This window comes from Phyllostomus discolor, chromosome 1, assembly GCF_004126475.2.
Source record: "Phyllostomus discolor isolate MPI-MPIP mPhyDis1 chromosome 1, mPhyDis1.pri.v3, whole genome shotgun sequence".
NCBI classification, from domain to species: Eukaryota; Metazoa; Chordata; class Mammalia; order Chiroptera; family Phyllostomidae; genus Phyllostomus; species Phyllostomus discolor.
The window spans coordinates 169,184,110-169,760,825 of NC_040903.2; the positions used below are offsets into that span (position 1 = coordinate 169,184,110).

The 576,716-nt window shown below is 41.2% G+C and overlaps 5 protein-coding genes, 2 long non-coding RNA genes and 1 pseudogene across 21 annotated transcripts; 5 read left to right on the forward strand and 3 right to left on the reverse strand.

Moving 5' to 3' along the window:
* Window positions 1-1,643: 1,643 nt before the first annotated feature.
* SLTM (SAFB like transcription modulator) lies at window positions 1,644-47,799 on the reverse strand. Of its 14 annotated transcripts, none has more exons than XM_036034120.1 (22): window positions 47,532-47,799; window positions 46,467-46,554; window positions 36,016-36,101; window positions 34,245-34,286; window positions 32,952-33,149; window positions 32,018-32,065; window positions 25,319-25,346; window positions 23,520-23,988; window positions 22,866-22,915; window positions 20,033-20,151; window positions 17,853-18,002; window positions 17,522-17,625; window positions 17,338-17,423; window positions 16,685-16,770; window positions 16,294-16,457; window positions 13,772-13,952; window positions 12,913-13,037; window positions 11,905-12,075; window positions 9,284-9,598; window positions 9,033-9,174; window positions 4,505-4,665; window positions 1,644-2,690 (listed from the first exon to the last, which is right to left on the reverse strand). In XM_036034120.1, exons 1-22 carry the CDS (start codon window positions 47,691-47,693, stop codon window positions 2,582-2,584), a joined length of 3,084 nt encoding a protein of 1,027 aa, XP_035890013.1. In that variant the 5' UTR covers window positions 47,694-47,799; the 3' UTR covers window positions 1,644-2,581. The 14 variants fall into 14 exon arrangements, with proteins under 14 accessions (XP_035890013.1, XP_035889999.1, XP_035890006.1 ...); XM_036034106.1 differs by having other exon boundaries at window positions 17,257-17,423; window positions 36,016-36,080; window positions 47,532-47,798; XM_036034113.1 differs by having other exon boundaries at window positions 17,257-17,423; window positions 23,520-23,934; window positions 47,532-47,798.
* Window positions 33,496-33,867, forward strand: LOC118502253. Its single transcript, XR_004904959.1, has 2 exons — window positions 33,496-33,624; window positions 33,836-33,867. It is a non-coding gene; the product is annotated as an uncharacterized LOC118502253 (long non-coding RNA).
* A 30,759-nt stretch (window positions 47,800-78,558) lies between the features above and the next one.
* On the forward strand, window positions 78,559-166,332 carry RNF111 (ring finger protein 111). The gene is given in 22 exon segments (XM_028505357.2): window positions 78,559-78,932; window positions 116,801-116,972; window positions 116,974-117,012; window positions 117,014-117,097; window positions 117,099-117,216; window positions 117,219-117,328; window positions 117,330-117,392; window positions 117,394-117,502; window positions 117,505-117,643; window positions 117,645-117,700; window positions 126,057-126,183; window positions 129,833-129,996; window positions 133,310-133,504; window positions 144,823-145,142; window positions 148,752-149,007; window positions 153,336-153,684; window positions 155,524-155,649; window positions 156,715-156,841; window positions 160,382-160,474; window positions 161,733-161,828; window positions 162,968-163,071; window positions 164,699-166,332. Coding segments are annotated over 21 exon segments (2,946 nt in total). The 5' UTR covers window positions 78,559-78,932; window positions 116,801-116,819; the 3' UTR covers window positions 164,817-166,332.
* LOC118502256 lies at window positions 143,863-162,306 on the reverse strand. The gene is made up of 3 exons (XR_004904964.1): window positions 162,290-162,306; window positions 156,875-156,878; window positions 143,863-144,302 (listed from the first exon to the last, which is right to left on the reverse strand). It is a non-coding gene; the product is annotated as an uncharacterized LOC118502256 (long non-coding RNA).
* A 9,517-nt stretch (window positions 166,333-175,849) lies between the features above and the next one.
* On the forward strand, window positions 175,850-192,279 carry CCNB2 (cyclin B2). Of its 2 annotated transcripts, none has more exons than XM_036034194.1 (9): window positions 175,850-176,027; window positions 178,535-178,663; window positions 178,746-178,859; window positions 182,895-183,065; window positions 183,172-183,330; window positions 184,831-185,067; window positions 185,378-185,518; window positions 190,795-190,905; window positions 191,983-192,279. In XM_036034194.1, the coding sequence occupies exons 1-9, from the start codon at window positions 176,004-176,006 to the stop codon at window positions 192,007-192,009; spliced, it is 1,113 nt and encodes a 370-aa protein (XP_035890087.1). In that variant the 5' UTR covers window positions 175,850-176,003; the 3' UTR covers window positions 192,010-192,279. The 2 variants fall into 2 exon arrangements, with proteins under 2 accessions (XP_035890087.1, XP_028362373.1); XM_028506572.2 differs by having other exon boundaries at window positions 175,852-176,027; window positions 191,996-192,279.
* A 6,554-nt stretch (window positions 192,280-198,833) lies between these two features.
* MYO1E (myosin IE) lies at window positions 198,834-399,630 on the reverse strand. The gene is given in 29 exon segments (XM_028505868.2): window positions 198,834-199,612; window positions 203,619-203,788; window positions 215,505-215,706; window positions 218,156-218,248; window positions 220,652-220,809; window positions 222,317-222,354; window positions 222,356-222,464; window positions 231,367-231,512; window positions 233,463-233,632; window positions 233,835-233,949; window positions 238,682-238,826; window positions 243,992-244,090; window positions 248,911-249,017; window positions 254,288-254,369; window positions 256,381-256,466; window positions 257,445-257,612; window positions 258,625-258,711; window positions 260,989-261,075; window positions 261,394-261,474; window positions 264,625-264,821; window positions 270,116-270,248; window positions 271,684-271,818; window positions 274,831-274,962; window positions 286,895-286,984; window positions 290,579-290,666; window positions 307,694-307,788; window positions 310,566-310,655; window positions 318,834-318,977; window positions 399,237-399,630. Coding segments are annotated over 29 exon segments (3,327 nt in total). The 5' UTR covers window positions 399,240-399,630; the 3' UTR covers window positions 198,834-199,535.
* Window positions 399,631-409,010: 9,380 nt separating this feature from the next.
* On the forward strand, window positions 409,011-409,111 carry LOC114493600 (annotated as a pseudogene).
* A 39,364-nt stretch (window positions 409,112-448,475) lies between these two features.
* Window positions 448,476-517,896, forward strand: FAM81A (family with sequence similarity 81 member A). The gene is given in 10 exon segments (XM_028507240.2): window positions 448,476-448,769; window positions 471,331-471,428; window positions 472,426-472,699; window positions 491,943-492,061; window positions 502,639-502,768; window positions 504,208-504,314; window positions 512,615-512,750; window positions 514,356-514,551; window positions 517,642-517,661; window positions 517,663-517,896. Coding segments are annotated over 9 exon segments (1,107 nt in total). The 5' UTR covers window positions 448,476-448,769; window positions 471,331-471,408; the 3' UTR covers window positions 517,768-517,896.
* Window positions 517,897-576,716: the final 58,820 nt, after the last annotated feature.

A 576,716-nucleotide genomic window follows, 5' to 3' on the forward strand; every position in this document is an offset into this window, starting at 1 on the left:
CAGGTATTTAATTGTCGGAACTGGCCTGAGTATGGAGGAGTGGAGTTAGGTGGCGATCTAGCAAGGGATAAAAATATAGGCAGAAAGGTCTTTAATTTTTCTTTACTTCATGTAATTAAGAGTTTGGAAAGTTCTCTCACACTCCTGAAGCTTTTATTTTTCTCTTACAATTCTGGTGTGTGCAGTCTGACTTCAGTGCCTTGCCCAAGTTTACTGGCTCTTTCCTGAGCCGCTGTAAGCAAATGGTTGCTCCCAAATCACTGAAACTTTCTACTGTATGGTGACATTTTTGGATTGCTCATCCAGTGTAGGGAGAAGAGCAAATTTCTTCCTTTCTCCGGTTCTCAGGAACCCTTTCTTTATAAAATCTCTATATTTGGCTTTCACAACTGACCCTTGGCCAGCTAGACCTCTATAACCCGTGTTGGGAGGGCCACTCCCAACACCAACACCAGCATTTCAGAGGTGGCTTTGTCAGAATTTCTCAATTTGAAAAATTAGATTGTTGACTTGTTCCAATTTTTCTACATTTACACTAAAAGCTATTGCCATCCACAGACAGTGTAATTATTTTTTTCCTCAGGTTGCCATAGGTATAGCTTTTTCAAGAGAAGTTCATTTCTCAGATACCCATCTGAAAAATGGGTGTAGGGCAGTAACTATTACCTCTGGCCAGCAGGATTCTTCTTAGGATTAGGCAAGTAAATGCACTTAAAATGCTTAGCACACTGCCCAGCACATAAAGTACGTAGTGGATGGTAGTGACTACATAATCCCCTGTGACAGTTCCACTCTACCAATGAGCAAACAGATGAGAAGCAATATAAGGGACCCACAATCACAAAGAAAGGCAGACCTAAAATTAGTTCACTCCTATACTGAGGTTCTATGTGCCATTTGACAAAGTGTGGGGGATCAGGAAATGAAGTAAACACCCCCACACACATATACCCCACTTACTCCCACAGTGGTAGGCCTGGGAAGAGCAGAAAAGGCTATATAAAATCCACAGCAATACAAAAAGTACCAGTTCCCTAAAGGACCGAGGACCAGGGTACCATGGCTGCCCACAGCCCTCAGCAGTCTGAGCCGTCTCACGGCATGACCATCCCTCGCAGGGACATTTATAAGAACTTCTAGAAAAACAACTCCTTCTCAAATCAAAAGGTGACCTCAGACCTGAGATCTAGAGGTGAAGCAGTAACTTGTGCAAGACCACAGAGCTAATAAATGGTGGAGGAATGATTTGAACTTAGGTGGCTGAACTTGCTGCCATCTTTTACTTTTGTATGAACATAGAGACTGTTTGATTTACCAAGAATCTAGAACATTTGGATTATAAGTCACTAATCTATATGAAGGGGTATGGGAAGCTTTAAGAGATGCTCTTCAGAATTTACCTTGAAGGATTTTCTTAGAAAAGATGCCATAAAAAAAAAGCCCTAAGATTAGTGGATAAGTCTCTTAACACTTCAGAAGAGTATATTGCCCAGCTATTGGGGTGAAGAGTCAAAGGCAGGTTTATTTCCTAGGAACCAAGCCAAGACTGCCTTCATAGCTCTAAACCTCGTTGATTTCTTTGGGTTTAACTCCAGAAAGGGCTGGAGGACTAACACCTAAAAAGCTGGAAACAAAGACACATGGAGTTCTAAGTGTGGATTTTATTTCACAAAGAGACAACAATGCCTTCCCACATACAAGTATTTACAAAACCCATCTGATTCACCAGTCTAGAGCCTGGGGTTTTTTCCACTTCTCAACATAGTCGGGAATATGGAAACATTAATACCCACATAATTCCCAAAGTTGGAATTTATCCATCAAACGGTACAGATTACCTAAAAGTGCACTTACCTGCACAATTCAGTCTAAGAATCTCAGTGATACAAACCTTATGGCCAAGGTTTCATTAATCTATTTGGTCTCATACCATGCAAACCGGAACAAGTAAGCTGCTGTATTAAACTGAAGATCGGTTCTCATTTTACAATTAAAAAGGTTCTCAACGCTTTAGCAACTATATAGAATATGAAGGTTTATTTCAAAAAGAGTACATTTTTAAAACCAGGATACACAGATGCATTTAATGTAACAGTACCTTCTGCAAAAATAGGTTAAATAATACTCAGAAATGCAAGGAACAATCTTATTCTCTAAAAATTGGACAGCAGACTTTTTAAACTTAGACAGCCTTCAAAATGAAGGCTGAGAATGCTTGGTGACAAGTTATTCTACAGCCTGGTACCACGGAGCGAGTGCTGCAAATGAAACTTCTACCACACAGCTGTAAACTACTCTCTATCCACACTGCGTTCAGCAAAATGGTTTTGACTCCAATCCTCTCAAATGTGTCTTGGTGCTACAGGAAAAAAAGTTGAATGATACACAAAACTATTAGAAGTTACAACAGAACTATTTAAACATCTTCTCCAAAATTGAGAAAAGCAATCATGTTAAATTTTAAAAAAGGAGAAATAAAGAAAAGTCTCAAGCAAGTCAGAGGTCCTCTTTGTGAGTAGTCAAGTAAAGTTTACTGGAGATTTCAATAAATTATCCTGAATCCATGGCAGAGAGCTAATTTTCAGAATCGTCGTGGAGGTCCACCTTTAAATGGCTTAAATCCAGAGCCACTTCCTCTTGGCATGGAATTGCCACCGATCTGTACAATTCTATTAATTGGGGAGGCATTACTGAAAAAAGGTGTAAAAGAAAAAACGTCAGAGAAAAAAAGAACAAATAATTACAGTTAATAACTACAAACTGCTTATAATTTACCAGACACTATTCTTTGTACTTTAGCCATACCAAGGAATTCACTGTTCTCAACAGTCTCACTTTACTTATGAAGGAACTGAGATGTGGAGGTACAAGATCACAGAGCTAATAATAAATGGTAGAGGAAGAATCTGAACTTCAGCAGTTGAACTTGCCTCAGAGTAGGCTATGTATGGTATGCACATGAATGGACTGGAGCAGCGGTTCTCAAAGTGTGGTCCCCATCAACTGGGAGGATGGACCTCTGACCTAGAGAACGTCGTCATTCAAGACATGTTTTTGGAGTTTTTTATATGCATAATGCAACACAGTAAGTACTAATGAGTGATACAAGAAAAAGATCCACCAAAAAGCCCTACAACAACTTTGGGAGAGAAAAACCCACAGTGAAATGGTGTAAGTAGAATGAAACCAGTTTATGGAAAGGCCTGAATGCCAGGTTGAGGAATCTGGATTAGTTTCTGTGACCTAGAAAAGCTGCTTGTGTTTTTAAAGTAAGTAAATGGGATAATACGATAACAGCAATTGTTAAATTTAGAAATAGTGTGAATAATGGAGCACAAAAAAGACTTGGGAAGATCGAATAGAAGCTGGTATGAGGAAGAAAGCATTAGCTATTACAATTTTTTTAAACTTATAAATTCACACTCACAATGAAGAAAGATACAAATGAGGCCCATGATTTTGCAGTCTGGGGGAATGAGACGCGTGGTGGCTCTGGTAAATTAAAAGAAGCTGTAGGCAATAACTGGGACATGAAGGTTTGAAACAGGAAGAATGAGTTTGCCTGTGACCTTGAATTTATGGAGATAGCAGGGCTTTTACACACAGATCACAATATAGAGCTCCATTTGAAGGAGCTGGCAAAAGAAGTCAAAAAGGTAGAAAGAAAATTATGATCTGCATTAGAAGCAGAGGAGTGTTTCAAAAGAGGGAAAAGCAATGGTGGGAAATAGTGCTTATCCACCGAGGAGCCTAAGAACTAAAATAAAGGAATCTACATTTATCAAAGGAATCTATATTTATCGGGAAACAAAGGCATCGGTGACCTATAAAAACCAAAGGCAGAATGAGTGATGAGGCTGTGCAGGCACAAGTATAAATAAACACATTTGATGGTAGATGCAGCCAATAGGAAAGCAACGTGGGTTACTAAGCCAAGCCCATATTTCTTCTAAGACGGGGCCATGGGAAAGAAAGAAGGGCATGCCACAGAGGGAGAGGCAAAGACCTGCCTGCACAGGGGCCGCGGTGGGTGTTGGTATGAAGAGAAAATAAAGCTCGCCTCTTAGCATACAAACCGGCCTTGAGTTAAATGTCCAAAAGTTTTGCAGAAGTTACAATATTTGAAAAGGGAGGAAGCAAAACATAGAGTTTTCTTCTTCCTTTCTAGGAATTTTAGGAATGGTAGGTAATGAACAAGAAGATGGCGCCAACTTGAAGTCAATGTTCATTAACTACTGGATTCTGACTTACCTACATACATACCTCTATCTAGATCAACATGCCAGAATGCCAATCAACTAACTTATGCTGGGGAATATAAACTGGCAAAAATCCACACCAGCTGCCCTGCATGAAATCTACCAGAGATGTGGTTAATATGGGGAAATATTTGGGCAGATCTAGGGTTGTCACTACTCAGTCTCTCAGAAGCTGTAATGACCTTTAAGGAGAGAAGGGTTTGGTTGTACACTGGCAGAAAATTCTTAACGAGTTAGCTATTTACCTTGCATGTTGGCTTATCATGCCTGCCCCTGTCCGGCCATCACCCATGCGCCTTGTGTCATGATAGCCAGGCCCTTGAGAAGGGGGTCCGTGCCACTCTTTCCTTGGTCCACTGGCATCCCGTCCATGGCGTTCAACCACGTGTCGCTCTTCAGGATAGTGCTAGTGAAGACAGCATTAACAGAGAAGTCACGACACCTCAGCCGCACACCAATTTACTTATGTTAGGGTGCTTTTAATGCAGAAACAAATTAGTAAGATGTTTGGGAAGATAAAAGACTTAATAATACAACAGCACATATAAAGGGTTTCCAACCACTTGGCACTGAGAAGCTACCCAGGGTAAGAAATGAGGGAAATGGTACATCACTGTACTTGCTACCTCTATACCTTCTAGCACCCATGTACTTTTTGACCCTTTAGTATTTCTTGATCTCTGTATGATGCCTGGATCTATATATTTACATGTAAGAAAGCATAGTAAGAGGTGGTAACCTTAAGACAAATTTAGATATAAGATCCACATGCGAACATATAACACAGGAGCTGTTATCTTATCTTAGAGAGTACTATTGATTGGTGCTATGGCTTGGACAAGGTCTTCCATCCATGACAATGAAAAACAGCATACTGAACATAAAGAAACAAAGGCCTTAGAACTGAGACTCTGAGGAAGGATGAGTCATAGTTATGATACTTAGCCAATAAAACCACAAGGCTAAAGGTGCCTTAGAGAGAACACCTTTCCTAAAAGAACTTCTGAATGCAGAGGGCTTTGTCTATGAGACTGCCTTAAGTTTTACTCTAAACAAAGCAGAATATCTGATTATATACCCAGGCTTAAAGTTCTGTTTAGTGTAAACACCTCGATGAAGTGATCTACTGGATGTTTCACTTATTAGAGACAGTATAGCTTATAATGCCATCAGGCCCAAATCTGTTTCATAATTGCTCTAGATGAACTGGAAAATATACAGTGCTATTAGCTAAAATGCCAAGGAATTAAAATTTTTTCTGGTAAAAAAGAGAGGTCCTGAAAAAAACTAATATTTCTATTTAAATATAAAACAGCATCAGAGTATAATGCAGATTGAAGATGGATACACACACACTTCAGGATTTTTTTTTATGTATAAACTTGAGATGGTATTCTGTATGTGTTACTTCAACCCATGTATCAGTGTATCATCAATAGAATGCTTTTAAATTACCGTATTTTTCAGGCCATAAGACAGACCTAGGTTTTAAGAGAAGGAAAATAGGAAAAAAAATTTGAAGCAAAAAAATGCAGCAAGATGTTTAATAACATAAATAAAATAATATTTCACCAATGTAAATGTAAACAGAACTCAACAGCAGCATTAACAACCATTATTCCTCCCAAATTGGTGTGTGGGGCGGGGGGGGGGGGGGGGGGGGGGGGCCTTATAGTCCGAAAAATACGGTATTAAAAGTTTTTGCTCAATATAGTTGCTTGGGTAATGACACTTTCCTCGGTCCAGGTTCATTAACTCAAAAACATTCAAGTCAACAAAGTAAAACAAGAGTCAAAAACAAATTAGAACCAGAAAAATTTTATTGCAGTTCTACAGTTAAAGCTACTTAATGGCTGACTTCCAGTCAAGATGGAGGCATAGGTGAACATGGCTGGCCTCCTTGCACAGCTACAACTAAACTATAGAATGTGTCATTCAGAACCATCAGAAATAGAGTTGATTGGAAGTCTGGCAACTTCAGAACTAAAACAACCACATCCATCCATAGGTAAGAGGGGTGGAGATGCAAAACAAGCTGGTCACATACCCACATGTGCTAGATAAAAATTCGGGAGGGGTATCTCGGAAGTGCACAGTCCCAGCCCCACACCAGGCCCCCCGAGCCTAGGGTTCCAGTGCCAGGAAGAGAAGTCCCATAACCTACAAAAACCTGCAACCTGTGGCTGCAAAAACCAGCAGGGACTGAGTTGGTGGAATAAACTAGAGTCCCAAGCAGTTCCTCTTAAAGAACCCACACATGAACTCACGGACTCAGATTCACTTCCTCTGACCTTCAGCCCAGGGTAGCAACTTGAAAGGCACCAGTGGCATATGTGGAAGAACTGAATTGTCCAACATCAAGGTGAGAGCTGCAGGGACAGCTTTCTCCCAGACAGAAAGGCAAGCAGAGGCCATTGTCCCTTATCTGAACCCTCCGCCTACAGAGCCACTGAGCCAGCAGGTGGGTGCCATATCTGAGACTCATCAACCTGGCTAGGACTGGAGATCCCCCAAGACTCTGTCACACCCAACTTATGGGCCCACCCAAGCTATTAACAGAGGCTTTCCAATATAATGGCTGGTCTTGGCTCAAGCTGCACAACTTCCTAAATCCTCTCAAACAAGCAACAGCGGGCCTCAGTGAGCCCCAAGACCCCTGTACCTCTTGCTAAGTGGTCAAAGGCCTGGCACTAGCAGCAGCCAGCCTAGGTTCAAGCTTGGCTTTGCCTGGGAACCTCCAAGCCCATCACAAGAAGCAGCCACCTCATACTGCTTTATAGCTCAGGCAGGGTGGCCCTGGGGCAAAACACAGGTCAAAGCTGACCTTGGCCTGAACCACCGAGGAAACCCCAGAGCCTGTGTACCCAGTGGACAGCTACAGATCACGCTGGAGCACCACCACCTTGCCTCTGAAGTTTCCAGGCAGGGCAAGGGTTGGTGGTCAGTGGAAGCAGGTGACTGGCCTGGGTAAATCCCTCCCACTGATCTGCCAACAGTAATCAAGGCTCAACTACAAGAGAATGGTGTATTCAGCCCACATGAAGGATACAACAAGAGTACCCTGCTTGGATGAGAGGGGAGGCTGTGCCACTAGCCGCTACAGGACACGTACTACATTAGGCCATACCATGAAGAGAGGGAGTCATAGCAGCTCTACCTAATACATACAAACAAATACAGGGAGGCTGCCAAAATGAGGAGTCAAAGAAATATATGCTCCAGCCATGGCTAATGTGGCTCAGTGGACTGAGTGCTGGACTGCAAACCAAAGGGTTGCTGTTTTGATTCCTAGTCAGGGTGCATGCCTGGATTGTGGCAGATCCCCAGTAAGGGGTGGACAAGAGGTAAGTACACATTGATGTTTCTCTCCCTCTCTTTCTTCCTCCCTTCCCCTCTCTCAAAATAAATAAATAAAAATGTAAAAAAAAAAAAAAAAAGAAGAAGCATGGCCCAAATAAAAGAACAGATCAAAATTCCAGAAAAAGAGCTAAACAAAATGGAGACAAGCAATCCCTCAGATGCAGAGTTCAAAACACTGGTTATAAGGATGCTCGAGGAACTTAGTGAGGACCTCAGCAGCACAAAAAACAGCCAGTCAGAAATGAAGGACGCACTAATTGAAATAAAGAACAATTTACAGGAAAACAACAGTAGAGTGGATGAAGCCGAGAATCAAATCAATGATTTGGAACATAAGAAACCAAAAAACAACCAATAAGAACAAGAAGAAAAAAGAATTTAAAAAAAAATGAGGACAGTATAAACAGTCTCTGGGGAAACATTCAAAGGTCCAATATTCACCTCATAGAGGTGCCAGAAGGAGAAGAGAAAGAGCAAAAACTGGAAATCTATGTGAAAAAATAATGAAAGTTCTGGTGAAGAAAATAGACATGCAAATTCAGGAACCACAGAGAGTCCCAATTATGATGAATGCATAGGGGCCCACTCCAAGACACATCATTATTAAAAGGCCAAAGGTTAAAGATAGAGATTCTTAAAAGCAAGAGAATAGAAGTTAGTTACCTGAAGGTTGCCAAATGGAAGGGGGGAGGGGAAGAATGGGTGAAGAGGTGAGGGGACTAAGAAGTACAAATAGGTAGTTGCAGAATAGCCATGGGGATGTAAAATACAACATAGGAAATAGAGTGGCCAAAGAACTTATACACCTGACCATGGACATGAACAGTGGTGTGGGGATTGCCTGAAAGAGTGGGGGGAGCGGGGGTTGCTGAGTGGTGGGAGGCAAAGGGGAGAAAACCTGGACAACTGTAATAGCATAATCAATAAAATATAATAATAATAAAAAAGAAATAAAACCAAAGTCCTCAGGAAGGCTCATCTACCAAATGTAATTATTCTCAAGTTTCTGCAGGAAGTTTAATTTAAAAAATTAACAAGAATTTCAGGGCGAGTATCCTACTTCTTTGGACTACTGAAGTTCAACTACTAACAGTAAAATATGAAAAGTATTAACATCTTTTACAGTTTCCCCATTATTCTAATAGATGAATGTATCTCACAAGAAAATGGTTAGTCCTCTAAATTTCAACAGTTGAGAATAAACATTAAGCCCCGACTAGGTAGCTCAGTTGGTTAGAGCACCATCCCAATATGCCAAGGTTGTGGGTTTAGTCCCCAGTCAGGCACATATAAGAAACCAATGAATGCATGAATACGTGGAACCAACTGATGTTTCTCTCTTTCCTCCCTTCCTTTCTCTCTGAAAACAGTTTTATAAAAAGAGAGAGAGAATAAAACTTCGTAAGCATTTACCTGTGCTCCACTTCCTCGGTCTGTGATGACTCTGTCTCCCTCTCTGTTCCCATAGCTGGAAGCGTTACTGCGACTCCCATGGGGAGCCCCTCTTACGCTGTGTCCCGGCACTTCTCTCCCAGATCGTTCTGGCCTTTCGACCCTGTTAAACAAGACCCCAAAACATATATGACCAAAATTCTATTTTGACTTTTCTAAAAACCCAAATGCATTGTATACCACCAACCAGGCATTAGAAACTACACGAATACCTTGTTTCCCGTTTGTCACTGGACATGCCTCCTTCACCTTTCCAGGTGGACGGTCTGGATGGGTTGGGCCCTGCTTCTCGAGGATGTCTAGGGTGAGCGATATCAGGCCTGTCGTGAATGATCACGGTTCTCCTCTCATCTCGTTCCCCTCGTACTTCAAGCCTGTCTGTTTCTCCAAGTTCATTTCTTGATGGTGGAGGCTCATTTCTTCTGGAATCACTGAAATTTTTGGGATACCTTTCAAAACCTGGATCTTCTCTTCGTGCAGTCGGACGTGTTTTTTTCCCTTCACTTTGACCAACAAAGCGTTCTCGCCTATTAGTTATCCAAAACAAAGAACACAGATTCTGGTAAGTACTCACTTGGCCTTATTCTCCTTAACTTTATCTGCATAACCTACTATAATTACACCTCCTGTAAAAAATTACCTTAAGGCAAAGCCACCAAAAAATCCACAATTATAACAACTCATAATCTTTTAAATTGAGGTAAATGCGTGGCATGACGGTTGGTTTCCTCAGCATCCAGGATAGACTCCATCAAACACTCAAACCACTATCAACCTGAGATTTTACTGCTTTTAACCACTGAGGCACCCGAAACTGCCCGCATTCCCCCTGCGTATGAAAGGCTGAGAGATAAAGCCAACCTACTTAACCTTGTCATGGTGGCTGATTAAACTAATTTTGAATATTAAATCATATTTCTATTAATAAAAACCAAACACACGCCCTGGCCAGGTGGCTCAGTTAGTTGGACCATCGTCCCATGTACTGAAAGGTTGTGGGTTAGATTCCTGGTCAGGGCACGTACAGGAGGCAACTGATCAAGGTCCTTCTCTCTCTAAAATCAATAAACATATCCTCATGTGAGGACTTAAAAAAAATGCAAAAAAACAAAAACAAACAAACAAACAAAAAACAGAACAGATGAAATTGCTGTGCTGTATGCCAGGAGCCAGAGTGCTTTGTCAAGATAATCTGGGCCTATGTGAGATTTGGGAGTTATCTGCCTGTGAGGAGACCAGAAAGCAGTAACTCAGACAAGAAAAAAATGTTCTGTGCACCAGTATCCCCAAAAGTAGACTTCACCCCAACAATTGGTATACGAAAATGAATCCACTGTCTTTTCCGAAAACCTTTTTATATTTTCTCAATTAATGAGTGCTAAATACTGTTACTCAGCTTTAAATGCCAGCACTAGGGGAAAGAAAACCGACGGAAGAAATAATTTATTAATATATTTGCATCAAGGGTAGAAAAAATAAATCTAGCATATTCACTCATATACTAGGAAATCATCTAATATAAACTGATAGTGATGTTAGATGGGAAGTTTGATCATGTTATCCAAGATACAAACATTCTTTGTTTAAATCTCGGTTATTATGTTAATTTTTGTTGATTCCTTGTTTTTCTTCATATTACAATCCTCTTTAGCTGTCCCCTGTAAATTCTGTATTATAGGCACATGAGAAATGCAAATGACTGAAAGAAGCTGCTGACATTCATAGGCATATTTGGATAGTTTTTTTTACAGTAAAGGAAAATAAAGGTTTGCAATGGGGTGATTACTTTTCGTTGGAGTAACTCCTAAAGCAAGTTAGATGACTCATCATTTGGAGGGAAGTCTTCTCCACTCACCGATAACAGCAAAAGGATCAACTATTACATTTTCTGAAGCCCAGAGCTTCTTTATTAAAAAACAAAAACAAAAACCAAAAAACAGTGGGTCTAACATCATTGTAAAAAAGCAAGCATGTCCATAGGTGGGCCGGTTGAATCGTCCATTACAGGAAATCTTGGTTGTGGACAAGTTAGCTGTGGTTAACCCCTGTGCAGCTGTAAATTGTCATCTTACTCTAAAAAGAGAAAGCTGCTAGGACATATAGGTTCTGAAATAAGCAGTTTCGTCTTTGACGGTTTCTTGAAGTATAGAAAGTCACCACCTAAACACTTATTTAAATCATCCCAGAGTTGTGACTCTTAACTCTTTAGATCCACAGGATAAATTTCAATAATTTATATGTTTTCCACGGTCATTTCTGAGGATTTTTCACATGAGAGAAAAGGGAAAGATTTACCCCTTGTGGGTATGAGTCTGGGACCTGCTGGCCAACAGAAGTGTCACCCCTGGAATACAGGCTCAGCAAGTTTGCACCTGTCACTGTGTTGGCTCCTAAGCTTGCTGCTTAGAGCTGTTTCATATTTTAAACTAGCTCAACTTCACAGTTCTAGTTATTCAAACCAATTCTTACAGCCTCCTGAGTGGGTCATCTCAAGTCTTGAATTGTAACATTTTGAGATTTTCTCATACTAAAATGTACCAAAAAAGTGCAGAGTGAAGGCAATTTACAGAAAAAAAAAATACACAGCTTATTTCATTTGGAAAAAAATATTGAGTGGTAGATACGCAATGCAATATACAGATCATGTATCATAGAAGTGTACACTTGAAACCTGTGTGATTTTATTAACCAATGTCACCAAATTAAAAAAACACCATTTGTTTTGAACACTCAGCTCTGACCTGTACTTCATTAAGATTTTAATAGAGAACCAAACTTACCACTAGCAAGACTCATACACTAAATATATCCATTTTCAACATAATCAATTTACCTTTCAAAAGATGAAGACTGTACTGTTGAACCCTCAGGAAACCTGCCCCTCTCTCGGTGGTCAAAGTCATTAAATCTGTTCTGTTGGCGAGAATAGTCAGATCCATGGCTGAATCGTGCATCTGTATCTAGAGACAACTTTTTATTCTCGCTCCAATAAGGATCATCTCGCCTTGAAGAGAAATATTTGCTCATTTATATAAATTCGTATTACGACAACCAAACAACACTTACTCGGAGTCACACATACTACACACCCTAGGAGCTGTGGAGACAGAGGGCAATAAATTCAGAATGCAAAACCCTCTGTTATAAGAACGAGCTAGCCAGAACTTACTACAATATGTTATACAATGTTAGAGGGATTTCACAGGACAGAAAATAGTTGAAAACTGTCTGTTTTAAAATTATGAGATGAAAAAAACAAGGAAGATAAAATACTTGATATATACTATTTAATAGTAAAATTCTAAGTAGCAGCATACAACCTCTTCAGTTATGCTTCACTTTGGAAAGGTCAGAGATAAGTCCCAAGCATAATTCATTCATTACACCTATTTCTCAGCACCATCAACTAAATCTCACAGAATTTACCGTAAGAAAATTAAAATGACTATATTTTTGAAATCCAGGGCAAATCATGAACACACACACAACAGAATCCGTATTTTTAGTCTCCCCAATATATGACTTCCCTTTTTGTACTATCTGCACTACCCTGTAAGGATTTTGAAAATGGGCACGAGTTTGAGAACCATCAGTGAAGCCTACTATGACCATTATTTCCAATCATAATGGAAAACAGCTGGCATTAGAAAGGACAAAGAGGAGCAGATCTTCCTACTTGACAACACACTAGGTCAAATCCATTACTATAATCATTCCCATCCCTGTCAATCGTGTCTTATTCCAGTGACGATTACTTGTACTTGCTAGTTCTCTAGTTAATTTTGGCTTGAAAAGAGTAAGACAGCAAGTGTAAATGAAAAAGAAGCAAGCAATCAACTACCTATGATCTACATCACGTGGGCGTTTCAGAGAATTCCTTTTTTCTTGTTCATAACGAAGCTGCTGCTGTTGCCTTCTTAGTTCCTCTCGTTCTCGAGCAATACGTTCAGCTTCTTTACGTCGTTCCTTCAGACAACACAGAAGGAAGAACCGACCGATGCAAAATGAAAACATAAGGTAAGTATATATGCAACCTTGTTTTAATCCTGTCATTAAGAAACCATCATGGGCAAGCATCGGGCAAAACATTTGGGACAAATATAATAAGCAAATAAGACTCTAGGAATCAGTAATCTAGGCTAGGCTATTGTTCATCAACATTACAAATAACACAGATTGGGGGGGTGAAAGCTGACAAGTAATCAGGAAGGTCAAATTTAGTTTAATCATTTGACTGAAACAAAAGCACCTATAGGGAATTAGAAATAGAGTTCTTAATATGTATGGACACTAAGTGCCTTAAAACCCTGGATGCAATTCTGCAGAGAGAGGCATTATTTCCTTCCAGCCTTGGGAAATCATTCCCACTGTAATATGTAAGGAAACAGTTATTATTTTCTAAGGTTGGGATAGTGACAGAGCCTGGATTACAACTACTCTGGACTCACAGTCCTATGCTCAGACTATTAGGCTGCCATAATATTGCAGAGCTTGAGTTACTACCAATTGGCCAGAACAAAGTTACTAAATGTATTTTTTAAAGAGTACCTAATTCATTGTTATCTTTCAGGGACACAATAAATGCTCTCAGCTAAACTCATTCTACAGAAGCTTTACAAAAGTAAAGCAAATTTCAGGGCAAAAATCACAGGGTTTGGAAAAGGTCAGTTATTTAAGATGAAAAGATTTTCTGACTGCACCTGTTCAATACGAATGCGTTCCCTTTCCAAGCGTTCGCGTTCCATTCTCTCTCTCTCTAGTTTTTGCCTTTCAATTTCTAGGCGCTCTCTCTCTCTCTGTAAGCGTTCCCGTTCTTCCCGTTCACGAATTATTCTAATGCGTTCCCGCTCTCGACGCTCTCTTTCTGCAATCTCTCTTCGTCTAACAAAAATCAGTATTTAGAAATACTTAAATTATGCTAGCACTGTGTGAAAGAGAAGAGCTTTTGAATTTTTTCTTGAGGTTGGCAATTTTAAACTTCAACTCAATCTAAGTAATTTTAATATAATTGGAAAGAAAACTCAAAATAAAACTGTAAACAGACCCCAACACTGTCACTTATTTAAGACTGTCAACTGAGCAGCCGAATTTTATAGAATAGTTGCCTATCAGATGATTCCTGTTTAAATAAAAATCCCACTATAATAGCCCATTAATCAACTGACATTTAAAAAAAGAGATATTCTACATATACAAAATTACAAAACTACAACTTCTATTGTTTTTGATAGAAAAATTTCCAGTATCTAATATATATTCTATCTCCTTAAATAAGGTATACCTTATTTTGATGACTTGGGATCATACTCATCAACATGAATTAGCTAGCAAATGCTATATATAAAAAAACAGCGGCCCTTAAGGGCTTTTTCAGAGTACTCGTTGGCCTGTAATAGAAGGTTCTGGGTAATATGCATTACTCAGTCAGGAGGTAGTTCAAATGTTTGCTGAACTGAATTAACTTATTTTATTCGACTTTTAGTAGTTTTAGTCATTTCCTCCCTCTAAGGAACTCAGTGGACTTTGTCTCTCAATGTCCTCCTTCAGCAACCTAGTGGATGTCAATGGGTCGTCGGTACTACCCCCGTGGAAATGTGAGGGGCATTTTTAGCTACTACATTTACTGAATGACATCGCAACAAAAAAACTGGAAAAACTGTCCAACACTCCTAATTTCTTTCAAATGACATAATGGACATTTATGTCATTAAAACAAAATCACCTTTCAAAAACCTGAGCCTAGAGTGTAGTTCATTTTTAATAAATGATAGGTTGGCTTGTTTGCCTGGCAAAGTTTTATACACACTACAATTTCCAGGAATGCAGCTCCCTGCAAAAAAAGGGAAAATTATACTTCCTTAAGAACTTCATCAAAAGTCGTTCAGCACTCCAGAAATCGTGTCTTAACATCAATACGATGACTCCTGGTCTTTGACTCACCAATACGACACACCATTATCAGTCTGTATTTGTAGCTGTCACATTCTCATTGAATCTAAAGAGGGGAGCAAACATCTGCCTACTTCATTAGTCTTCTGGAGAGTCAAGCCTAAACATTCACATCTGGAATACATTTCCATCGTAACATGAATTATTTTCATTATAAATTACTTTTATTTCTCCTGATGTTAGCATTAAGACATAATACCAATTTTTGGAATTTATTTGTGTAGGTAGGTAGGTACGTTACATATCAATTTTATTTCAGAATGGTTAACAGGGTACCATGACTTTTTAAAATATATTAAAAGTGTATGGGTCTGATAGTTTTGGAATTGCTGCTATAGTAGCTACTACTCTCAATCTTCTCAACTTGACATCTAATTAGGGAGCTTGGCATACTGGGACTTCACCAAGAAAAAAAAAAAGGAAAATGGGTTCTGAGTAATGCAAGGATTATTTCCTTTTAGTAAAGTGTGTGGCCATCACATATTATTTAACTCGATGAAAGTGTCTCTGGTCGCTCCTAACACTCTTGTGGATGAATAGATCAAATTCTCGAAGTTACTTCTCAGTTAGGTTAATATTTGGAAATTTATATTATAAAACACTTTCACAAAAATATTTTAAGTGGCAACCAAAAACTGACATACGAAAGCAAACTGGCACTCATGGTGAGCAGCTAAGACACTGCCACTAAAAACGGAAGTTTTGTTTTTTGTCCTCAGTTTCTTTGAGAGAGAATTCAGGTTTGAGATAGGGCTTGAACAAAGTATGGTCTACAGAGCAAATCTTCCTTCACTTGGGCTCTAATTCAAAATGGAATAAATTTTTCCTAAAATATCAATATTCTATTTGAACACTGTAGCTTACATTGAGACTATCTTATCTTAAAAATCAATTTTTCCTTTTAAGGTCATGTGTTTTATGGCAGCAACTTTGGAGAGGAAAGAGCATTGGACTTGGAGTCAGAAGACTTGGGTCTGAGTCCCGACTCTGCCACTCATTAGCCATGTGGCATTGGAAGAGTCATTCAGCCTCTCTGGGCCTCCCTGTTTTTCAATTATGTAATTGGCTTAACTAACCACACAGGACTGTTGAGATAGAGACAACAGATGGAAAGGTACTTTGTAAACTGTAAAATGCCATGCAAACTTGAGAAATAATTAGGTTTTACTGTAACTCTTAAAAGTGGAAAATAGCTGTCTGTGGGAATACAATTTCCAGCAGTATTAAATATGTACCAATAGTTAAAGACAGGTATAAAACAGACTGTTTCTACCTTCGAAGTTCCATTGCATGTCGTAATCTTTCAAAACGAACTAAATGTTCTCTCAGTCTTTGTTCCTTCATCTTTTCAAAAGGCAAGATGTCTTTCCTTCTGTAGTCTTTGTCCCTTTTTTTATCTAGGCTAGCTCTCTCCTTTTCCTTGCTTCTTCCGTGAATCTATAGAGAAAAATTATAACGAGACTAGATGTTAAAATAATTTGGGGTTTTGTTTTTCACATTCAGCAGGTCATTTAAAAAGCTTAAGTAATGACATTCCCTTTTTCTGAGAATTTGTAGCATGGAATTATTACAGAGGTAATTACAGAGGAAGGATACAGAGATACTGAATTATCTTTTTTTGTAAACAGATGGAATTGCATACAATCTCCTTTTCAGAGACTTACTTTCTCATATCTTCCTCTTCTTGATGGCCTACAATGATCTCCTTTAGTCTGGTCTAGTATTACCATGTGTCCAGGACTCTTTGAGCCTAAGAGGAAAACAAATTAGATAAGCAAATGTCTATTAAAAAATTTCATTTAGAAAATATAATGTGAAAATGCTGAATTCTTTGACAACCAGATATTCACAAACCAATACATAGAATTGTTTAAAAACCTACTTATTTTATGAGAACATAAATGCAAAGTTTTTAGACATAGCTCAATCTGCTAATGCCAAGTATTTTCAGTGATAAGAAAAGATCCCAACTCAACTACACAGCCATAAATCAATGACCATTCTCAGTCAGCTCAGATTTAATTGTAAAGAGGCTTAGTGGGAAGAACACATTTGTTGTCTGAGAGTAGAAAAGCAGACAATTAGTCCTGTTAGCCCTCCTTTTCTACAACTGCAAGAACTAACAACGAAGCTTAAATATCTATCTGGTTTGTAGTTTCCAGTTTTCCCTTCCATTGTAAAAATTAAGTTGTAGAATATATTAGAAAGAGATTGAGAAGAGGGATACATAGCATACTTATTCGTTTCTTTTCTTCACTTTTTTTAATCAATTCTGAAGTCGGCCCACTTGATCCATTATCATTCTTCTCATCTTTACCTTCTATTTTCTTAGTATCCTTGCTTTCTTTTTTTTCAGATTTCTCAGATGACCTTTTCTCTTCTTTTTTGACAGAGGCTTGTGTCCTGACCATCCCACCCCACACAGAAAAACAACAGAATGAGAACGACTTCATCAATGTACCAAAAAAATCCACATACTTATCAAAAAAATAAATCCTTACTTGCTACTTCTATCACTCATATTTTTTTTGTCCCCAGAACTTCTTGAACTACTCTTTTCATCATTTTCTTTCTTTAATTCTTTCTTAGAAGGGTCACCTTTAACCTGAAAGGTTTAAACAGAAAAAAAAATTTATGTTTTAAAGTTACATTTTTATGTTTATAAAAAGTATGTTGATGGTAGAAAATTTGAAAAACATAAAAGTAAAAAGAATGAGTGCCTACAAATAGAAATCATTCCTAATTCTACTCCCTACCAGTGTAACATCTTTAGATTGAGAATTCCTAGTCCTAAAAGTATCCTCCCTTTTATAAACGGTCAGGCAAGCTTACTTTTTCAACAGAAATCAGTTGTCCATGTAGCTCGGTACGATGAAGATGTGCAATACACCTGGATACCTCTGTGCTAGAAGACATAGTTACTATGCCATAGCACTTGGCCCCAGGACTTCGAGCATTTGTAACTACTTTTGCACTTAGAACCTGTAAAATAAGATTACACTTTAGAAAGCTTTACAACTTCACAACTACACACATTTCTAAACAGATGAAATTTCAGAACTGAGACTATCCAAGTTAAAGAATCTATTCAGGATACATACATTCATGATAAAGGATACATTTAGCATATATACTTCACATTCTATGATCACCATGTACCTTACCTATAAATACATAGTAAATATTGAAAGGAATGATTTAAAGCATCGGAAAGCAATTTAACCTACTTTTAATTTTTCTTTTTATTTCTTTCAAAAACGTAGCCAAAATACAATTAGTCACATCAATGAAGTAATGGTACACTTAATGAAAGTTAACAGTATTTTCAATTAGAGTTGGGCCAAAAGTTCCGTTATAGCCATCTCCTTCTGAGAGTCTCTTGGGGGCACGGGAAAAAGGATAAGTGTCTAAAAAGTTTCTAAATGAGTTTTAACACTGTTCTAAGAGTTTATAAGAAGCTTTCAAAAATAATCAGCCATATGTAAAAAAGCAGTCTTAAAAATACATCCTAAGCCCTGGCTAGTGTGGCTCAGAGGACAGACTGCTGGTCTGTGAACCAAAAGGTGGTTGGTTTGATTCCCAGTCAGGGCACATGTGTGGGTTGCAGGCTAGATCACCAGCAGGGGGCATGTGAGAGTCAAACACACATTGATGTTTCTCTCCCTGTCTTCCACTCTGTCTAAAAATAAATAAAATCTTTAAAAAAATAACTTAAAAATACATCCTAAAAATTATACTTTAAAAAGGCACACTTTCCATTTGTCCATGTATACCAATATAAAAGTAACAAATAATTTCATTTCTATAAAATGAATAGTTAGGAGATATAAGGCAGAGATGGGGGAGTGAGAGAAAAGGTAAGAGAGAACAATCTAGTGCGCAACAAAGAGGAACACAGACAGAATTCCAGAAAGAGGTAAACGGGATTTAGTAGGCTGTATGGTGTAGGTAGCCGGAAACTCAGCTTTTTTATCTTCAACTCTGTGAAAGACCCAACTTGCCCCAACAGCAATTTTATCAAGTGTATGGTATCCTTAAATAGTTTTAGTCCTCAAAAACGTCAACCTCATAATGATGTTTTTATATCTCTAATAATAAATCACTGAAAATAAAACAAAAAGTATATCATGGCTGATAATGGGATAATTCTCAGTGTTCTGTATCTGTATGATCTTTTGAATTAAATTAGAAAACAAACAAAACCCCGTCAACTCCTAAAATTAACAGAATAGATTTTTATAATATTCATAAATGGGTATTCACCAATATTGCTTAATAAATACTGGAAAGCCTACCACCCGTACACATAGCAGATAAGGTCCCTGTCACCAAGGAGCTCACCCTGGAGAAGGTTAACATAGGATGCATGTTTAAATATCAGGTAGGAAGTAGTGAGTGCCCTAAGGGTTACAGATTAATTGTAATTCTGTCCAACAACTATTAATTAAATGTTCAGTTCCTTACTATTTTCCTCTTCTGTTAGTTATTCCTTATGTCAGAGAAACTTTTCCTAACCACAGTAAAGCCTTTCCTGTTGCTCTCATAGTACCCGGTGGTCTTTTGTCATAGCACATATCACCCCGATTAAGTATGTTTTTACCAGTTTTACATTTTTCTCCAGAACTATACTGGAAATTATGGTAATAGGAACTATGCAATTTTTGTTTTGTCTAATTCTACATCGCACTGCCTAATACTAGTCTGCCTATATCTTCCAGGTGACCAGATCAGCTTCAGCAGTTCTAGGTCCTAGGAAAGTCATGATGAACTTGATGAATCAAACTCAGTCCTTGACTTAAGTGGGCTCAAAAAATGAACTTTTAATACAAAGATCCTCAGGGCTCAGAGTGACATGATATAATAAAACTCACCATTACCAAAGAACTCAATAATTATGCTTATAACAGTCCTAAGAGAAACAAGAAATTAGAAGATTCTGTATAATACTGTCTTGAATAAACCCGTTTCAAATGGAGATACTAAAGATGGGTAAAAAGGTAAAAAGAATGTACCTTGCCATATTTGCCAAAGAGGTTCTTCAAATCAGCAGCTTTGGTATTAGAAGAAAGTCCACTAACCCAGATATTTTTAGTTGAGCCTCCACTGCTACCACTAGTACTGCTTGTACTTCCTAGGATTTAATATCAGACATTTAAGTATCTCAACTGGAGTTTTAAAAACAAAATTATTAGAACAAGTCTTTCAAACTTATAAAAACCTCTCTTTTAACTGTGACAATATAACCTTACTATATCAAAACCAACCACAATAATAATAGGCAATACAACTACAGTAAGGAGTCAAGTCTGAACACTGCATACTTCCTACTACATGAGTTTTAAGTGGGTAAAAAAATCAACTACATGTCTTGGACTTTTGCTGTTAAGTGTTAATAAATTATACTCTACCACTGAACTAAAAAAATACAGGCAACCAGGAAACAGCCATCTAGGAATATAAGACTGTTTAATTACCCGTATTTGTTATGGGCTTATGGGAAAAATTGGGAGCGCAAGAGGGAAAAGTCAAAGCAAGGGATAAACTGTTTTCAATAATTTAAATGTTTAATAACAAAGACTAACCAACCAGCTCACCTTCATTCTCTATTAGAGAAAGAGTAAGAGAAAGTGGGAATTATATACAGTTGGATAATGTTGGATTTAATACAACACAATCTTATAAAACAAATTACAGGAGTAAGAACAGAAACCTTAACATTCTTTTAGAATAGACAAATGGTAATATGAATCACTTCTGTATTATTTCCATATACAAACTACAGTTTCACATATATAGATGCCATTTCTTAGAACACAGGTCTAGTTAGTCACCTTTCAGTGCTTTTCTTCAAATGTGCTGTTATAAAAGGGGAATTTCATTCATGTGACTTTATTTGGAAATTAATCATTACCAACTTTAAGAGAAGCAATATATAAGCAATTTAAAGTAACAATTTTAATAACTTCAAGTTAATATATGTAGAAAGAATAAAATTTTCAATATTTTTAAAAGCTACATGCCACAAGTTTTAGTTGAAAAATTAGTCACTGTAGGCCCTGACCAGGTAGCTAGCTCAGTTGGTTAGAGCATCATCCTGGTACACCAAGGCTGTGGGTTTGATACCTGGCTAGGGCACATACAAGAATCAACCAACCAATGAATTCATAAATAAGTGAAATAACAAAATCACTGTTTCTCTTTCTCTGTCTCTCCCCATCTCCCTCTCTCTAAAATCAATAAATTAAAACTTTAGTGCTGGCTGGTGTAGCTCAGTGGATTGAGCACAGGCTGTGAACCAAAGGGTCACCAGTTCAATTCCTAGTCAGGGCACATGCCTGGGTTGCAGGCCAGGTCCCCAGTATGGGGCACATGAGAGGTAACCACACATTGATATTTCTCTCCCTCTCTCTCCTCTTCCCCCCTCTCTAAAAATGAATAAATAAAATATTTTTTAAAAATACTTTAAAAAATTTAGTCAATTGTAGACTTATGAAAAGACAACATATACCTGACTTCAGTATTTTAAATATTAATGGTTGCTGCATTTCTATTCTTAAGGAACACATTTATCAAAAGGATCTGTTTTATGTTATGAAATGTTAACCAGAAGTTTGTGTATCTTTTTTAAAATTTATTTTATTTTTATTTATTTTAGTTTTTATCTTAATTGTTGTTCAAGTACAGTTTTCTGTCTTTTACTACCATCCCAGCCCACCCCCCCCCATGTATCTTTTTTATGTTACCAGTAACATGTGGGCCCACATACTTCTCTGATTACAGATTTAAAAATTTTTAATAAGAAAAAGTTAACATTTAACCGAGACTGTTGCTTCTGAATTTAAAGGATAACACTTAATAAATTTATTATATCTTACCTATTGACCAAAGCTGTAAGGGACAGCTTGTATTGCAATTAACTATAATTTAATAAATCAATTTTTAAATTTCCAATGATTAAAATATTCCAAGAAAATACACTAAATGAACTATACAGGACATATAACACTCCTCTTGGGGGCCAATGAAGAGGCAGTTTAGGACAGTGTATTACCTGAATGGTATTATATCTCTAAAAATGCTTTTTTAGAAAACAAGAAATATTTTTCATGTAGGCAGCAAATAGTTTCATGCAAGATGAAACTACAGTGCATGGCCGTTAGATAACCAGAGACTTCCCAACAAGTAACAAAAACCAATCAAATATTGCACCTTTAAACTTACAAGAATTTTAAATAAAACTATTTTCCTTGTAAGATTTCCATCAACACACAGTAAGTCAAATTAGGAAGTGAATTCTGAAGAATTAAAACATACTACATACTATGTTTCTAGAAGTGTGCCCTGATTTGAAGAATGAAAAACATAAAACCAAAAGTTAAAGACTGATTTTCTTTTAAATATTATACTCCACAAGCATACACAAGTATAATTCATAGCATATTTCCTACTAGAAAGAACAGGGGAAAGGCTGTGGTAGTGCATAGGGGTTACAAATAACTACAACTGAAAATACCTCTGAAACTATAATTTAATTTTTAATTTCAGAAATAAGAAAATGAAATATCTATTACACTAATATCCAATACACTTGCTTGAAAACAGGGTTAAGAACACATCCAAATGGGTCTTAAACTCGAACCAGTTTACAATTAACCAAAGAGTAATGCTTTTTAATCACACCAAGGGTACATTGTAGTCGAACTCCATGGTTTACACAAAGGCCATCCAAAATTTTTAGCATGTCAATTTTAAGGACTAAATGTTAAAGAAAACCACATGCAATTATTAATTTTTTAATAAAATTAAGCATTTACCACTGAAATACGTAGGAAAAGAATCCATTACCTTTGTCATCTTTGGATGATGTCTTGCTGTCTTTAGATTCCTTTGAAGAGCTAAAGAAGCAAATCACCAGAAGAAAATTGAAAACAAAAACAAAGAAACAAAATCGAACAGCTTGATATTGACTATATTTCAAACTGGTACTATTCATACAAGTTAACAATTCCAAAGGCCTAGATTAGGTTATTTGAACAAATGATTCCCTTAGGATTCTTGCACTGATTTTCCCCAAGATGCCTGAAGATCTAGATTTTCTGACAATTCTATTCAGTGGATATATGGCCATCTTCTCCAGATTTCAGAACTGGGACTTGACTTCATTTTGTGTTGTTAGGACTGATAGTTGTTCATTAACCATCATCACAAGGATTTTTAAAAATAAAACACAAAAAAATTGTCAATTTGAAAAAAAAAACAAAAAAACAACAAAAAAAACAAATATATGCTGACAATTCGACAATGCAATCAGTAGAACACACTGCATATTACGAAGATCTTGAAATTTTTTTAAAGTAACTTATGACGGTCAAAAATATTATAGGCAGGATCATAAGTACTAATTACTGCACATGGTCTTGAAGCCACCCCCTTAATGTAGAGTGATCTTATTGAATGCTGGAATTCAGTATCGTAAAGAACTGACATAGAAAAACAAACCTCTTTGCTTGACCAGAGGCCCCAGTAGACGAGGGCCCTTTCTTCAAAGTATCCTTTTCTTTGTCTCCAGATTCTGCTTTCTTAGAACTTTCTCTGGCTTCCTTCTCGACAGGATCACCCTTCACGCAGTCTTCCTTCTTACCATCTTTACGGTTCGCATTCATCTCATAATCCTTGCTTTCCTTCTCCGGGCTCTGTGCAATGGTGTCCTGCCCGTCTTTTGGCTTACTTGCTTCAGAATCTGTAATTTTCACATTTTTACCTGTTTCTAGGAGGTCATCACCATCAAAATCCAGAGTGATGGCATCTTCAGCCTGGATTGTGACCGAGATGTTGTCATCCTCAGCTTCTTTCACTGTCGCATTAGCTTCCATCGCTTCATGAGCTGTGTGATCAGCCTCAGATAGGTTCCCTTCTGAAGGAAGAGGTTTAGATACTTCTTGTGTACCATCACCAGAACCTGCTATATCTAAGAGGATTTAACAGGAATAAATATGGCAAAACAAGAAGTTTAAACAATTTCATATTCATAACCTAGAATAGGACCTAGAAAATATAAAGCCAGTTATTAGCACTGATGGAAGGTTAGGGAAAAAAAAAACACAAGGGTATTAACTAATATAAACAATCCTTTACCCAGGATCACTTATTCTTCATGGAAAAAAAAATGATCTCTACATACAGATACCAAACAACAAAAATGAGAAAAGGGTTCCATCCTGAGGATACCAGCTCTTCATTTCTGGTTGTAAGTTAATAGCACATGGAAGATTTTTTTCCTTCATGAGACAGTGATAAACGTGAAGATTTGTTATTCAGTGTTCAAATCATCTTGGGATTTAGTCCTGGTGACCTTCAGAACTCCCATGGTGACGTCTTGAAAGGTCACAGCCTGAGGATATCGGTCAGTCTTCGAAGTATTTCAGGGCCCCATATTTTACATTCTTCTTATTCAGTTCTTGGGTAGTCCAGAATCGTATGGAAAACTGCTACAAAAGGCTCCGAAGATGGCCTGCTCCATTATGTTCAGGAAATCGGTTATTTCCAGTCTTCATCCTGTCCAGTCAGTCCCGTGGTTATAGTTTTCAAAGGTGTCTCACATTCCCCCAAAATGGAAAGGCTTCATTTCAGGTCTGTGAGATTTTCAGTCAGTAGCTTTCCTTCATCATTGCCTCTAGGCTTTTTTACTCTCTCCTGCTTAGAACCCTGCTCCAGGTCCTTTCTAGTCCAAAGGAGGGTCCAAGAACACTCCCATAATCTTGTACTGACCACATGTATTGCTACAATGTCCCTGTAATTGTATTATTGGATGCCACAGCTCTCCTAAAGTACTAAAACTGTCAGAAGATTGTATGTAAGTTTGTCTAAGCAGCAAACAAAAAGTCAGTCTCCTGGTTACCCACCATTTTTAGGAAGAGTTGCCAAATTAACTATCCACATATATGCTACAACTCCAATAAGCACGTATGAGTTACTGTAGTGCCAGTCTTATGATATAATCAACTTACCGTATCCTGAAAGTCATTTTTTTTAATTAAAATTGGGTTAAATAAAAAATGGCATTGTCCACTTCAGTAACTGATATGTACTGATAAGTTAGAATGTATCTTAAATATGAAAAGAAAATTAAAGCCAATCGAAAAATAAACCAAGATTCTAACTTAATTCGCTAAGTTGATGAATTTGAAAATAAACTTATTTCAAAAATAAGACTTCAAATAAGGTATGCCTTATTTTCACACAATGTGCTGTTTCTCTAAATGTCAGCAATTTTAAACTCTACTCAGCGTCACACATACCTTTCTCACTTTCTTCTTCCTCACCATCCTGAAAGTCAAAGAATAATCCAATGTAAAATGATTTCACTTAAAACTGGATTTTAGTAGTAGTATAAAATCAGTCATCTTAAATTAGTATATAATTTAGCAATATTAATTAGAGATACCAATCACTAACAAATGTAGAATATTCCAATAAAAACCACAGCCCATTTAGAGAAATGCCTAATATATGTGATTTTAGACAAGAAAACAGGCAAATCCATCAAAAATGAGTTCAACAATGTACTGGATTATTTCTTTTCAGTATTCAAAGCTGGTTTATATATCACAAATATTACTCATGTTAAAAGCTGCCAATAAAAAGAATGACCTGATTATTTTATGTAACTCAGCTCACTCTTAAGGCATATTATTCAAAATCTTAGTATCAGAAAATAAACCTGAAGACATACACTTTCATGAGCTTAAATGTATATTAATATAAAATAAACAACAAAAAAAACCCACACTCCCCTTTTAGGTATCTCAGAAGAAAGACTACAAATGCAGTTATTTTCAAATTTGTCCTTCTTAGCTATTAAAAATGAGTTCACAGTTGTCACAGACACTGGTGTCCAGCCACTTAAAACAGGGTGTTTGTGCTATATAGGTAATCAAAATAAGTAAAACAGTCTTTTTAAATGACTGATTTTAAAATACGTGACCTTCACCTGATCTAAAATTAAACATGTGCTAGCTTGAACAGGAATACCACAAAGGGAAAAATATTATTTACACCAAGCAAACAAATACTGCAGAATCCCTAATAGAATCACACAAAGACAGAACCAAATTAAAGATCATATTGAATAAGCAAAGTAATATGCATTATAATCCCAGTACTGAAAAAATTAAGGATGTTTTAATTTACAACTTTAAAAATAAAACCTGTGTAGAAATAGGTCATTTTCAGTCAGGGTGGTGTGCATTTACCACATACAAAGCCTCAGGGTAGTGGTTCTCAAACTCTGAGTCTGTCTGTATCAGTATCCCTGGAAGGGCTTGTTAAAACACAGGTTGCTGAGCACCAACCCCAGAGTTTCTGATTCAGGCCAGGAGTAGGGGTTGAGAATTTGCACCTCTATCAAGTTTTCACGGGATGCTGATGCCGCTGGTCCGGGGACTACAATTTAAGAACTACTCACAGGCTTGTAGAGTGACAGCCTAGCAGTGAAAGAAGACTTACAGCAACATTTAACCATATATACAACTTTAAATGGCATATTTATCTTATAACACAATTTTAGATTCATATAAAAGCATGTATTCCTTAAAATAGCAAATATTTTATCATATGCTCAAATTACATTTGGATAACTACTGTATTCTAAGAAATCATTTTAATGACGTTTTTAACTTTAAGTTAACCCACAAGTGCCCCAATTAAGGAATGACCACTTGTTTCACAAACTAAAGTAACATTACGGAAGCCACAAACAATGAACCCACACAGCCACACGCTTAGAAAGTAAAATAGCCCAAAATAAGTTGATTATTGATAGCAATGTAAATCCTATTTTATTACATAAGTCCATTATATTGTGTTCTAATAATCTCAATTGTTGTACTATATTATTTTATTTAAATGAAGTGCACTGAATTTAGTTGTAATCATTATGTTTCTAATCTGCAATACTTGGAAAGGAAAGAAAAATGCTTAACTTGGGCGGAGTGATTGGCAGGATGAGCTGCGCTGCAATTATTGGTAAGTCTTTTTCTTACAAGTTCACCTTGACTTTAGTGATTTATCTTGGAGGGATAAACTGCAATTCCTTAACTTCTACATAAAAGGAGAACAAATGGACTTCGGGAATGCAACTTGCCTCTCCTTTGTATGCCTGTGATGCCATCAGCACACTTCCAAGTTAATCTTTTAAAGATGAAATATTGATAGGTTCAAGGAAAAAATGGCCAAATTATTTGCTGTTCTATAAAGTTTAAATAATGTGTTAAAAAACCCCTTTCTGCTATAGTGCCTACCAATTAGAAATGTTATTTCTAGCTGCTAAACTACCTTGTAAGGTTTGCCTTACTTGGCTGAAGGGATTTTAGATATTCTAATTATTCAACATGTTTTCTGAAGGATTTCATAACTTTAGTTTCTCAAAAACAGTGCTGTATTGCATGTACTTAAATGTCCCTAGGAGAAGACTCTTACCCAGCTCCTAGAACATAAAACCAATTACCACAGGGGTGAAGCATAAACAACTAGGCTAGCAGAAAAGATGAGCCAGCTATCACTGCACATTTATTTTACTGTGCGGTTACATGCAGTAAACATAGCGCTACCAAGGGTAAGCCAAGAGTCAAAAATAACTCTAAAAACCTTTGCAATAAGGAAACAAAGCAAGAAACACAAGGAAGAAAGTGGGAAGTTTCCTGTCTAAATGATATATGTGCACAGACATGACACAAACCCAAAGCTTCTCTATATCTTTTTATTTGTCCTGAGAGAAGCAGTGATTACTAAGAGATGAAGTCAAGGCTAAGACTTATTTTTCAGTTAACAAAGTGTTTGCTATGTACCCACTCCATTACCTTCCCCCAGGTTAACTTTGTGATGTGTGTGCGTTTTATATGCTAAGTAAGAAGAACACTTCTGGAAGGCTTCCCTGGACTTGTCTGTAAACACTGCAGTCAGCCTGGCTAATTTAAAACAAACCTTCAAAATAACCCTATCTATATGGCAATCTGCTAACGATCATGGGACACACAATATCTGGCACATAATAAGCACTCAATAAACAGTCGTTGAATAAATGTACTGAATAAACGTAGTGGGGATACCACTATTTTGAAGTGAAGGGATGGAACTAACCGCTCACTGCTGCACATGTGGAGAGCCTGACTGCAGCACTACAGAGGTGGTGCACGACAGCGCTCACGAGGCCACATTTACTAGTGTGCGGTGAGTTAGTGGAAAAGCTGCCGGAGGAGGCATATGAGACCTAGGTATTTATTCTGTCTTTACCACTGAAACAGTTTTACTCTGTGCTATTGTCATCTATCTAGGTGAAGTTCACATATAAAACAGAGATACCATATGACCTAAATGGGAAATACAGAATGAAATAAGATAATGGATGTAAAAAGTTCTTTGTAAAAGGTAAAACATTACATAAGAGAGATAATAGAGAAAGCTTTATGGAGGAGATGGAGATAAATCTGGCTTTGAGAAACATATAGACTTCTCAAAAAAAAGGAAAGGCCCTTCCAGTTAGTAAAACATTAGGGGCAAAGGCAAACAGAGAAAAGAACATTCATGGTGTGATCACAGAAGACAGAAGAGACTGAGACTAGAGGAAGTTTTTGAGAATTAAAGCATTAGCAAATATAAATATTTTTGAGAAAAATTTCCAGAAAATTCCCAAGTAACTGGTGTCTTAAAGGTAGTAAAACAATAGTACAAATAAACGCTAAACACACATGTACCGTGTATGTGCCAGGATCTGACTAATTAATCCTCATATCAATCTAACAGGTAAGAATTATAATGTTTATTTTATATACATAGAAATTGACTAAGAGAACCTGCCCCAAACCACAACATTGTCAGTTAACTAATTAAAGTATAATTCATACCAAATTCTATCTAGTGTGACAAACTGCCTAGAGGCTAAAATCTAAAGACAAAAGATTTAAGCTTCAAGTCAAAGCCTGAAGACTGGCTTTAAATAAATACATCTTTACATAAATACACTGACAATCTGCTTATATTTTTAAAGGTAAATAATAGAAGGATAAATTATGACTTTTAAAATCACCATTAAAGGATGGGTTAGGGGGACTTCTAGACATAACTTGTCTCATAGCTTTGACTTTGGAACCATGCAAATAATTTAAATAATTATAAAACTGGATCAAATTTTCTAACTTTTTATTTTGAAATAATTATAGACTCACAAGAAGTTGCAGATTAAATTTTTTAAAAAGCAACACCCAGGAGCCACAGTATTTTCCCCCCAGTGTTAATAATCAATATACTTAAATTAGAATGTGGCCATTTTGTTAAGCTTATAAAACTATAGTTCTGACTTTTTGGTTACAGGTTTTGGCTATTGTAAAAACGTTATTTTGAATATATTTTAAATTTTAAGAATAAAAGAAAAAAAATTTTGTTAAAAAGAAAAAGCAGCCCTGACTGGTGTGGCTCAGTGGATTGAGCCCCGACCTATGAACCAAAGGGTTGCTGGTTTGATTCCCTGTCAGATACATGCCTGGGTTGCGAACCAGGTAAGGTCTCCAGTGTGAGAGGTAACCACACATTGATGTTTTTCTCCTCCTCTTTCTCCCCCACTTCCCTCCAAAATAAATAAATAAAATCCTTTAAAAATATAAAAAATAAAATAATAATATGGGGGGATGGAAGGAAAAATCTAAAGATTAAAAGAGACCTGAATAGTTATTTCAATCAATCATAATGTATGGATCTTATTTGTTTCCAGATTCAAACAAAACCTGTTTAAAAAAAAACACTAAAGACAATTAAACATCTGAATATTAACTATATTTGATGAAATTAAAATTTTACATTAAGATAATATAAAAAATAAGAGTTCTCTTCTAGAGATACATAGTGGGAAATTTTAAGCAAAATATGATGTCCAGGACTTGTTTGACTAATGCAGAAAGGGAAAGTGAATGAAGCAGTTAATGAAATAAGACCACCCATGAGTTGGTAACAGCTGAAGCTGGGTGATGGTCCCACACTATCGTAGTATTCCTTAATGTACACAGTAAGACAATAGTCACATATTCACTAAGCATGCTTAGAAACAGTAGAACATTATAGGATCTTGGAACATTTATGTTTCTAGATGTTTTACTACAGAGTATTTAGAAAAAGGAAAAATGTCATATAACTTCAGGAGAATTCTCTGAAGATGTAACCTCTATCTTTTGATACAATAAAGTAAAACTTGCCCCTTGATGAGAAATAACTTTTTCATTATCAGGATAGAACAGGAGCAGGGCCATCTCTAACCCATGAATATTTGTGAGGTTAGAAAAAGACATCCATTCCTTAAGACATAATAAATATATGGACTATTATGTGAGTGGGGAGCCTTAAACATGATGCCTTCACACAACTCACAACCTGTACAACTATAGGACAGGCCCTTGATGGAAATTTAAAAAGCTAGTTGCCAAAGTATGAGGAGCCCAACTCCACCTTTTTGCAAATTAGTAATCTAGGTTGCTAGTATTACTAATGAGAGTTAATCTCCCTCATCTACTCTTTATCACTCAGAAATGCACATATTTGGAGACAGTGTAGATAACAAGTCTATAGACTTTCACAGGCCTAACATTTCCTTCCCAGGTAACTAAATTATCAGAAACATTTCTCCCAGAGCTGTAGTTCCTCCCCATCGCAATAAACACAGAGAGCCAATATATAGCCTCACCAGCATTGGTGGCTCACCGGCATGTCAAAGGCAAGAAAGCTGCAGGAAAGAAGGCATGACCAGAGGCAATGAGCTAATAAGCACCATAAATATAAACCCCACAATAGACACATTTAGTAAATATTACAGTGAGGAAAAAAACAGAACTGATCACTATTTTTCCTAACTCTGGTAAACAGAGGGAATCTCTATCTATACTTGAAAGTACATAATTTAGAGAGGATACATAAGATCCAGGCTAGGTAGCTCAGTTGGTTAGAGCATTGTTCCAATATGCGAAGGTTGCAGGTTCAATCTCTCATCAGGACACATACAAGAATCAACAAATGAACGCATAAGTGGAACAACAAACTAATGTTTCTTTCTCTCCCCTTCCTCTCTCTCTAAAAATCAACAAAATAAATAATAAACAGCATACATGAACAAGGGGCTCTTGAGTACAGGTAATAAGGAAAAAGACAAAGGATACTTTAAAAAACACTGCGGAAACTGAACTGTAAATGTCTGTTTACAGCATCTGTAGGTCATGCTTTAAAATGTACATTATATATATCACATATACCAAAAACACACTTTAACACACAGAAGAGTGGTCATTTTCAACACAGGATACATACCCCAAGTAAATTTCTAGATTTTTATTATTTTTATACCAGCTCCATCCTAGGAGTGTTAAATTAACAAAAATTTAAATAAGGCAGCCCTGGCTGGTGTAGCTCAGTGGATTGAGCGTGGGCTATGTACCAAAGCATCGCAAGTTTGATTCCCAGTCAGTGCACATGCCTGGGTTGCAGGCCACGACCCCCAGCAACCGCACATTGATGTTTCTCTCTCTCTCTCTCTCTTTCTCCCTCCCTTCCCTCTCTAAAAATAAAAAATAAATAAAATCTTAAAAAAACAATTTAAATAAGGCTTTAAATGGGGTTAGCATTTTTAAATTATTTATTTTATATCAAAGTTACAGAAAAAACCAAGCAGAATGTGGGCTTCCTGCAAGAGTGGTAATCAGAGTTGTTTTCTAGAAAAGATGGACTGCTTTCATTTTTATTCTGAAAATGGTAGAAAACTTGTTATAATAACTTCCAAATACCTTCATGGCAACAGAAACTTTGGCTGCCAATTTTAAGTATCTTGCATATACCACATAAATAACTTATCATTAAATTTAAGGCAGCTTTATGAATTAGAGAATTACGAAGTCAAAATAAGATTCCTCTTCCAAGCCCTTCCACCCACAATATCAAATTCATAGTACTAGATGTAAACTTACTTGGGCTGTTAGAAAGGTATCATCTTCACCTTCTTGAGCTTCAATTTCCTAAGTAAAAGGGTATACAATAGCTGCTTTACAAAATGTCTGGGTAACATGAGAATGCTTTTATGCTATACTCAATTACCACTCGCCTTGTGTTCCATACAGTGTCTATGATCCCATTGGTACTAAGTCAATGCTTAACAATTCAGACTATATTTTCTATGCCAACATAAAATCCGTCCCACTGATAAAGAATTAGGAAACTCTCTTTCTCGAGCCCTTCATTTACTAGGCAAGGTGAAAGAGAAGGGTTCTAGGCTGGACTAAGCACTGACAGCAGGGACTCTGTAACCCACCAATCTACTTAAGACACATTGTACTAACATACAGAGAAGCGGAACAAATCATCTACTTCATTCGAAGAATTTTAAAATTATATGTTTTAAATTATACTCTCAAAAGTAATCACCCCACCCGTGATAATAACCAAAGAAAATGCAAATTAATTATTTATATTTACTAAAGTAGCAAAAAAAAAATTATCACCAGGTAATGGTGGCAAGGTCAGAGCAAAACTGGTGCACTCATTCATACTGGGGTAAAAAAAACAACTTAAAACTTAAATGTTCCAAGTTAAAGGAGTGGCTATTAGACACAGAGAAAGCAGTTCAATATTAGTGTAAAACACAGATTATGAAGCTATTATATGGAAATATATAGAATTTTACATGGAATAAATAGCATAATAACTACTAAGTTATATATATATATATGAAAAATAAACAAAAATCAAAAAGGTCATCTTAGATGACAGGATTCTGGGCGACTATAACTTTAAAAATAAATTTTTTTTAAGAAGTCTGAGATTTCCACAGTGAGCTAGAAAAAAATACTTATTATTTAATACTTAATTTATCTGAGTCATGTTTTAAAAATACTGGCTAAAGACCTGACTTTCGATGTCCTCTTTCTCTATATCTTCTATTGCTTCTGCCTCTATTAATTCATGAGCTCTCTTGTTTTCTTCTGCAGAAAGTAATTCCTTGGAATGCATAGTTTCTTCTTCATTTTCACCAAACTCTTCAGAGTCCTTTAGTTCATCATTTCCATCTTGTTCATGTGCCTCTTGATTCTCCAATTCACAGTCCTTTTAATGGTAAGAAAATTTGGTACAACTAGAGGCAAAGTAGTGCAGGCTAGCCACCAAACATTTTTGGTAATTTACATCTCTACATGTTTTAAATTTTACCATATGTTGACATTATTCCTAAAGTCAAAGTTCAACCATTTTACCTTACATATTATATTAACTATGCCTTTAAAAATAGAGGGAGTCTAATACCAAGGTCACTAAACCACATACCTGAGTTACCGAATCTCTCGTACTAAACTACACATGAATTGGACTGCTACTACAGATGCTCTCAAGTTCCAGTTATTTAAGTTACCAATTGACACCCTAGGAGCTGTCCTAGAATATACGGCTTCAAAGAAATGACTTGATTTCTCCATGTGCCATACTTTACTTAACTTCAAAGACCCTAGAGGTAATATGTTATAAGGTTTATTTCTAATTAATAATAAGGAATCCCAAATGTGATACAAATGTCTGTTCTTCAAAAGTGTGCAAACAAGCCCTGGCTGGCGTAGCTCAGTGGATTGAGCATGGGCTGGGAACCAAAGTGTCCCAGGTTCGATTCCCAGCCAGGGTACATTCCTGGGTTGCAGGCCATAACCCCCAGCAACTGCACATTGATGCCTGTCTGTCTGTCTCTCTCTCTCTCTCTCCCCCCTCCCTCCCTTCCCTCACTAAAAAAAAAAAAAAAAAAAAAGTGTGCAAACAATTAACTTAAACGTATTTGTTTTAAAATCTATTACCACAATCTAGGCCACAATGCCAGTTAGGCAGAGGAGCACTGGTTGGGATTACGTCTCTGAGGGAATGTCTGTTTGCCTTTCAAAGTGTATAGGTACACGGTACTCCAGTAGAAACAAAGAAAGGCAGCAATCTGCTTGATTTCCTCTTTAACTACAGAAACAGGGTTGAAAGCAGTGAACATTCCTTCCTCTTTTCTTATTCTTATAGTAAATCTAGCAGGTTTAAGAAAAGGTTTCTGAGTTAAAAAAGAAAACGGCAGGGACATGGCTACTCATCATTCATAGCTGAACTGCAATGAGGGAAAAGAAATTTCCAAGGGGGCAGGCGAGAAAAGAAATACGATAGTTTTGGAATGTGGAGTACCTGGGGAGCAGGGCCTCTCTCGGATGACCCGCCGCACCACATCTGAGTGAGGGAGCACAGGGGATTGAAAGAGGAGTAGTGATTGTATGTCATAGAGGAGTGGGTACAAATAAGGAAAAATCAAGTTTAGTCACCAAGAGAAATTCAGCTAAAGTGCCTAACACTGACCATTCTCCTCGCTTAAAAATGGAAGCAAGCCCTGTATTACTCATCCATCTAGGCAATAGGTTATACTGACCCACCCCTGCTAGGAATTCCAAACTCAAAATTACCAACTCTGGAAGACAAGGAAAGTATATTAACTTAATGTCTATCAAATACATTGCATATGCTGATACTCACAAAGTAAACAAATATATAAAAAAGAAACTGAACATATATTTAAATAGGATTTTTTTAAAAAGTTCTTGCTCTTCTAGACGGTATGCCCAAGTTCATTTAATAGTAACACAAAAGCATCCTTTGCAGCACATAGTAGAGACAGCACTATTATGCTGAATAGGACTATATATCTCCTTGTTAACATTTCAAATGACTATGTTTATGAAATGAAGAACTGAAAGTTAGACATTTATAAATTAAAAGGTTTTTTACTAAGTACAATGTTTTTTTCCAGATTATGGGTACTTTTTGCTTAATCATGTAATCACTAGCAAAGACAGCTAGAGAAAAATAAGAATAAGGGAACAAACCTAAAGGAAGATATACCACAAGGAAAACAATACAGGGATTGAAGAACTCTCAATCAAACACAAGCTGATTTCAGGCATGCAATCTTCTATTTTAATGGATGCCTGGGAAAATATTGTCTAAAATTATCTGATTTCAGGGTTAACTTCTCAACCAAACAATTCTTTCTTCCTGTGCCTGCCCTCAAAGTGCAAAGTACAAAGTGTGATGTGTATGGTCTCTGTGTAACACGGGGAGCATAGAGACCTAGATGGGAGGAGAGATGGGCAGGTGAATGGACTCAGCTTTTTTTGTGGTGGAGCACGCGGGCTTCAAAGATGTTAGGACAATATGGATTAACTATGTACAGGGAACAAAACACATGGGGGTACCTGTGTACACAACTTAAGAGGAACACTGCTCATGAAATAATTCCTACAAATGCCACACTACTTAGGACCTAATGATCAGTAAGTAGCTGATCACGCTTCAGTCAACTGAAAACAAAAAAACCTTAACTATGAGTAAAAAATACTTGGTATACAAAACTGCCACTACCCCATTAAGATTACATACATTATTTTTCTGGCTGCTCAGTTTTAAATACATTCTTTTTTAGCCAAAAGACCTGAATTATTTATCTTTAAAGCACAAAACCATTTTGTTTATTTGATCTTTACCAAGTAGCAACACAACAGCAATTTTCTCTCTATTTTAAGGACACATTAATCTACATTCTGTGTATTGTATACGCAAGCTAATTGCAATGGGCAGATGAAAAATAAATTATCGATACCCTTCATGGCAGTACCTTGTCCAGGAACTAACACATCAATTGTTCTGTAGCTCTTACTCTGGCCCCTATCTCAGATTTCTACTTAAAAATCCAGACAAACATTAGTTTTAGCTTTATTCTCATTAAAGAAAGGTAAAGTTATTTACTATATTTTTCAACTATGAAAATTAATGAGAATGACAATATTACGTAAGTCTCTATATTGTACCTATATACTTCAGTAACGTTCAAGTAAAATGCATGAGTTCATCATGCAAAACGCTAGGCTCCAAATAAACATCTTAACCTGGGTAATTAACACTTTACCTTGACAAAAGCATCATCTTCCACAGAAGCATCTCCACTCAACTCATCTGCTTCCTGTTTTTTACCTGTGAAAGAAGGAAAATGGGCTAACAACCAATACTTAATTACTTTAAGAGCAAAAAACATCCAGAAGTGTATCCCGTAGTACCAGTCTCTACTCCCAATCATCTGACAAAGCCAATGCTGACTGCTTATAAGCTACCTGCCCGCGGCTGCCCCAAACAAAAAAAGCTTTAACAATGTCATGCTGTTTCACTAAAATAAACTGTGCAAATAATCAATCCTACATATGAACCCATCATCGTAACGGGCTTGACATATATAATACATTTTTCTTTCCACTACTCAAATTCCCTAGCATCAAGTCTCCCAGAAGTAGCAGAACCTTTCAATGGTGTTCCACTAACTGTAGATATAACCAGATGTCTGATAGCTAAGTTCAAGACTCATATCCCCCACCACCAAAGCCTTACCCTAAGTTCTCTTCAACAAGCTTTCTCTGAAATAAAACTCACACTTAATCTGTACCTTACAATCCATCAATTGATTATATATTGTCTTATATTCTTAAGTATATCTTGTTTCACCACTTAGAGAAAAAATTCATTAAGTACAGTGACTGCCTGTATGGTTATTTCATATTTCTCCAAATACCTACATACAAATAGTTCTGGGCCCTTAACATAATGATTGACTTAACTGATTTAGGCAAGTAGAAATTACTTCATAATGAAAACTGTTAACAGCTTCCAGATAGACTGTAGGCCTCCTCAACTCAACCCTCATCTTCAACTTTTAATTCACGGTTGAAACTTTAAAAATGTTCTTCATACAAAAAAAAACAAACAAACAAAATTTCCACACAGCCAATACTAAAAGTTTGTTTTCCAACTAGTCCACAAAAACCTACTTAATAATCCATAATGTACTAGAAATGCTGTTAAAAGCACAGCTCCTGGAAACTCACTATTTAAAAAAATATATTAATTCGCTTATTTTGAAATGTGCATGAATATTCTTTCCTGGGCCAATTTATCCCATCCTCTAAAAAGAACAGCCACACACCTATTCTCCAGCTGTGGAGACCTCAGGGTAGAGGGCTTGACAATGCAGTAACTATGTTAAAAAGTCAGGATCTTTCCCTTTCTCTAGCCTCTTCCAGGTATGTGAAAAACAAGATTTAAAAAGTGGGGACTTTTCTTTTGCCCACCGAGGTAAAAGAGGGCCTGCCCCTGCCCCTGAGGATGTGTGTGAATCAAAAGAGAAAGTGTGGAGCTTAGTACACCATTTGCTTCCTATCTGGAATGTTGGTGTTCGTATTTTAGGGAAAATATAAATTAGAAGTCACTATAAAAGTGACGACTAAGAAAGTCTGTTCATCAGAAAGTGTTTATTAATCTATTTAAAATTTTTAATGAAGATGTTCTTTCCCCAAGGGTTGGGGGTACAGTACCAGGAGTAAAAGAGTGCACTAAAATTCACAGTTACAGAGAGTTCCAAATATGGAAACTTATAAATGTTACCTTTGGGGAGAAATAAGCTTTTTAAAAATATAGGAACCTTTCTACCCACTCCAACCTCAATAGGCACCACCAAATAACCCACAGATTATTTACTCCTTACTATTACAAACTACTTTACAATTTGCAAAGCACTTTTTAAAAAGCTCAATTGATTTTTCCAAGCACCCTATGGTAATGGGACAGGTACTCACAACTTTACAAAAGAGAAGGGAGACTGAGAGGTTAAATAGCTTTCCCAAAGCTAGTTAAGTGGTGCTGTCAGAATGGAAGCCAAGGCTTCTCATTTCCAGTCCCAAATTCTTTCCACTACATCTTACTATGACCTACTTAAAAGACATTATTCTACTAAGGAGTGGTTAATTAACTCATTTTAAAGATATTATCTTTGAGATGGCAGCTCTCAGCAAGACAAACTATATACACTATACACTATGCATGCTCCACGATGAATTGCACTTCCTTTCGTTTACTTTAAAGGAAAATCAAATTACGCTCCAGCAACAAAAACAGCAAAGAAACAGCAGCAGTCACTACCATTGCTTAACTTGCTTCCATAGTCCAGGCGCTAGGATAAGTGCTTTATGTACAGTAATGTATTTATTTTATCCTCGTATCTGAAACTATATCCCCATTTCACAAAAACAGGAAACTAATGCTGAAAAGTTACCACATTACAAAACTAGTAAAGGCAATGCTCTGATTTAAACCCAGGCCTATTTCTACTCCTCAAAACCCACAAAACCATTAGATCTTCAAGTACTAAAACAGGCCAGTTGTTAAAAAATGTTATCATTTACTGTACACAGAGGTCCTATATAAGCCACATCTATAAAATTTTAAATGTGAGACTCACAGAGACTACATAATTTGCCCCATGACAAACAGGCAACAAGAGGCAGAGGTACACAAGAAGGTCCAAAATCACTACCCTTGCTGTTTCAACAGTTCTACCGCAGGAAAGCACCAGACATTTAATGTGTCATCAGCTTGGAAACATGAAAACCATAAGGACAGGTTTTGCATATTTACAGTGATGAAACTGCAGTAATAACCTGACAGGCACACTGAACAATATAGCTTGGACTGCTTTCATAATCTGTAACTTCGGGCTTGTTTTACACATCTGGAATTAAAAACTATACTGAAATAATTCTTTTATGAAAAAGTATCACCCTTCCCCTACACAAAAATATAAATCATATTTTAAAAAGCTATGATGTTCACCATCCAGCCTAGACCCTAGGTACTATGTAACAAGCAGATACTCAGGTATTATGTATTTCCTGACTTATAACAGTGTTAAGTCCAAAGCTAGATGCTAGTAGTAAACAAGGTCTGGATTTCTATTCAGTACTCAATAAAACAAAGAGGTGACGTGCCTCTTTGGTTTGGTGTGCCTCCCCATCCTGTCAGTATGTACTGTAAACTCCCAACTTTTATGGTACAAAGTACATCTATGGATTCCTAACTTTTATGTCACAGATGAGAAATAAAAAGAAAAACCAAATCCCCCTTAAATTCCAACAAGAAACACCACATTAGGCACATTTTTGTGTAGTGAGTAACCATTTTAATCCCTATCTCCCATTTAAGCTTGTGCTATAAAAGCTCTAACCAAATAATCTTTTGTCCTTCCAGGAATCTGTCATGTGCTGCAATAAATGTGAACTGGTCCAAAGGACAGTAGCACGACCAGGATGAGGGAGCTGACAAAGTTTCATGTAGTTACACCCTACTTTAATACTTGAGGAACAAAACTAGAAAGTAAACTGAGCAGTAAAGATATTCTTAAAAACAAAAATGCCCTGGCTGGTGTGGCTCAGTGGATTGAGTGCTGGACTGCAAATCAAGAGATCGCCAGTTTGATTCCCGGTCAGGGCACATGCCTGGGTTGTGGGCCAGGTCCCCAGTTGGGGCCATACAAGAGGCAATCACACATTGCTGTTTCTCTCCCTGCCTTTCTCCCTCCCTTCTCCTCTCTAAAAGTAAATAAATAAAATCTTAAAATAAAAAAGGAAGCAAAATGAACTTATCACACCTTACTATCATAGCAGTACCATATCAGTATTTTGAAATTACATAAAATACACTGGAGTTTGTCTGCATGACTTTAGGGTCTAAAGTAAAATGGCAAGGTAAAAATGTATACAACCACGGGAGGATGACACTAGAAACATCTCCTTATCTATGCAACTTAAATCTGTGTAGGTCCACAAATCCTTAAGGAAACTGCTTGGGCCAGACATGCTTTGGGACAAAGAATTTTCAGATTTTAGAAGAGTACAATGGTATATATACACCATTAATTAATCTCAACTTCCCAGGGGTGTCTGAAGTGTCTTTCAATCATTTACAGAAATATTTGTGCAATGAAACAGATGCAGATTCACACCAAATGGGATAAATCAAGAATATAAATAGCCTTAATTTTGCCACCGAACTTAGGAAAAAACTTGGTTCCCAGAACTTTTGTATTTCATAATTGTGCTTAAAGGATTCTGGATTGGCCCCAGAGAGGCGGCTTGGTTGGTTCAAGTGTCAACACAATATGCCAAGGTTGTGGGTTCAATCCCCAGTCAGGACACATAGAAGAATGAACCAATAAGCGCTCCTGTAAGTGGAACAACAAATTGTTGCACCTCTCCCTTTCTCTCTCCCCCCAAACCTGTCCCTCCCTAAAATAAAAACAAATTTTTTTAAGTTTTTAAAAAAAGGATTCTGGATTATAAATTGGTTTCCTCCTCCAAAGGCAAATTGGTCCTTAAAAGTTTGTGATTTTCCTTTTCAAGTTCAGAAATATCTCCAAAGCAAAACAAAACAAAACAAAAACCCCTTAATTGAGTAGAATTTTGCCAAAAAACCATGGCTTGAGTAACTTTCCCCCTTCAACAGTTACATAAACTATGAAATGTAGAAAATATTTAGTCATAAAATTTCTATTGGAGATGGGGGGGAAGATTCAGAGTTTAAGCCAAACTGAGGAACATTTAATGTGTCCAGGAACAACCTCTCCTCAACTGCGTGCAATATCTTAAAATAATCATAGACTGTGCCTTGTGTTAATTGTTTACATATGCGCTTCAGCCTCTTTATTAAACCAATATTTTACTAATGAAGTCATTTTTCTGGAAGGCCCTGCACACCGTCTTATACACAGCAGTCACCCAACAGGTCACTGTATTATATTTGAGTCTACTACAAAGACAAATCACACTTATCATAATAAATCTGAAAAAAAAAAAACGTATGTTTTAAAAAATCTCTAGTTTTGTCATCTAAAGACAGCTAACCTAAACACACACACACAATATGTGAATACACACACAGGATATTTTAAAAGGCAGCACAAATGTACTTTTCCATTCTATCAATGAAAAGAAAATACTCCTGTTTAACAGCACTGCTGTTAAGAACCAAATAAAGCAATGTGAACAATTTTTGAAAACTGTAAAACATATGAAATAATTTGCAAACCAACAGGCAGAAATGAATGGAAATGATGCTGAGTTTCAAGCTCAAGTCTAGAGTCAGGGGTTCTTAACTCTATCTGCACGAGAATCACCTGGAGAACTTTCAGAAACTACTGGTGCCTGGACCCCCAATGGAGCAACTGAAACCAAATTTCTGGGAGGAGGCAGGAGCCTGGTATATGTATTTTTAAAAACGCAAATGACTCTAAGGTAGATTGAGAACCACGATGTCTGAGCATAAATAACTGAAGAAGCTAGAGTGAGAAGATTAGAGGAAAGTTGTTTTCAGATTCTGCAGACTAGAGAAAACGTAAACTACCTACCTTTAACAAAATACTATATATGATGTGAACCCATTTTAGATGTTGAAAAGGAAAAAAAGGTCCTTAAACATAAACCTGTAAGACATGCACATGTACATATACAACAAATTCAGAGTGGTGGAATTAAAGCAATTTTCATTTTTTGTACTTCTCTATATTACCTTATTTTTTAAATGAAAACATTTCACTTTTTATTATCTGGAAAACAGCACAGTAGAGCCAGATGCAAAGTGCTAATCCAGGGTGGCAGGACTGTAATGCAAGGCTAACTCCTGGAACTGCACAACACTGAGTTCCTCTTACTGCAGAATGTGAGAACTATAGTACAGTTGATTAAATGAATTAGTAAATTCCACAATTAAAACCTAAGCCATTGCACAACTTCTTCATTAAAGTCCTTTCTGATGCAATCAACTAATAATGATTTCTTTTCCTCTAATTCCTGGACAATTTATAGTTTTTTGACATACAGTCTGAAGTCCTCTGCTCCTAATTCAGAATGCCTCAACAAGGAATGACTTGGAAGAACCACAATGTCTTAAAGTACTAGAAAATTTTACCTGAAAACAAAAAGTAATAAAAAAAACTTATCTACCTTGACACACACCATATTTCATACAATAGCTTAATGATAATAGCTTCATGATAAATATAATTCACCGTATACAACTGCACAAGGCAAATGGCTGAGGTAAAATGGTCTGATTTTGTAAAATGAAAATGACATACATGCCCTGACTGGTATAGTTCAGTTGGTCGCATGTGGTCCTGCAAAGCAAAAGGTTGCTGGTTCAATTCCCGGTCAGGACACATGCCTTGGTTGTGGCCCAATCTCCAGTGGGGATGCATATGAGAGGTAACAATCAACATTTCTCTTACACTTTGATGTTTCTCTCCCTCTCCCTCCCTTTCCCTGTCTCAAAGGATAAAAAAATAAAATCTTAAAAAAAATGACATATACAACCTCTGAGGCTGAACAATATTCCAGCAAAAGTTATGAGTCTTTCCATTACAGCCAAGAACTTGGTGAGGAATAAAAAGATAGTACAATGATTTACATGTTCTAAAAGTAAATACACTTTGCAAGTAACAAAGTTTAAAGAGAAGTCACTAGTGCTTCTGAGAAATAGTAAACACTACTAATCTCTGGTATACAGGCTTTCTACAAAGAAATATGCAATTATATAAGGCCAAATAGAGCTATTTTTAAAAGCAATTGTTAAGAAACCCACCATATGGCCCTCAGTAATCATGCAACATATATTTTTCTGAGCACCTATTATGCGCCAAGCACTATGGTAGGCATTACAGAGACTGGTGTCAATAAAAGACTAGGTCAAAGCTTGTAGTCTAGTGGGCACCCCCAAAATATCCAACAATTCTGTCCCCAAAGACCTTCTCAATGTCACATTTTGATTAAATTTTCCTTAACATCCAAACATAATGCAGTTAAAAAAACAAAAAGGGCAAGAATTACAGTATACTATGATAATGTATTATATTAAATGCATCTTATGTGGTTGATTATATTATTATTTGACATAAATTTTAGAAAGCTTTACCCAGTACACATGTAATTAATTATATTGCCTGTGGTACTGTTCACACAAAATTAGACAGATGTTTAGATAAACCTATTAACCTAAATTATACTATTTCTATACAGGAAAAACCAGATTCTATATAGCAATTTTAATCTTTTTTTTAAGCCTGCATGTATTATTACAACTGAGTGTCAACATTAGTACTGAGTTATATACAGGGTCTGTCACATATAATGCTCCTTTTTTATTACAAAATCTTTTATTACAGGATTATAAGCACATAATTCTGTAACATAATAACACACTCAAGCACACCATATGACATTTTAGGTGAAATGTTCAAATTACTGTCCATCTAGGGCAACGCATCCACATATCCTACCAACCCCACTCAGGCAAGCCTTACTTCTGCTGGACCCCATACAATTCTGAATATGGTACTGATTAACCACACAAAATAACTTTAGCTGAAGTTTAGAAGTGACTCTAAAGTCTGAAAATCCAAAAGAATATAATATGACACTGTCAGGTGAGCCAAAAGAAACTTTAAATCTATAATCTCTAAAACAAGCTAATGAGTTAGCCCTACCTGTTTAACTGCTTTCTTAACACACACCCAAATAATATGATAATAAATCTCACTGGTGAAGCTTTCTTCTAGGTTACTTATTAAAAGCTCACAGCAAAGAGAATATAGGACTCAGAAGAGGACCCCAGAGTATTTGAGATCTCGCTCCCTGGCATATGTTGTCAGTCTGGCTCAAATAAACTCTTATTTAAAAAGAGCAGAGGGGCAGGACACAAACTGAGGTACAAACTGTTTCACCAAATTAAATATATGCAAACAGGTTTTATAAATGTTGATCATAAATATTATAACCCACAGCATTATCAACTTTGTAAGTTTGTTGCTGATAAAACTGCATTTTTTAACAGTCTACAGCATACTAAAGAATGAAAATTCCTTTTCCTCTATCTGTCCAAACATAATCATTTTAACACACATTTTTAAAAGAAATAGTGAAGCAGCATTTGTAAGAAAATGTGCTTTATATTTCATCTAAGTAACTTTTCCAAACTCATGAAGCTTCTCTCTTGTTTTCTTAACATCATTTAACTTCTATCAAAAGATTTCTTTTCCTGACAAGCTACTACACGTGTCTTGCTGATGTCTGCCTGACTTGACTCCAGGTCATTAATCCCTTCCTTTGCTCTTTTCCTTTTCTAATAATCTATCCTGTACTAGTTGAGGGTTTGTAAGTTTTCCTGTTCTTTCCTTATATACCTAAGTTTAGCTAAACAGAAAGCACTTTTCCTCTGGCTCTTACCTATACATAATTATTAAATTTCAGAACTATAAAAGAACTTTACAGATAAATTAGTAAAATGTCCCAACTTTACAAAAAAGAGAACAGACCTATTGAAGGAAAAGTGCTATGACCAAGATGACATTATGTTCAAGGTAGATACTGCTAAGTGAAATAAGATTTGGCAAAAAGTACTGGTACTTAATGTAGTAATTTGGCAACTAGACTGAAAACCTGACATCACATTAATATTTAATTTCTTGAGTCCTTGCTTTTCAAAATCCATTAACATTGATATTTTAAGAAGTTTTCCTATTCAAATTTGATTTCTAAAAATTGTTTTTAAAGTTCCTAAAGTTGAAAATAATTTTACTTATAAACATCTTAATTATAAATTAACTCAAACTAAGTTTATAGTTTGGGATTTACATTATGTTCTTTGCAACTCATACAATTTTCAGAACAATGATAAATGAATTCAAGGAGACAAAGACTATTTATACGTGTCCCAGAATGAATGTCAGAAATCTGAGTACAGAATCTGAGTACAGTAGTAGCCTGCTAGAGACAAATGACTGTTACAACTATTAACTGAAGGCCACAAAACACCTTAACATCAGAGTTATGGAAAAATTAAAGTTCAAGTATCCTTATAATTCCTATGAAAGAAAAAAATTAACATGCTGATTTTATAGCTATACTGAAAAACTTAAAATTTTATAAGATTTATTGTATTAATTTTATTAGTTTTATTTATAAGCTAAACTTATTCTAAGGGTAAGGTACTGAAATGGGCTACGCAGAGAAATTAAAAGTAGGTGAGAATGAATATATCAAAGGATGTTTATTTTAGATATTAATATCAAAAATCAGCTCAAATAATCTGAGACTGTGATTAATACATAGTATCTGCCAAACTCTTACAATGTGCTACATAAGTGATGAGTCAAAATCACTCTAAGAAATTACTATAAGAAATATAGTTAATTCCTGATGTACTTATTTCTGAATTGTTTACCCTTCATTTTGAAATAGCCTCTGGCTTGCCAACAGAGGTTCCTCAGAACAAGCTTCTCTAAACACAGGGAAATGTGTATCCCTCAAAAAGTGTTACATATGGAGTCGATGTTACATTTAAAGCCAAAATCTTCAGGGTAATTTGTTACTTTTCTAAGCTCCATTTCCACCTCTGCCATTCCCACCATGCCACCCAGAAAACGCTTCTTAGCCCTTTTCAATTTCCTTTGGCACAAATACGGGAGACTCTTACAGACCTATGAAGACCCAAATAGTGAGATGGCATCAAGCTCTGCTTAGACCTAGTATCTACACAGATTGCTTAAAATCTAATTTTAATATTCCCTTCTTTTCAACGTAAACCCATTTAGTCATTTTACTCTAGTTACAATCAGGTCTATGGCAGACAGAGTAGCAACTGAATCACTTAAAGCAGTCAAGTTAGGTACCAGGATCTAGGATGCAGGCACCCACATCATATTCACTCTCTGCCACTGTCCTTACGGAACAGCTGAAAAAAGTTGTAATTATGTATTCAAGTAAAAGACTTCACTTACCAGAACCTTCTAAAAATATCTAAGTCCCAAAATGTTAACTTAAAACCACTTTTACCTATTCACTAAATCACCATATTTGAAATATATTCTGGCCTAGCTGAAAAATTATAAAATAAAAATCTTTAAGATATCCCTATAACTTAAAAGTTTTTTTAAAGCTAACTAATCATGGATTTTCCTTACTTTGTTAGTGTGATTGGTGAGATCTTTTTAAATTTCACTGAAAATTAGAATGTATAATGTAATAGCAAAAATGCACATTAAGTTCACCAAGTCAAACAAAATACTAAACATAAAGGTTATAGAATTTTAATATACTAGAGAAAACAGCAAGGAGCCAAAGTGAAAGATTTGGTAGGAATTCCTTCAATACTCTGCCAATTGTGGGGCAAGGTAGATATGTATTAATTCTGTATTTTATTCTTTAGGTCTTCACAGTATGAACGGAGAAACATTAATGAAACTTGACATAATTTTTTCGGAAGCGAAAAAGAACTGGTCTCACTTTCAGGTCAGCTTCAGCCAATCTTAAGGGCTACAAGTCACCCAGAGCGTGGCAACAGGAACTTTTCTTCCTTGACCCATGAAGGCAGAGTGCCAGAGGGAAATAGCAAAGAGTAGCACTATATAAACAGGGCAAGTGGCACAAGAGCAGAGGCAAGTTATATAACCAAAATATATTTTAAAATATGTTTATAACTCATAACAACCTTTGCCTTTGGTTGGTTTCTTGTTTGGAGTATCAGTTGAAACAGTTAATTCAATATTATCTGGATCGCCTCCTTCCTCTTCAATAGCCTACATTAGAAAGAGAAGTTAATATGCTACACAATCTAGCTAAACTTATTTTATAAAAACGAAATGAAAGAAAAATCAGCAAACCTCAAGCCTCAAGACATTAGAATTGCCAGTCATTTCATAAACCGACTTCAAAAGCAGCAATTAAACTACACAAGTAAGAGAAACTTTCAGGAGGAAATATTAGCTATCGAAATCACATGGAGTTTTAAATTCTACCGAGGTGTGATAGTTCAATTATACTGAACAAAAGTCTAAATACTCGCAATTGCAAAAAGTTGCTTGCTAAGATAATAAATAACTAAAGGGAGATTTCCTGATTTCCATAATGCAAACTTATTTCTCCTCTACTACAATTCCAACGCTCAAATAAACAGAAAGATAATCAGGGATGAAAAAGCAGATTATTGAGCTGATGCAAACACTGAAATTCCAGCGGAAAACAAATCCTTTCTCTTACCCACCCATCAACTTCCACTACCAATCCCTCCCCAAGATGGGGAGGAAACGGTTGGGCACAATTAAACGGTAACTTCGCAGAAGTCACCAAAGTAACCAGCCCCCTCCGAGGTCAAGAAATGCACGCGCTCACCATCTCTAAAGGCTAGGGACCGAGCGCCTCCCGGGTGTACAGGATCGCCCGGGTGTACACGATCGCCCGATCGCCCTTGGGAGGCCGCGCCGGCCGGCCACAGCCCTCGCAGCCTGGTGGGGACGTCCCAGAGGAGGTAGGGACGCGTTCGGCTGCACCGGTAGATCCCGGGAGGCTCGCGGGCAAGTCGCAGGCCCTGCCCGGCCCACGAGGGCGGGGGCGCTGCGGAGGGTCCTCATCCACCCCGCAAGCGCGGGCGCCGCCCGGAGCCTTCTCACCGCGCAGTCCCGTGTGCCCAGGCGGCTGCGGACTGCCGGGGCTGCGGCGCAAGGTGGGGCTCCAAGGCGCGGCCTAAGCTCCCCTTCCCAGACCTCACCGGCCTCACCTGCTTGAGTCGGGAGATGAGTACAGTCTTGACTCCAGTGATGTCTAAGTTCCGCCGCTTCAGCTCGGACTTAAGATCGATAACCCGCAGATCGGTGATCTTTTTACATTCAGCCTGACCCGAGGCAGGCGAGGCTGCCACAGCACCAGTAGCGGCAGCCATTTTAGAAGAGCAGCGCGCTGCCGAGGCAGCAAGTGAGCTGCAGGGCGGCGGCAGCAGCGCCAGCTTCGACCTAAGCCTGGGCGACAGCCCGAGCCTCTCAGCGCTGTGCACAATGAGCCGCTGGCTCCGCCCCCTTTCCACCACCCCAGCGCAACCTGCAACCCTGACCGGCACCCGGATGACAGGCGCGCGTGCGCACTGGCAGGGGTCCCAGGGCAAGGGCTGGGCTCCCTCCGCCCAGACGGCAGTCACCTGGACCATGAGTCCTCTTCCGCGTGTTGGAAGGTCAGGCTGGCTTGTCCAACCACACCAACGTCCGCTTCGTTGCCGTTCCCTCTCGGCTGCTTTAGCCATTTTCTGGCAGCGTCTCCAATCTTGTGCAACAGCAGTGTGTTTGCATGACACACGACATAGACTGTTCGCGGGTTACTCAACACAGAATGAGGGACCTCTTCCAGGGAAATACTTTATCAGTTCTTCTGAATGATCTAAAAAATGTGGGTGGTGTGCATTAATGAACTAGGTTTGCCGAGTTCCATAGAGAAGGCTGGAAGGAAATCCTAGGCTGTTATAATAATACAAAAAGTGTAAAGGGCTATAAATGTTGTAAAAATATTAATAGGGCTGGCCTGTGGGACGTGCCCCACTAGCTATCTCAGGGGAAACCATGCCTTCACCCAAAGGAGGCATAGTTTATCCTAGGGCTACCCTGCTCACTGAAGAACAGGACAACTTTCCAGTGCACTGGCCTCAACTGGCCATCCACTCTGGTGGATGTGATGGCTCAACATGAAATGATTGCTGAATGAGGAGTTCCATAAGTACATCATTACCATTCTTATATACTGTGTGCACTGCTTTGCCCTCCCCCCAAACTTCAGGACCCCGGGAACTGCAATGTTCTTATGGGCAACTGGCCTGTGCAAAAGTGAGTACCTATTTGTAACTTTAGCCAGTATTATTTAATCACCAAAGCATAAGCATTTATGAAATAAGACTATAAATTCCATGAACTGAGTATGACACATAATTAACTATACTGGCATTTTCTTGGTTTTAAAATTTAAATTGATGAGGTCTGTCTCACTTTACAGTGCTTTTTTTGATTGACTAATTAGATCAAAAGAAAAAACTGGACATTATAACCTGACATCTGGGTAGTTCTTTGTGGTTTATGGTCCACTCTGACATGCAATAACCCACTAGATCTTTCCGGACTCAGTGAGGTAAAGTTCTGGGAGGCTTAGGGAGATTAAATGTATTGTTCAGGTAGCTGGTAGGTATGTGGCCGAACTAGTGATCTAATCCTGGTTTCCTGATTCCTAGCTCTGTCTAGCTGTCTCTATGCAGTCATAGAATTTCAGAATTCAAAGGTTCTTCAGAAATCTTCGGGCACAATCCTCCATCTTTTTTTTTCTTTTTTTTTTAGGAACATGTGTCCATCTTTCCTTTTTAAAGTATATTAAGGTTTTAAGAAATATATCTAGGGACCCACATCTTGTCACTAAACCTCAGATCTCATTCTGGTGTCCTTCCTACTCAGTCACCATGTTCTCGCCTTCTGTGAAGCTTTTAAAAAAAGGTTATATACTAAACTAAAGCCAATATTATATTTAAAGTGAATGAGGCCCTGGCGGGTGCAGCTCAGTCCATTGAGTGCTGGCTTGTGAACCAAAACGTCTATGGTTGTATTGCCAGGTCCCCCGTAGGGTGTGTTTCAGAGGCAACCAATCAGTGTATCTCTCACACATTGATGTTTCTTTCCCTCTCTTCCTTCCCTTCTCTCTAAAAATAAATAAAAATTAAAATCTTAAAAATAAGTAAATAAAGTGAATGAGGTTTTCTTTGTCTAAATGTTACAGAACAAGGGGAGCCTGGGACAATATCCTATTACCCAAAGGAACCCCCCAGGTTCATTATGTCTGCCGCCAAAGGAAAGACGTCTCTCAATGCCAGAGATTCGTGAAAAGGAAAGGAAATGTTTATTTAATGCTATACAAACTTAAAGTAGTGACCTAATGTCTTCATCAAAATCCCAAAGTCCCTTAAAACACCCACAAACACACACAGTCCTTCCTTCCCCCTTTGCCCAGCCTGGGGTACTGTGTCTCAGGAAAAGAAATGGAAGTCCGTGGCTCAGGCAGCTCCCGGTTCTTCCCAGTAATCCGTCTCGGTGGGTAGGCCTCCCTTGGTTGCCGGCACCATCAGCTGTGTCACCGTGATCTCTGCTAAAGCTGGGTGGTGGTTCCCCCTCTGAAGCTGTGGGGGTCCCCACTCTGGCAAAGCCGTGTGGCTCTCTCTCCACTGCCCCAGCCACGTGGACCTCTCTGCACAATGGCTGCGGGAGTCTCCATTCTGCCAAAGCCATGTGGTTCTCCCTGCTCAATGGTTGCAAGGAGGGAGGCGTCACCACTCTGCCAAAGCTGAGTGGCGGTTCTCTGCTAAAGCCACATGGTGATTCTCTCTCACAGGGCTGTAGGAGTCCCCACTCTGCTAAAGACCGAGTGGTTCTCTCTCCACTGCCCCAGCCATGTGATTCTCCCCACAATGGCTGCCGCGTCTGGGTTTAAATCCCTGCATCTGGGTTTAAATCCCCGTGCCAACCCTCCACTGCAGCCTCATTTCCAACTCCTCGTACAATCAATTACAACTGCCAGCACTCTCAAAGCCTTCCAGCTTCACTGGGCTGCCCTCGTGAGTCTGGGCAGGCGTGGCCCCATGTCCTGGAGCCAATCTTCTCCAAGCTCCCATGCAGGCACTGTAACTTGGGGGACCTGCCCCCCAGTTATGTCTTGGTGGAGAAGTTACTTCCATTCCCCTGGCTCAGAGCAGGGCTACAGCTGTTTAACTTATCTAAGCAAGCAGTAGAAGGTTATAGATGTGTTAAATGACCACACCAGAGGTTAGCTGAAAAGCTGTTGCTATGCAAAACAGCTCTCAAAAGCCCTGCTCCAGTGTTTCTTCCCCCAACCCACACCTGGGGAGGGGGGAGGTGGTGAGGACTATCCTAATATTTCCTGAACACCTTGAGTTCTGGACCCCATTCCAAATCCCTATTTGGGGTCCCCCTCTTGGCTGCACCCTGTTACATCCCTCCTTCAGATATATACCCACTTTATAATCTTATAAAGGACAATGGTCAAAGGGCTCATCTTCTTGTAACAACTTCCAGCTGGATATGGATGTCATCCTACCTACCTGTGGGTCAGGGGTGCCCTGAAAGGAAGGAGGGTGCATGCAGCATGGAGGGAGTCCTTCCTATAAGGGGAAGGACCTTACAGAATCCTGGTCAGTTGGTTGTCACCAGGAAGTCGCAGGCTTGGTGTCCAAAGGCTGGCATTACTGGATCGTTGGCATCCTGGTCATATTCTGGGGGTGACAGATCTGGAAAGAGTTGGAAGGCACAATTAAATCATAACTGCTAAATGACAAAGGTAGGGACTTAGGTAAAGAATGGCTTATCTGGAGGAAGGTGTACAAGGCATGCTACACCTATCCAAAACCCTTGTGGCCCACTATACTTCACTTGGGCTGAGGGGAATATGTTAGGATTTCCCTCCTTTCAGATATCTGGGCCTTTTCTGTCCAAGCCATCAAGACAGAAAAGGCAAAATGAGTTCTAAAGTGAAGCCCGCAGACCACCCAAATCCTTCAACAACCCAACCACTTAGTTCAGCCAAACCGTTGAGTCTCAGGGGGTGATGATTAAGATGGGCTCCTTAAGTGAGGCCTATATTGCAACCAACCACTCAGGTAATGAAGTCATAGGCATACACCCTATGAAAACAGAAGAACACACAGGTTAAATCACACATCAATCCCAAAACCAGTCTCTGCGCCTGTGAGACTGTCTTTTGGGAAGACATTCAGTTGCAAGTTTCTTCCTACAATGACATTTAGCAATGGCAATCTGACAGGTCCCCCATACCTGTAAATTGTACATCTTTGTTGATATTACATACCCAATTTCAACTTTCAAATGAAAACAAACTTTCAAGACAGAATGGTTAGTTGCACCATTCTGATGCCTAATACTGAGCATTGTGATTTTCCTTGAACCACAATTTTTCTCCTTAAGATCACCCTCATTGTTATTAAAGAGACTACTTTGAGTCCCGCTTTTAATTTTGGCTGTTCGTTTGCATAAACACACAAAGAGCAGCCTGGATCACTTGTGATCTTTAATTCCACTTCGCTGGAACTCACACAGGGAACCTTTAGATGGACTTCTCAGTCTATCCCTCGGGGCACAGAAGCAGAGCCACACACCCGCCATCTGGCTTCACCTGTATCAGTTGTTTCACTCAGATCCTTGAGGCTTCCATTGTGCCCACAGGTTGCTTTTTGTCCATCTTTCAGGAAAGCAACCTTCGTCCCTTCCCTGGAAAGACTGCCATGAACTGCACAACCAACCAAAGTACCAGGTTTTTCTCGTGGGCATACGCTCACTTCACAAGTCAACCCCAGTTCCTCAGGGCTTTCTGGTGATGACCAGAACCCAGAAATGCCTCCTTCAGACGTGACATTCCAGTCAAAGTCTTGGTTAACAAAACCACTATTAATGACTGGGCTTATTGGTTTTATGCAAAGAAACCTTATGCCATCACCTACTCCTTCAGAATGCCAAATTCTGGAGGGATCAGGTAGGGAGAAAAATACAAAATGTGAAGGAAAATCCTTTTCTTCTGATACCCACCAGGCTTCTCAAAACTTTCACTTCCAGACATTCTGCAACATTCACAAACCCTCTATTCTTTCTTTCATACCCCTTCTTCACTTTCATATCTTTCACTTTCCCATTTGCTTCCCTACAGAGTGTGAAGTTTCAGCCTTCCCTGGAATCCTCAATTTCCTCCTCGGAGCAGATACAGAGCAAAATCCAAAACACAGAGTTCCAGAACAACACACAGGTAGAGGCATTCTCTTGCACCAATGCGTCCATCAGGGCCTTGCAGAGACATGCTCCTTCAGGCCTGGTCTCTTGGCAGAGACATGCTGCTTTGCCTCTGGCTGAAGCACTCATCAGCCCCAAATGACTCTTCCTGGGTCCCGAGTGGCAAAGGCATGCTCCCCAACCGATTACAGGCAACCTTTCCCTAGGTCTCACAGCGACCTTTCTCAGGTCTTCCAGCGACCTTAAACAGGTCTTCAAATACAGAGACATGCTCCTTTCAGACCTGATCTGGTGGCAGGGATATGCCCCCTTTGCCTCTGGCTGAAGCATTTATTAGCCCCAAATGACCCTTCCTGGGTCCCAAGTGGCAAAGACATGCTCCCCAACTGGTTACGGTGACCTTTCCTAGGTCTTACAACACAGAAGGTTCTGATCAGAAACAAAATCAATGTGAGAAATTTGCTCTTTTCCCACCAAACCAGAAAATAAGTAGTTGAGATTTCCTGTACTCCAGGTTTAAAACTTTCACATCCTTTATACATAATTTTACTCATCCAGATTTAACCATCAATATTTTTTAATCCTGTTTCCTTTCCCACAGTGGGAAAGATTATACTTAAACTCAGTATGTGGCAGCCAAAAGTCCCTAGCACTACAGGTACCTTCCACTAAAAGTCCCTAGATTTGCAGGGACATCCTACAGCTTTCTGAAGCTTAGACCTTGCAAACACCCTATATATCAGATGGTTACCCTTGGACCTCAGTTCATGACTATCAGAACCAGAGCCATTCGTATCAGAACCAGTTACACAGAGAACCTGACTGATGCAGTGCCCACACAGGAGCAGCATACAGCCCATAATCTGAAAAGAACACTTAGCCCACCACCTTGTCCAGTTCCAAGATGGCAGCGCCCATGCACGCTGGGTCATCCAAGATGGTGGCACCCACATGCTGGGTCATCCAAGATGGCGATGCCAATGCACAATCAGTCCTCCACGGTGGGGCACTCACGTGGCTCATCCTCTATTTTGCCCAAAATGGCGGCACACCCATGTGGCTCGCTGCCTGATCCCCACCATACATGCAGGCTCAGCTTACAGAGCCTAGGGGTTTGCTTCCGCCCCAAACCTGAGTACAGGTTTTTTTAGTGCCATCTGGGCTCACCAAAACTGTAAGTGAGCAGACAGGCGCAACCTAGGAGCAGCATACTAACCAAACCATTATCTACAACTCCATTATCCAAAAACGGTGTTCAGAAACCAGTTTTCAACCAAACCATTTTCATATCTCTGCTCTCTCCCTGTTTCATTTCCTTTTCACCTTTCCAGATGTGAGAGGTGGCCAATGCCCTCAGGAGGAGTGCAGAGAAATTCTCGAGACTGGGAAAATTCTGAAGTCTCACTCTCTCGCACCTGAGGGGGTCGGTCTGTCTCGGACAATTATCGTCCAGGCGGAGTCGCCCAAAACTGTTACAGAACAGACAAGGGGGGCCTGGGACAATATCCTATTACCCAAAGGAACCCCCCAGGTTCATTATGTCTGCCGCCAAAGGAAAGACGTCTCTCAATGCCAGAGATTCGTGAAAAGGAAAGGAAATGTTTATTTAATGCTATACAAACTTAAAGTAGTGACCTAATGTCTTCATCAAAATCCCAAAGTCCCTTAAAACACCCACAAACACACACAGTCCTTCCTTCCCCCTTTGCCCAGCCTGGGGTACTGTATCTCAGGAAAAGAAATGGAAGTCCGTGGCTCAGGCAGCTCCCGGTTCTTCCCAGTAATCCGTCTCGGTGGGTAGGCCTCCCTTGGTTGCCGGCACCATCAGCTGTGTCACCGTGATCTCTGCTAAAGCTGGGTGGTGGTTCCCCCTCTGAAGCTGTGGGGGTCCCCACTCTGGCAAAGCCGTGTGGCTCTCTCTCCACTGCCCCAGCCACGTGGACCTCTCTGCACAATGGCTGCGGGAGTCTCCATTCTGCCAAAGCCATGTGGTTCTCCCTGCTCAATGGTTGCAAGGAGGGAGGCGTCACCACTCTGCCAAAGCTGAGTGGCGGTTCTCTGCTAAAGCCACATGGTGATTCTCTCTCACAGGGCTGTAGGAGTCCCCACTCTGCTAAAGACCGAGTGGTTCTCTCTCCACTGCCCCAGCCATGTGATTCTCCCCACAATGGCTGCCGCGTCTGGGTTTAAATCCCTGCATCTGGGTTTAAATCCCCGTGCCAACCCTCCACTGCAGCCTCATTTCCAACTCCTTGTACAATCAATTACAACTGCCAGCACTCTCAAAGCCTTCCAGCTTCACTGGGCTGCCCTCGTGAGTCTGGGCAGGCGTGGCCCCATGTCCTGGAGCCAATCTTCTCCAAGCTCCCATGCAGGCACTGTAACTTGGGGGACCTGCCCCCCAGTTATGTCTTGGTGGAGAAGTAAGTTACTTCCATTCCCCTGGCTCAGAGCAGGGCTACAGCTGTTTAACATATCTAAGCAAGCAGTAGAAGGTTATAGATGTGTTAAATGACCACACCAGAGGTTAGCTGAAAAGCTGTTGCTATGCAAAACAGCTCTCAAAAGCCCTGCTCCAGTGTTTCTTCCCCCAACCCACACCTGGGGGGGGGGGGGCAGGCATTGAGGACTATCCTAATATTTCCTGAACACCTTGAGTTCTGGACCCCATTCCAAATCCCTATTTGGGGTCCCCCTCTTGGCTGCACCCTGTTACATAAATAATCCATTAATGGAGGTATATTAAAACAGAGATCTGGCCCTGTCAGGTGGGTCAGTTGGTTGAGCTTCACCCTGTACACCAAAAAACTGTGGGTTTGATTCCAGGTCAGGGCACATACCTAGTTTACCAATTCCATCCCCAGTCAGGGTTTGTGCAAGAGACAAACCTATGGATGTTTCCCTCTCCCTTCCTCTTTCTCTAAAAATCAGTAAACATATGTGTGCCCTCTCATATGATACACTTGAAAAGAACACATCACCTGCCAAAAATGCCGAGAAGTTTCCTGAATCTCGTGAGCAAACAGTCAGACAAATCCAATTGTAGGACTTTCTACAAAGTATGTGGTCTGGAGTCTTCAAAAAAAGCAAAATCATAAAAGTGTTAAAGAACAAAAATTCAATCATGTAAATTTGAATATCTAATTGTCTTTATTGAGCAACCACAAATCTGGTAGCATTCCATCCAAGGAGTAGAGAGTTACTCAGAGAAACTTTACAAATGGAAGGATTTAATAGGCAGAAAATGGGTGCAGCTAGAAAGCTATTAGCGAAAGAAAGAAGAAAGAAAGAAAGAAAGAAAGAAAGGAAGGAAGGAAGGAAGGAAGGAAGGAAGGAAGGAAGGAAGGAAGGAAGGAAGGAAGGAAGGAAGGAAGGAAGGAAGGAAGGAAGAATTCTTTCAGGCAAGGTTGCCTTCCCCTAGGGGGTTATTTATCAAACAGATTGCCTAAACTCCCTTTGAGAGATAGACCCTCAAGACAGATCACCTCATTGGTACTGACCAGAAAATGACCAATTTACCTATTAAGGTTACTTTCCTGGAGAACGTTGAAACTGCAGTTAGGTGAGGTATTAAGTCTGGGTTTGCCCTTAAGTACAAGTGAGTCCATCCTGGACCTGCATTGTGTGGAGTTCAGTCATTTTTCTGGGACAAATGCCCAGGAGCATGAGTGCTACGTGAAAAACAAAAGGTTGATATCCCTAATATAAAAAGAGCTTCTGAAAGTAGATAAGAAAAGTCGTATGGTACGAATGTTTTATTCTTTAATAAACTGACAAACATTTCCAGTGTGGTTGTGCCATTTTACATTCCCACTAGCAATTTCTGATATATCCAACTTTGCCACATTCTAACCAGTATTTGGTATTGTCACTTTTTTAAAATTTCACCTGTTTTAATAGGCATGTAGTGATGTTTCATCAGAAGTTGTGAGTATTAATAACTAAAGCAAATTCACTTCTAAAACCAGGATAACTTCCAAATAGATAAGATATTTAAATATAAGAGATGAAGTAGCACAAGTTCTGGAAGAGAATATTGTTGAATTCCCAGTTCCTGGCAACTACTGATCTGATTTCAGTCACTATAGTTTTGCCTTTTACAGTTTGTCATATAAATGGAATCATATAATATGAAGTCTTTTTATTTTGGCTTATTTTACATAATTTAATGCTATTGAGATCCATCTGTGTTTTAAAATAATTACTACTGTTCTCTGTTCAGTGGCTGAGCAGTATTTCATTATTTGGTTGTACCACAGTTTGTTTATCCATTAACCACTTGATAAGCATTGAGTTGTTTTGAATATTATGAATGTAATTACTATAAACATTAACATACAAGTATTTGTGTAGACGTGTGTTTTCATTTTTCCTGAGTAGATACCTTGAAGTGGGTGGTATGATAATTGTATATTTAACTTCAGGAGAAACTGCCAAACTGTTTTTCCCACCAACAATATCTGAGGGCTTTAGTTGCTTCAAATTCTTATTAACACTTAATAGAGTCAGTCTTGGCTTTTTATTTATTTATTTTTTTAATTTGAACCATTTTAGTAGATAGGTGTTATTTTTGTCATTTTATTTTTATTTAATATTTAAATTACATTTTATTGATTATGCTATCACAGTCCTCCCAATTATTCTAATATTGCCTCCTTCCACCCAGCACCCCCCACTCCCTTAGGCATCCCCACACCATTGTTCATGTCCATGGGTCATGCATATAAGTTCTTTGGCTACTCCATTTCCTATACTGCAATTTATACCCCCATGGCTATTCTGTAACTACCTATTTGTATTTTTTAATCCCCTCACCTCTTCACACATTCCCCACACCACCTTCCTAACACCATCATATCACTCTCCATGTCCATGATTCTGTCTCTGTTTTTCTTGTTTGCTTACTATGTTTTTATTTTTATTTATTTATTTTAAGTATATTTAATTGATTATGCTATTACGGTTGTCCCACTTTTTTCTTGCCTTTATCCCCCTCCGCCCTATACCTTCCCCCCGGCCCCAGCATTCCCCCATCTTAGTTCATGCCAATGGTTCATATTGTATAAGTTCTTTGGCTTCTCTATTCCCATACTATTCTTAACCTCCCCCTGTCTAATTTTGTACCTACCAATTATGCGTCTTATTCCCTATATCTTTTCCCCCATTTCCCCCCCCCCTCACCCTTCTCTTCTGATAACCCTGCATGTGATCTTCATTTCTGTGAATCTGTTCCTGTTCTAGTTGTTTGCTTAGTTTGTTTTGTTTTTGGTTTTGGTTTTGGTTTTTTTTAGGTTTGGTTGTTGATAGTTGTGAGTTTGTTGTCATTTTACTGTTCATCTTTTTTATCTTCTCCTTTTTCTTAGATAAGTCCCTTTAACATTTCATATAATAAGGGCTTGGTAATGATGAACTCCTTTTAAGATGACCTTATCTTATAAGCACTTTATCTGCCCTTCCATTCTAAATGAAAGCTATGCTGGATAAAGTAATCTTGGATGTAGCTCCTTGCCTTTCATGACTTTGAATACTTCTTTCCAGCCCTACTTGACTGTAGGGTTTCTTTTGAGACATCAACTGATAGACTTATGGGGACTCCTTTGTAGGTCACTATCCTTTTTTCTTAAAATTTTTAATATTCTCTCCTTATCTTTAATCTTGAGTAATTTAAGTATGATGTGTCTTGGTTTGTTCCTCCTTGGCCCAAGCTTTTTTGGGATTCTCTGAGCTTCCTGGACTTGCATGTCTATTTCCTTCCCCAGATTGGGGAATTTTTCCATTATTTTTTCTAATAAGTTTTCAATTTCTTGCTCTTCCTCTTCTCCTTTTGGCACCACTATGTTTCGGATGTTGGAACTGATATTCTCATAGAACCAGCCTTATGTTTCACTGATTTTCATATATCCTTTTGAATTCGTGTTGTTGTTTTTGTAGAAATACCAAGAAGTGGAATTGTTGGGTCATATGGTAGTTCTATTTTTAATTTTTTGAGGAACCTCCATAATGTTTTCCATAGTGTCTGAACCAATTTACATTCTTACTAACAGTGCACAAGGGTACCCTTTTCTCCACATCCCTGCCAACACTTGTTATTTTTTGTCTTTTTCATAATAATCATTCTAGTAGGTGTGAAGTATTATTTCCTTGTGATTCTGATTTGCATTTCTGTAATAAGTAATGAAGTTGAACATCTCTTAATATGCCTGTTGGCCACCTGTGTGTCTTCCTTGAAAAAGCGTCTTTTCAGATCTTCTGCCCATTTTTTAATTGGATTGTTTGTCTTTTTTTTTTTGCCTTTGAGTTGTATTAGTTATTCATATATTTTAGATATTAACCCCTTATCAGATATATAATTTTCAAATATTTTGTCACATTTAGCACATTGCCTTTTTATTTTATTGATGGTTTCTGTTGCTGTGCAGGAGATTTTTAGTTTAATATAGTCCCATTTGTCTACTTTTGCTTTTGTTTCTTTTACTTATGGCATAGATTCAAAAAATCATCGCCAAGACCTTTGTCAAGAAGCTTACTGACTATATTTTCTTCTAGGACTTTCATGATTTCAGGTTTTATGTTCAAGACCTAATTCCATTCTGAATAGAAGTAAGGAAGAATTTGGGTATGGTATAAGACATGGGTCCAGTATTATCTTTTTGCATATGGTTACCACTATTTATTTATTTATATTTTTTTCTAACACTATTTGTTAAGAAGATTGTTCTTCCACCATTGCATTAATCTTGGCTCCTTTGTTATAAAATGGAACATACATGCATGGGATAATTTCTGTGCTCTCTATTCTGTTCCATTGATCTGTATGTATGTGTTTATGTCAAAACCATATTATTTCATTTCATATTTTAAATTTTTAAATTATTTTTTTTATTATTTATGCTATTATAGTTGTCCAAATTTTTCCAACTTTGTCCACTCCAAATAGCCCCCCTCCACTTCCTCAGGCAATCCCCACACCTTTGTCAATGTCCATGGGTCATGCATATATATGTTCTTTAGCTACTCTAGTCCCTATGCTGTACTTTACATCCCCATGGCTATTCTATAACTACTAATTTGTACTTCTTAATCTCTTCATGTTTTTTTCCCACCCCTGACCCCTCCTCCCATCTGGCAACCATTGAAATGTTCTTTGTATCTATGATTCTGTTTCTTTTCTGCTTATTTATTTTGTTTTTTAGAATCAATTGTTGATAGATATGTAGTTATTGCCATTTTATTTTTTATGTGTTTGATCATCATCTTCTTCTTAAAGACGACCCTGTATTAAACATTTCATATAGTACTGGTTTGGTGGTGATGAACTCCTCTAATTTTTTCTTGTCTGGGAAGCTCTTTATCTGTCCTTTGATTCTAAATGATAGCTTTGCTGGGTAGAGTAATCTTGGTTGTATGTAGGTCCTAGTTTTTTATCACTTTGAATATTTCTTGTCAATCCCTCTAGCCAGCAAAGTTTCTTTTGAGAAATCAGCTGACAGTCTTATGGGAATTACCCTGTAGGTAACTAACTGCTTTCCTATTGCTGCTTTTAAGATTATCTCTTTGTATTTAACATTTGGCATTTTAAGTATGATGTGTTTTGGTATGGGCCTCTTTGAGTTCATCTTTTTTGGGATTCTCTGAACTTCCTGGACTTGTATGTCTATTTCCTTCACCATTTAGGGAAATTTTCTTTCATTATTTACTCAGATTAGGTTTCCAATTTCTGGCTCTCTCTTTTCTCCTTTCAACACTCTGATGATATGAATGTTGGTATGCTTGAAGTTGTCACAGAGGTTTTATGCGCTACCCTCATTTGTTTGGATTCTTTTTAATTTTTGCTGTTCTGACTGGTTGTTTTTTGTTCCCTTATATTCCAAGTCAATTTTTTTTTTTGCCTTCACCTACCCTACTGTTGAATCCCTATAAATTCTTCCTTTCTGACTGGATCTTTTTTATGCTGTTGAGGTTCTCAATAAATTCCTTGACCATCCTTATAACCATTGTTTTGAACTCTGCATCTAGTAGATTGCTTCTATTTTGCTTGTCTCCATTTTGTTTAGTACTTTTTCTGGAGTTTTGTTCTGTTCTTTCATTTGGGCCAGGTTTCTCTTTCTCTTCATTTTGGCAGCCTCCCTGTGTTTGTGTCTATGTATTAGATAGAGCTCCTGGGCCTCCCACACTTGGTAGTGTGGCCTAATGTAGTATGTGTCCTGTAGGGTCCAATGACACAACCTCCCCTATTACCCAAGCTGGGTACTCAAGGTACACCCACCCTGTGGGCTATATACATCTTGCTGTTGTAGTTGAGCCTTGATTGCTGTTGGTACATTCAAGGTCAGCCTGTGTTCTGTTTTGGGTCACACAGCATAAACTACAAAGTGATCTGCAGAAGTCTGCTACTTGTGCTGGGTGTAGAGCTTTCGAGACAAAGCCAAGTTGTGAATCAAGGCTAGCTGCTGCTAGTGCTGAGTCTAGGACAACTTAGTGAGAGGTGTGGGGCTCACCTAAGTTAGATGCTTCTTGTTTGAAAGAATTTAGGAAAACCTGAAGTGTGAGCCAAGACATTCCATTCATACTGAAAAGCCACTTGAAATAGTTGGGTGGGCCTGAAAGTGGTTGGGGCAGGGCCTCAGGGAATCACCAAAGGGTGGGCACACTGTGTGAGCCCGGTTGATAGAATCTCAGATATGGTGCCTGCCTGCTGGTTCTGTATTCTCTGAGAGGTGGGCTCAAAAAAGGAACAATGGCCTCTGGCAGGGGTCCTGTCTGGGAGAATGTTGCCCCCCAGGTCTCACCCCATTGCTGGACAATTTCATTCATCCCCATACGTGATGATGCCTTTCCACCAACTGCCCCTGTGCTGGAGCTTAGAGGGAGTGTCTGAGTAAGTTGGTGCATGGGCCCTTTAAGCGGACCTACCTGGAACTACAGCAGTTTCTGTCTTTATAGCCTTACTCCCCTCTGATTTTTACAGCTGGACATTATGGTGACTGATCTTCCTGGCACTGGAACCCTGGAGTGGTTGGTCTGGTGTGGGGCTCGGACCCTTTACTCCTGAGATATCCTTTCCAATTTTTATCTGCTACATATGGGTGTGGAAGCAACCTACTCTGCATCTCCACCCCCCTACCAGTCTCAATGTGGTTTCTTTCTTAACTTTGTAGTTGTAGGACTTCTATTCAGCTCAATTTCTGATGGTTCTGAATGATGGTTGTTTATAGTTTAGTTGTAATTTTGATGTGATTGTGCAAGGAGGTGAGCCATGTCTATGTGCACTGCCATCTTGACTAGAAGTCAAAATTGTATTGTTTTAATTACTGTAGCTTTGTAATAGATTTTGAAATCAGGGAAATCCATATTATATTCTTATCCTTATTGATTTTGAATCTGTTTTATCAGTTATCAACAGCAACATGTTAAAATCTCTAGCACTGATTGTTATTTGTTCATTTCTAATTTAAGTTTTATCAAATTTTTATTAATGTACTTCAAGTTTCTGTTGTTATGTGCTTACACATTTAAGATTGTTATAGGCTATTGATAAATTTCTCCCCTTTATCATTATTAAATGGCTTTGTCTGGGATAATATCCATTTCTTGGAAATCTGCTCTGTTAATATTTCTATTTCAAGTTTCTTTTTATTAGTATTAGCATAGTATATCTTTTATCCCTTTATTTTTATCCCACCTGTGTCTTTAAATTTAGAATATTTTCTTAGAGACAGCTTATAATTGGGTCTTGCTTTTTAAAAAATCTGTCCTGACAGTCTCCACCTTTTGGTCAGAGTATTTAGACCACATACATTTTCAAGAGTGTCCAACATGTGGCCCATGGGCTGCATGCAGCCCAGGATGTCTGTGAATGTGGCCCAACACAAAATCATAAATTTACTTAAAGTATTGTAAAACTTTATTGTGATTATGTGTTGCAATGTATTTAATGTGTGGCCCAAGACAACTTGTTCTTCCAGTGTGGCTCAGAGACATCAAAGTCAGGTTCAGACAACCTGAAAACTGATTGTGATATGATTGGGTTTAAATCCACCACCTTGTTCTCTGTTTATTACATTTTGTCTTCTGTTTGTATCATCTATTTTTTTGTTCTATTTTTCCTGACTTCTTTGCATTAATTGAGAAGTGTTTTTTGATTCAGTTTTAACTTTTGTATTGGCTTAGTAGTTACTCCTCTTATTTTTGCATTTTTAATAGTTGATATAAGGTTTACATTTCAAATATTTAACTTATCACAATCAACCTTTAAATAGTATTGAAATACTGCATATACAGAATAAGAACTATGTAACAGCCTATTTCACTTGTTCTCTCCTATCTTTTTCATACGATTAACTTGAATATGTAGTAAACTAAAATAGATTGTTCAACTACTGGTTTAGATAGTAAGTGAACTTTTAAAGAAAGAAAAATAATAAAATCAGTCTTTTATAATTTAACTTTATATTTACTATATATCTCTTTATCTATTCTGTATTTCCAAATTTCTATCTGGTATTATTTTCCTTCTACTGAAAGATTATTTGAATTTTTTTTATTGCTGACAAAAGAGACAAATTCTCTCAGCTTTCATAATCTGCAAGTTTTTAATTTTTCCGAGATATTTTTGCTAGGTATAGAATTCTTGGTTGGCAATTTTTTTATTTCAGTACTTTTAGGATACCATCTCACTCACATTTGGTTTCCATTGTTTCTAGTAAGATGTGAGCTGTCTTTATTGTATTTTTTTTCTTCTGTATATCATGTCTTTTTTCTGCCCGTTTTTAAGATTTAAACATTGGTTTGTTTGTTTGTTTATTTGTTTTGTTTTAGCAATTTAATTATGTGCTGTGGTGTTGTTTTTCATGTATTATTTGCTTAAGCATTCATTGAACTTGTTGGATTAGTGAGTTTATGTTTTTTATCAAATTTGGAAAATTTCCTAGCTACTTCTTATACTCCCACCATCCCATATGTCCTTCTGGGACTGAAATTATACGTATACTAGGGTGTTGGATAACTTTTCACAGTTCACCAATGCTCTGTTCATTTGTTTTTTCACTCTTTTTCTCTCTGTGTTTTACTTTTAATTTTTTAAAATATTTAATGTATTGACTTTAGAGAGAGAAGAAGGGAAAGAGAAAGACAGAAGGAGAGAAAGAGAGAGACATTGAATTTATTTTTCTACTTATTGATGCATTGATTGGTTGATTATTGCATGTGCCCTGTCTGGGGATTGAACCTGAAACTTTGGTATATCAGGGCATTACTCTAACCGACTGAACTACCAGGCCAGGGCCTGTGTGTTTTATTTGAATAGTTTCTATTCTTCTTTTTCTTCATATTCACTGATTTATTTTTTATTCTGGAGTGTCTAACCTGCCTGTAATCCCATCTAGGTGTTCTATATTTTAGATATTGTGTTTTTCATAGACAGAAATTTCATGTGGGCCTTTTACATTTTACTTTATATTTTTAAAATCATGCTTGTCGTTTTCTCTACCTTTCTAATCAAATGGAGTATCTTTATAATAGATGTTTTAATGTTCTTGTCTATTAAGCTGTATCGTTTCTGCATGTTTTTTAAAGCAGTTTTTAAAAAAGATTTTATTTATTTTTTAGAGCGAGAGGAAGAGAGGGAAAGAAAGGGAGAGAAACAACAATCAGTTGCCTCCTGCACACCCCCATCTGGGGACTTGGCCTGCAACTCAGGCATGTGTCCTGACCAAGAAACAAACTCTGGACTGAAGGCCACTGAGCTACACCAGTCAGGGCTCTACATCTGTTTCTATTAACTATTTTTTCCCCTTGGTTACAGGTCCTATTTTTCTGCTTCTTTGAATTCTTGGCCATATCTTTTGGGCAGCAAACACTGGGAACTCTACATTCTTGGGTGTTTGGTTATTTGTATTTCTTTGTTTGACTTTTATTCTGGCACCCTATTAAGATACTTGGAATAAGTTTGGTCTTTTTGAGGCTTGCTTCTAAGCATTGTTAGGATGGATCCAAATAGACTCTATTTTGGGCCTAATCTGATCTGATTCCTGAGTTAATGACTTTCTGAGGTTTCTACTTTATACCCTCATATGTTTGGAGGTCTTTCCATTTGGACTGTTTACAGCCCTGTATGAGTTCTGGAGTGCTTTGTGTACTCTTTTCTAAAGGTTCTTTTCCTATCCTTAGTAGTTTACTCATATACATGTGTAGGTCAGTACTCAAAGACTTAAGGTGCCCTCTTATGTTTTTGTGAGCTTCCCCTTTCTCTCTTTGTAGCTTCCACTTTTCTGGTTTTCTGCCTTGTAAATTTTAGTTGTCTATGCTTCATTAAATCTCCGCCCTCTCAATTTAGTAAAATCAATCAGGTTTGTTTGAGTTCCACCTCTCAGTGTTTCAGCCAGGAAACTCTTCCAAGGCAGAGAATTGGAGCACTTAAAGGGTTCTCCTTGTTTGTTTACTTTCTCTTGGGCTCACTAAGTCCTACTGCTAGTTGTCTAGGATCTGAAACCTGTTGTTTCACACATCATGTCTGATTTTCTATATATTGTGTAAGGCAGGGCAGTGGTGGCCTATTATTCCATTATGGCAGGCAGCAGAAATCCAGATCTGCTTTATTAAACACTTCTTTTTAATTTTGGAAAATTACTTGTATAATCTGATTCTCTGTTTGTAAATTTGACATGAGATCAAATTAAAAGCATTTAATTAAAACTTTGATGATAATATCTACCTAAAAGATGTAGGAATTGAATGAAAAGATAAATGTATCATTAGAACACATGTACTGTGTGTATATCTATGACTGGAATCACTGACATGTAGCTGCAAATACATCCTGGGTTGGGGTTTCCTATGACACACTCAAGTAGAGATGTGGAATAGTCAATTCTCATGCTCAGAAGAAAGATCTAGACAAAGATATAGAATTCGTAGATATTAGCATACTCATCAAGTAGCATATTAAATTACTTAGGGAGAGAATAAGATACTGTGAAAACTAAAAAGAGATCCTAAGACTAAAACTTGAAAGCAGGACATTTGGCTTTAAATTATGGTAATCTAGATGATTTGTATCCACTTTCCAATTAAAGATAAGTAGAAAAGCTAGATAAGCTATAAATGTCTTAATATCATGAAACGGCAAACAATTTAGTGAAGAAATATAAGGCAAAATATAGGAGAGGACCAGGACCCAGAGAGGTGAGCCATTTTGGAACACCATTTCTTTTTAACTTACTGATGTTTAGAGAGAAAGTAAGTGAGGGGGGGGGAGAAAAATATAGAGAAAGAGAGACATCGATTTGTTGTCCTACATATTTATGCATTCATTGGTTGCATCTTGCATGTTCCCTGATGGGGAATCAAACCCACAACCCTTGGTGTGCTGGGATGATGCTCTAACCAACTGAACTACCCAGCAGGACCAGAAACACCATTTTTTAATAGATATAATTGACATATAACATTATATTAGTGTCAGGGGCACTTTTGTTCTAGGTATGTACATCAATCCTAAGAAGGCAAATGAAAGACTAAGTTGCACTTTGAGAAGCCTTGCTGAACTGGAGGGATGAGGATTGGTACATAGTACTCATCAAAAATGGTGACGCAGCCCCAGCTTTGGGCTAGAGCCATGATAGTCTATTGTCTGGGAGAGAAGATATGCATTGTGGTCTTCCTTGACATTATATTGTGGTGCAGCAAATCATACACTTTAGTTCTTTCCTGCTGACTACCTTTGAGCCTCTGGCAGATACAAATAAAAATTATTTGTGGTAGAAGTTAATATCATAAGAGATCTTATATGGTTTCTTTAAATGCAATTTCGAGCATGTCTTGAACACAATAAAAGATACAGAGGCACACAGAGACAAGGTGCCATGAGTTAGAACCTGCAAGGACAATAAATAGCTGAAAAAGATACACAAGGACTCTAGAAATGGAATTTTTTGGGCCCAGACTTTATAAAATAACTCTGATTACAGACAAAGTCAAGCTTGAAAACTTTAGCAGGGAGCTGTAAACTTATAAAAGGGATATAGCAGATGTGGGAAAAGCAGAAATTCCAGAAGTAAAAATATAATACCAAATTTTAACAATTGGTTTAATAGATTAGCCACAAATGAAGAGAGAATTAGGTGCTGGAATAAATTTCAGAAGAAACTATACAGGATGAAATAAGGAATAATTAAAACAGGTCATACAGTACAAAGGGTAAGAGATATATCAGATACAGTGAGGAGATCTAACAAATTTAACTGAAGTACTAGAAGAAAAAGAGAGAGAGTGGCTCTGAGACAATATTTTGAAGAGATGATTGCTAATTATCCACTAATTCAGGAAAGCCATCCAAAGCCCAAGCAGAATGAATAAGGTAAATCCTCAGTTAAACCCACAAAGATGAAACTTTAGTAAATCAAGACAGAGAAAAAATCTTAAAACAGCCAGGAAAAAAAGGACAGATTAACTTTGAAAAGGCTATAAGTAAACTCACCACTGATGTGTCAAAGACAAGAGCTTCAGAAGGCATTGAAATGGTATCTTCAAAGTGCTGTGAGAAAATAACTACCACCCTAGAAACACTTCAATAATGAAGGCAAAATAGATACATTTTAAAGAAGAATAAAAGAAATTGTTAACAGCAGTTAAGCATTCAAGAATATTCTAGAAGTGCTCATCATGCATGAGGAAGCAATCATGAATGAAAGATCACATGCAGAAAGCCATGGAGACCAAAGAAAATTATAATTATGAGGATAAACTTAAATCACAATGACTGTGAAAGTAGGGGGTATGAAAAATGTAATAATGTCTTGTGGCATTTAAATGGTACAGAATTACAATACATGACAAAATGTTCTGAGTGACGTGTGCATGGGTGGGTATGTGGTAAATGTTGTTAAACCACTTATAAATTTTTCTCAGGAGGATAATAAAGGTAACAATATGATGTTTTGTTAAGTAAGAATAATTGTGGTAATTTCTAGGGTAACCCACTAAAAGAATGAAACAGTGCAACCACAATGAGATATACCACTTTACACCTACCAGGATGACATAAACAAAAAGACAGACAGCAAGTTTTGGCAAGGACATGGAGAAACTGGAACCTTCATGTGTTGCTGATAGGAATGTAAAATTGTATGGCCACTGTGGAAAGCAGTTTGGTGGTTTCTGAAAAAGATAGTTATAGATTTACTGTATGGTCCAGTAATTCTACTGTTAGTATATATCCAAAAGAATTGAAGACAGGAACTCAAGTAGATACTTATACATGAATGCTTATAATAGCATTATTATAGCAGCCAACAGTGGAAAGAACCTGAGTGTCTATCAAGAGATAAAAGAATAAACAATTTTAGGATTTTAGGACTCTTTATTCTAGGATTTTATTATTTCTTTCATAATTTTCCTCCATATTCTTTGTTCACCCTTTCTGGAACTTCTATTAGATATTTGACCTCTAGGATTAGTCCTCTATAACTTGTACATTTTCTCTCATATTCCTTTTCCTTTTTGTATTGCATCCTGGAAGATTTTCTTGGTGTTATCTTTCAACCTTTCTTTCTATTGAATCTTAATTTCAGAAGTCATCATTTTGATTCTTAAGCATTTCTTTTGGCTTTTTTCATGGTATCCTTTTGCTGTTATAAGGATGCCATATGGTTTTCAATTTCTGAGGCTCTTAGGGGTTTAATGTATTTTTTCTGTTTGTCAAATTATCTCTGCTTTCTACAGTCATTTTAAAAACTATTTTATTTATTTATTTTTATAGAGATGGGAAGGGAGGGAGAAAGAGAGGGAGAGAAACACCAATGTGTAAGAGATACATCAACTGGTTGCCTCTCACATGCCCCCAACCAGGGACCTGGCCTACAACCCAGGTGTGTGCCCTGACTGGGAATCGAACCAGAGACCCTTTGGTTTGCAGGTCGGCACTCAATTCACTGAGTCATACCAGTGAGGGCTCTATAATCATTTTTGAAAAATGTTCATTTCAGTCTCTTTCACTTTACAGGTTTTCCTCAAATATCTGGAATATCTTGATTGTTAATATATATATTTTAAAGGCATCATTTTCTCCAATCCCTAGGATATGTTTATTGATTTTAGAGAGACAGGAAGGAGAGAGAGGGAGGGAGAGAGAGAGAGAAAAAAAATAGATGTGTGAGAGAAACATCGATTGGTTGCCTCCTGTAAGCACCCTGCCTAAAGATCAAACCCCCAACCTTTCGGTGTACAGGATGACACTCCAACTGAGCCACCCAGCCAGGGTGTCAATAAATATTTTTAAATTATGTACTATAAAACTAACTGTGAAGTCTGTGTAAAAGAGTGATGTGTACTGCTAGGAAGGTGTGGGCAGGAGAAGCCTACAAGTATTCAAATGTGAAATATTCAGTGTGGGCTGTCACACTAGCTGCTCTAGTCTCCTAGGCTGGTACGACGTTTCTTTTCAGAACTCCCTGCCCTTGATTTTAGCTTAGGACTTCTTTACCTGGCAAAGAGAGGCATGCAGAGGTTTGACCATGCCACGTAAAGACTTAAAATTGTAGGAATCACTTCTGTTTTTATTTCTACATTTTTTCCTTGGCCTCCCTTGTCTTTGGTCCATATTCCTAGCCTCTGGTGTATTGTACAAGGCATATCAGCACCTTCATTGGTGCAGCCCCTTTGGTAGTATTTTATGGTGTCACTATTTATTTTTTTTACTCTGCAACAACAATCACTAGTTCTCTACCTGAATTCTATCTTACAGATATTTAGTGGAAAACTTGCTTGTAGATGACCTCCAATTTTCTTGTTCTTTGAGTTTGTACCTCTTTGGTTCTTTTATCATTTGTTGGGGTGATATTGGGAATGATAAGCATACGTGACCAGTCTGTTACCTTCTACCAGATTAGAACATTTTGTTGAATGATTTGTTGAGAATATTTTCTGTATGAAGATCCTCTTAAATGAGCATCTTTGAGAAAAATACGCTAGGACTTGAGGGGTTCTGAAAAATGAACTTCATGTTGAGATGTTCAAGTAATTTTGATTCAGTAGGTGGCACTCTCTCCTAGTTTAACTCCATCCTAAATTTGTGTTTGAGTAGTTCAGAGTAGAAAGATTTTATTTATCCAAATAATCCAAATAAAAAAGGTTTTAGAATTTGATCATCATCAACTTTGACAAAGTTATGTTTTCAGAATTTAAAAAATTTGCCCTGGCTGGCTGCTTCCTCTGGTCAGAGCATCGTCCTGCTGCACCAAGGTTGCAGGTTCCCTCTCTGGCCCAGGCTCACACGAGAAACAGACAATGAATGCAAAAATGGGTGGAACAACAAATCAATGTTTCTCTTCTCTCTCTGAAATCAATCAATAAAAATTTTTTTAACTTTTAAATTTTGAGCAAATCAAAAAATAAAGATATTAAATTAAAATCTCTAAATAATCTTTCCAAATTTCTGAAACAGTAATATGATAGTGAGTTATGCTCTATCAAAAGTTTAAAATAATTAAAATCTTACCAGGAGCCCTGAGTATGAAAAAGTATTCATAATCGAGATATTAAATATTTTTAAAATCTCCTTTTTTTACATGGGCAGTCTCATTTAATTCTTTTCAGTCTTCTTCTACATCTTTAGTTCTAAATATTCCCCAAATACAGGGTCCGAAGGAAGGCCTGCTTGAGTCTGGTTGGTAAGGTAATAATATGGGTGTAATAACTTATAGTTTTAATTTGAACATTTCACCTAAAATGTCATGTGATGTGCTTGAATGTGATACTGTTATGTTACAGAATTACATGCTTATGATTTTGTTATAAAAGATTTTGTAATAAAAAAGGGGCATTATTCATGCCAGACCCTGTATATCAGCATTTTAAATATACTCTATAATCTATAAATTAAACAAAGCAGTGGCTGTTTGTAATTCTGTAATCCAAAACCATAATTAAGATACACTTCAGGCAATTAGACACATACCACTGTAATTTAGGGAAATAATATTTTGGATACTTTATCTGATTTATAAATGACAAACAAGTACATAAAAACATCTGTACTTCCTGTTATGATTTTGCAAATAATTCACTCATATCTAAATCACACTTAAAACTTGCAGTATGCACAGGGTTTGCATATAAATCTTCTTAGGTCTGAGGCAAATCATGAAATGTTAAGCCCTAAGGGACTTTGGAGATTATATAGCCTAACTTTTTAAGATTGAAAACTTGTGAATTTTAAAAAATTTTTAAAACAGATTTTATTTATTCATTTTTTTAATAGAGAGAGGAAGAGAGGGAGAGAAATATCAATGTGTGGTTGCCTCTTGCATGCTCTGTACTGAGGACCTGGCCTGCAACCCAGGCATGTGCCCTGACTGGGAATTGAACTGGTAACCCTTCGGTTCACAGGCTGGCACTCGATCCACTGAGCTACACAGCCAGGGCAGAAACTTGTAAACTTTTAAATTGCTAACCAAAGTGAACTCTTTAGAAATCATGAGTTTTAAAAACAGTATTGCAAAAGCATTCCATAAAGCGTTAAAACAACTTACTGTAAATGTTCAGTGGTAAACCTATGACCAACTTTGACCAAGTGTGTAAAAATACTGGCAATTAACAGACTAAACTTTTTCTGAAAATAGTTGTAAATCTGGACACCTCAGTTGTGCTATTAGACTTACATTAACACAGTGGATGGTGGCTTTCCCTTTCATTTTCTACATTTTTGTTTTTAAAATATATTTTCACAACACCAGATGGCCTCCAAACCATGCCCAAAATTTGGCCAGATAGCCAGAAATATTTCAGGATATTTCGGAATGCTTGTCTACAAAATTCAAAGTGTTTTATGTTTCTTTGTGAGTCCATAATTTGTTACCTCAGTTTTTTGTTTGTTTGTTTGTTTGTTTGTTTTTCAGAAACTTGAGCCATACAGATAGTATTAGTGCTTGGTAATTCAAATATATCTTGCAGGTTATATTCCAAAGACAATTAGAGAAACTTAAAAATTGGTAAGTACTGATCAAAATTGTACAGTTTTTAGAGGTTATCCCCCCACCAAATATCTCCTTACTTTTCAAAATATAAGTATGGTCAATAATTCTGTGGTTATGGTAGTAGTAGGAAATAAGTGCTGTATCTAATGACTCTTATTTCTGTTTCTGTTTTCTTATGTCTGTCTTTCTGTATGTACTATAACAAAGGTTATTAATTTTTAAGCTAAGCACAGTGTCTATTTGCAGTCTTGTAACCTGAAGTCAAATTTTATAAATAAAATTTTGCCCCGGCTGGTGTGGCTCAGTGAATTGAGTGCCAGCCTGCAGACCAAAAGGTTGCTGGTTGGATTTCCAGTCAGGGAACATGCTTGGGTTGTAGGCCAAGTCCCCAGTTAGGGCAGGTAGGAGGCAACCAATTGATGTTTCTCTCGTACATTGATGTTTCTCTCCCTCCTTTCCCCTAACCCTCTCTCTAAAGTAAATAAATAAAATATCTTAAAAAATTTATACCTGTACTGCCTCAATTAACTTAACAGTGTTGTGAAATCTATAGTATTTTCCTTTCAGTTTCAAACTCAAATGATATCTTGGTGCATTAATAGGAAAGTAAAAGTTCTGAGTTGTTAAGCATTCTGACTAGTGCACCTCTTAGGTCCTTTTAATTCTTCCCAAAACTTAAGGAATAGTAGGTGAAAAGGCTGGGAGATATTGGACAGTATATTTTTTTTCTAGAGAACTAAAAGTAGTTTGAGAAGTCCATGGATGTCTAAGAGCTGGGGTAGGGAATAAGATGGGAACGGGTGGTATGAAATTGCACTGCAGAATCTGGAATTTGAAGAGTTTTATTAGCCAGCCTAGGGTTTTTTCCTGAAGGTGATAGAGTTATTGAAGGATTTTACGCAACTTAGTGTCTCAATCAGTTTCTGCCATCTGACCAAGAATCAATCCAGTGACCTTTCAGTTCCCAGGCTGGCACTCAGTCCACTGAGCCTGGGCTTGCTTGCAAAAAAAAAAAAAAAAAAAGACTTCATCCATTTGTTTGCTTCCATATTCTTTTTTTTTAAAGATTTTACTTATTTTCAGAGGGATGGAGAAAGAGAGGCAGAGAAACATCAATGTGTGAGAGGAATATCGGTTGGTTGCCTCTCGCATGCCCCAGAGCAGGACCTGGAGGGCCACTCAGGCAAGGGCCCTGACCTGGAATCCAACCAGCAACCTTTTGGTTCACAGGCCACTGCTCAATCCTCTGTGCCACACCAGCCAGGGCTATTTACTGCCATATGCTGATAGTGGTTTAAGACTGAATGGGAGTGGTGTGGTGGCAGTGATGGGAGCAGAAGCATAGAGATCAGGAGACTCCTGTATGTAATTCAGGTGAGAGATATGTCCCACCCCAATAATCTACAGTTATTCCCCTAAATGTAGCCTTGTGGCACCTGTCCTCTCTGTCTCGGCCTTTTCTGCTCTGGGCTTCCTACCTTTGATTTGTTATCCATCTAATATCCACCCTGCCATCATATTAGTGACTGTCATGATATTCTTAGCCTCTCTTCTAATTACTCTCCACCTAGCCATTTCAAAAACCAGATATCTTAGTCAGTGGTCTTACTTCACATTTCACAGAGAAATCAAGGTCATTCATCGAGAAAGTCTTCAATACTCCCCCTGAAGGTTAACAAACTTAATTCATTTGTACAATCCCTTCCTCCTCCTTCTCACCTGTTGCAATGAAAGGACTATACCTTCCCCTGTCCAAGGCTAATTCTTCCATCTGAGCTTTGAATCCCATTTGTTCTGCTTCCATTGAGCATTCTCTCTCCTTTTAAAAAGATTCTATTTATTTATTTTTAGAGAGAGGGGAAGGGAGAGAAAAAGAGAGGGAGAAAATACGTGAGAGAAACAGATCAGTTGCCTCTCGCATGCCCCCACCTGGGGACCAGGCCTGCAACCCAGGCATGTTCCCTGACCAGGAATCAATTTGGCAACCATTCTGTCTGCAGGACGCCATTCAACCCGCTGAGCTACACCAGCCAGGGCAAGCATCTCTTTATTTCCATTATCTTCTACCTCTCTTTTTTTCTGCTGGCTGTTTTCGCTTCAGCATAACTTTTCTTGATTCCATAGTCTTCTAGATGTGTGTCTTTCTTTTTACATTTACTACCAATTTCATGAAAAAGTACTAGCCCTTGTCTATCTTCACTGTTCTGTCCTTTCTAAATCAGGACTTCTCAATTGGGATATTATTGGCATTTTGGGCCAATAATAATTGGCACAAAGATAATTTTTTGTTGTAGGGGGCTGTTCTGTTCATTGTAAGATGTTTAGCAACATCTCAGGCCTCTATCCAGTGGATGCCAGTGGCATCTTCCTAGTTGTAACAACCAAAAATATCTCTAGACATTATCAAATAACCCCTGTGGGTCAAATCAACCCCAGATGAAAACCTCTGTTTTAAAATATAGGACAGTTGTTGAAGCTGCTCTTATTTACAGATCTCCTCACTGCCAAACCAATAAACATTTCATATTCTTCATCACCCACTTTGATATTCAAACTCTTTTAAAAATGATTTTTATTTACTGACTTGAGAGGGAGAGAGGAGGAGGAGAAGGAAGAGGAGGGGAGAGGAGAGGAGAGGAGAGGAGAGGAGAGGAGAGGAGAGGAGAGGAGAGGGAGAGACATGGATTTGTTGTTCCACTTATTCATGCACTAATTGGTTGATTTTGTATGTACCTTGGCCAGGGGTGGAACCTCCAACCTTGACATATTGGGAAGACCCTCTAAGCAACTGAGCTACCCAGCCAGGGCTCATTAATTCTTTTTATAAATGTCTGTTTATTGTCCTGGCTGGCGTAGCTCAGTGGATTGAGTGTGGGCTGTGAACCAAAGTATCACAAGTTCGATTCCCAGTCAGGGCGTATGCCTGGGTTGCAGGCCACAGGCCCCAGCAACCGCACATTGATGTTTCTCTCTCTCTCTTTCTCCACCCTTTCCCTCTCTAAAAATAAATAAATAAAATCTTTTAAAAAAATGTTTGTTTATTGACTTTAGAGAGAGAGAGGAAGTAAGGAGGGAAAGATCAATTTGCTTTCCACTTATCCCTGTATTCACCAGTTGCCTACTACATGTGCCCTTGCCAGAGATTGAACCCACAGCCCTGGCTCATGGGATGATGCTCCAACCAACTGAGCCATTTGGCCAGGGCCCCATTGGTCGATTCTTTTATGTGCCCTGACCAGGTATGGATCCCCAACCTTGGCATATGGGGATGATATTCTAACCAACTGAGCTACCCTGCCAGGGCAGAACTCTTTTTCTTATTTGGCTTGTTACCTACTTTTCTAGTTTTTTTTTTTCCCTTCCATATCCTTCTGGAACTTCTTTTCATTCTTCAACTCTTAAAATATCAGAGTGCTCTATATGTCTGTCCCTTCTCACATACTCTGAGTGAACTCATTCATAATTTTTGTGTCAATTATCACATGTAAGTTTAGCCCAAATCTATGTCTTTAGCCCAAACCTCTCTTCTGAGCTCCAGACTCATGTATTCAACAGTTGGCTAGAATCTCCCCTGTGGGTAAATGTTAGACACCTCAAACTCAGCTTGCTCAATAAAGAAATAATAATTTTCTTTCCCACAACCTCCTCTTTCGTGCTGCCCCCAACCAAAAGTCCCAAATCAAAAAAGTTGGGTTTTGCAAACTGTGTTTCTTTCTTGAATGGCACCAATACCACCTATATTCATTAGTATTCATAGCATTCATAAGAATATTATTTAATATTCTTATCTCTTGAACATGCTCCTCCTCATTCTCATTTCTACCACCCTCCATACCTTTTATCTGCCATCCCAACTGGTCTTCTCCCCTCTACTCGTGCTCCTCTCAACCCTCCCTCTATTTTGCTAATATAAAAGGAGTCTCTAATAGTCAAATTGGATTGTTAGTCCTCTTATTGATCTCCCTTAATGGCTTCCCACAATTTTAAGTATAAATTAGGACAAACTTCTTATACTAGCAAAAACAACCTTAATGATTTTTGTCTACTTTTCTTCCCTCGTTTCTTGATAGTTTCCTTGTATGAAAATACATTCAGTAATACATTCAGTAGCTCCTAGTAGAAAATTTGCTTCATGCTCTTTCAGGTACAGGATTCTGTATCTTAGCATGTGCTGATCTTACTGTCTGGAATGCTCTCACCTTTTGATTTCTCTAACTGTCTTTATTAATGTTGCTAAATTTACTTTAAACATCACCTTCTCTTGGCTTTACTACAGTGTTCCATCTTTGTGTTCTCAGCATACTATTACACCATCTGATCCCTTCCACATTATAGTGTAATAATGAATTTGCTTTCTGGGTCTGGTAAAACAGCCAGTAAAGCAGTGATCATGTATATATTTAGTACTCCCAGTGCCCAGCACAATGTCTAGCACATTGTAACTGCTTGACTAGTGTTTATTAAACAAATGGATAGTAAAGATACTAGAGAGCTAGACTGGTGCAGAGTATGGACAGAAATGGATTGATTTTCAATATCTGAGATATTTGAGAGGCTGAAATGAATGGATGTATAGATTGATTAGAGGTAGGGAATGAGGGAGAGGGAATAGTCCAAGATGACCTTTAGGTTTCTGGTTAGATAACTTGACCCTATTGACTGAGGCAGGAAAGCCCAAGATGGATCAGGTGTAAATACAATATACCTTAATTAATTAATTAATTAATTTAGGACATGATGTGTTAGAGGTGCCTTGGGAGATTAAAGTGGAAATGACATGTCCAGTGCAGTTAGCCATATGGGTCTAGATCAGTCAGTGCTGTCCAGTTGGAATATTGTATGAGCTACAAATATAATTTCTAGTAGCCATATTTTGAAAAGAGAAAGAAACAGTTGAAATTAATTTTAATAGTGTATTTTAATTAACCCCAGGATTTCTCAACTGTACTATTAACATTTTGGGCCAGGCAACACTCTGTTGTGGAGTGCTATCCTGTGCATTGTAGGGCCTTTAGCATCATCCCTGGCCTCTTTGTTAGTAGATGCTACTAGCCACTCACCCTGACCCAAGTTGTGACAGCCAAAATGTCTCCAGATATTGCAGAATGTCCTGGGGCAGGGAGGTGGGGGAGCAAAATCATCCTGCTTGAGAAACACTGATTTAACCCAATATATCCACAATATTATTTACACATGTAATCAATATTAAAATGTATTGAGATTTTTACAAGTTTTTGTTGCATTGTAATTTTGAAATTGAATATACATTTTCCACTTACAGCATTTTTCAGTTTGTACAAACTACATTTCAAGTGCTCAACAACTATATGTGACCGTGCTTACTTTACTGAGGAACACTGGTCAGGAGCTTTTGAAAAAAAAGGCTGGGCCTGGAAATATAGAAAATATAGGCCTAGAAATAACAGTTTAACCCATGGCAGTAGATAAGATAGTCCAGGCAGAATTTGTATTTAGAGGGAGAAAGAGGACTGAGGGAAAATCCCAATCCAGTGCTCTTCCTGTTTCCACACACAATCTATTGGGTTGGCCAAAAAGTTCATTTTTTTTTCTGTAGGATGGGTTTAGTAGCACTTTGTTGTCTTTAACTTTATTTGAAACAATTTTGTTAGATTGTATTGTGACAGCTGTCATATCAACATGCATTAAAAAACATCAAAATTGGTGAATTTTTGTGTAGCCATTTTTATATTGAAGATAGAAGAAAATATGCAACATTTTCGGCATATTATACATTATTTTGTCAAGAGAGGTAAAATGCAAATGAAATGCAAAAAAAGATTTGTGTAGTGTATAGAGAAGGTTCTGTGACTGATTGAACATGTCAAAAGTGATTTATGAAGTTTTTGTGCTGGAGAGTTCTCACTAGATGACGATGCTCCATGGTTGGGTAGACCAGTTGAAGTTCATAGCTATCAAATCAAGGCATTAATTGAGAACAGTCAACATTCTACCACGTGGGACACAGCCAATATACTAAAAATATCCAGATCAATAAAGTTATTGGTGAAAATAAAAATGTGTGTTTTATTTTACAGAAAAAACTAAATGGACTTTTTGGCCAAACCAATCCTACACTTTCTTATTATTGTAAAATATTTTCTTTACTGAACAAAATGGAGAACATAAGTGAACAAAAGAAAGAGTACTGAGAAAAAGTTGATGACAAAGGGAGGGAATTAATATTTATTGAACACTTAATTGGTAAATAATGTTTGAAGCATTATATAAACTGTCTTATTTAATCTCACAAGAACCTTTGAGGTAAATAATGTTGTCTCAGCTTACAGCAAAGGAAACTAAGATTTTTTTGGTTTTAGATATGCTTTTATTTTATTTTTAAGATTGAGGTATAATTGACATACATTTATTTATTATTTATTTAAGAGATTTATAAAGGTTTAGTTTAGTACATCACTGTGATTTGAAAGGAAGTCTGATTCCAAAGCCTACATCCTCCTAATGCACATAGTGGGTCATTTGTTATCTAATGATTTTTATAAATAATTATGAAGGTGAGTGTGATTGTACAACCAGTTCCTGTATCTATGACCACTTTTGATCTGATTCTGGAAGCAAATTCGTTTAGATAGTGAGGTGCCATGATCTTTGTCATTAGCGAGTTTGACTTTGGTATCACACTAAACCATAAAATGTTTTTTAATTGTACTGTAAGTATGGTCAATAATTACGTGGTTAATTGTAAGTTTTAGTTACGAAAAATTATCTACGATGTATTCGGTATTTTAATTAAATACTGGACGCACAAGCACCAACGAAAATAAAATACTGTGATGAGCTTCCCGATACAGTTCGGCTTCACGGACAAACTGATAAAGCGAACACAAAGGGGAGGATCGGAGAAGAAGGGGCGGGACAGTGAGAAACTAGGATCTGAGCAAGCGCAGAAACAAACAGATGTTCACGGAGGCGTGAAGGCTACAGCGCTCTCACTTTCCGAACTGTCGTAAAGCCGCGGACTGTCGTGCTTGCTTGGTAGAGGAGGGATTGGTAAGGCGGCGGCGGCAGCAGAACAGCAGCAGTGGCGGCGACGGTGGCGAGGTGTTCGGTCTGCGCAGCACAGAAACGCCCACAGCTTCGGGGAAGGAGTTCCTGTGGGAGTAAATTAGGCATTCTAAACCCAAACCGGGTGAGCTGGGCCGAACCAGGCGCTGCCGCTCGCACAGTTTTGGTGGCGGTGACAGTCGCTGCTGTTGACTATAGGGGCCTATTAGGCCGAGATCTGAATCGCAGATCACTGGCTCTCGACACGTCCTCTTCCACTCTTCTATCTCCTGTCTTCCTTACTGGGCCAGCGATTCCAGGACCCTGGGAAGAGGGTGGCTAATGATTAAGGTGAGGGGGGTCAGGGGGTAGGGGGATCGATTAGAGGCCGCGCGTGCGCGCCACGGGGGAGGGGCCGGCCTGGAGGGGAGAAAGAGGAAGGGCTGCGGCGGCGGAAGGCTGGGGTCGGCGACCGGCCGGTTCTTGCTGGCTGCGACTTGACTTTAGGGTCTGGGTCTCCTCAGATTTGGTTTTGTTTGAACAGAGCATTGGGCTGCAGACACACCCACACCCCACACAGGAAGTGAGTGTGGGCGAGGGGATTTCTTTTTTGACTCTTCCTACAGTCTTAGGATGGGGGCTGAGGACCGAGTCGTGGGAGTGCGATTTGACAATGAAGCGATGAAGGTAGCCCGCACCCGGAGTGCTTGGAGGGCGTAAGTCAGCCCTGACGGTTGGGGAGTTGCCTTCCTGTGCGATCAAGGAACGTCGTCCGCGGAACTGCAGAAATACTGACGCCTCAGATTTCGTAGAGTTGGCTTTGGTCATTCAAAAAGAAGCTCAGTATATTTATTGTCTTTAGATAGTTTATCAGTCAGTGGTCTAGTAGAAATAGCTGTTTTATACTGCAGAAATAGAGTTTTCACAATAGTTGTTCAGTAGGTTATAATAAATCTTTACAGGTACTTTTTAACATAAGTCTAAGTTTTAACATTTAAGGAAATACCAGAAAGTGTAGGGCATTCACTTAATTTGTTTGTGTTTGTGGTGCGGAGTGACTCCTTTGTATTGTATGCTTTCCTGTTTCTTGACTTACATGCAGGACTCTGGAATGGTAAGATGCCAGCGGACACAGGCTTTATAGTTTTTGAATCTGTCAATCCAAACTTTATTTTATTTGGTATTTTATGTTTAATTTTATTTTAGGGACCTCTTGAACCAAAAGAACAGACTGGGGAAAAGATAAGCTACAGTTTCATTTTCTTTCCCATTTTGTTTGTCATTGCTTTCAAATATTAGAATGTAATTTCGTTATTACGTAAAGATCTGTAATACTGGTTTTACTTAGCTTTAGGAGGGTGAAGATCTACATTTAACAGTTATGTGTATCTTTTAGTAAAAATTTCGTATCTTATAAACCGTGTTGTTTTTTCATACTAGTCTTTGGCTGTGTTTGTTAGACTAAAAGAACAGATAGGATGAGAAAGAAGTCTTTTTATTCTAAAAAGAATCTTAATTTTTTAAAAGTCTTGGATTATTTTACTTTAGTCTATCTCTTGTCATTTAATCTTGGTAAGAAAAAAAATAAACTTTGTTTACTCCTGGTAATGCTCTGTAAGTCATCCTGAATAATTTTTCTCTCAGGAACCTGTGATCACTGTTCAGTAAAAGTCCAGAATTACATTGAATGCCATACACATCTGTTCTTTCTTTCCTGCATGCTACAGATTCTTGGTAACAGCAGGCCCAGGTTTCCACAGGTACTTGATTTAAACCATTACGTGAGGAGTGAGTGGCAAATGTTTAAAAATAGATATTACTGAGCTTATGTTTTATTGTTTTATTTTTTGTTTATTGATTTTAGAGAGTGAGAGAGGAAAGGAGAGAGAGAATGAAACAGAAACATTGATTTGTTGTTCCACTTATTGATGCATTTATTGGTTGATTCTTGTATGTGCCCTGACCTGGGATGGAACCTGTAACTTTGGTGTGTGCCAATGATGCCCTAACCAACTGAGCTAACTGGCCAGGGCCTGAGTTTACATTTTATGTAGAGGTACTTTATTATTATTATTTAGTCACTCAGTAAGTATTTATTGAATGCCTTGGGTTCTTGGCATTGTTTTTGGTCTTCAGTGAAGAAGGCATGCTGCCCTCATGGAGTTGACATTCTATAGGGGGAAACTGGAAATAAACAGAATAGTTTTAGGTAGTGATAAGTGCCATGAAGAAAATAGGGCCATGTAATGGAGAATTAATGGAAGGGGGGCTCTAGTACAGATTGAGTGGTTAGAGAGGGCCTCTTTTTAGAGGTAATATTTGACTTGCAATTAGTGACTGGAAAGTGTTAGCTATAGTGGTAGTCTGGAGACAGAGTGCTGCAGACAAAGGGAACAGCACATGTATTAAGTTGGGTTTGATTCTGGAGGATCTACAAGTCAAAACTGTTTGATTTGTCTGTTAGGGTTTTTCATAATTGCTGGTAGACAGTTTAAAAAGAAAGGTTAAATATATTGTGTAGGTAGCAGCCACATATAATGTGTTGACCTTGTTTAAATCCTGATACAAACCAAGAAAGTCAGTCATTTTTAGAACACTGTAGGGGAAATTTGAATGTGGAAGGGTATTAGATGATGTCAAGGAATTATTGTTAATTTTATTAGGGATGATAATGGCATGTTTATGTAAGAATATGCCCATATCTTTTAGGAGTGGAGACTGAAGAATGAAGAAGAGAAATAAGATGTCTGGTATTTGTTTTAAAATACTTCAAAGCAAAAACAGGAGTGAGGAGATGAGATAGATGAAGCAAGTGTGGTGCAATCTTGATAATAGTTGGGGTTGGGCAGTAGGTATGTGGGTATTAATAATGCTCTCTGCTTTTGTGAGTTGTAAAAATGTTCATGTTTAGAAATGTATTTGAAATAATGTATACCATTTATTCAACAAATATGAGTGTTATATTTCAGACACTTTGTCAGTGCTTGAGTTAAAACAAAGAACAGGACCTTTAGGCCTGCCTTGTGAGGAGCTTATGGTTTGCTGGACGGAGTAATAGTCCCTTAGTTTGTAGTGTATTAACGTGGAAAGTAGATTTTTGTGGAGGACATATAGTGTCTTAGTGTTTATGTGGTTCCTTAAAAAGTATTTTTCTTTTTCTAGAGAATTAAAAATTTAAGAAATTCTAAATGAAGCTGGCTGTGTGCTATTGTGAGTTCCTTGTAGCCATTGCCCTTATTCATATGTCCTCTAGGACATCAGGATAAATCACTTGTTCTCACTATCTTTTCACATCCCAATTTGTCTTTATTTAAATTTTTATTTTGAAATTATTTCAAACATAAAGAAAAGTATAAAATAGTACTGACAACTCTTAAATAGCCTATACTCAGATTTACCAATTTGTCACATTTGCTTTCTCATTCTGCTTTCTGTATCACTTTATTGATTTTTATTTTTTCATTAAAATTTTATTTTTATCCCCACTAGAGGTATCTTTTCATTGCTTTTAGTGAGAGGAAGAGATGGAGAGAAACATCAAGGTGTGAGAGAAACGTCGATTGGTTCACTCCCGTACGAGGCATTGTACGTGCCTGGACCAGGGATCGTAGGCGTCTGGATCCGGGATCAAACCTGCAACCTAGATATGTGCCCTGACCAGGAATGGAAGCTGCAACCCTTTGGTTAAGGGACATGTTCCAACCAGCTGAGCCACACCAGCCAGGGCTCTATATCACTTTAGAGTAAATTAGTATATATTATGCCCATTCGTCTCTATCCACTGTGCATTGCATTTTCTTGCATTATCACAGTACATTTACTAAATTCAGAAATTTAACACTAATAATATGAACCTTTAGTCTATAGACCCTATTCCAGTTTGCTAAATTTGTCACAATAATAGCATTTGTTTCTTTATAGCATTTTCCCCATAGGATCCACTCCAGATCTCAGATTGCATTTAGTTGCTGTAACTTAGTTGCCTTTAATCTGAAATAGCACCTTAGCCTTTCTCTTTCGTTACAGTAACATTTTTGAAGAAGATAGGCTATATATTTTAGCAAATATTCTTCAATTTGGATTTGTCTGATATTTCCTCATAATTAGATTCAGATTAAACATCCTCAGCCAGGAATTTTGTATTCTTTTCAAGGTAGGAACAAAAATCTGTCATTGGTCTGTCCTTCATGGGTGATGTTGGTTTGTAATTACCTGGTCACAGTGTTGTCTGGTTTCTTCACAGAATAGTTATTGTTTTTCCCCTTGCATCTAACAAGCAATCTGAGAATAACTTTGAGACAGTGCAGATATCTGCTTCTAATTAGATCTTCTGTATCCTCATCAAATTTGCCTCTTGGATTTAGCATGTATTGATGATTCCTGCCTGTACTGATCTTTGCTTTGATGGTTGCAAAATGGTTATTTTTCTAACTCCTCCATGTCCTCTACCTTACCAGTAGGCATTCTGTTGCAGGAAGAAGCGTTTTTACCTCTATTATCAATATGGATACATGTACTTTCTATTTTAGTATGGGTTACAATCCATTAGTACCTTTATTTTTTTATGTTCCAGTTGTCCCAGATTGGCTCAGTGGGCACCTATTCACCCTGGCTCCATGTCTATTTGACAAAATCTCTTAAATTTTTTTGAGTATTTCCTTGCTTTTCTGACATCAAAATGTTCCAAGTTTTTCTTGATTCTTTCTGTCTCAACTCTGGAATTAGCCATTCTCCAAGGAGGCTTGGTTCCATTTAGTAGGAAATCCAACTTGCTTTTGAGTTATCTATTTATATATAGCAATAATCTCTTCTTTCCTGGATAAGGACATCCTCTGAGAAACTAAATATAAATTAGATTTTTATAGTGGGTTAATAGTTCTACGAAGATTTTATTTATGAAGTAATAATTATATAAGTTAGCAGTTTATTATATTTGCCCCCCCAAAAACTATTTTTGTTTATTTTTTTAATTGAACTTGTTGAGGTGACATTGGTTAATAAACTATAGGTTTCAGATATAAAATTCTGTAATACGTCTTCTGTGTATTGTATTGTGTGTTCACCACCCCAAGTTAATCCTTCTTCAAAAAGCAACTATTTTATTTTTCTACTTTCCTTTTCAAATAAGTGATTCTGATATGATCTTAATGGTGTGATCAAGTGAAATAGAAGGGATAAAATAAAAAGGTTATTTTACCGTGTGTGTGTGTGTGTGTGTGTGTGTGTGTAGGAGGTATGTATTTAGGGGAGGGTTTAACTAATCTGTTAAAAAAGTGACTTAAGGTTTACATACTTAAAGTGTTTTTAAGTCTTAAGACTTTCTGGTCAGAAGGAAATTGTTGCTTTTTAACCAGCTTTGTAAATGAAAATTTTTATTATAATATAGAATAATATTTCTGTATTCTGTAATACAGAAATACAGAAACTCACAGGCACAATATTACATTATATTCAGGTAGTTACTTATACATCTTGGTATATTTCATAGACATTCTCTCACCTGTACATGAGTATGTCCTGTTTTTAAAATCTTTAAAACTTGACATATGAGTATTTCCAAATAATGTTTTGAATGATTTTTATTTTTGAACCAATTAATATTTGTACATGGTTTCAAATGTTGGTTCCAAAAGGCTTGTACTGAAAAACAGCAGTCTTCTTTGCAACCCCTCCTAATCCCCTAGTTCCACTTCCTAAGCAGAAACATTTTCAGCTCTTAAGATTTTCTTTTCTAGTATTTACCTTCATGTTTCTAAATAGCATTCTTGTATGTCTACTTAGCCACTTTTGATGGCAGTTTTTGTTTTTTAAATGATTTAATTTTTTAAAGGTAAATACATGTAAACATTACCAAACTCATAACACACAAAGGATACACAGGGAAAACTAAGTCTCCTTGCAATCCCTGTGTTCCTACAACTCAGTTTCTCGTTCTTGGAGTTGTATCTCCTTTTTCTATTTCATATGTTTAACAGGAGAGCAGTGGTTTTCAGTATGTGGTGTGGATTCTTAAGGGAGTCTGCAAATGTTTCAAAAGGTCTGCTAGGGTGAAACTTTCATAATAATACTAAATTCTTTGCTGCTTAACTATGTTGACATTTGCACTGATGGTGCAAATACAGTGGTGCATAGGAATGCTGGCCTTGCATTGCCTATCAAGACAGTGGGAAAAAGCACTACTAATTGTTATATTCTTCACCTCTACACATGGGGGAAAAAAAGATTTCACTTGTCAAGTAGTAAAACTTGTTAATTTTATTAATCTTGACTCGAGTGCATGTCTTTTTAATATTTCATGTGACAAAATAGGAAGAATGTTATAAAGTGCTTCTGCTGTATACCAAAGTATGATGCTAGTCTTGAGGAAAAACACTTGTGGGTTGACTTGTGAGCTGGGCTAACTAGTTGCTTTTTCATGGAACACTATTTTTACTTGAAAGAATGACAGACTATGGTTATTTAAACTTGGGTATTTATACATATTTTCTCAAAAATAAATGAAGTGAGCCTGTCGCTTCAGGAAAAACAACTGACAATTTGTTGCCAAGATAAAATTTAGGCTCTCAAGCAAAAATTAGAGTTTTGGAAAAACATATCTGCCACTATGAGCTTGGCAGCTTCTCAGGACCTTTCTGATGATATCAATGGTGATATTAACAAATGTGTGTGTATATGAATATTTTTCTTCATAGATAGCAGTTCTGGGTAGCAGTTCTAATGCCTGGACTTACTTTCTAATCATCATCTTTTTGTCCTGACCAAACTTCAGTTTAACATATTTTTTCTTTTCTCTCATCATCTTTACTAAGTCACAGTTGCCCTTTTCTCTGATATCTGGAAGAACTCACAGTTTATGTATATTGAAACCAAAATTCTGAAGATTGCCCAAAGAGTATTTAAGTAAATATATGTAGGCTGGACTTGTATTTATCACATTGGGGTTAGGATTACTGTGTTTTTCTAGACTATGAAATATTTTGGGACAGGGTAGCATTATTAACTGTCTTCTTAATTATTACCTAATAATTAAGGATTGGTAGCAAAAAAAGAAAAAGTTTGTTGAATAAAGTGGTGACATTAACATATAGGATAATGAATCTTGGTTTCCTCAAATCAGTATCCTAGAATTTTTTTAATAGCTTGCTATTTTTGTTTTTTACTGCAAGGATTTTAACTTTGCTCTCTGAATACAGATCCACGGAAGACAAAAATGCCATTTAGCCAGAATAATCTTGGCCTTAAGTTGCCCATAAAATACAAAATATAGACGTACCATTTCTCAAAGTCTAACACATCATTTTTCCTTTAGCAGTGGAACAAATTACATTTTATTGTTAAACACCAGATGAAGTAGTAGTCTGTGTGTATGGTCCATGTTGTGGGAAAAATAATGGCTTTAAACATTAGAATCTGACAGCACAGCAATGTGTTCACATGAGAGGTGCATGGGAAATGAGACTAACCAGAGGAGAGTAAAATTTTATCGTTTTGTGTTCTGGGCATATAGTCATTGAGCAGAATAGCAAGCATAATCTGCGTGGTTTAAATTATTTTTTTCTTGTCTTCATGTAGTTTAGATTTTTTAAAATTTATTGTAGTTTAGAAAAAATTTTTAATTTATTGATTTTTAATTTAGGAAGAAAGAGAAACATTGATTTATTGTTCTATTTATTTATGCATTCATTGGTTGATTCTTGTATGTGCCCTGACTGGGGATCGAACCTACAACCTTGTAGGATTGGGATGATGCTTTAACCAACTGAGCTCCCTGGCCAGGGCCTTCACATAGTTAATTCACATTGTGAATATGCTCTCTATCCAGAAGTGTTCTCTGTGATCCAGTTTTTAGTATGTCTTTACCTTCAATCCTTAAAACTCTTGCCCTGAACAATGTGGCTCAGCAGGTTGGACATTGTCCCACAAAGTGAAGTGCCACCAGTTCAGTTCCAGGTCAAGGCACATGCCAAGGTTGAGAACCATGTCCCTGATTGGGAGCATGAAAGAGGCAGTGGACTGGTCTTTCTCTTTCACACATTGATGTTTCTCTCCCTCTCTTTCTCCCTCCCTTCCCCTCTCTCTAAAAATAAATAAATAAAATCTTTTTAAAAATTAATAGAATGTCGGTCACTTTTCCTGGTTTTTCTCTTATGACTCTTGTTCTCATTCTTTAGAACATACTCTTTAATGCTCTTAGGTTGCATATTTTGACCTAAATGACATAGGCAGAGCAAAAATAACTTTTATCTGAAACTCGTTAGACTTCATTCAAGGAGAAATTGTTTTTTGGAGTAGTTTTGCTCACCCTGTTAAATCTTACATGCTCAGTAGCTACCATTTTTCCAAACTAGTTTCCTGTTTTAATTTTATTTACTGTTTTGCTCCAACCTTTGCTTTAGGTCTTTAATAACTCAGAGTTTTGGTCTGATCTTCAAGATGTTCAACTCAAATAGGATAGACTAGCTTGAGGTGAGTGTACTTATAAAATTGAAGGCCTGTTTTTTAAAAATAAATTCAAAGGGAAAGTCAGTGGACTTTTTTGCCAGGATTATTTCTAAGAACTAGTTGACGCTTCAACTTCAAAAACAGCAATAAAAGCCAGAATACGCATACATTGTCTTGCTTAAAATTTTTAACAACTCTTTGAGGAACTAAAGATTTCCATTTTGCAAATGAGGACATTTAGGTACATAATGGTTAGTAGTAGTGATAAGGTAAAGTGATTTTAAGTCAGTAGGTTTTTGAGTCACTGGCAAAAGGAATTACAAAATGCAGGGGCTTAGCTAGTATTTCTGTATTGCCTTTAAGGAAAACAGTAAGGTATATGTTTATGTCCAGTGAGCATAGTCTTTGTCAAAAGAGAGGGAAGGATGGTAATGTTTTATCTGGATGGTATGATTGGAGGTGGGGGCATGTTTTCTCTGTGCTTTTCCTGTGTATTCCAGATTTTCTATAGTGAACGTACATTTTTTTTAAGATTCTATCTATCTATCTATCTATCTATCTATCTATCTATCTATCTATCTATCGAGAGGGTAAGGGAAGGAGGAAGAGAAGAGAGAGAAACATCAATGTGTGGTTGCCTCTCACTTGCCCCATACTGGGGACTGGCCTGCAACGCAAGCATGTGACCTGACTGGGAATCGAACCAGTCACCCCTCTGTTCACAAACTGGTGCTCAGGCCACTGAGCCACACCAGCCAGGGCTAGTGAACATATTTTAAAAAGCAATTTAGTTGAGGTATAATTTATATTCAATAAAAGCACATATTTTACTGTATATTTCATTGAGTTTTGGTAAATGTCTATGAGGTCTGTTTAGAAGGTATCCAACCATGTAATATGAAAAATAGAGATATTTATTGAAGAAGGTACAAGATACAGGAAACAGTATACATAGGACAGTGACACCTCAGTCCCCTTCAAAGTAGGCATCTTGGGACCTCACACAGTTCTCCCAGTCACCATCAGCTACCCTGTCATTATTTTCCTGAATCTCATTGAAGAACTGAAGTCTCTTCTCTTTCAGAGGTGATTTTAGTTTTGGGAAAAGCCAGAAGTCACAGCACACCAAATCTGGGCCATAGAGGGGCTGAGTGACCTGGGCGATTTGAAGTTTCCTCAACAAGCTGTGAAACGTGATGTGTTATGAGTGGGTACACTGTTGTGATGAAGCTGCCAGTCACCAGTTGCCCATAGCTGCAGCCTTCTGAATCATCCAAATAGGTCCTGTGGAGGAATGTTCAAGCTTCATGCAAAATGTGATGAGGAAACGTTGCTCTACTTGCTCAGTTATTTTGAATGCAATGGCCACACAGTGCACATAGTGGTGTCTACCTCCTCTACTGACTAGTACAGTGAAGTCATTGTTCATAAGTGCACAATGCAGCTCACTCTCCTTGGCTGCCAGGTTACATGGATATTGTGCAAACCATTTTCATTATACTGACAATGGCTGGACTTTTTCTGGACAGATGTCATATATATGTGTGTGTGTGTGTGTATATATATATATATATATATATATCTCCATGTAACCATCCCAATGAGGATATAAACATTCCATCACCCTAGAAAGTTTTTTCTTGTTCCCGAGTCACAAGTTACCTCATCTCCTGATCTAGGCAACCACTGATAGGCAACCATTGATTTTTACCATTATGGACTAGTTTTGTTTCTTCTAGAACTTCATAGAAATAAAATTATATAGTATCACACTTTTGTATTGAGCTTCTTTTGGTCTTCAAATGTTTCCTCTCCAGCATTTAATTTTTATTTTATGTTGTATAGTTGACTGCAGTATTATAATAGTTTCATGTGTACAATATAGTGATTTGACATTTGTTTGTCCTATAATATGATATCTCTAGCATTTTATTGTGAAAAAATCTCAAACATAAATAAAAGTTAAAAATTGTGGCAGTGAATGCCCATCTCCCCATCACCTTGATTCTGCAGAACAGTTTGCTAGTTTTGCTTTATCACATCTTTTTATGTGTGTTTCTTTAACCTGAATCAGTCAAGCTTATTGGTGTTTTGTGGTGGTTTTTTGCGTTTTAAAGTAAGTTGCAGACAGTGCATTTACCACTAAACAAATTCAGCTTCTGTGTCATTAACTATAGTTGAATATTTGCTTACAATTATGTTTCTTTTTTTATACTCAGCCTGTCATTCAAATACAGCTGTTTTTAAAGGAGAATTTATAGCCCTGGCTAGTGTGCCTCAGTGGATTGAACAATGGCCTGCAAACCAAAGGGTCACTGGTTTGATTCCCTGTTGGGGCACACTGCCTGGGTTGTGGGCCAGGCCCCCAATTGGGTGTGTGCAAGAGGCAACCACACATTGATGTTTCTCTCCCTCCCTTTCTCCCTTCCTTCCCCTCTGTCTAAAAATGAATTTAAATTAAAAAAAAGTAAAGTAGGATTTACATATATAATGAAATGTACAAATCTTAAGTCTACCATTTAAGTTTTGCCAAATGTATGCATTTGTGCAATCCAAATCCTTATGAAGAAATAGAACATTACCAGCACATCAAAAAGTTCCCTCATGCACCTATCTATTCAGTCTTTTCCCTATCCTTTGTACAATATAGCCAGTGTTTAAGTTTTCTTTTTCACTTTAGGTTAGGTTTGTCTGTTCTAGAACATCAATGTCAATGGAATCACTGATACTTTGTATCTAACTTCTTTCCTTTAGCAGGATGTTCTTGAAATTCATCTATAATGTTGCAGTACTTGTATCAGTAGGTTTTTCTTTGTTGCTATTTGGTGTCTTGTTATATCTTTGTATCATAATTTGTCCATTTACTTGTTGGGGATTTGTTTTTCCCAAGTTTTTGGTTATTATAAGTAAAGCTATGAGCATTCACATACAGATCTTTTTGTGTACCTATGTTTTCAGACCTGGAATGGTTTGAAATACCTTACGGGGAATTACTGGTTCATAGGGTAGATGGATGTGTAACTTCATTAGAAGCTGTCAAAGAGTTGTGTGTGGATTTCCAATTGTGCCACATCCTTGTTAACATTGGATGTTTTTGTGTTTTTATTTTAGCCTTTTATTGGGTATACAGTTGTATCTCATTGTGGTTTTAATTTGCATTTCTCTGATGATTAAAGATATTCAGCATTTTGACATGCACTTATTGGCCATTTTTATGTTTTGAGATCATTTGCCTATATTTTAGGGGGAGGTTGTCTTATTAAGATGTGAGAGTTTTACATATATTTGGATTCAGGTATGTGTGTATTTATGTATACGTATAAATTACATGCATATATAATTGTCTTTGTCTTTAGGTTATTAACTTATCTTTTTGCTTTCTCAGTGGTATTTCTGAAGAGCAGGTTTTCATTTGGATAAAGTTTAGTTTATCAATTTTTAAAAAGTGGTTAATGCTTTTTGTATTTCACAAAATCTTTGCCCATGGTATGATAACATAAATTTTGTGCTATATTTCTTTTAGAAGTTTAATAATTTTCATTTTTGGGTTTAAGTCTGTGATCCTTTTTGAGTTAATTTTTGTGTCTGGTGTGAGGTAAGGGTTGAGATTTTTTTTCCTGTGTGGCTCACAAGTTGTTCTGCCACCATTTGTTGAAAAGACTTTTCCTTTCCTGTTATTTGTTGAAAATCATTTGGTGATAGTGTAATCTGTTTCTGGACTCCAGTCTATTTTTTATGCCAGCAGTACCCTGTTTTAATGCAGTTGAGTTTTAATCTGTCATCTGGCTGTTTGTTTTCTATTTATCTCATCTGTTCTATTCTTCTGTGGTTTTTTTTTCATGTCCTGCTCCCTTTATGCTTGTGTTTTTGTTTGTTCTTTTTGCATTATATTTTATTTCCACTTTTGACTTAATTAACTATACTTACACGTTTTATTTTTGTGTGTGTGGTTGCTCTAGAGTTTATAGTATACATCTTGAACTTTTTTCACAGTCTGCCTTCAGGAAATAATAAATAGGCTGACACTATTTCATGTCTAAGAAACTTGTAACAGTCTTCTAATTGCCCTTCTCTTGTTTTTTTGTATTATTGTCATGCATTTTACTTTTCATGTAACTAGTTTTGGGAGGATTTCTTTGTTCAAATTTTGTGTTTATAGCTAGAGAATAATCCCTGTGAGGGTGTCTCTGTGAGGGAAGGTGCTGGTAGGACTCACTTTATTCCATTCTACTTTTACAAAAGTGACCAGATGGTGATGATTTATGAAAAAGTCTTTAAAATTTGATAAATTCAGACCAGAAATATTGATATTTATGTCTGACAAAAAGATGGTTATATTATATTCTCTTTTACAGAATTAGATGAAAATTATAACTTGAAGCATTTGTGAGTGAATGTCTCTGAATATTACCCAGACAATAACTTTCGGCAAATTATTTAATGAAACCATTTTTAAAAATTCCTCCCCTATGTCTCATCTGTATGTAAGATAACTTTAGATTAATACTTTAAATTGTATTAAAGTTTTTATTTTTAAGTGACTTTGCTAATCATTCTAAGCTTTTATTTTCAGGTCCTGATTGTGTCATTCAGTTTATATGTAATCCCTTTCCAACTTTGTGTCATTTGAGAACATGGTAGACGTTTCATTTACACATTTATGTGAAATGGTTAAAAACAGATTTTGGAATGTGTATTGTAAGCTAACTTTTAATTATTCCTTTTTATATTGCTGATTATTTATATAATTCTAGACAAGTTTTGTAGTTGATTTTTCTTTCTTTTTTAATTTATTGATTAGAGAGGGAGAGATGGGAGAGAGAGGGAGGGAGACCAGGGCGTGTGAGGGGTGAGGGGGCAGAGAGAGAGAGAGAGAGGGGCAGGCTGAGAGAGAGAAACATGGATTTGTTGTTCCACTTATTTACGCATTCATTGGCTGCTTCCTGTATGTGCCCTGACCAGGAATGGAACCTGCAACCTTGGCAAATGGGGGATGATGCCCTAAACAGCTGAGCAATCCAGCCAGGGAAATCTTTATTTTCTTTTCACTTTTAAGTGTATTATAGCTTACAGTTCTTCTCTGCCCACTGGAGGATACTGAAATTGAGACTGTGCTGCCTGATTTGAGAGGTGGGGACTTTGGTGTTACTGTTGAAGATTAAAGAAGAACATGCCCTGGTTGGGTAGCTCAGTTGTTTACAGTGTCTCCTTATACGACAAGGTTGAGAATTTGATTCCTGGTCAGGGCACATGCAAGAATCAACCAATGAATGCATAAGTAGGTGGAACAACAGATCGACTCTTTCTCTCTTTCCTTTCCCCTCTCTCTTTAAAAATCAATAAATAAAAAATGAAAAAAAATAAGGTTATGGGAGAACTTAGGGCTGTAGTTTTAGTAATGTAGATTTCTCTGTTTGGTTGAAATGAATTTTGGGGAATTTGTAATTTGGTGGGCCTGCATCTAGTCTTTCATATACTGAAAAGTATCCTAAAAAGTTATCTAATTTCCATTTTTTGTTCCTAACAATAATTCTATACAAATAGTTGTTTGAAGTAGAATGGCACCTTGAGATTATATGCTGTCTATTATAAGATCATATGTTGTCTTTCAGTCTTTTGGGTAATTGATTTTAGACATTTGTAGTTGTACTTCATTATTAAATATGTAGTTCAGGGAATCTCTGCCATGGAAAATAGGGTAATTAAGTCTCATTTCTTCCCATTTCACTTTTTCCTTTTATTCTTCCTGAAAAACCTTCCCTGATACACCCTCCTCTTAAGAATTGGGTTTCTTTTTAAATCACAGAAGTCACTTACAAATGATTTGTAGACTTTCAGGGCAGGTAAATGGTGCAGAAGGAGGTTGGAGTCTCTTCCCAGTTGCTTTGGCTGGATACTGATGTCAATATTTCTGCCTTGAAACTTTATTAAATATTTTGGAAAACAAATGGAACTGGATCTAGGAAAGAATTTATTGCTGAGTTCTCTTGTGAAACCTGATTTGAAATATTAACTGCAGTACTAAGAAAAGGTTTTAGTCAGAGTTTGTCCTTTTCACTGTAGTTGAAGGGAAGCATCAGTACTATATTAACAAGGTGTTCTGAAATTCCCAATTTTATATCTGTTAAAAATTCTGTAGTTTAGCCTTCGTCCTGTAATTTAGCCCTCGGTTTTAGGATTGAGAGGCAGCAGGAACCAAAGTTGTTAAATAACAAACTTGAATCCCTTTTTTCTGTTTCATTACTTTGCTTTACAAGATTCTCAAAAAGAAAATAAAGAATGGAGGTCACCTATGTTTTCCTTTTTGTTAGCTTGAAGATTGTCCTGGCACATTAGGAACATAGTTTCAAATTTTGCAAGTATTTTATATAGTATTTAAAATTTTTTATTCTTTTACCATTAAGAATTTAAATGCAATTTTGGTACTATTGAAATTTTCATTTTATTTTGTACGTTTTCAATAAAAACTGAGATAGCATTGTTAGTCATTAGCATCCTACCATTTTAACTTGGTAAGCAAGTACAAATCATTAACCATGTGTTGTAAATAGCCTAAAACATGCTACATGCATTTTTTCTGATAACACTGTTTCCTGGATGGCTCAGAATTATGATTCTGTGCTACCTTACAGTGTTGCCTTAAGAATCTCTTCACATGAATACTGTTATTTAATCTAGATAAACTGCTGACTTTTTAGTTATTGGGACAAGTGCCTTAGTTGTTCTTTCTCTTAATTAAGTGCTGTTTGTTATGCCTGGAATCCAGACAGTTAAACTTATTAGCACTGTATGTAAAATAAAGTAGTTTCTGTGTGTGGCCTTTCTGACAATTATTTTGACCTTGAGAGAATTGTTTTCCTTGAGGCTGTGTTCCCAAGATTTGAAGCAGCTAGAAATCTGACTTGCAAAATAATGGAGTATCTGTTACTGCCTTACAGAAAGAGAAAAGGGGAGTTATTTGAACAACACGATAAGACCTGAAGTATTTTATGCAAGAGAATTACAAGTAGCTGAATTATGAAAGCTATCGTTTTAACATGAATATTTGCTTGGGTGGGAGTATGAAATTTAAGGCCAAAGACGATACCAGCAAAAAACAGCGTTCATTCCAAGATAGCATAATTCTGTTGTATTCTGCAATTTGTGGTTCTGGCTTGCTTGTTGAACATTGCTCTAAAAAAATGTCGAAGGCTTCAAGGTCTTGTTTTGGTATTTTGGTTCTTTTGGTTGATTCTAAGAATGTGGACCTTGATTTAATAAACCAGCCCATCTTCCCTTCCTGTCTGATCCACTTAATTACTGATTACTGTGGCTTTAGGTTGGGCTACTTTCACAGCCTAAAGTTGCCAGTTTGAGTCCTTTTCTGGGTAGAGGGATTTTTTTTTTTTTTTTAATCTAACATATAGAGCAGAATGGCATATTTGGCTAGGGTGGATCCTGATAGAAATTGAAAAGTTAGTGATTGAATAAAGTGAAGGATGATGTTGGAGTTTATTCTTGATAGCTTCTATTTTCTCTGAAGAAAGAGGCAGTTAGTCATTTACTTAAAACAGGGGATGTAAAAGATGTAAAGGACTTGAGGAAATAAATAAATATTTGGTTCCTTTACTATGAGGTTGGGCAAATAGCTATCAGAATTGCCCAGTTGTTATTGGTCTAGTCGAGGTTAAAGAAAAAATGTTTCAATAAAAAATACCTTTAATTGAGGAAGAGAGGAAGAGAAACATCAATGTATGGTTGCCTCTTGTACACTCTCAACTGGGGACCTGTCCTGAAACCCAGCCATATGCTCTGACTGGGAATCAAAACTGGTGACCCTTTGGTTTTGGGGCTGGCGCTCAAACCACTTAAGCAACACCAGCCAGACCTCCAACTTAATTTCTTTCACTAAAAAACAAAAACAGAAAATTCACACTCCAGACATGAACCTGCCATTTCTTGACATGTCTCAGTATCATTTGGAGTGAAGGGTTTTCTTTGCCTACCATCACATTGTGCATCCTTCTTGTTTTGATTGGATGCCACCTTCTCTATGAAGCCTTACCAGTGACACAAATTGCTTTCTCCTTTATGTTTATATAGAGTGCTTTTACTTATATAATTGTCCTTAGCATTCTATATTTTGTTTCTTTCAGTCATACTAAATTATGACCTTGTTGAAGAATAGGACTCTATATCTGACTTATCTCTGCCCACAGATCTAGCATACAAATAGTTATGTTGTAATTATTTGAATAACTAAGCATATTTCATATCAATCAAAATTTTTCACCTTGACTTTGTTTTTGTTCGCCCACCGTAATTTGGTTCCACCCTAGCTATTTCAGATAGCATTGCCTGCTTCTCACAAGGATGTACTCATTGAGGTGATTCTTTTCAGAGTCTGGTATAAGCCACAATACATGGAAAAAATTTATTTATTGATTTTAGAGAGAAAAACATCGATTTGCTGTTATACTTATTTATACATTCTTTGGTTGTATCTTGTATGAGTCCTGACTGAGGATCGAACCCACAACCTTGGCATTTTGGGACAGCGCTTGAACCAATGAACAACCCGACCAGGGCAGCCATAGTAGTTTTTATTTTTGATTTTGATTTCTACTTTAGCATGGCTCAACATACGTGAGTGCTTATTGATAAGAAAAGGATAAAGTTATTTAAAATGGACAAAAATTAGTTCAAAATGTTCATTGTGCTTCTGTAAAGATATAAGATAGTTTAATTCTAGATTTAACTCATGTAGATTGTTAAATTTTGATAACATAATAGGCATGTTAAAGCAGATACCTTTCCACATTTAAAACTATTAATCATCTTTAGGTTGGCTTCTATTACTTTAAAAAAAGAAAGAGAACTCCCAGTTCATCCAGTTCCAATCTCCAGGGAAATCTGGAGGCCACTTGTAGCTCAGTTTTGGAAATTGGATGTTAAAATAATAGTAATCTCTAAGACTAGTTTGTAAACTTGAAGCCTTGAAGGTTGGCAGGTTGATTACTTGGAGTATCAACAGTGAAAGATTGTGGAGGTTGTTTTCCTTGCACATTATTTTTTGATTTATTGACACTTTTCAGTTAACCCAACAATAATTACTATACTTTTAAAAATAATTTTTATTTTTAAATTACAGTTGACATAACAACTAATTTTATATTAGTTTCAGGTGTACACCCCAATGATTAGATACTGCATAATTTACTAAGTGATGATCATGATAAATCCCGCACCCATCTGACACTGTACATAGTAATTTGACTGTATTCCCTGTGCTGTATTTTACATCCCCATGACTATTCTGTATCAACCAGTTTGTACTTCTTAATCCCGTCACCTTTTTCACTTATTCCCTCAACCCCTCTCCTATCTGGTAATGTTAAAATGTTTCCTGTATCTATGATTCTGTTTCTATTCTGCTTGTTTGTTCTTTGTTTTGTTGGGGTTTTTTTTTTTTTTGAGTCAGTTGTTGATAAGATATGTATTTATTGCCATTTTATTTGTTCATATTTGGATCTTTGTTTCTTCTTAAAGAAGTCCCTTTCATGTAATACTGTTTTGGTGGTGAAGAATTCTTTTAGCTTTTCTTGTCTCGGAAGCTCTTTGTCCTTTGATTCTAAATAATAGCTTTGCTGGGTATTGTAATCTCAGTTGTAGGTCCTTGCTTTTCATCATTTTGAATACTTCTTGCCAGTACCTTTGACCTGCAAAGTTTCTGTTGAGAAATCAGCTGACAGTTCTTACAGAAGCTCTCTTGTAGGTAACTGCTTTTTCTCTTGTGGCTTCTAAGATTCTCTCTTTGTCTTTAACCTTTTGCATTTTATTCATTTTTATTTTTTTAAATGAAAGAGAGAAAGAGAAACATTGATTTGTGGTTCCACTTATCTGTGCACTCACTGGCTGACTCCTGTATATGCATGCTGACTTGGGATCAGACCCACAGCCTTGGCATACCGGGACAATGCTCCAGTGAACTGAGCTATCAGGCCAAGGCCAACCTTTTCCATTTCAGTTATGATGTGTCTTGGTGTGGGTCTTACTGGGTTTCCTCTTGTTTGGGACTCTCTGTGCTTCTTGGATTTGTCTGTCTATTTCCTTCACTGGTTTAGGGAAGTTTTCTGTCATTATTTTTTCAAATAGGTTTTCCACTCCTTGCTTTCTCCCTTCTCTTTTAGACACTCCCATGATGCAAATGTTGGAATGCTTGAAGTTGTCCCAGAGGCTACCTTACACTATCCTCATTGTTTTGAATTCTTTTTTCTTTTTGCTGTTATGATTGGGCGGGTTTTTTTTGTTTTGTTTGTTTGTTTTGCTTTCTTATATTCGAAATTGCTGATTTGATTCTTGGCTTCATCTACTCTACTGTTGATTTCCTATAAACTATTTTTCATTTTAGTTAGTGTATCCTTCATTTCTGACTGGTCCTTTTTTTATGCTGAAGTTCTCACTAAGTTCATTGAGCATCGTTTTAACCAGTGTTTTGAACTCTGCATCAAGTAGATGGCTTGTCTCCATTTAGTTTTGTTGTTTTCTGTAGTTTTGTTTTGTTCTTTCATTTGGGACCTGTTTCTTGTCTCCTCATTTTGGCTGTTTCTCTGTGTTTGTTTCTAGGTATTAGGTAGAGCTGCTACGTCTTCCAGGCTTGGCAGAGTGGCCTAATGTAGTAGGTGTTCTATAGAGACCAGTAGCACAGCTTCCCTGATTTCCCTAGCTTGGCACTTGAGATGCCCCCACTACCATGCCCCATGCCCCATGGGCTGTGTACACTCTCCTATTGTAGCTGAGCCTTGATTGCTGTTGACACTCAGTGGGAGGGATTTAGCCCCAGGCCAATTAGCTGCAAGACTGGCTGAGACCATGGATCCCTCAGCCACAGACCACAGTAGAGCATCAGCTGTGCAGGGGCCTACTTCACAGAGCAGGACTTAACTTCAGTGGGGTCAGGTGCCCACTGAATCTGCCTCTTGAGTGTTTTGCTTGTGAAGGTGGTTGGGTGGTAGTGCTTTGATGTGGTCTAAAGCAGTCCACTGGATGTGCTGGCTCCAGGGCCTCCAGGAGGTGCAGGCTGAGGTCAGCTATAGCCTTTGCTCTGCCATGGGGGCACCCAGTGTGAGCTACAAAGTGATTTGCAGATGCTGCTGCTACTGTGCTGGGCTGGCCTGGATGAGGTCCAGCTTGTAACCCAAGGCCTTCGCTGCTGGTGTTGGGGCTGAGGCCACTTAGAAACAGGTGCAGGGCTTGCTAAGGCCAGATGCTGCTTGTTTGAGAGATTTTAGGAAAATCTGAAGCGTGAGCCACTGTAAACAGCTTAGGTAAGTCTGAAGTTGGGTGGAGAAGGCCCTGAGGGCATCACCAGAGTCAGGCTAACAGCCTTAGCCAGGTGGATGGAGTCTCAGATATGTGGCCTGCCTGGTGACTCTGTGGGATGAGGGCTCATCAAAGAAAGAATGGTCTCTGCCTGCATTTCTGTCTGGAAGAAAAACTGCCCCTCAGCTTTCACCATAATGCCGGACAATTTAGTTCCATCTGGTATGCCTTGCAGGCTGCTGCTGCTGCACTGGAGCTCAGATGGAGTGAGTCCATGGATTGCCCGTTTAGGAGGAGCTGCCTGGGATTCCAGTAGCTCTTCATCTCTCTCATCCTCAGTAACTGCTGGTTTTTTACAGCCAGAAGTTATGAGGACTTCTCTTTCTGACACTGGAACCCTGGGCTGGGAGCCTGGTGTGAGTCTGGCACCCTTTAATTTCAGGGGGATCTCTGCAGTTGAGACATCCCTCCCAATTTTTATCTGCCACATGTGTGGGTGTGCGACTGGCTTTTTTGGGTTTCCACCCCTCCTACCATTGTTGATGTGGCTTCTTTAATTCCCTAGTTGTAGGGCCACCGTTCAGCCAGATTTCAGATGGTTCTGAATGATGGTTCTGAAGTTTAGTTGTAATTTTGATGTCTAGTTACTATACTTTTAATGATGAAAGATCTTATGAAATAGATGATAAATTATTACTTTTCAAGCATTAAAATTTTTTTTCATAAAGTTTAGAACATTGTGCCTAGTATCGATAATGAAAAGCATAGTCAACTCTCAAATTGGCGATTCCATTCAAATTTGACAACAATCAGATGTCATCTTTCAGTTTCTACCCTGTCTATTAAGTTGTCCAGGATTGGTGGTCATTTCTAGTTGCTAAGGAGGAATTTTATGTCAAGATTTCATAAAAATCATAGGCATAATAGGTCTGTCCAGTAGGTATCTAACCATGTAATATGAAAAAATAGAGACATTTATCAAGGAAGATACAAGATACAAGGAACATTAAACATAGGACAGTGGCACCTCAGTTCCCTTCAAAGTAGGCACCTTGGGATCTAACACAGTTCTCTCAAGTGCCATCAGCTACCCTGTGGTATTTCCCTGAATCTCACTGATGGTCTGAAATTCCTTTCCTTTCAGAGGTGATTATAGTTTTAGGAAAAAGCCAGACGTTGCAGGGTGCCAAATCTGGGCTGTAAGGGGGCTGGCTCAGTCACCTGGGTGGATTTGATGTTTCACCAAAAAGCGGCATGAGATATGCATAAGTGGGCACTTCAATGTGATGAAGCTGCCAATCATTTATTGCCCATAGCAGCTGCCTTCTGAATTATCCAAATAGTTTCCATGGAGAAATGTTCAAGCTTAATGCAAAATGTGATGCAGATTCAATGCTCTACTTGCTCAGTCATTTTGAATGGGGCAGCCATACAGTACATATGCTCACTCAATGGTTGTCTACACCCACCCAATGACTAATGCAGTGAAGTCAGTCTTTGTTCTTGGATATGCATTCCAGTCCACTCTCCTTGGCTGCCAGGTTACATCAGATGTCGCAGAAGAAACTGTTCTAGTTATATTAACAATGGCCGAATATTTTCTGGACAGACCTTGTATGTTTGATTTTTATAGCAATCTGCTTTTAACAACTGTATGTCCTTGTCTAGTGAAAAGGAATATATTCTGTTCTAGTTATATTTATTCCTTTAAAAGAATCCTTGTAGTTTGATTTCAAAAGTTGTAAATGATTTATTTAAAAAATCATCATACAGAAATTTATAGCACTGAAGGTGAAAGCTCCTAACCCAGTGCTGTAAATCTCTACCCTACAGTTTCAGTCCCAAACTAAGCATATATATTTCTGTATTTCCTCCATGTATATACAAGCTTAAGTTGTCTACAAAAAGGATCACATTATAACAGTCTTATTTGCAACCTACTTAAAAAAAACAATTATCTGTACTTTCTCTGTCAGTTTGTACAAAACCAGCCTCATTTTGAAAGACGGCTTAACAATTTATTTTATGGATATACCCTACTTTTGTTTTAGTTGTAAAAATTTAAGCTTGATTAAAAAGAAAAAAATCACTTGAATTCCTTTCACTTCTTCCCTTTCAGTTGTATATTTAACTCTGTACACTTATTATTTTTAATTAAGTGTTGATTATATGAAAGTTCCAGTGAACAAAATGATGAGAAACTAAATGTATACAGTATGAATTTGAATTAATTTTTAGGTTTATGTATTCAGACTATTGAAAAGATAATAATGTTTCTAAAGGCCTAACTTGTCCATGGTGATGGTATTTATGTTTTATATTTTAAAAAGTTAATGCTTCTAATTTATATCAGAGCCAGTTTGGAGTCTTTGCTCATCTAGAAATGAGGTGTCTCTTAACATATGAAGACTGTCTTTTATATCCTATTGTGCAATTTTGTAATTTTTTGTGCATAGGTCTTTTTTCATTGATTCTTTCACATTTTCTTTATGGAATGTATTTTATATGATAATAAGCAACATCTTTATATCTCATTTCATGTTGCAATTAATAAATTTCAGAGACCAGGTTTCCATACCAGATATACTAGACATTTGCCCAGTATACCTTATGATTTGTAGAACTCCCTTCCTAACTAGTTGAAACTGACTCCAGATACTTACTCTTCAGGCTTGATAGGATAGATACACCCTTCGTTTTGCCACTGGCCCTGATAATAACAGTCATGGGTAGAGCAGCACACTTTATAATATATTGAACTCCACCCCATTTGTACTGATAGGAGACCTAAATAGATGTTAGATATGTTTTTCTTTGATGACTAATACTTAGGGACTTTAGAATACTTTAACAAGACCAAACAAGAAATAATAAGCTCATTGAGCAAGAAAAACCTATTATTTGAGAGCTATTTAACTTATCTTTTTCTAAAAGTGGAATGAATGGAATTAGAAATAAGGGAGCTAAAACATCCAGCTTCTCAAACTTTAATCCCCCCATAATAAAGTTTATCTAAAGTTTTACTTTGTAAATCTGTACAATTTGTAAAATTACTGCTTTCACAGGTTTTGTGCCAAACTTTGTACTTTCAGGTTCAGTAAAAGCATTGGGTTTTATGAACTTCTTTAACTAAGGATTTCATTTGTTTTCTAGGTATAAGGGACTGTCATAAACACTGTATCTCATATGTAACTGCTCCTCTAGAAAAGATAATAATAGCCATTTTGCCAGATGCTCTGCTAGATACTCGCATTTAACCCTTAAAGCAATTTTACAAGGTAGATTCTATTATTATTTCAATTTTATAGATGAGAATCAGTGTTAAAGATTGTAAGTAATCTGCCTGAGGTTATACAGCTAGTCAGGGGCAGAGTCAAGACTTGAACCCAGATATTTTTAGTTACAGCGAATAACACTTGTCTTTGCTTGACCATTTTACTCCTTTTTGTCAGTGATCCCACGTAAAAGTGGAAAAATTACCTTCCCTGTTTATCACTCAGTATCTTTGAATGTTTCACTTTCCATAATGTTTGCCCATAGTTCTTAGATTTGTTATAGCTTTTTTGGTTCATTTTTTCTAGCTTCTTCGAATATTTTGAAAATATAGTGTTTATAAGATTTTTAGGCTTGAAATCTTCCTCTAGGTTTGGTCAGTCAGCTAGTAGTTTCCAACCCTAAGTCATTTGAGATCAAGTTTGTAGTTAGGGCGGACAAAGACTCTTCATTCACAGAGTAATAAGCCTTATCTGAGGATAGTTAAACCCATGTGAAAGTCTATAAACGTAAACTAGGCCTTGTGTGTGCTTTTCAGTTCCCCTTTACCTTCTCAGAAGACGTAATGATCCTGGGTAGACCTCTCATAATGTAGCTTTAGAGTCTGACAGTGTTAAATGTCTTTGAACTTTTATTCCTTTTAATACTAGGAACAACAATATCCAGAGCAGCAGGGAATGGAGGATGTCCCTGAGTCTCCTGATACAGATATCCCATGTCGACTGCCTCAGTTCATTGTCTCTTTGGGTATCTGTTTAGGTTAAGGAGTAGGGTGAACTAGAGAAGATTTAGGTCTCTTAATTTATTTACTCTCTATATAACTCACTCTTTATTCAGTGATTTTTAAAGGCAACCATACGACTGATCATGTGACTCTAGCAAATAATAAGACACTCCCTGTTTTGTCAGCTTGAAGCCATCCAGTTGAGACTCCCTCTCCTTCCTCCTCTCTACAGAGGCTATTAAGATTCTGAGCTGCTTAACATAGAAATAACAGTGCTCTGGAGGACTGTGGAGGGTGAAGAGAATTAGAATGCTAGTTTCCCATTCTATAATTGAAAACATTTGTTAGTATTTTTGGATCACATTAAATTTCCCATTAATTTTTGCATAATTGACGTAATAATGTTTTTTTTAAGTCCCTGTGCATCTTGTTAAATTTGATATGCAGTATTAAATCTCTACCTCTTTTGTGAGTGGCATATTTTTTGTTATTCTGTAAAATTTTCTAACTAGGTACTGTTGTTTTAAAAGAAAATCATTGATTTTGGAGTATGACTGTGGTGAACATTTCTATAATTGGCCTGTCTTATTGTTTCCAGTGGTTTTTCTGTTGCTCTTATCTGTTGATACCATCCGCAAATGATGACAAAAAATACCTTTTTAGAAGATGTTTATATGTATAGTCTTGTTTGAATAACTTGACTAGTGTTTCTAGGATGATGTATGGTGATGAATTTTTTTGTGTTGACTAGAATGAGAATGCCTTTAGTGTTTCACCATTACTCATCATTTTTTTTGCAGGGGGAGGGGGATGGTGGCGGCGGCTATATTTTCTGAATTGTGCAGGCCAAACAAATGTGTATGAGCAGAATACAGTCAATTTTTTGGTTTGAAGATTTGTTTCTTAACCTTGGACCTTGATGTCCTCAGAGATATAAAAAGTGGTCTCTGTAGATTTTCAGGAATATGCAACACTTTTCTATTTAATAACTATGAATCAAGAAGTAGCTTGTAAATCAGGTTCCAGTTTTATAGAAGGGAAAAATCTCTTGCTTCTCTATTCTCTTTTTTATCAGTTATCTGCTTTAAAACCTAGTTGGACCCCTGATATAAGATATAAGTTGTCTGTGGTTCTAGAGCTCCTGTAGTGGAAAATTGGGCCATCATAAATGCTCAGAAAGAAGTCTTAGAAATTATTACTACATAATTTTGTTATAACTGTTATTCTCATTCTTCATATTCTCCTCTCTTTCCTGTTGTGGTGATTGGCATCACCATTTACCCAAGCCAGAAATACAGCAACTTTTACTTTTATCCATCCATTTTTTTCCTTTTTTAATTTTAATTTTATTTTATTGATTATGCTATTACAGTTGTCCCATTTCCCCCCTTCATTCCCCTCCACCCTGTACACCCCCTCCTCCCACATTCCCCCCCTTTAGTTTTAGTCATGTCCATGTGTTACAAGTTCTTTAGCTTCTACATTTCCCATACTATTATTGCCCTCCCCCTGTCTATTTCCTACCTACCATCTATGCTACTTATTCTCTGTACCTTTTCCCCTTCTCCCACCCCCCTGTTGATAACCTCCCATGTGATCTCCATTTCTGCGGTTCTCCTGTTCTAGTTGTTTGCTTAGTTTGTTTTTGGTTTTGCTTTAGGTGTGGTTGTTAGTAATTGTGAGTTTGCTGTCATTTTACTATGCATGTTTTTTATCTTCTTTTTCTTAGATAAATCCCTTTAATATTTCATATAATAAGGGCTTGGTGATGATATACTCCTTTAACTTGACCTTATTGGAGAAGCGCTTTATCTGCCCTTCCATTCTAAATGAAAGCTTTGCTGGATAGAGCAATCTGAAATGTAGGTCCTTGCCTTTCATGACTTGGAATACTTCTTTCCAGTCCCTTTTTGCCTGTAAGATCTCTTTGAGAAATCAGCTGACAGTCTGATGGGAACTCCTTTGTAGGTAGGTGACTGTCCCCTTCTCTCTTGCTGCTTCTAGGATTCTGTCCTTCATTTTAATCTTGGCCATTGTAATTATGATGTGCCTTGGTGTGTTCCTCTGTTGGTCCAACTTCTGTGGGACTCTTTGAGTTTCCTGGACTTCCTGGAAGTCTATTACCTTTGCCAGAATGGGAAAGTTCTCCTTTATTATTTGTTCAAATACGTTTTCCACTTGTTGCTCTTCCTCTTCCCCTTTTGGTACCTCTATCATTCAGATGTTGGAATGTTTAAAGATGTCCTGGAGGTTCCTAAGCCTCTCCTCATTTTTTTTGAATTCTTATTCATTCTTTTGTTTGGTTGTTTCTTTCTTCCTTCTGGTCTACTCCATTGATTTGAGTCCCAGTTTTCTTCCCATCACTATTGGTTCCCTGTGCGTTTTCCTTCATTTCACTTAGCGTAGCCTTCATTTTTTCATCTAATTTGCGACGAAAATCAACCAATTCTGTGAGCATCGTGATCACCAGTGTTTTGAACTGTGCATCTGATAGGTTGGCTATCTCTTCATCGCTTAAAAGGATTTGCTCTGGAGCTTTGATCTGTTCTTCGTTTGCGGCATTTTTTTTTTTCCAGTCTTGTTGCATCTGTTACATATGAGGGGCGGAGCCTTAGGTCTTCACTAGGATGGGGTAACCCAGTCGCTGGGTTGTGACGCTGTTTATGGAGGTGGGGTCTGAGAGGGAACAGTGGTGCTTGCTCCACTCTCTGTCGGATTTCAGTCCCTTCTGCCGCTTCCTCCCCAAGCAAACTGGGGCTTTCTGGTGCTAATTCCCATGTGGGTGGGCTTGTGTACATTCTAGGACCCTGTGGGTCCCTCAAACACACTCTCCTGTGAGGCTGGGAGTTTCTCCTTGCATTTCAACTCCCACAGGTGTTTTCAATTGGTGTTTTGAGGCTTTATTTCCCTGTGCTGGGGCCCTGGGCTGTGCGGTCTGTCTCCCTCCGCAGCTTCACGTGGTTTGTCTGTGCGCCAATGTGGAACCACTCGGTCAGCCAGCCGCCCTGCATGCCTCACAGGGTCGGCCTGCCGCCGCCTTTGTACCCAGGCCCGTCAGCCACTGCCTTGTGCGCCAGGTCCGCAAGCCTTTGCTGCGACCCCTCTGCCTGGCGCCCAGTTCTGCCCAGCCGCCCAACTCTGCCCCTCCTACAGGACTGGATGAATGTGTCTAACTCCTTGGTTGTTGGACTTCCATACAGTTCAATTTTTTGTCAGTTCTGGTTGTTTTGTTTTTTATTTGTTTCTAAATTTTTATTGTCCTTAATTTGGTTGTGTAAGGAGGCACAGTGTGTCTACCTACGCCTCCATCTTGGCCAGAAGTCCATCCATTTTTTTTTTAAAGATTTTATTTATTTTTAGAGAGAGAGGAGAAGGGAGGGAGAAAGAGAGGGAGAGAAACATCAATTGGTTACTTCTCACACACCCCCAACCTGGGACCTGGCCCTGCAACACAGACATATGCCCTGATTGGGAATCAAACTGGTGACCTTTCTGTTGTGGGATGATGTCCAACCTATTGAGCCACACCAGTCAGGGCCATTCATTCTTTTACTGATGAGTGCAATTAAGAAATACTCATTCTGTGTTTACTATATGCTAATCAGCTGTTTCAGTTGTTAGAGATTAGGCAGTGAATAAGTGAGACTGCTTTTTCATAACTTGCATTGTAGTGAGGGGACTTGTATGCAATATATAGGCTAACGAGATTATTGTAGTCATTGGCAATTTAAGTACTTTCAAAAATCAAGATTTGGTGTTGAGTTATGGGGAAAAGAGGCTGTTTTTTTTTTAAGATTTTATTTATGTATTTATAGAGAGTGGGGAAGGGAAGGAGAAAGAGAGGGAAACACCGATGTGTGGTTGCCTCTTGCGTGCCACCCTACCGTGAGTGGGGGGAACTGGCCTGCAACCCAGGCATGTGCCCTGACTGAATTCTTTGGTTTGAAGCACTCCTTTGGTTAGAAGGCCTGTGCTCAATCCACCGAGCTACACCAGCCAAGGAAGAGGCTGGTTCTTTAAACGGAGTATGTGTTAGTCATGGTCCTCTAAGAAACAGATTAACTGTACAGAGATTGGGGGTGGGGGGGACAGTAAAACATAAACATAATATAAAATTTATTGTTTTAACCATATTAAATGTACAGTTTGCAGTCAAACACACCTACATTGTTGTGCAGCCACCTATGTCCAGAATTTTTTCATCTTTCCCAGCTGAAACCCATTTAACACTAACTCCCATTTCCCTATCCCCCTAGCCCTTGGCAACTGCCATTCTCCTTTCTGTCTGTGAACCTGACTACTCTAGAAACCTCATATAAGTGGAATCATACAGTATTTGTCCTTTGTTACTGGCTTATTTCACTTTGTTATCAAGGTTCATTCATGTTGTAGCATGTGTCAGAATTTCCTTTTTTCCTTGTAAGACAATTTTTAGAATACATTTCTATTTTTAAGAGCAGTTTTGGGTTTATAACAAAGAGGAAGGTATGGAGAGTTTTCATATACCTGCCCCCCTCCCCCAGTGCATAGATGGCCTATCATTATCAACTTCAATCACCAACTGGTAAATTTCTTTTCCCAAAGATACATCTAAATTAACCCATCATAATCATGCAAAGTTCTATAGTTTACTGTAGGATTCACTCTTGGTGTTGTATATTCTATGAGTTTGGACATATGTATAATGACACATATCCATATTATAATATGAAACAGTATTTTCACTGCCCTAAAAATCCTCTCTGCCCTACCTATGCATCATCCCTCCATGCCCTGCCACAACCGATCTTTTTATTGTCTCCATAGTTTTGCCTTTTCTAAGATACACAGTTGGAGTCATGCAGTATTGTAGCCTTTCAGATTAGCTTTCACTTAATATGCATTTATTTAAAATATTTTTAAGGATTAAGAGCCAATCTTTCTTTTTAAGATTTTATTTATTTTCAGAGAGAGGGGAAAAGAGGAAGAGATGAAGACAATCATCAATGTGTGGTTGCCTCCTGCACGCCCCCTACCGGGTGGAGGGGGACAGACCTAATCTGCAACCCAGGCATATGCCCTGACTGGGAATTGAACCGGCAGCCCTTTGGTTTTCAGGCTGGTACTCAATCTACTGAGCCACACCAGCCAGGCCACTTGATACACATTTAAAGTTCCTTCACATCTTTTCCTGGCTCGATAGCTCTTTCCTTTTCAGCACTGAATAATATTTCCTTATCTGGATATACCTGTTTATCTGTTTGCCTTTTTATTTATCTGTTCATCTGAACGATGTCTTGGTTCTTTCCAAGTTTTGCTATTTATGAGTAAGTTGTTATAACCATCTGTGTGTAGGTTTTTGTGTGGATTCTTTTTGTTTTAAGGCTGAATAATATTTCTTTGTATGTGTACCACATTCTATTCATCCATTGATGGACAACTGGAGTGCTTTCACCTTTTGGCTATTGTGAATAATACTGCTATGAACATGTACAAATAATGTTTGAGTCCCTGCTTTCTTTTAAATCAATGCTAAGAAATAGAATTGCTGAATTGTATGGTAATTCTGTGTTAATTTTTTGAGAAATTGCTATATCATGCCTTTTTCTACAGCTGCCGTACCATTTTACATCCCATTAGCGGCTCACAAGGGTTTTCGTTTCTCCACATCCTTACCAGTACTTATCTTTTTTTTTTTATAATTGTCATCATAGTAGCTGTGAAATGGAATCTTACTGCATTTTTTGACTTACCTTTCCCTAATGATTAGTGAAGTCATTGAGTATTTTTTTCATGTGCTTATTGGACCTTTGTACATCTTTGGAGAAATTACTATTCGAGACCATTGCCTGTTTTTAAATCAAGGTGTTTTTGTTGAATTCTGGGAGTTCTTTGTATATTCTAGATATCATTTTCGTATCAGATATATGATTGCAAATATTCTTTTCTATTCCATAGGTTTTCTTTTCACTCTGTTCATGCAGGCATCCCTCATTTTATTGCACCTTGCTTTATTGTGCTTCAGATACTGTGGGGGTTTTTTGTTTATTTTTTCCAAATTGATGGTAAGACCTTCTATCAGCAGAAAGATTATGGCTTGCTGAAAGCTAGCACCTTTTCAGCAATAAAGTATTTTTATTTGCTATATATGTTGTTTTTAGTATATTAGTACCTAATGCTATTGCACACTTAATAGAGTACAGTATAGTGTAAGCATAAATTTTATATGCATGCACTGGGAAACGAAAAATGTGTGGCTTGTTTTTTGCAGTGCTCTCTTTACTGTGGTGGTCTGGAATCAAACCTGCATTATCTCTGAAGCATATCTGTATTGTATTTGGATGCTCATTGTGCAGGGACTTTATTGGGGAAGGTGTGCCTGTGAGAGAAAATGAGGGGGCTAGACAAAACGTAAAATCAGCAGGACTGACTCTCGAGTGAAAGAGTAAAGAAAGGTTGGGCGAAAGTCTAAGGAAGTTTCAAACAAGGCCATCAGGGAGTCCTAGACCCAGAGTCAGCCATTGAAGGAGTCTTGTGTCTCCACAGACAGGCCTAACTTAGTATCCTTGCCACACTTGGTCATTGGCCAGGCACAGCCTGTAAGAACTGTGACTTTGGGTAAATGTAATCCAGAGTACAGCAGCTAGGGCTCTTGATCAATTAAGCTCTCCGTAGTTGGAAGTCTGTAAGCCACATTTCCATGGCTGCCACAGAGCAGTTAGAGAAGACCTTTCCAAAGAGGTGACATTAAGCCAAGACCTGAATGGTAAGCAGAGGCTAGTTAGCCATTGAGAAATCTTTGAAACAGCATTCAAGGCATGGGAAACACAGAGTGCAAAGGCTCTGAGCAGAGAAATCTTGCCATGTTCAGAGACAAAGAAGGCCAGTTTGGCTGCAATCTAGTGAATTTAAAGAGGTGAAGTGGTAAGATAGGGCATGAGATCACAAAGCGTTTGTAAACTGTGGTAAGGAGTTTGGATTTTATTTTTGAGACATTTGGAAACCACTGGAAAATTTTTAGCAGGATTGTAACTGATTTATAGTCTTACGTAAACCCAAGTTACTAAGTAGAAATGAATTGTTGGTAAAATTAAGAAAATTAGGAACCAGTTCCAGTAATACAAGTAAAAGATTATGGTAGTTTGGACTAGGATGGTAGCAGTGAGTATTTTCTATCCAAAGGTTAACAAAATACTTGTGGTTCTGTCTGTTATTATCTCTGCTTTTGTACTTTTCATATTCCAGTCACTAGTCCTTACTGTCTATATTGTATTTCTCATCTTATATAGCAATAACCTCTTCATTGTTTCTTGTTCTGTGTAGAGTTTGGGCCCACTTTGATCTGTTTGTGTGCCATATTACCAGATGACCCAACTAAAGTGCAACTATAGTGATGTAACTTTCTAGTTTAAGATTTTTTTCTAGGTGTGCTCATTGTCTTACATTTTAGAATATATTGCCTCTTTGCTTCATCTGTCTCTCACCTGTATTGTTATCCCTTTGTCTGACTCTTATTTATCCTTAAAATTAAGGATTCGTTCCTAAAGCCTTGCCCATTCACCATTGCTAATCTGTTGGTTAAGTGTCCTTGCAGTATCTTCCCTTTGGTGCCTTGTAACTTGTGTTTGACTCTTTCCTCAGTCTGTGAGTTCTTTGAGGGTTAGTACTGTGCATGTTGTTTGTGATTTTGCTTTTGGAGTGTTACTGTGCTGATCCACTGTCTCATGCCAGTCCCCGATATGCACCATAGACCTGCTGGAACTCTTGGTTCAACAAATGCAGTTTTTAGTGTCCTAGAGTTTTTATCCTGGAACTCATTTACACTGTCCTATTTTCTTCTGTGCTCTGATGACATATCTCTGCCTGTCTCTTTCAGGGAATTATCTGTAGTTATTTATTGATTTCATCTTGATTTTTTGGTCAACAAGAATTCACACGCATCCTTTGGTAATAGCTAATAGTCTGTCCTCTGAACTTACTCTCTACTCAGGGTAGGTTGCCCTGGCCACTGGTCTTTTTCCACATTTTTATTTCCCATTTAGCCTCCTAAAAGGAGTTTAGTTTAAGTCTTGGCAGTTTCACAATAGTTATTCTGAGTATGACTTCCTTCTTACTCCCAGGTATCAGTCTACAAGTTAATTACTATTTGCTAATAAGTTTATCAAGTTCTCTTTTTCTTTTTTATTAGAGTGTATGCTTGTATACCTGTAAGTACAGAAATCTCTCTTTAAGAAATTTAGTTTATTTTAGGTACTTTGCCAGTGAACCCAGAATTATGCCTATTGGGGGGGAAGTATCTTTCTTGCTAATGAAATTTTGATTGCTTAGAATATGTAATAAAGTATATTGTCTATTTGTCTAGCTATAAATAGTGGTGGTTATAAAGCCTTTAGGTGGTAGGAGAGAGTATTCTGTAAGGCACTTGACTTAGTATTCTTTAACTGGTACATATTAAATAAATGCCAGTGAAAGAGAATTAAAAATTAAAAACATGCCCTAAGTGATATTCCTGTGATACAAATATATTTTTTCCACTTAATTTATATTAAAAAAGATAAACAGTGGACATATTTCCAGTTCATTTTCTGATCATCTCAAACTTTTATAGGAAGGTGTAAAACCATCTTATGGATTCTTTTTAAAATTTTTTTCCTTTAGAATTCTATAAAATTAATCCTAAAATTTTTATTTATTAATTATTTATATTTGTCATTGGTGGTGAAGGTTCAGAAACAATAACTTTTTACACAGTTTAGATGTAGAGTTTATTAAAGTTGTATCAAATAATCTTAATGGGTTTTTATCTCTCTTATGCTAACACAAATTCCCTTTATAACATAATTTGCCAAATTCCTAACCATAATTTTTTGCTTTGAAAGTTGGCATGTTTAGCTATTGTGCCTTTTTCGTGCAAGGTTTACTAGTAGTTAATTTACAGTGATATCAAGAGTAATAATTACTGGTATGCTGTTTGTCATGCAAACAGCCAAAAAAGATCACATCAAACCAGTACAGAGCGGATTAGTGGTAGGAATTCAGCATTGAAACAGTATAAGGAGATAGATATAGGAGGTCTGTCCAGAAAGTATCCAGGCATGTAAAATGGAGACATTTATTGAAGAAGGTACAAGATATAGGAAATATTGTACATAGGACAATGTTGTCTCAGTCCTCTTTAAAGTTAGACCCCTTACAACCTTACACAGTTCTCCCAATCACCATCAGCTGCCCACTTCATGTTGTCCTGAATCATTGAAGGTCTGAATCTCTTCCTTTTCAAGTGATTTTAGTTTTCAAAAAAGCCAGAGGTCGCAGTGCACCAAATCTGGGCCATAAGGAGACTGAGTGACCTGGGTGATTTGATGTTACACACCAAAACCTGTGCATGAGATGCGATGCATGAGTGGGCACATTGTTGTGATGAAGCTACCAATCACCAGTTGCCCAGAGCTGCAAGGCCTTCTGAATTATCCGAATAGTTTCCATGGAGGAATGTTCAAACTTAATGCAAAATGTGACGTGGATTTGTCGTTCTACTCATTTTGAATATGAAGGCCACACAATACACATGCTCACTCAATAGCGTCTACCACCCCTACTGACTGATACAGTGAAGTCATCACTGTTATGTATGTGCATTCCAGTCCACTCTCCTTGGCTGCCAGGTTACATCAGTGTCACACAAACTGTTCTTGTTATATTAACAATGGTTGGACTTTTTCCAACCATTGGACAAGTATGTCTCCTTTGTAAATTAGATCAGCCAATAATTTTTTTTTCCAGAAATAAGAGACAAGATTATGATTTTATCAAATAGCAAATAGTTCAGAACATTCTTTATTGGTCCTTTCTGTTTTGCTGCCGTTTTAGTTAAAAAAATGTAGTGCTGGTATTTATTTTTGTTCTATGAACTTACTCTTCTTTTCTTAGTTTAAAATAGAACTTGAATTTGTACTCCCTTGGTGGGAACATCTCAGGTAATATGGGATGTTAGTTTTGCATTTAATGACTGCGTGACATAACTTGGAGAATGGTTACTGTTGTGTAGACCACCGTACACCACCCTTCTCCCTCTCCAACACTAATTGAGCAGGGAAAAAAATCACCAAAAACCAGAGCAGAGTTAACCATAGAGTGTTCATTGTTTTGGCTTTGGGGCACAAACTGATAGAAAAGAAATTGAATTTAGTAAATTATGTTATGAATCACTTCTTTGTAAATTCACTTACGGATTCCTGTTCTCAGAACTTATCTCTCCTTTTGGCAAGTTTTCATTACTTTTCAGGGTCTCCATTACCAAGACCCAGAGGGTGACTTAGTAATTAAGGACGAGGGGTCTAAAAACAAATTTTATTTTCATTCAGCATATAAAGATTATTCTCAGAGATCCAGCTCAACACAACTCCTGGGAGACATGGACTTCTGGAAGAACCCCACATCTTTCTGAATGACATAACTCTTTTGAATGCTGATCAAAAGAGGGGTCCACAGTTACCTGGTGCCCAGAGAACTTGATACTTGCCCTCTTGACTGTTTAGCAACAGTTCTCTTGAGATAAAATTCACATACCGTACAGTTCTCCCTTCTTAAGGGCACAATTCAGTGGTTTTTACAATATTCACAGAGTTGAGTGACAACCACTACAATCAATTTTAAAACATTTTCAGTTCACCAAAAATAGACCCTATGCTCCTTGGCCATTACACCTCATTCCTTCTTATATCCCCTGCCCTGGGCAATCAATAATCTACTTTCTATCTTTATAGAGTTAACCTATTTTGGACATTTCTTATAAAAGGAGTCTTACCACAGTCTTTGGTGACTGGTTTCTTTACTTAGCTGGGTGTGTTTGAGGTTCATATATTGTAGCATGACACAGTACTTCATTTCTTTTTGGTTACTGAGTAACGGATTTACTTAGTCATTTGATGCACATTTTTTGTTTATACTTTTGGCTGTTGTGACTAATGGTGCTATGGACATTTGTGTGTTAAGTATTTTTGTGGATGCGTGTTTTCATTTCTCTTAGATATATACCTAGGAGTGGAAGTGCTGGATTTTATAGTAACTGTTTAATCTTTTGAGGAACTGCCAAACTGCTTTCCAAAGTGCCTACGCCATTTTATATTCCTACCACCATGTGTGAGGGTTCCTTTCCAACACTTGTGTTATTATCTGAATTTTTGTGTTATAGCCATCCTAGTGTGCCCCCTTGAATCTTTCCTTTTAATTTTTAACATTTATTTATTGATTTTAGAGAGTGGGGAGGTTGGTAGACAGAGAAACATCAATTTTGTTGTTCCACTTATTTACACGTTCATTGGTTGATTCTTGACTGGGGATCAAATCCGCGACCTTGGTGTATCAGGACGAGCCTCAGGTGCTCTAAGCATCTGAGCTACCCAGCCAGGACTCCCCACCCTTGAATCTTCTCTTAATATATTTTATTAAGCTATTACAATTGTCCCAGTTTTTCCCCCTTTGCCTCCCTCTGCCTGTTACCCTCACTCCCTCAACAGTCCTCCCCCTTAGTTCATGTCCATGGGTCATGCATGTAAGTTCTTTGGCTTCTCCATTTCCTGTACTATTCTTGGCATTCCCCTGTCTATTTGTTCCTACCAGTTGTGCTTCTTAATCCCTGCACCTTTTTCCCCATTTGCCTCCTTCCCTCTCCCAGCTGGTAAACCTCCAAAGGATCTCTATATCTATGATTCTGTTCCTGGTTGTTTGCTTAGTTTGTTTGTTTTTTTTAGATTCAATTGTTGATAGTTGTGAATTTGTTGCCATTTTAATGTTCATAGTTTTGATCTTCTTTTTCTTAAATAAGTAAGTCCCTTGAACATTTCATGTAATTATGGCTTGGTGATGGTGAACTCTTTTAGTTTTTTACCTTGTCTGGGAATCACTTTGTCTGCCCTTCCATTCTAAATGATAGCTTTGCTGGGTAGAGCAATCTAGGTTGTAGGTCCTTGCTTTTCATCACTTTGAATACTTCTTGCCAGTCTCTTCTAGCCTGCAAAGTTTCTTTTGAGAAATCAGCTGACAGTCTTTTGGAAACTTCTTTGTAGGTAACTGTCTGCTTTTCTCTTGCTCCTTTTAAGATTCTCTCTTTATCTTTAACCTTTAGCATCTTAATTATGATATGTATTTGTTGCGGTCCTCTTTGGGTCCAACTTGTTTGGGACTCTCTGTTCTTTGTGGTCTTATATGTCTATTTCCTTTGCCATATTGTGAAGGAAATATACAAGGAAAGTTTTCTTTCATTATTTTCTCAAATAAGTTTTCAATTCTTGCTCTTCCCTTTCTCCTTCTGTTATCCCTATGATTCATATGTTCATACATTTGGAGATATCCCAGAGGGTCCTTATACTGTTATCCTCATTTTTTAAAATTCGTTTTTCTTCCTTCTGTTCTGGCTGAATGCTTATTTCTGCTTGATGTTCCCAATCATTGGTTTGTATTCTGGCTTCATCCCCTCCACTGTTGGTTCCCTGTAGATTTTCTTTATTTCACTTAGTGTAGCCTTCGTTTCTTCCTGGGTCTTTTTCATTTTGTTGCCTTACTCTGTGAGTTCTTTGAACATCCTGATCACCAGTGTTTTGACCTCTGCATCTGATAGGTTGGTTATCTCTGTTTCATTAGTCTTTTCCTAGGGTTTTGTTCTGTTCTTTTTGTTTGGGCCGTATTTCTTTGTCTCCTCATTTTGGCAGCCTCCCTGTGTTTGTTTCTGTGTATTAAGTATAGCTGCTTTGACTCCTTGTGTTAGCAGTGTGGCCCATCTTGATGAATTTTAGCTTCTTTAAATCCTTGGTTGTCCGACTTCCATAAGCTCTATTTTCTGACGGTTCTAGGTATTATTTCTTTTGAGGTCTAGTTGCAATTCTTTCTGTGGTGGTGCAGGGAGGTGAAGCGTGTTTACCTATGCCTCCATGTTGACCGGAAGCCCACTCCACCTTGAATTTTAAATCTCATATACTTGTGTTTTATCATTGCATTTAATTATGGTGATTCCTGTCTGATTGGCTGCCCTTTGTAACCTGTGCATAGCTGTGCCCATATGTTGCTCATTTTTGTGTTTCTTTACTAGTTATCCTGGTGACTCCAGACAGTGCTTGATGCCTGATCTTTGATACATCAACTTTTGCCCTTGCAAATAATAATAATAATAATAATAGAAGATTAAGGGGTTTTTTTCTGTAGAAACAAGCTGTTTTCTTTTTTTAAAATTATGGTCGTCTGCTCTGATAATAGTTATGTACTAAAATTAAGTAGGAGAACTCGGAGGTTGTATATTCCTGTAACTGCCATTTGTGGAGAAGGAAAAACTGGCTGCTAAATATTTACCCCACCCCCTCTTTATAGAAAGCAGTTTAAAGTGTATGTTAAATACAAAAGTAATCTGTGGTGTTAGAAGTTAGGATATTGGTTAGAATTCCTGGTGGGGGAAGTGACCAGAGGAGATTTCTGTGGTGCTGGTTATCTTAATGTTTCTTGATCTTCAAGCTTGAGTTAGTTATATAGATGTGCTCACTTTGTGAGACTTCATTGAGCTATAAACTTAGAATATATCTGTAATATACTTCAATAAAAACTTAAGTTAGAAATATTAATATTGTTTAATGATACTTTGCACTAGTAAAGCTCTTTATTTTCACATTAACTATCTTTCCAATGAATATGTTCCATTTTGAGTCAAGATATTTACAACTTTATCACCATTCTTTTTATATACACTGCATTGATATGTGTGTTTTAATTTCAAGTCCCCTTGTTCAGCAGCTCATAATTTCAGAGATGAATAATTTAGATACATTTGCAATAGCTGTAGGAAGTTTGATTTTTATGTTCTGCTGTGCTGCTTTAAGTGAATGATCTTCAGCAACTCACACAGTCGTGGCTTGAGTCTTATTGTATGTATCTAAAACTTTTTTCAAATGCAGTTGTGCCTACTGTCTATTGGTAAGTTCACACTCTCATTAGAGAACAGAAGAGTGGGAGGAAGAAAAAGCCATGGGAAAGAGTTATATTTGTACTGGTTCATTATTTGTACTGGTTCATTATTTATAGTAAGCCATCTAACATAGTAACCACCTAAATGTTCAGAAATAGTTACTATAATTAGCACTTTAAAATGTGATACCAGGCTAATCAAAGTCTTCTGAATTCTAATCCTTTTATCCATTTTCACTATAATAGGTTTTAAAAGTGTTTTAACCAAATATGTTATGTTACTAAAATAGAAAGATATACAGTAATGTCAGTTTTTGGTTAACAGAAGTTTTTAAATTGGCCTGTGTTCACTGATCTTTATTTCTAAAAATTGGGTATATGGGTAGAGGTAACAGAGGAAAAAATGGTTTTTAAGAATAGTAATAGCTATTTTATGTCTTGATGAAGAAAAGGTAACCTTTCCCTATTTCAGTGGAATCTGAGTATTCTTTATTTAAGTAGTATAGTAAAACACATTAACATTATTTTAATACCTAATTGTGTCTTCTAGGCCGTCCTTAACGTTTCCCATGTCTCAATGGACTCCTGAATATAGCAAGCTCTATACCTTAAAAGTGGATATGAAGAGTGAGATTCCTTCTGATGCACCAAAGACACAGGACAGTCTGAAAGGGATCCTCTTGCATCCAGAGCCCATTGGGGCAGCCAAAAGTTTCTCTGCAGGGAGTTGAGATGATTAATAGTAAAGTGGGGAATGAGTTCCCCTCATTTGTGTGATGATTCTCAAAAACAAGAGAAGGACATGAATGGTAACCAACAAGAACAAGAAAAAAGTGTTGTTGTGAGGAAAAAAACGCAAAAGCCAGCAGGCTGGCCCTTCGTACATGCAAAATTGTGTTAAAGAGAACCAGGGAATATTAGGATTGAGGCAACACCTGGAAGCACCAAGTGATGAAGACAATGACTCCTCTTTAGCGATTGTCTTTCTTCTCATTCCTCTAGTTTGCATTTTGGAGATTCTGATACTGTGACTTCAGATGAGGATAAAGGAGTCTCTGTCAGACATTCCCAGGCAATTGTTGAGTGCTAAAAGTAGAACTCAGAATGCACGGTCCCAAAAGTGGCCTCCTACTGAGACAGAAAACTGTTTCCGGATTGTTAATGAAAGACCCCTGTTTTCATAGCAGTTCACTAAGGAGACTTCCATGCAGAAAGAGATTTGTGAAAAATAATTCCTCACAGAGGACACAGAAACAAAGGAGAGGATATTAATGCAGAGGAAAAAACGAGAAGTGTTAGCCCGAAGAAAATATGCATTGCTCCCCAGTTCTAGTAGTTCTAGTGAAAATGACCTCAGCAGTGAATCCTCTTCGAGCTCATCAACTGAAGGAGAAAGATTTGTTTGTTTCCACCAGTGAAAACCACCAAAACAATCCAGCTGTTCCCTCAGGTAAAAATATTTCTTAAATTGAGTAAAGCACGGAAGCTGTTGCATTGTTTTTGTGCCTATTTTCTCGTACATTTTAGTGATTCCGTTATATTTAAAAGGAAATATGAGACTTATTGACTTTTTATTTTTTAAGCGATATGAATAAATGTTCAAATGTAGTATTACAGAGAACATGTGTGAATGACTTGTGGGCATGGACAGTGGAGAGGAGATTGACTGTGGAGAAGGGTTGGGCCTGCTGGAGAGGGCAAAAGGGAAACAAATTTGGACAACTGTCATAGAATGAACAATCTTAAAAAATGTAGTATTAAACCATGACTCCAGTTCTGAGGTACAAATTTAAAATTTCCTAAAGTCTTAATAGAAATTTTTTTAACTTCTGTATTTCTGACAAAAATTAAGTAATGCTAGAGGTTTTCTCTTTTTTAGAAAACCATTTTTATTATTTTATACATACTAGATTATATTTTATGAGTTGCCTGACTTATAGTAGTTTTTATTCCTGTAGTGCTTTTCAGTATGTTTAACTTTTATGAGTACTTTTTCAAATAACTGTGTGATGGGTTTCTTTCATATTGAACTTCATTCATAAAAGCAATTCTAGTCACTAAAAAAGACAAGTTAATATTATGTTTTCTTAAGTGTTTTGTTCTTATTGTTTACTATTAACTTGTCATGTTCTTCATCACTGAAAATAATTTCAAGTATTTGAGAGATAGAACACAACATTAGTCTGAGAGTGCTCAGTAGAGCATATGAATAATCAGTTAAAATTGAGTTGATAGAGGATTAGCTCCGTTGTACTTTCTCCTTCCCTTCAGTAATGCTGTATTCAACTCGAGTAAGTTTGTGTACAGGTAGTCTCTGAAATACATGTCCCATATATATCATTTTTATAATTTATTGTAATTTAAAAGAACTTGAAGTAAGCTTTGAGTAGTAAAGCCTGAATTGAGGTTCAAGATTAATATCTTGTGAAAGTATAAGGAAGTAGGCAATAGGGAGAACTTTTAAAGGGCCAAGATTATAAGATTGGTGTCTTTTTTTTGTTTGGTTGGTTTGGTTTTTCAAATTATAATAGAAAGTTTGTTTAGAGAGTTACAGAGGTGGGGGGTGTGAATAAGCAAACAAGTTACAGAGGCAGAAGAAGGGCCCTTGGAGCTTAGGAGAGAGGAAGGCAAAGGTAATGCACCTGTGAGGAAGAAGAACAGGGCAGAAAGGCAGTCATGTTCCCAAAAGGGAGAGTGCACCAGATTATGGTTTTTAATACTGACACAGAGTTTTCTCAGTCTTTACCTGATGTCCTGCTTGTCAAAGGTAGAGCCTGCTATTCCACTGTGCAAACATGGCATTATTCCCTCTTATTTCCTTTATGGGTTCCTTCCTATCCAAGATGCCCTTTCCAAACCCTGAACCAGTAACTTTGTTCTTAATTTTAGTCTTAGCCATGTACAGTTCATTTTTTATAACCTACCCAAATATTTCTTTTAAAAAGAGTTCATTGAGATCACACTACAACTGGAAGATGATTACAGCAACAATTCCCTAAGGTTTTAAGAAAGAAGGAAGTGAGAATAGGAATTGTCTTGCAAAATTGTCACATTTCACATTTTTATTTTTCTCATTTGGTTAGAATGTGAAGAGTTTGGGGAGAGGGAGCAGCAGAGCTCAATTTTTGCTGGAGATTAGTGAGGCAGGATGGTTGGTGACGTGAGGCAGAAGTTCCAAGGAGCGGGTGTTGGTAGGAGGCGTGAGAGTAGGGCATATCTAGGTCAGTGCCAGTGTCTGTTTCTGGGAGGAAAGGAGTCATATATTATCAGGTGTTGAAGACAAATGAAAACTCTATAATTCATTTTAAATCTTGTTTAGTAGTTATTGTAGCATCTGGTGTTTTTCTGTCTTTCTTAGAATAATTATATTACTTAAACTCCATTATTTTCAGACATTATCCTTCAGTGTTTGTCTCTGGAAAAAAAATCCAAAAGGACTCTTGATGTTTTCTGGTTTCTAGATCAGTGTTTTATTTTAAATTAAATTTAAAAAATGATTTGATCACATTCAAATGGTGTGGAATTTTAAAAATACCAAGATAGTGTAAAATAAATAATATTTTGAACTTCCAGTCACATTGGTGACATAGGCAGACATGGCTCACTTCTCACAACCTCATCAAAATCACAACTAAAATATAGAACAACCATCACTCAGAACTGTCAGAAAGTGAGGTGAATAGAAGTCTGACAACTACAGAATTAAAGAAACCACATCCATCCAGACTGGTAGGAGGGACGCAGATGCAGAATGTGCAGGTCCAACATCTACATGTGGTGGATAAAATTCTGAAGGAATATCTCAGGAGCGAGGAGTCCCAGCCCCAGCCCAGGGTTCCAATGCCAGCAATGTAAGTCCCCACAACTTCTGGCTGCAAAACCAAAAGGATTGAGTTGGTGGAAGAAACTTCTGGAGCCCCAAGCAGTTCCTGTTAAAGAACCCACACATGGTCTCACCTATTCAGATTCACCCTTTTGAGCTCTAGCACCACAGTAGCAGCTTGTGAGGCACCAGTGCCATGCTGGGAGAGACTAAGGTGTCTGGCAACAAGGGGAACAGAGGCCATTGTCCCTTTTCTGGGCCCTCATCCCACAGAGCCACAGAGCCAGTAAGCTGGTGCCATATCTGAGACTCCATCAATCTGGGTAATACTCTTTGGCTTGCTTTGGAGATCCCCAGAGACTCCACCTCACCCAAGTTACAGGCCCACCCAACCTGCTTTTCCATATGAATAGCTGGTCTTTGCTTTTGCTGCACAACTTCCTAAATCCTCTCAAGCAACAACTAGCTTCAGTGAGCCCCAGGCCTGGCACTAGCAGCAGTCAGTTTAGCTTCACGGCTTGGCTTCGCCTGGGAACCTCCAAGCCCAGCACATGTAGCAGCCATCTCAGATTGCTTTATGCCTCAGGCAAGGTGGTCCTGGGCAAAACACAGGTGGGGTCTGACTTGGCCTGTACCACCTGGGACATCCCAAGGCCAGCACACCTGATGGATACCTACAGACCGTATTGGAGCATCACCACCCTGCCCCTGCACAGCTGATCTTCTACAGCTGGTCAAGGTTGGTGGTAAGTGGTGACAGCCAATCCTTGCAGCTGACTGGTCTGGGTAAATCCCTCCCATTGATCTGCCAACAGCAACCAAGGCTCAAATGTAAGAGGAGGATGTACTCAGCCCAGGCTCAGCTGTAAGAGGAGGGTTACTCATCCCATACAAAGGGCACACCTAGAATACAGAGTTTGAATGATGGGGAAGCTGTGCCACTGGACTCCACAGGCCACCTACTATATCAGGCCATGCTACCAAGACAGGGAGTCATAGCAGCTCTACCTAATACATAAAAGAAAAACATGGAAGCAGCCAAAATGAGGAGACAGAAACATGGCCCAAATGAAAGAACACATCAAAACTCCAAAAACAGAACTAAACAAAATGGAGATAAGCAATTGATGAGATGAAGAGTTCAAAACCCTGTTTATAAGGATGCTCAAGGATTTAGTGAGGACATCAGTAGCACAAAAAACATCCATTCAGAAATGAAGTGTACACTAATTGAAATAAAGAGCCATTTACAGGGAAACAATAGTAGAGTGGATCAATCAATGATTTGGAACATAAGGAATTAAAAAGAAAAAAAAACAGAACAAGAAGAAAAAGAATCCCAAAAAACAAGGATAATGTAAGTAGTCTCTGGGTCAACTTTAAGCATTCCAACATTTACATCATAGGGGTGCCAAAAGAAGAGAAATACCAAGAAATTGGAAATCTGTCTGAAAGAATAATGCAAGAAAAATTCCTTAATTTGGTGAAGGAAATAGACATGTAAGTCCAGGAAGCACAGAGAGTCCCAAACAAGATGGATGCAAAGGAGGCCCACTCCAAGACACATCATCATTAAAATTCCAGAGTTTAAAGATTGAGAATCTTAAAAGCAGCAAGAAAAAAGCAATTAGTTACCCACAGGTGAGTTCCCAAAGACTATCAGCTAATTACTCAAAAGAAACATTATAGTCTAGAAGGGATTGGCAAGAAATATTCAAAGCCGTGAAGAGCAGGGACCCACAGCCAACATTGCCGTACCTAGCAACAATATCATTTAGAGTTGGAGATCAGATAAAGAGCTTCCCAGACAAGAAAAAACTAAAGTTCATAATCACCCATCCATTATTATATGAAATGTTAAAGGGACTTATTTAAGTAAAGAAGATCAAAACTATGAATAATAAAATACCAAAAATTAAATCTAAAAATTCAACTGAGCAAACAAGAACAACACAGAATCATGGATATGTAGAGTGTTTTGATGGTTACCAAATGAGAGATGGGTGCGGGGAGAATGGGTGAAGAGGAATGGGAGTAAAAGGGAGAAAACTGTATTTGAACAATGATTAAAATAAAATGAAAAAAAATTTTATTATTGGTTTAAAAAAAGGTGAAAGGATTAAGAAATACAAATAAGTAGTTAAAAAGTAGCCATGGAACAATGATTAAAATAAAATAAAATAAAATAAAATAAAATAAAATAAAATAAAAAAGTAGCCATGGAGGTGTAAAGTACAGTATAGGAAATGGAGTAGTCAAAGAATTTACACACCTGACCCATGGACTTGAACAGTGGTGTGGAGATTATCTGAGGGAGTGGGGGTGGGGGGATTACCTGAGTGGGGGGAGGCAAAGTGGGAAAAATCAGGACAACTCTAATATCATATTCAATAAAATATAATTCAAAAATAAAAGTTTATTTCAAATAAAAAAGTTTGCTTCTATTTCTTAGGTCTGAGTCTTATTATCCAGAAGTAATCAGTTAGCAGTTTCTTATCTCCTGAATTTACAAAATAATCCATTTCAGAAGAACAGTGATTCTTTAAACAATAGAAGAGTGAGTTATTTATATAACTTAGTTACACAATCTTTCTGTTTATAAAAAAACTGTAAGATGAATTTTAATGCATTAGCTACCTTTGTATCATTTATCATTGGAACTTCAAAAATGTTATACTTCTTTTGGACTTTGTTTAACTAATAAAGTCTTTGAAAAAACAAAAAAATTTCATGAATACATATACAAGGAGAGAAATCACTCATAAAGTTGAAATGTAGATTTTTCTCCATTGCAGAATGGTGATGTCCAGTTGGTCAGTTAAAATAAGGGAAGTTTTAAAATAAAACTTTTATTTTTATATATATTTTAGTTTTAAATATGATTCCCTTTGCACACCTATCTTAAGCATCATGTAAATGATTATGAAGCAAGGATCAAAAAGGTAATTTAGAAATTGAATCTAGAATATTAATTTAAATAGCTACTTAGTGTTATTTTTGTTTTCTCTGCTTGTAAGATGTTTATGCTGTTACAGAGATATCAACTCTTAGTATGTCTGTGTGTGTAATCTTTAGAACTTAGAAATTACTTCAAAAATTTGCATATTATATAATTGTTAAAACTTATTTTTTCTATTTAATATCAAAGTAGAATTTAGTCTTTTCAGCTAATGGTGTTGGAACAATTGTAGATTCACTGCAAGAAAGATGAATTTAGACCTTTTACAACTTGTCAGTCTGAAAGTTAAAATGCGTCATAGACAGAAATGTAAGAGCTAAACTATACAACTTTTAGAAACAACATAGGAGAAATTCTCAGTGGTCTGTGGTTAGGCAGAGATTTCTTAAATATGTCACTAAAAGTATGATTAATAAGAAATTGCTAATTTGGACTTCATCAAAATTAAAGTCTGCATTAACAGTGCCATTAAGAAAATAAAAAGGGCCCTGGCTGGCATAGCTCAGTGGATTGAGCGAGGCTGCGAACCAAAGTGTCGCAGGTTCGATTCCCAGTTAGGGCACATGCCTGGGTTGCAGGCCACAGCCCCCAGCAACTGCACATTGATGTTTCTCTCTCTCTCTCTCTTTCTCCCTCCCTTCCCTCTCTAAAAATAAGTAAAATCTTAAAAAAATAATAAAATAAAAAGGCATGGTACTGAGAGGAAATATTTACAGATAATATGTCTGATAAAAGACTTGTATTTCAAATACATAAAGCCTCTTTCTTATAGCTCAACAATACAACCAAAGTCCAAGTTAAATGTAGGGAAAAGATTTGAATAGACATTTCATCATAGTGACTAATAAGCACTTGAAAAAATGCTCAGTGTCATTAGTTATTATAGAAATCAAAACCACAATGAGATATCACTATATGTCCACTAGACCAGCTATAATAAAAAAGAGGTAATAACAGTTATTGATGAGGCTTTGGAGTCTCATTTTCCTGGTGGGAATGTAAAATCGTACAGCCACTTAAGAAAATTTGACATTTCCTTAAAAAGTTAAACATAAATTTATCGTAGTAAGTAGAAATTACATTTCTAAGTATTTATCCAAGAGAAATAAAAGTACATGAATGTATAAGGACTTGTAGACAAATGTTTATAGAAGCTTTTTATGTAAAATAGCCAAAAATGACAAAAATTCAGGTGCCCATCAACATAAGATGGATAAGCAAATTGTATATTCCTATGATAAGATAGTACTCAGCAGTAAAAATGAATGAGCTATTGATAAAGCAACATGGATAGATCTTAAAGTAAGTACACTGAGTGCAAGAAGCCAGACAAAATTGTATGTAATGTATGACTCCATTTCTGTGGAATTCTTGAAGATACAAACCAACCCATAATGACAGAAAATAGGCCAGTGGTTGTAGGGGTGTAGGGATGGATGGTGACTGACTGAAAGAGGAAATGTAGGAATTTTTTTAGGTGTTGGAAATGTTTTAAAACTGTATTGAGGTGATGGTTATGCTCTATAAATTTACTAAGATAGTGAAATGTACACTTAAAATGGGGTTATTTTAGCTCAATATTCTTATTGTGAGAATATTCTTGATACAAACATGCTTTATAGTTTACCAGTGTATAGTTTGGTGGTTGACTTTTACATTGATAAGTGATAGTAATGAAAAAATAGGAATATTTACGTAAATTTAGCACCAGATTTGTGGCAAAATACAGCAAGAGAAGAAATAGAGCATAATTTTTTTATTATCTTAATTTTTTTAAGTTTACAGTTCGGTAATGTTAAATGTGTTCACTTTATTGTGAAACAGCTCTCCAGAACTTGGTCATCTTGCAGTGAGAAAAGAAACTTCATACCCATTAACAACTTTCCTTTTTCTCTTCCCCCCATCCCTGGTAACCACCATTTTTCTTTCTTCCTTTATGCATCTGTGGAATTGTGTAGGGTTTTTGTGTGTGTGCGTGTGTGACTGTGTTATTTCACTGAGCATAATGCCCTTCAGGTTTGAATGATTTTCTGTTCTGTGTATATACCACGTTTTATTTATCCACTCATCCACTGATGGACATTTGCTTTCACCTCTTGATTATGAGTATGTGTGTACAGATATCTCTTTGAAACAAAATGTGAATTTTAAAGTATGAAAGCAATACCTCACAAAAGTTTTAAAATGGAATTCCATGACACAATAATCTAGGTCAAAGGGGGTTAATAGGTGGCTTCAAAACGTAACTTAAAACATACAAGGATATTTAAGGGAGGTATCAAAATTTAATTGGGGGAAAGGGAGGATTTTTTAAGGAATGGTTTGGTAAGACCTATTTCACTTAGTATAATGTTCTCAAGGTCCATCCATGTTGTCACAAAGGGAAGCATTTTGTCTTATGGTTGAGTAGTATTCTATTGAAAAATTAGTTTTAGGTGAAGTAAATAATTAAGGGAAAACTTTGAACCAAATATAATATGTATCCATTCTTCAAATAAGGAAGCACTTTCCAAACTAAGAATAATTTATTTAAAAAGATGTACAAAACTTAACAGCTTTTATAGCACAAAACTAAAAAACTAGCATGCGTGTTTCTTAAAAGAATACCATATCACATAAAAATATAACCTGGGAGAAAATATATAGTAAATGTATCTTTATTTTAGATAATAAGTAATAAATATAGAATATGCATATCATGTAAGGTACCTTTAGGTATAACAGTGTTAATGTCTCTAATTTTATGCAAATTCATATGGAGACACTAAAAGTTTTTAAAGAACAAACAAAAGTTATAAAAGAGGAAATAAACATCTGAAGACATACCGAACAAGAAAGTAGGTAGGTACTTGTACTGTTCTCAGTATGTGTTTTTAGCTGTATTAAAAAAAACCTGTCATTTTGACAGACACAGCTTTTACTTTTGTAATAAATTTTGTAGTCTTCGTGTCAAAGTAAAAATTTTTGCATATCAATTAGCTAACTGGAAGATGCCCTTTAAATGTTTATTCCTTTTGTTTTCAGGAAGTATCGATGAAGATGTTGTGGTGATAGAAGCTTCTTCCACTCCCCAGGTCACTGCCAATGAAGAAATTAATGTTACCTCAACTGATAGTGAAGTGGAGATTGTAACAGTTGGAGAAAGCTATCGGTAAGATTTTAACTACTAGTTTGTTTATTTGAAATTTTAAATAGAAATATTTAAACATATTTGTGCTGCAGATATTTGCATCTTTCTATTACCTTTTTTTTTTTTTGAGGCCTAGTTTGAGTATGTATATATCAGGCTAGTGGTTTTCAAACCAGGCAATGTTAGACTCACCTGGGAGGTCATAAAGAAATTTTGTTGCCTCGACTGTGTCCCAGACTGACCGAACCAGAATCTTAGGGGACAATATTTTTTAAGCACCCCAAGAATTCAGTGAAAGCTAAGATTCAGTGTTCTAGAAAAACAGTATTTTACTTAATGTTTTACAAAATAGAGCTTGTGTTATGATTCAGAAGGTTCATGAAGTCCCTTGCAGTTTAGATGTGAATAATACGTAAGTATTAGGGATGATAGTAAAATTAAAAGTGAAGAAAAAATTAAGGAATGTTAATAAAGTATTTCCTTTTGTTACTAGTCTACTTGTTTCAAGATCTCATTGATACTAGTGAAGTTTGTGCTCTTCTATCAGGGCAACATAGTATAAAATATTCAAAAAAATTTTTGCCGTCCACTCAGGAATTTCATCTAAACTCCATACTAATAAATGATTGCAAAATTCTCACGTGTTTTGATAAAGAACTCGAAATGACATTGCCATTTTGAAAATCACTCCCCCACCCCCCCAAAAGGAGGAAAACCCTAACACTATATTATTATAAATATATACTGTATTTAACTTGTATTTTAGATGATCACAGATATTGGTAAGAGAAGCAGTTAAATATTTCTCTGTTCCATTTGATGCACCAAACAAATCTATGGATGACTCTTAATTTTGTGTTGGATTAATTTAGAAATATATTTGCTCATTGTTTTAATTTTTTTAAGTTTTCATCTTTTTTTAAAAAAAAATTTATTTATTTATTTATAGAGAAGGAAAGGGAAGGAGAAAGAGAGGGAGAGAAATACCAGTGTGTGGTTGCCCCTCGCATGTCCCCAACTGGGGACCTGGCCAGCAACCCAGGCATGTGCCCTGACTGGGAATCAAACCAGCGACTCCATGGTTCACAGGCCCGTGCTAAATCCACTGAGCCACACCAGCCATGGCTCATTGTTTTAATTTTTGATGTTACTGATTAAAAAGAAAACATTCTTATTTTGGAAGCATGTTCAAAACATATTTAGAATGTGCTTTACCACTGTCCATTTTCCCATTGAAGCGCTACTTCTAATTTGTTTAAATTGATTTGAGAGAGAGAGAAAGAAGGAAAGAAAGAAACATCAGTTTGTTCCATTTGTTTATGCACTCATTGGTTGCTTCTCATATGTGCCTGTACCAGAAATCAAACCTGCAACCTTGTCATATGGGGACAGTGCTCTAACCAACTGAGCTACCCGGCTAAGCCCAATGAAGTGTTACTTCTAATGGCATAGAGGAGAACATTATATAGTACATATACCCTTGTTTGTTTTAAGTTCTAAATGGTTTTCCCAGACTCTGAGGAAAATTGATACTCCATGGTATGTACCATAGTTACCCTGTTGATTTTGCATAGTGCTTAGTATGACTGACTCAGTTTTATGAACTACAAGGATTGCTAAAATTCATGACCTGTCTTTCCTTGTGGAACTGGAGATCTATCTTGTCGTGGAAATACTTAATGTTCAAGCAGATGTATTTACCATAATAATGGAGAGTAATTTTTGAAAAGACACACAGTGCTCATGACCCATATTTATTTTACTTATTGTTATATAGACTACTAATTTTGTCACTGCTTAGCTGGCTCTTAGTCCTTTCTCTTAAGAGAGAATGCACCTGTGTTTCAAATTCTTTTGTGTCAGAATTCAACATTTGCCACTTATATCACCAGCTCTTCATATGTCAAGTTTTGTGCTGGTGTTCCAATCAGCAAACTTGGAACTTTCAGCAGCTATTAACAGCTTCCCAGAAATGGACTACATAGTCTCATCAGAATCTTGGTTTCTCAAGAATTTTCAATGGTGATCTCTCTCCTTACAAACCCTTTCATCCCCATATAGTTGTTTACTATCATGCTTTAGTCTATACTATTCTTCTGGGAATGTGCTGTCGTTTTGTTACTATGTCTCAGAAATTAATCTTTATACTCCTTTTAACATCAGTGTTTCAGAATTTAAACTTTTTCTAAACTCTGGGTTTGACAGTTGCTGAGGCCATTTTCAGCTCGGTTTGAACTTTGGGGTTCATTTCTGAACGGTTAAATTTGTACTTCTGATGACTGCATATTAATGAATGTGATTCACCCTTTCCATACATGCTAACCATTAGCTTATAAACAGTTTTACATTCAGCTTAGGCAAGAAAAATCCCAACTCCATAAGCCCCACCTTTGTAAAATATTTGTTTTTCTCCTGGAGCTGTATGACTGCATAATCTATAAATTATCCCTTTGTACCCTCAGTCATTCAAATCATTACAGTGAATCCTTAAAAAAATTTTAAATGCCTGTAAGAAATTTAGCACATTACAGTGACACATGTGTAATTGAAAGGTGATGAAAGTGTTTGATGTTGAGGGATTGTGGTTACACGCTTTAAAAGCATAAAGCAGCTCAAACAAGTGATGCTTCTTAAGACTGCAAACTGCAGATGTTCCTTCACTTAACAATGAAGCATAAATACCATAAACTGGAAATGCATTTAAATAATATTATATACCAATTTTGCCTCAAAAAATCAGAAAAAGAAAATGTTTTTAATACATTTAACCTCCTAAACATCATAGCTTAGCCTGGCCTACCTTAAGTGTGCTCAGGACACTTATATTAGCCTACAGTTGGGCAAACTTATCAATGAATACACTGTAGAGTATCCATTATTTACCCTCAGGGTCAGGTGGCTGGTTGGGAGCTGCAGCCTGGGGCCACTGCCCACCTTCTTAAGAGAGTTATCATACCACATCCTGCTAACTCGGAGAAAGATCAAAATTCAAAGTTTGAAGTACAGTTTTTACTGAATGCATATTACTTTCAAACCATAGTCAAATTGAAAATTCCTAAATCGAACCATTTAATCAGGGATCATCTGTACTAAACTAGCTACAACCATCCTTACCTCTTCTGATCCTAGGAAATCCCTGTGGTACCTTGAAACTCTTCTAGATCAGTACCAGAAAGTTAGCTTGGTTTAGGACGCCCAAAGCCATGTTTTGCAAATTCAGTCTGCACTAAACATACACAATCTTGTGGACATTATTAAATGTTAGAGTGTTGATATTGTTGTTACTTTGCCTATGGTGAATACTTTTAGATATTTACATAAAATGTAAATAAATGATGATAACCCATGTGAGTATTCAAACCTTTGAAAAGGGCAGCATTCTTGAAACTGAATCCTGTATTTTACACCAATTATTGGTGCAAACTGACAGCATACTATTTTTCATATTCTTAGGTCATTTGGCTGGTGAACATTTCATTCAGAAAATGTTTGTTGAGTGCCAGACATTGTGTTAGTCATAATTTTTAGTTCTGTGACCATTATTTCTTTGGAGAAGTCTTGCATGAAGTACATCACAAACTGCTTTGTAAGAAAGGCTTATTATTTTTTAGGTAACTAAAACTTTTGTATGTTTTTTATATTTACTAATTTAATACTGATATCATTTAAGGTCTCGTTCAACCCTTGGACACTCCAGATCTCACTGGAGCCAAGGTTCAAGTTCTCACACAAGTCGGCCACAGGAGCCACGGAACCGCAGTAGGATTTCTACTGTGATACAGCCCTTGAGGCAGAATGCAGCAGAAGTGGTGGACCTTACCGTTGATGAAGATGGTAAGGTGGAGTGGTAACAATGTAAAATTTTGGAGAGAATTTGATAAAAGGAAATATCTTACTATGCTAGAAACTCCTACTACTGCTTAATGGTAATATACAGGGTCTGGCACAAATAACACCCTCTTATATAAAATCATAAGCATGTAATTCTGTAACATAACAATATCACACTCAAGCACACCATAGGACAATTTAGATGAAGTGTTGAAATTAAAACTATAAATTACACCCATATTATTACCCTACAAAACACTCTTAAGCAGGCCTTCCTTCTGCTGGACCCTGTATTATTAAAGTACAGGGAAGTTGGTAGATTTTCTAATCTTATCTTTCAACCGATATAATAACCTTATTATATAGTGAGTTGTATCTAAAATTTTTAGATAGTAGTTATCTACTACTGTTTAACTACTACTGCTTGGTAGTTATTTTCTTAGAGAAAAAATATTTTACGTGTAAAATCTACAAGTTTGATCTATCCTCAGATTTACCTATTACTTTATTTATATTATTGTCATACTTCACCTTTGGCTATGAAAAATAGAAATGGCACATTTTAAATACAGACCAGTGTGGCTCAGTTGGGCATCATAACTGCAAAGCAAAAGATCTTTGGTTTGATTCCCAATCAGGGCACTGGGTTGCCTGGGTTGAGAGTTTGGTCCCTGGTCGGGGTATGTATGACAGGTGACAGATCAATTTCTCTCTCACATTGATGTTTCTCTCCCTCTCTTTCTCCCTCCCTTCCCCTCTCTCTAAAAATAAGTAAATGAAATCTTTAAAAAATTAAATACATATAAACAACAGAAAAGCAGTAAATGGTTAATACTGATAATTTGAAATGTCAAATTTATTTTTAAAAGTATGTTATTCTTTAATACAATATATGTACCTTTTCGCTGCTTAGATTTGTTTTGTTTTGGCTTACAACTGCTCCAAGTAACTGAGGAAACAAAACTAGAGTTGGAAAACAGGAGTTAGGGGAAGTGGTAGCATGTCTGAATTTGTCCACATGTTGAGAATTATCTTCAGGTGTTATCAGTTGCATTTTAGAAGGAAATGGTCAGTCATAATTTCCTTAAAGGAGGGTTGTCAGCCATATATGAACTTGTTAGCTTTGGAGGTTACAAGTTGGAGACAAGATACATTAAGTAGGTAAAAAGAGTCAGAGAGCCCTGGCTGGTGTGACTCAGTGGATTGAGCACTACCAGCCTGCGAACCAAAGGGTCACTTGGTTCAATTCCCAGTCAGGACACATGCCTGGGCCAGGTTCCCAGTATGGGGTGTATGAGAAGCAGCCACATGTTGATGTTCCTTCCCCTCTCTAAAAATAAAAAATCTTAAAAAAAAAAAAGTTAGAGGCCTCTGGAAATGAGCTCTTACATGGGCTGTTCACAGTTTGGATGATCATGACTTTCAAGTACCAGTACTTTAGAATTAAGATGTTTATGAGGAGTTAATTTATCCAGCTGTTGGCATTTCATTTAATAATGTCTTGGTTTTCATTTTTAAGCATTAGAAATTATCTATAAGTCAGTAGTTAATATAACGGGGATTAATTAAAGATTACTTGGAGTTAGTTAAATTCAGAAAAACTATTTTGGAAACTTTCTGTATGTTTTCCATGTGATCCCTGTTATCCAGTAAGTAGGAGGAGGTGACAGAGTAGTCTTTTAACCCACTAGAATTAGTGCAACAGAATACTTTAACTAGGTTAATAGTATTTTAGTGATCAGTAGATGCCCTCTTCCCCCAACTAGTTTCTTCCTGTGGAAAGCTTCTATCTTATTAAAAATAAACCCAAAGCTTAATTATAGCTGTTTAGGCCAGTGGTTCTTAACTGGCTGTCATTTTGTGCCCCTGGAGACATTTGTCAGTATCTACAGGCATTTTTTGGTTCTCACAGTTGGGGGAGAATGCTACTAACATTTAATGGGTAGAGGCCACAAGTGCTGCTCAACATTCTACAATGTATGGGACAGCCTGTGCTCTGCCCCTACTCCCACCCCTAACAAAGAATTATCCAGCCAAAAATGTCAATACTGCCAAGGTTGGGAAACGGAGATAAACCATTTGCAAATAACAGAGGTTCCTCCCTTCCTTTTTTAGGTGTAAGCAAATACATTTGTTTAAGCATCCAAAGTACAATGTTGCATATAGACCTGCTGGTACTGTTTGTATTTCAGGAGTCAGCCTTCCACACTGTATTGAATAAAATATTGTCCTCTCTCATTCTGTATCACAGTAAGAGAGTCTTTTTTCAGATCTGATTGTTATGACTATGCTTTGGACAGATTTATTTCCAGTTTATTTTTAAACAACTGTTTTACAACCAGAGTCTAGAATATTCACAAGTTAAAGTCTACCTGAATTTTCTTTTTATATTCCACTACAAAAATTTAAAATTTGTATTAGAAAGTACTACTTAGCCCTGGTTGGTGTGGCTCAGTGGACTGAGCTCCCAACTGTGAACTGAAAGGTCACTGGTTTGATCCCCATTCAGGGCACATGCCTCAATTGTGGGCCAGGTTCCAGGTTGGGGGTGTGTAAGAGGCAACCAAAGACACATCATTGTTTGTCTCCCTCGCTTTCTTCCCCTCTCCAAAATAAATAAATAAAATCCTTTAAAAAAGTACTGCTGAATATTAATATTTGCAAATAATTTTTGGAAAACATAGAAAAATGCGAGGAGATAAGATACGTTAAATACCATAGATAATGTTTATGAAGTGTTTAGGTAAAGCATTATACAAAGTGCTTCATATATGTGATCACAGCTCATCCTAATAACAGTTCTATGGAGAAAATTCTGTACTTTCATATTCTATAGGTGAGGAAATGGAGAGTAATTAAGTAATTTATCCAGGGTCATACTGTCAGTGGTGAAATCAGGCTTGCTTTCCAAGCATCTGACTCTGGAATCCATTCTGTACCAGAGAAAGTGCTATTTGTAACACTGTTTTGACAGCATGTAACAATGTGTATACATATAACAGAGAGACTTACTTTTCTTATGATAGATCAGAAAACTTACATAGTTATTTAAGAAATTATGTAAATTGCCTGAATTATTCTAATATACCTATTAGGTATTAGATTTTTTAAATGCAGTAATTATATGTTAGTAACATATTTTAATGTTGCAGCTTAGCCTTATTAAAGCTCTTTTTACTCTATATTGTACTTACTAAATAGTTTATATTTTTAAAGTTTGCTTTAACAATTATCTTAATAATGTTAGCTTGGGTTAACATATAACCCATTACCTAATTTGTTTTGAAATGCTGAATAAACATTTTGTATTTTATAGAACCTACTGTAGTACCAACCACTTCTGCAAGAATGGAATCACAAACCACAAGCGCTTCCACTAACAATTCCAATCCATCTACCTCTGAGCAGGCCTCTGATACTACTTCAGCTGTCACTAGTAGCCAACCCTCCACAGTGTCAGAGACTTCAGCTACTCTTACAAGCAATAGTATGACTGGTACTTCTATAGGAGGTATGTAAAAAATGGGAGGGGAGGAGGGATTCTTTTTCTTTATACTTGTTAGAAAAAGGATTGTTGTTTTTAAGATTTTAGTTGTATTAGCAAAATCATAGTCTTAGAATAATCATGTGTGAACTAAGTAGTCTCAAGTAGAATTAGAATATGATTTCATATTTGAGTTTGAGTGCTATATGTTACCACAGTATCATAGCTCAACTGAAAGAAATGGGAGAATTAAATGGCTGATACAGAAAAAATACTAGCAACAAAATTAAAAAGTAAGTAAATTGAATTTTATCAAAATTTAAAACTTGAGCCCTGGCTGGCGTAGCTCAGTGGATTGAGCGCGGGCTGGGAACCAAAGTGTCCCAGGTTTGATTCCCAGCCAGGGTACATTCCTGGGTTGCAGGCCATAACCCCCAGCAACCACACATTGATGTTTCTCTCTCTCTCTCTCTCTCTCTCTCTCTCTCTCTCTCTCCCTCCCTTCCCTCTCTAAAAATAAATAAATAAAATCTTTTAAAAAAAAATTTAAAGCTTATGTACATCAAAGGACATCAAGAAAGTGAAAAGAAAACTTACAGAATGGGAGAAAAATATTTAAAAGTCATACATTTGATAGGTGTCTAGTATTCATGCTATATAAAGAACATGTACAACTCACCAATAAAAAGAGAAACAAGTCTGTTTAAAGACATGCCCTGGCTGGTGTAGCTCAGTAGATTGAACACTGGCCTGTTAACGATAAGGTCACTGGTTTGATTCCCGGTCAGGATACACGCCTGATTGCAGGCCAGGTTACTGGTTTGGGGTGTGCGAGAGGCAACCAGTCGATATTTCTCTCCCTCCTTTTCTTCCTTCCTTCCCCCTCTCAAAAACAAATGAACAAATAAAGTCTTTTTAAAAAATTAAAAATGGGTGAAGGATTTGCATAGATATTTTTCCAAAGAAGACAGATAAATGACTAAGAAAGCATGTGAAAACAACATCATTAGTTAGTAGGGAAATGTCAACTAAAACCATAATGAAATACCACTTTACAAACAATAGGATGGCTATAATTTTTTTAAAAAATCAGAAGATAACCTGTATTGACTAGAATGTGGAGAAATTGGAACCCTTATGAATAATCTGGTGGGAACGTAAACTGTTACAGTGTTTCCACTGTGGAAACACTGGCAGTTTCTCAAAAAGTTAAACATAGCTTTTGGTCAAGATGGCGGAGTACTGAAATGCGATAGTTAAAATCCTTCCACAACCACATCAAAATTACAACTAAACTACAGAATAGCCAACATTTGGTACTGCCTGAAATCTAGCTGAACAGAAGTCCTTTAACAAAGGACATGAAGAAGCCATATCAATACTGGTAGGAGGGGTGGAAACATGGAACAGGCTGGTCCCATACCCACAAGTGGTAGTTAAAAATAGGAAGGGTATCTCAGTTGTAGAGGGCTCCTCTTAGGAGCAAAGGGTCCCAGCCCCACACCAGGCTGCCCAGCCCAGGGTTCCACTGCTGGGAAGAGAAGTCCCCAAACTTTGGGCTGTGAAAATTGGCCAAGTGAGATGGAGGGCTGCTGGAGTTCCAGGTGTTCCTCTTAAAGGGCATGCACACATACTTACTCTGACTCACTCTGAGCTCCAGTACTGGTGCAGCAGCTCAAAAGATGCCAGGGACATACAGGAAAGAACAGAATTTTCTGGCTTTGGGGTGAGGGTTGGAGGGGCAGCTTTTCCCAGACGTAAGTGCTGGCAGATGCCTTTATTCCTTCTGTGGAGCCCTCCACCCACAGAATCAGCAGGTGGGGCCTATATCTGAGTCTCTCTCAACTTTGCTCACACTATTCATCCTGTACTGGTGATTCCCTGAGACCCTATCCAACCCAAGACAACACGTCACCCAACTTTCAGGCTCACTTAAGCCCTTTCCAGTGAGTTTTCTATACAAATGGCCAGCCATTCCTTATGCTGTAGACTTCACGAAGATCTCTCAAATGAGCAGCATCTGGTCTCTTCGTACCCCATACCTCTTGTTAAGTGGTCTTAGGCCTGGCACTATCAGCAGTTGGCCTTGGTTCACAGCTTGACCTCTCTCAGGCACCTCCAGGCCCAAGCACAAGCAGCAGCCATCTGCAGATTGCTTTGTAGGTCATGCCCAGTGTCTCCAGGCAGGGTAGAAGCAGCCACTGACCTTGGCCTGCACCTTCCAGGAGGCGTTAGAACCAGTGCAATACAGTGGACAACTTCAGACCACACTGAAGTACCATCCAGCAACCTCCATGAGTGACACATCCAAGGGACGAATTCAGTGGGCGCCAGAGCTCTGCTGAAGCAAGTTCTCTATGGGACTGCCCTCCCCTGTCCCCCAACCCCCCGCATAACAGATTCTTCATGGTGGTTGCAGCCATTTCTTGCAGCCAGTTAGCCTGAGGGTGAATCCCTCCCATTTGACATGTCAGTAGCAATCAAATCTCAAATACAACAGAGGGTGCATACAGCCCACACTAGGGGTATGCTGGAACACCCAGTTCCGTTGACCAGGAAGGCTGTGCCACTGGGCCTTATAGGCCAACTACTACATGAGGCCATTCTACCAAGCCTGGGAGATGTAGCAGCTTTGCCTAATACATAGAAACAGACACGGGGGCAGCCAAAATGAGATGAAGAAACATACCCCAAATGAAAGAACAAAACTCCAGAAAAATAAATAAAATGGAGACAGGCAGTCTTCTCAGATGCAGAGTTTAATAACTGGTTAAAGCATATTCAGTGAACTTAGGGGGAGAGTAGATGAACTTAGAACAAAAAGATAGGGAACATAAAAATGGAGATCTAAAACATAAAAAGGGAACCTGTTAGAAATGAAGAATGCATTAACTGAAATGAAGACTATATTACAAGGACTCAACAGTAGAGGAGGTGAAACAGAGGATAAAATAAATCAGCAATTTGGAAGATAAGGAATCAGAAAACACCCAGTTAGACCAGCAAACATTTTACAAAGAAATCCAAAAAATAAAAAAAAGTCTAAGGGGCCACTGGGAAAACTTCAAGCATACAAACATTTGCATCAAAGGGATGCCAGAAGGAAAAGAGAAGGGGCAAGGAATTGAAAATTTATTTGAAAAAATGACAGAAAACTTAACCTGGTGAAGGAAATAGATATACATGTCCAAGATGAACTCAAAGAGGCATACACCAAGACACATAATTAACATGAAAATTTTACCCTTTGCAACAGCATGGATGGACCTGGAGAACATGATGCTAATTGAAATAAGCCAGTCAAAGAAAGACAAATACCATATGATTTAACTCATATGTGGAATCTAATAAACTGAACTAACAAGCGAAATAGAGACAGACTCATAGACAGCAGGCTGACAGCTAAGAGGGGTAGGCTAGCAGGTGGGAGGATTGAGGAAAAAGGAGTCATGGACACTGACCACAGTGTGGTGATTGGCGGGGGGAATGGTGGAGGTATAAGGGCACTAGATGGTAATGGGAAAAATACAGTAATAAAAATGTATGATAGAAAAAAGTATAAAAAGTTAAAGACAAAGGGAGTATCTTAAAAGCAGCAAGAGAAAAGCAGTTAGTTACATTTAAGGGGGCTCCCTCAGTTGATTTTTCAACAGAAACTTAGTAGGCCAGAGGGATTGGTAAGAAGTATTCAAAGTGTTGAAAAGCAAGGATTTACAACCAAGATTACTCTACCCAGCAAAGCTATCATTTAGAATCAAAGGACATATAAGAAACTTCCCAGACAAGAAAAAGCTAAAGGAGTTCATCACCACCAAACCAGTATTACAAGAAATGTTAAAGGGTCTTTAAGAAGAAGAAGGAAAAAGATGAAAGAGAAGAATAACAAAATTGTAATAAATACATACCTATCATCAATTACTTTAAATGCAAATATATTAAATAGTCCAATCAAAAGACATGTAGTGGCTGAATGGGTGACAAAGCAAGACTCTTACATATGCAGTATACAAGAGACTCACTTCAGATTGAAAGACACACAGACTGAAAAATATTTGAAAATTACACATTTGATAAGGGCCTAGTATCTAGTCAATATATATATCAGTAATAAATACCATAGATAATGTTTACTATATGTAAAGCATTATACAGAGTGCTTTATATATGTGATCTTAGTTCATCCTAACAACAGTTATATGAAGAAAATTCTGTGGAGAGTGGTTAAATAACTTACCCAGGATCACACTGTCAGTGGTGAAGTCAGAAATGCTTTCCAGGCATCTTACCCTGGAATCCATTCCATACCAGAGAAAGACACACATAGACTGAAAGTAAAGGAATGGAAAAAGGTCTATCATGAAAATGGAAATGCACAAAACAGCCAGGGTAGCAGTGTTTATAATGAACAAAATATACTCTACAATGAAGGTTATATAGCAAGAGACAATGAAGGACCCAGCAATTCCACTTCTGCGTATTTATCCAAAGAAATCCCCCAAAACATTAAATTGAAAAGACATATACATCCATATGTTTGTTGCAGCATTATTTACAAATAGCTAAGGCGTGGATGTCCATCAATAGTTGAATGGATAAAAAGAAGGTTGAATGGATAAAAAGAAGGGGTGCATTTATATATATACACAAGGGAATTTGACTTAGCAATGAAAAGAGTATAATCTTGTTATCAGCAACAACAGGGATGGACCTAAAGGGTATTGTGCTGAGTGAAATAAGGAAGAGGAAGACAAATGCCAGATGATTTGACTTATATGTAGAATCTAAACAAAAAAAATGAATAAGCAGAACAGAAACAGACTTGTGATACAGAGAACATTTTGACAGTTACCAGATGGGAGGGGCTTGGTGGGATGGGAGAAAGAGAAGAAGGTATTAAGTACTAACTGGTAGTTACAGAACAGTCATGGGTTTGTAAAGTACAGCATAAAGAACACAGTCAAAAATACTGTAATGACTGTATGGTGTCGGATGGGTACTAGATTTACAGGAGTGATCACTTCGTAAGTTATGTAAATGTTTCATCACTGGGTTGTATGTCTGAAACTAATAGAATATGGTACTTCAACTGTAATTAAAAATAAAAGTTTATTTAAAAAAAAAGTTAAATACAGAGTTGCCATATCACCCATGATTCCATTCTTAGGTATGTACTCGAACTGAAAATGGATGAGAGTTTTAAAAAGTTTGATCATGTGGATTTTCTCAGGGGGTTTTTTTGGTTGGTTTGTTTGCTCTTTTGGTATCATATCTTAGAAACCATTGTCTAATTCAAGGTTACACAGATTTACTCCTGTGTTTTAACAATTCTGTAGTTTTGCCCTGGCCAGTGTGGCTCAGTTGGTTGGAGCATCATTCCGTAACCGAAAGGTTCCAGGTTTGGTTCCCAGTCAGGGTACATAGCTAGGTTGTGGTTTCCATCCCTGGTTGGGGTGGATATGGGAGGCAACCAGTCCATGTTTCTCTCTCCCATTGCTATTTCTTTCTTTCCCTCCATCTGTCTCTAAAAGCAATGAAATAATGTCCTCGGGTGAGGATAAAAAAAGTTTAAAAAAGAATTTTATAGTTTTAGCTCATCTCATGATTTCTTATGTTTTGATTAGTAATGATATCTAATTCTTTCTCGTCATTTAGTTATATTAATTATTATTTTTTCTTAAAAACTTTCTTGATGTTGATATTATTATTTCCATCAGAAATGAAGAAATCTGGAATGCTAATACTTTAAGATCAATAATCTTTGAGGCAAAGATCTGAACTCTTCTCATTTACTCCCCTCTCTGGGTTGCTTTATGTACCCTTATTCTTATCTACATTTTACGTGATGGAGTCCCAACTTCAAAGAGGGAGTCCCATCTTTTCAAGATAGTCTTAAATCATTCATTCATTCACTCAAGACCCTTGTTCAGCCAGAATTCAGATTTAATCTCATAAGTAGCAACTTCACTTTGAATGGCCTTCTCATAATATTACTCTTAACTATATTCATGGGGACTTTTGGTACAGATTTACTTTGTGTTCCTTTTCTCTAAAGGAGGAACAGGCCAGACCAGATTGTCCTTCTATATAAACCTGGTGGAGGCACATACCAGTTATTCAGGCTACATTAGGAACACTTCTGTCGGCTTTCATTTTTTTCCCAAGACTCTGTGGAACATCAGTCACTTATTTTCTTCACACCTTGTTTTTACTTTGCACTTTCTTGCATATTTCTGACCTTGAAAAGCTTAAGCCATCTAGCTTTGCTCCATCCAGGTTTCTGAGTGGGGCTTATAAAAATCAGAGAACCAAGCATGTTGAACTTAAGGTATCTAATCTTGGGCTTTTGGTAATAAGTTGCCATAGTATGATTTATCAGTTACCTTTTCCCCCCTCAGCAGCTATTCCAAAATTCTCTCATTTTACTTAAGACTTATTCCTCCAGGGGAAAGTAAATTAAAAAAGGAGATTCTCAAGCATGAACCCCTGTAATTTCCAACCCCTCCATAAAAACTTTTTTATATCTATATTTATCTTTCTGTCCTAACTCCTGCTCCTTTATATTAAACCCTGCGTATGCTCTGCCTCTTATCCCTTCTTGTGACCTTGACCATGCTTTATCAATTATTTTCCCTAAGTCTTCAGCATCTTTGCTGGTTTCATTGCCTTGGTACCTGTAAACATATATTTGTGTTTAATATATGTACCCTTCAGTAGATCTTCTTCATCTTAAACTTATTCTTTTAACTTGCTTCTGATGCCTTTCAAAACAAACATGATGCTAAACAATCTGACAGTAATTTTCTCTTTGCCCTGTTTTGTGTGGCTCAGTGGATTGAAGGCCGACCTGCTAACCAAAGGGTCGCTGGTTTGATTCCCAGTCAGGGCACATGCCTGGGTTGCAGGCCAGGTCCCCAGTGAGGGGCGCCTGAGAGGCAACCACACATTGATGTTTCTCTCCCTTTTTCTCCCTCCCTTTCCCTCTCTAAAAATAAAGTCTTTGACTAATAATAATAATAATAATAATAATAGTTTTCTCCTCTATATTCTCCCAGGACTCTGGTCTCATCTCTTTTCTCACTGGCCTATTTTATAACAATAGTTGTTTTTACCTACCACCAATTTGCTGATGACTCCCCATTTTGTGTTTCCAGAGCTGTCTTGTTTTAGACTTTAATATCCACCTGCCTATGGGACACCTCCTCTGGACCATCCTGCAGTCACCTCAAAGGCGGCATGCCCTAGTCAAACCATCATCTGTCTGACTTCTCCATGTGTTCCTTGCTTTATGCATACATGAAATCGTATATATTCATTTATTTAACAAATATTTTTCAATTACATACTGTGTATCAGGCACTGTTCTAGGCACTGGGAAGGAAAACATAAATTTTCTGCCCTAAAAGAGCTAATACTCTAATGGATAATAATAGCTAACATCTGTTGAGCTCATAACATTGGTCAGTGATTTATATATATTAATTCTGATCTTTGCAATAACCTATGAGGCAGATTCAATTATTATTTTCATTTTATAGGTGAAGTAATTTGCCCCAAGGTTATGAGATAGTGGAACAAAATTCAAACATAGAAGGTGTGATGTGGAGCCTGTATACCTACTTTATGCCAGGATTTCTTAACCTTAGCATTATTGTGTGGGTTGGACAGTTTTTTGTGTGGTGGGCTCTCCTGTGCATTATTGAAAACTTAGCATTATTCTCGGCCTCTACCCACTCAACACCAGTAGCACCACCTCCTCTCTAGTTGTGACCATCAAAAACTTCTCCAGGTGTTTCTTGTCAGATGTTTCCTTGGAGGCAACATTGCTTTATAGTGTATTAGAACTCAGTGCTTCATTTGTAATACTGATTGATTTATATCTTAAATTGTCTTCATACTTGATGATAAGCTACTTGAAGACCAAAGATCAGGTCAGTCTTTTCTTAGACTTAGCTGCATGCATACCTGAATGCCTGTTTTTGTGAGGTTAACTTATATTTAGCAAGTGCTTACTGATTCACCTACATTGTGTAGACGTGTTTCTAGTTGCTAGAGATAAAACATGCAAGGCAGGCAACATCACAAGTTATTTTAAAGGCCAGGACTTTCATTTTTACCATTTTATTTTCCAGTGCCTCTTGTAGATCCTTTACCATAACATTATGTGTACAGCTTGCCAAATGAAGGAATAAATGTGTGAGTACATCTCTAGAATTATAGTGAAGGGACTTTAACCAGCTTGATGCCGCTGGTCTGTGGAGTTTATTTCTCTGGTATAGGTTTGTGGTTATCTCATTTTTAGTGGACATTCTGTGGGCTAATTTCAATAAAAAGTGTTTTATTGATACTTATTTGGTCAGATATCTTTACTTCACTTCTAATTTATGGCAGCTTTCTTTGGTTAGTAACTTAAACAAGAGGAGATTCTGTTTAAGCAACAAAGAGGTTCTGAACTATAGGAAAACAGACTGTTAATTTAACTGGAGGCCAAAACTGTACCTTAAGAAGTAGAGCTGTAAGATTTGTCTTCTTTTTGAGGCCATACTGTTAGTGATATGACCCCTTAAATATCTGTTCAGTCTTAAATATGTTATAGTCATTACGCTGCCTTTTTTTTTTTTTTTTTGGCTGTGATTTTGTATTTGAAGACAAAGAAGGCACAACAGTCTTTCTGAACAAGTGTGTGTCATACCTGTCACTTTAGTCATAGTTCTAGCAGTCCATAGATCTTGTGCTAGTTACAGACTCATTTCTGGAGCCTTAGAGTTACACGTAATCCTTAAATAATTGGATTTGTAAAATTAAAAGTGTCAGTTGTGAGGAACCAGGAAGATCATTTAGTTCATCCATTGAATGGATTTAATGTCCCAGAGGTTTTCATTTCTTTTCCTGAAATAACAAAGTAAATGACATTCTCTTGTACAACACTTTGACATGGGGGCTGAGATAAAACCCTAAAAATGCTGCAGGAAGTAAAGTCACTGTAATAATCAGTTATTACTACAAATGTTACACCATATAAGAAATAGGCATTTAATGTTTGATTTAGCGTAGCTAAGGTAGGCTGTTGATCATGGTCAATTCCTGATATGCTAGTTGTAACTCTGTCCAGGTTATTCAAGAAATTTGGAATACAAATAAATGAAAGTTGCTATAGAACTGATTATGAAATGCTATAATATATGTATTAAGAGGAAATACCTTGCTGACTTTCATAGTTTCATGTTATAAATTACTTGTAATATTTTACCTTCTCAACTGATGCTAATAAGATAGTACTAATCCAAAAAGCAATTAGAGATTTTTTAAATTTTGTAATTTTTTTGTCAAAGTTTACAGATTCCTGAATTCTAGTTCCCAGGTTAAGAACCTTTACAAAAGGGTTCAGGAAATTAGCCCAGATGGGCCAGACTAGGAACTTGGAAAAAAACCATACTATACAGATACTACGTAACAGGGTTTAGGTCACAGGCCTTCCGTAGAACAGCAAGGACAGGGTAGGGTATGTTTGGGAGGGCAGACCCAGGATAATTACGGGGCATTTGCAATCAAACATATCAACCAGAACCTGAAGCACCAGCACCCTGATTCCTTTATGTGAGCCCGAGAATTCCCTATATTGGTTTAGCCAGTTTTGGTTGGATTTTTGTATTAGTCACTAGAAGGTTCTTAAGTGGTACACTGATCCAGAAGAAATTAGCTATAGGTAGTATGAACCAAGTTGGAGCAGAGTATTCCTGGTTTCAGTTAGTCTAGAAATAAGGCTACAACAGTGGTACTCCAGAATCCTAAGGATTCTGAGTAGGTGCCGCAGGGGTCATGGGGATAATGTGGGAGAAGAAGACAGAACTCTGGGTTCTCCACTCTTCTGATTCGTGTATGTGTGTGTGTGTGTGCGTGCACACATCTATAAATGTATATATATTCATACACATAGATACACATATCTATTTTTTTAGAGAGAGGGGAAGATAGAGAACCATCAATGTGAGGAAGAAACATCGATTGGTTGCCTCTCTGGTGCACCCCAATCAGGAACCAAACCCACAACCTAGGCATGTGCCCTGACTAGGAATCCAACCGGTGACCCTTTGCTTAGTGGGTCGATGCCAAGCCAACTGAGCCACACTGGTTGGGTTCTAATATCTGTATTTTATGGAAAAAAAATTTTATCTTCACCTGGCTGGCATAGCTCAGTGGATTGAGCTCGGGCTGCGAACCAAAGTGTCGCAGGTTCGATTCCCAGTCAGGGTATATGCCTGAGTTGCAGGCCATGACCCCCAGCAACCACACATTGATGTTTCTCTCTCTCTCTCTCTCTCTCACTCTCTCTCTCACTCTCTCACTTCCCTTTCTAAAAATAAATAAATAAATAAAATCTTTAAAAAATTTTTATCTTCATATTTATTTGTTTTACATAGATGCCACATGATATGTAGTTCGAAGAGAGGAAGCTGTGTTTGAGATGAGTCTGAAACACTGGGATAGACCGTCAGGGGGCACTTTTGCAGTTCTGGCATGGAAGGACATACTTTCAGAATAACTCTGGACATGTGGCAGAGAGCATAATCAGGATTCGGATGTTTCACACCAGAAGACTGTCATATTTTCTAGCAACAACCCTGCAAGGCAGTAATTGCTCTTTTTAATTAGATGAGAAAGGTTAATTAACTTTCCTAAGTTCGGATTGCTCACTAAGGTAGAATTGCTCAGGTTTAGACCATCTCAGGATTAGAACTCAGGCCCATCTGACTCCAAGCTTTTTTCTCCCACTGTTCAACACTAAATCACTAGATCGTTAATAAGACACCTGTAATTTTTCACAGGTCTGAGTTTAGAGGCCAGAGGAAGGGAAAAGTTGTTGGAAGTTAGTGAGACTTAGCCAGGTATGCTCTTAGTTGGGTGATGATGCCTTAAGAAGGTAAGAGTTAAGGAAGTATGTATCAGACTGCATTATGCAGTGGTTCATGGAGCTCAGGAGTAGAATCTTTGCCTTGTTGCATGTGATGGAAGGACTCACATAATATTGTAGAATTTTAAAAATGCAACTTAAAACTAGCCGTTCGTTACGACCTAGGAAAAGATGATCTATTGCTGTATTTAAACATCATGATAAATAGGAGCTTCCTGAAGAATTTAGGCTTTCAGGAAAATCCCAGTGAAGACACTGCCTGAAATTATATGAGATGTATGTTAAGAATGTGGCACTATCATATTCTTATTTACAGAGATTTGAATTTACTAAAGATTTCTTAATTTTTTATTTACTTATTTATATACAGGGCCTATTTTTTACACAGTGATACTTGATCACTTGCTTATTCTGTGCATTTTTTTTCTGTTACAAGATGACTTGAGGAGAACTGCATCTAGTGCTGTAATGGAAAATGGCCCTCCTGCAATGCCAAGGTTACCTTCCTGCTGTCCTCAGCACTCGCCATGTGGAGGGTCGTCACAGAATCACCATGCATTAGGACATCCCCACACAAGTTGCTTTCAACAGCATGGCCACCATTTTCAACACCATCACCACCACCATCATACTCCTCACCCAGCTGTCCCAGTTTCTCCCTCCTTTAGTGATCCTACGTGCCCTGTGGAGAGACCTCCACAAGTACAAGCACCTTGTGGAGCAAATACTAGTTCTGGTACCAGCTACCATGACCAGGTATGTGGAATTTGATGAGTTTTTCTTAAATTTTTAAAATAGTGATTTTTTCCCCCAGGAAAACAAATCCTCAACGATAAATTTTATATACTAAATAGCTCACTATTCTGTAGCCCACACAAAAGTGGCCTAATTTAGTGGTCTGTGATTTCTTTTTTCTTAGTTAAATCTCTAGGATTCTTTGATGGTCTAAATTATTGCAGGTAATTGAAGGGACCAGAAATGTAGAAAATCAGAAATGATACTAGTATTTTTTATTCTGTAATGGTTTTTGGTGTTTTGAGTTAAATACAGGTGAATATGATCTTTGGAATTGTGTTTCAAACAAGGTGTTGAAACTGCAGTGTGAACCTGCATCATGAGAAATTGGGAAATTCTCCCAGTTTTTACCCCTTTACCTCCTATTCTGGAGCTCTTTATACTCACCACTCATCTCTAGAAATAAATAGCCTTCTCAGATGCAGACCTGTGGCAGAGATTCTCAGGAGCAGGTGACATTTTTCATTAAATGGGGAATTGAAATGTCAGCAAAAAATTGTAATTCAGTAAATTAGTTGATAGCAGTGAGTGCTTAAAATGTCAAATAATACTAAGTTAGTATTGGTGGTCACATGGGATAAATTAAGTCAAATTACATGTGCTATTTTCACTTACTGTGTTGTCTCTGTTTACAATTATGATAAACCTGGGTGGCACATACTTTAAAAAAAACAAAATGTAATTTCAAGTTAAAATGGTAACTGACCTATATGCTAGGAAAAAAGTCAAAAAGGAAAAGATGAAGGGATTAAGCAAAAAAACCCAAAACTCTCATAGACACAGACAACAGACTGGAGATTGCCAGAGATCATATGGAAAAGGTGGTGGCGGGGTAGAAGAGGGTAGAGGAGGGGATAAAGGGAGACTTGATTTGGGGTGGTGGACACACAGTACAGTATACAGACGATGTGTTGCAGGTTCGTACACCTGAAACCTATCATTTTATTAGTGTCCCCCCGATTAATTCAATAAAAATTTTTAAAAAGAAAATTCAGAGCAATGGCTTTTCTACATCCCTTGACCTTTCCTGAAGTACTTGCTTCATCTTTAACTTTTGACAGTTATCTCTTCTGGATCTGACGAATTAAAATATAATTAAGAAAGAGGGGTATATCCTTAAAAAAAATACTGGCTGCTGTAATCAAGAGGAAATGTTAAAGGGTGTAGTGGGAAATATGAATGTAGAGATTTTAGATGATGTTTTGGTTTTGGTAACATTTCTAAGTATTAACATCTGCTGATCATCTAGACCCATTTACTTCCTGGGAGCAAGGAAGCAGAAGGAATACTTTTCAGTGGACTGAATGAAATGCCCTGCTTAAAGCAAAATTTCCTTTTACTAGAAATTTGTGCTGAAGAGGGATTTATAAGTATAGTAGAAAATGGTGAAGAAGTAGACCGATTTCTCCCACATTCATTCAAGAGCTGCCAAACGGTGGGTCCTTTGTTCACAGAATATTATTGAAGCAGTAAAGTAATACAGCTGGTTTGAGAGATCAGTTGTGTATGCCACATTTTCTTTCAGCCTTACTGACTTAATTATAGGTAGAGTCTCTTTTACATTTCTGTTCATTGTAAAATAAATATAATCTATCTCTGAGTGGAGGGGTTTGGACTGCACACAAAACTTGAGGAAAATCAGCAGGATTGGGCATTCAATGGTGACAGTGGGGATGAAGGAGAACGAACAGAGGGTGTGTTTTGAATGCAGCTGGAAGACTTGTGCAGACCCTTGGTGGACTCCGAAGTTAGGCACATGCGTGTAGTCGTGGGTACTATGACTATATATGGCTGGAGGATAGATAGCCACTAGTCGAGACCTGTGTGGGCTGAGCAGGAAGTGAGGAGTGAGAGACACAGACTGATCTGAGGATTTGTGATTGTGTGGTGTCTTATGATTGATGCCAGGTGGTGGGCAGGCAGAGAAAGAGTGGGGAGTGTTAAGCCTGACAACAAAGAATTTACAGTGGTCACTTGTCCCCTTGTAGCTCTTTTACTCCTTTGTGCGTAGCTTCTTTATCTTTTGAAAGAATAGTTTAGTGTTGTGCATTACTTACAATCTCTGTAACAAAATAATATTTGCCATTTCTGTACCCATCTTGCTTACACTCCCTTTTCCTTCTAGAATAGAATTGAACGAATTGTTGGAATTGTGAAAAAAAGAGTGTTCTCTTTGTTGGTTTTTCCCCCTTTCTTTTTATTCTTTACTTTTAACTTTCCCTTCGGTTCCTTCCAGGAGGACCTTCACCCTACTTACTCACTCTCTGGGAGTGTTCTTAATCAGTGACTGGAGAAGAAGATAGGAAATTTGCTCACCTTCGTAGTATGTTGGTACTTTAGTACATTTACAAAATTTTAGTGTAAATAGGAAAATAGGGAAAGGATTTGAACCATCAATAAACACTCATGACCTTACAATGTTATTCTTAAACTTTACCCAAATTGAGGACGTGTATTGTATTTGCCAACTCAAAAGGGGGCCAGACATTACCATAATCAGTTGTAGGCACATAATATAGAAGAAAGGACCCCTTCCTTTTCACCTTCCTGCAGCTTCTCCTGTACCATCTTTTTCCTTCCCTTTTAGCATCTACAGGTTTTTCCTATTGTCCCCTGAGCCTAGAGCCCCATGAAAGAACAAAGACCACTATGCCTCCTCATTGGACCCTTGGGTGACCTGGGCTTCTAATATTACCCCAGCTTTACCTCCAGCTCCAGCCCCTGTCCTTCCTGTATTGAATGGTTCCTGTATATAATCCCATATATGGCACCAAATCTTTATATCCTTTAGCTATAGTTTTAAAATTACAGCTGTGGTGAACACTAAGCAAAAGCTTTGTATTTAAATTACTTGAGAAAACAAAGAAGCAGTTCTTCTTGGAACCTGCTCTAGAGTAGATGATAAAGTGTTTTAATTAGGACTTTTCAAAGTGCTTTTGGGAAAAATCTTAATTACTGCTGAGTAGACTCTTTGGTTTATTTTCCAACTTAGCAAATGGGCCTTCCCTAAAGTCATGTTTCTACTGAAAGGAATTGTATGCCCTTTGTTATCTTGGGTAATGTTTGCCCTATTAGAGGTTCAGTTGAATGCTTGCTACATACAGTTTAGAAATAGGACAGTCAAGTTTTTACCTAGAACCCAAATGTTTTCAGTAGTGTGATTATGTTTTTTAAATAAGTCCTAACTTACTAATCAGAATTTTGGGATAAAGGAGAATATGGAAGTATGATAGAAAAGTTTTCCATCTTTCTGAGGTCTAGATAATGGAAGAGAAATAGACCTTAAAATAATAATTAACTTTTTTCATCTTGTAGCATTATCTTATGTTTGATTTTTAAAAATTGATAATAGATTTTAAGTATATAATCACTACAATTTTTACGGACTAAGATACACAGTATTTTCTTGGTATTAAATAGATCTTCACACTAAAAGTTTACCATTTTCAAATTTTTAATTCAAAGATTCTGTTTTCTATATAGCATTAGCACTACTCTCATAACATAACATGAAACAATGTTTTGACCAAACTTTAGAAAGATAAAATACAGTTCCTCTTTGTACAGCAGGCTTTGCCAGTAGACCTGAGCAACAGTAGTATCAGAAGTCATGGAAGTGCTGGTTTTCACGGAGCATCTGCATTTGACCCCTGCTGCCCAGTTTCTTCTTCCCGAGCTGCAATCTTTGGCCATCAGGCTGCTGCTGCTGCCCCGAGCCAGCCATTATCACTAGACGGTTATGGATCAAGTATGGTTGCGCAGCCCCAGCCCCAGCCCCCTGCACAAGCCTCACTGTCATCATGTCGACATTATATGCCACCTCCTTGTAAGTATACACTTAACAGGCAAAAACCTTAGAGGCAAATAAATGAAGCATTTACATTCCTCCATGAAATAACTGTTCAATAATCTTAATTTATGGATTTTTAGTATTTCTTTGGCCTAAGACTGGGGTGCATTTTTCCCATTTCATCTTCCCTTCACCCCACATCCTTAAACAGTCTTCTAAGGCAAAAAGGTCAGATGTTATTTAAAAGGGTCAGGAAAATTAAAAAGTATCTTCTTTTATTTTACATTCTGACATTTACATTTTAGTATCTATGAAATTAAGATACATTTAATGGCACATTAGAACCCTATATAAGGAAGTTTTAGGAAATTTAGATTTATCCTTTCCGAGTAATGGGGAATTTGGAAGTTTAGTAGTTGTTTCCAGACAGAGGAAGTAAATTTTGAATAAGAATTCTAAGTAAGCTTAACTGGGGCATTAGAATTCCTTGACAAAAGCTTTACAAATGCAAAAGAGGTTTTCCATACTCGTTTGATGCAGGCAATTAAAATGGAATCAGATATGACTTTTCTAAAGAAATTGAAATCTGTTATATCATAAGAAATGAGAAATGCCCTTAGGCTATGTAACATATGTTTGCTACCTTGTTAAATCAGACTAATAATCAAATGGAAACCTAAATACTTTGATTTAAAAACTGGAAATTCATGCCAGGAATAAACCAAGCTTTTGTTCTGATTACATGCAAGGGATAATTTTCAGTATTTTATGTCCTTAGATTTATTCTTTCATTTCTGTAATTTTTAAAGTCTGTATGCTATAGACATAACTAGAGTTGAACCAGAATTTGTAAAGTGAAACCTGGTGATATATCATTTATCATTACAGTAATGCAACTTAAAATTTAGAGTGTAAGCTGGAAAACAGGTTTTGAAACAAGTTTTGTAAAGCGTTGACAAATGGGCAGATTCTGTGTATGAATAGTTTGTATGATATATTTACATAGGCTGATTTGTAGTACTTGCTGATACTCATCTTCAGTTGATTATCTTTTTGGGGGTACTCAAAATGTGTGGTTTTGTGTCCCTCCTCTTTAAAAATAATATACTGAGACATTCCATAGTAAATCCATTTCTTTTTAAATGTCCTGATAAAGAAACGTTTTAGACAAATTTGATTTATCATAAAAGTAAGTTGTGTAGTATACATCCTAAGAAGTTCAAACTGTAGAATGATGTAAAATGAGAAGTTAAAAGCCCTTCTCCCCATATCCCACTAATCTTAATACATCAGAGGTAGGAAGTATTTATAGCTTATTATAAAACCTGTTAGAAACTTTATTTTTACACACAAATGTATGTGCATATGCATGCGTGAATATATATATGTATACACTTTATACATACATGTTTAGAGATGGGGGAGGGAGGAAGAGAGACAAACATCACTGTGCGAGAGACACATGGGTCTGTTGCCTGTCACACGCCCCCAACTGGGGACTTGGCCTGAAACCCAAATATGTTCCCTGACTGGGAATCAAACTGGCGACCTTTCAGTTTGCAGGTTGGTGTTCGGTCCACTGAGCCACACCAGCCAGGGCCATATATATATATATATATATATATATATATATATATATATATATATATATAAAATGGGATCGTAGTAAACATAATTTGCTTGCTTTTTGATCTGTCGATGATTTTAAACTCAACAATGCATCAAGATTTTTCCTATATTAACACACAAAATTTAGCTCATTGTTTTTAATACCTTTATAATATTCCATTATATATTAAATCAGTCCTTTGTTGATGGACATTTAAATTGCTTGTAGTTTTTCAATCTCTCTGTAGGATAACTTCCTAGGAATGAGATTGCTGGGTCAACGTAACATATTGAACTTTTAGGAAGTAATATCAAGAACTTTTCTGTTTTAACTGACAAGAACACATAAAATAGAGAAGGGAGGGAAATTGTCTGTAGGGGTGCAGAATGTCATTTTTCTATAGTGTTTAGCAGTCTGTTTTGGGTAGCTAAACAGTGAATTCTAATGATTTATGTTCTCACCACACGCAGAAAGAAGGTAACTATGTGAGGTGATGGATGTGTGTAATTAACCTGATTGTTATAATTATTTCACAAAGTATATATGTCAAATCATATTGTACACTTTAAATATATACAATTGTATTTGTTAATTATATCTCAATAAAGATGAAAAATAAAACAATTGCTGAAGAGTTTAATAAATTCATTCTGAAACAAAACTTTAAAATTTTGTAATATTTGTGAGCATTATTTTTTCCATAATGATTATAGAAACCTTTGAAGTGAAACTGAAAAAAGTGCTCTGTGACTTCTTAGAATAAAGCATTAATTTGAAAACATAACTTTTAGGGAAAAAAGTTTAAAAATTTGTCTCACAACCCTGTTGAGCTAGTGAAAGTTTTCTTGAAATACACGGTAGCAAGGTTTCCTTTGAAAATAGGGCTAAATGAGTGTTTGTGCTAACCTGCTGACTGAATCAACAGTTAGAGAATGAAGGAAAGTCTTCTATAATGAAACTGAAGAATGGCCATAGCTTCATACCAGACTACTGAGAAAATCTTCCAACTAAGATGAGATTCAAACTGAAATCCAAGGAGGAGACAACCGTCTTTTTAGACCTCGAACAGATGTGTATCTCTCAGAATAAGAGAGAGATACATTCTTCAGAGGGACTTGCATCAGTCACTGTGAAACACGAAGATTCAGAGTGAAGAAATGGGGGAGATTATCGTTATAAAGGGCTGATTTCCATGACGTGTGCCTGGCAAATACATCTCTTCACTTTCTTAATGTAGTGCAGGAAAAATGGCACGGGGTGGGGAAAGGGACAAGCAGCAATTAAAGAGTATCTTTGCAGTCTTGCCCAGAAGGACTCGCGAGTTCCCTACCCTTCTATAGTGCTCTGTACCAGTCAATCATAGAGGAAAACACGGTTTATGTATTTAGAAATATATAATGTACACATTTGACTACACAAAAGCAAGAAAACTTGTGAATGGCTGTAATTAACAAAAGACAATTTGGGAAAATGTTTATGCCTCATGTATACAAAAAATAGTTACAAATTAACAAGAAAAAGGTGAACAGTAGGCTAGGAATATGAATGGGTAATTTTGGAAGAAACATAAATGGTTAATAAGTACAAGATTTTTCTCATATGGGCATTTTAAAAATTTAGTGATAGTGTAGGGGTAATCAAATACTCGTGTACTGTTAATGAAAATACTAATTACAGTAACCTTTTGGGAAGGGTGTTTTGTCAACTGGTATCTGATTTATTCTCTTAGATTCAGAACTGCTTATAGGAATTTATGTTACAATAATTGTCCATAATTACTGTAGTGTGTGCGTGCACGTGTACACTAGTACATGGGTATATGAAACAGTGTGAGCACAAGGTGGATCATACACTCAGATGTTTAATGCAGCATTCGGGTTGCTTTTATTTTGTTAAAAATATTAGACTTTATCTTATTTTTTAAAGATTTATTTATTTATTGAGAGGGAGAGAAACATCGATGGGCAAGAGATACATAGAGTAGTTGCCTCTTGCATGCCCCCTACTGGGGACCTGGCCTGCAGCCGAGACTTGTGTGCTGACCAGGAATCAAACCAGCAGTCTTTTGGTTTACAAACTGGAACTCAGTCCACTGAACCACACTAGCCAAGGCTAAACTTTAATTTTTAGAACAGTTTTAGATTTAGAGAAAACTTGAGATGATAGCTCAGAGAGTTCCTGTATACCCTACATCTAGTTTTTCCTGTTATTAATATCTCACATTACTATAGTTCATTTGATAAAAGTAACCAACATTGGTATTTTTTAATATTTATTTTAGAGGAAGGGAGAGAGAGGCATCAATTTGTTATTTCCACTTATTTATGCTTTCATTGGTTGATTCTTGTGTGTGCCCTGACCAGGGATTGAACCCACAACCTTGGCGTATCAGGATAATGCTCCAACCAACTAAGCTACCTGGCCAGGGCGATATATTATTGTTAACTAAATTCCATGGTTTTCTCGGACTTACTAGTTTTACCTAGCTTCTAATTTTTATCAATGGAGATTTCTTCAATAAATGTTGGTACATTCCTGTAGTAGAATACTGTGAGGCTGTGAATGAAGTAAAGATATAAATATTGACATGAGAAGATACTGAAGATTATTCAGAGAAAGCAGGATGCAGAGCGGAATTGAACAGACTTGATAAAGTATTCATAAAAATTAAGTACATGCTAATATATTTAATCCAACGGTAATATATAATAGCAATATGTACTCAACTGTGTGGTGCCTGTGTTTTTCTCTACAGATGCTTCTTTGACAAGACCACTTCATCATCAAGCCTCTGCCTGCCCCCACTCTCATGGAAACCCTCCTCCTCAGACTCAGCCTCCACCCCAAGTGGATTATGTTATTCCTCATCCTGTCCATGCTTTTCATTCTCAAATGTCTTCTCATGCAACATCTCACCCGGTGGCACCCCCACCCCCAACTCATTTAGCCAGCACAGCTGCACCAATCCCTCAGCATCTTCCTCCCTCACACCAGCCAATTTCACACCATATTCCAGCCACAGCACCTCCAGCACAGAGACTACATCCTCATGAGGTGATGCAGAGGATGGAAGTGCAAAGGAGGAGGATGATGCAGCATCCAACGTATGTTTCACGTTTTTAAAAAGATAATCACACTTTATTGATGTTATTTCTGTCTCTACTGGTCTTTAAAATTATGAAATCTGTAGAAGTGGTGGAACCAGATTAAATTCTCAGTTCTGTAGGAAATTAATCCCTTACTAACCAGAATCTTCCTCTTATCCTGAGTTGTAGGTGTTGATAAAACAATTTTATATCAGGTTATTTAGTGAATCAAACCATTTTCAGGATAGGATGCAGGGTCATTTATTTTTGCAAACCAATCCCTTGTTTATTTCTGTACTATTCCATAGTAAAGGAAAATGTAGAGTTGATGATCCTGGGGAACAAGATATAAGGTTATGGTAGACGTAATTTGATTTATTATATGTTACCAATCAGAAGAAAGAAGAGTATCAGTAGCATTTTTGGATATTGATATTGAAAAACTAGTCCTTAGCATATTTATAAATTTAAACACTAAAATATTACAATCCACAAATAATGAAAGAGATTATAATTGAACTTTTCATTTTGCAAATTCAGGATCTGATTTTCTAGTTTAGGGCAGTAAACTCTGTTGGTCTAATTCTGCCTACCTATTTTTTTATTTATTATTTATTTTAGGGAGGGGGAAGAAGAGAGAGACATCAGTTTGTTGTTCTACTTATTTATACATTCATTGGTTGGTTTCTTCTATGTGCCCTGACCAGAGATCGAACCCTCAGCCTTGGGGTATGGGACAGTGCTCTAACCACTGTACTACCCAGCCAGGGCTGCCTACCTGTTTTTGTAAATAAAGTTTTATAGGAAAACAGCTACACTTGTTTGTTTATGTATTGTCTATGGCTTTTTTCACATTACAAAGACTAAATTAAGTAGTTACAACAGAGACCAGGTGGCCTATAGAGTCAACAGTATGTGCTACTTGGCCCCTACAGAATGTTTGCAAAACTCATGATATCCTCAATGACCTAGTAGTTGTGTAGCTGTTCCCTTTAGTTATATAACCTAAGATTATGTCCAGAATCTCTGGCAGCTATTGCAGCTCTAATATAGTAACCCTTATATAGAAAGTTGCCAATGTAACATTCGTGTCTTCTAGTATACTTTTTTTAGTCATTAAAATTAAAAATGCAAACTCTGTGTGTTAAAAACTAATAGAAAAGAAAAATTACACTATAAAAATTACTACCTGGAACTTTAAAAAAATATTTAAAACTTCATGACCATTTACATTTGTAAATTTGACTGATTTAAGACTAGAAAGAGAAAAGGTAATAATCTGGGATGCAGAATAAAGACTCCGAATGGAGCTGCTAACACTTTCTCAGATCTTAGATGATATTAACATGTACTTTACATGTGTTTGAAAAAAATGAACAAGGTTAAAGTGCTTTTCTCCTAAAAGTTTTATCCATTAAAATGGATGAATGTTATAATACAAAAGTGAAGCAAACAAAATAGCCTCCATTTTTCTGCCTAAATGTTTACATAAAATAACTTCTTTTTTGTCTGCAGTATTTGCTGGGTTATTTAAATTTTTTAATTTTATTTTTACCCAATTCCTATTATTTAAAATACTGTAAAGAAGGTATACAAAGTAATGTTAAAATTGCCTTTTTCCTTAGATGATGTTTGAATTGGAGGCATTGTAATAAAAGGGCAGTGAGAATTTTGCAGATTATGGTTTCTTGATTGATTATTAATCATTAATTTTATGTGACTTTTTAAAATTTATTGTTATAATTTTATGACTGATCTATAGATGTTTGTAATATTAATACCAGATTGTTTCCTACATTAAGAAATAACCAATTATTCAATTATTTCCAGTGGTCTTTTTGTGTTCTGTGTTTCCAGGCGGGCACATGAACGCCCCCCACCCCATCCGCATAGGATGCACCCAAACTATGGTCATGGGCATCATATTCATGTGCCTCAGACTATGTCCTCACATCCTCGACAGGCTCCAGAGAGGTCTGCCTGGTCAGTATCTTGTTTATTTTAAAGTTCTGCTCAGCAGCTTGTGGTAAAAACTGTGAGAAGAGATGCTTTGTAGTGGAATGCCATGTAGAATGCTAAAGGGGAGAAACTGAATTGCAGCCTAGCTTTGAGTGGGTGAGTTAAAGAGACCTGGAGATAAAAGTGTAGGAGCTCCAGTTCTGGGTCAGGAAACCATGTCAAACAGGAGTAGGGCTTTTTTGTTTTGTTTTGTTTTGTTTTGTTTTTCAGGGTTGTCTAGCATCAAAATTAACTCCCTAAGGGGATCCTATTTTTCCAAGTTCTTTACCCACCTTTGTACTCAAATTTGCCTTAGAACTCCTAACTGCTGCTATTGACAAGGGAAATCCAGCCTCTTAGGCTTCTGGTCTTTTTCTAGAAGAATGGAAGCAGATTTGCATTAATTTTCTTTCTGAATCTGTTGTCTGTAGGCAGTGGGTTTAGATCCTGACCCACAGGACTTTTGAGGCACAATATAAAATGAGAATAAATCAAGATTTGGCATTTACCAATTCTGTTTCTAAAATTTTGTATACCCTTGCTTTATAAGGTATAGAAATCTTTGCTTTCCTCATTATCTTTGATGCCAACAACCCAGAGACACTATGCAACAAATGCGGGAGCATCTGTAACATTCATGTAAACCAAAAAAGTGAAATGTTTTGTGTGCTAAAGCAGAATCAGACTATTAGATTGGAAGGAACCTTCGGAGCCATTCAACATTCAGTTGACCTTTGACAAATGCGTGTGGGTTCATGCAGTCCTCACCCATGTTGTTCAAGGGTCAACTGTATTTCCTTCCTTTGTAAGATGTGAAACTATGTAAAACTTTGAGCTCATGGTTACAAAATTGAATTTTTGGGTCTTAATTTCTGCAATGAATTTGAAATTATTAGTTAAATCTTTTTGGCTAAATTATTTTTTCTCAACTTACATCTATTAAGAAACTTTAGAGTACTTTTAAAAATGTAAATGTACTTCCTCATTTCTGTCGATAATAAAGACACTGCAAGGATGGCTGAAAGTTAAACTAGAATCATTCTTTGTCAGGGAGCTGGGAATTGAAGCTGGAGTGACCGCAGCTACTTACACACCTGGAGCTTTGCACCCTCACTTGGCCCATTACCATGCACCACCTCGACTTCATCACCTCCAATTAGGAGCACTTCCTTTAATGGTAAAATAAAAGTTTTCCAAAATTCTGACATACTCTTCTTAAAGGATTTCTTTTTTCCTAAATTAAATATTTATTGGAAATAAATATTTCCAATATTTATTGGAGGAAATTGTTTTAGAAAAAGGTATTAGATATATTAATAGCTGTATGTATTGTAAAACTTTTCTTAATGTAAAAATGGCAGTTTTTTCTTTTATACCAAGATGACCATCTTGGTCCACCATCACTAGGACATGTGATTTATTTTTCATAATGCTAAGTCGTCTGTTCTGATGCATTCATAGTGTATTCTCTGATTTACAGAAGGGCTATATTAATTCTCTATATCTGATTTGAACAGATTCAGATTTTGTTGATACCAGTTTGTATTCTAAAGAACAAGATTAGCAAAAATATGTTGTTTGCTATTCATAAAACATACTAGTTATAAAAGTGGCACAGAGAGGGGAGTAGTTTGGTCTTGTGGTGGCAGAGACACTGCAGGGAAGGTTTCCGTGATGCTGTGTTATGCACGTGACTTCTCAGGCTTTGGAACTGAGAATGGTGCTCTTACAGTGGTTATGGCATATAAAGAGCTGTCAAATAGAGTAAGTATAGCAACCCCAAGTAAGTTGGAATTTCTGGCTCTTAAGGGTGAAGGTAAATTAGCAATATGAAATAATGTTGCCCTGCCAAGAATCTGTGATTCATGAACCATTGAAATAGAAAGGTCTTGATTGTATTTCTGTTTTAGAGTCATTTAATCAGATTGTACTTAGAAAAACCCCCTCCTCAACTGTGCGGAAAATTGATTTCAGGGTGGGAGGAAGGAACTAGTTAGCACATTATAGTGGAAGAGGTAATGTTGATAAATCCCTGAACAAAGGCAAATGGCAGTTGCCATAAAAATGACAGGACACATTTGAGTGATATTTAGGATGACTTCGAGATTCCTAGCTTGGGTTATTAGGTGTGTAGTTGTGCCATTCACTGAGCTGGAGATTAGATGATGGTTTAAGGAGGGGTTAGGGGAGTTAGGTTCAGATGTACTGAATCTGAGATAACTGTGTGTATCGAGGTGGAATGTCCAGTAGGAAGTTAAGTTTATGGTTTGGGCTTCAAACCAGAAACTGATACTTGAGTTAGAGATGTGCTCAGCCAGTGTATGCTATGTATGTGTCACATATCTGTCATAATACAGGAATCTATGGCAGAGGATTAGATTTCCAGGAAAAATGTGTAGACAAGAGATTGAAAAAGCCCTTGGGGAACGATAATGCTGTACTTAAAACAAAGGGTTTTGAGAACTGACTGGAGAAGTTGAGGAGAAACAAAGGTAGAATAATGTCAAAATAATATAGTCAGTAGTGTCTTACCCCCCAAAAAATGAAGTTTGAAAAATGTGGAATGCATTTATTTGGCATTGGAGCTGTTATTGGTGACTTTTGTCAGGGTGGTTTTAGTAGTGGTGAGGGATGGAGATGGGGTGCTCCTAGATCACAGTAAGGAAGGCGGGAATGTGAGGATGCTGAACACCAGGTGCTTGAATGTGAGCTTGGCTGTGGAGGGAAGGTGAGCAGTACGGTTGAAAATCAGCAGGATTAAGAAGTTGACTTAGGTTTAGAGAAACTTGAAGGTATTTTAGATTTAAGGCAACAACATTAGAGAGGACTTCTTTGGAAATATTGAAGAGCGGGGTGGAATACCCAGGGTGCAGAAACAGGAGAAGGGATCAGGTGATAGAGATGAATTTTGAATAGGAGAAAGAGGAAGTTCATCCATAAAAGCCAGAGAAAGTAGACTCGGGAGGGTTTACAAGGAGGTGAAGGTTTATGTAATTTGGGGGCAGGAGTTCCCTTCTGATTTTTTTTTTTTTTTTTTCATTTCCTTGGAGATGTATAGCAGGTTGGGTTATCTGCCGAGAGCTGAGCAATATTGATCTGGATTATAAGGAAAGTTGGAGATATTTATATAATAGGCAATTTGAAGGTTAAAAGTTATTGCTTATTTTAAATTCTTTACCATTATATGTCTTTTAAAGCTATAAAAATTGTTGGAGGTTTGCTGTGATTCAGTGGAGGTTGATTTAAAAATAGTTTTGGAGAATTACATATACAGATGGAAGAATGGTGCTCTATCCTAGAATCTTCCCTTTCCTAATAGAGTTGACCTGCTATTCACAGTAGTTATGTTCTGTAAAGTTGCTGCAAATGCTAAGTGAATACTGAGCTGTTATTCCCAGGGTAGATACAGAGTTAGGCTACAGCAAGTCTCTGGTCATAACACATATCAATGCATAACCTTGTTTTAATGTGTATTTCTGTCTAAAGGTACTTTATTTGATGTATATTGTTGACTCATTAACATTGAACTCACAGCCAACAACACCATAACTCATGCCTAAATGAAGCTTGTCTACATTTATTTCATCAATAAGGCACATCACAGCCTTCTTGCACCTAAAAGCAATAGCCAGCACTTAAGCAGTATGCATGGGGCCCATTTTAAATAACAAAATCACCAATGAAAAGCACAAAAATGCAAACAACATTATACTAAACAGATCACACAAAAGACACTTGTTGATAGTATAAGAGCTGAAACAAGAAGGCAGAGCCATATTCTGCCTCAGCTGGGGACACACGTGTTGGGCATCCCCCACTTTCACTGCTTTGTGCCTGTCCAGGAATGATTGTGAGAGCACCAGTACTGGTTTTGGAGTCAGAAGTACATTTTATCAAGTAGGCGAATTCGCCAATGAGGGATCTGTGAAGAATGAGGATTGACCACACCTAACAAAAAATTAGAAAACACTGTTAAAACTTTCTCTAACAGAGCCAAACAAAAAGTGGGGTGGGGCTACTTTTGGCAATTTAGTGAATTAGAGGATGGGAAATGAAACTTTTATCTAGAAGTTAAGTTTTGTTGGAAAATTTTACCCATTTCTATGGCTTAATACTGTTTGATAAAGCTCTCTCAGATTGAGAAGATCTTATACGAAAATTGTACTCTTGCCCTGACGGGCATGGCTCGGTGGGATGGGCATCGTCCCACAAAGTAAAAAGGTCACTGGTTCGATTCCTCATCAGGGCACAGGTCTGAGTTACGGGCCAGGTCCCTGTTGGGGGCGTGAGAGCTACTGATGTTTCTCTCCTTCTGTTTTTCCTCACATACACATCTTTCTAGAACTAAATAAACAAAAACTCAAAAAATGAAAAAGAGAAAATTTTACTCTTAATGTGTTTAGGCTACTATCAGTCTTGATTGGGTATTTTGTACTTTGGATTCTTCATGCAAAATAAAACAAGCGTAAGAAACCTGTTGCCTCATGCAGCAGCTATTTCTTTCTTTTTCATCTGACTTACATTTTCAGAGCTGTTAGATAAAAGATTATAGTTGGAGAGGAACCTAACCTTGTAACAGAATGCTTAGTTATATAGACTTATTGAAGCTGAGTTTTGTGAGGAGCTGGATAGAGACAAGTGTCTCAATTATTCAGTGTTAACAGTAGAACTGGAGCTGGTGCTAAATTGGTTTAACTTATCTCTTCTGTTAAAATAGGTTCCTGACATGGCAGGCTACCCTCATATCCGATACATTTCATCAGGCTTGGATGGAACATCATTCAGAGGTCCTTTCAGGGGCAATTTCGAGGTTTGTAATAAAATTAATGAAGATATTCACCACAGTACCTTTAATGCACAGGGAGAATGTATGTGTTATTAATACAGTTATGTAGGGATGCTGCAGTGACTGGGCGTCAGAAGGCAGTAAAATGTCTGAATTTTTTATATTGCTTTTAGGGGCTATTATAGAAATGTTTATAAGCAATATTAATCTTTTTTAAAGATTTTATTGATTTATTTTTTTCAGAGCGAGAGAAAGGGAAGGAGATAAACAGCAATGTGTGGTTGCCTCTTGTGCCCTCTCCATGGGGACCTGGCCTGCAACGTAGGCATATGCCCTGCCTGGGAATTGTACTGGCGACACTTTGGATCATGGGCTGGCACTCAATCTGTTGAGTCACACAAGCCAGGGCAGCAGTATTAATCTTAGTGTCAAAAGTTACCCAAGGGCCCTGGCTGGTCTGGCTGAGTGGGTTGAGCACTGACCTGCAAACCAAAAGGTTTTGGGTTCGATTCCCGGTTGGGGCACATGCTTGTGTTGTGGGCCGGGTCCCCAGTTGGGGGTGTGCAAGAGGTAACTGGTCAGTCACACAGCAGTGTTTTTCTTTCTCCTTTCCCCATTTTTGGAGAATAAACAAATAAAACCTTTTAAAAAAAGAAAATAGATAAAATATTTTTTAAAAATTACCCAAGGATTTCAAGAAGAGTAAATGAAAACAATTAATTTGAGAAATGTGGAAATTTATTAAATCAATTTAAATATCAAATAAATAACCATACTATTAAATGTTGGGGGGGGCAACCTTAATGCTTTTGACTAAGCTTAATATTTAGAAAAATATTGCTGGAGATAAAGTAATTTCATTTGTAGCTAAATATCTTCTTGAATTTTCAGGAAGAACAGGTCATTTGAATGTGATTTCAAGTTTTGGTTTATCTCTTCATGTCAGTTTGTAAGTTGGAGTCAGTCGAACTTAGAGCTGTTGGTGGATTTGTGCCCTGTTTTGCCGTCATGGTTTCTTCTTCCACAGGCGTGCGCACTGCCTTATGTAGTGCTCTGTGGGGATGTGTTGCCCTGGTCTGTGAGAATAACTTTCTCATACCACTTCTAATTGGCTGAGAAAAAATTTATATGCAGTCATGTGCCTTTACTGTCTATGGCTTTTTAAACACTGTATTTACATTGCAGGTTTATAAATATGGAACTTGATTTCTTTTGCAATATTAACAGTGCTGTCCCAGGAAAATCGTCTTGGCTTTTAATACTAGTTATTCTTCACCTTCAGGAACTGATTCACTTGGAAGAAAGATTAGGAAACGTCAATCGTGGAGCATCCCAGGGAACGATCGAAAGATGTACATATCCACATAAATACAAAAAGGTAAGAATGTATTCTGTGAAATGTCTGCATTGTTATTAAAATGCATACAATTTAATATGGACCCTTTAGTTTGTGCGGTATAGCAACTACATTGTTTATTATTAGAACAGTATATGGATATAATTTTAAAAATTCAAAATATAAAAATATATACTATGAAGCTTCTTACCCTGCTGACTAACCCCAGTCTTCCTTCTCAGAAGAAAAATCATGGTCAAGGATCTCTTAGGTAATCCTCAAATATTTTTATGTGCTTATAATAATGTGCATTTTTCTTTCCACTTCCAAGAATATCACAAAGGGGATGGAATGCACACAGTTTGGCACATTTTATTCTCATTCTTCATCTTCACTCACAGATTACCCGCATTCTTTCTTCAATAGCATAGACAGAATTCCGCCACATGGCAGTGCCATAACTCAACTAGCCACTTACTTCGATGGACATTTAGTTGATTGACATTTCTTATATTCTATCCCCAATTTCTTGTGTAGTATTATATCTAGAAGTGATGGAGTAGACATGTTAAATAAGTTTCTTTCAACAAACAATGTTCTGTGCTCTATAGAGAATAGTAAAATGTATTGTTCTTAGTATTTTTCACCTGTTTTCCAAGAGTATTAACAAGGTATTACTGCTAAATTTAAGTCTTTTCAACTGTCTAAGCTAAATACTACTTAAATACTACTAAATTAATTATCATTAATTAATTTGGGTGGTTTTGGTGTATGTACTGCATACTAACCTTAGATTGCGCCACTGGAGCTCCAATTTGGGTGGTGTTTGAAACATTTATTAGTAAAATAAAGTGTCTTTAGCTATGTCCATGATAGGACAGAAATGGAGTTTATATTATGTATCATCTTTATTGTGGATTAAAAGTAATAGATTTCAAACTCATGGTTTGTTACCTTCAACGTTGTTTTTGATGCTGATTATTTAAGGGTTTTACAAGAACACTTAGTTGATGATAGCCACTTGACTCATCCATTAATTCATGACAGTCATACCTGGGAGATAAGTTGTGGGTGAATGTGTGGTTTTGTTTTATTTTGTTTTTCAAATATATGCAGACTTTACTCAGTTGTTCAATAATGTCATCTCTACTAATAAGGTAACAACTGATTGGTTCTCACAGAGGAAACTGCACTGCAAACAAGATGGGGAAGAAGGTACTGAGGAAGACACAGAGGAAAAGTGTACTATCTGTTTATCTATTTTAGAGGAAGGTGAAGATGTGAGGTAACTAGATGCTAATTATCTAAAATCCATTGTCAGAACTGTACAAGAGGTTTTATTTAAAAGCAGACCAGAAGCCAAATAAAGATTACCTCTGGCACACCCTGTTGCCAATCTCTGACATCTAGAATTGCCACCTTACACTGAAAAAAGGAATAGAAAGATTAAAAGTCTCTGTGTTGCCAATAGAGGGACGGGAAACATTCTGCCCTTTTTGGGGCCACTCCAGGAGTTGGCCATGGAAATTCTGCATTCAAAATTTTCTTTTACAAGTCTTACAGAAAGGAGAATTTGAGAGACTTTTGAGGCCAAGATAGTTATATTAGTGATTCTCCAAAGCTTAAATAGGGTAGGAGGGGTCCAGATTAGCTGTATACAGTTTGTTTTACAGAATCTTTATAAATGACTTTTGTCCTAAAATGTCCTCTAAACCTGTAGGATTGCTTTCTTCTTGCAACCTTGTGATTTAGGAAATGATATGATATTAACCCAATATTAATTGTAGGCATTTTCTTATTATAATGTTTTAAGTAATTGTTCCTAGTATGTCTTTTTCAAATGTAATATAATCCATGGGAAACAGGTTTTATAACATGTAACAGAACCATATGGTAACTTTATCATTTTTCTTCAGATGGCTGAGAGAGAAAATATATATAAGCAGTTGTCTATCATACCACATATAAGTTTTTTAAACACTTTTTTCAGCAAAGATTTATAAATATGGAAGATAATTATTTTTACATTATTGACAATACTGTTTAAGGAATAATTACAAGAACTTTTTCGTTGCTATTTTTACAAAAGTTAGGAAGTCTAAAAATGTATGACAACTCTTAACAGTGGGTAGAAGTAGAAGTGGACTCTTGAGTCAGTAACTTTTCTCCCACTGTTACTCGTAGATTTAACACTACTCTGGATTTCCTGGAAGTTTTCTTTATTTCTCAATTTCTGATGGATAACTTACTTTGGTGTACTAAAGTAAACGTCTCCATTTAACCTACTTTTAAGAGTAGCACATATTAAGTAAATATAACAATCCATGAAAACACTTATATTGTAAACAATGTAACAATTTTATTAACCTTTAATCAGTTGTGTACTTAAATTTAATGTATAATGATCCTCTAGATAAAAAATAATATTGCATATTAAGACATTCCTGAATTAGTATGACATGTCTGCTATATATTTATAATACAAATTCTAATGTTTTTGAGAGAGAATTAAATATTAAAAGCACTTCACTAATGTAATGGTTTTATAATGTAATGGAGTGATTATATGACAGGGAATGTACTGCCAACTCCAGAGTGCATTGGCAGCTCATGTATAAGAAACAAACTAAAATTAATTGCCAGTGTAATTGTCCTCAAAATTCTTAAGATTTTATATGATTTGGTTCCATACCTGTGGCAGTTAATTATCTTGGGCATTTGTATGTTGTATTGCTCAGAATGTCAGTTTAATATAGGTGTAACTCTTATGAGAGAGGCTTTTTTTTTAACAGAAGAGGATGATGTCTAGTAACTTCAAACACTACAGTTACGTGTATCATTTAAAAAAATAAATGCCACATGCAGTTGTCATAAAACTAATTGTGCTTTTTCGTTTTGTGTGCCTGTGACAGGCGCCTTCCCTGTATGCACCTTTTCCACCAAGTGTGTGTCGACCAGTGGTTGATCACCAATAAGAAGTGCCCCATATGCAGAGTGGACATCGAGGCCCAGCTGCCAAGTGAAAGTTGACACCATGTTTCAGAACTCTCGCCCCGCTCCTCCCCGCCCTCCCGGTACTGCAGTCAACCAAAGATGGCATGACTTACCTGCGCAGACTTGGAAGCCTTGAACTTAGAGTGCTGGCTCTGCTACATGGTACAACTAATGCTAGACCTACAGTTTATGTATACAGTTGATTTTGAAATGTATTTATAAAAGCTTTTTTTTCTAGATTTGACATTTTTCCCTGTATCATTTTACTGTATTTTTGCATGGTTCCTTGTATTGCATTTCTTTGCACATATTATGGGCTTGTGACCCTAAACTTGCAGGCAAGATTAGCTGCTTTAGTAAGTAGAACTTTGTGGTCTTTTTTTTTTTTTTTTTTTTTACATAGTACCAGGTTTTAAGAATTATGAATTTTTTATTCATTACTAACCTTTAATTTAATCAATCATGTACTTTAGTTTGATGTATAAAGATCCTCTAGAAAATGATAATATTGTGTATTAAGACATTCCTTAATTAGGACAAAAATGGCTGCTGTATATTTACAATATGGAGTTCTGAGTTAAATACCATCCTTAATACTGGGAACAGAATACAAACCATATTCGATCAGATGCAGGTGGTATTCACACCACCAGTGATCAATAGAAATTTTCTTGGCATATCCTTTTCCTTCAGCACAATGCAGAGAGTTGATACTGATATTACACATTTAGACTGCTGTTCTGATTATATTTATCTTTTTCCTACTTCGTTTAGAACTTTATTTCCCTGATTCAATTTTTGCTGCTGTGAAACAGCTCTGATGAACACTAAATATTAATTTCAATAGCTGGATTGTACATACTTGCAGATTTAACAAAATTTTGGGGAAATTGAAGAAGACATGTAGTATTTTGTTCAGTCTTCTGCTAAGCACGGATAGTAAAGATATCTGCTTACGTTGGTTTGTAAACACAGTCAGGATTTAGAACCGCAGTCATTGGCAGGTATCTACGCATTCATACTCAAGGTCCCAGGATCACTTTTAGGGATTTTATTAGTTTAAAGATAAATAAAGTTAGCTGAATCTACATGTCTCTTGTTTTATTTCTCTTTAAACTTGAAAACAGTAAATCTGCAGATACTGTGAGGCACAAATTATACTGTCAACCTACTGTCGCGCTGGTTTTCAGACTCCCACTTCATACGTGACCAAGAGTCGATCACTGATTCAAAATTTTTAATTTCTATAGTTAAGATTTACTACATAATATAGAATATAAAGTTAAGTTAACATACTAACATTTCTCCTTTGGAGAAAGTTTTAATCCACTTCAGGATTCATATTATCAAGATACTTTCATATACAGGATAGCCTAATTTTATTTGTTTAAATATGCTTAATATGTCCCAGATTGCAAATGCACCAGTCAGTAGCATCACTGTCTGTATGTGGAAGACATGTTCCCATGGGTCATATGTGAAGATGTCAATGAGCTTGCATTAAGCCACCTGCTTTGTAAGTGGATTGATTAATAAATAACTTATATTTCTATTGTCTTTGTGTTTCATAATTAGTTTTGATAAAACAGTTTACATTAAACATTTTAGAATTCAAAAACAGTGCCCTCCCTGAGGATGGCATTTGTGTAGTTTGGTGTTTGTATCCATTCACTCCCGGCTATTTGCCTTTTTGTATTAAATGTTACACTGTAGTAATTGCCAATATCAAACATGCCCCAGCATGGTATGGGTAGAGATGGAAGATGGACTGGGGTCAAGAAATGTGGATATAAAATAACATTTTAAAACAGAACACTTGATTAAGCTGCAGTTGTAGAAAAGTGGAGGGCAGGGGTGGGGGGCCAGAGAGTGAGAGTGACTCGCATCTGTCATTTTACTGGCGGAAAGGGCAAGCAGCCTGGTTTCAAGTCGCCTGTGGAGGATGTGGGGCTTTGCTGCTGGAATCCCGGGGTCTGTGCCGAGGGATCGAGGGTGTCTAAACTGGAGAGAATTCTGTATGATGGAGTTCTCTTATGTTCCCCACAACACGAGAAGTGCAGAGAGATTTCTCTTATTTTTTCAGATTACATCAGATTTCAATGCACGAACTACCTGCTGACCTGCTTAATAATTGCTACTGATTTTTTATTGAAGCCTTATTACTTTAAAATTTATTTCATGCAAATATTTGTGGCATAAACCTGAATTGTTCACACGGGAACTTATTAAGTTACTGCAATTCGTTACAGGAAAATGTGATTAGTAATGAACTGAGTGAGGAAGAAAATTTTTAATACTTTAAATTTTTGTGCTTTGTCTTGGTGTTTTACATATCCTGCTGCATCTTATGTCAAAATGAAAATGTCAGTGATAGCTATCCAAATATTTTAAAACTAAAAGTCTAAACTAAAATTTTGTCAGCAAATCCTATTTTTATTGTTGTTAATATGCAAGTGATAAATGTATTTGAAACATTTTCTTATTCTGGTGACTTTATTTTAGCTGCTAGCATACCTCATCATTTTAACCATAACACTCTGACAAACAGACAACTAGCTCTGTTTTAAAAATTGTATTTGTCATACTGAAATTAAAACATAAACTCTGTGGCCCCAGCTGGTGTGTCACAGTGGTTGGTCGTCCTGTAACCGAACTGTCGTGGGTTCGATTTCTGGTCAGGACACATACCTCAGTTCCAGGTTTGATCCCTGCTCTGGGCATATATGGGAGGCACCCAATCGATACTTCTCATTCACATTGATGTTCCTCTCTCCCCCTTCTTCTCTCTCTAAAATAGCAATGAAAAACTGTCCACAGGTGAGGATAAAAAAGAATTCTATGGACAAAAAAATGCATCCTGGTTTCTAACCTAACTTATAAAACCTCTGGAAACAGTAAATTTTCTTGTTTATTCAAGACTTAGTGTGTCACGATGCTGGATATATCAAGGCTAAACTATCCTCTCAATTACAGATTTCAATCATTTTCTTGAACTAAGAATTAATGTGTATTCATACCAAATATTTTTACTAAGAAAAATAGAGGTTTCCAATTTTGTGGTTGGGCCCGCTGGGGACAGTCTCTTCTCTCCTGTGTATTCTGTTCATAGGTTACACAGTGATCTTTGGGAGTTGTGAAAAAAATTCAGGCTTTGGTGTCAGGCAGACTTGGGCTTTGAATTGTGCAGCTTTGAACAACTTGAAGTGTTCTGAGCCTCATCTTATTTAGAAAACACCAATAGGTTGTTGTTAGAATTAAGTGAGATGATGAGTGTGATGAGCATATAGTACGTACTTACGATTATAAGTGGCCGGGTGCTTGCTCCATCCAGCTCTACCACCCAAATACCTGTGCCTTTGATAATAGATGGCAGCACACAGCAAGGCGCTGATCTGCACATCAGGGTTTGCTCCGCATCTTTCCTGTACAATCCAAGCAGCTTATTATTAGATTAAAAGGAACACTTCTCTGCAGCCCTTTTCTGATGGGTTAGCATGTTTCCAATACTGCAGAAGATTCACAGCACACGCGCTCTCCCCTTGCCTTGCGGTCAGTACGGGAGCGCGGCTGCCCATCAAAACCCTCCTGTGCCTTGTAGGCAGCTACTGCCGGGGGACCCCGGTTGGCACAGGGTATGAAACCATGTGTTCTCTCCGATCGAAAAGAAAATTTTGTGCAGAAACAAACAACTGGAATTTCTCATTCTCTCCTGATTTTTCTTTGCACTGAATTGTGTTGCGCAGGAACTCGGTACCCGTTAAGGGCTAACAGAGCGCACCTCACTGAGCTGTCTGTGTTGTGTCAGCCTCTGGGGGGTGGGGGGGGGGGCTTCCTCTTCTGACTAATGGGTGGGTGCGGGCTTTCAGGAGAAGCTTTTACTTAGCCCAAATTCCTTCTTTTACTTTTTATTATTAAATGTAGTTGACATATAATGAATTCCAGGTGTACAATGTAGTTATTATTTAACATTTATATACCTTAGGATGTGTCACCATGCAAGATCTAGTGATGATGTCACCAAAGTTATTGCTACTACTCACTGTGTTCCCTGTGCTGTACATTACATCTCCATGATTTATTTACTTTATAGCGGCAAGTTTGCCCCTCTTTCTTACTTCCCTTCCCCTTGTTCACCCTGTGTCAAGACCCAGTCTGCAGGGTCGGTGGGCTGGAATGGGGGTTAAAGGCAGAAAACTGTACTTGAACAACAATTAAAATAAAATTTAAGAAAAAAAGACCCAGTCTACAGACATCAGGACTTGGGTGGCCCAAAGTTCGGTCAAACTGGCTTCAGTGGTGGTTCCCAAAGCTCTGGGTTACCTCTGATCTGTGGTTTAGCACCAAATAAACTGCCCTCGGGTGTCAGCCAAATGCCAAGATATCTGGCAATGGCTTGTGTCCCAAGCAAATAACAGAAATAACATTGAGAATTCAGAGTTTACAAGTAATTATAAGTCCTAACTATTTTGCTGTGTTTTTCTCAATTGTAACATCATGAGAAACCAGTAAGATACAAGACGAGTCCAGCAAACAAAAAGACGTATTTGGTGCAAGGATTGGGGATGCTCCAGATAAGCATATCTCTTAACTGTTGTGTAGCGAACCACCCCAAATCTTACTTGCTCGTACTTGTGTGATTTGGGCAGGGCTCAGGGCAGGAGTCTCGCATCTCACAGTGTGGTGTGACCGGCGTTCCTCATGTGGCTGCATTCAGCTGGCAACTCTACTGGGATCGAGTGTCCAGTATGGCCTCCTTTAGATATCTGATGCTTCAGCTCTGGGGGCTGGGACACCTGTGAACGCACTGGGTGTTTCTCTAAATGTGGCCTCTGTAGGGAGGGATAGCTAGACAGACCTGTTCACGTGCTGGCTCAGAGCTCCAAGAAAGAAGAAACTGCTAGGCCTGGCACTGGCACAGTATCATCTTTGATCACCTTCTGTCAGTCAAAGAGAGTAACAAGGCTAGCGCAGATTGAAGTGGGTGGGGAAGGAGAGCGCACCTGTGATAGAAGTGGTAGCAAGAAACTGGTCATCTTGAATCTATCGCAGCAATGTAAAACAGACCCCATTGCTTTGTTAGAATTTCAAGGGCAAACTTCCAGAGCATACTTAGTTTCCCCCACCAGCCTTAACCAAAGTCTAGGATATGGAGGAGCCATATGTGCAAAATGGTCTTTGTTTTCAAGTATAATCAGAGGAATCAGTAGTGGAGACACTTGCACTTTCCTGTGCTGATATTTGAGAAGAACTAACAGGGTGGAGATAGCTAAGTTTTTCTGGTCCTTTGATTGTCATATCTTTGTGTAATTCAGAAGTTCTTTGCCCTGCCTGGTGTGGCTCAATGGATTGAGTGCCAACCTGTGAACCAAAGGGTCACTGGTTTGATTCCCAGTCAGAGCACATGCCTGGGTTGGGGGCCATGTCCCCAGAAGGGGACGCATGAGAGGCAACCACAAACTGATGTTTCCTCTCCCTCTCTTTCTCCCTCCCTTTCCCTCTCTAACAATAAATAAATAAAATCTTACCAAAAAGTTTCTTTCCATGGTGTTGTGAATAGATGATTGTGATGGTTAATTTTGTGTCAACTTCACTGCACCATGGAGAGAGCCTAGACATTTGCTCAAATGTTATTCTGGGTGTGTCTGGGGGTGTTTCTGGATGAGATTAACATCTGAATCAGTAGGCTTATGTAAATCTGATTGCCTTTCCTAATGTGGGTGGGCCCCATCCAATCAGTTGAAGGCCCCAATAGAAAAAAAGACTTGCCACCCCAACCCCTCACCTGTAAGTGAGGGAGAATCCCTCCCACCTGACTGTCTTTGAGCTGGGACATCACTTTTCTCCTGCTTTTGGACTCAGACTGAAACATGGGCTCTTCCCATGTCTCCAGCCTACCCGTCTTTGGACTGGAACTAAACCATTGGCTCTCCTACATCTTCAGACGTCAGACTGGAAATTATGGGACTTGCAAGTTTCCATAATCATGTGAGCCAATTCCATATCTGTCTGGAGGACCCTGACTAATGCAGTTATCCTGCCTCTAGTTATTTGTTCCACTGATGGTGAGGTCACCACTTACTGAAGCACATTTCTTTTAGAGACAATCATTTTTCTTTGGTAGGTCTTCCTATAACCTCACTTAGGGTCCTATTCTATATATTCTAGAGCAATACAAAAATAAATCTGGTTTCTTGCTATATGCTAGCTTCTCAGATATTTTTTGTAGGACAGCTTTTTTGACTTATTTAGGTCTTATACAAGTGAAATATCCTCAGTACCTTTGTTTTTTGCTTAAACTGGGTCTTAAGCTTCTTTGCTGTCCTTGTTACCATTTTCTGGATACTTCTAGTTTATTGATGTTCCCCAAAGTATGATAACTATTTATGATCATTACTGCAGATGTGATCTGGGCATTAGGAAGGATGGAATTACCTTATTTCATACTGTGCATTACGTCTTAGAATGGTGGTATTTTTAAAGGGAGCACTGGCTTCCCAAAGGACACGTGTGGCAATGGAAGGAATAAGAATGAATGGGAAAAGATTACAAACTGAAGAGACATGGTTTCTGCTCCGTCATCTGTGTGATGGTGGGACCAGCTCTGGTGTCTGCATAGACCTGTGCACCCCACAGGCGCAGCATAGCCCACGATTGGGCTGCAACTGGAAAAGTCAACTTGATATGCCAACTCGGATATTCTCCACGTTCTTCAGCTTCTTAGTACTCCACTGAAGCTGATTAGGAAATGATACAAACCTTAGAGTGTGTCTCAATGTTTATCCATTGTAATAGAGAATCAGAAGTACATGAATAATTGAACAGCATACTGTTTTCAATTCTCAGCAGATCTTCTCAAACCTTTTTACTCCCTCTCCAAGCATGAGTGAGTTACAGTGCTCTTCTTCCACGCACCTTATCTCTCTGTTTTAAGCACCGTGAGGACAGAGACCCAGTGTTTATGCCTTTTTTTTCCCTTCGAAGTGGTATGCATAGTACCTTACTTATAGAAGGTATTTGGTTGATTAAAAAGCACTAACAACAAAACAGATAATCCACAAGCTTGAGGTCCAGATTTTAAAGAATTGTTTTGAGTGGAGGCTCATGAAGACTCCAGGAAAGTGTTTCTTTCCACCTCTTTGGGCCTCCCTGCTTCTGGGAAAAGGTGCAGGCCCTAGACTAGGACATACCCAAGCACCCTGCCTGGCCAGCTGTAGATTACCTGGTTACCTTCATGCAAGGGACAGTTGGTCAAGGTGAAAGTAATAGGGCAAGATGGGTGCAAGCAGTGCAGAGGAAAGGCTTTCTTTTAGTAAGAAGAACAATTCACCTGCCCCTCCAAAGAAGTTAGCAATGACGTTTATTATAATTATTTATAATAAGTTAGTTCAGGTAGCTCTTGAGAGAAAATTTTAACCTAACCACTCAAAGTTTTTAAGTTACTGCCCTGGTGGGTTGTGGCTCAGTGGGTTGTAGGAATCGTCCTGCAAACCAAAAGGTCAGTCACCAGTTCAATTCCCAGTCCTAAGTGGCTGGCCAGGTTCCGGGGGAGCAGGTCCCTAGGGGGCGCCTACAAGAAGTAACCACACATTAATGTTTCTGCCCTCTTCCTCCCTGCCTTTCCCTCTAAAATAAAAATCTTTTAAAACACTTTTAAAAGTTACCATTGTTATCTTTGTTACCCACATTCAGTAAATTGCCAAGGTTCTGCTGTTTCTTGTAAAATGCCCCTCACACTTTTTTCCCCTCATTCTCCACACTCATCTAGGTCTTGCTTGGGAAACTGTTAGCCCCCCAGTGCCCTCTAGTCCGTCCTCCATGTGTCTCAGGGTTAGCTTTCTAAAGCGAGATTCTGACAGTCGTTATCTTTCTTAAAAGCTTGCCTTGATTCCTCATTTTCTGGACCTTTGCAGCTTTAACATTCCTATGATCCAAACACTTCAGACTACTTGGTTTTATTCTTATTGTCCCCACTTCTTGAATGCCTTTGCCATCTCCGCCTGCTAAAATCTATCCATTCTGACAAAGTCCAGCTCAAAAGTCCCCATTCTAGTAAGCCTTTCTTTATCTCCCCCATTTTGAATGAATCTCTCCTTTGTGCTCTGTTTTTTTCTTTAGATTCTGCCTCTTAATTTTGTTTCTATGTGTATCCCTTTCTTGTTTTGAACTTGAAGGAGTGTCTCATACTGTGTTCTTATTCTGTGTTCCCTGCAGTTCCTGGCACACAGGCATTTTATTTTCAGTATATCAAATCTAGTTTGTTTTATCTCCTAGCTAGTTGAAAGAAGGGAGGAAATCAGAACTGGTAGATAGAAACGGGTGGGGGTGGGAAACGGAAATGGGATCAGAGCAACTGTGGGAGAGAACTTGGTGCTATATTGGGAAGATACCTGGGTTCCGATAAAAATCAGCTGATGAAAGTCATCATTTGTCAATTGTCTTCTTCACTAATGGTATATAAATTACACTGTGATCTGGAATAATGGCTGCTGAAAGTCACCCAGAAGGGGAAAGTATTCTTCAAGGACATGAGGTGAGCTGGTATGTAACCCAAGTGAATCCTAGTAAAAAGTTTAACAATAAATAAGTACCTTATCTTATTTGTTACAGGCACTGGAGAAGAAATGGGGCACAAAACCAGCACCTCTGCCCACGTGGAGCACTCGTTCTAGTGCATTTGTTGAAATTAAGCAGCACCTGGGGTTGAGTTTGAGCTGGCCCTGGTGGTCTGCAGATGGGACTTTTAGGAGGCCTGTGAGGGTTCCAGCCCTAACCTGAACTGGGCAATTTTTGCCTGCTGAAGTTCTTGAATTCTCTATTAACAGTGGCTATCTGACTGTGAAGTAGTCTCAATGGGGGAAAGTCCTGGGAGTTTGAAAAAAAAAAGAATCCTAAGACTGGGAGAAAGAGGTGGGAATCTGAATAAGAAATTGGGAGTGTGGAGAATCTGACAAACAGCAAGCAAACCTTTGGTGATTCAGAAGAATCATTTTCACAGCCATGACTCCAAGACTCTGCCCCCAACTGGGGAATTTAGGTGTCAGAACAGAAGAGTTCACATTTGGCTTTCCAGGACCAGAACATTTGTGTTGGAATCTCAGAACCTCTGTCTGTCTCTGACTCCCCTTCCATGGGGCTGGACGACACTAGGCAATAGCCACCTTGAGCACCGATGGTTCCTGCTGAACCAAGCCACTCACCTGGTTTCCCATCATGCCAGTCCAGTACTGGTGGTCTGTGCTTCTGCGTGGGGTGCTTTTTGCTTGCAATATTTTCCCTTCACCCCATATTCACTGCAATTTACATGCAGTTCTTTTTGAAGCAGTAAGTACGTGACCAAGAAATGAAAATAAAGTGAATTGATCGTAGCATTTTACCATACTGCAAAGGGCCATTAGCCTTCAAGGAATTTGTCATTCATTAATTTCTGATTTGATTGCCTTCCCTGACTGTTTCAAACTTTCCCCACTCTTTCTACCAAATGTAAATAGACTGGACAAGTGGTCAATGTAGTAGAAAGAGCACAGGCTTTGGCAACAGACCCAATCACAAATTCTAGGTCTGAAAGTTGTAAGTGCTATGATTGTAGCCAAGATATTTATTTAACTGCTCTGAAACTTAGTTTCTTCGAACTGAGATAATATATGACAGATGTTAATTAGAATTATTGTGATGAGCATTTTGCAATATATACATATAGAATTATAATGTACACCTAAAATATACCAATTATACCTCCATAAAAATGACAATGGGATACTACCAGCTTTATAAGGATTGTTATGAGGCTTCAAGGAAAAAATTCTGTAAATTAGTAGATAGGAGGAGCGATCAATGTTATCTAAGGCAGGAAGGAACAGAACATAAAGAAGTAGGACTAAATGCATTAAACCAGAGGCTGAATCAAAGAGTTTATTTGTAAGCTTCTAGGTTAGTTGCAGTGAGGGACAGAAAAGAAATATTACTCTTATTTTTAATGAAAACACAATCTAATATGAATTAAAGTAATTGATTATGACAATGTCAAGTCAGTTAATAAGAACACTTTACCATTCATAGCATTTCTGTTTACAAAGCCCTGTAAATCGGCTAAGATTACTTTAGGGTGATGGACACCCTAACATCTCCCCATGCTGCATAGTAGCTGTAGTTATTCCTGTTTTATAGAAGAAACAGGTTTAGAAATGTCAGATGCAAGGGTAAAGAATTTAATCCAGGTTATTTAACTTTATTTAAGGCTCATTGGTATCCCAGTAACAGAGAGGTAAACCGTTTTACAAAGAGTTGAATAGGCGTGATAGGAATTCTTGCTCAAATTCTTAAATGGAGCCTGTTATCAGGAGTCATTCCACTACCTTTACTGTGGGCGTTGGACCTTTCCTTACCGCTTCCTTCTTCCTTTCCATTTCTCACTTTTTCCTCTCTTGTCTTGACCTGATCCTCTTACCCTTCTTCTGCCCAAGGCTGGATCACACCTTCTGTTTCATTTTAAAGCGTTCTGCATATCACAGGATCATTTATTCGACGAGAAGTTATTGAGCACCGACCATAACACATACCAAGCAATAGTGCTATTATTATCAGTATTCTGCTTCTCCTGGGAATCTTAGCTTTTGAATAAACGCCACAATTCCCACTTCTTTAGCACACGTTTGAGTCTCAACCACCTGGGTGGCTAGTACAGTGCAGCCCTGAGCCACCCATAGGCGCCAGTTCAGGACCCAAACCAAGCCGAACTCCAACTCGAAATTTCCGGAAGAGGAATAAGGAAGAAGTGGCATTTTCAGGGTGTTCCCTAGAACCAACTTCCGCCCACCCAGTACTAACGTAGCTGAGGCCTTGTCAACATTCAGAGAAGGTGTGCTACGTCTGCTTTTGCAATGAGACAGTTCATTTTTGTTTATCTTGGAGATGAAGATTTTTTTTTTAAAAGACAGTAGGCAGAAAAACAACCGGTTGTTAGGACAAACTGGTCTGAAAATTTCAGCCAATCAGCATGCGCGAATGCCTCCTCTGAGCCAATGGGAAGAGCACGCCGTACGTAGGACCGCCCAATAGGGCGCGAGAGGCGCGGTATTTGAATCCTGAAACGAGACCGTAGCCGAACTTTTCCAGCGGTGCGGGATCGGAGCGATTATCTAACGGCGCCGCGGACCTTTGTGTCCTCCCTCTGCAGTCCGCGTCTCTCCTTGGGCTGGACTGGCACTCTTGCCTGTCCTGTCCCTCATGGCGCTGCTCCGACGCCCGACAGTGAGTGTACCGGCAACCCCTTACCCGGGCCAAGGGTTTCGGCCCACCCCCACCCCAGTCCCCTCGGCCGTCGCTCGGTCCTCTCTTCTACTCCAGCTTCTTTATCCCAGCCGGCGCTGCTTTCCCCTTCTTCCGGCTGTCCGCTTCCCCTGTGGCCTCTCCCGGCCTCCGTTCCGATTTCTGGTTCTCCGCTCCTGCGGGTCTCGGCGTTGGGTTGGGGGAACTCCTGGAAAGGGCCTCGGAAGTGGCACCGGGAAAGCGATTCCCTCGAGCCTGGGCCTAGGAGTCAGGAAACGACCCCGAGTGCTCATTATTGTTAGAGAGCTGTCTATACAGGGTTCTTGGGATTTCCTTCCCCGCTAAGGCATCCTTGGTGGGGATGGGAAGAAGGACAGGAAGAAATACCGTGATCAGTAGTGTTCTGAATGTTGGATCATTTATTTCATCGTTGCAAAAATCAAAGTGTTAATAGTGTTTTGGATATTTTTTCTGCAGGCTTGAATTGTACTTGGATCTACTTTTCCTTTGCTGAAAAATAGAGGGTCAAAACACCTGAGTTCCAACCTCCTGGCTTTTAAGACTAGTGTAAAAAGCTGATTTAAATTTAATCACATTACCAGGCTTCCCCCTGTGAGCATTAAACTTCCAAACACTTTTAAAAGTTTCTAGCAATTACTGCTAGAAAAATTGAACAGCATGACTGAATACATTCCGTTTTTACTTTCTACCCTTTTGTGTATTTAAGTCGAACTGACAAGTAATTTTTATTTAATCTATTCCATGAAGTTCTTTCATAGTCAAATTCTTTCTATCCGGTAGGTCCATTCATATCCCCTGTTGGGAGACACTTGAGGATTAGAACTCCCAATTTCTGGGAGATGGGCTGTGCCGTTTTTCTTTCTGTGACATGGTTTTCACTTCTATAATAAAATTAACTTTTTAAGTATGAATTACTTTTCCTAAACTCATTTTGTCTAAAACAGGCTGAGATCAACTAGTTTTATTTCATACAATTCCAACTTTCTCTGAATTGGAGAGTAAAACACTTAACCACAAAAACTATTTCCTTTGTAAGTAGCCTTAACATGAGATAATCTGTGTTATGGTAACCTCATTTTAAAGGTTGTATCTCTAGAAGATCACGTCTACATAAGCACTTAACTATTTCTAGCATGGCATAAGAATCAAAGCTAGCCCTCGCTGGTGTGGCTCAGTGGATTGAGCGCCGACCTGCAATCCAAAGGGTCCCTGGTTGGACTCGCTCTCCAGGCACACGCCTGGGTTGCTGGCCAGGTCCCCAGTAGGGGGCGTGCGAGAGACAACCACACATTGATTTTTCTCTTCCTCTCTCCCACCCTTCCCCTTTGTCTAAAAATAAACAAATAAAATATTTTTAAAAAATTTAAAAAAAGAATCAAAGCTAGTTTAGTTTTTTTTTAATCCTCACCTGAGGATATATTTTTACTGATATTTTTACTGATTTGAGAGAGAGATTGATTGGTTGCTTCCCATATGCCCATACTTGCTGGACAGGGGATCAAACTGGAAACATAGGTATGTGCCCTAACTGGGAATCAAATCCACAACATTCTGGTGTATGGACAATGCTCTAACCAACTGCACCCCCTGGCCAGTGCTCTAGTTTAGGTTTTAAACATCTGGTTTTAAAAAGCCTGACTCATTATAACTTTTTTTTTAAACAAACCTGTTTTTTTAAAAAATATTTTATTTATTTATTTTTTAGAGAGGGAAGGGAGGGAGACAGAGAGAGAGAAACATCAATGTGCGGTTGCTGGGGGTTATGGCCTGCAACCCAGGAATGTACCCTGGCTAGGAATCGAACCTGGGACACTTTGGTTCCCAGCCTGCGCTCAGTCCACTGAGCTACGCCAGCCAGGGCTATAACTTTTTAATAATTGTGTTTTAATTGCACTTCTTACTAATCTCTGTAAAGGAAGGTTTTTAAATACTGTGGTACCTTTAATATATAGGGCTCTGTAACAGGTGACATGGGTGCTATATGGGAAATAATCACTTATCTGTTAAGCTCTTGGGATTATTTTTTATAGGTAACATAGATGAGTGATCTGCCTAATTTAGAGTGATGTTATCAAATTCAAATAGTGTTTTTAGACTTCCTGAAATATGCCTTTTTACTCTTACAAATAGACCTCAGCTTATTAACCTTAAAGCAATTCTGAATGTGGGTATCTGACACTAATCAGGTATTTTCAATTGTCTTAACTCTTTTCTCTTTTTTAAAAGATTTTATTTATTTATTTTTAGAGAGAGGGGAAAGGAGGGAGAAAAAGAGGGAGAGAAACATCAATGTGTGAGAGATACATCACTCGGTTGCCTTTTACATACCCCTTGCTGGGGACCTGGCTTGCAACCCACGCATGTGCCCTGACTGGAACCAAACCAGCAACCTTTTGGTTCACATGCTGGTACTCAATCCATTGAGCCACACCAGCCAGGGCTCAACTTTTTATTATTATTTTTTTTAGGTGTCCACTGATTTAGAGAATATTGACACAGGAGTTAATTGTAAAACGAAGAGTCATGTGACACTCCGTCGAGCAGTTTTAGAAGAAATTGGAAATAGGGTTACAACCAGAGCAACACAAGTAGCTAAGGTAAGAAACATGAGGACTGTACGTGTGCCCACTGAGGGCAACGTTGCTGTCTTGCCCTGTTCACATTTCTTTTTCCTTGTAGAAAGCTCCGAACACGAAAGTACCTGTTCAACCCACCAAAACAACAAATGCCAACAAACAGCTGAAACCTGTTGCTTCTGTGAAACCAGTACAGATGAAAATGTTGGCCTCGAAGGTAGGAAGCTCTGAATTAACTAACTTACTTAATGAAGTAGACCATTTCTGGCTAGACTGCAAGGTGCCTTTTTCCATACTGCAACTTTTGAAGACCATTCACAGCTAGAGTTCTACTGTGAAACAACTTTTGAATATATACAACTTTTTTAGTGATGATGCCCTTAATTTAATATTTATGACCTTGAATAACAAAATTAATTATTATAATATCTAAATAAATGTAGTGATCTCCTAGTGAAATTTGGTTTTATTAAACTAATCCACCATAAGAATGAATTTGCCCACGAAGCTGTGGAATCTCACAGTTCTGAAACCCACACTCATGTAAGAACAAGGAAATACTAACATTCTGTGTTGAAAATTGTAGTCTCTGTGACTGGTTAACTCCGCCTGTTCCCCTTCCACTGTGTTCAAGTTCATGCATGCTCTCACTCCTAGATGACATACATTCATGCAATTACTCTGAGACTATCACTGTTGTAGGTGCTGAGACTGCAAAAACTACTTTGCTTTTTCTAGCTCAAAAAAATATATATGTAATTGTATGAAATTTTTCAAAATAAAGCATTGGTTATATTTGAGAAGCATATACATTAAACACTTACTGTACACATCCAGTTATATTAAGGCTGAAAAAGAGGCATCTTGTCTTCAGAATGTTTATCTAGAAGGGACATACATACCTGAAAATTAAAGCACTAATCCTAGGGAATGATGCTGTGGGTAATGCATTTGATGGAATGTCCAGTTACTGGGACTGGTGGAAGTGCTGTCTCTTGGAAAGGGCATCGGAAGCGGGGAGAGAACACTGCGGGAGGCAGTAGTCAGGGGAAGCTTCATGGAATGAGTGGCATTTGTAAGGACAGGGAGAAGCTGACAGGGAAAAGCACCTTTTGGGGGAAGGAAGCAGTAGCAAGAATTAAGGCACCAAAGTGGGAACAGGCCTACAATCACGCTCTTCAGGTAAGGAGTCTACATATCTAAACTGGGTCAGGAAGTGAACTGGGGAGTGGCAGCTAGAAATCCGTGTTAGATTTTAGTTTTACAGATTTGATTTCAACACTAAATTCAGGGATAGTCATTATTTTCAAACATAAGAATACTTTATGATCTAACTTTCCCTAATGCAAAAAGTATGTATAAAAGGGAATTAAGCACAACCATTCATATGAAATCAAAAAGAGTGCCTTTCATTTTTAAATACCCAAGAAATATAGTCATAAAAATGCAAGACAATGCAGAAATATGTACAGTGCACAGAACCAAAAAGGTCAGTTCATTTTTACTACTCTCCATACCCCCAACATTTCATTCCACTGCATAATGCCTTCCCTAAAGCTAATCACAGTAGCCAGCTTTACCTTTCTGCAGTTGTGGGCGCCTGTGTGTTCCCGAGTGCACACTCGCCGCCGCAGATCATGGGCTGATTAGAATCAGCAGTCTTACTCGGAGTCTTTCCTTGTTGCACTTAATTGACATTGATTTATGACGTAAATGTTATAAATTTAGTAAATAAAAGAACTCTTGTGTTTTACCAAGACTTGTGTAAATATCTGTATATTTGCCTATCAATATTAATCGTTCTCTCAAGACTCAACTCATTCAATGTCAGTACTTGGAGAACTTTCAGTAGCCTTTACTTACACTCCACCCTGTCCCTGATCAAACACGAGTTTCTCAAGTTCAGCAAAATCTCACATCTTCATTGTTTCTCTCTCTCTTTTTTTAAGATTTTATTTTTTAGGGAGAGGAGAAGGGAGGGAGACAGGGAGGGAAACACCAATATGTGAGTGATACATCTATCAGTTGCCTCTTGCACACCCCCAACTGGGGACCTGGCCTGAAACCCAAGCATGGGCCCTGACTGGGAATCTAACCTTTCGGTTTGCAGGCCAGCACTCAGTCCACTGAGCTACACCAGCCAGGGCTCACATCTTCATTGCTTTTAGTTATCTCTTGACAGCCCACACTTGAAAGTTTTTACTCTTCAGGCTGATTTTGTCATTCAGAGGTTTGTGCCACTTAATTAGCTGATATATTTTTTAGTTTTGCATGTAGCAGGCACTGGGCAGAGGGTTGTACAATTGGTTCATAGGGCTTAGGCTACCACCCACACGGATGAGTGGGATCTTAGAAAGGATTTTAGAATAATTATGTTGGAGTCCCAAAGGAAAGCTTTTAGGAAATTCTAAACTAAGGACCAAGGCAATTATGTTTGTATTATCCCAGTGGTTTTTGGATATAGCAAAACTCAGGTGTACTTCTGAATAGACATAGGTAAACGTTTCAAGCTGCTAATGCAGCCCATGATGATAACCTCTGTCTCCTTAAGCCAGCTTCCTGGAACTGACTGCCCTTCCTGGGGAGAGGGATAACACTTATCCTTGAAAAGTAACCTTAAACTGAAGCTACATGTGCTTATTAAAATGCACATCAGATTCTCATCAATCTTGCTCAGTTCCTCCAGTGGGTTCACTTACCTTAGAGTGAAATCTAAACTCCTTGCTTGCCTTTCTAGCACACCTTTGCATACCTCACGCACGCTCTCCTGCCGTCCCAAGTTAACGTGTAGTCCCCAGACTTGCCCGTACCTCTTGGCTTCCCCTGGGACTTTGTACAGGCGTACCTTTTGCCTACTCATCTTCCTGAGCGTCTTCCCCACTCTGGTAACCTTCCCTGGGTTCCTCCCCGGTACCCCAAGTAGCATTTCTTACTTATTCTAGCCCCTCGAGGTTCTTAAATTCTTGAACAAATTGCATGCCTACCAGTATACCTCTTGTTCTCTGGCCCTTCCTCAGTTTCATAACTGATGTAAGAGGGAAGGGCTGTTTGAAATGCTATGTGTATTTTGTTGTTATTTTATCCTTCTTGAATAATCATCGAGCTTTCATGTAAATCAAAATTGTTTATTATACAGTCTTCTCTTTCTTTCTATATTTTATTACTTTAATACATATTCTTTATAGCCTAGCAATTCTGTTAGGTTTTACTTTGAGAAGTACCTCTCATTCTTTTAAAAAGTAATGGTTTATTTATACTTCATTACTAAACACTTCTTTTAACTTAATGTATTTTTAGAGGGTGTTCTTTTAAATAAATAATCACTGTCAGTATAAGACAGCCATTACTGGGTGTGCACTTGCTCAGCCTTTGCCCCTCCTCCTATGTTGTTCCTAGGCTGGAATGTGCTTTCCTGCTTTTTAGTTGCCAGACATTTTCTCAATTTAGAATAAATCAGTTGGTGAGAAGAAAACATCACACTTGTAGAAAAGGCCTCTGCTAAAGTGAACTGTCAGCTCTAGGACCCTCTAAACAAACCCAGGTGTCTAAGTTTCTTCCCATAAATGTTTATCAAGCACCTACTGTGTACTAGGGATGATATAGACATTTGAGATACTTAGTAGACAAAATCAATTTAAATAAATGTAAGCTTAGAGAGCTTACATTCTAGCAGAGGTAAACAAAGTAATACACACCATACATATGTAAACTCGATTAGAAGGTTTTAGGTTATACAGGGAAAAACACAGAGAAATGAAATTGCGGGGGGGGGGGATAGAAATCAGATGGTCATTTTAAATACAAGTCAGAATAGACCTCACTGAGAAGGTAACATTTAAACAAACTTGAAGGTGAGGGAATTACCCATGTGAACACAGGGACAGGAGTGTCTGGGAAGGGGGAGCCTGCTTGCAAGGAGGGAGGCCAGTAGGCTGGACAGAGCGAGGGGGGAGAAGCCAGAGGTGGGCAGCAAGGGAAGGGGGACAGCCGGGCGATGCAGGGCCCACAGGCCGTCGTGAAGGCTTAAGTTTTCACTCTGAGTATAATTAGAGAGTTTTAAACAAAGTAGTAGATCTCTAAAAACATCTGCTATATTGTGAATTATTCACTAATTACTCTGAAATGTATTCGTTTTGGCTTTAACGTATTTCAAAAATGCATACAATACTTTTAAATCAGTGGGCTCTGCATGTGTTTGTGAGGAAAGCTACTCCTAAGGGGGTGACACGTGCACTTTCACTTGTCTGTGTAGGCTCCTTCGCCCACGCTTGAGGATAGCTCCATGAAGGAAGAGAACCTCTGTCAAGCTTTCTCTGAGGCCTTGCTGTGCAAAATAGAGGATATTGATACTGAAGACTGGGAGAACCCTCAGCTCTGCAGCGACTACGTTAAGGATATCTACCAGTACCTACGGCAGCTAGAGGTGCGCGGTCTTTGGTGTTTTTGTTGTGTAAGCAGTACGGAATGTACCACACAGCTGCTGGAAAGGAAGCGAGGTCAGCTTTCTAAACTTTTAATTCTACCAACAGGTTTTGCAGTCCATAAATCCACATTTCTTAGATGGAAGAGATATAAATGGACGTATGCGTGCCATCCTGGTGGACTGGCTGGTTCAAGTCCATTCCAAGTTTAGGCTGCTGCAGGAAACCCTGTACATGTGCATCGCCATTATGGATCGATTTTTACAGGCAAGTGTGACTTCAGGGACTTTGTACCAGTGGCTCACAGAACGTTGCGTTTTTGCAGTGCCTAGATGTGGTAGCTCTGAAGAAAAGATGAAAAGCCAATTTATGAGATGCCAAAGAAATTTAGGTGCTAGGATGGGAAGCAGTCCAAGTGTGTCAAACCTCTGATGATGCTGACCAACGTGGGCATGTTTGTCAGGTCAGCCTGCTGAAAAGTGCTCAGGGAGATGCTGCATCGCCACAGTCATTCATCAAAGGAAATACACCAGCAGATGGTCTGCCAGTCAGTCTGGAGCTTGTGGTGCCTTCAGATGCTGGTGTTCCAGGCCTGCTTGCATGGTTTCTGTAGCTCGGTATTCTCTGCTGTTAAGTTTCCTCTGAAAAGTGAGGAGTTTGTCTAGAGAACTAAACGGGTTCCAGTCAGCTGTGGCATTGAATCACGATAGAAGTGGGAGGAGGCAGAATTTCTTTTTAAAGGGGAGTGTAATCCAGTGTTCTTAGTGTATTAAAAAAAAAGGGTGTGTGTGTGGGAAGTGTACCAGAATGTGAAGTCTCAAGTAAAGAGAAATGTAGAAAATTAAGCTGAGAGGCAGAAGTAATCATCAAAATATTTATCAATTGGTAATGCAAGACACCAACCACTTAGGAGAAATTCCAGCCATAAACCATTGGTGTGTTATCTACCAAACAATAGCCTTGTAAATTGGATTGATTTATTTAAAGTCAACATTTGTGATATAGATTTAGGTCAGGTATAAAGAATACAATAACCGTGTTTATAATAATGACCCTGAGATACTAAAAAAATCCTAAGAAACCATAGATTTTGTAGATTTTATTATACAAGTGGTTGACATTATATAGTCTTTTTTGAGGGGTAGATTTTCAATAATTAGAGTTGAAGCATGAAAAGCAAAGTTCCCTTTTTTTTTAAAGGGAATTAATGGCAACACTTACAGTCTTGACTGAGATTTTCATTGTCTCTGAAGCACCTGTGAAAGATCCTTCAGTGAGTAATGAAAGCACTTTTGGAGAGGATTAAGGAAACATTTGAGAACCCCCGTCCTTGTCCCCAGGCGTCCGTTAAACCCCTGCTTTTTGGCGTGGCCTCCTCCTGACTCAGGCCGTGTTGCATGCCACATAGGGGCTTCCCAGACACTCAGACCAGGATGGTGGTCATGGAACAGTGACAGCAGTTGGGTAATCTCAGACTGCTCTCTGGGCCTTTTCTCAGAGGCCATCTGCTTGCAAGTGGGGGGAAAACGGGTATTTCCCACGGTTTTTGTGACAGTTTAATGAGAGGATTGTTGGAGTCTTCACGTTGTTCCAGGCACATAGCGCGTACAGTAACAGACAGCTGTGGTAGTATTTCTATTAGCAGCTAGGTTTCCTGTGTGAGCAGAGTCGACGTCCCAGTCTCTGGGACTCGGTTCCCTCCCTTTCTCTTCCACCCAGATTCTCGGTCTTGTTAGATATGACTCTGACACATTCTTCTTCAACTAGGTTCAGCCAGTCTCTCGTAAGAAGCTTCAACTGGTTGGGATCACAGCCTTGCTCTTGGCTTCCAAGTATGAGGAGATGTTTTCTCCAAATATTGAAGACTTCGTTTATATCACGGACAATGCGTATACTGGTGCCCAAATCCGAGAAATGGAAGCTCTAATTTTGAAAGAACTGAAATTTGAATTGGGTCGGCCTTTGCCACTACATTTCTTAAGGCGGGCATCAAAAGCTGGGGAGGTAAGTGCCGCCAGTTCTGTGAGGAACTTGTTGATTCTGTTGCTTATTGTCTCACTCAGAAACACTAATCTGTTTAAAAAGAAGCTTATAATTTATAGGAAACATCTCTTTAGGTAAGTCCTAATACTTACCTCATCGGTTCTGAAAATGAAAGACCTCATGTTCTCTGTTGTAACATACTGTGGAACAGAGCAGTTTCTGGGACGCCAAAGTGAATTACGTGGATTTGAGTCCTTAGGCCTTACCCCCAGAATTTTGCAAGATAAAAATTTTGCTGTGCTCCTTACTGTCCCTGGCTCTTCTTTCATAGGTTGATGTTGAACAGCACACTTTGGCCAAATACCTGATGGAGCTGACGCTCATCGACTACGACATGGTGCATTACCACCCTTCCAAGGTGGCAGCGGCTGCTTCCTGCCTGTCCCAGAAGGTTCTAGGCCAAGGAAAATGGGTGAGTGTTGGATTTAAGAAGAAATTAGGTCGTATTTTAGGCCCTCTTGATAGGGAAGGGCTTGGCATTTTCATAACACTATCCTTAAACAATTGTTAAAGTCCAAAGGCCTCAAAGAAAGCTGCTGGGAACAATTCAGGTGGAGAGTAGGTGATGACACCATGGTACACAATACATTACAGAGTTGTAAAGAATGAAGAAGACCACTAAGAACTGATATGCCAAGATTTCTGGGACATTTTGTTAAGTGAAACAAACAAATTATGAAGTACACAAGACAAAGCAAGGCCAGGGCCAGACGGATTTTCCAGTACAGATAAAATGAGCCACTTTTAGATTCATACAAGGAGCCAGATGCTAGCTCCGTGCTTCATGCGCCAAAGAGGACAACACTGAAATAAGAGGGGCAGAGTGAGTGCAGTGCGGGCACGGGATACCGTTTCGTGCACGAGAAATGCTAGGCTCCCACTGTGCAGCTGCATAGTCTGTAGCTGAATCCTGAGGCTTCAGCAGAGCAAACGCCTCTTCAGAAGTCAGGAGGGGGTGAGAAATGGTCTCCTAACAGCCTCCCAGTGGAGACAGGAGGTGAGTGGGAGCAGGCCTCGGGGCAGCTCCTTCCAAGCCGACCATCCCCTCAGGTTCTGGGAGGATCACAGAACATTTTGCCAAGACAGATAAGCCCCGGTTTGGGCCCTTGCCTGCATGGCCAGTGTGGATACATGCAAGATGACCAAGGCGCCATGGTGGAGCTGCTGCTTCTATTCAAGTGTGCACAGTGTACCTTTTATGTGAGAAAGAAGGGAAATAGAGAGTATATGTTTCTGTGTTTATGTATTTGCTAATTTTTCAAAAACAGAGGAAATAGACCAGAAACTACTGTAAAGGGATACCTGTGAGGTTAGGTGGGAACAGAGAATGGAGCAGGACTGCTGGTTTGAATTTTCGTTAACTTGTATACAATGTAATGTAACTTTTTGACTTCTGAACAATAGGAATGTTTTATGCAAACCCTGAAATGGAATTAAGCAAAGACAATGTCATTATGTATCAGGTTGGTAACAGAGCATAGGGAAAAATTAATTCAAGTAACTTGTGAACACAGCATTCCACCCTTGAAGTTAGACAAAACAAAGGACCAAAAAAGCTAACATACTTAAAGTTTACTTAGGAGGTTTGTTGTTAATCTGTTGTAATTCTGAAACTATTTATGTATTTTGTAGGATAACATAAATAAACATGAATGTTATTTAGGACAAATTTTCACTGTAAGAAGAAAGATAAAATATTGTTAACAATGAAAAACAAAAGGGAAAACCCTATATATTAAGTCTATTTTTGGAAATGTCAGTAAAGGCATAATGAAAGGGCCGAGAAACAAAAACAATGACCACCTAGTGGCAAACAAGATACCTGGTACCCACAACTTGGATACGACCCTGGCTCCTCTGAGAAACAGTTAATCTCAGGGCTGTGGCAGAGGAGTTCAAGGTGAGCCTAGACCAAGTTAGAGCAGATAGCAACCAAAGATCCGTGCAATGGGGTCACATCTAAAAGAAATGAGAACTCACTTGAAAAGGCTTTTATTTTTTAAATCTGAGCATTACGAAGAATAGTGAAAGCGATAGATTATAATGCATTTTTGAAAATCCATAGGTCCATACTGATGAAGGGAGAAAGGAAGGAAAGTACATGGAAGGAAGGGAGAGAGGGAAAGAATGGGGTGGGGGGCTTTTTCTAAGCGGTAGAATGCCAGCTGATTAAAGTAGAAAGAATGGTAGAGTTAGAAATTAACCAGTTTAATTTGTCAATTGATGCAAATGTCATTAGGTGAAATAATATTGGGGAACAAGATTCATATTATTCCAAAAGACCACCTCATGGATAGGTAGTAACACTGAAGAAAAACTACTTGTGCGATGAGGAGGTGAGGGAGTTACCACTTTACCCTGCTGATCACACTTGGCATCACCCATGGGGGGACCTCCTGGTTTGACCTGCCTTCTGGTGCAGTAGAAAGTACACATTGACATTGCCCAAGATTAAAATTAAGGAGAGAACCCTAGAGGCAGCAAGAGAAAAGGAGACAGTTACCTACAAAGGAGTTCCCATCAGACTGTCAGCTGATTTCTCAAAAGAGACCTTGCAGGCAAGAAGGGACTGGAAAGAAGTATTTCAAGTCATGAAAGGCAAGGACCTACATCCAAGATTGCTCTATCCAGCAAAGCTTTCATTTAGAATGGAAGGGCAGATCAAGTGCTTCCCAGATAAGGTCAAGTTAAAGGAGTTCATCATCACCAAGCCCTTATATGAAATATTAAAAGGATTTATTTAAGAAAAAAGATAAAAATATGAACAGTAAAATGACAGCACCCTCACAATTATTAACAACCACACGTAACACGAAAACAAAAGTAAACTAAGCAAACAACTAGAACAGGAACAGAACCACAGAAATGGAGATCACATGGAAGATTATCAACAGGGGAGAGGGAGAGGGAGAGAGGGGGAAAAGGTACAGAGAATAAGTAGCATAGATGGTAGGTAGAAAATAGACAGGGAGAGGTTAAGAATAGTACAGGAAATGTGGAAGCCAAAGAACTTATATGTATGATCCATGCACATGAACTAAGGTGGGGAATGATGGTGGGAGGGGGAGTACAGGGCAGAGGGGAGTAAAGGGGAGGAAAAAATGGGACAACTGTAATGCCATAATCAATAAAATATATTTAAAAAAAAAGAAAGTACACATTGTCCCCCACATAGAATTCATGCTCAAGGTGTTGACACAGCTCCGGTCGTCAGGAAAGCTCTCAGACAAATCCAAAATGTGGAATGTTCTAAAAGCAAAGTGGCCTGGATTCTTTAAAAAATTGGACATTATTTAAAGCCAAGAAAATGAAAAAAAAAATTTTTAAAGATTTTATTTATTTATTTTTAGAGGGGAAGGGAGGGAGATAGACAGAGAGAGAGAGAAACATCAATGTGTGGTTGCTGGGAGTTATGGCCTGCAACCCAGGCATGTACCCTGTCTGGGAATCGAACCTGGGACACTTTGGTTCACAGCCTGCGCTCAATCCACTGAGCTACGCCAGCCAGGGTGCTTAAAATGAAAAAAATTTTAAAGATTTTATTTATTTTCAGAGATGGGAAGGGAGGAAGAAAGAGGGAGAGAATACTGATTGGTTGTCTCTTGTACACACCCCAACCTGAGACCAAACCTGCAGCCCGGGGAGTTAACCAGGCAGCCTTGCGCTTAGTGGGATGACACCCAAGCAACTGAGCCACGCCAGTCAGGGCAGAAGTTGTAGTAAATCTGAAAAAGACTAAAGACACAACAACCAATATGTACTGTGTGTATCTTGATTGGACCCTGGATCTAAAAGGACAGATCTATAGAACATATGTTAGGAAAAATGGGAGAAATTTGAATATTAACTATGTATTAGATGATATTATGGGTTGTTGATAATGTTTCTTATGATCTAGTGATGATGATATTGTGACTAGGCAGGAGGATATTTTTCGAGGATGCTTTTGGTGTCTGCAACTCACCTGCAAATGGTTCAGCAAAACTTGTGTGTTGACCTTTGAACAACACAGGTCTGAACTGAGCAGGTCCCCTTATATGTGAATTTTCTTAAATTGACCAGTGCAGTTCAAAGCGCTGTTGCTGGAGGGTCAGCTCCAAGGCTGGGAGTCTGTGTATGGGGAGAGCTGGCTGCGGCTCCGTACGGGATTTCCAGTGTGAGGGAAGCCAGCACCACCAGCTCCCGAGTTGCTCAAGGGTCAAGTGTGTGTGTGTTCCCTCACAGAGGGAAATCCACATGTACCTTATATAAATGTATATTTTATATACACAATTGTCTGTGTATATTACATATATGTACATATAATTTTCACTGCACTATTTAAAAGTGAGTTGCAAACACTGTGATAAAGTGGCAAAATGTTAATAATTGATTGGTCTACACAAATGATATAAGATGTTTATTAAATTATGCTTTCAGTTTTTCTGTACATTTGAAATTTTTGAAATAAGAAGCTTGAGGCAGAAAAGCCACTGGTATGTGCATGGTACATAGTTCTGGTGCCAGGGGCTCGTTTTAGCCGAACTACGTGACTCTCAGGCATGCTTCCCTTGGCCTCCCCGTCCCCTCAGAACTCATTTCTTAGTTCTTTTTTTTTTTAACCTATTTAATTTAATTATTTTTAAAAGATTTTTAAATTTTATTTTTTAGAGAGAGGGGAAGGGAGGGAGAAAGAGCAGGAGAGAAATATTGATATGCAAGAGAAACATCCATTGGTTGACTCTCCCATGTCCCCACCCAGGGACCTGGCCTGCAGCTGAGGCATGTGCCCTGACCTGTGCCCTGACCGGGAGCCCAACGAGTGACCTTTATGTTTGCAGGGTGACACCCCACCCATTTAGCCACACCAGTCAGGGCTCACCTATTTTAGGATTAAGATCAATTGTGGCTTATTTTCCCAATTATATTGTACATGTGAAAGATGCATTTCAGGTTTTAGAATTTATCACAGAACTGAAGTCAAGTCAGGTTATGTATCTTCATACCTGACAAGTCTATTTCCAGTCAACTGTCCTTTGCTTAAATTTTGCTCCCTGGAGCCACGGCCACGAGACTGGGCATGGAGGTTTCTCGGAGTGCTCTCTTCTCTGCAGGGCTTAACTGTGCAGGACCCAACAAAAGAATCCTGTGCAGCTCTTCGGGGTTGGTAGATTGGATTGCTTCCTATGGCCTAGTTTTTGTCGCAGTTCCAGGCTGTCAAGCTCCCCATCATCACTGTCGTTCGGGCTTTGATGGGAGGACATGCGGCATGTATTAGTCCCAGGTCTTGGCCGTAATTGTGAGGGGGGCATTTCCTTGTGTTTCTCCTTCGGGTGTGTTTCTCCTCTGCCCCACTTTCCGTCCCCTTTCAGTGTGGTGAGAGAGAGAGGCATGAAAGCTTTGTTACATGAAGTACCCTACTTAACCCATGTGACCTTCTTTTAAAAATAATACTACGGGAAGTTTGGCACTTGGTTTAGCAGAGAGCCGCATAACGTCTTGGTTTAGCCCTGCTCGGAGTCGGAGTCATCCCACACTTGCTGGCTGCTTTGCTCATACCACAGTAGTCGTTAGGGCTGTGATTGAATTTCCAGGAGGTAAGATTACTCTTTTATAGCTTTTACATAAGTAATGTCAGCATGTGTAAGAGGTGCTCTTCTAAAGAAGTGGAGGCTTTATCTCGCCCCTTCTCTTTGTGTTGTGTTCCAGAACTTAAAGCAGCAGTATTATACTGGATACACAGAGAACGAGGTATTGGAAGTCATGCAGCACATGGCCAAAAATGTAGTGAGAGTAAATGAAAACCTAACGAAATTCATCGTAAGTACTTTCCTAAGCTGTGAAAAGCATTGGATTATAGGTTTTGCATATGAGAGTATGTGTATCTATGTGTTTGTTTTCATGGAAACATATTGGCATATGTGAGAGTTTATTTTACCACAAACTGTAATTTTCTCGTATAGCAAGGGATGGAGCATACTGACAAACTCGGAAAGCAGACTCTCTTTAAAACAAGGTAGATAGATAGGCTAACACTGACCAGGCTCAGATTAGTCAGCCCAGCAACGAGCAGCCCGAGGGATTTATCCACACCTGCCCCCATATCCTGGGCAGGGCGCTCAGCAAGCAGGGCAAGCTAGTCAGCCTGTGCTCTGCAACAGTGAGGGCCCACCTCCCACGGCCCTGTGGAGGGCTTGGGCATTCAGGTGACATTACTCAGGGTCTGTGTCCAGGATCTTTCTGGACAATGACTGAAAGGCATCTGCATAGCAAGCATGGTGAAGACGGAGGGGCAAGAAGCCCATTCAGGAAGGGTCCTGTATGGCCTACATGACGAGGAGGCAGAGGAGGTTGGGTGCTGTCCTGTGCTCATGGGACACTGAACATCAGAGCTGAGCAAGGGTTTGCTGACAAAGAGCAAGGCATTTGTGTAAAGCGCCCTCCCATCCTGATTTAGCTCAACTTGGAAGTATAATGTGCTTCGGTCCTGAGGGTCTGGGCTCTGCTAATAAGCACAGGTTGCCACTCACTTTTATTGCCAGTGACTGCTGCCAGTCCTGGCAAGCCTGTTGTGTCCCGACGGCACTTAATTATAATAAACACAGCTTCTACCTCCTACCCTTCCGGTAGCTTAGGAGAAAAAGCCTGCTCTTCAGACCTGAAAATCTTCTGGCTCCCCATCGCTTGTACTACCAGCTGGGCTTTCTCCATTACTAGGCAAGGAAGGGAATTGTCAGGTACAACATAGTGTGAACCCAGAGCACTTGCTGGCTTCCGTGATTCCGTATCATCCTGCCATCTGCAGGTTGTGGGTCTGGCTCCTCAGTACTTGTAAGTTAGACTAGGAGCAAGGTGTGGAGGGAAAGGGAGCAGGGTCCGATGTATTCGTAACCACAGGTGACTTCTGCAGGCCATCAAGAATAAGTACGCAAGCAGCAAACTCCTGAAGATCAGCACCATTCCTCAGCTGAACTCAAAAGCCATCCAGGAGCTCGCCTCGCCGCTGATGGGACGGACCTAGGCCCCAGGGTCCTCGAGGAAAAGTGCTTCGTCTACCCACTTCGTCTTGATGATCTGGAATATTCTCAACTTTGTACTATATATAATTCTCTGGTCTATTTCACAAAACCTCTTCTCAGACCTATTTTCTAACTATATATTGAAGAAAAATAAAGGTATCGATTTTTCTTAAGGTATCCTGTGTGTAAATATTTATTTGTGTGTTCCATACTGAAGAACTCAGTAGACACTTGCTGTGACTGATTTCTTTTTGAGCCATTATGAGTAGCATATACGATGTCGTCTTGATGGCTTTGGGAAACACCCTTCTGCCATTTTCTCAGATGGAAAAACTAGAACTTGGCTTCAGTGAATGCCAAGCCATTCCTAAACTTTTCAGTTTTTTTAAAACATTGTATGTGTTTTTTAGAGAGGGGAAGGGAGGGAGAAAGAGAGGGAGAGAAACATCAAATGTATGGTTGCCTCTTGCTTGCCCCTTTACTGGGGACCTGGCCCACAACCCAGGCATGTGTCTAGACTGGGAATTGAACCAGTGACCCCCTTGGTTCTCAGGCCAGTGCCCAATCCAATGAGCCACACCAGCCAGGGCCCATTCCTAAACTTCTTAAATATAAAAAATTAATTCACTATGAAAATTTAAAATGAGAGGACAACCATGACAGTTCCCCTTCTAGACACTACTCAACTATTCTCTTAATTCCTGTGTAGTCATGCCTGGCCCACTAGGGCCTGGCCACCGTGAGTAACCCTCACGTGTCTCAGTCTCAAAGGCTCGGCTGAGACCAGGAATGGCAATCCTAAGGGGCCTGGAAAAAGAAAATGGGCCTGTGGCACCCTGTTCAAGTTGAAACTTGGAATTCATTTTTCCATTGTGCTGTTTCAGTTACATTATGAGCAACTTTTTTTGAGTGGGCACGTGATTATTTTCTAGGGGGGGATGCATTCTGTTTCCAACCACTAATTTAAAAAAAAAAACACCTTATAAGGTTAAATGAGTCTCTTATAGCAACAACCTTCCAAACTATTAGTTCAACAAGATGTTAATTGGTCTTTTGAGAGAAAGGAGTTAGTAGTCAAATAGATTTGGGAAACATTGCAAATGCATGTAAGCCTCATAAAGGTTCTGAGGAGCTCCAGTTAATTATCTCAGCATTTCCCAAGCCTGGGGTGGAAAAAGCTGCCTTCTACCTGACAGCAAAACCCACAAGGGCCTGGTTCTGTGGCCCCCAAAGGAGAGCCTCGCTTCTCCCCGCTTTCCCTGGGTAGGCTGGGCTGCCTGATGACTTTAAGCATTTAGAGAAACTGAGTATTTTTATATGCTGAAGTCCTAGTTTAAAGTTTTATAAACACCCCTAGCTGAGATAGACCTTGTTCGCATGGTAGCCTCAGACTGCCTTAGGTCCCAAGTGTGAGTGGTAGCTGAGTCCATGAAAGGGAGCTTTTGTGGCTCTGAAAAGCAGTTAGTTCCCAGGGACGCTTGAGCTCCAACTTCTCAAGAAACGATGGGTTTTGTAGGCATATTCCAAAGACATTTTACAGCTTCTTTATGACAGATTTTGCTTAGTTAAATATTAAATACTCTGACTCAGGAAACTCCTGCTTTCAGGACACCATAAAAAGACCTTTAAGATACTTCCTTATGTGCCACAGCAGGCACCCAAAACTAAGGTGTTACAAATGGGAAATGAGTTATAAAAGTAGAAGTCATAACATCATAAACACAAATTAGTAAGTGAGATAATGGAACCACAGGAGTTGCAGAGCACAGACCCTGCGCCTGGGTTGTTTGGGTTTGAGTCTCCACAGTTGCGTGGCCTGTGTCTGTAAGAAGGGGATACGAGTGTCCGCCTGAGTGTTGTACTGAAGTGTGTCCAGCCTTTAGCACAATTTCTGAAAATGCTTGAATGTGAGTGGCAATGGTGGACTCTGGGCATTCAAAGGTATGTCAGACATAGCTCTCGTCCATCAAACAAGTTACAGATTTATAGCTGTTGTGTCCTATTTGTGGATTTTTCTTTTATTTCTAGGGTTTTGATTTTTTTTAAATTTTATTTATTTTTAGAGTGGGGAGGCGAGGGAAAGAAACATCAGTTGGTTGCCTCTTGCACATGCCCAGAACAAGGACCGAACCTGCAACCCAGGCAGGTGCCCTGACTGGAAATCGAACCAGCAACCCTTTGCTTTGTGGGATGACACCCAACCGACTGAGCCATGTTGGTCAGAGCTAGGTTTTTGATCTTTGAAAGAAAGATATTAGACGCTTAAAGGTTGACAATTAGGCTATCCAACTCCTTGTTATTTGTTGAAGACAAAGATTAAAAACATGGGCCTTGGGGTTAGATCAGGGTTCAAATGATGGTTCCTTGACTTAAGAGCTGCGTGACCTTGGGCAAAGTAGGAACTGTACTGAACCTTTCATTTGCAAAGGGGAGATTTTAGACTAGGGTATGATGGTCATAAGTGGAAGGTACATTATGGTAGGAGGCATTAAGGCTAGTTGGTAAGAGTAAAAGTGAGTTCCTGAATTCCAGTGGGACTGTGAAGACCAGCCTAGGTCTTGGGAGAGATGCAAAACAAGGAGGGACAGGGGGCAGCATTGCAGGACGCCTCCCACTCTTGACCACAAAAGTGAGGCGTGCCAGGAACGCTGTTCTTTACCACGGATGCTCTGTGCACACCAATCCTGAAACCAGACTCCACTCCCACCCACCAGTGAAACCACCCAGAAAACCACCTGTAAAATCTGTCTGGGGGAGTTCAGGAGAAGTATATAGGGATTCTGGATTACATACATGCCCTGCTGTGTGGCACAGCCATGTTGTCTCTCACTTGTTCTTGGGAGCATCTCTGCCCGGCAGGAGTCCTGCACGGGCTTAAGGAGGCTGGAGCCCTCTCTCTCCCTGGCATCTAGGACAAGCTGCTTTCTATGCAGAGATGAAACGTCCCCACCAGGAGACTCCCAGCTCCCTTGTAGCTGAGGCCACATGACTAACTTCTGGCCAGTCAGGTATGAGTAGACATGGTGAGTGCACTCTGCAGGGAACATCCTTTGGAAAGGACATGGCTCCTCATCCCCTTTCAGCCTTCATGGGGCCGGACTGGGTAATGGTGGTGAATCACCATCAGCAGGGACATGTTGGCACATAGGTGGTTTGCACCCTGTTGGTGAGGCAGCAAGCTCTTAAAAGGGCTTCACCCCTTGTCCTCTCCACGGTTATGTCTTGCTTCCCTGAGAACTAAGGAAGCGATGGGCCTTTTGCATGGCTTCAGAAAGCCAGTTGCTCTCCCTGCTGCACCCTGTTCATTAGCACTTACCACTCTGGCATGCTTAAAATGTGGTCTGGGGACCCCTGAGGGTCCCTTGAGACCCTTTCAAGAAGTCCATGAGGCCAAAACTATGTTGATGATAATACTGGGATTTTATTTGCATGTTTTTGTTTTTGTTTTTTTAACTCCAGTCCTGTGAATAGTGGCTGGTGGGGTCTTCCAGAGGCTACGTGACATGCGACAACATCCATCACTCTGGCAGTGAGTGGAATGTTTGTTGGTGTAAAATTTTCTCAGTTTGAATTTCTAGTATCGGAAATACTGGTAGCTGACAAAACAGAACTGCGAGGCCCTCAGTAATGCGGAGGCATGCAGAGGGGTTCTGAGGCTGAAGGGCTTGGGAACTGCTGCTCTATCTGCTGGAACACTTCTGCCCTAGTGCCACCTTCAAGCTTGGTTGCCTTAAACCTTCGGTTGGAAGCCTCTGCGGCACCTTTACACTGCATTTCTACTGCTCAACGCGTGTGGTGTATGCGCACCTGCTCACTCCACATCCCAAGGAGGATGGCCTATCCTAGAAGGCAGGGAAGGCCCCTTGACCCTCTCTAAATCCTAGTTTAAGTGATTCTCAAACTAATCACAGGTCTATTTAACTGAACAGTGAACAAAACGGCAGGCCTAGTTACATCCAGGGACTAGAGGGAACCTAAGGTAATGACTTTTACGTTTTCTTCATCTGTAATCATAAATTCACCTACCCATTTAAACACGTAGAACTCCTCTGAGCCTGACACTGGGTGGGGGACATGAGCGCAGGGATGGGGGTTTGCTCTGTGATCCCCGTGGGTGAGGGTTCTTCTTGCTGCTTGAGGGGATGTCTAACCCAGTTCCTTTTTGGTTATTGAGAGCCCGAGGGGCCCCAGTTACACACACATTTAAAATACCAAGAATTAATTAAAACCAGCCAGGACTGATTTTTTTTTCCCCCAAGTGGGAATTACTTTTTCTTTCCCCTTCCTTCCTGTCTTTCTTTCAATGTTACGCCTTAGGGAAACTTGTTTAAAGCCAATACATTTTTTTTTAAACATGAGCTGGTTTTTTTTTTTTTTAAGATTTTATTTATTTATTTATTTCTAGAAAGAGAAGGGGAGAAAAAGAGGCAGAGAAATATCAATATGTAGTTGCCTCTTAAGCACCCCCCACTGGGGACCTGGCCCAAAACCCAGGCATGTGACCTGACTGGGAACTGAACTAGCGACCCTTTGGTTTGTAGGCCAGCACTTAATCCACTGAGCCACACCAGCCAGAGCAAAGCCAATAAATTTTTTTTTTAAACTATATAGGGAAGGAGAATCTCTCTCTTTTTTTAAGATTTTTATTTATTTATTTTTAGAGAGGGAAGGGAGGGAGAGAGAGAGAGAGAGAGAGAGACAGACAGACAGACATCAATGTGCAGTTGCTGGGGGTTATGGCCTGCAACCCAGGAATGTACCCTGGCTGGGAATCGAACCTGGGACACTTTGGTTCCCAGCCCGCGCTCAATCCACTGAGCTACGCCAGCCAGGGCGCCAATAAATTTTTATATAAGGAATTTCACACGTTGTGACTCCTTCCATTGTCCATTAAAGTCACCTTAGTTTCTCCAAAACTTGAATTAGGACATCCTCAAGATAGCCCTTTTTACGAGAATCTATGCTTAATCCAGACTTGTGCTGTCAGCCCCAAATTCTTAAAAAGTTGGGTTTCTTTTATCCCAGGACTGATTTTTTTTAAAGATTTTAATTTAATTTTAGAGAGGGAAGGGAGGGAGAGAGAGAAACATCAATGTGCAGTTGCTGGGGACCATGGCCTGCAACCCAGGCATGTGCCCTGATTGGGAATCGAACCTGCGATGCTTTGGTTTACAGCCCGCGCTCAATCCACTGAGCTATGCCAGCCAGGGCCCAAGACTGATTTTTAGGAGGAAAAACAAAAGCTCATCCTAGCCAGCTAGGGGTGTATGGTAACAATGGGCAGTGATTTTGGTGTTCCTGTCTGCAAGAAAGCAGCCTGGGCATCAAGACTGTGGGAGTCCCTGATGCTCCTTGGTTGGAACTGTGGTTCTGTCTCCTCCCTTCCACTTTCAGTGAGTCCAGGAATCTGAGAGTCCTTTATAAGATACAAGGACACTATAGCGTCAATAGGATTCCCTTTCCTCATGTCATCTCATGATGGCTCTATTTCTCTCTTATGTGGTCACACACGAACAACAACCAGGACTGAAATCTACTGTCAAGTTTGCTCCCTGTTTTTTAAAAAAGATTTTTATTTATTTATTTTTAGAGAGAGAGTAAAGGAGGGAGAAATAGAGGGAAAGAAACATTGATGCGAGAAACATCAATTGGTTGCTACGTGCCCCGACGGGGGACTGGCCTGAAACCCAGGCATATGCCCCAACTGGGAATTGAACCAGTGACCTGTCTCCTCATGGAGTGACACCAACTGAGCCACACTGGTCTGGGCCCTGTTCTTGATAAAACACATTATTGACTGGTTTACTTTGTTCCAAATTCGGATAGTTTTTTACATGCAACCCCTTATAGTTGTTTTCCCACAGACTCGGGGATCCTGAGACAACAAACTGGTGCGTGCCTCCCAAACCCTCCTTTCCCAACAGCTTCCAAGGGACTGTGGCTCCTGGGAGGAGAGGAGTGGTCGGGAGTCTCCCCTGTAAGCCTTTCCTATTGCTGCATGTTCCATTTCCCCCAGCATTCCACTGTCACTGCAGTCACGCTGAACTGGTTGGCGAGGGCTGTCTTAACAATACACCACAGACTCGGTGGCTGAGCAACACAAGTTTATGGTCTTTCAATTGTGGAGGGTAGAAGTCTGAGATCCAGGTGTCGGCAAGGTTGGTTCCTTCCGAGGGAAGGATCTGCTCTAGGCTCCTCTCCTTGACTTGTCGCCGGCTGACTCCACATCGTCTCCCTCTGTGCCCACCAGTGACACTGCATTAGGGCGCATCCCAACGACTTCATTTGCCTCCATCAAGAACCTATTTCCAAATAAGGTCACATACTGAGGCCCTGGGGGTTAGGACATCGAAATATCCTTTGGGGGGGGGGGGGGGATGTGGACGCAATTTAACCCATAATGAATGTCAAGAAAGAGCAAGGTGGTTCACTGATTTCTTTATTTATTAGAAGGTAATGGGCATGAGGGGGGCAGAAGAAAATTAATCCGTAGGGAAAGGGCTGGGAGGGGTTTTCGGAGACTGGGCTAGAAAGCAGTAATACTGATTCTACAGTTGAAAATGAGTAGTGCACATTTGTAAGTACCTGGTGTGAGTTTTGTAATAAAACCTACCTTCATGAATAAGTACAGTGGAATACTACTTAGTACATTCATACATGTTTCTACCATCTTGAGATTTTTTAATATATACAGTATATGATCTGTTTTTATAAATGTACAGCTTGAGAAAAAAAAAAAAGAGGCCCTTCTAGTAATAGGTACAGCATTGAACAGAAAACCAACATGGGCCAGCCACATTCCCACTGAGGACCCAGAAGAAGCGAGGCCCCCAGCCCAGCCCCCAGCCCCCGCGCAGCCAGGCAGCCCAATGGTCCCGTGAAGTGTAAACCAGCGCCCCTCTGCGCCTGCGTGCTCAGCAGGCCACGCCAGCCCTCGGCACTTGCGCAGGAAGCGCCCACTCACACTGAGCCTAGCCCGCAGAGGGCAGGTGGCAGACAGGAATGCTGTGTGTCAGGTAAGGAAAAGAGGGATTAAAGAAATGTGCTCTTCAACTAGAGGCACTTGTCAGTGGCCACCTACAGCCACCTCCTGGGCCTGGCGATTGAGTGGGGTGCTGTTTGGATAGAGCCAGCAAGGTCTGAGTGGACCTTGCCTGTCCTCTCACCAGGTTTAAATAGAATAAATAAATCTTAGTGGGTGGCCATTTTGCCCTCCCGGGTTCCTATGAATAGGCAATCTTTTAGGGTCATTTATGGAGTGATGCTCCCTTTCCCCAACCCAGTTTTTCAGTGTCCCGGGGAAGGTGCCAGAATAAGTCCAGGCCTTGGAGAAGCAATTGCTTGCGACAGATCAGAAGGAGAGCCCCGAATGTCCCTGCCCCTTCTGTGCCTGGAGCTCCTTCGCCCCGCGTGCCAGAGTCTCTGCGCAACTCAGATCTTCGTCACGTAGTTGTTGGGGAACAAGCCCTGCTTGCCCCGTAGCCGGCCCGTCCACCAGCCAGAAGGGTCTGCGGGGAGACAGAGAGGGAAAAGTGAAGGGCAGCCAGGCTGTCCGCTCTGAGCCGAACGCCCTGCTCCCGTGCCGTGCCGTCCCACGGGCTAGGGCGATTGGGCTCTAGCCGCATTCTTTTTCCTTCTTTACTTTCTCTTATTTTAAATAAAAAAGTTTGTGGCAGAAAGTAACCTCTCCATACAGCAGACACACACACAACGGGGCCCTCGGGGGGGAGGGGGCCCTCCTCGGGGAAGGACCTGCTGCCCAGCTGTGAGACGTTGCTGTTGGCCCTTCCTCTACACCCCTAACTCCATTTCAGACCCTGCTTCTGGAAGGATCTAGTCTGCAACGCTTCCAATCCTTACTTTCTGCCTTAACCTCTGGCCCTGCACCGGTAATAACTATTTGGTATATATTTCTCCTGAACTTCTTCTATGATTATAAAGACATACTCATTTTAAACAGAAATGGACCATTCTGTGTCTTGCTATTTTGCATCTTGCTTTTCAATACTTCATAAGACTCTACATATAACCTTTCCATGTCTGTATCTCATTTTTTAGACAGCTGCACTGTATCCCAAAATGTAGCAGCCACTTCCTTATTGATGGGCATGTGGTCCCAATTTTTCACTATTAACGCAGTAAACGTCCATACGCATGTCTTTATGCCTGTGTGCAGGTAGTTCTATGGGGGAGACTGCCGAGTCAAAGGAGATGGGCCTCCTATTACCCTTGCAAGAAAAATGTTATTTTTATCATAGATAATGCCTTCCTGCATACGTCCAGAAGTTCAAAAGGATGAACAGTGGAAACAGCCACCGGATCCCTTCTTTGAGGGCGAGCAGTGTCGCCTACGCCTGGTCCTTTCTTCAGATATTCCACGTACAAGAAAGCAAGTCTTTATAAAAACAACTCCCACGGTACACAAATGATAGCATACTATGCATAACACAGTCTGCACTTTTTAAAGCCTTGATGATGTATACCAACGATCATTTCAAATCGGTATGTAAAGAGCGTCCGTATTCTCTCCTGCAGCCACACGCACACTGCTGGTCCTGTCATTTGCCTGTTTTCTGTCGGTTGTTGCTCTTCGCCTTGTTGACTAGGAGTTCTTGATATATTTGTGAATATGTCACACGAGTTGCAAATATCCTCCTCCCATTTTTATTATGTTTTACCACATTAACGTTTAAGGTATTTTAATATATAAGTAGTTGAATCAAACGATCTGTTATTTTATGGCTTCTTGGTTCTCTATCATGTTTAGAAATCCTTTCCCACATTACTATGATTAAAGAAAACTCTACTTTACTTATATATAGTTTTATTTTATATATTTAAATATATATTTATTAACATTTATTTTGGTAGAGAGGTTAAATATAAATTCATGACATGGGGTTTTAAAAATGGTGATAAATATTGTTAAATTTCCTTCCCAAAAGTCTGTTTCAAAAGAAACAAGGAAAGAAAGTTACCTATTTCTCTCATTAACTACAGATATGATAACCCATACTCCATTTGCAACAGCAAAATCCAGAATGTTCTGAAAATTAAAAGTTTTCTGAGACTCATTTGATGGTAAAACTTGACCTGAATTGACATGAAGAGTATGAATGCTCATGTTTCTTAGCAGAACCACTGACTTTGGTCTAGGGTGTTGCCTCGGGACCCTCAAGGGGAGCTATGTAAGTACGTACACACACATACCATTATTAACTTCCTAAGAGCTCCCATGTCTGGTTTCTGAAACACATCTAGCTCCAAGGGTTTGGACAAGGGCATGTGGACCACATCCGATTTCAGTCTTTGCTGGTGTTACAGGTGAAATGTTTCATGTCGCATCTCACTGATGACTTGGGAGGCTCTGCCCTTCGTTGCCTCGCCAGCCCTTTGCACTTGCGGATGGGACCATTCGTCCTACTCATGTGGAGGAGTTTCTATACTTTAACTGGGCTCCTGGTGCTCTTCACCATGCAGAAGGTTTTAATTTAGCCTTTTTATGAGGTTAAATCCTGTATAGTTTGGGAGCTTGGTGTCTTCCAGCGGAAGGCTTTTCCCACCGGAAGATTAATAGAATATTCTAGGTTCCCTTCTAACAATTTTATAATTTAGTCATATATTTTTAGATATTTAATCCATCTGATTTTTTTCATTTATGAGGTAGGTAGCTGATTGTATTTTCTCTTCCAAATAGAAAGGAATGGCCTATCCTTGCCCTGATTTCAAAGCCACATTTATCACACATTAAATATGCATTTATCATATATTATCTACACAGGGGTCTGTTTCTGGGCTCTCTTCCACCCCATTTATCTACACGTCTATTCCTGCGCTCACACCACACTGTGTAAACCACAGTGATAACTCAAAACATGTTTTGATGACTTCAGGACTCTACATTTTATGTAAATATGCAATTATTTTAAATATATCTAATATATGTTATTTCTAGAAAAATTTGAAAGTATTGAGAAATGAAAAATAATACTCATTTAAAATTCAATACTTGAGACCAATTCAACATTTTCTATAATACATATATGATATATAGACAATACAGATAGCTGTATGCATTTTGTATTTTTCCAAAAAACGAGACTATAGTCCATAGTAAATTAACTTTTTCCCATGAACATTTTCCAATTTCAATACTGTACTTTCATATCATTATCTTTAATAAAAATATTGCATAAAGGTTCACTGAATGGATATAGCAAAGCTCTTTCTAACCCATTTCTTTATTGGATATTAGGTTATTTCCATTATTTTTGCCGAACAAAGCTCGTAATAAAGATCCTGTTTGTGTTTATTGGAATTTATTTCAACAGTTATTTTTACAATTACTTTTTAAGGAGGATATTAAATGGCTTAAACTATTAAAACGTGTGGAGAACTAGATGGTTAAAAAAGATAAAAAGAAACCCACCACCTCCCAGAGACCAGTCAGAAGGAGTCTGGCGCAGGCACCTGGACGTCTCCGTCTCCTCTGGGAGAGCCCGCGGGAGGAAGGAACTGTTCAACAATCCCTGGAACTGTCCTCGGCCACCTCTTCCTGAACGCTATACTCGCCCAGGGCCGCTGCTCACTGAGGCTGTCCTTGCTCTGCTCCTAAACCCCGGTGGCTCTCCAGTGTCTTCGCCGCGATCTCCTAGAACTAGACATTCTACAACCAGGCCACGCCCACTGTCAGTCATCTTGCCTCCCAGGTCAGCTCCTGGGGGGGTGGGGGGAGGGGTGGTTCTGCCCGAGGTCGGGCATCGGCTCTTTTTCCTAAAACGACCTGCTCTTTCTAGTCTCTGTGACTTTTCTGTCTATCTGTCTCCCTACCCCGCACATCACAAATGCCCTTTCCTTCATGGTGTTTTTTCTAACATCCTAAGCCAGGCATTACCTTTGTTTTTTTTATGCCTCCATAGGTGCTCAAGTTTAATGTGTATATGATATTCTAACTTATCTTCTCTACCAAATTAGTAGAACATTCAGCCACTTTCATGATGGAGGTCACAGGCTGCCTCCCTGGCCTCCATTCCATCAGCTGCATTAGGAGGAGGCCTTGGAGCTTGCATGGGAGAGACCAACTCCCGTTTGCCAGGGCAGTCCCTGGCCTGTTCTAGCCCACTCTGCCGCAGACATTGCTTCAGGGGTGAGCACGTGACCAATGCGATCCAGTCCCAGTGAAAGCGAGGGCGTTGCCCAGAGGCTAAGTCTCATAGACAAAGCAGCTTTCAGATATGGTTTGATCTGTTGGCCTGGTACTGATGTAGCCATTTTGCTACCAGGAGGAAAACAAGCCTGAGGAGGGAAGAGATACAAAGAAGAGGGAAGAGCTAAAAGAAGCATTAAAAAAAAAGAAGCTGGAGCCTGGATTAAACTGAGCCTGAAATGTGGCTTACCTGTACAAGTTTCAGTTACAGGGGCCCATAAATTCCCTTCATGTTTAAACTAGTTTTTATAGCAATGTGACTGCATGCTCTTTGGGAGGCTATCCCAGCCAGCCAGCTATGCACTTACCTTCTTTGATAATATCGATAACGTCATTGGCATTGAAGCTGAGTTCGTCTGTGTCCTGAGCATCATAGGCGTAGAGCGCCTTGCACTGTGGCACCTGAGGCTTAGGCTTGGGCTGGGGCTTGGGTCTGCCTCCTGCTGGGGTAGGCCTGCTGGTCGTCTGTCTCCGGACCCTGCAGAGAGAGTGGAGGCAGATGGGAGATGGCACCCAACAGCAGGCAGCAGCACTGTGTAGTGGTTTGGACCCCAGGGCTGGCTCTGCCCTGTTCAAGTTCGAATCCAGCTCCATCCTTAGAAGGATATGTCACTCTCTAAAACAGCCTCCCTGACAAGGTCACTGCAAAAGCACACATTTAGTTCTCAATAAACATCAGCTGCTGTTACTGCACCCCCGGCATATTGTGGAAAAGGCAGTTATACAAAAGTTTGTAAAGCATATATATGTATATATACATCTAAATGGTAATAAAACAAAAGGTCACGAATCTACCCTCCTCCCCCAACTTCAGAAACAGAACTTTTGCTGGTGCCATAGAAGTCTCTCCTCGGCTGCAGTCCCCTCCAGAACCAATCATCTGCACTTTGTATTAATAATTATGCCTTTCTTTGTAGTTTCACCGCACACCTCCCTAGATCATCCACAGTGTGCCTGTTTGAACTGCACGAAAGGAATCCTATTCTACTACCGCTTGCTCCATTTTTGAGGTGTACCTTGTTGATGTGCGTGGTTTCAGTTCATTCATTCTCATTGCTTCATGCTATTCTACTGCATGAATGCGTCACAATTTACTTCTCCACTGCTGAGGGTCACTCGGGACGATTCCAACTTCCATGATAAAAAATGCTATTATAAATTTTCTTGTGTAAGACTTTATCCAGAGCTGCACCTCTACAGCAGCGCTACTGACTTTGGGGTCACTTACTTCTCTGTTGTGGGCTGCCCTGGGCACTGTAGGGTGTTTAGCAACATCCCTGGCCTTTACCCGCTGGATGCCAGTAGCACCTCCTCCCCTCGGTCATGGTGATCAGAAACGTCTGCAGGACTAGGACCCTAATCCAGCTTCAGATGTGTTCTTTCAACCTACTATAGTGCCCCCCGCCCGTCACCATGCATACATTGTCTCAAGCGTATAACCATAGCTTGTTCCTACTCAGTGAGATCTTTAAACTTATATCCGAAACGACAATTTATTAGACATGTTCATAAAAACATTTAGAACAAAAGGAAATAAAAGTACAGAAAACACTCCCTACAACCCGCATTTCGCTTAAGGACAAACCAAAGGAAAAGCCTACATACATTCATTTGCTTACAAAAATTAAGCTTCAGATTTCCCCTGAGAAAGGCTGGCCCGAACTCAACACCGTGAGGCTGGCCATTAGATCGGGCTGGGTCTTCGGACACCTGCTCACACCACGGGTGGAAGGAGGAGAAGGGAGGGAAAGCATACTGGGTTTCGAGCCCTGCTCTCAGGAGGCCAGAGCCCCACTGTCCTTGCTGAGGTCCTGTGACACTAGGTGCTAACTGGTGCTGATGAGTAAGTCGGATCGTGAGGGGTGGCTTGGGGGGAGGGGGCACTGGGCGTCAGCCGGGTGGTAGGGCTGTTCCCAGCAGGGTTGGGATTCCTTGGGTGCCACCCGGGGCTCTCTTCCTTCGTGGGTGGGAGCCCACCCCAAAGTGGCACAAATTTCAGTCTTAGCTTGACCACGTCCCCACCCCCCACCATGCACTTTTATCACAGAGAAAAGGCGCCTGATAGGTCCTTAGCATGACATCATCTCCTCCCTGGTCTACTGGAAATCCCCAATCCCTGCTTGAGAGGTGCTGGCTCCTCTGAAAGCTGGCTGGCACACAGGCTTTTAATTAAGCAACCTATATATTAGGGATGTCTGCATTTGGTTAATAAGGGCCATTAGCCTGGATACCGGCAGTCAGGTGATTTCCCAGCAGTAGGGAAAAGGTGGAGGGGTGGGGTGTGTGTCAGAAAAACCTGGGAGGGAGGAAAGCCTCCAGCCCAGCCTGCTAGTTCCAGGGAGCAGGGTTAGGAGGAAATGTTCACACATGTGCGTGTGTGCACGCGCACGCACACACACACACACACACTCCCCTCAAAAGAGCCATAAATGGACATTTGGCTTCTCTTATATTGCGGGGGGAGGGGGAACCTAACATCAGTGCAGGTTGGTGAGGCGTCTGGAGCCAAGAGTATTGGGACTTAGGTGTGGTCTCTAGACAGGGGAGCCTCTTAGTGGCGAGATAAAGCTGGATGATCCCTGAAAGGTAGGACTCCCCTCCCTGCGGCCACCCCTCCCTGGGCCCTCTGCCCAGCCGCCTCCAGCATTGACTAAGCCCTCAGTTCCTCCTCCTCCCTTTCTTCCCTGCCAGCTGCTTCCTTTCTGAGCTCCCTGAACATCACCCCAGCGCGTTTGTTAGTTCCCCTCGTCCCACGCCACCCTCCACCCCCACTGAAGACACTTCTCTCTGCTCTTGGGAAATGGACCAAAACCCTTCCTGTGGCCAACGAAGTCCCTGCCAGGTGTGGCCCCTGCTGGCCCCCAGTCTCCTGTCCTGCCGCAGGCCACACCGGTGCTTCCCGCCCTTTTTCATGGAAGCCCCGAGCCCTGGTTGGGATTGGACACCCTGGCCACGTACCCCTGGCTTACATCACTTTGCTGGTGAAAGACAGTGCTCTCCCCTCAGGTCAGGCACAAAACCGGGTGTCGGCTCTCACCGTGTTTGCTCAGTGCTGCACCGGAAGCTCTAGCCAGAGCAATCAGTGAGGGAGGATAAAAGCCACACAGATTGGAAAAGAAGTGAAAATACTTCTATTTGCACGTGAGATGATTTGCACATAGAATATCCTAAGGAATACACTTAACAAGCTATTAAAACTAATAAACACGTTCAGCAAGATTATAGAATACAAGATCAATCTATAAAAATCAGCTCTATCTCTGGGCATTAGCAATGAACAATCCAAAAATGAAACTGAGGAAACAATCCCATTTACAAGACATAAAAAAGAAAGTAGTCTTGAGGAGTAAATTTAACAAAAGCAAGATGATTCTGCTTATATGGAATGTCCAGAAAAGGCTATTTATATTGACAGAGGACAGATTAGTGTGGCTGCCTAAGGCTGGGCTGGGCATGGGGGGATGACTCCTTACGGGAAGAAGCTTTCTCTCTGGGATGATGAAAATGTTCTAAAAGTAGACTCTGATGATGGTTGCACAACTGTGTGATTGTACCAAAAATGGGTGAACTGTATTTTAAAGTGGTTGATTTTTTTAAAGAGTAAATTGCACGAGCCCCTCTGGGCTTTGCAGGGCACCACTGAGACCCACTGTGACCTCGGTGGGCTGCTGGTGTCCCAGGCAGAGTGGGGGCGGGCAAGGGGCCTTTGATCCCAAGGCACCAGAGGCTACTTTGTCAGGAAAGTCAGAGTAAAACCTCCTCGGGGATTACTGGGGAATCTGGGTTCCTGGGTAGACCCTGGGCAACTCAGTTTGGTTGTCCCAGGCCCTGGACAATTGCTGTCGTGCTGGCGATGTAAAGCCACCTGGCCCCTTGTCAGCAGGCTGCACGGGTTTTACAGCACTCCAGTGCTGGGAGTGGGGAGAGCCCTGCAGCTTTGAGATGGGTGCTGCTGCTCGGGAAGGGAGTGTGTTTGGTGGGGAATGGGTGTGGAGGTGGAGAACAGCTCTGCACTTTGTATGGGGAGAGGGCAACCCCGAGGTCGCCACTGTCTGGCTCTTTCCTGTTTGAGTGTCCTCTGTGACCGGGAAGGGGCGCCACTGCTCCAGTAAGGCAGCGTCTTCCCAAAGACAGCCAGTTGGGCACAGCCATCCTTCTCACCAGCCACATCTGCCTCACTGTGGCATTGGGGCACGTCTCCACTCTTCTTGCAAGTGCCAGCAGATGGGATGTCATCTGGCACTCCTGCCTGTAGCTGTGTGAGACGCAGCTACACATGCCCAGGGCTCTGCCTGTCCTGGGCCAGGCACCGTGCTAGGCATTTTCACAGATATTGCTTCATTTCACCTCACAATACCCCCGTGCAAGGCCCAACGAGGGGAGCTGGGATTTCCTGCTGGCTTCCTCCCTGGATGACACAATGGCATTTGCATGAGACCTCCAGAGCTCTAGCCACACTGGCCTTTCTGGCCATGCTACCCTGGACTGTCTCTACCCTTCAACTGGGGCTGCCATGTCCTGCTCAGCCTGCAGATCTCACGTCAATCCCCAGCCACACCCTCTGCAGGCCCGTGCCTCTCAGGGCGGGGGAGCAGTGCAGTGGTGCAGTGACTCACACCACTCGCTGTCGGGGCAGGGCCTGCCCGTCTGCAGAAGGGACCCTGCCTCCCGAGTCAGTGTGGTGGGTGTGAGGCCCAGCTCTGCCACTGGTGGCACGTAACGGGTGGGGGGGGATCGCTTCACCTTTTCAGGTGTCTTCTTCTGTTAGGAAAGGGGAACTTGAGCAATGGCCCAGGTCCTCTTTCTAATTCTAAGGGAGCTTTACACAGGGCTCCCAACAAAATTTCTACTGTCAGACGTGCACAGAGCACAGGAAGTCTGTGCCCAGGAGGCAGTCACTGTGTCTGCGTTTCACCACACGTAGACTTGGAGACCACAGCAGGAAACGGCCATCTTCCAGGCTCAATCCACACCAGACGGGCTCAGCCCTAAACCCAGACTATCTCCTCTGCATCACTAGGTGGCGATCCTGTGTAATCAATAATGAGGACAGACAATGACTTTTTGGTGACTTGCCAGAAACTGATTAATGAGCTCTTTCAGGTGTCTGGAGCCCCCCCACTGGCAGCCAAGAGCCCCCTGGCCAACACGGTGGAGAAGGGGCCAGACTCTCCCGCACAGCAAACCAGGCCCTGCCGCCCGGGGAGCTGGGACGGGCTCGGCCCCGCCCATGAGAGCAGGCTGCCAGGCGCTCAAAGTTTTCGTGGGTCAGCTGTTAAACAGTCATTATTAAAGATGAAATCAAACACATGTAAGACTAAATAAGTTATATTAAAGCGCAGGCAATAAATTCTCATGACAACCCTTCCTAATTATTTTACTACATCTCATGTCCATCAGTGCTCTCGACGCTGTCATCTGTGGCTCACGTGTGGGGACAGCCCGGCCGGATGACAGCGGTGTGCAATGGGCTTCTCTTCCCAGCCCTGCGACCTGGGGAAATCACAACGGTAGCTTGCAACTGGCCACAGTGCGAGCAGAAGAAACAGGCCCATTTACGGCTCCAGACAGCTAGCTGTTGGCCAGCACACCTCAGTCCCACCATCCCTCGTGAAAACTCACACCCACTTATCTAAAAGTGACGAGGAGTAACAAAGTCCAGGTTGGTTTTGTGATGGATATGCATGATGTAGGTCATTTTGTTACTTCTGGAATTTTATGGTGTTTGTATTCCTAATAAACCTGATATGGCTGAAAACTATGTTTTAAAAACAATTATTTCATTGCCCTGGCTGGTGTGGCTCAGTGGACGGAGCACCGGCCTTCGAACTGAAAGGCTGCCAGCCGGTCCCCAGTCAGGGTGAGTGCCTGAGTTGTGGGCGGGGTCCCTGGCTGGGGGCGTGCGAGAGGCAACCGAGTGATGTTTCCTCTTGCACAGCGTGTTTCTCTCCCCCTTTCTTCCTCCCTTTCCCTCTCTCACCAAACAAACAAACAAACAAACAAAATAACCAATCATTTCATTGAGATCATGAGGGTTGGAACAAGAATTAAAGACTCACAATAATGAAATTATTTTTCCCATTTCAATCACAAAGTTTCACTTTATATGTATATATACATATATGTGTGTGTATATATATAAATATATAAGTTCATAGTTAGAAATCTCCACATCACTGAGCAAATCCACGTTTCATTGTATGTAACTGTGGCACAATGTAATTTAGTTTCCCTGTTGCTATTTGACCCATACTTCAGGCTAATTTGTACGCACTTGTCCCTTTATTGTGTCTATTCCCCATTAAGGAAGCACAGGAAGGAGCCAAGCTACACCAGCTCCCTTTTACAGCAGGCCTTTTTCCCGAGAAGGGCTTCAGACTTCCAATGCGACCACACTGTAACCTGCACAGCAGTTCCCGAGCAATCAAGCACGAGACGTGGGTTTGCTGTGCGAGACCGGCACTGCTGGGGAAGCCCTGTGTCAGCCACAGGGCAAGCCCAAGGGGTGCCTTTGCCCTGAGGCGTGGAGATGCTGACTGACATCTGAACCCTCGTGGGCAGCTGCCCAGTCTCACAAGATGCCAAAAGCCCACAAGGAAAAAGACCCCTAAATGACATCAGTGACAACAAAGCTCTCTGAAGTGAGGGTTTGTTCATGCTCTCTCCTGGGAAAGCTGATATGGTGATTGGAGCAGAGGATGTTTAACCAGAAGACCGTGGAACAGCAGAGCGGGAGGAGTGTGGGGCTTTATTTACGTTGTCCAAACTCAGCTAGTGTCTGTGGCACTGCTGCCTCACAGCTCTGGTCTGCTCACGCTCTGAGCCCACACAGCAGCACAGCTATTGCGTGTGTGTGTGGGGGGGGGAGTGTCTCTCTGACTGGTCCCCTGGTCTTGGCTTCCACAGGCTGCCCATTCCGTTAAAGCCAACAATGCCTAAGGCGTAGACCCCCATGGAGTCCAGAGCTCTGCAGTTCTTGCAAGAAAAGCCACTGGGCCCTGGCTGCTGTGGCTCAAAGCCCAGCCTGCAAACCAAAGGGTCACCTGTTCGAATCTCAGTCAGGGCACATGCCTGGGATGCAGGTCAGGCCCCCAGGAGGGGCCGCACAAGAGGCAACTACACAGTGATATTTCTCTGCTTCTCTTCCTCACTCCCTTCCCTGTTCTCTAAAAATAAATAAATAAAATTGAAAGAAAGAAAGAAAGAAAGAAGGAAAGAAAGAAAGAAAGAAAGAAAGAAAGAAAGAAAGAAAGAAAGAAAAGAAAGAAAGAAAGAAAGAAAGAAAGAAAGAAAGAAAGAAAGAAAGAAAAAGAAAGGTCACTGGGCCAGGGGACATGCACTTTTCAATCCGGTAGAACATTACTATTTCCCCGTGAGACCAAAGCATGTGAATAAGAGCTGTAAGACAAATACAAATAAATGTTCAAATTGCATAGTGCTTTATCATTTACACAACCCTTATTTTACCTCCAAGAAACCCTACCGAGTGGGCTTTAAAATTACATTATTATTATCATCCCTATTTTATAGGTGCAGACACTGAGCTGTAGGCAGATTAAGTGACAAAAGTGAGGCGGCACAGGGGTAGTTAGTGAAATGATCCATGTGCCCAGCGTGTGGCACAGAGAAGGCACGGGACCCAGGAAATATTCAATGAATGACTCAACGAAGGGACAAACACAGGAACCGGGCCTCCATCAGGCCACCTTCCACGACCTTCCCTGCAGCTGCCACACCCATGGGGCGGGGGGTGCGCCTAGTTTATTCCAGGGTTAGCTGGGACTGAGCTTCCAGATATCACTTCTCTGTTCTGCAGATGTGAAATTTATGCCTTGAAATTCCAAGAAGGAAAATAATGGCATTTTATTTCTCTGGCTCTTTAAAATATGGTCCGTTCCAAAAGGTTGAATCTATAAACATTACTGGAAACGTGGGAGTGGATGCCAGGAATTCCTGAGCTTCGCGTTTACTCGGGCCAGGAGATGGCTGCTGCTCCTGTAGCTTATGGGTCAAGAAATATTGCTATTGGCCACTTGGAAATTTTAAGCCTCTTGAAAATACGACTCCATTAGGAGATTCTCATCAAGAGACACCCAGGGCAGCATTTCAGCTTCTCTATCGATCCTGCCTTTGTGGTGTGGCCAGGAGCCCCACCGCTGAGCACTTCCAATGCTTTCCTGTTTCTCCAGCCGCTAGCTGGACAGACCTCTGGGGTATCTTGATGTTTTTCTGAAGTTGTCCTTGTAGGAAATGGACCACAGGATTAGAAAGGCCAACAGAAAGGACATCTCCAGTGTGGGCTTTGATACAGCCAGTAATGAAGTGCAGATAGATTATATGCATCCCAGTTACTGGAGGGAAAATATAAAGCACGCCCGACTGGCACACCCAGTGCTCCTACCACACAGAGCAAAGGCTGATGTATGAACTGCTTACATGGTTCTTGCTTAACCTGCTCTCTTTCCCTGGGAATCAGCAAAGACCTTTCCCTGCATCAGGCTTCTCAAAAGGTACGCCGAAAGACTACAAGGTAGCGATCCCTCTACATCTCAGTTTTCTTGGATGGTGATGACAATGGCAATGACGACAACAATGATGACAATAATGATGATGAGAAGCAGAGCAACCATGACACATGTGTGACAAGGCAAGGGTAAAGGATGCAGAAGGGACAGTAATTAACGCAGTGAAGACTTCATGTTCTCACCAAAAAAACCTTGACTGAACCTAAAATACACTAACGAAGACTTTCCTGAATTAAATTGAGGTGCTAATTACAACACTTGATTTCATCCACATTACATGATCCAAAAGAAATGATGGCTTGTGCCCAACATGTCTGTAAAGAAAAGTGTGCTGGGGGCGGGAGAGGGAAAGAAAAGATAAACCCGAGGGTGTGAAAGCCCAAGAAGAGAAAGACTACGGCAATCGTGTTCTCCTAGATTGGCAAAGTGCAGGTCGCTTTTTGGAACCATGACATATATACACAAACTTGTGTTTCTGGGACGGTACAAGCTTGGGATCCCAAAGCTCCCTGCTGGCTGCAGCAGCCTCCTGCAGAATGAAGCCATCCATGTGTTCTTGGCAAAGAGGAGCTATTAAGTGCAGGGAACCATGAGGCTCTTGAAATGCACGTCTAAGGTCTCTGGTCACATTAGAAATTATTTTCATTTTTGCTTTTATGTGTTTTTAGAAAATTAATACTAAGAGAAAGCTTAGGCCTTGGACCAGAGTACAATTTCTATTTTTTTTAAGATTTTATTTATTTATTTTTAGAGAGAGGGGAAGGGAGGGAGAAAGAGGGAGAGAAACATTGATGTGCGACAGAAACACTGATCCTGCTGCCTCTTGCATGCCCCCAACTGGGGACCCGGCCCACAACCCACGGAGCAGCAACCAGCCAGGAGACTGGCTGAGCTGCTGGTAGCTACCGGACTCAGTGTGCCTAATAGGATCGTGAGATTTACACAACTGTCAGGAAAATGTACTGCCTGGCAGACAGCTGTGAACGCGCCCTCTCCTTCCAGCCTCACAGCCATTGCCACAATAACATCAAGGGTGCCTGATGCTTAGCCTGAAGGGGACGAAGGGTATGAAAGGCTTAAACAGGGAACTACAGAGCTGAGGGCTGGAAGGGAGCAGCCTCGGTTAAGACACAGTGTTCCTAAATTGCCTGCTTTTGGCTGACAGATGCTCCCAGCTGGCTGGTGTGCAAGTCTGCAACTTGCAAAGGCAGGCTGGAAAGACGGTTTTGCTTGCCAAACCAAAGCAAGGAGGAAGCTAGCAGACAGAGCTAAGAGATTTGGTGCATTTTGTTCACTGACTTTAATCCCCTGCCTTCCCTGGGACATCCAACTGGGCCCGGGAAGGGTTGTTGGATGATTCTAGTGATGTCCATTCATCTGAATAGCGTGTGTCTGGATTATGGAGTAATCCAGTTTCCTCAACATCACTCTTTCAATTCACTTTTACACAGAACCTTCCCTGGATTTAGCAATCAGACTTTAGACCAGCAGTTTTCAAAATATGGTCCCAGGTTCAGCAGCATCTTCTGAGAACTTGGAAGAAATGTTAATTCTTGGGTCCCACTCCAGACCTACTGAACCAAAAACTCTGGAAGTGGGCAGTAAGTTCTCCAGGGATGCTGGTGCTCACTACAGATCGAGCACTACTGCTTTAGACCAAGCAGGTCAGGTAGACCATGACCATTAGCACTGATGGAATGTAGCTAGTTATACAAGAGCAGGGGTAGGGCAAGGAGAGAGAGATCTAATGAAGGGTGGAGTCTACTCCACTGATGGCCATCTGTATGAAACTAAGGTGCTTTCATACCTGTAGCCCAAATGAGGTAAGACTTGCCAGGGAAAAATGAGTACCAGGAGAGAATACAAAAGTTCCTCCCGGGCTGGTGTGGCTCAGTGGATTCAGTGCTGACCTGCAAACCAAAAGGTGGTAGTTCGATTTCCAACCGGGGGACATGCCTGGGTGGTGGGCCAAGTTCCCAGTTAGGGGCGTGCGAGAGGCAACATATCGATATATCTCTTGCACGTTGATGATTCTCTACTTCTCTTTCTCCCTCCTCTCTCTAAAATGTAAATAAGTAAAATCTTCAAAAAAGAAAAAGAAAGAGTTTCTAAGGGCTTTGTGGTCTTTGGAAGGAAGCAGACGAGGTGGGGCATGGAGGTGAGTGGGTGGCGGCCTGCCTGGCGGGAGGAGCTGTCGTTTCTCTCCCAGCACTGCTCTGTTTTGTACACGGCTCTCCTGGCCCCATTAGAAGCATCTTCATCCTTCAGGAGACACGGAGAGAATGGAAAATGGAGGAGGGGATGAGAGACGGGGAGACTGGGTTCAGCAGAGAGCACTGTCCACGCAGAATCGTGCAGAGTTGGAAGATTCCTTAGAAGTCACGTGGTCAACCACGTCGTGAGGGTTGTAGCCTCATCACTATCACCATCACCACTGTCATCAAATTACAGTTGACTGAGTAACCCACCACATGCCCAGGACCATACTGGGTACTTATGCATAAATCTCCAGTCCTCCCATCAGCTGTGTAAGCTAGGTGGCATTACGTCAGTGTACAGATGAGGAAAATGCAGCTTCGAGCGGGGAAGCAGCAGGTCCAACACTAGATAAGTAACAGGGGCTGGAACGGGGTTTTCACCTTTCTCTGCTATTTGATGACATCACTTGACAACATTTCTGTCTGGTGATTTCCATCTCCCCTGTGCCTGAGTAGCTCCAGGGACAAGGTTCTCCTTAAGTCCTGGGGCTACCAGAATGGTTTTTTTTTAATTTAAAGATTTTATTTGTTTTTTAGAGAGAGGAGAAGAGAGGGAGAAAGAGAGGGAGAAAAACACGAGGGAGAGGGAGAGAAGCATGATTGCCTCTCGTACGTACACCAACTGGGGATTGAACCTGCAACCCAGGGATGTGCCCTGCCTGGGAATTGAACTGGCGACCTTACACTTGGCAGGATGACGCTCTACCAACTGAGACATACCTGTCAGGATGTACCGGAATGTTTTTTAAAGCTGCTTCCAACATCTACCTCCCGGCAGAGTTCGCTCACTGTCTCGCAGTCAGTCAGCCCCAGTTATGTGCCTGGTGACGCCACCGGATGCACCCAACCCCCTTTCCACAGTGGTAGCTTTTTGAATATCTACACAAGAGTTTCAGGAATCTTCACTTCCTCTACTGAAAAAGCTTAGGTTTCTTTTAACTACTCTTCAATTTCTGGTCTAGAAAACCAGAAAAGCTCTCATTTTAAAGCCTTAAAGATCTGTATTCGTAAACAAACGTTTACGTCTCAGAAATTTCGGGGATGTTATTCTCCATGTGCCTGATGACTCTTTGAGCTACTGTATTTATGCAACTGCAGGCACAGACATAAACCCAAAACCCCATTATTCCTCCGCCATGCTGGAGAGCAAAAAAGGTCACCGTGGAATTCAATCTCAGGGCTGCAGGGGACCCATCTTCTAGTGTTTCTAAGCCCTCTCCGGAGAATGAGTTGTGTGCTATCAAGTTGGCTGTGCTTTCAGAAATGCCAACCAGGCCTCACGGCGTTGGGTCTTGGGTTACACCACATGGGTGGAAGACTGCCCTCGGGTGTCATGCAGAGCCAGCCCAGGAAGTCTGTGACCCCTGGTGTGACAGACTGAGAGGGAGGTCACGAGAGGTGGGAACCTTACCCCGCAGCCCCCTGGTCCGGGACCTTGAGGAAATCCAAGCTCTCCGGAGTCTGCGACACGCGGTCCGAGCCGGTGGACTGTTGTCGTGGCAAGGGGGGGCGGGCCATGGAGGTGTACAGGCTTTTCTGATTTGACCTCAGGTTTCCAGGAGCGTGGGGATGTGGCACAAACTGGTTTTTGAGGACGCCATTCTGATGGTATCCTGGAGAGGACAAGAGGACAAAACAGAGCTTTGATTTTGTGATCTTTTACCAAAAGGCTCTTTAAATTTCTCCCATTTATTAGCCAAGAGCAACTTATTTAACTTCTCCAGGCCTCAGTTTCCCCATGCAAAAAGACGGAGGGTATAACAGCTAACACAGTGTGACGAACAGAGCTGAGCCACGGTCAACTGCCCAGCAAGCGCCTGGCACGCACTCACACATGCCGCTTGAATTCGACAGGAGAATCCCCAGATGTTCAGGGTTTCAACGCCCAGGCAAGAAAAGGGAAGCTTGTAACCACCTCTCAAGGGAGGCAGGCACCTTCTCAGGTCTAAGAAAAATTACAACGCTGTGACTCAAGATGGCTGGCAGGCAGCTGTTTAAACAGCTGGACATCCACTTTCAAAGGACCAGTCTTGGGGGTCCTTTGCAGGAGCCCGTCCTGAGCGGTGGAGGGAGCACCCCACTCAGGCAGGGGACATGGGGCCGCTGTTTGGATCAGTCCCGACAGAGCAAGCTCTCTTAGCTGAAGACTATTCCCAGTCGGTATCACATTATCTGGTGAGTAAGGGACGGTGGTGACGGGCTCCGAACCACAGGGCGTGGCCAGAAGGGCACTATCCTTCCGCGCTCGGTAAGAAGCCCTCAGCTCCTCCTCTCCCATTGACAGATCAGTAACGTGAACAAGACTCCTCAAGCCAGACTTTGGTGAACCCCCTGCAGCCTCTTCCAACTGAATTAAGGGAGAAACTCTTTGGTTCCAGTGGGATAATCTTAGTTTATAAGAGGGACTAGGGGTTCAGTTTTGGCTCTGCCTCTGATCACTGTGTTGACCTTGAGCAAGATATATGAACTTTCAGAGTGTCAACTCTTCATTAAAGAAACAGAGAGCTTGGTGAGACCCCAACTGCTGCCAAGGCTGCCCAGGAGACAGGCCATGAGCTCTAGGGACGTGATGCCCACAGGGTGGGGTGGTCCACGGGTGAGCCTCTCCATGCTGCTTGTCGCCCACTCACCTGCCATTTACCCAGAAATTAAGAATAAGCATTTAGAAATGTTCACAGTAGCTTCATAGACATATTTCATATTTGTTAAATCTAGTAAGAAATGTTGGCTTATTATTTTGCATGTGTTTAAAATTCCATTCTTCTCTTACTTTTTATTTTACCTTCAAGAAGTACGGTGTGAGGTGGATTGAATATTAAGACAAAAGAGCAACAACAGCGCAGGTCCTTCCCCACAGATGGTGTGACAAGTGCTGAGCTGAGAGGTTTGGGTCCAACTGCCTCATTTTATTGATGAAGAAACTATCACATAGAGTGGATGGGTGCCATGTTCAAGGTCAGATATTTGGTCTGAGGTGAGGCAAAGGAGCATTCCAGGTGGTCTGGCCAGGATTTTGCACAAGGGCTGGCACATTTATTAACACAATACCATTCTGGTTCTCTTGGGTTGCTTTGTGCTTGCATTTTCTTCCAGCATAAAGGCCGGGGGCGGAGAGACAGCTGGCCCAGGCAAGGGGAACGCCAAGAGATGAGATTTAGTTTCTCACTGCTAGGCACAGCATCCATATTTTAGCATAGAGAACAAAAGAAATGCTTTTCACTGCTGGTACAAATAAGAGTCTCTTGTCTAGGATGATCTGAGTCTAGTGTGGCCCTAAAATGATCCTTACAGCCCTAGAATCCCAAACTTATCAACATCAAGCAGTCTAGGGGCAGATTTTTATAACCGAACTTGGTGAGTGATGGAGAAACATGTCTATGAATTTTGAGAGCACCCTTCAAACACAAACATATTACTAAAGACAGAAAGTCTTATATTTATTTGGGTTTGGATGTTTTTGATCTGTATATTATATTTTCATCATAAAAATGATAAACATGAAACATAAGATCAAAACAGTTTTTTGTATAGAAAATACAATAATTTTAAAAATCAATGTTCTATCTCATATTACGTTAGTTGGGGCAGTTCTCCCAGAGTCTATTTGACTAAGAATAAATATTTTCAACTTATTTATTAAGCTATAAACTAGCTGTAAAATATTGCCATGGTATTTGGCTGGAACTGGGAAATGGTGGTGAGGTTATACTGGTAAACTCCCATTTCTATAAAGGCAGCACCCTGCAACCCAAATCCGATGCCCTTCTTGTCGTCCAGGACAAGGAAGCCCTGTCTCTCACCGACTGGAGGAAGCCTTTCCTAAGGGAGTCATAACGCTAGGTAATGACATCCAGGTCGCTGACTCAGGCGCAGTTTAGTCTCACCGGTTCACACTGTCCCTGGGTTTCAGGGTCACAAGCTGTGCCATTGTGTTGGGACATATCTGCCACTGAAATGGCTCATGGCTGTGTGCATCTACTTGCCAATGGGTTTCTTCCCAAATATATTTTACAAGTGATGGGTTCAGGTTAACGGCCCCAGTCTAGAACGAGCTTCGCTTACCTGGCGGGGGAGGGGCAGCTCTCACCGGGTAGTTGGGATTGTGAGTACCGCTGGAATAACCTCTGTGTTGAGTGGTGTTCCTTCTGGTAGGACCTGAGATAAATAAGCAAGACAAAGTTACAGTCAGTACTACCAGTTGGTTTTATGGCTTCTGATAGTATTTTGCTTATACAAAACTTGTGAGACATTTCAAGCCCACATCTGCGGGAGGCTGGTTTCAGAGAAGAGACATTTGAGGGCAATTCTGTTTCAGTAGCCACCTGCCTGGAGGGGGCTGGAGGTTATGTGGCTGGAGGTACAGTTTTGAAATGTCACAGATAATAACTGCACAAAGAGGTATCAAAATTTCTTACAGAGGTGTGTCTGTGATCGATGATGACTCTGTCAAATGCATTCCTTCAGAAGACTGTACTTGAACAATGATTAAAATAAAATTAGAAAAAAAAAAAAGAAAAAAAGAAAAGGAATAAAACAGGATAGAGAGGAAAAAGTGTGTACAATGGTTTTCTTTATAAAGTAACAAGAACGAAAAGGGGCTTTTTCGTTCCTATTTAATACGAAGATCAGCTAACATCTTTATTGTCGCTATCAAAATCCTCGAATTAGTGACCGTGCCTCACATATTGGTTAAATATGCAATAGTGCACACACTTGAGTTCTAACTAAATATAATTCTCTTTGTCATCTGCGATCTTGAAAAAGTCTGGTGCTACATATATTTAATTTCACCCAGAGTCTGCTTTCTGTGTATCATTGAGAACTAGTGGGTACTATTTTTGGAGATCAAACTGTGAAAATGGTTATACATTATTTCTCATAATAAACTTAAGTGAACAGATACAGAGAAAAAAAGGTGTTTCTGTTTGTGTAGATTTTCAAGAGAGAGATGGGACATTTTAATATTTGCCCCCATGTTCCAAACACACCACAGGAACTGAACACGCAAGTGCCATGTGCCAAGGTCACCAGCACGAAGCACATTTCAGCACTAACTGGACATCTGCTTATGTCAACAGCCTTTCATGCGAGAGTTTGTGTCCTACAGTCTTCTGATTGAATGAAGCAGCCATGAAGGGTAGAAGCGGACTTGGACCCTGGACAGAGACCTGAAGAATTGGAAAACGAGCTAGTGTTACATGGAACAGTATCGTGGGCCAGAATTAGGGCTGGGACAGCAGGGCCACATGAAGCCAGATGAGGCCTGTGTACCGGAGAGGAAAGCAGTGAAGAAGGACTCAAGTGGGACGTGAAGGGAGGCAGAGTCAAACCAGCTGGAAGAGGGGTGCAGAGGGAATTCCTGGTAATGAGAAGAGCAGGAAGTGACAAGGCTGAATAGCACAAAGCAAAGGAGCTGGGTCTGGGTGTCTTGGGACAATGTCACCATATGAGACAATGAGACAGGGGCCCACTGAACACTGCTCATACACACCCTGCTTGTTATCTGCAGCTCTTCCCTGCCATGGTCCATACCCTGGCAGGAGAGTGGAGGCCAGAGGCGGGAGAAGTTAGGGTATCTATCCCGCTGCTTCCTTCACCCAACTCGTCCTTCTGTCCCTTCAGGCTCAGGGGGTAACGACACTGTGCTGCTGTTCTTTGTCCCTGGTCTCCACTCTGTTACCTCAACCCTGTGTACCCCTCTGTAAAGAATTCTTTTGTTGAAAAGTATCTTCACAAATTCTCCCTAAATATGCTGTTTTCTGTAAGTACTGAGTACTGCACATACATACACCAACATTTTCTGATTGGCTGTTTATTTGTACTGTGTTAGTGTGTCATAGTGCACGCCACTGTATCTCTTCAGACAGACTTCATTAAGGCCCGTGTTATACCTGGCATCCTCGTCACTGACCATGCATATGGGCATCCTCGTCACTGACCATGCATATGGACTAAGTTTTACAGAGACATCTGCACATGTAGCATATGTGACTACTCTGCTGTCTGTTGTAAATACCATTTTGTAAATATTACTTATAAAAAAGGACTCAAAGGCCAGTGAAGGAGATAGACTGGGGTGTGTGTGTCTAATGACGTGCTTTAAATGAAGGGGAAGGTGCTAGATGCGATGCACAGTAACCTAGTGAATCCACTAGAGGGTTGGTAAACGTGGTCAATGTTTTTAAAAATGATGGAAAGCATAAGTTTTGCATTGCTGACAAGATCCGACTGGAAAGGGCCAGGAAATTTAAAGCCAACAAACTGATTTGTTTTGAACCCAGTTAACACTGTGGTGCCAGGAATACCAAACATACTACTAGATCATTCAGAAAGCTTCAACATGCATTTGCCTTGAGGTTAGTTTAGATGGAAATGTTTGAATCTGAAGAAAATGCAGCCACAGGTGGCAGAGAGGTCCTGGTGCTGTGCCCCGCAGATCTGTGCACGTATCACGAGCAGGCGGTGAGAAGGATGGAGCGCAGCAGGGTGAGGGGAAGCCAGGCCGGAACAGCCTGGGAGCCCAGCCCTGGTTCCTCACGGGGCCCGCCAGACACTTACGGGAGTTCTTAGGCAGCCCGGGTCCAATGCTGACCTGCAGCACTTTGTTACTGGGCTTGAGGATGGCCAGGTCACCGAAGCCTTGGTGGAACTGCACCTGCCGTGAGCCTCCGGCACTCCAGGGACCCCAGTTCTCTTTTTTCAACTTGACTTCAAGCCTGAAACAAGTATGTTTGTTGGAGTTAACAAGTCAGGATGGAGTTCTTCTGGTAGCCAAACCCGCTGCAGAAAGGAGGTAAGACCAGGCAATCTAACACAGCCCAGGGCCCTGAGGAGTGTGAAGCCACAGGTTTGGCATGACAGTAAGGGGAGTCCTGTGGCCACAGGCAGAAACATTTGGGGTGCAGCACCAATGAGAAACCAGGCGGTGAGGGAGGTACCCCACGACAGGTGCCAATGTCGCTCTGCAGGTGGACTCAGGTGGGACTCCCTGGGGGACAGCAGGAAGGGGACCATACCCAGCCACACCTGCTGTAGTGTGTCCCCCCATGTCTCTTTCTCATTTCCCCGGGTCTGTGTGGGGAGGACTGAGAGTTGTCAGACACACGTTAACTAGTGTCTTCCTTGGCAGAATGTGGTCATTATTTAACTAAGCTCTATTCAGCCACCATCCCGCCACCCCAGGACGGGAAAAAGACAACACTTAGCAACCAAATAGGGAGTCCAACCAATAGGAAGGTTTACTTACAATTCCAAATCTCCCCAGCCAGTTTTTGTTTTTCTTATTTCCTACATGCCTAATTCAATTTCATTTTCTGCTTTTTCTAACTTAACATTTCTTCATGTTGTCAGACCGGAAAAGCACAATTTTAAGTAGCTGCTTATTATTCTATTGAGTGGCTTGGCTCTTGGTAGTCTCCTTCTTTTTCTTTATTATTCCCTTACGACAAATTTTCAGACAAAAATACTGTTCCTGGTACTAATAGCAGAACTGTTCCTTGAGCTGTGACGGGTCCGCACAGCTACCCATATCCATTTCAATGCAACCACAGCAGCGTTCGTCAGGGCAAGTTTCCCTCGCGGTGGGATTAAGGCTGTACTGTGGCCTCATTCTTGTGGGTAGGAAGAGATGGAAACTATCTCCATATTACAGATGGAAATTTAAGGGGAAAAAAAGCAACTCAGAAGCTTGACAGTATACTGGTGTCTGGTCCATGAGACCATGCCGCTAAAGCAAAACAAGGAGCTGAGACCCAAGGCACTGGCCACCTGTGACCTACACGTCCCCAGTGCCCCACCCATAGGTTTTTATTACATGTGATTTTGGGAACTTAAGCTCCCACTCCATCCACTTTCTTCCTCCAGTCTTACTCTACTTTTGGCTACTCTCTTATTGGTGATAAACAAAAATCTGCCTTCCTTGCCTCACTTTGGTGACCTTTGTTCAAATGACAAAATATACCATTTGATGAAGTCTTTGTTGCACAGAAATGCCAAAGTGACCTTTTCAAAGTGTGTAACAACCATCCAGACTAGGTTCTGTAGCCCTGAGATTCCATGGGAAGAAGCTAAGGCAGCCAGGCTGGGCTTTGCTCAAACCCCTAGAGCCAATCGGATGCCAGGCCCCACCCCACAGGCCTCCCGTACTCTCAGCCTGGACCTCAGCACTGAGTACAGGGTCCCTCTAGTTTTAAGCAGAAGTGTGGGCCCCAGATCCCAACTTACGTATTGCTAAATTTCAGAGGTAGTTGCTTCTGGGTTTTTTTCCTCGTAACGCTTTGCTAAGAGGCTTAGGAATTCAGTTTTGAAGACAGATTCAAGCAAACTGTCATACTCTTGCTCGTGAAGAACAAAAATGTCATCTTGCATAGTACTGCAAAGAGATTAGAAAGATAGCAAAAGTTGCATTTTCATTTATTCCATCGCTTTTTCACTCACTTTTTAAAATTCTGTAAGACAGCACTAGGTTTCTATAGCGGTTCTGTGATAATCTTTATGACAAAACACAGCAATGACTCACACAATAAAGTCAGTGAAACCTGCTTTTGAAGAAAGTTCGTAATCTGCCAAAGGCATACACAAAAACACTTCTCCCATGTGACTTTTAAAATCCAGAATTTAAATTTTTTAAAAATCCATTTTCAAGTTCAACTTCTATGTTAAGATCATATGAATCTGGAATACTGGAGTAGAACGTGGCTGAAAATGAACAAGTTCCAAGTTAGTAGAACTGAAGACATGGCTATAGCTACTGTAATAAATCCTACTTTGAAGAAGTATAAGCTCAGTCATCAAATGGGAAGCCGACATCCTGGGCTTCACAGGTGCTCATTATTAGGAGCTTTTGAGTACTCCGTGCTTGGCTTCCATGTGCCCAGTGCTGCTCAGTGGACACACGGACCACTGTGCAGAGACACACTGAACAGGTGTACGAACGACGAGCAAGCACAGTCATCACGTTCGAGCTAATAAATTTCATGGGAGGGGGGAGAGCACATCCTTGGGAGAACTGCATGTTTGGACAGGGGGTGGTTGGGGGCAAACTCATGCCTGAAGGGGAGGATGGAAAGAAGAGGCTAAGGCGGTGCCAGTCATGGGGAAAATACCTAATGGCAGCAGGGAAGTGATTACACAGTTTCATCTCCCGGCCAAGCTAGATTTTGTGGAGACCTGTAACCGAAATCTACAACATACATACAATTGAGAATCTTTATTCCCTAGCTGTTAAGTATATAGCCCAGTTGAAGGAGGCTACCACCTCAAATGTATAGGTTTCATAATGTATAGGTTTGCAGTTACATCCAGGCCCCACTGTCAAATACCTAAGACAGCTCTCTAAATGACATTTCAGTGGACTTGGTTAAGTTTGTTTTTTCAGGTATTAAAAGCAAATTAAGTCAACTCTCTTCGATGAATTGACCTTGGTAAGACTGTAACCCCTCCACGCTCAGGCAATGCCAACGACGTGTCTTCTTAGTAACCAGAGCCGAGCCGAGCCACGCCACATAGGAGCCTGCCCTGCTCTCGGGGCCCCTGGTCCCACCGTACCAGTAGTATCACTGTGCTGTGACAAAGCCAGATGGTGAGGCCAGTAGGAAGGAGTGTAGGGTGTGGAGAATCTTTGAGATGAGGGATTCTTCTCGCATGTAGAATCTGATCCATTTAAACCGCAACTCCTGCGGTCTCTCTGTTCAGTTCCATGAGTATGTAAAAGGTTGGGGTGGGCTCTGTGGGACCAGAGGTCTTCCTTGGGCAGAGAAAGCCTTGTTGGATGATCCTAGGCTTCTTAGGAACCTTCTCTCTCTGGAGTGAGACAGGGAGCTAAGGACCTGGACCTGACCAAGCCAGTAGTGGTAGCCACAGTCTCTCTCCCGGGAACCCCAGCCCCCCAGTCTTCCTATAGGAGGGGTTTGGGAATCCACAGGAGAAAAAAGGACTAAGGCAGGACCGAAACAGTCAGAATTCAAAGGCTCGTAAAGGCAGTGTAAACAAACCACAGGGAGGACCAGGGTAAACTGGCAGCAAGATACCCTCACCAGGGGAAAGGAGCTGGTCCCTCACAGCCACGAAGCCAGAATACTCTGCAAGTATTTTTGGACACATAATGGCCTTTTGGTGGAGCACCCGGTCATTATTATTACCTTAAGAATTTGTTTTCAGACATCCCTCCATTGCGACCAGTCTTCCTGCATACTCTTGTGATAGGATACAGGTTTTTCTGTTGTGGTAAAGACCCTGACAACCAGTGGTTTAAACAACATAACTTTTTTTATCTGTCACTCAATAGCATGTGCAAAAACAACATTCAGGGCCACTGTGACAGTTCTACAGTGCCAGGGAGCCAGGTGTCCACTCCTCCCCTGTACAGATGTGGCCAGGAAGTGGTATAATCCTCATACACCAGTGGCCAGCATTGTGTCACGTGGTTACATCTAACTGCAAGGAAGCCTGAGAATTGTTGTCTTTGGGTAGCCTGCCAGCCATTAATAGGCAGAGAAGAGAATAAATGGGTATTGTAGGACAGCTCACAATCTCCACTATATATCCTTGTTTACAAACTCTTCTGAATTAGGAACTGAAAATTTTTCTTTAAGTTTGGGAACAATATACTTCAGAGAGTTGAGGCGTCAAATGTACTATCTTGCTATTTCTAGGAAAATTCTGAAATTGTCTCAATCATGTCAATTACAGCAATTTAAAACTCCAAAAGGCACGTATGTAAAAGCTGCTCAAAACAGGTCTTCCAAGTCATGTGGAACTAATGAAGTGAAGTTAGCCCCCAGCACAGGAGTAAGGAGACTCGCACTGGGAAGGGAGTGTGCACAGTGGGGAAGAGTGAAAACAGGGAGCACCTTTCTGGAGGGTGGGGTGAGGTATGGTGCTCCGGAGTAGGTGGCTTTGATTCCGAGCATTCCTTGACATGTCTGAGTGTGTCTTTGTAAGGCAGTACTTCAGGTGGGACTGATTATTCAGCAGGGCTAAATGAGCCCAACACAAGTAACCTGAAGTAGTTTAATGTGCTTAGATATGTTACGTGTTCATTACCATAAAGAAAAAAAAAAACAAGCAGGCCAAAACTTCAAGGTCAATAATCAGCATGAGTCTGGAAATGAGAAGAGATTGTTTGGACATTTTGACTTCAACCATCAAATTCAAAAACCCCTCCCTTCCGTGACCCAGGCGTGTTCTTCCAGGCCGGGGCTGTAGCCAGTTCCTTTCTCTACAGCCCATGCTGCTAGATCCGGAAACAAAGCTTTTACATTTATTTGTTCTAAAAAAGAAATCAGACTTATCTTTGGACCTCACCCCGTCTTATTCATATGCTCAACTGCAATTCATTACAGATGTTTTTGCCTCGTGGTGAAAGATCCCTTACCATTCTAGTCCCTGCTCTGGCTTTCTGCTTGTTTTTTATCCCCTCATCTTTGTGGCTTATTGTGGTATTGCTGACAACACTAGAAAATCTTGTTTTACTCCCTTAACCAGTACCTTCTTCAAAAAATGTTAGTTACAAAACACTGAGTAAAGTCTTAAAGGAGTTTTTTTCCCCCCCTTAAAGCCAAAAAGGCAATTTGCTAGGGCAGCCCTGCCTTTATGTAAGCCTTCATAAAAATTTTTCCTGATTATGAAATATATGCTCCTTTCAGTGAACTGGAAAGTACATAGGTAAATCAAGGAGAAATTAACCTTCTCCAGAATTCTACCACACAGAGAAACCAGTGGCACCAGTTTGGGGTCCCAACTAATTTCTCTGCAAAAGTGCAGATAAAGGCTGTGCCGGGCCTCCTCCCAAGGCCTCCCAGGAGAAGCTCTCCCACCGAAGGTGCAAAGGCCCTCTCCCACCTTTGCACACCAGGAGTGGCTTGTGCATTGCTCTCTGAACACTTGTAACCTGTGAGGCGCAGGTTTACTCAGGTGTCTGCTCCCCCTTCCAGAATGGGAGGGAGCTCCTTCGGGCACTGACTAAATCTCATTCACCTTTGAATCCCAGGGCTGAGCACAAGGTGGGTGGTCAGTACAAAAAATGCCGCCTCTCCCAGGTTCCCAAAGCTCAAAGGCTACAACAAGTCACAATAAGCCAAGACTTCGGTAACGCTTCTGGTCAGCTGAGCAAGTGGTGAAGCTTGATTGTTCTGACCACCAGAAGCTTAGGGCAATAGGCAATGAAACAGTCTAGGCGAGAATGGTGTGCCTAAGAAAGCTGGGTCTTCTGACGAAAGCCCACTATTACAGGTTGATTTTCCCATTACATACAAAGATTGGAGAATCTGACCCACACAGGCAGCCACGTAGGCTTTGGTCTCAAGGCCTCTGGTGGTCAGCTTTTGAAATAAGGAATACCAGAAGCTTCATCAGAGAGAGCCCTCAAATATATGATTTGATGGTACCAATTTTACCATCTAAAAACAAAAGAGCAAAAAGCATAGGCCAGGACATCTTGTGGCTACCACCCTTCTAGCAAACTGAGTTTTTCAAGTGGGAGGGTGGTGAGGTCAGTACTTGGACAAGAGGCAGCTCCTGAAGGATCCTTTGAACACTGGTGCTTGGCCTTCTGTCAGCAGACTCTGCACCTTGGAAGCCCGACGTCTGGACTAGATGTTGGCGTGCCACCTCCTGACAGTGCCACCAAGTCTCCGGGGAAGGCAGAAATCGGACCACTGTTCCGGTCTAACTTCTACTTAGATGCGGATTTTTCCTGTTCAAATTCCCCTACCACCCCTTTGAACAACTGTAGTCTGCGTGTCTTTCAGGGTTGCCGGGCCTATACTATTTTTTTTTCTTGTAAGTTAAATATTTTTTAAAAATTTCAATTACAATTTAACTACATGTATTTCAGTATACTTATAAAAGGTAAATAGTTCTAAAATATAATGTCTTCTGGACAACTAGAAAAAACTTTTTATTATGGAAAATTGCAAATATATGTAGAGTAGCAGAATGCACCTCCACATATCGGGTTTAAACAATTACCAATCCACAGACAGTCATCTCCATCTACACTCGCACTCCCCCACCCCACACACAAACCAGGTTATTTTGAAGCAAAGTATAACTGTTATATTACTTTATCCTTAATTTTTCAGTGTGTATCTCTGAAAGATAAAGCTTCTTTAAATAAAAATAACCATAATACTATTATCATACCTAAAGAAATGAACAATAAATCATTCATCACAAATATTTAGTCATGTTCACTTTCTTCAAACTGTCTCATAATTTTTAAAAAATATTTCATTTATTTATTTTTACAGAGGGGAAGGGAGGGAGAAAGAGAGGGAGAGAAACATCAGTGTGTGGTTTCCTCTCACGTGCCCCCAACTGGGGACCTGGCCTGCAACCCAGGCATGTGCACTCATTGGGAATTGAACTGGCGACCCATTGGTTTGCAGGCTGGCACTCAATCCACTGAGCCGCACCAGCCAGGGCTCATAGTTGTTTCCAAATAGTTGGTTTGTTTGATCAGGGAGCTGTGAGCCCATTTTTGCGTTGACAATGGGTATATCAGAAGAGACAGACAGGGGCTGAAAGATCAAGTTTGGGGACAGTTTGATAGTCCTAGTTAGAAGTTATTAGGTGGTCATTTCAGTCAACACTCAAGTAGTAAGCCTCATATAGTCAAAACACATGCAAATAGGAGTTCTGGCCAAGATGGAGGTGTAGGTAGAAACCCTTCACTTTCTCGCACAACTAAAAGGAGGATAACAACCAATCTAGAAACAATAAACAACCAGAAGTGCCAGAAATCAAATTGCATGGAATTCTGACAATGAAGGAATTAAAGAAACATTCAAACAGACTGACAGCGACACAACGCAGCAAAGAGGGCTGCCCTGCCCTGGTGAATACCTAAGGCTCTGTCCCCTTACAACTCAACTGGTGCGCCAAGACAAAGAAATGTACAAAAATGAAAGAACAGCTCAAACCTCCAGAAAAGAGCTAAGTAACAAGGAGATAGCCAATCTATCTGATGCAGAGTTCAAAACACTGATAATCAAGATACTCATAGAACTGATTGAGCTGGGTCGCAAAATGAAGGAACAAATGAAGGCTACCCAAAGGGAAATAAAGCAAAATATTCAGGGAACCAACAGTGACAGGAAGGAAACTGGGACTAAAATCAGTGATTTGGAACAAAAGAAAGAAATAAACATCCAATTGGAACAGAATGAAGAAATAAGAATTTTAAAAAATGAGAAGAGGCTTAGGAACCTCTGGGACAACTTTAAACCTTTCAACATCTGAATCATAGGGCTGCCAAAGGAGAGTGGAAGAGCAAGAAATTGAAAACTTATTTGAAAAAATAATAAAGAAAAATGTCCCTAGTCTGGTGAAGGAAGTAGACATGCAAGTCCAGGAAACTCAGAGAGTCCCAAAGAAGTTGGACCCAAGGAAGGAGACACCAAGGCACATTAGAATTAAATTACCCAAGATTGAAGATAAGGAGAGAATCTTAAAAGCAGCAGGAGTAAAGGAGACAGTTACCTACAAAGTAGTTCCCATAAGACTGTCAGCTGATTTCTCAAAAGAAACCTTACAGGCAAGGAGGGACTGAAAAGAAGTATTTCAAGTCATGAAAGGCAAGGACCTACATCCAAGATTGCTCTACCCAGCAAAGCTATCATTTAGAATGGAAGGGCAGATGAAGTGCTTCCCAGATAAGGTCAAGTTAAAGGAGTTCATCATTACCAAGCCATTATTATATGAAATGTTAAAGAGATTTGTCTAAGAAATTGAAGAAGATAAAAAACTATGAACAGTAAAATGACAACAAACTCACAACTATCAACAACTGAACCTAAAAGAAAAAGAAAAACAACAAAAACTAAGCAAACAACTGGAACAGGAACAGAACAGAAAAATGGACATCACATGGAGGGTTTTCAATGGGGGAGAGGAGGGGAAGAATATGGGGGGAAGGTACAGGGAAGAAGAAGCATAATTGGTAGGCATTAAAGAGAGGGGGAGGTTAAGAATGGTATAGGAAACAGAGAGTTCAAAGAACTTATATGTACAACCCATGGACATGAACTAAGGAGAGGGGAATGCTGGAGGGTTGGGGGGTGCAAGGCAGAGCGGGGGATAGAGGGGAAAAAGTTGGGAAAAAACTGTAATAGCATAATAAATAAAATATACTTAACACACACACACATATACATGTTAGAACTTTTTTTCTGAAATGTGAGATAACTTAAAATATTTCTCTATATCTGGATTGAAATATGTTTAACACACAAGTTTGGTGGTCTAGTACCACTACCAATTGATACTCTGGGTTTGATTCTATACACACCATCACCCATCTAGCTGTATTCCTAACTTGGTTACACTACAAGGTAACTCAGTGAATGAAGGAAATAAGGGAACAGTATTAATCTTGGTAAACATGAGGTTCAGTGAATACAACAATGCAGAGATCACAAGTTAAAATGACTCAAATTCTTTTTTCCATAGTGTCAAAGCAACGTTCAGGATAAGTACCTCATTTTACAATAGCCTCTAACAAGGAAAGGCCACAGGAAGCAAATGTCCAGACCATGAATACTAAAGAGGAAGCAGGGGAAAAAGCTACTTTTACCATGAGACACCGTATGCCCAGAAACTGTGAGAGAAGACAAAAAGAGACAGAAGGAAAACAATCACACCTCGATAAGCCTCAAGGACTTGATCAATAAAACAGTGTTGGAGTGTGTGATGCAGATGTTGGTATGGTTATTTATGGTCGAGCACTCGTGAGCGGCATGAGGGCTGGCCACAGCGTTAGGCGATGATAACAGGAAGGATGGCAACCACTCTCAGCCTCATGAGCGCATGTGCTCCAGAGCTGGGATGAGCTGCAGATAGCCCGGCTCACCTCAGGTGCAGCTGGTCCCACATGCCAGGAAAGAAAAAGAGAAGCTTCTAGTTGCTTCCTTAGACACCAAGGGCAGCCTCAGGGCCCAGTTAGCCAGGAAGAGTGTGGCTCGTGTTGTGACTCAGCCAATGAGTCACATGCTCAGGAAGACCTTCTGAGAGAAAACCAGGCAGCTCTGAAGCCTTTTTTTTTTTTTTTTTTTTTTAATTCATGGCACTGAGACCTGAGGCAGGGCTACCAAAGGCTGCTGAGGGGCTCACATCCTGAGTTGAAATGTTTAAAACACTCGACTTCACTGCACCACCTGGTCCTTTATCAGGAAAACTGAGAGCAGACAGAATCGGAAACCATAGTGACACAAGCAAGAATGGACACCACTTGAAATCTGCTTCGGATTATTTCACTGGAGCCAGGATTCCCAGCCTGGTGGGCCAGATGCCTCAGCACACAAAAGCCCGGCTTTTTCCTGAAAGCTGAGGTTTGTTTTCTGCGTGGAATAAGAGTTCAGAGATGTCCTGATTCTGGGAGGACATGTTCACAAGCAACTGGAACATCACTGCTTTTGATGAAATGACAGACCAAAGGTTGCCTGGCAGAGGCAGCGGTACCCTCAGGAGGGCCCAGGGATGCAGCTCAGGAAGGAAGCTACTCAGCTCAAAAGGCTTTTCTTCCTCTTTTCTTAGCCTCCTGTAGACTGGGAGGATTTCCTCTTATCAGAAGGAACTTAGCCTGGGAGGATTTAGGGAAGTCTCAGAAGCACGGAGCCCCTCTGCCAAAATAAAGCCAGAGTGCTGACAGGAAGAGCAAAGGCCCCTCCCTGGCTGTGAACTTGGAGTTGAAGGGAGCATTTGGCCATGACTCCAGGGCTACAGATTGTAGAGACCTACTTGTATTCTCTCCCTTGTAGGAGCAGAGAGGACATGAAGGAGTCCAAAGAAACTTCCCCTCCTGGACACTCAGAGGTCACAGCAAACTGAAAAACAACATTGGTGCCCTAAAGGCCACCTCTGCTTGGGCCTTTGCTGGTGAAATGGGCTAGACCTTCCACACGGGTGAGGTGGGCTTGGGGGCGGGGCTCTGGACCATTGGCCCCACTCCAGTAACAGCAATTACACTCTGTCTGTTTCATATGCTAGGATTATTTCTCAAATTTGACAGGAGCAAAGGATCTGAGTTATCTCCTGATGAGAGGAGCCAACCAGAACACGGCTTTTTCATGGTATCTCATTCCTTTCAAAACAGAATCCCTGAGACCAATGAAGGTCAGGTCTGCTTAGGAAAGACGAGGAAATTCTGGTCTTTTCATCATGGCTGTGACAATTGGGGAGCCTGACCAGGCCTTTCCGCCGGCTGCATTTGGGACAGCAGGTGACGATGCTGAGGAGGCATGGGGCACCCCCACCTCCACGCCCTCGCCACTCACCTGAGGGACACGGACAAGATCCTCTCCATCTCGATTCTCCGCTTCAGCACTTCTTTCACAAGGCCTTTGTCTGGGCCCTGTTTGACCTTTTCTCGGCCAATTAAGTACAGGCACTTTGGTGTCAGAAGCAGGTCTCGCTTTACACCCTGTAAGGAGAGGTGCTTTCAGAAGGCTGAAAGACATGTCCAAGTGTCTGTCCACAACATGCACATCTGTCCACAACATGCACATCTGTCACCAGATGAAGGGAAGTGGCCTTGGGTAGCACATGGGGACACTGTTAATAGTAATTAGGCTGTCATATATGAAGTTAATGATATCTGACTCTCTCTGACTTACAAAAATGGTGAACTCACATGGAGTCTCCTAAAGTACTGGGACAACAGGTGTGAAGGGACAGTCCTGGGCAAGCCCACGTACTTGGTGGCCTTACCAATGATCTGCCACAGAACTTTTGTATTTTTTGAGCCCTGACATTTTGACTTCTGAAAATCGATCAATATTCATTTTAATGATAAATCTTAAAAATCGAGTACCAATGGACTTTGGAATATGTGGGTTCCCAAACCCCATCGAGGACATGCGTACTCATCTCAACACGCAGACTGGCTGTCAGAACAGCTGGCGCCACACTCCGGTTGTAAGAAATGATTTGGCTTTAGCAAAACAACATAATCCTTCTTATTATTAAGTTAATACTATTACTTATTTCAATTTTTTCTTGATCAAAAAATGAGTAAACAAACCAAAAAAGTTCTTAATGGATCTATGAACTACAGTGTCTTCAGATTTCACTTTTAGGGCCAAGATTTTATCAGGCCAAAGAAAGGTGTCTGAAGGAACAGGTGAAACATCAGTGTCCCTCCAGCGGCCACGTGAAAGTAGTGCCACTCATTCTCTTAGGGAAGGTGGGGAAGAACACTTCGGCAGTATAGCTTGATATTCTGAATCCTTTGACTTGATGATTTCATTCCTATCAATTCTAAAAGCATCAACAAACAAACACATAACAATATGCATGAATGGATGCTTGCTCACTTCATACTTTTCAAAACATCCTCACCTGAGGATATTCTTATTGATTTTATAGAGAGAAAGATAGAGAGACAGAAACATTGATCGGTTGCCTCTTGTAGGTGCTGAGACCGAGGATCGAACCTGCAACCTTTCGGTGTACAGGACAATGCTCCAACCAAGCCACTTGGCCAGAGCAACAGATGCTATATTTTTAACAATTACTCATTAATCCATTCTTAGCAGGCTTTTTCTTCTTTTTTTACTATCATAAAAAAAAATGTAGCCCTGACTGGGTTGTTCAGTTGGTTGGAGCATCATCCCATCCACTAAAAGGTCTCCAGTCAGGGCATATACAAAGGTTGTGGGTTTGATCCCTGGTAAGGGTGCATACCGGAGGCACTCAATCAATGTTTCTTTCTCACATTGATGTTTCTCTCTCTCTAGAGGCAATAAAAACATATCCTTGGGCGAATATAAAAAAATACGTAGTAGCTGTTGAATGGCACTGTACTATGCAGCTAAACAAAATAATTTATATGACGAATCTGTTAATATGGAAAGTTCTCCCTGGTATGTTAAAAAAAAAAAAAAAAAAAAAAGCCCAAGCCCTGGCTGGTGTGGCTCAATGGATTCAGTGCCGGTCTGCGAACCAGAGTTGCTGGTTCAATTCCCAGTCAGGGCACATGCCTGGGGTTGCCTGCCAGGTCCTCTGTAGGGGGCATCTGCGAGGCAACCACAGATTGATACTTCTTTCCCTCTCATTCTCTCTCCCTTCCTCTCTCTCCAAAAATAAATAAATAAAACCTAAAAAAGAAGCCCCCCAAATAAACCAGCATATAATGTAGATCTCATTTACAAAACTAAATAAATATGTCTGTATAGAAAACATTCTAAAGGATACACACAAAATGTTAACAGGTATAAGTAGCTATTTTTCCTTTGGCTTCTCTGTATTTTCTAATTTTTTTTTTTACAATGAACATGTTCTGTTTTGGGAATAAGAAAAGCAAAACTGCAAGTGATTTCTACAACTAAGGAATCTGTCTGGTGACTCTCAGGGGCAGGCTGCCAGCATGTACCTTGAACCTCCTGTCATACTTGGTCACTGTGTCTGCAAAATCGATCTTCTCCCGCTTGCCCACAAACTGCTGGAGTTCCGGGTGCTCCTCCATCCCGATGTAATCCCCGATGAAGTTCCTGTTAATGCTGTTTCTCCTCCTTTCCTTCCGGTTCAACAGGAGATCTGAGGCTGCAATTCCCACATAGGCAGAGAAGGGAGAAGGATCAGTCCCCCAGAAAAAAGGAGGAAAATACATAGAAAAATTCTAAAGGAATGCAAGACTGTTCACACATGACATTATATGCAAAGTAAAATAAACTTACAACTTTCATCTAAGCTCAAAATTATTCTTGAGATTTATTAAACGCATGAAACAAAATGACTGAAATACCTTCTTCCCTCATTTGGACGTATTTCTTCCGTGCCACAAACTTCCTCCACGTTTTCTGTATCACTCGAGCATACCCATCATACTTTCTCTCTCTCATTTCCTCCAGGAGAAATAGCTGTGAGCGTAAAGAAGACAAATGTGAGCCAATTCCTAAGACCCAAGGATGACTTCCTGGAGGCTTATTTCAGGGTTATTTTGTTTTAGTCCAGGCCACACATAAAAAGAAGCTTCTCAGACTTAGGAACAAATCTGAGAACATGATGAGTAGGGGATATTGTTTATGAGCACTATTAACTTTTATCTCTCTCTATTTTTTCTTTTTATTTATTTATAAAAATTTTTATTGTTCTTCAATTAGTTGTTCCCATTACTCTCCCTTGCCCTTCCCACTCCCTGCCTCCCACTTTAATCCTCCTCCTTTATCTCTCTCTATTTTTTCGATTAACAAAAAAACATAAAGGGAAATAGCTGGATCTGACTGTATTCAGTTGGACCTTAATAATGTATCCGCCCTGCCTTACTCATAATCTCTGTGACAGTCGGATGATTCAGAATTCATCCACTTATTCTCCTCCTTGACCCAAAGAGGATATTAGATAGCTAGATCAAATGAGTTGGTGGAGGCTGGTGTTTAGTGCTGCATATATCGTCTTCAGAGAACGTTAGAGTTTTTCCAGGAGCAGAGTTTGTGCTACTGTGGAAAGAGGGCTGTCCTACTTTCAGTTCCACGAAAGCACAGGCTTCCTGCCTCGTGGAATTCTCCAAGGAGAACTGGCGCAGAGGATGATAACCAGTGACTAGAGCGGGACTGCAGACGTGCAGGCTAGGACCTGGATTCACCAAGAGCGACTGAGGCTATTTTGCTTAAGGTTCCATCTTAGACCTGGCAGGTCTTCAGGTTCAGGCCATTTTAACAACTAATACTGATGGTTGCATCCCACTCAATGAAGCTCTGGAATCATGAAGATGATAGCAATGAGATGCTTTACATGCACTTTTTTCATCCAACCCCTCAACAACTACATGAGCCACATATTTCTATCATCTCCATTTTACAGATGAGAAAATTGGAACCAAGACTGGGTGGGGCTGGAAAGTGAACCAAAGTCCCCCAGGCTCTGCCAGGCTCTCCACTCTGACATAGAAGTCCTTCTCTGTAAACCTTCATTGAATCAACTTGTAAAATGGTGGGAGACTTTTGCATTTACCTAGGAAGTGGCTTATATGACTCTCTAGGAAAAAAGAATAAAATGCACGAATAAAAAACCCAAAGTAAAGATGATGAACAATCATTGCAAAAATGTTCCAGAAGTAAACAAGCAAAATTGGTTTGACGGCAGCTGGGCTTGATCTGTTGCCTGTTTATCTGGCTCTGTACTCAGGAGCCACATCTACCCCATCCTGTCTCTCAGCCTCTCCTTCCCACAGCCCCAGCTGTGCAGAGACAAGGGAGGGGCCGCTTCGTTCCGTGGCTTGCAGTGCCATGTACACCAGGCATGAGAAACAGATTTCAAAAACAAAAGGGAATAATACATGGTTTAAAAACGGGACACAACGTTTACAATGTTGGCCCCGCGGTTGCCTGTTTTAAGTATATGCATTAGTGCTTCTTATCCTGTGTGTTGGGTTTTTGTGTACGTCTTGGTTTGTACTTCTTTCCCAGAACTATTTTGGGAGTGCCACAGAAAACACACTTGTGACTCAGAAAGGATGAAGAGGCAACCAATTTCCAACTCCCTATGGACTACATCAAATATTAGCTGGGCTGTAGGTTCTTTTCAAAGGCCATGTGGGTTTCTAAGTCAGTGAGGTTGAAGAAACAGAGAAAGGAAAGCAAAAAACAGAAGCCCCAAATCACAGACACATGTAACAAATAAGCAAAACCAAACCCTTTGGTGCCTGATGTCTAATGTGGGTTCTTAAAACAAATGAGTTATTTTGTATATTCAGCACATTTACTATAAAAGTCAATGCAAAAATCACAAAGTGGATTTTTGAAAAACAATTTTTGTAAATGTATTTGCAATGTCAGGGCTAAACGTGGATGAGTGAGTGATGGGGGAGGAGAGAGTAAGGTGATGGTGTGCATGAAAACGGGAATGGAGAGTTGAGTGACAGTAATAAAGCAACTGGGAGGACAACAAGGAAAAGGAAAACCAAAAATAATCTTGATTTTGGAACTAAAACCCCAAAGCTCCACTGAATCAGGGGAAAAAGTATGTAAAATATGGAACCTGTTTTAGTTATATGTGAAAACTTAACAAGTTGAAAAAGTACAAGCGGGCATGCAACAAGAGAGTTCTGCATTGTGCCGACAAACCACCCCATCCCGTTTTAGAAAGAACAGGAACTGTTCTGTGGGTTGCTTAATGGTGCATGACACAACATTTTCATTTTATATTTGGAAGTGAAGCACTGTGAAGCTACAAATAACTCCAAGTAGGAAATGCTACCACAAACTTTTCATAAATGAGCTCTACTGATGCACATCGTTTATTTATTTGATAGCCTTTGTGGTTCATAAAGCCATTCACTAACAGCTTCATCATTTGTAGGTCTCAGGCTAACATCCTATGGAGCAGGCAGAAGAACGGCAGCTGCGACGCCCTTCTAAAGAGGAAACCTCACCGAGAGACCAGGATTTGACTAAAGTCAAGTGTTTCCGTTATTACCAGCACTGCAAGTTCTCGTGTTATTTCCCCTTGATTAAAAGACTACTTTTACCAAGTTCACCATAGGCTCCTGAAATGGACTCCTGTGATTGTTTATAGGAACCTCAAGAAATGGTGATGCCTAACCCGGTTAGTTCCAGCAGTTTCTCCAACTTAAAAAGTAATGCCTTCACCCCAGAGCTGCAGAGCTCACTGGGCAGAGTGGAGAGACTGTGCTGGATTCCTGCTCAGCTGAGAATGTCTTATGGTATTCACGGCTCACAGTGACCACAGCCTCCTCAGGAAGGAAAAAGCAGCTCCTCCAAATTAATCTCTAGAGGCCTAATAAGATTCGTAGATGGAGAGCAGATGATAGTTAGTGGGGATGGAAGGAAGGAGCAAAAAAGAAAAAGGACTCATGGACATGGACAACAGGGTGGTGATTGCTGGGGGGAGGGGGCATAAGGGGGATGAATGGTAATGGAAAAAATACAGTAAAACATAATGGTAGGGTTCGTGCATTGTGATACTGTTTGCATTCCTTACTAGCAAATAGTTGTTTTCTACAAACCCTGAGATTTCTCTTCCTATCTATTCATCTCCTCAATGTCCTTTCCAGGCTCCCTTCTGGTCTTTAAGATATAGTCCTGGGAATTTGCATCCCCAGGCACTGCTACCCCTTCAGGGAAGAAGCCTGGACCTGTTTGGTCAACCTAGGTGAGGAGGTACGGTTATCTCTTGGGAACTGCCCCACCTGGTTTCAGAAGCTGTAATCCCCCATGGCTAAGGCTAAGTAAAGGACCTTGGGACCATAAGCCACTCAGGAGACAAAGCTTACCTTCCTTGTAGGAGCACTACCTCTGCCCCGCCCCTTTCTCTTCACCCTGCTTGGCCCCAGGTGGATGACTGGTTAGCCAATGATGGGTAAGATTCCTCAAAAGAGGGACGACCTAAGGCAGGCATGGTCGGCAAAGAAATCCTCAGGGAAGGACTTGGGGGTGCTATAGAAAAAGGGGGTGATGGACCCTAGCCTCTTGGCTTTGACGTAGCCTGAGCCCTCCTTCTGTCTGCAAAAAGTCTCCTAATCTCTTGGCTGCCTCACTTCCCCTGCCTGACTTAAGCCTGAAACAGTGCCAGAAGTGGGTGCAGCCCTGTGCTGGAAAGGGCAGGTTCCCTAGGGCGATCAGGCCTAAGAAAGGATGCATAAAATCCTATGAAACCTACTTTGCTAATATCCTCAATTTAAATGATAAGAGTCCAAGCAGGAAGTGAGTTTGTTCCCCAAAGCTTTATGGCCCTTTAACTATCTGACCCTCACTCAGAATAAGCCCTCAGAGTTCTCTGAATGTTATCTGTTGTTTAATCATTTCTGCCTGACAATGATTGATGAGCTTTATGTATACACCCTGTATTCCTGTGCAAATTGAATTCAATAAAAGCTCGTCAAGGCAAGGGTTGAGGCACTCTCCTCTTGAGAGGGTGGCCGAGGTGCTCCAAGGAGGCCTTTTCTCCCCTTGAGAGAGAAGCTGCGCCATCCTTTTTCTTCCACAGGACTCGGTAGTCTGTGTGAATTTGTCTCGTCTCACCCATAATGCCGCAGACCACAGGAGCCAGGATCCATGACAGTTATCCAAGCTTCCTTTGTGGGACAAAGAAGCCCCTCTTAGCTCAGACACGATTGGATACTGTGAATAACTATTAGGCACCTGCCATGAGCTGCTTTCCTTTATTTTTTTAATTGATTTTTGAGAGAGAGAGAGAGAGGAGAAAGAGAGAAACATCTATTTGTTTATTCATGCACTCATTGGTTGATTCCTGTATGTGCCCTGACTGGGGATCGAACACACAACCTTGGCATATCAGGATGATGTTCTAATCAACTGAGCTACCTGGCCAGGGCCATGAGCTGCTTTCTATATGAGGCTCTGAGTACACCATGGCATACAAAACAGACAAGAGTCCCTGACCTTAAGGAGATGATCATCGAGAATGGGAAAGACACTAAGTAAGTGAAGAAACCATTATATGATGCTGAGTGCTCTGAAGGCTGTAGAGCAGCAGGGGTGGGGAGAATGACTTATACTTTGGTTGGGAGAGGAGGAAAGCCTTCTTTGAGGAGACAACACTAAGGCAGGAGCCAAAGAATGAAGCAACAGAGCCAGTCATGCTGTGGGGAGGGGCCAGCTGCACACTCACGGACTCGGGGGCTTTAATAAACACTTTGCTCCTCCCAAGCTGGAACTGATCACTGTCCATGTTGACAGACTGCAGCAAGTGGAGGACACCTTGTTTCTCATCTCCTCTCCATGCAGGCCAGGTTTCTTTGGTCAGGATGGCATACCTGTGAGGACATTTGGGGAACAAAGGATCAGACTCAGACTGGACCGCCACCCAAAGGCACCTGGTGTTGCTGGGTCCCGGCAGTCCATTCACCTCGGTTCAAAGGCTTAGGGATTGGCCTCGAGAACTGCGAAGTCCACTGGGTCTGGGATGCCTTCTACTCCTCCCTATCTGCCTGTTTTCCCGTTAGCTCTCTGGGAAAAATCTGCTTTTCCCTTCTATCACTGCCTAAAAATAGCATTGCTGAAGGTCACCCATGATTCTCCTCAGGCAAAATCAGACAGTCTTTTCTCAAAACCGATTTCCCCTGATTTCTTCAGAGCACTTAACAGTTACTACAGGGTTTTATAAAACTCCCTCTAAGTAGCCATTGTTATATCACCTTTCGCCTTTGGAATTCTGTGCATCTTGAGTCAGTCACAAGGCTATCTCCTCCAATCTCCTCTCTGCTCTCCCTCTGCCTGCGCTGCTCCTTCTGCCAGGTGTGCTGTTCTCCAAAATGCTCAAGTGGTGGCTCCTGGTCAGGGGGACTCCCCGCCAGTGACACTTCCAGAGAGGCCTTTTTGGATCACCCAAGCAAAAGCACCCCCTTGCTGTTGTCTCCCATACAAAACCTTTTCCTTTCAGATCGTGTATCATCAGTTGTAATTCTATTCATATTTGTGCTTATTTGTTTGATGTATGCCTCCTCCATGAGGACCAGACCTCCATGAGTGGGTGCCACATCTGTGTGGTTCACAGTGCACACCAGCACCCCCAGCATGCCTGGCAACACAGCGCTGATAACTAACGTCAACAGCCAGCATTCATGGGTGCTTTCTCTGCATCGGGTGCTGTTCTTGGTGCTTAAATGTAAGCCCTAATGTTATTCTCAAAGCAACCGGATCAGATTGGCCTTTTCATTTTGCAGGGTGGAAACAGAATCACATAGAGACTCACTCAAGGCTACTTAGCTAGTATCAGTGCTGGGATTTGAACCCCAACCTACTTCTTTAATCATGGAACTATACATAAGCCACAAATTGGCTGATGTGTGTGTGAATATTTCTTTTAAAGGGTTACACACTTCTGCATGTGTCTGAGTTAGAACCATTAGGCTGACATACCTGAGAGGCTGACATAATAGAGGAGAGAGAAGCACATTATGGGATGTCAAATACAGAAATTACCAAAGACTTGAGGTGGAATAAAGGAAAGAAGGATGGCAGGAGAAATCAGAGAATGTGCATATAGGTGAGAAGTTGGGGTGTGTGGTCTGTATGTAGGCATCTCTCCAATACAGCCAATGGATGAGCCCCAGGCATCTAGAAAAATCAGTTCTTCCTTTATTCCCAGAAGCTACTATGGGGTCATACTGGTTTGCGGTTTGCATCATCCAAGGGAAGAGGGAATCTTGACAAGAGTGGCCTGTCTTCAGGATCCAGGGGTCCCAGGAGAACGGATCCAGGTGTTATCGTAACCTTCGAGCCAGCTGACTGGGACTAAGGTGATCCTAGGGACCCTGTCCGCTCCTCCCAAATATCCACATCTTTTCTGATAATGTCATAAATTTCCTGGAGCAACAAATCCTTTCATTCCATAATTAACGACAAAAAGCTTAAAAATGAAAATACCTCATTAAGGCCACACATTAGCACAAATGTATCTCATATATGGTGTAATGAGTCAATTAAACAAATGAAACCACATATAAATGACTGATAACAGAATCTTTCTAGATGTCACTGGAGGACTTGGTAAGAATCGGCAATGTAGCAATCTAAATGGATGGGGGAGAAAAATTTATGCCGAGTATGGGTAAGAAAGAAAAAAATCAGACCTCCAAGTCAGTAAGTTTCTGAAAGCGCAATTTTGCCTGGCTTGGTCTAATCGAAATGATAAAGTAACCTCATTGTGGAACTGCAACTCACATTTCCCCCTATTAAAACAATGCTGTATTTCTCCTTTGATTTTTTCATGTTACGAAGCTTGTTTTGTCGGGGTAGTCTCTCCTTTTTCCATACAAGGCCTCCTAACAGTTTGGGTCTGGGTAAGACATGACTATAGCCTGCCATTTCCAGGGCCCTCTCACCACAGACCACTGGTGGCGGTCCCCTTTGCTTTCATGAAGCCCGATGCATCTTCCTCATTTCCTTTTCTTTCCATTGGAGAGACTAGGGCATATAATTCTGGCCCAATGCTCTCCTACTAAGTAAGTATACCCAGTACATTTGTTTATTCTAGGACATACCAGTGGGCACAGGATGCACATGACAATGGTACACTACCTAATAGGTGCCTGTGATAATTTTGGAGAGGTGAGGATAATAGCTTATCCTCCTTTCATCGGGTATTTTCAGTTTAAGACTCAAATATGCCAGTATTTCATTTCAAGGCCTTTGCACCAAATGTTCTCTCTGCTCAGAATTCTCTTCCCTGCCCCTTAGAGACAGGTAGGCTCCTTTGTTATCACTCAGGTGATCAAACCAACGTTTCCTCCACAGAGGAAATGCAGCTCAGACCCCAGTGACCTCCAACTGCTGGCAGTTCAAGTTACAATCTTGTTTCCAACCCCCAAGGACACAAAAATCCTGGCATCCACTTGGAGGCTCTCTATGTTTCATGCTTTCCTGGGTTTTCTACTCTTTCTTCTCTCTTTTCTATGACATGGAATGCCTTTGTGCATAAGCATCTTTTTTCTAGCCCCAAATTCTAAGGAGCTGGGTCAAGGTCAACGGAAGTATGTTTGTGAGAAAGTGTAAATGGGGCTGTAAGATATTTTGCAAATCTTTTATGTTTCTATCACATTTTTCTTACTAAGAATCAGAATCCACATTTAAGCTTACTTCTCCCAACCACAGTAAGGAATACTCCCTACCCAGCTCAAAAGGTGTTTTCTAATTTACAGGTAATTTCCCAAACTGAGACTCCAAATGGCTACCATTTCTCACGGATTTTTGAAACTTTCTAAAGGCAAGAGCATTGTATTGAACAAGTGGTAAGTAAGGGATCTTCTTTCTATGGCTTAAAGCAGAGGATTTATTTCAAGAGCACATGTCTCATGGTAGCGAAATTAAGGCATCTTTTGATTATTAGTGTCCAGTTCTCAGTTAAGAGGGGATGGTTTTGATAAAAATGAAGGATTTTTAGCAAGATAAAGGACACATACAAAAAGACCCTATTTTTTAAGATCTAGATAATGTCTGGTCCACTGGTCTGTTCAGAACTGTGGGCTTCCATCCCAGGGAGGGGCGTACAATGCACGCAGGTGTGGATAGTTGTTCTGGGCATTAATACAGCCTTTCCCTTCAGGTTGTTGCTTTCCATTTCTCACTTGGCAGCCTTTCTGTGAACATGTAGAGAACAACTTTATAAACAAAGCCTTTTCTCTCAGCCATGGAGAGTGAAGGTGTGAGATGGGTCACAGAGGATCCCATGCTGAGACCACCAGAGGCAGACTCCCGCATCTTGTGGAAACCTGCATTGTCTATGGAGAAACAGTTCCTGCCCATTGACATACACAGCCTTCCAACTATTTTCACATGGGAGACTAAAAATGTACTTTTTATTGAAAAATAAATTTCCTTCCAAGTTTTATTATCCTCCCACTCTTCTCAAATCACAAGAAGTAAAAGCCTGCTATTCCTAAGACAGGGCTGTCTATCTGTCTCTTCTGAATGGAAAAGCCCACAGCAGGAGGGCTAAGAAGGCAAGCATCTAAGGACAGACTCATTTCAATGACAGCCCTCGACATAAAGGGTATAACAGGCATTCACTACATGTTTACCCTGTCTAAGCGACAGAAGACAGTGTCATGCGTGGAGTCATGAAGGGTGTCATGGCCCTCGAGAGAGGTGAGAATATTATAAGCAACAAGGTCATTTCACAGGTCACTTAAGGAGCTGCTGCAAACAAGTAACATAACCTGTTCGGGACACCTCAGACCTTCCTGTGAGGACAGCGTGGACTTCCTGCTCTTCCCAGGGCTGTGAGCTCACGGCATTGCTGCTGAGAGTCAGGTTTGTTGGCTTTGTGGGAGGAGGAAAAAGGTCTCCAGAATTGATTTCTCAAAAAAGGTCAAAGTTAGATTTTTAAAAATATCTGATCAGTTTTCAATAGTAATGCCAATCAAAGAGAATTTGCAAGGATCAAATAAAGAGTTTTAAGTAAAGGAAAAATATTGGAGAATAAAATTATAAATGTCTTGGTATTATCAAGGCAAGCTTTTGTTACCCTTGTGTTATTCTAAACTGGCCAATTACTTGTGGCTACTAATTTATTCCACAATAAGTGATGACTAAAAGAATTCTTAAGTTACAAGTTAATAATAAAAAGAAAAAAGAAACTCAATTAAAAAGTGGGCAAAGAATCTAAACAGACATTTTCCTAATGGCCAACACCACATGAGAAGCTGCTCAACATAATTTCCCCTGAGGGAAATGCAAATCAAAACCACAATGAGATACCACTTCATATCCATTAGGATGGTTAGAATAAAAAAGCCAGATAATAACAAAAGTAGACAAAAAGGCAAATAAGTTGGAACCATCCAACACTGCTGGTAGGGATGTAAACTGGTATAGCCACTTCGGGGAAAAAAGTCTAGCAGTTTATCAAAAAGGTTAAACAGAGTTACTGTATGGCCCAGCAATTCTATTTTGAAATATGAAAAAAAAAATGAAGACATATGTCCACAGAAATGTGTGTGAATGTTGATAGCAGCATTGTTTGTTATTCTCAACAGCCAAAAAGTGGAAACAACTGAGGTGTATCCACTGATGAATGAACCAGTGATGTGGTATATGGGCACACTACTGGAATGCTATTCAGCAATGAGAAGAAATGAAGTGCAGACATATGCAACAACACGGGTGGCCCTTAAAAGCATCATGCTAAGTGAAAGAAGCCAGGCACAAAGGACACATATTGGATGAGTCTATTTACGTGCAATGTGCAGAACAGGCAAATCTACAGAGACAGAAAGCAGGCTCTGCCTGACTGTGGGTTAACAACCGGGGAACTGGGGTGTCTTTTTGGGGTGATGAACATCTTCTAAAGTTAATTGTGATGATGGAGGCACAACTTTATACATTAAAAGCCAATAAGCTGTATACTTTAAATGGGTGAATTGTACGATATGCAAATATTTCAATAAACTCATTTAAAAGGAAGTCACCAGTTCATTACCTTTGTAGGAATTTTTGGAAGACACGCCGATAGGCATAGCCAGCTCTCCTCACTCGAATGTTTTCTTTCAGACCCAGGTATTCCACTTGGTGCTTTACCCTGAAAGGCAGACAGTGGGGCCGCAGCATTACTGGGCAATTCTTTCCCTCTGCTCTGCTACCCACCACCCCTACAGCCTCCCAGATCCAAGATGCAGAGAACATACAAAAAACACTACAACTCATCGTTTTCAAGTCTGAGATGACCACCAGGTATATAATATTAATTTAAAAATATTTTATAACAAAATACAGCAATTACGGACAAGAATTTACATATCTATTTTAAAAGAGAGTAAAACAAAAGGTCATACACCTATCATCCAGACTGAACAAAAATATTAGGTTTTCAAAAGACTGATGAAATATGTCACTTTTTAAAAAGATTTTATTTATTTTTAGAGAGGGAAAGGAGGGAGAAAGAGAGAGAGAAACTTCAATGTGCAGTTGCTGGGGGCCGTGGCCTGCAACCCAGGCATGTTCCCTGACTGGGAATCAAACCTGCGATGCTTTGGTTCGCAGCCCGTGCTCAATCCACTGAGCTACGCCAGCCAGGGATGAAAGATATCACATCACTTTTGAACTGAATGACACTAGAACGGTTTTTGTTATTAACCTTAAGTTTACAGGGATTCTAGGGGTAATGAGATCACTTTATAGGTTTATAAAATATAAGGCGAGAAAGGGCATATAAAACAATTAATTTCAAATGACTGAGTTAACAATGTTCTAAAAATACGTACATTAGTTTCAGTTCGGTTTTATAACACCGAACCACTGGCAGTGTATTTCGGAAAATGCATGCAGGGCAGTACTAGACTGATGCTCTCACACAGCGATCTTCACGTCAGAGATCTGCCCCATGCCCCATCTCTGCACCTCGCACGCTGGTTTAGTAGCCCTCGTGTGTGGAGTGTCTGGGTTGGTGCACAAACATGTGAACTGTGACCCCCACCCCCCAGCACCGAGGAGCAAAGTATCTTGGAAGTTGAGCGGCACTGACCCTTGATACCAGCTTCTGATCGTCCTCTCTAGGGAGATAAGTCTGGTCTAACACATACACTTGGAAACATTAAAATGTGAAATAACTAGTAAATTTCATCTTTTTTGGACAGATGTCAGAGTGTGTTGTGACATGAAGGCAGCTCCCTATTCCCCTTCTCAGTGCAGTTGGGGTCACCTGCACTGTTGATGAAGGGAACGGGCCCCTTGTGAGTCTGTGGGTGCCTAAGGGCAGTTAGCAGTATCCTCCTCACAGCTTCGCCCAGGCTCCCGACAGCTGTCTCCCCAGCAAGGCTCTCACGAAACCCACCACTTCCAAGGAAGCCTCGCACTTGCTGACACCTACCGTGTGCCTCTCTGTACAACACTGTGCTAGGTCCCAGGGATGGTTCCTGCTAAAGACCTCACAGATAAAACAGTGGTTAAGGGCGAGGCACACCCCTGGCTCTGTCCCTATGCAACGCCTCTGTGCCTCAGTTTCCACTCCTATAAGATGGGGATGGTGACGTTGGTTCTTTCATTCCATGTAAAGCACTTAGCCAGCTCCTGGCATGAGTCATAAAAAGCTGTTGTTATTCTAATAGTCACAGCTACCACAAGTAAACCAGGACAGGAGAACTGAGAGAGTGAGGGGATTCTCAGAAGTGGTGACGTGTGACTAGGCCTGGAAGGCTGAGTTGAATTTGCCAGGTGCAGAGGAGGGAAAGGCAGGGGGCACAGTGAAAGCAAAGACACAAAGATGGGAGGCCCGTGGCCCAGGGCGGTGGGAGAGGAGGAGGTGGGAAAGTTAGGCCAGAAGAGGGGGTGGAGCCTCGATGCCCTGGGAAGGCAGAGGTCACACAGCACGAGATGTTTGAAATATCTCAGGTCTGATTATTCTTACTTGAGCCAGCATCCAGAAAAGTCAGCCCATTCGAGATAATTAACTTTAAAAACTTTATATAAAGAACTAATATTCAACATCCACATTTGATTGTTTAACTACAGAAGAAGGAATCTAATTTAGGAAAGAGATTTTCCTTTTTCCAATCTTCCAAATCTGAAACTCACTATGGGCCTTTTCTGTACTAAGTAAAATACACATGAGTTTGCCAGTTACAGATATTTGCTCATTTTAAGTACTTTTCATAAATATTGGCGTTATCCCAAGCTTCTGAGGCAGGGAATGCATTGCCCACTGATTCAAGTAGAAATGTTCTGTGCCCATGAATCACCTATGAAAGACAATCCTCGTGTTCAAACGCTGTTTCCTTCATTTTAACTTCCATCTCCAGGAAATTTCTCATAGGAATTTTCTTTAACAGGACAATAAGATTAGCAAATTTTGTAATGTTTAATTTCATGTAATCAAAGCATCCAAGTGCATTTTTTGCATATTCTTGGATGTTGTCACCCCCACAGTAAACAGCAGCCAGGCTGACAATGCCCACTTGTCCCTTCATTGTTCTATCTCCTCCCCTCAGGGGGAGGTAGGGAAGTCCTCTTCTGGAGTGTCTTTGGCCGTGGACACAATTAGGTCAAGGTCTGAGAACCACGATGGGGCAGTAATTCAGAATCCAGGACAGGCAACTTTGCCAGGGCCAAACAAAAATAAATTTTCCACAGGAGAAGGAAAATAAACTACACCCCATAAACTTGTGGATAGTGTAACCCTGTGCACGAAGAGCTTCAGTCGACTGTGTAATTTTTGCCAGTGAAGCCCGGCCCTTCCATGGACCCCAACGTTCCACACTCACGGGAGAGGTGAAACCGTCTGCCACATAATAACCCTGAACAGGAATTAGGGGGACCCCAGAAAGCAATCCTAGTGAAAATATAAATCAACACCTGACCAACAAATACCTTAGAATTCTTAAAACCAGTTCACATGAATGTATGTTATGAAGTTCTTTGCTACAAGTCAAATAAGGGGTTTGATTAAAAAATTCAGCATGATGGGGAAGTTCTAGAAATGTACCACTGTCTTAACTTCTCCATTGTCTGATATTCCGATGAATCAGATTGGATTTTATGAGAAGGTAGCATCATGGTTGGGGAAGTTCCAACCAGCAGCTATTGCAAAACCTCTATACTAGAGGGACTTTCAGCAGGGAATCTATATGGGGTAGGGGAGGGTATGCTGGGGAGGTATTGCATTTGCAAAGTGAGCAAGATTACAGTTCTGTTTGTTTAAGATTAAGTTTGTTGGAAAGGGTTGGGGAAGGCAAGCTGGATGAAATCTGAAGTGGGGGAAGAGTGAGCTACAGCACCCATTAATAATAGCTTTGTTTCTCAGGCTCAATTTGTTTGTGAGGTTTCCTATGACACCACCCTTCTGCTGTGTGTGTATGAGCGTGAGAGTGGTGTGCGTGCAGGCGAATATGATGGGGGTGGTGGTGGTGTAGGAGTGAGACTGAGACAGAGACAGGCAGAGGCAGGTCGACAGACTCGGGGAACAGACCTGGGAGAGTCCATTCTGTCACACTGAAGGAGATGCCATTTGGCATTGACCCCCTTAGTTTAAAGAGGAAGCAACTGAGATTAAGTGTCTCACTTAGGTGACAGGCCAGCACCAGGACACAGTTCTTCAAAATCACAGCCCAGTCCTTTGCTCTAGACCAGCTGCCCTCCAAGTGTGATGCCTGGACCATCATCACCGCCATCATCTGGGAGCTTCTCAAAAATGCACATTCTAGGACTCCATAACAGAAGCCGTAGATGTGAGTCTGCTGGAGCTGAGCAGGGCTGTTGAGGACGGGGCACTGCAGACATCACTCACTCATAGGGTCACCGGGAGTCAGAGCTGGCTCAGTGGAATGAAACACGCACAAAGGATCGAGTGTTATCTGTCTGCATCCTGCTGGCAGGGTGGGAAAGGGACCTGTACAAGTCTCTCAGAGGAGGTAATTGGCAGTCATGAATTTTAATCCTGGTCTTCCTGTTCAAATTTAACTTTTAAGTCACCTGATACCTAAGAGTCTACCTACTTTTTTCCAAAAGAGTAAAAATAAAAAGACAGCAATTCTGGTGTGTTCCAGTCCAGGGACTTGATGATTTGAGGACAGTAGTTGGTTCCTTTCTGGAGTCCAAGCCGCCACAAGGCCTCTCCTCAGTTCTGTCTCCCGTGTTCCAACAGGCAGTGGAACCAGGCCTCTTAGGAATGTGTGCCTGGGTCCCCCAGCTGGATGCAAAAACCGCACTCTCTAGGTGTCATCCTAACACTTTCCCACTCAATGCCCGGATTCTGTCTGGCACAGGCCACGCTCCTCAACGCCAGTTGTGGGAGAACCAGCGACATAGCTTCCTCAGAAATCAGGTGGGAGGGCTCACTGCATGCCTGGGCTCCCTGTCCCATCTCCTTACGGCCAGTTCCCTCCCGGAGAGTCGCTCTGCTCCTTAACCCAGGGGACTTACACAAGCTGAAGTATGTCCCCAGCATCCTCACGAGCAACAGTACATAAGAGATTGCTTTTTGATCAGCAATTTGGACCTTCACTTTCAACCCCGAGCTAAGCATTCTAGGCCACATCCTGTGGGTGCCAACGAGGAGCTGAGTGTACTAAGAATGTCTACAGAGCCTCAAACTAATTTTAAAACCATCCCGACTGCAGTATAAAAGTTTTTTTTTTCCATCTGCCCCCAGACTAGCCAAGATAAACATTATAAATTGCTAATTCTGAACCAAATGGCACTGCTAACATTTTAGGAAAAGGCAAGGAGGGAAGAAATATATACAGTTCTTGTCCTGAAAAAGTGAAAGACAAAGGACAGGAAACACATCTGCAGGTAATTTAAACTGCTTCTGCCTTGGCAAAGGGCAGTCCGTGGTGAGAAGGGGGCACACCGTGCCGGGGCCCGAGGACCCGGCTCTGCCCTCTCCACTTACAGCCTTCACCGTACCTGCTCTCCTCCCAGTCTCTGGGCTTCTTGGTTTCGTTGGGTTTTATGCAGCGAATGTAGTGAGGTGTGCATTTCATGAGAGTGCTCACAAGGTCATTGGCTTGTTTCTAGAAAGGAAGAGTAACATCAGTTAGAAACACGGAAGTTTCTCTGAAGCAGACCAGTTTTCAAGGAGATTGGTGGAACTTTAGTGTGGAAATATACAGCTAGGAATTAATCTTCATGACAATCTGTTCATTAGACTTGACTCAGGTCGACCACACTTGCTTAAAGCTCTACTGACTTTTACGATGGTTTTAACTCTCAAATGGGTTTGAAATTAGATTTTTGAAAGCAATTAGGGCTTTTTAGTACAGTTAATAAAATACTGAAATCCAGTAAATCTCCCTGTACAGTTTTTAAAATGAGAAACAAGGGAGTATGCAGTTGTTAACAAATTAAGTTAATTTTACAAATATTCATACGTTGTTTTCAATTTTTTGTTTGGAGGGCTAGAGAAACAACTCGTTTGCAAGGATAAATCATCAAAGTCCCCTGAAATCTCTTTTCTAGCAATCCAAACCAATGAAGCATCATGTATTAAAATGCTGGAAATTGCCCTGGCTGGCGTAGCTCAGTGGATTGAGCGCGGGCTGGGAACCAAAGTGTCCCAGGTTCAATTCCCAGCCAGGGTACATTCCTGGGTTGCAGGCCATAACCCCCAGCAACCGCACATTGATGTTTCTGTCTCTCTCTCCCCCCCTCCCTTCCCTCTCTAAAAATAAATAAATAAAATTAATAAAAAAAAAGAAATAGTTCTGTGAACAGTGACAACATTTAAAAAAAATAAAATAAAATGCTGGAAATCTGTAGTTAAAGGTGTGAGATCCACAAAATCTCCCCACTTATAAACCTTTAGTATGCCATTTCATTCACCTTTTCCCTCAGCATGTCCTTTTACAAACCTGCAGCCTCTGAGCCTTGCAGCCGGCTAGGCGACTTACACCTTCACAAAGCTCACATGTGAGATCATCTCATACTACCTGTGCCTGGGGTACTCAGCGTGGCATTGGCTTTAAGCAGAGAAAGCCACAGAAAGCTGAACTTGCAGACAAAGTATTTCAAGTCATAAGTATCACAAGTGTAGTTTGGAGAAACAGGAGCAGAGCCCACATCTGCACCCACACCAGCACCCACAGCTGAGCATGCCCTGGGGGCCACGGTGGGGTGCACACGCAGACTCCCCTCTCCCAGGCAAATCAGTGGGAAGAGAGAAAACCTCTGAAGAAAAACACAGAGAAAGGGATCTCCGAAGCCAGGAAACCATTACAAAGTCAGCAGAAGGGATTTGCCTGCAGTAGACAACCCTCTCTCAATTAGGGCTTTTCTGTTTTCATGGGTTTCGGAAATCTGAAACCCTTGAGAAAAACTCTGGGGCGTATTCGAAGCTAGATAAATCAAGTTCTCTGTTTAGATGTGCAGAATATAGCGTTCTTTGTAATCCTGGGAGTCAAGGGCAAAGCTTCAGAGATTACACGATCAAAGTAAAGCCCTATGAGGAAAAAGTAAACTGATTCTTAATTGTCTTTGTTGATGTAGATTGTACTTGAGAACAAATCTGATAATTTTTGCAATACATAAGGTGAAGAAGCTGGGGAGGGATTGCTTATAACAAGGCTTTTTTTTTTAGCCCCAAAACTCTTAAGTTTTACTAAAAAAATTTTTTTATTGTCCTATCCAGTGTGGCTCAGTAGGTTGGAGGGTGGTTCCATAAACCAAAAAGGTCCCGGGTTTGATTCCCAGTCAGGACACATGCCTCGGTTTCAGGTTTGGTCCCCCGTCGGGGCCGTATGAGAGGGAACCGATCGATGTTTCTCTCCCTCCCTTCACTTCTTTCTAAAATCAATAAGCATGTCCTCGGGCGGGGATAAAAACAATTTTTTATTTAATTAAAACTTTTTTATTTCCATGAATAGTTTGGTAGACCCCTTAGTCCTAAGCATTTAACAGCATTATCTTCTTTTCACATCAGCATAAGGAAACACGGGGGCAAGCGTGACTTAAGCCTGTGCCACCTGACACAGTCCTTTCTAGCTCAGAACAGCAATGGGTGGCATTACTGAATGTGCACCATGGGCTGTACACATGGGTTTTCTCATTTATGCCTCACATTTCTAAGAGGCAGCTACTCTTATTATTATTATTATTATTATTATTATTCCTGTTGTTTAGATGAGAAAAGGGGGCCTTAAAGAAATAAAGCATTGCTCAAAATGACACAATTAGTAAGCAAAAGAATGGAGGCTTGCACCCAAATCTGAGCTACCAAGTCTGATTCTTAACCAGAATGCTCCTCTGCCTTCCTAAGGAAGGTCTGGGGTAATTTAGTGTGACGTGAAAGGAACTGAGCCAGGATTAGACAGAGCCCTTAGGTTTCAGCAAACAGGAATACATCTTATCTTAACCATTAAAATCATCCTGACTTTAACTATCAGTCAACTTTAGATGTCCCCCAAAGTGGTTAGGAAACAGTAACTGGATTCACCCTGACTCCAGGCAAGAAGAGTCCCTGAATCCATGAACTACCAAAGACACGTGCTCAACAGAGGCTCGAGTCAAATCTGCAGACAGGACAATGAGAAAAGACAGGGCAAAAGCTCCTTGTGCTACCCTCAACACATTGTTAGCAAGCCTGAGCTGGGGGCCTGGCTTTGTTATTTGTAAGCTACATGACAGATCACTCAATTTCTCTGGGCCTCCGTCTCTTCATCTGTAAACTAAGTAGCCTGAACTAGAAGACTTCTAACATCTTAATCTAAAGGCTGGATAGGTGGTAAAAGTTAACCAGCCCAATCACCGCATGGTACCTGCGTCTGTCAGGCGTACTCCTTTAGAGGCCAAGTCTCACTTAGGAACAGCTGCAGTCCGGGCCACTCTGCCAGCTCAGAGCTCAACTCCACTTCCCTAGCACATCGGTCTTCGGCTCCAAGTTCAAAACTGGTCACTTCCAGCCATGATGTAGAATTTAGTGGAGCCTCAACATCAAGTGTTACTAAACTTATAGTACTCTCATTTATAAACAAGAAAATGGGCGTTTTCACCAAATGCATATTCTATTAATTAAATCCTATAGATTATCTTTACATTTTAAAGTATTAGAATACAATAAAATACCCTAAAACTATCTTAAATTTGATTTTTCTTCCAAGAAACTCAGGACCTTTTTAAATGCTTACACCCCAGAGATATCATTAAGATAGTACTTAACATCTGCAAAAGACTATGGATATGAAAGGTGTAAGAGATGGAGCCATGGCTATCAATCTGAAAGGTGTCTCAGAGGGGACAATAAAGCAGGGAGACTGTCACTCCTACATGGAGGCAGGGCATCAGACAGGTCACACGGTCCACCAAGGAGGGCACCTCCCCTGGGGGGAGGACATGCACCATAAGCTCTCCCCCAAAGATAAGATGGCTGACTTCAGGTTGACCCCCCCCACCCCAACCCCCGAGGACAGCAATCCTTGCAGGCCTTGGAATCCTGCACATTTTGAGTCTGTCCAGAAGGTGGCAATTTTGAGCATTCAACTAGACAAGAAAATGAAGGAAAGAAAGAAGTCAAGTCTTCTAAGAAGATAAAAAGGCCCCTAACCCCGCCCTCCTTTTTATAGGAAATAAGCTCCACTGAGAATCCAGACCACTTGAAAGTGAGTCACTGCAACCTTGATGATCTGGGCCCCTTGGATCTGAATGTGACAGTCTTGTGACTAGATTTTCCAGCCCAGAGCTAATCCTTACCCTTGAAGTGAAGGCATGAGTCAGAAGCTTCACACAGACATTAATATCTGGGGCCTCAGGAGAATTACATCTGCTCTCTGCCCTCAACTCTCTGCTCCAGGGAACTCAATCCAGAGATTTACATTTCTCTAGTTCTTTGAACATGATTGTCCCTCATCTCCGAGGATTCTGCCCTTCAGCTCAGAACCCAGCTTGACTTCCTCTACAAAACCCAAAGGCTCCTCTTGACTGGCTGGCATCTTCTCATTGCTATGAGGTTTCAGTGATGGGTTCCTTTATTCCAGCCAGTGTTCTGGCCCTCCAGGGCGGAGAAGCAAGCTTCCCTACATGCAACATTCAGAGAAGAGCGAGTGAACAGAACAAGGCAATGACCATGGTGTCCAAGAGGCCGGGGTTAATGCAGGAGGACACTGTGAGAAGGACATGTAGGATTTGGACACATAAAAACAATGAGGGGCAAGGTCAGTCGAGGCAGAAACCCAGAATGTACATGTAAGTGGCCAAAGGATTAAGCAGAGACAAACAAGCATGGCCTGTGGGGAGGGGGACTGACAGAGCAGAGTGTAATGGGAGATAATATACGTTGTGTTTACTGTTTCAGACAGCGAGTTAAATGTCCTACATGGATTATTGTATTTAATCAACTCAATACCCGCCTTGAGACAGGCGCTAAGATCTCCACCCTCAAGATAAAGCAAAAGAGAGTAAAAGACAGAAAACTGTTCTTGAACAACAATTAAAATTAAAAAAATTAAAATTAAAAAAATTTTTAAAAAGATAAAGCAAAAGAAGCATTAAGAGGTTGGGCCACTTGCTGGCAACCACACAGCTAGGAAATGCCGACGCTGGGAAGTGAATGGGGTGCCGGGACTCCGGAGCCCTGCTGTTAGTCACGGGGTGATCCTGTCAGTTATGAAACTGGGGTGGCCTTTCACTGGTGTGATCTTTAAAGAATAGTTTAGTGACTATTTCTGGAAGAATCACATGATTAAGTGTGTCTGACACAACTTCCAAATTCGCCACACATTGGCTCTGATGACAGAATGCACTCTCCACGGGGGGCCCCAAGGTGCACTATGAGAACTCCTTCTGACTTGGAGACACTTCAGGGCCAGATGTGCCGTAACTCCCCCAAAGCAGGGGCTTTCTAGATCCAGGGGGGTGGGAGGGCACGCAAGTTGCCCCTATCAGACCCGGAACTTCAAGTACGTCAAATTCCATAATGGAAGTTTGATCTGGTTTAGCAAGTGATCATCAAAATCCAAAATGTGGCTCTGAGTCATCCAAGCGCTCTGACAGTTTAATGTGAATTCTTCCAGGTTCAGTTTGAAGCTGTTTCCTCTTAGAAAGTAGCTGCTTGTCATCTGCTGATGGTTAGGCTCTGAGGTACTTAATATCCATTTGGGGGTCCAGTGCAGCTGAGTCAAGTTCAGCTTGCATCCTGTAACCTTTTGTCAAGCAGCCACATTACTTCTGGGCATCTGTGACGAACCTGCCGATCGCACTGACGTCACCGTGGCTCAGGGATGCGTGCGGTTCCTGACGCCTAGAAAACCCTGCCTCTTATAGGAATCTATAAGCTTCCCCAAATAGAACAAACCTTAATTTTGCTTCCGGCAGTAGTTGGGCGCCCTTTCTTGTCAGCTTGTAAGTTTTCCGGAAATAAAGACTTTATAAAAGGTCTGGAAAAGGAGAAAGAGAACAGATTAGCATCAGAGGCGGCTGAAAGCCGGCTTCCACAGAGAATGGAAAGGAACTTGTGACCTTGGCGACAGAAAGGCCCTCCCACGGAAAGCACAAGCCATCAAGATGTGACCCGGGGAGAAATAAGCAACCACAGACAAAAAACAAAACAAGTCACCTGTCCCCCAAACACAGAGGACAAATTCTAAGATACAAGTATTTTGGATTGAAACCTAAAACATAAATTTGAAAACTTTGCCATTTGAATCCCCACCCTCCCACTGGAGTGGAGGGACATCTTGACAATGGGACACAGCACAGCTTGGGCTTGTCGAGTTAGACAAGACAGACCAGAGCCCGGGGACTTGAGCTCCTTGTCTGGATCCGATGCAGATTCTGCTTCATTTGAAAGCAAGGTTTCCCAGCCTCGGCGCTACTGATATTTGGGATTTAGGGCTGGGTAATTCTTTGTCGGGATGCACGGGGGAGGGTGCTGTCCAATAAATATATCATAGGATATTTCGCAGCGATAATGGACTTTGCCCACTAGATGCCAGTAGCACAGTGCAGGGCAGAGACAATGTCCGAGACACCTGAGTGCCCTTCTGTCTGGCAGGTAGCCTGGGACACAGCAGGTGCTCAGTAAATATTTGCTGACTCACTGAATAAAGTGATTTACGTCAATCTGAAACTCAAATTCAATTCCTCCTAAATGGCTCTTGGGGAATCTTGAATTTTCTAGAAATTCTCCCCAGCAATCTACTTTTAGCTTGACCAGACATAATTATAGATTTTTGCAGCAAATTTGTCTCATAAATAATAGACCATGTCTATAGGATAGGAGTTTACGTGAAAGCATCAATAGCTCTCCAACTTGGCAGTAATTTTAATAATTAGAAAAAAAATCTCTAAAATCATGTTCGTATCTGACTGTCATAAAACCCACAAGCCAGGGCTCGTGGCTTACCTGACCTGTTAAGAGAAACAAACAGATTTTATGTGTTTTCAAATGAGAAGAAATTCAGAAACTCCAAAGTCAGGAGGTATGAGTGCAAGGAAGTGCAGGCACTTGGAGATGAGGGCTGGGAGGAGTGGGAGGCTGGGGGGAGGGGTAGAGAGTTAAATGGAGCAGAACACCCCTGACCAGGGCCTGAAAACGATACTTAGTTTTGCTTTTATTGTAGTTCGGCCTTTCTTAGAAAATTATCAGGCTTGCTGCTGTTGACTAAGGGAGTTAACCTTGATAATTTGACAGTTCGAGTAACAGAGACTAAAACGGCAGCTATTGCAGACAGCTCTAAAACTAAATCTGGAAGACTATGCAATATGGTACTTGCCTGGCATATATAGCTCTGATCATGTAAATTATGCACCATAACTGTTACCCGGGATCTTGGGAAACTTCACAGGGAAGAGGGGAGGAAGGGACACAGCAGGGCTAGTCCTAAGAGTTTCAGCAGTTTGCAGGGGACAGCCTCTGCTGCTCCTACCCCTATAGCTTCGACAGGGTCTTGGGAGTGAAAATAGGTCTCTGAGACATCTGTCTTGACTTGCCCCTCCCAGAGGTCCAGAGCCACTTCCCAATTGCTTCAGGGACTCAGATTAACTTGGGTATTTTAAAGCCATTGGCCATCTAAAAAAATTGAGTGACCAGGAAAAATTCTTGGGATGATATTCCAAGGGCAAAGTATCATAGAACCAGACCCTTCCACTCTTAGATGGTCAGACACAGCCATCCCCTGTCCCTGATAACAGTGTTGAAAACAATGAAGCTAGCGGCCCTGAATGGCGTGCAGACTGCACTTGGAATTTCAGGGCGGGAAGTGTTAGGGATACAAGGGCAAGGCTGGGATTGGAAAAAGAAAGGCTGTTTTGAGAAACCAAGTTGTCCAATGATAACCCAGACTCAGCAGCTCAAAGAAACGAAATGCTGACCAGTCCACAAGTTTGTTTTGATACTGAACCTTGATCAAACCCTATCCCATGTCAGATAAGGCGAAACACACTTACAGCTCACTGCTCTGCATGAGCTCTATCAGGTCCATGAAAAGCACATCTCGGTTCCTTTCACAAAAGCCATCCATGTCATAGGATACCTGTCCAAGAATGGGAAAAAATCCAATTTTACCCTTTAAGTATTTTATTGAAGAAAAAAACCCCAAGCAGACATGGCTATTCTTATCAAAATATATATATTTCCAGATTTCATCATGAATTGCCACATTAAAGCTGTGTTATTACTTACTTAACTTGTTAGCCAACTCAGTCGGTGATGGCCTGTGGGCACCCATGGATGGTATTTGGCTACCCACATGGCCCAGAGGATCTATGTCTCACATACCCCTTCTTCAGTGGATTCATAGGCATGTCTAAGTAATAAACTTAATTCTTGCCCTACATTTCATTTAAGATAGAATTAAAAAAAAACAAACTCCTTATATTCATTAATCCATCGCAACGGGCCATGACATCTGAGGCTTTGCAATTTCTCTAACAAATGGTGTCAGAGTTGGATCAACTCAGCTTAAAACTCTTGCTCAAGGACTCGGGTTAACAAGGACGAAAGGTGAGACTGTTGGATCTCCACAGGACTAGAAAGTCCCTAAACATCATGACCTCGAGTTACTTTGTATCACCAACACCCACACAAAGCCAGTACCCAACAGGCACCCAATAATCATGAACAAACACCACAGAACACCAAATGTGAACCTTGGTTCCTGTCTATATTCCAGGTGGCCATGGTCAGGTAAGGATCGAAGGCTTGTGAGTGCAGCAAGAGGCAAAACAAAAAGCCACTCCTTCAGCAGTTAATGTATGTGCCAGGGCGATTCGTGATTACAAAGTACACAGTAGTATGCACTGCCTTTAGTATTGCCTCCCTAAATACTTCACAGGTCCCATGTTGTTGAATGAAATCAATGCTGAATGAATGAAACACAGCAGGTGAAACTATATGGACATTGTTTTTAGTTGCCTCATGAGAAAACATGACAGACGCAAAGGCTTGAAACAGGTCGACCATGAAAAAGCTAACGTTTCCTTTCCTGTTGACCCTGGCTCTCTGGCCATACCTTCCCAGCATAATGGTGAATAATGAAGCCTTGGTTCCAGCTGTTGAAGTGCTCGTGATTCCCGATCTGCATCTGGAGCTTCTGCAGCAGTGTCTGGTCTGCCCCCTCACCCACCGCATGCATCGTGGCGCACACGTCATCCAGGATGCTCATGATCCCAGGAGGGTTCTGATGGGACCGAGAAGCCAAACCCCAAGTCAGCGACTGTTCTTGAATACATACAATGCTTATCAGGTCTTTTCTTAAGTAAGGAAATAGCTCCTTAGATTCAAGATACTATCTTGAAAGTCACTCTTTTTTTCCCTTTGCACAAGAATGACATTAATAATCCTAAATGGGAGTCACCACTTATATCTAATGATGGAGAAAAAGTCCATTTTCTGAAAAAAATTGTTTAATTCCTGGAAGTTCTATTCAAAGTCATACACAAATCATTATCTGCTCAATCTTATTTGTACTAAGCTAATTTTAAAAACCCAAAAGAAAGATTAAAACATTTCCTTGGACTTTAATCCATTCCTGAATGTTCGCTGTCAGCCTATGGTACATGTAGGCATGGTTTCCATGCCACGCGCACACATTCCATCATGCATTACTCTTCCCACACAGCACGATTTTATGAACAATCCTCATGTTTTATATAGTCTTCATGCTTACTCTTTTAATGGCTATACTCCCCTGCTCTTATAAGCTACAGTTTACTTAACTGAATTAATTGTCTAGGGAGGTTTTCACTGTTTCCAGTTTTGAGTGTTATTAAAAGGAAGACAAAAAACACCCCCCCAAAATGGTACTGTAGAGATCTCTGTCCACATCCTTCATGTTTTCTTTTGAATAATTTCTAGGGCTCACGTCCTAGAAGTGGCATGAATGGACTGGAAGGCAGGGCCAGCTGCATGTCTCTGTACGCCAGGCCATCCACACCAATGACAGCTTCTTCTCTTAGAATTCAGTATCACTTCTCTTTGTAAACTGGCCTTTTACTCATACACACAAGTTCACATTTATAAAAATTAAAACCTACTGCTCACATATACATATACATAAAATTAATAGACTTGCTAAAATTCTGTGCAAACCAAAGTTATCGCTTTGTCTATTCTAAAACAATGACTCAGAGATGGAAAACTCACTTAACGTGAACCCGGGGGCAGTGAAGAGACACCAGACCGATACTCACGACTTTGTTCTCTATGAGGTCGCACACGATTTTGTTGTTGAAGTACTCAATAGGTGTCCACCGTATTCCCTCCTGAACATACTCTTCCTGCAGGACAGAGCGAGAGCTCCCGTTATTACCCAGTAATAGACGCTATTATGAGCATATGAGGAGAAGCCCTCATGTACGGGTATCAAAGGCACACAGATCACCAAGAAAGAAAAGCTTGAATGTTCTGTGACAAAGACTTGGAACTTTAACTTTTTGTTTGTTTGTTTTCTAAGAAGGGTAGAAAAGGAACATTTCATTGCTTGGTAATGTAATTTTAATTCAGTTCAAGCCATATGAAATTGGTACCACACAATCATTTCTTACATTCAAAAATGGCAATTTAATATGGTTTAACCTATAGGCCTGTGTCACAATAATCTCTGAATTTAACATAGGACAGAAGCACAGATTAGCATCTGGGGACTTAAGAGGAAGGTTACTCGCTCAGGTCAGGTACTCATCTGACCTGACGAACAGCACCACACTCTCCTACTTTCCTCCTTCCTTCCCAGTATTGCTTTGTTGTCTTCTGTCCAGATGTTCATAGGGTGCAGAATCTCAGGCTCAATCCCCAAGCCTTCTCCTTTTCTCAACCCTTCTCTAGGTGAGCTCAATCAACGCCATTAGCACCTATAAACTAATGACCCTGAATTAACTTCTGTAGTCTAGACCTCCCCACTGAGTTCCAGACTCATATATATCTGATGTTAGAATCTGCACTTGGATGTACAACAAGCTTCTCAAACACAACTTGTTCAGCAGAGTTCTGAATCTACATTCCCCACCATCTCCAACCAAGTGCTCTCCTAACTGTGCCTTCAGTAAATAGCCCCAGCATTGGCCCTGTTTATCAAGCTACAAGGTGGAAATCATGCTTGATTCCTCTTTCGCTCTCAGCTGACTGCTAGTTACCCTGAGTGATCATGTTGGCTCAGTCTCTGAGACACAAACTGGACCTGACCATCTCTCACACTGTCACCATCCCCACCAACGCATCACGGGCTATGCTCCACCAGTTCTTGCCCAGCCTCCTGCAGTGGTCTCCTGTTTTAAAACTTCCATTCCTGTTTGCTTTTCAGGTCTCACCCCACTCTGTAAGTCCATAGAGCCGGAGTGGTGACCTTTTCAAAAACACAGAACACAAATCAGCCCGTGTCACTCTCTGCTCAGCATGCTGCAACGGTTTCCTATTCTACTTGCTATAAAATCTGAAGTTTCTGCCACGCCCCACAAAGTTCCTATATGAGGTAGCCTCTGCCTGCATTTTTCTGTCTCAGCCCATCCCACGCTTTCCGTTGGCAGTTTGGCTCTAGCTACTGCAAGGTGGTGGGAAGGCTAGACTTTCTGGGCAGAGGCTTATGTGAAAGTCACTGGTCACTGGGGTTTCTAGGCAGAGGGACGAACACCTCCCTGACTAAATGTTCCCAACACAGGCTTTCATATGTGGACTGCATTGAACATGTCCTCCAAGATTTCATGTCCATATAAAGTCTCAAAATGTGAGGTTTGGAAACAGGATCTTTATATAATAGATCTAGTTAGCTAAGGATCTCGCAAGTGAAATCATCTTGGATTTAGGGTGATCCCTTAATCCAGCCATTTGGACACACACTGAAAAAGGCCACGTGAAAACAGGCAGAGGCTGAAGTCATGTTGCCACAAAACAAGGAAGGTCAGGAGCCACGGGAACCTGGGAGAGCCAAGGAAGAGCGCTCCCCCCTGAACCCCTGAAGGAGTGTGGCTCTGTTGACACTCTGATTATGGACTCTGACAGAACTTTCTGGTGTTTTAAGCCACCCAGTTTGTGGGACTTTGTTACAGCAGCCCTCGAATCAAAAGCCAATGCTGTATCCAGAATTAAAGGGAACCTGCACTGGACTTGCCGAGGAAACTATAAGCAACACATGTCACCTCAAGTCAGAATTAAAACATCAGCTTTGTTAGACACAGCTATGTATAGGAAGAACTGAGAGTAAAGCAAATCTGAGAAAACCGTGTTTTTCCTTTGAAACACAATATATGCCATAGATACTTGGGCTTGGAACTAGGTTTCCATTTTCTACTTGGCCAATGAGTCAGAGAGCAATAAAAGCAGCCGGTCCTAAGTCCAACTTCACAGCATCCTTTGCTTAAAGCAGAAAGAAAATGTAGCAGATGGTGTTTATATTTCACCAACTAAAATGTCAGCATGGCATGTGGTTTTTCTGCCTGCCTCTATTAAGTACATTTCCTAAGACAAGACTCAAATCAGAATGTTCCTGAAAGAAAACTCTATACCCTTTAAAATAAACCAAGATAGATGTAGCACAGGATGAAGGAAGGGGGAATCCTCACCTGTTCTGCCTTTAACGTCAGTTCAATAAAAATCTGCTGTAATTTTTCATTAACGAAATTGATACAAAACTGTTCAAAGCCATTTTTCTGAGAAAAAAAAGAAAAAAAAGAAAAAGTTACTTCCATGAATTATTTCTGCAAAATCATTTTGAAGTCATTTCTTGAGTGATTTACTGAGATGTTTCCATGTGAAAAGCCTTAACAGAAATGTTGGAGGCACTAGGAGAAAGCTGCATAGTTTATATTTAGGAGAAACTAATTTGGTAAAGGTACACAAAGAACTCACAAAGGCAAAAATTGGACCATAGTGAGGATTTTTTTTCATTGCCTAGAACTAATTTATTTCCTCAAGCCAGAGGAAATGGATTACCCGCCCCAGTCCCCAATTATTCAAACTGGTTCTACCTGGAATATTTCAAAGCCATAGATGTCCAGAACACCAATGTTGTATTCTTCGTGGTCCTTCTCCATCGCTTTGTTGATGGACTAGGAGAAAGCAAACAGCATGGCAATTAACCCTGTTTCTTTCATGTGAAAAATGGGCATGCATGGGGGAATGGAAAGCAATTCTGTGCACAGCTAATACTAGTGCCTGTTGGAAACCAAGAACAGTAAGGACACAGTTGACCTACAGCCTAGAATCACAGTGCAAAGTCAAGTACTTGGGGAAACCACCAGGATTGCAAAAAACTATTATGGTAGGATAAAACGAGGTTTGCTTAATGACGAAAACCATTAAATTTGGCAGAATTCGTTTTCTTCAGGAAGTCAAGAAAATTGAAAGAAAATGTCACTTTGGATAATAAAAGTAAAACCCATTTTACATAAAGAACCCCATTCAATAGTTATGTCATGATCACCTAACACAGTATGCCAGGGATATCAAGAAGACAATCTGTTCCACGGAGCTTATAGGAAGGGGAGCCAACTATGAATAACACCAGTAATTGCCGGTAAAGTGAGGATAATAAAAGCAGCTTATATGTATTTAACATTTACCTGTCCCAGGCTTTGCTAAGAGCTTTCCACATGCAGTTTCATTTAATTCTCACTGCAATTCTAACGGCAGCAATAACACTGCACTCCCTGAAATCACACTGGGCAAGAGGGAACGTCTGGGATTAAACTGAAGTGATGTGATGCCTAGCTCTGTGTCCTTGATCTCTGTGAGAGGAGATGTGCAAGTTGATGGAATAGGCTTAATGACAGGGGGGTGTGAGGGGGCTAGTGAGGATTGCACGGGAGAAAGGAATATAGGAGAAAAATTCCTGGAGGTGGTGAATACCTGGATGAATCCTGAAGTACCAGAGTTGTCTTCCAGGCAAAAAAAAAAAAAAAGGCAGTAATATATAGCACTGACCCGAGTACTTGGTACACAGTCAGTGCTCAGTAAATGTCAGCTCTAATTAGTATCTCTTACACGGGGCATCCATCCCCCTTTACCACACAAAAAACTGAGGAAACATGGACAGGAAATCAGGTGAGACGCCCAGCGCTGGAGGTTATGCTGAAAAAAGAACCAGGAGGTGTGGTTTCTAGTCCCAAGTCTGCATGACCTTCTTGCTGAATGGCCTTGGGCAAATCCGCCAATAATGAATGGGGTCTAAGGTTGCCAGGTCAGTAACATGAGGGTTCTGCACAAGTTAACAATGTGGCTCATGTTTGGCATGCCCTTGACCTTCCCAAGCAATCTCACCCTTAAAATAGCCAGGAGGAGTGCACAGAACAATTACCGTATGCTGCTTTGCCCTAGCATACCCTAACCACACCGTATCATATGTTAACCCTTGTAGATGTTGTGGCCGAGGTGCAAACAGACTTTTGGGGTCAAGTGGCCCTTGACTACGGTTTCCGTAGGGTTCTTTCTAGCTTGGTTATAGAAAAGGCAGAGAAGTAGAGGAGCTGGAGCACTGTGAGTTACCTGTGCTTGATTCCTAGCTCTATTATTTAATAGTGTTGTGACCTTAGGTAAGTTCCTTAACCTCTCTGTGCCTCAGTTAGCTTATCTGTAAAACAGAGATAATAATACCTAAGTCACAGCCTTGCTGGAAAACCTACACGAGGCCTTTTTTCCCCTAAAGTACTTAGAGCAGAATCTGGCACATAGTAAGTGCTACATAAGCGTTTGCTATGATTGTCCTCCCATTCAGTGATTTACACAGACTCTGTGTCACTGGCAGTGCTACACCACCGAGAGACCAATTTCAGGATCGCTATGTGGTATACATAGATAAATATGTATATATATGCAAATGTGCATGTAAGTATATGTATATGTTTATTCCATCATTAAAAAATATCTGTGGTAGTTTTGCAATATAGAATCTGTGGTGGGTTCAAAATACAGATATACACAGGAGAGTGAATCCAGTACCCCCGTGGACACCACGATCCTTGGATGCTGAGGTTCCTTAAGTGAAAGGGCACGGAATTTGCCTACAACCTAGCGGCATCCTCTCATAAACTTTAAATAATCTCTGTATTATTTAAAGTGTCCAATACAATATAAATGTTATATAAACAGTTGTTATACTGTATTGTTTAGGGAATAACAACAAGAAAAAAGCTTGTACATGTTTAGGTACAGACACAGCCATCATAGGCCTAAGTACATAGTCAGCAACAACATAACATTTATTCATTTTTCAAATAATTTTGATCCGTGATTGGCTGAGTCCATGGATGTGGAATCCACAGCTATGGAGGGCCAACCGTACACAAAGTCTGATACCCCTCCCTTAGATGGTGGAGCCTAATTCCTCTCTGCTTACGTGTGGGCTGTGCTGAGTGACTTGCTTCCAACGAGCGGAATGTTGCAGAGTGGCAGTCCTTGAGTGCAAGATGAGGACATTACGAGTAAATGCCTTGTGATTTCTGCCTTGCTCTCTCCTCGATCACTCACTCTGGGGGAAGCCAACTGCTGTGTTGTGTGCACATTCAAGCGGCTCCAAAGAAAGGACCATGCAGCAAGGCCCTGAGGTGTCCTGCTAATAGCCTGGTGAGTGTGGCATCTCAGAACCAGGTCCTCAACTCTGATCCAGTCTCGGGATGACTGTAGCTCCCATCAGCATCTTGACTATGGTCTCACCCCTGAATCGGAACCACCCAGCCACGTCACTTCCCAAATGAGAGAATGCGTGTTTACTGTGTAAGCCACTAAATTTTGAACTAATTCTTAACACAGTGAGGGATGGCATATACAACATTCCCACATCTTCAGGCTCAAAATCCAGACAGCTGCATGACCACGGGTCCTCTGCTTTCCCGGTCCTCAGTCCTGCCTCTACAAGTACAGTGTTGGGCAAAAGTGGGTTTACAGTTGTGAGTACGTGAATCACCGAGTTTACTCTTATATTATTATTTATTGGTTGTTGTATTGTTTTCCGTACAAACAACTATAAAGCTACCTTGCCCTACCCTGCATATTGTCCACAAGATGTTGTTACCACATTAGTGTCTTGGAGTAATTCTACAAGTAAACGCAGGATTCAAGGATCCCAGGATTACATGGTGAAAATAGGAGTAGTAAGGTAATGGCTAAAAGGAATGAGCCAAAACACGAACCAACCTTTAGCGGTTTTAACTCTCTCTGGCTACAATATGAAGCATCGCCAGTGTCACCCTGTGTTTACTCACATCTACCAAAAAATCGAAGACTCGGGCGTGCAGGGCCTTGGCGAGCGCGTCCCTGGTGTAACAGGCCTGCTCCACGTTGAGGGTCACGTGGATGGACTCCGACTTGCCTCCCCACTTGCTGTCCATCTGCCGGCTCGTTAGCTTTTCCTTCAGCCGGTCCTGGTTTATCCCCAGGAGATAGGCAGGAAAAGCCAAAACTATAGAAAACAAAATAAACCAAGAATGTCACGCAGAATTTTAACAATGCTATTGCAAACACGCAGGCTGCACATGCACGCACACACACGAGATGCCATCTTTCGTCCCCAAGAACTCTCTGTCCAGTGAAGACGCTTAGCAGCAATCGCGCACACATCCATCCACTTTGTTTTCCCCAACTGTTCCATTTCATGAGTCAATTCCTCTGATGACCGAGACTTCCAATAACACGAACCAGTGAACCAAGAAGGGTGGCAAACCTATCCCCCCTGCTGAGATCACAGCTGAATGCCTAAAATGGACATCTCTCCAAGCTTGCAGCAAGGCAGCCGGAAGGAACTAAATCAAGAAACATTTCTTTGGCTCTAAGTATTGTTTTCTTCCTTTCTGACACAGTGTTTCATGGCATCATTCCCAAAGAGCTTGAAGCACCTGATATCATCAAACTAATCGTTACAACCAGTCCCATATTTTTTGAGTAGTCACCATGTGTAGGGTTATTAGAGAGAGAGGACAGGACACAAAATATTGGAGACATCCTGAAGACAATGCAGGGGAGACAAAAAAAGCAGTCTGCCAAACAAAGGAGCCTACGAAAGGTTAAATTTGTGACACAGACAGACAATATAGTCCGGGAGGAATTTAGAAGAGAAAGATGTTACTGCTTGCTGGGGGGGGATCAAGCAAGGTGTGGGATTGGGCGAGGTCTAAAAGCACAGACAAGATCTGTATAGATGTGCAGGAAGAGAAAAAGGACCATGGAATGTGTAAAGGAGAGGAAGCAGGAATGTAAGAGATGTGGTCGAGGTACAGTGAGCAGACCGACACTGGCTACAGCGGAAAGTTAAGGTAGATGACTAAAAGGTCAGGACAGATTCCAATAGTGGAGGTCATAGAATGGTCCGATTCATTCGGGCTGCAGTCACAGGGGCCTGGACAGCTTTGGGAGAGGGGTGTTACAAGCAGATTTCTCTGGGCGTGATGTATGGGATGAAATGGAGGGTGTTAGCATTGTTCAAGCCACAGCCTACCCGCCCCATCCTGAGGACATATAGCCCCATCCTGAGGACTGTAGTCATGTAGTTTGTGGCTTTCGGGCAGCAAAGCTGAGGCTCCCATGGCTCAGCGACATGTTGGGGTGGAGAAACTCTCCCAGAGGAGGGTTAGTGATAGAAACGGGATCCCCCCCCCAAACCCGCTGGTTAAAACACACCAATGTGAGTAAGTGACGCCATCCTTGGGAATGAAAGGATGCTCAGACTTTTTCCAACATTAATGAAAAATTTTTATGGGCACAAATCAAAATTCTAAACTGGAATATGAGTCTTCTTTTCTGCATAAAGCTTTACAAAAATTCTTTGATAAATGCATTTTGTTAAAAACCTTATTATGATACTCAAAACTCACAAGCCTCCCACTAAAGGATAATGTGTTTGAATTTCACAGATGGTGTTAGAATGAACAGGCTGACATTTCTTAGTATATACCTTCCAATGAGATGAAGTCACTGACTGCATTTTGGAGAAGTGTGATGCCAGAACTAGGTATATATTATCTGTGTGAGCGTCTCACAGAAACGCTCTGACTAGCAGAGGGCTTCCTTTTTCACAAAGGGCATGCGAACAAAATCAAGTGCACTAATTTGCCAGTGCCATTTCCGTGAGTTTTTAAAATTAAATTTTGGGGGGTGACATTGGTTAAGAGCATTATATAAGTTTCAAGTGTACAATTCTATAATATATCATTTGCGTAATTCATTGTGTGTTCACCATCCAAAGTCTAGTCTCTTTCTGTCACCATATATTTAACCCCCTTTACCTTCTTCATGGTCTTCCTACCTTGCTTTACTTCAGTTTGAATATTAACATGTGTGTTTAGGGACCTGGATGTGTCTTCCAATAAACAGTAACTTACCTCTGCACACAGCAAAGACGTAAGATTGGACACATGTAGGGTTGTTTGGTAAGAGCCACTTACCGAAGTGACTGACATGTAAGAGGTTCACTAAGGGAAGCGGCAGTGTTGATTACCGCCCTCATCACCAGGCGGACAGTCAGGTGCATGCGCACCTCACTTGACCCAGTGGTCTTCCCTGGTCTATGGCACACTCACCAGGGCCCCTGCCTCTTCATGGTAACTACACAGTGAATGGTTTGATGCAACAAATAATTAGCCCCACTTTGTCTGTTTTGTAAATGTGAGCTTCTGCCAAGCCCATAATCATGCCAACGTGGGGACGAGGTTCAAATATTTGGTGAAAAAGTTTATGCTGTTATCTTTATGACCACAGCTAAAGAAATATAACAATACGGGCTAACTTTCTAGGTCCTTGAGACAAAACAGACAGACGAGACAGAAAAAGAAACATGCCGTCTACACACTTCCGTGGTTCACACCTCTTCTGTAGAAGAGGGCACCAGTGAAGGACTGCAGGCACTCGGAAAACAAGGCATGGAGTTTGGCCAAGAATCAGAACCACAGCTTAGGGAAACAGCGAAGAAGTCTGGAGAGGAAATCCAGTACTTGCTTTGAAAAAAAAAAATCCATGCCATGTGTTTCAAGAATAACCTTTTATGACCTCATATTTTCTTCAGTGGCTGCCCTGGTGTTGAAATTATAGGGCTGCTCCTATAGACTTCCTGGGCTGTGAATTTCCACAAGGGTGTATGTGACTGGGGCTGGATAAGGGCAGTGCGGAGGCTTGGAGGCCTTGGGGAAGCAGAGGAAGGAGCAGGCCTCGATTAAATTAACATGCTGACAAGGTCCAGTCAGAGCTAAAGTCTGGTATAGTTCATCGGAATTATGAGGAATATAAAAGAACCTGCTAGAAAGTAACGTTGCAGCACATTTTGGTAATGCAGATAGAGTTCTATTAGTGCCTGAAAGGGTAAAGCAAAGTCAGATTTAATATGTCCATTTATGAGAAATGGCAAAGTAAACAGTTTTTTTTTTAAATAAGAAATTAACATGGCAAACAAGGGCATTGTTACTTGTGCTCCCCATTGATATTTATGTTGTATTACTTTCCTCCAACAAAATTCTTACATTAATTTGGATTTAATATCTTTTGAGCAAGACTTGTTTTCAAAATACCATCTCAGTCTGTTGGCAATGACGGGGCACATGTGCCCAAGCGGAGGTGTGTTTGACCTCTCAGTGATGCAAAGGTTTGACTCAGGAAATTCTAAAGCTCCAGGAGTCGAAGGTCAGGTAACAACAAAATTTGTCATTATGAATGGCTATTTTGCTTCAGCTGTGATGGGAATGTTGCCATTTTCCCCACTACAATAGCTAGAGCAATTTTGCTTTCTTCCATTATAAAAACATGGTAGCCCACGTTTTTTATAGCACTTCCCTCTACTAATTTATTCCACTGAAACACTCAAATATCAGAAGCATAGCACAAACCAGGTTCTTCATTTTAGTAGTATTCATTCAATGTTGTAATAGCAGAAGATCTAAAACCATCTTAATGCCCACCCATAGAGAATTAGTTCAATAAATTAAAAAAAAAAAACAAAACAAAAACAGCCAAATAATGGAATACTATGCAGCTATAGAAAAGATGGAGCTCCTCAGTGAATTAATATAAACTAATCTTCAGATAGAATGTAGATTATGTTGTATGTCCCCATTAATGCACAAGAGTGGGAAAAATGAGCGAGTGTGTGTAGTTGCTCTGGAACACATATCCCATGAAAGGAATGCAAGAGATAGGAAACCCTGGTTCCCAGCTGGGAAGGGAACAAGCTGACTAGCAAAGTGGGAGCACGGAGAGCTTGGACAGGGCACCCATCTGGAGCATGTCAAGGTGTTAACTGAGTGAACAGGAAACCAAGTACTGGCAGGAGGACACTTTTCTTTGTTAGACCTCTTTGGTTTCAAGCACAGCTTTTCCTGATCACCATCACTCCACCACCTCCCATCGGGCACTTGCCAATCCTGGGCCTGACCCAGTGGGCTGTGGAGGCTACTTCTTGGCTCAAGTATATGGGGAAATGCTAGCTGTGTCAGAGCCATGCCTCTCTTCTCCAGCATAAAGGGGCAGTAAAGGCTTGCACAATCCACAAAGGCCAGAGCAACCCAATTCCTTCCACAGAAACCACCAAGAAACCAACACTGACAAAGCTGAAAGGCCGAGAGTGTTAATGACTCTCCTGGACACACACACGCTTTTGTTAAATGGAAAGGGCAATGCCCACAAAGTCTGGAAACACAGTTACTACTGTTATTATTTTTTAGGTTGTGCTTCTAGACTCTGGACACCCTGTAAATTTATTGTTTTCCATCCCATTCCTTTCTCTTGTAAACATAATTCATCTTGATCTTTATCAGATGGACATTGGAAGTTAGCAGTACTTCCCTTTTTATCACAAAAGAAAACAAAAATATAAAAAAGAACCTTATTTGGAATGGAAATAGCCTCACTGCACTGTCAGCAATGAGTGGGATACTATTTATTACTAAGCATCTAAATTTATCATCCTTGAAGAATGCTGAGAAAGGAAGAAATGTCTTCCTGGGTGCTTGAAGGATGGGTGGGTGGCTTCTGAAATCAGCCTGGGAAGCTGTCTGATGCCGAAGAGGCTGCAGCCACCCGCCACGGTGAGTGTGGTAGATTGCGCCATGCACATCAGTAGCGTCTTTGCAGGAAGGACCTGAGTTATTCTCAAAGAGTAAAAATGATCATTCAGGTCTGCTATAGAGACGACCATTAAAGGTGATCATTAGCAATATCCACACAATAGTCAACGTCCTCCCCCCCCCCACACACACATTTTCAGAAATCCAATCTTAATCCAACCCATGGGACAAACTGAATCTGTGAGCTTTCCATATTCACATGTAGCCCACCACTTGCTCTTCATGATCTTTAGGTGAATGTAGACCCTAACGATCAGTCACAGAAAAGATTTTTATTAGGAGACAAATCTTTTGAGTTATTCAGTGATTACTTTAATCTTCATTAAAGCATCACTTTACTTTTAAGCCTCCATGTGAAATTCTGCCAGAGTTCCCCAATGGTAATGATGAATTGAAACCAATTCACTGATGGTCTGAGTGTAATTCTGGCTTAGTTAATGTGGGATGTGGTAGGAGAGGGGCAGGTGTGCCGGAGAGGTCAGGACCCTCATGGGCCCTTTTGTTCTGCCACAGCAGGACCCACATGACTTCTTGTCTCTTCCCAAAATACCCAGGTTGAGATCTAAGCAAAGGAAAGCAGTGGGTTACTTCTGATGGAGCCAAACAATGGTTTCCCCTCGTCCAACAATTGTGAGCCAAAGCTACTCACACTCTTCACTCTCCACTGCGGCATAATTGCCAACTTCTTTAAAGCTGATGTTTCCCAGGTGGAGAACGCCTGCTACTATCTGCAGCACCAGTGTCTGCTCCTCCGCGAAGATCCCGATCACATCCATTGCATGCTGGAGGGAAAAAGAAAAATTACCCACACAGGCTGGTCACCAGCTTAAGGAGTATGTAATGAAGGAGCCCAGGCTCAGGCTGGGTGGGGCAGCTGTATGTGGCTCAGTGAGCGATGACAGCTGGAAGTCCGCATAAGACATTATCCCTGACCAACGCACTCACACATCCTTCTCAAGTCTCAAAATAGCACCGGGAAGGCGGTTCTGTCCCTAGAGAGAGCACGCAATCCTCCAGGAATAAGGGCACAGAGAGCTGCAGGAGGAAAGGTACTCAGCCGGAGCAGCAGCTGCACACAAAGTCAACAAGTCTGTCCTCATCCCTTGCTGTGATCTGGTGCCACCCCCTCCCTCTAAGGACACTGGTGCTGTGTCCAGCTGCTCCAAATAGACTCGGAGGTCTTTCCCTTCACTGGGAGGACTGAGAATAGCTTGGACTTTCAAACAGATCTTGATTATAAATCCCCAGGAGATCAAATACAAACATCATCAGAAAGTCTTATTTCTGAGGTCCACAAAATTCAAAAGCAGCTGAAAGGCTTGAGTCTTCGATATCCATCTCCTAAAGGAACTATACCCTTGGAACAATGCAGGCTCCTTACCTACATTGCTTCACCCAGCTCCTTCAGGGCCACGTGGCCTTTTTGATGTCCTCTCTTTTCCTGACACCCAGGAATAACATCCTGACCCTTTCAAGAACAAGTATCAGCTTCCTTCCAACTGTCCCTCCAAATGCCCATTCAGGGTCTTCCACCTGGTTCTGGATCTGGGCCGACGATGAGCCTGGCTGGTAGCGGATTCAAAGGGCACTGGTGGTGCACTTTTTGGGGGCTAAATGGGTGACCAACCCTCCTCCACAAAGTTCTACACTGACTTATTAAGTTGTTTCCTGGAGGATGTGACCCCTCAGTAATCCAGTTGGGTTCACCCTTGGTACCATAATGTAGACACCACGTGAAGAGCGTGGAGAGAGATCACACTCTTGACCTGTACAGTGCAGAGGTGAAGAGAGTGTGGGTGGAGAAAAGCTTGAAGGTGTTTTAAAATTCTAAACCTCATTAAGATCATAAGAGCCCTCTGCTTTGCCTCTGTAAGAAAATAGCTCGACAATTGTGCAAAAGTCATCAGCAAACAGGAATGGTAAATACATAATGCACAATAGATTTTATCTTTTCATCAGAGCTCCTGCAGGGGGGTAATGATGCATTCACTGTTTTTCTTTTCAACCTATCTCAAGAATCATTAAGTGGTCCTTTGGCAACTGGGCAGGTGGTTATTTAAGGGTGCTGAAACGTGTTTTACGAAATGGACCACGTAGAGCAGAAGGAGGTGGAAACCTCACACTGTTCTTGGCTGGGCTAACCTCCATTGCCCTTTCCACCAGCAGCAGCGTCCCGTCTGCAGAGCAGATCCTGCCTGGCACCATGCCAGCACTCACCAGCGTTTCCTGAAACTCCCGCCTGTCATCAATGTCATCCACTTTGTAGGACCCAGAGAGGCTCAAGTAGTAATAATAGTCCATGCTGGTGATGCCGAGGCTGTGCTTCTGATCCGCAGAGGCACCCTCGATGAGCTGTGGCAAGAGAAAGTGGGGTGTGAGTGTGATGTGACCCTCCAAGTACTCAAAGCCACCTCAGAGTTTTTGCCGCCACCACCCCAAGCATAAGTGATGGGCCTGTCTAGCCCTGCCCTCTAAGATGATCTGTGGTCCTCATCTCCAAAATATGATGGGGCTTCAGGATTTCTGCTGTACTTGTGACAGCCCAGAGTCATCTCTGCAAGTTCTGATTCTTAACTCTCTGATCAGACCTGCAAGACCAGAGAAGTGTCCTTTGTCCAGTAAGCGGAAAGGCCTGCAGTGCTTCAGTGGTGAGATCCCTCAAGAGAGTGGAGACTTGGCCAGATTATAATTACTTCATTCCTGCTCGACTGGCTGAAGAGTGTTTAAAGTGCAGACAGCCCCTCCATGCTTCTCACTGCAGGGCGCATATTAGAAAACCATTCAGGTCCCGCACTCCCAAACCAAATGACTGTCCCGGGCTCTTTGTTCCACTTCTGGTATCTATCTGCGCCTTCGGTCTGAGCAAGACGCTTGTAAATTGCTCCCATCAGGGATGTGCTGGAAATGTTTATCCACCAACTCTTGTGGGGAAAATGGGTTTGTAGTGTTGGCCAGTTTTCATGGTGTAAATGCTCCTACCCTGAGTGATTTCAAACTATTAAGAAAGCGCCACTGAAGAAAGAGATGGAAACAGATTTGCACAGCCCGTGCACGCCAGCTCCAGCACCCTGCCATCTCCAACCCAACAGGATTTAGGAAAACAAAGACAGTTCCTATCCACACTTCTCCATTGTGGTCAAATTCCTCACGACAACTCAGCAACACTCCCCCAAAATGGGGAACCTCATTTCCATTGCCGAGAAGTTCTAGGCCATCCCACGACATGGGATTCCCTTAATTTTCTCCCTAGACTCTGAAATCTTTTTGTGCCACCCTCTTCCTAGCTTTCTCTTTCATGTTGTTTGTTATCTGAGAAAAAACTTGTCCTTGCCTCTTTCTCAGTCTCCTCCCCATCCACAGTGCATAGCCTCCCTCAGCTATATCTTCAATATCCTGCTCTAACTCTCTTCTGCTACAAACGCATGGTGTGCTCTGCCTTCTGTAGAAGTTTTTCCTTGGCTCAGTGAACTTCTTCAAGCTACAGAATCTACTTTCTCAGCAAGACTTAACCACCTGTACTCTGGCTCCTCCCTCACCATTCTGATGAAATGACTTCCATGACTACTTTCCAGTGGCTACATTGAACAGCCCCTTCTTGGTCCCCAGACCTCTGCCCCAGGCCTCACCTGCAGGAGCTCTGAGCTCTGATCCTGCTGTGTGGCCCCCTGGCCCTCTCCTGGCTTCCCTCCCCTAACTCCCTGGTTCCTCAGTCTGCAGACAGTCCTGTATATGCATGGTTTTCTCTCCATGCTCACTCCCACAGCAGTCTCATCGATTTCACAGCTTCGGCTTTATGTCAGAATCTTTAACTCCATCTTCTCCAAAGCTCATCACTTCCACAGTCCCTAGTCTGGTAGTTTCCAGCTTCTGGGTAGAGGACTTCTGAGGCAGGATACAGTGGGTAATGGGCTGGCATTTATTGAAAAGGGTCCTAGAAACAACTATAAACTTTGCTCTAGTGCTTAGTAAATAATATACTATGTGTGATACACAAAATTATTTTTCAATCATCTGCACATGCTGCTTTGATTAATACAATTAAAAGTACATATTACTGAAAAAGCTTTTGGTCATTTAGGTATTCTTTCAACAAAGAGATGCCAACTAAGAAGAATTGTTTGTCATCATCCAAGATATCTCTGCAATTGATAAGACTAAACGTGAGCTACCAACACAGTTTATCCTCCTTCTAATCCAGTGATCTTCAAGCTGGAACAAAACAAAAATAAAACAAAAAATAGTTGCAGGGCATTCTTCAATGAAAATCTAATGTGGATCTCCAATACATGAAATGCTAATATATAAGCTCGTACATAAAGAAATAGTCTATGAAGGCCTGGCTGGCGTAGCTCAGTGGATTGAGCTCGGGCTGGGAACCAAAGTGTCCCAGGTTCGATTCTCAGCCAGGGTACATGCCTGGGTTGCAGGCCATAACCCCCAGCAACCACACATTGATGTTTCTCTCTCTCTCTCTGTCTATCTCCCTCTCTTCCCTCTCTAAAAATAAACAAATTAAATCTTTAAAAAAAAAAGAAATAGTCTATGGATTTCTGCTCTGCTTGGGGTAGCCTACTTGTGATATAGAATATCATCATATTTTAAAATACTTAAAAATATTTTAAAAACTAGTTGAATCAGATGATCACTGAAGACAAGGACATACTTTAAAATCATCTTCCACACTTCTCTAGCCCAGAAGTCTCCACGGCTTCTGAGTATCTAAGTCAAAACTTTTTGACCTAGCATTATAGATCCATAGCCAATGGGGGAAGTAGGAGAAGGTAAAGAGGGCATAACTGGTGATTAAAAAAAAAAAAAAAGAAAGAAAGAAAAGAAAAAAAAGACATGTAGCCTATTTTGAGCCTTTCATCCCACAGTTCACCCTTGGAGACTTCTGCCCTAGCACACTGGTTGGGGCCTGGCTCACATGTCCACTGCTCTGTCCCGGCCACCTGACCTGCTTGAGCCGTCTCCACTTGCACATTACCCGGAACTTCTCGAGTGACATCTTTCTCCTGACTATTCCTGTCAAATCTCCCCACGTGAGTTTTTATTTGGCAAAGAATCAAAATTGTGTTTTGAGGTTGTATCGACACTTCATTGATTATTGAGCTTTTAGGAAATTTTTCTCTTCTCACCCCAACCAGAACTTACTCTCCTTTACGGTCAGGGTCATTCATTCCCAGAGTTCCTTTGCACAGTGACTTACACGTTCCACTGTGATAGACACTCCTTGGCTTGCCAGACTAGACTGTCTAAACCTGAGAGCTGACAGGAAAAAACAAACACACAAACAAACAAACAAACACACAAATATGGAGAAGGAACAAGGAAGTAGGAAAGAAAAAAAATATGAAGGGAAACCTGATAAAATATGTGAAAACTCCGCTCTCCAGGGTTCCTCATCACCACCCTAGATTTTTCCAGAAGGAAGTTGGAGATCTTTCCGCCATCTGGCTCCCCACCTGGACTGAACTGGATTTCAAAGTATTTTCCCTGCAAGAAAGGTAAGGATTTCCTTTAGTGGTTAGTAAACAAAAACATGATGTTTTAAATAGGCTTTAGATGCAGTATATAATTCAAGAAAGGTCATTAATGATGGATACGTTCTGAATTATTCCCAGTTCTAGTTTAGATCTCCTCATGTCTTCCTTTCAGACAATAGCCCTACTCTTGTATAATCACACAATTCTGTAGTGAGAGAACCTATTATTCTAGCCTGCCTAAATAAGGATTTGTTATATGCCTTGCCCATTGTCCCCAGGTAGGGGCTTGCTTGCTAAGCCAGAAGCTGTAAAGAATGGGACAGGATATCACAGGGTCCCTTTGATCTAACAAGAGTGAACTCTGTATCAGCCTATCTCAGAAGAAGCAAATTTTTCCTCTGACATACCTATTTCATTGGCTTTGAGCCAAAGCAATCCCTTTTACCTCTGGAGGATCTAAAATTCTTATATAAAATAAAAACGCCTGGTTAGAAATAAAGTTCGTTCCAGCTAGTGTGGGTGTGGGGATTTTTGTTACTGTTGTGGTTAATTATTTCCTTTTAAATTAATTCTAATAGGGAACAAAGGAGAATAAAACTTTGGAATTTAGCTAGAAAAGGTGCCCAGGTTAAGTAATGACATTTTCCCCTTCTCATTAGAATCTAGCTTCCCTCCACTCCTCAAAAAGGTCTACAGGGGTAAACGTAAGTGAAGGAAAAGATGAGAATGGGAGTGTGAAGGAGGGGTGTGGCCAAGGGTCAAACCGGAAAGCATGCCCAGACTAACTGTATTCACATATAGTATTTTAAAAATATGTATGTAGATGAATTCCACCCATCTCAGAGTTGAATCCTGCTTAGGCCGCAAGTCGGACTGGAACCACAAACTCAGTAAGGACAAGAGCACATTGCGTATTTTTTCCTACTGCCATAGCACCCAGAACCTGCTGTGCTCTGGTTAAGTTACTTGCCGATGCCATGTATCGGAAAGGCTACAAAGGCTACCCTCTAATGGTCTATTTGTCTTAATGTGATGACTCCTCCCCATCCCCTTCCCAAAATAAACCTTAAAACAAGCACCCAGAAGCACCAGACACAGAGTGGAAGCACCAAGTACTATTCCGATTTACAGCGGGTCCTCAGTAAAGCTGGCTGAGCAAGATGCCCTGTGCTTCCCCTGTGGCTTTTCTTCACCATCTTGGTTTTTTTTTAGCATGTTTTTCTGGAGGGAATAATTCAGCATCTGTCCATGTAACATCCACTCCCCACCATTCTCCACCAAGAGGCAATGGAAATGAAACCCAATAGGACATTACATGTGGGAAGGGCAGATGTTATAAATGGCAAACTCTCAAGTCCTTCTAGGAGTGGTTTGAAACCTTGGTCTCCTGTGAGAAAGACCTGGGGAGCCTTTAAGAAATGCTGGTGTCCAATGTGACGTAGGACAAGCAAATCAGAGTCTTTGGGAAATGGCGCCCAGATCTAACCAGTTTTAAACAGTCTGGGTAATTTTTACATATGGCCACGGTTGAGAACCACGGCTCTAATGTAACAGACTTATACACAACTTAAAATTGTTCTATAAAAGTTGGACCCTATAAAAGGGTCCAACTTCTTTGGGACTCTCTGAGTTTCCTGGGCTTCCTGGAAGTCTATTTCCTTTTCCAGATTAGGGAAGTTCTTCTTCATTATTTTTTCAAACAAGTTCTCAATTTCTTGCTCTTCTTCTTCTGGCACCCCTATGATTCACATGTTGGAACATCTAAGGTTGTCCCGGAGGTTCCTAAGCCTGTCCTTCTTTTTTTGAATTCTTGTTTCTTCATTCTTTTCTGGTTGAATGCTTATTTCTTCCTTCTGCACCAAACTGTTGATTTGAGTCCTGGTTTCCTCCTGTCACTGTTGGTTCCCTGTACATTTTCCTTTATTTCACTTTCCATAGCCTTCACTTCTTTCTTGATTTTGTGACCATACGCAACCATTTCTGTGAGTATCCTGATTACCAGTGTTTTGAACTCTGCATCTGATAGGTTAGCTATCTTTGTCACTTAGTTGTATTTTTGCTGGAGATTTGATCTGTTCTTTCATTTGGGCTTTTATTTTATTTTTTTACTTTTTTTTTTTTTTGGTCTCAGCAGCCTGTTATGTTGTAAGGGGCAGAGCCTTAGGTATTTGACAGGGCAGGGAAAACCCAGGTCACTGCGTTGTCATGCTGTATGTGGGGGAGGGGTCCAAGAGGGAACAATGCTGCCTGCTTGGCTCTCTGCTAGATTTCAGTCACTTCCTCCTCTACCCAAAGCAAATTGGGCTCTTCTGGTGCTAATTCCCGGGTTGGTGGTTTTGTGTATGTTCTAGGACCCTGTGGATCTCTCCAACGAACTCTCCTGTGAGGCTGGGAGTTTTGCCCACTGCTGCAACCCCCACAGGTGTTTTCAGTCAGAGGCTTTGGGGCTTTATTTCCATGAGCTGGAGCCCTGGGTTGCAAGGTCTGTCTCATTCCCCAGTTGTTCCCTGTACTCAAATGTGGGACCGCCCACTCAACCAGCCTCCACCTTGCCATGCATCCTCTCTGCCCCAGATGCCCATCTCTGCTCCTTCTACTGGTCTGGATGAATGTTTCTTTAACTTCTTGCTTGTTGGACTTCCATACAATTCAATTTTCTGGCAGTTCTGGTTGTTTTTTGTTTTTAAATTTGCGATTGTCCTCCTGTTGGTTGTGCGAGGTGGCACAGTGTATCTACTTACGTCTCCATCTTGGCTGTATGTCCACTGAATTTCTACCACTACCTTTTTATCCACTCATATATTGATGGGCACTTGGGTTGGCTCCATATATTGGATATTGTAAGTAATGCTGCAATGCATATAGGGGTGCATATATTCTTTCAAATTAGTGTTTTGTTTTTCTTTGGATATATCCAGAAATGGAATGTGGGTCATAAGGCGGTTCTATTTTTTTATTTTTTGAAGAACCTCCATACTGTTTTCGTTGTGGCTGCACCAGTCTGCATTCCTACCAACAGTGCACAAGGCTTCTCATTTTCCCACATCTTCATCAACACTTATTGTTTATCGATTTATTGATGGTAGTCATGCTGACAGGTGTGAGGAGATAATTCACTGTGGTTTTAATTTGTATTTCTCTGATCATTACTGATGTTGAGCATATTTTCATAATATATGCATGTCTATTACCCATCTGTATGTCCACTTTGGAGAAGGGTCTAATCAGGTCCTCCGCTTTTTTTTTGTTTTCAATTGTATTGATTTTTTTTTTTTGGTGTTGAGTTGTTATGAGTTCTTCATAAATTTTGTATCCTCATAGGATATATCATTGGCAATTATCTTCTGACATTCAGTAGGTTGTGTTTTTTTCATTGATGGTTTCCTTTAATATGCAAAAACTTTTCAGTTTGATGTACTTCCATTTGTTTATTTTTTCTATCATTTCCCTTGCCTGAGGAAATATGTCAGAAAAAATATTGCTAACAGAAATATAGAAAACAGTATGAAGGCTCTCGAACTATTTTTAAAATTTTTAAAGTGTTTAAATAAAAAATTTACTGCTTATATTTTCTTGTAGGAGTTTTACTGTTTTTAGTCTTATACGTATATTTAATGCATTTTGAGTTTATTGTTGCATATGGTGTAAGAAGGTGGTCTAGTTTCATTTTTTCTGCACGTAACTTTCCAATTTTCCCACACCAGTTACTGAGTAGACTCTTTAACCCATTGTATGTTCTTGCCTCTTTTTCATATATTAATTGACCATATAGGTGCAAGTCTATTCCTACATTCTCTATCCTGTTCCATTGATCTATGTGTCTGTTTTTATGCCACTGCCATGCTGTTTTAATTACTATAGCTTTGTAGTACAGTTTGATATGAGTAGCATGATACGTCCAACTTTGTTCCTCTTTCTCAAGATACTTGTAGCTATTCATCGTCTTTCATGATTCCCTACATATTTTTGGATTTTTTTTTCTAGTTCTGTGAAAAACTCTATTGCTATTTTGATAGGAATTGCATTGAATCTATAGATTGCTTTGGGTAGTATGAACATTTTAATGATGTCAATTCTTCTTATCCCTGAGTACAGTACATGCTTTCATTTTTTGTGCTTTCTTTAACTTCTTCTTTAGTGTCTTATAATTTTCCCAGTACAGCTAGCTCTTTTACTTCCTTGTTAAATTTATTCCAAGGTATTTTATTTTCTTTTTTGATGCAACTGTAAATGGGATTGTTTTCTTAGTTTCCCTTTCTAATAGTTCATTATTGGTGTACAAAATCGTAAAAAAATTCTGAACATTTATTCTGTATCCTGCTACTTCACTGAATTCATTTGTCAATTCTAATAGATTTTTGGTGGACTCTAGGATTCTCTTTATACAGTATTATGTCTTCTGCAAATAATAAGTTTTACTTCTTTCTTTCCAATTTGGATGCCTTTTATTTCTTCTTCTTGTTTGATTGCGGTGGCTAGGGCTTGCAGTAATATGTTGAAAAAGAGTGGTGAAACTGGACAATTCTGTCTTGTTGCTGATCTTCAGGGAAATGGTTTTAGTTTTTCCCTGTTAAATATAATGTTAGGTGTGAGTTTTCCATATATGGCCGTTATTATGCTGTGGTATGTTCTATTCCCACTTCGCTGAGAATATTTATCATAAATAGTGCTGGATTTTTGTCAAATGTTTTTCTGCATCTATTGATATGATCATATACTTTTTATCCTTTATTTTATTTATGTGGTCTAACACATTAATTGATATGTGGATACTGAACCATCCTTGTATCCTAGGAATAAATTCCACTTGATCATAGTATATGATACATTTAATGTATCACTGAATACAGTTCGATAATATTTTGTTGAGGATTTTTGCATCTATGTTCATCAGGGATATAGGCCAATGATCTTTTGTTGTTGGACCTTTATCAGATTTTGGAATTAGGATAATGCTGGCCTTGTAAAGTGAGTTTGGGAGTCTTCCCTCCTCTTGAATTTTTTGGAATAGTTTGAGAAGGATAGGGGTTAGTTCTTCTTTGCAAGTGGTTATAATTTGCTTGTGAATCCATCTGATCCAGCACTTTTGTTTGTTGGGAAGTTTTTAAATTAGTGATTCAATTTTGAAGATAATGGCTCTGTTCTGATATTTCTGTTTCTTCTTGCTTCAGTTTTGGAAAATCATAAGCTTCTAGGATTTATCCATTCATTTCAGATTATCCAATTTGGTGACATAGAATTGTTTGTAGTATTTTCTTTTTTTTTTAAATGTAAAAATTAAACTAATTTATTATTTAGACATATGCTTTGCTTTTCTAGTATATGACTCCCTCTTAAACATTTCTCATATTGTAAACAAAGTAATTTTCTTTTGTTTTTTGTAATTTTGAAATTATTTTAGATACAAAGAAATATTTCAAAAATAAAGTTCTATGTATCCTTTAACTAGTTTTTCAAATCTGAAGGTTTTAATACATTTATTTTTTATTTTTTTAATTTTATTTTAATCATTGTTCAATTACAGTTTTCTCCTTTTTACTCCCAATCCAGTCCCCCCTCCCACCCTCCCCACTTCCCTCCCATTACCACCCTCCCCTTAGTTTATGACTATGTGTCCTTTAAGTTTGTTCCTATGAACCCTTCCCACTGTCCCTGAAATTCCCTCTACTCTCTTCTATGGGCACTGTCAGCCTGACCTCTATTTCAGTGTCTTTGGTTATATTTTGCTTGTTTCTTTGTTTTGTTGTTTAGGATCCTGTTAAAGGTAAGATCATATGGTATTTGTCTTTCACTGCCTGGCTTGTTTCGCTTAGCATAATGTTTTCCAGCTCCATCCACGCTGTTGCAAAGGGTAGGAGCTCCTTCTTTCTTTCTGCTTCATAGAATTCCATTGTGTAAATGTACCATAGTTTTTGATCCATTCATTCACTGATGGGCATCTTGGTTGCTTCCAGCGTCTAGCTATTGTAAATTGTGCTGCTATGAACATTGGGGTGCAAAGGTTCTTTTGTATTGGTGTTTCAGGGTTCTTAGGATAGAGTCCCAGCAGTGGAATTGCTGGGTCAAAAGGCAGATCCATTTTTGGTTTTCTGAGGAAGTTCCATACTGCTTTCCATAGTGGTTGTACCAGTCTGCAGTCCCACCAACAGTGCACTAGGGTGTTTGTAGTATTTTCTTACAGTCCTTTGTGTTTTGGTGGCATTAGTTGTCACTTCTCTTTCATTTCTGATATTATCTTGATTCCCTGTTTTTCTTTATGAGTCTAGTTAAAGATTTATCAATGTCATTTATCTTTTCAAAGAAACCATTCTTAGTTTCATTGATCTTTTGTATTTTTTGACTCTATTTAATGTTTCAACTGTGATTTTTATTATTTCCTTCTATTCACTTCAAACTTTGTTGTTCTTTTTCTAATTCTTTAGGTAAGGTTAGATTGTTTATCTGAGATAAAAAAAAGACTGTTCATGTTTCTTGAGGTCAGTTTGTATTGTTATGAATTTCCTTTTTAGGACTGCTTTTGCTGTAACCCATAGATTTTTGGGTTGTTGTTTTCAATTTCATTTGTCCTAAGGTATCTTTTAATTTATTCCTTGATCTATTTATTAACCCATTCATTGTTTACTAACATGTTATTTTAGCATCCATGTGTTTTCCCATTTTTTTTTGCTTGTAATTGATTTCTAGTTTCATAACATTGTGGTTGGAAAAGACATGTGATCAGATTTTAATCTTCTTAAATGTATTGAGATTGTTTTGTGGCTTCACATGTGGTCTATCCTGGAAAATGTTCCATATACACTTGAAAAGAATGTATATTCTGCTGCTTTGGGATGAAATGCTCTGAAAATATAAAGTACTGCATTTGGTTTTTGTGTTATTTAAGATGGCCATTTTCTTGCTTTTCTGTCTGGAAGATCTACCCAGCAATGTCAGAGGGGTGTTAAAGTCCCCTACCATGACTGTATTACTGTCAATCTCTCCTTTTATGTCCATCAAAATATGCCTGAAGTATTTAGGTGCTCGTATGTTAAAAGTATAAATTTTTACAAGTGTTACATCCTCTTGTTGGATTGATTGCTTTATCATTATGTAATTAAAGTTCTTCTTTGTCTTTTATTATTGCCTCTGTTTTAAAGTCTATTTTGTCTCAAGTAAGTGTTGCTACTCCAGTATTTTTTGGTATCCATTTGCATGAAATATCATTTTCCAACCCAACACTTTCAGTCTGTTTGTGTCTTTCAATCTGAAGTGGGTCCCTTGTAGATAGCATATATATGGGTATTATTTTCTTATCCATTCAGCTACCCTATGTCTTTTGTTTGGAGCATTTAGTCCATTTGCATTTGAAGTGATTATTGTTAGGTATGTATTTATTGCTATTTTATTATACATATATATGTTCTTCCCCTCTTTTTTCTTTCTTCTTCTTAAATTAGTCCCTTTAACATTTCTTGTAATACTGGTTTGGTAGGGATACATGTCTTTAGCTTTCTCTTGTCAGGGAAGCTTTTTATTTCTCCTTCAATTTTAAGTTATAGCCTTGCTGGGTAGAGTAGTTTTCACTGTAGGTCTTTGCCTTTCATATATCTGAATCTATTTCATGCCATGCATTCTAATCTGAAAATTTTCTGTTGAGAAATAATGACAGTCTTATGAGAGTTCCCTTGTACATAACTGTCTTTCTCTTGATGCTTTTAAGTTTCTTTGTTTTTAACCTTGGCTTTTTAATTATAATTTTCTTAGCATGGGAGTCCTTGGGTTCATTTTGTTTGGGATTTTCTGTGCTTCTTGGACTTGTGTGTCTTTTCCCTTCACCAGGTTAGGGAAGTTTTCAGTCACTATTTTTCCAAAAAAGTTCACAATCCCTTGCTTTCTTTATTATCCTTCTGGTACTCTTATTATGCAGAAATTGTTATGCTTCATGTTGTACCTGAGGTCCCTTAAACTAGCCTCATGTTTTAAATTATGTTTTGTTTTTGTTGCTCTGATTGAGTGTTTTCTGCTGCTTTGTCTTCCAAATCTGATCCAGTCCTCTGCTTTGTCTAATCTACTGTTGACTCCTTCTAGTGTATTCTTCACTTCAGTTATTGTGTTCATCATTTCTGACTTGTTTTTTTTTTATGATTTCGATGTCTTTTTTAATGGTTACTATCTCTGTGTTGACATTTTCACTGAGTTCATCCATTCTTCCCCTAAGTTCCTTGAGCATTCTTATAAACACAGTTTTGAACTCTGTATGTGGTAGATTGTTTGCCTCCATTTTATTTAGTTCTTTTTTTTCTGGGGATTTCTGCTGTTCTTTCATATAGGGCATGTTCCTTTACCCCTTCCCATTTTGGCTTCCTCTTCATGTTTGTGTCTGCGTATTAGGTAGATCTGCTATGTCTCTCAGCCTTTGAAGGTGGCCTTATGTAGTAGGTTTGCTGTGGGGCTCAGTGGAAGAGTCTGCATGATCCCCTGAGCTGGGTGCTCCAGGAACATCCCTATGTGGGCTACGTGACCCCTCCTGTTGTAGTTGAGTATTGACTGCTGTTGGTCCTCAGGTTGGCTGACTGTGAGGATGGATCCTGACCACAACGTATGGGGACACTGTGTGGGGATGACCCTAAGAAGCATAATTTACATTAGCAGGGTTTGGTGCCTGCTAAGACACCCTCTTTGGATATGCTATTTGTAAAGCTAATTGGATTGTGTCTAATGTGATCTGAAGCCAGCCTCTGGGTGTGTTGGTTCTGGGGCCTCTTGGGAAGGACTCCAGTGCAGGTCAATGTCATATACTGCCTGTGACCAGCCCTGGGTCACCTCTTAGGACATGCAACACAATCCATGGTTGGTAACTGCCTGTGCTAGGCCTGTGTATGTGCGGGAGGGGCCAAGCCACATACTGAGGCCAACTGTTACTAGTACCAGGCTGGGGGCAGATCAGTAAAAGGCCCAAGGCACTCCAGGATCTGTCATTGCCTGCTGGTTGCCCATCATTTAGGCTCAGCCTTTGAAAGAGCCTCAGGAATTACACAAGTTGTGTGAGGCACAGTCTCAGTGAGTCACCACATAGGTGAAAGTGGTAGTTACTAGGTTAATACAGATTCAACATTGGCACTACTGTTGGGTCTGAGGCCACTCGTCAAAAGTGTTAGGGTACACCCAGGCCAGCTGCCACCCAACTGGAGCCTTCAGTCCTTTGTGGGTGATGAGGGTCTCAAGGAGTTGTTAGGGTGGGAGTTCATCAGGCTAAAACAGATTAAGATTTGGCCAAGTGGAGGGAGGGCTTTGCATAGGAACAGTGGCATCTGTCAGGTACACATGAAAAAAAAAAGGCCCTTGCCCTAAAGCCACACAACTCAGTCTTTCCCTCTATGTCTCTGGCATTCCCTGAGCTTGCTCAGAATTTCTTGAGAGTCTTTCATGAAAGACTCCAATAAGGGCCATTGGTAGCAGATCCGTTCACCAGGTGCAAGCCAGCAGGGCAGGGACTCAGGGAGTCAGCAGTGTGGGGCCAGTGTGCTTCCCCATGCTAATACCCAATGAGGGGAGGAGATGCTCAACCCAGGAAAGATGGTGTTTGTGTGCAGTATGGGCAAGGGACTCAGCACAGAGACATTGGTGACTGTCCCTCCAGTCCTGTCCCCAAAGCCACACAACCCAACTGCTCCCTCTATGACTCTGGTTCCAAGTGAGCTACATCTCTCCAACAAATGAGATTTTTCTGAGCTGACTCTTTAAAAGGGCACCTTGGTTTACAGCAGTCTCCCGTATCACATGGGCAGATGAAATTCCTGCTGATTTTCATAGCCAAATGTTATGTGTGCTCCTCTTCCTGGTACTGGTGCTCCAGGCTGGCTAGCCCAGCATACAGTTGACACACCTCATTCCTTAGGAGAAACCTCTGCAGCGGAGATATCCCTCTGTATTCTCTATGGCCTCATGTAGTTGCAGGGCCAGCCCTTTCCACATCTCTGCCCTTCCTACCGGTCTCAACGTATATCAACGTATAGTTTTTCTGTATATCCTTAGTTGTAAGGCTGTGTTCAATTAGTCTTCAGATGGTCATCCAGATTGATTGTTCTATGATTTAGTTGCAATTTTGCTAGGGAGGACATGAATGTAACTTCCGTATGCTCTACTACCATCTTGGGTCCCCCATCCTTAACTGTTTTATATAATGTGCATTTTAAGAGAAAAATTGGCCCATGTTGCAAATATTGTTCCTTAGCCTATTTTTAAAAATTTAAGAACATATCAAGATGATGAAGAACTTTTTAAATACTTCATTATTACTGGGAACTTAGATATTATGCCCTAAAAGTATTGCTGGGTCAAAGATAATGAGCACTTTCAAAGTCTGATCAAGATGGCCAAATTGCTCTCCTGGGGAAATAAGGAGAGCAATTTTTTAACCAATAATGCCTTTTTACTGGTATTATCCATCTCCTTAATGTTTGCCCACCTGAGAGACAGAAAATGATATATGGTTTTAATTAACATTTTTCTCATTATTTGTGGCAACGATTTTGATGCCCATTAGATGCTATTATGTGTGTGAATTGCCCATCCATACTCTTTCCCATCTTTTCATCAGGATTATTAACATTATTTTGTAATCAGAAAAATAATAATTGCTGGGTATTTTTGTTTTGTTTTACAAAAATTGATGTATATCATCCTTGTCCAAGGATGAAGAATAATTTGTATTATGAAAAGTCAGAGGAATATTGATTTAATTATTTTATGGTATCCAAGGAAGGCGAATGAGAGGGGATGGGTAGCAAGAGAGTTGAATTTGGTCAAGTCCATTTTTACAAGGCAGATGAAGTTGAAAGGAAAAAGAAGACCAAATGGAAAATTCATTCACATCTTATTTCCTACTACATTACCTAGAAACTTCTGCTAGATAACACAACCCAGGCATTGAGCAAAGAAATAAGAGAGATCAACAAATGAATAAATAGTTTGAATAACATTGAACAGCAAGGAAAATGAGGGCAATGCTAACAGATATATATAAATCACCAGGGAACTTAAAAATTACTGCATGAGAACTGAATAAGAATGCTCTTGGAAAATAGAAGCTTCCTTACAAAATAGAAGGGTGAAAAAGAAATAATTTTTCTCCAAAATTCCCATTTATTTTAAAATGCTCCTGCATCAGCCTCACAGATGGCCCCTTGAATGCTTTACTGCCAGACATAATCTATGAGATAAGATGCAAAACCTACATAAATCAGAGCTACTGAGAAAAATCCTCATTTTCATCCTTGCCAGCTTTCCAATTCTCAGGAGACACTAAGACAGAAAAACATTTTCATAGGAATTCACGATAATGCATTTGGCTGATGTTTTCATTATCTTGGGTAAGGGGCCAGCTGGAAGGCACCTGTCAGGTTACGTGCACTCATTTTGGGGTGTTATTATGTTACATGAATATACATAAAAAAGACCCACCCAGCTATGAGGGTTGGGGGAGTCCATCAGCTCACTTTGCCTGACAGAGAGGAGGAAGTTTCTCTTCAAGGTGTCTGATCAAAGTGTCTATCCCTTCATTTTCCACAGACCCAGTCTGTGAAGCAAAAGCAAAGCAGGAAGATTTTGTGATCTAGTCAACTCATTTCTTTGTCTGGGAAAGCTGTCTTTTCTCCAGGACATTAAAGTAAACTCTTCTAGCACCATAGCTGACACTTTTATCAATTTTTCTTTTCCTCAGTAAGGCAACTCAAGTTGAGAACTGTTTTAATAAATTATCTGATTTATATACTAGTGGTTTAAAAATAACTTTAGTTAAAGGGCAGACTGAAGCCTGATAGAGTGCTGCTAGAGAAAATGAAGGAAAGATTGAAAAGGCAGCATCCTAATGATACGTGATAAGTCCTTAGGGACACTGGACTTAAATCAGGAATAGCCACATGATCAACCAGGTGACATTTTGTGAAAGAGTAAAGACTTACAAATCGGCTGGAGTTGTTGTTCCGGACAGTCTTGGCATTCCCGAAGGCCTCCAGCAGCGGGTTGGACTGCAGGATTATGTCCTTGACGTGCTGTCACCACAAACAGACCAGGGGTTAGGACAGTGCAAACACCTGCCACACTGTACAAAGCTCAATGAGGACCTAGTTTCTGGATGCGGGCAAGGTGACAGGCCTCAAAAATGTCCCTGTGGTTTCTGGAGGATTGATGGTACTCCTAACTTTCAACAGACTTTAACCTGTTTGTGCCTTCCAACCTGAGGCAGGATTCCAGGAGCCAGGGTGCCACCAGTACATCGGGATGTACAAACATCCCTGGACTGGGCTTCCACATCAGATGTGCTCTGCCCTGCAGCCCCTGGTGTGCGGCACTCACAGCAGGAAGGACAGTGAAGCCTGAAGGGGCGTCTCTTTGCTGTTCTCATCAGAATCTTCACTGTCACTATCCCTTCTCTACCCAACTGCTCTATCTGCCTGTTGCATCCCCACCTCCATCCTCTTCACTATAAGTGACAGGTACCTTAAGGGAAATTAAACAGTTTCTCCTCCTCAAACAAGGTTGTAGACACAGAGTTTTGTGCTTCCCAAACTTTAATATGTACAAGTCACCTTGGGATCTTGTAAAAATGCAGATGGGGATTCAGAAGGTCTGAGGCAGGATCTGAGAGCCTGCATTTCTAACCAGCTCCCTGGTGCAGCTGGCTCTGCCAGCATGGAGCCACATTTGAGCAGCAAGGGCCAATGCTGGCTTGTATGGGACAATTCCTGGCCTACAGGAGGAAACGAATTTGGGTTTCAAATGCCTTAGTTCTATGGCAGAGTGAAAAGTATGCAAAACATCCCAGGGGCAAGACAGCCCAACAGATAGGAGCTGATGTTGGAGACGTCTTTCAACAAGTGAATCATTCCTGTACTTCCAATTATGCACATGCTGTGGTTAAACACATTCCAGAAATAACAAGTCTTTGGTTTGTGCTCTGTAGCTACTGACTAATTCCAAGCCAAGGGCTCTGTATCATTGTCCTCATAGGAAAACAGGAAGAGAAAAGTCAACATTAAATGTTTACAGTCTGGCCACTAAGTCATGGTCTGGAGAAAACAGGACTAGATTAAGGCACTAATTACTAATAGACTCTGTAACAGCCACCGTGTCCCCTTTGGCACCCTCCTGAACAGTCAGAAGAGGAAGACCTGGAATTCCACAGACCAGGGACGTGTCATTAGCAACGGAACCAAAAGCAAATTCTGGGTGGTCCCTCCACGGGGTTAGTTTCAAAGATGAGAAACATTACTTCCAAGCCACCTATTCTCCTTTAAAAACTCATGGGTTTGTATAAACTTTGCTTCTCTTTGAAACATTAATTTTGATAGATGGATCTTCTCTAATCCTTAATATCTGCTCTTGCTGATCAGACATACCTATACCACTAATCAACACTTAGCTTCTGGTAGGGATGGAACAAAAGAAAGGCTTTTCCTTGTCTCTTGCCTTTTTAAATTACTGACTTGTTAACTGAGAATCTTTATGCACATATCCATCCATTTGTCCATTCATCCATCCATCCATCCACCCATCCACTATCAATATGTCTAATAGAATTTTGTGCTTTAGCGTACTGGGGAAAGAAAAAGAGCGAATCATAGTAAAGAAACAGCCCACCAACAAAATAGCATCCTGGATCCTGTCTCCATATTAGTCTTCTAGGGAGACGGTGTGATTATGTGAATGGAAAAAAGCAAGTGGACCGTACCACACCAACCTAGGTTGTTCTTGACCTGCACTCCCAGCCCAGTGTGGAAGCCATGAGCCACATGTGGCTTTGATCTACACATGGCTATCCCGATTGAGATGTGCCATAAGGGTAGAATTCACACTAGATTTCAAAGATTTAGCACCAAAAAGGATGTAAAATATCTCATCAATTTTTAAATTTTGATTGTATGCTGAAATAATAATGTTTTGGATTTGCTGAGTTAAATAAAATGGATTTTTAAAGTTAATTTCATAGGCCAGTTTTTATTTTTTTTAAAAGATTTTATTTATTCATTTTTAGACAGAGGGGAAGGGAGGGAGAAAGAGAGGGAGAGAAATGTCCTTTTGTGGTTGCCTCTCACATGAACCCTACTGGAGTCATGGCCTGCAACCCACATGTGCCCTGACTGGGAATCGAACGGGCAACTCTGGTTCACAGGCCAGCACTCAATCCACTGAGCCACACCAGCCAGGGCTGTTTTACTCTTTTTTTAATGTGGCTTGAAAATTTTAAATTCTGTATATGACATGCACCACATAGTGATGCTCTAGGTCTTCCCTTTGGTCAGCACATACAGTTATGTGCAGTACATAATATTTGATAATAAACAGCTATGTTGACGGCTTATATATTTACTATACTATACTTCCTGTTACGTCAGAGTGTACTCTTTCTCCTTTTAAAAAAAGTCTGCTGTAAAGTATGCTGTGTTAACTGGCAGTAGCCTCATGCCCCTCATGTTTATCACATCTCTTGATTGTATCATTTTCTGCTGTGCTTGATTTAATCTCATATTGTTTTGTACAGGGACATTAAAAGCAAGGACCTATAACCTAGATTGCTCTATCCAGCAAAACTATCATTAAGAATCGAAGGGCAGATAAAGAGCTTCCCAGACAAAGTAAAGCTAAAGGAGTTCATCATCACCAAGCCATTATTACATGAAATGTTAAAACAGACTTATTTTAGAAAAAGATAAAAACTATGAACATTAAGATGGCAATAACTTCACAACTATCAACAATTGAATCTAAAATACAAACTAGGCAAACAAGCAGAACGGAAAGAGAACCACAGAAATGGAGATCATTTGGAGAGTTATCAACTGGGAGTGGGAAGGAGAAGAATGGGGAGAAGAAGCAGTGATTAAAAAGCACCAACTGGTAGGTACAGAAGAGACGGAGGACGTTAAGAACAGTATAGGAGATGGAGAAGCCAAAGCACTTACATGCATGACCCATGGACGTGAACTAAGGGGAGGGGTGCTGCTGGAGGGAAAGGAAGGTACCGGGTGGAAGGGGACAAAGGGGGAAAATTGGAACAACTGTAATACCATGATCAATAAAATATATTTAAAAAAATCAAAATTGGAAAAGGTACATTTTCTTAAGCAGAATTAACAAGTCAAAGGTGCATGTATGTAGATCTGACAGAGTTTGCTGAAAGGCCCTTCAGCAAAATACACTAGTTCATGCTCTCACCAGGAATGTATGTGACAGACTATGTTTCTCTTTTTACCCACAGAATCTTTAAAACACTATAAAATTTTTGCCATTGTGACACTTAAGAAAGAGTGTTTCGGTACAGGTTTAATTTGCACTTCTCTTATTATCATGAAGGTGAGCAAGTTTTCATTGTATGAGTCATTTATACGTCCTTTTCTGAGTTGTCTTTCATGCTCTTTGTGTTTAGTTTTCTTTTGGATTATTTATCTTTGTACTGATTTGTAGGAGTTCATTCTATATTGGCATCTCCGTCTCTTAAACATTTTATTTCTTTGCAGATTTCAAGTTTCTTGGTTACAGAACCAGTATCTCTTGTGTGGAAGAAAAATTCTTTTTCAAACAGCAAACGCAGCCTCTTACATTTCACATAGGACAGGGTCCCAAATGGGCCCTTACTACAAACTCACCTGGACTTTGGGGCCCCCGCCAGACACCCTGGAGATGTAACCCATGATGTACTTGGCCGCCACTGTCTTTCCGGCACCGCTTTCACCACTGAGGAAAGAAAGACAAAATACCCAGCCATGAAGTGGATTACAACCAGCTCCCTCCCCTTGGATCTCCCGCACCCAGAGAAAAAAGAGGCAGAAAGAAATTCAATAAAAAATACACAACACTGATTGAGAAAGACAAATCAGGGCAGGATCAGGTCACACCCATGACTCGTATGAGTAATATCAACATGGCGTGTGGACCAGGATCTTGGTAATCATTGTCTTGTACACAATAGGCAATGAAGTATTCTAAATGCCCCAATAATAGACGACAAACTCAGGGACTTTATGAAATATCAGAAGGATGGAAACGTACAAAAATTACAACTGGCATGAAGAGTACAAACATAGGAAGAAAGCATATGAAGTAATGCTAAGTGAAATAAACCTGATTCAAATTATATATAAAGCAGGTTACAAAAATGTAAAGAAAAAGTGCATATGAAAAAAAAAGACAAGATCTAACACAAAACATTAGCAGAGGTTTGGAAAAGGACAAGATATCATGGGAGACTTCTCTTGGTTCATTGTTTATGAAATATATAGTGATACATAAGTTACTTCTATAATTAAAAAAAAGAAAAGAAAAAGAAGCTTTCTTGGGTTTCAGCCCCTGTGCCTTGAAGCGATGCAAGCAACTTTAAAACTGAAGTTCTAAAATTAAATGATGAGGCAATATTAATCACATCCTGAGTAACAAAGGCTACCTTCCGTTCTGTGGCCTTACTGCATGGGGAAGCCCCTTTGTTAGTACAGTCTGCTCATCAACAGACCCATTCTTCCTTCAAAATTCCCTTGAATTAACAATAACCTCAATTCAAAATACTCACTGCAAAACATGTGTAAGTCAGTCAGGTATCTCATTTCTCTATTGGTACCCTTTGTGTTACCATGATAGAATCAAAGGAATCCATAGTATGTAAAGTGGTAAAATTAAGAATGAAAAATTCAGACAATATTTTTGTTTGTAATTGGTAATCAAGAATTTTAAGGTGTAAAGCAATTTATTGTTTTAATGAACACCAAACCTAATGAATTATTATCGATTACTCAGTTACTGAAGAGAAAACATTTGCTTAGAGTACAAACCAACCAGGTGACCCTTACCCTCAAAAGAACACTGAACTATATTTTGGAAAAATTTAATGTTACAAAACAAATAATTAAAGTAGCCATAATAGCAAAACTCAGAACTCTGTTCAGCTTTATTGAACTAATGAGAAAGATTATAGGGAAGAATGGGGAAACCATACTCTCTGAGAACCTCAGAGGTCTGAATCCATTTAAGCAGCTCATTTATCATCCTAGTACTCAGCGCCTGGCTTCTGTCTGAGTCACATGAAGTTTCATAAGGAAGATATGGTGGCAAGTAGAAAACCAAACTGAAATTTTAGAAGGCGGATATGGGGCAGTAGAAAACCAGTGAGTTTGGGATGATTTATCATACAATACAAAGAACATACTTACTCATAGGCACACATATAGTATGTAAATATTTCAGCTCCATGAGAAAATTGTTTATTTTTTAAGTATTTTTTATTGATTATGCTATTACAGTTTTCCCAATTCCCCCCTTTATCCCTCCTCTGCCCTGCCCCCCAACCGTCCAGCATTCCCCCCTTAGTTCATGTCCATGGGTTGTACATATAAGTTCTTTGAGTCCTCTGTTTCCTATACCATTTTTTATCTTTCCCCATCTATTTTATGCCTACTAATTATGCTTCTTCTTCCCTGCACCCTTCCTATTCCTCCCTTCCCCCTCCCCACTCAACTCCCTCTGTGTGATGTCCATTTCTCTGATTCTGTTCCCGTTCTAGTTGTTTGCTTAGTTTTTGTTTTCGTTGTTTTTTTTCTTTTAGGTTCATTTGTTAATACTTGTGAGTTTGCTGTCATTTTACTGCTCATATTTTTTATCTTCTTTTTGTTAGAATAAGTCCCTTTAAGATTTCATATAATAAGGGCTTGGTGATGATGAACTCCTTTAACTTAACCTTATCTGGGAAGCACTTTATCTGCCCTTCCACTCTAAATGAAAGCTTTGATGGATAGAGTAATCTTGGATGTAGGTACTTGCCTTTCATGACTTTAAATGCTTCTTTCCAGACCCTTCTTGCCTGTAAGGATTCTTTTGAGAAATCAGCTGATAGCCTATGGGAACTCCTTTGTAGGTAACTGTCCCCTTTTCTCTTGTTGCTTTTAGGATTTTCTCTTTGTCTTTAATCATAGGTAACTTAATGATGATGTACCTTGGTGTGTTTCTTTTGGGTCCAATTTCTTTGGGATTCTCCAGGCTTCCTAGAATTCCTGGAAGTTTATTTCTTTCACCAGATTAGGGAAGTTTTCCTTCATTATTTGTTCAGATAACTTTTGAATTTCTTGCTGTTGTTCTTCTCCTTCTGGCACTCCTATAATTCAGATACTGGAACATTTCAGGTTGTCCCAGAGAATCCTCAGCATTTCTTCATTTTTCTGGATTCTTGTTTCTTAGTTTTGATCCAGTTGGATATTTATTTCTTCCTTTTGTTCCAAATCATTGCTGTGAATCATGGTTTCCTTCTTGTCACTGTTGGTTCCCTGAATATTTTGCTTTATTTCATTTTGGGTAACTTTCATTTGTTCTTTCATTTTTTGACCAAGCTCAATCAGTTCTGTGAGCATTTTGATTACCAGGGCTTTAAATTCTCCATCAGATAGGTTGGCAATTTCCTCATTGCTTAGTTCTGAGGTTTTGCTCTGTTCTTTCATTTGGGCCACAGTTCTTTGTGTTGGTGCAGCTGATACATTGTAAGGGGGCAGAGCCTTAGGTATTCACCCAGGTATAACCCAGGCAAGGTGACCCTCTTTGTTGCATTGCCTGTTGAGGAGGGGCCAGAGAGGGAGCAATGCAGCTCGCCTGATCATCTTTAGCGTGCATTCCAACAGACTCTCAAGTCAGACTGGAAGTATCTCCCACTGCGGCAACCCCAGCCTTAGCCCACAGTCTGCTCTGAGTTTCAGTTTCCCCCTTAACTCAGTCCCTCCAGAGCAGCTCCACTAAGCTCAGCAGTCAGCCCCACCCCTCAGCTGCCCCGGTTTTTCCGAGTTGGCCTGCTCGGTCTGCCTTACCAGTCTGGTTGCTTTGGTTGATTTTTTCTTTAATTCCTTGGTAGTCGGAGCTCCATGCAGTTTGATTTTCTGGCATTTTTGGTTGTTTAGTGATTTTAGATTGGTCGTTATCCTCCTTTTGGTCGTGCGAGGAAGTGAAGGGTTTCTACCTACATCTCCATCTTGGCCAGAACTCCAGAAAAGTATGCTTAAATGGTCCAAATAATCAAATGATTTATATACTAGACCCAGGGTCAAAACATACACTTTTGCTCATTTTTAGCACTGGTTTTTGTCAACAATGAAACTTCAGTTTTTAATTTTGTAAATAATATGAACATTCAAGAATGCTGGAAGGTCCCAGAGTACAATGGTACAACCACCCAGTATAATATTACAAAGACAATTAAACAATTAGAAAATGACATGACAAAATAAAGACATTGCAACTACTGCGGCAACATAAACAGAAAAATTATATCCGCAGTGTAATAAAATAATGTGTGCACAAGAATGGAAATGGAACAAAGAAAAAATATTTGACTTGTTGGTGGGTTGATATTTGGATGACTCTGTTTCTTTTGGTATAATTTCTCTTAATGCTTACATTTTTGAGGCAATTACCCATATATGGTACTTCAGATTTTTAGAAACATTTTCAGAAAGAGTGGGATCACATATCACAATGATAATCAACAAGGGTCAATTTCTTTAGTTACTCAACTTCCTATCCCATGATGAGTGAACATATTTTCATTTTAGAAATCTTTACAGCAAACTGTGTGTGTGTGTGCACACACACACATGGCAAGTGAAAGAGAGGGGAAAATAACAAATTCAATATAGAAATATGAAATAAAACTATAGTGAGTCTCCTACTGTGTCTTTGGCAAATGGTGTGATCAGACATAAAACATCTTGTCTCTTTTGTTGGAAGCAAAAGAAAAGAATAATAATGGAAAGTAACTCATTCCATATATTAAAATAAGTATGCCAGAGCCAATTAATAGGATGTCTATGTTCTCAGAAATTGTGATATTTTCCAGGAGATTTAAAATAATTAGTTCTGGATGAACATTGATCAGAATTTTCATTTCTTGGTTTCAATTTACAGACACTTAAAAAGAAGTCTTATTGATCAGAAGCCGGTAATTTGCTCAGACTATGGGACAATAATGGAAACTTGGATAATTACTTGAAGCTTACAGTATATGCAAACATGAGTATACTGGCCTTTCAGTATGGGAAACTATTGTTTCCGTCCCTTGTTAAACCCATGTTAAAAGAATATGAAGGTATCAGACTAATTCTATAGCACATCCAAATCTTTGTTCAATTGTGCACTTGTGAAATAAATATATGTATTTATATACATGTATATGTCTATGTAAAATTTCTTTTAATTTAAAATTTCTTGCTCAGTGGCTGATGGAGATGGTCAGCAGACAGCTGAAAATGTGAGCCTGAAGCACAGGGGAAGGTTCAGGATAAAGACAGAGTGATGTCAGTGATCAGCTTGTAAAACAGAGTTGAAATGGTGACAGTGGGTGAGATTACCAAGGAAAAGTATGACTAAGAACAGGGTGACCTAGGACCTTGGGGACTATAGCGGCCAGTGTTTGTTCCCACTCACGCATATTCCCCACTTCCTCTTTCCTCATAATATTCTGATTTGCTTCTGGTGTCTGTCCTCCCACACGAGGCATAGGGAAACTGGTCCCATTCTCAGCGAAGACTGTCTGCATCTGATCCCCCCAGCAATTGTCTGGAGTCCTTATTAACAGAGTCACCCAATTAGACTGAAGGGAAGGACTAATGGGAGAGGTGTCTCTCTCCTCTGGGAAGTAAGGAAGAACATGCCTTTCTGATTGCCACTGGCAGCCACCTGGAACCAGTCTTAGGCTGTGTGGACTGCGATGCAGGGAAGTGAAAAAGAACCTAGGTCTTTGATGGCATTGGTGGACCACTGAGTCAACCAGCTGTGTGGTCTGCACAATCTCTGTAGGTTTTCTTATGTAGGATACGTTTCCTTAATGTCTAAGCCAGCTCAAAGCAAGTTTAATGAAATGGGGGCCACTGACATTTCAGGAGCATGCTGAAGAAGCAGCTCCTCGAGGAGAATGTCGTGGAAAGGTGACAGAGGCACAGGAGGATGGGGGTGGTGGTATCATGACGCTCAGGGACTTGGGGGTCAACCTTGTCAGTGTGGTGGCGGGAGATCCAGGAGACAATGAAGTTCTGAAAAGTCCCACTGGGACTTATTCTCTTCGACCTTATGGTCTGGATGTAGGGACACTCTGGGATTGAACATGACTCTTATTTCAAAAGGTTTAACCCGAGGATAAAAAAATATATAAGAATAGTTTTAATAAAATGACCCTTTCTAATGCTAGACTTATAAAAGGTGACCATATTAGTGACTGAAAAGTAGTCCAGAAAATTGAGAAACAATGTCAGTTCCAAAGGAGGTTGGTGGTTAGCCATCACAAATTGGTGGTTGCCACGGCAAGGGGCTGGGAGTGGGTCAAATGGGCAAAGGAGGTCAAAAAGTATAAATTTCCAGTTATAAAATAAAAAAGTCACAGAGATGTAATATATGGCAATGTGACTACAGTTAGTAATACTGTATTGCATATTAGGAAGCTGCTAAGAGAATAGATCTTCAAAGTTCTCATCACAAGAAACAAATTTTATAACAGGTATGGTGAGGGATATTAACTAGACTGATTGTGGTGATCATTTCACAATATGTACATTTATCAAATCATCTTGTACACCTGAAACATATGTAATATGCCAATTATGCCTTGATGAAAAGAGCAAACTAAAATGTTCTGCATGTGATAACTGTAGCATGTGTCCATCGAGTGTTTGATGCACATCAGGGTCCGATGCAGGGGCTGTAACACATACCACTCATTTAACGTGGATAATAGCTCTGGGAGGGCGGTGTTATTCTTATCCCATTCCTTGGGGGCAAATGCTAATCAACATGCCCAGGGACACAAAGCTAGTGAGGGGCATTGCTAGGAAAAGACTTAAGACAGTCTGACTCAGGAGATACACTGCTTCAGTCGAGGGTATGTATTTAAAAGCCTCATGTGAGTTAGATAGGTGATTAAAATCTGCAATATTTCCCAAAGTAACTCCATGAATAGCACAGTCGGTAGTATAATCAAACTTACAACCACTCCTGAATCTTGACTGATACACCTCCTTTTAAGTAAGGCTTCTATCAAAAACAGTTATTATCTCACACACAGCTAAAACTAACAAATAATAGCCTGCCTGCACCGCTGTGATCACAAGACAAGATGTGATTGGGAGTGAGCATCACATCAAAGAAGGTTCTGGACAGGCTTCTCCAAAGACTCAATTCCCACACTCCCTTCCTGACAGCCCTCCTGGGTCTGGGAAAGAACGAAGACTCAGGTGAAGTGTCTCTGTTGCCTGAAAAGAAAGGGGTGATCTGTCCAAACCTTGCAAAAACACTGGAAAATAAATCCTCAACAACATGCAGTGGCTAAATGTATAAAATGCAAAATGGAAGAGCCATGCCACAGAGACTGAACAAATGGCACAGATTCAGTCTTGAACATGATGAGGAAAGTGTGAACAAGACCAAGACCTGCCATTGCTTCCCAGTCAATGAGTATTGTCAAGCAGACAAATGTTATCTACAGACAATGGCTGTGTGGCATTGCTCATCCGGGCCCAGCCCAGAACAATCAGAGGAACTAGCTATGGGGTATGGAGACCAAGTTTGAGCCCCAGCTCTGCTACTCAGTAGCTCTGAAATTCCAGCAGGTATTTTTACATCACTCCTGAATAGTTTTTAAGAAATATTTACTATGTCTATTTCCTTACTGAGCCTTCCTTACATTCCTCTAAGGTATTAATCACCATTTTGCAGATGAAGTGGCCGAGGCTTACAGAGGTCACACACATTAGACAGAAGAGAATAAAGAATCCACCCTGTGACCCAGCCCCAGAGATCTTTCCACTACACAACGTGACTGTGGGTGGTAACAGATTAACAACCAGATAACCCGACACCCGCTGACTCAAAGCAGCAGAGAAGTGGAAAGAGTGTAATAGTGGACCAGGCAGCCCTAGCTCGGAGCACGGCTCTGCCACATTGCAAATGCGAGATGTTTAACACGTTTCATATCTCTCTGAGACTCAGTTTCTTGGTCTGCAAAAAAGGAGGGTAGCAATACCTAGTTTGTCAGGTTGTAAATGATATACCAGTCCATAAAAGATGCCAAGACACAAAGCAACCACCCAAAAAAGGTGAATTATTAAGATTATGGATAACATATTAATTAGCAAATGAGTCAGCCCTCTTGAGTAACACTCTGACTGATGATGAAGGAATTGCAGCCCCCACACAGATTACAAGGTAATATCTGCAGTGAACTTGGGAAGAAAGGCAGACTGAGGCCCTGCTCTCAAACCCCCAGCCTGAGGGCAGTCCTCATGCAGACACCACAGTCAGGGGTGTGAGCAAACAGGCCCTCCCAAAGCCAAGCCAGATGGACAGGGAGACTCCAAGGCCAATCCATGCTCCTGTGATAATAAGAAATTGGGTGGACCAAAAGAAACAGAAAAGAGTTCCAATACTATTAATAAAAGGTTCCTTAAATACCACAAAGACAGGAAGACAACTTGAGAATCTGTGAGACACTTGTTGGTGCCTAGGTAGAGACAAGACACAAGCCAAATATTAGAGTTGCTCTGATTCTTAAAACCTTCTAGTTTTTAATCTTTACAGCCATCAGTATTAAGGATTTCAAATCAGAAGTATCTTTTGAAGCAGACAGGTCAGAAATCTTAGATTCAACAGTGACAATGATCTCCTTTTCTGCTACCAAAATTCTCATATTCTATGAGTCACCAAATCCCTTTGATGTACATTCAAAATATCTTTCATGTCTTTATTTATTCAGCACGTATTCAGGATACAATCTACAAGACTTTGCAAACTGGTGTCAGACACATTAAAGACAGAATGCCCTACTCTGCAGAAAAACCTGCTGAAGAATATTTCAAGCAAAAAAAATTAGAAACTGCACTAAATGCAATGCTTTCATATCGACATTACATGTTTTGAAACGGGGTAGGACAGCAGGAGCTGATGCAGACAAAATGCGATAGAAATTCACTTTTGGTGGAGCAGTAAAACTACCACAAAAGTTTTCTCCAAGGCCCCGTCAGTCTCCATAGAGGTCAGTTGACAAAGGATTCAGAAATGCCTCCAGCCACAACGCTAAGATCTTGTCTGGTGATAAGAGATGGTACAAAATGGAGGGAAACTTGCTGTGTCTCCTTCCCCTTTAACACACTAGATGATTTTATACAATAAATTTGTGTAGATGTCTCCAATAGATCCAGCAATATAAAATGTGTAATTCTAAAACACAAATCCAAATTCTGGATTTGGGGGGGGGGGGGGGGAGTGATGAGCCAAGCAGATATTGGTTGCTCATTTACTGAGCTCACACGTGTGTCTACCTCTATCTTCAGGTGTTCATCATTGTCAGTGACACTAATGCAGCTACGGCTGTGGCATTTTTCTATTGCCACTGCCCGGAGTCCACATTCACCTCTGTTCGTTTATTCCTTCATAAGCTTATTGTGTGTCAGACATCAGTTTCCTGTTTGCCTTTCCAGATCAGGCCACGCCCTCCATAACCTCACTGGACATCTGTATTCTCTCAAGATCCCATCTGTTTTCTCCCAATAATGTTATCTTTGTGAGCGAACTTTTTTGTGGTGTCATGTCCCTGCTCAGAGATCTGCAAGGCCTGCAGATTTATCTGCAGATCACTTGGCCTATCATTCCAGGAGGTACCTATCACCCGAACAATTGCATCTCCCCAAATCAACCTATGCTGAACTACTGCACAAAGCCTATATGGCTATTATTTAGAAACAGAGGTGGAAACCCTGTGTGGACCTGGGAGTAACTGACAAGGACCATTTGTCAGTGGAAGTCTTTTTCGGCAGCTACACCGACATCCTCCTCTTCCCACCCCATCACACAGTGTGGGTTCCAGAGGCTAGCACGTCATTCATGCATTCTCTTTCCCACACATTTTAAAGGGAAGACCCAAATCAAGTCCAAATTCCTCTGTGATGCCTTTGCTGGCTATTTCACTCTAAACTGCATTTACGTAAATGCAGTAGCACTTATAATAGGGTACTTCAAGCATTGCCGCTTCAGAATTATCGTCAAACCTTTGTTGTGTGTTCCCGAGAAACCAAAAAGCGCACATCAGTTTCCCATCATCAAAGATTGAAAAACTACTTAAAAATGCTCACGTGAAAATTAAAAAAATAATCATATTAAAAAGGTGCCGACGATGAGGAGTATATGAGATGCTACTGAAATTCATAGGCTGGAAGTCACTGGGTTGGGGTAGGTAAGAAAGGCTTAGGTGGGGGAGATAACTCCAGACAGGGAGACCTACCTGGGCAAGAACATGACTCATCTGAGGGAAAAGAGTAGGGCGATTTGGTCAGAGTAGAAAAACATAAAGTTGGGTGTGTCCCAAGCTGGGGACTTTGGACTCTACTGGGCACTGGAGAGACACTGAGGTATTCCAGCAGAAGTGGGACATAGACTAAACGATACAATAGTTAAGGAACATTCATCTGGCAACTGAGTTGGGAAGAGCGAGTTGGTAGAAGAATAAATTTTTGGGTAACATAGAAAGAACCATTATGAACTCGTTAAATCTGAGGTGTTGGCTTGTCACATAAAATGCAGTTGTCACATGAGTAGCTGGTGCTCAAGGCAGGAGCTGGCAGACTTCCTGTAAAAGCGACTAGACATGGTCTGTCATTACAACTCAGTTGGGCAGTTGTCGCACAGCCGAGGATAACATGGAAACAGATGGCTGTAGCTTTGCTCCAATAAAACTTTATTCTCTGAGAAAAATGGGCACTAAGTCATAGTTTGGGAACCCTCAGGTTAGGGGAAAGGCTATGCTGGAGATACAGGCTCTCTAGATTCTCACAATTGGAGTTTTCTGATGTTCATATTATAAGACAGTGTAATGCCTATTATATTCTTTATAAATAATGATTTCAAGTTTTAGTTTGAGAAGAACTCAAATAATTTAAATGTTTCCTTTAAATTGATCAAGAGAATATATCTATTTAAACTCTTAGCTTTAAATGTTTCCTTTAAATTGATCAAGAGAATATATCTATTTAAACTCTTAGGTTCTTAAGCAAATATTAACAATTTACACCATCAAGAGATTTTCTAAATTCTGAAAAGATAAACAAAAGTCACATTTACTGAAAACTTATTTAATGTTTATTAGATTTGTATTATTTCATATCCACATTGCACTCTCCTTGATAAGTGCACACATTTATACCTGCATGGCTAGTAAGGAACAAACCATGGGATGAGAAGCAGGTATGTCTGTAAACCAACGGGCTTTCTCAGTTCATAAGGGCTCCACAGAGCTGGTACCCAGGCTGCAATGGAAGGAGAGGACCTAAGTGGGAAGCACCCAGCAGAGGGAAGTCCCTCAGGAAGCGTGACTTCCCTGGGCTAGCTAATGGTGCTAAAGACGAGAGGTGACTGGGATATTAGGATTTCAGGAGCCTCATTCTTCATTCTCAACTAGCAAAAATTAGGGAGATTGAAAAAGGATATCAATGCTCTGGGCCCACCATAAATCATCTGAAACAGAATCTCTGGATGTGGAGCCCAGATACCTGTAGAGCCACTGAGCTAATGAGGCAATATAGGAATTGGACACATATATCACTGGCAAGTTGATTAGTGAACACAAGGCATGGTGGATAAGATTAGCATCTATTGCAGCCACTCCCCTGACCGGCTTGCCAGTGGACTGTCAGGGATAATAAACTTGGGAAACATCTAAGGCAAACCCTGGGTGTTTATTCCTGACTAGACTCTAACCTCACAGATAGCTGGGGTGGGCAGTAGAAAGTGTAGGTTAATAAAAGGGACTGACCTGCAGGGAGTCAGAATGATAGGAGACTCAAGAGTTACAAAATTTTAGTTTAAGTAATAACTAATAAGCTTAGTAATGAATGCATGTAAAAGCTATTGTTCCAGGTACTGAAGGTATGACCCACCCTGACTCCAGGAGACCATAAGCAGCTCCACCTTTGTGCCACAGGAGGACTGCAAGCAACTCAAGGTGGTATGTGAGCCATTGTCCTCCAGGGTGAGACGACTACCACCCAGGACACAGCTAAAGACCACTGCCTGGGGCAGAGCTATGAAGACCACCGCCCAGGGCGAGAATGCTGCAGTTTTTTTAATCCAATTAACTTTTCCCTGAATTCCAAAGCTCTTGCCTATACTTTGTTCGTCTTATAGAAGGGGCCATTTTGGAAAGGAATTTAAGATGGTCTGTTAGTGTAGGAACCAACCAGTCGTCTCAGATCGCTGGCCATCTGAATAAAACGCCCATAAAGATTTAATTCCTGTCTCCACTTATTGGGTTCAGTATGTGACAGGCAGCACAAACGCCGGTCTTTTCCGGTTTCAGGAACAGGAAAATAAACACCAGAAATGATGAATTTTCCCTAAGTGAACAGACTACATGGAGGAACAGAGCAACACCCCAATAGGGGTGGGGGCCATGACCTGTTGACAATACCCAGTATGGTCATCCCTCTGTCCTGAATTCAACCCTCTAATGGTAATCTGGCTTCCCTGGGCTGTGTTCCAGAAAACAATCAGCTGAGCCATCCACGGGCAGAATTCTCCTTACAAACTCCTGAGCTGGGATCTAATTCACACTCATTTGTGAGTTGTAGGCCAGAGTCAGTCTACTTGAAGCTGCTCAATTCCAGCTATTTTGACAGAACAAGTCTGTAGACGCGTGAAATTCAAGTCCAAGCCTTTGGTGGAGACCTGCACTTGAGAACACAGCCCTTCTCCTTCCTTGATTTCTTTCTTTCTGAATTCAGTTTGTTACACTGATTTCCAGTCCAGAAGTAGCCAGCTGCCAGTCCCTCCTGTGAGCATATCCACCTCTTTAGAAATCATGAGTAAGATTGGGACGAAACTGAAAATCCTGCCTCTCTCTGCCCATTTAGAGTGTGCATTTAATCCTGCACACAAGGTCGCACGAGGGAAATTGGGAAGTGAAGGTCTAAAAAGAACATTCGAGAGATTAGGTCATTCGTTTTTCATTTTCTAATTAAACAATAGAAAAAAATTCTTCATCTTTCCAGCTATGGCAAAAGCCTGTAGCAAAGGAGCACATCTCTCCTCCAGCCCCAGGAGAGTGGGTTGTGTTGCTGTTCACAAATGCATGCAGGCCGTCCACACTGGACTCAGCCCCTAGTACACAAGCACCCAGCTCCCAGTGTCACTGGCTGCAAACTTGGGCCTCTCTACCCACAACAGCATTTCCCTGCCTTCCCTTCCCTCTGGCATTATTTGGAAGAAAGAGCTCCAAAACCAGGAAAGAACCTCAGAGGTCATCTGGTCAATCAGTTAACTCGCCAATGAAGAAACCAGGGGCAGACAAATATTACGTGTGCTGCCCAAGGTCACAGAGCTGCTAGAATGAACCATGGCCTGCTAGAGGTAGCAAATTGATTTTCTCAAAGCAGACAACCACAGATCTTAGGTAATAAAAAATTAACAGAAAGAGAGCTTTTGCCCTGGGCCACTAGGGGTAATCTCTAGAGCCCTGGAATGTCCTGCCTGATAGGAGTTTCTGTATTTGCATGGGGGCTCTGAGATAGTCTAACAATATGAATTATGATAAAGGCTTTAGGAAGCACCATATAATTTCTGACCCCCTGGAGAAGCTGGAGACTAAAGGTCATCCATGTAGTGACTGAGCCCAAATTAAAACTCTAGACACCAAAGGCTCGAGTAAACTCCCCTGGTTGGCAATACTCCTGCTTGGCAATACTTTTGCCATAACTGGAAGGAAGTAACACCTTGCATGATTTCAGGGGGAGAGGACGACCAGAAGCTTCACATTTGGACCCCTCCCAGACCTTGCACTATACGTCTCCACATTTTCTTGTTTCTGATGGTATCCCTCGGTTATAATAAAATGGTAGTCACGAGTACAGTGCTTTCATGAATTTTGTGAGTGATTCTAGCAAATTATTGAAACAGAGAGGGTGGTGGGAACCCCTGAATTTGTAGGTAGCTGGTCAGAACTGAGGGTGGCCTGGGGACCACCCTTTCCCCCCCACAGTGTCTGAAGTGAGGACAGTCTTGAGGAGGACTGCGCCCTTAACTTGTGACGTGTGGCCTGACTCTGGTAGTTAGTGAAGGGTCCTACATGTGGGCACGAGTCCTGCTTCAGTGCACATGTATCTTGCAGGGACATATTCAGGGGGCCCCGAGAGTGGGAGAGACGTGGGCTGGGCAAGACAGAGGAAGCTTCCAGACTGTGAAGTTCATTCAGCAAGACCATGCCCTTCTTTCTCATCGCACTAGATGCTCCAAAGGAAGGCGAGAAGGCCAGGGACTGAAACAGAGAACTCATCCTGTACTCGCACTGGATCCCAGGTAAGAAGAAGTTGCCCCCTCCCACCCCTCCTCTGGCCAGTGACCTCACTTGTGGTCGAAAGGAAGCACTTCCTGTTAAGCAACCCAACTCATCATCACCCAAATATTTCTTCCAAAGGGGCTTTACTTGCATGTATATAGTATTTAGATCTAACTTCCAATTTACGAAAAACCCCGTTGAGGGAATTAGTGTAATGAGATCACGAGGAAGCAGCGAGCTAAATTTAAAGGGTGTCCACAGGAAAATTGGGTTGGTGTCTTCACCATGTCAGTGTCATTATAAAAATAAGAAAGCCACGGTGGTACCAGGGGAACCGTGGGAGGAAACCCCTGTTCCTTGATTTACATAAGCCAGCAGGAAAGGTCATATTTGCAACAATTAGAGATATTTGAACGTAGATTGCTTGTACTTAGATTATATTAAATTTTTATTAATTATTTAGTTGTGATACTGGTCCTGGGGCTAAGAAAGAAAAGGGTTATTTTGCAGAGATGTGTATGGAAATATTTAGTCTAGGTAAAATATCATGAAGTCTATATTTACACCTCAAAATATTTCAGCATTCTTTGTTTTATAGTTTTGAATTTGGAACCATGTAGGTACTTCATAGAATTATAAAACAAAATTCAATTTAAGAAAGTTAAATCCCTAAAACCCAAAATGAAATAAATAAACCCAACTGCAGGTCAAGCTGGAATGTTAACAACACAGAAAACCCAATATTTCGACCCAATAGGATATTCAACTGTATATCCTATGGAACAACAAATAAATTTTAGAATTAATTCAGTACTGCTACTAATAACACTGGTATTGTTGTTTTAAATCATTATCAAAATTACAGATTTGCTTTATCCCGTTATATTTATTTATATGTTTACTTAAAGTATATAGATACATATTTATTTGTACTTTTTAAATTTTAATCATTGTTCAAGTACAGTTTTTTCTATTTGTACTTTTATATGTGTATTTACATTTATACACACACAATATAAACCAAGTAACTGTGATAATGTCATTAGGAACCAAAATTTTCAGCATTAAGAGAAATGAGATATAAATATAAAAATCAAAGATGTAAAAATCCTATAATCTTAAAATTAACTGAAAATTATCAGTATGAACTTGTGTTCCATTTTTTTCTTTTTCTTTCTAAACATTTTATTTATTTATTTTTAGAGAGGGGAAGGGAGGGAGAAAGAGAGGGAGAGAAACATCAATGTGTGGTTGCCTCTAGCGTGCCCACTACTGGGGACCTGGCTCACAACCCAGGCATGTGCCCTGACTGGGAATCAAACCAGAGACCTTTTGGTTTACGGGCCCACACTCAGTCCACTGAGCTATACCAGTCAGGGCCATTTTTTCTTTAATAATTCATACTCCTTTGTCCTCTGAAAAGAACTAGTAGCACTGACTAGGTTGGTGGTCTTTCAGTATCATTTCCCATTCAAACGAACTCAAGCTTTTTGGTGAAATGGCTGATTCCAGGGCTTGGCAGAAAATGGACAAGATGAGTCAGGAACATCTCAAACAACAAAACTACCAAAGACTACCAGGGTCCTGTCAAATGGGGCAGAGGAACCAACACAAAGGGCTCTCACTAGTTATAGTTAGGACCTTTTGAGCCCAAAAGAAAAACTGCAATGTAGTTAAACAGATAATATATTTAAAATCCACTCGTTTGGTATGATACTGAAAATAAAAACATATTACCTTGGGAGGTCGCTGGCATCAACTCATTGCTTTGGAAACTGGCCAAAACAACGAATCAACCTTTTTATGTAGTTCTTTCATACAGGTAGTATTTTAAGTTAACCAAATAAAAGAATTCCATCTAACAAACATAGAGGAAATAATAGAATTGGAAAATAACTACTTTTCAACCATTAATTAAAGAATGACTGTGAAATGAGGGTGTATAATGGACGGACCCGCTGGCAATCTGGACGCCACACAAAGACAGACCAGCAGGCACTGTTCACCAGTAAAAGCCTTACGTTCACAGCATCACTGAAGAAGCATTTTTGCCAAAGCACTGAATCTGCACCTTTTAAATCAAGCTTTTAAATATAAATATTGATTTACAGTGTAATGCCATGGCATACAATCTACTAATCCTAGGCTGCAGGAAATTCTGCAGGACAAAAAGCCTTATTCTTTAACAAATAAATGCCAAGAAAACAAAAAGCGGAGACTTAAGGGACGCAGCAACCCAGGGGCAATGGGTAAGCCTTGTCTGGAGTCCAAATAAAAACAAACCAACTATAACAAAAATTGACTAGATGATATATTATAGAATTGTACACCTAAAACCTATGTAATTTTATCAATCAATGTCACTTCAATAAAGTCAATTAGAAAAAGGAAAGAAAAAAATCACACACACAATTTACAAAATAGTCATGGAACAGACTGATGTTATTAGATGATGTTAAAAAAGTATTCATTTTTTAGGCATGATATAAATGATCTTTTAGAGTTCCATAATAAATTATTGACTAATGAAATGACTTGCTACCTAGGATTTGCTTTAAATGACCAAGTGGAAGCAGGGCGGAAGAATTAGGTAAAACAGGATGGGCTGCATATTAATGAATGTATAAGCTGGATGATAGACACACAGGGGCTTATCATAACACTCTTTTTAATTTTATATATGTCTGTAAATATCCCTAATAAAACATTTTTCAAAAGTGCTTCAGTAAAAATTTAAAGAACTAAAAAAGATGAATGCAAATATGACAAAATGTTAACAACTGTCAAGTTGTAAGAGATGGGAATGTGGATGCTTACGTTTTCCTCATTTGAAATGTTCATAATAGTAAACAAAGTTGTAAAAGCACTTAAACCCAGCAAGGACTCAGAGTGGGTCCGGTTAAAAGGATTTTGAAATGTAACTACAGACATCTAATGCTGGCATTTACCACTGAGGCCCACAGAAAATTAAAAGCAAATGACAAAGTACAGCAGAAAGTTCAAACCTGAACCAAATTATCAGGGAAAGAACAAAGAGGGACCTAGACTAAAGGACTCTAGCTGACAGAATGGTGAACCTTACGACATAAAGGATCTTCAAATTAGAATAAAGCCACAGTATGATCACATGGGAGGGGTGGTGTTTCATAATTTTTAGTTCAGAGGCTCCGAGGATGATCAATAAAAGACCTGGCCACCACAATGTGCCCTAAAGCCTTAACGCCTTAGGCGCCAGGGTATAAACAGCAACCCCGTGGAAGCTGGAAAGTTTTATGATTTGGAATTATAACAGAAACCAAGACTAAGCAGACAGCATGACTGTGACTCAGATGGGTCAGCAGCAATTGCAAAAGCACTGCTTCTCGATAGGATCTCAAACTGCAGCATGATCTCACATCCTCTGTGCACCATAAGGCTCTTCCCGTACCTGATGATGACACACTGGTTCTCTCTGTCAATGATCATGTTTCTGTACATGTTATCTGCGAGAGCGTAGATATGTGGTGGGTTTTCATACTGTGCCTGGAAAAGCAAAACAGACCACAAAACCACAGTCAGGTAGAGCAACACATTAAATTTCTTTACTTGGCCTTGGCCTATGCCACTGTATAGTTCCAATGCCTATAATTACATCTTGTGGGTTACATAACACAAGAATTCATAAACGTATTGAGGTCATGAGCAGTTACACCTAACAAAATACAGATGGAATCTGGAAGGACTCTTCTGCAGGTATTCATGTGATTCAGCCTGCAGGCATGACCCAGGCCTTCCGACTCGCCCACTCACACCCGTCCACCCCAGCACACCTCTGCAAGGTGGCACTCCACCACCAATCATTTCTAATGACCTGGGTCTGAGTTGGCCAGAATCCTAAATTCCTACACAATTTTGTTACAAGAGACAAGTTGGACATAACAATGAATGAAGAGAGAAACTAAAAATTTCCCATAAGAGGGCAAGAGGCGTGGTTCTTTAAAGTGATAAACTGGTTTGCTCAGTTTGCTTCCTCTCAGCAGGAAAAAAAAATCCGACCACGCTGAGATATTCTCCGGCACTTTTATGGGTTCTCAGCTATCAATAAATATCAATGCACCAATAAATTCACTGTGTCAGGACAACTTCAGACCTGATTTCCCCAATTTCTTGGCAGCTACCTCCACCACTCCCCTCAAAAGAAAAATACTAAAGAGAAAAACACTTCATGTGGTATAAAGCTGGAGAAAGGACACTCCTTAAATCTAAGGCTATCTAACATAAAAAAAAAAAGGTAAAAATGAAACCAGATCCAGAGTGAGAAGATAATAATGCCCATGCTACAAATGTCAGAGTAACTGGGATGATGGATGCAGAAGCAATTTGAAAGGTAGAATATTATGCAAAGGCACAGCATTGTTTATAATCCAACTTTAGGCCTTACTTTACTACAACTTACTTGTATTATAGAAAAAGGGGCCTGGCCCAGAAATTGCCATTCATTGCGATCTCTGGCAAATCAGGACTGGGTGACGAGAAGGGGTGAAAGAGGGTGTCTGGATGCCTGCACACGTGTTAAGAATTGGTGTATCCAGTGTTCATGCTTCCCCTCAGGTTTGTGAGCAGGAGGCTCCCAGGGGAACTGCCCAGTGAGGGCGGGAGGCTATTCCTGGGATGTGGAGGTGAAACAACTCCAAACACAAACAAGAATACACCTCCACCTTCACCTTACAGTCAGAGGGCATACATGGATGGGCCTCAGGACGTAGTTTTAAAATGGCCTTCAAGCCTTAGAGTGCTTTTGTAGGATTATTTCTAATATCTCCTTGAAGATAAGAAAAATAGACTACAAGAAAGAAAAGAGGGTGGAAAACAGAAGGAAATGAAGTAGAGAGAAAGCTGTGGACACAGAGGGAAAGGTGTGGGCAAGTCACTACCCAATAAGGCTTTAAAGCTGATTAATTAGTTATACTTGACCTTTGATTGTCTTTTAAGTTGCTTTTCAATCTATGGTCCCACAGAACCTTTCCGCTACATGAGAATTATAGGATAGGTATCTCGTTTACCTGGTTCTTCCCTCCCCTGAAGCCCCTGAAATTCACTGGGACCTGACTTCAGCTCCACCACTCAGTAGATTTGAATACTTTACCTCTCTGAGCCTCAGTTTCCTCATCTGTGAAATGGGGATGGGAGAGTAATACACAGCCAGCACTCAGAGCTGTTTTATTATTGTCCCAAGTGTAACATAGCACCTGGCACTGTTACCATGAGGAGTTAAAAATAAATACATATTTTAAAAATTCTAGGGCATTTCTTAAAAAAAAAAACAACTCATCAAAAGATGAATGCACTAAAAGGGATTCATGTAGCGATGCTTTTCAGAGAACAGGAAAGAAACCACACGAACACACAGCACTGCGTCCACCCCGCCTCAGCCATCATTGAGAATGCCAAGCCAGCCCCCCGCCTGCTGCCTTGTGGCCCACCGCTCAGGCCCAGGGCAGAACCCGGGCTCTGCTGACAGCGTTCCCCTTGTGCTGGGTTCCCATAAAGGCAGCATTCTCAAAGGTCTTTCGCGTGGCAGCCTCCTTTGGCTCTAGCGACCAGCACCATTCATCTGGCAACAATGGGGTGGGCTCTTGCTCTGGGTAAATTGCCTTCTACTTCAACTGATGAATTTGTGTGGGTTCTCTTTTGTTTGTTTTCCAGAGGTCGGGATTAATGAACACCCTTGTGCTTCTGCTGCGAAGAAAAGAGCGAAGGGAAAAAGATGCAGAGATGGGGAGGCCTGGGGAAGTGATGAACCACGTAATGAAACATTAATTAGGATTCCAGTTTCTGTTTTCACCACACAACTGAAATGACTATGGACCTGGGTGTGCATTAGGGTCCAGGGTCACATTAATAAATGAAATAATAAAAGACTTCTTTTCCGTGTTCCAGGCATAGCCACAGCTTAAGTAGGGTTCTGATTCAGACAGAGTGATTTCCATCACCCAGTGTATTTTTTACCCATTACTGATGTTTCAGTCCTTAGAATTTTGTGGCATGTGTGGGTGGGGGAAGATCCCCCAAGCTGTAGGACTTACATCCTTTTTAACTAATTTTGTACCTAATGGTCCAATGTTAAATAGTCCTATGCTTTTTTTGAGCTGCACTTGAAAGAGCAACACATCATTAAAAATCAACACTACACCTACTTAAGCTTCCCCAATAATAATTCATAACAAGGAAATGCAAGTGTATTGCCAGTATCAAGAAAAACTACCCATGCACCAAAGAAGCCAAAAACACTCCAGTAATTTGTGTGGCATGTAACTTACCGCTCCTTGGTACATTTCAATTTCTTTATCCCCAAAATATGGCATCTGTTTAAAAGGGTTGACGGAGATTAATACGGATCCGATATATGTCTGAATTTATGTCCGGTTAAGGTCCATTGTTAATCTTCATAGCTACACATTTTTTAAAATTAAGTAACCAGATGTTATCAAACATTCATAATGATTGTCCAGCGAAAAGCTCATGTCTTTGTTTTCTAAAAGACCGCAAATAAAGACAAAGGCAATTACCCACTAGCTCGGATTTTGTTCCCCTCCAGAAAGAGTAATGGACTTCATTACCGAGGTGCTACAAAAAGATATCACTGTTTTAAAGGGGTTGAAGCTTATTCTTTTAAGGCTGGTGACATGTACAGCTGGGGGGGGGGGGGGGGCGGAACAAAACAGAGCTGACCAAGGAGCGAAGAGCAGTTATCATTCTTCTTAAGTGATATTATTTGTGCCTTGGAGCTTTCTTATCTCAGGTATACTAACTGCATTCATTTACTCATTTAACAAATAGAGGGATACAAGTTGAATTTAACAGCCCTGCTCTTTTGAAGCGCAGAGAACTGAATTGAATCGTTCCTATATTATTCAGAGCAGAAAATCACAAACCCACACAGGTCAGGCGTAGAGGAAGGTGTCATTTCTGCATGCGGAATCCAGGAAGGCCTCTCAGAAGAGAACGTATTTTTTTAATTAATTAATTTATTTTTAGAGAGGGAAGGGAGGGAGAAAGAGAGAAAGAGAGAAACATCAACATGTGGTTGCTGGGGGTCATGGCCTGCAACCCAGGAATGTACCCTGGCTGGGAATTGAACCTACGACACTTTGGTTTGCAGCCCGAGCTCAATCCACTGAGCTACGCCAGTCAGGGCAAGAGAACATATTTATACTGAGTCTTCACTGGTTTACACAGCGTTTTAACATGCCCAAATAAATCAAGTCTTATTATACCATAAAAATATTTCCACTTATCCATTCAACGATCAACTAGTCTGAACTGGGTGTCTGGAACGTGCCAGGGACTGGTCTACATGCTGGGGATACAGCAGCGAACAAAATAGATACAGTGGGGAAAACTCCATGTTCATGGAGGAAAAAATCACAAAAACCAAAGAAAACAATAAAAAAAAAACTAAACAACACACATACTCAAAATTGTTTTCTTTTATACTCGACAATTCCAAAATGTTTAGAAACTTCGCGGTTGAAGATGCAGTGCTATGGGATTTCCTCCCTCAGGACACATTCACATATTCACAGGTCAGGACCCGTGTGTCAAACGGAGCAGCGCACCGAATCCCGTCAGACCCCTGCGCTCCCCAAGTCCAGTTCTTCCCTGACCTCGGGTAAGTCATATCTGAGAGCTGTGGTTACGTGGCATGAAATGGGGCCTACCTGATAGGGTTTTATAAGAATTCAATGAAATAAACAGTATAAAACACTCAGCACAGTGTCTGGCATGTAGCAGATGAAATTTCCTTCGTTCATGGCCTTCAAGATGCATGTTTTGTCCCATGTCAGCATCTCTGAGACACAGCTTTGGTGCTATCGCTAAACACAGATGAGCCGAGTGCTGGATAAATCAAGAGCATTTAAAAATTAATATTTGTACACAAAGGCGAGAATGTGGAATGATTCGGCTGGTGTTGCTGCCATTTTCACTGACCAGAAAGATCTCAGACTTGAAAGGGCTAAAGCTGCCATGGCAGTAGAGAAGATGGGGTAGTTCTCAGAGCACACCCCATGTACCCAGTGTTGGTGTGGGGGCAGTCCACGGCACTGAGGGAAAAGGTGAGTGAGACAGTGAATCATGACGGAGAATTGCCGGAGTCACAGAAGGGGGGACGAGAGCAAATAAATTCCAACTGGCAAAGTTAGATGAGGCCACCAATAGATTAATGGCCTACTTTTGGGGGGGACAAAATTTAGCTCAGATAAATTTATTATTAAATGTCTATAATGCTGTAGACTAAATGTTGACAATAACCCTGATCAAACACATACTGTCTACATGGTACCAATCTAAACTCCTAATCACAATCCTGTTGGCTGTTTTAATCCTATTTCACTGTGAAGAAACTGAGGCATAGACGGATTTTAAAACTTGCTAAAAGGCCCAACTAGTAAGTAGCAGAGCTCTGTTTCAAACCCAAACAGTCTGGCTCTGGAGTCTACACTCTTTATTTTTAAACCTCACCTGAGGATATGATTATTGACTTGAGAGAGAGGAAGAGACATCGATGAGACATCGGTCAGTTGCCTCCAGTAGGCGTCCCAACCAGAGATTGACCCACAACCTAGGTATGTGTCCTGACCAGGACTCGAACTCGCAGTCTTTTTGGTGTAAGGACAACGCTACAACCAAGCAACCCAGCCAGGGTGAGAGTCCATACTCTTAGTCAACAAGCTATATTGCTTTTTCTGAGATTAACAGGTTACACTGCTATTGTTATTGGTAGAGTTGCCATATTTAGCAAATAAAATAAAAAATGCCCAGCCCCAGCTGGTGTCACTCAGTGGACTGAGAGCCGGCCTGTGAACCAAAGGGTTGCCGGTTGGATTCCCAGTCAGGGCACATGCCTGGGTTGTGGGCCAGGTCCCCAGTAGGGGGTGCTCAAGGCGAGGGGCAACCACAATAGGAGAAGCAACCATGCATTGACATTTCTCTCCCTCTCTGTCTCTTTCCCTTCCCCTCTCTCTAAAAATGAATAAAGGAAATCTTAAAAAAAAACAACAACAGTCAAATTTGAAGTTCAGATAAACAATAAATAATTCATGCACGTATATCCCAAGTAATTATGTCCCAAGAAATATTTGGGACATACTTGTACTAAAGTTACTTGTTATCTATCTGAAATTCAAACTTAGCCAGGAGTCCTGTATTTTCCTGGCAAACCTAAATTGGCAGCACAAGGACGCCATGCAGGACTGAGAGGTATTCAATTAGAGAGCTCTACGGTCTCTTGTAAATTAGATTCTGTGATTCTCTGAGTACTCAAACCTCTGTCTCCCTTAGCTGATTTTTTTTTTTCAGTATCCTGACTGCACGATAGGGACCAAATCAAAACTGGATAAATAAATAAAGTTTGGCCCTCATTCTGGTTCTTGTGCTAAACAAACATAGTAATTTTTACGGTAAACCCAATTTTCAAGAAATAGAGCCCTGCTACGACTCCCCCCATTTCAGAACAAGAGGATGTCTGTCTGCACTTCTCCCGAGGCAAAAACAAATGTGGGCGGTATGTTTTTATGAAGGAGAGGCCGTTCGTTCCCTTAGGTGGAAAGATGGTGCTGGGACCGCCACCTGTCCTGGACAGACTGCCACCTGTCCTGGACAGACCGCGGCCGCACACAGAGAAAGAGCTGCCTGCGGGCAAACGTCAAAGGAACCACCTCCTCAGCGATCCCTTCCTACCCACCAGGCCCTTGGTTACCAAACGAATATGGATCGGATTGCCTAAGAGCTCTTAAGGGAGCCAGCATTTTTTCACTATTAATAATCTGCTATGTAAAAGTGTGTGAAATCTTGACTTTCAATCACTGGTCTATATACGTTCTGGTGAGGGCCCGGGAAGGGGACAGCCACAGAAAAACTTTCAGACTACCCTAGGCCAGTCCTGAACCAGGGACTGCGGGTGAAGGAGGGAAAACTGCAGCTGTTCCCCGAATCTCCCAGTTGGGCTCTGAAGGGCCATATTATCTGGGAGGATTCCTGGAAGAAAAAGTTTGGTTTGAAATGGAAGAACTGAGACAAGAGAGTTTAATTTAGATTTAAAGGAAACAAACATATATTTAGTTAGTGAGAGATTGTGCCTCTAACTGCCTGCCTTTTTTTCCACCCGGCTGGGTCAACAGCTACCTTCCTGAGAACAGAGGCCTCCCACTGGGTTGGGTCACATCTCCAGAGCTCAAAAACCTCACTCCTACTCCCTACTACATAATTCAGGTGTGTCTTTGGAAAAAGCTCTTCTCAGCATTGTCTCTACCCACATAATCTTTGGCTATGAAGGTGCGGCCCAAGGTTAATTTTGAAAATGGATGGAGCTTCAAGGCTATGGTACAAAACAAAAAAGAAAAGCCCAGGAAAAAATATAAATGCCATCTTATTTAATAGAAGTTGCAAGACAGAAGGGACCCGACACATCTTGGTTCCCAAATGCTTGCTGTGAATCTTTGAGTTTTCACTGGCTGTAGCAAGAATGACAAAAAGAGGAACAATGCCCGGCATTTTTTGTAAAGCTTAATCTGTGCAATAAAAAAGGCTGTCCTTTATTCTTAGATGATTTCCTCCCTATTTTGGGGGATGTTAAAATATTCTTTCTTTTAGGAAATGTGTGTCAGTGCAGCTTCTTTATTTAAAATTTTTTTTTTACTGATTTGTGAGAGAAAAACATGGATTTGTTGTTCCACTTACTTATGCATTCACTGGTTGATTCCTGTATGTGCCCTGACCAGGGATCGAACCCCAGCCATGGTGTATCATGTCGATGCTCTATCCAGCTGAGCTAACTGGCCAGGATTTGCAAGTTTGTTTTTAATGGTCTTATTAGACAAAGATAAAAATTTAACTTAAAGAAAAATTTCAGTAACTAATGAATTCCCCCAAACCACCCACACTGACCTAATCAACGTCCCTGTTCTTATCACTGAGGTGGGAGGGGGAGCTGACCTGACTGGCCCGAAGACCTGTGGAGAATGGTCAAGCTGGAACTTGAGCCCGTGGCTCCAGCCGCCAGACCAACCTTCACCTCACAACAGTCCCTCAACAAACTGACTGCCAAGGGCCAAACCTCACGGGAACAACTGCACAGCCTTCAGCTCCGGTTGGTCTGGCACAAAAGTCTCAACCCCTCATCCAAGGGCTGAAGTTGCCAAATGCTCTTCAGTGTGGTCTTTGAGTAAAAACAAGTTTGGAGCGGGCTGGACCAAATGGGCACAGAGTGCTTTCACACAAGAACTACTTCGTCAGCCAAGTGGCTCTAACGATGTCTCGCCAGGCATAAGAGCAAATACTGCAATGTTTTCCTCATATATTTTCAAGTACAATGCATTGTAAGGGGTGTGGCAACATTCAGGAAAAATGGATGGTAAATTAAACCTTCCTTGTCTTAGGATAAATAGTTGAAAAATATGCATTTTTATTGGTAAACGACATTAGCATTTTCTAAATAGATGTTCTTCTAATGTAGAGCAGAGAAATGTGCATCAGCTTGAACGCATTAACAATTGATTGTTCCAGATGCTGACCTTCAATACAAGACAATGTGCTGGTATTAGGTGTAGAAGAGGTGAAATGAGCAATTTTATAAATTAATGTGAAATCAAATCTCTCCTTGCCTTACTTATTAAGCTTAGGAGAAAGGGGAGGGAAACCCCTTCTTATTTCAAATAATCCATTAAAATAATTTTTTTTAAAAGGGCTTTTATCACTTATCAGAGGAGAAGATTTACAGCTCCACTCCTGGTATTATTTTATAAACACCCAACAGACCCATCAGGCTTCCTTGGAGCTGAAAGCTGCTGTGTGCTATTGACGGAAAGCACATTGATGCTGAGTTTCTCCTTTATTGAGTGGGCAGAGATTTCTAAAGCACGAAGTCATTAGTGGTCAACTAACTCATTTCCTTGGTAGAACACACGATTAGTCAGTCATTGATTCAAAGGCATTAATTCAAAGGCTCATAATCAGCCCCCTCTTTGTGAGTCATTTAAAAATTCTGCCGTCTGAATATAAAAAGCAAGTTTCAATAGTCAACAAATTTCAATGAACATGTAATACAATGCACCATGCCAAGAATTATGCAGGAAACTAAAACAAACAATGCGAGAGAATGTCATTTTTGTTAAAATTAATAAGAAAGCACATATATATGCATGTCTATATGTGGATAAATTGAAAAATATACAGCAAGAGGTTATATGGGAACTAATCCTACTCATATATGGTGGGATTCTGGGTGATTTTAGTGTTCTTCTTGGTGCTTGACTGATTTTATAAATCATGTTAAATAAAAATGTATTGCTTTAAAAGAGTTTTTAAAATTTTGTTTTTTTAAAGAAGACATACTAGACACAGTCCTGTCCTCAAGGGATCTCTGGTGTTTGGGGGGTTAATGATCTTTGTGGGAAGAAATGAGTATGTCTAGGTTGGCTGCTGTGATAACCGCTGACATCATACTTTTCTTTTCTTACTCAACTTATCAAAACCCATGTTTCTATGTAAATAATGTAATGAGCTGAGCCTACATTCTACAAATATTCCAATAAATAATTTGTTCGACTACATGCAGGGGAAGTTAGTTTTTTATGGTATTGTCAATAAACTAATTCTCCATTTAAAAGTTTCCAGGATAAAATGCTTTTGAATTTCCAATAAGCATCTTTACAATTGAATCTTTGAAATGTAATTCAGAAATATAGAAATAGGGGAGGGACTTGCACACTTGCCTCAATGTACCATAACAGTAACTAAGGCTGATTACATACTTACTGCATTCACTTTTTCACCTACCCTACGATAGCCTCAGATGGGAGATTGTACTGACACTGGCATTGTACAGGTGAGGAAACCAAGGCACACAGATCCCAGAATTTCCAAAGGTCACCAGCCCATGCAGAGTAAGGTTCAAAGTCAGGTGGCTCAGGCCTACTTCCTGCACCCAACTTCTTCTGTCACCTGCCAGTTTCCATATGGCATGGGTCTCACACATAACAGTGATTTAAACGTTTTGATGGTGATAAACCCAGATAAAGTGAGTGTATTTCCGTTTTTTTTCACTAGTAAAATTTAATCTTACAGCTGAATGCAACTGCTTTCACAGTTAAGTTAAAGGAAGTTCTGCCCAGGTATCTAGGAGTTAACAAAGATTTTTTTTTTCTGTAAAGGGCCAGAAAAGTAATTATTTTAGACTCTGTGGGTCCTCTGGTCTGTTGCAACCACCCAGCTCTGCCATTGCAGCACAGAGCATCCCCAGACAAGAACAAAACAGCTGAGCATGGCTGTGCTCCAATAAAACTTCTGGTATAAAGTAGGCAGTTAGCAGGGTTTTGTCTGCAGGCAATAGGCTGACATCAGTGATCAACATGGCAAATAAATCCAAATATAGCTGTTAACGCTCGAAAGCAAGGGTTTAGGGTTTCACTCCCCAGATATTTAGTAAAAAGCTCCTGTGGTAAATAGGAAACACCACAGTATCAGAGCCGTCCCAGTGCCTGGAATCGTGTATTGTTCCATAAACACCTGGTGGGTTGAAAGGTCCTAATGACGAGACAGGCATTCCCTGAAGAAGTGCTGTGACAGAGGGGCGGGCGCTTTTAACTAGAAGTCAAATGACCAGTGCAGATAACCAACAGAAGCTACTGACGTGAAAACTGTTCTCCCCACGCTTGGTGGTTAAAATCTGAAACGCACACTACAAGGGTTGCAAACCTCCACGTGTGATGGTCCTCCACAACACCATACCTTCAGAAGTCACCAGGAGCACCGAAGTTAAACTGGCCGGTACCACCATACAGGTTTCACACAAATCTTCATATGTCTGTAACCAATTCTGTAATAATTTCACTAAAAAATCTTTACCTAGTTGCACCAGACAACTAACGCCTGAATCCTGTAGGAACTTAACTATCACAGTTCTCTTTTTATAATGACGTCAACACGCATTTGAATCAAATTTCCATTTTGAATTTCTAAAAAGTTCTATAAAAATGGCATCTGGCAAGCTGAAACTGAAATACAAAGGACAACTCAAGAACATCAGGCATTTTCAACAGGTGATCTTCACTTCTCATGTTTCCTTTAGTAAACATAAGAATGCAGAAAAACTGACAAAACTGCACAGACCTTGCATGAGGAGATCTTTTTTTAAACCTTTTAAATCGGATGTTAATTGCCTTGCAATTAGGCAGCGCTATCGACAGAACTCTGCAGATCAGGACTTCCTCTAGGACCCGTGGAGCCTGTAGGCGCCACATGCGTGGCCAGAGGACATCAAAGGTGCAGTGCCATGGATTAAAATAGACGGCTACCGGCTGCATCTCGATTATGGGGAGTGCCAGGGAAATGATTGAGCATCGTCGTTGCCCTTCCCACAGCCTGAACCGAGGGACACAGAAGCACACAACCACATTCCGAAAGGCTGAAAGTGACCTGAGCAAAAAAAAACGTTCAGACGGAGCGTCTTACACCCGGAACAAAGCCCCATTTTACTGTGGACACTGCCATCTCATTTAGCAATGTCCAAAGGAACCTGCAAAGGATACAAAAATGTAGTCATCCATGTATCTCTTCTTGAGATTCTCCACGATGGCATTCTCGGTGATCTTGGAGAGAAGGACCATGTCGTCCACGCCGCTGTGTTTGACATTGTGGCTCTGCCAGTGGTACCGGTAGGCACCTTTGCTTCCCTGCAAATGGAAAACACATAATTGTTAGGATAGTTTACTTTCTCCTAGAGTTAAAAAAAATGCCACTCATTTCCCAAATATTCCTCATATCAAATGCAGCAGAGCAGAGTGAACGCTATCGATAGACCCAGATTCAAGTTTCAGCTTGAATTCAAGCTCCCAGATGAAGTGAGGTGGGGAAAAGTTAGCTCAGCTCACTGTGCCACTTCGGCTTCTCTTTTCTTACTTGAAAAATGGGAGAAATAAGCCCCGCTTTGTAAGTTGCTGTAGGGATTAAATAACATGACATATGTAAAGCACTGAGCAGGGTCTGAAGTATAGCACAAGAAATGATCAGTGGTCTCCAATAATTCCTTCAAATTCATTATTTTATAATATTTATCAGTGAAGATAAGCAGTGAAATACAAACTATAGATTTGCTTTGCAAATTATATGGCAGAACTCAGAAGTGGAAAAAATATGCATCACACAAATGACTAGGTCACATCGCCATCATTTTTCCTTTGTAAACTTATCACTTGTCATAGTAACAGTGACCTGCTACATTCCAACAGTAGGCTGCACTTTGATGACAGACCACTGATATATTAACAAGGAAAGGGACAGGAGCCCGAATGTGATCGCAGAACATGCTACATGCAGGAGGACGTCATGGGGCCCCATGGCCTCCTGGGACAGATGAGGCTGGGACCCTTGTCTGCTCATTGAAGTTATAACTTAACACCAGGAGTGGCTTCTGACCACCCTGTGGCCTGCAGGGGTGTCTTTAACTTGGCATTTCTGCAGTGGAACCCCCTGCAGGTCCAGCTGTCTGCTGAACCCTGGGATGGGGGGAGGATGGGAACACCATGGTGGCTGCATTGGGAGAGTTCGCCATCCATGGAAGGACACCCAGCTATGAATCACCCAGATGCATGAGTCACACCTGCATCAGCAAAGGTCAAATATAAGCATGTGTAAATGGGGGTTCTGGCAGCAGGGGAGACTCCTTTATCTGGGGAGAGACAGAAAAAACTTCCTGCAGACAGTGCCACTTGATATGGATCTAAAACACTTCCAATTTTCCAGAAGAGGAGAGGAGGAAGAGTATTCTTTCTAATGTACCCTTGCTGGGCAAAAAAAAGCTGACACATGTGAAATAATGACAACCGACACATGACTAGGTATCGGAGGACTCTCCCTTCCCTTCCAACCCTTCATGCATCCTACTGGACAGGACACACAACCAACACTCAGCTTCAGCCCCGGTCTCAGGGGTTCACTTTTGGGGGGAGTTTGGACAAAGGAGAGAAAAATTCTGCGTAGGGGTATCTGGAGAGGCTGCTTGATCAGTGTCAAAAGTAGAATGACCAAGGTAATAGGAGGCTCTTCAAGAGAAGGGGGAGGTGGAAGAAAGCAAGATGGACACCATTTTAAATTTCACTTTTTAAAATTGTTTTCTTTTCTGGAGGCATCCTTTGATAAAAGCATATTCTAAGAGGCTCTGGGAAAGGCAGTTTTAAAAAACCAGCCCGGAAAGGGCCCCCCCCTAGGAAAAGCACACCAGAGCCACGGCTCAGGCTCCAGGAGGGGGTCTGGAAGGCGTGCCACCCATGCTGTCTCACACAGGGAAACTGTTTATGTGATATATTTGGTTTTCTCAGAACAACATGTAGCATCAGTTCTACAAAATTGCCTCAGACCTCACCACTCCTTCTTCCTCTTGTGGCAAAGCAGAAAGAGAAAAAGCACTGGCCACAGCATGACTCACTGCATCTCCATGGTTTCCCTTCAACCAGATAAAGATTCCCGGTGACACCTCCCTCCTTTCCTCCTCGTTTATTCTTTCTGGGCCCCCAGAAAATCACTAAGAACTAAGTGCAATTTTAAGTGATCACTAATCACCTAAAAACTAAGGTCCCAGAGTAGCTAACCAGGAGGTGTGTTTGTATATTTGCTTTTAACTCCAATAAATATCCACCCACTTACAAAAGGCAAAAAATGTTACTTTTTCTTAGGGTGACGTGAGCACAGTTGACCAAAGCAGGACTGTTACTAAGCCGTTGTTTAACTTCTGCAAAGGGCGAGACATTGAGGGGCTCTGTGTCCCAGTGCATGTGGTTGTGCTGCCCACACAACCACCTTCTCAAGGTGACCCGGGCTTTCCTCTGCGTCACTGGAGAGGGACACACTCTGTCCCACTTCAGAGGCGGTGCCTCCTCCTTCTAGTGGCAGTTGTCCCAGTGGAGTGCATGAGCCTCATGGCCCCAAATGTCCCTTGACACTGCAGAGTCCCGCCGCTGGGTCTCCAGACCTCCCTCTACAAGACAGTAAGGAAGCCACAGTGGGACTCAACAGTCACTATAAGCCAGGCAACGAGCCACTTGATTTGTGGTGATTGCCCCCTTTACTATTCCAAACCACCACTTGAGGAGAGGGGCTAACATTCCCATGCTACAGCAGAAGGAAGCAGACTTCCCAACTAGTCAAGTAGCAAAGGTGAGCCAAGAACCGAAGTCTCTAGGAATGTGAACTCATCCAAACAGCATGGTTTCTCCACACTTTCTCCCTTGTGACTTATTGAATGTCTCCACCTCTTAAGTATACTGAGATGGCAACAGAATGATAGACTGGTTCCAAAATATCATTAAAAATTCATATATTCTTTGTTAACAACCCACCTTCTCTTAGCATCAAAGATGAAAACACTGGACTTATTTTTTATTTGACGCATTTCCTATGTCCCATTGGTCATGAATCTCAATCTCTCTCCCTCCTTCTCCCAGGCAACTAGGGAACTCATTCAACTTTAACAACCACTCCCCATACTGTGTATTATTGTCTCTATTTTACTGATGAAAAAAACTGTCCATGGTGTTCCAACTGCAACCCCTCTGTCTTTACTGATGGCCTCTTTCTATGCCTTTTTCCCCCCCCTCCACCTGACCCTCCCCCCAAAAAAACCCCACAGTTCAGATGACGTAAAGGGAGGGAGGGTGTGAGCACACAGAGCCTTTTGGGGACAAATGACCTGCTCAGATTGTCAAGGACAAAGCCAGGACACACCCAGAGATGAATGAAAGCTGGGATAGGAATTTTTACTACAGGCTGGCAACTTCATGAGGGAAGCTGTAAGCTAAAGGTGGAAGCATAGGCTCTCATCCCAGCCGATGGAAGCGTAAAAGTTCTCCAGAGGGCAACAGAAAAACTCCTTTCTGTTCTGCTGTCAGGGACACCAAAATGTGATCGCGGCCCGACTTTTCCAGAGGCCTTCCTGGGAAGGCAGCTGCTCCGTCTGGGAGTGTGTGGAGAGCGAGAGCGGGGTGGGAAACAGTTGTCACTGCACGGCCCTAGGCTGTGTCGTCGGAAGTGGAAGCAGAGGCTGACAGCTGCCTGCGGGCCACAAACGACTGTCTTAGAAGTAAGTGTGAGAACATGAATTATGTTTCTGGAGCAAATAACCTTGGCCCCTTCCCCTCCTCCTCACCCTCCTGATGGGGAGGGTGGCGGCAGAACCGGCTGCCGTGCCTGCTGGGAGGAGGAAGGGCAGTGACAGGGACTTCCCCAACACTGAGGAGCGTCACCCTTCTCAGACGGCAGAGGCCCAGTTTACCAGCCTGTCCTCTCAGCAAGTGCCAGCTTCCCTCCCTCCTGTGGGCTTCTATTTGGCTGGGAAATGCCTTTTTGCTTCCCCACTAAAAATGGTTAACTTTTTAAACAAGGTATTTCATTTCGCAACAGCTGTGGATGAGTGAGGAGGCATCGCTGCACAAAGGGAGGAGTGTAGCTGGCATGCCAGCTGAGAAATAATAATGAAAGTAATAAATGATAATAATTATAATGATGGTGAGAATCTACTCGGCCCCCTGACAATTACGACAAATTACAAGGGAGATATTTCCCATTAGATGAGGCTTGAGTGCTGCCTATCTCGGGTCACCATTTAGTCTTTTATTAAAAAGCAATGGATTCACACACATGTTCTAGAAAGTAGGGTAAACCATGCCCACATAACAGCCTGGTTTATTCCTCCCATTTAGGAGCGGCCCCAAGGCACAGGAGTCCCTCACAGGGAGGAAGAACCCAGGTCACTGCTTCTCGGACTGATTTGAAAGGCAGAGTGTCGCCCACTGGTGTTTGTTTACCAGGGTGGGGACTAGGAGGAGCGAAGGTGAGTCAGCACAAAGGCGAGGACTGTTCCCTCCTGAAAGCCAACCTTCACTGAAGAAAGCCCCAGTGTCACCTGCCCGCCCACCACAGCCCCGTTCTGCAGACAGACACTCTCTCTAGTGTCTCAGTGAGCATTTCCTTCTTTGGTTCGTCCAGGAGAGAAGAGGAGACCACATACTGGGTAACTACAGTCTTCAAATGCCCAGAAAAGGGAGCCGTCGATGTGCTGGGTACACACAGTGGGCCCAGTGTTGGGCAAGGCCTGGGCAGGGTGATCGCCCATATTCTTAACCCTCTTCTAGGGGGAGTAGACTGCACAGTAATTGTGGACAGCAGTGTGGAAATAGGTATCGAAATTTTAGTCCCATAGAGCAGTATGTGCACTAAATAAAAGTGAAATTCACACCCTCTTTGACCCAGCAATTACATTTTTAGAACCGGCCTCTAGATACACTCAGGTACCCACACAAGGTCGCTCACGGTGGCGAAGCGTGTAACAGGGAAAAGCCGACACGGGGGTGTGGATTGTTTGGGGTACGGCACACGCTCCCCAGTAAGAAATCTGCTGGCGCTAACCACAGAAAAATCTTCAAGACACACAGTTTCATGAAGGTAGCGATCAATGTGTGGAGTAAGTAAAGAATGATGGCATTTGTCTACATTTTTTAGAAGATGTGTTATGATGGTTTTCTTAAAAGACACACAGGGGTCCATTGGGGAGAAGGGGTTTTGGGAGAAGGGGGACTTTTACTTCCCATTTTAAACTTGTCTGTCCATTTTACATTTTAAAAAAACCCATATGCATGTCTTAGTAAAATTTAAAAATAAATGGAAACATTGAAAACAATGTCAGTGCTATCTAGCATTTTCAGGTGGGGGGCAGTGTTGGGTGGTGACCGAGCTATCCCAAAGCTGGACCGTCACTAAACCCAGGTTCTGTGCGGGCTCAGGGTCTGACAGGTGGATTGGGAGCTGCCGCCTGGATGAGCAGATGCCATGTCTGGGATGATCGGCGGGTCCACAAGCACAACAGGACAGCAGACCCAATTTCCAGAAAACCTGGGGCTGGAATGCCCCCGTGTTACAAGCGTATCACCCTGAGAAGCAGATAAAACATATTCTTACTGTGAAAAGTGGACAATGGTTAACCCTCTGGCCTGCCATCGAACTTGTGTCTTTTGTTCCAGTGAGTCATAACAGGAAAGGCACAGAACTATCTCTTAGACTTTAACGTTTTAATTGACAGTCTGGAGAAATCTACCTTTGCAGTTCTGCGACTTGACTGGAATGAAACACCTACTTTCATTGCAGATGAGGGGGGTGGGTAACTATAAATGTTTGTTTGTCTCCTATGTGCCAAGAACAGCAAACCAGACTGGGCTTGCAGTGTATTTCAACGCTATGGAATTTAGACCCCCTCCCCTCACTGTTATGGTGTTGTGCAGATGTATGTTTGAAGCAAGTGTGTCTGTGTGTGCATGCTGAAGTACAGTGAACAGAGTGCAAAGAAGGAGTGTTTCTGAAGAGTAGGGGGCAGTTAGTAGCCAACCAGCATCCCCATTCCCCTCAACCCTTAGGGTAATTGGAACTAACATGTACTAAACCCATAAATATGCGCCAACGCCTTACATGATCTCATGTAATTCACACACCATCTGCAAGACATGAATATTACAATTCCTCTATTACTATTTTGCAAATGGGTAAAGTTCAGGTCTGGGATTACAATGTACCAAGTTGCCTCTGCTTGGAGGGGCTGATGATGGGAAAGTACTTTGTAAGATTGGCACACAAAGTGGGGGTGAGGAGGCTCAATGAATGCAGAAGATGTGCTCATATGTGACCCCCCAAAAAGCTCAATAATTGTGTGATATTTCCACATACATGTCTCAGTTAATCCCTGGAGCAAAGGGCCAGAGCTGAGGCTTGCCATTGGGCCTTCTGACTTCCTTTTCTTTGCTCTTTCTGCTATACCCCGACTCACCTCCAATGTCATTGACAAGGCCATGTATAGACTCTAGCTCAAGGACTACACGGTCCAGAGGTCACTCTCTTAGATGCAGTCAAGCAGATTTTAACCTTCTTGGAAGCGACTAAAGCAAACATAATGTATTGTCCAAACTGGGACACTTTGTGTACAGAAAAAGAGTTGTTAATAATAAAGCTGGAACAAGAGGCATAAACCAGGAGTGCCTCAGGTGCACGGTTGTTTCTGTGGCCAACTTGATCTGAGGACAGCCACAGTAAACTCTTCGAGACCAACCCTCCTAGCAGAAACCCTGGGCTTCTTAACCACAGGATCTCCCACAAACCTCTCTGCCTGTCTGGGCCTTTCAGCCCCCTGCTCAGGGACAGGTTCCTAACATGGCACTGCACCCAGAAGCCACTGCCAAGATCAAAAAGGACTGACAGTGACACCAGCCCCCCCCAATCCCTCCAGAGAACAGTTGGTTTTATGTGATGACAAGACCGGATGCCAGAGTGTGGATGGTATGTACCAGACTGGCAACACTGGTTTGACTAACTGAGAGGGAAGAGAATAAAAGCTTGCAAATAAATAAACAAACAAACAAGTAGCAAGAGATGGTAAGGTGCCCAAATTTTGTTTTAATTGCATACAAGGTTTGTCCAGAAAGTATCCAGCCATGTACTATGAAAAATGGAGACATTTATTGAAGAAGATACAAGATACAAGAAGCACTGTACATAGAACAATGATGCCTCAGTCCCCTTCAAAGTAGGTACTTTGGAACCTCACACACTTCTCCCAATTGCCATCAGCTGAACTGTTGTATTTTCCTGAATCTCACTGACAGTCTGAAATCTCTTCCCTTTCAAAGGTGGTTTTAGTTTTAGGAAAAGCCAGAAGTTGGTGGGTGCCAAATCTGGGACGTAGGGGGGCTGAGTCACCTGGGTGATTTGATGTTTCACCAAAAAGTACTGCATGAGACATGATGCATACGTGGGCACATTGTCATGATGAAGCAAGCTGCCAATCACCAGTGGCCCATAGCTCCAGCCATTTTCGTCGTATTGCATCTCTCAACCAACGAAAAACAATGAGGTAGTATTCTTTATTAACTGTTTGGCCTGGAAGGGCATACTCATATGGACAACACCTTCCCAATCAAAAAATACCGTTAACGTGGTCTTGATCTTGCTACAACTTTGTTGTACCTTCTGCGGGTGTGGAGATCCAGGTGACTTCTGTCGGGAAGACTAGGCCTTTGTTTCCAGATCATAGCAAGAGATTCACAATTCATCTTTGGTTATGACTTTCTTGAGGAAATCTGGTTCATTGGTAGGGGTCTGACTCAAGTCATTAGCAACTGCAGCACGATGTTCCTTCTGCTCTGATACCAGAAGCTGTGGAATGAATTCTGCCATGACACATTTCATGCCAAGATCCTGCATCAAAATCTCGGAGACGGTAGTTTTGGGAATCCCCAGATCAGCTTCTAGTTCTCACACTGCCAGTTGCCGATCTTTGTTGACTGCAGCCCGTACATGTTCAGCATTCTCAGGTGTCCTGCTTGTTGTAGGCCGTCCAGAACTTGGATCACTTTCAACAGGTTCTCGACCAGCTTTGAAGCGTCTGTGCCACACTTGTACTTGTGCTACATTCATTGCATCATTCCCGAAAGCCTTCTGAGTCATCTGAATAGTTTCCTTGGAGGGATGTTCAAGCTTAATGCAAAATTTGAGGCTCTACTTGCTCAGTCAATTTGAATGCAATGGCCACACAGTATACGTGCTCAGCCAATGGCATCTACAGCCCCCACTGACTAGTACAGTGAAGTCGTCACTGTTCGTGCATGCGATTTCCAGTCCACTCTCCTTGTCTGCCAGGTTACATTGACGTCACTAGACCGTACTTGTTATATTAACAATGGCTAGACTTCATCTGGGCAGACCTTCGCACGTAACACCATTTCTACAGAAAGATATCTCTATGGAAATACAGTTTGTTTATCTCTAAGTGGGCTTTCTATATGGTTTTATTTTTCTACTGAGCACATGGTTATAAAATGTGCACACACATATACGGATGGCTGTTTTCATGGAAAAATTAGATCAAATAAGATAAGGGTTATGAAAGTACTCAGTAAAATGAAATTTTTGCCCTATTATTTGTTATTCCATGTCAGCTCAGGCCTGCAACCCTCGTTGCTTACCACAGCCTGCAGCTTTAGTAAACTCTTCAAATAATAATGGGGCCCAAGCAGGAAAACACACTTTCTTATCCTTTCTCTGCCCGAAATGTTTCTCCCAAAAGGAACATTTTCTATATCAATGAAAAGATCAAATTTAAGATGTTGTAAATGAACATTCAGCACATTCCATCAGTACTAAGATGTATTTTTTCTTATTCTAACATTCTGAAATGAGAAAGTGCCTTATAATCAATGCTGTGTCACAGCTCAACCAGCAGTGCTTTTTTTTGTTTTGTTTTTTTAGACAGAAAAATAAGAGAATGATGTGTCTCTTACAACCAGAAGCATCTTAGTAGGCACGTAACACTGAAGAAGGGGACAGGCACTGTTCTACCCACTTTGCACATATTACATCAATATTTAGTATCATCAAAGATATAAAGTAGTGTAAAGATTTCGATTGTTCTGGAAGCATTGTACCAGCTATTAATGTCACTTCAGGAACTGTGCAGTGGTTTTTACCAGTAGGGCCGATGACCACCCAGTCCGAGAGGCTTTGCTGTGAAAATTTTTGTAGCTTCCCACCCCTCCCCCATCCCAAACAGAATGAAGGTGAGAGTCTTGGCTGACAAGCTGCCCATCACCGGACCACAAGTTTGCACAGCAAGGTAATTTCCTCTGCGACTTGTAAAGGCACATTCAGACGTGCACGTCTTTCAACCTGAAAGTTCCTTCAGTGTTCAGGCCAGCTGAAGCAGGAAGGGGGCCTCCCCTCACCACTGAGGTGATACAAGAGCTATACTCCAGTGCTTCTTTAGCCACTTTCAACTACTTTTATAACTTTTATAATGTATCTGTATCAACTACTTTGATAACTTTTCTTATCTACAGGACAAATTCTACCAGTCCCATGCTTCACAGTTTTCTAGTATAAACTATCCTATTAAATTTGGCTAAATCCTAAATTAACCATCTCCTCAAATCACTAGTTTGGCGTTCGTTTTATTTCTTTGAGATGCATTAAAATAATAATAAAGACATATCATTTAAAACATACAACTCGAGGTCATGCACCCTGATCCCACTATCCACCCACCTTGGTGCCCTGCCCCACACCTGGGGACCCGCTGCTGTTCTCTCTGGGCCTGTTCCCACCAATTTCAAGTCATGCCTCGTGGAACTGAAATGACTTCTGTTGTGGTTCCTGAACATCCTTTTCTCTCCTGTGGAAAATCTCACACGGGAAGACTAGGTTCCCTGTGACACAGTGAGCTTGAGCCTGGGCTTTGTTTCCACAAGCAGCAAACGCCCTGCATTCACTGCCCTACATTCATGCTCCGTGTCCCTGGTGCTCTCCATCAGGGGTCCCGAGACCTCTCCTGCCGTCCTCTCTCCTCAGCAAGCCCCCCAGCCACAAGTGGGACAGTCAGCGGTCCCTGGGGGGGAAGGCTTGTCTCAAAGCACAGGAGGAAATTCTCTCTTGGGCCCCTGTAATTTATTCTTTCTCTCTAGGGAAGCACTTCCTGCAAGTATTATTATCAGCATGTTGGATCTTTGTCTCTCTCAATCTCTAGGAAACCGAGAACAGGGACTATCGTCCCCTTGGGAGAATATTCTTCTTCTCACACAACAGCTAATCTGTGTCACATATCAGCACCGTTCTAACATTTTGTACATGATAATTTATTTAATTCTCACAGCGTTACCAGGCAGGAAACTGAAGCTCAGAGAAGTGAAGTAACTCGCCCAGGCTGCCCCGCTCTCTAATCTTTAGGCTCAACCTTTATGCACACCGCCCCTTGTAATAAGGTGAGTGGCTACCGAAAACAGCAACAAATTCTAAAGTTAATAGCAGCTGCTATATTGCAGACTCAGTGTGTGCCATGTATCAACTTCTTTTATCTACACAACACCATGAAGCAGGCACTCGTATCACTGTACGTAGGATACCTAGTGCAAAGCCTGGCAGCTACATGGCATTGCACAGACAGAGAAAACTCCATGCCACGCCATCGGCCGTGGGAGCACGTCTGTTCCCTGCTGTGTCCCCAGCATGCAGGTCAGTGCCTGGCACATGACCGTGTTCATTCACCAGTCCGGTGAAGAAACTCCATGTCGCTTGGGCTCATCTCATCATAGTGTGGCAGCTACAGGGGGGAAGACGGGGGCCCTGGGCCCAGGGTCTGCCCGAAGAAAGAAGTTTCAAAAGCTTTCTTATTGCCCCCAGCTCAGAAGATCAAAGGGAAAAAATGCTGGTCCTAAAGACAGATCTTCTCTTATTGTCTACTGTCGTCCAGGCTGGGATAACAAACTCATCTTGATTGCAGGGGGAGGACATTTCAAGTTATGGAAAAAAGTGAATCAAACGGTTGAAATCCCTTTATATGAAAAATGTTCATTTTGCATCTGCCTCTATTTATAGTGTAATCAAAAAATGATGAAGAGTCACACTGGTCAGCCTGTCTTTTCAGCTGAATAGCTTCATGGAGCACTTATCAATTCCTCGGGGACTTCCCTGTCATCACTCCTGTTTCCAAGTACAAAAGTTGGGGCATGCAATTCTGTTTGCAAACCCAGCAGTTGCTCAGAATCGACAGACTTGGATTCAAGCACAAACCCTACCTCTGTGACCTTGGACAAGGTCAGTTTCATGGAATTTTATTCTTTACAATTAAGACGATCTATTAAACATGCACCTAAATGTGGTTCAGGGCTTGCACCTCCAACGACAAGATTTTCATTAATAAATAGCTTCATAAACCAAGAAAACAAAACCCTCTCAGATGATGCGTCCTAATTTTTGTTTTCAAAATTATAGTCCCTGAAGCAATGATAGCTGCTTGGTACATTTCTTTAAGCGAATTAAGAAGTCAGAGTAATGAGGCAGGCAGACTGTTTACAGAAACACCACAACCAATAGCTCTTTTTCATATTATTGATTAAAATGGGAATAAGAGAGAGGCAACTGAACAATTTCTTGTTACAGAAAATGAACTATTGTTCTGTACCATGGAAAAAAGAAATCCTAATTTAAATGCTGTTCTGAGAAAAAAGAAAAATATGCAAGGACTCATCAGCAGAGTGCAGCAGACCTGGTGCTGACCCCATTAAAACTGGTCTCCCAGGACCTGCAACCATTCATATCACCTCTCTGCATTGACTGTAAAGTGTGCATTATTTTATTTTATTTTATTTAAAATAATGAGGTTATGACAATATGAAATAATCAACTTATTTTATGGCTTTTAAAAACATTATTTATTTTTTTTCTGAAAAACAAACAGCTTAGGCATATCTGAATGAGAAAACTCAATTTAAAAAAAAAGCTTTGTAAGGTTGATGGAATTCTTTTCTTACCTATGTTTTTAAAGCCAGCGTGGAAGAGAAAGGGCACAGAGGAGGATCTCAGGCAGAGGTGCGAAAGGTGAAGGGTGACACGTTATCTCCCACTTGAGGTGCGCCGGTTCAGGACGTGCTCCATGGGGAGAAGGGCCCGGAATGTGATCAGGGCTGTCTCAGGAGTGTGGGCGGCCCATGTCACAGGTTAGCCATGGGGATACTGAGTCCAGGATAGAAGCTGAGCTCTGGGGTGAGGGATGTCCCCTGAGCAGAGTCACTGGCCAACGCCGAACCAAGTACAGAAGTGAGAAATGCCCTCTACACCTCTTCCTGTGCTTGGCACGGGCGTATGCGGACCCTCTGCTTGCTTGACCTGGCCTCATCTGTGGCATCAGATGCCACGTTCCTGTAGGGGGCAAAATGTAGCTTAGGGCGTGGGTCTGGGAGATTTTCAGAGTATAAACGAGACCAGATCAGATCCAGAGAGGAAGGGTCTGTGAGTACCTCTCAGCGGGGGAAGCCATCAGAGAGGCCACTAACCAACACTGCAGAGTGGCGTCACCAAGGGTCCTGCAGGCCCAGACAGCATCGTGGGAGAAGATAAAACCTGGCCCATCCTCTCACTCCCTGTCATCACCTGGCCATTTCTTCTCACAGCCCACACCTAGCACTTCATGAATGGAAACGAAAACAGGTTTGAACTGAAGGAATTTAGGAGGGGGAAGAATCATGTTTGCACTTGATAATTCAATTAAAAGTAGGTCTTTGCCTCCTGCCGCCCCTGTTATCAGCTAATCTATCAGACGCCACACCCAGACTGCAGAAGCCAGCACCGGAGCCCAGGAGGCCTGGGCCCAGGCGTCACAGGCATGGCTGCCAGTGCAGCAGGGCGGAGCAAGGACATGAGTATCCTACCTTGTTTTTGTGTCCTTCCCTAGAGAAATTTCAAAGGGTTTTTACTATCTACCTGCTGTGACCCCCACCTCCAAGTTTAGAAAGTAAGTTATGGGGAATGAATTTGCAACAAAACAAACTTAGGATATCAGGAGAGCTTGTCTGTGAACTTATTCAGGACTCCAGTTATTCAGTTCTTTCGGGTTCAGAGAGGCCACTCCGGCCAGCTGAAATCCTTACTAGAGCTTCGACGGCAAGCAAACACAGATGTTTAAAAATACAAAAATTAGGAAGGTAAAGAGAGGTTATGGAAGGGGAGAAAGAAGATTCTATCTCTCTGAGGGGAAGGGATTCTTACTGAATAGAGGTCTTAGATCTCCTACAACTAAAAAGTCTTTTAAGGAAGCAAAATATCTCAAGGACATTCAGTATAAGTGGCATCACAAGGATTCCAATCTCTAAGCCTCAGTTTCCTTTTCTGCAAAATGGGGATAATGACAGTATCAACTGTGAGTAAATGATGCTTGGAGGGGCCACGTGACACTGCCTGGCCCACTGCGAGTGCCAAGTAAAGTTGTCAATCATCATAAGTGAACTGGGAACACTGGGAGCCGGGAACAGTGCGCTGGCTGGACACCTGACGTTTCAAGAAAGAATCACAGAACCATCATCTCATCTGGCCAATAAGACAATAACAGCAGAGACAGGACTCGATAAAGAAATATGGAACTTCTAAAGTTTCACGGCGCTCAAGTAGTGCATGCTCACACGAGACATTTCAGCACAGGATTCTCTGAGAACAGGGATCTACTACAGCACAGCAGAAGAAAGATGGTTGCTGCAGAAGAGACACATGGGGAGTTTAAGAGGCCAACTGAAAAGGGAGCCAGTAATGAAGAAATGCAGTGAGGACCATCTTGAGTAACAGACTAATGCCTTATAGGACCTGCCCCCCAAAAGGTGAAGGTGTTTAAACAAACTACAAAGGAAGCAGGGTAAGGAAGGGGCAAGGATAGTTCTATGGTTACATTCTGAATCCTAAAATTTCACAGCTGGAAGGGGCCTTGCCTTATTGATCGATCAGGCCAAAGCTCTTACTTTACAAGAGTGGCATCTGAGGCCCGGAGCGCTGATGCATGTCCAAGGTGCCAGCTGCTTAACAGAAGAACCGGGACTACAACCTGCGTCTTCCAGCTCTGGGTCCAGCACTGTGCGGCTCTCTGCCGCAGTCCCTTCTGAGCAAACCTATAGTGAAGGTTTTAATCACCAACACAACTTCTAGAAAGAACAATCAAATGAAGTCTAGTCATTCAAATATTTTAATTTTTCAAATAATAAGCATTATTATTCCAAATCTTGACCTTTTGGCAATCAGATTGCATAAGGCAACTGGTATCCATCCAAATATCGGGGGGCGGAGTACAAGCCTAGGCATTGGCTTAAAAATCAGAAACAAATAGATAAAGGAGAAAAGCACTCTCTAGAAGATAAGGGGAAATGCCAGCAGAAATTAGAAAACTGTAATCTAACTAGAGATCTCTAGCTGGAGAATTCCGTGGTGCTCCTTCCAATACTAACTTTTCTTGCCCGGAGTCACTGAACTTGAGAAGAAAACACAGACTAACCACGTCTGATGTGATTATTGGGCATGGGTGAGTCACACCAGCCTACAGCTCACGACTCCATGGAAAATCCAAGAACTTTTGGGTGATCGCTGCCCATTGCTTACTGTACTTTGTAATATAATACAGCATCACAAAGGCAACTCACATCATCATGAAGTGTGCTCCACAGTGTTGAGGGAACAGGGCATGGACATTGCTTTTCTTAAGTACCTACTAGCACCAAACACTACATTTGCTGCTTTGTTTCATTTGGTCTCAAAAAAATTGTAGACCCAGGGAGGTACGATAATCCCCATGTATCTGATGAGAAAATTGGCCAGAACGTCACGGAGTCCAGGTCTGTACTTGGGTTTGGTGGGTTTAGAAATCCACAGCAGCTTTCACTGAGGCTATGGTGGAAGACAGAAGAAATGGATTCCCCACTCTATGAAAATATCTCAAGGGAGACGTTCTCTGATAGTGAGAATTCAAACAGAGCACCTGAAGCTGCCTGTAGGTCCCATGGGGCAAGTTGGATGGATTGCGTTGGCTACGGAACAGACTGGCCACGGTAAACAGAGGGGCATTTGGGTGCATGATACCCTCTCCTTCAAAGTACTCCTCAGAGCCACTTCCAAAGACAGAGCCCCACCCCAGGCCTTCAGGAAGTGAATGCTTCTCCTTCAAGTTTTTTTTTAATGGATGATGATGTTCCTTCGTAGCATCTTAGCACAATAAGGACATTCAAATATATTAAAAAATGTCTTGAACAAAAAAATATTGGACTTCTGGCCAAGATGGAGGCATAGGTAGATACACATTGCCTCCTCGAACAACCAAAAGAAGGACAACAACAAATTTAAAAACAAAAAAATAACCAGAACTGCCAAAATATCAAACTGTATGGAAGTCCAACAATCAAGGAATTAAAGAAGAAATATTCATCCACAATGGTAGGAGGGACGGAGAGGATGCACGGTAAGGCAGCAGCTGGAGGACCGCACTGGGAAGTACCACATCTGCATGCAGATAAACCGGGATGAACAACTGGAGAGCAACATAGACCATGCAACCCAAGGTTCTAGTGGGGGAAATAAAGCCTCAAAACCTCTGGCTTTAAAAATCTGTGAGGGTTGTGGCAGTGGGTGAAACTCCCAGTGTGACAGGAGAGTTTGTTAGAGAGACCCACAGGGTCCTAGAATGTACACAAAACTACCCACACGGGAATCAGCACCAGAAGGACCCAATTTGCTTGTGGGTAGTGGGGCAAGTTACTGAAAGCAGGGTGAGAGCCAAGCAAGCAGTATTGTTACCTCTCTAACCTCTCCCCGACCTACACAGCCACAATGCAGTGACATGGTTGCCCTGCCCTGGCGAATACCTAAAGCTCCACCCCTTACAACGTAACAGGTGTGCCAAAACAAAAAAAAAGTATGGCCCAAATGAAAGAACAGATCAAAGCTTCAAAAATAGAACTAAGCGATGAAGAGAAAGCCAGCCTATCAGATGCAGCGTTCAAAACACGGGTAATTAGGATACTCACAGAAATTGTTGAGTATGGTGGCAAAATAGAGAAAGAAGTGAAAGCTATGCAAAGTGAAATAAAGAAAAATATACAGGGAACCAACAGTGAAGGGAAGGAAACTAAGACTCGAATCAATGATTTGGAGTGTAAGAAAGAAATAAACATTCACCCAGAATGGAATGAAGAAACAAGAATTCAAAAAAATGAGGAGAAGCTTAGGAACCTCTGGGACAACTTTAAATGTTCCAACATCAGAATCATAGGGGTGCTGGAAGGAGAAGAGGAAGGGCAAGAAATTGAGAATTTGTTTGAAAAAATAATGAAGGAGAACTTCCCCAATCTGGCAAAGGAAATAGACTTCCAGGAAGCTCAGAGAATCCCCAAGAAGTTAGATACAAGGGGGAACACACCAAGGCACATCATAAATACATTACCCAAGGTGGAAGATAAGGAGAGAATCCTAGAAGCAGCAAGAGATAAGGAGACAGTAACCTACAAAGGAGTTCCCATCAGACTGTCAGCTGGTTTCTCAAAAGAGACCTTATAGGCAAGAAGGGGTTGGGAAAAAGTATTCCAAGTCATGAAAGACAAGGACCTACATCCCGGATTGCTCTATCCAGCAAAGCTTGCATTTAGAATGGAAGGACAGATAAAGTGCTTCTCAGATAAGGTCAAATTAAAGGAGGTCATCATCACCAAGCCCTTATTTTATCAAATGTTAAAGGGACTTATCTAAGAAAAGATCAAAAGTATGAACAGTAAAATGACTACAAACTCATAACTACCAACAACTGAACCTAAAAAATACAAAAACAAAAACAAACTAAGCAAAGAACTAGGACAGGAATAGAATCACAGAAATGGAGATCACATGGAGAGTTATCAGCAAGGAGGTGTCGGGGGGAGAATAGGGAGAAGGTAAAGGGAATAAGGAGCATAAATGGTAGGTAGAAAATAGACAGGGGGAGGTTAAGAATAGTATGGGAAATGGAGAAGCCAAAGAACTTAAATGTATGATTCATGGACATGAACTAAGGGTAGGGGAGAATGCTGGTGGGGGCGGTACAGGGTAGAGGGGCAGAAAGGGGAGAAAAAAAGTGGGACAATTGTAATAGCATAATCAGTAAAATATATAAATAAAAAAATCTTCACAGAAACTCTTACTGGGACAAAAAAGGCAAAATAGACATCAATTGCCAAACAGTCCCAAGTAGGGAACCATTGGAGGGAACTATTATGTAGCTTTCAAAGCCAAATCACACGGCACTCCCAGCCCTGTAAAGTCAAGAGCGGGTAGTAAACTCTGGTCTCCCTTGTAATAAGGACAGGAATGAGAGTCAAGGGGGCTAGAACTGACACGCAAATGATCCCAGTGCAGCAATCACAGAAATCCCTTTCTGTGAGGAACTATGACAAACTGGAACCTGCTCTCTATGTTAGGTAGAAAAGAGCGCGGTGCCTACCCAGTGATGGAGAAAACGGTGCGCTCTGTTTTGGCCGGGACAGTGAATAGAAAATAGATGTCAATATCACCACCTCCCCAAGAGGGCTGTGCTCAAAAACTGCCAGCGAGACCACAAGTGGATTTGCAAAAACATTTGCATGGTTTCTGGTTGCAAAAATGCTGAAAGGGTTTGTACTACTCTCTGCTCCCAACTGCACAAAGTCTCTTTCTGACCGAGCCCCGAGACCCAAAACTATAAGGAAAAGTAGTGCCAGCAGTCTAATATCCTCCCTGGCCATGACTCCTTCTCCTCCAGGGAATTGGGCCAAAAGCACAGTACAGCTTACTGATCAAATAACCAACACCCAAGATCCCTGGGAGTGACCACACGCTCACTGGAGTCAAAAGCAAAAGGTTTTGCCATATGTTTGACAGCATTTGTATGGGTTTAAAGCACAGACATAGCTGCTAGCTTAGCACTTGAGAAAACCTCATTTCAACTTATTTTTTTTTAATTCAGCAGAGTAAGAGGAGTACAAAGGTTAAAAAAGAGAGAAATCGCTTGAGATCCTGAGAAAGATAAAAGGCAAATGATTTAAATTAAACATGCGGGAAACATTAAAGAGGGAGAGGAAATAAAACAACTCTAGATCTAAATATACAACAAAAAGTTGTTTGATCATAGAGCAAACCATGTGAATAAAATACCATCAATGCTTTAAACGGGAAAAAAATTTAAAGAAAAAGTTTCCTTTCAACTTCCATTGTAATGAAACCATCGTTTTTTTGGTATAACTCCAGTTCACATGCTAAATGGCTACCAAATTCAGCTTTGAAAAGCCTATGTCACACCCTCTAGTTTTAAAAAACATAAGTGAACCAATCCTTTCCAATCAGTGGGCAAATTTTGTTTGCTGGGTGGGTTTGTTTTGAGCAACTATGAATAAAGGCAAGGGTGATGTTATTTGATTTGATTTTTGTCATTTAATATGTTCTCCATTAAAAAAAAAAAATCCCTGGTTGTTTTCCAAGGCTTCAAAGCCAATTTATCAGTTTTGAAAAGTAGTTTGAATATTTTAAAAAACATACCCAATTGGTGTTTCCCTTGTCTCCAAATCAAAACTTGTACCACCTTTTCTTCAAGGTGTTTCTGCAGCACTTCTTGACTGTGAGTTTGTACACTGCTATAGAGTGATCATTATTAAACTTCCATGGCTGCACTACGACGGGCAGGCATGTGAGTTGTGAAAGTGAAAGTGTACCACGGCAGAGACAAAACTAGAGTTGGGCACAAGGGCGGACCACAGTGTGCAATGCCACAGATGGCAATGGGAGGCCCCACAACAATGCGCAGTTCCTTTCTATTCTGTTTTGCCCCATTGTGTTTCGAACAGACTGAATCACTGCCCAGCTTCGGGGGCCAGCCTCTGAAAGGGCCCATTGTAAGGAATATGCTTTCCAGAGCTGAGTTAAGGTTGCTGTAGTAACCTTCACTATGAATTTCCTGACCAGAGTGATGAAAATCTCAACTGGATTGTGACATTACTATAGTTACAAACAAGACTGCAAAATGAGCATGGGCCTGCCCATATAGGGGGTCTTTTTCTTATCGGAATGTAACCCACTATCTGCTGCCTAAATCATTCACACAGCCAAAAAAGGGGCTGAATTTCTAAGAGCCAGAGCTTGAGAAGTGAACCTGTACTGGGTGTGTGTTGGGGGTGGGGGTGGGGTGTCTCTCCTATGGCTTGCGGATGGTGGGCAAATGGGAATTTGCAGGCCAAGGAAAGGCCTCAGGTCTCATGAACTGTTTCAACCATCATGTCTGCAGGGCTGGGAAAGCCACTTTTTTTGGAACTGAGCAGGGACATGGATACCCATGGTCCAAATGCCATAAGCAAAGAGTAAGTCTGCACTTCACTGGGAGAAAATAGTTCAGGATTCAGCAGAGTGCTGCTTTATTCCATCATGAAAAAAAGACAATCACCCTGATTTACCAAATGGAACACTAAGCTAGAATGAAATCCCTGTCCAATGAACTCTGTTGAGGGCTCACTGTGTACCACACTGCTTACATGTATTAATTCATTAAATTGTCCTGGCAAACCCTCACGGCTGGTATTATTCTTAATCCCCACTTTAAGGGTGAGGAAACCCTAGCACAGAGAAGTTACATCATTCGCCCCGATCAACAGCCTAGAAACACATATTCTGGTTCCAGAATCTTTACTGAGCTTTCTCTATCTTTCCCACACAGGTGCTGGGTGTTTGGATCTGGCACTCTGGGGCTTAGGAGCCAGAAACTGGCCAGGAACATCAATTTGGGAGTCCTCCATTGGCTACTAAGAAATTGTTGCCATAGTCATGAGTGAGATTGTGCAGAACAGAGAGCAAATGGGAGAGAAGAAAACTGAGGACAGAAAGTATTTCCTCCCTTCGTTCGCTCATTCATTCCCATAGTTATGCCCCTACTAGGAGCCAAACACTGTTCTAGGCACTGGGGTAACACTTGCAGACCACATAGACAAGGCTTCTACTTTCATCAAGCTTACTTTCCCATTGGTGAGGCAGAAAACAGACTAGATAAGCAGGAAAAGTAGAGGTGGCTGAGAGACGGCCAGGAGGGCAAGGCTGAGTACTTGGCAGTGGAGACAGGAAATAGGCAGCCAAAATGGAATCCCCATCAGAGTGCAGCCCAGGTCACACAGAAAGACTGTCTTCCTTCCAAAGGGAAAGGGCCCAACTACTTACTCAGATCCCCATCCAGTAAGAGAAATAACACCCTCTTATTTGTACATTGCTTCCAGTGTTTCACTACTGAGCTATTTATCATCCCGTGTGAGTCCTCAAGCAACTCGGCGAGGCAGGCAGGCAGGGAGCAGGTATAATTATCTCTATTTTGTAGCTTGGGCAGGCTGGCAAAATTTCCCTGATACTTTAGGGGACCCCAGAGGAGTAGTAGAGATGGGAGAGGGCTGAAGAGCAAATTTCCTGTTGGGCTCATCAGCTTTGGAGAATGTCCCTCTGTTTAACTGCCTGTCATCATAAATGGCTATGTCACTTATTCCTGGGTTATTATTAAGCTGGGCTGCCAGTCTCTCCGTGCTGGATCTCGCCTACCTAGGAATAGAGAGGGGGCAGGAGGAGGGAACCAGAACCAGAGACAGAGCTAGACTGCTTTTAACCTAGAGGCAGGGCAAAAACAAACAGCTCTTTAAAAACACAATTTCTAAGCATACTTTAAGGTAGCAATTGCAGCCTAAAAGCCTCTCAGCTTGGTAATGCACCACCCTCAAGTAAAGAAAGGGCAAAATTATCAAGGCAGAGAAAGGCAGAGACGTCAGGCGGCGGATGAAGGCCCTACGCCATGCCAACTTCTAAGTCAGATGAGGAATTACAGTAATTCAGCCCACAGCGATTTCCCATTTTAACTGATGTTTCCTGTTTTCTATGCTGGGCATCGTAAGGATTTTCAGAACCAGACCCGGAGTTCACAGGCCGTCTTTTCACTGGGGTACATTCTTTTCGGTCCACTCATCGCATTATGTGCAACATTACAACCCAAAACAGATCTGTTTTCCTACTGACCTCAATTTGCGGCCACCGTTACTGTTACTGAGAGAATTCTTGGCTCTGTGGGGCGGAGACAGAGCGAGCAGCCTAGCAGTTCCGGGGCCTACTGCCCTGGAAGTAGAGTGGGGACCTGCTGGTGGGCGTCTCAGCAGGAACCGTCCACAACTGCCCGGGTTGGTCCGATTCAGGAGTGAGGGCGAGGGGCAGAGAGGGGGCGGATGTCTCTTTCCAGGCCTTTCATTAGCTGACTGCTGACCCATTCTGGGGTAGAGCAACAACTGAGGGTTTTGTTCCTCTTGGTTTTGATTGCAGGATAACCTTTCAACCCTTTCATTTTGAAATAACTTCAGCATCTCAGAAAAGTCACAAAAGATTCGGGTATACAAAGAATTCTTTTATATTTGTTACCAATATGTAACATTTTGTCTTTTTACTACTTACTACTTTAATGTGTATTTCCTAAGAAGGGACTTCTCTTAAATAACCAGAGTGAACAACTTCAGAAAATGTAACATTGATACATTATATCCAAGTCAACACTCCAATTTCATTAATTACCCCAACAATGTCCTTTGACAAGATTGTTTTTTCCTACTGCAGGATCACGTATTGCCCTTAGTTTTCACATTTCTTTAGTCTCTTTTCATTTCTAACAACTCTTTAGCTTTTATGATGTTGACATTTTAAAAAATTCGGGCTAGTTTTTTATAGAATTTCCCTCAGTTTGGGTTTGTCTGATGTTTCCTCATAATTAGATTCAGCTTTTGCATTTCTTGGCTAGAATTTTAGTCAAGTAATTTTGTGTTCTTCTCAAGGTATCTATCATGCTTGGAGGTACATGGTGTTTGTGGGTGATATTCATCTTTTTCACTTGGTTAAGTAACTACCCCATTTCTCCACTGAATCATTTCTATTTTTTTTTTTAAGTGCTAAGCAATTTGGTGGGGGGATACTTTGAGTCTAGGTAAATATCTCGCTCCTCATCAAACTCTGACAGTCAACGTTGATAGAATTAAAATCTAAAGCCCAGTTATGGGGCATTCAGGGGGAATGCATTACTCTCAGAAGCTGAGTGTTTCAGACACAGGCTGTGTCTATGGGGGCCTCTTAGAGACGTGGTACCTGCTTTCATCACACCTGTGGGTTCCGGAGAGCCTGAGGTTGCTGGGTGGCTGCGCCACTCATGTGACACCTAGTTCCACCTCTACAAGGCGTGAAATAAAGCATTCCTAGAAGCTGAACTCAAAACCAGAAGTATGAGTCAAGGCGATTCTTAATGGCCTAGACAGCACCATGCAAAGAGGCAGACAAGGAGATCAGGTCTGTCCGTATGCAAAGCTATCATGTGCGGGAAGTTTATCCCAGGTTCCCTCCAGCAGTGTGCCTACGAGCCTCACCCCCAGGCCCCAATCCCATTCCTCGTCCCTTCTTTAGCTACTTCAGTGAGTGTCTACTTACAAGGTGGACTTGGTGGAAGTGTTCTGGGGCCAGAGCTGAAGCCAAATGGGGATAAGTAGTTGGGGGTTAAGAACAATGTGAGTGAAAAGGACGAAGCTCAACCAGTCAGTACAAAGAGTGCCGACAACTGATCCTGGGCCCCATCCCAGAGAGGGAAGACCTCGATGTCCGACCTGAGAGCCCAGCCACTCTCCTCTCGTTCCCGCTTGGGAGAGTCATCACACATTTTCTTTCCGATAAAAGTTACCATGTGGAAATGTCACCTCACAGGACTTTATTATACAAGAACCAGCAGCACGTGGCCACTCCCGTGACCGGAGAGGCTGGGACAAAGCTGTAGAAAGAAGCCCCAACTGTCTCTACAGGAAAGTGTCACAGACTTGGAGACCAGCGATGCCCCTGTCCCTGTCGGCATTATAGCCGCGTGTGTCACCGGCCTGGAGCCCGCTCCGGAAAGGTCCGTGGAGCTCAGTGATTTCAATAGCTACCGCTGAAACAACACTGGAAAAATAAAAGTTTTACACTTTTTAGATAAAAAGCTTCCATTTAAGATTGATTTTTCCCCTTCTAGCTTGAGTAATGAGGCAGAAAGTATGGGCAGTGCACTCCAAAACTCCCAATGATCCATAAACATAAATAGGAACTGGCACCAGTAACAGTAATTTCAGGGATGGCATTCTGTTAATAACAACTGCGCCCTTGTGGTCTTTTCCCTGAGCCACAGCCTGTGTTTTCCACTTATCCACTCACTCACGGATTCGAGCCTCTACCCAGTCAACAAAACCTGGGTGAGGTGCTGTGCCAGGCCTTGGGGATATGCCGATTTTTTAAAAAGATACAAAGGTTTACAAATTAATCACTTAAGTCTATGGCTGTAGTTCCAGCATGAAGAATAAATTTTGATGACCTAGGATTCCACTCTTTCATTTATAAAAATGCTGAATGGGCTGGTGACTACCAGGACAAAGAATGCAATGCTGCTCACACTGAGTTGTGAAATGTTGCCCCTGGCAGCCAGGTAAGCTGAGAAGGTTTGAGTTCGCACAAATCATTGGTCTTCACGGACTGCTGAATTCTAACCCGAATGACCTCATCTTAAAAACTTTGTCATTAATTTCATTTTAGAAACACCAGCCCAAGCTCTGGCAAACAATGATCAGTGCTCATCATCATTCATTCCATTTAAATTAAGTTGATTAGATTTTTCTGAAAAAATAAATAAATAAATAATTTTATATATATATTCTCCCCCCCCACCACCACCTCCAATGTTGTTTTTTTAAAAATCTCCATGCCCAGCTGTGAGACTCAGAAGTTTGGTGTGAGGAATGTGACACCACCTCCCACCTGGCAAGAGGTTTTAAATATCCTGACTGGAATCCCTAAATCTTTAATGTAATGTAAGATCTTGATCAGACTTTATTGCCACTGGGAAACTGAAAGGGCATCTGAGCAACTGTTTACAGACCAGTTAGCTGCTCTATAATTTACCACCAGGTAAAGTGTTGAGTGTTAAATGCCCGGGTTTTGGGTCCTCTTGAATCTCTTGTAGATGAAAATCTAGGGCAGCTCTTCCCAACAGGTAGGTCTGACACAGCCAGCCCTCGGACAAAGGCAGAGGGTGGACTGGGTTTTCTTGTTCCCAAAGCCCTGCCCACACTCGGTCCATGCTGAAGGCCGTCCCACTTCCTACGTCTCATTGGCAAAAGATATCAAGCATGTAGAACCACGGAACCGTCTCCGCCACTGTTCTCAGCCACCCACCCTCCCCATGCGCCCCCACACTCTCAGACTCAATCATGGGAGGAAGTGAATCTACCTCTGGTGCTGTCACAGTTTTTGAAGACTGGAAGTGGGTCACATGATGTAAAAGAACACTGGTGGAAGATGGACAGCTGGTAAGGGACCAAGAAACCTGCCATAGCCTTCTAGATGGGTTCAAATTTAGAAAGACATTCCAAAAATGACCCTCTTTGGTTGCAGGTATGGTTATGAAGAGTTTTGGTAGGCTTTCTTGAAGGGATTGTAGCCTAGCTGTAAGAGACTATCCAAATGACAAAATTATAGTTATAACAAGAATAATAGAAATAACAAACTCTTCGATCAGGCTTACTTTATAATTTTTAAAAAATTTTTAGCAGTGACAGCCTATGAATCCTCAGGATTTGTTTAAAATGTCTCCTTCGTTAATGGCCTACATTAGTTGATATACCCACAATCCACAAAGCATCGTCTCTGGAGGAAAATGTGGACTCCAAATTAGAATGCGTATTTATACCTAAGCACTTTATAATAGATAAAATTCCCCATTTACACTATAGAACCTAAAAGTTACCAGAGTCCCCTTCTTTCCTCAGAAATGCCCTCACTCCTTGGCCATCTTACCCCAGTGGGCTGCGCTCCTGAAAGCTAGCCTCCTTCTGTGCCACACTCACCGCCTCACAGACTTGTCGGCAGGAGCCCACGTCCAGGGAAAGCACTTAGGATCCTCAGCAGTGTCTCAGGGGCTAAGGCCAGAGGCTGTAATTTATAATCGAGAAGATCCTCTTGGACGCTGGGAGGAAAAAAATGAGTATCGACCACTCTCAGTACTTGAGCCAAGTTTAACATCACTAAGCCCAGGCTGTGCTGTGACCTGGCAGAGAGCAGAGGCCCAGGACTGGAGCCTGAAGAGCAGACTCAAATTTCTTCTGCCAGTTACTGGCTGGGTGGCCTTGAGGATTTCCTTCAATGCCCTGTTCCCAGCCTCCCAGGGTTGTTAGTGGGGAACCAGTGAGATAAAGAACAGGAAAGTCCTTTGTAAACCCTATGGTGCCCTATAAATGAGTTATTTTGATAATGTCAAGAGAGAATCAGGGATGCTATTTATAAATTTATGCCCTCACACTGATTGTGATAGAATTTACCTTCCCCATCCTCAAATCTGTTGCCACAAAATTGCAAGAAGAACACCTAAATAAAGGTGAACTTCTTCACTGCCTGGCAGAAGTAAACCCTCTCTGTTGGAAGTAATGAGAGAAGATGGGATCTGCTAAAACCCCAGTCAAGTTCCGGGCAGGATGAGCGTCTGATGTGGGGAAAGGTGAAGCAAGAAACGGTTAGAAACTGTGCGCTGTGACACTAACAGAAACTAGCGCGGCAATGAGGAGATCGGCTAGCTACTAATGTAAGATTTGGGGACCTGTCCAAATAACTAAGGCACTTTCCTAAATGTCTAGAGAGACAAGCAACCCAAAATATAATTTCCTTACAGTCAACAGAAATTAACCTTGTCACCAATATGGCAACATGCTATGAAAGAATGCTGGTAAGGGATGGACAGTACGCTGGGGTGGAGAAGGCCAGTGCTTAGAAGGCAGACCATCTTACCTGGGTGACCACGGCAGCCACTGAAGACCACTTGCTCTCACTTTCCTCATCCATGAACAGAGTGTCAGCACCAAACTCACAGCAATATTAAGAAGAATGTGCAATACCTGAGACCCATCTCAATTGTTGGGTTTGACATGCTGTCCTGACATTAATTAGACATAATTACAACTAATTCTTGGACTTGACCCTGAGTGCCATGTGGACAGGGAAATCTATGTCCTTTACTCTGAGTTCTCAGTGTCCACTTTGTGCTTGGCCCAAAGTTGGTACTCAAAAGCTTATTATACTGAACAAGCCATGAGGGACACCCTTCGAATAAAATAACACTAAGAGAATATAATGGTTCCTTTCTGGCTATATGGCATTTCACAGTGAAGAGTTTTCACATACACCCTGGCTGGTGTGGCTCAGTGGATTGAGCCCAGGCTATGAAATGAAAGGTCACGGGTTCGATTCCCAGTGAGGGCACATGCCTGGGTTGTGGGTCCAGTCCACATCTACGGCTGTAAGAGAGGCAACCAATCGGTGTTTCTCTCACACATTCTCTCCCTCTCTTCCTCCCTTCCTTTCCCCTCTCTCTAAAAATAAATAAATTAAACCTTTTTTAAAAGTGTTTTCATATGCATTATGCTGTTGGAGTGATGACTGAAGTAGTTATTATAAGGCAAGCATCCCTAGTTCCATTTTCCAAATGAGGAAAGTGATGGTTAGGTACTTGGCCAAGGTCACATATAAAGCAAAAGGCAGAGTGAGATTCTTACTCCACTCACCCCCCCTCAGGAATAGCCCCTTTTGATCTCTTCAGGAACCTGGGGTGATACTGACACTGAGAAGTAACTGGAGCTGAACTCTGTTTTGGCTGTGGAGTTTTCCTTTACACTTCTGAAGTCCACTGAGAGTTTTACAGAGGCTGTTAGGACAAAGGGCTATCTTCTGACTAGGTATGACACAAAATAACTCATAACGTGACTTTTGCTTTCTTCCCCCCTCCATTCAAATGATGTTGCATCTTCTTTCCAGAATAACTTTCTTTCCAAGAGGGCTCTACTGAAACTACCCCAGTTTAGGTAGAAATACTCAAAGGATGAGGATCTTGGTTCCTAGTTCCCTTCGAAGCACAGGTAAGGGGGAACTATAAATGAAAAATTACTTGCGGACGGAGGTGAAGCTATAACTTGAGCTATTCAAAGTTCAAACCTTAGAAAAATAGAATGTCATTATTTTCCTGTCACAGTCAAAATCAAATGCCTTAGATTTGTGTCGTGCTTTGCAGTTTTAAAAAGCACTCTCACACGTATTCTTTCATTTAATCTTCACAATGTTCTGAAGGTGCTCTTAACCATCCTCAGTCAGGAAACGAAACCTTTTAGAGCACAGGTGGCAAACACAAGGCCCATGAGCCAAACCTGGCCCTCCACCTTGTTTCTACCTAACAGCAGCGCCAAGCTCCTTTACCCTAGTTAAAGAGTAGTTACATTCATACAGTCCTAACGTTACATTTGGCCCTTTGAATTCAAGCAATCATGAGGCTGATGTGGCCCCCAGTGAAAATGAGTTTGACACCCCTGGTTTAGAGGTTAAGGAATGGGCCCAAGGTTGCAGTGGGGTCTCTTGTAAATGAACCCAGCTTTTCTGAATATGTAGGACCCCTTGGATACATGACACACACAACATGGCAATGTCTTGCAGCTGAAGACCACAAGGAACACACCTGTAGCTGCACAAGTTGGGTTCCAGAGGAACCGTGTGGCCATCACAGTAAGAGGGTATCAGACCTATCACAGGATTTGGGCTTTGGTTAGGTGGATTTGGGGAAGGTCTAAGGAAATGGGTTTGCTCAAGGTTGGGTGGTATCAGCGAGTGGGCAGTTCTGTGATGGGGCTGTTTCAGTAACTGTGTCTGCAGGGAGAGCTGACTGGCACAGAGAGAGCCATAAAATGGTAAAGAAGCAGCAGTCACTCCTATTAGGTGGGTGAGAGGATGTGGTGGGCCTTTCTGTGTGGTTTGGACAAGAACCTTGTTTTTGTCTGCTTAGACAAAACGATGCAGTGGCCTTGCACAGTCTCCCTAGACCATGGTTTCTGAGGGACATGGTCTGAAGCTGGTGTCGGGCAAGCACACTCATGTCTGACAGGAGGACAGCGTGGCCCGGCTGTGAGCGCCAGGCCAGCTTCCAACAACGCCAAGACCCAGCCCTGTCAGACCAGAGGACGTTGGGGCTTGCTTTTTCTTTCCTCCAACGACTGCCTCTGAGCAGCCTTCCTATCTACCAGAAAGTCAGGAAGCTCATTCAATATAACTTAATTTCGGCGAAACCTTTACTTAGTGAAACCCCAAATACAGTCAAGTAAACAATCCCCAGAACGCCCTAACAGATGTGATAAGCTTTGAGTCACAACTTTCTTGCATGAACTTGTCCCTTCCTCCATTCTGATTTCCTCCTGTCTGAGCAATCGGCTGGCTGCTCACTCACTGGCCAGCAGTGGGCTGAACTGTGACGGGGCCTGGGAGCTGTGCCCCAATGTCTGTACTTCCTCTCCTTCAGAGATGTAATCTCCGGCTTGTCCTGGGACACAGGGCTACTCAGAATAAAGAATCCATTCCTGGATTCTTGAGCAGCTAGGTGTGGCCAGGTGACGTAAGGGGTGTGTGCCTGTTCTTGGACTGTCAGGAAGAGAGAGAGAGGGGCGTGGTCCCACTTACCCCTCCCTTGCTCAAAATTGGCAGGTGGTAGCCAGGGTGCTGCTGGGCCCATGAGGGCCAAGGCCACACCCTGGAGGTGGCAGAGCAGAAAATGGGAAGCAGCCTGCAACCCAGGCAACTACGGCGCTTTGCCAGCCTGGCACTGCCTACAGTCAGAATGCCAAGTGGGAAAGAAGTAAACACACCACGTAGAAATTTTTCCATTTAAATGGGATAAAATTAAATGTACTTCCTGGAGTTGTTTTATGGCACCAAGCTTACAAAAATCTATCCCAACTTGAATCCCTTTGCTTTGCATTTTAGTCCTCCCCTCTTCTCAGCAATGCACAATGCAGGGGTGGATCTGTTCTTTACATTGTTGTATATTGCTGTACACACTAATTGGCTTACGAGTGTATGTAATGTTTATCCAGTTATATAGTACACCTTCAATTTTTACCATTTTTGTCTCATTCTTTCACCAGTAGCCACAGACCCATTAACAAGGGCATAAAAAATGCTGAACAGCCCTGGCTGGCGTAGCTCAGTGGATTGAGCGCGGGCTGGGAACCAAAGTGTCCTAGGTTCGATTCCCAGCCAGGGTACACTCCTGGGTTGCAGGCCATAACCCCCAGCAACCGCACATTGATGTTTCTCTCTCTCTCTCTCTCTCTCTGCCCCTCCCTTCCCTCCCTAAAAATAAATAAAATCTTTAAAAAAAATACTGAACAGATGTCTGTTTTAATGAGCCTTCAAAGACTCTATAATGTAATCTCATTTTAACCTCTACCAATTCTTGTATTCACTTCTCATGCTATGTGGGATATTCATGTTCACGGATGGACAAAAATATACACTTCAGCCAAACTGCACGTTGCTAAGGTATCACTCCACAGGTTGGCAAAAACTCAAATGTTAAATTTGTGAGTGCCAAGAGTTTGAATATATAAAGTGCCTTTATTTGTAAAAGGTCTCAAAGGATTTTTTTTCACTGTTGATTCCTCATACCCCTTATATTTGTAAAACCATTTGCAATTTACCAAAGTGCTTCCATATAACTGCCATCCCACAGTCTTTGCAGTGAGCTGCACATGAGTGATCTGCAGGTCACAGACAGGAGCTAGTTCTGAGATGGTGAGTCACTTGCTCATGCCGCAGTTTATCCAAAAACCCTGCGAATGGCCATTTGGGCTATTTTTCTGGTTTCTGCATTCTGACAAAGGCAGTAGTAAGCCTTCCTGTGCCTGTTCTCTTTGCACCCAGGGCTCACATTTCTGCAGGGAAGGAGTCTGAAGTGAAACTTCTGGTCAGGGATTTGAGGAAGAGATGTGAGTAGGTAGAGGGGGCACTGGGAAGGCGGTCCTGGCTGGGAAACAAAGGCGAGCACAGGAACGGAAGGCCAGGGCCGAGGAGGCGGCCCAACAGGATCGTTGCCCCAGTTTTATTTAGCTGGAAATGTAGGCCACTGCTCTCTAACTTCAGAGTGAAACCAAGTCCAAGTGGACGGCGCCCAGGGGAGCTGCTGGGAAGACCTGGGCAGTGGCCCCTCTCCAGCATCTCGGGTGGCACTTGAGACTCTGGGTTAGCCGACCAGGTCTGCCAGAGGCTACAGGAGCACCGTGGGTCCTGGGAGGATGAGGGTCAGCTGAGGTGTTCTTTATCGGAAGGACAGCAGCAGGACTTGGGACCAGCCAGTGTGGCAAAAGGAGAGAGTGAGAACCAGATTCTGTTTCTCAAACTGACCTACATTAATCCAAATCATAATTCTGACATTTCCTTCTCACCTTCCCTCAGGGTTTCCTTCAAGTATACTTGAAGACTTCTAATCTAGCCCTTTGGGTGAGTATGCAATTTATGATAGGGTGTTTAAGACAAACCCTCTACGGCAAGTTATATTTTTATACCTATTTATATATTTGTATATTAAAATATTTATATACTAAATATATTTGTATATATATATATTTATTTTTATTTATGTTTTATTTCCAGAGTGGCAGAAAGAGTCCTAAGAGTCAGAAAACCTGGAATAAGGAAGAGAAGACCGAAGAAACAGGGGGAGGTACGGGGGATAAAAATATAGGGTGGAGAGAAAGTAGACTTACAGTTGGGAGTATCTGAAACAGATTATTCTTGTATTATTGTTTATGAATCATTGCATTATTTGTCCCTACAAACAACTGCAAACCTACTTTTCCTCGCCCTGTGTGAATTACAGACCAACTCTGAGCCAGGCACTCTCCATACAATGACTGGTATTCATCCTCACAATGACCCTACAAGAACAGTGTTACTGGCCATGTACTAATGTGAAAATGAAGCTTTGAGAAGTTAAGATACTGTCCTCTGAAAAACAACAACAACAACAACAACAACAACAACAACAATTAAAAAAAAAAACCCAGACTCAAATTCTCATCTTCCAACCTCTCAGGAGACTTCCCATTGTCCCAGGGTTGTCAAAAGGAGCTAATGAATGGGAATGCTCCTGCAAGGCGGAGAACAGTGTGGTGATGACACTGGGACCTGGTCATTAGGTTCACTAAGGATGTTTGGGTCTCCCTAGAGGTCAGCTGGAGCCCAGCCCCAGGTCAGATGACGGCTGGAAGTGACTTGCACATGGGGCACATAGGGTTTCGTAAGCCATTCACAGAGCAGGTTATTGGTGGCCATTCCCTTACACCAGGGTTTCAAACTCATTTTCATCAGGGGCCACGTCAGCCTCGCGGTTGCCTTTAAAGGGCCGAATGTAGTGTTAGGACAGGATAAATGTAACTACTCCTTAACTAGGGGCAAGGAGCTCAGCATTGCCACTGGGCAGAAACAAGGTGCTGGGCAGGATAAAACAAGGTGGAGGACAGGTTTCCACCCGTGGGCCTTGTGTTTGACACCTATGCCTTAGACTAAGACACTCATTTACAGGTTGCAGGCCAAAAATTGTGGGTTTTTTTCCATTTCTCCTTTAAAAATATCTTTATTGTCAAGGTTGCTCCTCACTTTCTTTCCATCTAATTTCCACTTTATTACTCCCCTTTCCAACACAATAAAGCATAATTCAAGTTACATAATTGAAGAAAGATAAAGAGAAGCCTATCCAAAAGCCGTGTTTATTGTCATTAAATATAAATACATACACAGATATTATATACTTACACACACACACACATTTTTCAATAGGCTAAGAATTACCCTTGACTCCTTCCTCCCCCTACATCCAATCCTATTGGTTCTACCTGAGACCTGTTTCTCAACTCCACCCCCTCCTCTCTCTTCTCAAGGCCACTGGCTTACTTAAGGGCTCATTACTTCTCCCCTGCATTAGCACCCTAACAGGTCTTTTTGGTCAGCTCCCCACCTCCTGTTGCTTTGGTCCTGGGTACCCTCCCTTCATAATTACATAAGTGAGCTGCTAGTATTACAGGTGGTGAAGGCTTCCTGACCCTCCCCCCAAGAGCACATCACACAGGTGAGTTGGCCAGCTGGGGTATCACAACAAGCTCACTGCCTGCCACCTTGTAGGTGAGGTATGTCAAGCTCACTCATCAACTTACTCTGTCTAGCTGGGGAGAGGATTAGCAGGCCATGTGCACATGATACAAAGCAGCAGATTCAAGTCTAGGGCTTAATAAAAAATTTGAAGAGTTCAGGGAAGGGAAGCAATCTGAATCGGAGCAGGAAAGGGTCAGTGGAGGAATGGGAACTTAGTTAGGCTGGGCCTGGAGACACCAAAGAGTTAGCTGACTGAGAGGAAGAGAAGGCCTTTCCAGGGGCAACACAAATGCCAAGTCTTGGCTCCACCCCAGACCTACTGAAGGTATTGGGTACCCAGACTTGCTGTGGGTATTGAGGATGGGCCCAGCGATCTGTTTCACAAATTCTCCAGGTGATTCTGATGCAGGATTTTGGAGAACCACAGCTCTAGAGAGAAGACATGCTTTAAGTAAGCTTATACTAGTAATATCTATTCCTACAAAAGAAACTTTTCAATCACCTCTCATTAGAATCCATTTCATTTAGTTCTAGATACAACTTCAGTGGTGGTCTAGTGACATGTGCTGGCACCAAGGCAGAGATACTGTGTGTGCACACGTGAGTGTGTGTGTATGTGCACACACATGGACCAAATCAGCCACCTGACTGCCAGGGAGTAACTGTTAATACACATCTGAGAAAAAGCTAGAAAAATTAATTATTTAAGGCAGCAACACAGGACTGATACCAGAGTCCTATGGGACAAGAAATCCTATATATTGAAGATAAAGAAAGTGATTGAACTGTGGTTACTTAGGACCCAGAAATAATAACAGGAGTGTAGATCCAACTACTTTTTTTTTGTCACCCCATCACTGTTTTTCTGATCATTTGGTGGCCAGTTCTCATATTTCCACATGCCAGAGATAAGATCGGCATACTCTTTGTATTTTAAGTTTCTGTACTTGAGGACCTCCGACTTTGCCTACTTTCACCACTCCTGTGCCAAACAAAGGTCGGGTTTCTTTTGAATTGTGTTGGGTCTGCAGCTCCTCGTTAAGTAAACTAGGACTCCGCATCGGGCCAATGCATTCAAGAGAAAAGTAGAAGGAATCATAGTGGATTGTAGGGAGAGAAGCAGGGGGACGTTCCCTGGAAGTCTAAAAGTAGGAACCAAGGATGGTATTTTTGGCTTGGGACTTTCTGTGCCACATGAAATTATGAGAATGACTTAATTGTTCCTGTGCATTCGAAACCCAAGAAAGATCATAATGGCTGGGCTACACCCAGACCAACGGGCACAGGAGTTAGACAGGGTGGCCTCCCGCCAACTAAACCTGCTCTGCAAACACGAGTGACTGCGTTGTTCATGTTTTCGGGGCCGGCGAGTCTGATGACAGCTGTTTTGGCTTTTTTCTCACAATCTCCCCAGAGAGTATGGGGCGGTGTGTTACAGAGGGCTCCCGTGTCAGGGGTAGCCAGAGGGGCAGGGTAGGCTCCAGGAAGCCTGGGTTCTAGGCCTTTCACTAGTTGCTATGTACACACAGACAACAATTTCAACTTTTCTCTGTACTCCACTTACCTCACCTACTGAGCGACAAAGGTAACTAACTATGTGCCTTACCTATCCAACATAATGGTGGAGAGAACAAAATGAGGAAATAGATACAAAGAACATCGTTTGGAAAGTTAAGATTATTATACTACAGAGACCTATTCTTGTTCTTTGGTGGTCGCATCCTATCTTTTGCATGCTTCCTTCTGATATCTTAGGATGGATACCTAATGGGTTTCCTGTCCTGATTCCATTTCTACAGGACGTGGCAGTCATGAGGGTCAATGCCACCTGGCCACAGGAGAAGACCCCGGACCCAAGTCAGACCAATGAGATTCTCATTCCTGAAAATGTACAGGAGAGGCATAGAGGCTGAGTTGGTGGTGGTTTAGGCTCATTGCACTATTCCTGCGGTTCCCATGGGGGTCGGGTGGAGCATCTGGCAAACCTAGATTCATTTTTGTTTGTCATACTGAGGAGAGGGCACTACTGGCATCCAAGGGGGAGAAACCTGGGTCGCTGCTAAACATCTTCCAACACACAGGGCAACCCCTGACATCAAAGAGTTACCTGGCCCAAAATGCCCCGTCAAGAATGAGGATTCCTGCATTAGCAAAGAGGTTACAAGGCAAGTGCCCGCAGTGTCAGGCAGATAATACAGGACTGACTCAGGCACTGGGGAAGCTGGGCTGCCAGGAGCAGGAGCAGGAGCAGGAGCAGGAGCAGGAGGAGGGGCAGCCACTGTGTAGCTTCAGCCAGTTGTTACCATAGGAAGTAAAGACTCAGTGAGGCCAGATCTGATTTTTCTAGAGGAGTAAAAATCTGGATTTTCCTGTGAAACATTCTGACTTTTAAATGCTGGCTCAAATTTTTTTAAGTGTGTGGGCCAAATAGATATATCTCCAGACCTCATGGAGCCGGGGGGTCACTAGTTTGGAGCCTGCGATCTGGAGAGAAGATCCAACATCTCCTCAACTTGAACTTGCGGAAGTTACTAGCTCCTCCCTCCTCTGCCTTGGGTGCAGTGAGGTGTCCCAGGGTGTTACATGCACCCCAAAGGTTTTTTTTATTGGATTGAGTTTTACTTTCATTTTAAAAAATTTTTATTGAATCTATTGGGGTAACATTGGTAAATAAAATTATATAGGTTTCAAGTATACAGTTTTCCAAAAGGTCTTAACTACTCAACCTCTCTCTCTCTCTCTGCGCTCCCTGCCCCCGGCCCTCTCCTTCTCTACATCTTTGGTCCCATGTGAGTGCTATCTCCATTCACGTAAGAATTTGAATCTCTAGGGTTGGAAGGGATCTTAGAATAGGTCTAGTCCTGACCTCCCCCCCAAAAATATTTGTCAAGTTAAATATTAATCTCTCTGTGCCTTAGTTCCCTCGTTTGTAAAATGTGGGTGATAATTAATACTTCATCAGGCTGTTAGAAAGATTGAGTGAGTTCACACATCACCTTAACCCCCTTGAATCCTGTCTTCGGAAATAAGGCTCCAGTGCTACTGCTGCTGCTGATAAACATAACAAAACCAGCACATCGAGATCGAGAGTAACGTTAATATTAGTTTGAGGCTTGGCATAAAAACTCACACAGCATGGAACTTGAACATTAAATCAGTCTTTCCTAGGACAAATAAGCCATGTCTCATCAGTTACTTAGACACATTTTTGGAACACTTTGCAGACGCCAAAGAATATTTTGTGTGTTGATGCATAGTGGGCCAGCAAGCACTAGGGTGATTTGGCTCATGATAATTCTGAGAAGGGGAAAAAACAGCAGGGCAGTGGGTGAGGAGAGGGCAGCTGTCAAACTACCAAACCTACACACACACACAGACACACATACACACACAAGTATACAGTACAAGAAATTCTTGGGCCAGAGTGCAACAATCTCTCACCATCTGAAGAATTTAGTGAATTCAGGTTTATGGGAAATCTAACCTGTCACAAGGGCTGTGGCATTCTTTCCGGCAGCCAAGTCATTCCAGCCTTAGTTCTTGCCAAAGCTACTTGACCCTCATAAAAATCCTTGACAGCGGAGTGGGTGCCATTTTTTTTCCCTCTGCTTTGAAAAGCTTCCTTGATGGCACCCATTACAAAGAGAAGAGGGTCTGCTCTCCAGACTGGAGGCCAAAATGCTAATTAACTTATACGCAAGTCTGCCAAAGAAATTTGTGGGCAGCACTCTCTTTCCAGCAGTATTATAGAGAGAAGAGAAAAAATAAAAAAATAAAAGGAAATGGAAATGAACAAAATCCAGAAAGAATTCTGATCTTAAGACCAAATGATCACATCTGCTTTTCTGCATTTGTCCTCCCTACTTTACTTCTGATCACTTTTTGCCAATATAAATGGGCCTATCAATAATGAAGTCCATTTCATCATGTATGAATTGGACACTGGCTTCCTTGCTTTCCACAGCAGACTTCACAGGGGATTTCTGTGAGGTCTTCTGGGTTCACCAGCAACTCTTTTTCCCTATTTCTAGGAAAGCACTGTGCTATATAAGGAAGATATACAAAGCAAACAATGCATACTAAAGATCAAAACTGGACTGGGGAAGTAAATCGGAATTCAGTCCAATGACCTGTAAAAGTTGATGTTATTAGATATCACTGATCAATGCTAATAACCAACTCCCCACAGCCTTATCAGCAGCAGAGACCCCAAGAAGACAACAACAGTTTAGTACCCCAAGAGTATTCTGAAGCATTGAATTAGTTGTATTCTTGCTGCAAATGGTTTCCTCCCTAAGGCAGAGAAGAAAGTACACCTGGTGTTTTGCCATGTGGAAATGCCAAAGTAGGCATTATGCTTTCCCACGTTGCTCCATCCATCCATCCATCCATCCATCCACCCACCCACCCAATATATATCTACTGAGTGCCTACTATGTGCCAGACACTTTGCTATGAGTTGGGAGACAGAGACGAACAAGACAGGTATTGTACTTTGCCTGCCCTCACAGAGCTTACTGTCCAATGAGGCAATGAGGCAGGTCAACAAGCAACTCCAAGAGTTTGATAAGAGTCATGGAGGGTAAGACATGGCCCTCTCTCCTCTCCAAAGAAAGGTGGAACAAGGGGCTGAGAACTTTAATTTGACATGAAACACGAAGCAAGACACTTAGGGGCAAACTCTAAACACACAATCAGCAAGGTAAAGTAGCAGAGGAAATAATTTGGGGAGAGAAGAACAGCAATAGAGACCTCCATAAAGACAGCTAGTGGTGCACACAGGACCACCACTTATGGGTTTCATGTCCCTAAAGACAGCATGCCTGCCTCAGAGTGACTACACAGTCTGCTTTCAGCGGGGCGGTGCTGGGTTTTGGTACCTGCCCCATGCTGGATGGGAAGCCTGGGTACAGGTGGAGGAGTTTCTATTCACCAAAGCAGCAAACCCTGTATGAAAAGGGGAGGCAGAAATGAGGAACAGATTTGGGAGAAGAGACTCTCTTGCTCTTCAGGAGCCTAGGAGTTCTAAAGAAAAATAATGACAGAAGTGCTAGGGAAAAAAGGTGGTGTGGCTTTGGGGAGGGCATGGGATAATTAGAACACTCTAAGGTAGGTACTATTATTATCGCTACCATTCTGCAAATGAGGAAACTGAGGAAGAGAGGCTATAAAGCGTGTCCATGGTTATTTGTAAGTCATGGAGCCAGTATGGAACCACACCTAGCCTGGCTCTAGAACCTTTGTCCCTTATTACACACATGCCAGAAGACACGAGACACACCTTAGTAGGAAATGGGAAGTTGCAGGGCACTTTAAAGCAAGGCACCACGTAATTAGAACAGTGATTTCAGGAATTCATGTAGTCACCAAACAGAATGAACAGGACAGGAAGGGGGATGGTAACCAGCATTCAATGAGTGCCTCCGGAGCGCCTGGATCTCTACAGGTATTATCTCATAATCCTACTTCATTACCCAACAATCACTTTGAAAAAAAAAAATAGATCTCCATTTACCAATATTGGAACTAAGCCTAAAATGGTTCAATAACTTGCCACTTACTCCCGTATGTGGTGGAATCAGAATTTGAACCCAAATGAGGCTACTATTAAAGTTACTGCTTTTCTGTCCTGGCTGGTGTGGGTCAGAGGATTGAGTGCCAGTCTCCAGCCTGTGAACTGAAAGGTTGCTGGTTTGATTCCCAGTCAGGGCACATGCCTGGGTTGCAGGCCTGGCCCCCAGTTTTGGACCTGTGAGAGACAACCAATCGATGTTTCCCTCTCTTTCTTCTTCCCTTCCCCTCTCTAAAAATGAATAAATATATCTAAAAAAAAAAGTGACTACTTTTCCCACCATTCTGTCCTAGAAATGCTGAGGCAAGAAAACCAGGTACAGATTTTTATAATTGTTGAAACAAGAAGCCATGAGAATTAGAAGAAAGGGTGAGTGGAAAATTTGATAATTGATTTGAACATTGAAATCAGGGGAAAGGTTGGAGGAAAAAAGAAACAATATCAGAACTTTAAAATTATGAGCCTGGAACAGTTATGGTGTCATTCATAGAAATTAGGAAGTTAAAGGGGATTAAGACATTTTTATTTTACTTGAGTTTGGAAGGCAGAGAGTAGTAAAAGAAGCCTACCTAAACAGTGACTAAGAATACTAACATTTATTAAGCACTTATTATTTGCCTGACATTATAGTAAGGGCATTATACATGCACGAACTAATTTAATTCTAACAAAACTCTATGAGACCAACTAACTTAGTTTTCACAAAACTCTTTATTTTCCCTATTTTAAAGATGAACAAAATGAGTAAGTTATCCAAGATCACACCATAAGTAAACTGCAGGTCTGTCCAGCTTCGTGTCCTATAGAAACTGGACATTTCCCGTGTCTCAGAGGAGACAGGAGACAATGGTTGATGAAGACTGGCATGGCTAGGCGATTCTAGAGAAGCAGAACCAACATGAAATGATAAATGTCATAAAAATAAATTTTAGCTCAAACATGAAGTTTCTGTGGTAACCTGTATGTATTCTAATTTCAAAAGAAAATAAGTGGATTATATAAATTTAAGAAAAAAAAACCTGAAAGCAACACAATCGCCCTGACATTTCTAATATGTTTAGCTGTTCAAAAATAAACAGGCTCCCTTCTGAGGCAATGAGTTCTTAATCACTGGAAATACTCAAGAATATCGTCAGAAACTGGCAGAGATTTCTGGACAAGGACAAGCCGCAAGATAAGAACACTGAGATAGTTATCTTTGTCTCAAGGATCCTTCCTGCCTCTTCCTTTCATTTCACTGGTCATCTCTGCATGTTACCTTTCTGACTGAATGATGTTTCCAAACTCCACAAAGTGTCCTTTGTGTCACCTTTATAACTTACAGAATTGTCAAAAAAGAGCTGAATCTATACCTACAAACTGCTTTGACAATTTCAACCTTCAAAGCTCTTTCTTAGTTTTGAAAAGTAAAAGAAGAACGAAACCCACGGATTTTTAAATATAAAAGCCCAAACCTTTCATGGTTAAACAAATCTAGCATTTAAGAGTACAGTCAAGTGTTTATCAAGTTTGAAACGCTTACCTAGCAGGGATAAGAAGGAAGCTAAGAGCCAGGGGAGGGCTGAAAGGAAACTGTCCTGCTTACCTGGCTATTTTAAAAATGTAAGTAGCTCTGTAGAGGGAAAGTGAAATCTAATCAAGCCCTGACCCAGAATGTATCGATTCTAGGAAGCACCTTGGGGGAAAAGAAGGCATATTGTTTTGTTTTTGCATTTTAACATATCTGAAATCAAAACATACCTTACAATTGATGACATGTCTTAATTTAGTTACAGCATATTTCTTTCTCAAAGGTACATAAAAAACAGTGCTTCTTAAAAATCAATGGCAACAGAAAATGGCTATAAGGTTGATGAGAAATAACATCAGCATCTTAAGAAAATAAACCAATGGAGTCTTAGTTTTGATGAAATATAGTAATTTCTGAACATGATACAAAATGAAGCAATTTCAACATAAGAATTACAGTTCAGACCTCAGAATTGAGGACAGTATGGAGAAGGGCTGTGTGTGCTCATTGATGAGTGCGTCAATGTTGGTGTGGGCTGCAGGGCCCCACCACGCTCAAGGGAGGGGGACCTCCAGGCGAAGGGACAGCAGCAGGCTTGGGATCTGGCTGACCCAGGAGAGTACCTCACTCAGGGCTGGGACCTTCTACTATCACTACAGCTTTCCAGGCTCTGCTGTTCCAAGTCTGGCGCAACAAAGACCCTTCCATGTGCCCACTGTGACTTCTCCAGCCCCACAACTGAGTTAGTTAGATCTCTGTGATGATTAGTGACATTGCACATTTTTTCATGTCTTTTGTCCATCTGTATGTCCTCTTTGGAGAATTACCTATTCAGATCCTTTGCCCATTTTTAAATTGGATTGTTTGTCTTCCTGGTGTTGAGTTGCATAAGTCCTTTACATATTTTGCAGATTAACCACTTATCAGATGTATCACTGGCTAATATTCTCCTATACAGTGAGTTCCTTTTTCATTTTGTTGAAAAGGTTTCTTCAGTTGTGCATCCCATTTATTTACTCATTTTTCCATTGCCCTAGGGGACATATCAGCAAAAATATTGCTCTAAGAGATATCTCAGATTTTACTGCCAATGTTTTCTCCTAGAATTTGTATGGTTTCACAACTCACATTTAAGTCATTTATCCATTTTGAGTTTATTCTTGTATATGGTGTAATTTGGTGGCTACTTTCATCTATTTTTTTGCATGCATCTGCCTAATTTTCCCAACACCATTTATTGAAGGGACAGTCTTTACTCCATTGTATGTTCTTGCCTCCCTTGTCAAATATTAATTGATCATATAGGTGTGGGTTTATTTCTGGGCTCTCTGTTCTGTTCCAACTATCTATATCCAGGACCAAGCTATTTTGATACAATGGCCTTGTAATATAGTTTGATAGCAGGTATTATGATACTTCCAACTTTGTTCCTCTTTCTCAAGATTGCTGAGACTATTTGAGGTCTTTTTTGGTCCCATATAAATTTTTAGAATATTTGTTCTAGATCTGTGAAATATGTCTTTAGTATTTTAATAGGAATTCTATTGAATCTATATATTGCTTAATGATGTTAATTCTTCCAATCTATAAACACAGTATGTGCTTCCACTTATTTGTACCACCCTCAGTTTCCTTCTTCAATGCCCTATAGTTTTCCAAATACAGGTCTTTTACCTCCTTGGTTAAATTTATTCCTAGGTACCTTATTTTTTTGTTGTTGTTGCAATAGTTAATGAGATTGTTTTCTTGGTTTCTCTAATATTTCATTTTGGTGTATACAAATATCACTGATTTCTGGATATTACTTTTGTATACTACTCCTTTGCCAAATTCATTTGTTACTTCTAGTAGCTTTTTGGTAGTGTCTGTAGGATTTTATATGTACAAAATCAAGTCATCTGCAAATAATGACAGTTTTACTTCCTCCTTTCCAATTTCGATGCCTTTTATTTCTTCTTGTCTGATTGCTATGGTTAGGACTTCCAGTACTATGTTGATTAAGAGTGGTGAAAGCAGACACGTGATGTTCACTGTGGGTTTGTCATATGTGGCCTTTATTGCATTAAGGTATGTTCCCTCTATTCCCATGCTGATTGTTTATCATAAATGGGTGTTGGATTTTATCAAATGCTTTTTCTGCATCTATGGCTACAATCATGTGGTTTTATCTTTCATTTTATTTATGTGATGTATCATGTTTACTGATATGCAGACATTATACCAACATTGCATCCCTAAAATAAATCCCTTTCGATTATGGCGTATGATCCTTTTAATGTATTGATGGATCTTGTTTCCTAATATTTTGTTGAGGATTTTAGCATCTGTGTTCATCAGGGATATCAGCCTATAATATTTTTTCTTTGTAGTGTCTTTATCTGGTTTTGGAATTAAGATAATGCTGGCCTTGTAAAATGAGCTTGGAAGTCTTCTCTCTTTTTAAATTTTTTTGAATCATTTGAGAAGCATAGGTGCTAATTCTTCTCTGAATGTTTGGTAAATTCACCTGTGAAGCTATCTGGTCTAGGATTTTTATTTTGGGGGATTTTTTTTATTACTGCTTCAATTTCACCAGTTGTAATCTATCTATTCAGATTCTCTGATTCTTCCTGATTCAGTTATGGAAGATTGTATTTTTCTAGGAATTTATCTATTTCTTCCAAATTGTCCAATTTGTCAGCATATAGTTGTTCATAATATATTTTAAAAATCTTTTGTATTTCTTTGTTGTCAGTTGTTACATCTTCTTTTTCAGTTCTGATTTTATTTACTTGGGTCTTCTTTGTGGTTTTGCTTGATAAGTCTGGTTAAAAGTTTGTAAATCTTGTTTATATATTCAAAGATACAGATCTTGATTTCATTGATCTTTTGTATTGTTTTTTATACTCTATTACATTTATTTCTACTCTAATATTTATTATTTTCTTTCTTCTACTGACTTTGGCCTTTGTTTTTGTTTTTCAGTTCTTTTAAGTATAAAGTTAGACTGTTTATTTGAGTTTTTTTTCTTATTTACTGAGGTAGGCCCATAATGCTATGAATTTCCCTCTTCATCATTATTTTTAAAAAGTTACTTAAATGAATTAAAATTAAACCAGCATGTCCTTGTTAAGCTGACCTAGGCTGGGCAAAAGCTGCTGAGTATAGAAGCAAGTGTTTATTTTCACATCTGTAGTGACCCTATGTCAGCTTAGGCAAGTCTTTAGACTCTCAATATCTGGTCTTGATCTTTCTCACCTGGCAAATGGGAGACATGGACTGGTCTCCACAACCCCTTTCAGCTCTGACCTCCATGACCTATGACCAGGGCTGTCCAGTGATCAGAAAGTGAAGGCATCAAAAATCTTCTCACAGCACAAAAGTAATAAGGAAAGTCACCATGCATTCTTCATGGTTTTTAATTCTTTAGGACCAAACTCTAATCAAACTTAAAGGTCTGCTTCCTCTTCCATGAGGTACATTTTTTATTACCAGGTGCTTACTTGGGGGGAAACCCAGATGGCTATATATTTCTTAATACACAAATAATTTTCACTTCCTCTGGAAAACTGCACAGTAGATTAGTTGAGTGGTCAGCCTGAACCCATCCATCTTCTAGCTTCAAATCACATGTTTTTCAATGGCACATCAACAAATGATATCTGTTGGTTTTTTAAATATTCCTTTGTGTCTAAATCACGCCAACCTAGTGGATTTATGACTTTATTATTTCTTCATTCTGGTTTGCTTATTAACCGTTCTTTTTCTTTTGTGTGAAATTATACATGACTATTTGTATATTTTATATCTATGCTTTAATTAAAGATGATATAATCGATACATGAATTCCTCCCTTCCAAAATATAGAAGATTGGACACTGGAAAATTACTCAAAAGCATTCAGTTCAGAATTCACCACCTATTGGCTGAGTGACCAAGACCCACCCATGTATGTAAGAAGCTTGTGTGAAACTGCAAGTCTGGGAACCCTTTACAGGACAGTATGAAGGCCCTAAGCCATCAAGGTCAAGGCAATCAAGCTACATGCACCTCTAGGAACTAGAACCTGGGTGAGGCCTCAGTAAAAGAAAGAACATGCCGATGCCAATGATACCATCGCCCTTTTATTGGGAAGGTATTTCCCTACTTGCCTATTTCACTGAGCACACAACTCCATGTAGGAGTCTCCAATCTGGCCCTCACTTGGCGGGGAATGCTGCCAGGCTCCAGCAGCTTACCTTCTGAATATCTACACCATTTTGTACATAGTAAGCAGGTACATAGTAAGCATTATATAAATATTTGCACTTACTTTAAAAACAGCACCACTGTGTGGAGAATGCAGGAGGCTAAATGTAGAGGCAGAGAGACCAAATATGAATATATATACCATATGAGGTGAGAAACGGTGGTCATTGGCTTATAGTAGCCGCTGTGGAGTGCTGTCAAGCTGTCAGATTCTATGTATCCTTATGGGTAGAAATGCAAGACGTGCTCATGGCCAGGATGTGGTGGGTGAGGGAAAGAGTGAAGTCAAGGAAGGGCTAGGTTGGGTTGCAATTTCCAGACACATCCTGGGCAGCCCCGTTAGTGGGCTACACGGACACCCTGTTCCCCCTTCTCAGCACTGTGGGAGCTGTGCTAGAGAGAAGACGCCAGGCAGGAGTGCGGAGGCTCACCCCTTGCTGAAGGGAGACAAAGAAGGCGACACCTCGCAGAAGTTCCTACTTCTGAAGGAGATGGAGCCGCGTGGTGGGACTGAGGTGATGGTGGGGCTGGTACCAGCAGGAGCATCTATGGTGGCGACAGTTCCTGATTCCATTGTGCTGTGCCCAGCAGTCCCTGGGCCAGGTGACAGATGTATCCACAGAGAGAGTGAGAGAAAGTTTATCCCTGGGCATTAACTGGGCAGCAAAAGGCCTTGTGCAATTTGGCCTTTGCTCAAGGACAGGAGTGGGTGCAGACCAGTACGTTTTCTTGCACTGAGCAAGTGGCTTCTTCTTGGCCCTGTGCCACCTCCCAGAGAGTGTGGAATGGAAGAGACTCTACAGGAGGAAAGAGAACTCAATCCATTTCCAAACTCAAACCAGCAAGGCTTTGTAAGCTCTGAAAAGGAACTGACCTGAAGTGGGTTGGTGACTGACCAGACAAGGAACAAAAGAGATATGGAGGGCAAAATGGGGGTGGGGTTAGAGAGTTAATTTTACAACTGCTGTGAACCCCCAGACATACTGTTGTTTTTGGTCTCTCTCCAATTCCTCTGACATGAAGGAGTAGTGTCAATAGTATTTTATGAAGACAAATCATGGAAACTTAAAGGACATACACAATTCCAGCTGCTCAGAGATAAGCCTCATCAAAACACAGCTGTTTGATCAATGTGGAGAGGAAATCTGGCTGCTTGCAACAAACCTTCTCAACCTGGCTGTTCCCCAGGGAGAGGACCTCCCCAGGCCCGTACATCCTGGGCAATCTGCAGTGGGGTCCGGGACAAGTGAAAATTCAAGAGGTGAGTGAGAAAGAGAGTTGCTACAGAGTTGTTTATCTCTATATATCCTCTGGAAGACTAAGACCTAGTACCCACTTCAGCTCTGTGACAGGGCACCATCACCCCAATGTACAGATGATGAACTAGCTCAGACAGAGTAGGCAACTTTGCACATGGGCTAGTCAGGGCAGATCAGGATTAGAACCCAACATTCTGGTGACGCCATGGCTGCTTCACAAAGATCACTGTCCAAGGCAGAAGGTGAGGACAGGGACTGAAATTGGAGCTGGAGCTAACGGTAACATACCGTATAATAATAAGTGAGAGAATATTATTACTAGTGACAGTAATAACTAACATTTATAGGGTTTTAGTATGAATTTCTCTGACAAATATTGATTGAGCTCCTTCTGTGTGCCAGGCACTGCTAGTGGCCCTGGGAATACAGCTTCCCCCAGGAACTGACATTCTCACAGAGGAAACCCCATGCCAGGTCCCATGAGTTATTCCTGTTAATCCTCAAGCAACACTATGACATACATACTATTACAACCTTCATTTAGTGGGGAATGGGGGAATCAGGGATGTTAAGTGATTTACCTAATGTGTCACAACTAGAAAGTGGTGTGGGGCCAGGGCCAGAGCTCTCTAGAATCTTATGACCAGTGCAGTGCATTAGGCACCTCAGCAGTGATCCTAAAAGTGCATTATTAGAAGAAAATGGACCAAAGACTCAGAATATAAACATCTGGGGTAGCTCCAAACCAAAAGAGATTTTGACATCTGTTCAAAAGAACTGCAGGAACGCTTTAAAAGACATTCTACGACCTCTGCAAATCAGAGCGGGGAAAAGCCCACCCAAACTTTCCCACAGTTTAGTGTTCCTTCCAAGTTCATGGCATCATATGACTGCGTGTGGAAACTGCCAGCTGTCAAACAGTGGGCAGGCCTACTTCCTGTGTAACTACAGCTTTTTGATTCTCTCTTAAGGTCTTTAAAAGAGCAAACCACAGTCATTCCTACTTCCCAGAACCCTCTGCTGAGCACAGCGTGAGATGGTATTTCAAACATGAAACACTGGAACACAGATTAATAATTTACCAATGACTCTAAACAAATATTGTTCGTGGGGGGGAAAACTCTTCTAAATGGGAAGTCAGATTACCTCAGTCCTTGAAAAAGCAAACTGCGAAATAACCTTCTTAGAATTCAATATTTATTAAGGCTGATGGTTCGTTTTTTAAGAATTAATCATTCCCAGCTTCATATTCAGCTTCAGCATAAAGTTCACTTTATTCTGCATGTGGACTCCTACACTCTCTGCCCAGATAAATTAATACATATTCCAGAGTCTGGGGCCACGATCAATGAAAAACCACAGTAAATTCCTAAGCAGTAATAGATATTCCACATGGCTTGAAATGGTTGAAGGAGAATTTTTTTTAAGGTTAAGAATCAAAGTACTGTAATTGAAGAACTTACAAATCCAGCAGCAATGGCTTCTCAAGGCATCTGATGTTGACTTCAAGGACCATTTAAGGTAAACTCGCCTCTCCCAGTCCCTCCCTGCTTTCCCTCACATGGAGTTCCCAGCTCTAAGAGTGGTACATTTCATTTCACTTTATTTTATTATTATTATTCTCACTTGAGGACATGCTGACTGATTTTAGAGAAAGAAAAAGGGAGGGAGAGAGAAAGAGAGAGAAACATCAATGTGAGAGAGAAACATCAATCATCAATCGGCTGCCTCTTGCACATGCCCCAACCAGGACCTAACCTGCAACCTACGTATGCACCCTGACAGGGAGTCAAACCTGAGACCTTCAGGTTTACGGGATGACACTGGTATTTTAAATCAGTTCAGTGGCATTCATATAAAATGAAAGTGAAATGTGGAAAATGGCAGGCTAAGTGTATAGAAAAGTAAATACTTGAGTGTCTTTAAAAAGTAAATACCTGAGAAATATTTGAGAAGTAAATATTCCCAAAGTCTGTTGCCAGGCCTTATAATTCAATCTATTGGTATAGCATGTAAAGGACCGATAACACAGTCTTTTGTAGGTATATTTCTAAGCAAACTTTTACAAATCTATTTTGGATTCAACTTTCAGGAGTTTACAAAGTAACATTCTAAATTAATTAAATGCATTCCATTTAATAGAAATGTATCTGTCCTATGTTCATGGAAATGATGTAAAACAGGGGTCAGCAACCTATCGCCTAAGGGCCAAGTCTGGCCCACTGCTTCTTTTTGTAAATAAAGTTTTATTAAACTACCATGCTCATTCTTTCCACGTCTATGGCTGATTTCATGCTACAATGGCAGACTTGAGGAGTTTTACTGAGACCATATGGTCCACTAAAATATTTACTAGATGGACCTTTACAGAAGTTTGTCGACGTGATACAGGCAAACAAATTGAGGAAAATCCCCAAAGCTGTGACAGCAGCCTTGCCCAGTCCACGGCTGTGCTCACTATATTGTGGAGAGACCGAAATGTCGGGAGACCTGGCAAGCCTTTTAAAGCACAACTACCTTTCTTTTCAAACTCTAGTCTATAATTAAAAGAAGCATATCCTTGAACTAAGGGAAGAACACTATGTGGAAGCAGAGGTCAGCACCATGTCACAAAAGGAATGTTTTAGAACCCAGTAATTGCCCCATGTTTTAGGATAAGATGGAGGAGGTGAAATAATATATACAAATAGCACAAAAAGACAGGACGGACTTCCTCTGCTATGAATTGCAATCAATCTGGTTGTCCACATTGTCCCCATACTGTTTTTCAATGGGAAATTATGTATACATATCACTCCTCTACCCCAAAAGCAATGAGCCAAAAGAAATTTAAGTCCCAAATCATCAAATCTCATTTTCTTACACAATTTGAAATGTACTTATTTTAACAGTCAGTAGCACACCTCTAAAAAAAAAAAGGTAAAAAAAGGTAAACAATCCTGTTAGAGCTATACCTGTGGGGCATTTTCAACTTGATTAATTATTTTAATCAGACCGCTTTTCTCTTTACCTGTAGCTACTTCTGGCCTTGCAATTCTGGGGTTTCTCAGTTTGATTTCACTACTTGTAGCTCTGTTTTATTACTGGAGGATAGGGGTGACGTTCAAAGGAGAAGAAAGGAAAAGAAAGACTAATTTTAAAGTAAGGATAAACTAGGGCTAATTCAAGTACAGTGAAGCCCAAGAGCTCTCATTCTTAGTGTAGAATCTAGGCCCCAGATAAACATTGACATATGAGCACAAATTAACTTGAAAGCAAAAAGTACCCTACAGTTTTGAAGCACTTTACCTCTTGTCCCACTCTCAGCCCTCAGACAACCCTGTGACTGGAAGGAAACATTATTTCCATCTTGCAGATTAGGATCTGGGTTTGCAGAGAGGTTAAATCAGCTGCTCAAAGTCATGGGTCAAGAATCCAAAGTCTTCTTCTGATTGCTGCTGCTTCTCTCGTGACACTGAGTGCATGATAGAATTACAATGTCCAAGAATGCGACCAATTTAATGGAAACGAACTCTTAGCTTGTGTACAGCTCTTACACATTTACCTTCTCAAAATTCATCATAAAGCTAATATTCCCAGTTACAACTCCCAGTTAGACCAGAATTAGTGAACACTGACACAGGGTGCCCGTTATTTGGTGGTCTCTGGGGAGGTGAGACTCATCCTCATTAGAATAGAAATTAACCTAAGTAACAACAGCAGCCTAGACAGAGGTATTTCTAGTTAATATTCCCAGCACTGTCATTGACCTGTCTATTGTGAAAGCCACATAAACTAAATGTCCCCATCACTTAGGTCACATCTTTATGTTAGTACTGAACAGACGAGATTTAAGAAATTGACTTTGTCGGCTTTTGCTGAACGCAGCCAATTAGATCAGCAAGACTGTCTCCTATTGTTTTTTTAATCAAATGTTTCCTATTAGGTAGACAAACCTAACAGTATTCCCTCCTCCCCTGTCCCCGACTGTACCCCCTATAAAAGAAGCTGAGCTAAGCAGAGACATGAGTCCCAAATTTTTTCCTTTCCGAAAACTTGGTGGTCTTACCTGGATAGGCTATACATAGTAATCTCACGAAGTGGTTGTTGCTTAGTAAACACAATCTAAGTACAATCTACTAGGAAATGTCACATTTCTTTTAAATTCTGAAGTCATACATTCCAGTTCCACATCTCGCTTTTCAAGGTTCTGCTTCAATTACCCAGCTTTGTCGCTATCTGCTTTCGAAGACAGTCCATCCCCTTACCCACCTTCTCACACACTGTGAGACTTGCCGCTGCCACCCACTCCCACCACAGCCAGTAGACCAATTCCCCACTGGTGGTGTTTCCTTCTTCCTCCAAACAAACTGATTCCTCATTTCCTTCTAGATCGACTCTCTCTTCCTGTCTACTTTTCAGCCTCTAGGTTTTCTTCCTTTTTCCCCCTTTATTCCAATAATGTTTAGAGTTGAAAGCTGAATCACAAGAGTGAATTCAAGAAATATGTTTTGCATGTCCACCATGTGTCCAGCATATCCTCATAGGAAAAAGCTACTTTTTCATCCTCTGAAATTCCCTGGAAATATGCCCTGGAAATGCAGAAGAGTGGAAAAGGTAGAGACTTCCTGACTGAAGAGGTCAATCATATTCATCAGTTAACTGTGTGGTGGTGGATACAGATGAAATATAAAGAATTTCTTGCCCTCGAAATTTTTGTGAACTTATAGGCAGTTAGCTTTCCGTTACTTGGAATTATCCCCTGCCTTATTTTCATAGCTCCACTCATTCACGCCTTTGGTGAACATGTAAACTGGCAAAACTTTTCTGGAAGCCAATTATGGGGTTCCTCTCAAAGTGTCTAAGCATATACCATATGAATCAGCAACCCTGCTTCCTCGGGAACACCAGCAGGAGTGTTTAGCACAAGATGGAAGGAATCTAAATGCCCACCAATATTGAGCACGCCTGAGTAGCCGAGGGCGGCAGCAGCGAGTGGATGATGGTGACGCCACTGACAGGAGAGCTGCGGCGCTGGAATGGACAACAGAGACCTTCGTTCCACCCATCACATCGCAAACAGACCATGACCTTATGGAGTCTGGTGGGACTTTACCTAAATTCTCGGCCTTCCAAAACCCACCAGCCAACCAAACAGCCTATGCACAATGCAACTGATTATGGGAATTATTAATTTTTGCAGCTGTTCCTAGGATCTCCTTTTCTATTGGATTTTTCATTCAGTTAATTAATGAATTACTTCAACAAACTGAGCTTCTACTCTATGCCATGGACACCTCCAAGTCCTGGAGAAAAAAGTCGTGAAGGAGACAGACCCTGTGCCTCCCATGGGCCCGTGGCCTTGTGGGACTGTGAGACCAAACGGAAGCTGATGCCACGGGGACTTCCACATGGGGACTTCCACGCATCCCCACTGCTAGCTTCTGTTCGTTCATCCTGATCGTTCTTATGATGGACACGGTAACTTAAAATTAGAGGAAGTAATCAAGGTCTCAGAGCTCATCAACATTAACAAAATGCTTTGCTCTTCAAAATGTGGCCATTTTAGACAATTTCTCAGATGAATATGAGAAAACACTACTACATGCCATCTCTTTCCAGTGTGGTAGTGGCATTTCCCCCACTGGTGACGAAGTGGCAGGAGCTGCCACAGGCTCAAAGCAGAGTCAGATGGCAGCAATAAAACTGCCACCAACTTGACCCAAATATTCTTCAAAGCCTGTTAGGTCTCCACATGATGCTGATACAGAAATCAGTCAGGTGCAGCAGCCCCTTCCTGTCACACTGCCAGGTCTTTTGGTTCGGGCTGGAGGGTCCAAAACAGTAGGGAGTCCTAGAGAAACTCGCCATGGACTATTAGCATGACTGACTGATTGATTTAAATTTAGAACAGTTTATTACTAATATTACTAATGCAAGAATGTGGAAAAACTGGTTCCCAAATAGCTTCCAATATCAGTACAAATGTAATGATTTATAAAGGTAGCATTATATTATATTAGGAAACGAAAACATTAAAGCCCTGGCTGGTGAAGCTCAGTGGGTTGAGTTTAGGCTGCGAACCAAAGTGCTGCTGGTTCAATTCCCAGTCAGGGCACGTGCCTGGGTTGCAGGCCATATTTCCAGTGGGGGCCACATGAGAGGGATCCACACATTGATGTTTCTCTCTCTCTTTCTCCCTCCCTTACCTCTCTAAAAATAAATAAATAAATAAATAAATAAATCTTTTTAAAATTTTTGAAAAATAAATAGAGGCATGGTTATATAGCCAGTGACTTTATTTTTAAAAAGTTGTATATATATAAAAAGAAAACATTAGCCAATAAATAGTACTAGGACAATTGGCTAGTTGTTTACTCAGTTTTACATAGTCAGTTATCTCCAGTCACCAACACATTTAGAATTAAATGTTCAATAAGTAACTATATCTTATTTTCACATTTGCAATTTTTTTCAATTATAGCTCACATTTAATATTATTTTACTATTATTTTCTTAACAGGCTGGCACAAACATCACCATCATTTTGCCCAATCCATCCACCCACAGGTGTCGTCTGAGGGTGACATGTTCAGAAACCTGAAATTACTCAGCAGACAAAAGCTTCTTTGCAAAAACCACATCCACAACCCCTCCTCGCCATGCCTACTGCTGAGGAAGTTCCAACAAATGTAGCAGGATAAAGATTTAAGTCTTTAATATCTTTTGTAAGGAAAACCTAGCACGATCGAAAACCGTCACGAAGGGTGCTCACGCCACCGTGGGTGCAACTATGAAAGAGAAACAGGGGCCCTCGCATGGGGCACAAGCCCACTCAGGATAATCTTTGTTCATTCCTCGCATAGCTCATGGTCTTATGCTGTTATTGTTAAACAAGGTTGAAATTTGATGTTAAAATGAAAACAAACAAACAAATAAGAATTGGTACAACTCGGTGGGTATATGTACTAGTCTTGGTATGTATTGAAAGGTGGACTATCATCAAAGAGTTTGTTAAAATTACTTGAAACCACATTCAGACACTTCACTGGCAAGCACAGGCTTTGGTAGCATGAAATGCGATCCACCAAATACCATCAGAATACAAGATTTGAGGGATTTTGAAAGGAGCGAGTGATGTTTCATTCAGTGGCCACATCAGGACAGCATGTTTTTTGCATCAACAGATCTGTGCTGAATATGAATTGCAAAAAAGGCCACTTGGTTCTGCGTCAAGGGCTGCTTTCCAGTTGTCCCGTGCACATGCCACATGACGCTCAGGGCTGGAAAAGTGGGAGGGAGCTGGCCTGCTGGCTCACTCCCAGATCTCTCTGAAGTCCAGCACCTGCTTTTCCTAGCTACTTGCAGGCTAGGAAGGACTTGCACTTAAAATGTATAGATACTTCTTGCCCCAGAGAATAGCCACTGTTAAGCAGCCTGTGTATTTATCGATAAACTTTGGCAGACACGATGGGAAAAAGAAGTAAATCCAAAAGACTCCCCTAGAGGATACTGGGAAAGAAACTATATCATTTGAAACTGTGCATGCCTTAACTTATGCGAGGAATGCCAGAATACATGCAGCACTGTTTGCACACATGCTCTGGTGCCTCCGTGGGAGATAACCTCCTGGTGGCGTGGTGCGGCGCTCTCTCTGGCCACTCAGAAGGACCAGTCCTGCACTGACTTCTAGGTGCTACTCCTCTTGGCCACTCCACTCAGTAAATACCAAAAGTAAAAGAAAACCTTGAAGTCATTTCCTGGATTTTAAAAAATGGTTCAATATTTAGGTTCTTTCAAATCTGGATCTTAGAATGTCATGACAAATGTCTTTTATTTTTAAAATATGTGTTTTTAATAGGACCTGAATTTTGGACACACGTTGGGCCATCTGGAAGGACCTCTGGTACTCCCCGTAATCCATAAAGCCCACCCCTAAACATCGCTTCGTTTTAAGGCAAATCTATGCTTATATAATACTTCCTGGCAGTTATCAAATTATTTACAGTTTACAGTACACTTCCAGGAACTTCATTGGATTTGATCCTTATCACAACTCCAGGAGGTGATTTATTATTATGAATATGGTGAACATTTCCATCACAGATGTGAAAACTAAGGGAACTGCTCTAAAATCACAACAGCCAGGGCTCAGACCAGGCTCCATACTACAAACTTTCACTGAATATTTTTCAAGTATAACTAAATTACATTTACTACAGATATGAAAATAAAACCCGTAAAAGCAAGCAATTACGATGAAACCAACTTTGGCAAAGAGGTCGTGTGATCCACAGATGCAAATGGTGAGTTTGATTATCATTTTTCTAAACATGAACATCCATCAGATATAATTTTTATAATGTAAAGCACATGCTTTAATTCTGCTCTATTTCATATTTGGCAGAAAACAGAGCTTCAGTGTGCAGTATCAGATTTAAAAGAACATTGAAACTACCATAGACTAAAATATCTTGCTCAGAACACTCCTATAGGACAAGGTAAAACCTAAGATTGGAAACATCTTCACGTAAGTAATAAAGCAAATAAATCACTTACACACTCCCTATGTTCCCCATCCATGATGTGGTTACTGTGGTTAAATTAAGCTAGTATTTTCCTCCTACTCAGCTGGGAAATGTCACCCAAGAGTGTCAATTAATCAAACTAAATCCTTCTGAAGGAAGAAAGCTTTGTGGTATTTGCAGATTCAGCTACTAGGTGTAACAAAAGTGGCCCTGTAGCAACAATCGCACTGTGAGGCAAAGCAAATGGAAATATGTTTGGGGAAAAAAATGTAATAGATGGCTTCGGAGTTTGGTAGCCTCTTCTATTTACATATGAATTTCTATTTTCATCAAGAGGAACTTTTCTATAATAGCCACGTAAGCTAGGTCAGTGTTAAAACTTTCCTTTTGCTTCGGGGAGGAGCTGAAATATTTTACTCAGTACACAGCACATTCCTGATTCCCAGATCTGTGCCAAGCAAATTTTCTTTTTCAACCTGTTGGTTAGGGAGAGAACTATATCATTAATCCATGAAGGCAAATTGTCTGCTGAATTATGAAGTGGGAAAGAGAAAATTGTTTCCTCTGTGGTTTCAGAACAGCTCCCCCTAAGCTGGCTCCATACAACACTGAGCCAACTCCATTCCCTACGTGGACTCAGTGGCCACCCAGGACCACGTTACATCTATAGGATCTCAGGGGTGTTAGAGCTGGAGCCTGCCAACCAAGGAAAGACAACATGGGGGTTTTCAGCCCTCTGCAACCTGTAACCACTTCCCATTGTCAGGAGGAGCAGGTTCCCACAAACTGCTGTGGCTAAAAATTTAGGATGCTACAAGATAAACTGGGCAAAAGGACTGACTGAGCTAGGAGTGAAACTTCATCAGCATTTTTAAATACACACTTAAATAATAAGGACAACACCCTATAAAGATGTCAATGACGTTATACATCTTGAATTACCAATAACGGGTAGTAAACTCTCAATGACCATTTTACTACCTCTTGCTAGACTGAAATCCTTCGGGGTTTCCTCGGCTGTGGGTCCAACGAATGGTTTTGAATTACAGTAACTGCGCTTCAGTGTACATTATAATGTGTAATAAGACACATCTGTTTCCCTGTGCCTGGTTCTCTGACCAAATGTTCAACTGACCTGGTTCCCAAGTGGAGCCCCGGATATTAGGTAACCTGGTTACTTGAGGTGGAACATCTTTGACAAGACCTATTCTGCATGCAGAGGTGGTATTTCTCAAGTCCACTCCCCTGACACCCAGAGTTGTCCAGTCTTCCGCTGACCACTTTGGCCAGGCCAAAGCCCCTCCCAACAAACTCAGAAGGGCAGTTCTTGGGACGTCAGGCTCCCTTCCCAGGTGTTCCTTATTTTGATTCATCTATTTTCCTTTTTCCCTGTCATATAGTCAACTATCAGTTTCTTTTTCTAAATATTCGCAGCCAAAGAAAGTTGCAATTTGAATATGTAGCAACCAAAGTAAAAATATGCATATTGGATTCAATGTATAGAACTTCCATTAGTTGAGTGGGAATAAATGTACTTGGACTTGCAAAGTATCTTTTTCTAAAGGAAAGAGGAGCAATTGCATTCTTCAGAATGAGGAGAGTTCCAAACTCAGCTCCAATGACAGGCAGAGGTGAGCACAAAAACCTGAGGTACAAGGTGTTGCAGAACTCAGCAGTACAACCATTTCAACGTCGACATTCATGTGAGTATAGAACCACAGTATAGAAATACACATAAGTACAGAACTGAAAATCCTAAATAAATTGTCAGTTCCAGGAATTCCTGGTCCTTTCTGTATTAGGAAGTCTCTAATTGTTATTTCTCCTCCCCTTACTCCTCTCAGTAATGGCAAACAGATTTTATTGTAACACATACATTGTTTTCCTAATGACTTCCTAACCCTTTCTTTTTCTGTTCTTTCTTTTATTTTTTTTACAGATTTTATTTATTTATTCTTAGAAAGAGGGGGAGGGAGGGAGAAAGAGAGGGAAAGAAACATCAGCCCATTGCCTCCGGCCTGGGCCAACCCCGAAACACAGGCCTGGCCCTGACCTGGAACTGAAAAGGCAACCTTTCACCGTGTGAGGGGACACGCAACCAGCTAAGCTACACTGGTCAGGGCCTAACCTTTTCTTTAAAAAGAAAATCAACGTTCAAAAAAAAAAATCTCACATCTACTTCTTTTGTAGCAACAGAATATAATGTGAAAATATGAAGATGAAAAAAATAATTAACTTCTTGGGTATAGAGGATACTTAGTCCTTCTACATGAAACTCTTGACTCACTACTTGTTAGAACTGGATTGACTATGCCTTCATCTTTAACTTTGGCTTTTATCTTAAAATAGGATTGATGAACTACTTTTTATATTCCCAGTGATACAAAATGATTGAGGAAAGACAAGGAAATGCAAAGAGAGAGGTACCAGGAATGGGACATTATTAATTAGTTATTAATAATGGGGAGTTATTCTCCCATACCATCACCTGGAAATGGAGGGCTATTTGACCTGTGGATATAAGAACATGCACCAATTACCAGAATCCTCAAGGCTTTCTGTGAACACATTTCATGGCTTAGACATGCATCTGGATGAAAAAGTAATCTCACTATTTATTTTGCCTTCGCATAGAACTTGCTTTAAAGCCATGACAAGAATCCTGGGGTATCCGGCAATGACATTCTTTATGCCTGCAAGTCTCTCAACTGTAGCTAAAACACATGGAGTTAGTTCTTCCTAATACATTTGAATATCACTTTGTAGTTTGAAAAAAACTTTTCTGTAAGTAGTTCTTATTTCATTCCTGGGATCATTCCTTTTTCCTAGAGGTTCTAAGCAAAAGCTGGCTCCCACTTCCGAATCTTCCACTCTGCAAAACAAAAGTAAAACACTTCTCTCCTCTTTAAGCTTTTCACTGTACTTTCCTGACCGTTAGGAAGAGAAGCAACATCCCTGAACATCTGGCCACAATTCAGAAGCACAGGATGTGTGTGCCCTGCTACCAATACGTTCAGTATTGAAAGCTCTGCCCCTTTCACACCCAGGGGCCATACGTACAGCCACCATGCATCCTCATAATGATGGCCCGATGGTCCAACACACTCTATTAATGAAGAAACAATTTGGGGTGAACTAGGCCCCGGCCAGGTAGCTCAGTTGGTTAGAGTGTCGTCCCACTATGCTAAGGCTGCAGGTTTGATCCCCTATCAGGGCATGTACAGGAATCAAACAATAAGTGGATCAATAAGTGGGACAACAAATCGATGTCCCTCCCTCTCTCTCTCCCTCTCTCTTCCTTCCTCTCGCTCCAAAAACAATCAATAAAAATAACATAAAAAGACTAGTTCTTCTAAAAAAAAAAAATAAAAATGGAGTAAACCAGAATGCTACAATCCCTTCATAGTCAGATAAATTAGATTCTTATTTAAATTCTGTGGGTTGCAACATGATATCTATTAAATTAAGTTATAAGGAAAAAGTATAAAAATATTTTCCAAAAAATGTTATAGAAAAGATCCCATTCGGACCAGGAACAGAAGTTATAAAATGCCAGTAATGAACTTAATTAAAAATGTAAAAGACCTGTGTAAGTAAAAGCATAATTAATTATCTTGAAGCTCCTAAAATGAAGAGCTGATGGAAACAGTGGATAAAACGAATCAGCTATAAAAATGCTTGCCTTCTCTATAGAGTCTCCCCAGCTGCAATCTAGGTTCTAAAGAAATTCTGTTCTGGAACTTTGACATTGACCCTACATTTTATCTGAAAGAGTAAAGGAACATGAGTTGCCAAGAACTCATTTTAAAAGGAATAGGACTAGGGAGGTCTTGCCCAAACAAACATAAAAACATTCCAAAACTAGAGTAATCATTCTAAAATCATCGATGGAGTTGGAACGGGCCAGAAACATATCAGAGATGTAAACTTAGTATAGGATGAAGGCAGCACTTTAAAGCAGAGGATGAAGAATGCATTATTTAATAAACTATTTTTAGGACCATTTGGAAAAAGTAATGTGGTATGATCCCTCACACCAGAAAAATAAACTTCAGATGATAAAAGAAGCCAAATTTAAGAAAATACATAAAAGTTGTAGAGAAAATAAGTACATGATTACAGTCACGTGCCACTTAACAATGGCATATGTTCTGACAAATTTGTCGTTAGGTGAGTTCATCGGCGTGCAAGCATCCCAGCGTGCACTTACATAAACCTAGACAGCATGGCCTACTACACCCAGCCACACACCTGGGCTATATAGTATAGCCTACCATGCCCAGGCTACCAGCCTGTACAGAATGTTTACTGCGCAAAACCTGAGATTAAATCACGCACAAGAGAAATGGTGCAATCAAGAGATGCGGCAAATGTGAGAAGTATGAGGCTGTTTCTGGCAATAACACAGCAAACTGTTCTATGGCAAATTTATTTTTTGTAAGGAGAAAGATTATATTCTAGAATGACAATTACAAGTTTAGTACAGCCCTGGCTGGTGCGGCTCAGTGGATTGAGCGCCAGCCTGATAACCAAAAGGTCATGGGTTGAATCCCCAGTGTGGGGTGTGCAAGAGGCAACTAGTTGATAATATCTCTCCTGCATGTATCGATGTATCTCTCCTCTTTTGCCCTCCCTCCTCCTCTCTCTAAAAATAATTAAAATAGTTTAACATAGTACAATAAATAAGTAAACCAGTAATAATCATTTATCACTGGCATTATGAACTGTACATAATTGTAAGCACCATATATACCTTATATGACTGGAAGAAGAGTAGGTTTGTTCACACCAGCATCTCCACAAGCACGTGAGAAATACGTGGGGTTAGGATGTTAGGATGGCTATGCCACTCGGCAGTAGAAACTTTGCAGCTCTATTATATAATCTTATGGGAGCACCATCGTGTATCTAGTCCACCACTGATGGAAATGTTATGTGGCTCATGACTGCACGTGATTTGGGGTAAGAAAGGCCATCTAGGAGAGACATGACAGAACCACTGCGCATCACGCAAGACCCACGCCACTTTAGGTTTCACAGCTCTAGACGGCAGTGACTCTCAGGCATCCCACGGTTCCCCGGAATCACCTGGAACTGTTGTGAAAAAGAGACTGCTGGGCCTCATTCCAAACCTGCTGAATCACCTGCCCAGGTGGAGGGGGACCCGGCCATGTTGTGGAGGCCTCTTGTCCAGGGTACAACACCAGAGTGGGGTGGGGGCAGGGGGATTCAGGTTGTAAGGCATTCGCCAGCCTGCTGAAGAAGCCCGGTCACGACTGAAGGCCCCCAGGTGTTGGTCACACAAACGTTCCTCTTTTGTGAGGTCCCCTGGGAACCACCCTCCTTTTTACAGAAGTCAGTGGAATTAAACAAATACCCTCTGCTATCTCTCTGCCGCCCCCGCCAAACTTCATAAGTCCAGCGCTTTGTTGCAGCATGGCAAAAGACATCCTGACTGGTGCACATGTGGAACTACACCACATCATGCAGAGGCAGCCATTCTCAGGTATCTCGGACCAGTGGCTCACAGCCACGGCTACTTTTAGGAACCACCCAGGAGGCTTTCAAGGTTATTCAGGTGGGTCTGAGTCCCACCTGCAAAAACTCTGATTTCAGCTGGTCTAGGGTGGAATCCGGGGACTGACATTATTTTAAAGCTCCACAGGTGCTTCTAAATTAGATTGAGACCACTGGCTAATGTCCAGAAACAACCCTGGCTCTCTCGAGTTGCACATCTTAATGAGACAGAGAACCCCCTTAGTGCTAACACAAGGTAGACCCATGATGTACAAGGTAAGAGCATTTCAAATGAGGTGCCATGCACATACAGAAGAGGAAGGCTTGTCTGAGGGGATGGCGTTTGGTTGAACCCAGATCTAAAATGTTATCTAAGACCTGGCCATACAGGGAGGGCACCCAGGCAGAGGAGAGGGAAAATAGGATCATTTTCCTCCCATAATTTCTCATATGCATATGTGAGGGGGGGGGGCAAAAAATGGAATTTATTTATAAAAAATTGTGTGCTTATTCTTACACATTTAAACTTCGGTCACCTTCAAAGTACTCTCCATTTGCTCAATACACCTATGGAGACTTTTTTCCACTGCTCAAAACAGTGTACTCATTGATTTTGCTGCCTTTTAGTGCTTCTGCTGTTTTTTGTTTTACCTCTTCCACGTTGACAGAACGTTTCCCTTTGAGGGTGTTTTTCATCTGGGGAAACAAAAAGAAGTTGCTTGGGGCGAGATTTGGTGAATAGGGAGAATGGGGCACGAGGGCCATGCCGTCTTTGGTCAAAAACTGTGGAACACTCTGCACTGTGTGACCAGGTGTGCTCATAAATCACCCATCATGAAATGGGCAAATGCCTTGACAGACTCTTCAAAAAACAATTTCACTGAAAACGAATGCAGCCTCTCACAACAATGCCAACTAGTCCACTGATACAGCTGGGATCCTAGAACACTCACCTACTGAGGGAAGCCAGTACTACAACAGGCCTGGCCCTCCATTAGATAATTCCAGGATTTTTTTGGTTCCCTGTGTACACACACACACACACACACACACACACTGACTATATATGCTTCCTTTTTATTTCATTTTTTAAAAATCCTCGCTGAAGGATACATTTATTGATTTTAGGGAGAGAGGAAAAAAAGAGAGGGAGACATTGATATGAGAGAGAAACATCTATCAGTTGCCTCTCTACACGCGCTGACTGGGGACCTAACCTGCAATGCAGGTACGTGCCCTGGCTGGGAATCAAACCTGCAACCTTACAGTACATGGGACAGCACTCCAACGAACTGAGGTACACTGGCCAGGACTACTTCCTTTTTAATTCTACTTGCAATTATAACTAAGTAACAGATGATTTTGTCATACTACAGATGAAATGGATATAATCATATGGTTATTCTGCTTCTAGACAAGGCTGTGCTTCCACGGGCCTAGGGTAAGGCAGAAATGGTCGTCTTTCCCCTACCCCAAGAATGCACTTCAAACAACCCACCATATACAAAAGTGTCAACCGAACTATTCAGAAAGTTCAAATGCAATGAGCCTACTTTAAATTACCCAGCCAATTAGGAGGAGGAAGATGAGAAATTCCGCCAAGAATTTTTCAAATAGGCAGACTATGCTGCCCAGACTCAGTGAATACATTACTAATTTATGTCACTCTGGTGTTTTTCTTTGTCATTTCTTCCTCCCCAGACCAGCAGATATGAAAGTTTGAAGCCAGGAAGGTCAAGAAGAGATGTGTCTGTTTTCTTGAAACATGTCTAACCTTCCTCAATTGATTCTAATTTTCATGTTATTTCCTTAACAGGCAATGTGTAACTCAAAGACAATCTCTTAAAGGACTGAAGACAAATGGTACAGTTTCCCTAAAGTTCAGAGAGCCAGGACCCGAACAAGTGGGTTAGAAAATGCAAATGTAACATCTGTATTGGGGATAATGCCTCCAGCTCTGGGGTGAGGCAGGAGGGACGGGAGGGGCATCGAGTACAGAGCTTCAGCGGCGATAGGGGTGTGGCCCTTTACCTGTCTCAATGATTGGCTTCAAAGCATGCTCTAATGTTCTTATTAATACTCAAGGCAGCACCCTAGAATGCAAAATGTAAACTATTCTTGCTTCCTTTTTTTAAAAGAATGAAATTGAAGTACAGAGAATTAAGTCAGTAGCTCTACTCAGTTCCCGGAAACAATGAGAGGGGAAAGAAGCCTTTCCCAATCACCAGGCAGGCTCCTGCCTCCCCCTCAGGGTGGAACAGATCAGCAGAGCTGCCTGAGGTGGCTCCTGACTCACCTTCACACCCTCCCCAGCAGACCCTGAGTCACAGGGGCATTAACTTCTCTTCACCAGGAGAGCACCTGGAGAAATCGACAATGGGGAGTTCCAAGAACTGAGCAGAAGAAAAAGAAGAGAAATAAAACTCAAAAGGACAGAGTTTGTAGCCATCACTCAACAAACCATAGATGACCAGAGGACACAGTACCTGCACCCAAGGACCGTAGGCATTCCTAGGGGGCGGAGGTACCTGTTCCACAGCTGAATGACCAGGAATGGGGAGGGCATAGAGGAATGTGGAAAGGCCAAAGGAAAGGATGACAAATTCTGCAGAGTATAAAGGAATGTAAATTGCTTGACCTCAGGGGGCTTACACTCTATCTGGGCAGTATGACTTACACGCAGACACCAAGGCAAGATCACATTTAGTTAAGTACCAAATAAATAACTCCAGGGCAAGGGCTACGGAATGATTTCAGTGAGCTAAAGCAAAAGTTTCTAGGAAATGAGCTTTTATTTGGACCTCAAATAATTCCAATACATGGCAAAAAAGGGAAGGGAAGTCCAGTCATGGAAAATGGGCTGCCCAAGTTGTGTATTCCTGCCAGACTGTAAAACATCAACACGAGAATCAGCTCATTTATTCATTCAATCAATCAATCTTTATTGAGAAACTATTGTGTGCGGGCACTATGCCAGGAGCTGGTAGTGAGAACAAGGCGTCTGGATTCAGGCTGCCCTCGTGAAGGTTCCACGTTCCAGAAGGACCACTGAAAAATAACAATCAGACAGAGGCAGCCTGGATTAGGTTTGTGACAGTACCACACTTTGGGTGTCAGTCTGTCCTCAGTAAAAGCTGAGTTTCTGAGTAAGAGTGACAAGCCCAAAGCTGTATGCTAGCAGGAAGGTGATTCAGGCAATGCTGTTTCTGTGAATTGTAGGGGATGAGAGTGAAGATCACTTCAGAAACTCTTGTGATGGTCCCAGTGGGAAACAGTGCAGACTCAGACTAGGGTGACAGCTGTGGAAAGGAAGGGAGAAGGCTGTGAGGACGTACTCATGGGGCTTGGGAGCCAACAGGAGTCACAGTCTGGAATGGAAGAGAATGACAGACAAGGACCAGAATGTCTCCAGCCTAGATGTGTGAGGGAATTCTAAAAAGAAAACCAATTAGGGCAATTGTACTTTCTCCAGCCCCAGGACTGGAATGGTCTGGAGGTTGGTCTCTTTTCAATGCCCTTCTCTATTTTCATGCTATTGATATTCCCATCTGGACCTCTTTCTTCCTTCTCCACCCAGACAAAACCTGCTCTTGGCTACCAGTTCACAGTGAGGTGTTACTAACTGTCAAGCAAGCAGCATTTTTTCAAGAACAATGCAGTCGCTCAGAGGGATTGGTAATGGTAGAAAGCTTGGCATTAACAGCAGCCGTGGAAGAGACATTCTGGGTGGAGAAATTTCCAAGCATGCAGTAGACAACGACCGTGCCTCTATTTTAGGACTGCTGTGCCTCTATTTTAGGACCGCTGACTCCAGAATTGTCTGGGAAAAAACTTTCCCTCAATACCACTCCTGAGCTTTGCCCTGTCAGTTTTGTTTGGGCAGCATAATTAGAGGTGATTGATTAGTGGCTGCATCCCTGAAAGTTCAGGATGCTTAGTTGCATCCCTGTCCTAGAAAGATGACAGGTAGGAGGACAATTGTCAGACTTCCTCTGGAGACATGTCAGAGTCACGTTACCTTGCTTGGACCACAGTGTTCCTTTGCACTAGTGCCTTGCAATCAGTCACCCGGGGATCTTGTTAAAAGGAAGATTCAGAATCAGTAGGTCTTGGGTGGAGCCTGAGGTTCCGCAGCTGCAGTAATATCCCAGGTGATGCCGGTGCTTCTAGCCTATGCACCCACAACTTGCATATGCATGTTCCTAGGAATAGACAGCTCTTCTCCAAAGCAGACCTTAGATTCTGATGATGCTGAACTTAAATCCCTTTCCTGCCACTTGTCAGATGGAAGACTTTGAGTAGGTCACCTAGCTCACATATATTTTCCTTGACTGAAAACCAAGAAAAATTACACCTACCACTAAGGAGGTACAAATGCTGGATAATGCAGAGTGGGCCCTCAGTAACTGGTCTATCCCAACAGCAGATTCTGTTCTCTTCAACGGGGTGGAAAGCAGTTAAATTCATAGAAGCATACCACCCCCCACTGCAGGCTAACGTCTCTAGACGGAATTAGTGAGAATGCAAAGCACAGAACACCCTCAGAAAGTGGAGAAGCCATTGAAACTTCTTTACCATCATGTAATCCTGCTTAATCACAAACATAACCAAAAATAGCACCATCCTGTATTCGTCAGAGTGTCCATAACATTAAGATCTACGTGACTGCCCAGCTCTGAAATTCCCAAACTCCAGTTGGCAAGAAAAGGAGGACAGTATATGTAGATTCAACCAAAATTGGTATAGTCAAACTTCTGCGACCTTCACATTTCCCCTTCCCAAAAGTCAGATTCTCCCTGCACTAAGAATGACTGTCCTAGTGCATTATCAAGCTATTTGATCTAAAACATGTCATTGACACTCAACTTGTAAAAATATATTTTCTACATGAACCAGGATAGTCTTATACTTGGAATTCTTTGTCCTAGGTGAAGAAACAAACCTTGTCCACATTTCTACATTTTGAAAAGCAAACCACAGCTTTGTAAATGCATAGTTTTTGTGAAGCTAACTATCAACATTCCCTTGCATGCATTAACCTTTTAACCCCCAAAACTAAAGTATGTGAGCCAAGCAAACATAATTTCAGAAACACCCAGCTCCAGAATAACGTACAGTTTGTTGTATAGATAGAGCGTATATAATCTTTTTTAATCCTCCCCTTTCTCTCACTTTCTCCGCCCCACACCCAGAAAAACTCCTGTTTAGAGAAAGCCACGCCTATCACTAAGGGCTAACCACCCTTTCAAAAAAAAACATTAAGAGCACACTTTAAGAGCTATTCAAAACCAAAAAGAAGTGTCCAGTCAGTGGGAAGAAGTTTTACTCTCAGTGCAAATGAAGCTACTGGAATTTGAGGGGCAGAATCAACAAAACAATTAAGCTATTAGCACGTCTCCCTGGGGGTCACCCGGCCTTTGGAGGAGAGCAAAACCAGACCTCATTTGGGCAGGTGAGTGGTTAGGCTGTTTAGGGTAAAACACAGGCCATCCGGAAATTTTACATTCTGAAGTTCCACATAGCTGAGCAAGGAAAACTTTCTTATCTTTCTATCTTCTTATCCTCTTATCTAGGAGGGGCCACAGTGGAAAAAAGCCCTAAAGTGGGGTCACAGGTCACAACTGATATGGAAGTGTTCCTTGTGGTGTTGCACACTTTTCATTGGAAAGGGTCCTGGGGAATTTTGTTTTCATTTTGCCTGGAGAGCTGCACCCCCCTTCAGGGAATAAATTGGGATTCATTGGCAGGCTTCGGGCAGTCACTTAGCCTCGCCAGGTCTCAGTGGCAGGAGGGTTAGAAGACAAGGGAGTGAAGAGAAGCCAACGCAGCCCGCCACCACCCTGCCCCCAGCTTCCCTCTGCAGTGTCTGCCTTCTGCAGGAGCTGAGCTGAACTTGCTATTATCCTGTTCTATTAAAAGAAAACTCAAAAGGAAGCCCTCCTGGTTTTATCTGAGGGGGCTATTTTTATCTTCGAAAAACATTTCCAGTTTACAATTAGTTAACTGCCTACTTCAATCCACCCGCTCTCATCAATCACTCATTCACTGGAGGCTGCGGTGCAACAACCCAGTTGCACTGGAAGGTTTTCCGGCTTCCCTGGAGGAGTTTGGTTCAATTCAGCAGAGTCCCACGTGACAGACACTGCATTAAGTGATGGAAACACAAAAAAACGAGCATAACCAATTGTCCCCTTTAGGAGTTTACAGCCTACTAACACCAAATAATAAACAAATATGTAATGAATTAATATCACTCAAAAGCTTCCCATTGGCAGAAGGACCCAACTTACCTTGCCTGTCCCAAATCGCCCCTTCCTGGTCTGCAAGTCACTTAAAATCCCTCACGGAAAATGTTCTAACTGAAGGTCACACATACCTTTCTGATCGCCCCCCCCCCCCGCCCCAAGTTACCTGGACTTTCCCCCTCCCCTCTTGCCTCACCTTGGAGGACATTCCTTTTACACTTTGGAGAGCTCAGACTACCCTCACCCCATCCACCTGGAGCTGAGCTTGGAAAATTTTCTCCAAAAAGCTCCCAAAGTGCAAATCTGCCCATTTTGTCAGGTGATGAGTTCCAGTACAAATATTTCCCAAAGAAAGTTTGAATTTAACAGTATTTAGATTGCCTGTGAATTTTAACCCTGTCCTCCAAAACCACATACAATAAAAAAAAAACAGACCAAAAACTCCATTTCAATTCTCTCAATTCCTTCTTCCATCTATTATTCTGCCTATTTCTTAAACATCCATATCTGTGAAAATCACTGGCAACACAGACAGTAGATTCGGCGTGTTCTGGGAGAACTGTCTTCACAGATTGTGAAAGAGGTGGGGTGGGGGTGGGGTGGGGTGGGGGGGCTGGGGTCAACAGCACAGCCCCTTGATGAGCGAAGAAAGGCATGATGATGAGCAGGCCGAATCACCTGCCTTTCCTAACAGAGTGGCTTGGCTTTCAGCTGCCCTTTTAAGCATCTTTATCCTTCTCCCTGTCCTCACCATTCCATCTCTCCGCAGGGCAGGCTGAATGCAGTGAGGAGTGACACCTGCATCAGATGACCTCATTCCCATTAAAATCAAAGGCTCCGGTGACATTTGAATCACAGTGCACTTTAACTGATCAACTAACTCCTCACCTGTTTCTTTCCATTAGCAGAGCAATCAAGAACAGCAGGTTATTGGAGTGGGTTTTCAGAGTTTTTCTCTTGGTCGGAAGTTCAGTACTCTATTGTGTCCCTCAGTAGAGGGACCTAGGGACAGTGTTAAAGGAGGTATACTCACACACAGCGGAAGGAAATGCACGCACTGTTTCCTCCAGGATGCTGCAACTAGTTCTGTATACCTGCTATGGCAAGTCATAATAACGGGGCAGAGGGTCGGATATAAAACGAACAGGAAAGGGCTCTACCTGAAAAGTAACTGATCAGAAGGGAAGATGAAATGGGCATAAAATCATTAAAATTTTCGCATATAAAGAGCCAGGGTATTTAAGACAATTTCCAACTATGAGACTCAAGAAAGTGCAATTGGGTCTGGCCCAAAAGGAGAATTAGACCGTGGGAAAGGGGGGTTGGGGGAAGAATTGATGGGGACCAGATGGCAGCCAAAGGTGAGAACACCAGGCCTGCAAGGGGCACAGCAAGTAGCTGAACTTGGCCAGATGATGTACGTGAGAGACAAAGCAAAAATGAGTGTTGAAGAGCTGAAATCCAAAGGACTCGGTGGGTGGTGGGATCTTGCAATTCACTACATCTCCTATCTACAATACATAAAATACACCTTTACCAACTGATGCTAAAAACAAGTGCTGAAAAAAATGAAAACTTTGATCCATAGCCTGGAAGAGAACAGCACCTTATTGTCCCTGGAGAGTAGATAACGCCTGACACACTGGCGCGCCAAACTCACTGGAGAGGTGCTGAGCAGGGGTCCATGGAGGAGCAGGAGAGGGATTGCCTTCTTTTGGCAGCCTTAATTTTATGTCCTCACTCCTGAACAGGTGCAAACTGCGTTTCCTGCCTTCTCAGACCCTCCTATTCATCCCTCCAGCTTCTACAAGGACAAAAGCCTTGTAGGAAAAGAACAGAATGCTAGGTAGACAGACGGAGGCTTGCAGCAAGGGAGACAAAGAGCTGTAAGCAAGAGACTCTACCCCAAGTCCATTTTTCCCTACATCGCAAGCCCTAGTCCACAGCCCAGCAATTTCCTTCTTATTATGTGTCCTCAATAAGTAAATACTAGTTTTATAATTAATAACAATGAATCCTTACCAGAGAAATGAGATTTTAATTATTTACAAAGTCAAAACCTAATGCCCTTGATTTATATTTGAAGTCTGTATTAGATGTATTCCTCTCTGTGATCACAGGAGAATATAAAAAAACATAAATATAAGATGAATGCTGTGACTCTATTTTTATGCTTTATTATTTTCTGAAAAATCAAGTTAGCTGTCAACAAATAATACCTACCATCACCTCATTATAACTTATATTGGTTGGGTGTCTCTGGGAATCTTACAAAAAATTATTTTAACTTACTACTTTCAACCTCCCTTCTACTGCTTTATTATGTGTGATTTTCAAACATTGACAATAAAAGCAGGTTGAGACTTCCGGCCAAGACGGAGGAGTGGGTAGATACACTGTGCCTCCTTGCACAATCAAAAGAAGGACAACAACAAATTTAAAAACAAAAAACAACCAGAACTGACAGAAAATCAAACTGTATTGAAGTCTGACAACTGAGGAGTTAAAGAAGAAACACTCATCAGTGTGGCAGAAGGGGCAGTTACGAGCAGAAACAGGCAGCCGAAACAGGCAGCCGGCAGAGAGGACTCGAGGCTGAGTGTTGTCTGGAGGACCAGGTGGTCCCACATTTGCTGCAGTTAAACCGAAAGGAACAACTGGGGAGCAAAACAGACTGAGTAATCCAGGGCTCCAGTGCAGGGAAATAAAGCCTCAAAACCTCTGGCTAAAAACACCTGTGGGGGTTGTGGCGGGGGAAGAAACTCCCAAAGTCACAGAACAGTTCATTGAAAACACCCACAGGGTCCTAGACCATACACAAACACACGCACCTGGGAATCAGCACCAGAAGGGCCCAACATGCTTGTGGGTAGCAGATGTGACTAAAGGTGAGGCAAGAACTGAGCAAGTGGCATGTTCCCTCTTGGACCCCTCCCCCACATACAGAGTCACAGTGCAGTGACATGGGTTGCCCCACAATGGCGGATACCTAAGGCTCTGCCCCTAACAGTGTAACAGGTGCACCAAGACAAAAAAAAAATATGGACCAAATGAAAGAATAAATCAAAGCTCCAAAAATAGAACTAAGTGATGAAGAGATAGCCAACCTATCACATGCAGAGTTCAAAACACTTGTAATCAGGATGCTCACAGAAATGGTTGACTATGGTCGCATAATAGAGAAAGAAGTGAAGGCTAGGCAAAGTGAAATAAAGAAAAATATACAGGGAACCAAATGTGAAGGGAAGGAAAACAGGACTCAAGTCGAAAATTTGCAACAGAAGGATACAGAAATAAACATTCAACTAGAACAATATGAAGAAACAAGAATTTAAAAAAATGAGGACAGGCTTAGGAACCTCTGGGACAACTTGAAACATTCCAACATCCGAATCAAAGGGGTGCCAGAAGTAGAAAAGGAATAGCAAGAAGTTGAAAACTTATTGAAAAAAAAATAATGGAGAACTTCCCCAATCTGCCAAGGGAAATAGACTTCCAGGAAGTCCAAGAAGCTCAGAAAGTCCTAAAGAAGTTGGACCCAAGGAAGAACACACCAAGGCACATCATAACTAAATTACCCAAGATGAAAGATAAGGGGAGAATCTTAAAAGTAGCAAGAGAAAAGGAGACAGTTACCTACAAAGGCATTCCCATAAAGACTATCAGCTGATTTTTCAAAAAAAAAACAAAACAAAAAAAAACAAAACAAAACCCCAAAAACCTTGCAGGCAAGGAGGGGCTGGAAAGAAGTATTTGAAGTCATGAAAAGACAAGGATCTACATACAAGATTACTCTCTCCAGCAAAGCTAGAATGGGAGGGCAGATAAAGTGCTTCCCAGATAAGATCAAGTTAAAGGAGTTCATCATCATCACCAAGCCCTTATTACATGAAATGTTAAAGGGACTTATCTAAGAAAAAGAAGGTGATCAAAACTATGAACACTAAAATGCCAATAAACTGACAACTATTAATGACCAAGCCTAAAAAAAAAATGAACTAAGCAAACAACTAGGACAGGAACAGATTCACAGAAATGAAGATCACATGGAGGGTTATCAGCAGAGAGGGGGGAGAATGGGGAGGGTACAGGGAATAAGAAGCATAAATGTTAGGTACAAAATAGACAGGGGGAGGTTAAGAATAGTATGGAAAACGAAGAAGCCAAAGATCTTATATGTACAATCCATGGACATGAACTAAGGGGGAGGGATGCTGGAGAGAGGGATGGTGCAGGGCAGAGGGAGAGAAAAGGTAGACAAAAAATGGGACAACTGTAATAGCATAATCATAAAATGTATTTAAAAAAATAAAAGCAGGCTGAAGACCAAGATCCCTGGACTGTGCCAACTCTTCTATGAACTTTCCAGGTGAGCTTAGTTAGGCTACTTAAATTCTTGGGACCCTCAAGAGTCACAGGAAGGCCATGGACCACATCAGGGGTTTATGAATCTTCTTCCCAGGAAAATATGCACATGTGAATGCAGATGCAAACTTCAGCTTGAAATTTCATAGAAACCTTAAAGTAGTCTCCAGAGTATTTCCCATCTTGGCATTCTATGTTCAAGGTATCTGACCACTGAAAGAAACAAGTATTATGTGCATAGCCATCACCATGATACACATAGGTATAAGAAGGAATGAAGAGATTAAAAACCACAAACTGGTTCTACCAATCATCCCTAAAGACTGCCTGAGCAGAGCTGGCTGGGACTGTAGGGTGGGGACAACCACTGCTGTCCTGCACCCCAAGACAAGAGATGTCAAGATATCACTGCCAGAAACTCCTGTGAATGAGACTAGACCAAGCTTTAAGAAGTACACCTTATTAAGAAGTCTACATTATTCTGTGAAACAAAGCCTTTACTGTTAAAAGTCAAAGGGAAGTTACTTGCTTTGATTCTCTGAGACACACCCCTTTTTCCTGCCCAAAGAATAGTTAGTGCCAAGAGCTGAGCTTTGCTTTATTTCAAAGCCAATGTAACATATACATAGGATGAAATGATATGATATCTAGGATTTGCTTCAAAATAAACCAAGGGAAGTCGAGAAGAGAGGAAAACAAAACTGAACAAATTAGACAACCTAGAAGAAAAGGATAATTTCTGCAAATATACAACCACCAAGACTGAATCATGACGAAACAGGAAATCTGAACAGGTCAAATACTAGTAAGGAAATTGAATCACTAATCAAAAACCTCCCAATAAAGAAAGGCCAGGACCAGATGGTTCCACTGGTAAATTCTACCAAGTATTTAAAGAAGAATTAATGCCAATCCTTCTCAAACCGTTCCAAAAAATAGAAGAGGAGGAAATACTTCTGAACTCATTTTACAAGGCCAGCATTACCCTCATGCCAAAACCAGGCAAGGACACTACAAGAAAATCACAGGTCAAAACCCCTGATGAACATATACACAAAAATGCTCAACAAAACATTAGCAAACCAAATTCAATAATACATTGAAAGGATCAAGTGGGATTTATTCCATGGATGCAAGGTTGGTTCAACACTCACGAATCAATCAATGTGATATGCTACATAACAAAATAGGGAAACAAGGTTGGCCATAAGTTTTCATTTCTCAAAGTTAGAGGATGAGTTTTCACCCATTTGTCTAGTTTTAATTTTTTTTTACTTAAAAAGTGAGGAGTCACTCTAACTGGTGTGGCTCTGTGGATTGGACATCTCTCCATGAACCGAAAGGTCGCTGGTTTGATTTCCAAGCAGGGCACATGCCTGGGTTGTGGGCCAAGTCTCTGGTTGGGGGCTCATGGGGGAGAAAATCAATCGATATTTCTCTACCTCTCTCCCTCCCTTCCTCTCTCTCTAAAACTGAATAAATAAAATCTTTTTTTAAAAAGAAGTGAGAAGTAGAAAGTCAAAGTGAAAGATCCATAGGTTAATGGAGTTTTCGAGACCTAAGCACAAAGCTAAATTAATCCAACTCAATTTACATCTTGTTGAGGAGCCCACAGATAGCACAGTGTGTGGCTCCCAAAATATGGAATTGACAGAGTATTATTTTGGGAAGCATCTTACAGCCCAAAAGGCATGACTTTCAACCAAGACAAAAAAAGTATTTTTGTGTATGAGAGAAATGCCTTCCTCCACATGCACAGCTCTGTGCTGGCTGAAAAGGCAGAGTTAGGCAACAGGCAGTACCGTCCCCACCTGTTGCAATGGTATTGTTCCACCCTGATGTCCAACAGGCCATCTAGCCCAGTCTTGTTTGGCCATGATTCACTGTTCTCTCAGTCTGGACTTAATTGTAAAATGCTTGTTATTTTCACAAAACTTCCATTAACAGATAGGAGTGACTTTTCTTGTTATTATTAGCTTCTGCTTTTACTTTTTCCCCCAACAAAAATAGCCATTTAAAAATCATACTGAGTCTCCCCTCTGGAAAAAAAACCCCACAGTTCCAATTCCTCACGCTTTGGGAAAATAGCAGTGGACACATCAGGAGCCATGGAGGCTTCCGTCACACACAGGGGCTCAGAGGGGCAGCCAGGGAAAACAGGTGCTGCCACTCAATCTAGTCCTGCTTCAATGTATTCACCCCACTGAGGCAAGCTGGAAGAGAAGGTTGAGGGTGGAGAACTGTATCTGAGCCCCTTTGGCAGTCCTCTCCCATGTGATTTGCTTTGGCCAACAGGACAACAGCAAGCATGATGCCAGCAGAGGTTTAAAACATGTTTATTCACTGGGACTGCTTTCTCTTTTGCTGTGCTTGGGAACCCTGTAACCACTACTACGTAAACAAGCCAGGACTAGCCTGTTGTGAAAAGAGATACATGGCCAAGTCATCTCTACTGCCCCAGATGAAATTGTGCCAACTACCAGACATGTGAGTGAGGTCATCTCCCCAACCCTGGCCAAGCTACCAGCTGACCTCAGGGATCTGATGAGCCAGTCCAGCCCAGAACTGTCCAGCTGATGCATAAACTCATAAGAAGTAATAGATGTTTGTTATTTAAGCACCAAGTTTGGATGGTTTGTTATACCAAAAGCTAATACACAATAGGGTAAGAACAGGTGACTAAGAGACACAAAGATGCAGTGAACCTCCTGGGGTGCAATCACTAATGACACTTTACATAGCACTCCATGGGACACAGCCATTGGGTCCATTGTATTCAACTCTCAATAAAACAACATGACATAGATCCAAAACTGAACACACTCCCTAATATTCATCTCCCGACAATGATTGCTACAACTTTCGGAAGAATATTGCATGGGCTTGGGAAGTTTATAAACCACCTAAAATTATAAGAAGAATTGTATGTCTATGCATTTTTTCTTCTTAATTAGAAAAAGACATTAAAACTGCGAAGAACAACATAAATGTCTATCAGCCCAGAATTAATGATATTATTTTATCATACGTGCTTCAGTTTTTTTAACATGTAAAGCAAATAAAACATTACTGATAACATTAAAGTTAGTCCACTGACTGGTCCTTTTCTTTTCCTCCTCTCCCCTTCAGCAGCTTGAACTGGGTAGGTACCCTTCCAGTCCATTGATTTATATTTGAAAAGAACATACACATAAATATATATATACACAACTATATATTCCCAAACAATATATACAATCTTGTTACATGTTTTAAATTCTTTTTTATAGTTTTTTTATTTAAAAATTTTTTTAATTACAATTTACATGCAATATGATTTTGTATTAGTTTCGGGTGTGCAGCATAGTGATTAGACTGTCCCATACTTTACAGTGTTCCCCCGATATTTCCAGTACTCACCTGGCACCATGCATAGTTATTACACTATTGTTGACTGTACTCCTTATGCTGTGCCTGACATCCCCATGACTATTTTGTAACTACCTATCTGTACTTCTTAACCCATGCATCATTTTTACCCAGTCTCCCGGCCCCCACCCCTAAATTTTTTCTTAAATGGTTTTACATTACATGTATCTTTCTACAACTTGTTTCTCCATACTACCTTTGTGACATCTATTCATATTGGTATTCTATTCTCATTGTCATGCCTTTATGCATTTCTTTACTAATGGACCTTTAGATTATTCCTTTTCATTTGTTTTTGCTATTACAAACACTGCTAAGGAACAGGTCAATAGCTTGCTTTCAGAGGACCCCAGGACACCTATTGTAAATATTAGGAATCTCTGTCACTCTGATGGAGGAAGACCAACCGCCATCACTTTGCACCCATGTTTCTGCAAGAGCACATTACCAAGTCTTGGAGGAAGCTCCCTCTACACCCTGAAAAACCGAACAGACACCACTACATTCAAATCCAAAATCTCCTATCACAAAAGTCTGCCTCTAACTGGGAATGCACAAAAAAAAAACAACTTTATATTTTTGTTGTTGTTGAAAATTAGCTTTAGGGCCACCAGTGAAACCATACAAAACGTGGTGATCTGTGGTAAAGCTTGGTTCTATGCTTTCCTGTTACCAGTGATATTATGCAAAATTGCCTTCAATATCAAATGCCAGTCATGCCAATTAAATTACTAAAAGACTAACAAATTTTTAAAAATAAATTGAAAAAGTAAATGACTAAGAGAATAATGATATATTTAGTTTTTTCCTTTGTCTTCTGTCATGTATACATGAACTAAAGGGCTGAGTTTCTTCTGGTTATTTCATTTCCCTTGTTTTCTTTCTTTTAAACCTAATTGAAATCAGGGAGCTTCCTAGCATGACTTTTACTCATGCTTCCTCCCAGTGTGGTATCATCTGGTCCCAAAACTGTCATCTGCAAAGCCCCAGAACAAAGAAATTACAACCCGGACCGTTACTTGTCATAATAGACAATGTTCTTAGGTCTAAATTATCCCACCCTGGTATTATAGAGTAAAATTAGCTAAAATAAATGATTTTTAAAAAAATTAACCTTGCCTTCCCTCAGGAGTACATGAAATGATTAAGTGTTAATACAGATACTTGGGCTCAGGAATTCCAAACTTAGAAATAATCAAGTGCTTTCAAAAACAAGCATAAAGTTAGCTGACATGGTTCATGAGATACAAGCTGTATGGCCCTGAGCAACTCCTCCTCGCCATGCTTTTTTTTAAAACCTATAAAAATGGCAACAAAAACCATCCTTGGTACAAGAATGAAATAAAATCACTTGTATGAAAGCCCCCTGTTACCATTTCCCCACTAGCCTGTTAGCTCATCATCAGCAGAGGCAGTACTAAATTCACCTTGGATTTCCCGGCAGCCGCCACCACGTTTGGCAAGAATGCCTACATATCAAGCATGTAGGCTAACCTCCTTGGCAACATCTATGTCTTCTCCACTTCAGGGATCAAAGCTCTGCATCTCCAATTATTTGCATTCTCTGACAAGATCACTCATATTTGTCAAGTTGGAGCCAGAGGCCTGAGCACCCACTGGTGTCACACATTCGCATGCCAACACCATAATCTAGGGGCCACACCACCAGTTCCCACCTTTGGGCCAGGACCTGGGAGTGTGTAGCACACCCCGCGCCTACCTGTCCTGCCCCAGACTCTGTAACCAAGACAGACTGCACGTCTAAGGAGTGACAGGATGCTGAGCATCAGACAATGACGCTGTACGAAACAGGAGAGGTCTCTGTTGTTCTGACCCAGATTGGGCAATCAGGCGACGAGGGATTATTACACTGCCACCAAAATATGGTAAGTATGCTTAACAAGGAAAAGGATTTATAAAATAAGTGGGAAAATACAGAGCACAAATCGTGTATTTGCCCCATAATTACAATACATAAAATGATGTGTGTTTGGATAGACTAGAAGAAAACCCAAAGACGTGGAAATAATACCATTAGGGTAGTATTTTATGGGTGAATAATTCTAAATTTACTTCTGTAATCTTTCTAGTTAAGATAATAATGAATCAAAAATAAGTACCAACCTTCTAGCTCCACGCAGGCTTTTTTGGATGGTCCTATAAAGAAAATCACCTGGTCGTGTCTAGACTCTAAGGAAATAGACTCTAATCCACCATCAAGGTTTGGTAGGAAAGCCTGATTAGACTGTGATCAGAAAATCTGGATTCTGGCACCAGCTCAGCAAAACCTAGCTCTGCTCTGAGACTGGAAGTCATCTAACCCCTCTAGATCTCTGTGAAGTCAGGCAAAAGGATTTAGGACAGAATTCTTAAGCTCCCTTCTGGGCTCCCTACAGTGTAGCACAGGATTCTGAAGTCCTGTGACTGAATCTTTAACAAACGCATCAGAACTCAGAACATGTAAGAGAGCATGGCCCCCTGCAGAGTAGTTCTTATACTGACTCCTGGAAGGAGCTACCTCCTCTTTGGCCTCTGCAGCCTGTTCTACGAGATACTGCACATCTTTTGTAGGGCCCATTTTTCCTCCGTTGAGGCAGAATGTAAGTTCTAGAACAGCTCAGAGGAGCTGGGTGCTAATTCTCATGAGTAAGATGAGTGATCAGGTTGAATACAAACATTTTAGGTCATAAAGGAAATTTTTTTAAAAAGTTTTAAAAAAATGACCATTCTAAAGCACTTCAAACAATGTTAATGACGTTGTTCCCACAGTGGCAGCTTGGAAGGCAGGGCTGACAGATGTACAGTGTAAGTTCCACAGCTGGCCACGGCCAATGTCACTATTTTAGGGAAGACTCTCAGAGTTCCATTTCTCTCAAGTGTGGCTGTCATAAAGATATGTAAAAAAACAAAATATTTTGCTAGGATGCCCCAAAACCTTTCATCTCTGCCAAAATAAATTCTGAGGTTGAAATTCAAAACATAATTTGTTTACCATTATTACAGAATGTGCTTATAAGGCTGAGATTTTTTTTGGAGATGTTTATTTTTAATACCTTTGGCATTTAACCTTTAACCCCTTATTTGCTCTGTAAATATTTAGTCTCAGCAAGGTAAAAAAAGAAGTTAAAAACTCACCAAGGAGAAACTTATTTTAATCACATATTAATAAGAACGTCAGTTGCCGCATCTTTGTCAAAACAAAATAGTAGATGACTCAGACTTGGAAATCCACGACGGTACATACTTTCTATATCCTATTTTGTAGCTTGTAACACTTTGTACTTATATAGAGGTTTCAGAACATTTCTACTTTTTGAAGCTGATGAAAAAAGCCTTCGTAAGTTCCTACCAAGTAATAAGACTCAATCCTTTCCTCATCAGGAAATGCAAAGTACTACACGTTCTCTTTCATTGAATCTCACATGAGCTCATGGCATTAACATTACATACAGGAGCAAGAGGTTACATTCCAAGTCATATTTACCAAACTGTTCATTATGTAGCCCCAAGAATAACCCTTGAAATAGACCTTGGATTCATGAGATTCAGCTGGGAAAGGACCAAAAAAAGAGGTGCCATATATAATATTGGTGGGCAGGGTGTATTTTCACTGGAGGAGGGAGTTGACGGGTTAAGAAAGAGAAGTTCAGTTTATAGCCACCAGTCAGAAAACTATCTCACTGGTGTTTAGATAGCTCCAAATAGTAGCAGCTGGATACTAATTTCCCCTGTTTAATAGCTCAGAGATTCCATGGGCCTTGGCACTAATTGGCTCTATTAAGGGAAACCCAGTGGGAAGATGTGGATTTATCAATAAAAATCTAACAGCGTTGCTGGCTATGGGGCTCAAGTTTAGACATTCCTGCTGGTGAGAGAAAGGAAGGAAGTGCAGTGTTCGCAAGCCACCACTCGGAGCTTTACAATAGAATGGCTGCAACAGCTGCCCTGGAGGTGTTTGGCCTCTCCATGATGATCGGAAGAACACTTTTAAAAATTGGCCAGTCTGGTATAAAAATCTGGATTTTCAGCTTCTCTTGAAAAAAAGACAACTTGGTTATACAGTCGATGTAACCATGGCCGAGGGTCAAGTAACGGTGCCTCTTTAGATGGGGCATACGTTCCGTATTTACTCCCCAGAGGCCAACCTCACTCCATCAAAACCTATCCCGACCTCCCTGGACATTTGAGTTTGCAACCACCGACAGAGCTGAAATCCCAGGCAAAACAGTGGAGGGGATGGTTTTCAGCCTCTGCAAATGTACGCTTGCTCCACTTTTCCATCCTTCTCCATTCACTGCCCCGCTGGGCTTCCATCCCTGCCCGGGGCTGGCCAAACAGTCCCCACCAGGCTGGCCTACCCACAGTTGCCCCTAGAACATGTCCCGGACTCCAGATCTTTCCCTCACCCCTCTGCCTCCATCAAAACTTTTCTGCATTTTATCCTGTTCCTTTCTGGTTTTGTTTTGTCTTATTGTGTTGTTTTGGCCAGGAAACTACTTAGCAGTCTGATAAACTAATCAGTGGGAGTGGACTAGGTTACCTTCCCAGAAAACATATTTGAAATGGATTCCAGCCTTTCTAAATGCATGTCATGCCCAAAGGAACTTATCTACCTTGTAGTCAGCCATCCATCAGATTTCTAAGTCCGTAAGTCTATTTTTGTGTATTTTTACATGTAATATCTTCAGATTACCCACAAGAAATATGCAAGTAGAGACAAGGGAATGTATCTTGAATATATTCTGAGGTGATGGCCAATTCATATTTACTTAAATATTTCAGTCTATCTAAGCCGCAGAAGACCTATGAATCATAATTTCTGAGTCCAAAGTACGCAGCAGAGGTATAACTTGGGTTCCAGTCTGTCAGCAGTACAAACTACTGCAAAAGGAGAGTGTCCTTTGTGGACGATGAGAAAGCCAGAGTCTATGAAGGAAACCTTAAAAATTTAAACCTTGACTTTAACTGAAGTCAAAACAGATTGTCATACCCTCCTAACATACACAAAATTATAAAGACATCAGGGATTTTTTTTCAGTTCTTCAAGTCTCTAAAAAATTTCTATTGCCTACTAGTGTTCTTCCTTCTCCAAAGATGGAGAAAAGTGTCCCAAAGTGAGTTTTCAGAAGGAAGATATCAGGTAAATATAAACTGTACATTGTATTCATAAGTCAGAAAATGGAAATCTTCCTTCTGAGTCACAACTGAATGAGTCTTGGCTGGGCCTTGGGTACCTGTGGAGAGCCTTCCTAATGGAGAGCTGCCAGACTTCCTAAAAGACCATGAACAGAGAGGGAGAGAGAGAGAGAGAGAGAGAGAGAGAGAGAGCGAGAGCGAGAGAGCACGAGCGCGAGCACGAGCACTCCGCAGTACAGGTGCTCTCCTCACAGTCCAGCCAAGGGTCTGATCAATTCTATTCTCCAAGCTAACCATCAGCCACACCCACAGAAAGCAATGCCCCTTCTCTTCCGCTTCTAAGCAGCTGAAGGATGCAGCTGGGCAGACCCAGACAGATGTGAGGCCTCATTTGGCTTAAAGAGGTCTTATATAAACAGAAAACATCATAACTGAGGTTTCTGCCTATTTAAGAGGCTAATGCTCAACCTGACCAGTGTGGCTCAGTTGGGTGGGGCATCATCCTGCAAAGCAAAAGGTCATGGGTTCCATTCCCCATCAGGGCACATGTCTGGGTTGCAGGTTCAGACCCCATGGTGGGCCCTTGTAAGAGAGGCAACCAACTAATATTTCTCACCCTCTCTTTCTCCCTCCCTTCTCCTTTCTCTAAAAATAAATAAATATTTTTAACTAAAAGGCTAATGCTCTGTTGTAAGGCAACTTCACCTACCCAACACACATTTAATTTTTCAGGCCAGTGAAGAAATTATTTGTTAATTTTTGCCAAATTACTCTAGATCCAGTAGATCAAGTGATGGCACATCTCCTATTTCAGGGCAGCCAGCTGTTTCAACTTTTCTGTCACGGAGTCCTCAGTGGCCTCAGCAGCCTTGTCTGATGCACCGATAGTCTCCGGGCCGCCCACAGCACAGCCACCTGCGCTGCCAGCAGGGCAGCCATCGGTAGGTAAGCCACACTCTGTCCTCCCACACATGTGCCACACAGCTCTGGAGACCACAGTCTCCCTTCTCATTCTCCTCTACATCCATTGGACCGACCCTCTACTTCAACAGCAGTGGGGCCGAACGGAGCACCAAGTTCCCCGAGTCAGGAAACCAAGTGCTCTAGACTAGCTTTGAGTCCGCCCATTGTGAAAAATAAGTGAACTAAGGGCAAGTTAATTTTCTCAAGGTACTACTTGCTCAAGTACTGAAATCCAGAAAGATTCTTTAACCTCTTGACAAAACGCATTGATTTAGAAATATTGAACCATGGAAAATAATTACAGCAATCCTAAAGTACTAGGACTATCACATTGCTTAAGTTTAAGTGGCCAATTAGGCAGTGGCCCCATTAGGTAGCCCCGCCCAGACAACACGCTCAAGTGTAAGTAAATGGTTCTTTATAGGTGTTCCAAGAATAATTCAGGACAGACCGATTCTTAAACCCTAAAACTGAAAGAGGAAATTTATTTAGAGATCAAGTGTCCTCTTAGGCAGGGGCAAAGGTGATGTAATTCCTTTGAACAAACTCAGCACTAGGTCAAGTGCTGCTTTTGAGTTTTGCATGTAGGTTCCGATGGGCCTCAGCTACTTGTCCCTCAGGCTGGTCACGCGGGATCGATTTTTGCACGCATGCTGTTCTGGTTATCATTTTTACTTAGCTCTACTTTCGCAGACATTAAAAAACCGAATAAACCAGAAGAGGACCAGTTAGTTCATCCGCCTAAGCAAGATTGTTTGAAAAGAACCAAGCGCGGAAACGAAGTTTTGCAGTAGAACTTTATCTTTTTTCTTTTGATGGACTGCCAGTCGCTTCCAAATAGAGTCCTTGCTTTTGTGCTTCGGAAAGTAAAGTACACCAACGCCCGAGCGACAGGGTCAGGTTGTTGGGGGCGGGGGGAGGACGGGGGGGGGGGGGACGGGGGGGGCAGGGGGGGGCGTTGGGGCGAAGGAGGAAAAGTCAAAACAGGAGTCCGAGAAAAAGCCAGCCACTTCCAGGTATTCCCAAAGTGCCAACGGAAAAGGAACAAAAACCTCGACTTCCTCCCGTGCGAACCGCGCACGGTACACCCGAAAAGGGCCAGTCACCTCGCCCTGGGGAAGGGGTGAGAGTGGGGGTGGGGGGTGTTTACTTCGCCTTGTGGGCGCAAAGACCCTCCCGGCCCGCGCCGCTCCCAGTCCAGGCCAGCGACGCTCCGGGCTGCCCTCGGTCACTTTCACTCTCGGGCGCCTGCCCTCCGCCAGGTGGTCGCCCTACCTGGCGCGCCCGCCGGCCTTTGTGCTGCCCGCGCGGTCCCGGCCAGCGTGAGGAGGGCCGAGGGACAGTTGCGGGCGCGAGCCGGGCGGCGGCCGCGCAGAGTGGGAGAGGCAGACAGTCCGCTCCGGTGCCCGCGGGCAGGAGGGGCGTGCGGGGACTGAGGGGGCGCTGCCGGCCGGCTCTCGCGCCAGCGTGCGGGCGATTCGCGCCCCGGCCGGTGGGACCAGATGGGCACAGGCGGCTGCCCCGTCTTGCCAGGAGAAAGAAAGGGACTCGCTCCAAGGGCCGTGCCCCTGCACACACATCTCCCCACACTCGAGCTTCCGACAGCTGGCAGCCATCGCAACCCGGCCACAAAAAGTTTCGCGACGCCGAAAGCGACTTGAAGGAAAGTTTTCCTTGGCCCCTCGCTCCCTCTCTCCCAGTCCCTAGTTAAGGAAAACAGTAAGAAATAAGAGATCGCGACGTGCCTACTCCGTCCACCTTCTCCACTCCTGGCCTGGGCAGCGCGCCCAAGGTGGGTGCCCAGCGCCGAGGCTTCCTGCCCCAGCCCGGGGTCAGGCGTCCTGGGGCGCTGCGCGGCCAACTCACCATGGTGACTCGCGGCGCGGTCGCGCCTCCGCCGGGTCCGGCTGCCGGGGAGCTGGGGCTGCTGGAACGCAGTCGCCTGGGCGAACTTCAAAAGTTGGTTCCCTTCACCAGAAACAGGCTCTCGACACCCAAGCACTCACAGGAGCCAATGGGAACCCTGGAGGGACTCCATCCAGGCGGGATCGGCTGCGCTAGGTGAGGGCGACGCGGAGGCTCCTTAGCAGCGGGAGCGCGTGCAGCCGGGCGCCGGGGTCCACTCGGACCGGGAGCTCGCCGTCCGCCTAGGTGAGTCCGCTGCTCTCAGCGCTTCTGCCCAGCTTCCCTGCCTCGCTCCTCTTTCTTCGGCCACTTACTCCGCACTCCTCCGGCAGAGCCTCGGCTCGGGCAGGGCAATCTGTCCATAAATGGAGAATTCAGTTCAGGCCTGACCAATCAGGGGTTGTTTTCAGAGCGTCACTCCTTAGGGAAACTGCAGCAGCCAACAAGCTTGTAGCTGCTGGAGTTTCCAAAGACCTCTGGATCCTGTAGTCCTCCACGCCAGGCTCCGAGCGGCGCCGCCAACCCGGCGTGCCAGACCTGAGCTGTCAGGAAGAAAACTGGGAAAGAGAGGTCAACCTCTCACTTTTTTTTTTTCTTTTAACTCGAAAGTTAGACTTGGTGTAGCTTCCAAGCTGAAGTGATATGATTTTCCCATAACTTTTTTTAGAAGGAAATTTTTTATCATCATAAAAGATCAGAGTCGTGGCAGCAGCCCAAAGGAAATCCTTTTTCTTTCCGAAGTCCGGATTGTGAGGAAAGTCAAAAATACCATTTCCCCCCACGCCTCCTTTTACCTGAATGCCCTTGAAAAACAAAGGAAGGTTTTGGCGTGGCCTGGGGGAACGTTTGATGAAGGTGCACGTGCGGTGAGCAGAGGGACAGTGGAGACAGAGATGGGTAGAACGCCCTGTCCGACCTCAGGCAACCCGCATCTGCTGAGAGCAGTTAGCAGGACAATCAGAACTGTAAAGGTCGGAACATTATTCCAGAGACAGGAGTTTCAAGAAATCAGGTGGCCACTAGGAAGAAGATTGGGTTAGGGGGAAACCCTAAGGGTTCCGGAAGTAATCTGGGTGAGTCACAACAAGATTGTGCTCCTGGGGTCTGTGATAAGCTTTCAAAACTCCAGGGCACGGAAACACTATGAAGCATAATGATTTACTGATTTACTTTAAGAAATGTGGTGGTAGCAATTCACTGGAATATAGGATCCTAAAGTTAGAATGGGTGTTTAAAATCATCTTGTTGCCCTGGCCAGTGTGGGTCAGTTGGTTGGAGCATCATCTGGTAGATGCTCAAAAGGTCCCGGGTTGGATTCTGGTCAGGGCACATACTGAAGTTGCAGATTTGATACCAGGTCAAGGCTCCTACAGGAAAGCAACCAACTGATGTTTCTCTCTCCCCACCACCCTTTCTCTCCAGCAATGGGGGGAAAAGCATCTAGAATGGATAAACAAAAAGCATTGGATCCATACACTGGAATATTATTCAGCCATTAAAAAAGAAGACACTACTGACATGCTATAATGTGGATGAACCTTGAAAACATTAAGTGAAGGAAGCTAGTCACAAGGACTGCATATTCTGTGATTCCACTTACATGAAAGAAGAGAGTGGAGAAAATCTATAGAGACAGAGTGAATTAGCCATTGCCAAGGGCTGGGAGGTGGGGAGGGGTATGCGTTTTCATGTCGGGGCAGTGAAAGAGGCAATGGGGATGCTTGCGCAACTTTGTAAATATAAAGGGTGAGTCTTACGGTATGCGAATTATGTCTATCCTTGAAAAATTGGAAGAAAATCATGTTGACTACATTCCTGTAATAATCATCCACACAGTTAGGCAATAGATAGAATTGAATGCCTACTATATAGGTCAGCATGGCAACTGTGAGCACATGGGCCTCTGCCTCCACTGAGCTTGATTTTAGAATGAGAGAGAGAAGATAAGTTTTAAAACAATAAATAATTATAGGAAAAATACAAAAATAATGTATTTGTTAGAGAAGCAATGATAGTTGTGTGTGAGCAACTGCCATCTTTGGAGCTATCCTTCCGGTTACAAAACTCATCTGGTAGTGGTCTGCAGTACAGACTGTACGGAAAACAGCGAGACATCTGTCGAGCACTCACTGTGTACTAGGCATTTCTGGGTACATACGGATGTGATTCGCCAAATTCACAGGCAAATACGACTCCATGTCTCAGGGGGCACACTATCTTCAGAATATGATCGAGCGTTTTAGGAAGTGAGGATCAGAGATTGCCAAGAGGGGAATTTGTGTTTACCAGCACAAGAAACGCTACATAGGTTGAAAATAGCACATTGCCCAAGCCACCATCCAGTGCAGGGTCAGCCTGGTCAGTAGTTGGACTGGCGTGGGCTCCAAGTGATACAGGCCACAATGTTGTTTTCCTTCAGGTTAACCCAGGGATACAATGAGACACCAAAAGTCAACTGGTAATTCATCAACAACCTATTAATCGTGGATTTCTCTAAAACTACCTTGACACCATTTATCAGTTGAGATTTTTAAAAAATGCTTACTGTTATTTGTCCTAGTAATCTCTTTCCAGTTTCAAGAGGTGTCACCAACTCTAGCAAGTAGGACTTTGATGAAGATCTATGCCTGTATTTGTTTTCCATGATTTCATAATAAAATTCCTTTCCAGATTGACATACAAATATATATTAATTTTTGTGTCTAAGGAGTACTGAGATTATGGGATTTGTTGACACATAATCCTGAATTTGAAGTTTTCCTTTTCCACTTCACTAGCTGTGAGATCTTAATTTCTGAAGTTCAGTTCCCTATCTTTAAAGTAGGTGGCTGTGACTCTGAAAGAAGTGTATGTAAGAGTGATCGACAAGTGTTGGTTCCTTTGCCCTCCTCCTGTGCTATGTGTTCCTAGGTTAGGGATCCCGACCTGGGTCCCAGGGGGAGATCCGACAGACACACTGTGGCCCCTGGATTGCACACCGTGTGGTGGGGGCTGTTTGTGTGTGCCCTTCTCTTTGGGGAGAGTTGAGAGCTTTCATTAAATTCTCAAAGATGCCATAAACACCCAAACACTGGGAGCCACAGCTCTGGATCATGTGCACGTTGCCTTGTTGGTCTCTGTGTCCATCGTGGTGTTTTTCTTCAGGAATAGGGGTTAGAACTAAGTCTGATAGTACAAGGGCAGACGTTCAGCTTAGATTCTCCAAGCGCCACTCCCTAATTCAGTCTGAACATAGAATAGAGTGTGTGATCATTTGCTAGAGGCTATAATTCAGGGAGAACCCTTTTAAGCAAACCTCGTTCCATTCCCATTCTAGGGAGGTACATGGTCAGTTTTGGCTAAGGTGATGATAAGTTCTGGTTTTCCTGGGAGAGTCCTAGTTTATGCCATTATCCCAGTGAAATAACTAACTGCACCCCTCCTGCATTCCCCGAAAGGCCTAGCTTGAATGCCAAATTATGGTTATCCTAGATTTTTTACCAAATTCACTCCCCACCAAAATCCTCACTTTTTTAAAATGAAAGTTTTTCAAATTATCTTGACTTACATCTAGTTTTCAGAGTACTCAGTAATATATTACCAGGTATTTATTCTTATTCGAGGTCATAGTGGCAATGAAGTGAAGTCAACTTTTAAAATTGTAAAACTCATTCTAGACACATGATGGAGCTAGTCAGATGACTTTATACATCTGTTGTTATGATTAACTGCATTTATCTGGGGCTGAATGAAAAGGAAAAAAAGTAAAAAAATAAATCAAGATGGATACAAAGCACAATTTCCCATAGGAATCCATCAGTGGGAGAAAAAAAAAATCACTGCTTATACATTTTGGAAAACAGTAAGATGATTATATAAATCAATGAAGCTAGTTTCCATGTCAGGACCATAAAAGAACATTCTAATGCATTTACAATAATACAATTAAATAAAAATTTGTTATTGAGAAAATGAGACCAGAATTTTTTATCAAGACGCTGAGAAAAGAGAAACCTGTATCACATCAAAGTGAAATGTCCTAAGTAATCAGTTTCTACTATAACAGGCATCATTTATCAAGTTCAGTAGGTGTCAGCTACTTAGCTTACTGTGCAATATCTTATTTAATCTTCCACACAACCCTATTAACTTTATTTGTAGTTAGTAAACTCAGGAGAGAGTTTAAAATAATTTGCCTAAGCTATCACTTGGCTACCATGCATCAAATCTATGTACTATGTTGCCTGACTCTGAAGCCCAAACGCTTACCCTCGAAGCAGTAACTTTGTAGTTGGAAAGTGTATCAGAAGAAATTTTCCTTCCTGCAGGGCCAGTATGAATAGAAACAGGCTCATTAAAACCCTGGAAGCCTCTCCAAACCAGGGCTCCTAGAAAAGTTCTTGCTGTTTTATGGGACACATGAATTACATTTTTGTAGAGAATTTAACTCAACTTAAAACATCTTTGTTCTTCACCTAATATGTTAATATTGAATTGTAAAAAGGATATTGCAAAGAATTTTCAATGGCTATGTAATGTCATATAATGCTGATTAATATAAAATATTTTGTGATAATGTAACAACTATTCTACTGCAATAAGGGAATTATTTTTACCAAATAAAGGAACAGAAATATTCAGCTTATTAAATGCATGTTTGTATACATTTATTATATTTTCTCTGATTTAAGCCAGTATTTTTTCTTGCAGTTTCAATTTGATTTTTTACACCCAAAAGATAAGCCCTGACCTTTCTTCTGTTTTAAGAACGATTAAATGTCCTGGCTGGCATAGCTCAGTGGATTGGGCACGGGCTGGGAACCAAAGTGTCCCAGGTTCGATTCCCAGTCAGGGTACATGCCTGGGTTGCAGGCCATGACCCCCAGCAACCGCACATTAATGTTTCTCTCTCTCTCTATCTCTCTATCCCTTCCCTCTCTAAAAATAAATAAATAAAATCTTTAAAAAAAAGAACGATTAAATAATGAGTAACACTAGTCAGTGTCCTGTGACATACCCAGGAGTGAAGTGTTCCACAGAAGCAAGCTTTGCAGAGGTCTGAGTCTCCCGGATCATTTTTGTGCTCACGCCCTGCTTTTCTTTCTCCTTCCTGTCAACTTGTGCTATCTGATTGGATTTTGTGTATTCTTGTAAGTCTTCCTTAATCTTTGCTGGAACAAGGCAAGGCATGCATAAATAAATACATGCATTACAAAAACTTAAGCGTAGCAAATAACTGCATGAACCTTACCTTATTAAAGCACCAAAACTTTTTAACTGGAAGGAAAATTTTTCTGAAGTAAACAATATGTTTCACCACCTTTAGAAAACATGCTGGACATCAAGCAAGCTTGGGCCTGAAGATCAAGATCATCCAGGTAAAGACCGAGTACCTCACAGGGTTGTCCTGAGCAGCAGCCTGGGGACCTGCGGGCAGAATGCCTGTTTGCCAGTATACTCCCTGGACTGTATAGTCCAGGTGTCTGTATAGTCCTCCTGTCTGTCTGTTTGTTTGTTTGTTTGTTTGGGGTAGTTTTGTCTTTTTTTCTTTTTAAGTTTATATCCTCCATGGTCAGAGACTGTTTATCCTGCTATCTGCTGTTCCAATTTAGTCTCTTTTAGGAACAAGAAGGAAAAAAAGGGTGGTGGGGGAAGGGGCACCTGGGTTGCTTCATGAGAAAAAAATTTTAAAGGAATATATGCCCAGGAGCCCAGGGCAAGCAGAACACAGAAGAAGGTAGGGTTTGTGCGGGCTCTGTCCTTTTCTGGCTTTGTGGCCTCTCTGTGTGGATGGATGTTCCCTGTCCCTCCCGGCTTTCCCCACTTACCCACAGCGGCCCCTCCTTCCACAACTTCAGCTTGCAGAGGGTCTTCAGTTTGTCATCATCCTCATGCAGGCCCCCAAACTACCTTTCAGCAATGCTGCCCATAGCTGCTTGGAAAGTTGCCTCCAAGTTTCTTGAATCAAGGTACAGAGAGAGAAGAGGAGGGAGAGAGATAAAGAAAGAAAATCTGACTCACCCAATTCAAGTTTGCACACCACCAAACCACACCACCCAGGTCACAGGTCACTAGCAAGCCATGAAAGGATCTGATTGACCCAGGTGTGTGTACAGTCACATTCCAAGCAAATGTTGTCACAGGGTTGGTGTCTTAAAGCTACTGCCCCATTAAAAAGAGATGGTGAATAAGAACAGAATCTCTGAGGAGGAGACATTGCAAGCACTCCAAACGTGGGTCACTTGGCAGTTTGCCAGCTGCGTCTGTCTGATGCCTTAATCTACACACCATTGTCTTGGTGACACTGTGAGGGCAGTTCCATTCGCCTCTTCAACAGAGAAAAAAATGCATGGGTTTTGCAATAACCATTGTCATTTCAACCTCATTGTCATATACCTATAAATGTATTTGTGTATGTAAGGTATGACATATGTTTTGCCTTTATTACCATACACTTATAGATGTGTTTACATATGCCTATAAATATTTGTGTATATGCATACTCATGTGTTTAAGATGACATTTTTCCAGATTCCATTACAAACACTTGGGGAGCTTTACTTTTTTAAAATAGACTTTACTTTTTAGAGCAGTTTTAGATGCATAGCAACATTGGGGGGAAAGCACAGAGATTCCCCACATACTTCCTGCCCTGACAGGGGCACAGCCTCCCCTGTTATCGACAGAGGGATTTATGGGAATAGCGTGTTTCCTGGTGTTGGTGCGTGTGGGCAGCATGGTTCCTGCACCACAGCTGTTTCACTCTCCACCACAACAAACGTTTCCTGGGCACGGGTGCAGGCCCTCGCAGCTTCCCATCACCTCAGAAACACAAACAGCACGAGGGCTTCCTACCGTCATGCACAACGTGCTCCTGAAAACACACACCAGTGTGAAGTGTATTAAATTCAAGAGCCGGATGCGTGTTTTTTAAGGAGAGGTTTTTGTTTTCAGAGAGCTAAAATACAGTATAAAAATTCCTAACTGTGCCTTGCTCTTAGATCTAGTCTTAAGCTACCATGCCAGCATTTAGTAGATGTTCTTTTAAATTTGGGCTTCCCTATGCCAGCTGAACAGCTGGCCATCCGAAGTCCAAAAGGCAGCTTTCTGATTTGGATGGGTCTGTATGGGCCTCTCCGTGGTTCACGAATCATTTTTCTTTATCTGTAAAACCAGACGACAGTACCTCCTCCATCATGCATCTCTCCCATAGTACTGTGAGAATGTGGTAAATTAAGTCCTAGAGAGCAGTTAGAAGAGTGACTGATGCAGTTCTCAGTATGAGTTGTCATTATCGAGGGTAAAGATCCACCACCTTCTGCACACCTGATGATCTTCTTTGTCTCTGTCGTTCTAAGTTTTGAGAACTACACTTCTCTTTACTGGTGTTTGCATTTATATTTTTCCCACATTTCACTAACTTTCATAAAGCAACAAGGCTAAATGCAACTCAGTTGGAACATAGCTGTTCAATGCCGCTTGGTTGGCAAAGACGGAACTGCGCTGTGAGCTGAGCCGGCAGGAAGCGTGCCCATGAGATCAATACAATGTTCCTTTGTTACCTGGCTTTTTGCCTGATGCTGCATCAGAAGGATGGCCCAGGTGCATTAACGTGTAGTGTCCTTATCTGTGCAGAAGGGAATGCACCCGGGTTAAGGGCACCAGGAGGATGCTTTGATAAAGGTATTGGTAACAGAGGAATTCTATATTTGACCAAGAATGTGATTCTAAAAGCAGCTCCTCTAACTTAAGTACAATTTTGCTCCAAATGGCATAAAATGGATATAAACGTGCACTTATTTAAAGGACTTGAGTGGATTGAAAAGTGTGCTCTAGCACATAAAAATACCACCACCCCGCTATCACAAATCCTATCAGTATAAATTTGCCCTAAAATAGTATCCCAACTCCAATAACTTTTTTCAATAACTATTACTTAAATATTTCATTAAAAGTTTTTTTCCTTAATTTCCATTGAGTTTAAAAATTTGGAGTTGGTGTGAGAGTCCTGGCTGGGGTGGGGAGATGCTTAGGAATAATTTATAAAGAAATAGAAGTAATGTTTTTTCTTTGATAAATTTCCCTATAGCGTTAAATTATTTGAAACCATTCTCCTAGGCACCTGGCAGGGAAACAAAACAAAACATCAGAATAAAAAGTGGCTGTGTTACCAGAAAGGGGCCTGGTCCAGAGTGGGTGTGCGCTGGGCCAGCTGTAGTGTGTGTGTTCTTGATTTAGTGTAGGAAAGATTTCACAACATGAGCCCAGGTGACTAGGAGGGTATGTTTATTAAAGCTGGGTCAGTGAAACAAGGACAGGCCTAGCACAGAAGCAACAGGAGAGAGCCTAGGCTGGGCTGCCTTAGCTCTCTGGGAAGTCAGAGAAGAGGGGGCTTTGGGACAGGTTCAGGGGGTTAGCCTGGGACAGGCTGCAGCTGCCCACTGCCTTAGAGTTTAGGAGTCTTGTGCCTGTGAAGGCAAAAATGGGGGGAAAAGAGGGGAAAGGGAATGGTATGGGCTGCTCCCCGGAGGGAGAGTGTACGCTGGGTCCTTTGTTTTGAGGCTTTTATCCCTTTCTCCCTGCAGGCCAGAAGTTTAGGGAAGCCCTCAGGCAAGGTTTTAATAGAATATTCAGCAGTTCTCCAAGTGTGCCCTTTTAGGGCCAGGTCTCCAACTGACTGGTCAATGACAGAGCAGGGGTCGTTGGTCATTGTGGTTGGTTCTGGTGTCCACCTGGTTTTGCTGCTTTTCTGGGCCTGGAGCTGAAATACTGTTGAAGCCTAGATGTTATCTCCAGGGAGGTGACCTTCTCTATCCGGCTGAAAATTGCTTGGCCACTGAGTTCAGCTTTCTGTCTCAGTTTCCCTATTCCACTTGTCAAGGAATTTTCCTAGCTTCTACTATCCTGTCTCAGTTGAATGGATAAATAAAGAAAAGAGGGAAAAGAAAAGTCTAGTCACTTTTCTACAAATGTGACTTACATTTTTTTGAAGTCCATTACCATTGGTTTAAAATCACAAAAGAAATATGCACTCCTTGTTATAGAATAAAACATACAAATTTAGAGTTTGTAAAATAAAAAGTGAAAGTGTACCTGCATACACTTTCTCCCTCAATATTTTAAATGAGAGAATCCAAGAGGAGGCTCCCAGTTTAGTGAGTTCCGAGTGAGGTATGTTAGACACATTCAGATGGAGCTAACAGAGGTTCCCTGGTGTCTCTGGGAGAGACCGGTTGAACCTCTGGGGAGATGTCAGGTCTGATATTGTCTGTGCCTTTGGCAGTTTTCCTCTTGTCCTCTTGTTGCTTTTGATGCCAAATGACTCCTTCCTAAATTTGTCTCCCTCCTTATCTCTCTGTTGGCAAGGCTGGGAGGAAACAGGTTTCTTCTGTATCTTTGGTGGGAGTATAAATAGGTAAAAGCTCTCTGGAAAGCAATTTGACACCTTCGAGCAACATTACAGCATTGTGCAGTCTCTTTTCCAACCATTCTGCCTTTGGGAATTTATCCAAGGATATAGATGCACAATGCAAATTAACATATGTTTACAAAGCATCATTGGCTAGCAAAAGATTGGAAACAACCCAAATGTTTATCATTAGTGGAACTGGTTAAATATATTAGGAGACAACATGAAATAGTATTTTTTTAATTTTGAAGAGGATTTAAAAGAGAATGAGGAATTACTCTCTGAACAGATATGGAAAGATTTTTGTGATGACTGATAAGTTAAAATTGAAAGAGCAAAGTACAGATGTTCCGGCGGCACAAATACTAAGAATGGAATAATACAGAAAAGATTAGCATGGCGTCTGAGCAAGGATGACAAGCAAACTTGTGAGGCATTCCACATTTAAATAAAAACAGACATACAGAATAGTATGTCTATCAAACTATAGAACATATGTGAAGCAATAGTATGTCTATCAAGAACAGTATGTAGATCAAGCTATCTTTTGTGTGAGAAAATAAGGATGGAGAAATAATAGATTAGTATTTATGTTTACATGAACACATCTTGGAAAAGACACAAAGAAACTCAAGCACAAATAGTATTTGTTAGATGTAGGAGCAAGGGCAGGAGCAAGACAGTATGCTTGGATGTGTTTTATATGCTGGATTTTTGAACCCTTGTAAATATATTATTCAGAAACACTTAAAATATTGTTATTAAGCAGAATATATTTGTTATATATGGCAGAATAATACAGAGGATTTAGAGGGGTCTTGTAAACAAAGATTTTGAATGCAGGAGGAGGGCTTCTCAGAGTGGCGGCATATGAATTGCCTGATCTAAATGATGAAGTTAGAAAGTGAGGAGTTAGCCTAAAATCTTCTGGCTGTTAGGATCTGCGTAAGTGAAAGCCCAGGGATTTGAGAGCTTATTGAGTTGACTGGAAATGCTTCTCCCTGGGATACTTTCTCAAACTCATTGAGGAAATAATGATCTGAGATTCCACTTTGGTGTCTTTGGGACTGTAGCAAAATGAATTTGGTTTCTCAGTCTTCACTTACTGTAAAATGTAATTTACCGTGCATTGAATATACTACTGATTCCTTGGTCAGGCATGTCAGTTTTCATCTTTTGTTCATCTTTGAGAAGAGTCACCATGTAAATGTGAAGTTACCTGTGCTGGGAAAATTGAATCCTAATCCATTTTAGGACTGGACTTATCAGAAAATTCAAATGATTAGCACTGGCTGGTGTGGCTCTGTGGACTGAACGCTGGCCTGTGAACCGAAAGGTCACTGGTTTGATTCCCAGACAGGGCACATTCTAGGGCACATTCCTAGTTGGGGGTATGCAAAAGGCAGCTGAGCGATGTTTCTCTCCCTCTCTTTTTCCTTCTTTTCTCCTCTATCTAAAAAAATAAATGAAATCTTTTTTTAAAGAAAATTCAGATGATTCAATCTGATTTTTCACCTCTTTAACCTTAGTCAGAAATAGGTCTATTGCATCTGAAGATTCAAGTTTATGAAATTATTTAAGTATTGAACTTGTCATAGTGTGTGCCTTAGTTACATTTCTTATCTTTACATCTTGTTATCCTTTGATTTCCATTTTGATTTACATCTCGTTATCCTTTCCCTTAAACAGCAGGAAAGCAGCTGAATGTTACATGATTTCTGTTGACAGGTAAAGAAAAGTCAACTTGGTTTTTGCTCAATAATTCTAAAATGAGTCATTTTAGAACCTTAAAAAATCACATTAATCCTGTTGCTTTGAAAAGAGTGCTCTTTAGGGAAGTGGAATCAATTATGTTAAAATCAATCTCTCTTTCTGTCACACACATGCATGCACACCCTCCCCCCCCACATCTATGCAAAGAACAAAAAGCTTTGAAGGAAATATTAAAAATGTTTACATTGATGGCATTCAGATGGTAGGGCAATGGGTGATTTTTCTTTTCCTTTAACTTTTTCTATACTTCCCAAGTTCTATTTAATGAGACGAACTACTTTTATAATAAAAACAGAAAAGTGAAACAATCAAAGCACGTGTTTAAAGGCAGAGTTTGGTGAGCCAAGCTCCAGCATGCAACTCTCCTCTCTTCGTTTATCCCCTAGGAAGCCCTGAGTGGGCCTGCGGCCGCTGTCCCTTGTCTCAATCTGAGACCTGTGGTCACCTGTTCTGAAGCCTTCACACTGTTGGACCCGGAAAGAGAAATGGATGCCTGATATTCCTTTTAGTTAGTTAACCCAGATGCACCTGGGCCCTCTATAGTTCCTGCCATCACTCCAAGATCCTCTTCAGGCTAGACTTAGCACTTGGCCCTCTCCCTCAGTCACCCTCCTCCAAAACAAAGAAGCAGATCCAAACCTATAAGCAATCTTGGATAATAGAGAGTTCACTGACTTTTCTTTGGGGAAGTCAGGCGAGCTCCTCATAAGACATAGTAAAATTTCTCCCCAAATATCCGTACATGCTTTTTTCAAAGTCCCTCCCCCAGCAGCTGCTTCATTCCCTTTTTGTCCAATTGCCTCCTGGGAACTCTCATGCCGACATTGTTCCTTTCTTCCTTAGCTGGCATGTGCCACCCAGGAAAAGAAGGTCAGTTGTCAGCCAAATTTGAACCACCTCATCTTCTTCAGGCGTGTCTCCAAGACCCGTAGTTCAACTGAATTAAGTTTAACAGCTCCTGGAAGCTGGAAAAAACTTATGTTCTGTTTTATACCCTAAGCAACATAGACATGAAAACTAGTATGGGGTTTGTGCAAAACATGGCTATCAGGATGAATTCTTTACTCAATGCCCTGTGAGGCAGAACCACTCTTAGGTGCCAAACTAGGGCAGCTTGGAGACTGGGTCGGATGTGAGGTTGCTCAGTGTGTGGGTTCAGCGGGACCACCAAGCCAGGTAGGCTCGAAGCCTTCTGTCCCAGAAGGTGGCAGGCCGGGGTGTAGAGTGTCATTGGCCCAAAGACAAGAGGACAGATGGAGCCCACAAACCATATGTCTAAATATCATAAAATTATAAATGAAGCTAAAAATAAATAAAATATGTTCTGTCCTCCTACCTTGACAAAAATACCTGCAGTACAACCTGGAAGGTTTAAATTTAGAACTCTTGGACTCCTCAGAGTTCCTTGTCAGAATGTGGCAGCACCGAGAGAGCCAGCCCATGCCTGGACCCTCCTTTCCGTTGCCTTTCTCTTCCCCCTCTCAGTAGGGACCCCTTGTATGTCCATACGACTTCCCCAGCTCTCACATCCAAGTTCTTTCCCTGCTGCATCAATGCCCACCCTGAAGGCTGTGGTGCACACATCGGCCTTAGAACGGCTGACCTGTAAAACGGACTGGAAGCAAGCTTGGGGATGTTTGGGCAGAGGATCCTGAGGTCCTATGTATTGTCCCCAAAAAAGGGACAAAGCCATGTTGTTCACTCCTAACTCATATCTTTGAAGGTCCTCCCCTAGATGACTTGGGGAAGTATAAGGTCAATGTCACTGTTTATTAGCTGCCAGCACTGCTAGGAGGCAGGTGGGTGGGTTCCATGTCTGCTGAAGGGTATTATGCCAACTCAGTCTCCTCTGCTGAACACGGTGCTGGGGGACCCCAGTGGGCCATGGTCTACCTCTTACCCTTTAGTGCCCTTTGGCAAGCTTCTGACAAGAAGCAAAGTGCCCCTCTGTTCCTCCCAGCTTTCTGCCCTATCAGGGATGAGGACCAAGGGGGAAGATCTTTCAAGGCAGAGCATATTAGCAGGCAATTTTAGTTTCCCTCATTAGGTCACAAAGAACCGTCCCTGGTACCTAGGCTGGGAGGCAGAGGTGGAGTGCGAGGAGAGGAGTTAAACATAAGGACTGGAGAAGGGCCACCACACGTGTTGTCTCTGTATCTAGGGTTCAGGTGTGGTCACAGCTGTTGGGAGGCGGGAGGACCAACTGTAACACCCCAAAGCCTTCCGACCCTTGTCAGGTGGTGTGGGCCCAGCTAAAAGCAGACAGGGCTGTTCTGGAGGTCCTAAGTTCAGAACTTCAAAGTATGTGGTGGGGGCACCCAGAAGCTGAGCACAGGCCCTGGGGCTAGATGTTCCCCTGCAGCCTGTTTCCTTCCCCTGACTCAGGCTGGGAGGGAGATTGCACCAGCTTCTTCTCATCCCCCATCTCGGCTGCTAGGGTCTGAAAGTCTCTGCCTTGAAGACTGCTAGTTCCATGTGATCTCAGCCAGTAATGACATAAGGACTGGACATGAAAACTCCAGAGAGGGCCTCCCCTCAAGGCCTGCCTTGCAGAAGAAAATGTTCTGGGGTAGGGCAGTTGGTGAGAAGTTAAGGAGAGTCCATAACACCCGACCTTTCTTTGAAGTATACAAGAATATTCCTCTCATCCCCATCAAAAAACATACTTAGAAGTAAGTTTGCTGTCTTGGTTTTGAGCTAAATGTCATTAACTTGATACTTATTCCTCCACTTGCATTTTCATTTCAAAAATAAAGTCACTGGGAAATGCCACTGGAGTTTGGAAAGAGATATGACTAACTCCTGAATATTATGGGTTGAACAAAACAGAGGCCAGGCTTGCCATGGGCTCTCATAATACCATCCTTAGGAAGCCATGGTTCACTCCATCACTCACACTGTGAAACGCCAGCAGTGGTCCCAATTAGTGAGAGACAAAACCTTGTAGGGCTAGAGAAGGGGTAAGGGAGGGAATACGTGGCATGCCATTGATAGTAACAGGAAGTAATAATGAGGAGAAGCCTTGAAGAAGTTATTCTAGGGCCTTTTTACTAGAGTCTAACCTCCAAGATCTACTTTGCTTTTATGTGTGCCTAACATGATTCATGGGAGAAGATCCCCTTGAAAACCAGCTATCCTAAGAAATAATATGCATGTTATGAAGCATCTTTCTGAGATGACCTCAAACTTGAATTCTGTGACATCACAGAAAGTCACAAAGCACAAGTCAGCCCTTAGCTTGGATTTTACAAAAAGGTAAATTGACATCATGAAGGATTACCAGATACAATAAAGGACACTTTTACTTTTATTTGCTCAATCTGGCAACCATGGGTGCCCAAATCGCCAATTTTCTCTGATTTCTTAAAAAATAAAAGTTCCTTAATGTGTGGGACATCTGAGGTCTTAGAAAAATGTCACATGGGGCTACACATAAAATGAAAAGGGCCCTGGCTAGTGTGGCTTGGTTGGTTGGAGCACCATCCCATAAACCAAAAGGTCATGGGTTCGATTCCTGATCAGACCACATGCCTGGGTGCCGGGGTCAATCCCATCTTGGTGTGTATAGGAGGCAACCGATCAATGTTTTTCACAGGTGATTAAAAAAAAAGAAAAGGAAAAGGAAAACTCCCATGGAAAACTAGAGTGTCTCTTCCAGTAGACGTTTTCCATTGGGCAGATTTTGGCGTCTTCCTTCATAGTCATGTATATCTATGTAAGAATACCTGCTTTGACTACAAATCAAAAAAGGAAAGTTCTTAAAATCCATAGGCAATACGACTCACTCAATGAGCACCTACTATCTGCTAAGCATTGTAAGTGTTTTATGTGGGTCATTTTGTTTCACCTTTACCATACACATCCTTGAAGACAACTATTTTTTTATCTTAAATGTAAAGAGGAATCTGAAACTTGGAGATATTAAAAAAGTTGTCCTGCGTCACATATATGGTAAGAGGAAGAGCCAGGATGATGGTGATGATGATGATGGTGGTGGTGGTGGTGATGATAATGATGAAGACAGCTAACATTTATCAAGAATACATTATGTGCCAGCCAATGTGCAGAGTGAGCTATACTCACAAACTCATAGGATTATCACAGCCATCTTTTCCGATTGGTATTCTCATTAACTCCATTTTAAAGAGGAGGAAGCTCATTCACTGTTGGTCTGCTGACTACAAAACACTGACTCTACTGTCAGCCAGTGCTGCTTTTGATCTTGCCTCTCCGCCTACTGGGTCCTGACATCCCATTTCCGCTCCTCCTATTGTGGGTTGCTGAACACATTTGCAGACCCGGCCACTTCCTAAAATGTTAACCCTTAGACCTGGCTTATTGATTCTCGGAAGGTGATGAAGGGTAAACTCTTGGCAGACAAATGTCTAGTCAACCAGACTCCCTACCTTAAATCTGGCAAATTCTGTGTTTTTGGCCTTGAAACTACACTTCTTACAAATTTCATGCAAATTACTCTCAGAAGCTGACACATAGCCAGAAAAACTTTCTCAATCTTACCTCCAGGAAGCACTTGGTTTTTGCTGACCTCAATCTCAGAGAAACTTCCAGCCCGTCACATAGACAAGTCTGGCCTCATACCAACATGACAAATCTGGTTTCTGTGCCATGGTGCCGATGTCACAGATCCTATCTGGGGGATGTGCTTGCCCCATTGCCTCAGAAGCAAGGTCAAGGTTAGAGAGAAAAATGGGGAATGAGCAAGAAGCTTCCATCCCCACCACCCACTTTCTCTTTAGACTATGCAATGTAATTTTCCCCCAGAAAAGGGAATAAAATTTCAAACATATCCTCTTGACTTCCCCTGGAAAGACATTTCTTTTACCTCATTCTTGTCTCTATCTTCAAAAGATGGTTCTCCTTTGCCTGGACTATCCTACACCCTCTCTCCCGCTGCTTCCTGAGTGGACACATTGGAAGGTAGTGGAGAGGAGGATGAGCATAATAGTTAGAGAATGCAGGCTCCAGACCCAGGCTGCCTATATTTTTGCATGAAAACTTTGGCATTTAGTCTTTTCTCCGCCTCAACTTCCTCATTTGTAAGATGGGGATGACAGTAGCCTCTGTTTTTAGAGGGCTGACAATTAGGTGAACTAATGCATCTAACACATACAGCAGCTGGTCAATAAGCATTAGCTGTTGTCATCCAATGGGCTTTAACTCCCTGGGAGCAGGAACTCCGTTTTTAAAAATCACATTTATCTCTAGTACCCATCACAGTGTCTGGCACATAATAAGCAGCCCTAAAATACCTGGTCAATGTTAACAGAATATGTGGGAAGGACCTTGAATGCCAAGAGTCCTTGCTGTGATCCTCCTGGAAGGACAATCTGTCCCTGCTGGGAGTCTGGGTGACAAGGGGAGCCCTGCCACCATGGTCACATGTGATCCCTGGAGCCAGGGGGCTGGAGGGCTGTTTACCAGAGTAACATGTGCACAATCAGTGGCGGGGGTCGGGGGGGGGTGGGGGTGGGAAAGAAGGCTTCACATAATATAAGGAAGAGAAGTCATTTTATGTGGGCTCCTGTGGCATTATTATTTTGACATTCATTTATTTTATATGAGTTCTCTGGTGACTGCACGTAAATAGATATGGCCAAGTTGGATTTTCTGACCCTTGTGGTAAAGACTAAACTTGCATAAACCCTCATGGGCATCTTTTGGGGAGTAGAGCTACTTTGTGGAGTTTTTTGGCAAGAACCCTAGACAAGAAATTCTTTTATTGTTCCAAGCTGTGGCATGGACTGTGGTTTTGGAGCTAGAAAAGGAGAATCCAATGGAATATTACATAGCAAATTAACTAGTCATTTTACTTAGTAAACACTCTGCCTCAAACAAGAGTTATTATTGTAGCTTCTGCTGGCTTAAGATAGTGAAGGTCTAAAAAGCCAGCATAATTGAGACCTCAACCTTGTAAGGTTGTCAGATCGCCCAGACATTTGGATATTATTCTACCACTATTGTGTAATTATTTGTATTTTAGATTGTGCTTCTTTCTAACTCTTGGCCATTATTATTTTTGCTTATACTTTGAAGCCTTTATCAATTACAGATGAGCCAATTAAAGCAGAAACCCTTGGTGTGAGGCTGTAAAGCACAGTTACACTGTATTTGACCCCCTGAAAGGCTCTGGGGCCAAAAAGGGGAATTAATCAGTATAGACTTACTGCTGGAGTCTGTTAAAGAGTGTGTCGTCAGAACTCATCAATGCCGCTACAAACGAGTGGCTCTCTTCTGATCTGCTCACTCATCTTATCTTCCTGAAATCATCCTGGCAATCTGTTTCTGCAGCTAGTGTTGGAGACACCAACGCTGGGTATCAGGATTTTCCAGATTGCTTTCAAAATTCCAAATGCCAGACCATCAGAATTTTAAAAATTATTTTTGATTTGCCAAGTACCACCACATCAGAACATGTAGACTCAGGGATGCCAGTTTAAGACATTTTTGTGTGTGTTTTTTTGCCTTGTTGTTTCCTGCGGGTTTAATGGTGGAGGCAGGAGACCCATTCCCTAGACTAGCTCGGGCCAGTCCTCATTCTCCAGTGATATTCTCAGGGGTCTGTCTCTCCCCCTTGTCTTCTACTTCATCTGATTCCCCATGTTTAAAGGGAGTGGCCAAACCCTCCAGGGCAAGAAGGGGAAGAGTAGTTAGAACACCACATCCATGTTAAGAAGGCCCTACCTATTTTTTCCCCTCAAAATAGGAGAATTGAGTTTCTTCTTCAACTAGAATGAAAAATGAAACATCTTAAGTGGACTTCTTGAAGAGGCTCCAGAGTGGGGGTATGGAGGGAGAGCATCATCATCTGCCCCACCACACTTTGGAGATAACCTTCTTCCATTACTATGGCAACAGTTACAAGTGGGGATCTGTGAACTGAAAGACCAGGGGTTACTGGGGGATGCAAAGGCATCTCCAAGTCAACTTGTCTAAACTGACTCATGCTGTCACCTCCCCAATTCGTTCTTCTTCCAGTGTCCCCTGCCTCCATGAATGCACCTCCATACATCCCAGGGCTCAAGGGAGGAAACTAACCTAGTTGAGCACCTCCTTCTCCCTCACCCTGCAGATCCAACCACTCACACGCCGCAATAGCTCTCACACCTGCCTCCTCCTCTCCATCTCCATTGCCCCATGCTGGTCTAAGCTTCTGTCTCCTCTCCTGACTTACAGCAATGGTTGTCACTCTACCCTGCACCTGCTCAGACCTCTCTAGTGTCTAATCCTGCCACAGCCAGTGGTATCATTTCATAGCATAAGATGATCGTGGTTCCTTTCTTTTGCCACTTGCAACCTTGTAAGGGGTTTCTTACTCTGGCCCATGCAGTGCTGAGCCATCTGGTCCACATCACTCTTTCTCCATCAGGTGTCATTCCCTTCCATTATCCCTCCAGTCCAGCCATTATGGTCAACTTTCAGTTCTGCCAACACTCTGCACTCCCTTCTGAGGCAGGGCTTTCCTGCAAGCCACATGGCTCCTCCTGCTCCCTGCTATTGCCCATCAACCTCCTGTCCTTGGCTCCAGCTCCTGTTGCTTTCCTGGGGAAGTTGCCCCTAAACTCCCAATTTGCTAAGAATCCTCCTCTCACATGTTCCATGTATCTTTTCCTTGGTACACACACTGCCTTGGGATTTCACATGCACTGGCTGTTTGATTAACATCTCCCTGGCTGGATCACCCATTGGTGCTCTGGAACCAGTTTATGCACAAACATGAACTCAGGACAAGGAAAGTGGGACTCAGAACCGTGCTCTGTGTTACTGGTCAAATATACTGCAATAAATATACTGGTAAATATACTGATTCCTTTTCATTTGAAACCCTAAAACTTCCTCTAATGAGCTTTATTTAGAATAAATAAAATTTCCTCTAATTTTACCTTTTCATTAAATAGTTTACAATGTCTCCCAATTTGTAGCCACAATGAAAAATGAAAATACCTGGGAGGCACTAATGGGAACTTATTATTTTAAGGATAAAGATAAACCTCAAAAACTTAAAGAAGTCTGCTTCTTTAAAGAAAGACACATAAGAAAGGGCTTTGGACCATTTTCCATCTCAACCTCTAATCCTTACTGAACAACCAAGGCTTATGTGCTGGGCTCTCTTGGGCCAATGGGTGCTGGGCCCAAGGGTGGGCCCCTTGTTCCTCTGGCAGGTCTCTGGCCCCAGGTTCTGTGTGTAAGGTCTACCATGTCAAAATACAACAAAGGAATTTTTAGTAGAAGATCCTTTCAGCCAAAGGACTACAAAGGCTTCAGATTAATTCTGGAAACATTTCCTCTTTGCATATTTAGAGGGAAAGTGATCTTTTAAGTTGAGATCCTAAAGGATTATTATTTTATATTACGTTTGCTATTGCTTTATAGTGATATAAAGTAATAAACCCAAATTTTTCTCTATGAGTGGAAAGTAGGATGGTGTTATTTTAATGTCTCTTAAACTGTTTTGAGACTCAAAGCATTTCTGCCTCAGCTCCAGCAGGGATTTGAGGGTCAAGAGTCCTAGGAGAGCTGCCCATTCCTCTGTCTCGCATGTTCCTATTCTTAGAAACAAATGTCACGCCCAATATAGTCACAAGAGGTTACAAACTGTTGGCCTACAGGCCTGATTAGTCATTTAGATGTATTTTTCTTGGCTAGATGGATGTTTAAATTTGTTTTTTACCATTTGATGTTAAGTGTATTTGAATACTTTTTGGCAGATAATGTCTGCTTCTGCTAAAATACTTGTCATCTGTCTGGCTCCTAAGAATAGTAAATTGGAGACCCCCAGAAGGCCATGCTTTATGGAGGGGAAATGGACTATGTGGAGACCTCTCAAGTGTGGGGCATTGAATTAATGGGTCTTGGATCAAATGAATGTATGGATGAAAATTACAGGTCACAGGCATAGGGTCCCCAGCTGAGACACCAGAGCTTTCTTTCCATGCACACACAGAGGAAAGAGGGAAGGCTGTGTGAGGACACAGCAAGAGGATGGCAGATGTGTAAGCGGAAGAGAGAGGCCTTGCCAGAGTCCAACCTTGCTGGCACCTAGATCTTGGACTTTGGCTTCCAGAACTATGAGGACAAATATCTGTTGTTTCAGCCTCCCAGTCTGTGGTGTTTTGTTATGGCATCCAGAGCAGACTAATACTACTTTTCCCTACCCTGGTGTCTCCAAGTTGTTTTATAGAAAGATTTCTCTGGCTAGAAAGCCTCATCGAAGGTCGTCTTTTGGTCCAAGCAATGGAAATCTGGTTAGAATTGTAGAGATGTTTCAAAAAAGAAAGAAAGAATGAATGAATTAGCACAAGTGGCACACTGGGATGTAACTGGTTCTTTTCATGTTTAAACATTTTATATAATAAATTTCCTCCAGATCTTAATAACTGTTTTCTCCAATGTCTTGAAGAACCAATGTCAGAGAATTAGTGCAGATTGAATTATTTCTGAAGGTAAATCTCCACAAGCAAACAAACAAACAAACAAACAAAAAAGCAAAACTGTTTATTCCTGGGGTGAAGAGGGATTGGAGGCATGTCCACTTGGGAGCCTAAACTGAAAACAGAAGACCCACTGGAAAGAGAAAATAGGAGGAGACACCCTCTCCTCATTTTGGTAATGTGAGGTCCACAGTCCTTACTTCTCTCACCTTAGAGAGGACAGGGTCTCTCAGGTGGAAGGGGCTGCTCCCTTTGGTGTGAAATTCTGTGTTAATAGTTTGATGACAAATCCTTACATCCAGAAATCTGTTCTCCTAACAGCCAGAATAACCTTCTATAAGTCAAATCACTTGCCTCAAGTGCTCTCATCACACCTAGAATGAAATCTGTGTTTCTTGTGGCCAGGAGGCCAACAGATCAGGGTCCTGACCACCACCCCAGACTAATCTTTTACCACCATGCCTGCCTTACATTCTGCTCTAGTTGTACTGGTTTCTTTCTGCTCTTTGAACAAACAGAACTCACCCCAGAGCCTTTGTGAATCCTCTTCCCTCTGCCAGGAATGCTCTTCTTCCAGACCTTTGCTTGTTTTGATCCCCCAAGGGTCTGCAAAATGTCACTTTCTCACAGAGGTCTTCCCTGACCACCCAATCTAAACCAGCTACCCTATCTCCTGCATAGCACATGTGTATAGATTCATGATTCATGTGATTCCTTGCTCATTGTGGGTGTCTCCTGTTAGACTAAGGTCTGTGAGGGTAAGGGCCTTGTCTAGGCCAGCCTCGGGCATATAGTGGAAGTTCAATGTATACATGTTGAGTGACTGGATGAGCAGGTAAGCTTGCCAAGGACAAAGTGGACATGGGGTAGGTGAGGATGTGAATGATGCAACTGTATGTCTTTTTTTCCTCCAAGAATGACTTATGCTCCATTCTGTCTATCCATGGTCCCTCAAAGCATCAGAATAAATTGTCCTCCATACACAAGGTGAGAACAAGCCATTGAGATGACTTTTAGGACCAGGCCCCTTCCTCCCACACTGCCTCTTTCTAGAGGCAGGCTCCAGTTATCACGTGATGCTCCTAATAGTCACACTTAATATTTCTGAACTTGCGTGAAGGACGAGCTCAGAAATGTCAAGCATCCACATCTAGTTTCCTGAATCATACCTATCTTAGAGCATCTCTTAAGGTGGCCTGCTAGGGACAGTCACCCAGAGGCCTGGAGCCCCTGCAGCCTCCTGCTCTCTCCATGGGCCCCATAACAAATCTCACTTCCTTTATCCTCACTGCTTGACCCAGGAGGAGGCAAAAGTCAATATCCAGAGACCCCTGGAAAGGGAGAGTAGACCGTGGAAGTTCTGGACACAAGGGCATTGGTGGACCCAAGAGTCTGAAAACAATGCTACCACATGATCTTTCCAGAGCTTTCTCATTGAAAAATTCAGAACAAACTTCCCTTCCCAAGTCAAGAAATGATCAACACTCATCCCTTCCAGTAGGACATCCCCACATTCCTAGTTCTAGGATAAATTATAATACTATTAGAAGCAGTGGCTTCAGGGCAATTGTTGAGCTAAGTAAGTGCTTCCTGCAAGTTGTCTCATTTAATTTTCATTCTGCTTTAGAGATACACATCGTCATCTCCCACTGTACACATGAGGAGAACGAGGCTGAGGGCTGTGAAGTCATTTTCTACAATTCACATGGTCAGGGCTATAATGTAGGTACTAACCACTATGTTGTTTGGCCAATTTAAACCAATTTGGCCAATTTAAACCAGTTACCTACTACATAAAAATAGCCTTTAGGGGGACATACAGAGGGCCCATAGACATATAAAAGGATGTTCAACATTATTAGCCATCGGAGAGATGCAAATTAAAACCACAATGAGATAGCACTTCACACTGATCAGAACGGCCATTGTAACCAAATTAACAAACAACTAGTGCTGGAGAGGTTGTGGAGAAAAGGTTAACCTGGTACACTGTTGGTGGGAATGCAGATTTGTGCAGCCACTGTGGAAAATAGTATGGAATTTCCTCAAAAAACTAAAAATGGAACTGCCTTCAGATCTAGTGATTCTACTGCTGGGATTATACCCTAAGAATCCTGAAACACCAATTCAAAAGAACCCATGCACTCCAATGTTCATAGCAGCATTATTTATGATAGCCAGGTGCTAGAAACAGCCTAAGTGCCCATTAGTAAATGAGTGGATAAAAAAAAAAACATGGTATATTTACACAATGAAACACTATGCAACAGAAAGAAAGGAGATCCTACCTTTTGCGACAGCATGGATGGAACTAGAGAATATTATGCTAAGTGAAATAAGCCAGGTGGTGAAAGACAAATACAATATGATTGCACCTATAAGAGGAACCTAATGAACAAAACAAACAAGCAAAATAGAACCAGGGCCTGGAAACAAGAAACAGACTGACAGTAACCAGAGGCGAGTGGGGAGCAGGTAATGGGGGAAAGAAGAGGAAGTGTCTAGTCTAGGAACAGGTATAAATGACCCATGGGCATGGACAACAGGGCGGGGATTGACTGTGGGAGTGAGGGGAGGGGTTGGGAGGGACAGGAGAGAAGAACAGGGGAAAATTGGGTCAACTATAATACAACAATTTAAAAAACAACTTTTAAGGGGAAAATACAATAAAAATAATTAAAAAAACAAAAGAGTTTTAGTGAGGCATAATTCACATATCACAGAATTCACCCACTGTAAGTGTGCAACTCAGTGAGTTCAGTGAACTTACGGAGTTATGCTGCCATCACCACAATCCAGTTTTGGAACAAACGCTTCCATGCCCCAAAGTGTTTCTTCGTGCCCATTCGCAGTCAATCCCCACTCCTACCCTCAGCATGAGGCATCTGTGGGTCTATTTTCTGTCTCTGTAAAGGAAATCATCACGCCTTATCTTTCATTTTATGAAAAGCTGCATTTGCGTGGTGAAGACTGTTAAGTCAGTTCTCGACATTCAGTTCAGAGGTGGGCTTCGGATGAACACAAGAAGGAAGGCGCTGTGCCCCCACTTCCTAGGGGTCCTGGAGGGAGAGGTTTTGTTTGTTTGTTAACAATTCCAGGCTTCTGAGGACATACACTTGAAGTTGCCAGGCTGGAGGTGGAGAATCAGGGTGGGGAGATCATACATATTGATTTTTTTATTCTTTTGCCTCTAACTTAAAGCATAAAAACAATTTATCTTGATTTATGAGCTCCAGTCCAAATAGTCTCAGCAATGCCTCCATTTTACATAAAATACAGAGTAAAATGAAGCCCTACAACTCTAAGCAAAAAAATGTAATCCAACCAAAAGGGCCAACCTAAAGTTGCATCAGCCTGTTCCTACCAGCAAAAAAGCTCCTCCCTGCAAGGGCAAGTGAGGGAGACAAAAGCAAAAGAGCCACTTCATTCCCTTCCCTAAATACCACCCATTAGGGCCATGAACACTTGCAATATTCCCCTCTGCTCTAGATCCAGGTCTCTTTAAGGATTGTGTTCTCCTGCCTCCGGATCTTCCATTGCCTCTGAGATGCCTTTCTCTGAGGCAAGGCCCAAGGTACTCCCCAGGGTGGAGACAAGGGTGGGAGCTGAACCTTCCTCTGAATCCTCCAGTATCCCTGTACGTCTGAATGAAATTCCTATTCCACCTAGTGGGAGAACAAAAACACCCACTGCATGACCAGGCTGCCTATTCCCGCCCTTCTCATACCTGCTTCTCCTCTTACTAGGGGCAATTAATTGTCTGCCCAAGTGGAGAGGAGGCACCCAAGGCAACCTGATGCTCTCCCTCCTCACAGATCGCTCTCAGGGGCCCTCTTTTCTTTGCCCAAGCAGACCGAAAGACAAGCTAGTTTTAAGTTTTATACACAAGTTTCCCTGATGCAAGAGTTGGGAGGGAGGCTGACTGCTGAATAGAAGTCTAACAACAGCAACAGTAATAGCTAACGTTGCCCTGGCTGATGCTGCTCAGTCGGTTGGAGCATTGTCCCGTATCCAAAAGATTGCAGGTTGAATTCCAGGTCAGGGCACCTGCCTTGGTTGTGGGTTTGATCTCTGGTCTGGGCACATATGGGAGGCAAACAGTCAATGTTTCTCTCTCTCCCTCCCTCCCCCCCTCTCTCTAATAGCAATGGGAAAAAATGTCTTTGGGTGAGGATAAAAATTTTTTTCTTTAACTAATAGCTAACATTTATTAAACACATACTATGTGGCATGCTCTGTGTGTTTCACCTATTTTTTCCCTCATACAATTCTCAGAATAACCATAGGATCAGTAGTATCATTAGCCTCATTTTACAAAAAAACTATTAGTATTATTAGTACAGATATTATTAGCTTAGATATTATATAGATATATTATATATCTATATAATATATAATAATCTATATAATATACAAAATATATTATATAATCTATATAATATATAATCAATATAATTATCTATAAATATATACCTATCTATATTATATATAGATGTTATCATTATTAAATGATTAGTAGCACAAATATTTTATTATTGTATTGTTAGCACAGAAATTATTAAAGTGTAGAAATTATTAGTAAAGAAAGTAGTATCAGTACTATTAAGTGCAGAAATTATAATCATATTACAGAAATTGGCACAAAAATAGTATCATACTAGTATAATACAGAAAAGACTTCAGTACCATTAATATGGTACAAAAATGATCAATTATTATAATAGGTATTATTATTATTATAAAGATGATATCCATACTCTTATTCTAGTATAGAAATTATTAGCCTTGGCTGGAGTGGCTCAGTGGACTGAGTGCCAGCATGCAAAGCCAGGGCTTGCTGGTTCTATTCCCAGTCAGGGCACATGTCTGGGTTGTGGGCCAGGTCAGGTGCCTAGTGGGGGGCATGCCAGAAGCAACCACACATTAATGTGTCCCTCCCTCTCTTTCTCCTACCTTCCCCCTCTCTCTAAAAAATAAATAAAATCTTAAAAAAATTATTATTACAGCAAATAGTATCAGTACTATTATTACTGGTCCCATTTTCCAGAAAACTGAGTCTTAGAGAGGTTAAGCAGTTACTTAAGGTTACAGAGTTAGCAGTGGAGCTAGCCAGATTCATTCAGCTGTTAGCCATTAAGTAGTACTCATTCTCTGCACCCGCAGTGGCCCCACAGGGCAGGGGATGAGTGTGGGGAGGAAAGCACAGGGGGATGTGAGCTGGAACAATGAGAACATCACAGTGACAGAATGAGAAGGAACTGAGGTATTTTCTGGTGACTTAGGTCCAACAGAAAAATGGAATTAACCTAGGAAGTATTCCCACATCCTGTGGTCTGAAGAAAGAAACCATTTTAAAAGTTAGAAGTTGGAACAATACTGCATTTAAGCTAAGCTCAAGCAACAGGTATTTGTTGAGTCTAGATTTTACACTAGGCTATTTATTTTGTTTTTGACAGTGATGTTGAATTATATTACCTTTATGGTTACTTTATTCTTGGGTTTTGCTCAATGAATAAGCCCAACTCTCAGTCCCAGAGGTCAAGGAGAATGGACAGAGCACAGGCTGGGATTTGCTTTGGGCACAGTTCCTGGGGCAGGGGTCACACTGGAGAGGAGGGGCCCTTTCCAAGTGAGGCTGTGGGGGAGCCCAGAGCTGGACTGGAAGAACTGGACTGGATGAACTTGGATCCGCAGTGGTACATGTGCATCTTCCAGTAGAGACCACTGGAGTTCCCACTGAGAAAAGCTGACCAAGAGTTCAGCTGCAAGTATGACTAGGGGCATGACTGCACTCAGAGTGTTAATGGAAACTTACACAGCAGTTCCCAAACTCAACACAGCTGCACCACCTCTTCAGAGCAGAGGAGAGACAGCTATAGGAAATGTTTGGGCCCTCTCCCACTCAGGGGAATAAGTCACCTTCCTCCACCAGAGGAGTGAAATGTTCTGTCTGTATCTCTCCTAGGTCCACACCTCTGGGTGGAATCTTCTGCAGCCCTAGATGGAGTGGGTAGGAGACGAAGGCGGGGGAGACAGAAGGGGACTGGGACAAAGTCAGGGCAGAGGGGCGGGGGCGGAGCAGGGCGGGGACAGTGCTTCCAGTAGAGGGGCTGGTGATCCAAACTTGCCCTTGGAGCCAGCTTTGCCGCTCCTCCCTGGGGCTGGAGATTATTCCGGAGAGACCAGGGCTCCTGAGTGGAAGGGGGACTGGGATCCATGAGATCGGAGAGGTAATGTTGGAAGTTTGGGGCAGAGGGGGTAGCATTTGTTTTGGCAAAGAGATTTCAGAATTCTTTGGGAACGGAAAAGACTTGCTGGAGCTCCGTGGGTCTGAGAAGGAGTTTCCGGTGGTTTGTGAGGTTGTTTCAGTCAGAGTTCATGTTCCTACCCTGGGGGCTGGTTTCCAGACCAAGCAAAAGACTCAAAGAAACAATGTTTGAGCTGGTCCCCTTCCCTGCTCTTTCTCTGCTCCTGCCTGCTGTGGAGTAGCCCGAGGGGGCCTCCGGGCATCTGGGGTGAGAAGACAGAGGGAGCCCTTCCTGGAGTTGCCATGGGCCTTTCTGGACTTTCCTCTGTTGGCTTTAAAATCAGTCTTCAAGCCATTGAGAAAGGTCTTCCCTGAGCCCTTTGCAGAGAGGAAAATCAATGAAAAAGTAAAGAGTGAGAAAAATGACTTAAATGGTGATAACCATGCTACCTCAGGTGAGGGAGGGTGAGGCCAGGTGCAGGTCAAGAGACAGCAACCGGAAAGAGTGTCACAGTTTTGTCACACTCACAGCCCCCTGGGGAGAACCAGCAGCCAAGCAGGGCCACTGAGGGGAAGCACCCTGGTCAGTCAGGCTGCCAGGGGGAAAGGGGAACTGTGGGCAAGAACCTTGTTGTGGTTTCTGTGGGAAGGAGCAGGGGAGGCAGGGTAGGAAGGCTTCGAATTGACTCATGTGAATAATTTCAGGGACCTCGGGGCTGCCCCTGGTTGTCTGGTACCTGGCCCTGGGGAGGCTAGAGTGGGTCTCTAGCAGCCCCGAGTGTGAGAGACCAGAAGGGGAGCAGGTGGGGTGTGGACTTGACTGGCTGCTCTGGAAAGCAGAACTGCCTGGCCTCTTGCCAGGGCCTCCAGATTTTGTTGAGATGGCATGTTAAAACAAACAAACAAACAAACAAACAAAACTATATTATACCTTGTGAACATAGGAATGAATACTTCATTTTCATATTTTAAAGGACATAACCTGGGAACCTATAAAATTCTCCCCACTTAAGCTTACATTTGCAGAGTTCAAAGCCATTATCTCCTGTTCCTTATTTGCATGCAAGAGTTCTTTTTTCAGTCTTTGGTAGATGGTTGTCTCTGTTCTTCAGGAAAGGGGCTGGAAACCTATTTGCTTGGAAGCCACAGCTTCCTCCCATCATCCTTAGGGAAAGGAGGGGTGCAGGTCAAGCTATGAGGCTCTGGTCAGTAGAATAATGGCTCTCCCAAAGATGTCCACATCCTGACCCCTGAACTTGTGAATGCTACCTTACGTGGTCAAAGGGAATTAAGGTTGCAGATGTATTTAAGATTGCTAATCTGTGGTTTTTGAGATGGGGCCAATCTACTTAGAGGAAGAGGGAGGCGGAGAGAGCCATGCCCTGTGAAAAGGGCTTGACCTGCTGCTTCTGGCTTTGAGGAGGGAGGGAGTGGCCACACGCCGAAAAATAAGGGCAGCCTCTAGGGGCCAGAGAAGACAAGCAAATGGAGCTGTTTCTAGAGCCTCCAAAGGATGCAGAGGGCTGGATGACGGCCCAGTGAGACCTATATCAGACGTCTGACATACAGAACTGTAAGAGAATCAATTTGTGCTGCTTTAAGCAACCCCATTTATGCTATTTTTTTAAATGGCAACAGCAGAAGTAGTAGAGAGGCTGAGAGGGGTTTAACTGTCCTTGAGTGACAGATTTCCCCCACTGAGATGCACTCTCCTGTACCTCTTGCTACTAATTATATTTAATACCAAAGATTTGTTTTTAAACAGAAATGATTGTCTAAGGGACATTCAGTAGTTTGCAGAATCTCTGGGGGGTGGGCATAGACCAGGCTTTGGAACACAGCCAACAACAATGCCCAACTGTGCTATGGAGCTGCTTTTCTAAAACATTTTTAAACATCTATTTATTGACTTTGAAAATAGCAGGAACAGGAAAAACAGCAATAATGTGTGCTTTATATGACAGTCACCACTGGGAGCCTCCAGGGCTCAGTCCTGCTGAGGACCATCTGGGAAAGGGTACAAGCTTCCCAGTGGTCGTGTCGGAGGATGGGGAGACTGGAGCTTGTTTCTGTCACCTCCTTTACCCCATGAATTGATGGTCGACCCTGAGGGAGTCAAGTGCCTTAGAGTGCAGGCTGTATCTTTGCACGAGTATTTTTTTAAAAAGATTTTATTTATTTATTTTTAGAGAGAGAGGAAGGGAGAGAGAAAGAGAGAGAGAAACATCAGTGTGTGGTTGCTTCTCCTGCACCCCCTACTGGGGACCTGGCCTGCAACCCAGGCATGTGCCCTGACTGGGAATCGAACCAGCACCCCTTTGCTTTGCAGTCCCCTGCTCAATCCTCTGAGCCACACCAACAAGAGCTAGCACCAGTATTAGCAGACTCCTTTCTGCCAGAGAAAGCCCTCCAACAGGGAAGCAGAGAGATCTCATCACTTGAGGTGTAAATTGTTCAGTGCGGCAGAACCTGTGACCCACAGCTGTGAGCAAACTCCAACATGGGTTGAGGGGATATGGCTTAGGTCATCAACAGCATCTGCTGCAACCCTTCCGAAGAGTGACTGCTAACATGTTGCCACCACTTTCCATCTCTCTCCATACACCCACATACACAGCAAACACACAGCATTTATCGTGCACAGGGCACTGCTCATCTCTCAAGCCCTTGAGTCTCCATAATGACCTACCGGGTGTGTTTCAAATAGCTGTGATGCTTGGATATTGAAATTATTCCAAAGTGTGTTGGAACAGTTCAATTTTAAAATCTCATTACACCAAAAAGTAAAAAATAAAAATGAAATGAAATATCATTACACCAGAAATAACATCTTTTATGATTATTTGAACTTATGGTGAAAATTTTAGGTGTCAACTTTAAAATGTACATGGGTTTATTTTACTTAGCATAATGTTATCCAGACACATCCATGCTGTCTGTCACAAAGGGTAGAGTTTTCGTCTTTTTTTATAGCTGAGCAGTATTCCGCAGTGTAAATGACCAACGTGAAATAAACCAGTCAGAGAAAGATAAATACCACGTGACTTCACTCCTATGTGGAATCTAATGAGCAAACTGAACTAACAAGCAAAATAGATACAGACTCTCATATAGGGAGAACAGGATGACAGCTAAGGCAGGGAGGTGAGGGGGTGGAGGGATTGAGCAAAAAGGAAACAGGACTCGTGGACCTGGACAACAGGGTGGTGATTGCTGAGGGGAGAGGGTGTAAGGGGACTAAATGGTAATGGAAAAAATACAATAAAATAAATTTAAAAATAAAATAAAAAATTAAAATGTATATGGAGGTGGATAGTTTTGCAAAACTCTTTCTGTGGGTAAGCAGCTAAAGTTTGTAAACTACCGCTCTAAGCTTTTGCAGGTGAGTCTTCTTGGGTGCTGTGCTCAGGGTCACTGAAGGGGTTGGTGGGGACAGGGTGGGCAGGCTGGAGGAGTGTGTGGTGAAGCAGCTAGAGGAGCTCCCATCAAGTCATTGTCCTGAAAGAATCCTGTGAAATAACTTAAAGGAAAATCAAAACAAGAGACTGTAAATAGAAAGTGAGTTCAGCTCACTGAAGGTCCAGATGGGTGAGCACTGGGTCACCAGGCTGTGCTCCCAGCCTCCTGATTTGCCCCTCCCTCAGATGCCATCCCAACCTGTCATCTCCCCTTTTATATCAACTTGATTTTTGGATGGTTGTCTCCTCCTTAATGTCAAACTCTAGGTGCTAAACTTATTCTATGATCTATATAGCAATGTGAAAAGAAAAGACTCTTTCTATGTACCAGGAACGCATGAAAGATGCAAATGTTTTTTTTTTCTCCTAGGGAACCAAACAAACGTTGTAGCAGCAGCTTCATAGTGTGTTGAGGACACAAAATGAGCTGGGATGTGGTTCTAAGGCTGTGCTGCCAGACTAGTACAAGGTAAGGCCACAAACAGTGGGGACAGGAAGCCTACCGTATGTGGAAAAGACATGCCTCGCATGCCATTTATCCAAACTGATTTTCACACCCACTCAAATTTATGAGCTGTGACCCCACCTTTCACCTTTCACCTTTCAGAAATCCACATTCTCTAACTTACAGAGATGAGCAGGTTGGTTCTGTGGTCTCTCTTGAATCTATTCTCTCCCAGGGTGAAAAAAAAAAAGCTTAGAAATGTTGCAAAAGTGCCTCTTAAGTGTGGTACAATGTTCACATCAGTTCACTTATTTGGCTATTTTTTTCTTACAAATGTCCATGCTAATAGTTGGCATGGTAGAAAAAACCTTAATGATAACTTCTCTTGCTCTGATTCCTTTCTCACACCTGGTAACAGAGGGACAAGAGCTTGAGCTTTGAAGCCAGATGGGCATGAGGTTATGACATCATTAGTTATTAGTTGTGAAGCTCAGCTAGTGCAGAGTCGGGGTACTGTCCTGTCTCTACAGGCCTGCTGTGACGAATCAAAACAGCCACGTGTGCAGAGAGCACAAAGCACTGGTCGACAACAAGTGGTGGCCAATATGATCCTTGTGATCTATAATGTGGTTTCTGTATAGACTGGCTGCAGGCAAAAATCTTATGCAAAAGACTGACACAAATCTTTTGGCTGTTTTTTCTTCAGTTGCAAAATCAAAAATTGATATTCTGGTTTTAAACCACTACTGGTAGGTTTGGCTACTGAAATCATGTAATCAGTTTGATTAACTCTGTAGATAATAAAACATTTACAAACACCATTTCATTTAATTCTCATGAAAACCTATGAGTCAACAAAAACAAATAGTGTTATCCTTTTTCTCACTTAGGGAAGTGAAAATTAAGATTAAGGGATATTAAATAACTCTCACTTTTGTTCTCAATTTTCCTCTCTAGGAATGCCCTTAATCCCTCTGCTAAGTACTAAAATGGCACACCTTCATCAGGGCCCATTGTAAACTTTCCTCTACTCTTTTCAGAGGAAAGAAACTCATTCTTTCAAAACCTTCTATAGCACTTGAATTGTGAACCATATAATTTAGCACTTTATTACTCTTTCATTTCTTTCCAGTAGTGTATGTGTGTGCCTATAAAACATATAAAACATATAAATGTACTTTAACTCTGCCCAGCAAGACAAGAAACCTCTCAAACCTAGGCATCATGCAGCTTAAACAGATTTTGGGTCTTCCTACCCTTCCTCCTGTCCCCTTCACAGCCCCAGCCCAGGACCGGACTCAGAGCAAGTGCCTGGTCTAGACTTGATTGAGTCACAGAAAGTTTATCTGAAATGATAGCCTAGGAAGTCCATTGCAGGATAAAAATGGAGAATCACTCCTTAGGGACTATCATCTAGGAAGCAGAACAAAGCATTCCTGGGACCTAGGAATGCAAAAGGCAGGAAGTGCACCATTTATATGCAGCTACTGACACCGATTCTGGCAATCCCCATCGTGCCCCTGTAAGTTGGTATGACCAGGACATGGCTTTTTAAAAAAGGTTCATTTAATCTTTATTGTGTTTTTTCCATTACCATTTATACCTTACCCTTTTCCATTACCCTTATACCCCCCTTTCAAACGGGTCATGCCTTTAGTCACAATATCCCCCAGTCATGCCCCTGTGGTCCTGTGTAGGTGGGGACATCCTTCTGTGGCTTTATGACACTCTGTTCTCCCTTCTGCAGTGGTGAGAATTAATTCATTGTCTAAACAATTAAACAAATCTTAAGTGAAGGAAGCTAAATATCAACTGATATTTTTGGAGGAGCTCTTAAATTAGGACAGCTGGGTTTAATGGAAAAATAAATGTTTCACACTGAGTATCAATTGCATATCGTTGCATACTAAATGCCAGCCTAGACAGAATTTTCTCTTTTATCACACTGTATGATTTATTATATAATCAAATAGATATTCCTTATCAATTACAAATGGCAAGGTATTACTGGGGTTCTTTTATAACTCCAAGTTCCAGATATTTCCCAGTGATTCCAGTAACCAGGATTCCTACCTCCTAGACTATTGTTTCTCACACAATGAAGAAGACCAGCTCCTGATGACTGTCAAGTTCTGGTGTGGTCATGACTGCCAGGTGAATACGTCTCAGGCTTTGAGGTGCATAGGAATCAATCAGAAATCTGGTTAAAAGGCAGGTTCTGTTTCATGGATCTAGTGTGGGACCCATGAATCTGCATTCTAATGCAGAACTAGTGCTGGTATGCTTGATCTATAGACTGCTTCAGGTAACAATGTTTTAGAATTGGGGCTCAGTGGATCGACAGGTGTCTGGAAGTTTGGCCAAAGATTTTTTTTTAAGATTTCATGTATTTATTTTTAGAGAGGGAAAGGGAGGAAGAGAGAGAGGGAGAGAAACATCCATGTGTGGTTGCCTCTCACATGCCCCATACCGGGGCCCTAGCCAGCAACCTAGGCATGTGCCCTGACTGGGAATCGAACTGCGACCTTTTGGTTCGTGGTCCAGTGCTCAATCCACTGAGCCACAACAGCCAGGAGGCCAAAGTTTCTTGTGTGGAAGCAGATGTGGTCCTCATCACTGGAGGTCAGAGGCCTTTTTTAAAAAATATTTTTTGTTGATTATGCTATTACGGTTGTCTCAATTTTATCCCCTTTGCCTTCCTCCACCTGGTACCCCCTTCCCTCCAGCAGTCCACTCCTTCCAGTTCATGTCCAGGGGTCATGCATGTAAGTTCTTTGGCTTCTCCGTTTCCTATACTTCCCTTAACATCTCCCTGTCTATTTTGTACCTACCAGTTTGTGCTTCTTAATCCTTGCACCTTTTCCCCCATTTTCCCCTCTCTGCTCTCAGCTGGATAACCCTCCAGATGCTCTCCATATCTATGATTCTGTTCCTGTTCTGCTTGTTTGCTTAGTTTGTTTTTTAGATTCAGTTTTTGATAGTTGTGAACTTGTTGCCATTTTAATGTTCATAGTTTTGATCTTCTTTTTCTTATTTAGTTCCCTTTAACATTTCATATAGTAATGGCTTGGTGATAGTGAACATTTTTAGTTTTACCTTGCCTTAGAAGCACTGTATCTGTCCTTCCATTCTAAATGATAGCTTTGCTAGATAGAGTAATTTAGGTTGTAGGTCCTCGCTTTTTAGTACTTTGAGTCCCTCCTGGCCTACAAAGTTTCTTTTGAGAAATCATCTGACAGTCTTATGGGAACTCCTTTGTAAGTAACTCTCTGCTTTTCTCTTGCTCTTTTTAAGATTCTCTCTTTATCTTTAAACTTTGGCATTTTAATTATAATGTGTCTTAGTATAGTCCTCTTTGGGTCCAACTTGTTTGGGACTCCATGTTTCCTGGGCTTGTATGTCTATTCCCTTAACCAATCAAGGGAAGTTTTCTTGCATGATTTTTTAAAATAAGTTTTCTATTCCTTGATCTTCCTTTTCTCCTTCTGGTACCCTTATGATTTGGATGTTGGTACATTTGGAGGTGTCCCAGAGGCTCCTTATTCTATCCTTATTTAATTCTTTTTTCTTCTTGCTCTTCTGATTGAATGCTTTTTTTTCTTCCTTATGTTCTAAATTGTTGATTTGATTCTTAGCTTCATCCCCTCCACTGTTGGTTCCCTGTAGATTTTTCTTTATTTCACTTAATGCAGCCTTCATTTCTGCCTATGTCTTTTTTTATGCTGTTACAGTATCCAATGATTTCTTTGAGCATCCTGATAACCAGTGTTTTGAACTCTGCATCTGATAGGTTGTTTATCGCCATTTTATTTAGTTTTTTTCCCTGGAGTTTTGTTGTGTTCTTTCATTTGGACCATATTTCTTTGTCTCCTTATTTTGGCAGCCTCCCTCTGTTTGTTTCTATATATTAGGAAGAGCTGCTTGGACTCCCTGTCTTAGTAACATGGCCTACAGTAGAAAAGGCAACTGTAAATTGTGTGAGGCAGAGCCTTAGATAATCACCAGAGTGGGGCAACCTGTTGTACCACTTTATGGCTCTGTGTGGGAGAGGACTCAGAGAGGGGACAGTGCTGCTGCTTGGCCTCTGGAGATTGCCCAGGAGGAAGTTGTTTCCTGGCACTCACCCTGTTGCCAGTCACTTCATTTTCTCCCCTTCTCCCCATATGACCCTTGTGGCCTCAGCTGTTGTCCTGGTGCTGAATCCCAGAGGAGGTGGGTCTGTGTGAGTCCTAAGTCCACTGTGGGCCCTTTAACAGGAAGCTCTTGAGAATCCTACAGTTTCTCCCACCACTGCAACCCTCACTGGTTTTACAACCAGAAGTTATGGGAACTTACCTTCCTGGTACTGAAACCGTTGGCTGGGTTGTCTGGTTGAGGGCTAGGATCACTCGTTTCTGAAATATCCCTCCCAATTTTTATCCACCACACGTGAATGTAGGACTGCCCATTCTGCCACCTCTCTGCACCTCTCCCTGCCTCTCTGTGCCTCTCTGCCTCTCCTACCTGTCTGGATGAATGTGGCATCTTTAAATATTTGGTTATCAGACTTCCATACAGCTCGATTTTCTGACGAATCTGGGTGATATTTGTTTTGTAGTCTAGTTGTAACTATTGCTGTAGTTGTGCATGGAAGCAAAGTGTGTTTACCTATGCCTCCATCTTCCATAAAAGTCTTTAAATCCTAGATGTCCCACTTTCAAGGTAGGACGAGCTGGGGAAGACTTGAGTTTTTGAGGGAAAAAATGGGTAGCAGATCTTCCTCCTCCTCTTCTTCCTCTTTCTTCTTGGCTGATAGAGACCAGGAAATCAATAAGTGTTGATACTCTTCCCTTCTGCCATCAGTCTTATCTCTGTGTCTAACTAGCTGTGTGACCTTACATAAATCAATGGAAATGCTGGAACAACCAATGAACATATACTACATGTGATCTGTATGGTACCTGGTTCACGTACACATCACTGCCTTTAGCCCCAGCAGTCCTTAAAAACCATGTCATTGGGGGGCAGAGCTTGTTTGTCCCCTGGAATGCTTTAATGTGGGACCAGCATCCTGTCCAAGAACTTGTCATTCATTGTATCATGTAGACACTGATAGATCATGAAAGACAAGCTGTGATTGTAGACCTCTGTTATCATTTAGAATAGGAACTTTAGGTTCAAAGAGGAGGAGCCCCTGAAATTCAGAGTTGGAAGGATGGAAGCTTCTTAAGGTATACTAGGAAATGTCTATTGCCTGGGAGCTCTCCCTGGTGCTGCTTATGGCTTCTTCCAAGCCTGCTTTCCTCACAAAACGGGCTCTTGAATTTGTCCTCTTTGTCTAAAACATCCATCTAAATTCTTGCTTGTAAATATGCCCTAATTGGACTTTTCTCTTGACTTTATCTCATATTTATTGCTGGCCAATACCTGGAGCCTTTAGTCTTGCCTGCAAAAAAGTATTAAGTTCTTTAAGCTCTTTTTGTGGGGACAGATTTTCCTAAACCATTAAACTCTGTCTATCTATCTATTATCTCTGCTTTAATGTGACGTTCTTTCTGACAATATCTTCATAAACAAAATAAGGCAGAGGCACATAGTATTGTCTGCATGTAGTAAGTGTTAATGTACTTTATAAAATTTGCATAGGACTTACATAAAATGAAATCAACTGTTTAAAAGTGTACTGTTCGGTGGCACTTAGTACAGTCATTGTTGTACAACCACCACCTGTATCTAGTTCCAAAAAAACATTTAATGCATACCTTTTGAAAGCTGTATGGAAGCAAAGATTACTTGGGTGATTCAGAAGCAATTTTTGTCACTTATTGTATTTACTATTCAATTTATTGAGTCTTACAATTGTAAATCTCTTAACTATATGAACACTTTTCACTTTGTTTTGTATTTGCCTGTGCAGGAATAATAATAATAATAATAATATCAGCTATTATTCATGAAATGCCTACTATATGACAGACACTTTACATATATTTTCCTATTTAAGCCTCAGAACAACCTAATGAAATAACTATTATTAATAACTTTTGACAGAAAAGAACAGTGAAGCTCAGAGAATTTAATTAACTGCCCAGGGCCACATAGCTATCAAATGGCAGAACTGAGGCTTAATTGAAGGCAGTCTGACTCCAGGACTTGACCTCTTAATCACAACACAATAATGCTTCATGTGGACACAGTATGAATTATGCTAGACTCTCAGCAAGCAAAAAAATGGGTGTTTGTGAACTCAAGATTAAATATATGGAAGAAAGAATAAGAAAAAGCTAACAAAACACCAGAAATCTTCACCAAACTGTTCAAAATTAAGGAGTTCTTGCTGGAACTTTTTCATATACTATAAGGAACTTGTATTTAACTGTCTGTCAGGATTTTAAAATCCCTATTTATAACTTCTATCTCCTTTCTCTTGCATCACAGATTTCTCTCCCTTTACGGGATCACTACTAGCAAAAAGAAACCTGCTCTAATGTCTTCTATTAAAAAACCAAAAACAACATAAAAACAAAACAAAACAGAACCACTCTTGCTTCTGCATCATGTTTCTGGCTCCCCTCCCATTTTTCTGCTCCCCTTCACTGCATTGTATATGGTCACTGCTTCTTCACTCATCTCCCATCTTTTCCCCAACCTGCTCCAAAAGAGGTCGTGTCCCCATGACTCCCCTGAAAGAGCCGTTTAAAGGTCACTAATGACCTCCAGTTGCCAAATCCATCACTTCCTTTTTTAGGCCTTAACTTCTGAAACTTTTCAGCAGCCTTGGACTCAGTTGACCACTGGATCAACACTTTCCTTGAAACTACTCTTTCACCTTCTAACAGTTGTCACCCTCTCCTCGCTTCCTTTCAACTACAGTGTCCTCCCTCTCAACCTCCTTCCCTGGTTCTTGGTTCTGATACCAGGCATCTGGTTCCTCCCTCTTTGCCCAGGGCTTGGTTCTGGGACCCATGCAATTCTCCATCTGCATGTCTTCCCTAGATGATCTCATCCAGTCCCATGACTTTAAGAGTTCCTCCCATAAGCCAATGCCAATCAAATGACATCTGTTCAGACCCTCCCTTAAACTTTATGTGCAGAATTTCAGCAGCCACCTTGGTATTTCTTCCTAGAGGTATAGCAGGCATTTCATACTTCCCAAGTTCAAAATTGAGTTCTTGATTGGTGCCCCTAAACTTGCTCTTTTCACAGAGTTCTCCATCTCATAAATGGTATCGTAATTTACCCAGGTGCTCAGATTAAAATAACAATAATGGCCACCACCTTGATTTCTCTTTTCTCCATCCCTAACTAACTCATGACAAGTTGGCTGAAATCTACCTCTATATTATACCCCAAATAAGTCAACTTCTATCTCTGCCTCACCGTAACCATTGTAATCCAAGCCATTCTTTGTACTCCCTACGACAGTAGTCTTAAATCTAGTTTGTCTGCTTTTTCTTATGCCCTCCTACAATTTATTCTGAAAACAGTCACCAGAGCAAATCAGATCAGGTTACTCCCCTGCTTAAAACTCTCCTTTGGTTCTCATCTCAAATAAAACCAAGATGATTACTATGGCCTTCAAGCTCCTACATACACTGCCCTCTACATTCATCTGATTCCCTCTCTCTCTCCCTTTCATTCTATAAATTTTATTTATTTACTTATTTTTAGAGGTGGGGGGGAAGAAGGGAGAAAGAGAGGGAGAGAAACATCGATGTGATGGAGAAAAGTCAAGAAATATTGATCTATTGCCACTCATGCATGTCCTGACTGGGGACCAAATCCAAAATCCAGGCATGCGCCCTGAAGAGAAATTGGACCAGTGACCTTTCACTTTTCAGGATGATGCCCAACCAACTGAGCCACACTGATATGAGCACTTTCCCACTCATTCTAAGCTCTACCACACCAGCCATTTTAATCCCTGTATACGAGTATGCCAAGTTCCTTCTTTACTAGCTGTTCCTTCTGCCTGTAATTCATTTCTCCTAGATTTTTACATAGCTGACTTTAGATCATCCAGGAACCAGTCAAACATCCCCTTCTTAGAGAAGTTCATGCTAACCATCCTTTCTGAACTACCCACCAAGCTCCGTATCAGTCACTATCATATGGCATTTTTTGTTGTCTCCACGATCCTCATTACTATCTAAAATTGCTTTGCTTACTTGTTTATCATCCCCACTTAAAATATAAGCTCCATGAGAACATATTAGATGATATTAACCCTGTACCCCTCATGCCTGACACAGTCTAGGTGCTCAACAGATAGGGGAATTTAGGCTCCCCAAAGGAAAAAAAAATGAAATAACTTGCCCCAAATCATCCAGTTAGTAAGAGATGAATACAAAATTTGAACCCAACTCTGTTGATGCTGAATCCTGGAGTTCTTCTATTACATGATAATTCATGTAATACATGTTATATAAAAAGATCACCTTGCTTTTTGTTATTTATAATTGTGAGATAATAGAAAGTATATACTGGTCTCTGTCCTTGGTTCCTGGCATAGAATTCCTAAAATCCTTGTGATTTCTGAAACGATAAAAATGCTAGTGGCATCTTTTGTTCTAATATATTTGGTCTTTGACCCCAATTCCTGCTACAGGGATCCTGAAACCCTTGTAATTTCCTGGGCGATAGGAGTGTCTTGGTCTAATGAGGTGATTCTGGGCGCGCTCCAGGACGAGGGCTAGTCACCAGAAAGAACAAGCCATAATTAGAAGCTTGGAATTTTCAGCCCCAACCCCCACTCTTTTGAGAAAAGAGGTTTGAAAATGCAGTTAATGATTGCCCATGCCTGTGCCATGAAACCCCCGTAAAAACTCCAAAAGGGTTCATAGAGCTTCTAGATTGGTCCCAAGTGGGGCTGCTGGGAGGACGGTGCACTTGGAGAGGTCACTGAAGCTCTGTGCACCGTCCCACACACCTTGCCCTATACATCTCTCCCATCTGGGTGTTCATCTCTTTCCTTTAATATAACCTTCTATAATAAACCAATAAACATAATTAAACTCTTTCCTTGAGTTCTGCGAGCTGATCTAGCAAGTTCATCAAACCCAAAGAGGGAGTCATGGGAACCTCTGATTTACATTGGTCAGAAGCACAGGTGACAGACAACCTGTGATTGGCGTCTGAAGTGGTGTGGGGCCAGTCTTGTGGGACTGAGTCCTTAACCTGTGGGATCTGACACTATCTCCAGGTAGGTAGTATCAGAATTAAGATAAATTATAGGATACCCAGCTGATGTCATGGAGAAATTGCTAGTGTTGGGAAAACCCTCCACACATTGGGTGACCGGAAGTGTCAGCAGTGCGTGTTCAGTGTGAGTAAAAAAAGAAAGACTCACAGGAAAGAAAAACATAGGTGGAAGGGGAAACTGGGTAGTTTTTCCTTAGACATTGATGCTCATAAAAAACTAACTGAAATGGATGTTTTTAAATTTTTTTCTGGCTCTAAAACATTATTTTAGTTGCATGTACACATCACACTTTAAATAAGTATGCTGCATATTGGAAAATATTTTTGTATCGATACACTTTACCTCAACTATTCTATTTTTAACAAGCTAAAACTGAAAGGAGAAGCCATATACTGATTTTTTGTCAGACATTTATTAAAATATATTTGGAATGATTTACTATGCAGCCACTGGTTTTATGTTCTTTTGAACAAAATTAGTTTTTAAATTAGTGTCTTCAGTCCTCTGAAAAGGTTTCATAATGTCATTCTCAAGCGGAAGAATTGTGGTTTGCTAACCACACATTTTAAATGTGCCCAAAATAGAAATGCAAAAATCGTGCTCTAGGAAGAAAGGCAGTAATAAGAGTCTTAAATAAATAACCTGAGGATTTTCAAAATAATAGGTACATGTACTTTAAAAATATGCTATGATTTTTTTCTCAGAACTCTGGGGTTTTTTGGTAGCTTTCTGCATCAAAGAAATACATGTACTTAGTTTATAAAGTCAAATATGCTTACATTGATGTTTCTTGATCTTTCCCTGTTAGGCATTATCTATTGTCTTCTTACTGGGGAACAGGAAGACTTAGCTTTCTTAGATGCTTCAGTCTACTTTCCACCACATACACCTCTTCTCCCCCAATCTTCTCAATAATATGACATAACAATGTTTGATTAATATTTACATTATGTCTATTGTTCATAGCTGAGTCAAGTATGATTGTACAATGTTTTTTATTCTTGGTATTAATAATTGCCTCTTTTGGCTATTGCTTAGTTTGTTTCATACCTCTCACTGATTCATCTACAAACTTTCTGAATGAACTATAATTCCTTTCACTGTGGCCAAACATATGGGTAATCTGTCTCTTCTCTCTTCTCCTCTCCTCTCTGCTTCCTTTCTTGAGAATATCTTCATGTGTTGCTCTACTTTTTGCTTCCATCTACACTGGTTGCTCTCCATGAGACCTGTGGACATCAGTCTTGGGCTTCTCTTTATCATATTCCCAAGAATGCCCTTTGCTATTACCTTGGAGTGGATCTTCCACTTCCTGGACCCATGTTTATTTCTTTTTGGTTTACATTCTCATTCTCAATACAATATCATTATTATTATTTTCTTCCCTTGGAAAAAGGACAGACTTTTCCTTGGGAAAAGAAATGTCTAATGATATGTTAAGGTTTAGATACTGGGTATTCTTCAGTTTTAAACTTTAAATGATGAAAATTGTACTTGAACAATGATTAAAATAAAATAAAAAAAACTTTAAGTGAATTAGCAATAATTTTATATTTATCACTGAGACCTAACCAAAAAAGGTGTTCTGACTTTTAAGCACTGAAATTACCAAGTTGTGTCTCCGTGTGCAAAATAAAATTGTTGAACCAACATTAATTGGTTGCTCACTGTTCTGACTGGATTTGGAAGAAAATACGCCAGGAAAGCCGAGCCCCACCTTGTGATGTAAGAGACTTGAGCAGAGCTACTCATCAAGAACAGGGCCACATCTGCTTCTGATGCTGGATCAGGGCAGACAGATGGAGAAAAAAATCTTAGAGGGTAGAACCCAGGTCAGGTGTGGTGAGATGAGGGAAGTTGACGTCTCCCTTATTCTGGTGATGCTTTGAAATCTTATAATTCATGCCAATAAACCAAACAATTAAAGCAGGGGCCAGATAATTGTCTGGTGGTGGTAGTGATTGATTCCACAGTCATTGCTGGCTGCATTCATCCTCAAAGATGTTCACTGTGAGAGGAATGACTTCACCTGGCAGTGGGAGGAAGGAGGATGGGCCAGTGATGTCATTTCTACCCACGGCACCAAATACATAAGCCTTTCCCTTTTTAAGGGCCAAAGTGTTTACTTACTTGGTTGAGTCATAGCGGTGGGGCAGGAACAATTCAGATAAATAAGGCAGAAGCCATACTGTGACAATCTCACTCATTGTTCTTGGAGAAGAGAGTTGTTATCGTTTGTGTTAATTTGTGGTACATGCAGCCAAAATGATACAGGAAATCAGGAAGTATACATATGTTGACTAGGAGATGGTTTTGAAAGAGATGGTTTTGGGGTGTGGCTGATACCAGAAGGATAGTTAGAATTGTTCCAAGACAAGCAACATCAGTAACAGTGTGAGGAATAAGACAACCAGATGAATTACCAAGTTCTGTTCCATAAACAAGATAAAACAGTTGAGCCAATACTCATTAGACCCCCATTCTTCTTTTTTTAAATATATTTTATTGATTATGCTATTACAGTTGTTCCATTTTCCCCCTTCACTCCTCTCCACCCTGCACACCCTCTCCACCCACATTCCCCCCCCTTTAGTTCATGTCCATGTGTCATAAGTTCTTTAGCTTCTACATTTCCCATACTATTCTTGACCTCTCCCTCTCTATTTTCTACCTACCATCTATGCTACTTATTCTCTGTAGCTTTTTCCCCTCTCTCCTCCTCCCACTCCCCTGTTGCTAACCCTCCATGTGATCTCCATTTCTATGGTTCTGTTCTTGTTCTAGTTGTTTGCTTAGTTTGTTTTGGTTTTAGTGGTTGTTAATAATTGTGAGTTTGCTATTATTTTACTACACATGGTTTTTATCTTCTTTTTCTTAGATAAGTCCCTTTAACATTTCATAAAATAAGGGCTTGGTGATGATGAACTCTTTTAACTTGACCTTATCTGAGAAGCACTTTATCTGCCCTTCCATTCTAAATGAAAGCTTTGCTGGATAGAGCAATCTTGGCTGTAGGTCCTTGTCTTTCATGACTTGGAATACTTCTTTCCAGTCCCTTCTTGCCTGCAAGACCTCTTATGAGAAATCAGCTGACAGTCTGATGGGAACTCCTTTGTAGGTAACTGTCTCCTTATCTCTTGCTGCCTCTAGGATTCTCTCCTTCATTTTAATCTTGGCTAATGTAATTCTGATGTGCCTTGGTGTGTTCCTCCTTGGGTCCAACTTCTTTGGGACTCTCTGAGCTTCCTGGACTTCCTGGAAGTCTATTTCCTTTGCCGGATTGGGGAAGTTCTCCTTTATTATTTGTTCAAATAACTTTTCCACTTGTTGCTCTTCCTCTTCCCCTTCTGGTACCCCTATAATTTGGATGTTGGAACATTTAAAGATGTCCTGGAGGTTCCTAAGCTTCTCCTCATTTTTTTGAATTCTTATTTCTTCATTTTTTTGTTTGTTTCTTTTTTTCCTTCTGATCCACTCCATTGATCTGAGTCCTAGTTTCCTTCCCATCACTATTGGTTCCCTGCGCATTTTCCTTCATTTTGCTTAATGTAGCCTTCATTTTTAAATCTAATTTGCGACCAAATTCAACCAATTCTGTGAGCATCCTGATCACCAGCGCTTTGAATTGTGAATCTGATAGGTTGGCTATCTCTTCATTGCTTAGTTGTATTTGTTCTTAGCTTTGATTTGTTCTTCTGTTTGAGCCATTTTTTTTTTTTTTTTTTTTGTCTCCACGTGCCTGTTATGTCTGAGCCGCAGAGCCTTAAGTGTTCACCAGGGCTGGACAACCCAGTCACTGGGTTGTGATGCTGTATGTAGGGCAGGGGTCAGAGGGTGAACAATGGCGCTTGCTCCACTCTCTGTTGAATTTTAGTCCCTTCTGTCGCTTCCCCCAAGCAAACTGGGCCTTTCTAGTTCTGATTCCTGTGTGGGTGGGCTTGTGTATGTTCTAGGACCCTGTGGTTCTCTCCAAGGAACTCTCCTGTGAGGGTGGGAGTTTCTCCCAGCACCTCAACCTCCACAGGTGTTTTTGATGGGTGTTTTGAGACTTTATTTCCCTGTGCTGGAGCTCTGGATTGCACTGTCTGTCTTGCTCCCCTGTTTTTCTTGGTTTATCTGCACGCAAATGTGGGACTGCCTGGTCAGCCATCCGCCCTGTATGCCACGCCCACTCCACAATTGTTGCCTTGCTGGGTCTGCCACCCCAAATCCGGGGTCTGCCAGCCACTGTCTGTGCATCCAGGGTCTGCCTACTATGGTCTTGCATGCCCAGGTCCGAAATCCACTACTTTTTTTTTTGCCTCGACCCATCTCCCTCTGGCCGCCTGACTCTGCCCCCCCACCAGTCTGGATGAATGTGTCTATTTTAACTCCTTGGTTGTTGGACTTCCATACACTTCAATATTCTGTCAGTTCTGGTTGTTATTTTGTTTCTAAATTGTTATTTTGGTTGTGCAAGAAGGCACAGTGTGCCTATCTATGCCTCCATCTTGGCTGGACTCAGACCTCCATTCTTCTGATTGGGTCTTGGGAGAAAGTAATAACATTTATGATATTAGATAATAAATAACATTAAAATAGTAACTAAAATGCTACTCTAAGCCTTTTTACATGAATTTGTGCCTTTGATTTTTTATTAGAACACAATGAGGTAGACACTACATTATCCCCATTTTTACAGATAAAACTGAGTCAAAGAGAGGTTCAGTGACTTGCCTAATCAGGTACTGATAGTTTCCAGCAACTTCACAGTGTGGATCCTTCTAAGGAGAAAGAAAAGTGTCAAATTTATTATTCTAAGGGGAAGGGAGAGCTATTTCCTGAGTGTATAATGATGATATCCTACTACATGACTATGTGGAGCTCCAGGTTTTGATAGAAAATCCTACAACCCATTCACATTGCTTTGGGAAATCTGTTATATGTGCATGAAAATGATTAAAGTGTATCCAAATGCTGGAGAGGCAATAAAGAGAAATACTTGATATTTCTCATTTAAGAGGAACTGCATAATATTGGCTCGATCACCGGCCTGCAGTGACCGCGGAATGCTGCGGATGGCTTGCCGACACACGAGAAAAACATACACAGAGACAAACAGGTCCTGTGGGGAAGTAGGAACGGAATGGCCACTCTCTCTAGTGGGGAGCGCCCTGTTCCCCCGCTGGAGAGGCTTTTTATTGGTTTTGTTTGCATAAGAATTCAGGTAAAGCTCATTACTCATTGCTAGGATGTAAGGATCAAACAATAGGTAACAAGGAAGTCTGAGGGCCTATTTTGAGTCAGGGTCAAAGATCTGTAAAAAACTTTAAGGAACAAACTTACCTGGACCCTTATCATTCAACTGAGAGCATTCTAAACAAAGCAGGTTTCACAGGATTTTACATATTCTTTCTTAGGCCTGATCACCCCGGGAACCTGCCCTTTTCAGCACAGAGCTGTACCACCCTGTCATTGTTTCAGGCTTAGGTGGAGCAAGGGAACTAAGGCAACCAACAGATAAGGAGATTTTCTCTCAAATGATGAGGACTCAGGCTATGTCAAAGCTGAGGGGTGAGGGTCCATCACCCTCTTTGGCTGTAGCCCCCAAAGTCCTTTTTTGGGGGCTTCCCATGTGATCGTGCCTGTCTTAGATCGTTTCCCCCTTGGGGAATCTTACCTGTCATTGGCTAACTGACCAACCAAGCATTGGGAACCAGGCAGGGTGAAGTAAAAGGAGCAGAAGAGGCACTCCTGCCAGGGAGATAAGCTTTTGTCTCCTTGGTGGCTTATGGTCCAAGGTCATTCCCTCAGCCTTAGCCTTGGCAGGGGTTACAGCTTCTGATACCAGGCAGGGCGGTTCCCAACATAATATTAATTTTATTTTAAGTGCAAAATGTGTGTTCACTATTAGTGAGGATTTTAAAATATGTATATATCACTCTATATACTCTTTGCTGGCAAGCATGCACTCATAGAAAACTTGCTTCAGTCTCATTATTTAAGGATATGCTCAAATCCTAAAACACTTTTGACTCTGTATATTTCAAAATAAAGATTCTTTGTCTGATTCATTTGGAAGATTATACTAAATCTTTTTTAAAGATTTTATCTATTTATTTTTAGAGAGAGGAAGGGAAGAAAAGAGAGTGAGAAACACCAATGGGTGGTTCCCTCTCACTCACCCCCACTGAGGACTTGGCTCACAACCCAGGCATGCACCCTGACTGGGAATCAAACCGGTGGCCCTTTGGTTCCCAGGCCAGCGCTCAGTACACTGAGCCACACCAGCCAGGGCAAATACCACTTTGACCTATATAAGCCTGGTTGCTGACCTCATAGATTCCCTGTACATTGTATCTTCATGACTAGTGGTTGTCCTGAGACACAGGGAGGACCATAACTCAGCTGTGCAAGAAATCACTTTAAAAATTCTCCTCAGTGCCTAGCACAATATACGGCACCAGTTATTTGTATTTAATGGCTGGTTGGTGAATAGTATGACATCATCAGGTTTATAAAATTTCTCTCTTTGATGGGCTATTTTTTGTAAACTTTGCTAGTATAAAATAATTTGTGATAAATCATAGTTTTAATTTATTTATTTAGTATTTTATTTTTATTATGTTTTTCCATTACCATTTGTCCTCTTTATGCCTCCAACCCCCACAGTCCCCACACTGTTGTCCACGTGCATGAGTGCTTTTTCCTTTTTGCTTGATCCTTCCACCCCCTAACTGCCACCCCCAGAAAATCATAGCTTTTAAATTAAAGTATACAAAAAAATCCATTTCCTGTAATGAGTCATTATCAAATGATTCCAGAAAAACTGCCTGTTGAAATTTATTCTACAGGAACACTGTAAGAGTTGGAAAAGCCATAGGCTTAAATCATTGTGCATTAAACTCCATCCCCACAGATTCAAAACCAATCACCTGAAAAGGGAACAAAAGTCAGAAGCTGGAAGTCAGGAGTCTGATACAACGCTCCTGTGAAACTTCAGGATTGCTACGGAGGAATTCAGCTTGAAAGAGCTACAATTATGTGTCTTCTTGTTCATGAATTTTTTTTTAATTGTGGGTTTTACTTATACAAGTTGGTATGACTTTTTTTGAGAAGGAAATTAAAGCCAACCTCAACAGAAGGGTTCGCATGCAGGCGACATTGGCCCCTCACCTCCCAGCTCCTCTCCTTCCCTATCCTTGAGAGCTTTGGAGTCTTACGTCAAGTAAAGCATCAAAGTAATGCTTTGAAGGCCGGCAGAAGTAGCAGGAGGGTGTATACTGTTTTATCAATGCTCTACTCCGAGGAACACAAGGATCTGATCCACTGTCACCCTCCTAGGAAGCCAGGAACGGGCACCTTGACGTTCTGACGCAAGGGAGAGTGGCAGGGTGGAGCTGGGGAGAGAGTGGTAAGCAGAGAGGGGAAATGAGACACAGGGGTCTTTCTTGGGTCCGTCTGAGATGCACACTCTACACACTGGAAGGCAACCTGACTTGGGACAGGCAAGAAATATTTGAACTTTTCTCGGGACTCCATGATAGGCTCTGTGTTTGAACGGGCACTTGACAGTAACACCTGCACACCCTTCCAGACATAGAGGCAAGTTACATAGGTTTCAAATACATTTTCAGTGGCAAAAGTAAATATATTTTCATATATTTACAGGGAAACTGAGCGATACTGCTATCACCATGACATAGGATTCAATTCAATGTATGTATGTTTACTGAGTGCACACCACGTGATAGGCAGTGGGAAGCTGAGCAAAAAAAGGAAAGAATAATTAATCATCGTGCTAAAGAGATGCTGTTAGGACCCATCTTCACAGCACAGGTCTCAGAGTCATGAACTCCTTAGCACAATGGCAGTTTCGCTTGTGTCTGTCATTCCTTGATTAATGGGTCTCAGGCTGCAGGCTCTATGAGAGAAGAGAGCAGTGTCTTCTTCTTCATCATTGTGTCTCAGCTTAGAGCTGGGTAGTTTCCAGCGTTTGGCAGGCATCCAATATATACTGTTGACTGAATGAATGTTAGGGATGCATGAACCTTTTGTAGGGGGAGTATTATCCCGTTTTATAGGTGCGGAAACAGCCGTAGAATACCCAAGCCCACACAGACATAGCTGCTGGAGAGGGGATTCCAAAACAGCTCAGTCTGACTCCACAACTCTACCGAGTCACGCTCCTTCCCCTGGGGGGAGGGGGCTCAGGCGGGTGGGGAAGACAGACAGGAAAACCTATACTGGGTAAATACCAGCGACATGAAAGAGGTGTGAACCGGAGGCCTTGAGGCGGGCAAAACGGGGGTCCCCAGCTCTGCTCAAATTAAATCCCGCCCATCGAGAGGAAGCAAAATTGTGAGTGGATCGGCTTGTGCACCCTGCTTAGATTCCAAATGGAGAGGCAGGTGGAAAGAGTTAGGACGCCCTGGGAGGGGGGATGAAGCGGAAGGGAGGAGGAAGGGATGTGAGAAAGAGGGGTGGTAACGGTTCTTTCCTGCGTCGTGTCTGTTGCAGGGAGGCACAATTCTTGGTCCCCGAGGCGGGTATCAAGGTGTTTCATTAAACGACACTTGGCAGCCGCGAGGACTAGTTCACCTGCACTTGTGGGGCGTCGACGCCGAGCTGTTTCCCAGACGGTGGCCTAAGAAAATTTCCCCCAGTTTGGAAGGGTGAGTGAAAATAAATAACGCTTTGTCCGGGGGTAGGGTGGGGAAGAGGTTTCCTAAATCAGGGATGTCAGATCTCCGAAGAGAATTACAGCGCAACCATCATGGCTATTATTTTAATCGGGCACCATTTCGACACCTCTCCCTTCAAATCACCCAGCCCTACAACAGAATTTTTTTCCAATAAGCGAAATCCCCGCCTGCCAACTCCGGGCCGCTGGGACGAGAGCTCAGTGGGAAACAGCAGCTACGAGGAGAGGCTATTTTGGGTGTGGGAACGCTGCGGGAGGAGGGGTGGCGCCGCCGGGCTGGGCGCGGGCGCGCGGGGAAAGCCTCCAGCTCCGGCTGCCACGGCAACCGCGTCCAGGCAACGCGCCTGGAAGCAGCTCCGGCAGCGCGCGGCGGCTCGCTCCCCCGGGAGTCGCGAACCCCGCCGGGCCGCGCGCCGGGCCAGGCGGCAAGAGCGCGCTGATTGGACTGCGCTCCCCGCGGCGCGGGCCCGCAGCGGGGCACCCTGTACAGTCCTCGCCAGCTGCCACCGCACCCAGCCGCGCCCGCGAGGACCTGGGGAGCCGCGGCGCGCCCGCCCCGCGCGAGGGTGAGTGCCGCGCCCGACTGGGCATCCTGCGGTCGGAGCTCCCTGGGACTGCCGTTGACCTTGGGGCAGCCCTCGGGGAGATAGGCTTGGGGAAACACAGAGAGACGCGCGTGGCCCATGTGACATGCTGCTGGCGAGAGGGTTAACTGCATGCTGACGCGCAGGAATGAAGTTGGGCACCGAGCGCAACTGGCATTGCATTTTTGCGGGGGCTGGGGAGAGGTTGCAAGCTAGCAAACCAACAGAAGCCCCGAGGGACTGTTTGGAGGAGCCGGAGTGCGGTGGAGATTGCCAGGGGGTAGTGGTAAGTCAGTCCTTCCACTGCTCAGAGCTGAGTGACCTTGGACAGGTCAATCCCCCGACCCCCGTCTCCCACCGTCGTTCAAAGGAGAGGCTTGAGTTCTTTGCAGTTCCACAATGCTGTCTTGCCATTGTACTATGAGATGACGGAGGGCCCCAAAGTACTCGCTCTGCAGGTACAGGTAGACAATGCTTAACCATGTACATTGTATAAGGGTTTCTATTAATTGGCTCTCAAGTGGCAAGAAATGTTATAGTTTTATGGAAGATTATGGAGAGAAAGCAGTGAGTGGTCCAGAGAGTGGCTTCTCAAGATGCCCAGGTTAAAACCTTTCGGGTGCTCTAAAGTCATAAACAAAATCAGGGTTAACGCTCCTGAGTTCTTTCCTGTAGTTCATCTAACAGGAAACTTTGTATTTGAATAGGTAAAATCAAAACCCAATAGTGGCAGGCAGTAGCAAATTAAGTGAGTCATTTCTTCAATATGCATGAGGTTTTGTGTGTGCGCGTGTGTGTGGTGCGCGGGAGCTCCCTGGCTGTGATCACACCCTCATCTTATTGCCTGTGTATATCAGCATTAGAAATTATTTCATGGGAGTAACCAGAAATAATGCTGGAATAATTTGAATCCACAGAAATGCAGCTCTGTCAGAAGCAGAAGCAAACATTTGCACCTTGCTTTTAAATAACAATTGGGTTTGTGAAAGTAAATGTATTCTTTACTGAGAACCAGCCCTAGGATTTGCACTTGTCCTGGCCTTCAGGGCCCTTGCAAGGGGCAGGGCGGGGGGGGGGGGGGGGGGGGGGGGGGGTGGGGGGGGGTGGGGGGGAGTCTGTGCGTGTGTGTAGGGTGCTCCTGAGACCCAGTAGGCTCTAATACCTCCTCTTTTTTGGCATTGGCCGGTGTTAAAAAGACACCCAGGTGCCTTTCTATATTCTCAGTTTATACACTTCCCTCTTCCAAGGAGAGGGAAGGGAGGAAATCCCTAGTACCTCTCAGGGTCCCTGGGGTTGCCCTGTCTGGCTTTCTGCTCCAAGGCTGTCCTTGAGAGTCATTCCAGTGTGGTTTCATCTGTGTAAAAATGTGGGTTGGAAAGACAACATTTTCAGTGTTAATGAATAAGCTTTTGCAAGCTTGTTTACTGAGGGTTTAATAATCTTTAATGATTTACATGTTAGAAATCTGATAGCATCCAGACAGAAAATTTTTTACTGCCCAGGAATTCAACCACTAAACTTACAAACCCATAATGGATCACACCTTATGACACTAGGGACCCTCATGAACTATTCAGCCTCCCCTCTCTCACTAACTTGTGTCTCCAACCTGCCTCTCAGTCTCTTGTTTCTTATATCCTGCAGCCATACTCCTGTATTTTTATTTTTCTGAGGCAGAGCCCAGCTCCAGTCTTTCCCCGAGCACTAGAGCCCTCTCCCATCACACTGGAGTATGGATCAGGCTTCCCCATGCTTCTCAGTGCCACTTCCAAACCGTGAGGCCACCACTAACAAAGTCTGCTCTTCGATCACGCTGTATCTTTGAGCTTCACACCATTCTCCCTGTCTTTTGGATCAGTGCTTGCCATACCCAGTGGCTCCTCAGAGTCACCTGGGGCATTTTGAGAAATGTGGCTCTGTGCACTGTCCTAAACATACCAAATTAGAATCATCAAGGTGTCAAGACCTATGAATCTTTATTTTCAAAACAAACCCAAAAAGAAGAAGGAAAAGGAGGGAAAATGAGGAGAGAAAACAGTTTCCCAGGTGACGTCAATGTACACCCAGGTTTGGGACTCACTTCACCTGATGCTACAAAAAAGTAACAAACAAATGAGCAACCAGCTTAATTCACTTTTCTATTTTGTCTTTTCCAGTGACTTTGGAGTTACTTTGAGCCTCTATTAGTTCATTGACCTTGAAGTTCCTCAAGGTCCTCAACATCAGCTCTCAAGACTTCCTTTCATTTCCACTTCCCTCACATCTTGTTTAGTCTTGGGAACTTTTTCCATCTTTAAGATCTGGACTTGGACTTGGATTTCAGCCTGGCTAGCTTATGTTTCTCCACCCACTGCACTGCGTTTCAACCACCACCGAGGACTCTAGTCCTTTAATTGCTAGCTGTTCACTCCCTTTATGGCTCCATTTCTCCACTTGGAGCTTATATGTTGCCAGCAATTTCAGTTCTGTCTGGAATCCCAGAGTCTTTCGTCTTAACACACTGGACTTCTCATATTCCAGTCCTCAATCCAAAATCACCCTCGTCGTCTGCTTTTTCTTCTCCCGGCCTGCCAGGTCATCTAGGAGAGGGTCACAAAGACCTTCAGACCGATTCCATTCCAAATTTATGCTGGCTCTACTCTAATTTCACCTAAGTCTTGCTTTTCTATGAAAAAATTTCTTTTTTAAATTCACTCTGGACTGCATTTTTCAGAGGTTATGACAGACTTTTCCATTCCTTACACTTCTAGTCGGTTTCCTTTAGGGAGGTAGCCTTTTTTCGCTGATAAGATGGAGGGTGTCTGCGTCCCGGTTTACTGCCCTCTACCTCTGTGTAAGTCCCCAGCACGCTCTCCTCACTACCCCAAGCAGTTTTCCTCACCTGTTTTGTTCTTCTTTATTTTCTTTCTCCACAGAAGAAAGTGTCTCTTATTCCCCTCCCAAAGTTAAGCCACATACACTCCACACTTTCCAGTCTCTGGAGTTCTTCCCCTCCTTCTCAACTCTTTTGGACACTTGCTCCATGTGGTACTCCCTTTCTTTGGGTTCTTCAGTCCCTCCTCACCCTGCTCGCCCACATGTTCAAGTTGTCATTCTCATCATAGGAGGGATTATGCCAGAGACCCAGCTCTGTCCAGTAGAACTTTCTGCGACGATGCAAACATTTGATATCTGTGCTGTCCACTATGGGAGTCACTAGCCACGTGTGACTACCAAGCACGTGAAATGTGGCTAGTGTGACTGAGGAACTGAATCTCTGACTTTTGTCCATTTTAAATTAATTCAGATTCAGTCTAAGTAGTCGTATGAGGCTGAGGGCTACTGGGCGGGCAGCACAGCTCTGCCCCTGTGGTGAGCTGCCCTCGGCCTCCCTCCTTGGACTGTCCACCTGCTTCTCTGTCCTCACCCTCACCTCTCTGTTGAAGATGCTTTCTCATAGGGCTCCAGTGGAGGGGTCCTGGTTGCAGAGCGGAGGCCAGTCCCCACCTTGATTGCTGCCCCTGTGTCTGCTGCCAGCAGTCACCTTCCTTCTGAGCCTCTCGCTGTTTTTTTGTCTGGTTCTCCAGATGCACCTCAGACCTCACTGATCTCCTCTATCCTCCTGACTTCTGAACATGGGAGTAGGTGGGATCCTGGGGAAGTTTTTCTCTTCCTTTCCTCTCTGCTGACATTAGTTGTTAATGGGCACTTAATTACGGGGTGCCGCACTGGGTACTGTGGCTAACCCCTGCTATGTATTTCAATCCAACTTTATGAGACAGGTAGTCTTCTCATTCCTGTAATACAGTTGAAGAAACTGAGGCAGAGAGAAATGAGAGCAACTTAAGTGAGTCATCAGGTGTTAAAGAGCAGAACTGAGAATGGAATTCTGGTAATATGCCCTGCTTTTCACCAGGTTTTACTGAGGCCCCCAGATGCTGTCAAATCTACATATCTGGTTCTGCCCTCTCCCAAATTCCATTCAGAATCTGCTACCCACAAGTCTGACTATCTTGTCTCTGAACAGCTCTTCATCCTAGCTTCTTTAATCATTTTTCCTTTTTAAACTTTTAATGTTGAAATAATTCCAATTTGCAAAAAAGTTGCAAAGTTGCAAGAATAATTTAAACAATTCCCATATACCGTTTGTCCAGACTCTACAAGTATTAACTATTTGTCACACTTGCATTACCCTTTTCTATCACATTCCTTCTCTACACACACACACACATGCTCGTTGTGTACACACATGCATATATGTGTATGTTCTTGTAATTGTGCTTGAACCACTTTAGAGTTACTTGTAGACATGCTTCCCTTTACCTCCCCACTTTGAATACTTCAGTGTAAATGTCCTAAAAAAATAAGGACCAAACATCCAAAATCAAGAATGAACATTGATTCTGTACAATTATCTAGTTTACAGAGTTTAAGTGTTTACCAATACTCATAATAATGTCGTTTATAGCAAAACAGGGGTAAATATATTTTTTAAAAGTCTCTTTCTGGCCCAGGATGCAATCCACAATCTTGTGCTGTGTTAGTTGTTGTGCCTCTTTCATTTTATGTTATCTAGAGGCTTCTTCAGTTGTTCTTTGTCATTCATGACCTTGACACTTTGGAAGGATACAGGCAGATTATTCAGTACAGAACCCTTCAACCTGGGTTTTTCTGGTGTTTTCTCATGATAGAACCAGGTTATCCATTATTAGAGAGGCATTCTACAGGGGAGACATCATGTCCTTTGAGTGTGTCCTTAATGATTTTTGTGCTATCATTCTTCTCTCTGTCACCTGGATTATCTTGATTACTTTTCACCTCTTCTTCACACTCCCACATCTAGCTGATCATTGAGTGTTGAGCTATTGTGCCCCTTGCACAACCTCACTCAACGATGTCCCTTCCTTTTCAGTCCTAGTGTCTCTCTCCTGTTTCAGGCTGTTGTGAAGACAGTGCTTCTGAGCACAGTCCCAGTGACTGTCCCAGCCTTGTCTGTCACTGCTTACCAATAGGAACCCGTATACTCAGTAATTTTCATTAGTCAGTACCTCCTCTGCTTTGTCTTCTCTCCATGCTTTCTCATCTGCCCTGCTTTTACCTAACTTACCCCTTCGAATATCCAGCTCAAACACCTGCTCCTCAAATGCTTTTTCTGATGGCCCAGTTCAGACTGCCCCTGCCTTCTGTCCACAAGCAGCACCAGGTTTGTACCTGTCATGAGTAGGTACCAATCTCTGTAGGCTTACGTTGTGGCCTGTTTTACTTCCCTATTGAATTGAAGCTCCTGAGTGCAGAGACAGTATCTAGTTCAGCACTGTAGGAGGCTCAATGAATATTTGTTGACTGGATTAAATTACTTGATTAAAATTATTGAGCAAATGCACAGGATGACCATAGAGTTGTGTTCTAGCACCTGGTATGTGATGGTGGGTGTGAGACCCATGCCTTCCTCCAAAGGAAGGAGGAAGAGAGGATGGTAATTCAAAATAGGGCCTTTTACCCACCCAGCATGCTTTTCCATATGAATGGCTGGTCTTGGCTCATGCTTCACAACTTTCTAAATCCTCTCAAACAAGCAACCTTTGGCTTCAGTGAGCCTCAGGACCAGCACTAGCAGCAGCCAGCCTAGATTCACAATTTGGCTTCTCCTGGGAATCTCCAAGCTCAGCACAAATAGCAGCCATCTCAGATTGCTTTATAGCTCAGGCAGGTTGGTCCTGGGTAAAATGCAGGTGGGGGTTGACCTTGGCATGCACCACCTGGGAAACCCCAGGGCCAGTGTACCCAGTGGACAGCTACAGACTACATCAGAGCACCACTACCCTGTCCCTGCACAGCTGATTCTCCATGAAGGGCGAAGGCTGGTGGTCAGTTATCACAGCCAGTCCTTATAGCTGACTGGCCTGGGTAAATCACTCCCATTGATTTGCCATCAGTGACCAAGGCTCAACTACAAGAGGAGGGTATACTCATCCCAGCAAAGAGCACACCTCGAGTCCCCAGCTTGGGTGATAGGGGAGGCTGTGCCACTGGACCCTACAGGACAACTGCTATATTAAGCCACATACAAGACACAGAGTCAAAGCAGTTCTACCTAATAAATAGAAACAAACATAGGGAGGCTGCCAAAATGAGGAGACAAAGAAACGTGATCCAAATGAAATAACAGATCAAAACTCCGGAGAAAGAGCTAAATGAAATGGAGATAAGCAATCTATTAGATGCAGAGTTCAAAACACTGATTATAAGGATACTCAAGGAACTTAGTGAGGACCTCAGCAACATAAAAAATATCCAGTCAGAAATTAAGGATGCACTAATTGAAATAAAGAACAAGTTACAGAGAAACAACAGTAGAGTGGATGAAGCCAAAAATCACATCAATGCTTTGGAACATAAGGAAGCAAGTAACCAATCAAAACAACAAGAAGAAGAAAAAAATAAAAAAAAAATGAGGATAGTATAAGTAGACTCTGGGAAAACTTCAAGAGGTCCAGCATTTGCATCATAGAGGTGCCAGGAGGAAAAGAGAAAGAACAAGAAACTGGAAATCTATTTGAAAAAATAGTGAAAGAAAACTTCCCTAGTTGGGTGAAGAAAATAGGCATGCAAGTCCAAGAGGTACAGAGAGTCCTGATTATGAAGGATGTAAAGAGGCCCACTCCAAGACACATCATAATTAAAATGCCAAAGGTTAAAGATGATGAGAGAATATTAAAAGCAACAAAAGAAAAACAGTTAGTTAGCTACAGGGGAGTTCCCATAAAACTGTCAGCTCACTTCCCAAAAGGAACTTCGCAGGCTAGAAGGCATTGGAAAGAAATATTCAAAGTCATGAAAAGTAGGGACCTACAGCCATGATTGCTCTAAACTGCAAAGCTATTATTTAGAATTGAAGGGTAGATAAAGAGCTTCCCAGACAAGAAAAAACTAAAGGAGTTCATCATCACCAAACTAGTATTATATGAGATGTTAAAGGGACTTATTTAAGAAAAAGAAGATCAAAGCTATGAATAATAAAATGACAACAAATACATACCTATCAACAGTTGAATCTAAAAAGCAAACTAAGCAAACAAGAAGAACAGAGACAGAATCATAGATACGGAGAGTGTTTGATGGTTGCCAGATGGGAGAGGGGTGTAGGGGAATGGTTGAAGAGGTGAGGGGATTAAGAAGTACAAATAGGTAGTTACAGAATAGCCATGGGGATGTAAAGTACAGCACAGGAAATGGAGTAATGAAAGAACTTAAATGCATGACCCATGGACATGAACAATGGTGTGGGAATTGCCTGAGGGAGTGGGGGGTGCTGGCTGGAGCGTGGCCAAGGGGGAAAAATCAGGACAACTATAATAACATAATCAATGAAATATAATAAAAAAATAGGGCCTTTTAGCAAAATGATGGGTGATTCAGAAAGATATTTTCATGTTGTAAGCATATATTGTATTTTTAAAAAGTAGAGAAATCTAACATAGCATATTAAAAACGGCCCGTCTATCTCTTCACATCCCAAATGAGCAGCTGAATGTGTGAGAAGCTGTTTCTCAGGCTCCTGTCCTGCCTCTGCACTCTCCAGCCTGCTGTCTCTCCCCTCGTCGTTGTGTGGCCCACTCCCTGCTGCCAGCAGCCACTGTTCCTTCCTCCACCCTCCCGCATGCCTTCCTCTCTTCTTCCTCTCACTCTTTCTGCCTGTTCCTTTCTCTTCATAACTTTTCTATTTCCTTTCTCTCCTTATACTGATTATTTTATTTTTTGACTTATTAGATGTGGCTACGTGTCAGGGGTTTTAACATAAAAGCAGGTGAAAGAAGGTAAAATAATCACTTTTTATTATTCAGTGGTCTTTTGTCGATCCCCCCCCTCCGCAACCTGCTCCCCACCCTCCAGCCCCCCGCCCGGGCTCAATGGTTCTTGGAATTTTAAAAATGTAGTTATCAGTGACAATAAAATGGTGTATTTGATTACCTTCCTGGTACACCAGGAAAGTTACTGAGAATGTGCTGGCTGATAAATATCAAAAAGGCCTGAATGCTTCAGTCTCTGTTCAGGCAAAACTGGCATTTGAGATCAGAAACCAGACTTGAGGGTGGTGAGTCGTCAAGGTTGTTATAATGATAGTATTTCTCCTCAAGATGTGCCTGTACTTGCTGGCTGGTGGTCAGCTTTTCCCCCTCTTCAGAATGCTTTGTGCAGATAACATCTTCTCTGGACAGAGCAGCTACAGGAGTGAAGGCAAGAGATTCTGCTGCGTAGCTGAGTGGGGCTTAGATGGAAAGCGTGTTTATGTGGGAGAGAGTGTGTGGGGGCTGCTTTCGTATTATGGAATTCTTAGAATTGTTTAACCGGGAAGATGTTATTCAGAAACCCCTAGTGTGTTCAGCTTGTTTTTGTTTATTTCAGATTTCTTTTTTCCCCATTTTTAATTATCTCTGGAAGGGCTCAGTAGGCCTCCCTTGCTCCCTCTAAAATAGTTATAAAATTAATGCATTGAACTCAAGCTCTAACTCCAAATAAAGAGTCTCTCATAGCCCCTGTTCAGTGGAGAAGTCCAACCCCTCCCACTGCGTATGCGAAAAAGGGCAGAGACTGGAGGCTGGGTCTTTCTTCCAAACCCAAATCCTTAGCTTTTCAGTAAGAAATTCATATAGAGCAGAACCCAAAAGTCACAATAAGCAGTCTATCGGCATGAGCATACAAAATCGTGCCTCCCTTCCTCTATGTGATCCTTGAGGCATCTGCAGGTATTGGTAGTTTAGTAGCTAGAGCATTCACACCAGCTTGTAATACTATTTTTTTCTGTTCTAGCTGTTGCATTCGGCAAATTCCCTTTTTAACATTTAGCAATGTGTCTTCTCTTATGCTGGAAAGAGAAGTTGCCAAATATAGCTGTTGATCATAATAATACACCCTAACAGTAATATTAAGACACTTCTCTCTCGGTGCGTGTGTGTGTGTGTGTGAGTGTGTGTGCGTGTGAGTGCCCGTGTGTGAGGGCGACCTGAAGCAGTCTGCCAAGCTTGCAGCTGGAAGGAGCCCTGAGTCAGCCATCGATATGCCTTTTGAGCAGAGCAACTCCATAATTAAAATAATGGGCCCTACCAAATTAGAAAAACAAGCAATTGAACAAATATTTAGGAGTGTCTGTGAAGAGATGCTGTGCCAGGTTACACGGGGGTTACAGATTCATAGGGTGTACGGTCCCTGCTGCCCCAAAGAAGCTCAGTTTGGAGGCATAATTCATGAAAAGTTCAAATAACAATAGAAGATTTAAATAGCATTTCAAAATATGTTATTAATAGATGGGAACAAAGACCAGTCTGTTTTTGCAGGGGTTCTCTTAAAAACCTTAACATCATTCTAGAGTAGATCAGAACAACACCAGTGGCTGCTGAGTTCCAGGGGTCCGGATGACTCCAGCCCATCCGTGACTCTGTCCCGACCGACAGAGGCCGAGTGTATGTTGCTGCTTTGCCAGCTCCCGTCAGTCACGCAGTAATCCCTGCGCTGGCCGGAAGGCCACCTTGAATCTTTGGAGCATTTTGAAGTTCGTTTCTTTCTTTCTTTTTTGTATGGGTGAGTAATACAGCCACCCTCACCTATCTTCATTCAACAGAATTCCCCTGGTGAGTGTGACAGAGTGGAGGAGAAAGAAAACAAGTCATGCAAAGAGGAATCAAGGTCATTTTCACAGAAGGCATTAGAAATATGTGCCGTGGGACCCTATAGAGGGATTCACACTGTCCCTGGAACCTCTGGCTGAGGGTGCGCTGTGCTGGCGGCTTGCACTGATGGCAGCCTGGGCCACTGGGACTGCACACGATGCCTGATTCCCTGATAGCTGGGCAAGCCAGGACTTCACTAAGGGTACTGGGCTCAGTCCTCATTATGTGTTTAAGGGGATGGGTAGCAATTAGCAGCAAACTGGGAGTCAGTTGTTAATGGATACAGAGTTTCATTTTGGGAAGATGAAAAAGTTCTAGAGCTTTGTTGCACAACAACGTACATATGGTTAACACTACTGTACTATACACTTAAAATGTGTAAGATGGTAAATGTTATGGTATGTTTTTCCCCAGCTTTATTTTTATTTATTTTTTAAATCTCATTTTTTTAATTTTAGAAATTGATTTTAGAGAGGGGGGAAAGGAGAGAAGAAAATAACATCTATTTGTTGTTCCACTTACTTATGCATTTTGGTTGATTCCTGTATGTTCCCTGACTGGGGATGAAACCTGTGACCTTGGCCTATCGGGATGACGCTGTAACCACCTGAGCTACCTGGCCAGGCTCCCCAGCTTTACTGAGGCATAATTTTTTGAGTTTATTGAGATATAACTGACATATAACATTATATGTTTAAGGTGTACAGCATGTTGATTTAGTATAGGTACGTAAAATTATTATAACAATAAAGTTAGTTAATATAACATGGTATGTATTTTTAACCACAGTAAAAAAAGAAATTCTCTGTGAACTTATGTTAACTGAATCATATCATCTCTAAAACCCATCATCAGGCTTGTCTTTTGGTTTTGATAGCTGTAAATGGGCAATTTCTGTATTTCTTTCTTATTGGTTCTTCTTTCATTCAAGAAGTTTTTATTTAAATTTTTGTTATTGTGAAAATAGCACACTTTATTAAAGTATTCTGAATATTAGGAAAAGTAGAATAAAAATGTATCCATTGCCACTATTTATTTTGACTCATTTCTTACCACTGTTTAAAAAAGCATTTAATAGTACTTGTAGCACTGGACCCCTTGCCACACTCTCCCCAGGATGGGAGGGAGTTCTGGATTGCTAATGTATGATAGAAACAATTGTCAAGGTGTGTCAGGTAAGATTCATTTGCCATTGACCTGAAGTATTCAAGGAAGGACATTTAGGTGTGAGGATGCCCAGAAGCTTAGAGGCTGTGCAAGGCCTTATAATGTTCCCTCATTTGATGACTTATCCAAATTTCCCCCCAGATCCACCTTGCAACTATAGTGCTATCTACATCCCCAACTCTGCTAGCCCGTTGTTAGCCCAGTATATTTCTCACTCATTCTCCAAAATTCTGACCAGGTGTACGGAGAGGGGAACTGTCTATTAATTTTATGTTTATTTTTGATTTTAGAGAGAGGGAAAAGAAGGGAGAAATAGAGGGAGAGGAACACTGATATAAGAAAAACATCCATTGGCTGCCTTCCGTATGTACCCCGACTGGGGCCTAAACCTGCCACCCAGGCCTGTGCCCTGACTGGAGTCAAACTGGCACCCTTTCAGTTTGCGGGACCATGCCCAACCAACCGAGCCACCTCGCCAGGGTGGGAACTGTCTATTAAGGAGATAGGGTGCGCTTATTTGTGCTTTTTTTTACTTTCACTGCACATAATTTGGCATCACTCCCCCAATCTGAGCCCTGTGGTTAATTTATGGAAAACTCCTGCTACTGTCAGTGGTCCTGCTTTGACCTTCTTATCAATCTGGATACTTTGATTTTGGAATTAGTCCCTGGCCTCAGTTGCACAGCCCTCTTCCTACTCCTAGTACTGAAAACAAATGATGTTACCCAGACACCAGCTGATTCACACCACAGAGCAATTCCTCCAATTTGGCACAGGGGTGGGGGAGCAGCATGAAAGGGGGCAGGGCCCAGGGGTGGGTCAGATAGGAGAGGGAAGGAAAACCTGTGCATACACAGGTGCGGAGGTTGTCTTGTCCTGACCTTGACCTCTCCATCTATCTCTGCTGGTCCAGGTTCTGGTAATCTCCTTACCTTGAGGGGGCAGGAGGAAGGGGAGGAGAAGGAAGAGGATATGGCATGACAAGGTTGAAACTTAAAATATTGTCGGATTCTTTTAAATTCCTAAGTTAAAATGTTTGCACCACCTAAATTGTGGTTTCATGGAGCAAAGTTCTGGTTTCCAGACTCTGATTATTGTTCTATATGGTACTATAAATCTCTTTTCAAATCTTGTTCTTTTAAAAAACCTTAAAATTATAGTTAGCATGTAGATATTCCCTGTGTTACCTCATAGCCTTTGTAACCATTATTTGAAATAGATATTGATATTCTTTTGAGTGGATGTGCCATGTTTTATTAACTACTTCTTTGTTGTTGGACATTTAACCAATAGCCATTTATAGAAATATTAACATCTAGATAAGATGTTAATACATTAAGTATGATACAATGCTTTCAGGGTAAAGATTGTATGAAGGTTAGTTACAAGTGTGCTGTAATTCTGATTTCGTGGTCCCCAGAATGTCTCGGGCAAGATCGAGTTCTGTGCGAGCCCTCAAGAGACTCACAGTGTGATAGACTCCACTTGAGCTCATGGTCTTTACATATTTTTTTTTAATCCTCAACCAAGGATATGCTTATTGACCTTAGAGAGGAAGAGGGAGACAGAGACAGAGATGGGGGTTGGGGACAGAGAGAAAGAGAGAGAGACAGATCAGTCAATTGCTTCACATATGCACCCAGATTGGGGATTAAATTTGCAACCTTTTGGTGTATGTATGGGATACTGCTCCAATCAACTGAGCCACCTGGCTAGGGAAATATATGTATATATAAAGTTAGATAGATAGATAGATAGATATGTTTTTTTAAGTGGGGTAGGAAGAAGCAATTCATTTCTCTTTTTAAATTATACAATGAAAAATTAACTGAAGAAGTAAAATATGCATTTAGTTGAAGCTCTCTGTGTCCCTCTGTATCATCCCCTTTTTTTCCCACTCAGAGGTAAATTGTACTCTGATTTGGTGTATGTCATTTTCATACTCATCTTTAAATGTTACAGATTTGGCTTATTATTGGCATACTTTAAACCTTTACAAAATGCCATCATAGTGTCTGTATCCTTCTTCAGCTTGCTTTTTACTTAACATATTTGTGAGATTCATTCACATTGGCACTTGCAATTCTAATTTATTTATTTTCACAACTGTTTGTTCTTTCATTGCATGACTATATCATGATTTATCCATCCATTTGCTGAACACCCACCAATGGGTGTTCAGTCCTCCCTAGCCCACTTTATTGCTCTTAGAAACAGTGCTGCCTTAAGTATTCATGTGTCTCCTTGTGAACAAGTTTGAGAAGGTCTGAGGGGATTCCTTAGCACTGGAATTATTGGGTCATGGGATCTGTGCACCTTCAGCTTTTCTAGATGGTGAAGATTGCCATCCAATGTGGTGGCGCTGATTTGCACTTCCATCTGGTGTTCCTGTCATTCCACATATGTTCTGGACCACACATGGTCTTGCTGCTCTTCTTTTTTGCCAACCTGATGGGATGAACCGGTATCTCTTGTGACAGATTAGATTTATTCTGGCGAGACCAGAGCCACTGTTCTTTTTTTTTTATTTAAGCATTTTTTAAATATATTTTATTGATTATGCTATTACAGTTGTCCCATTTCCCCCTTTCACTCCCCTCCACCCTGTACACCCTCTCCCACCCATATCCCCCCGCTTTAGTCATGTCCATGTGTCATACTTACAAGTTCTTTAGCTTCTACATTTCCCATACTATTCTTACCTTCCCCCTATCTATTTTCAACCTACAATCTATGTTACTTATTCTCTGTACTTTTTCCCCCTCTCTCCTCCTCCCCCTCCCCTGTTGCTAACCCTCCATGTGATCTCCATTTCTGTGGTTCTGTTCCTGTTCTAGTTGTTTGCTTAGTTTCTTTTGGTTTTGCTTTAGGTGTGGTTGTTAATAATTGTGAGTTTGCTGTCCTTTTACTAGACATGTTTTTTCTTTATCTTCTTTTCTTAGATAAGTTCCTTTAACATTTCATAAAATAAGGGCTTGGTGATGATGACCTCCTTTAACTTGACCTTATCTGAGAAGCACTTTATCTGCCCTTCCATTCTAAATGAAAGCTTTGCTGGATAGAGCAATCTGGGATGTAGGTCCTTGTGTTTCATGACTTGGAATATTTCTTTCTAGCCCCTTCTTGCCTGTAAGGTCTTTTTTGAGAAATCAGCTGACAGTCTGATGGGAACTCCTTTGTAGGTGACTGTCCCCTTATCTCTTGCTGCTTTTAGGATTCTCTCCTTCATTTTTACCTTGGCTAATGTAATGATGATGTGCCTTGGTGTGCTTCTTCTTGGGTCCAACTTCTTTGGGGCTCTCTGAGCTTCCTGGATTTCCTGGAAGTCTATTTCCTTTGCCAGAATGGGGAAGTTCTCCTTTATTATTTGTTCAAATACGTGTTCAATCTGTTGCTTTTCCTCTTCCCCTTCTGGTACCCCTATAATTTGGATGTTGGAACATTTAAAGATGTCCTGGAGGTTCCTAAGCTTCTCCTCATTTTTTTGAATTCTTATTTCTTCATTCTTTTCTGTTTGGTTGTTTTTTTTCTTCCTTTTGGTCCACTCTGTTGTTTTGAGTTGCAGTTTCCTTCCCATCACTATTGGTTCTCTGTGCATCTTCCTTCATTTCTTTTATGGTAACCTGCATTTTTTCATGTAATTTGCGCCCAAAATCAACCAATTCTGTGAGCTTCCTGATCACCAGTGTTTTGAACTGTGCGTCTGATAGATTGGCTATCTCTTGCCAATCTATCAAAAGTCGTTTTTGAGCGACTTTTTGAGGTTGCTCAAAAAGATGAGCCCTGGGGGATTGATCTGTTTTTCTGTTTGAGACATGTCTCTCTCTCTCTCTCTCTTTTTTTTTTTTTTTTTGGTCTAGTTACTCCTGTTAAGGTGAGGGGCAGAGCCTTAGGTGTTCACTGGGGCTGTGCACCCCAGTTGCTAGATTGTGACGTTATATGTGGGGGCGGGGGCGGGGGCGGGAGGGAACAATGGTGGTAGCTTCGCTCTCCTGGGACCTTAGTCCCTTCCCTGGGATCCTGGGCCGCGCGCTCTGCCCTGCTCCACAATCACTGCCTCACTGGGTCTGCCAGCTGCCGCTCTCGTACTCAGGGTCCTCTCGCTGCGATCCTGCGTGCCCCAGATGCCTTACGCACCCCCAGGTGCCCTATGTGCCCAGTTCTCCCTGTTCTCGCGCTCCGAGACCCGCGCCTGGCTGTTCCTCTCTGCCCCTCCTACCGGTCTGGATGAACGGGTCTACTTCAACTTCTTGGCTGTCCGACTTCCATTCAGATAAATTCTCTGTCAGTTCTGGGTGTTATTCTGCCTCTAAGTTGTTGTTGTTCTAATCTTGGTTGTGCGTGGAGGTACGGTGCGTCCACCTATGCCTCCATTTTGCCGGAAATCCCAGAGCCACTGGGACTTAGGCAAAAAAATTTGTTAAAGTTTTTATTCTGTCTTCAATATTCTTTTGAGATGTTTTTCTAAGCAAGACAATCATTTAGAAATCTATTAAAATGACTTAAAAGTTAGATTACAAAATAAATAACTAAACATTAAAATAAATTTAAAATATTTCTAGTGCGCAGAACTATACCCTATGTGATTTGGCATCAAAATCCCAGCTGACTCCAACTGCCAGCTGAGCACAGAGGACTGCCATGCGGCTGGTCTCTGCTGCATTCTCTTGGTTAAGAGTAAGTCACAGAGCCCTGGCTGGTGTGGCTCCATTGGTTGGAGTGTTGTCCATAACTGAAAGGTTGTAGGTTTGATTCCTGGTCAGGGTACATACCTAGGTTGCAGGTTTGGTCCCCTGTTCAGGCATCTACAATCCCTGGTCCGGGCATGTAGAAGAGGCAACCAATCGATGCTTCTCTCTTGCACCTATGTTTCCCCTTCTCTCTTACTCTCTCTAAAAAACAATGAAAACATGTCAAGTGAGGATTGAAAAAACAAGAGTAACTCACAGGTCACACCTAGCTCAAAGGGGAGAGGATTAACAAGGTGTAAACTCCAGAAGGTGGAGGTCATGTAAGAATGTCCACCATGACAGATACCACATTTCAGTGTCATGGGTTGAGATACTCGTCACGATTAGGATAACAGAGATGATCAGGTTTTGGGAGACTGACTTATCCAAGCCAGGTTCCCATCAAAGGTGTAATTCCAGTTGTTAATTCATGATGGGAAAAGTGGCAGATAGACTGGGACTTGAGTTTTCTGATTCCTGCATATTCTGCCTTTTCATGCACATCCACGTGGGAAGCTAAATGGTGTGCTTGGTGAGTTTGGGCTCAGGGCAAGAGTCCTGGTTAGGGTTATCTTAGGGTAATATCATTGGGCCATGAGACCTTAATCATCCCTCTCCATTATAGAACTCTTCTCGTTGCCCTGGATTCTTAGGTTCTTGGGAACACTGATAAATTTTACCTCTTCAAACTCTGCTTTGACTAGACATACTGTGCATACCATCTCCCTCTCTGGTTGCATATTCATTCTCTAGTCAGAATATAACTCATTTGGTTAAATTCAATGTTATAAAATGACTTCATTTCAGTCGTGTCTCCTTAAGATTCATTTATCCAGGAAACATGTATTCATCAGCTACCAGTTGCCACGTGTTTGGGACACAGCTGTGGACAGTATAGCTCCTGTGGAGTTCGCAGCGTGGAGCCAGAGACTGACTCTGAACCAGGAACCACAAGTGTGCTGTTTGCCTCGTTTTAGTTGTGAGTCCCAGCAGTATCTTGGATCATTCTTACGGATCTGCGGATATCATCCCTTTTAATTCTTCAGGTTTCATTGTCACAGTCTTGCCATCTGCCCCACTGACTTTTTGTATTATTGGTGTTCATTTCATAGAACAAAGGGAAGGAAAACAAGAGTCCAAAAAGTTGGACTAAACCATGATTATAAATAGCATTTCAGTGGAAATGTCTGTCAGGGGCTGCCTAACAGTTATGGTGTAGTCATACAGTGGAATATTATGCAGGCATTAAAGTCGTGATGTAATATCAACATGGAAAGATGTTCACAATATAGTGTCAATTAAGAAATGCAAGGTATACATAGTATAGAATGTGGTTTCATTTTTTTTTTTCAAAAAAAATTATAAGGGGTAGGGCGATAGGTGAAAAAGGTGAAGAGGAATGTAGTCAATAATATTGCAAGTTTGCACAGTGACAGATGATAACTAAAATTAGTGGGGTGATGACATTGTAAGGTATAAAAATGCCACATAGCTGAAACTAATGTGACTAATATAATACTGTATACCGCTGATACTTACATTTTAAAAAAAGAAAATTATATGTATCCTAAAGAGAGATCTTAAAAATGTAAATTGATATAAACATCAGCAATTTCTGAATGGTGGCTTTCACTTTATTCTATACCTTTATGTAGAGGCTAAAATATAATATATTACTTTATTAATCACACAAAGCATTTTTCAATGTAATAAAAGGAGTTTCTTTTTTAAAAAATATTTCTTTTATTTTTTCTTAAGATTTAAAAAATTTATTTATTTTTAGAGAGGGAAGGGAGGGAGAAAGAGAGAGAGAGAAACATCAATGTGCAGTTGCTGGGGGCCGTGGCCTGCAACCTAGGCATGTGCCCTGACTGGGAATCGAACCTGTGATGCTTTGGTTTGCAGCCCGTGCTCAATCCACTGAGCTACACCAGCCAGGGCTAAAGGAGTTTCTTAAATGTTCCAAATTTTCTTCACATAAAATGTGTGTGTTGCAAAGCTTTGGGTTTTTTTATTTTAAGTATATGCTCTGCCTTAAAAAAATACAAGTGACAATAGCATTGTTTCAGTCCGTCTGTCCCCTCAGCACACACTGACTCCAGGAGGAGCAGCTTTGCCAGATGGAAGGGTTACAACAAGTACCCAATAATTTCCTCACTAACCCCACACAGTAAACAATATCGTAGCTCTTTAAACAAAGGAATACTATTTGCTAGACCTTCTATGTAAAGTTTTATTTTTAAAAATAGATATATTTTCTATTGTTAGGTGTGATTAACCAAGGAAGGGAAGGGACCCAGCTCTCACGGAAGTGTACCCAGTGCCCCAAGGCCAGACCCTGTCTGGCTCCCCCACGGCCTCCCTGTGGGCAATGCCTAGTGCTGTTCCTTCCTGGCCACGTGATGTTAAGCCAGTTGAACATACCTAAGTCCTGGTTTGCTCTGGTGAAAGGGAGATAATAAGACTTGTCCCTTCACAAATGGTTGTGAGGATGAATTCAGTTAATGCACGTAAATGATCCCCATGAGTGCCTAACCCAGGGTAAACACTCCGTAAGAGTGAGCAGCTATTATTTACATGGTCTGCAGCTTGACTCACTGAGGCCAGCCTGCTAGGATCACAGAGTTGATGGGGAAGCCAAGATTCAAACAAGTGCCTTTCTGGCCCCACCACCCATGTGTTCAAGATAAAATAGTATATTGGACTGTAGTTGTGGAAAGAGATAGAGAGAAAGAGGGAAAGGGGAGACAGTACAGGGAGGGGAAATGGATAGTGAACATGGAAATTGAAGGAAAGGAAAATGAGTGGAGAGTCATTAGTGGTCGGAAAAGAAGGAGGAAATTGGAGAGAAGGTTGAGAGAGGTGAGGGACAAGGGCCAGAAAAGAGTTGGGGAAAGAGAAATTAAGAAGCTCAGGGGACCTCTCAGCCCCTCCTCCTCCCCAGACCCTGTCCCGTCCCTCTGCTAGTCGAATCCCTTATGGAGCATCTGCCACAGCCACCTCTCCACTCTTCTGACTTCTGCCTGCCCCAGCCACTCTGGCAGCTTGGGTCTCACAAGGCCCTGATAGCTCCTCACTGCCTCAGGTCAGAGCCCAGAGGCCAGAGCATGGCATTAGAGATTAAGTTAGAGGACTCCCACCTGTCATCTACACAAACTTGCAACTGTTCTCCGCCCTCTCTCCTTTCACTCTATTTTTAAGTATAAGGAAATAGGCTTTTTACCCCCACCACTAAATTACAACCACTTTATTCATAAATGCTTTGCCTACTTTTCTATTCTGACACTCATCAGAACATATCAGCACTGTATTTTAATAGTGAACTGAGAAACTAACTTAATATGTACATGGTTGGATTTAATTTTTCAGTAAAAATCATCATTTTAATTTATTAAATTCATGTATCTTTACTCTAAAATGATATCATAGGTATTTCTGCCCAGTGTCATTCACTTATAAAATACAATAATTGGTTGACATTAATGTCTCCTTTTGTCATTAAAATATATTCATATATCTGGCTGGTGTAGCTCAGTGGATTGAGTGCAGGCCTGTGAACCAAAGGATTGCGGTTTGATTCCCAGTTAGGGCACATGCCTGGGTTGCGGGCCAGGTCCCAAGTTAAGGGGTGCTGGAGAGGCAACCACACATTGATGTTTCTCTCCCTCTCTTTCTCCTTCTCTTCCCCTCTCTCTTTAAATATATATATATATTCATATATATCTCAGAATCCTCATAATCACAAATAATATAGGTAATAGCATTTCCCTGAAGTTTCACTGACATGTTGCATATTTAGGGCAATTATGATTTTTACTTTTTCTTATTTCTTTCAATTATTTTCCCCGCTTTACCTCCCTGTCTCTTCCCCTAACTTCCTCCAATTTTTTAAACTCATGAACTGGAGATTGATATTATAACAGTGAAACATGGCACAATCAAAATACTATGAATCCAAGAACTGCCTAAAAATGCTGTAGACTCACTGCTTAGAGCCCAGATTTATAAATGTGTGGGAGCCAACCACCTCAGGCAGGTGATCCAGAATGGACAACGGGAAGATCTGGAAATGATCTTTGAGGTCATTTAATTCAGCGACTTAGTTGTTTCTGATCCTTATTCATCTGCCATACAGATCCCATCATTCTGGCCAAGAATCATGAGGCTAACCAACGAAGCGACCTCACAGATAAACATTCATGAGAAAGGGCACCAATTCTGACCAGACCGGAGTGTGTGTTGTGAACTCATGTCACCTGGCATTTGCTAGCATAGAAAGTGCATAACACTTGGTAATAGGAAAGTTTGTTATTGAAAAGCAGTGTCTGACGATGAGTGGTGGATAGGCTCCTTTGTCAGAAAGCTGGTGTGGCTGGGCTTCTGCAGCTGTGGCAGGATAACTGCAGGTAGATGAAAGGGGATTCCAAAAGTCTCCCTTCATGCACAGATACTATATTCAGTGTTAATGTTTGGGGTGCAGTCTCAGTAAAGAACCATGCTTTTAAACTAAGCCGTATTGCTCAATGCCTTCATTGCTGCAATTTCTGGTCCAGGGACACTAATCATGCTCTTACAAACATGTGTGCAGTTCTCTAGGTCAGCCCTATGTCAATTAAGATTTGAAAGGTAGCCTTACTAAGTATTTGGTTTGGTAGGAAAGATGGACTGCTGAACAGTTAAAAATGATGACACATTATGAGTAGTATATAATGGACAGAATAAAGAGCTGCAGAAATACAAACGAGGGAGCCATTTTATTGGATTGAGGGGTGGATGGGGCCTTACAGGGTGTATACAAGTTTTCTAGGCAGGTGGAGATAGGAAGGGCACTTCTGTTCGAGTTCATAGGCAAAGGTCTGATGGCAGCAACGTGCATGATGTGTTCAAGGACCGTGGCGGGTAGAGTGACAGGGGGAGGTTTAGAGTTGACTGGAGGAGGCGAATTGGTAAGAGTGGCCAAGGTTGAGGCTGAGCAGTGGGTTAGGTCAGAGTGTGCTGAGAGTGAAGGAAGTGGAGGCAGTGTTGGAGTGTGGAGGAGAAAAAGTGTGGAACAATCTCTCTGCTTTGTGCTTTGGAAAATCTTGTTCTTATCAGTGCTTCCCCAATCTAGCTGCTAACCAAGAAAAATGAAGCCTCTCTTTTTCTTCCCTGTGTGTTTTTTAACGTTAAGCTTTTTTAGTTGAGGTATAATTGACATTTGATATTATTAGTTTCAGGTATACAACATAATGATTTCATAGTTGTATACATTGCAAAATCACCACAGTAAATCTAGTTGACAGCAGGCGTTATTATAAGAGTATTTTTGTGTGATGATGAGAACTTTTAAGATTTACTTTCTTAGCAACTTTCAAAAAAGAATGCAGTGTTGTTCGCTGCAGTCACCGTGCTGTGCATCACATCCCCACGGCTTGCTTATTGGGTGACTGGAAGTTTGAACCTTTTGACCACTTTCACCAATTTCGTACCCACCAAACCCTGCCTCTGGCAACCACCAACCTGTTCTCTGTATCCCTGAGCTTGGTTTTCTGTTCTTTTGTTTGTTTTAAGTTTTGCTTTTAGATCCAAAATATAAGCTAGATCATATGGTAATTGTCTCTGCCTGTCTTAGCATAATACCCTTGATGTCCATTCGTGTTGTTGCAAGTGGCAAGATTTCATTCTTTACTATGGCTGAGTGAAATTTCACTGTATGTGTACAGCACATTTTCTTGATCCATTCATCTATCAATGGACGCTTAGGTTGCTTCCATATTTCGGCTGTTGTGAGTAACACTGCACTAAACATGGTGTACATGTATACCATGTGTCTTTTCCCATCAGTGTTTCCTTCCTATGTTTGTTGTTGTCCTCGTTATTCCTAGGCCACTCCCTGCATTGTTTCTTGATTGGCTTAGATGTCTACCTTTCTCTGTAGGCTGGGAAGCCCTTGAGGGAGGGGATTTTGTCTTACCTGTTTAGATTACTTGGCTACAGAATCAATGCCAAATAAATGTTTCTAAGGTTGCTTTATTCTATAGGTTAACATTTCATCTAAGGTATTTTACAGCTTTAAATTTATAAAGATTGTATGATCCTGAATATTAACATCTTCCACACTGTCCTAATTTTAGGTAGTCTAAATGGCAGAAATCATTATCCTTACTGAAGAACTTTTTTGGCATCATGGCTTGTTTAGCATGAATCACTTTTCTTAAATGTAATTTGTTTAAATTTAAAGTTCTGTGTCTAGGAAAGTGAAATGTTCACATTGCAAAACTAAAAATAACACACTGGAGAGATGATGCCAAAACAATTGTTTCAATCAGAAATGCTTTCTGAATCCAGAGTCTAAATGAGAACTAATTACTGAATTAGATCACAGTTACTAGGCATTCATTGTTTTAAGGCAATTAGCAACAGTATTGAGAAACCTAAGTAATGAAATATTTTTAAACCCCTCCAATTTTGTTCAGATTTCTCATGCATTGTGATGATCAAGTAAATGTTCCTTATATGTAAGATGCAATATGAATGATTATACCTTATAATAAAGTTTAATGAAGAATATTATTCTCTTATTGAATACACAGGTTCCCTCAAATCAGAGCCTACTGACTATATATTGTTTTCTATTAAGATTTTATTTATTTATTTTTAGACAGAGGGTTAGGGAGGGAGAAAGAGAGGGAAACATCAATACATGGTTGCCTCTCACACGCCCCCTGCTGGGGACCTGGCCCGCAACCCAGACATGTACCCTGACTGGGAATCGAACCGGCAACCCTTTAGTTTGCAGGCCAGTGCTCAGTACACTGAGTCATACCAGCCAGGGCTATATTGTTTTTTATTTAAGATTAATTTAGAAAGAAGTGCTTTTATTTTGCTGTATAATTTACTAAATTTGTTGCGATTTATCTACTAAGGAAGTTTTCTGTAATTTCTACAGAGATGTAAAAGATTGAATAAGCCTGTTAAAGAAAACTGTCATGTTTCTGTAAAAGCAATTTCTGAGGCTTGACACAGATACAGGGCAGGGAGACCTCAGGAGCCTACATTTAGCAGTCCTTGTTGGTCTGTGTCTCATTAGGCTGAGCAACATTCATTTCAGGAGCAATTTGATTTTGCTTAATTCTTCTCTCCTTATTTGGAAACATTTTCTGTTTCTTTCATATATAAGATGTAAAAAGTCTTTAATAATATAACTGATCAGTGTGCCGGCATAATTTATGGTTCACTTAGTAACCTAGTAATATGCTTTAGAGATCATTTAAGTTCTGGTTATAAACTGTTAAATAATATAACACTTACTTTTTTTCAACAGATGTGAATTATTAAAAAGAAAAATGGCCCGACGGAGTACTGTATTTCCTTCTCTTGTCACCAAGGAAAGGTATAATATATGGAAAATATGCATCTAAGGTATACTTTTTCTTTTCACCCATCCCATGAGGGCTGCTAGTGGGTGTGATGGTCATTATAAATGAAGCCTTACTGCTGTTAAATTATCCAAGAATGGTTTTGTTCACTGGCAAGAGCGGTATTGCTATGTGTTCTTTCCAGCTCTCAGTTTGTAGTGTACTGTGGACTGCTCCACGACCATTAGTGGCAAGGATTTCACAGTAGCCCTACAGTACAGGTGTTCTTTTGGTCAGCAGTGAAATATAATTCCGGAGACTTCAGGGGCTGATGTCCCTGCTAATCCTTTTAAATCAGAAGTTGCAAGTTGGGTGTCCATAGGCCAATATTGCTCATGGGAGTACATTGTTTGATCTGCATCATCTTAAATTCTTTTTAAATGAGTTGTTAACACACAAAAAATCAGGTGATTTCGCATACAAGTCTGGATTTTCTGACTCTCTTTGAAATATCAGATGGTCTGGAAAAATGGACCTGATATTCCCAGATGGTCAGTCATGGGTGGAGCTGAATTCTGGCTCCCTGTCATTGAGGGATGCCCTTTCCAGTTCTCCAAAGTCCCCACCACTCCCTATTGCCTCACACATAATGTGCTTCACTCATTTACATCACCTGCCTGACCCTTGTAGATATTTGGGTTTGTAACCCTGCTTCAGGGGGTGGAAGGAGGAGGGAATGTCAGGAGATTTTGTTCATAAGGTTGATCCTGATAACACAGTTTACATCGGAAAGACTGCTGAGTGTGCCCAACTCCACCAGCCTCTTGCTTTTGAAGGTCATGGAACCTGCTACCAGCATACTTTACTCTCTGAGTATGATTGTTTAAAAATGCTGCCTAGCTCATGAAGAAAATTCTTTGGGGTAGAAACCCTGTCTGAAAACTTGTTTAGCTTGTTGGGATAGATAATTTGCATTTTCTTCTCTGGGAAGTCTTGAACCTGGCTTTAAACATGACCTTTCCCCCAATTCACAACCCTGGTGATGTGGCTCCTTTCTACAGGCGAGTTAGAACCATGCCCCGACACAGCCAGTCCCTGACCATGGCTCCCTACTCCTCTGTGAGCCTCATGGAGCAGCTGGAAGACAGGATCCTCTGCCACGAGAAGACGACAGCAGCCCTCGTGGAGCATGCCTTCCGAATTAAAGATGACATCGTCAACAGTTTGCAGAAAATGCAAAACAAAGGGGGAGGTGACCGCTTGGCCAGGCTTTTCTTGGAGGAGCACATCAGAAACATAACTGCCATAGTGAAGCAACTTAATCGGGATATCGAGGTAAGTAAGGTGTGTGAGTCTGGTGCATGAGTCTGGTGTGTGAATCTGGTGCCCCGGGCTCCTTCCCACACAGTAGTTGTTCCCCAGCAGGAGGTTGCCCAGTCCAATTGCCAATTCCCAGGCAGTGATGCCTTCTGACCGAAGCTGTCTGTTTTGACTATTCTTAATGATCGCCAAGGAAACAGCTCAAACAAATATCCTGGTTAAATTTATTCCAGTATTTGATGGCATGTACTGTCAGTGTTATTTCTGTTTAATCTAAATTTGCCTGGCTGATTATTAAATCACTTTGTTTTGTTTGGCTCTCAGTGGAGAGAGAAGCACTAGTCAAATTGTTTCCCTGCAAGAACCCTTCATATTGTTGAAGACGGCTATTAAATCAATTACTAGGTCAGCCTTTGCTCTTCTGATTAAATGTTTCTAGGTCTTGATGATTACATAGTTTATCACTCAAACAACCTAGAGATTTGAATTGCTTTTCCGACTTCTCTTTTATTGTTTTCTTTTTCTCCACAATAAGCTCAATAAAAGGCAAATATTGTCTAATTTTAGAATTTGTGAATTTACTGCTATTTATTGAGCAATCACAGGGATTACACAATTTTGTTCAGAAACCTTAAAATCACTTAGGGCATGGGCTTTCATCACTGGACAATATTAGTATCCTTCACGTGATGTTTTAAAATATGTGAATAAAAAGTGTCTTGACTAGATTAAGGAAAACCTTTGTTTCAAGCCACAGAGACTGTGTCTTAATTATGCTTCAGAAATTAAGCCTCCTTTTTTGGTGTCAGGTATGTGTGTATGAATGTACGAGGATGTATGCATGGACACACGTATTTAACAGCCTTATTAACGTATAATTTAAAAGCTACAAAAATTCACCCATTGTAAGTGTACAACTCAGTGACTTTTAGTAAATTTATAGAATTTTATGTCCATCAATGCCATTTAGTTTTCGAACATTTCTATCACACCCCCAAATTTATATAAGCCTGTCAATTCCCACCTCCACCCAAACCGCAAGCAACCACCAATTTGCTTTCTGTCTCTGTAAGTTTGTCTTTTCTGGAAATTTTATGTAAGTGAAATCTTATGAAATCTTCTGCATCTGGCTTCTTTCACTCGGCATAATCTTTTTGAGATTCAGCCATGTTCTAGAATGTTCTTTCTATAACTGAGTGGTATCCTATTGTATGGATATACCACATTCTGTTTGTCCCTTCCTTCCTTAGTGGGCATTTGCACTGTTTCCAGTTTTTAGCTGTTATGAATGAACCTGCTGTGAACCCTGGTGTGCAAGTCTGTGTGTGGGCACGTGTTTTCATTTCTCTTGGGTAAATTACTAGGAATAGAATTGTCAGGTCTCACAGTAAGCTTATGTTTAACTTTTTAAAATACAGCAAAACAATTCAACAAAGTGGCTATAATATTTTACAATTCACCAGTAATGTACGAGGTTTCCAGTTTTTCCACATCTCACTGACACTTGGTATTATCTGTCTTTTTAATTATCATCATCTCCATAGTGGCTGTGCAGTGGTATTTTAGTGTGGTTTGCACTTGAACTTTCCCAGTGACTAATAATCTTCAGCACCTCTTCATGTGCTTACTGATCATATGTGTGTCTTATCTGGTGAAATGTCTACTCAAGTCTGCTGCCTATTTTTTTAAATAAATTTTTTATTGTGGTAAGATATTGACCATTGTTGCCATTTTTAAGTATACAATTGAATGACACTAATTACATTCACATCACCACTATCCATTTCCCAAACGTTTTGATCATCCCAAACAGAAACTCTGTACCAGTTAAACAATAACTTCCCGTTCCACACTTCCCACAGCCCCAGGTAACCTCTATCCTACTCTCTGGCTCTGTGAATTTGCTTATTCTAGGTATGTCATATAAGTGGAATTATATAGTGTTGTCCCTTTGTATCTGGTTTATTTCACTTAGCATGTTTTCAAGTTTCATCCATGTTGTAGCATGTGTTAGAATCCATTTGTAAGTTGGGTTATTTGTCTTATTATTCAGTTGTAAAAGTTTCATAGATAGTCTAAACACAAGTCCCTTATCAGATACATGATTTGCAAATATTTCTCCCATTCTGTGACTTATATTTTTATTTTCCTAATCATGTCTTCTGAAATGCAAAATTTAAAAATTTTAATGATGCCCAACTTATCAGCTTTTTTCTTTTATAGTTTGTACTTTTAGTCTTGTGTCTTAAGAACCATTTGCATAACCTAGAGCTGCAAAGATATTGTCCTACTTTCTTCTCAAGTTTTAGTTTTAGTTCTTTACATTCCATGATCCAGTTTGTGGTCATTTTCATGTATGAAGTAAGGTACAGGACTAAGTTAATTTTTTTTCATATGGGTAGCCAAGGAAAATCTATCATTTTCCCATTTGTCCTTTTGTTGAAAGTCAAGTGACCATAAAATATAGGGGTTTAATTCTGGATTCCATTGATCTGTATGGTTTTCCTGTGCTGATAGCACTTTGCCTTAATTTCTAGCTTTAGAGGACATTTTGAAATCAGGTCGTTTAAGTCCTTCAACTTTGTTCTTCTTTTCAAAATTGTTTTGGCTATTCTAGGTCCTTTGCACTTTCATGTAAATTCTAAGATCAGCTTGTCAATTTCCATAGAAAAATTTCCATGCTGAGATTTTGACAGAAATTGCTTTGAATATATAGACCAATTTGAGGAGAATTGCTATTTTAATGAATAATATTGAGTCTTTGTCATTACAAAGGCCAACTCTTGGTTTTATTAAATTTTTCTATTGCTTGTCTGTTTTCTACTGTTGGTTTCAACTCTATATTATTTCCTTTTTTCCTGCTTGCTTTGATTAAGTTTGCTTTTCTTATTTTATTTTATTTTTTTAAGATCTTATTTATTTATTTTTAGAGAGGGGAAGGGAAGGAGAAAGAGAGGGAGAGAAACATCAATGTGTGGTTGCCTCTCATGTGGCCCCCAACTGGGGACCTGGCCTGCAACCCAGGCATGTGCCCTGACTGGGAATCGAGCTGACAACCCTTCGGTTCACAGCCCATGCTCAGACCACTAAGCCATACCAGCCAGGGTTCTGCTTTTCTTATTTTAGTTTCTTAAGGTACAAACTTAGGTAATTGGTTTGAGATCTTTTTTCTGATCACAATGTTTAAAGCTATCAAGTATACTCTAAGCACTGCTTTAGCTGCTTCCCATGAATTTTGATATGTTGTGTTTTTGTTTTCAGACAGTTGAAGATATTCCACAACTCCCCTTGTGATTCCATTTTTCGCTCATGTGTTATTTAGACATCTCTTGTTTAATTTCCAATGCTTGGGGGTTTCCCCAAGTTTATTTCTGTTGTAGTTTTGGATCTGTAATTTAATTGCATATGGGCAGAGAATATACTTTGTATGTTTTTAATCTCTTTGAATTTATTAAGACTGTTGTTTTCTCAGTTATCAAAATCTCCAGCTCTCTTTGTTGAATTGTCTTATTTCTGCTTTTAGTTCTGTCAGTATTAGGGAGCTCTGTTGTTAGGCGCATGGACAGGGTGGAGCAAAAGTAAGTTTACAGTTCATGTAGAAAGCAGTACGATAATTAATAAGTAATAATACAAGAATGAACTCTGTGTTTTGTGTACTCAACTGTAACCCTACTCTTGCCCCACCTGTACATTTATTGTTGTATATATCTTCCTGATATGTTGACCCTTTTATCATAAAATCTCTCTTTCTGTCTCGAGTAGTATCTCTTGTCTTAAAGTCCATTTTATCTGATGTTAATATAGCTACCTAGCTCTTTTATGGCTACTGTTTGCATAGTTAATTTCTTTTTTCATACTTTTCATTTAGCTTATGTGTAAATAAGGTCCTGGTCTACCACATGTTTGCTAGGTTTCACTCTTTGAGATTCTCATGTATCCTTAGTAAGGACTGAGATTCACTCAGGACTGTACCCTAATTGAAGTTCATTTGTCTTTAGGATTCTAAAGCTTCTGATCTGTACTTCTTATGATGTTTAAAGGGCTATATGTTTGCTGTTAATGGCACATAGCAGGTCTTTGTTGCTTTGGAGACTGGTGGCATCCATTCTGATTTCTTTTGGTCACAGCAATTGGAGTTCCTTTTGGGATTTACTTTTCTTTCATTGGATACAGACTGGATGGCTACTAGTCAAGGTGCCTTATCACCTTTTTAGCTAAAGAGGACTGGAGTTCATAACTCAGGCTAGAACATGGAGATGCTCACATCCCAGAGCTTGACACCTGAGCAGAGTCTTCCCTGCAGCAGCTGTGCCTGAGGGATGCTGGCCAGTGGTTTTGCTGCCTGGACCCTAGGAAATGCCTTTGGTGTCTTCTCAGTTGGGATCCCCAGCTGCCCTGTTGATCATGTGCACGTCTCCCCTATATCCTTCTGTAAATTCCATTTTCCCCCCAGAGTTAGCCAGAGTCAGGTTCAATTGCCTGCAACCAAAGAGCTCTAATGACATCAGGGAGAGCATAGAAATTTTAAGAAATTGCCAGAGATAATTTACTTGTTTTTGGAAGGTATGTGTCTATATTTACAATGCTCTTCCCAGTTCTACATTTGAATGCTAAAGCGATTTTATCTCAGAGGTTGAATCACCTGCCAACCCCAAGTTGGCTCCTTCACAAAATTGAATAACCCTGAGTTAAACATTTCATGTTGAAAGGGGTTAGAGATAGTTTAGGAGGCTGTCAGCCCTCCCACACCCAAATAAATCTAGAGAGGGAGATAGATAAAATCAAAGTGCTTAGGGATAAATAACAATTCTGCTCTGGTTGGTGTGGCTCCATAACAGAAGGCTTGAGGGTTCAATTCCCAGTCAGGGCACATACCTGGGTTGTAGGTTTGATCCCCGATCCCCAGTCCAGGTGTGTGAGGTGGGCCATCAATCAATGCTTCTCTCTGAGTCAATGTTTTTCTCTTTTTCTTCCTTCCTCTCTCTCTAAAAGCAATGAAAAAAATGTTCTCAGCCCTGGCTGGCGTAGCTCAGTGGATTGAGCGCGGGCTGTGAACCAAAGTGTCCCAGGTTCGATTCCCAGCCAGGGTACATTCCTGGGTTGCAGGCCATAACCCCCAGCAACCGCATATTGATGTTTCTCTCTCTCTCTCTCTCCCCCCCACCCCGCGCCTTCCCTCCCTAAAAATAAATAAATAAAATCTTTAAAAAAAATGTTCTCAGGTGAGGATAAAAAGATAAATAAATAATGATTCTCATGTTCCCATTTTCTCAACCAATAGCAAAGAAGTGTGTCATAAAAAAATACAAACACCCCACCCTGGCTGATGTGGTGCAGTGGACTGAGTGCTGACCTGCGAACCACAGGGTTGGCAGTTTGATTCCCAGCCAGGGCATGTGCCTCGGTTGCAGGCCAGATCCCTGGTTGGAGGTACATGTGAGATAACCACACGCTGATGTTTCTCTCCTTCTCTTTCTCTCTCCCTTCCCCTCTCTCTAAAAATAAATAAACAGCTCTGGCTGGCGTAGCTCAGTGGATTGAGCACGGGCTGTGAACCAAAGTGTCGCAGGTTCAATTCCCACCCAAGGTACATGCCTGGGTTGCAGGCCATGGCCCCCAGCAACCACCCATTGACATTTCTCTCTCTCTCTCTATCTCCCCCCCTTCCCTCTCTAAAAATAAATAAATAAAATCTTTAAAATAAATAAATAAATAAACAAAATCTTTAAAAAATATAAGTACCCCGATGTTTCATCTTAGAAAATCATGTGGCTTCCCCATTCTTCCCATGCCCAGCATTTGCTGTGGGTGGTAGACAGACTGGAGACTGGAGACTGGAGCCAGTCTATGCCGGTATTACTGCCCTCAGGTAAAAGCAAGGTGTAATTTTACTTTTCTACCCTAGAAAAGCCTAGACTTGATTTTTTTTTTCTGTCAGCAGAGGAGATGCTAGTGCTTGAGCTGCAACTATGGACTCTGAGGAACAATTTCCCCTTTGGTAGCTACTATGCCCTAATCCAATAATCAGAACTATTTTAAATAAATAATTTCCAGCTTTGGCTGAACCCTCAATGCTGTTTAACAGTTCCTTCATTCCAGGAAGCCACCCCTGCCTATTCCTCCCTTGCCTCAGTTCCCTTTCCCTTGACGTATTCATCACTGTTATGCTAGCATTTACTGAAGAGGGTGCACATTTTTTCTTTATGAGTCTACCCTTGATAGAGTGTGAGTTCTTCAGAAAGAAAGGGACCTTGTCTTACTTCTCTTTGCATCGTCCAGTACAAGGTAAGTGCCATGAATGCTTATTAAGTGAATGCATGCCCAATTCAGAGTGAGGCCAATGGCAGATTTGCTGGTAGCATAAAGGACTAGAAGAGAGAGACCCTGAGGTCATCTGTGCAAACTGTGTTCCTTTTCAGATGAGGCATCAGAGGACCAGGCAAATGAAGCGACTTGTTTGAGGTCTTAAGACCAAGAAGGGGCAGTGCTGAGACTAAGCCTAGATGATTAAATTCTAACATCATGCTCTTTTCACTTTTCTACTTTGCCTTCTGGAAGCTCTTCTAGAAACCTGACCTTAGGTAACCAACTCCCAAATGTGACAAGCAGGGCTGTTTAGCCATTCTTTGCTTTCTGAGTATTTCTTCCCCTTCAGGAAGAATTCCTTCACAAAACTAGGTAACTTTAGTTTTAGATCTCACTCAGTTCTTCCCTGACCTGTCATTATTTTAATGTGACATCATTGAACAACATAGATAATTTGAGTCATTAGCAAACATACCTAGAGATCCAAAGTCATCAGTTATATAGGCTTTTGCTAATTATTTTTCTTTAAGTTGTTTTTTTTTTAAGATTGTATGTATTTATTTTAAAGAAAGGGGGAAGGCAGGAAGAAAGAGAGGGAGAGAAGCATCAATCAGTTGCCTGTCATACATACCCTGACCAGGGATGGGACCGACAACCCAGGCGTATGTGCTGACTGGGACTCGAACCTGCGACCTTCCACTTTGCGGGAGGATGCCCAACCAACTGAGCCACACCAGTCAGGGTTAATTGTGTTTTGAACACAATTTTTCTTTAATGTGTTTCTTTAAGATGACTTTTAAACAGTTTACAATGCAGCAAGTTTCAAAGTAATTTCAAATCTGCTGTTTTTCCATCTGAAACACATTTTATGTAATGATTATTCTTGCCTTAACTAGACAACACTTTTTTCATTTACATATAATTTTTGCAGTGTGCAATTTTGCAAATGAAAAGCTGATTTCCATTGTAGAAAGGAAAACTGAGTAAAATCTAACTCTGGTAAAAAATTTGCATATATGAGTATTTACTTTTATGACTGGTAGTAACTCTACATTATTATAAAGTAACAGAAGGAAACTTGGGAGAATAGTAGACTCTGATGTGTAAAACTAATTATATGGTTTTATATATATTATAAGCCTGAGTATGTTTATTCAAATATAACCAAAATTAGGGTGCTTGATGTAACATCAAAACTGCAACATTGTCTGTAGCCAATTTTTTTTTAAATGAAATCATGGTGTAGATTAAAATTTTATTTATTTATTGTAGAGTAAAATTTAAAAGTACTAAAAAGAAAGTCTTTATTCATAAGTAATATAAAATTGGGAAGGTGCATTTATACAAATGTAATATATGCATATTTAAAGCAAAGAGATGTGATATTCAAACTGTATTTAAATGAGGTGAAAAGTGTTTTTTTTTTTTGTCTGTGGATTCTTTTATTTTACTGTTATCTTGGAAATGTTTTTTCTTTTTTTAAATTTTATTTTAATTGTTGTTCAAGTCCAGTTTTCTATCCTTTACTCCCATCCCAGCCCACCCACCCATCCCTCCCCACCTCCCTCCCATTTCCACCCCCCCCAAGTTTTTGTCAGTGTGTCCTTTATACTTGTTCCTGTAAACCCTTCCCCCTTTCCCCTGAAATTCCCGTGAAATTCCCTCCCCTCTCCCCTCTGGTCACTGTCAGCCTGTTCTCTATTTCAGTGTCTTAGGTTATATTATGCTTATTTGTTTGTTTTGTTGTTGTCTGTAGATTCTTAATGAATTTCTTCTGTAAATTACCTGGTTCTAAAATGATTTTTATTAGTTATAACTTATTACTTATAAAAATAATTTCACATATATTTTTTAGTTCACTCAGTAAAACTTTACTGGGTACTTTTTAATAAAAATCTGTCTCTGCAGGTGATTTTGCATTACCACACTAAAACTGAAGCCAGTCTTAACAAACAAAGCTCACCCCAGGCTCCTGATAGAGCTAGTCAAATTAAGTTAATGTTAATACTGCATCTTGGTAAATTTGCCTAGATAAGTCTTTCTGATTCTCTACCACATGGCTCTGAACACACTTACACACAGGAAGAATAGTAAAATGTATGATTAAACCACTGGTCTGTGTGATCTTCAAGAACTAGAGCTGAGTCTTAATTTTTCTATTTTTAGCACCTACCAGTATTTAGCACATAGTAGGAGCTCAATAAATGCACATTAATTAATGCCTCCAGGGTCCTTGGCCTTTCCAAAACCCTGTAATTATTGCCCATGTTATATCAACAGATTCCAGTGTCAAAACAGAAGACTCTTGTGTACTAGTATACTGCAGGTGCTTGGTAAATGTTGAATGAAAGTCTATATTCTTTAAATACATTCCTACCCATGCCCTGGCTGGTGAGGCTCAGTGGATTGAGCTCTGGCCTATGAACCAAAGGGTTGCTGGTTCAATTCCTAGTCAGGGCACATGCCTGGGTTTCTGGCCAGGCCCCCAGTAGTGGGTGCACAAGAGGCAATCACACACTGATGTTTCTCTTCCTCTCTTTCTCCCTCCCTTCCCCTCTCTCTAAAAATAAATAAAATCTTAAAAAAAATACATTCCCATCCATTATCTCTGCTGGCAGTTTGCCTTGTGATATGAAGTATGTTATTAATTATTTATTCCTCAGAAACTTTCCACAAATTATCATCATCATGTTAAATTTAGAAGAGGTGATGTAGTCAACTTTGAATTTTGCATGTTTGGGTTACCCATACCGACCCATCAATCCCTGGAAGCCAAGTCCAAGTGAGCAATCAGTCCATGGCCCTATTGTTGGTGGCAAGCTTTCCCTTCCACACCAGTTTGATGGTTGGGGAAGTGGTGGGGACCGCATGTCCCCTTAGAGCTTTTACTGTGTTTTGGGGGAACTAGGCGGTGGGGTCCATTACCTGGCTGGTTAGAATCTGCAGACTTACTCCTGGTTCCCATGCTTTCTGAAGTCCACTGGCTTGGGGTATTGGCTTTGACCTCGTTGGGTTAAGGGAAACTGTATGACGCCTTCATCTAACTGACTAGATTATATCTGGTTTTGTTAGTTTAATAATTTACAAATGGGCTTTCTGGACTTAAGTGATGAGTATAGAGTTGGTCTTTATCAACATGTCAAAGGAGAGGTGTGCACAAGGATGGACAGATGAGAAACTGTACAGCCAGCACATCAGGGCGGAGAGCATTTTGGCTACTGGACTTCATGCATTTTACCTACAGAGAGGATTTTGACCTGCAGCTTAGTAGCTCAGTGATTTTGTCCCATGGGAACAGGTATATCAACAGAGGGACTTTGGTGATTATCCTCTGTATTAGTCATAGTTTTCCAGAGAAACAAAACCAATTATTTTTATATATATATATATATATATATATATATATATATATATATATAGTCTATCCAGAAGGTATCCAGCCATGTAATATAAAAAAAAGACATTTATTGAAGAAGATACAAGAAACATTGTACATAGGACAATGATGCCTCGGTCCCCTTCAAAGTAGGCACCTTGGGACCTCACACAGTTCTCACAATTGTCATCAGCCGCCCCATCATATTTTCCTGAATCTCATCAATGGTCTGAAATCTCTTCTCTTTCAAAGGTGATTTTAGTTTGGGGAAAAGTCAGAAGTCGCAGGGCACCGAATCAGGGTTGTAGCGGGGCTGAGTCACCTGGGTGATTTGATGTTTCGCAAAAAACTCTGCATGAGATGTGATGCATGAGTGGGTACACTGTTGTGATGAAGCCGCCAATCACCAGTTGCCCATAGCTGCAGCCTTCTGAATCTGAATAGTTTCTGCAGAGGAATGTAAAAGCTTAATGCAAAATCTAATGCAGATTTGTTGCTGTATTCAGTCATTTTGAATGTGACAACCACACAGTACACATGCTCACTCAATGGTGTCTACCACCCCCATTGTCTAGTACAGTGAAGTAGTCATTGTCTGTGCATGCACACTCCAGGCCACTCTCCTTAGCTCCCAGGCTACATTGGTGTTGTGCAAACTGCATGTGTGTGTATACACACACATATATAACTTTACATATAACTTATTTATTATAAGGTATTGGCTCACATGATTATGGAGACTGCCATCTGCAAGCTGGAGACCCAGGAAAGCTGGTGGTGTAACAGTTTGAAGGCCTGAGAGCCAGAGAGCTAAGAATGTACATTCCAGCCCAGGTGTGAAGGCCTGAGAACCAGGAGTGCTGAGGGCAGGAGAAAATTGATGTCTCAGCTCAGTCGGGCAGAAATCGAATTCCAGCTTCTTCCTCCTTTTTGTTCTATTCAGGCTCTACACCTGCTCACTTTGAGGAGGGCCCTCTACTTTACTCAGTTCACTTATTCAAATGCTAATCTCTTCCAGAAACATCCTCACTGACACATCCAGAAATACTGTTTAACCAGCTATCTGAGCATGCCGTGGCTCAGCAAGTTGACATGTAATTAACCATCACATTATCCAAATTCATTTTGTTTTAACTCTCCCCACTAGACTTGGCTTGTCACGTGGCTTGACTCTAGGAGGTGAAGACAGTGAATTGAATGGAATTTGAGTATTTGTTCAGTTCCGTTGATAGAATGTTTTCAATGTATTGCAGTACATTAACTAAGTGGTATTTCAATGTCAGCCCTCATCTCCATACATTTTAGCTTGTCTAACTTCATTTTTGCAGAACTGATCACCTGCAGGCACCAGCTAGCTGTAGTCTCTGAGGCTTCAATGTGGAAAACCAAATCCTGGAACATGAAGTTAAATTAACTGATAAATCACTCAGCCACCCACTGGGAGCCAGGCATTGCTTGAGGCACTGGGGCTGCAGTAGGGACCCAGATGTACAAGGACGCTCTTAGGCTTGCTGTGCATTCTAGCAGGTTTCACAGGAGTAAATGCTAAGTAACCAAGGTGATTTCAGCCCAAGTCAAGGGCTCTGATAAGATAATACTTGGAGAGTGATTGTGTGGCTATTTTAGGAAGCGTGGTAGGGATACTAGGTGATGTGAACTGAGACTAGAATTACAGAAGGCACCAGCCAAGCCAAGGTGTTGGGGAGGAGACACAGGGGGAAGAGAACGTTCCAGGAAGAGGGAACTGCGTATTCCGAGGCCATAAACAGGAAGAAGTTGGGAATGTTTGAGGAGCAGAAGGAGGGCCAGTGGGACTGGGTATCGTGAGCTGGAAATAGGACCAGGTCATTAGCCTTGAAGACTATCATGGGAAATTGGGAATTTGGAAATGGGAAGCCATGATTTATTTTTAAGCAAAGGAATTGAATTCATTTACACTCTTTGTGCTGAGGAGATAATTGTGGATAAAACAGATAAAATTTCTTGCCTTTGTGTTCCAAAAATCCCTGGCTACTGCATGAGAAGGGATTTAGGGGAGCAAGAATGGAGACAGGAGGCTGGGCTGGGGTCTACCATGGCAGTTTGGGGCTGAGGGGACTGCAGCTTGGGTTGAGGGAGTGACCTTGGACTTGGAGAGAAGTGGATGATGGTTCTGGATCTGTTTTGCAGATAGAGCTGATGGAACTTCCCCATGTTGGAGGTAGAAAGACTAGTGTTTAGCTCTGGGCAAGTTCTAGGTCCCCATAGAATGTTCAGGTAAAAATGCCAAAAAGGCAATTTGATATATGTGGCTGGAGCTCCAGGGAGTATTCAGCCCCGGTGGGAAGATTAAAAAGCCATGTAGGGAGTTACCATCTTATGAGGCCCTTCCCTGTAGGAGTTGGGCCTTTCTCCAAGTAATATTGGAGTTATACTTTCATTTCTAAACCCTCGTATCTAGGAGAAGTTGGAGAAGGAGAATCACAGAGAGCTGTTTCTTTCCTGGTCATTCCTAGGCAGGGCTCGAGGTTCCAGCGGGGTCCTTCACACAAACAGCATGCTGCGGTGCTGTGGGGCCCACCCTGGGGTGCCATTCTCTACTGTCTTTGGGAAGGGAGCTTCTTTAAAGACAGGTCATATCTTAGGGAAAATAAATGAAGACTTGGGATATCCCTTTTTCAAGGTGGCTGACCTCTCCTCTCTGCTGGTGTGAAACATTACTGTAGGGGGTTTAGGCCACCCCCTTACCATCCTTTAGTCTTTCCTGCTGCAGCTGAGCTCTCCGAAGGCAGGCCTGATGCACAGCACATAGTAGGCATGCAGAAACAGTTTCTTGAATTGGACCGAAAATAATGGAGAGTTGACGACATACTGAGTAAACACATCATGATGATATATTGTTCCAAAATGACAAATTAGGCTTTACAGAGGGATTGTTTCCTAAGGCTTCATCATAGAATCCCTTTAAACAGTAAACTCTCTAATGCCTTCTATTTTCATAACTTTTCAGTAATGTGAATATTGTGTTAAGGTCAGATATAATTCTTTTTTGTATTATTCAAAGAAAGCACTTCTAACACAGTATCTTATTCATCTGAAAGTAAATGGCTTTTCTTATGTCTAAGCATTAAAACACGCACACACACTTTTCCTCTCCCTGGACATAAAAGTATTGTAAACTCACTATAGAAAATTCAAAAAGGAGGAATGTACCATAATCCCACTCTAGAGAGAAACAAAATGTTAATATTCTAGTATTATTTTCTATACATCTTATAACAACTGGAACCTGCTGCATATTTATTTTGTATCCTTTCTTTTCGCTTAATATTAAGTTGTGCACATTTCCCCTTGTGTTTTGTAAAGCCCTACATTAACCTCTTACCAGTTGTATAATAATGTGCTGCGTCAGTACGTTGTAAAATACATGGTATGTGGATCATTCTTGAGAGGCGTTTTGGTGTTTACATTTTTTGTCATTTTTTCTTACCATTTCCCTTCAAATTAATTACAAGGACTAGCATTGCAGGGTCACAGGTTATGAACATTATGAATATATTTTGAGGAATCATGCTGTGGAAAACTTGTATTAGGAAGTGCATTTTCTATGTGTGATAGATATTTTAGTATTATAAATTAAAAACAGTTGCTTCTTTAATAGATGAAAATGGCATGGTTTTCTAATTTTTAATTTTCGTAGACTTTCTTTTTTTTCTATTTTTTTAAATTTTAATCATTGTTCAAGTACAGTTTTCTCCCTTTTACTCCCGTTCTAGCCCACCCACCCAACCCTCCCCATAGACTTTCTTTTTAGAGCGGTTTCAGGATCGCAGCGGAAGAAAGCACGGAGCGCCGCACAAGGTCGGCCCCACGCAGGCGCATCCTGCTGCCTGTCAGCACCGCACTGCGGGGGTGCCTTCTGGGCTATGATTTTTATGTCCTGTTCCCTTGCTTACTAGAAAGTGGGCACTTTTAAAAAGAATGTGTTGTTTAATGTGTGTTTTTTTTTTTGTTCTCCATTGTGAATTACTGTTAATTTTCTTTGCTTAGTGGTTTTTAGATAGAGAAACAACTCAGATGAAATGATTGGTCAGAGCCGTTGTCATTTCCCCCCGCGTCCAGTGCGATGTTTCCCCGGGAGTGGTCTGTGGACCGTAACTTCGTGTCTGGGCCCATTCCCTTGCTTCGGCTCTCTGGGAGTGGGTCCTGGGGCTGTGTGTTTAACAAGCCACCTAGGCATCCTTATGCACCCCAAAGATATCTGAGAACCGCTGGCCTGAAGCCTTATTATAAACAAAGGTTTGGAAGCATTACATATAAAAAAGTAAGTATTACTTTTTGTTAACTATAGCTAGTGAGTGTTACTTCCTATTAAAAGAGAGTACACACCAGCGCCTTCTCATCAGTGGGAGAGTGTCAGAACCAGATTAGTCACATCTGAAGTTGTTTTGCAAGAGTATGTTGGGATGACTAACGTTTTGCCATTCACAGGTGATTGTAACTGGCTTGCATTCTTCTTAATAGAGCAGGTTCATTCAGAAAAAGCTGGAAACTGCAGCAAATAACAGGTCTAGCAGTTTCAAATTCCTTTCAGTGAAAATTTTTTATTGTCATTGTCACTCCATCTACAGTGGCCACCCCCCCGCCCCAGGTTTCTAATAAGAAAAACACAGAATCCTCACATCCTAATTTCTGCTTTTCACCAGGAAGTTAGAAAACTCTGAACAATGTATGCAAGTGCACTTTTCTGCATGTATGTTATATTCAAAAACAGTTAAGAAAAGGGAACACAAAAGAGTTTATTTATATTATAGCATAATTATATTGTCTAATAGGGCTTTCTGGTTCATTTGCACACTGGACTGCAAATTTTCAGTGTATCAGAAATCATCACAGTTCTAGAAATAAATAGTAACAAACAGATAGACATGAATCTATCCTTAAGAAACCCTAGATTGGCGCCCTGGCTGTTGTAGCTCAGTGGATTGAGCATGGGCCTGTGAATCAGAGGGTTGCTGGTTCAATTCTCAGTCTAGGGCACATGCCTGGGTTGCAGGCTGGGTCTCCAGTGGGGGGCACATGAGAGGCAACCACACAATGATGTTTCTATCCTTCTCTTTCTTCTTCCATTCCCCTCTCTCTAAAAATAAATAAAATCTTTAATAATAATAAAAAAGAAACCCTAGATGGGTGCAGGAGGTAATGGGAAGGTGACTTATTGTGCCTTCCTCCACTGTTCCCAGTTCTGGAGCCACCTTCCTGCACAGCTGGGCTAGACAGGCAGGAAGGCTGGGGGGAGTCTGCGGAGGCCTAGCCTGGGAGAGCCTGGAAGTGAGGTCCTGGATGCTGCGGTTTTGGAGTCAGAGGGTAGGCAGATCTCACTGCCTTGCCCTATGTTCTTGGTGGAGGGGGAGGGGGAGGTAAGGAGGGGTTGTAGAGGTGGGCTGTGTCCCCACTACCTCCAGGCAGGGAGGGCTATGGAGGGCAGAACACAGAGAGGCTTCCTTCTGGCACCTCCCCTGGACGCAGGCTCTCCCTGGCTGCCCCTCCAGTCCATAAGCTCCTTCCACTACACCCAGAACCACCTACTTAATCTCATTCCAATGATCGTAGAACAAAAAGAAACCATACCTAAGGGGGCCCAGCAGTCAGAGGAGGAAGAATAAGCACAGCCTGTAGAACAGGCCTGAATAAAATAAGAAATAGGTGGACCTTGAATGAGAAATGATTAGGACATGTTATGAACTGAATGCTTGTGTCACTCCCCAAATTCACATGTTGAAGCCCTAGCCCATAGTGCAAGGGCATTTGGAGGTGGGGCCTTTAGGTGGTAATGAGGTTTAAATGGTCGTGAGTGTGGGGCTTTTCTAAGAAGAAGGAGACCAGAGCTGTCTCTGTTGTGGGAGGGCACAGCAAGAAGGCAGGTGTGTGCAAATCAGGAAGAGGGCCATCCTTACAATGGGCCCATGCTGGCATCCTGGTCTCAGACTTTCCAGCCTTCAGAACTATGAGAAATACCTGTGCGTTGTTCATAAAGCACTGAGTCTGGTATTTTGCTGAAGTAGCCCCAGCTAACTATGATAAGGCACTTAAGGACATCTGTGTACAGCATTCACTTTCTTCTGTGAACTTAAATTTTTTAAAGTCAGTAGATGAACTAGAAACAAGGATTGTTACTTTTAAGAACTGAATTAGTTGCCCACAAGACAAAGTAGAAAAAATTGTTGAAACATGAGAGCCAAATACAAAGAGCGGAACAATGGGGGAAAAGATACAAGACTTGAAGGTCGGATCAAGGACACCCAGTCTAGGAATAATACGAGCACCAGAATGAGACAATGAAGCAGATGGAGAAGGAAAAATAGTTACAGAGAAGAGAATTTACCTGAGCTGAAAAAATATATGAGAATACAGATTGATTGAAAAGTTCGCTGAGTTCCAGGTAGAATTGATCTGAGAGAGAGAGCATGCTGCAATTAGGTGCATTCTGATAAAATTCTTGAACTCTAAAGATGAAGAAAAAAATCTTATAAGCTTCTAGCTGTTAAGGAGCCAAGATACTTATGGAGGAAGCAGCATCAGACTTCCTGTCAGTCTTGACATTCACCGGGAGCAAAGGTCTTTAAGTCAAGAATTCTATACCCTTTCAGTTTACCCTCCTCCTTCAGGGAGCGGGAAGGACGATTACTGACATGGCAGCGATCCAGAATCTTGTGTCCAAGTGTCCGGATCTGAGGAAAATGCTAGAGAAAGGACTCTAGCCCAAACACTGTAGTCTGCACAGAGACCCCACGACAGGGGAAAATGGAGAGGAGAAGCACAGAGGCCGGCAGTCAGCCTTGCATCATTTCATGTGACGATATTGAGAAATGCCTGGGACTGGGTAACAGAAGTGCTAAAAACGTACTGACCCAGCAGAGACACTCTACAGGCAAAATCCTAACTATAGCCCAACTGGAAGTATCGAGTTATTTTAGCAAAGCCTAGTGGGGTGTGGGAAGGGCAAGAGGGGAGAAAAGTAAAATCCTTCCAAGTAAGTCATCTGGGGTGGTAGAGTAAAAGAGGACGAAGGAGGGTGGACGTGAAGACGTACGGTGGTGTGTCCCAAGTCGAGGGGAGGGGGCGCCATACAGGGGTGGAGCCTGGAGTGGACGTGCACGTGGTTTTGAGCGTGGAAGAAAGGAAGGTGACCAGTCGCGGAACCACAGGGTTCAGGGGCATGTCCCAGTGCACCAGCGGAGGAGGGGCAATAAACGGTAACCCAACTAAACCCGTCAAAGTAAGGGAAAGGAGAAAGGAAACAAGAACAACTAAAAGCAACGTAAACTGTAAAGTGAGATGAAGAGACAAATGGAGACAAAGCAGCCTGGTGTCATGATGAGAGCACAATCCTGGTTCAAATCCTAGCTCGGTCACTTTTTCACTGTGGCTTTGGGCAGGTTCTGTAACTGCTTGGGGGTTTCATCGCGGGGAAATGGGGGTGATAACAGTGCCTCCTTCACAGGGCCTCGTGGGGGTTAAATGAGTTCACACACCTGAGGCACCTAAAACGGTACGTGGTGCACAGTTTGATCAAGCAGGTGTTTGCTTTGTTATTTATAAAGCTTAGTAGCACTGTTACTATTTGGTAAGAGGAAACAATAGTAAAAGCACTAAATCATATAACGAAGGTTATTATATAATGATTATGGCCACTGATTGTAAATCCATATGTGCCAAATTCAATGGCAGCTACATATAGATTAAAAGCATTAAAAGTGTGAGAAATTGATGAAAATACTTTATAGTAAAAGAATTTATAATACCTCCTTTAAGCTGCAGAGATTCAGTAGACAAAAATAAATAAGAACTAGAAAAAAATGAATAATAGAATCTGCAAACTCAATTGAATAGACAATTTTGAAACTTCTATTCCTCAAATAGATTTTGGATGGAACATTTAAGAAAATCAGTCTTTGTCACAAAGCAAATTTTAATACATTCAAAATATTAAATATATTACAGACCATATTTTAGTTATAATCCAATACAATTAGAAGTAAGTAATAAAAATGATGAGAAACACATAGCTTGAAAATGAAGAGACACAATTCTAACTAATCCTTAGATCAAAGAGGAATCCAAAACTGAAATTAAAGCAATAAAACAGAAAACACGCCACACCCAAACTATGGACAAAGAAAATACTGTACTAAAAAAAGTCTTCGTCATTAAGAAAGAAATAACAAAAATAAAGGAACATTCTACTAATCTTTTAAAATTACCAGAAAAGATTAAAACAGAAGAAAGGATTAATAATATTTAAGCTGACATCAAGCAAATAAAAAATGTTTGTAAAAACCCTTTGAAAGAGAAAGAAACCAAAAGCTTTTTCTCTGAGAAGAAGGAGAGAGAAGGTGGCGGTGGTGGCGAGGGGGATTATACAGGACAGGATAGAGTAGAGGAAGGGCGGTGGGGGAAGCATGTGCCAAAGACTAAGGCAGTGTTCAAAAGAAACATCTGATGTAAACATCTTTTGCTTTTGAGGGGTCTCCTGCTACTTAGAACTCAGGTTTTCTAGTTAGTGTGTCTGTCTGCCATAGTGCTTCAGCTTCAGCTTCTTTTCTGTTTTTGGTAGGCAGCATTGTAGGGTCCTGGCTAGCTGCTTGCTTGCTACCAGTGTGACTTGGGACATATCGTTTTGAGGTGTTTGTGCCTCACTTCCTGGTGGGCATCCTAAGTAACTCCCTGCAGGGACCAGTGTGGATTTGGTGCAGGTCAGCACCTCCCAGCACATGCTCAGGAAACCCCAGAGGTGTGTCTCCTCTGTAGACATCATTCCTTTGTAGAATTCCCAGGATGGCTGGTCCGTGAGGTCATGCTTTTAGGTTGGGTCACTTAACCTTCATGCAATTCCACTTTCATTTCATGTCTTTCCTATGGGACACCATTCTGCCATTCCAGGATAAATATTGTCATCAAATAACTACTGGAAAGGTTAGCACTTGCTGTACTTACCTTGTACTAGGCATTGTGCAGAGTGCTTTGTATGTATCTTACGTAATATTCACAGTGGTCTTAAGACTATAGTCCACCACTCCTGCTAACAGATGAGGCAAGGGAAGCTCAGAGCACTGTGCACGCTGGCCCGGGATCACACAGTGGAGGAACCAGAACTTGGACCTGTTTCAATATGGTGCCCACACCCCTTCTTACTCTTGATTTATTACTTCTTAATAAGTAATAAATAAATGATAAGTAGTAAATAATAAGGGATTGTTCAACAAAAATAACAACTATCAAAAAACATCCTGCAGTGGTACAAACACATCCCCAGAGTCCAGGGTTCTTCGTCTGGGCTTTGCCTCTCCCTGCAGCTGGACCTCCGTCAGGTCTTTTGACATCGAGTCTAGTGTTTTTATTGCTAATTAAGGGACTTGGTGTGGGTGTGATCCCTAAGGTCTCTTTCTGTCTCTGTCTAAGCTCCTGGTTCTCTGTATATATTAGTTGACTGTTAAAAAGAAGCCTCTTATGAGAGGAGTTAAACGTTCTTAAAATGGTTTTGTGGCACCATGAAAATTCTCAAAGGACTCCCTTGTGGCCTTCTGTGTTGCCCAGGTGCTCCAGGAGCAGATCCGTGCCCGGGACAACATCAGCTATGGAACTAATTCTGCCTTAAAGACTCTGGAGATGAGGCAGCTGTCCGGTCTGGGAGATCTTCGAGGGCGAGTGGCAAGGTAGGCGGTCAGATGTTTGGGACTCCACTCCTCAAGAGCTGTTTTTCATAAACTTCATTTTCATGGGGAATATATTCATGAAACTCCAAAGCAAATTCTTTGCATTCCTCTTGTACACCCCCTCCTTTGCCCATAAAACTGAGCGGTGGAAGTTAGACATGGGTGTGAGCGTGCTGTGATTTCTTGTGTGTGGAAAAAACAGTGGGAGGGCTCAGCTGACCTGTGCGGTGTGGCAGGGTAAGGTCTGTATGTTTACTGAATCCAGTAATGCACAAAGTTGGGACTTAACATTTTGCATGGCTTTTTAAACATTTAATTTTTCTTATAATTCATTTGTTATTAAATTATTTTAAAATTATAATTGACATGCAGTATTATATTAGTTTCATCTCTACAATATAGTGATTAGGCATTTATATTCCCCAATAAGTCTTAGTCCCCACCTGATACCATGCCTAGTTATTACAATATTATTGACTGTATTTTTATGTTATTCTGAAAGTATTGGTCTGTGGTGGGGACACAATTTTAAAAACAGCTTTCACTTCTGATAGCATGGAAAGTGCTGTTCTAGCCCCTCACTTACTCAAATTGTGCTCCCTGGACCCGTGGCATCCGCCTCACCGGGGAGCTTGTTAGAAGTGCCCACCGTCCCCGAAGTATTTATGGGCCTCTTCTGCCCTCTGCTGCTATTTAAGTCAAGCACAAGTCTACGCAGGAGCTGCGGAGCTCAGAGGTAATTTGAATCGTTCTGAGGTGAAGTTGACCGTGGTCTACAGAGAGTGGGAGTGTAAAAGGACTCACAAGGCCTCTTTGGAGCAGAGAGCAGCAGTGTGAGGAGGTATTTGTGCAGACGACACCTGCTGGGCCTTGCCTGCTGGGCTTGTGTTTTGGGTCTGCTGGATGAACATCACTCTAACAGCAGAGATTTAATGGAGGCCTGGCTGGCCTCTCTTCAGTGCTTTTCTGTCCTCATCTGAGTGAACGCCAATCTCCCTTGTATGACCCTTAGGGACAGAAACCCTGCTGACCTCCTCATCTCTCTTTATTCTTGCACTATACCATTCAGCAGTGATCAACTGCTTGTTATTTCTGGAAGGGGCCGTGCTCTCCTATTTCAATGTCTTTGTATATGCTCTTCTTATACCCAGTATTCCTTTCCCCCTTCTTTTCTAACTTCTAGTCAGCCTTTAGAATTCTGCTCCAATGTCTCCTCCTCCAGGAAGTCTTTCTTGGTACCCCTACTCTCTTGAGCTCCCCTGGCATTTTATGTTCTATTGGGTCTCTCTCTTGTCTTCACTGTGTTGGGGTAGAATACTGTCTTTTATTTTTGTTGCTGGAAACAGTCTCAGGAAAACAGTAGATACTCAATAAATGTTTGTTTGGATGAATGATCTAGAAAATCACTGTAATAGGGTAGAAAAAACTTGAACCCTTTCTCTGGAGATTAGCTTAAAAAAAAAACAAAACAAAACCCACAGCTCTGTTATGGCTCTCAGAACAGTGAGGAGTTAGGACTTCAGAGCTGCAGGGCAGAGTAGAGACTTCAGGAGAACTCCGAGGATCTCCTTGGTCACGTCAGCTGTGGGCGAAGACTAAGTGAGACAATGCACATAAGAGCTCAGTGCGGCGCATGGGGTGGCGTGCACACACAGTGCATGGGAGCCGCTGCTGTTAGCTCAGGGCAGCAGCAGTGAAATTATCCTCAGCGGGGAAATTATCCTGGTTCTAATTACAACATGAAGAAATTATCTTGACATAGTTTCAGAAATTTTACTTTTTTTCCCCCTGCGGTTTCTTATTGACTGCTCCCCCCAGCTTGTTCCTACTCTGCAACAAACACTTCTACTCCAAAACAATGACAAAGTGCGCTGTGAGCACCACAATGTTTTTGCTGTTTTATATTGGTCTTTCCCTTATAATGTTAACGGGACTTGAATTGTTGAAATAAACTCATGTGAGATAAAAATTCTTTGATAAACTTTTGGCTTTCTGGTATTGGCTATGTTATTGTATTGAAGGAATCTGTATGAACTTTTTAAGTGATATTCTTGAATTAGTAGGCTGCCATGTTATTTCAGATTTATTTCATAGTGTTTTGGAGCAGTTGGTGATGTAATTGACAGGAAACAGGCCCTGATGCCTCCCCCTCTAGACCCAGCTTAGAGGGGCAAAGGCAAATTTGCCTGTGAGGTGAGAGGCACCTGTATCCCCTCTAAGCATAGCATGCCCTAAAAAAGACTTTCTCAGCATTTTCCATTTCTCCCTAAAGCAGAATATCTAAAATATTTGGTCCATTTTTGCCTTGTCTTCTTCATCTTTCCAAGACTCAGTGGGCACATCCACTTTTCTCTATGAGGTCTGCTTGCATGGTGTCAGAGCCTTAGAGAATTATCCAAGGCAGATGTGCAAGTTCCTGAAAGGTGAGCAGGCCCAGGTGCAAAGAAAAAAAAAGATAAAATTGGACATCATCAGATTAAAGATTTTTGACTATCATAAATAACACTGTTCTGAATATTCACATGGGTTTTTTGTCATATGTTTTCATTTCTCACACACACACACACACACCCCTAGGACTATAATTGCTGAGTCATACAGTAAGTCTATATTTACCCTTTTGGGGAACGGAACAGCCAGGTTGTTTTCCACAGTGGCTGCAGCATTTTCCACTGCCAGCAGCAGTGCATGAGGGCCCAATTTCTCCACATCCTCTCCAACACTTGTCTGTAGTTTGATTATAGCCAACCTAGTGGGCGGGAAGTGGCGTCTTGTAGTTCTGATTTGCATTTCCCTTAATGACTAATGGTGTTGAACATCATTTAATGAGCTTATTGGTGATTTGTATCTCTTCTTTGCAGAACTGTTTGTTTAGATCCTTTGCCCATTTTTAAATTGGGGTATTTGTCTTTCTATTTTTGAGTTGTAGCAGTTCTTTATGTATTCCAGATGCAATTCTCTTATCTAATATTTGAAAAAAAATCCCCATTCTGTTTTCTTTTCATATTCTTAACTGGGTACATTTGTTTAAATACCTCTATTCTTTATTCATATTCTCTATTTAATGAGACATTGTCATTAAACCTTCCTTTACTTTTTGAAGCATATTTCTTTTATTTATTTATTTGATTATCTTATATATATATTTTTTATTTTTAAAAGATTTTATTTATTTATTTTTAGAGAGGGAAGGAAGGGGGAGAGAGAGAGAGACAGAGAGACAGAGAGACAGAGACATCAATGTGTGGTTGCTGGGGGTTCTGGCCTGCAACCCAGGAATGTACCCTGGCTGGGAATCAAACCTGGGACACTTTGGTTCCCAGCCCGCACTCAATCCACTGAGCTACGCCAGCCAGGGCTTGATTATCTTATATTTTTAATGGCTGCCTTGAGTTTTTGTCTTTTAAATTTGACTTCTGTTCCATCTTGCAGGCAGTTGCTTTTGTCTGCTGCCCCTAGCCCACCGTGTACAGTTCACATTTTTCTGTTTCTTTGCATATCTCAGAATTTTGTTAGTAACTGGACACTTTAGGTAATATGTTGTTGCAGTCTCTATGCACACACACACACACACACACACACGTGCACACACACACTGGAGTTGTCTTGTTGGTTTGTTTGATGACCTGGCTGGACTGTTTCAGTGGCGTCTATTTCCCCCGCGATGTGAAGCCCCAGACGTCACTCCTCAGAAGGCACTGTTAGTACCACACCCAAATCTTAGGCTCCACTAATTGCTGGCATATTGCTCTCCTTTTTATGACAATGCCCTAGAACATAAGTTGCTCTATGATCTGATTTAATCAAATTATTACCAGCACTTAAGGGCTTAATGATGTATATATACAATAATTATGTGTATGATATATATATATATACACATACAAATACTTATATTTTATATATATACACACACGTATTAATTATTACAATGTGGAAGATGGGAAAATGTTTTGAACATCATTGCTTTTGGTGTGCTCTGCCACGGTGTTGCAAGCTGTGAGAGAAGTTCTGCTTTAAGCATGTTGCCCATGTGATACCTCTGGGCCCCGGTTGGACTTTTCTGACCGCCTCCCTCCTCTCAGTGATCTGTTGGCCGAGCGATAGAGTCACTCTGCCACCTGATGGCCACAACTAGGAAGTGTACCTGAGATCCTGCCCCAAAGACTGGAAAAGGGAACATTTGGAATCTGTAATATAAAATATCAAGGATGGAATAGGACAACTGATTGGGTTCATCGCAAGTTCTGTGTAACTAAAGTTATTGAGCATGCGTGCATCTATGCTAGAGTGCGGAGGCCATCTTTTGTGTTTTTTTTTAAAAGATAAAAACAATGTCTTTGATTCGATACTAGATGAAAGAGCAACATTGCTTCCCCCTTCTTTATATGTACATTATATATGTAAATATATATTTACATATAATTTCAAAGTTATAAAAATATGCAAGAGTCACCATTTGTTAACATTCTGTCTCATTTACTTGGTTATTCTATCATATATAATTTTTTTCTGAAATATTTGAAAGTAAGAATAACGTTGCTTTTAACGTAAAAAAGTGAGCTGATTCCATTGTGTGTTTACTGATGAGAGGATTTGGTATCTCACACCGTGTCTCTCTGCTTCCCCTGCCCGCTCTGCCACTTTGCTTATAAAAGTACACAAGTGATCGGGCGGGTCATAAACAAACAGGCAAACTATGGCATACATAAAATTAAAATATGAAGGCTCACCAGCTCCATCTGTTTTACTCCTTCAAAGCAACTAATGTTAACAATTTGGTGTCTGTCCTTTTAGACTTTTGTCATACATTGTTGTAAAATAATTATTTATTATTGTAGGAATATAATGATTTGCAGCAAAATAATTACCTAACCATGTATTGTGGGCCTCTTTCTAATATACGTACATGTAGATCTAGCATACTTATTTAATTATTTATTTATTTTACCCTCACCCAAGGACATGCCCCTTAATTTTAGGGAGAGGGGAAGGGAGACAGAGAGAAGGAGAGAAACATCAACGTTTGCCTCTAGTATACATCCCAACCAGACCGGGGACCCAACCACAGCCTAAGCATGTGCCCTGATCAGGGATCAAACCTGCAACCTTTTGGTTTCTAGGAAGGTGCTCCAACCAGCTGAGCCACACTGGCCAGGGCAATCTAGCATACTTTTTCATTGGATGTGGGGTATTCTTCTGCATGTATGTACCATAGTTCAGTGTGTCTGTGTAGTATGTTTGTTTCTGACTGAGACACAACATAAGCTATAGCTAGTGAAAATGGTGAACCGTACGCTTCAAGATAATGTTGACACCTTTCCAAATAACTTTCCAAACACATTACGTCCCTTGAACAGCTTTGTAAAGATGATGAGACCAGTCTGATATAGTGATACCTGAGAGTGTCCATCCAGTAAGCTTATGTTTGGATTAGAAAATAATGCTTTTCTATAGTATTTTTGTATTTCATGGTATGTTAAAACCCCAGGTTTCCCCAAATATATTTTAAACAATATTTTGCTAAAAATTATGAACTCAAGAGTCTGTATTTGGTGTTGATATTTTAACCATTATTTGTGAATTGGGGGTGATTTGTAGGGACTAAATGAAGCAATACATATGAAGTATCTTGTATAGTGTGTGGTGCCTAGTAAATATTCCTTATGTTTGTTCATTCACAGATCTTTATTGAGCCTCTACTGCATGCAGGGCACTGTGCTAGGAACGAGGCTCTAGTGATGGAACAGGCAGAGAGCATCCTTGCTTACACGGTGGTGATGTTCTGTCTCACAGGGGAGACGACATTAAACCGCTTACTGCAAAATATTTAATTTCACTTTTTATTTGGATCATTCAGTTTGATTTTTCCTTGTTCACAGTTTTGTGTCTTCGGAGTTAATACCGAGAAATATATTCATCTTTCAAGATTTAGGGTAAATGCTGCCCAATTGCCCTCTGGAAAGCTTGTAAACTTGTTTTCCCACTTGCATTTTACAAACTCCAACACTGGACATTAACATTGAAAAAGGATTTACAAAAGCATAATGGCATATTGTTCTTTTAATTTATATATATATGTTTTATTATGAATATTGAAAATTTAAAAATGCATTCGTGATGTTTGTCAGATTTAAAAAAATTTTAAATATTTAAGTCAATATTTTAAAGATTTTGTCCTGATAAATTTTTTCCATTACTTTTTAAAAAGGTTGTAGCATTCCAACAAAATGACTGAGCTAGACAAGTTGTTCCACCTAGAACAAATGTGAGTCGGCACCAAATAAGGACCAAGTTTGGAATAATTGAACTGGCAGCTTAGTTTCTTCCAAGTCTGTAGTGAGTTACATCTCCCAAGGGTTTCCTCAGTTTGCTCACCATTGTTTCTCGCATCCCACTCCTCATCTCTGGGTGCTCCTGTCTTCTTACCGAAGTGCATTTTTTTAGTGACTCCTTCTCTATGGGCTGTGGGCGATGCATTTCTTAATCTTTACATGTCTGAAACTGTCTTTATCTTTGTTTTGCACTTAGTCTTGGATGATGGGTTATTTTCACTCAATATTTCTCCATCACCTTGTGATGCCTATTGTTTTCTGACACTTGTGTGCTGTCTTATAGTCAGTCTTTAGCAGGTTATCAGTCGTTGGTAGTTTTTATCTTTATGGTTCTTTGAATCTCGGCATGCTCTGTTTATTTTTTTCTGTTTATTCTATTTACTCTATTCTAATTACTGATCCCATGATGAATTCACTAAATACTTTAAAAACTCATGTCTTTCTTCAGTTTTATGAAATTGCCAGCACTCGCACCTCAAACATTGCTTCTCTGTCATTCTCTCCATTTCCTCCTTTTGGAACTGTTCAATTCCTCCTTGACTTATGGTAGTAACATCTATGTACATTTCCTCCTTGTTTTGTAAGTATTTTTCCTGTTTTGAGTCTCTGCCTTTGCTGCATTCAGAGTGAGCTTCTTGCTACTATCTTCTAATCCACCAATCCTATCTTCTATGGTGTCCAGTCTAGAGTCTGTTAGGTGTGTTAAGACAACTGTGTAGTTTATTCCCAGGGTTTCTATTTTTTTCCTCTTATACACTGGCTCTTCTTTCATCACTGCCTAATTTTGATGGCTAATTTAGTATTCTCTTGATGGATGTTAATCTAGCTTTGATTTTTTTAGTATCTTAAATATATTTATTCTAAGCACATTTGATCCCAGGTTTTTTTAATGATTTCCATGGCTGGTGGAGCTCCACTCAAGTCTCTGGTTTCAGTTACCCTGGTCATAAGTGGAGCCAGTTGTTGATATTGTTGCCCTATGGGAACTGAAATTTCTTTTTTAAAAAATAAGATTTTGTTGATTTATTTTTAGAGATAGGGAAGGAGGGAGAAAGAGAGGAAGAGAAACATCAATGTGTGGTTGCCTCTTGCTTGACACCCACTGGGGACCTGGCCCGCAGCCTAGGCATGTGCCCTGGCTGGGAATTGAACCAGCGACCCTTGGTTTGCAGGCTGGCGCTCAATCGACTGAGCCACACCAGCCAGGGCTGAAATTTCTTTTTATTACTGTTGGTTTTCAGATATAGAGCCCCAGCTAGCCTCTGACACCAGCCAGGACAAAACATGTGCTTTGCTCTATCTTCTGTATCACCTGTCTGCTTTCCACTTTCTCCCATTCTCTTTTGTCCTTTGGCTTTATGCCTTTTTATTATTGTTGTTATTATATTCATCTAGTGTCATCTTGGTAGATTTTCAGAAGGGAAACAATGTAAGGGCATACATGTTGTCCACCATGTTTAACTGAAAGACCAGGTAGTAGTTTCTATTTGCAACATTTTAATACAAAGTGATTCGTAAATTGATTAAACATTATAGCTTATTAGAAAGCCTTCCAAGCACCTGTATGCTGCTGTCTTTACTCATGGCTTATAAACTCTAAACCTATAATATTTTATTTTCTCTAGCTTCTGGAGGGGGTATGATTTAACTTTGGTTAATTGCTATGCTGTTTTTAATTGTTGATTGCAAATAGTCTATGTGATTTAGAGAGTGAGACCCTTTTCAGTATCCAAATCATTTAGGGAATCACTCATAAGCCTTGTTCAGGCCTCAGTGCAGATATCACGTCTTGGAGAGCACAGCCCCACTACATTTAGGACGGTTGTGGACTGCTGATTTACTGAGAGCCTGACTGGCCGTGGGCTTGTGCTCCTTTGTGAGCATTTATAATGACTTGTTCCTCAAGTTCCCAATCTTCTGAGCTCACTTGTCTGAATCAGGGGATAATGAACAAGATGTCAAATGTAATTTCCATCAATAATAGCAAAATATACATGTAAGCTAAATAACATTTTAGTAGAGGTGGCATAAATTTTTTTTAAATTTCTAGGTGGTCTAGCATGTGTACTGAAGAGACAAAGTTCCCACTATACTGTACTTCGTACAATAGACACTCTGCAAACACTTGCTGAGTGAATGAAGGAATTGTGGGTTGGGGTTGCAACCACAGCCTCTTCCCTTTTACTGTACATTGCCTTGAATCTGACCTGACTCTTTCATGACAGTAGCATAAGCCCACATGTCTCCAGCTCTGGCTTCCTTGTCCTCCAGCCTCATTTCTGCTTTAGGAGGGGCCCAGGCAAAGATGGTAGGATAGTGCCTAGTTCATAAAATTGTAATACATTTTTTGTATATGGCTATTGATTGAAATATTTTCCTTGTGTAGCTATTTATTTCTGACTATAAAAATTATTCATATTTATTTCGGGAAAGTTTTACAATTTAGAAAATAATGAAAAATAAAGTAAAAATCACACATAGTCCAGAGATAGTTGGTTAATATTTTGCATGTTTTCTTGTGATATTTTAATGACTGTATGTATGAAGGGCCACTCAAGGAAACAGAAAACACTCTAAGTGTTTTAGCAGGAAAGCATTGAATACAGAAAACCACAGCTTGCAAAATCATTGGATGATCTGGGAAATCAAAGTGCAGGACACTTAGTGGCTATTGGGAAACAGGAAGTGGAGAGTCCCAGGAAGGAGCCGTTGGTGATCTCCGCTGCCCGCAGCATGGAAGGAAATGGTTTCTAGGGGTGGGCCTAGAAGTGGCTGCAAACCCAATGTTAGTGGTTCACCCAGGTGTCTGTCTGCCTGCCTGCTGCTGCCGGAGAAGAATAAGGGATTCCCCTTGTCTTCTACCTCCCAAAGCTCGCATCAGTGCCTTTCACGGGGGAATCTAGTGAGGGAGTCTGGGAAGTGCAGGTGTGGGGCTTCTGCCTGATGATACGCAGAGAACGTTCGCAAGGGGCAAAATGCTGTGTCAGTTTTGAGTGAGCCATTCATAGAATTGCTTCCCCGGGTCACCAGTCTCCCAATATGTTTTTCTAAGTCTTTCTCTGTTAGTTAATTCCTATCTCTTATTCTGGTCAAAATGAACCACCTCATAAATTGTTTGAGGTTCTGCCAAATGTGAGGGTTTCCCTCCTATAATACCCTTAGCACCACTCCCAAGTGGAGTTTTAAGTGTCAGCAGTTTTCTAGAAGATACCAGAGTATCAGGTATGATTATCTGTAAATCAGGCCCGACTTTTTTTCCTTCAGTCCATTGGGTTATCGAACACCCCTCCAGAGGCCGCAGGCGTGAGTCGCAGGAAAGCTGGCACAGTAGCAGGACGAGGCTGTGGGAGTCTGCATCCATGTAATTTACTTTCACCTTTACAACCTGCTCAAGCTTCCTGTCTGGGCATACCCCTCCCCTCAGAGATGGAGTGCTGCTCAGTGCCCACCTGCAGGGCTTGTTATTCCTACGGACCGCCCAGATTTCATGGCCACTTCATGTCCCAGGACTGGGCATGCTGTCTCTAGCAGAGCCCAGTAGCAAGCCAGCAGCTGCTTCTCAAAGAAGGAATGGTTGTGTTGGAACAAGCGGTGACTTTGCTCTAAATCCCTCTGGGTCCATTCTGTGATTTTCCTATTAGGTCTAGACAGAGGCTCGTACATAGCTTATCTGCCACTGATTCTTTGAGTACCATTGGAACTGCCAAGCTGTAAGGCCCAAGGGGAAGAGCCTCTTTCTTGGCTGCTTGGACCCGCTGTAGCGCCTTCCCCGGGTCTGGACCGCCCTCAGAGAACACAGCCCTGTAGGCAATTTGGTAAAAGGTTAAGAGGAGCACTTTTCAGATGTGGTAGAAATCGCCTCCAAAATTCAAAGAGGCCCCAAACTTGAAAGAACTGAGGTGGTTCTGGAGAATGATAGACTGCATCCGACATACTCTACACGCTTTTTGTTTTTTGTAGGGGGGCTCTCACTGCATAAGTGGTTTTGTAGTCATGAGCATTGTAAAGCCTTTGCTCTTTCATGGTTATGTCCCTGGTCTTATTAAGCACACCCCTGTGGTTTAACTTTAACTTAAAAACCATAATGAGGGCAGCTCTCTGCATTCATGTGAACCTCTGTTAAAAAGAATGACTCATAGGCATTTTCTTTGAGTAGAATCATGCATTTTATAGTATGTCAGGAAGTTTTGGCACTTGTCTTTAAACTTTAATGAGAACTAGCTTTGTTGTTTGCCTGAACAGATGTGATGCCAGCATAGCCAGACTCTCTGCTGAGCACAAGACGACCTATGAGGGGCTTCAGCACTTGAACAAGGAACAGCAAGCTGCCAAGCTTATCTTGGAAACGAAAATCAAAGACGCAGAGGGACAGGTACGGCCCACTCCAGGCAGCCAGTTAGGAGTGGTCCTTGTTCCGAGCTAAGAATAATGTGGCACTGACTGTTTCTTACAGGAGACGCTAGGTAGGGCACCCAGCGTAAGTAAGCGTCATCCCTTTTCGTTGCTTCTCCTTCCTCCCAGGCCACTGGGGTGGCACTTCCTGAGCATGGCAACCAGACCACCGAGATGTTTCGGTACAGTCCTAGTTTCAAAGGTTCTTTCCTCTCATTCTTAAAACAATTAATATACTCCAGAAATTCTAAATCACAACTCCAAAGCTGCCTCTCGCACACGTAAGTGACCTTCCAGTCGTCCCAGTTTTGGGCTCAAGAAAATGTTGCTCTGCTCACTGGGACTCACTGTATGTGCTGCCTCATCCCATGGTCTGTACCTGCAAAACAGTCGGGACAAAGCTTGAGGATAAGCTGGCTAATGAATTTTTAGGGTATTCCACCTTGAAATTTATAGAGTAATTTCACAAAGCAAAGTTCTTGGCATTTTACCATGTGCTTTTTGGCTACTTAGAACTTCCCCTTTGCCAGAATGGGGCGTGTCGTTGTAGGCCTTTGCCCACAGTCTGTGCTCCACTTACTGTTCTTCACTTAAAAAGGGACCATTGCAGGAATGTGGGGCATCTGGCCAACTCATTGGATTAAAAACACGGTGTCTTAACCACATACAATAAGTGAAAAACACAGGTATTATAAAACCATAAAAAGAAGAATAAAATGACAAGTTCAATAACTTTTGTCACAGAATGAGTGAGGATAGGCCAGAAAATAAATGCTAAGGAAATATTAAGGTTTCCGGTAGATAAGCCAAGTAAAATGCACATAGATATCCATAAAAATGTGTAGTTTTTCTTTGTTCTGGACTTGATAAATACATGTTCCATGAACCTTTAAATAAGGAACATCGAACATTATACTTGCAGAAAATACATTTCATATAGCACTTGTTTTATATTAAATGTTAATAAAAAGATAAGGCAAATGCGCAGGCAGTGAGAGAAAGGAGTGAGAGGGATGTTCTTTACAAATCATGTGTTCCGGTGACTTAACGACATGGGGTAAGTCTGGGACCTTAGTGGGTTTTGTAAGCAATAAGCTTTCCGTTCTCTGTGACTAGCGCTCGATCAGTGGTGAAGCCATCCGGATGGAGGTGACTGTATGTTGTGCCAGCGGGTGGAGGTAGTGTTCTGGGCAGACACTTGCTCCTTGGAGAGCGGTTAGGGGCTCAGCATGTGCTGACTTTTGATGGGTGTGCATGAGAGAGAAGATGGCAGTGGGCAAACGAGGTGAACTCCTAGGTGAACACATTCAGTTAGACCGAACCTGAACCTCACTGGCCTTGAATACAGCTATTAAATGTCCTCTGAAATGACCTCTGAACACAGCTGATGTGCTGTCACCAGCAAAGCCTCTTTTCCAGATTTCTCAGCTTTTGAACAGAGTGGACTTGTCGATATCGGAGCAAAGCACCAAGCTGAAGATGTCCCACAGAGACAGCAGCCACCAGCTGCAGCTTTTGGACACTAAGTAAGTAATCAGCTTAGAGACATTTTTATTTTGGTAGAAGTTCTTTATGAACTTCTTATTGCTGCCATTTTTTTCCTCTTGGTTTTTATTAAATTGCCATAAAGTGAAAGTAATACTGGGAGTTCAAAGGGAAAGTTTCCGGGTAGCATGCTGTCACTTCACCTTCCTAGTTTTTGGTTTTGTGGTTGGACAGTAATCCATCTATTCATTTGATAAAATACCTGAGCACTGGCCTAGGTGCTGAGGATAATTAATGAAGAGAAACAGACTCTATTCCTATCCTTGTGAGGTTTACAGTCCAGGGATTGATGCTCATTAATTAATGACTAAAATAAGCATTTGCTATATTATTACTAATAGTGATTAAGTGCTTCATCGGAGAGGGACACAGTGTGGTAGGATGAATAATGGTCTCCCCAATGTCACCACGTTACCTGTGGATATGGCCCCTTGCATAGTAAAAAGAGACTTTGCATATATGATTATGATTTTGAAGTGGATAAATTATCCTGGGTTATTTCAGTAAACCTGATGCTACCCTTCAGGTCCCTGTGGGAGGGAGACAGGAAGGTCAGGGTCAGGACAGAAGACCGTGTGACATGGAAGCAGAGAGGGGAGTGGCATGCTGGGAAGGCGCAAGGAAGGGGCCACAAGCTGTGGAAGCTGAAAAAGGCAAGGAAATGGTTCCCCCTTCAGAGCCTCAGAAGGAACCACCACTGCTCACACCTCGACTTCAGTCCAGGGAAACTGATTTTAGACCTCTGGCCTTCAGAACTGGGGGAAAGTAGATACGTTGTTTTTAGCCACCATGTGGGTGGTCATATGTCACAGCAGCCACAGGAAGCTGATACAGTGGTGCTGTGAGGGGCAATAACGGGGGCCTGGTTGCGAGGTCTTTCTGAGGAGGCCTTGCTTGAAGTAAGAGGTGAAGGGTGAGTGGATTCACTAGGTAAAGAGGGAGGTGGGAGCACAGGAGATGGAATAGCCTATCTTTGGGAGAAATGTGGCCCTGGCTGGTGTGGCTCACTTGGTTGGAGCATCATCCTGTAAACTGAAAGGTCACCAGGTCTATTCCCAGTCAGGGCACACACCTGGGTTGCAAGTTCGTTTCCTGGAGGAGGGGGTGTAAAAGAGGAAACCAATGGATGTTTCTCTCTCACATCAATGTTCCCTCTCATACCTCCTTCTCTCTTTCTCTCTCTCTCTTCCTCCCTCCCTTCCCCTTTCTCTAAAATGAATAAGCATGTGCTTGGGTAAGGATTTAAAAAAAAGAACCTGCAAGATGGCAAATGGGCTGGGACTGAGACTGAGGGGAAGTGAGGGCTGGAACAGAGATGTGAGACTGGGGAGGAGGTGGGCCAGCTTACAGGGCCTTGTAGACCTCCATCAGGCCTTTCTGTTCCTGTCACTAGAGCAGTAAGGAGCCCCTGGAATATTTTAAGTAGGTGAAGTGACACACACACACACACACACACACACACACAATTTTTATCAATGGCCTTGATTGCAGTTGGGAATGGATCACAAGGGGTCGAAGCAGCGATGGAGACAGCATCGCTATCAGGGGCACACTGTTTGGTAGTCTAGGTGGGGGAGAGGTCTGCAGTAGGGTGAGTTGGAGCTCTCTAGTCAGTGTCCTCTAGTTTGTTATACTTTCCTGTTCTTATAATGGCGCTTCAGAGTCGCTGTCCTTGCCTGCAGTGAAACTCGCCTGCTCTTCTGCTCAGTCACACAAACCATACGCCTTCTCCTATCACGATTTCATGAGTTCGGCATTTTCCTGCCAATGCAGAGCCAGTATTGACTGTATGTTTATGTGTGGGTGTGTACATACATGTATATTTGACTTAATATATATTTTTAAAAGATTTTATTTATTTTTAGAGAGAGAGGAATGGAGGGAGAAAGAGTGGGAGAGAAACATCAGTGTGTGGTTGCCTTGCACGTCCTCACTGGGGAACTGGCTCACAACCCAGGCCTGTGCCCTGACTGGGAATTGAACCAGCGACCCTTTGGTTTGCAAGCCAGAGCTCAGTCCACTGAGCTACACCAGCCAGGGCTGACTTAATATATTCTTTAAAAGTGACCGCAGGAACTTTGGTAGAGGCTGGTGGAAAGTTTAAGTTAATCATTCTCCTATTCCTCATATCTCATTGCCTCCATGGTTAATGCTATTTCAGTGTTGCTGCCAGTTTAACAATTTACTTGTGAAAACCACCTTTCTTTCCTCTAATTGTGTGTATCTGTATAATTATTGAGTTATGTCACCATTTCTCATAGAGTGTACGAGCTGGCCAAGCACAGAAAGAGCTCTCCAATCTTTTCTTTGATCACACAGGAAGAAAATTAACATTTTAGTATTTTTTCTTCTGTGAATTATTTCCTTAGGAGATATTACTAGTCAGCAGACATGGACATCTTTATTTTTCTTTCTACAATTTAAAGTTTAGAAGTCTACACACAAAGGCTGTTTACAGAGGAAAGGGGACAAAGCCTGGGGCCTGTGTGAGGTAGGGGGACATATTGCAGACCCAAAGGGTGAGACACCAGTGGGGTGAACTAGGGAAAATCCCATTCCACAAAGAGGTTGTGTTGTAAGGAGACTTAGCTGTCTAAATCTCAGCTCTGGGTAGAGGAATAAAAGGTATTTCTTAAAAGTTCAGGGTCACAACATAACCTTTAGATGGATTTAGAACTATAATTTGCCTTACCCAAGTGGCTTGAAGAAAACCATAGTGGGTAATTATCTCAGAATGACCCTGATTTGGTAGTGGCCTGAGATTCCTGGCCAAAGCAAATGCAAATCCTCAGTGTTCCAGTCTTCCCACAGACCAATGAAGTACTAAAGAACACAAATTTACAATAAAATATTGTGAAACAACACAAGGAAAAAGGCCACATATGTGATCGAGTCAGAAGAAACAGCAAAAAGCAGAATCAAAGTCCCGAACATTGCATGTATAGGGATTATTGCATAAAATCAGTATATGTGTACATGTGTGTGTATACATGCATGTTCACACACACACACACATCTTGAAATATGACTAAGGGATAAGAGATTATCAAAAATGACCCATTAGGATTTAAACAACCAGATAGAACGTCTTCAAAATATAATAATCAAATGAAAGCTGTAGCCTCTGACTGTACCAGACCAGGGAGCCTGAACAGTGGCCCCAGGCAGCCTTTGGCCCAGCCTATGGCCCCACCTGCTTGCTGAGCACAGTCAGTCCCAGGCAGGGAACCCAGCCAATGACCCTGCCCAAACCCAAAATGTGGCCTGCGGCCCTAGACTGGGGAACCCAGACAACAACTCCACCGACCGCAAAGCACAGCTTCCAGCTCCACGCAGCTGTGAGTACACTGGTAGCCCTGCCTGACCAGGGAGCCTGGCCAGTCACTTCTCCCAACAGTGGAGCACAGCCAGCAGCATGCTAAGTTATGGAGCATAACCTGAGGCCATGTGATCATGTATCCCAGCCTGTAGTCCTGCCTGAACCTGGAGCCCAGTTAGGGGCAGCATCTGGCCAGGGAGCAAGCACAGTGTGGGCCCCACCTAATCAGGTGCAGTTGTGGAGCCCAGCCTGTAGCCCTGTACAATCATGGAGTCCAGCCAGCAGCACCACTGTGTCAGGGGACACCGCCTGCAACCCCAGCCAACCAGAGGTAATTCCAGGGCCCATTTAGTGGCTCCACAGGACAACGCAGCTGACCCAGAGCCCTGCGAGGACAGGGAGACCAGCCAGTGGCCCCCACTAACATGGAGCATGGAATGCAACTCTGCCCAACAACTAGAGATGTAACAGACATATATAGATCATTCCATCCAACACACTTTTCTTAAGCACACATATAACATTCTCTAGGATAGGTCATATGGTAGGCCACAAAACAAGTCAATAAATTAAGATTGAAGATTGAAATAAAACCAAGTATCTTTCTTTCTTTTTTTATAAACCACAATAGCATCAAATTAGAAATCAATCAGGAGAAAAACTGGAAACTAAACAACCCATTCCTGAATAATCAATGTGTCAAAGAAGATCAAGAGGGAAATTTTAAAATCTTGAAATAAATAAAAATGGAAACACAATGCAGCAGAACTTATGGGATGCAGCAAAAGCAGTTCTGTGAGGAAAGTTTACAATGATAAAAGTCTATATTTTGAAAAAAGAAAGGTTTTGAATGAATAACCTAACTTTATTCTTCAAGGGATTAGAAAAAGAATAAGAAACTAATCTCAAAGATAGCAAAAGGAAAAAATAAAGCTTAAACTAGAAATAAATGAAATATAGAATATAAAACAATTTTAAAAAGATTGGAAAAATAAGCAAAACTAATTTTTGGTTTGTTTGAAAGATAAACCAAATACACGAAACTTTAGCTAGGGTAACCAAAAAAGAAAGAAAGAGAATTCAAATAAATAAAATTATAAATGAAAGAGGAGATATTACAACTGATACCACAGAAATGCAAAGGATCATAAGAGACTACTGTGAACAATTATGCCAACAAATTGGATAACCTAGAAGAAAATCAATGATTCCTGGAAGCATAAAATGTACTAAGGCTGAGTTATGAAGAAATAGAGAATCTAAATAGAACAACAATGAGAAGTGTTTAGGACTGCTCTGTGTAGCCCCGCAAGGGGCTAGTAAGTCTCCCTGGAAAACCAGGTAACGCAGGTGGCAGACATGACCCGATTCTAACACTGAAGGTTCCTGTGGGAATCAGGCCTGAAATGTACATTGTATCCTTTGAAGCTTGCTCTGCTTTGCCTTGTATGGCTCTGTCGATACAAACCAGATGTGTAAATTCAAGGCATAAGGAGTAAACTCTTTTCTGGTGAAACACATCTTAAAGACCGTCTGGTGTCAGCATGACTAATAGACCCTGACATATGACAGATCTTTGTGTTCCTTCAATTGTTATCTATAGATAATACCTCTTTTTGTATGACATAGCCTTTTGACAGTGACTGATGTGTTATGCATGTATGCTGTATACACCTACACATACCATTCCCATTGAAAGCTGTTTGGGAGAAGGGCTCAGGGAATTCCCCACTAAAGGGAATTACCACTCTCTTTCCTGCTGGAACAACGAGATCGTGTCCAGGATGATTTATTTCTCATTGTGGTGCCTGGGAGGAGAGCTCTGCTAGATGGAATTCCTCCCACAAAGAAGATTGAATCAGTAATCAAGTACCTCCTGACAAACAAAAGCCCAGGACCTAATGGCTTCATGGGTGAATTCTACCAAATATTTGAAGAAGGATTAATGGCAACCATGTTCAAACTCATTCAGAAAATTGAAGAGGAAGGAACACTTCCAAACTCATTCTATGAGGCCAGCATTACCCTGATGCCAAAGCCACATGTAAATGCTCTAAGAAAATATCCCTGATGAACATAGATGTAGAAATTCTCAACAAAATACTAGCAACCAAATTCAAATGTACATCAAAGGGATCATACACCATAATCAAATGGGATTTATCCTTGGGCTATAAGGATGATTCAATACAGACTAATCAATCAATGTGATACACCAAATTAACAGAAAAAAGGACAAAAATCATATGATCATTTCCACGGATTCAGAAGAAGCATTTCAACACCTTTTCATGATAAAGATTACAAACCTAATTAAGAAGGAGTATACCTTTTCCTTCTTAAGAAAGAGGAGTAAGAAGGTATAGAAGGAGTGTAATTCAGCCTAATTAAGGCCATATATCATAAGCCCACTGCTAACATCAGACTCAATGATGAAAATCTGAAAGTTTTTCCTCTGAGACCAGGAACAAGACAAGTGTGCCCACTCTCACTTCTATTCATCATAGTACCACAAGTCCTAGCCAGAGAGAGTAGGGAATAAAAAGAAACAAAAGACATTCAAATAAAAAAAAGTGTTGTAAAATTATCCCTGTTTGCAAATGACATGATATAGAAAACTCTTAAGACTGCACCAAAAACATTGTTAGAATAAATGAATTCAGTAAAGCTGCTGTGTTCTGTGGTCAGTCTTCCTGGTTATACAGGGTTGCAGGGTGTGCTCCACAGTTAGGCTCAGCTGCTGGCTTGGCTTCCTGCCTGGGTAAGGCCAAAGAGCTTTGTTTTTAATGGCCTGAAGTTGTACTTATCATTGTCCAACTTAGTCCTGTGACCACACCTAACTGCAAAAAAGGCTGGGAAATGTAGTCTGGGGCTAGGCAAGCCATGTATCTAGTTACATTTGAGGCAGGCTTTTTCTTTTTTCTTTTCTTTTCTTTTCTTTTCTTTCTTTGCTTTCTTTTCCTTTCCTTCCTTTCTTTCCTTTCTCTTTTCTTTTCCTTCCTCTTTGTTTGCCCTCCCTCTCCTTCCTTCCTCCCTCCCTCTCTTTCTTCCTTTCTTCCTTTCCTTTCCTTTCCTTTCCTTTCCTTTCCTTTCCTTTCCCTCCTTTATCTTTATTTTCTTTCTTATTCCCTTTTTTAAAAAATCATTTCCAGTACAAAATGCTGCATTTGTTGTCTACAGAGGATTTATATTGGGCCAACTATCAATATATACTGCCTGCTAGAAGGCTATGGCTCAGATTATAGAAAACGTCCTCCCCATTAGTAGAGTTTGTTGCATTTCAAGCCCTTATTTGCCTTCTGGAGCACTTTGTAAAGAAAATGTGCTTTTCTTCTTTCTCTTCTTCCTTCACATCTTTTCTGTGCTTCTGTCTCTCACTGCAATCTGGAGTCTGGCACAATAAAATAGTTAGCTTTCAAAAGATGAAGATTATATAGCATGTGAGTTTTATATCTTTCTATTGGTTCTTTTTCAAATCTATACTTTATTATTTCTTTTTTTTAATTGTTGTTCAAGTACAGTTGTCTCCATTTTTTCCCCCACCATTCCCCTCAACCCCAGCCATCCCCATCTCCCACCTTCGATCCTACTCCCCATTGGCTTTGTCCATGTGTCCCCTATACGTGTTCCTTGATGACCCTTCCCTCTTTCCCCCTCATTGTCACCTCCCACCTCCCCTCTGGTTATGTCAGTTTGTTTTTTATTTCAATGTCTCTGGTTATATTTTGCTTGTTTTGTTGATTAGGTTCTACTTATAGGTGAGATCATATGGCCTGGCTAATTTCACTTAGCATAATGCTCTCCAGTTCCATCCATGCTGTTATGAAGGGTAGGAGCTCCTTCTTTCTCTTTGCTGTGTAGTATTCCACTGTGTAAATGTACCACAGTTTTTTTATGCACTCATTTACTGATGGACACTTAGGTTGCTTCCAGCATTTGGCTATTGTAAATTGTGCTACTATGAACATTGGGGTGCATAGATTCTCTTGAATTGGTGTTTCAGGATTCTTAGGATATAGTCCCAGCAGTGGAATTACCCGGTCAAAAGGCAGTTCCATTTTTAGTTTTCTGGGGAAATTTTTAGTTTTCTGTTTTTCACAGTGGCTGCATCAGTCTGCATTCCTGCCAACAGTGCACTAGGGTTCCCTTTTCTCCACAACCTCACCAGCATTTGTTGTTTGTTTATGATGGCCATTCTGACTGGTGTGAAGTGTTATCTCATTGTGGTTTTAATTTGCATCTCTCTGATGGCTGCATTTGAGGGTTTCTTAAAACGGAAAAAGAGGCAAACAGATATTGCAGATAATTAGGAGTTTTATAGCAATGGGTGTTTATCTTATTATCATGATTTAAGACACGTATTCTTTTGTACTTTCATTACATTTCATAATAAGAATAATAAAGTAATTAAAAGAAGGCAGCAAGTTGGAAGTGTTATTTTAAGGTATTTGAAAAGCGAAAGAACAAGAGGAATGAAGGGTTGGTTATTTTTTCTTTTGATTTTCTTTTTTATTTAAATTAGAAGATATCTGTTTGGAGGCCAGAGGAATTTGGAGGATGGTATAGAGAAAGGACCCAGGCAGATGGAGGAGGAGCCCAGGGAAGTAAGGGAGCCTGGAGGGGAGCGGGGCAGTGTCCTCTGAGCCAGGAGCATTAGGGGACCCGCAGAACTGCAAAGATTAGCACCTGGTGTGGCTTTGTGTGCCTCTGTGACACTGCAATGCCCACTCTGTCAGTTCTTCATGGGCAGAAAGTATCATCAGGTGCTTTTCTGTTACATCCTCTTCCCCTCCCCACCCCTGCCCAAAATAGTGCTAAATGCAAAGAAAAGGTAAGCAGTAATTCTGAGTGAGCACAGTTTACTGCTGACCCGTTCGTAAGACATTTGATAGTCAGAGACTAAGGTTGCTCGATGTCATTGTCAAATTGTTTACATCTAACTTGCTGTCTCCTTTATTGTAGATTTAAAGGTACAATTGAGGAACTCAGTAACCAGATTTTATCTGCCCGGAATTGGCTGCAACAGGAACAAGAACGGATAGAAAAAGAACTTCTACAGAAAATCGATCAGCTTTCCTTGGTTGTTAAGGAAAACAGTGTAGGTATTGATGTTTATCAATAACATGGTAAAATTAGTTGGCAGGAGCCTGCAATATCTCAGCAATACCTAATCATTTATCACCGATTCACTTAGCACCACATTAAGCTATTCGATTTTGTCTTGCCTGAGGATTCATTTCCGTGGTTTCATATTGATTCTTTGTATTTGTTATAATGAGATGGAGCATGTTGATTTGTTTTGGTTAAAAGCTAAGTAGAAAATTTTAATATTTTCAGCTAAGTGAAGACCTTAACAAACCAAATTGCCCATCTGCTTTTCTAAATGAAACAAGAGCAATTACAAACTTCAACCTAGCTTATTTTAATGTCACAATCTGATAAAATAGTCTTGATTGGATTTCCCCCTCCAGGCCCCCCAGTCACATGTAACCACAGGATGAGATGCTGTTGTGCAACATGTAAAGAGAATTCACTGTTTTCTCTTCCAGCTTCCTTCTCCTTTTACCCCCACTCTCCCACAGGACTAAGATTTGCAGAACTGCACAAAAACGATGTTGAGAAAGCCTTTTCCTACATAGTATTCAAAATCACTAGACTCTGAAACCAGTACTTAGCAGGCCCTTTTTTGGTTTGGGTATTTAGCCTGAGCATCTCCCTCTTCCTTCCCTTTTCTTGCACTGCTTCCTCCTGTTGGACTTTGATGGAGAAGAAGTGACTGGTATAGTTGGCACCTCTGGCTCTGCTCTCTGAGTGCCCAGCTGTTGAATTGCAGACTGTGCACTGAACAGCACTGCAAGAGCTCTGTCATGCCATGGCCCACCTACGGCTGGAGTTTGTAGTCCTGGCCTCCAGAGCTCACCTGCAGATACAGATTCCCTACGAATGAAGCATGGTGGGAAGGGAAAAGGGAAGAGAAGGAAATATTTACTGTATCAAATATTTCTTTAAGTGTCCTTCACATTTTTATCAGATTTACTGATTGATTTACTTAGATTTATGCTAATACATTTGTAGGCTTCTGGGTCTTTGGATCACTGTTATCTTTACATGTGGGTTAGCCTAATAACTAACAGTAAACCCTAGGATAATAGTGGCTTTAATAAGATAAAAGCTTATTTTTTCTTTCACATAGAAGATATCTGGGTACAGGAATTGCGGGGCTGATGTGGTAGCTTGTCAGTCCTCAGTGCCCAGGATCCTTCTGGCTTAATTGCCAATCTTAGAGAATGACTCTTATCCTCATAGTTCAAAAAGGCTGCTAGAGCTCTAGTCATCTTGTCTGAATCCCAGGAAAAGAAGAAAAAAAGGAAAGGGCAAGGGTACGCCTCAGCTGTCTTTTAATTTTTCCTGGAAGCTACCATATACACTTGAACTTGCATCTCATTGGCCACAACTTAATCATATGGCTGCTCCCAAATCAGGAGACAGTAGAAAATGTCACCTTTATTCTGGGTGACCTTATACTCAGCTGTAAATCAGGGGTCTGTTAAGAAAGAAAAGGGTAATGGATATTAGGGTGACCAAGGAGCAACCTCTGCACTTCTGTTCCCTGCAGACTGTTAGGTGGCATTCTAGCTGATGCAAATGCCATACAGACTCTCTTTTTGGAGTAATCAAGTGCCATTCTTATCATGGGTCTCAGGGAGCCAGTGAAAGGGACATGGAGAAGAAACTCAGCCAGATGTCAGCCAGACTTGACAAAATAGAAGAGAGTCAAAAGAAGCACGTGGAAGTGCAGAGAACAAGACAAGAGGAGGAGAAGCTGCACGGGCGCATCAGCAAGCTGGAGCTGCAGATGAGCGAGGACCTGAAGGACATGAAAGCGGAAGTTGATGCTGGTAGGCCAAAAAAGAGACAGCTCTCATTGTTTATTTTCTGTTTCATCTAAAAACCATCGAATTACTGTATTTTGCTGTGTATATTGCACACTTTTTGCCCACATTTTTGAGGAAAAATAGGGATGTGCATTAAACATGGATAGTACCTCAATACCTTGTACTGTTCTTGTGTTTTATAATTAGTTGTTACATAAAATTTCTTGTACCACTATATGCTAAAAAATAAATGCTAAAATTCCCCCTTTTTGAAAAAAAAATATTTTATTTATTTATTTTTACAGAGAGGGGAAGGGAGGGAGAAAGAGAGGGAAAGAAACATCAATGTGTGGTTGCCTCTCATGTGGCCCCCACTGGGGACCTGGCCTGCAACCCAGGCATGTGCCCTGACTGGGAATTGAACTGGTAACCCTTTGGTTCACAGCCCACACTCAATTCACTGAGCTATACCAGCCAGGGCTAAAATTCCCTTATACTACAAAAAACCAAATATCTAAATATAAATAAATAAAAGTTGAATTAAAAATTAAAACAAAATGTTTTTTTTCCCTAAAAGTTTAGGCTAAAAACTTGCATGCACTTCATACATGGCAAAAGTACAGCATTATTCCCCTACAGCTCCCATGAATCTGGTAGTGGTAATAACAGTGAGATGTCATCAGGTGATTTTGTAAGCAGCTATGCTGTATTGACTAAAACATTGTTTTAATTCCAAGTACAGGAAGAGCCACCATAAGGGACAAGCAAACAAAATGAAAATTGCTTAGCTTGCTATTGATGTGCAGTCTCTTCAGTGCTGCCTACAGATTCTTTTCAGTTCATAGCCAAGGTCAGTGTGTCTCAGAGCTAAGCACATATCTTGAGGGACTTTTTGAAGTCTTTTTTTATAGACTGCTGGCAATATACCACCATGGCAATGAAGGGTTTTCCTCTACTCAACAGTCAACAGGGCCCATTAATTTACACTTGGTTGGAAGGAAATGTCAGAGAGAGCTGATTTCAGGTTCTGAAGTGCCGTCATGAAAGGAGGGGTTAGATTCCACACGGAGTGAGGAATACCGAACTGGAACTAGTAAGTGGACATTACTGGAAGACAGCTTTTAGCTCAATGTGAGGAGGAAGTATAACAGGTCCTCGAATAAGGATCAACATTCAGCATCATTTTAAAACTCTTGTTTGTGTCAGTTAGCTGTGGTAAAATTGGTTTTGTTACTGTCATTTTGCTTAAGGTCACAGAACTTATTGTTAAGTGACGGCTTACTGTATCCTCGATTAACTGGCCCTGAAAGACACTGGTGGCTTTGTGAGTTTGAGGGCTCTTCATCACTGAAAGTGTTCATGTGGAAGCTGGTCGGTCATGGTCAGGAAAGAGAAACAGTCTTGTGGTGTGAGAAGGAGGACTAAATGGTCTCCTAGCTCCTTCCTGTTCCATGATTCCATCATTTCCTTCTGTGGAATTATTGTACTTTGGCTGCATGGAGATAAAAGTACTTAGTTATGCCAAGAATAATTTTGTTGCTACCACTGAAGTTTGTTATTTAAGTAGAAGCCACAATTATATTTATGAATTGAAGAACTTGTAAAGATAAAAATGAATTTTCTTTGTTGGTCTTTGGGCTATTAGAATTCAGTATTTGAATATTTCATCTGTGTTTTACTTTGCATCATTTCCTGAGTGAATTTATTATCATTTAATCAATATACCATTGAGGTTTTTACTATTTAGTACCTAATAAGGATGTGTATGAACTTTTTAAAATTAAAAATATTTATTTTTTTCTTACAAAATTAATACATTTCTTAATGGGAAATCATAAAGTACAAAATATTTTTCAAATACTCACACCTTCTTTAATCCAGAGGTCATTTTTATGTATATCTTTCTACACATGTAGGATATACATGTATGTGCTTTTTCATATGACAGAGCATGCTGTGCATGCTGATCGGTGACCCACTCTTTTATTTATTATTGGTATATCTTTCCATTCAATAAAAGCAATAGTTTTAATAATGTTTATACCTATTTTTCATGAATTGCAACATAAAGGAAATTTCCTGAGAGAAAAATCTAATTGTATGAATGAAGACAAGAGCTTTCAAACATTTATTTTAAAAACCAATAGGAATACAGAATAGTATGAAATTCTCTTTTGATGGGGATTTTTTTTCATTTTCTATCTTTTTATTTGAAATAATTTCAAATTTAGAAAAAGTGTAAGAACAGTTCAAAAATTCAGTATGCCTTCCATCTAGATTAATCAATTGTTAATATTTTGGAAATTTATTTAATTTCTTTCTCTGTGTGTGCACTTATGTGTCCATGTGTGTGAATATAATTTTTTATAAATCATTTGAGAGTACATTTTAGAAGTTATGATGCCTTTTTATCCCTTTATTATTTCAAGCTATATACCTTAAGAACAAGGACATTCTCTTAAATATCTATAGTACAGTGTAATACTGATTAATTGTTTTCTGATATTCAATTTTCAACTTTCACCATTGTTTTCTTTATAGCAAACCTTCCTGGCCTAGGTTCTAATCCAGAATCACACATCATATATTTAATTATCATGCTTCTTTACTTAGTCTCTTTTAATATGGATCAGTTCCCCAGTGATGTTGACATTGTTAAAGAATCCAGTCCAGGACTTTGTGGAATGTCCCACAGTCTGGGTCTGTTTGCTTCCTCTCAGTTAGATTCAGGTTGTAGGTTTTGGACAGAAATGCCACAGAAGTTATGTGGCCTTCCCTGCGTACCTTACCAGGGGGTATATGATGATGGTTGTCCAGTATTGGTGAAATTGGCTTTGATTATTTGGTTAAAGTGTAACTGCCAGATTTCTCCATTGTAACTGTCCTTTTCCTCTTTACAATTAAAAAGTAACCTGCAGGGAGATTCTGTGAAACTATGTAACTATCCTGTTTCCCAGCACAGTTTTACTCCATTAGTTTTAGCATCTATTGATACTTTTTGCCCAAATCAACTATGACTATATGCTTAGTCATATATATATAGAATTTATAGAATTTGATACAGCATTTTTTTAAAACAAATATTAACTTCGTGAAATTTACCTCTCCTTAAAGGGTTTACAGCCATCTATGAAAAGCATAGGATCCCTCAGGCAAGTTCTCGAAGCCAAGATGAAACTGGACAAGGACCACCTGCAGAAGCAAATCCAACAGATGCAGAAGTCAGAAGCTCCCGTGTGAGGGAGTTGGGACAAGACCTCAAAGGCGTTTTGCCAGTTGGTGTGGGAGTTAGGTACTTCTGTAGCCAGGTTGTTGTGGTATCTGGAATTGTCCTGTTCACGTGTGCATGTGCCAAGAAATGTGTTGTCATGGGTCTAAACGTTTACCTTGAGTCTTGAAAACACTGTCTTTAAAAGTATTAAATACATTTTTTACCACTTTATTCCACTTCTCTAAATTCAGTGGGATATCCTGCCTTCATTCCCTGATTTGGAAAGGCTCTTATCCCCTTCATTTTATGAATGAAAAGACTAAATTTTTGAACCTCATTGTCCTTCAATGCTTGATGCTCTAGCCAAGACCTTACTATTTTGAAATGTCATGGTGATTTTTTAAATTAAGAAAACTAATGAATTGTCACAGAAATGTGTTGCTTCTCACCCTAAATTAAGAGAATGTCCTGATGGATTAGAATTCAACCTTTGAGTCAGTAGTTGGATTTTTATTATTGTTGTCTGTACATTGCTTATATCGGTTATCTTCTTATAACTCTTCTGTCTTTTGTAGGGGGAAGGGGCTTAACATTTGGAAAAACCCCACCACTTATATAATGAAAATAGTTTAAAAATTGATAACTGCCATATAGATTAAAAATTAAAATGGAAACTTAGGACAATTATCTAGATAATGCAAGGCACAATATCTACATTGACCACCTAGTTATACCAGGTTTTAATATTGAAAACTTTTTCAATTATCCACAGCCTGTATAGTGATAGCCATATATTTAATAATGAAATGGTGGTTGATAGTCTGTTTATTGCACATTGATTATCCATTAATCATTATAGGATGTGAGAATTTTTCAGGCTTTATGATCTCCTCTCTAAATGTTTCCAAAATTGGCACAAAGTGCTCAATTTTATATATACTTACTGTATTCTTGTGCCTTGGTTTTATCACGTCAATGCACTATAACCCTACAAAAGTTTTGTGAACAAAATAGAAGGCATGATAATACTATGTCAGAATTATGATGTAAAATGGGATCTTACATATTTTTTAAAGTCTAAATTTTATCACAGTTAAGACATTAATCACTCAATATTATTAATGAAATAGAAATTCATACTTTTGTATGGACGGAGAATTGAATTGATATTGCATTTATAACACTGTCAAGAAACTTTCATTTTGAGCAAATTTGTAGATGATGGGTGTTTCTCTTCAGTCGCCGTGTGGGACCAGTCACTGAGTATCGGCCGCAGTGCCACCTGTCCACCTGTGTACGTGAAAACTGGCAACGAGACACACGCCATTCTCAACTGTGAGGGTGCCCCAGAGAAGAAAACAGGAATACTTTAAAAACTTTAAAAACTTTCTTTTTTGTTTGTTGAGGACTCAGGACAAATCACAGTACTTTTCTATTTTTAGGATAATCATAAATGAAACATCTCACTGGCTATTACTGTTTACCCATATAAAATATGCTGCTAAAGTACATAATAATTCACCCTCAATGGCTTGACAAAAATTTTTTTAAAAAATTGGACCTGAGAAGTCATATAAGGAATGTGTCATCCAACATGTTTTTCCTTATTTGTCATGAATCTTTGTATTTCAATATAGGAAGACTATTTCCACTGACCAATGAAAGAAATGGTTAGTGCTCTTTTGCAATCAGAGAGTGAATTTCCTTTTGTGATAGAGCAAGCCCGTTCAGCTCAGTTCTCCAAGCGTTAAGCACAAGCTGCAGCGGAGCAGAGAGCCAGGGCCCCTCTGGCATCTCTCCCCTCAGGGGTCTCTGAACAGCAGGCGTAGGCACCTGGAAGAAGGGCAGAGGAGACCAGCTAGAGACGGTAGGGGTGCAGGGATGCTTGGCTGTTTGCTGAGTTGCTCAGGTGCTTCTGATGCTGCCAACTCCATGTCATGGGCTCTGGCTACATGTTGCTGTCACCTGGGGAGTCCACAAAGCTACTGGTGCCTGGCCTGGCCCCACCCCCCTATCAAGTCAGAGCCTCTGGGAGGTGGGCCGCAGGCCGCAGTGTGTGTGGAAGGCCCCAGTGGTGATTCACACGCTGGGGAGGTTGTGAGCTTATTCTTATCACCAAAGTTTAAATGAGAATCAGCTTCCGTGTTCTTTCCTTTACCAGAAATTTGCAATAAAAGAGTAAAATTTCCAAAGAATGTGGTGTATGATTCTTAAAAGTCTTTTAGTGTGGGGTAAGAATTATGCCCTAGGAAGCACTTCTCCGACCTTTCTGTGGGAGCCGTGTGGTGGAGGAAACCAGGCGCTCTGGTTGCGGCAGACCTGCTGGGAACTGAGGGCCGTGGGGAGGGGCGGCTCACCTGTAGGCAGCGTCTCGGAAGGGCCACGTGGTGTGGCGGGGAACTGAAGCCCAAGGTCCGACGGCCTCAGATGAGCTGACACAGATCATCACACACCTGTGCTCATTACGGCTTCATTTCTAACAGCCACAAGGTGGAAGCCACCCAAACGTCCACTGATGGAGAGTGGATGAGCAAAAGCAGTAGATGCATACAATGGAACACTATTCAGCCACTTAAAAAGGAAGGAAATTCTGACACATGCTTTATATATAGCGTGAACTAGTATGCTAAGTGAAACAAGCTGGTCACCAAAAGACAAGTATTATACGATTCCTTGTGTGTGAGGCACCTAGAAGAGTCCGACTCTGAGAGACAGAGAGCAGTGTGGTAGCTGCCAGGGGCTGGAGGGTCGGGGAGAGGAGAGGAGTTTGGGTTTTATGGGTATAGTTTCAGCTGGGAAGAGGAAAACCTTCTCGTCGTGGTTCATAATTATGTGAATGTACTTAATGCCACTGAACTGTATGTACCCTGAAAAACAGGTAAACTGATCAATTTTATGTTTATGTTACCACTGGAAGTGGGAGGGGGAGGAGAGGAAGAAAAAGAAAAAGTTGAATTCCCCAACCCCCAAATCAAACTGTTGGTGGGACTGCAGCCCTGGCAGCTTTACGGTAACCTTACGAGAGAGGCATGGGGCCAGAGGCGCCCAGCTCAGCCACGCCCACATCATATCCACGGAAACTGAGGCAATGAATATGTGTTGTTGTAAGTGACCACGTTTTGGGGCTGTGTGTCACATGTGCAGCGTTAGATAACTAATACCCTGGCACTGAGGAATCTTGACAGAATTACTTCATGGAAATGCTTATTTCTTGTTGTGCTACAAATGCCTTGTTCATGTGTATAACCGCATTTAATATACATATTTCCTGAGTGGAAAATGATCTTAGAATGTATACCGAGGGGGCCTGGGCGGGGGGTGGGGGCGTGTAGGGGGAGGCAAGGCGGGAAGAAGGCAGTGGCCGGGGTGAGAGCTGGAGCAAGGGCAGTTGAGAACCTCCCAGGCTTGGCAAGATCAGATGGGTGAGTGCAGACTCCCCTCTCAAGGTTTTATGAGAGGAGGGAGAATTCTATCTCAATTCTATCTCAGCTGGGGCTCGTGAGAGTCATAAATGGGGGTGAGCAGGGCAGAGAGAAGTCCAGAAGTCAGATTTCAGCTCCTGAGCACACCAGCCGTGACTGCCTTGGCCTAGTGCCTGCTCAGCCAAGGCTGAGGAGGTTGATGACTGGGTCACTGAAGACAGGCAAACCACACCAACCCCTTAAAGATCCACCCCAGAGGGATGGGACATAACAAAGATCTGGGGGACCAAGGACACGATAATGATACCCGCATCTAGAGGGGACAGTTACTGTAATGCAGGGTCTCTCTCCTTCAGCCCTGATGATGTGGGGGTGGGGACTTTCTCTGTGGGGGTGGTCTTGGACACTGTGGGGTGCTAAGCAGCGTCCCTGGCCCCACCTACTAAATGCAGGGTGTGTCCCTTAGTTGTGACAATGCTGCAATGTAAGTCATTGTTGGATAAAAGAACCACATCACATGTGGCATATAGTACGTCCTCATTAAATTTTTGATGCATGAATAAATAATGATTGATGCTTTGAGAAATTTAAAAATAATGCATACTGAATGGCATGTATACCTTATCATATTTGATCTTCATTATTGCCCTGCTTGGTGTGACCTATTTTTCCATTTTGTGATGGAGCAGATTATGGATGGTCATGCAGCTCATTGATGGAAGAGCAGGGATTTGAATCCATATCTGCCTCCAAAACCCAGGCTGCCACATGGCTTCAGTATAAGCCAATGCCTGAGACATAAGTGATTTGTTCAATATCCCACGGCTGTTTGGAATCAGAATACTGCCTGGATCAGTGGCTCTCAAAGTGTCCCCAGCACAGCAGCATCAGCATCACCTGGGAAGTTGTTAGAAATGCGAACTCTTAGGTCCTGCCCCAGACCCACTGAGGCAGAAACCCTGGGGTGAGCTCGGCAATCTGCTTAACACTTCCTGTGTGTGGTTCTAATGCAAGTTAGAAACTTGAGAATTGACCATCTAGCTCTGCACGGCAATACAATAGCCACTGCTTACACATGGCCACTTACATTGAATATAAATTAACCTGCATTAAATAAATGTAGAACTTCAGCCCTCAGCTTCCCACCCACATTTTGAGCACTCAGTAGCCCCCGTGGTGTGTGGCTGCATGCACACAATGCAGACGTCCTACTGGGCAGCCCCAGCCAGGAGCAGCTGTGTGCTTCTGCCCTGCACATGCTCCGGACTCGCACCAGCCTGGCCTGAAGCTTCCTCTCCACGGTGTTGTCCCAGTTGTCCCTACTAGAGATGGTTTCCCAAGTCCTTAAAAAATTTTTTTAATGAAACTTATCATTCTATGTATTTATCTTATCTAAAAATTTTTCACTTTTTACTGAATTTGTTGGGATGACACTGGTTGGCAAACCTATGCAGGCTTCAGGTGCACAACCCCACAACATGCCATCCATGCACCCCACTGTGTGCGCACCCCGAGTCAGGACTCCTCCATCACCATCCACCCCCACACCCTCCTCCACCTCCCCCTTGTCCCCTCCCCCACAGCAATCCCCACACTGTTGTCTGTGTCTGTGAGTTTTTCTTGTTTTCTCCTTTTTCCTCAGTCCCTGCACCCCTTCCAGCCTCCGACCCCCACCAACAGCTGTCAGCCTGCTCTCTGCCTAAGGGTCTGTCTCTGTATTGCTTGATAGTTCATTTTGTTCATTGGATTCCACAAATAAGTGAAGTTATATGATATGTGTCTTTCTCTGACTGGCTTATTTCACTTAGCAGAGTGCTCTCCAGGTCCATCCATGCTGGCGCAAAGGGTAGATTTCCTTCCTTTTTATGGCCAAGTAGTATTCCATGGTGTAGATGTACCACAGTTTTTTTATCCACTCACCTACTGATGGGCACTTTCGCTGCTTCCAAATCTGGGCTATTGTAAATAACACTAATGAACATAGGGGTGCATATATTCTTTTGAATTAGTGTTTTGGGTTTCTTTGAATTCCCAGGTCTTTATTTAAAATATTTTGTCTCATCTGCCAGTTCTGATCAGTAGATGTTGCTACCTGGAGCACTTGAGAAGGATCCAGAAGCTGGCACCAGACTTGGGGGAAGCGCCAATGTGGGTCAGCTGAGGGCGGGGGAGGGGTCTGCCTGTTGGCTGCATGGCTGTCAGGCTCCCACAAGGACATTCCAGGCATGTGGGCTGCCTGGCCGGGGCTGTTGGCCAGGGGACTCTTGCGTGATTCTGGTGTTCCCTGGTGTGAGGGACCTGGCAGGCTTGGGATCAGGGTGAGGCTAAGTGAGACACTCACCTTGGAAAACTTAAACCTCTGTAATTAAGATAAATAATATGTTAATGCAATAATGCAACTTTTAAATATCAACAATAACGCAAAAAAAGATTTCACAGTGAGCAAAATACCAGCCCTAAGTGAAGATCGGATCCAACTGGGTTGTGGGGAGCCATTTTGAACTGAAACACAAAGAAAAATGTGTGTCCCTTTATATAATTTTTATGTAATTTTATTTAAATTTTTGACATTTTGTGCACTGTGGGTTTTTTTGTTGTTGTTAATTTGGATGTTTAGAAATACTGCACTAAAATATTATCTTGATGACTGAGGATTTCAGCTGCCCCCCACCTTACACTTCACATTTGAGATGAGTGCCTCCCTCACCTCACCCTAATCCTGGCCCTGCTCAGGTGTCTGTAAATTTGGGGCTAAAGTCAGTGCTCAGTTATTGTAATTAGCTAGTGTATCTCAGGCATATCTGATTGCCTTAGAGCACCTCTGGTCTGTTTTTGTCCCTAATTACCATTATTTGTTTAAGTTTCAAACTTGTGACTTAATCCTTGGAACTGGCTTGGGACCCAAAGAAAGCAAAGGTCTGACTCCTTTTTGGGATAAGGAGGAAGAGCGGGGGGAGCAGGGATAGAGCGGAGGGAAGATGTTGATAGGGTTCCCTCATTCGTCATCACAGAAGTGTGAGCTCTTACCCATGCTACCTCCAGCCCTCTGGGGTTCTGTGCTCCTTGCTGCCCCCATGCGGAGGGAGTACAAACTCCTGGGGAATCTGTTTCAATAGGAACAACCCAGAACCAGGGAATGCCTCAGTGCAAGGGACCTTGGAGATCCCTGAACTCAACTTTATCATTTTCTGGAACGGGAATCTGAGTACCAGAGGAGGTTGAAGTGGGTTTTGCAGGTGAGTTCTACAGACAAGCTGTAAGCACACTAGTGAGTGAGCACCAACTCTTGAACTGGCTGGGACGTGGCAGTGAAAAAAACAGACCAAAATTTTTGCCTTTATGAAGTTTAAACTCTAGGGTAGGTGGGGGCGGAGAGAGAAAATAAACGAGCAAGTAAATACCATGTATGTCCGTCGACGGTAAGGGCTTTGGAGGAAAAATAAAACGGGGGCAGAGGGTAGGGATCTGTGCAACCGCGGAGAAGTCCTGGAGAGAACTGCCCCAGGCCCCTGCTGTCCTACCAGTGCCCCCCACGCCCTCAGGGGGCCTCTAGAAACTGGCGGGGAACTCACGTCTGACAGAGCTTATGCTGCTGTCCAAACCATTTTGGACAGGACCCCATGCTGAGCTTCCTAAGTAAGACTTCAGCCTTCTCTGTTCTGCCCCCTAGGTTCGCAGCTTCCTCAAACGGCCCTCTGCATTGTTACTGGTTTTCACCCCAAGGGGAAGGAAACGGGGGACAGGTTTGTCAGCTTTCCTCTTTCCCCCTCACACTACCCTGGGGTGACAGAGAGAGCGGGGCTTCCTATTTCCTCTCCCTCTCTGGCCCGGCCTTCCCCTCAGTCAGACCCTCCGCGTCCCTGGGGTGGGAGCCACAGCCTAACGGGAGGACTGTATTTTCGGCACCGTGGGGGCAGGTTTGGTTTGTGACCTGGCGCAAAGTCCATGGCCTTGCCAGTACTAGGAGTTGAAGGAATTGAGAAAATTTGTTCTCTGATGACAAAGCCTGGCTTTTAAAATTTATCTTTCTGTGCTTTCAGTGATCTGTTCCGATGGACTCTTCGCATTCCTGCTGGTTCCCTCTGGGACAATAGATGCTTCTGTGGAATGGTGGTGGGGGGCGGGGTGGCAAGGAAATGCAAATGACACAAGAAAATTAGCATATTTCAAAAAATACTCCCCCATTGTGTGTACCCGCATGCACTCTCCCTACACTGTGATCTACTTGAATGCATGGTCGCATTTCCCCAAATAGTTCAAATCTAACAGACATTAGCCAGTCATGAAAAGCTTGCAGGTGAACTGAAGTTTGTATTTTCCTTTTGTTGTCTCAGGGATAATAGCTCCTGGTAGGGCAGCTTTAAGCCCCATGCTAATGAAAGCTCCAATTAATCCGTCCACATGGGTTCAGACTTTGATTAATGAAAAGCAAAATGAATTAAATGTTGCTTAATTAATGCACTTTTAAAAACTAATCTTTCAAAAGAATCTGTGGGGGAACTTTCAAAAGTAAGGTAAAAATATTGGGGATCATCCATGCAAAGTGTTTTTATGCACATTGTCACATTCACATGTTATTTCTGGGCAGTGTAAAAAATAAATTTTATTGGCCCTGGCTGGTGTGGCTCAGTGGATTGAGTGCCAGCTTGCAAACCAAAAGGTTGCCGGTTCGAGTCCCAGACAGGGCACATGCCTACACTGCAGGCCAGGCCCCCAGTAGTGGGCATGTGAGAGGCAATCACACATTGATGTTTCTCTCCCTCTCTTTCTCCCTCACTTCCCCTCTCTCTAAAAACAAATAAATAAAATCTTAAAAAATAAAAAAATAAATTTTATTGCAGACCTCTCTTAAAACAAGTGTTCTGAGAGCTAGACAATGTAGATTTCTCTGGCTTCATAAGACTCAGCAAGAAGAACCCTTGCTGGTGTGGCTCAGTGGTTTGAGTGCTGGCCTGTGAACTAAAGGGCTGCAGGTTCAATTCCCAGTCAGGGCACATGGCGGGGTTGCAGGCCAGATCCCCAGTAGGGTGCACACAAGATGCAACCACACATTGATGTTTCTCTCCCTCTCTTTCTCCCTCCCTTCCCCTCTCTCTAAAAATAAATAAATATAAATCTAAAAAAAAGACTCAGCAAGAAGAAATCATTTTGGTTTAACTTTATTTTGGCTTTTTCTAAACTATAGAAACTATGGAATTATAAAGTCTGTCACTAGATGGTGCAATAAGCTAGATTTGTTAAGAAACAATGGAGATAAACCTAGACCTCACCCCACCCCAACTTTCAAATTTCTTAAATAATGGCAACCTGATACATGTATAGGACTTTGTCATTCACAAATCGGTTTTCTCTAAAATAGTCCTCATAACACTCCTGTGTTACTGTTATTATTCTCATTCTCAGATAAAGAAACCAAAGTAACTAATTTTAGTTAAACACCTACTATCTGCCAGACTGTTTCAAGTACATATCTCATTTAATTTGGACAACAACCCAGTGAGTAAGAAATTAATGTTTCCATTTTACAAATAGGGAAACTCAGTCTCAAGGGAGTTTGGGCAAGGCCATAGAGCTGGTGAAGCAAGGCTGAGCGCCCAGGTCTCCAGGTCTAGTGTGTTTCCTGTGATAACCACATTCCATTACTAAAACTCCTGGGGAGGATCCCTATGTCAGAGACTGTGTTTTTTGCAGATGCACTTAGGTCTGCATTTCACAGATCTTTACAGCTGCAGATGGGAAGGAGAATGAGAGAGGAGTGGAGGTCAACATTATAGCATCAGGGTGTAAAACTCATTAGTTTTGGCCTGAAAAAACAAAACCCTCTTCCCTTTCATCACTCCTCCTGCCACACTTCTCAAATGTTTTCGAAACACCTGCATTTAGTCATTCCCATTGCCTGTTGTAGGTAATGGTAGGCAGCTTGGCCCTTCGAGTAAAGCTTCATGGGGCATTCATTATTCTCAAATTGAAAATGCTTTGCTAGTAAGATGCTCTCTCTTTACACTTTTTAAAACTGTGTATTTTATTGATTATGCTATTACAGTTGTCCCATTTTCCCCCTTTATTCCCCTCTGCCCTGCACACTCCCTCCCACCCACATTCCCCCTCCTTTAGTTCATGTCCATGGGTTATACATAGAAGTTCTTTGGCTTCTACATTTCCCATACTATTCTTAATCTCCCCCTGTCTACTTTCTACCTACCATTTGTGCTTCTTAGTCCCTGTATCTTTTCCCCTTCTCTCCCCTACTGATAACCCTCCATGTGATCTCCATTTCTATGCTTCTGTTCCTGTTCTAGTTTGCTTAGTTTGTTTTTTTGTTTGTTTGTTTGTTTTAGGTTCAGTTATTAATAGCTGTGAGTTTGTTGTCGTTTTACTGTTCACATTTTTTATCTTCTTTTTCATAGATAAGTCCCTTTAACACTTCATATAATAAGGGCTTGGTGATGATGAACTCCTTTAGTTTTACCTTGTCTGGGAAGCACTTTATCTGCCCTTCCATTTTAAATGAAAGCTTTGCTGGATAGAGCAATCTTGGATGTAGGTCCTTGCCTTTCATGACTTGGAATACTTCTTTCCAGCCCCTTCTTGCCTGTAAGATCTCTTTTGAAAAATCAGCTGATAGTCTTATGGAAACTCCTTTGTAGGTAACTGTCTTCTTTTCTCTTGCTGCTTTTAAGATTCTCTCCTTATTTTTCATCTTGGCCTAATGTAATTATCATATGCCTTGGTGTGTTCCTCTTTGGGTCCAACTTCTTTGGGACTTTCTGAGCTTCCTGGACTTCCTGAAAGTCTATATCCTTTGCCACATTGGGGAAGTTCTCCTTCATTATTTTTTCAAGTAAGTTTTCAATTTCTTGCTCTTCCTTTCTCTTTCTGGCACTCTATGATTCGTATGTTGGAATGTTTAAAGATGTCCTGGAGGTTCCTAAGCCTTTCTTCATTCTTTTGCATTCTTGTTTCTTCATTCTGTTCTGGTTGAATGTTTATTTCTTCCTTCTGTGACAAACTGTTGTCCCAGTTTCCTTCTTGTCAATGTTGGTGCCCTGTACATTTTCCTTTATTTCACTTTTCATAGCCTTCATTTTTCCCTCTAATTTGGGACCATATTCAGCCAATTCTGTGAGCATCCTGATTACCAGTGTTTTGAACTGTGCATCTGATAGGTTAGCCATCTCTTCGTCACTTAGTTGTATTTTTTTCTGGAGCTTTGATCTGTTCTTTCATTTGAGCCATTTTTGTTTTTTTGTCTCCTCAAGACTGTTACATAGTAAGTGGTGGAGCCTTAGGTGTTCACCAGGGCAGGGCAACCCACATCGCTGCACTGTGACACTGTATGTGGGGCAGGGGTCTGAAAGGGAATAATGCTGATTGCTCCGCTCTCTGCCCGCTTTCAGTCACTTCCCCTGCTACCCGCAAGCAAAGTGGGCCCTTCTGGTGCTGATTCCACTCAGCACCAGCAGGGTGGGTGGGTTTGTGTATGTTCTAGGACTCTGTGGATCTCTCCAATGAACTCTCCTGTGAGGCTGGGAGTTTTTCTTGCTGTTGACTCAACCCCCACTGGTGTTTTTAGTCAAAGGTTTTGAGGCTTTATTTCCCTGCGCTGGAACCCTGAGTTGCACGGTCCATCTCACTTCCCAGTTGTTCTTCCTGGTTTATCTGCGCACAGCTGTGGGACCACCCAGTCTGCAATCTGCCACCTTGCCCACCCCAGTCCTCCAGCTGCTGCCTTGCCAAGAGTCCTTCCCACCTGGCTGCCCTTGTCCACCCCTTCTACCAGTCTGTATGGATATTTCTTCTTTAACTCCTTAGTTGTTCAACTTCCATACAGTTTGATTTTCTGTCAGTTCTGATTGCTTTTTGTCTTTAAATTTGTTTTATCCTTTTTGTGTGAGGAGGCACAATGTGTCTACCTATGCCTCCATCTGGACCAGAGGTCCCTCTGTTTACATTGTGATTTCCTCCCTTCTAGCTCCGAATCCCTCTCAAAATATAAACTGTATTCTAATACCTAAAAGTAGACCAATAATTAATAGGTGATTAATAAGCATTGTTTAATAAATGACTACTACTGAGTATGTGTTGAAATACAGGACTAGGCGGTGTTGTTTTATGTAAAGCATTAGTGAATCAACAGATAGAAAAGGTCAGGCCAGGCTCCCAGCCCGCCAGACCGTTCATGACCCAGTGAGGCCAGTTTCCAACCTTCTGGACTGCCCATGACTCAGTTATCCTGACTCACTTGGTAGCCTGTGGCTTAATCAAAACTCTCTCCCACCTCCCACAATAGACATCTGATGCCAGCCATAATGGCAGTTGGTCAGACTGCCCTTCCTGTACCTGGGAACAAGCTGGCTCTTTACTTAACCCATTGTCCTGACTCACATCCTGGAACCCTGAGGGAACCACCCAGAAGAACAAGAGTAACCCCTCTCTCATTCCCCCACAAACCCCGAGTTCTTTCTTTGAAAAACCATATTCTTGCCTCCCGCCCTCCCCTGCACCACACTAGGTCCAGACTCAGCCTGCCTATAAGCGCAACATCAAATAAAGGCACTTGGATCAGATCATCCAGCTCTCCCGCCTTTATCTCTCATGCATTTCTAACACAAATAACATTAAATTATATGGAACCCTACTTCTTATCATAAGATTTACTCTCAGTCCTGGCTGGTGTGGCTCAGTGGATTGAGCACTGGCCTGAGGACCAAAAGGTCATGGGTTTGATTTCCCATCAGGGCACATAGGTCTGGAGGGTCAGGTCCCCCTTTGGGGGTGTGTAAGAGGTAACTGATCAATATTTCTCACACATTGATGTTTCTCTCTCCCTCTTTCTCCCTCCTAACCCCCACTGGGGGAATCGATCCTGCAACCTGGGTATGTGCCCTGACCAGGAATAAAACCGGCAAATTTTAGGCTACGGGGATGACGCTTCAACCAACTGAGTCACGCCAGCCAGGGTATGTATATGCTTTTTTTTTTTTTTTTTTTTTTTTTTTACCTAATTCTACCCTCAAAGTGACTTTAAGAGGTAGGTACTGTCCTGGCTCTACTTTACACATGAAGGAATGAAGCATGGGGAAATTAGGTAAATTTTCTGAGGCTATGCAGCTCATAAGTGTTGGAATGAGGATTCAAATCCAGGTCTACCTCAGTTTAGAACAGAGCTCCTAACCACTGTTCTGTACTGCCTCAAAGGAGCTAGCATAGTGGATGGCATGACCAGCATGGTGGTGACCTGAGAAGTTCAAGGTAAAAAAGCATACCCTGCTTCCCTGGGCAGCAGTCTCAGAGGCAGGGCCTACACTTTAAGATGCTCTCTGGCAGAGTTCTCAACCCTGGCTACACAGTGGACTCACTGGGGGAGCTTTAAAGCCATGGATGCCTGGATCCCACCGCATGATGTAGTTGGTCTGGGGTGCTGCTGGACCATTGCAGTGTGTTCCAGTTTCTCCGGTGATTCTAATAAGCAGCTATGGTTACCAACCTCTATTTTTTCAAATTCTAAAGAGCATTCTGTGCACCTGTGGCCCTTGTTAAACGATAGATTCTGATTCAGGAGATTTGAAGGAGGCCCAAGAATCACATTTCTAATAAGCTCCAGGTGATTTCAATTAGAAAAGCCATCCTGAGTGGAAGCGTTACTACTCAAAGTGGTGACCCGTGACATCAGCATCACTAAAAGCTTGTTAGAAACTCCAGGTCCTGGTCCCCCCAGCCCAGACCTGGAACCCATAGGGAAGGATGGTGAAAGCCCAGTGATTTTTACTGTATATTAAAGTGAGAGAAGCCCTTCAGGTGAACTCAGCACCTATTTAAAGAGCAATTAGGCTAGTGAGACAATTCAGAACTCAAATGACAGACAAGGAATCTAAGATGTTGGGCCAGGAGAAAAGAAAGAACAAAAGGAAGGAGGTAAGTACTCTGGCCCTGGAAGGGCTGCCCTCCAAAACGAGAGGAGGGGTTTTGTGTGCTCCAGAGGAAGCACTAGGTCAGTCAGGAGGACTCTTCTGTCCAGCAGTAGTGGCTGGTCCCCTGGGGCTGTGGGAGGTAACAGGTCTTGTCTCATCAAGGAGGACACACTCTACTGACTGTGGCAGAAGGGATTCGAGCATTGTACGGATTCCATGACTTTGAAGCTCCCTGGTGACTCTGAAATTCTGAGTCTATACAGTTGAAGTGGCAAGACTCTCCACTCACCTGGAGACTAGTCAGTGTCTCTGGAGCTGAGGTGAGACGTATTGAAACTTGGGTTGGAAGTCAGGATGAGTGGAATGTCTTGAGTTGACACTGATAAAAACCAACCTAAAGTGGAAAGGTGCCCACCAAGGCGAGACAGGTATCTTACACAAGCCCCCAAATCGGGCCAGAGAGGAGGGGCTCAGATTTGGGTGGCCTGGTGCTGGCCCTTCGGATAGCAGCACCTCAAGGAAGGGCAGGGGAACAGTGGCCCCGTGGCTTCCTCGGGTGAAAGGGCTGAAGTCACATTATTTCGAGCACCGAGAGTCATTGTGAGGACTCGTGCTGGTGAATGTGGAGCAGCCGAGAGGCCCCACCTGGGAAGGGCTGGGGTGGAGAAGCCTGTGCCCCAGCGGCTCCAGATGTTGGCTGCGTGACTTTCAAGATCTGTCTTCTTGGGCTTCGCCTTTCGCGTGACTCAGTTCCACTCTTTGCCTCTGTGTGTCTCTTGTGTCTGCCAGGTGGCTCCCCAGCCCCTCCGCAGCTTCCACAGCCCCAGGAGGTGGCTGGGGGAGAGGCTGAGGAGCAGCAAGGAGACCTGGCTGCAGAGGGCTGGGGTCCGTTGTGTCCTAATTCCTAGTTCTCCTATATTAGACAGAGACCTTGGGCAGGTCATGCTCTTTCAACCAGAACAGTCTTTGCTTACATATTAAAAACCCAGGAAAATTCTTCTCTTCCACAAAGGAACTTCCTCTTTTCTGTCTGTCTTGAAACGTGAAGCCTTGTTTCGCAACCTCATTTGTTTGGTAGTGAGAAAAATTCACAGAAATATTTGAGCCAAGTTTCTGAGAGCCTGGGATTTCACGAGAGCTCAGCCGGGCCTCTTGGGAGCTTCTGCCTTCTGTCATGCAGTCCTATCTAGAGCGGGTTTGAGTGGGCAAGGCCTGGGCATGGAGGGGCGAGGGGGTCAGAGGTAACAGGAGGATCGTGTCAGGGATTTGCTCCGCCTTCCTTGGGAACAAATTGCTCAGGGCTTGCGGAAGTTTTTATGGACCTTCCTCGATGATGGGGAGCTTCAGATTTCCTCAGCCAACACCTGGGAAAGGCCAGTCAGATGGCAAAGCATCTATTGGTGCTGGAGGGGAACTTGCTTGAGACCTTGCCTCGGTCCATTTACGTGGGTAGGGGGAGGCAAAGGGAAGCAGCACAAATTGAGTGAGTCCTATTAAGAACTGCCCGGTGTTGTTACGTTTATAATCCCATTCGTCCACATGAACCTGGTGTGGAGATGAGAAACTGGCTCACAGAATCGGCATGCCTTGCCCCAGGTTACCACCCAGCGAGGTGCAGAATTGGGGTACCTGGGGCTCTCTTCATTCCACATGGGTGTTCTCACAGAGGCTTGGGCTGCCTGTGGAGGGCACTTCCTGTTCAGGTGCCTTCACTGCTAGGGCAAGTTGAAACATTTACTTTTAGCCCAGAAGAAAGGGCTATTGTTCTCTATAACAAGGCCATATTCCATGTTCAGGGCTGCTTGGCTGTTAATCACTTTTGAGCTGATTACTCAAGTAATCCCAGGAAGCTAGTCTTTGATTTCAGTTACCTTTCTGTTTGTTTTAATTTAGAGGACTCACAAAGGAGGAACTTTCTCAGAACTACGTGCTCCAGGCTACCCTCACCTTTTTTACGTGACTGAGATGAAAGTCCTGTTGTACCTGCTGTTCGAATATTTTCCAGGTCACAGGTGTAGCCCTGTGCCAGGGGATGTTAGCACAGCATAGAAGGGACTCCTGAGGACTTCCTCAGCTCACCCATGCGAAGGGGAGGAGTGACTGACTCCTCAGGCGCTGCTCTTGGCCTGGCTCTCTGGTTCCTGCTCTCAGCTCTGCCCACAGTTAAACCTGTGGTGCTCCCCAGAACTGGCTACAGGCCTGCCACTTGCCAGGGACACCACCGAAAGTCTGCGAGAAACCATACTGATGGGGAACTTCTTGAAGAATATAAAATGACTCCATTTTTCTTTAGAAATTTTTTTTGAAGATTTTATTTCTTTTCAGAGAGAAGGGAAGGAAGGGAGAAAGGGAGAGAAACATCAATGTGCAAGAGAAACATTGATTGGTTGCTTCTTACACACTCCCATCTGGGGACCTGGCCCAAAACACAGGCATGTGCCCTAACTGGGAATTGAACCAGTGACCTTTTGGTTCGCAGGCCCAAGCTCTGGAGCTCAATCCGCAGAGCTACTACACCAGCCAGGGCCAATTACTCTATTTTTCGAAATCGAGGGATGACTGGAATATCTGTCAGCTTGTCTCCAACTGGATCCAGCAATGAGAGCAGTGCTAATATTGACTCAGATGATGTCATTTCCCCATTCAGAACCCTCTGAGGGCTGCCTACAATGACCTAGCAGGCCCTTTGTTACCTGCCCTGCCCTTCTACCATTTCTTCTTTCCTTTAAGGCACATCTGGCAAACACGAGGCCTGCGGGCCAAATTCGGCCAGGAACCTCATTTCTACTGGGTGGCAGCACCGAGCTCCTTGCCTCTAGTTAAGGAATAGTTACATTTACGCAGTCCTAACATTACATTCGGTCCTTTCAAAGCAACCTCGAGGCTGATGTGGCCCTGGGTGAAAGTGAGTTTGATGCCCCTGCTTTAAGGGCTTGGCCACCCTTGCTGTTTCGTCTGGTCACATCAGCTTGTGTGCTGTTCCTCCAACAAGGCAAGCCCCTTCCTTCCTCAGGGCCTTTGCATTTGCTCTTCTTCCCGATGTCCACATAGGCTCCTTACTTCTTTCAGGTCCTTACTCAGAAGGAACCTTTGCAGTGGGGCTAGTCTATAAAATGTTCCTCCTTCTTTCTTTCTTGCTTATTTTCTATAACACTTAGCTATCTAATATACCATGTATTTTTACTTAATTACTGTATTTTTTTGGGCCATAAGACACACCTAGGATTTAGAGGAGGAAAACAGGAAAAGAAATTCTGAAGCAAAAAAATGTGGTAAAATATTTAATAACATAAATCACATAATATTTCACCAATGTAAATGCAAACAGAACTCAACAGCAGCATTAACAACCATTATTCCTCCCAAATTGGAGGAGGGGGAGGGTGAATCTTGTAGTTTGAAAAATATGGTATCTACTGCCCTTTGCTTTTCCACTAGGATTTAAGCTACCTGAGGAAGAAGGTGTTTTGTTTGCTTGCTTGCAGAGAACAGTGTTAGTCGATAAAAGGTGCTTGAAAATATCTGTTGAGAGAGATCAATAAATGTGGTCTCCAACACAATGCCTCCAGGAACCAGTCACGCAACAAGAATGTATGGAGTGACCAGGTTAAAACAATGGGGGGTGGAGAAGAGGAGCATGGATGCTCCTCCTGACAGCATTAGCTTTAAACAACAGCAGTGGCAGTCACAAGACAGTCCCACCTAATCTAAGCCTACCTGTGGGCTGTCGGTTTGGGACTGGGCTTGTCAGCCCAGCAGACGTCTGTGGCCTGGACTTCCCTAGACTTGCTGTCGATAAATGGCTCTGGGGAGAGATGCTCATGGTTTTCCTGAGGGATCTTCTAAGCAGTTCTGTGACACTGTCACTCTGCCCATTCCAAAGACATCGTAGAGACATCATTCATTACAGTCTATCTATAGAAGAAATTTCTTTCTCCTGCTGGTGTTGGGTCAGGTATATGTTTCTCAAGCCATTTTATGTTTTGAATCAGACCCGAAAATTCATGTTACCGAGATATACTTTTTCCAGCTAGAAAATTTAGAATTGAATTTGTAGCCCTTCTCATTAAGGGCATGCAACTTGCTGGCAGGCGTTTTGTATGAGCCGTGTTCTAGTCCTGATTCCATTGTGTGTGCTGTCCCTTTTGTTCTTGTGCCTCATCTTTCTTAGTCGCAATTTTTATTTCCTTAGTGTATTTTATGTACATTTTAATTAAATCCTCTTTTTAGGATACACATAGGTATGACTAAATATAACTTGCCCAGACTTCCAGTAATGAAAAGCTTCTGGAAGAGATAGTCCCTCCTCCCCCACTGATGTCCTCCGACTCGGAGGTATCATGCGCTGTGATAGTCACGGAGGATTTTGAGAGAAATAAAAGCAGGATCTAGGAGAGACAGACAGAAGGAAAGGAGAGGGAAGAGGCTGAAGAGAGGGCTGGAAATGGTGATAGAGGGGCAGAGCTTTTTCAAAGCAAAATGAAATCGCTTTTCTTCGAGAATTAGATTCCCCCTCTCACTATGGAAGATCAAACCTCAGTTAATTCGAAGAACATTCCTACCGTGGCCTGGCTGACTGCAGGTACTATGTTATGTGTCTGTTGAAAGTGTAACCCAAAGCAAGCCCAGGTGTCTGCTGCTACGAAAGCCTTGAGAGGCAGGTGCTGATGTAAAGGAAAGTGGTTTATTTGCAGAGGCCGGCCATCTCAGTGGAGTCAGAGGTTTTTTTTAAGGAGGGTGGGGTTGCAGAGTTCTCTGTGTGCAAACTAGCACAGCCCATTCTGATAAGGCAAGCGAGGGTCCCATGTGCGTTATCCTGGTCTAGTCATCCAGGATTTGCACCACCCCGGATTTGTACCACCCTGGATTTGCATCATCCTGGATTCAAGTCATCCTGGTTCTGGGAATGAAGATCAGCAAATCTCCCAGAGCTAGGATGCCTGAAGACTGGAGTCTGTATATTCTGAAGTTAGTTCCAAGGATTCTTATACAAACACGCTGTTCATGTACAAGCTACAAATCAGTCAGAGCCAGCACTTGCAGAAGCAGTATTGAAAGAATGCTGGGGTGTGTTACAGTTTCACACTGTTATAAATTTTCCACTGTTACAAAGGAAGTGCAGCTCCTCCTATTTGGTGAATTGTTTGTGTCTAAATAGGCCTTGCTCACATACATGTTCCGGGCCCCTTTAGTTACCTCCTGACTCACAGACACGAATGGAAGTCCATCCGGTAGAGGTTTCTCAGCAAGACAGTCACTCATTATTTATTCTGATAGACCCTCGCACTATTCCATCTCAAGGACTTCACCTTTGTGGTAAAGAGAAAGTCAGCCCCATGCCTGAGCCACATGAGCTGGGCAGCAACCCCGCCGCCAGCGTTAGAGCCCCAGTGGGGTTATCAGGGGACGTAATCATTCTTCTCATTTCACTCCATCTACCCAGGAAACACCCAGGCATGGTCAGCTACTACATTCACCCTGAGCACAGAATAAATGTTTAACCTTGCAAACTTTATCACCATTAATATGTGTATTTATTCTGATACCTGTATTGATTCTGTGTATCCTTGTTGCAATAATGTTTCCCCTTCCCTCCTGGAACATTTAACCCTGAACTTTGCCTGACAGCTGGAAGCTCATTATGGCAATTAACAACTGCCTGACTCATGTCTACCCGTAAACTCTCGCCAATTTAAGTAAATTATGATCTTTTTCCTGCTTCCTTTTCTGCTTCCATCACATACACCCCTCCCATTTTAAAAAGCATGCTCGAAAGGTGTGCGATCCACCTCCCTACTTGAGTTTTTCTTGTCTTTTCTTTTGGCAGGTAGCTAATTCAACTCATTATTCCATCTCCCTATGGCCTGAATTCAGTCAGAATAATATGTATCAAGCACCTCTGTCATGTCTGCCCTAGGGACTGGGGAATACAGCAGTGAACAAAATAAACTCTCTTAAAAAAATAAAAATGGAAAAAAGCCCTGGCCGGGTGGCTGAGTTGCAGCATCATCTGGTACATCAAAATGTCGCAGGTTTGATCCCCCGTTGGAGACTGTCCAGGAGGGGACCCATCAATGTCTCTCTCTTTCCCCCCTCTAAAAATAAATCAATAAATAAAAATAAAAATAATAAAATCAATAAAATCATATCCTTGAATGAGGATTAAAAAAAATGCCTCTCAGCTCTAGCCCCCAACCCAGATGAGACCACACAGTGTATTCTGTTCTGTACCTGGTGCTTTCTTCACGTACTAGCCCACGCGGGTGCTCTTTTCACATTCACGCACAGACTCTATCCCCAGTCTCGCTAATATCTACATGAGATTACAAGGCACGGATGTGTAATATTTTAAACAAGGTGTGAAGATCTTGGGAGACAGGCAGAGTCACTGTTATTTCATAAACGAGGTAACTCTGGTTCAGAGAGACAGGCACCGGCCCCTGTATTGCCATTCGTGAAGGAGCCCAGCCCCCTGTCTTCGGACTCTCGGTTCTGCCACAACCAAGAAAGCAGTAGGAGGGACAGGGCAGGGAGCAGGCTCACCCCTTCCGAAATGGTACGGGAGGGGTTCTCAGACTATCAAGGAGCCACGCAGGAATATCTCCGCTGGTTTGTCAGTAAATGATCTTTTACCTCAAGGTCTCACCCTGGAGACTCTTAAACCAGGAAGGCAGTCCGCTGCCAGGATGACCGCCCCGTGGATCAATGGCAGCAGTCACGCTCTGGAGCGACTCGCCTGTCTGCGTTTCTGTCCGACTTCAGCCAGGTGCCATGTGCTGGCCACCGTGGCCTTCCTTCAGGGAAGCCAAGGCAGCGCCTGACAAAGTGCTGTCCTTTCAGATGTGTTACGTCTTTAAAGTGGATGGATCTCAGCCTTTTCTCTCCTAGAGCGTTTATATTTGAGTTTATTCTTCATTTAACTTATAAAACACTACTGTAGTTGCATATTAGATCCTCGCCTTTTTCTGATTGTAAAAATAGTGCATGTTCATAACACTTACACGCGTATACACAATACATGTATATAAAATAGAAAATGAAAGAAAGTTTTCCACATAATGCTCCCAGTGCAGTGAAGCACTGTTAATGGAGGTCTGTCTCTGCAAGCATTTTGTGTGTGATGAGTTGTGTTATTCATGTTTCCCTAGGCCTGTTTTTGTTGATTGACAGCTTTCATGGCTATTTTCCCATGCTGCCTCATTCTTTAATGACTTTCAATGACTCCATGAAAATGCTTTAATAACTTCATAATCTTTTATAGTCTGGAAGTACCATAATGCATTCATGGTTATTTTGGATGTTTTCAGTTTTTCACCCTTAAAATAGAATCCCAGTAAACATACCTGCACACATTTTAAAGAACTTTTTCCCTTAATCCTCACCTGAAGGTACATTCATTGATTCTAGAGAGAGGGGAAGGGAAGGAGTGGGGGGGGTGGTGGTGCGGGGGGGAGGTTGAGATGGATGTACAGACAGAAAGAGAAGGGGGGGGGGAGAGAGAGAGAAATCAGAGAGAAACATGGATCAGCCAGATCAGCTGCCTCCCATAAGTGCCCCAACTGGGTCCCAAACCTGCAACCGAGGCAAGCGCCCTGACTGGGACTTGAATCTTTGACACTTTGGTGCACAGGACGACGCTGCAACCAAGCCACACTGGCCAGGGTCCTGCACACATTTTAAATGCCCAATTATTTAACTCATCACTCAGGGCTGGGGATGGGTCAGACTTGTCGGCTAGACGTGGGGGGAGCCAGGCTTCCTTTCCAGCCCTGCTGTCTTAGATGCGTTCTTGCTCTGCTGCGAGACATTAGGCCCGTCTCTTCACCTCTGGACCCTTTTCCCCAACTATATGAACAAACAAACAAAAAACTTTAAAATATTCTCAAAAGTGGAAAGCCTTTGCAGTGGAGCCCTTGCTATGAGCACAGAGACGTCTCTGAGCACGGCGGGGACCCTGAGAAAGCTGGTGCCGTGTCACCAACATCACAATCCTGGTGACACGGCATGTGCATGTGACAGGCTGTGAGAATCTGGATCCTTTCCACCTCCTCCCACCCCAAAGATGGGCAGGGTCCTGATACTCATGGCAACTCAGAAAGAGCATGAACAAAGCACAGACAGGTGGGAAAGTGGCAGGAATATTTGGGGACAGTGAGGAGCGAGCACAGTGGGTTAAGAGGTTCAGGTAAGTTAGTGATAAAATTGGAAAGGCAGTTTGGTGGTGGCAGGGTTTTGAATGTCGAGAAAAGGAATTTGGACTTCACTTGATCAGGAAGCTATCAGCAGTCCTGAAAGAAGAGTGTGGGGTTGGGAATTCGTATCAGCAAATGCCTATTCTGTGGTTTGTGCAATAGGTCCAAAGTATGTGTGTATGTTTGCAGATTTGCATTGAGATAACATTTTAGAATATGATTTCTGAAGGGCACACAGCATTTTTTTAGCCCAATGTTTTGGTCTGATAAGAGAGCCAGGACCCAGGGTGAATAAAAGCCTTGCTCCAGGGCACACACCTTTGGTTACACTTGCAGCTGTGGAGACACACCCAGGCCATGCCATACCTGTGACTGAGGGATGCTGTAGCCTCACCGGGGACTTGCTGGTGACCTGTAATATGGCGGCTTGGAAAAAGCACTGAGCTTGGCATTGGGAGGTCAGGATTCTAATTCTCACTCTTCCCTTGGCTGAGGTTCACAAGCTTCTCAAGTTAGCAGTTTCTATAGGTAAAAGGAAGATGGTGGAGTAGAACCTATGGTTTATTTTGTTTCCCTCCATCCTGAGAGTCCAAATCATACTTCTGTGTATTTTGAAAAGCCCTTCCATATATACCAGTTCAGCTGATCCTTAACCCAGTTGTGGGCACAGAGGGAAGAAATGTTACAGAACAGGAAATTAGGGTTTAGAGAAGGTTTAAGTCACTTGTCCTGGGTTAGTCAAGGGTAAAAGGCAAAACCCAAGGTCTGGACTCCTCTTCCAGGGCCCTTTCCACTGTGCCACACCACTGAGAAAATTATTTCTCATAAGCTGTCTGCACATTAATTCAGGATTTCTCCAAACTCGATCTGCCCACAACCAAGCAGGGGTTAGCATGTGTTTGCCGCATTGAAGGTAGTCAACACTGGGCTAGAGAAGAGAAGAGATAAGTGAGAAAAGAACTTTTTGGAGAGAATAAACCTCCCGGCTCTCTGGTGTCTATAGTTTATGTCGCTCTTGTACTCTCGCAAGCTGTATGTCTGACCCTGTTTTTACGCCTTCGTTCCTGTGGTTGCATCCATTAAATTCAATGGGAAAGTGCATTCCTAATACCACACCCTTGTCTCACAGTGTCTTTTCAACTGAAATACGGGGCCATTGTACTGTTTTCACTCCCACTTTGAAGTGTCTGTTAGTTGGAGGGGTACACATTTAACACTTGGTGGCAGTCCCATGTGGCAACCACACCCCGCTGTGCTAGTCTTGTCACACAGAGTGGTGACCACCGTGTTTTGATGGGCAAGGTAATTTACTGGGAGGAAAGGAAGAATGCAAAGCAAGAACAAATTGAATGAGTTGTTCGGTATTTTAAACCAGCTTCTTGGTTAACATAATTTTAGAGCTTTACAACCAGGATTTTTTTTAGCATTGAAAACATAATATTATTTTATACCTGTACCAAATTCAAATGTGCCCAACTGTACCATTGTATTTTTTATTTTATTTTTCAATTATAGTTTACATTCAATATTTGTTTTATTTTCATGTGTATAGTATAGTGGTTACACAATCATATACTTTATGAAGTGGTCCCCCTGATATTTCCAGTACCCACCTGGCACCATATATAATCATTGCAATATTATTGACTATATTCCCTACATTGTACTTCACACCCCTGAGACTATTTTATAACTACCAATTTGTGCTCCTTAATCCCCTCACATTTTTTCTAACAGGACTTTTTGGTGAAAGGGAGATACAACCTCAGTTGACTAATGTAGAAGCCAGGAACACTGTACTGACTTGTCATTCACGGGGCTTTGGAGGATGGGCTAGTACTTGGGACATACCTTTTCCTGAGATTTACCAGGGGTACTACCAGGTTCTCCTTTGCTTCACTTGAAGCAGGACTGATGGCAGGCAGAGACATCCTGTTGATCTCTGTGGCACTTTGAGGGCACAGAATGAGGATAGCTTGAAATAACTTCTTGACAATAAATTTCTAACCTGGCTGTTAGAATTAAAATACTAAGCAAAACTAGTAAAGAACAATGGGCAATTTAGTAAATGGTAAGGGAATAGTGGGTTATAATTTGGGAGAGTGTTAAATTGGATCCACATCTTACATTGTTAGTGAAGATAAACTCCAAATGGAATAAAAATTTACATGTAAAACTGAAGTCACAAAAGCGCTAGAAGAAAATATGGGAGAATTCCTTTTATGTGCTTAAAGTGGAGATGGACCTGTATAAATACGACTCAAGAGTAGAATGAATCCAAGCAGGGAAGGCGTATGTTTGACCACATTAAAAACAAACCAAAGGAACCCTTCCAATTGGCAAAACAAAACAAATGACAAATGTAAGAAATGACAGAAAGCGAATGGCAACCTGAAGAGAAATAGCTGCAATTCAAAACACAGAGGAGACGTGAAGAGCCAATCTCTCCAGTATGGAAAGAATTCCTAGAAACTGAGAAGAAAAGGATTAAAACTCAAAAGCAAGATGTGCAAAGAATGTGAACAAACTGTTCAGAGAAAAGGAAATTAAAATGGCTCTTAAACATATGGACAAGTAGGGCTCAGCCTTGTATATAATAAAAGATATAAGCCCTGGCTGGCATAGCTCAGTGGATTGAGCGCGGGCTGGGAACCAAAGTGTCCCAGGTTTGATTCCCAGCCAGGGTACATTCTTGGGTTGCAGGCCATAACCCCCAGCAACCGTACATTGATGTTTCTCTCTCTCTATCTCCCTCCCTTCCCTCTCTAAAAAATAAATAAATAAAATATTAAAAAAAAGATATATAAATTAGCACTGTGCTGAGATACCAGATTGGCAGAGATTGCCGGGTTTGACAGCATGCATTATTGCCAAGGCTTGGCGGGGAACAGGCACTTTCTTACATGGCTGGTGGAAGTGCTATCAAAGTTACAAGTGCATACACTCTTTATTACAATGATTCAATTTCAGGGACTTGATCCTACAGATATATGTGCGTACTCATATAAAATCATGCATATGCAGAGTTATCCATTGTAGCATTCTTTGCAACAGCAAAAGATTAGAAACAACCCAAATGTCTTTCAATAGAGGACTAGCCATGGTATGTAGATGGAAAGAAAAAACTATGCAGTTGAAAAAAGAGAATATTTATTTGGATCTTTTGTTAACTAAAAGACAAAGCAAACAAAACAACCAACCTCAAGGTTGAGAACAACAATATATTTCATCTTGTGTAAAAGATGGGGTTAGTAAGAATATAAATTGATATATGCTTGTATATTCATTAAAAAAGAAACTCTGGAAGGATACACAGGAAACTAATATAAATGTTGTTACATCAGAGAGAATGTGGGAAATGTGGGGCAGAAAAAGTGGGGTGGCAGCAGGATTTTTCACCATATACCTTAGAAAACACTTCCACAATGAAATATGACACAGAGAGAAAAAAGCAGAACCTACAATGCTTTGCTCAGTGAGTTATAAAGTGACACCATGAAACCATCGCCAATCCAGGTCAAGAAGTAGAACATTGCATCACCCCATGAGCGCTCTCCTCTCCAACACAACCTCCCCACAATGGCAACCTCTGTCTGATTATTATGATCACCTTTTAGCTTTATAGCTTTGGCACCTGAGTGTGTATCTCTAAATGTTGGAGTTTGTGGTGTTACTGGATTCGTGTTACAGATTCTTTTATAATGAGCTGCTTTTCTCATTTTATTTGTTAGATTTGCCCAGGTAGTGTGTAGCTATAGTTTGCTCATTTTTACTGCTGGGTATGTTATTCCATTGTATAAATAACTGTGATTTATATATCCATTCTACTGTTGGTGAACATTTGCTTTATTTTCCAGTTTGGGGATGTGATATTGTGACTTATAAGAAATATATATATAGTCATTGGGATGACCAAAATATATTTCTCATATATGTTTGGTCTTTATTTGTGGTTCCTGGCTCATAGCTCCCAGATCCCTTCGAATGTCTTAAGTGATAAAAGTAATGCAACTACCTTTTGTTATAATATTTGATGTCTAGTTCTCATTAACTTCAGAGCCATAAAGGCAAAATGAGTGTCTTGTTATTCTTAGCAAGCCCCTTTCCACCACGCATGGGCTTATGTTGATGAGGTACCTTGTGGAAAGCACCTAAAGTTGGGGACAGATTGCCAGGAGAACCAACCATGTGATTAGAGGATTGGAACTTTCATTGCCACCCCTGTGACCTCCAGGGAAAGGAGAGAGGCCAGAGGTTGAATCTATCACAATGACCATGATTTAATCAATTGTACCTATGTACTGGAGCCTCTTCAAAAAAAAAAAAAAAAAAAAAAAGAAAGAAAGAAAGAAAAAGAAAAAGAAAAAGAAAGAAAGGTTCAGGGATCTTCCAGACCGGAGAATCAGAACACTTCCATGTACCACCATGGAAGTCCCCAAACTTCACAGTCCCCAAACTCCATGAGGACAAAGTTCCTTTGTTCAGACCTTGGCCTATGTTATCTCTTCATCTGGCTATTGGCTGTTGGTCAATATCCTTTGTAATAAACCGGTAATCTAATGAGGGAAAGGATTTCCTGAGTTGTGTGAGCCAGGAAATTAATTGAACTCAAAGAAGGGGTTGTGTAAACCGCTCATTTACAGCTAGTTCGTTAGAAGCACAGATAACAACCAGGGCTTGTGGAAGGCAGTCTTGTGGGGCTGAGTGCTTAATCAGTGGAATCTGGTTCTAGCTTCAGGTAGATAGTGTCAGCATTGCTTGGCAATGTGCCACATCTCTTTTCCCCACATCGAAATGGGATGTGCAGAATTTATAGGGGTTATTGAAAATAAAGCTGCGGGGAACATGATTGTGCACGTGTCTTGATGAACATGTACTCACATTGCTGTTGGCTATGTATCTAGGAGTGGAAGTGCTGATTTGCAGAGTGTGAATATCTTCAACTTCAGCAGATGTTGTCAGTCAGTTTTCAGAGTGGCCGCACCAATTTATACTCCAAGTACTGCAGTGTAGGGGAGTTGTGTTACTTCACATCCTCACCAACATTTGGCATTGTTAGTCTTAGCTATACGAATCTCTAACAGTGTCTCATGATGGTTTTAATTTGCATTTTCTGTTTACTAAGGAAGCTGGGCACATTTTCAAGTTATTGGCCATTTGGATATCCTCTTTTGTAAATGTCTAAGTCTCTTACCATTTTTTGCTCTTAGTTTCTTGTTTTTTTCCTCACTGAAAAAAGAAATTCTTAAAAATTTATTTATTTATTTATTTTTAGAGAGAAGGGAAGGAGAAAGACAGGGAGCGAAACATCAATGTGTGGTTGCCTCTCATGTGTCTACTACTGGGGACCTGGCCCACAACCCAGGCATGTGCCCTGACTGGGAATCGACAGGTGACCCTTTGGTTTGCAGGCCCGTGCTCAATTCACTGAGCCACACCAGACAGGGTAGAAATATTGTGTTATATATGTTATAAATAAGTCCACCTCTGTGGCTAGTCTTTTCATCCTCATTCATTTTTCTCCCTCCTTGTCTTTTCTTCACAATATATTATGCATAATGTCCTATGACTTGTCCTCTAAAAATATATCTTAAGGGTCTTTTTATCAGTAGTACGTAAAGAATTTCTTCCCCCTTTTATAGCTACCTTGTATCCTATTATATGATTTTACCATAATTCTTTTTAATTAACTTTAATTAGACCCTATTGATGAATATTAAAGTTGTTTCTACCTCTTTGCTATTGCAAATAATGCTTCAATAAATAATCATATCCTAATATATTTTATACATATTTAAAGACTCTGTAGAATGAGAAGTCTCACTGTAGGTCAGTGAGTTTATTATTTTGCTAATTATTGTTTGATAGCACTTCATAGAGGTTGCCCCTTACCTTACCACCTGTTTTTCAATAGTTTCATCTGTGTGGTTCTTTTAGACTTCAATGTTTTCAAATCTACTGGGCAATAAACAATGCCTCAAAATAGTTGTTTTTTAAAAAATAAACCCAGCTTTACTGAGGTATGATTGACATAAAGTAATCTGCACATATTTATAGTGTACAATTTGGTAAGTTTTGACCTCTCTATACATTTGTGAAGCCACCACTGCAATCAAGATAATGAGCGCATTCGTCATCCCCAAAAGTTCCCTCCTGTTCCTTTGTCTTCCCTTCCTCCTCTCCTCCACACCTCTGTCTCCCCTTCCTCCACACCTCTGTCCTCCCCTCCTCCACACCTCTGTCTTTCCTTCCCTAAGCAGCCCAGGGTCTGTTTTCTGTCACCGTAGGTTAGTTGTCATTTTCTAATTTGTTTATCCATTTACCTGTCAACACACACTCAAGTTTCCAGTTTTGTTTTTACACCATTAGAAAAAAAGCTATTATAGGCATTGATGTACAAGTCATTGTATGAACATTTATTTCCCTTTCTCTTGGGTAAATACCTAGAAGTAAAATGGCTAGATTATATCTTAGGTATATAACTTTTTAAGAAACTGCCAAGTTATTTTCCAAAGTATTAATAGTTGTACTATTTTTCACTCCACCAGTAGAGTATGAGAATTCCAATTTCTCCACATTTTTAGCAGTACTTGGTATGGCCAATCTTTTTAATGTTGGTGATTTAAATAGATGTGTAGTGGTATCTTGTGGTTTTAATTTGCATTTCTCTAATGACTAATGATGTTGATCCTCATTTCATGTGTTGTTGTTTTTTTGCTATTCATATATCTTTTTTAAAAAGATTTATTCATTTATTTATTTTTAGACAGAGGGGAAGGAAAGAAGAAAGAAAGGGAAAGAAACATCAATGTGTGGTTGCCTCTTGAATGCTCCTACTGGGGACCCGGCCCACAACCCAGGAATGTGCTCTGACTGGGAATCAAACCAGTGACTCAATGCACTGAGCCACACCAGCCAGGGCTGCCATTCATATATCTTTTTTTGGTGAAGTATCTTTTTGTATTTTAACCCATTTTTCAATTATATTATTTTCTAATCACTGGATTTCAAGAGTTCTTTATATTTTCTGATTATGAGTTCTTTTCAAATATATTCTTTGTAAAGGTTTCCCTCCAGTCTGTGACTTGTCTTCTCATTCTTTTAATAGACTCTTGTAAGAAGCAGGAGTATTTAATTTTGATGAAGCCCAATTCATCCATTTTTTTCATTTATATATTGTGCTTCTGAAACCTGAAACCTGAAAAGTCAGCATTTGTGCTGCCTGTCACTACCAGAACCAATAAGCAGAGGCTAGGACTGAATATTTTTGAACAATTTATTCAGATGACTGGCAATCTGAGAAGAGGGGGGTTATGTACCCTAACAGATTGTCTTCCCTTGAGCTTTTAGAAACGAGTTTATTTAGAGGAAACATAGGAATTTGAGGGGGAAACTCCTAGGGGGAGCAGAGACCTGCAGATATGTTGTTTCTCTTGGGAGGGGGAGCTGACAGGGCAGTCATGCAGCTTCTTCCTAAACTGGCTCCCTTTGTCCTGGTGTTACCTCTTTTCTTGTGTCAGCATTTCTCTCTTCCCAGGACACCTGTGCTTTAGAGCCAAGGAGGCTATCTGTGTACTCTCTGGTTAGGGAGGAGAAATCTCAATCATTTACTGGCAAGTGTCCTTGCTTAGAGAAGATAAGGTCTGGCAATTCACCAGCTGGCTGTAAATTGCTCAAACTGTTTTGCCTTAATAATTTTTTTAAAAGATTTTATTCACTTATTTTTAGAGAGAGGGGAAGGAAGGGAAAAAGAGAGGGGTGAAAATATCAATGTGTGGTTCCCTCTCGTACACTGTCAACTGGGGACCTGACTCACAACCTAGGCATGTGTCCTGACTAGGAATTGAATTGGTGACCCTTTGGTTTGCAAGGAGTCACTCAATCCATTGAGCCACACCAGCCAGGGCTATTTTGTTTTGTTTGGTTTGGTTTGGTCATTTATTTAAAAGATTTTTCTTTCTCCAATGAACTGACTTGGCACATTGTATGTTTTAAAAAATCATTTTATATGTATGTGATATTTTCTGGACTCTGTCCTGTTCCATTGATTTATTTGTGCCATAAATAAGTCATTTGTGCCATGATCTATCTTTATGCCATATTATTACTGTTTTGATTGCTTTCGTTTTATAACTCTTGAAATAAAATAGTGTTAGCCCTTCAACTTTGTTCTTCTTTTTCAAAGTTGTTTTAGCTAATCTGAGTCTTTTGCATGAATTTTAGAATAATTTTATAATTTCTACAACAAAGGCAGCTATGATTTAGTATGGGATTGTCTGCATCAAATCTATGAAGCCTGTCCAGAAGGTACCCAGAAATGTAATATGAAAAATAGAGACATATTTTGGAGAAGATACAAGGTACATGAAACATTGTACACAGGACAATGATGCCTCAGTCCCCTTCAAAGTAGGTACCTTGGGACCTCACACAGCTCTCCCAATTGCCATCACCTGCCCTGTCATATTTTCCTGAATCTCATCAATGGTCTGAAATCTCTTTCCTTTCAAAGGTGATTTTAGTTTGGGGAAAAGCCAGGGCATCAAATCTGGGCTGTAGGGGGATGAATCACCTGGGTGATTTAATGTTTTGCCCACAAACTCTGCATGAGAGGTGATGCATGAGCAGATGCATTGTCACAATGAAGCTGCCAGTCACCAGTTGCCCATAGCTTTAGCCTTCTGAATCATCCAAATAGTTTCCTTGGAGAAATGTTCAAATTAACACAAAATTTGATGTAGATTTGTTGCTCTACTCACTCAGTCATTTTTAATGTGATGTCCACACAGCACACATGCTCATTCAACAGTGTCTACCACCCCCACTGACTAATACAGTGAAGTCATCATTGTTCACCATGCACATTTCTGTCTACTCTCCTTGGCTGCCAGGTTACATTGATGTTGTGCAAACCATTTTCGTTATATTAACAATGGGTTGACTTTTTTAGACAGACTTTGTATATATCAATTTAGAAAGTGAATGTTAATTGGTGCTTTTATTCTTTTGCTGGTAATCTTAGGACCTTAAGATTCTTTGAGTTCATTTATATCCTGCCTGACTTATATGCAATTGTTATCAAACATTTATTTCTGTGTGTATTTTAACCCCCACAAGACATTGCTGCTGTGTTTTATATTCTTAGACTTAATTGTTTTGTTCTTGTTCTCTCCTTCATGTCTGCTTCTACATGGGATCCATTTCTCCAGCCTGAAAATCACTCTTTACTCTTTCCTTTAGTGCAGTCAGCCAGTATCATTCTCATTTTTTGTCTAAAAATTGTTTTACTTTCATTCTTAAAGGATAATTTCATTAGTTATAGAATTGTAGGTTGGCAGTTATTTTCTTTCAGAAGTTTGGTGATATCTTTTCATCACCGTCTTATTTCTGTCATTTAAGTTGAAATGTGAGCTCTTAGTCTAATTGTTGTTTGGAAAGCAGTAAGTCTTTCCTCTGGCTGCTTCTAGGTTTTAGGAGTTTCTCTCTGCCATTAGTCCTCTGCAATTTTCCTGCCACATGTCTCAGGAAGGTGTCTGTTTATTTATTCTCCTTGGGGTTGACAAGACTTCTCAAATTTGTAGGTTAATGTCTTTCATCAGTTTTGGATGATTTCAGGTAATATCTTGGCAATGGTTGCATCTACCCCATTGTTTGTCTTGTCTCTCTCTCTGTCTCCCTCTGGGACTACAGTTAAACACATGAGACCTTTCAATGTATCCTTTTTTCTCTTACCTGTAGTCTGCATCTGACTCTCTGTGCTTCAATGCAGATTTTCTTCAGAACCAGTGGTGTTCTGGAGCTGGCTTGTACCAGTTTATAAGAACTTATTAAATTATGTCTGAAAAAAATTTGTGAGCTGGTTGTTGAACCATTGATAACTTGAAGTGGAGCATGATAGGAAAGCTTATACCAGGGAAATTCCCAAGCACTATAAATTGGGTTTTCCCATGAATTTCTACTTGGTGCATAGCGTTATTAATATAGTAATCCATTTATCAAAAAAGATTAGAAAACCAGATGTAGCCTGGTTTTCTAAAAGTTTTATTTAATGGAATTTTTTTGCCCAACCTTTTTATGTCTTTATTTTTTAAGTATTTTTCATTGATTATGTTATTATAGTTTTCCCAATTCCCCCCCTTTATTCCCCCTCCACCCTGCCCCCCAACCCTCCACCATTCCCCCCCCCACCTTAGTTCATGTCCATGGGTTGTACATATAAATTCTTTGAGTCCTCTATTTCCTATACCATTTTTTTATCTCTCCCCATCTATTTTATGCCTACTAAATATGCTTCTTCCCTGCACCTTTCCCCCCCACTCCTCCCTTCCACCTTCCCCCTGAACTCCTTCTGTGTGATGTCTATTTCTCTGATTCTGTTCCTGTTCTCATTGTTTGCTTAGTTTTCTTTGTTGTTGTTGTTTTTCTTTCAGATTTACTTGTTGATAGTTGTGAGTTTGTTATCATTTTACTGTTCATATTTTTAATCTTCTTTTTCTTAGATAAACCCCTTTAACGTTTCATATAATAAGGGCTTGGTGGTGATGAACTCTTTTAATTTGACCTTATTTAGGAAGTACTTTATCTGCCCTTCCATTCTAAATGAAAGCTTTGCTGGATAAAGTAATTTTGGATGTAGGTCCTTGCCTTTCATGACTTCAAATACTTCTTTCCAGCCCCTTCTTGACTGCAAGGTTTTGAAAAATCACCTGATAATCTAATGGGAACTCCTTTGTAGGTGATGGTCCCCTTTTCTCTTGCTGCTCTTAGGATTTTCTCTTTGTCTTTAATCTTGGGTAACTTAATGATGATGTGCCTTGGTATGTTCCTCTTTGGGTCCAGCTTCTTTGGGATTCTCTGGGCTTCCTGGACTTCCTGGAAGTCTATTTCCTTCTCTAGATTGGGGAAGTTTTCCTTCATTATTTGTTCAAATAAGTTTTCAATTTCTTGCTATTCTTCTCCTTCTGGCACCCCTATGATTCGGATATTGGAATGTTTCAGGTTGTCCTGGAGAATCCTCAGCCTCTCTTCATTTTTTTGGATTCTTGTTTCTTCATTCTGATCTGGTTGGGTATTTATTTCTTCTTTTGTTTCAAATTGTTGCTTTGAATCATGGTTTCCTTCTTGTCACTGTTGGTTCCCTGAATATTTTGCTTTATTTCATTTTGGGTATCTTTCATTTGTTCTTTCATTTTTCGACCAAGCTCAATCAGTTCTGTGAGCATTTTGATTACCAGGGCTTTAAATTCTCCATCAGATAGGTAATCTCCTCATTGCTTAGTTCTGAGGTTTTGCTGTGTTCTTTCATTTGGGCCATATTTCTTTGTCTTGGTGCAACTGATAGGTTGTATGGGGGCCTTAGGTATTCAAGCAGGGAGGGAGATCCTCCTTGCTGTGCTGTGGTGCTGCCTGTTGGGGAGGGGCCAGAGAAGGAACAGTGTGCAGTTCACCTGCTTGTCTCTAGTGCACTTTTCAACAAACTCATGTGAGTTTGGGAGACTGGGAGAAACCCCTACCACGGCAACCCCAGCCATAGCCCACAGTCAGCTCTGAGTCTCAGTTTTCCCCTTAAGTCAGCCTCTCCTGCAAAGCCTGAGAGCTCAGCAGCCAGCCCTGCTGAGCTCTCCATGTGGCAATTTTTGTGAGTTGGCCAGCATGGTCCTCCTTATTGGCCTGGTGGTTCTAGTTGATTTCTCTTTAATTTCTTGGTTGTTGGAGTTCCATGCTATTTGATATTCTGGTGCTTCTGGTTGTTTATTGATTTTAGATTGGTTGTTATCCTCATTTTGGTTGTGCAAGGAAGTGAAGTGTTTCTACATACGCCTCCATCTTGGCCGGAACTCTATTTAATGGAAATTTTTATGTTTATTACATGTGGAAAATGTAGTTCTACATAGTAAATTCATAACTATAGCATGAAATTACACTGAAATTACATAAAATATAATTTCTCTTTCTTTGAGCTTGTGTGCCATAATCTTGATGATTAACATAAACTATCATTGTAAAAGCTGTATCTAAAAATGGTGTAGGAAACTGGGTGAATGGGCTCTGACCTAATGATATAACTTGATTTTTAGAACTTTATGGAAAAGTTCTAATATCATCTTCCCATTTGTTGTAGCTTAAACAAAAGAAGAGAGAATATAGTTTGGCTGGAAATTGGGGGTGGGGAGAGAAATGTTACCTTTTATTTCATTCTAGATAAATGAGAATGTGCCAACTTAAGTCAATATTATATTGCTGCTGAGCTGATAATGAATTTGTTTTTTTAATTTCTCTTTTTAAAAGTTTTTCTTCATTAGTTTTTAGAGAGATGGGAAGGAAGGGAGAAAGAAAGGGAGAGAAACATTGATTTGTGAGAAAAACATCAATTAGTTGCCTCTCACATGCCTTCAACCAGGGACCTGGCCTGCAATGCAGGCATGTGCCCTGACTGGCAATCAGACTGGTGACCTTTCTGTTCTCAGGTCAATGCCCAACCACTGGGCCATTTCGGTCAGAGTTAATAATAAATTTCATAGCATTAAAAACTTGATTATTGTCATGCTACTCATATCACTGATAGCAAATGAACCCCACTTGAAGGTTGTAATAAACCTTTAATTCAGCAACATCATAGAAGTTGGAAAATAAACCATTGTTTTATATATTGCAAGCATTTAAAATGAAATTACTATCTTAGGGAGATAACTTATCCTGGTGCAATAAACACAGTGATAGGACTTTTTCTACAACTTAGTTTCTTTTTCTGCCCTCTAAGGACTCCATCAATAGTCTGAACTTGGTAAAAGGTGCCAACCTTCCCGATTAGGTGTTCGTGTGTACAAATGTCCATCAGTATACTGATATGCTTGCATGGGCCCAGTGTTTACATATTAAATGTACCAACTGTACATTGAGACTGGCATGTATTTATTCATATAGTTACAGCTATTTTATTAAGTATCACAAAGGCTAAGGTTTTGAAACAGAGCCTGGAGATGCTTTGGAATCACCATCAGCAATTCATAGCCCAGGATGTCACTCTCCCACCCCAATACCTGTGCTCGCCATCTCTGTCTCTTTAGCGCCTTTATGAATTGAAAGATAATTTCAAGGGGGAGTGGAAAGTATGAGGGATATCATCTCCATTTTCTATTTTATTTAACTTAGACATCTGGTCTGTATTCCTAACTGAATTACATAAAGCTAGAAGTTAAATAGCTTCTCTTGGAAGTCCTTCAGGATCCACGAGTATTCTTTCCAACTCCTCCAGTCTGAAAAGAATAGGCAATTTATACTCTATGCATTGCTAGGTAATCTTTTGTGTATCCAACAGATTTTTCATTTTAAAATTGTATCATTTCCAAGAAGAACACAGCCTCACTTTTGTGGCATTCCTAATACGAGCACCGAATGTGAATCAAATCATGAGGAGACTTCAGACATAACCCAAGGTAAGGGACATTCCACAAAATAACTGTTCTACACTCTTCCAACATATCAATGTCATTAAATGCAGAGACTGAGGAAATGTTTAAGAATGAAAGGAGATGAAACAGCTGTGACAACAAAATGCAGTGCATAATCTAGAATTTTCTTTTGCTAGGGACTTAATTAGGATAATCAACAAAATGTGAAGAAGGTCTGTAGATTAGATCATAAAAAAAATCCAAGTCTTTTCATGGTCTGTTTTTGGACTGGTTGGTGGGGAAGCATTTTAGACCCAGCCACATCAGACCTTGTTCTGGGAGGGGCTGGACTGGGCCACGGCCAGGGTTATGTGGGTAGTAAGTAACCTGTCCAACCCTGAGCCTTGTGTCCTCATACCAGTGACACAGTTGCCTCTCCATGGTGACTGTCGACAGCATAACATTCTGCTTAGTCACCAACTTTTGCAGCTTTTTTCAGAACAAGATGAGGGCCTATGGGGAAAAAGGCTGGTCACAGACCTCTGTCTCACTCCCTGAATAAAAGCTGTGTGCTAAAAAAAAAAATAAATAGCATTGTATAATGTTAATTTTCAGATTTTGGTAATTATACCATGGTAACTTAAGAGAATGTTCTATTTTTAGTAAATATAAATTGAAATAGTTGGCGGGAAAGAGGTACCATATCTGTAACTGACTTTCAGATGGTTCAGAAAGCAAACAAAATATAGTTGGAGGATGTCAGTGAAGGGTATAAGGGAATTCTTTGTACCTTTTCTGCAAATATTCTGTAAGCCTGAGATAGTCAAAATAAGAAGCTAAAAAGGAAAACTCTATTTGAAGAAATTTTGGAAAGAATGAAGAATCCATATTAGAATTATCTTTTTGCTGTGAGGAGTCCCACAAATGGGGCGACAGATGCAAGGACCCCTGCGCTGCCCAGGCGAGTGGAAGCACGCAATGACAGCCCTCGGTGCCACAACCCACCCCTTCACCTTATAGCCCTTTGATGTAGATTGTAAGAAGATAATAATATTAGTAGGTATTGAGCACCTAATTTTTTGTTAAGCACTTTGTCCATATTATTCAGTTTAGTTTGCGGAGAGTACTCCTGCTTCGGGGAAGAGCTAAGTGTTTTAGAACTGAGGAAGAAGTACGGCATTGATATTGAGAGGCAGAAGGAACAGGGCTTGATATGTTGATATGAGGAAAAAGTTGGTGCCAAGAATGACTCTTGGGATTCTTTACTAAAGGGAGACCTGGAAGAGAAGCTGACTTGATTGGGAGGTAGTCTGATTAATGGAGGAGATATCAAGAGCCCAACTTTAGCCCTGACTGGTGTGGCTCAACGTGTTGGGTGCTGGTACCACAAACCGAAAAGTTATCGGTTTGATCCTCAGTCAGGGCACATGCCTGGATTATGGGCCAGGTCCCTGGGTTGTGGGCTGCGGGCCTGCAAGAGGCAACTGATCCATGTTTCTCTCCCTCCTCTTCCTCCCTTCCCATCTCTCTAAAAATAAATAGATAAAATTCTGAAGAGAGAATATCTGAGGCCACTGCCTTTCATAAAGGAGGCCTGTGCCTGTGCAGCATGGAGGGCGAACTGCACAGTGGCCGGTTCACAGGCAATGAAAACCAGGTAGCAGGCAGTGGTGGTGGACTTTCTAACCTGAGTTGTAAGGGCAAATAGGGGCAGCCAAGTTGACTCTTCCCTCCAATGGAAAAACGTGTGTGTAGAGAAACTACCTTTCGATTTTCACATACAAGATGACAGAGGAAACCAAATTTCTCAGTACTTCTAATGGCTGTGACTAGACCAATGCATCCCTGGAGAAGTATGGGTATGCATTCATTTACTCAACAAACATTCCCTGAGGACCTGCTAGGTTGTCTACATATATACATATATGTATTAATGCATATAAATATACATATGATATGTTTATGTATGTAGCATATTTTAATATTAACAGTACTGGTATTATACGGTTAGTTATCAGTAATACCCAACACTGACTAAACACTTACCATATGCCAGGCTCTGAAACTACATTTCACTTAATAGGTACAAACCCCTACATGAAGTAAATGGTATTATCATCCTGTTTTAGAGGTACAGATGCTGAAGTTTACAGAAATGATGCAATTTGCTCAGGATCTGGGGAGTGATAGAGTGAGAACCAGAACACAGTTGCATCTGAGACTCAAACTGTGCTTATAAACACTACCCCACCTGGCCTCCTTGCAGCCTGTTAGGACTAGGAGGTCAGGGGTGTTGGGGAGAGTAATAAGGAAGTAAAAGGAAGAAAAATGAATGAGTTGCTTGAGGAAAGTTGGTTGTTAGGTTCTTTCCTAACTAGGCTTTTTCTTCACCAACGTTCCCCTGTGGGTAGTTAATTTACTAAGAAACTTTGCCCAACAGAGGGGCTGCTTGTCACGTAGCAATTGTTCAGGTGCCTGCAATTTTTACTTAGCAGAAAGCCATTCATTCCTTACTGGATACCTGTAATTACTTGAAAATTTTTCTGTAGAGTTCAAACCTGTTATTTTGATCCAGAAAGAGAACAATGCTGTTGATGAAATCTTGTAACTTGAGGAAAGCTTGAAGAGGAAGTCTCACGATGCAGCTGAAGTTTCAGTATGCTAGCTGAAGGCTGGTGGGAGAGGGCGGTGCCATGAGGCTCAGGGGTCTTCAAGGTGAGGACCTTCATTTGAGTGGCTGCCTCCCTCCCCCAACCTGATGCTCCCTCCCCTTGCACTTGAATGCCTTTGCTGTTGTCCTTGTCCTCACTCTTCCCTGTGGGCTTAGCCTTTTTTTTTTTTTTTTTTTACTTTTTAACATCCCTCCCCACAGCCTCTTAGCCCTGCATGCTGGAGCCAGGAGAATGGTACCATTTCTCTATTCTCCATTTCTGCTTTCAGACAGTGATTTGATTGGCCCTCGGAAGTCCCCACCAGCCAGCTACACTGCCTGCTGCTTATACCCCTAGGTGTCTTCCAGGTGCCTTAAGTATCTTGGCCCCTGGAACTGAGGCTTATTATTCTGTCCCTGGTGGCCATCCACCGTTGTTCCTCGTGTCCAGATGAGTGACTTCTCTAGCATCTGACCTCACTGTGCCTTCCTCCTCTCCCCTTTAGCAACCCATGTGGACAGGTCCTCTGGCAGAACTGAAAAACCCTGAAGTTCTTTTCTCTGACAATGACTTTTACCTTTTTTATCTCCTTCTTTGTGCACCTGCTCTATGACAGCATTTCAATTTCTGGTTCCTCAACTCATTCTCCGAATGCCTCAGTGCCTGCTGGCTTCACTATTTCCCTATTCAGGATGGACCTCATGTTCAACCATTTCTCTGCTCTCAGAAACTCCCTCCTTTCTTCTCACCCTTCGTTTCTTTTCCCAGGAGCCCAATCACTTTCCCATCTCAGCTTAACCTACCTGAAAATTCCCTGTACGTGTGCACACAAGCTGCCTAAGTAGTGTTGCAAAACAACAAACAAAAACATAGAACCATGCTGCTTGACTTTATTGCAGAGTTATGTGATCAGTCTTTGGCTGGATCCTAAATGCTGTCTGATTTTTTAAAATTTACCCTTACCTTACTGTCTATCTTATTCTTTCAAGCTGTCTGGAATTGTTTTCATTTGCAACCTCATTCTTCCTTGTGCCATCTTCCATTTCTCTACGAAGCCTGTGCGTCAACTTTCCTGTCCCTCAGTAAGGTGCCACCACATCCTCATGCATTCTCTTTAACTCATACGTCTCAGTCTCAAAGGAGGAAATAGTCTTTCCTCTTGCCTGAGACTGTCCTGTCCACTCAAGCACTTGTCTCATCCCCTTTACCAATAATCATCCCCTTTTTATTGTATCTTCAAATCCTCCTACACCCCTTGGTCTATCACCATTTAACCCAAGCATCCTTATCTTTAAACACAAACAAACTGACAAAACCAATCTTCCTCTCTGTCCCTCTTCAATGTACCTTTCCATAGCACATTGATTGGACTTCTATGTAGCATCTATTTCATTCTGACTTATCGTAAGCTGGATTTATGATTTGAATCTCCTACTCTAATTTCTGGGTTGCAAGGATTTTTAATCAATTTAGTATATTTCTCTACCCTTGCCCCAGACTAGACGATGGAAATAGCATTTCACCTTCTCTATGAATCATTGGCCCATTGAATGTGGCCCTGATGTAAAACAACCAGGTCACTGTGACCTGCTGGAACCTGCTGAGGTCCCTTGTGAGATCTGCTCATTGTGCAGCAACAGGTGAGCACAGGGATGGAGTCAGGGCGGCTTTGTGTTTTGGTGGAAATTATTGCAGGAAACTGCAATGAAGTGTTACTTTGCACATATCATCATCACAAGACAGGAATGCTAAGCCATGACTTGAAAATAGATATCAAATTGCTAGGGTTCCTATACTGACTATTTTTTATCATCAGACAGAAGAAAGAAGAATAAATCATATTGCCATAGTATTTATTGCAAGTGTTTGTTTCACAAGAGTTGTTGAGACAGAGGAATCTTGGTAGTAGGAATAGTTCATTTCAGGACATTTGGAAAGGATGAACCTTTCAATGCTGCGGGAAACAGGTGTGTTGGGCTGGAGAGAAGTAAAAAAAAAAAACACGGCATTTATTGCGTCAAATTAAGAAATGTAAATATCCTGGATAAATAGTTCTTTTTATTGTGAGAAACAAATGAAGGAATTAACTAATTCTTTGACTCAACAGATTTGTATTTGAGTTCCTATTATGGGCAGGGCACTGTTCCTGGCACTGGGAACTATAGGAAAAGCAAAGTGGAGTCCCTCCCTGTCTTTATCATCCAGGAAGGCCTGGCTGAGGAGGGACATTTGAGGAGAGACCTAACTGAACTGAGGGATCAAGCAGGAGGGTATGTGTGGTTCAAGGGTATCTAAAGGAAGGAAATGCATGTGCAAATGTCCTAAGGCAGGAGATGCTAGAGTGTTTGAGAAATAGCAAGGAGGCTGGTGAGCAAGGAGCGGAAGGAGGAAGCAGAAGAGGGTTGTTGAAGACAGAGTTAAAGAGGGATGGCTGTAGACCAGCCTGAGGACATCGTGTATGCAAAAACACTTTGAAAGCCCTAGTTGCTGCTAAAAGACTTGAAATAGAATTAACTTATTAAATCATGCAATAATTTAGTTAATTTAAATAGTGTTGGTTTATTTCTCTTACATATCTACTAAAATAGGAGATTGTTTCTCATGACCCCTGAACCCACCTGGTGAGGCAGCACAGGCAGGTCTCTGGACGTATCCCCGAGGCAAACTTCAGCAGGACACAATGACCTCTCCTTGTCACACAGAAGTTCTCTACTGTTAGGGATATGACGTGAACATACTCTCTCTGAGTTACTGCTTGTCATTTGACTTTGCTTTTGGTATCTTTTGCCATACTAAATATTTTATTTTTATACTATTAAATCTCAGGGATTTTTTTTAAAGATTTTATTTATTTTTAGAGAAGAGAGGGAGAGAGAGGGAGAGAAACATCAACGTGTGGTTACCTCTTGCATGCTACCAACTGGAGAACTGGCCTGCAACTCAGGCATGTGCCCTGAATGGGAATTGAACTGGCAACCTTTGGTTCACAGGCCGGTACTCAATCCACTGAGCTACACCAGCCAGGGTTAAATCTCAGGACTTTTATACCTTTTATCTATAGCATCTGTTTCTAATCTTGCTTTAAAAGATCACATTTCTCCTTAAGCAAGATACTATCCTCCATTTTTTAAATATTTTATTTTTTATTTTTATTTCTATTTGTACAGCTATATTTACAGCATCGTTTTTCACAATAGCCAAAAGGTGGAAACAATCCAAAAGCCCACCAATAGATGAATGAATAAACAAAGTGTTGTGTGTGTGTGTATGTATACACAATATAATATTACTCAGCCTAAAAGAAAGGAATGAAATTCTGGTATAGCGGGTCCGCTTTTTTGGTTGCTTTGTTCAACATCTTTTCTTTATTGATGGGAAAAAAAAAAATGATTCCTGGCCAGGGCCATTGTTGGTGTGGAGTTTGCACATTCCCCCTATGTCTGCCTGGGGTTCTTCCCACTTCTCACAGCCATGCACAAGAGGTGAACTGGCCTGTCTACATTGTCCCCGTCTGAGTGAGTGTGGGGGTATGTGCGTATGTCCCGTGATGGAAGGGTGACCTATCCAGGGTGGGTCCTGCCTCGCACCATGAGCTGCCAGGATAGGCTCTGGCCCCCTGCAACCCCAAACTGGAATAAGCAGGTCTGAAAGGATTTGTCTTACATGTTTTTATAATTCTTTCCTTTTTAAAAAGATCTTTATTTTTTAGAGAGAGGAGAAAGAAGGAGAAAGGCAGGGAGAAAAGCATCAATGTGTGAGAGAATCATCGATCAGTTGCTTCTCACCCACCCCCAGCCGAGGACCTGGCTTGCAACCCAGGCCTGTGTCCTAACTGGGGGGGAAAAACAGTGATCTTTCAGTTCTCAGGCTGACACTCAACCCACTGAGCCACATCAACCAGGGCCTTTATTACTCTTTCTTTTTTTTAGAAATATATTTTATTGATTATGCTGTTACAGTCGTCCCACTTCCCCCCTTCACTCCCCTCCACCTCCCACATTCTCTCCCAACCACATTCCCCGCCTTTAGTTCATGCCCGTGGGTCATACATATGAGTTCTTTGGCTTCTGCATTTCCTATACTGTTCTTAACCTCCCCCTGTATATTTTCTACCTACCATCTATGCTACTTATTCCCTGTATCTTTTCTCCCTCTCTCCCCCTCCCACTCCCCTGTTGATAACTCTCCATGTGATCTCCATTTCTGTCGTTCTGTTCCTGTTCTAGTTGTTTGCTTAGTTTGTTTTTGTTTTAGGTGTGGTTGTTAATAATTGTGAGTTTGCTGTTATTTTACTACACATGTTTTTTATCTTCTTTTTCTTAGATAAATCCCTTTAACATTTCATATAATAAGGGCTTGGTGATGATGAACTCCTTTAACTTGACCTTATCTGAGAAGCACTTTATCTGCCCTTCCATTCTAAATGATAGCTTTGCTGGATAGAGCAATCTTGGTTGTAGGTCCTTGCCTTTCATTACTTGGAATACTTCTTTCCAGCCCTTTCTTGCCTGCAAGGTCTCTTTTGAGAAATCAGCTCACAGTCTGATGGGAACTCCTTTGTAGGTTACTGTCTCCTTTTCTCTTGCTGCTTTTAAGATTCTCTCCTTATTTTAAATCTTGGGTAATGTAATTATGATGTGCCTTGGTGTGTTCCTCCTTGGGTCCAACTTCTGTGGGACTCTCTGAGCTTCCTGGACTTCCTGGAAATCTAATTTCCTTTGGCAGATTGGGGTTCTCTTTTATTATTTGTTCAAATAAGTTTTCAATTTGTTACTCTTCCTTTTCTTCTTCTGGCACCCTATAATTCGGATGTTGGAATATTTAAAGATGTCCTGGAGGTTCCTAAGCCTGTCCTCATTTTTTGAACTCTTGCTTCTTCATTCTTTTCTGGTTGAATGTTTCTTTCTTCCTTCTGGTCCACTCCATTGACCTGAGTCCCAGTTTCCTTCCTATTAGTATTGGTTCCCTGTACATTTTCCTTTATTTCACTTAGCGTAGCTTTCATTTTTTCATCTAATTTTCAACCAAATTCAACCAATTCTGTGAGCATCCTGATTACCAGTGCTTTGAACTGTGCATCTGATAGGTTGGCTATCTTTTCATTGCTTAATTGTATTTTTTCTGGAGCTTTGGTCTGTTCTTTCATTTGGGCCATTTTTTTTTCTTGGTGTGCCTGTTATGTTATTATTCTTTCTTAAATGTATGTATAGCTCATTTATTTCAATGTTTAATATTAGAAGTGTTTCTGGGTCTTTATTTAGAAATTTGGTGATGTTTATGTGACTAGAAATATATTTCCCTTATATCCTAAAAGCCATATTTTTATCAATTTGGAATGTATTTTTTATGCGGCATGAAGTACAGATCTGACTTTGTTTCTTCCAAGTGGGTAGCCAATTATGCCAGACTATTTATTAAATAAGTCTCTTACTGGACATATCGATATGTGTTAATCAGAAACAAAAAATAATAAAGTTTGGGTTTTCTTAAATGTCAAGCTAGCTGAACCCTAATAACCCAACCACTCCAGAAACACTCCCGAGAGCTCGCTGAACGCAAAGCTCTGTGGACGACGCCAGCAGGAACGCCGAGTGCTTCCCTCTGCGAAAGGTGGAATACACCCATGTGAATGGCCCTTCTTTTTCACTTCCTTTGCTGGCCCCTCAAATAATTGGTTCAGGGGCTCTACTTTCGGTCTTTGTGTTTTACAAACTCTCTGTTAACCATCGGTCATGGCCTCTACTCCACATCTCTGCTGAGAAAACCCCAAACCATTCCTCTCCCAGGCTCCAGACCTGTGCTACAAGCTTCCCACCTGCATGTCCCACTGTCATGTCCAACTAAAGAGGAAGTACCTCTTCTGTCCCCTCTCCTCACTGCCTCCCAGCTCACCTGTTCCTCCTCCTGTTCCCACATTTCTCTACCAGTCACCTAAAGTCACCAGTCAGCTTGCCTTGGATTTGGTCTACCCCACATGATTTAATTCAGCCCCTAGTAGAAGGAGCTGTGGATGGCCCTACCTTGAAAAGAACAAAGGGGGTATAAAACCTTTTTTTCATTTTTTTCCTAACCCAGCCACATGGGCTCAGTGTATCAACCTCTCAAAGAAGTATAGCCAGGTGCTTTGATTTCTGGATGCTGAAGTCAGAATTCAAATTCAGGGCCAGGCAATTTTCTTCATAACTCTAAGCTTATTTCCTCATTTGTAAAGCTGGAATAGCAACAACAATTTCACAGGATTCCTAAGAGATTGAGTGAAGCATTTAGCAACACCCAGCCCATTGAAAGCATTCAACAGAGTTTAGTTAGTGAACATGGAAAGCAGCAGATTTTATTAGCAGGATAGTGGTCCCCTCCATCGCCCCTCCACATTCTCAGGTTTTGAGAGCACTCAGCAATGATTTGTTGACTGCCCCAGTGACTGGTGGTTTCTCTGGGACCCTGGCTTACCCATTGCTTCTTCCCAGTATCAGAAGTTTCTTCAAAATGAAAGAAAAAGGGTTGAGTTAGATCTCAAAACAGCATTTGATTAATAACACCTATAGGGCATTTATTTTTGTCCAGGTACTGGTTGCACTGCTCTAAGGGTTTTACATATATTCATTTGTTACTGTAATTCTGTAAAGTGGGAACTCATTCTTGAGAAAACCAAGGCGCAGAGAAATTAAATAACTCTAAGAAATCGTGAAGCTGGGATTTGAACCCAGGCATTCTGGGTCTGCAGCACTGCATTGTACTGAGCGGGCAGGGTGTGCGCTGCAATGGTCCCCTGGTGGCCATGGCTCTGAAACTCCACAGCTGTGGCATCGGCAGTGGTAGCTGCTTCCTCACTGGATGTAGTCACTCCTACTATCAGCCCGTTAGATAATGTGGAAGGGCCTCTTAGTGGTCCAGTGCCTTTATCTCAGCTTTCTAAGGCTGAGTTTCCTGAAACTAATGTATGACGTGATACACCAACTCCCTTCACTTGAAAGTATCAATGCCACTTCCGTGTGGAAACACTTACTTCTTCCTCATGATGTTTACTTCTTTTTTGGCACAGTAAACATTATTTCAGAAATCCCCATAACCATATGACTAAGTAATAGTCTTCCTGTTGTGTATATTAGGAAGCTGAAGCTCAGACAAGTTCTTTCCCAGAAACTGATTACATTAGATGCCATTTCGGGCTGGGGACATTGCACTGGAAGGGCTGGAACAGGACCTGAAGGAGAGCTATGCTGTGGACAGAAAGGGACATTCATCCTGAATGATGTAGGATGGTGTAGTCTGCCTTGGTGGGAAGAATTCCCGCAGCGTAGTGGGAGGTGGCATCTGGGTAGGTGCTTTTATAATTTATTATTTGATCAGGAGGTGCCTATCCATTTAGTTCCCTTTTTTTTTTTTTGAGAAAACAGATGGACACAAAACTCTATTAATGTATTTGCTCAAGGTTGTTTAGTGTAACACCTTAGTTTGCCTTAAACTCTCAGCCAGGCCAAGCCATGGGAGCTTAAACAAACAGTTGTCTCCGAAACCTAGAAAACAGAACAAATAGGAAACTGTAATCCTTGAATTATCAGACTTAGAGTTTTCCTGATGGTTGATTTTTACTGCTTTAACACAATGAGATTTAAGACAAGTAGTTGGCCCTGGCACAGCTTTGCAATGTAGTTCGTGGTCAGGATGTGTGATGCCTCCTCAGTGTTCTTTGTTGCAAGGCTGCTGCTGTAACTCTTCAGGGTCCTTTTGGTTCCAGAGAAATTTTAGGATTGTTTGTTCTGTTTCTGTAAAACAAACAAACAAACAAACAAACAAACAAAAAAACACTGGAATTTTGATAGGGAGCACATTGAATCTGTAGATTGCTTTGGGTTGTTTGGACACTTTAACAACATTGACTCTTCCAGTCCATGAGCATGAAATAGCTTTTCATTTATTTGTCTCTTAATTTTTTCATCAAATAGTCTTATAGTCTTCAATGTGCAGGTCTTTCCCTTCCTTGGTTAAATTTATTTCTAGGTATTTTATTCTTCTTGATGTAATTGTAAATGGTAAGTTTTCTTTTTTTATATATTTTACTAAAAAACTTAATTACAGCAGACATACAATATTATATTAGTTTCAGGTGTACAACATAGTGATTAGACATTTATGTTACTTATAAAATGATCACCCCAATAAGTCTAATACTTATCTCATAGCTTGTTAATAGTATATAGAGATGCATCAGACTTTTGTATATTGATTTTATATCCTGCAACTTCATTGACTTTATTTATTAGTCTAATAGTTTTTTTTTAAGATTTTTTATTTATTCACTTTTAGAGAGGGAAGGGAGGGAGACAGAGAGAGAGAGAGAGAGAGAGAGAGAGAGAGAGAGAGAGAGAGAGAAACATCAACGTGCGGTTGCTGGGGGTTATGGCCTGCAACCCAAGCATGCACCCTGGCTGGGAATCGAACCTGCAACACTTTGGTTCGCAGCCCGCACTCAATCCACTGAGCTACGCTAGCCGGGGCCTAGTCTAATAGTTTTTTTGATGGTGTGTTTTCTATATATCATATGATTTATCTGAAAATAGTGATAGTTTGACTTCTTTTCTAATTTGATGCCTTTTATTTATTTTCTTGCTTAGTTGCTCTGACCAGGACTTCCAAATATTATGTTGAATGTAAGTTGTGAGAGTGAACATATTGATCTTGTTCCTGATTTTAGATAAAAGGCTTTCAGCTTTTTACCACTGAGGATGTTATTAGGTGTAGCTTACCATATATGGGCTTTATTACACTGACATATGTTTTCCTTTCTGCCCATTTTGTTGAGAGTTTTTATCATATATGGATGTTGGAATTTATCAAATGCTTTTTATGCATCAACTGAGACAATCATGATTTTTAGTCTTCATTTTTGTTCATTTCTTAAAAGCAAAGGATTGTTTTACATAATTGCTGTACAATGATCAAAACCTGAAAATTAGCAACTGATAGAGTACCTAATTATATTCCTTATTTAGTTTTCACCAATTGTCCCTATAATGTATTTTATAGGAAAAAGAAATCTGAGATCATGCATAGCATTTAGTTATCATTCTGTAATCTTCTTTACTCTGGAAGTTTCTGAGTTTTCATTTATATTTCATTTCATTTTTTTAAATTTTATTTTAGTTTTGATTTTTTAGAACAAGGGAAAGAGAGGGAGAAAGGGAGGGAGAGAAATATCAATGTGAGAGAGAAACCTCACTTTTGAACTTGCAACCCAGCCATGTGCCCTGACTGGTGTTTGAACTGGCAACCTTTAAGTTTGTGGGATGACACCCAACCCACTGAGCAACAAGGGCCAGGGTTAGAACAAGAATGGAGTCTTTTCTCATACCTCAACCTTCATGTCACTAACTTTGCAGTTTGGTTAAGATGACTCCATTTTATATATTCCCTATCTTCACTCTTTTTTCAGATGGATCCAACTCCTGGGGAGTTAGTTCACTGGATACATGAGAAAAAACAAACTAATAAGAAAACAAAATATACAGTAATAGACAACATTAAAGTGAAAGAAAGTGCTGGATGGGACTTTGCTGCTGAACAAAGCTCAGATTTGTGTCAGTTGAGCTTCAGCCTTCAGCCTCACAGCCACCTAGAAAAGAGAAAATTATTCAGGGGCAACAGAAAGTCCATCAAAGACCTCTGGTCACCCCAAAAGTAGTCAGTGTGGGGGAAGGGCCAAGCCAAGAAACCGTGGAAACCAGACAGTAGAGTGTGAGTTTTTTTCATTTTGTACATCAGTATCATCAGCTTCCTGAAGAACTTCTACCAAAATGGATTGATTGTGAGGGTGACTAGTTTGGGGGATGTGTCTCTGGGTTTGGTTTTCATGCTGCAGAGTGGACAAGCATGTTTGGGTTGATGCAGGGACCACAGCTCCGTATGGGACAATCACACATGGCTGTACCCGATCCAGACACACAGGAGGTTATTCCCAAGGGAACAGCCAGCCTTGTGGGCTGGATAAAAGACACTGTAAGGTGTGTTTACCCTGAGAAGGGGAACTGTTTGTCCCCTCTTCTAAATGCCAAGTGGAACACCCCAGATAAAGCAGCTGACATGCTTTGTATGCAGGCTTTGTGGGACACGACTGTAGTATGATGTTCACCCATGGAATATGCCAGGTTATGATAGACACTGATTAAGGACACCCCTGTTGCATGTAACTTTATTGCTACAAAATAGAACAGTTAGAGAAGAGAACATATTTGCTATCTCAGCTTCCACTCCTTGGTCTTAAAGATGCTAATAAAAGCATTAGGTTAATTAACAAGAGAATGGGGGGAGGCAGAGGGGAGAGTTGACAGGCTCTTCCCAACAAGGTGGAAAACTTTAAAAGGTTTAAGAAGTAAGAATAAAGCAAATATTGATAGGGACAAAACAAAAGGAAACAGGGAAGGGTCACAGGACTCATCCCAGCAGGGTGGTTTAAGAAATGGGATTTTGCCCTGGCTGGTGTGGCTCAGTGGATTGAGCACTGGTCTGCAAACCATAAGTGAGACAGATGCCAGCCAGCAGTATCCATCACTGCAGATGCTCGTTGAAACACAAGAAAAACACACACGGACAACTGAGTCCTGTGGAGAAATAGGTATGAAACGGCCACTCTGTCTAGTGGAGAGCACCTCGTTCTCCCGCCCAAGCAGCCTTTTATTAAGAATATAGATACAATTCGTGAATCATAGTCTGGCAGGGAAGATAAAACAAGTAGTTAGCTTTGAAAGGGAGTAGCAGATCTCCCGCTGGGATTCTGGGCTGAGATTTTGGGGTTTTATCATTTAAAAAGACTACAGGATCTAAAAGCTTAGTTTCGCTTCCTGCCCATGCCTTCAAATTCCAATTAAAGAACATCCTCCAGCAAGCAGACCTCAGGATCTTGCATACTCTATGTCCCAGGCGTGATTACCCCAGGGGTCCTCTGAGTCTGGTCTGGACTGCACCGCCCCTGTTATTTCTGCAGGCCTGAGTTGGGCAGAGGAGACAAAAGCAGCCAGGAGACTTGGATTTCTCACAGCTAGAACAAAGACTCAGGCTTTGGCAAAGTCGAGGGGGCAGGGGTTGATGTCAATCACCCCTTCATTTCCACAGCCCCCCAAGTCCTGAGGCCTCCATGTGATAATGCCTGTCTTAGGCGATTCCCTCCTTGGGAAATTTTACCTGTCATTGGCTAACTGATCAAGCATTGGGGGCCAGCACAGAACAAGCAGCGTTCATGCCAGGAAATAAGTTTTGTCTCCTTAGTGTCTTCTGGTTTGGAGGCCTCTTACTCAGCCTTAGCCATGGGCAGTTACAGTTTCCTGAGACCAGGCAGGGCAGACCCCAACACATAAGGTCACCAGTTCGATTCCCAATCAGGGCACATGCCTGGGTTGTGGGCCAGGTCCCAAGTAGGGGGCACTCAAGAGTCAACCACACATTGATGTTTCTCTCCTTCTCTTTCTCCTTCCCTTCCCCCTCTCTAAAAATAAATAAATAATATCTTGGAAAAAAAAAGAAATGGTATTTCACTCATGTAGAATCTAATGAACAATTTGAACTAACAAGCAAAACAGAGACTGACTCTTAGAGAGCAAGCTAACAGCTCGGGGTACATGGATGGAGGAATTGAACACAAAACAAAAAGAACTCATGGACAGGGACAACAATGTGGCAACTGCAGGGGCAGGAGGGCACAGGGTGGAGATGGAAGAGGAGGGTATATGTGTTACCTGTGATGTGGGCTTTTAGTTCAGCAACCTTGGTTCTTGAATTTGGCAAAGAAAGAATTCAGAGCCAAGAACTCTAGCTTAAGAGGAAGCTTATTTAGCATGCAAAATGAAAGTACACTCAAAGAGAAGACTTGAGTGGCTGCTCAGAAAGCTGTCTTGGCCTTTTAGAAAAAAGTCACAGGCAGAAAAAGTGAGCCAGCTGGGCTGCGTGGACTCAAGAGACAAGTTACCAAGGCAAAAGAAGCACCCTTGGATAAAGAAAGCAAAGACATGCACCTTAGGAAAGAAGGTGGGGAAGGCTCAGTCATGCTCTGGAGCAGGGGTGTCAAACTCATCTTCCCCAGGGGCCATACCAGCCTTGCAGTTGCTTTCAAAGGTCTGAATGTAATTTCAACTCCTTAACAGTTAAGGAGTAGTTACATTTAAACAGCCCTAAAATCATTCTGGCCCTTTCAAGGCAACCTCAAGGCTGATGTGGCCCCAGTGAAAATGAGTTTGACACCCCTGCTCTAGAGAGAGAGAGAGGAGAGGAGAGAGGAGAGAGCAGAAAGCAGAAAGCATGGGTGCACTGGGTCCTTCGCCTTAAGGGTTTCTATCTGTTTTCTAAAGGCAGGCATTTTAGGGCAGGTCTCAGGGGAGGGTCTTAATAGAATACTCACCAGCTTTCCAGGTGTGTCCTTTCACAGCCCTGGTCTCTACTGATTGGTTGGCCCTAGGGTAAGGTCTTTGAATGTTGCATCTGGTCCTGAGGCCAGCCATTGTGTTGCTTCATCTGGTTTTGCCGTTTTTCTGGGCCTGGAGCTGAAACACAACTGAGATTTAGATGTTATCTCTAGTTTGACCAAAACTCTGTGGTCAACACACCCAAGGCATTGTTCCTAAGATTATTTGATGCTGATCAGAACTCCATTGTCCTGAGGGCTTAATATCTCAGGGAGTGGTCATGCAAGGGAGGAGGCCAGTTTGAATCAGCTTTCTGTTGTTTCCCCATTCTCCTTGTCAAGGAATTTTCCTAGGTTCTTACTGTCTGCCTCATAGAAACTTGTGTCTGGGAATAAAAATATCAAGTGGCCAGGCAGCCAAGGTAAGACTAGGTGGTCAGAAGGAATGCCAGATAAGTTGACCTCAGGAAGGTCGCCACACCTCCACTCCCTACTCAGAAATGCAGAGGTAAACCAATTTCATCTCCCTTCTTTTTTTTTTTTTTTTTTATATATATTTTATTTACTTATTTTTAGAGAGGGAAGGGAGGGAGACAGAGAGAGAGAGAGAGAGAGAGAGAGAGAGAGAGAGAGGGAGAGAGAGAGAGAAACATCAATGTGCGGTTGCTGGGGGTTATGGCCTGCAACCCAGGCATGTGCCCTGGCTGGGAATCGAACCTGGGACACTTTGGTTCCCAGCTCGCGCTCAATCCACTGAGCTACGCCAGCCAGGGCCCATCTCCCTTCTAACTGAATGCTTAAACTGCTAACTCTCATTTGCAGTTGATTAAGGTCTGACTGCCATATGCCCTTCTAGGGTGGTGTTAGTCTGCCTTCTTGCCCCGGCAGGTGCAACATTGTTACTAGGCAACACAGCTGGAAAAGGAAGTCACTGGACCCTGCGTTGGAAAATCCCCCAAGCCCACCTTTTCATAAAGCCCACTTTGTCCTCAGCTTATAAAAGCAGAGCCAGCCCTCGAGCCAGTGCAGGGGACCTTCCATTCCTCTGTGCGGCTTACACTGTGCTCAAGCATGTAAGCTTGATAAATCTGTCTGGAGATTTCTCTGGAGTTCCCTCTCGATTTCTACCTTGGGGAACCCAAGAACCCTAACACCCATAACAAAACTGATACCTGTTGATTAAGCCGTAATTGAGGCTATAGTTAGGAACATAAGAGTTAATGTTAGTAAGGTAAAAGTTTGTAGACAAATTGGTAAGTTTGAAACAGGTATTGTGTGAAATGGTTGCATCTGTTTTACCTGATTGTGTAAGGTGATGGAAGCTTTATCCGACTGGGGAACATTTCCCCCACCTAGTATTGTAAAACAGAAGGCAGGCAAATCTGTCCTGCAAGCCATATTAATTGGACTTGGTGAATGAGGACCAGTGAGAGTGCCTGAGCCCACTCGGTATTGTATAGAAGTTGGAGGGCTGGTGGGGGAGAGCCTCCTTGTGATAGCCCTTTGCGGTGCACAGACTGGGGCTGATGGTGAGAGCCCGTGAGGAACACCCAGAGACTCTACTGGGACTTTGGACTAGAGGCTTAAAATACCTAATAGAGATGACAGTGCCTCAAAGCATTCCATAATAAAATGCAAATGGCTTATATGGGACCATGCTGCCCAGGGAACTCGAGGACGAGACACAGGGGAGGCACAGAGCCTTTTCTCCTAGCATGACTCTGGAACTGTGTAAGGGGGTGCTGGATCCTCCTCTCACTTGTACAGTGCCCCGTGAACAGCTCTTGGCTGACCTGGCAAAATGCTGTTTGGTTTGTGGATGGCAGTTCCAAGATGAATGGACGACCTCTTATTTGGAAAGCTGCTATATTAAGGCCATAGAGATGGACTGATTCTGTTGGACTACAGAAGGTAAAAACAGATCCGCTCATTTGGGCTGAAATACATGACCTTTTCCTCGTAGAGATGGGAGCACTGAAGAGTGGTAAAAAGCCCCTATGTTTGAGTTTTGGCTGATTCATGGGCAGTGGCCAGTGGCCTGGTCAGACAGGAGTGCAATGGGAACTGGGCCTGTTAAAGGGGTACCTTGTGGGGCACGACCCTATGGAAAGTTGAGAGGTGCATCGAAATGGGATATGGTAATGTCCACCAGAACTCCCTTACAGGTTTGGAAGGTGGCTGGAATCGACAAGCAGATAACCCTGTGTGCTCCCTTGAGGGGCCACCTGAGTCCCTGCAGTGAGTAGACACATGTGCACTGCAGCCAGGCAGGGATGGGCTTAGTTTAGACTCAGACCTCTTGCCCCTTCAGGCACAAAATGCCAATAAGAACTGCTATGTCTACCTGCAAAAGAGACAGGCTACAGATGGCTGTGTGGCAGGTTCCCTGGGGGGAGGCCCTGGTGGTAGCTGGCAAGTGAGGCTGCTGCTGGGAGCCCTGGGGGACTCCCAGTGGGTCTTGGCAGCAGTGGACCCTGATTCTGGACTGAGCTCTGCTTACCTCACGGTAGATGCAAATGCTCAGAGTATCGCTAAAGAACCTGAACAGAAGATATTACGCCTGTGTGAGTTACTGAGTGTGATTTCTTCAGACCAAGGAACACGCTTGACAGCCCATGATGTCCAACAATGAGCAGAGAGACTTCCTCCTCCGAGTAACCCTTTTAACAGAGAACTGGAATGTGCAAATTAAACGGTGGCTGTCCAACACAGGGGAGATAAAAGCAGGAAGGGCTGGCTTACACACCTTCATGGGTGTGTGCTCTCAGCACAAACACAGGAGGCGGGAAGGAATGTTCCCACTAGGCAGAATTCTTTTTTTCTTTTTTTAAAGATTTTATTTATTTATTTTTAGAGAGGGAAGGGAGGGAGAAAGAGAGAGAGAGAGAGAAACATCAATGTGTGGTTGCTGGGGGCCTTGGCCCGCAACCCAGGCATGTGCCCCCGACTGGGAATCAAACCTGTGATGCTTTGGTTCTCAGCCTGTGCTCAATCCACTGAGCTACGCCAGCAAGGGCAAGTTCTGTTTTTCTAGTTCATCTGGGGAAGAATGCTGGTTTCATTCCTTTCCACATCACCTAAATTTTTTTTTCTTTTCCTACTTTGACACAGTGGTCCAAGGACCAGGGCTGAAAGTACAAGGGCTATAACCAGGGATGATTCCTAGGCAAGAAACTAACTGCATTTTTTTAAGCGCTTGTATCACAATTCCTAAGGGGTCTGGTGAGACAGGATGTGCCTTCAACCCATCCGACAAAATTGAGATTATTGTGAATTCAGCTACATTATCTGATGGGAAACAGAGCCCATCAGTCTGCACCTGCGGAATCTCACTCACCCCGTCCGAGCAGGAATGGCCGGAGGGGGTGGCACTTGCTGGCTGACAGTTGCTGCCTGCAGTCTAGACCAGGGCAATGAGGAATTCAATATCCTTTCCAAAGTGGGGAAGTTTGGATATAAATAGAAAAAGAAAATAGTAACTATGGGTAAAGGGATGAATCAGGTATTATGTAATGAGGAAAACGCAATATGAATTTGACATCTTGAAAAAGGCTCAGAGCAAAGTGATCTGGCTTGAAAGGGTGCAGCCGAGAGTCATTGCTGAGGCCACTCCTGCTCTCGGAACCTGACGGGGCTGAAAGGAAGCCTGCAGACCTGAGTGGCCTCGCCCTGGGAGAGGATTTTGTAGATGGTGAGGCACTGCATAGTTACTGACTAAGATTCCAGGTACACGCTAGTACCTTTTGACTTTTATGGCTGTTTTGTTGTAAGGAATCTACATTCAAAGACCAGGGGGTGGGCTGCAATATTGTGATTTATAAGAAATAAATATTTGGTCTTGTCCACAATTCCTGGCTCCCAGCTCTTGGAATGCTTGGAATTTCCTAAGTGTTGAGAGTGAAAAAGGTGTCTTTTGTGATGTTAATGAGCTGACTTTTGGAAGGGACTTAAGGATAGGGGCTGGTTGCCAGTGGAAACAGCCCAGTGATTAGAGGGTTGGAACTTTCAGTCCCACCCACCTGATGCTCCAGGGAAGGGAGAGGAAGTTGAATCAATCACCAAAGGCGGGTTAATCGATCATGAGTATGTAATGCAGTCTCCATAAAAACCCTAGAGAATGGGGTTACTAGAGCTTCCCGGTGTTCGTGAACTCGTGGGGATGCGTGGAGAGTGGTGCTCCCAGATCGGGCACGGAAGCTTTGGACTGCTTCCCACATACCTTTCCCCACGCATCTCTTCCATCTGGCAGTTCCCGAGTTACATCCTTTTACAATAAACCAGTGATCTAGTAAGTAACGCATTTCTCTAGCCATTCCAGCCAATTAGTTGAACCAAAGAAGGTTGTGGGAACCTGGGGTCAGAGCCAGTCAGTTAGAAGTGCAGGTAAAAACCCTGGACTTGCAATAGGCATTCTGAGTTGGAGGGGGTCCTTGGGACCTCCAGGCTGTGGCCAGTTGGTCAGAAGCACAGGTAGCCTGGCCTTGCATCTGAAGTGTGTGTGTTTGGGGAGAGGGGAGAAGGAACAGCCTTGTAGGAATGGATCCCTTAACCCATGGAATCTGATGTTATTTTGAGGTAGATAGTATCAGAATTGAATTGAATTCTCAGACATTACTGTTGTTTGAAAATTGTTTGATGATGTGGTGAACCCCCCCTTCCATGATGGAATTTGGTCTGGGAACTCAATTTACTTTAAAATGTTAAAAACGACAACATTTATTTTTTAAATGAAAAAACAATGGCCTGGCTGGCATGGCTCAGTGCATTGCGCCCCAGCCTGCGAGCCAAAAGGTCACCTGTTTGATTCCCAGTCAGGGTACATGCCGGGGGGTCACAGACTGGGTTCCCAGTTGCAAGCATCTGAGAGGCAGCTGATCAATGCATCTCTCACACATTGATGTTTCTCTCTCTCCCTCCTTCCCTTCTCTCTAAAAGTAAATAATAAAACCTTTAAAAAAGAAAAAGCAATGAAAAACATTAAAGTATGTCACAGAAGACATGCTGTGGATTATCATAAATTGTCTTCTCATGCTAGAAATACTTGTTTTGGAGCCGGTGAATATTTATCCAGCATGAAAGATCTGTCAGTTGCTGCCTTCTGGTACCTGCAGATGAGGGAGATGTTAAAAATGAAGTGCAAGAGGAAAGCACATGGGCGTGGGAAAGCCTGCCTGCCATCTGCCCCAGAAGCAGTGAAGGGCGTGGGTGCTTTCTGCACCAGGTCAGCCTGGGAGTTAAGTGTGAGGAAGCCTCACTGCTCAGTGAAGTGTCTTGGTTTTATCCTCTGAGCCTATGCAAAGGGAAGCTCCTGGGGATTTGCTTTTAGCAGGAGAGTTTCACCGGCACAGCCGTGCTTTAGGCGTGATCCTCTGAAAACAGGAGGGGCAAGACTGGGTAGGGAATGCGTGAAGCGTCTGCAGCCGCAGAACCTGAGCCACAGCAAGGAAGGAGAGTGGTTGAGGATGGAGAGTTAATCGAGGAGGAATCCCAGTGCCTTGGCAACTGGCTAAAAGCCAGTTTTACTTACTGCTCTGTATCTACTCAGTGCCCGGCAATAATTGCTGCATAAACATTTGACCACATGAGAGAATTCAAATTGAAGGGAAGAAAGGAAGAAGAGCCAAGGATGTCATTTAAGGGTCTGGTCTGGGTGCCTGACTGTCACGGTGGCATTAGCAGAGATCTGGGACTCGGCCTGGAGCAGGAATGAGGGAAGGTGTTGTGTTCGGACTGGGTCTCCTGGTGTGTTCAGGTGTCATCAGCAGCTGTCTTTTCCCAGGTCGGTCCTTTCTTTGACTGTTGCCTCTGCCCTTCCTTCTGCCAGCTTCCCCAAATTACATCAGAACAATGTTTTGGTATGGGGCGCTTTTTTCATTAAATATGTTTTTAAATTTTTTAAATGTATTTTCAGATGGGGGGAGGGAGGGAGAAAGAGAGGGAGAGACACATCAATGTGTGGTTGCCTCTTGTGTGCCCCCTACTGGGTACCTGGCCCACAACCCAGGCATGTGCCCTGACTGGGAATCGACAGGTGACCCTTTGGTTTGCAGGCCCGTGCTCAATCCACTGAGCCTTACCACTCATTAAATATATTTTGAAAAAAGAAATGTATTGATACTTTCATGCTCCCTGGAAAAATCTCACAGTCTTGAACAGCAACTGAGGTAAGATCTTAATAAGACAAAAGTCCTGCCCTGGCTGGTGTGACTTGGTGGACTTTGTGCCAGCCTATGAACCAAGAGGTTGCCAGTTCGATTTCCAGTCAGGGCACATGCCTAGGGTGCAGGTCTGGTCCCCAGTTGGGGTGCATACTAGAGGCAACCAATCAATGTTTCTTTCCCTCTCTCCCTCCCTTTCCCTCTCTCTAAAAATAAATAAATAAATTCTTAAAAAAAAAAAAAAAACCCTTGGAAATGAGGGGAAAAATTGGAGCCACCTATTCTGGCAATGGGACATTGCCATACAAAGCCATTCTTTAATACGCCTGCCCCAGAGTTGGTTAGTTATCCAGGGCAGGGCTTCCCAGCCTTCTTCACATTACTGGCATTTTGGGCAGGATGATTCTTTGCTGTGGGGCTGTTCTGTGCCTTGTAGGACATTTAGCAGCATCACTGGCCTCTGCTCACATGCCATCGCCTGCTCCCTACTGCTCCCTACTTTGGGTTGCTGAGTTGTGGCCAAATATGTCACCAGATAATGCCAATGTCCCCTGGGAGGCATAATTGCCTCTGGTTGAGAACCACTATTTAGAAGAATGAACATTTGTTTGACTTTGCTATTTGCTATGAACTAAGGGCTCAAACTCCATAAAGTTACTTGTCAATTTGCAGATCTTATTTTGTAGAGATGCAAATAATTTCTGCTCAGGAGAGGAGCTACCCCTAAATGTTATGGCTTTGTATCATCTTGTAGGGCATGGACCAGTTTTGTATCTAGCCTAGGAAATTGATGTAATATTCCTTTGTAAATGTCTACATGTAGCCAGTTTCTCAAGATGCTGTTTGAGCCAGCTTTACCGTTGTCTTAACTGCTTCTCTCATTAAATAGTGAGTCAAGTAAGTTTTTGACACAAGTTCAGTGTATTTTGTGGAGAGATGCTTCTTAATCCCCACCAGGAATGGAAGGAAGGTGCTAAAGGCTGAAAGTGAGGAGGGCAGTTAGAGAGAGATTGCAGGGGCCGAAGTGCAAACGAAGGCCCCGCCCAGCCAGTAACAGTAGGGAGAAGAGGAGACAGCTAGCTGTGTGGCAGGAGGGATTTACAAGCACCACTGAGATAGATTTGCGAAAGCTTGGAATGCAAGTCTGAGCTAGCAGCCTTCTGACCCAATGTTCACAATGGTGGCCCCAGTCCATGCCAACCTGGAAAGGAAAAGTCAATCATGCTAAAGTATAATTTTCACAGAAGTTGTAAACATAACTCTACACAAAACTGTTTAAGGATTCTTTTTTTTTTTTAAGATTTTATTCATTTAGTTTTAGAGAGAGGGGAAGGAAAGGAGAAAGAGGGAGAGAAACATGAATGTGTGGTTGCTTCTCGCATGCCCCCCATCCCCACTGGGGACCTGGCCTGCAACCCAGGCATGTGCCCTGAGTGGGAATCAAACCAGCGACCCTTTAGTTCACAGGCCGGCACTCAATCTACTGAGCCATACCTGCCAGGGCTGTTTAAGGATTCTTAAACGTGGCTCTGGCATGGTGCCCCCAGGACAAAGATGCCAGGCAGTGGGGCCACAGAATCTCTGAACTGAAAAGTTGGTCTCTCAGAGTCAGGGTTAGCAGTTAAAGTTCTTACACAGTGAGGCCCGGAGGAGCCAAGTGAAAATTCACAAAGTACGGAAGGGGAGAGAGAGAGAGTGCATTTAAATTTTTATTTTTAAATTTATTGATTGGAGAGAGAGAGAAACATCAATTTATTATCCCACTTATTGATGTATTCATTGGTTGCTTCTTTTATGAGCTCCGACCAGGGATTGGACCTGCAACCTTTGCATATCCAGATGACACTCTAACCAACTGAGCTGCCCAGCCAGGAAAGGGGAATGTTTTTAAAAGATGTCAGTAATCAGGTTGAATGTGCACTGGATAGTCCCTGGAAATGGACTTTGCGCCTAAATCCCAAATATCTCATTTCCTCTTTATTTCCATTGCAGAGTACAGGCCAGAAAGCATGTCTATTAATAGGCATGGAGAAAGGAGCACCAATTAATCCAACTAAGCTTTTCCGGCCTCAGTCAACACCTTCCCATCCGTAGCAGTACTGGTCTGCTTTCATTTGGTGTTAGTGTCTTGTCTCCTTAATCGCCAGAGAGGTCTGGCTTTCTTATTCGGCCATTCATTTGATACATGACTGTTTTTCCTCAGGTTCCCATAATTAACTTTGTTTGCTTCTCTGTATATGTTTCTGCTTTCTTCCAGCCCCCCTGGCCTTCCAGGGGCATCTCCAACTATTTTCACAACTCACCTTTTCTCCTCTCTCCACTCCTCTCCTCTCCTCCCCTCCCCTCCCCTCCCCTCCCCTCCCCTCTCCTTCTTTTCTTTTCTTTTTTTCTCCCCTCCCCTCCCCTCTCCTCTTTTTTCTTTTCTTTTCTTCTCCTCCTCCTTCTTCAACAGAGCACCAATTAAGTTAGTCCCTTAGTTGAAAAAAAAATTTCCTCATGTGTATAATTGGATCAGTGTGGTGGTAGATACTATTCATCTTTGCACAGTTGCACAGACCATAATATGTATTATATCTGCGGTTTGTGAAATGGAACCTAATTAGATCTCACAAACGTATCTTATTTAAATAACACCCCAGGTAGTAGATTTGGCCACTTAGAATGTGGCCAAGATTAGATGCTTCCTAATAGATGTAATATAAACTTGTGTGGCCCTGGTTGGTGTGGCTCAGTGGATTGAGCGCTGGCCTACAAACAGAAAGGTCACTGGTTTGATTCCCAGTCAGGGCACATGCCTGGGCTGCAGGCCAGGTTCCCAGTTTGGGTCATGTGAGAGCCAAGTGATAGATGTTTCTCTCGCAC

Excerpts from the sequence above, each read along its gene's own strand:
- SLTM (XM_036034101.1), bottom strand. The coding sequence starts at position 47,693 with ATGGCTGCCGCTACTGGTGCTGTGGCAGCCTCGCCTGCCTCGGGTCAG. Across the intron at positions 36,102-46,466 it reads GAAACCAACCAAAGGCAAAG|CCCATTTTCCTTCTTTCACA; the intron begins GTTGTTATGAGT and ends ATTGGTTGTTAG. Across the intron at positions 17,626-17,852 it reads AACTGATTTCTGTTGAAAAA|GTTAAAGGTGACCCTTCTAA; the intron begins GTAAGCTTGCCT and ends TAAACCTTTCAG.
- CCNB2 (XM_028506572.2), top strand. The coding sequence starts at position 176,004 with ATGGCGCTGCTCCGACGCCCGACA. Across the intron at positions 183,331-184,830 it reads TTATGGATCGATTTTTACAG|GTTCAGCCAGTCTCTCGTAA; the intron begins GCAAGTGTGACT and ends TTCTTCAACTAG. Across the intron at positions 190,906-191,995 it reads AAAACCTAACGAAATTCATC|GCCATCAAGAATAAGTACGC; the intron begins GTAAGTACTTTC and ends TGACTTCTGCAG.